Raw genomic sequence first — 485,167 nt, 5'->3', positions numbered from 1 at the left:
CAGTAGATTTCAAAATGGAATTGGATAAATACTTGAAGGAGAAAAGAATTGCAGGAATACATGGAAAGAGCAGGGAGTGGGACAAACTGAATTGTTCTTTGAGGCTGTGCCAGTTCTTTCGATGTGCTGAATGGCCTCCTTCTGGGCTGAACTACTCTCTGATTCTATGAAGAGCTAAAGAGATCTACTGTATTGCTTAGGGGTGTTGCCAAAGATTAACTGGCTAAAATTGTACAATTGACCAGCACAGAGCAGTAGTAAGCTTCCTAATGCTTGTTCCACCAGGATATGGAATTAGAGAAGTAACCCAGCACCCGACCCCCAGGGAAAGGTCTATGTCCCATCACTGAGCAAGTTGGTTGATCAGATACCAGCAGCATCCTGGTGTACTGCAGACATGCTAACTTTAAATATTTGATTAAGAAATTTGCCACAGAGGACCAGCAAGATCAAAATCTCCTATCAGCTGTTGTCACCTTGGAGTAAAATTGATGCCCAAAGAAACCCCAATTACCTTTTTGACTAGATAGTGTAGATCATAACAAGTTAGTCTAGAACAGTAGATTTGAAACCAATTTAGTGTGTGAGCGGTCAATCTTTCAAATAGGCTTCCTAAGGGAGATGGTAGAAGCAGATAGTATTGATCTATTCAGATGTAAATTCGATACATTTAATTCAGAAAGTAACATTTTGGGACATAGTCCCTTCATAATTTGAGACATGACAGGTGGCTTTGGACTTATATTCCCAAAGTTCCTCACCACCAGGGGTTTCCTTTGCATCATGTCTGGTTCAGTTGTCGAATCATTGATAGATTAATTGCTGTGATTAGTCAACAACTCCGTTATCATTATATCATATGACTACCAGGATGGTGGTAGGTGAACTCGATGGATCTTGGTCATCTAGTAATTCCTATGTTCTGATGTAAAGATGAACAGCCCCAATGAATAATGGATCCACCAGCTGAACATTTGAAACTATTGAATTCAGTCAAGGTAGCCAGCCGCCAAATCCAAGAGATGGTCATTGCCTGACACTTGTGTGGCACAAATGTTACTTGTCACTTATCAGCCCAAGCCTGGATATTGTCCAGGTCTTGTTGCATTTCTACACGGACTGCTCCAGTATCTGAGGAGTCACGAATGGTGTTGAACATTGTGCAAACATCCCCACTTCTGACCTTATGATTGAAGGAAGGTCATTGATGAAGCAGCTGAAGATGGTTGGGCCTAGGACACTGCCCTGAGGAACTTCTGCAGTGATGACCTGGAGCTCAGATGATTGACCTCCAACAACTACAACCATCTTCCTTTGCGCTAGGTACAACTCCAACCAATAGAGTTTTCCCCCTGATACCTCTTGACTCCAGTTTTGCTCGGGCTTCTTGATGCCATACTCAGACACATGCTGCCTTAATGTCAAGGGCAGTCACACTCACCTCACCTCTTTTGTCCATGATTGAACCAAGGCTGTAATGAGGTCAGGAGCTGAGTGGCCCTCGCGGAACCCACACTGAACGTCACTGAGCGGGTTATTGCTGAGCAAGTGCCGCTTGATAGCACTGTCAACGACACCTTCCATCACTTTACTGATGATTGAGAGTAGACTGATGGGGTGGTAATTGGCCAGGTTGAACTTGTCCTGCTTTTTGACATACCTGGGCAATTTTCCACAGTGCCAAGTAGATGCCAGTATTGTAGCTGTACTGGAACAGCTTGGCTAGGGGTGTAGCAAGTTCTGGAGCACAGGTCTTCAGTACTATTGCCGGAATGTTGTCAGGACTTTGCAGTATCTAGCGCCTTCAGTTGTTTCTTGATATCACGTGGAGTGAATCAGATTGGTTGAAGACTGGCATCTGTGATGCTGGGGACTTCAGGAGGAGGCTGAGATGGATCATCAACTTCTGGCTGAAGATTGTTGCAAATAATTCGGCCTTGTCTTTTGCACTGATGTGCTGGGCTCGCCCATCATTGAGGATATTTGTGGAGCCTCCTCCTCCTGTCGGTTGTTTAATTGTCCACCACCATTCACGACTGGATATGGCAGGACTGCAGAGCTTGGATGTGATCCATTGGTTATCGGATCGCTTAGCTCTGTCTATCGCATGCTGCTTATGCAGTTTGGCATGCAAGTAGTCCTGGGTTGTAGGTTCACGAGGTTGACACCACATTTTGAGGTATGCCTGGTGCTGCTCCTGGTATGCCCTCCTGCATTCTTCATTGAACCAGGGTTGGTCCCCCGGCTTGATCGTAATGGTAGTGTGGGGGATATGCCGGGCCGTGAGTTTACAGATTGTGGTTGAGTACAATTCTGTTACTGATGGCCCACAGTGCCTCAGGAATGCCCAGTTTTGCATTGCTAGATCTGTTCAAAATCTATCCCATTTAGCATGCTGGTAGTACCACCCAACACAATGGAGGGTATTCTCAATGTGAAGGCCGGACTTTGTCTCTACAAGCACTATACGGTGGTCACTCCTACCAACAGTCATGGACAGCTGCAACTGCGGCAGGCAGATTGGTGAGGGCGAGGTCAAGTATGTTTTTCCCCTCTTTGTTTCCTCACCACCTGCCGCTGACACAGTCATGCAGCTATGTCCCTTAGCACTCAGCCAGCTCGGTCAGTCATGGTGCTACTGAGCCACTCTTGGTGAAGGACATTGAAGTCCCCCACCCAGAGTACATTCTGTGCCCTTGCCACCCTCTGTGCTTCCTCCAATTGCTGTTCAACATGGAGTACTAATTCATCAGCTGAGGGGGGGCAGTAGGTGGTAATCAGGAGATTTCCTTGCCCGTGTTTGACCTGATGCCATGAGACTTCTGGGTGTCCTCGTGCATGAATTGCAGAAAACTAGTATGCAGGTACAGCAGGTAATAAGGAAGGCAAATGGAATTTTGGCATTTATTGTTAGAGGAATAAAGTATAAAAGTAGGGAAGTGTTGCTGCAACTGTACAAGGCATCAGTGAGACCGCACCTGGAGTATTGCGTACCATTTTGGTCCCCTTACTTGAGGAGGGATGTAGTTGCATTGGAGGCAGTTCAGAGGTGGTTCACTAGATTGATCCCAGAGATGAGGGGTTTGTCTTATGACGAGAGCCTGAGCAGTTTAGGCCTTTACTCTCTCGAGTTTAGAAGAATGAGTGGAGATCTAATTGAGGTATATAAGATGTTTAACGGGATTACCAAAGTAGACGTAGAGAGGATGTTTCCTCTTGTGAGGCAAGCTAGAATGAGAGGTCATAGTTTTAGGATAAGGGGTAGCAGATTTAAAACAGAGATGAGGAGAAATTACTTCTCTCAAAGGGTCGTGAGTCTGTGGAATTCACTACCCCAGAGTGCGGTGGATGACGGGACATTGAGTAAATTTAAGGAGGAAATAGATTTTTAATTAGTAATGGATTGAAGGGTTATGGAGAACGGGCAGGAAAGTGGAGTTGAGGCCAAGATGAGATCAGCCATGATCATATTGAATGGCGGAGCAAGCTTGAGGAGCTGAATTGCCTACTCCTCCTAGTTCTTATGACCTTATTGAATTTGTAGCAGTTAGATACAACTGAGTGGCTTGCTAGGCCATTTCAGAGGGCATTTAAGAGTCAAACACATTGCTGTGGGTCTGGAGTCACATGTAGGCTAGACCAGATACGGACAGCCTCAGCTGCAGCTAAACCTCAAATCTACAGACCCTCACAAGCAACAACAGAGAGGGTGGATAAAGCCTCTCTTCAGCCTTCTGGAAACAGAGAAGCAAGCCTGAATTGTGTGTGGCCCAGTAAGGACTACAAGACTTTAACTTCAACTAAGGACGTTGAAACTCGGTATTTGAATTCCATTTATTACAGACCTTACTTCAACCTCTCATCTCTATCTTTTCTCCCTCTGCATCTATGTGCGTGCGTGTCTGTGTGTGTGCGCCTCACATGAATGTGAGCGTTGATGCATCGCGTATTTTAGTAATTTTAACTGGTTTAGCATGATAAGTTTAATAAACTTGCATCTTTCTTATTCAAACTCAAGAAAACCTGTGGTTCATTTGTAATTATATTTGAGGAACAGTGTGTTAGGGCTCACTGAGGTGGTAAGCTAAATCATTGTGTTGAAAGAATAAACCTTGTTACAATCAAACCAGAGAAGGGGCGAAAGGGGAGCCTGAGACCCCTTCCTCACCTGGTCACAACAAGACTAAAACTGCACACAGGATTCCAGATGTGGTCTCACCAAAACCCTGTACAATTGTAGCAATACTTCCTTATTCCTGTACTCCAATCCCCTTGCAATAAAGTGCAACATGCCATTTGCCTTCCTATTTGCTCGTTGCACCTACATGTTAACTTTGAGTTCCTTGTAAAAGCATACCCAAGTCTCTCGGAACATCGAGACTTACAAGTTTCACATCTTTTAAAAGATATTCTGCTTTTCTATTCTCACGACCAAAGTGCATAACTTCACACTTCCCTACATTATACTCTATCTGCCATCTTATTTCCCACTCACTTAACATGTCTATATCTCTTTGCAGCCTCTCTACGTCCTCCCCACAGATTACCTTTCCTCCTACCTTTGTATCATCAGCAAACTTAGATACATTACTCTGTCTGTTCATTTGTCATTAACATGGATTGTAAATAACAGAGGCCCCAGCACTGATCCTTGTGGCATTCCACTATTTACTGCCTGCCAACTTGAATGCCCTGTTTATGCCCACTCATTGGTTAACAGACAGGAAGCAATCATCTATCCATGCTAATATATTACCCCCAACTCCATGAGCCCTTATCTTGACAACCTTTTGTGTGGCACCTTATTGAATGCTTTTTGGAAATCCAGGTACGCTACATCTACTGGTTCCTCTTTATCTACCCTACTAGTTACATCCTTAAAACATTCTATTAAATTTGTCAAACAGGCTTTCTCTTTCATAAAACCATGTTGACTTGTTCTAACAGCATCTGTGGATAGAGAAGCAAAGTTAACGTTTCAGGTCTGTGACCTTTCATCAGAACTGGCAAAGGTTAGAAAAGAATTAGGTTTTAAACTAGTGAGGATGAGGGGGGTGGGGGAGAGAACAAAGGGGAAGATGTTTGAGAGGGCAGGAGAGATTAACTAACAAAGCTGTCATGTGACAAAGGCGAAGAGTGTGTTAACGCTTGTGCTGAAAGACAAAGCATTAGTCCAGAGAGACGGTTAATAGCAGAATAATGAGCAGTTCTGACTACACGTAAAATGGTTAAAAATAAAACATTTACATTTTTTTTTTTGAAAAGGCCAGTCGTGCTCTGAAGTTATTTATCTCAATATTCAGCCTGCAAGGCTGTAGAGTGCCTAATCGAAAGATCAGGTGCTGCTCCAAGAGCTTGCGTTGATGTCCACTGGAACACTGGAGCAGGCCAAAGACAGAAATGTTGGCATCAGAGCGGGGGGTGGGGGGGAAAGAGTGCTGAAATGGCAAGCAACCGGAAGCTCAGGGTCATGTTTTCGGACTGAGCGAGGTGTTCCACAAAGCAGTCAGCCAATCTGTATTTGGCCTCCCCAGTGTAGCGGACACCGCGTTGTGAGCAGCAAATACAGTATACTAAATTGAAAGAAGTACAGGTAAATCGCTGCTTCACCTGAAAGGAGTGTTCGGGGCCTTGGCTAGTGAGGAGAGAGGAGGTAAAAGGGCAGATATCACACCTCCTGCAATTGCATGGGAAAGTGCTGGGGGAAGGGGATGAAGTGTCGGGGATAATGGAGGAGTGGACCAGGGTGTTGTGGAGGGAATGATCCCTTCGGAATGCTGACGGGAGGGGAAGATGCGTTTGGTGGTGGCATCACGCTGGAGATGATGGAAGATGATCCTCTGGATGTGGAGCTGGTGGGGTGGAAAATGAGGACAAGGGGAACCCTGTCGCAGTTCTGGGAGGGAGGGGAAGGGGTGAGAGCAGAAGTGCGGGAAATGGGCCAGACACGGTTGAAGGCCCTGTCAATGACAGTGGGGGGGAATCCTGAACTGAGGAAAAAGGAAGACATATCCGAAGCGCTGTTGTGGAAGGTCACATCATCAGAGCAGATGCATCAGAGACAGAGAAACTGGGAGAATGGAATGGAGTCCCTACAGGAGGCAGGGTGTGAATAAGTGTAGTCGAGGTAGCTGTGGGAGTCGGTGGGCTTATGTTCAGTTTACAGATACAGCACTGAAACAGGCCCTTCGGCCCACTGAGTCTGTGCTGACCATCAACCACCCATTTATACTAATCCTACACTAATTCCATATTCCTACCACATCCCCACCTGTCCCTATATTTCCCTACCACCTACCTATATTAGGGGCAATTTGTAATGGCCAATTTACCTATCAACCTGCAAGTCTTTGGCATGTGGGAGGAAACCGGAGCACCCGGAGGAAACCCACGCAGACACAGGGAGAACTTGCAAACTCCACACAGGCAGTACCCAGAATTGAACCTGGGTTGCTGGAGCTGTGAGGCTGCGGTGCTAACCACTGCGCCACTGAATATTCATGGATATCTTATCCCTAGAGATGGAGACAGAAGTCGAGGAAGGGAAGTGTCAGAGATGGACCATGTAAAGGTGAGAGAAGGGTGGAAATTGGAAGCAAAGTTGATAAAGTTTTCCAGTCCAGGGCGGGAGCAGGAAACTGCACCGATACAGTCATCAATGTACCGGAAAATGAGTTGGGGTGGGGGGGGCCTGAGTAGGACTGGAACAAAGAATATTAGACATATCCCACACAAAGACAGGCATAACTAGGACCCAAGTGGGTACCCGTAGCAACACCTTTTACTTGAAGGAAGTGTGAAGTTAAAGGAGAAGTTATTCAATATGAGAACAAGTTCAGCCAGGCAGAGGAGGAAGGTGGTGGATGGGGACTGATTGGGCCTCTGTTCAAGGAAGAGGCGGAGAGCCCTCAAACCATTCTGGTGTAGAGAGATTGGATGTCCAAAGTGAAGAGGAGGCGGTTAGGGCCAGGAAATTGGAAATTGTCAAAATGACGTACGGCATCAGAAGAGTCCTGAATGTAGGTGGGAAGAGACTGGACCAGCGGAGAAAAGATAGTGTCAAGATAGCTAGAAATAAGTTCAGTGGAGCAGGAACACGCTGAAATGATGGGTCTGCCGGGACAGTCCTGTTTGTGGATTTTAGGAAGTAGAAGCGGGCTGTCCGAGGTTGCGGGACTATGAGTTTGGAAGCTGTAGAGGGAAGATCTCCAGAGGAGATGAGGCCAGTGACAGTCCTGTGGACAGTAGCTTGATGTTTAGTGGTGGGGTCATGGTCCAGGGGGAGGTAGGAAGAAGTGTCTGAGAGTTGGCGCTCAGCCTCTGCTAGGTAGAGGTCGGTACACCAGACAACAAAAGCATCAGCCTTATCAGCAGGTTTGAGGGGCATGAGTCTCCATCAGCTGCTGGAGCTCACGTTCCTTAACACCTGAAAGGAAGAAAAAAAGTTTTTGTTAATGCGTCTGATAAGAGGAAGACTGAGTAGAACAGCTTTGAGATAAAGTGAGGCAGTGCTTCTGGAGAGAGAGGTCCAGTGTGTACATGTGGCGGTGCATGGCACCGAGTGTGGATCTCAGGATGCGGTGAGAGCAGCAGTCCAAGGAACGTTGGATTTCTTGGAGATACCTACAATCCTGAGTGGATTCAAAACATGAAGGATGAAACTTGAGTTGGAATCCACGTGGAATAAGTCAAAGACGGAGACAGCCACATGTCCTTACTCAGTGACTGTGACAATGAGTTTTGGTAAATACCTTATCAAACACCAGGAGGAAAATAGAAAGTAATGAAGGTCAACAAGGTAAAAGAGACAAACAAAATTCCTGTCGGAGAGAAGAGCAGAACTTCTTCAAGGTAGGCATTGCTGGAAGAGAAGTAGCAGTGAATTAAACACTAAAATAAAATTTGGTAAACTGTATTCACTGTTCACAATGCGGTCTCCTCTACATTGGGGAGACCAGACGCACATTGGGTGATCACTTTGCAGAACACCTCCGCTCATTCCGAAAGCATAACCCTGAGATTCCGGATGCTTGCCATTTCAACACTCCTCCCTGGTCTCATGCCAACATTTCTGTCTTTGGTCTGCTCCAGTGTTCCAGTGAACATCAACACAAGCTCGAGGAGCAGCACCTGTTCTTTCGATTAGGCACTCTACAGCCTTGAGGACTGAACATTGAGTTCAATAAATTCAGAGTATGACGGCCCTTTTTTAAAATATTTTTTCACCATGTGCCTGCTTTTCATGTAGTCAGCTGCTCATTATTCTGCTATTAACACTCTCTCTGGACTAATGCTTTGTCTTTCACCACAAGCATTAACACACTTTCCCTTTGTCACATGACAGCTTTGTTATTTAATCTCTCCTGCTCTCTCAAACACCTTCCCCTTTGTTCTCTCCCCCACCCCCTTTACTTGCTTAAAACCTAACTCTTTTCTAACCTTTTGCCATTTCTAATGAAAGGTCAGACGTGAAACGTTAACTTTGCTTCTCTCTCCATAGATGCTCCCAGACCTGCGGAGTATTTCCAGCACCTTTTTGTTTTTATTTCAGATTTCCAGCATCTGCGGTATTTTGCTTTTATTGACTTGTTCTAATTTTACTGTGCTTTTCTAAGTGCATTGTTAAGACTTCCTTAATAATAGATTCCAGCATTAATCATAAATCGCGTCACAATACTCTTAACTATAGCAATATGATTTTTAATATATGTATAGAGTATATATAGTACTAGTATACTATAGTATATATAATATATAGTAATAAAATACCACTAACGTTCTGAAGAACCCAGCCTCAGGTTAGATACTTCGAATTGCAATACTTAACTTTATCTGCTCTTCCCTCACTCTCTAATTACCATGCAGAAGAGATGGCATTAGGTGACTTCTGAAAACCCCTTCTATATTTCACCGCCCCCCCCCCCCCCCCCACACCCCTCAAATAAAGTGACAACGTAAGGTGCACTTCTAAAGGAAGGTCACCAATTCCAACCATGTACAAACTATTGTTTGATAAACTTGACCATACACAAAGTGTTGGCAGCACAAGCAATGATGCCCAGTGAGCCATGCTTTTGTTCAGAAACTGGCAATACACAACAACAGATTTGATGTCTACTTGATTGGTGAAAAACCTTTTCTGAAGAGATGCATCTCCTTTAGTTCATGCAAAATCTGCAAAAAAAAACTTTTATAAAAAAAAAATAACTTTTATATTCTCAACACTACCCTTTAGTCTATCCACACACCCTTCTTGGTTGATGGGGAAAGCTCAGACTTCTGCTTGCATCATTATGCAAACACTGATGTGTCTGACTGCCTTCTAATTTTCTCTGCTTTCACTGACCACTAACCTGTGCCATCCCAATCAAGATTAACAATCTACCATGGGTGGGACCATTAATGTCAATGAACTAGCATAACCCAATGACAGTTCTACAGTGTAGTGAATGGTGTGTACACTTTCTGTCACTGTAGTCGAGTATTCAGTAAACAAACTGTGACATGGGACAAATAAACAAGAAATGATGGAAATACTCAGCAGGTCCGGCAGCATCTGTGGAGAGAGAAGCAGAGTTAATGTTTCAGAGCATCAGAACCCATGTGACATGGGCCATATGTTTGCTGCACATACGTGCATCTGAACGATGAATCTGTGATTCATCGGGTGATTCGTTTGTTCTCTGTCTCTCCTGTGTGTAGGCTCAGTTTGGTGAAGTAGCAGTCTTGTGGAGTTTCTGCAGCTACTGTAAGTTCATTTATGTTATCAATAAAACATTGATACTCTTTCACTGGAGGTATGCTTACCATTCTATCAACACAAACCAGATTCAACGAACACTCTTGGCTAAAAGCCTGCCGCTTTGAATCCAGCTGGCTCACAAAGTGCAGCAGCAGTTTGCAGAGTGGAGCTTCCCAGACTTCACAGATCAACAGCAGCTCATTGCACCCTGGGAAAAGTGGAGCCGCTGACTGCCGTAACAGCGCACGTTTACCACCGAAGGTCAAAGCACCGACTGTTACTCCTTCAATCTAGTGTTCTGGCGATGTGTCCAACTCTCGCATTTCAAGAAAGATAAGAGAAGACCCCTCAGAAATAGAGCATATTACAGTTCCTGAGTGTAACCTTTGCTTTTGAAATTTGCCACTTGATGGTACAAGATGGTAACAAATATTGCAGCAAAGCATTTTTACTTCAAACATTTTTGATTGTGGTTGGCTTTCAATTCTTTACGTTTTCAGTGTTAGTTCAGAGAACTGGATTTAAACAGTGTCAATAATTATAATGATCAGTGTATGACCCAGAGATTTCAGAGAAATCTGTAAGATTACTGGAATTTGATGGGCTGTGTTGGCAGTACACAGTTGGGATTGTAGACTGCACACAGCGCAAAGTTACGGACAGGAAACAAAATCCAGGTAAAAGTTTAAATATCAACAGGTAATGAATGTCAACCTCCTTTTCTCAAACTCTTCCCCCCAGTACACAGCTGAAATTGGGCATAATTGGGAGGTAGTTCAGACACTTGAAGGGTTTGAAACTGATAAGGAGGAGGTTTGGATAGGCTGTCTGTACTTGAAGTTGATAAGGCCCCAGGCCTGGATCAGAAGCATCCAAGGATACTGAGGGAAATGAGAGTGGAAATTGTGGAGACACTGACCATAACTTTCCAGTCTTAGACTCGGGGGTGGTGCCAGAAGACTGGAGAATTGCAAATGTAATACCCTTGTTCAAAAAAGGGTATAAAGATAAGCCCAGCAACTACAGGGCAGTCAATTTACCTTCAGCGGTGAGGAAGCTTCTAGAAATGATAATTCGGGACAAAATTAATAGTCATTTGGACAAATGCGGGTTAATTAAGGTAAGACAGCATGGATTTGTGAAGGGCAAATTGTGATAAACTAACTTGCTTGAGTTTTTTAATGAGGTAGTATAGAGAAGGTTGATGAGGGTAATGCTGTTGATATGGTGTAGATGGACTTCCAAAAGGCATTTGAAATTGGAATAAAAGGGACAGTAGCAATATGGATATGAAATTGGCTGACTGATAGGGAAACAGAGAGTGTGATTAATGGTTGTTTTTCAGACTGGAGGAAGGTTTGTAATGGAGTTCCCCAGGGGTCGGTGTTAGGACCCCTACTCTTCCTGATATATATTAAAGACTTTGACCTTGGTGTACAGGGCACAATTCCAAAATTTGCAGACGATACAAAACTTGGAAGTATTGTGAACTGTGAGGAAGATAATGTAGAACTTCAGAACGACATAGGTTGATGGAATGGGCGGACAAGTAGCAGAAGAAATTTAATGAAGAGAAGTGAGAAGTGATTCATTTTGGTAGAAAGAAAACGGAGAGGCAATATAAACAACAATTATAAAGGGGGTGCAGGAGCAGTGAGACCTGGGTGTATATGTGCATAAATCATTGAAGGTGGCAGGACAAGTTGAGAGCGAGGTTAATAAATCATACAGCATCCTAGGCTTTATAAATAGGGGCAATGAGTACAAAAGCAAGGAAGTTATGTTAAATTTGAATAAAACACTGGTTCGGACTCAGTTGGAGTATTGCATCCAGTTCTGGGCACCACGCTTTAGAAAGGATGTGAAGGCATTAGAGAGGGTGCAGAAAGGATTCACGAGAATGTTTCCAGGGATGAGGAACTTCAGTTATGAAGATAGATTGGAGAAGTGGGACTGTTTTCCTTGGAGAAGAGAAGGTTGAGAGATTTAATGGAGGTATTCATAGTCATGAGGGGTCTAGACAGAGTAGATCGAGAGAAACTGTTCCCATTGGTGGAAGGATTGAGAACCAGAGTGCACAGATTTGAGGTAATTGGCAAAAGAAGCAATGGTCACATGTGGAATTTTCACGCACTGAGTCGTTGGGATCTGGAATGCACTGCCTGAGAGTGTGGTTCAATTTGGGCATTCAAGAGGGAATTGGATTATTATCTGAAAAAGACGAATGTGAAGGGCGATGGGCAGAAGGCTGGGGAGTGGCACTAGGTGAATTGCTCTTTGAGAGCAAGCACAGACATGATGGGCCAAATGGCCTCCTTCTGTGCTGTAACCATTCTATGATTCTATGATAAATATATTGCTGGAAGTTGGTGAGGTTGGGAAGGGGGTGGGGGGGGAGGTCATCATTTGTATTTCGATACATATTTACCTTAGGTTTATTATTAGCCTCTCATTGACTGGTATAGGATGTGTTCTGTGTTTTTAGAACTGTCTTGTTTGTCTAGAATTAAAAGTACAACCACTCCATTGTCCCTGACAGCAGGTAACTCCAAAACACATACAGCACCAGTAGTAATGTACATTCACTGATATTTGCTTCCCTACACCTGCCCTCTACAAACATGCAGTGTATCTGCACTGTATTCCCACTCTTTTTTTTTTTCTTTTTGGGCCTCCTTATCTCGAGAGACAATGGATACGTGCCTGGAGGTGGTCAGTGGTTTGTGAAGCAGCGCCTGGAGTGGCTATAAAGGCCAATTCTAGAGTGACGGGCTTTTCCACAGGTGCTGCAGAGAAATTTGTTTGTCGGGGCTGTTGCACAGTTGGCTCTCCCCTTGCGCCTCTGTCTTTTTTCCTGCCAACTGCTAAGTCTCTTCGACTCGCCACACTTTAGCCCCACTGAAACATCATATATTCCTGATCTGTTATTTACTGTATGTGTGAATCTCCCTTGGCTGTGCTCGTGGGCAGCCTATGGTCTGCAGTCAAGTCCTGTTGCAATAAAGAAAGAAAAATCTTGCAATTATGGAGCACCTTTTACAACCTCAGGATGTCCCAAAGTCCTGTAGTCAATGAAGTACTTTCGAAGTGTAGTCACTAATAATGTAGAAAATGTGGCAGCTAATTTGCACACAGGAAGAACCCATAAACAGCAATGCGATAATGGGCAGGTCATCTGTTTTAGTGATGTTGGTTGAGGGATAAATATTGGGCAGGGCAGAGGCGGGAATATACTGCTCTCATTTGAAATGTGTCCACAAGCTCTTACAACCACTCAGAAGGGCAGATGGGTTTAATGTCTCATCCAAAAGATAGCACCTTTGATGGTGTCGCACTCCCTGCATGGAAGTCTATCTAAATTTTGTGCTTGTATCTCTGGAGTGGGTCTATGAACTGACAGCATTTTGACTTTGAGGCAGGAGTGCTACCCACTGAGCCATGGCTGTCAGTATGAGGACACAGTCAAATAACCTGCCAACACTCTGACATGAGAGTGACCGATGAGGCATGAGAGGGAAACAGGCAACCTGTAGGTTAAGCTAGCAAAAAGACAAAAACCTTCAGGAGAGGAAAAGGATGTGGAATTGTCAGAGAACAATAAAATTATCCAGATATTTCTAGTTGACTTGCAGGATCTATGGTCAAGGAGAAATACATGCCAGTTTCAATCTTACCTGTGCTTCTGTTAATCACACAAATTAAATACATTAATTACACACATGGAATAAATTTACAACACAGAACAATCACACGGTTGAACAGAAGACCAGAACTCTCTATTATCATCAATTACAATAGTTTGTAAAAGGTTTTTACTCTCCCAGTACATTCCACAAGATTATCAAATTTTATTCTGATGATTTTCTCCCCTCCTTTCCCGAAATCATGAATATTTGCATGGATACAAGGGAACTTCCAGTATCTCAGCTGAGAGTCATTTTTCTTGTGATCAACACCGATCATCAGCAGGCTATTTTTCTAAGGGAGGAATCACAACAAACTCCAATGCTATCCTCACACAACATCTGCTGACTGAACACTCTGCATTACTGGGGAGTCACTGATTGTCCATTTTTAAATATTCTGTAGTTGCAACGTTTCCTTTTTATTAAACTAAAACAGCTGTTACAGAGACACCATCTTCAAGAAAAGATGTTTGACAAAGATCTTTCCAATCTACAGGAAGTTGAATAGGCATAAAACCCTGAAGGCAATTTCATCATTTACGAGTGATGCAATAATTTGGTTTGATGTAAGTCAGATTGCCCGGTTATGTTTACAGAAAAAAAGACATTTTTCATGAAAGCACTTCTTTAATATTTCCAAGAATTAAACTCAACCCCATAGCAGACAGTTTGTTGCAGTTGTATTGTGTATCTGAGACTACTGTAATTAAATATGCCATAAAGACAGGGCTAAATTGTGGCGAGTCGAAGAGACTTAGTAGTTGGCAGGAAAAAAGACAGAGGCGCAAGGGGAGAGCCAACTGTGCAACAGCCCTGACAAACAAATTTCTCTGCAGCACCTGTGGAAGAGCCTGTCACTCCAGAATTGGCCTTTATAGCCACTCCAGGCGCTGCTCCACACACCACTGACCACCTCCAGGCGCATATCCATTGTCTCTCGAGATAAGGAGGCCCAAAGAAACAGTTCAAAGCAAAGTACTTTCCTAAAGCATACACAGAAATACAAATATTTAATAGCTAGGGGGAATATGAAACATTGTTTTTATCTATATTTCAAACAGAGCTGGATATTGTTGATTCACACTGAGAAATAATTGAATATTTGATAATGTATTGCACACTTTAAATAAATTAGTTTTGCAAATTTGAATCGAAAATAAAACTGTGCCATAAGCACCCCACCCCACCTCAACTCCCCAAATCCCAATGTTGGATTGGATGGTACAAGGGGACATAATCATCAAATTAGAGCTAAGACACTTGGGAACAAAATCAGAAAGCACATGATCACACAAAGGGTCAGGGAAATCTGGAACTCTCTCCTCAAAAAGGCTGTCGATGCTAGAGATTGATAGAGTTTTGTTCTGTAAGGTTTTCAAGGGATGTGGAGCAAAAGGGGAAAATTGGAAAAGCAAAATACTGCAAATGCTGGTAATCTGAAATATGAACAGAAAATGCTGGGAATACTCAGCAGGTCAGGCAGCATCTATGGAGAGAGAGAGAGAATTAATGTTTCAGGTCAATGACCTTTCACCAGAACTGTTTTTCGCAGTTGAACATAGAACATAGAACATAGAAAATACAGCACAGAACAGGCCCTTCGGCCCACGATGTTGTGCCGATCCTTTGTCCTCTGTCAAGGACAATTTAATCTATACCCCATCATTCTCCTTTATCCATATACCTATCTAAAAGCCGTTTGAAAGTCCCTAAAGTTTCTGACTCAACAACTTCCCCAGGCAAGGCATTCCATGCCCCGACCACTCTCTGGGTAAAGAACCTTCCCCTGACATCCCCCTTATATCTCCCACCCTTCACCTTAAATTTATGACCCCTTGTAACGCTTTGCTCCACCCGGGGAAACAGTTTCTGACTGTCTACCCTATCTATTCCCCTGATCATCTTATAAACCTCTATCATGTCACCCCTCATCCTTCTCCGTTCTAATGAGAAGAGGCCTAGAATGTTCAGCCTTTCCTCGTAAGACTTATTCTCCATTCCAGGCAACATCCTGGTAAATCTCCTCTGCACCCTCTCCAAGGCTTCCACATCCTTCCTAAAATGAGGCGACCAGAACTGCACACAGTACTCCAAATGAGGCCTTACCAAGGTCCTGTACAGCTGCATCATCACCTCACGGCTCTTAAATTCAATCCCTCTGCTAATGAACGCTAACACCCCATATGCCTTCTTCACAGCCCTATCCACTTGAGTTGCAACTTTCAACGATCTGTGCACATAGACCCCAAGGTCTCTCTGCTCCTCCACATGCCCAAGAACCCTACCGTTAACCCAGTATTTTGCATTCGTGTTTGTCCTTCCAAAATGGACGACCTCACACTTTTCAGGGTTAAACTCCATCTGCCACTTTTCAGCCCAGCACTGCAACCTATCCAAGTCCCTTTGCAGACGACAATAGCCCTCCTCGGTATCCACAACTCCACCAACCTTTGTATCATCTGCAAATTTACTGACCCACCCTTCGACTTCCTCATCCAAGTCGTTAATAAAAATCACAAACAGGAGAGGACCCAGAACTGATCCCTGTGGCACGCCACTGGTAACTGGGCTCCAGGCTGAGTATTTACCATCTAAGACCACTCTCTGCCTTCTATCAGTTAGCCAATTCTTAATCCAACTGGCCACATTCCCCACTATCCCATGCCTCCTGACTTTCTCCATAAGTCTACCATGGGGGACCTTATCAAATGCCTTACTAAAATCCATGTACACCACATCCACTGGTTTACCCTCATCCACTTGCTTGGTCACCTGCTCAAAGAATTCAATCAGGCTTGTGAGGCAAGACCTACCCCTCACAAAACCGTGCTGACTGTCCCGAATCAAGCAGTGTCTTTCCAGATGCTCAGAAATCCTATCCCTCAGCACCTTTTCCATCAACTTGCCTACCACCGAAGTAAGACTAACTGGCCTGTAATTCCCAGGGTTGTTCCTATTCCCTTTCTTGAACAGGGGCACAACATTTGCCACCCTCCAATCACCTGGTACCACCCCCGTCAACAGAGAAGATGAAAAGATCATTGCCAGCGGCTCTGCAATTTCATCCCTTGCTTCCCATAACATCCTTGGATATACCCCGTCAGGCCCGTGAGACTTGTCTATCTTCAAGTTATTCAAAAACCCCAACACATCTTCCCTCCTAACGAGCACTTCCTCGAGCTTACCAGTCTGTTTCACACCGTCCTCTTCAGTAATACACCCCTTCTCATTCGTAAATACCGAAGAGAAGTACTCATTCAAAACCTCACTTATCTCTTCCGGCTCAACACACAGTCTCCCGCTATTGTCCTTGACCGGACCTACGGTCCCCCTAGTCATCCTCATATTTCTGACATACGCGTAAAAGGCCTTGGGGTTTTCTTTTATCCTACCCGCCAAGCATTTTTCATGCCCTCTCTTAGCTCTCCTAATCCCTTTCTTCAGATCCTTCCTGGCCATCTTGTATCCCTCCAGAGCTATGCCTGTGCCCTTTTTCCTCAACCTTATATACGCATCCTTCTTCTTCCTAACAAGACTCTCAACCTCTCTTGTCAACCACGGTTCCCTCACATGACCATCCCTTCCCTGTCTGACAGGGACATGCTTATCAATGGCCCCTACTATCTGCTCCTTGAAAAAGTTCCACATTTCGACCGTGCCCTTCCCTGCCAGCATATGCTCCCAACTTATGCTCCTCAGTTCCTGCCTGACAGCATCATATCTACCCTTCCCCCAATTGTAAACCTTGCCCTGTTGCACATACCTATCCCTCTCCATTACCACAGTGAATGCTACAGAATTGTGATCACTATCTCCAAAGTGCTCGCCCACCAACAGCTCTATCACTTGCCCTGGTTCATTACCTAGTACCAAATCCAATATTGCCTCCCCTCTGGTCGGGCAGTCTACATACTGAGTCAGAAAAGCTTCCTGGACATACTGCACAAACACTACCCCATCCAAACTATTCGATCTAAAGAGTTGCCAATCAATATTTGGGAAGTTGAAATCCCCCATAATTACTACCCTGTAACTTCTGCTCCTTTCCAAAATCTGTTTCCCAATCTGCTCTTCCACCTCCCTGCTGCTATTGGGGGGCCGATAGAAAACTCCCATCAAGGTGACTGCTCCTTTCCTGTTCCTGACCTCAACCCACAGTGCCTCAGTCGGCAGATCCTCCTCGAAAATTCTTTCAGCAGTTGTTACACTATTTCTAACTAACAATGCCACCCCCCCACCTCTTTTACCACCATTCCTAATCTTATGAAAACATCTATAACCAGGTACCTCCAAGAACCATTCCTCCCCCTCACCTATCCACGTTTCAGTGATGGCCACAACATCGTAGTCCCAAGTGCCCATCCACGTCTTCAATTCACTCACCTTATTCCTGATGCTTCTTGCGTTGAAGTATACGCACTTTAACCCTTCTCCGTGCCCATCTGTCCTCTGCGACAGTGCTACCTTCCCCAATACCTCACTACACTCTTTGTCTTTCTGAGTGGACCCACTGGTCCCTGGACTACAAGTCCGGTTCCCATCCCCCTCCCAAACTAGTTTAAACCCTCCCGAACAGTACTAGCAAACCTCCCTCCCAGGATATTGGTGCCCCTCTGGTTCAGATGCAGCCCGTCCTGTTTGAACAGGTCCCATCTTCCCCAGAATGCAGTCCAATTATCCAAGAACTGGAAGCCCTCCCTCCTACACCATTCCTGCAGCCACGTGTTCAGCTGTGCTCTCTCCCTATTCCTAGCCTCACTATCACGTGGCGCCGGCAACAAACCAGAGATAACAACTCTGTCCGTCCGAGCTTTCAGCTTCCAGCCTAACTCCCTAAACTCACTTCTAACATCTGTGCCACCCTTCCTTCCTACGTCGTTGGTGCCAATGTGCACCACGACCTCTGGCTGCTCCCCCTCCCTTTTAAGGATCCTGAAGACGCGATCACAAACATCACGGACCCTGGCACCAGGGAGGCAACAAATCATCCGTGCGTCTCGCTTGCGCCCACAGAACCGCCTGTCGGTACTCCTCACCATCGAGTCCCCGATGACTAGTGCTCTCCCGTTCTCCCTCCTTCCCTTCTGAGCCACAGATTGAGTTACAGATTAGCCAATTGAATAGGCAGGCTCAAGGGCTGAATGGCCTTCTCCTGTTCCTAATGTTAGTACATGGAAAATGTCACATTGGGTGGGAGATGCTCTTACTAGGGTGGGGCTGGAACTGGAATGAACGAGAACAGAACTGGGCTAAATTGTGGTGGCCTACACAGTTCAATATCCTACTGGGTCACGGAATGTTACAGCACAGAAGGAGGCCATTCAGCCCATTGTGCCTGTGTTGGTTCCATAGTCCTGCAAATATTTCTTCTTCGAGTATTAACTAATTCTCTCTTGAAAGTTATTATTCAATCAACTTCCACCACCACTTTAAGTTGTGAATTTCTGGTCATAACAACTCTCTGCGTAAAATAATTCTTCTCATCTTGTCTCTGGTTTTACTAATTAATGCTAATTGGTTTTGCCAATTTCTTTAAATCTGTCTTCCAGTTACTGACCCTTCTCCAATGGAAACAGATTCTTTTTATTTACTCTGTCAAAACCCTTTATGATTTTGAACATCTCTATTATAACTCCCCTTAAACTCAGCTTCTCTATTCTCTCAATGTAACTTGTTACCATTCTAATAAGTCATGTTTGCGCACCCTCTAAAGAAAGAAAGACTTGCATTTATCTAGCGCTTTTCATGACCACTGCTCAAAGCGCTTTACAGCCAATAAAGTACTTTTGAAGTGTAGTCACTGGTATGAAACGTGGCAGCCAATTTGCACACAGAAGCGCCCACAAACAGCAATATGATAATGACCAGCTAATCTGGTTTTGTTTAGAAATGTTGATTGAGGGATAAATATTGTCCAGGACACCAGGGAGAACTCCCTTGCTCTTCTACAAAATAGTGCCATGGCCTCAGTTTAAAGTCTTATCTGAAAGACAGCACTTCTGACAGTACAGCACTCCTTTGGTTCTGCACTGAAGTGTCAGCCTAGGTTTTTGTGCTCAGTTCTCTGGAGTGGGACTTGAAATCACAACCGACTGATTCAGGGGTGAGAGTGCTATCAAGAATAATGACCCGAAGCGACGTTGCCTCTTTTAAATGCGTTCCTGTTATAATTCCTGCAGACTCAGCCCACTAGTACCATTCTGCAACAGCCTAAGTGACAGTGATGGTTTCAGTAGCTTTAATTCAGTAAACTCGATCTCAAACTTGATATATGGAGTGGAATAGGTAATGGTTGAAGTTACTTAGGCCATAATATCTTGTTGTAAATCGGGCCGTGCAATATTGCTGAGCCATTTTAATGGCTCCAATCCCTAGGAAATTTTGTGCCAATGTGTCTTTTGGCTGTGTTAATTCAAATATGCTGAGAGAGGTTACAGCATCACTCTGGAGCAAGGATAACAGGACCCCTTGTAATATTGGTTTATAGAGATTACAGCGCCACCCCAAGGAGGAATTTTATTTTTAAAAAATATTTTAATGTGATTTAATTTAGAGATACAGCACTGAAACAGGCCCTTCGGCCCACTAAGTCTGTGCCGACCATCAACCACCCATTTATACTAATCCTACATTAATCCCATATTCCTACCACATCCCCTCAATTCCCCTACCACCTACCTACACTAGGGGCAATTTACAATGGCCAATTTACCTATCAACCTGCAAGTCTTTGGCTGTGGGAGGAAACCAGAGCACCCGGCGAAAACCCACACAGTCACAGGGAGAACTTGCAAACTCCACACAGGCAGTACCCAGAATCGAACCCAGGTCACTGGAGCTGCGAGGCTGCAGTGCTAACCACTGTGCCACCCTCATTTCTTCAGTTCATAGACACAAATGCAACAATGGGTGCATATTCAATAGTTTGTCTTTTTTCTTTTACACACGCTCAGAGCTCTTCTATTGTAATATATTACAGATTAATATAAAAGAGGTTTAATACAAGATAAATGAATATTATAAACAAATATGCAATTAATAGGCGCAAACAGAAAGCAGCCTGTCTCTACCTGTCTCCTCCAATCTAGAGGTTGGTCATTCATACATTCCTTATCTTCTGGTACTTGTGTCAACCTCAAATCAGCAGGTAGCAGTTTTGCCTGAGGCTTCAGGTGCCACTCCAGAAACAAGGACAGAATCCAAGTTAACACTTCAGTGCAGTACTGAGGGAGTGCTGCCCTGTGCGGGATGCCATCTTTCAGGTGATCTGGTGGATGTAAATGTTTCTATGGCATATTTGTAGAAGAGCAGGGGCATTCTCCCAGGTGTCATGACCAACATTTATCCCTCAACCATTGTCACTAAAACAGATTATCCATTTATCTTATTTGCTTTTAGTCCAAGCTTGCCGTGCCAAACATGGCTGCTGTTTGCCTACATTATACCAGTGACAACACTTCAAAAGTGTTTCACTATAGAACTATAGAAAAATTACAGCACAGAGGAGGCCATTCAGCCCATCATATTTGCACTGGCCGAAAAATCTAGCCGCCCAGTTTACTTGAGTGCAAAATGCTTCAGGATGTCCTAAAGTGAAAGACAAATTTTGAAATGCAATTTTTTTCTTCCTTCCATTTCTTCTTGTACAAGTGGATTGTGTAGCCCTAATGTTACACCTGCCCATTCCTTTACATCATCCAGCCATGATCTTCTTTACCTGCCTCTTGATCTGTTACCTGCAATTTTTCCAGATAGTAACAGCCCTATAGGGTTGCCTCAGGGCTAAGGTGTCCACAGTAGGTGATTTTTTTGAAAAAAAGATCATAATCAGTCCATCACTTCTGCACTTTCTTGGGCAAGTTCAAGGAATCATCATCAATCATCATTCCTTTTGTGCAACAAAGTTTCAATACATGCCTATAACAACATAACAGTGCAATTTGGTCTGCACGGTGAGCTGCTGAGTCCAGTGAGAAGGAGTTTTCAGGGTTAATTTTAATCTAAATTTTTTCTTCAATTTAGCAATTAGCTGAAAATTGCTCCTTATGTTAAGAGAAATTAAGTTTTATTCCAGCCTTAAAACAGGGGTATGCAAGCTCTCTGGGAGCAGCTGCAGCAAGCTACTTAGGTCGCTGGCTTAAACTGGTTTTCAGAAGCTTGAACCAGTTGTTTTTCAGAAAGTATAAAAGCAGGGCTTCCTCAGTGCTGCTTCGTTTGCACTGAGAGATGCTTTGAGTGCACAGAGTGTAAAGTGGGAGTTTGGTGAGTGAGGGAGGCGCTCATTTCCTTTACCTTTTTTCAGCCTCCAGTAGCTGGCTGTTACTTCAATACAGGGGAAGAAGCTGATTGGTGAGTAACTGGTAAGTCATTCTACTTATTCTAATTGTAATAAATAGTTTTTAAAGTTAGGGTATGGCAAGTCAGCTCAGCCAAGTGGAATGTACATCCTGCGCTATGATGAACACATTTATCAAAAGTGTCACCAACTGCAAAAGCTTGAGCTCTGGGTTTTGGAACCCGAGCAGCAGCTGGAGTCACTGTTGTGCATTTGTGAGGCTGAGGACAACATGGATAGCACATTTAGGGAGATGGTCGCACCAGAGGTTAGCAGCATGCAGGCAGAGAGGGAATGGGTGACCGCCAGGCAGTCTAAGAGAACCAGGCAGGAGTCCCCTGAGTCTATCTTGCTTGCTAATTGGTATTCCATTTTGGATACTGGTGATGGCAATGGTTCCTCAGGGGAATGCAGCCAAAGCAAAGTCCGTGGCACCATGGGTGGCTCAGCTGCATAGGAGAGGAGGAAGAAGAGTGGAAGAGCAATAGTGATGGGGGATTCGATAGTCAGGGGATCAGACAGGCGTTTCTGGGGCAGTAAACGTGACTCCAGGATGGTATGTTGCCTCCCTGGTGTCAGGGTCAAGGATGTCATGGTGCAGTTGCAGGACATCCTTCTGGGGGTGAACAGCCAGAGGTCGTGGTCCACATTGGTAACAATGACATAGGTAGGAAGAGGGATGAGGTCCTGAAAGATTTAAGGGAGTTAGGAAGGAAATTAATAAGCAGGACCTCAAGAGCAGTAATCTTAGCATTACTCCCAGTGCCACACGCTAGTAAGCATAGGAATAGGAGGACTGCTCGATTGAACACGTGGCTGGAGAATTGGTTTAGGAGGGAAGGCATCAGACTTCTGAGGCACTGGGACTGGTTCTGTGGTAGGTGGGACCTGTCCAAGATGGACAGGCTACACCTTAACAGGACAAGGACTAATATCCTCACAGGGAGATTTGGTAGTGCTGTTGGGGAAGGTTTAAACTAGCTTCTCTGGGGGATGGGAACCTGAGTGGTTGCTCAAATTGGAAGGAAGTAAATCTGGTAACAGGAAGTAGAAAAGTCGCAAGTGAAATTAGAGGGGAGGCGAAACAAAGGCGAACATCAACTAAGCTTAGAATGCAGAATGTCAAAAAGACAAGATTAAAGGCACTCTACCTGAATGCACACAGCATTCGCAACAAGGTAGATGATTTAAAGGCACAAATAGAAGTAAATGCGTATGATCTAATTGCCATTACTGAAACGTGGCTATAGGGTGACCAAGACTGAGAACTGAATATTCAAGGTTATTCAACAGTTAGGAAGGACAGGCAAAAAGGAACAGGAGGTGGTGTTGCACTGATAATGAGGGATGGGATCAGTACATTAGTAAGGGAGGATCTCAGATCAGAAATGTGGAATCTATTTGGGTGGAGCTAAGAAAGAGCAAGGGGCAGCAAACATTGGCAGTTGTTGTTTATAGGCCACCAAACAGTAGTGGTAGCATGGGGCATGGTATTAATCAGCAGATCAGAGAAGCATGTAACATAGGTAACACAGTAATCATGGATGACTGCAATCTGCATATAGACTGGGTAAACCTAATGAACACTAATGCTGTGGAGGACAAGTTTCTGGAGTGTGTTCGGGATGGTTTTCGAGAGGTGTATGTTGAGGAACTGACTAGAGAACAGGATGTTTTAGATCTAGTATTATGTAATGAGAAAGGGCTTATTAATAATCTTATAGTAAAAGAACCTTTAGGTATGAGTGACCGCAATATTATAGAATTTTACATTATGTTTGAAAGTGAGGTAGTTCAATCTGAAGCTAGGGTGTTAAATTTGAACAAAGGAAATTATGAAGGTATGACTGGCAAATTGGCTTGGGAAAATACATCAAAAGGTATGACAGTACAGAGGCAATGGATAGTTTTAAAATAATTATTACATAGGTTACAGCAACTATACATTCCTTCAAGGCACAACCCCCCCCCCCCCCACCCCCCCCACAAAAAAAGTCATTAAATTGTGGCTAACAAAGGAAGTTAAAGATTGTATAAGATTAAAAGAAAAGGCTGATAAAGTTGCCACAAATAGTAGTTAACCTGAGGATTGCGAGGATTTTAGATTACAGCAAAGGAGGACTAAGAAACTGATAAAGAAAGGGAGAACAGAATATGAATGTAAGCTAGCAAAAAATACAAAAACAGACTGTAAAAGCTTCTATAGGTACGTAAAAAGGAAACGTTTGGCGAAGACAAATCTGGGTCCATTACAGGCAGAGTCAGGAGAATTTATAATGGGGAATAGAGAAATGGCAGAGAAGCTAAATGATTACTTTGTGTCTGTCTTCACTGAGGAAGATACAAGAAATCTCCCAGTATTAGAAATCCAAGGGACTAGGGGGAATGAGGAATTGAAGGAAATTTGTATTAGTAAGCAAGTTGTATTGGAGAAATTAATGGGGCTGAAGATTGATAAGTCCCCGGGACCTGATATTCTACATCCCAGAGTGTTGAAAGAGGTAGCTATGGAGATCGTGGATGCATTGGTGATTCTCTTCCAAAATTCTATAGATTCTGGAACAGTTCCTGCAGATTGGAAGGTCACAAATGTCACCCCACTATTTAGGAAGGGAGGGAGAGAGAAAACCAGGAACTACAGACCTGTTCGCCTTAGATCAGTAGTAGGGAAAATGCTAGAATCTGTTCTAAATATTGCGATAAATGGACACTTGGATAATAATGATTTGATTGGGCATAGTCAACATGGATTTATGAATGGGAAATCATGTTTGACGAACCTGTTGGAGTTTTTTGGGGATGTTACTAACAGAATTAATAAAGGGGATGTAATATACATGGATTTTCAGAAGGCTTTTGATAAAGTCCCCCACAGGGTGTTGGTTAGCAAAATTAAAGCACATGGTATAGGAGGTAATATACTGGCATGGATTCAAGATTGGTTAAAAGGCAGAAAACAGAGAGTAGGAATAAACGGGCCATTCTCACATTGGCAGGCTGTGTGTAGTGGAGTACTGCAAGGATCAGTACTTGGGCCCCAGCTGTTCACAATATTTATCAATGATTTGGATGTGGGGGACCAAATGCAGTATTTCCAAGTTCGTGGATGATACAAAACTAGATGGGAATGTGTATTGTGAGGAAGATGCAAAGCAACTTCAAGGGGATTTGGACAGACTGTCTGAATGGCCAAGAACATGGCAGATGGAATATAATGTGGAAAAATGTGAGATTATCCACTTTGGTAGGAGGAACAGATGTGCAGAATATTTCTTAAATGGTAAGAGATTAGAAAGTGAGGATGCACAAAAGGACCTGGGTGTCCTTATCAATAAGTCACTAAAAGCTAACATGCAGGTGCAGCAAGCAATTAAGAAGGCTAATGATATGTTAGCCTTTATTGTAAGAGGATTTGAGTACAAGAGTAGCAAAGTCTTGCTTCAATTGTATAGAAGCTTGGTTAGACTGCACCTGGAATACTGTGTGCAGTTTTGGTCCCCTCACCTTAGGAAGGATATTATTACCATAGAGGGAGTGCCACAAAGTTTCACCAGACTTGTTCCCGGGATAGCGGGACTGTCCTATAATAAGAGATTGAGGAAACTGGGCCTGTATTCTCTAGAGTTTCAAAGAATGAGAGGTGATCTCATTGAAACCTACAAAATACTTAAAGGGATAGACAGGGTGGATGAAGGCAAGATGTTTCCCCTGGTTGGAGAGTCTAGAACCAGGGGACACAATTTCAAAATAAGGGGGAAGCCACTTAGGACGGAGATGATGTTATGATCCTGTAGTTTTTTTTCCCCCGGGAAGTATGCGGTGTGCCGTTAAGGCTGCAACAGGATCAGTACTGCTTTAAAGCAGCAAGCTCCAGAGACTGAGTCAAAGAATGCATTCTCGTTGCCATAGGATACAGCCCTCAGGACCAAGGAAATGAGATACATTGTTGCCGATTGATGTTTGAAACTAGCTGAAAAACTGGCTTTGATAAAACAGACAGCTGGACTAGCATATACCAAAGGAAATGAGAGCTCTCTGTGTATTTAAACCCTATTGATTATACTCTCAGAATTCTAATGTCAAGCCAGATTAATTTCTTAAAAGAAAATAATCAATTCCTTTAACTGCTCCACTGTTATTGCTGAAATTCATCACTGGAAAAGAAGAGCATCAATTCAACTGCTGAATTAGATTACGGACTGTTCTACTGTTTAAGAAACCTTTTTCCCCCATTGGACGGCTGTGAGGACTTTAAGCAACCTTGGACTGTTCCACATTGGAAGATTTCACTTCGGCGAGAGTGTAAATATACAATGACACTAATTTTTCTATTTTAAACGTTGTTATATCTTAGTAGTGTTTAAGAATTTAGTTTTTCTAATTAAGCAGTTAATTTGTTGATCTAAAGACACCTGGTTTGGTTAGCCTCATTTGGGGGTTAATAGATGGTACAATTAGGCTGGGTCTTTTAAAGTTTAAAAATGATATGTTAGGCGATCTGTGGAGGGACAGGACTGAACAAACAGTGCATTTTCACACCACAATCAGAATCGTATATTTTGATTGGGGGCTTTGACTTGAGCGGTCGGTTGTAACAATGAGGAGAAATTTCTTTACTCAGAGGGTTGTGAATCTTTGGAATTCTCTACCCCAGAGGGCTGTGGAATCTCAGTCATTGAGTATGTTTAAAGCAGAGATTGACAGCTTTGTAAATACCAATGACATAAAGGGATATGGGCATTGTGTGAGGAAAAAGGCATTGAAGTGGCCGATCAGCCATGATCGTATTGAATGGCAGAGCAGGCTCGATGGGCTAAATGGCTTTCTCCTGCTCCTATGTTCCTAACTCAAAATGCCTCCAATCTAGTTCTGAGGAGTTCTGAGAGTTTAGGATTGGAAGAGATAACAGATATGGGGAGGAGTAAGGCCATGAAAAGATTTGAGTATCTTGCAAACAAGGTCTTATTCTTATCCCTAGAACACTGTAGACTCACAATAATGTAGGTTATCAATTCTGTCCTGGGTTTCAGCAATGTGAATACACAGGAGCACAAGAAATAGGAGAATAGACCATATGGCCCATCGAGCCTGCTCCGCCATTCAATGATCATAGTTGATCTTGGGATTTAATTCCACTTTCCTGCCCACTCCCCATATCCTTTGATTCCCTGCGAGACCAAAAATCTATCTCTCCAAGCCTTAAATGTATTCAATGATGGAGCATCCACAACCCTCTGGGGTAGAGAATTCCAAAGATTCACAACCCTTTGAGTGAAGTAATTTCTCCTCATCTCAGTCCTGAATGATTGACCCCTTATCCCGAGACTGTGTCCCCGTGTTCTAGATGTCCCCGTGTTCTAGATTCCCTGACCAGTGGGAACAATCTCTCAGCTTCTACCCTATCAAGCCCTTTCAGAATCTTGTATGTCTCAATTAGATCGCCTCTCATTCTTCTAAACTCGAGAGAATATGGGCCCAATTTACTCAGCCTCTCATCATAAAACAACCCCCTCATCCCAGGGACCAATTTAGTAAATCTTCACCACACTGCCTCCAGCGCAAGTATATCCTTTCTTAAATGTGGAGACCAAACACAGTAGCCCATTGCTTAGGCTTATTGTCTGTGGGGCTCCACATTAAGATGATGCTGAGCTCTCCACTGGCAATGCAGACTCCTATTTAAAAACCAACTTGGGGGTCACTATATGTTTTTGAAGTTTTTAATCTGCTGTATCACGGGAGAGAGCAGCACATTTACATAGTCATCCTGAAACAACATCCTGTTCCTGTAGATGAGCCATATCAAACCATTTAATTCACTTGGCTCCAGGCAACTGTAGGTGAGACCCGGGAAACTAATCTTTCAAATTAAAAAGGAATGTCCAGGAGACAAAATTCATCCTATCAGCCACTGCTTAAAACTGGGATCGATGCAATCAAATAAGGCTGCAACTCTTTTTTTGTAGTTCAGTTGTAGTCAATGACAAATTTAGTATCACAACCAGTGTTCTGATTTCTCTTTGTTATATGTGGCCAGCTTGTTGCACTGCGTTGCCACGTTACGATTGCCACGTGACCACATATGCACACATCTTAAAGGGACGTTGGTTGTGCACGGCAAGTTTGTTCCCTGCGCTGCACAGCCATGTAGCTTAGAGGGACTACTGAATTCACAAATTATTGGGTTAAGAATAAAAAAGATTTGCAAATATTACTTCTGGAAGGGAACAAAACAAAATAATGTTGGTGGCTGCGAGCTGGTGGTGTGTAACTGAGCACTGTGATATATTACATAATCTTCAAAACACAGGCCCGGATAGTGTGGTTGTGATGACGGCGAAACTGTCAGCAATTGCTGTCATTATAATTGTGAAACTGACAGCAACTTCTCAGACTGAATTTTATTAGTGGGCCGCACTTCGTGGCGGCATGCTTTGAAGTCGGCGGTCTTCTGACATGGAAGCGCAGCAGCCGAGACCCCGCAATATTTTGCGCGGGGCTCATTTAAATGGAGGGAGCAGAGTGGCCGCTCCCAATGACATAAGGGGGCGTCCAGCGCCACTGCACAGGCGCCACTTTTAAAGGGCTTTCAGCCCTCAGATGAAAATATATTTAAAGGGGAATTTGTGTCCATTTGTTATTAAAATTTTATCACAACCTGGAGGCCCTTTCAACAACCCCCCACCCCCTCCCCAAATATGTTTTGGAGCCACTGACCCTGAATGAACTCTATTGCCCATCACCTCCCCCACAACTCATAACCCCTTCCCAACATAGCCACAGCCAACAGAAAGTGTTTTCCCCACTCCCCCACCCCACCACTGTTTTGCCTCAGAACTCCGTTTGGAGTTCCAAAGGCACACAAATTGTGGCCGGCAACTGTAATGTTGCTGTGGGACAACCACCTGGTCCAGCTAAGTTCATTAACATTTATTTTTACTGCATTTTAATATTGAAATAAAGACCCCACCGCTTGGTGACGGGGGCTGCGGCAGCAAAGCTTCGGTGCCGGTAAAATGTAGCAGGGCCTTCTGGGTGTTGGGAGTCGTGGCGGGCTGCTCCCGCAAGTACCCTACTGCCACCCCCTCCACGACGCCCGATGGCGAGGGGCTGGTAAAATTCAGCCTCTCGTATCTGTGTATGCCTGGTTAAACCTGGAACTCCAGAAGTGATTCCCTGCTCCTGCACAGAGTGCGCTATTGAAATCCCCGCAAATGGAAATCTTAGAAATCACTTGATTTGATGTGAACAGCAGCTTTTTACATTAGTTTCACTGTAACCACCCTTGAAAAAGTTACACCTTGTTGAATGATGTGTAACTGTTTTTAACAGTGTACTAAACAATAATTACAACTCAACTACCGCTCTAGCCTTGGAAAACTAATTTTAGGTGGGGAATATCAAATATTTCCATTATGATAAAACTTCCACAGGTCTTTAATTTTTTTTAAAGTTTATGAAATTGCAGCATCCCATGTGTATGTTCCAATCTTCATTGCACTTTCTGTAAAGTGATTAAAAAGTTAATCATTGCTTTCTACTTCTTGGTTTGCTCCGAGTGAATGGCTGCTTAGCCTACCTGAAGGCAGCACTGTTGCTGGAGAACCCCTACAGCATATGAAATTAGCATTGGGAAAGGTGAAATCCAAGTCAGAGATCACTTTCTTCAAGCTCAGCAGTGAGCACTGTCACATCACCGCTAACTGCAAAATGGAGGCAATGGTTGCTGATTTTATATTTGCTAGCTTTTTGGCAAGGAGCTTTCTAAAGCTGGTAGAACATTTAGCTCTGCACACAATACTCCAAAGGAGTGCCATCACAGAGCAGTTGTGTGATGGGGATTTACTAAGGTATGTCATAACTAGACTGGAAAATGGAAAAATTCCCATTGGTGCAACTGAGAGTTTTGTTCTGAGATTGAGAACATAGCTGAGAGCAAGCTGTACCTTGTCTTTTATTCTAAAGTGCAAGCATTTCATGGCAACACTGTGCATCTAATGGAAATATTTATTCAGTGAACATGACGACCACTGGATAAAGAAAAGATTAAAAAGCAAAATAAATCTAGACATGCTGGAAACCTGGAACAAGAAAACAGAACACGTTGGAAGCACTCAGTAGATAAGTCAACATCTGTGGAAAGAATGAACTAATCAACTGTAACTCATCAGAATGGAAAGTGCTTATCTGGAGTTATCAGCCGAGAACAAGATTTGGCTTGAATGTGAGGCCCTCCACGCGGTCAACTTGGCTCAGCTGATAGCACTCGCATCAGAGTCAGAAGACTATAGGCATGACTCATGGATTTGAGCACATAAACTTTCAATTACCACATTGCAAGAGGTGCCATCCTTTCCAAGTTATGTTAAATTGAGGCCCAGGCTCTGTTCCACATTAAATATACCAGGGCACTATTCAGAGATTTGAGCATAAAATATAAACTGACAGCTTAGTGCAGCACTGAGGGAGTGTTGTACTGTTGGAGTCAACGTCTTTTGGATGAGATGTTAAACAGAGGCCCCATCTGCTCTCTTAGGTGCATATGAAAGATCCCAGGGCATTATTTGTAGAGTAGGGGAGTTCTTCCCGGTGTCCTGGACAATATTTATCCCTCAACCAGCAACCAATACAATGAGCAGATGAGAGCAGAAATTTTGAGGAGGGGCCAGGGGTGAAAAGTTTAAACTTTTAACAGCCTTTAACTGTTTTTCTGTCCAGTATGTTTAGTTACACCCAAGTAGGCATTGAACAAGTGCCAAAGTTACAAATACACCTTCCCAGTGGAATAAATTCTTTTGCAAATGACTATCAATATTTTAAAAGGTCATGCAACTTGCAGTCTTCAAGATGAGATCATTTGAAACGGTGATGCATTAGGTTTTGTTTCCAACTCCTTCCCCACCTCAGATCAGACAACTGCTGGATTATTTGATTGATTTTGACCTTTGAAGCAAACCATTGACAAGGTATTTTAGTGTTCACCAACTACCATTTCTTCAATCAAAATACTTACTCAAGTTGGGTTTTTAAGGGCTGTTGAACCTTAGAAACTTGTACCTTATAAAATAGATGCATGAGATATACATACTACTATATCCAATGTATCATACGATCAAAGGAAATAGGAGCAGGAGAAGGCCATTTGGCCCATTGAGCCTGCTCCACCATTCAAACAAATCATGGCTGATAATCTACCTCGACACCATTTTTCCCCACTATCCCTATATCCCTTCATGTCGTCAGTATTCAGAAATCTATCGATTTCGGTCTTGAACATGCTCAATGATTGAGCTTCCACAGCCCTCTGGGGTAGAGAATTCCACAGATTCACCACCCTCTGAGTAAAGAAGTTCCTCCTCATCTCAGTCTTAAATGGCCTGTCCCTTATTCTGAGACTGTATCCCCTTGTTCTAGACTCACCAGCCAGAGGAAACATCCTGTCCACATCCACCCTGTCACGTCCTGTAAGAATTTTGTAAGTTTCAACGAGATCACCTCTCATTCTTTGAAACTCCAGAGAATACAGGCCCAGTTTCTGCAATCTCTCCTCAATCCTGCCATCCCAGGGATTAAGTCTGGTGAACCTCCGTTACACTCTCTCTATGGCAGGTATATCCTTCCTTAGATAAGGAGACCAAAACTGTACACAATACTCCAGTACACAAATCCCCTTGCAATGAAGGCCAGCATACCATTTGCCTTCTTAATTGCTTGCTGCACCTCCATACTAGCTATTAGTGACTCATGAACAAAGACACCCAGGTCTCTCTGGCCATTAACACTTCCCAACCTCTCACCATTTCAGAAATACTCTGCCTTTCTGTTTTTTCTACTAAAGTGAATAACTTCACACATTCGCATTATATTCCATCTGCTATGTTCTTGCCCATTCACTTCATCTGTCCAAATCCCCTTGAAGCCTCCTTGCATCCTCCTCACAACTTGCATTCCCACCTAGTTTTGTGTCATCCACAAATCTGGAAATGTTACAATTGGTCCCCATATCCAAATAATTTATACAGATTGTAAACAGCTGTGGCCCCAGCACTGATCCTTGCAGTACCCCACTAGTAACAACCTGCCATCCTGAGAATGACCCATTTATTCCTACTCTCTGCTTTCTGTCTGTTAACCAATTCTCAATCCATTGCAATATATTACCCCCAATCCTATGTGCTCTAACTTTGTTTACTAACCTCCTGTGTGGGACCTTATCAAAAGCCTTCTGAAAATCCAAACACACCACATCCACTGGTTCTCCTTTATCGATGCTCCAAGTAACATCCTCAAAAAACTCCAAAAGGTTTGTCAGACATGATTTCCCTTTCACAAATCCATGCTGACTCTGCCCAAATCATACTATTTTCCAGGTGTCCAGTTATCTCATCCTTTCTAATATATTTTAACATTTTCCCGATAACCGACATCAAACTAACAGGTTTGTAGTTCTCCATTTTCTCTCTTGCTCCCTTCTTAAATAGTGGGTGACATTTGCTGCTTTCCAGTCTGCAGGAACCCTTCCAGAGCCATCTCCTTCAATATTTTGGGATGTAGCTCATCTGGTCCAGGGGATTTATCAACTTTCAATCCAATTAATTTGTTCGAGTACTACCTCTTTACTGATATTAATTACTGTCAGTTCTTCATTTTTCAAGTCCCTTGGTTCCCTTGTATTTCTGGGAGATTATCACCACGTTATAAAAAACGCAAATACTTCCAATTGCATATAACTCCAACATGCTGTAACCATATGCTGTATGGTTGGTTGTGGGCCTGCTTTCAATTCCCCACTTTGTGAATTTCTCATCTCGTCTATACTACTGTGAGTTCGAATTAAAGGCTCTGCAAAGAGTGCGGGGAGAAAAACTGGAGAGCCAGTAATTTCAGTCACTTTCCCCAACTCAAGCTCACAAATAGTTCTATCAGCAGAAGGATGTGTGCAAGTTTGCACCAATCCACTTGCCTGGGAGGGCATGAATAAACTTCCAAAATCTGAAGTACATTGAATGTACAGCACAGAAACAAGGCCATTTGGCCTATTTGGTCCATGCTGATATTTATGCTCCACATGAGTCTCTTCCCACCCCTCTGTTGAACCCCATCAGCGTAACCTGCTATTCCTAACTCTTTCAGGAGTTTATTTAGGTTCTCCTTAAACGTATTAATGCTATTCGCCTCAACTGCTCCATGTGGTAGCAAGTTGCACAGTCTAACCACGTTCTGGATAAAATGGAAAGACAAAAAAAATTATAGATCTCTTAACATCTGAAAAGTGATGCAAACATAACTGTAGCATGCTGTTCATTACAGAGAACAAATCAGAAAGCAACAGAAAGCAAAGGGTGGTTCTGGTTCCGATTGGAGGGATTGCTGTAATTGGTTAGTTTAATTCTGCTGCTCAAAACTGTCAGCGTGGTTGCTATGGGAACATTTACTTAATGTGTGGTGAAAAGGAAGCAGCAGCTTTCAAAAGTTTAAATATTCTGTCCTTTATCCTTAAGGAACAGCAATTATTCTGTTAAATCTCTTCACATTGACTTGAATATTACAGACTGAACAGCACAAATTTGATATACATAGATCCTCTTCCCACAACGCTATCTTTGGGAGCTACTAAAGGAACAAAAAATGGATCAAGAATGGTATTTGAGAAATTTTGTAGGGTTTCAATGGGGTAAACCATAAACAAATGCAAGTTACATCAAAGTGTGCTGTATTACTTACTCTCACATAATTCCAGAATAAATACTTAGAACAAAGGGGAAGGGTGGGTGTTGTTAAACAAATATGGTCAAACAATTAAATCAGTGTTCTGCTAGCAATGGCTACACAACTTAAAACATCAAGTGCACTGGTCAAACAATGCTTCAGAAGAGGAAAGGGAAAAAATACATGGAACTTCTCTACACTTCTGTATTTTTCAGTTTTAAAATTCACTGTAGTGTAAATGGAATAGCATAATTAATATGCCAAAGAACACAGTAATTACTAGAAAGGATATTTGCAACTTTTAAAATTTGGTTTAATGAACACATCTAAATAATACAAAACATTGTAATTTTCAATTGAAAAGTTACCCCGGTGACAATGTTTTGATGGTCTGGTTCATTCCATTTACAGTACACATCACAAAATGCAAACACTCCACTTTATTCAAACTCTAGTTTATACTAATCTTTTCTTAAAAAGAGGAAAATCAACCATACTGTCAAAGCTTATCCTTTGATATCTAACCGTGAAGATCATGCACCAAACAATCAGAAACTGCTTTTGGTTCAGCACAAAAAGAAATTTACATATTTTCTGCATGGTTATTAAGAATTATTTTAGATCTTAAAATGTCTTTTCAAAAGACACACCAACTTTCATCCTCTACTGGAGGTTGTGGATCATCTCCTCCTTGGCTATGAGGTGTGTGGTTTTGTTCACCAGTGCCATCAGAGAGTTCAGTTTGTGTGACCAGTCGTTGAGTATGTCATTGGGGTCCTTGGGTCTCTGGAAATTGATAATTCCCGCTAGCCTGTCTACTTTTGCAAAGATGGTCTTGTTTACCACCAGATTGGAAAGAAACTCCTCTGATTCCTGCAAAAAATATAAACGTGGATTACAACTTGAAAATAAGAAAAGTGCAAACAGCAAAAGAGAAAGCTGACTCTACTGGATTGTCGAATAATCCTAAATGTTAACAAAGGGAAATAGCTGTACTTTTACTGATGTTTAAATTGCCTTATGTGGTGACTTTTGCTTTAGAACGAGGTTTTTTCAGGTTTGGAGCAGGCATTTTGTATAGAATTCACCCAGTACAATGTAATCAAGGTTTAAATACAGCAAGGTCAACAGTGCACTGATGTCACTGCAATGGTACCTTCACAATGTTCTCACTGGAGGAATTTTGCACAAACTGTTTTATGATAGTCTATAAACAGGAACTCAAAAACATAAAAGGCCTGAAATGACTAACCATTACAGTGGCATTTTACACACTGATGACAATGTGAACCTCCAATTTGTTGAAGCAGCTATTATTAAATGAGGACATACTAATGTGCACTATGTGTAGCCAAAAAACTGATTTATTTCACTCTTCATAGCAAGTTCATGTGCTCGCTACCAGGAAATTTCCACTGTTGTGGTGAGAACTTCTTTTTGGTCAGATATAATACTTGGACAAGCACTGGTTTTATTCCAAAAGCTGCTTCTAGCCAATGGTACAGTCCTTTTCAATTTGTAGTTTCGCTCCTTCTCTTCCACCATATTTCTCCTGATGTTCATCACCATTTTTACTTCCTGTCCTTTCCTCAATGTATTCAGTCTCATTGGTTTTCAATGCCAGACTGAAAAGACAGACCTATAGTTAAATGTAATAAGCAGTACAACTGCTTTACTTGACATAAAAGCAAAGTTCCGAAGAAGGGTCACTGACCCTAAACGTTAACTCTGCTTCTCTTTCCACAGATGCTGCCAGACCTGCTGAGTGATTCCAGCATTTCTTGTTTTTGTTGCTTTACTTGACATCTGGTCTGTACCAGAGAACACCTCTATATCCTCATTCTAATAAATGTAAAGACAGTAGATACATCATGCGTAAAATCAGATGATTTTGCAGAGGTGGTTTATAAGAAAGTAAGCAGTGACATAAGTTAACTTCTTTTCCTGAATTACATGGTTTACTGCCATTGTCTTTTTTTTGAAAAAGTAATTGTTCACTGTGGATTATTCTGTATTGAATCATCAAGTTTCATTCATTCATTAAAAAAGCAGTGCTGTCAATAGGTTTATTTCGTACAACAGTACTAATATAATGGGGGAAGAATGCACTAACGCCAATATTGCATCATGCATATCGTAATTCATTTCCTAAATTGCTCCCATTGCTACCACCTGTAGTTCACATTATTGCTACATAGCTCAACATTTTTCCAGGGACAGCACGAGTTTGGAAGGAAAAAAAAACTATAATTGTACTGCTAGGCAATTTTCAGACTTGAAATAATTGCAGTTTGAAAATTTCACACTCGCACCTTGAAATTCTCCTTTTAGATTACAGAAAGTTTGGTACTCACATCAACTGAAAGATCAAGAAGCTCTGCCATTCTCTTCATTGTTATTCGTGTGTAATATTTTGCCATTATTCGAATATTCTGAAATATCAACATTAAAATGCAATTTTTGTTTAAAGTTTATAGGACAATAAAAATTCATGTATTTTGAATAGGGCATGATCCAGAGGGACAGGTTACCTTTCCCTTGACTGTAATTACCTGTAGACAAGTTCAGTATTCAGTGTAATATGAACAAACCATTGCTTAAAATTTATTAGTAGACAATAGTCTATCTCCCATGATATTTCTCATTGAGCACTATACTCACAATGGAATGGACAATGCGGAACCTAATGCTTTGTCGCTGCAGCCCATAGCTACAGTAGTACTCGAAAATTCCTTAGGTAAACATGTCCATTATAAGGACTTACGATGATAAATATTAAAGTGTGACCATGGGAAGTGGAACTTGTGGCCAAAAAATGGATGCTTACACAAAACTTTTAGTAGATTATATTCTGCTACCATCCTATGATAACACGATTGTGCCAGCTATGTTTCAACTGGCAATACTCTTGCCTCCAAGTCAGAACGTTGTGGGTTCAAGTCCCAATCCAGGAATTGAGCACAAAAATCTAGGCAGACATTCCAGTGCAGTACTGAGGGAGTGCTGAATTATCAGAGGCACTGTCTTTCGGATGACACATTAAGCCAAGGCCCCAGCTGTGTTCTCAGATGATCATACTAGATCCCATGACACTATTTCAAACAGCAGTGGAGTTATCCCTGGTATCCTGACAATATTATCCCTCAACCCACAATACTAAACAGATTCTCTGTTCACTAACATATTGTTGTTCGTGGGCAAGTTGGCTGCCATGTTTCCTACATTACAAGACTGATTATATTTCAGAAGTACTCCACTGGCTGATGCTTTGGGACATCTTGAGATCGTGAAAAGCACTATATAAATCCAAGTTCTTTTTCTTTACGTGGAAGAGCAGCCCCACTTGTTCGTGGCAAAAATCTTGCAATATGGCTCCTGCTTTCTCATCTGTTGTTTCCTTATTTCAGCAAAAAGCTTGCTGGAATGTTTATTGCAACCATTTTAACCTTTCCCTTCACTTTCCACTGCATCACCCTTGGGTACAGTTTGAGGAATGACATGTGCAAGCCTAAATATTGAGCACAGTTAGCAGACTGTTGGACTGTGTGTTTGTGAAGGGATGTGGAGGGAGGTCAGGGTGGCAATGGGTGAGGAATGAAAGCGCAAAGAAATCACAGGAAACTCCAATCTCAGGAATGGATCATCATACACACTTGTCATCTGTTAAGAAGTGCCTCTGAATAGAAGTCAAGAACAGGAGCTATACCTGTTTCCTCCCTCCACCCCCACTACCATGCACAAAAAAAAGAAAAGACTAACTACAGTGCTCTTACTGCTGCTTCTGCCATGATCAGATAACTCAATGCAGGATTCAAATAAGATCATCCCTTGTTCTTCACAGTTTTGTACCACACCAGGCATATTACTTACTAACTGAGCCAGCAGAAATACCACTATTACAATTTAAAATACACTCAATAGCAGAGAGAAATAAATAAAATGTAATAAATCAATTATTCTATTCACTGCCACTAAGTAAAGCAGCAGCTAGGGCCCCTAGTTTTGCTAATATATCAGACAGTTTTCTAATATTTAGGAAATATAATAGAATTCAGCGTACATGCTCCACTACACGGTTTTTAAGATCTTTCCATCTCTTATTTCCTTCTTCTGTGCTAGAAAATACATCTGTGCAAGCATTTTCAGGTAATTCTTCCCTCAATTCCTTGCCATAATCATCCTCCAGTGAGCTCCAACGCATAAGTTCCATTGTGGTAAACAGCTTCAGCAGATCCCTGCAAAACAAAAACATAATGCTGATCTGAAAAAGTAAAAGACACCAAAGTTTAACTATACGCAATCAATCTTGGTTGGCAATCTTGTACTGCAAATCATCAAAAATAATCTATAAATCCTAACTCTGTTCCTTATTGTCAGTAACACATTGCATGTTTTCTATACAGTCAGTATATTCAGGGGCTTCAAGCTCAATCCTTTCTCCAATACAGCTCACAGCATTAAAATCAAGGAAAACCCGAAGATGTTTCATCAGTACATTGAGTAAGATGATAACGAAGGAAAGGGTAGGCCTATCAGAGATGTACAGGGGAACTTATGCGTGGATGCAGAAGATGCGGGCAGGGTTCTTAATGAGTTTTTTTTATCCCTGTCTTCACAAAGGAGAGGGTTGATGCAGACATTGTAGTTAAAGAGGAGTGTGAAATATTAGATAAGATAAGCATAAGAGATGAAATGCTTGAGGGTCTGACATCCCTGAAAGTGGATAAATCGCCAGCACCGGATGTTTTGCATCCCAGGCTGTTAAAGGAAGCCAGGGAGGAAATAGCAGATGCGCTGAAGATCATCTTCAAATCCTCATTAGATACCGGCGAGGTACCAGATGATTGAAGGTCTGCAAACGTTGTACCATTGTTTAAAATGGGTGCAAAGGATAAGCCAGGTAATTACACGCCAGTCTGACCTTGGTGGTGCGTAAATTGTTAGAATCTATTCTGAGGGATAGGATAAACTGCCACATAGAAAGACATGGATTAATCAGGGATAGTCAGCATTGATTTGTTAAGGGAAGGTCATGTCTTACTAACTTAAGAGTTTTTTGAGGAAGTAACAAGGAGGATTGATGAGGGTTGTGCAGTGGATATGATTTACATGGATTTTAGTAAGGCATTCAACAAGGTCCCACATGGCAGACTGGTCAATAAAATGAAAGCCCACGGCATACAGGGGAAGGTGACAGGTTGAATCCAGAATTGGCTCAGTGACAGGAAACAAAGGGTAGTAGTCGACGGATGTTTTTCTGAATGGAAAGTGGTTTCCAGCGGTGTTCCACAGGACTTAGTGTTGGATCCCTTGCTGTTTGTGGTATATATTAATGATTAGGGCTTAAATGTGGGAGGCATGATTGGGAAATTTGCTGATGACACAAACATTGGCCTTGTAGTTAATAGTGAGGAGGAGAGTCATGGACTCCAGAATGATATCAATGGTTTGCTTGAGTGGGCGGAAAAGTGGCAAATGGAATTCAATCCTGAGGAGTGAGATGATGCATTTGGGGAGGGCAAATAAAGCGAGGGAATACACAATAAACAGGAGGATATCGAAAGGTGTAGAAGAAGTGAAACACCTTGGAGTGCATGTCCACAGGTCCCTGAAGGTGGCAGGACAGGTAGATAGAGTGAAGAAGGCATATGGATTGCTTTCCTTTATTGGCCGAGGTATAGTGTACAAAATCAGGAATGTGATGCTGGAGCTGCAGAGAGCGCTGGCTAGGCCGCAGCTGGAGTATTGCATGCAGCTGTGGTCACCACATTACAGGAAGGACATAATTGCTCTGGAGACAGTGCAGAGAAGATTTACAAGAATGTTGCCAGGGCTTGCGGGTTGCAGCTATGAGAAAAGATTGGATAGGTTGGGGTTGTTTTCCCTGGAATTGAGGAGGCTGAGGGGTGACTTGATTGAGGTGTATAAAATTCTGAGGGGCCAAAATAGAATAGACTGTTTCCCCTGGTGGGGAGGTCAGTTACCAGGAGACACTGATTTAAGGTGATTAGAAGAAGGATTAGATGGAACACTAGGAGAAACGTTTTCACCCAGAGAGGGTGGTGGGTGTCTGAAATTCACTGCCAGGATCGGTGGTGGAGGCACAGACCCTCAATTCTTTTAAAAGGTACCTGGATATGCACCTAAGGTACTGTAACCTGTGGGGCTATGGACCAGGTGCTGGAAGGTGGGATTAGTTTGGGTGGATAGCTTATTTGGCCAGCGTGGACATGATGGGCTGAATGGCCTCCTTCTGTGCTGTATTTTGTTCTATGCTCCATGTTCTAAAGAGGATTCCACTCGATTGAAAAAATTCCACATTAACATTTGCCATTCTATCAACAAGAAAGCATATTTTGACCTGAAGGCTGGTGTAATCGAGAAACCACTTATTGACCAAATAACAGAACAAATTAACCTTTCCCCAATCTAGCAACTACAACTCAAATGTTACTTAAGCTAGTTAAAAACTGCTGAAAAATTAATAACTGGTTCGAAATACCCCATAGAAACATTAGATTGTAACAGAAGACAGGGCTTACACCTCCAAACAAATCCCAATTTAAAAAATACACTTGTATTTATATAGTTTTTGTAATTATTTTTTAAAACTTTATTTGCTTTGATTTAAAAATGTTAAAACTGGTTAAGAAATTTTCTTAAGTAAACTTCTCTTCATCGCTCTCCCCTAATTTTCTGTACATTTCCTCCCTACTCCACAGGCTTTGCATTCCTTCCCAGACCAGTGACCACTGCACTTTTCATCAGGATAATCAAGTCAATTATTTTCCAATCTGGTTGGCCGCTAGGCTGAGTTTACAAACTCAAACTCATCACATGAAGAAATCATAGGAGTGAGATTATGTCATCTTTCAGTCAGAGCCATGTACTAATTCACCAGCCTGTAACCTATGCTTAAATGCACAACTTGATCCTAATACTGTAACCTCCCAATATGCAACTCAATACCATACATGAAAAATTGAAATGCATCTTCTGGCAGTGCAGTAAAACGGGTTCCCTCCAGTTACATTCAATACAAACACAAGTGAACATTTGTTCTCCCAGGAGCACAAAACATGCAAATAAGTTGCTGAATCAAGTGGAACAAAATACTGCATTTACTATATCCTTTTTATAGATGATTTACCCTCAGTATTACACTTTAAAAAGTACTGCTGTTTTTTATAATGTAATCTCTCATCAATATTCTCCCATCTACCTCTAAGGCATTCTACAAGAGGCAATTATCTATCTGCGCCCTGCTCAAGTGGCTATTATTCATGACAAGTCTTGACAGAGAAAATTCGTAACCTGGCCAGCAACCCATCTAAGCTGGATCCAAATGTGCACTTCCAGCAAAAGTTGCTGGATAGTGGTCAGAGGCAGCAAGCATAATTGACTTTTACCTCCCTAATTTGGGGCGCTGAAGCCAACTGCAGTGACCCAACCACCATCCCAGCTAACTTAGCACTGAGAGTAAACTCGTTTGCACCCTTGATTCAGTGGCAACATTCTCACTTTAGTTCGAATGTTGTAGGTTTAAGCAGAGCTCCATGTCTTGAGCACATAAACTGGGTTGGCACTTCAATGCAGTATTGAGGGAGTGCGACATTGTTGGAGGTGCCAGTTTTCCGATGAGATAATAAAGCTAAGGTTTTGTGCCATTCAGGTGGATGTAGAAGATCCCATGAAACTATTATTCAAAGAGCATAAGCGTTCTCCCAGTGTCCTAATCAACATTTATTGCTGAAGCACTGAATACCAGACTAACTGGTCATTTATCCAACAGCCGTTTGTGGGACCTAATTGTGCACAAATTGGCTGGTGTATCTGTTTACATAACATTAGCTGCATTTCAGAAGTAATTCATTGGCTGTGCAGTATTTTGAAACATCCTGAGGATGTGTAAGATGCAATTTCTTTCACGGAGCTGCTGGGACAGCACTTGTTTAAAACTCAACAAATATAAAAAAAATTTCAAACAAAAAAAATTAAGTGTAGGGCTATCAAGAAGTTTATTTTGGTTTCCTCTTAAACATCATCTTACCGGTACTTTGGAATCTCTTCAAGCTTTTTATCCAGACTGATTCTGTGAACTAGATCAGATTGCTCATTGTCATAGGGGGCCAGGATCGCATAGAGAACAACACTCTTCAGAGCCTGAATGTTTTATATATATAAAAAAAATTATTAAAACTTGGGCAATTTAAAAAGCACACAACATATACATGGATTAGCTGACTACAAAAACTGGGAGTAGCAGTACTATTCTGGTCTCCTAATAAATATAACAATTGCTAACAGTGCAAGTGTGAAATACTGAATGCTCAAAATGATTGAAAGAGATCTCACATTTATCACATACACTTTAGATACCAAACTGCTCTGCACATCAGAGTAAATTGCTTCAAAGAATATAAGGAAAAAGACAACAGCTGCTCTCTCCTGTGGAAATGCATTTTTTCACCACAAATTCATGAAGTGTATCCCCTTCCCACTCTACTCTACCACACCCTCCACCCACCCCTTTTTATTTTTTAGTAGCCTGAGAAATCACACAACTCCCTGGATAAATCTTCATGGAAATGTCCAATATTATTCGAGTGTGACAGAATTCTCTAGGGGTTAATTTATTTCAGGATATTTATTTCAAAACTTTTATTAAACATGTTGCACTACTCTACAACAGGCAACACTAATAAATACATTCGATTTGGTGAAAGTGAATGTGTTTTCCCCCAGTTTACTTCCTAAACGGTCTACTTTATTTAGCCCAATTAACACAATAGGGGCCGACCATGACTCATGGCCCTCCTGCCTTGGGCGCTATGGCATTGGAAGGATGAATGATAACGGATAGAGACTGCTCGAGTTGTGTACCTATCATAACCTCTGCATCACCAACTCGTTCTTTCACACTAAACCCTGTCACCAGGTTTCATGGAGGCACCCATGATCGCGTCGTTGGCACCAGCTAGACCTCATTGTCACAAGGCGAGCCGCCTTAAACAGTGTTCAAATCACACGCAGCTTCCACAGTGCGGACTGCGACACCGACCACTCCCTGGTGTGCAGCAAGGTTAGACTCAGACCAAAGAAGTTGCATCATTCCAAGCAGAAGGGCCACCCGCGCATCAACACGAGCAGAATTTCTCACCCACAGCTGTTACAAAAATTTCTAAATTCACTTGTAACAGCCCTTCAAAACACTCCCACAGGGGATGCTGAGACCAAGTGGGCCCACATCAGAGATGCCATCTATGAGTCAGCTTTGACCACCTATGGCAAAAGTGCGAAGAGAAATGCAGACTGGTTTCAATCTCATAATGAAGAGCTGGAACCTGTCATAGCCGCTAAGCGCATTGCACTGTTGAACTACAAGAACGCCCCCAGCGAGTTAACATACGTAGCACTTAAAGCAGCCAGAAGCACTGCACAAAGAACAGCCAGGCGCTGCGTAAACGACTACTGGCAACACCTATGCAGTCATATTCAGCTGGCCTCTGACACCGGAAATATCAGAGGAATGTATGATGGCATTGAGAGAGCTCTTGGGCCAACCATCAAGAAGATCGCCCCCCTCAAATCTAAATCAGGGGACATAATCACTGACCAACACAAACAAATGGACCGCTGGGTTGAGCACTACCTAGAACTGTACTCCAGGGAGAATGCTGTCACTGAGACTGCCCTCAATGCAGCCCAGCCTCAACCAGTCATGGATGAGCTGGACATACAGCCAATCAAATCGGAACTCAGTGATGCCATTGATTCTCTAGCCAGCGGAACAGCCCCTGGGAAGGACAGCATTACCCCTGAAATAATCAAGAGAGCCAAGCCTGCTATACTCTCAGCACTAAATGAACTGCTATGCCTGTGCTGGGACGAGGGAGCAGTACCTCAGGACATGCGCGATGCCAATATCATCACCCTCTAGAAAAACAAAGGTGACCGAGGTGACTGCAACAACTACCGTGGAATCTCCCTGCTCAGCACAGTGGGGAAAGTCTTTGCTCGAGTCACTCGAAACAGGCTCCAGAAGCTGGCCGAGCGCGACTACCCTGAGGCACAGGTTGGCTTTCGTGCAGAGAGATCGACCGTTGACATGCCGTTCTCCCTTCGTCAGATACAGGAGAAATGCCGTGAACAACAGATGCCCCTCTACATTGCTTTCATTGATCTCACCAAGGCCTTTGACCTCGTCAGCAGACGTGGTCTCTTCAGACTACTAGAAAAGATTGGATGTCCACCAAAGCTACTAAGTATCATCATCTCATTCCATGACAATATGAAAGGCACAATTCAACATGGTGGCTCATCAGACCCCTTTCCTATCCTGAGTGACGTGAAACAAGGCTGTGTTCACGCACCCACACTTTTTGGGATTTTCTTCTCCCTGCTGCTTTCACTTGCGTTCAAGTCCTCTGAAGAAGGAATTTTCCTCCACACAAGATCAGGGGGCAGGTTGTTCAACCTTGCCCGTCTAAGAGCGAAGTCCAAAGTACGGAAAGTCCTCATCAGGGAACTCCTCTTTGCTGACTATGCTGCTTTAACATCTCACACTGAAGAGTGCCTGCAGAGTCTCACCGACAGGTTTGCGGCTGCCTGCAATGAATTTGGCCTAACCATCAGCCTCAAGAAAACGATCATGGGGCAGGACGTCAGAAATGCTCCATCCATCAATATTGGCGACCACGCTCTGGAAGTGGTTCAAGAGTTCACCTACCTAGGCTCAACTATCACCAGTAACCTGTCTCTAGATGCAGAAATCAACAAGCGCATGGGAAAGGCTTCCACTGCTATGTCCAGACTGGCCAAGAGAGTGTGGGAAAATGGCGCACTGACATGGAACACAAAAGTCCGAGTGTATCAAGCCTGTGTCCTCAGTACCTTTCTCTATGGCAGCGAGGCCTGGACAACGTATGTCAGCCAAAAGCGACGTCTCAATTCATTCCATCTTCGCTGCCTCCGGAGAATACTTGGCATCAGGTGGCAGGACCGTATCTCCAACACAGAAGCCCTCGAGGCGGCCAACATCCCCAGCTTATACACACTATTGAGTCAGCGGCGCTTGAGATGGCTTGGCCATGTGAGCCGCATGGAAGATGGCAGGATCCCCAAAGACACATTGTACAGCGAGTTCGTCACTGGTATCAGACCCACCGGCCGTCCATGTCTCCGCTTTAAAGACGTCTGCAAACGCAACATGAAATCCTGTGACATTGATCACAAGTCGTGGGAGTCAGTTGCCAGCGTTCGCCAGAGCTGGCGGGCAGCCATAAAGGCGGGGCTAAAGTGTGGCGAGTCGAAGAGACTTAGCAGTTGGCAGGAAAAAAGAGAGGCGCAAGGGGAGAGCCAACTGTGTAACAGCCCCGACAAACAAAATTTTTCTGCAGCACCTGTGGAAGAGCCTGTCACTCCAGGCAATGCTCCACACAGCACTGACCACCTCCAGGCGCTTACCCATTGTCTCTCGAGATAAGGAGGCCAAAGAAGAAACAGAAACAGGTTGGGGCAGTCTCAGGCAATGTTTACCTCTGCAGACAACTTGCAAACCGGATCTGCAAAATGCATTATATTGTAGATCACAACAGATCTTTGTCTCTTTCCATCACTTCTCCCAGCACCCCGTTTCCCTCGGCCCCCAATTATCTGAGGTCAACAGGCTCACATTCAAAGTACTGCCAAAAGAACAGACTGCCATTTATTTTCCTCTTTGAAGTCAAATTACTATTTTTAGAAAGCAACTGTAGGCAGACATTTCCTTTTAAGAGCTGACAATAATGCTATTGTTCTGCAATGTTTTCAAACTTTTACAATACTATTTATCATGCATGTGTGGAAGTTATTTCATAACTTTTTTCTATGAAAAGTGATTTGGATGGGCAGGAGTCTCTAGATGAGTGTGATGATCCACATATTGAAAGATTCAAAATACTGACAATTCATAATTGACATCAAATTATCATTCATGATCATTTAAAATATTGACAGGTCATTTATCGCTGAAAGAAAATATATTGAAAATTTTAATTTGTCATTTTACATCATCAATATTTTTCTTTACACTATTTTTAACTTCAGAAACTATGTTTACATTTAGCCATGTTTCAATTAGCCATGAGTATCCAGCCTATAAAGCCTAGAATCCATTTATACAAGTAGTTCTAAATCTGTAATTCATCACTAAGAATTAGAATTCGAACATTACAGCACAGTACAGGCCCTTCGGCCCTCGATGGTGCGCCGACCTGTGAAACCATCTGACCTACACTATTCCATTTTCATCCATATGTCTATCCAATGACCACTTAAATGCCCTTAAAGTTGGCGAGTCTACTACTGTTGCAGGCAGGGTGTTCCACGCTCCTACTACTCTCTGAGTAAAGAAACTGCCTCTGACATCTGTCCTATATCTATCACCCCTCAACTTAAAGCTATGTCCCGTGTTTGCCATCACCATCCGAGGAAAAAGACTCTCACTATCCACCCTATCTAACCCTCTGATTATCTTATATGTCTCCATTAAGTCACCTCTCCTCCTCCTTCTCTCCAACGAAAACAACCTCGTCCCTCAGCCTTTCCTTGTAAGACCTTCCCTCCATACCAGGCAACATCCTAGTAAATCTCCTCTGCACCCTTTCCAAAGCTTCCACATTCTTCCTATAATGCGGTGACCAGAACTGCACGCAATACTCCAGGTGCGGTCTCACCAGAGTTTTGTACAGCTGCAGCATGACCTCGTGGCTCCGAAACTCGATCCCCCTACTAATAAAAGCTAACACACCATATGCCTTCTTAACAGCCCTATTAACCTGGGTAGCAACCTTCAGGGAGTTATGTACCTGGACACCAAGATCTCTCTGTTCATCTACACTACCAAGAATCTTCCCATTAGCCCAGTACTCTGCATTCCTGTTACTCCTTCCAAAGTGAATCACCTCACACTTTTCCACATTAAACTCCATTTGCCATCTCTCAGCCCAGCTCTGCAGCCTATCTATGTCCCTCTGTACCCTACAACATCCTTCGGCACTATCCACAATTCCACCGACCTTAGTGTCATCCGCAAATTTACTAACCCACCCTTCTACACCCTCTTCCAGGTCATTTATAAAAATGACAAACAGCAGTGGCCCCAAAACAGATCCTTGCGGTACATCACTAGTAACTAAACTCCAGGATGAACATTTGCCATCAACCACCACCCTCTGTCTTCTTTCAGCTAGCCAATTTCTGATCCAAAGCTCTAAATCACCTTCAACCCCATACTTCCGTATTTTCTGCAATAGCCTACCATGGGAACCTTATCAAACGCCTTACTGAAATCCATATACACCACATCCACTGCTTTACCCTCATCCACCTGTTTGGTCACCTTCTCGAAAAACTCAATAAGGTTTGTGAGGCACGACCTACCCTTCACAAAACCGTGCTGACTATCGCTAATGAACTTATTCTTTTCAAGATGATTATAAATCCTGTCTCTTATAACCTTTTCCAACATTTTACCCACAACCGAAGTAAGGCTCACAGGTCTATAATTACCAGGGCTGTCTCTACTCCCCTTCTTGAACAAGGGGACAACATTTGCTATCTTCCAGTCTTCCGGCACTATTCCTGTCGACAATGACGACATAAAGATCAAGGACAAAGGCTCTGCAATCTCCTCCCTGGCTTCCCAGAGAATCCTAGGATAAATCCCATCTGGCCCAGGGGACTTATCTATTTTCACACTTTCCAAAATTGATAACACCTCCTCCTTGTGAACCTCAATCCCATCTAGCCCAGTAGCCTGAATCTCAGTATTCTCCTCGACAACATTTTCTTTCTCTACTGTAAATACTGACGCAAAATATTCATCTAACACTTCCCCTACCTCCTCTGTTTCCACACACAACTTCCCACTACTATCCTTGATTGGCCCTAATCTAACTCTAGTCATTCTTTTATTCCTGATATACTTATAGAAAGCCTTCGGGTTTTCCCTGATCCTATCCGCCAATGACTTCTCGTGTCCTCTCCTTGCTCTTCTTCGCTCTCCCTTTAGATCCTTCCTGGCTAGCTTATAACTCTCAAGCGCTCTAACTGAGCCTTCACGTCTCATCCTAACATAAGCCGCCGCCTTCCTCTTGACAAGCGCTTCAACTTCTTTAGTAAACCACGGCTCCCTCGCTCGACAACTTCCTCCCTGCCTCACAGGTACATACTTATCAAGGACACACAGTAGCTGCTCCTTGAATAAGCTCCACATTTCGATTGTGCCCATCCCCTGCAGTTTCCTTCCCCATCCTAAATCTTGCCTAATCGCATCATAATTTCCTTTCCCCCAGCTATAATTTTTGCCCTGCGGTATATATCTGTCCCTGCCCATCGCTAAGGTAAACCTAACCGAATTGTGATCACTATCACCAAAGAGCTCACCTACATCTAAATCTAACACCTGGCCGGGTTCATTACCCAGTACCAAATCCAATGTGGCATCGCCCCTGGTTGGCCTGTCTACATACTGTGTCAGAAAACCCTCCTGCACACACTGGACAAAAACTGACCCATCTAAAGTACTAAGAAAACTTGTTCCACATAATTTAGACGTGAATATAGGAGGTATGATCAGTAAGTTCGCGGACGACACGAAAATTGGCGGTGTGGTGAATAGTGAGGAGGAAAGCCTTAGATTAAAGGATGATATAGATGGACTGGTAAGATGGACACAGCAGTGGCAAATGGAATTTAATCCCGAGAAGTGGGAGGTGATGCATTTTGGGAGGACTAACAAGGCAAGGCAATATACAATGGATGGTAGGAAGTACAGAGGGTCAGAGGGACTTTGGTGTATTTGTCCATAGATCACTGAAGGCAGCAGCGCAGGTAGATAAGGTGGTTAGGAAGGCATATGGGATACTTGCCGAGGCATAGAATATGCGAGCAGGGAGGTTATGATGGAGCTGTATAAAATGATAGTTAGGCCACAGCTGGAGTACTGTGTACAGTTCTGGGCACCACACTATAGGAAGGATGTGATTGCACTGGAGAGTGTGCAGAGGAGATTCACCAGGATGTTGCCTGGACCGGAACACTTCAGCTATGAAGAGAGACTGAAAAGGCTAGGGTTGTTTTCCTTAGAGCAGAGAAGGCTGAGGGGGGACATGATTGAGTTAAACAAAATTATGAGGGGCATTGATAGGTTAGATAGGAAGAAACTTCTTCCCTTAGCGGAAAGGTCAATAACCAGAGGGCATAGATTTAAGGTAAGGGGCAGGAGGTTTAAGAGGCAATTTGAGGAAACATTTTTTCACCCAGACAGTGGTTAGAATCTGGAACGCACTGCCTGAAGAAGTGGTAAAGGCAGGAACCCTCAAAACATTTAAGTAGTATTTAGATGAGCATTTGAAACGCCATAGCATACAAGGCTACGGGTCAAGTGCTGGAAAATGGGATTAGAATAGTTAAGTGCTTGATGGCCGGCACAGACACAATGGGCCGAAGGGCCTGTTTCTGTGCTGTATAACTCTATGCTAGCTTTGGCAGAACTGCAACATTGTGGGGAGCTTGGGGTTTGGTTGACACTTCTTTTTTGTGTTGTACATAAAAAGGCAAAGAATGTTTTACATAGAAACATTTACAAGCATACTTATCTAAATATATGAATTATGTAAATATTCCTTTTCAAACTGAATGTACAATATCTAAAATATAAAGTTCCGGCCTCAGGTACAGTCCTTTTTAACATATTAGTTGACATGTCAACTTGGGAACTGTAGACTAGGCAAGAAGACATGCAGCTTAAAACTTCAGTTACCGCTCCCTCCACCCCACAAAACAGCTCCCTTTTCCTTTTCCCTCTTCTCCATGTGATGTTGCTTCTCTGTGGATTAGAGGCTTCTTTGTGCATTAGAACAAGGACTTAAAGATACTCTTTCTTCTGAGACTAAGAATGCCCTGTATTTTCTATCTGTCTCATTATTCCTTTCTGTAGATATAATATTCTTCCTTGCACACTGCTTCTAGGATTCTTTTTATCATCCTCTCCATCTTCTGTTGGCCTGGATTCTTTTCAATGCCGTAACCACCTTAAATGATGAGACACACCAACGGTTTCTGGCTGTGCAATTAGATGACTTGGAGTTTATTAAAATAAACTACAAACTTGTACTATTTTGTGTGAATTATGCAATATAAGGTCTCCGAACAAGGAGCAATTGGTGTGTTAGAACAATGAAAGATGCTTTCAGAATTTGGCAGCTTCAAAATGTTCAGGTAAAGAGAGAAAAGGAGACAAATTTCTGCCTCAGATGCTGCCAATGATTTGCATTAACATGCCAGAAGTCTCTAACTAGCTGTACAAATATCTTCTCCTGGTCTGGATAAAACTGAATGGGAGGAAACACTACTCAATATGAACCGCACAGGTTCTGGCCCCAGGGCAATTGTCATAATCTGTACAAATATCCGATACAATTCTACTGTCCTTCAGAATTTCTTAATGGACAGCAACAGGCTAGAACCAAGTTTTGGCCTTCAAATATTTCACAGATGTTTCAGTGAACAGGTCACCTTCTACCAAGAGTTACATGCCATATGATCAAGAAACATCCATGGACCAACTAACAGTGCAAGGGAAAGAAACAATGGAAATCTAGCAGCATTCAATGCTCACAACTCAAGTACAGTACTCACTCACAATCAATACCAGCTCTTTACCTGTTGCCATTTTGTGCTATCATCCTTGATACAAGGTGTATCGTAGATGGCACTATAGTGCTTGCAGATGGATAGATAGGATCCCTCATGCTGGTCAACTTGAATCATTAGGTTGTAGTATTTTAACTTCAGCTCCTGTAAAAGATACCAAACTACATCAAAATTATTGCAGATCCATTCAGTTAAAAATGGTCTTTTGTACAATGTATTAATAATCATACGTATACAGCAGTTGCTTCTAGTGTTTGAGTTACTTCCGATGGAGACTAAGCCTAAAATGAAAGTCTCACATATATATCCATCTTAACACAAGAAAATGCAGCATAATTAAAAAGGTCACTCAGCCCATCAGGTTCTTTCAATACAGTCCCACTTGTCAATACTTGCTAATTCAGCTATACCCCTCCTCTCCTGCCCCCACATCACTCAAGGAATAGAACGTTTTGAACTTCCGTTCAACTTGCTTTTTGCCTCTATCAGCAGTACTTGCAACAACTACTAGGATCTAACAAGCACGGAGAAAGTCTCGTTCCAATTTCTCCATCCTCCAGACCAGGCAGCAACTGGCCTCCACCCAGACAGGACACCAATGGCAATTTATGAGATATAACTCACACTTACAATTCCATGATATAGTCGAACAAAGCACCAAGATACTCCATCACTGCAGCATCAGTTTCAAATTGCGAAGAAACAATTCCAGCTCTTTTTATAGCTGGCAAATGAACGAAAAGAATTTTATTGCACATTCATTACCTCAGTATTTTCACCTTGGAAGAATTTTGTGTTGATTTTTTTGCTGATGATTTGTGTTCGAATATAATCCTTTACAGCCAAACAAAGTCTCATTTGTTCTAAGATAAACTCAACCTTCTCTTTCTTCTCCATTGACCCGTAAGTTTCAACCTGTTGGTTTAAGACAAAACATTTATTTTTAATAAATAATGTTATGGTAGCTGAATTGCTCCAATACGTGCTTCAAATATTTCTTTTTTTTTTAGTTTTAGCAATGATGCTGCAAAATGTACCTGTTGCGAATAAATAAAACTTCTAAGTTGAAGACCTGATTAGTGTTATGACCAGGTGAGCAATGTGTCCAGGGGTCTTTACCTGGTCTTATTGTAACAGGGTTTAACTTTAAAACACAGTGTTCTGAGCTCCCCTTTTTGTGAATCCATGTTCACAATTTCCAATTATAAGGCAAAGAACTGAGCACACACAGGCTTTCTTTGGTTTAAAGCAGAAAGAGGAAATTTATTAAAACTTTAAACTTAAACTCTACTACGGTTCACGCCTACGGATATACGACGCGCTCACACTAGCATGCACATGCGATATAAACATGCAGACAGGAATAGACATGAGCAGAAGAAAAGATAAGTGGAACAGTTTGAGGCAATATCTTGTTACTGTTTCTCGAGCTCGCTGTAGTCCTTGACTGAAGAAATGGTCTTGCGATTTGTTGGGGCCCAGTAATCTTCTTAAAACTTTGTTCACATTGCAAACCCTTCTCTCTTTGAGCTTCTTGTGTTTTCACAAAATTCAGTTCCATGGGGAGTGATGAAGGCAGACAGGCAAGAGAGGAGATGTTCTCAGTCCCAGGAAAAGGTCTTTACTCCATGAGCACACGGCTTTGTCTCAATTCTAAGCCCTTAGATGGAAGTTCAAATTCAAAACCAGCCAGCAAGTCAGGTGACCAAAACTGGTCCAACCACTTGTGTGTATTGGGCGGCACAGTGGCGCAGTGGTTAGCACCGCAGCCTCACAGCTCCAGCGACCCAGGTTCAATTCTGGGTACTGCCTGTGTGGAGTTTGCAAGTTCTCCCTGTGTCTGCGTGGGTTTTCTCCGGGTGCTCCAGTTTCCTCCCACAGCCAAAAGACTTGCAGATTGGTAGGTAAACTGGCCATTATAAATTGCCACTAGTATAGGTAGGTGGTAGGGAAATATAGGGACAGGTGGGGATGTGGTAGGAATATGGGATTAGTGTATGATTAGTATAAACGGGTGGTTGATGGTCGGCACAGACTCGGTGGGCCGAAGGGCCTGTTTCAGTGCTGTATCTCCAAACAAAAAAAAACAGCTGCTGGATCCCCATTGTTTCAACATTGTCTGTTACCATGGAAATGTCTTTCTGGTCAGGGCTTGCAATTTTAAGTTTTAATGTTCATGTGGCGAAATAATGTGCGCCTCAGTATTGGCATACTTGAAATTATAGATTTTACCATATGTCAGGGGAAATATATACTTGCAACTTTAACAGGTCAATGAAGGTATCAGGCAAAATTTTCATTGGAATTTGAAGTTTGAATGGCAAATTTATTTTAATTTAATATATTATTTTAAAGTTTCTAACATAACTGGATTATTTTAAGAACAGGAGAGCTAGAGAATAACAAGAAAAGGTAATTCAAAGATGTAACGGAAATCCAAGAGAGGAAGAGAAAAAATGCTATTTGCATTAGGAATCCGTACAGAAACAGACTTTAAATAAATTTCTATTAAAAAGATTCAAGGCACATCACTTCTTGAATGCTATGACCATGCTAAATGGGATTTGATATGTAAAGCTTTCAAGTGCATCCGAATTCCAGTATTTCCCCAGTTTATCTAATAGCACGAGCAAGGGAGAATCTCTTCACTTTGCAACTATATCCATTATATCAAATCCTACCACAAGATGGCAATTACTCTACTCATCTAGTGTTTGATTTTACACATAGCAAGGTTTAATCTTTAAGTACCTTCAGGTTGGCAAGCAAACAAAAAGTACTCAAATCACCCAGAAGACATCAATAAAACAAGCTGGATTAAAAATGATGTGGTTGATGATCCAGGTCACAAATGAATTTAGATTACTCTTCTAAAATGTGCAAATGAGGGCTAATTAACTGTGCTTTATTTGAGCTGCAATACCATACTGGATTTTTTTTTATTGTTGCTTCAGGTCTGTCGTCATAAATATGGTATGACTTGAACAGTAAACTCTTCATATCGCAGGCAAACAACTTAATGGGTCAACAACAGTATTTTAAACAACTCTGTCTGCATTTACTTAATCAATAAATCTGAAGTTGAATGCTGCAAGCCCAGCATCAAAATAGTAATTTCTTTGTGAAGGGGGATAAGAAGAACAAAAAAGGACAGAATAACCTTTTATCTCTATTGTTTCCAAGGTCTTTGAGTTGTAACATGTGGCCCAAACATCCTGAAGTTACAAAAAAGTCTGAACTTTTTTTCCCCCCAAGACTTCCATTGTTTGCATATTTGGAGAAGATCCAATACTGATTTGAAGTATTACTTTGTTATATCGGAAATCACAATAGATCATAATTATTTTGAGAGAACCCTGTCAACATGAAAAGCAATAATTTTTTTTTATGAGTTTAGATATTGACATCCACCTGAAGTTCTTGCAAAATGGCAGCAGCTTCTTTCAGTTCCCCAGCTTCCTCCTTAATCATTGCCAAGTGCTTGGTTAAGCGAGCACGCTCTATTTCCACATAAATCTGGAAAAACAAATATAGTTTGTATGAAGTAGTCATTTTTTTTGGCACGAGCCTGGTTCGATTCACAATCTACTGTCTTTAAATGTTTAAATCTCTTAAAATGTAACAACACAAATCAGGAAGGTCACAAGTATGATCTGTAGGAACCTAATGTGGATTTGATTAAAAGGTTGCACAGACATCTGTGGAGTAGCAACATTGTTACAATTGATTACAAACATAGCTGAAAAAAATAACCACATCCATTTCTGCTATGTTGGTTCAATGTCTTACAGCATTGAGCCACACAAACTAGGAAAGACCCTCAAATTAATTCCTGATATCTGCTCACCGTTTTTAACAGGAGGAGGGATTCAATAACTAGCCGCTAAATATTTGAGCCAGGGAGGCAAAAAAAAACCAGAAAGCACATGAAGCAACCCAGAGTTCTTGCTTCTGACACACAGCAACTGCTTTTGAAAGAGTATATGTTTGTGTATGTGCGGGTTGGGCATAGATGGGATGAGACGGCTCCTATGGACAAAGGACCTAATAATTATCACCAAATTTCAGACAGATGTTTTGGAAGCAATGTCTATGTAACCATGTCCTAACCATGATTTATCACTTTCAAGAAAGGAAGGGCAAGGGAGAAAATAGGCATGCCTAACTGATGATTCAGCAAACCATTGGTCAATTGATGGAAAGGGTCCAATCCATGGTCGCTGCTTTTTAAAAAATAGTCATTGCAAGAATGTTGGTAAGGAATGCTAAAATTGATTTAAGTATTCTCAGCCTTTGCTATGATGCTGGCACGGTCAAATAGCATGCAACACTCACTTTCCAGGCTCAGGTGACAAAAATGGGCAAGATACCAGAGGGCTGCCTGCATCCATGGAATATAATCCCAACATTGGCAGAGCCTTCACAAGCTTGGGGGTGGTGTGGCAGAGATTTCAAGAGAAAAGATTATATCTTTTCATACAATAAATAAAATCTCAAAATTAATAAAAATCTTAAAACAGAAAATAGAAACTTGTTCATACAAAATTTAAATTTTACAAGGAAAATTACTACAACACATCTTTTTTGTGTCAACGTTTAAGACTTTTCCTCTCTTTTCTTCAACTGTCAGGTTGGCTCAGAATTCTAGCCTGAAGTTAAGAATTGTTTGTTCAAGACCCACTCCAGGACATAATTTATGCTGACATTTCATTACAATACTGAAGGAGCACTGTTGGAGGTGCCATCTTCTGGATGAAACATGAAATTGAAAACATAAAAGATTCATAGCACTATTCAGGGCATTCTGTGCAGTGTCCCGACCAGTTTTTTCCTTGACCAAGACAATCAATAAGTTGTGGTCATGAACTCATTTGCTTTTTTTTTGACCTTGCACTTCAGAAAATGCAAATGGATTGGTTGTAAAGCACCTTGAGATCTACTGAAGACATGAAAAGTGCTAAATAAATGTGGTTCTTGCTTCGGAATTGACTTTGTTCCTCAATTTGATAATTACTGGTGAGTCATGCTTTGGTATGGTTCGACAGACACTTACAGCCCTTTTTTAATGGTTTCTGTAGATTTATGACAACACAATCTATAGAGCTGTTATACTCTAGATCAATTTCACTGTCCAGGAGCCTGGGAAGAGGGGTCGTGCCAGAGCTATCATCCGTCAGCTGAAACAGAACAGGAATCAGATGATCCAGATTGACAGTGATTTAAATAATTTTAACTTACATCTGGACATCTTTAACCAAGCTTAAAAAAGGTTTTGTATTGACAGCTTGTCGTATGTTCAATTGCCTAAGCTTCCAAACACCAATGGATATATGTAAAAAATGACAAGCATATTTTTTGTCAATGTATGCTATCTCAAAGGTTAAGTAGCTGAACGTGAAATGATTTTGAGGTCGATCTTGAAAGGAAGCATACTTTTGGAAACAGATGAAAACATACTAACCTTCCCAGCTGTGACAGTGCGCAAAGTGTCAATCAATCTCAATTTGATTGGAAGATCAGTGATCTGACTGACGTATGTACAGCACTCTTGGACCATTTTTGTAACTGCCTGCATAATAAACAAAGAAAATGATGATGGCTTTGCAAACACTGGTTTACACTGAAAGCTCAACAGTGTATTGATTCTCACCCAACCTACAAGTGCACTTAGCATTATAAGCAGCATGAACAGCATTTTCAAGTTGAACTAAAAGCACGAGTTTATTTGAATCCCATCAATTGGCATTACGGTCGTGAACAAGCTAAAAATCATTTTACTATTTTTAATGAGAAATAACATTTTCCAGTATCAAGCAACAGGCAACATTGCAGCTTTCAGTCAATTTAGAAATGTGACGAAAATTTGCTAAGACATGAATTTTCTCTTCTGTCAAATATGTTCACAAGACTAGGACGTTCTCCGTTATTAGTTATATTCATTTGATACAGGCAAGATAAAAAAAGAAAAAAGCATTGATAAATTATGTGAACTTAGCTCTTGAAAAAATAGCAATCATATTTTTAAGTTGATGAAATATTATGCTCAGGGCTATTTTTTCCCCCACACACCAGAGAAACATTATTAGCTGGAGATCCTTTTCCTATTTATAAATGAACAAACAATAGTTTACTACTACAAAAGCAAACATGCAGTATACTCGAGTGTGCTAACATAGATGGGAGGAATATGGTAAGGTGGTACCGACGAGTTTCTCAGTTAACTTTAAGTGTCAACACAGGGGTTGAAACTGTGGCTAAACAGGGAGCAGGATCTTTCTGCAAAGAGAAAGAAAAGGGGTGGGACAATTACCCCTTGCCACTCTGGTGTACCTCCATGTGACTAGTTAGAATGGAAATGACAGATGTGGGAGCATGTCCCCATAACATCTTGTTGACCAGCGTATGATATATAGTGGAAGAAAGAGGACTTGTTAAAAAAAAAAGTTAACAAAATGCTTGGAAATGCAGCAGGAATACACAGAAATCTCTGAATACATGCAGAACATAACAGCCCTTTTCAACTCAAATGAAACCAGAATGTTGAGATACTGATGGTGTATTTCCATGGAGTCACAGAATAATACAACACAAAAGGAGGCCATTCAGCCCATTGTGCCTGAGGTGTTTCTGTGAAAGAAATACCATAAAACTGATCAACAATGATACATTAACATTACAATATTAAACCTTTGGGTCTCCATAGCTTTCTTCACTTCCATTTAAGATAAAAGATTCATTGAAGACTAAATTGATGGTAGAACAAGGAATTCAGTCTCCTCACACAAAAGTGCAAATGATCAATAGTAAAAGCCTATGAAGTATAATTGACTTGGGAGACAAATTCCAATTAAACATTTGACAGTGTAGGTTTTTTTCTTCAGTATTCAACTGTAGTATTCATTTGTATTCTTCTGATAAAAGATCTGGCAAAGTGTTTTCTACATTGAAGTTACAGTAAATAGTTTCAGTAGGCTGTTCTGCACAGTCTGTGGACCTTACCTGTTTTAACTGACTTCTCCTTTTAGACAAAAGTACAACATTTTCATTCAATGCATCCCAATCTTTTGCATCATAACACATTTTCACAATGGCAACCAGGATTCTTGAAGTGGACGTCATATCAGAGGCCTAGAATTTATAATGGAAAAATTCAGACAGAAGATCAAAACAACGACCTTGGTATAATTATGAACCAAATCATTCAAATGCAGCGGAAACTCTCAAATGTTCTACAATTCATAAAATTGGATCAGATGGGCGAACATATGTCTACAGTAATTTCAGACTAGTTAAGAAAGGAATTGTAAGGCACTGCACTTCTGCATTTAATGTTGACTTTGCCTTTGCTGAAAATTTGCCTTTTACATAAAAACAAAGTAACAGTTTCAAGAAGACCATGCTCCACCTAGCCCTCCAATCCACAAATATTTCTGGTGGGTTTCTAAATATTGGATCTCATTTGTTGTTTAGTCTTCCTTACCTGTGCCAGTAATTTATTCCTTTACGCTTACGTGATAGACAGAGCTAAGGTGATCCCACAACTGAAGGGTCAAATCAAAGCTCTGTAGTCCTGCCATATCCAATTATGAATGGTGGTGGACATTTAAACTAACTGGAAGAGGCGGCTCCAAAAATATCCCCATCCCCAATGATCGGAGGACCTGGGATGTCAGTGCAAAAGACAAGGCTGAAGCATTTGCATCCTTCTTCAGTCAGAAGTGCCAAATGCATGATCCATCTTGGCCTCCTTCTGAGGTTCCTACCTTCATAGATGCCAATCTTCAGCCAATTCAATTCACTCCACATGATAAGCGGTTGATCGCACTGAATACAGCAAAGGCTATGGTTCCAAAGATGTGCTCCAGAACTAGCTGACCCTGAGCCAAGCTGTTCCAATCTGGTTACAACACTGGCATCTACCCGACAATGTGGAAAATTGTCCAGATAGGTCCTGTCCACTAAAGCAGGATAAATCCAATCCAGCCAATTACCACCCCATCAGTCTACTCGCAATCAGCAGCAAATAATAGGTGTCAGTGACAGTGCTATCAAGCAGCACTTACTCAGCAATAACCTACTCACGAGTGCGGATTTTGGGTTCTGTAAGGGCTGCTCAGCTCCAGACCTCATTACGGCCTTGTCAAAACAGGGACAGAAGAGGTGAATTGCAGAGATAAGGTGAGAGTGACTGCCCTTGATAGCAAGTGCGCTCTCCACTGGTTGAAGGCATACTAAGCACAAAGGAATATGGTTGTGGTTGCTGGAGGCCAGTCATCTCAGCCCCAGGACATCACTGCAAAGGTTCCTTAGAGTACTGTACTAGTTCCAACCACCTTCAGCTGCTTCAGCAATGACCTCTCTCCATCATAAGGTCAGAAGTGGGGATGTTTGCTGATGACTGCACAGCGTTTGGTACCATTCGCAGCTCCTCATATAATGAAAAAATATGTGCCCGCATGCAGCAAGACCTGGGCAACATTCAGGTTTGGGCTGACATATGGCAAGAAACATTTGCACCACACAAGTGCCAGGCAATGACCATCTCCAATAAGAGAGAATATAACCACCTCCTCTTGACGAAACAGAAATAAATAAGTACGATCTGATAGCCATTACAGAGACATGGCTGCAGGATGACAAAGATTGGGACCTGAATATTGAAGGGTACATAATATTTACGAAGGACAGGAAGCTAGGGAAAGGTGGAGGGGTGGCTCTGTTAATTAATGATGGTATTAGCACAATAGAGAGGATGACCTAAGTTCAGGAAACCAGGATGTGAAAGCGGTTTGGGTCAAGATGAGAAATGATAAAAGTAAGAAGTCACTTCCGGGAATGGTGTACAGGCCCCTGAACAGTAACCACATGATAGGACAGGGTATAAAGGAAGAAATAATGGTTGCTTGTCAGAAAGGTATGGCGATAATCATGGGGGATTTTAATTCTACATACAGACTGGAGAAATCAGGTGGGCAAAGTTAGCCTAGATGAGGAGTTCATAGATTGTTTTCAGGATAGTTTCTTAGAACAGCACATTCTGGAGCCAGAGAGCAGGCTATACTAGACCTGGTACTGTGCAACAAGACAGGAGTAATTAATGACCTCAGTGAAGGCACCCCTAGGCAGCAGTGATCATAAGATGATTGAATTTTACATTCAGTTTGAGGGACAGAAGAGTGGGTCTCAGATGAGTATTTTAAACTTAAATAAGGGCAATTATGAGGGCATGAAAGCAGAGCTAGCTAAAGTGATCTTGGCAAAGTAAGGTAAAGGGATGCAGCAATACAGATGCAGTGGCAGACATTTATGGTGATATTTCAGAATACACAGAATAGATATATTGTAACGAGAAAGAAAAATTCCAAGGGGAGGACCCACCATCCGTGGTTAACTAAAAAAGTTAAAGATAGTATCAAACTTTTTTAAAAATTTGTTTCATGGGATGTGGGCTTCGCTGGCCAGGCCATCCCTAAATGCCCATGAGAAAGTGGTGGTGAGCTGCCTTCCTGAACCTCTGCAGTCCATGTGGGGTAGGTACATCCACAGTGCTATTAGGAAGAGAGTTGCAGGATTTTGCACCAGCAACAGTTCCAAGACAGGATGGTGTGTGGCTTGGAGAGGAACTTGCAGGTGGTGGTGTTCCCACGCATCTGCTGTCCTTGTCCTTCTAGGTGATAGAGATCACAGGTTTGGAAGGTGCTATCTGAGGAGCCTTGGTGCGTTGCTGCAGTGCAACTTGTAAATGGTACACACTGCTGCCACTTTGTGTCGGTGGTGGAGGGAGTGAATGTTTGTGGATAGGATGCCAATCAAGCGGGCTGCCTTGTCCTGGATGGTGTCGAGCTTCTTGAGTGTCGTTGGAGCTGCGCCCATCCAGGCAAGTGGAGAGTATTCCATCACATTCCTGACCTGTGCCTTGTAGATGGTGGATAGGTTTTGGGGCAGTCAGGAGGTGAGTTACTCGCCACAGGATTCCTAGCCTCTGACCTGCTCTTGTAGCCACGGTATTTATATGGCCACACCAGTTCAGTTTCTGGTCAATGGTAGCCCCTAGGATGTTGATAGTAGGGGATTGAGTGATCGTAATGCAATTGAACTTCAAGGGGAGATGGTCACTGCCTGTCACTTGTGTGGCACGAATGTTACTTGCCACTTATCAGCCCAAACCTGGATATTGTCCATGTCTTTCTGCATTTCTACATGGACTGCTTCAGTATCTGAGGAGTCGTGAATGGTGCTGAACATTGCTGCTAATTGCACAAACAGCCCCACTTATGATTGAATGAAGGTCACTGACGAAGCAGCTGAAGATGGTTGGGCCGAGGACACTACCCATCCAGGCAAGTGGACAGTATTCCATCTCACTCCTAACTTGTGATGTCCTGGAGCTGAGATGATTGACCAACAACCACAACCATCTTCCTTTGCATTAGGTACGATTCCAACCACTGGAAAGTTTCCCTCTGATTCCCATAGACTCCAGTTTTGCTATGGCTCCTTGATGCCATACTCAGTCAAATGCTGCCTTGATGTCAAGGGTGGTCACTCACACCTCACCTCTTGAGTTCAGCTGTTTTGTCCACGTGTGAACCAAAGCTGTAATAGAGTCAGGAGCTGAGGGGTCTTGGCGGAACCCAAACTGAGCGTCACTGAGCAGGTTATTGTTAAGTAAGTGCCGCTTGATAGCACAGTCAATGACACCTTCCATCACTTTACTGTTGATCAAGAGTAGACTGATGGGGCGGTAATTGGCTGAGTTGGATTTGTCCTGCGTTTTGTGTGCAGGACACACCCAGGCAATTTTCCACATTGCTGGGTAGATGCCAGTGTTGTAGTTGTACTGGAACAGCTTGGCTAGGAGCACAGCTAGTTCTGGAGCACAGGTCTTCAGTACTGGCATGTCGTCAGGGCCCGTAGCCGTTACAGTATCAGTGCCTTGTCTGAAGAATGACGTCTATGATGCTGGGGGCTTCAGGAGGAGGCAGAGATGGATCATCCACTAAGCACTTCTGGCTGAAGACTTGTTGCAAATGCTTCAGCCTTATCTTTTGCACTGATGTGCTGGGCTCCCCTGTCATTGAGGGTGGGGATATTTATGGAGCCACCTCCTCCTGTTAGTTGTTTAATTGTTGTCCACCATTATTCACAACTGGATGTGGCAGGACTGCAGAGCTTCGAAAAAGCATATAATTGCACCAAGTTGGACGGCAGGTCAGAAGATTAGACAGAATATAAAAAGTAGCAAAGAACAAATAACCAAGATTAATAAGGAGGGAAAAATTACGAGAGAAAGCTGGCTAGAAATATAAAAACAGAGTTTCTATAAATAGGTAAAAAAAATTGTTAACAAAGTGAGTGTTGGTCCTATAGAGAGAGAGTCTAGGGAATTAATAATGGATAATAAGGAGATGGCAGATGAACTGAACAGGTATTTTGCATCTGTCTTCACTATAGGGGATAACAGTAACATCCTAGAAATAGCTGTAAATCAGGAAATGGGAGGGAGGAAATCAAGAAAATTACAACCAGGGAAGGGGTATTGCGAAAATTGTTGGAGCTGCGGACTGACAAGTCCTCGGATCTTGATGGACTTCATCCCAGGGTCTTAAAAGCAGTGGCTAAGGAGATAGCTGCTGCGTTGGTTTTAATTTTCCAAAATTCCCTAGATTCTGGGAAAGTTCCATTAGATTGGAAAATAGCCAACATAACTCCTTTATTCAAAAAGGGAGAGAGACAGAAAGTAGGAAACTACAGGCGGTTAGCTTAACATCTGTCTTAGGGAAAATGTTAGAAGTATTATTAAAGACATTATAGCAGGGCACTTAAAAAATTCAAGGTAATCAGGCAGAGTCAACATGGTTTTGTGAAAGGGAAATCATGTTTAACCAATTTAATGGAGTTCTTTGAAGAAGTAACATGTGCTGTGGATAAAGGGGAACCGGTGGATGTCCTGTACTTAGATTTCCAGAACATACGAATTAGGAGCAGGCATAGGCCATTCAGCCCCTCGAGCCTGCTCTGCCATTCAATAAGATCATGGCTGATTTGATTGTAACCTCAACTGCACATTCCTGCCAATCCCATTCAATAAGGTGCCTGTTACGATCAGGTGAGAAAGGTGTCGAGGGGCCTCTCAGCCTTCACCTGGTCTTACTGTAACGGGGTTTATTTCAAACACACCATGTTTTGAGCTCCCCCTTGGTGAATCCTTGTTCACCGCTTTCCAATTATAAGGTAAAGAAATGAGCACAAACAGGCTTTCTTAGATCTAAAGAAGAAAAGTAAATTTTATCAGAACAAACTAAAAACTCGAATTCAGTTAACGCCTACGGATATACGCCGCGCCCCATGCCCGAGTGCATACGTGATACGCACATGCAAATAGAGACAGAAGAGAGAAGAAAAATAGAGGGGAGAGGTTTGAGGCAATATCTGAAGAGTTGTTACAGTTCTTCGTACGATTACACGCTCACTGTAGAGTCCTTGCTTGTAGGTAATTCTTGCTTTTTGTTGGGGCCCAGTATTCTTCTTAAACCTTGTTCACTGCAGGAGACTTTTCTCTCTTGGGTTCATGTGTCTTCAATGGATTCTGAAGCTGGTGAGAAAGAGATGGGAGGAGAGAAGGTCTGCTTCAGTCCAGGAGCCAAGAGCTTTCCGTCTTCAGAACACCTTCTCCAATTTAAAATTCTCAGTTCAAACTCTGCAACCGCCGGTTAGTCATGTGACTAAACTGGTCTGACCACATCTGTTCTGTGTATCGGGAACAGGGACTGGTCCTTTGTTCCGAGCAGTGTCTGCTACTATGCAAAAAAAAGTCCTTCCGGCCAGGCCTGGCAATTCCTTGCATCAGGCCTTCTCTTCTTCCCAGCAACAATTTGATGTTTAATGTCCCTGTGGTGAAATTAATGTGCCTCATTCTTGGCAGGTGGGGGCCTGCATGACAGTGCCACATAAAAGTTTACTGCAGAAGATAAGAGTTCATGGCATTGGGCATGATATATTCGCACGAACAGAGAATTGGAAAACTAACAAGAAATGGAGAGTCAGGATACATGGGGCAATTTCTGGTTGGCAAACTGTAACTAGCAGATTGCCACAGGGATCAGTGCTGGGGCCTCAACTATTTACGATCTGTATTAATGACTTGGATGAAAGGACCAATTGTGGATGATACAAAGACAGGTAGGAAAGCAAGTTGTGAGGATACAAATGTCTACAGAGAGATACAGATAGGTTAAGTGAGTGGGCAAAAAGTTGGCAGATCGAGTATAATGTGGGAAAATGTGAGGTTTTCCACTATGGCAGCAATAGAAAAGCAGACTATAAAAGTAGGGAAGTCTTGTTACAACTGTACAGGCATTGGTGAGACCGCACCCAGAATACTACGTAGAGTTTTGGTTTCCTTACTTAAGGAGGGATATACTTACATTGGAGGCAGTTCAGAAAAGGTTCACTAGATTGATCCTGGGATGAAGAGGTTGTCATGTGACAAAGGTTGGACAGGTTAGGCCTATGCTCATTGGAGTTTAGAAGAATGAGGGGTGATCTTTTTGAAACATACAAGATTCTGAGGGGGCTTGACAGGGAGATGCTGACAGGATGTTTCCCCTCGTGGGGGAACCTGGAACTAGGGGGCACAGTTTTAAAATAAGTCATCTTCCTTTTAAGGGAGATGAGCAGCAATTTCTTCTCTCAGAGGATCATTAACTTTTGGAATTCTCTTCCCCAGAGAGCTGTGGAGGCTGGGTCATTGAATACATTCAAGTCTGAGTTAGACAGACTTTTGGTCTGCAAGGAAATCAAGGGTTATGGGGGGGCAAGCAGGAAAGTGGAGTGAAGGCCATGATCTTATTGAACGGTGCAGCGGGCTCGAGGAGCTGAACGGCCTACTCCTGCTCCTATTTCTTATGCTCTCAAAGCAACCCATTTGATTGGCACCCCATCCATCATCTTAAATATTCACTCCCTCTATTACTGCTGCACAATGGCAGCAGTGTGCATGCCAAAGACTTGCGGGTTGATAGGTAAATTGGCCATTGTAAAAAAATTGCCCCTAGTGTAGGTAGGTGGTAAGAGAATTGAGGGAAGGTGGGGATGTGAGGGAAAATGGGATTAATGTAGGATTAGTATAAATGGGTGGTTGATGGTCGGTGCGGACTCGGTGGGCCGAAGGGCCTGTTTCGGTGCTGTATCTCTCTATGACTAAATTTCACAGTGCGTACCATCTATAAGATGCACTGCAGCAACTCACCAAGCCTCCTTGGACAGCACCTTCCAAGTTCCCCTCCAAGTCACAGACCACTGTCACTTCCTTCACTGTCAATAGGTCAAAATCCTAGAATGCCCTCCCTAACAGCACTGTGCGTTTACCGACACCATATCGACTGTAGCAGTTCAAGAAGGTGGTTCACCACTACCTTCACAAGGGCAATCAGGGATGGGCAACAAATGCTGGCCTTGCTGGCGATACTCACATCTTGAAAAAAAACTTTTTAGTATGAAGAAATTCCTCCTGCAATTTTTATATTCTTTTGCCTTTATTTTTATTTATTAAAGCATAATTATTCAGGGTAACACAAAGGCAATTTTCTCAATAAGGAAAGAAACACTGGGGAGGAGAGATATTTTTATTCAAATAATTCCCCTATTTTATATATTTATTCGAAAAGGTCCACCATACCTGTCTTGCACCCATGGGCAAAGACTTGGAGCAACTGCAAAGGAAAGAGAAGGGGCCGCAACTTCAATCTGTCCTGATGGGACAGCTGATATTGGGCAACCAGGCTACTGGCTGGGAAATCTGCATAACCTCAACTAAGCATGCAAATTTCCTAACATCATAAGTCACCTATGGATGAGCAATAAACAGCCGACCCCGAGTCCCCCCAGAGAACAAAATTTATAAAGAAATCAGCTTCCATATTGTTCATACAGAACTTCTATTCCATGATATCATCTTAGGAAGGGAAATTTAACTTGAGGGCCTCTATGGAAAGGAAAATTAACACTTAAAAAAAAATGTAGATCTTGATTTTCATAAGCATATTTATTTTCTATAAGCTAGGGAAAAAAAGCAAAGAATTTACATATATCAAATGCTTTTCGCATCCTCTGGGCATCCCAAAACGTAGGGAAATGCAGCAGTCAATTTCACAAAGCAAGTTCCCATATATCACAAATAAGATTCATGACCACATATAGTGACATAGTGATGATGATGATTTAAGGACAAACATTGGGCAAGACATCATGTGAACTTCCTTTCTCTTCAAATAGTGCCATAGGATCTTTTACTTTTATCTGGAGAGGACAGGTCTTGGTTTAACATCTCAACTGAAAGACAGCACCTAAGGGAGTGCTGCACTCCCTCAGTACTGTGCTGAAATGTCAGTTTGGAGTGTGCTCAAGACTCTGGGGGTGAGGCTTGACCCCATAATCTTCTGATTCAGAGGTGAAAGTGCCAGCACTGAGCCAAAGATGACACCTTGAATAGTTTTAATGAAAAATATTCCGCCTGATTTTGTTTCCCCTTTAGGAGATAGACCTTTTATTAAAAAAATGGCTGACATTTCTGAATCAAGAGAGATTTAGGATGACTAAGTGGGACCCTAAATTGCTGTACAAAAAACTTCTTTCAATGTATTCCTGTTGGGAGCCCTTCAAAAATCTGCAAGTTAAAAAAGATGTAGAATGTGCTCAACTTGGTTTTCTTTTTCCACACTTCCACTTATATCCAAACCAAATGTGTAACTAAAGCATAGTTGTGTTGGCTCGTTGAACTTTAAAGACATGTACTATATTCTTGCAGTGAGCACAATTAGATTAACTCATGTTACATGTTTAAATTTACTGGATTATGATTTTAATCTCACACAAAATAATTTAACTTGCACTTACTGTTCGAGTCTGCTTTTCCAATGACAAAAGGTTATCAATACCCTCCTGCAATCTTCCCTCCTAAACAATAAAGGCAAGATAATTACAGGAATAGATAGAATACAAAGCAATATTAACTATTGTTTTGCAACACACTTCTCTTTTCCACTCCAAAACATTTTTGCAAAGTAAACGTATAGATTCACCCCACAACACAACATAACATAATCACTTCTCTTTCCCATATCCCAGACCTATCAAATTTGATTCCATGTTCAATTCTCATTCTGACAGACATGTAGGAAATGTGAAAAGAACAGGGGCAATTATGGAAGGAAATAATTTACCATTTTCTACTATACCACTGAATCAAGATGAATAAAAACATCTGCACCTTTATAAAATGTGGTGGTTTGCACCTTCTCAGGTGATCTGAGAAAGGTAAATAATAAAATAAATTCATCCAACAACTGGCATTTTTTAAAACTCCACCTAAACAGAGTCAAAAGAAGAATTCACACTGCAACTGATACCCAAGATAATCAAGAGTCCTCGCTGCTGCCAGGCAAAAGAGCAGGGATTGGGGAGAGACCACACAGAATCGATACAGACAGACACACAAAAACAAAGTAGGTGAGGGTGTGCTGTGGAGGCTGAGAGTCAACACGTGCAATAAAGGTCAACCATAAGGCCACACTGTTTAATGTAGTTTAATTATTATTTTCTGGGGCATGGCAAAACTACAGGGTGTGGAAATGGATGAGATGAACACCATAAAAGTTTATAAAAAAAGTGAGTAAAATACTGAAGCGAGTGTGCGCACAGACAGTATTTTGAGATATTAATGTAACATTACAATATAAACCCAGAGAAATAAAGTAACATCTATCCAATGAATCTCAAGTTTCCTGTCAGGAGCACAGTAAGCTACAAGCACAGCAAACCACTTTAGAGTAGATGGGGTGTATATAGTTTCCTGAATCTCAAGATGGGTTTTTAAAGTATATGGTCAGGTCAGAACCTCTTAAAACAAGTGACAGTGCTTACATTTTAGAAAGGTCACTAAAATAAAAGCAAGATACTGCAGATGCTGGAAATCTGAAATAAAAGCAAACAGTGTTGGAAATAAAGTGCAGGTCTGGCAGCATCTGTGGAGAGAGCAGCAAAGTTAACGTTTCAGGTCAGTGACCTTTCATCAGAATCTGATTGCCCCATCTTGATGGCTTGCTCCCCGCGTCACCTAGTCACCCCTCAGTGGCTCATTCTGCTTCTCCAGGCAGCACAGCGGCGAGGCCAGGAGCAAGCGGCCGAGGTGGGGAGCGACGAGGCAGGTGGGAAGTGAGAGGCTGAAGTGGGTGGCCGAGGGGTGGGAGTGGGAGGGAAGCGGCGAGGTGGGCAGGAATCAAGCAGCCAAAGCAGACGAAGCCGAGTACTGCTGAGGGGCAATAGAGTCAGCGATTACAGCCATTGAGGGGTGAGGCAATGTTTGGACATCATTGCATGGCGATGTCAGTGCACACATGTGCAGATTCATACTGGCAAGCTGGCAAACGTTCAGACTCACTGATGATGTCGCCGACTTCTCTGCACATGCTCTACGTTGTCAGGAAACACTCCAACTAAAATTCTCCAGTCCAGGCAATACCCTCTCTGGTGCAGTGACCAGAACTGCACGCAGTACTGCAGCTGTGGTCTAACTGGTGTTTTATATAGTTCCAGCACAGCATCCCAGCTCTTATACTCTATGCCTCGGCTAATAAAGGCAAGTATCCCACAGAGAAAAACGATTCCCTCTGATGAGTGGGTCAATAACCAGAAGTCATAGATTCAAAATCATCTGCAAAAGATTGAGAGAGAGATGAGGAGAAATTGTTTCACTCAGTTGTTGGGATCTGGAGTGCTCCAACCTTTAAGGTGGTGGAATTTGACTCCATAAATAATTTTAAAAGCGAGTTGGACAGATGTTTGGGGATGAGGAACTTACAGGGTTACAGACAAAAAGTGGGGATGTGGAACTAAGCACAACTGCTCTTTCAAAGAACCAGTACAGGCACCATGGGCCAAATGACCTCTGTCTCTAATGTAAGTTTCTGTGGTTCTAAGAAAATATCACTGTTGAGGGCATTTTCCAGTTCTTGACACACTAACAGATGCGGAACCTATTTTCATTAATCTGAGAAATGATTTTCCTTTGTTTTTAAGCTCAACCTGTGCAGTCCTGAATCTCTTATTTAATATCAAGATCCCTTTTGATCTGTACAGCTTTAACAACCCTTTGAAAGGAATCCACTGGCTAATGCGTTAGGAAGCCATATGAAAATAGAAGTTTCACTTCTTGTAATTCAGAGATTTAACAAGACAAATCTGCTGAAAGCAATTTATAAGTCTGATGCTTCAAAAACAGATCAACTTAAGTCAATTTCATACATGCATGAATTAATGATCAGTGACATCTACTAAGGGTTATTGACAAATTCAGAAAGGTATGATTTATTTCACATGCTTTCATTAAAAGCTTGTTTTGGGAATGGGAGAGAGGAAGCAATTGTTACTGTGAGTGAAGTCTGAAGAAATTGTAGATTTCCCCTCCCTGTCCCCCCACCCAATTTTTTCACCCTGTATCACAATAAGCAGTTCCAGGTCAGGATGAAAGTTAAGTAGCATACAAAGCTTTCTCAACTCTCAACAGTATGTCATAACTGCAATCTAAGAAAAGCATTCCTCAGCATCAGTTCAACATTATCATTTTCCCCATTGGCTATTCTTGTGGTTGTGAGTGAAATTGCATGTTAGTGTTCAGAATCAAATAAATCTGCATTGTGGATTCATGCCTGTTACTTCACTGAATTTGCTCCAGACTCAGTTCACTTAAGATCCACATATCTATGAGAGACACAATTCTCACCCATCAGTCTGGGTTTCACTCAAATCCATGTCACATATGAAAAGACAGTGTTCCAACCTACTGTGTCTAAAGAGTTTAAACTTCAACAATGACACCTGGGTCACCTAATAGAAAGCACAAAGTGGAAAGGATTGGACAGCTAAAACTAGAATTATTTTTGCTTCAACAAATTGTAATTGCTATTCTAGCATGAACGAAATGTAACCAATCTCTACGTTATCTATAGAATTCAAACATGTCTCTCTCCCACAACAACTTAATCCTTCTGCAGCCAACATCAGATTAAAACGTCCTAATTGTACTTCAATCTGATTTGGTAAGAATCTGAAACAGAATGGGCAGACAAGCGAAAGATGAAATTTAGCATAAGTGTGAGGCAATGCATTTTAGCAAAGGATACGGAGAGGCAATATGTTCTTAATGGCACAGTTCTATAGAACCATAGAAAAATTATGGCACAGGAAGAGGCCATTCAGCCCACCATGTCTGTGCCAGTCGAAAAAACTAGCTGCCCAATCTAATCCCAGTTTCCAGCACCTGATCCATAGCCTTGCAGGTTATAGCACTTCGGCTGCATGTCCAGGTACCTTTTAAATGAGTTGAGGGTTTCTGCCTCCACCACCATTCCTGGCAGTGAATTCCAGACACCCACCCGCTGGGTGAAAATGTTTTTCCTCACGTCCCCTCTAATCCTTCTACCAATCACCTTAAATCTGTGCCCCCTGGTAATTGATCTCCCCACAGGAAGGAAACAGGTCCTTCCTGTCTACTCTATCTAGGCCCCTCATAATTTTGTATACCTCAATTAAGTTGCCCCTCAGCCTCCTCTATTCTAAGGAAAATACCCTAGCCTAATCAATCTTTCCTCATAACTGCAACTTTCAAGCCCTGACAATATTCTTGTAAATCTCCTCTGTACTCTCTCCAGAGCAATTATGTCCTTCCGGTAATGTGGTGACCAGAACAGAATGCAATACTCCAATACTTCTGAAGAGTGTGTAGGAACAGAGGGACCTGGGAGTTCATGTGCATAGATCTTTGAAGGTGGCAGGACATATTGAGAGTAGTTAGCAAACCGTATGGGGATCTTGGGCTTCATAAAGAGAAATATTGAGTACCAAAGCAGGACAGTTATGCTGTATCTTTATAAAGCTCTGGTTAGGCACAACTAGTTAGGCATCCGTTTCTGGTCACCACACTTTAAGAAGGATGTGAAGGTGTTTGAGAAGGATGCAGAGGAGATTTACCAGAATGGTTCCAAGGCTGAGGGAATTTAGCTGCAAAGTTAGGTTGGAGAAGCTGGGGTTGTTCTCCTTGGAGCAAAGGAGGTTGAGGGGAGATTTGATAGAGGTGTACAAGATTATTACAGGTTTAGATAAAGTAGACAAAAAAAAAGTTGTTCCCATTAGTTTATGGTACATGGACTAGGGGACACAGATTTAAGGTTTTGGGCAAGAGATGGGGCGGGGGGGGGGGGGGGGGGTTCTGTAAGGAAGAACTTTTTTCTGCAGCAAGTGGTAAAGGCCAGGTACTCACTGCCTACAAGGGTGGTGGAAACGGAGACAATGAATGATTTCAAAAAGAATTTGGATAGGCACTTGAGGGAAATAACCTTGCAGGGCTACAGGGATAGAGCATGGGAACGGAACTGACTAGAACAATCCAGAGAGCCAGCATGAACTCGATGGGCCGAATAGTGCCATCATGACACTATAACTCTAAAATCACAAGCCTATTCCCAGCTTAGCTTGTTGCAAAGTACACAATATTTCTATCACAATGTCACAAACAATTGTTAAACCTTTTGCATAATTCATTGTTCTATTTGAAGCCTATTTGACCTAACTTTGAATATTGGTTAACTTGTATTCGGACTGATCAGTGATCCCTTCTCTCCCATACTGCACACAATCTACTCCTACTAACTTGAATCTGCACAGCAAAATTATATTGGAATACCAAAAAAAACCAAAGCAACTATTGAAATGCCTGTCAAAAGTTTTGCACTATACAAGTTGCACATCATGAAGCTCAGTTATTTCAATAAATAATCCTATGAAATAATATTTCAGGAGCTTTTATCACACTTTGCCGTCAACCCTTGCTGTGGGAGTGTCCATTGCCTCCCCTTGTATGAATCTGTACTTATTATATTATGGTTTTTGAAGCGGTTGGCCCACAATGCAGAATTAATTTGCCTTTTCACTAAGATGCTGTTGGATAGCACAGGTCAGTGCTCAGATTGACTTAATTAAGCAGTTCATTTACCCGTCCATGATTCAGTTGGGGTGGGAATTTGAATTCACCAAAGATTTGAATTAAACAATGAACTTTCAATGTGAGTTGTTTTCCCATTTGTTCATTTCAAATTAACAGATAATTAAAATTAAGTATTAATTAAAATTAAGCAACTTCAAATGAAGAGAAATAGACTGTATTAACAAAAACAGAAAAATGGCACGAATTCTGAACCCTGGCATTGCCACACAAAAGTAGTTTCTAAAACCTTTACATTATTACATTTGGGCGGCGCAGTGGTTAGCACCGCAGCCTCGCAGCTCCAGGGACCCGGGTTCAATTCTGGGTATTGTCTGTGTGGAGTTTGCAAGTTCTCCCTGTGTCTGCGTGGGTTTCCTCCGGGTGCTCCGGTTTCTTCCCACTGCCAAAGATTTGCAGGTGATAGGTAAATTGGCTGTTATAAATTGCCCCTAGTGTAGGTAGGTGGTAGGGCATATGGGATTACTGTAGGGTTAGCATAAATGGGTGGTTGTTGGTCGGCACAGACTCGGTGGGCCGAAGGGCCCGTTTCAGCTGTATCTCTAAATAAATTAATTAATTAAATCAAACAGTAAGATTGATTAATTTCCACAGGATACAAAAACTGAATAGATTGTCCCAATATTAAGATTTACTGCAGTTCCACAATTTTGTTTGTAAAGTCAAAGGTCATTCATAGTTCAACTGTCATTTGGTTAGGAAACTTTGGAGATTGGGATGTACTTGCTAGTTATATATGGCATTAGGAATGCAGATCAGAAGCAATAATTTTTTTAGAATTGTTTTTGGTTTGCATCTATAATTGACTGGCAATTTTTCGATATATTGCTAACAGATTTTCTGTGACAACACTGAGTCAGAGAATACACTATTTTATAAAAAATAAGGGTGGTGGCATTAGGAGGGAGTTCCCCACAAAAATACTGAAAGCCATATCACTGCATTACAATAATTTTTTGTTGCCAGAAATCAAACTACCTCCCGTTTAGTCCTTTAAGTGATGATAAACATAACAAGCTTCATTCAGAAGTTACATGCACCCCTTAGCGTATGACAATTTTGTAACATATTATACTCTTGCAATTAACTCAATTTTTTCATGTTTTGTCATACTTAACAATAGTATAGTCAACGAAATGGCAGCTTGGGAATACCTCATGAAATTATTTCACACAGTCTCAACTCATGCAATGGACAAGAACCCACAACATAAAACTATCCCTGAGTAGGCACTGAATTGGCAGTTGAATTCAGAAACCTGTTTTGGGAACAGAAGAATCAGATTGGTACAGGATGGAGCTTTTCCCTCATTTCCCTCACAACGGGCAGAGACTGCTTGAGTTGTGTACCTATCATAACCTCTGCATCACCAACTCGTTCTTTCACATTAAACCCTGTCACCAGGTTTCATGGAGGCACCCAAGATCGCGTCGTTGGCACCAGCTAGACCTCATTGTCACAAGGCGAGCCGCCTTAAACAGTGTTCAAATCACACGCAGCTTCCACAGTGCGGACTGCGACACTGACCACTCCCTTGTGTGCAGCAAGGTTAGACTCAGACCAAAGAAGTTGCATCATTCCAAGCAGAAGGGCGACCCGCGCATCAACACGAGCAGAATTTCTCACCCACAGCTGTTACAAAAATTTCTAAATTCACTTGTAACAGCCCTTCAAAACACTCCCACAGGGGATGCTGAGACCAAGTGGGCCCACATCAGAGACGCCATCTATGAGTCAGCTTTGACCACCCACAGCAAAAGTGCGAAGAGAAATGCAGACTGGTTTCAATCTCATAATGAAGAGCTGGAACCTGTCATAGCCACTAAGTGCATTGCACTGTTGAACTACAAGAAAGCCCCCAGTGAGTTAACATCCGTAGCACTTAAAGCAGCCAGAAGCACTGCACAAAGAACAGCCAGGCGCTGCGCAAACGATTACTGGCAACACCTATGCAGTCATATTCAGCTGGCCTCAGACACCGGAAACATCAGAGGAATGTATGATGGCATTAAGAGCGCTCTTGGGCCAACCATCAAGAAGATCACCCCCCTCAAATCTAAATCAGGGGACATAATCACTGACCAACACAAACAAATGGACCGCTGGGTTGAGCACTACCTAGAACTGTACTCCAGGAAGAATGTTGTCACTGAGACTGCCCTCAATGCAGCCCAGCCTCTACCAGTCATGGATGAGCTGGACATACAGCCAACCAAATCGGAACTCAGTGATGCCATTGATTCTCTAGCCAGCGGAAAAGCCCCTGGGAAGGACAGCATTACCCCTAAAATAATCAAGAGTGCCAAGCCTACTATACTCTCAGCACTACATGAACTGCTATGCCTATGCTGGGACGAGGGAGCAGTACCTCAGGACATGCGCGATGCCAATATCATCACCCTCTATAAAAACAAAGGTGACCGCGGTGACTGCAACAACTACCGTGGAATCTCCCTGCTCAGCATAGTGGGGAAAGTCTTTGCTCAAGTCGCTCTAAACAGGCTCCAGAAGCTGGCCGAGCGCGTCTACCCTGAGGCACAGTGTGGCTTTCGTGCAGAGAGATCGACCGTTGACATGCTGTTCTCCCTTCGTCAAGATACAGGAGAAATGCCGCGAACAACAGATGCCCCTCTACATTGCTTTCATTGATCTCACCAAAGCCTTTGACCTCGTCAGCAGACGTGGTCTCTTCAGACTACTAGAAAAGATTGGATGCCCACCAAAGCTACTAAGTATCATCACCTCATTCCATGACAATATGAAAGGCACAATTCAACATGGTGGCTCCTCATCAGACCCCTTTCCTATCCTGAGTGGCGTGAAACAGGGCTGTGTTCTCGCACGTACACTGTTCAGTATCTTCTTCTCACTGCTGCTCTCACATGCGTTCAAGTCCTCTGAAGAAGGAATTTTCCTCCACACAAGATCAGGGGGCAGGTTGTTCAACCTTGCCCGTCTAAGAGCGAAGTCCAAAGTACGGAAAGTCCTCATCAGGGAACTCCTCTTTGCTGATGATGCTGCTTTAACATCTCACACTGAAGAGTGCCTGCAGAGTCTCATCGACAGGTTTGCGGCTGCCTGCAATGAATTGGCCTAACCATCAGCCTCAAGAAAACGATCATGGGGCAGGACGTCAGAAATGCTCCATCCATCAATATTGGCGACCACGTTCTGGAAGTGGTTCAAGAGTTCACTTACCTAGGCTCAACTATCACCAGTAACCTGTCTCTAGATGCAGAAATCAACAAGCGCATGGGAAAGGCTTCCACTGCTATGTCCAGACTGGCCAAGAGAGTGTGGGAAAATGGCACACTGACACCGAACACAAAAGTCCAAGTGTATCAGGCCTGTGTGCTCAGTACCTTGCTGTATGGCAGCGAGGCCTGGACAACATATGTCAGCCAAGAGCAACGTCTCAATTCATTCCATCTTCGCTGCCTCCGGAGAATACTTGGCATCAGGTGGCAGGACCGTATCTCCAACACAGAAGTCCTCGAGGCGGCCAACATTCCCAGCTTATACACACTACTGCGTCAGCGGCGCTTGAGATGGCTTGGCCATGTGAGCCGCATGGAAGATGGCAGGATCCCCAAAGACACATTGTACAGCAAGCTCGCCACTGCTATCAGACCCACCGGCCGTCCATGTCTCCGCTTTAAAGACGTCTGCAAACGCGACATGAAGTCCTGTGATTGATCACAAGTCGTGGGAGTCAGTTGCCAGCGTTCGCCAGAGCTGACGGGCAGCCATAAAGGTGGGGCTAAAGTGTGGCGAGTCGAAGAGACTTAGCAGTTGGCAGGAAAAAAGACAGGCACAAGGGGAGAGCCAACTGTGTAACAGCCCCGACAAACAAATTTTTCTGCAGCACCTGTGGAAGAGCCTGTCACTCTCGAATTGGCCTTTATAGCCACTCCAGGCGTTGCTCCACACACCACTGAGCACCTCCAGGCGCTTACCCATTGTCTCTCGAGATAAGGAGGCCAATGAAGAAAAAAAAAGGCTCCAAGGGAGTTTGAAATAGATTAAGTTCCATTTTTCACCACTTTAATTAGTCATATTGAGCAGGAGTCCTGCTGGAAAGACCCTTTCATCAGACGAATCGTTAATTCTGCTTCTCTCTCCACAGATGCTGCCTGACTTGCTGAGTATTTCCAGCACTTTGTTTTTATTTCAGATTTCCAGCACCTGTAGTATTTTGCTTTTATTTTAGTGGGTAAATGTAATGACGCCTATTTGCTTGCATGGAGAGTAACCACTGACACAAATCAACCGTTTACATGTTGTAACTTCTATGTATTTCTATGCAAGTTCAGACCTCAATCCATTTTAGAATACAAATTATATTCATTTTTGTCTTGCACGCGGGGCCTCTATAAATAGAACACCAAGTTTTTAAAATCATATTCAGGATAAAACCTTCGTGCATATCGCATGAAACGCCCCTTCAGCTTGGAAAAACCACTGTTGTTTGCGGGGTTAAGGGAATAACAGACCCATTTTGTGTATTTGTAACACTTAACATTTGAAGAGCAGTGCAAGTGATCACGAAACTACGCGAGTAGATGGAGCACATCAAAAGGTGTCTTAGAAGCCCCAAAATGTGACATTTCTGCACGTCAATCGACCAACATGACAAATCAGATGTAATTAAAACTTGCTTTTATCTAGCCCCCAAAACATAGAAAAATGTCTCGAAGCACTTTATACATGTTAAATATTTGTTTTGCCTTCGCTTGTCACAACAGTAAACATTTTTTTAAAGAAACAAGGGACGTCCACGTTTTCAGTATCTTCGTACAGCTGTCAAAGAATACTAAACCCAGACCTGGTATCGTTTCCTCAGCCAGTTCGAGGATTGAGGCCTACCACCTACGAGGGCCTAGCTGAGTCTGATCAATGGAGCCGCATGACTCAGTGACTATGAGAAATGCCTTTCACTTACTTGAGCCATCTTTTCGCACTCTGGGAGCTGCTGGTCGACCGTGGAACTATAATCCATCTCCATTTTCACAATCTTGCCATCGGCTCGTTCGGTTCCGTCCGCCATTGTTGCAGGCTGCTCAACTTTTATTGATAATTGCTCCCTCCTTCTCCCCCTTCCTGGCTCCGCTGTCTGTTTTTTTTTGAATGGAAGGGAGGGACAATCTCTCCCTCACACTCGCACAGGCCTCGAGCCGGCGTAACCCAGTTACGGCCGCGTGAGGTCAAACGACGCCGGAAGGAGCGTGCCGTGCCTGTGCTCGCGTCGCCCCGGCCCCGCCCCCTCCTGGCGCGCGCCGTCGGCCGTTGGGGAGGGGCAGCGCGAGGCGTCAATGAAGCGTGCGAAGGTTTGGTCCGTCGTACGACGAAGATTGACTCGGGCAACGGTCGTTTTTATTTAAAACATCTTTTGTTTTACATGAATCAGATTCTTGTAACCATCCTCTCCCACCTCAGGTTATGAGGTAACGTGACTGTCAAGGAGAACGACAGCTGTCGACTTGAGAGTGTTCACTGGTGTGCCCCTCCTATCTGGGCTTTGAAGGATAGCGGCGGAAGCGCAAAGCGCTTCAACCTTTATTTTTCTTTTATTTGTCGGAAATCTAGGTGAAGTAGAAATTGGTGTGTAGCAAGTTGAGGGATGTTTCATTGAAGTTTCAGTGTTTTAAGTCGGTGGAATAGTAAAGGAAATTAGCGAGGCGACTGTTTTTGGGGTTTATTTGGTGTTTTTTGGTTTCAACACTTCATCTGAAGTTGTATTTATTTCTTGGGGGGAAAGTTGGGATCCGAGGTGCTTCCGATTTTTTTTGCGACGATAGTCTTTATGGTGCAAATGATTGACAAACTAGCTGTTTCAGCAGCATCCTTGACGTTTGCTTATGTTCATACATGTTTTTACCGCGGATGCTGGAAATTTGAAACAAAAACAGAAAATGTTGGAAATACTCAACAGGTCAAGCAACATCTGTGGAGAGAAAAACCGAATTAATGGATGCATGTCCAGACTGCATCGTTATATGAGGAATTGTGAATGGAACTGAACGCTGTGCAACTATCAGTGAACATCCCCACTTCTGACCATATGATTGAAGAAAGATCATTGATGAGGGAGCTGAAGATGGTTGGGCCAAGGACACTGCCCTGAGGAACTCCTGCACATTCTGGTGCACAAGTCTTCAGCACTACAGCCAGGATATTGTCTGGGCCTATAACCTTTGCTGTATCCAATGCACTCAGCTATTTCTTGATAGCACACGGAGTAAATCAAATTGGCTGAAGACTGGCATCTGTGATGCTGGAAACCTCAGGTTGAGGCTGAGATGGATCATCTACTCGGCACTTCTGGTTGAAGATGGGTGCAAACATTTCAGCCTTGTCTTTTGTACTGCTGTGCAGGATCTGCCATCAATGAGGATGGGGATGTTCACGGAGCCTTCTCCTCTGGCTAGTTGTTTAAGTGTGCACCAACATTCACCACTGGATGTGGCAGGACTGCAGAGTTTTGATCTGATTCATTGGTCGTGGGTTTGCTAGGCCCTGTCTAGAGCATGATGCTTCTGTTGTTTAGCATGTATGTAGTCCTGTGTTGTAGGTTCACCAGGTTGTCACCTCATATTTAGGTTTGTGTGGTACTGATCCTAGCATGTTCTCCTACTCCTCATGGAACCTGGGTTGGTCCCCTGGCTTGATGGTAATGGTCGAGTGAGGAATATGCTGGGCCATGAGGTTACATATTGTGGTGGAATACAATTTCTGCTATTGCTGCTGATGGCCCACAGCAGGTATAGGTGAATTTGATTATCTGTGTGAAAGAGGGAGATTAAGTAACGAGAATGATTGTGTTTAGGGGACCAGAGTCATATGGAGGCGGAGAACCATGTAATGCAAATTGGGTTACTGGAGTTCAACAGTCAGCACAAAACTGTTGGAAGCCAGAGTATGTTCGACTACTTGGAAGCAAGTTTGTTTCAGACATGGGGACCAACTGCGTAAATCCAGAGGACAGTGTTTGTCACTGAGGTTATTGTGATGGTGTCAGGGAGAATGGAGTTGAAGTTTGGGGCCTGAGGTGTGTTGTATTTACATCATGCCTTTCATGAGCACCTGACGTCCCAAAACACTTTTAAGCCAATAAAGTACTTTTGAAGTGTAGTAATTGTTGTAATGTAGGAAACGCGGCAGCCAATTTGCGTACAGCAAGCTCCCACAAACAGCAATCTGAAAATGACAATATAATTTATTTTTGTGATGTTAAAGGTACACTGTACAATTTGTGAGGCACAAAGCTTCACAGAATGGAGTGGTGATAAGATATTTGAAAATGTGTGTATTTACTGTAATTAGTATCCATTTTTATTTAAGTAAAATTCCTGTCAAAGTAAGAAAACAGTAATTAGTAAACATACTGATTATCTGTTTTATTGTGTATCCTGTTTGTATGCGACAGCAGAGACGGATTGCTATTGGAAACAGCTTAGGTTGTTCCCAGAGAAACACAATTGCCCTAACCGATTGGCAGGGCAGCAAAAATCCTTAAAGGTGCTCAATCAGATTAGTTTCTGCAAAGATATTTTAGCAGTACATAGCCAAACAAACTGTTGGGGTGTGGCAAGAAAGTGGAGTTGAATCCTACGATCAGCCATGATCGTTTTGAATGGTGGAACAGGCTCAATGGGCAATATAGTCTACACCTGCTCCTATTTTTTGTGTGGTTGTGTTCAAGATACAGTATTTGTAAAACCAGGTGAAAGAAAAATTATAGATCAGCATCAAATTTTAGTTTTTAAAAAGTGCACAACAATGAATATTTGACGTTAATTGGTTGATTTTGTTTTAACCCATGACAGGCAGATCACTATTCATCTATTTAATGTACAATAAAAAATATTTAATCAACCCACATCTGAAAACGTTAATTATGTTCAGAACCCCTATATTTAAAAATGCTTGTACGATTGAACAAACTATTCCTATTATGGGACAAATAATTTTAAATCGCTTTGTATCATATAACATGATGTTTTGTTTGAATTTTCCACTGTGCAGACTAGTTTATTCCTATTGGACGGAGTCAGTATCCTTCCTGCTGCCGTCACTGAACGAAATTGCGGGGAGTTGTGCAGAAGCTAGAACTGTTAAGAGTCATCGGATACATAATACCCAACAAGATCTGCGAGGAGAGCTGGTGTAAAAGCCAGGCTGATTTGCTGAGTTATGCGAGGGAGATACCCAGTCGGTTAGAGTTCTTGAAACAGGAAATACGCCGAGTTTGCTTTTATTTGGGGAAGGAAAGACTGAAGCAACAAGAAAGTCCTGCTGTGTCGTTAAGTATGATAACGCATTCACGTTTTGGTGGGTTAATGCATCCTTAAGGTTGTCTTGCCAATGGCTCTGCCAGAATGAAAGTGCTCTCTGCCTTGTTTTCCACCCCTTCAAACAACATACAGTTACGAGTATTCTTGGAAAGGAGCTGTTTTAGCCAATTCCGACTCTCTGCATTCACATGATCTGAACTTGAAACAAGATCTGAAAGATAGCGAAGACTCGACTCGATTGTGTTTTGATGCATGAACCTTCAGAAGCTAACGGTTAATTTGTTTCACCTCATTTGCTGTGCGGTGACTCCGTTCTAACTATAGTAACCCTTGAGTAATATTACGACTTTCGAGGGAGGGAAAAAGAACCTGTCGAGGAAGGACTATGTTGGTGAAGGAGTTCAGGATTTGCATGCCCCTGACAGTAGAGGAGGTAAGTATAGCTCACATGGAACATATTTAATGGTGGGCTTTTTCTAAAAGAAAAATGCATGCCTGATCTGATGTTTTTATTTTATTTTCACATCGTATTTGTAACGGTTGAATTGCCTTGGTGGGTTTGTGAGGATTTGAGCACGTTTACGGTTTACGGCTTGTTAGAATTAGGAAATGTACCATTTGTTTCGATTTATACATGTGTGTATTGTAAAGCATTGCAATCACATATATAATGGAAATCATATGACTGCGCTGTGCACTAACCACGGGGCTGCGTCTTGAACGCACTAGAAAGCTTCCCCGCCTTACTGGAAGTACTACGTTTAACATTGCCTTCATTTGAAAAGAAACAGATAAGTTGAGGAAAATTGGTGAAAGTGGTAGCTGGTGAGATGTAAGTCGCGCCTGAGGGTGTGAGTAGGACTAGTTACTTCGACCCAAGGCGATTTTTTTTTTGTATGCAGAGTGCCTTTGTTTAGATTTTCCAGTTGAATACGATTTTCTATTCTTCAGACACGACTATTGAATTATTACAATACGGTATTGTGCTTAACTACGTAGATTGAACTGCATTAAAAACAAGGTCATCTTTTATTATTAGAATAGCGCATGGTAAACATCAATATACGAATACATTTTATCGTGGAGTCTAATATATTCATCCATCCAGATTCTCACCAGATGGCGCTGAAGTGAAACTCTTGTTTATCCTGTTGGGCTGAAACATTCAGAGCTCGACTGAAGCCAGTGCACACTACAAAGGTTTATATCAACCTTGATTTTATGTCTCTCTTCGAAGTTTTCGAACAAAATAAGTTTAGAGTGTTTCATTAAAATTAGTCATTATCCTGGTCAAAATACTGTGAACATTTACGAGTTGGGGAGTACCGTCAACTTAAAAAAAAAAATTAAATGTGTTGCTTTGTTTTAAAAGAACAAAGCAGGGCAGTCGGCCGTGATATACCCATTCAGCCATTAATTTTTTTTAAAATGTGAAAGATGTCTCTGATCAAAGAGAAGAATCCAGGACATCATTTTCTAGACAAGGATTTCTACAGATCCGTGTGATTGTGTTAATTGGCAAGTAACAGGTTTAGGGAAAACATTGATTTCTGTTAGTTCAGATCTAATCTTGCAGCACCTTGCCAAGACATGACCTCTATGTATTGCAAAAAGGTGATCAAGGTTTTAATAATTAATATTGAAGAGTTCAGAGGATTAGTAACTTGAAGTGATAAAGTATGTGAACAGAATGGTAACCAGTCCAGTTTGGTGACTTTTTGCATGATCTTTGAATGTGTGTGTGTGCTTTGTAAATACACATACATAAAGTAGATTATATAAGACCTTGTGTAAGGGCACTATTTCTGCATGTTTTGTAGTAGGGCATGTAAACAATAAAATTAGACATGGAAAGAAAAGAAAACCTTGATAAACTTTCATGTATATTGTCCAAACTGAATTACTTGTGCACAGAACTATAAAGGTTGATCCCAGAGGTCTGCTTCGAAGCTGCCTTCACTGGCAGCATGCAAGACCTGCCAAATCAGGTTGATAGGCCTCAGTACGCATTGTGCCGAATTGCTAATTCTGTAGGAGAAGAGATTATTCAATTATTGTGGCAACATTATATATGTGTGCTACCTTATTGCAACCAACACAATTATTTAAATTGGTCCCATGACAAATTCACTGCAGTCCTCTGTAAAGCAGGCTCTAATTCACTGAGTGCCAAATAAAATGAGCACCAGGAGGCCTCCAAGATGTTTGATCCAGGGCTCCATATATAAAGGTGAGGTTGCTACATTTTTGGGACTTAGATTTTGATTGCTGTTTTTGACTTGCAATGCTGAATTCTATCATATCAATTAGTGATATTTTTTCCGATAGCTTAACACTGATATCCTGCAATTCATCATGTCTTTGCACATTTCTACAGCAGCATTCTTACTGCAACCATTATCCCCTTCAGCTGCAAATTCAGCATTTAAAAATAGATATTACATTGGGCCTACCAATGGCTGTCCTGGATTTAGGGGAGAAAAGACATATTTGCAGAGGCAGGAAAGGCAGGTTTGCCTTCACCTTGGGTTTCTGGTGCCATCCACAGGCAGCCTAGAAATGACATATTCTGATCCTGGCAATACAACTTGGACATGTCTCAAGAGACCCGTTTCTAATTTCTGTTTCAGCAAGGAGGCTGTCATTAAGTGGTGTTGTCAACTGAAGCCTGAGCTACATCTTGCCTGTTATGGTCAAAGCCGGACTGGACTTTTATACCAGATGCTCATTTCATGCCAACATAGGCAACATTTGCCAGATCAATCAGAAGTCTGTACAGCAGTTCATCAGGAAGATGACTGAAACCTTGTTTGCTGGAGCAATATATGTGTCACCTTCCCCATGGAAGGAAAGGATCAACTCAAGAGGGCATAGCACTTCTCCAGGTGGCTGGGTTCCCAAAAGTGCACTGTTTCATTGGGACACACGTAGCCATCAGAGAGCCTAATAACAACCATGGGACATATATGAATTGCTAAGGATTCCATTTGATTACTGGACCACCACAACAGAATAATGCAAGTTACTTCACAACACTCTGGCAGAAATCGTGATGCATTCACCTTTTGAGAGTTCACAGTGCCACCATGGTTTCAAGGATCAATCAGAATGAAAGAATGGCCACTGGGGGACTATGGATACCCCTTGCTGTCTGGTGATTACTATCAGCCAGGAACTCCCACAACAAGGTGGAGTGAAAATACAATGAAGCTTTTGCCTTCACCAAAGTTCTAGTGGAGCATACAATAAGTATGTCAAAGGAGTTTCTGCTGATGCCTGGATAGATCAGTTGGGATCCAACTGTATTACCATGAGAAAGTATCTATCATCCCACCACCACCTCTCTGAAACCCCTCCACTGTCTTGAAGTTGTCACACTGCTTGTCTGATATTCAGTACTGGATGAGCAAAGATTTCCTGTAACTAAATATTGGGAAGATCGAAGCCATTGTCTTTGGTCCCAGCCACAAACGGTTTCCTAGCCACCAACTCCATCCCTCTTCCTGGAACTATCTGAGGCTGGAGAAGACCCTTCGAAACCTTGGTGTTGTCATATTTGACCCAGGATGAGCTTCCGAATACACATTCGCACCATCAACAAGATGATCTACTGCCACCTCCATAACATCACCTGACTCCACCCCTGTCTTAGCTCATCTGCTGAAACCCTCATCCATACCTTTGTTACCTCTAGACTTGACTACTCCAACACTATCTTGGCCGGCTTCTCATCTTGGCCTTTTATTAAACTTGAGGTCATCCAAAACATTGCTGCCCATATCCTAACTCGCATCAAGTCCCATCCATCCATCACCTCTTTGTTCACTGACCTATGTTGGCTCCTGGTTGGGCAACAATTCAGTTTTAAAATTCTCATCCTTATTTTCAATTCCCTCCAAACCTTGCCCCTTTCCGTCTTGGTGACCTTCTCAAGCCCGACAACCCTCCAAGATCTCTGAGCTCCTCCAATTCTGGTCTCTGACTGTCCTGTCATGCTAGGCCCCCACCTGCCAAGAATGAGGCACATCAATTTTGTTATGAACATTGATTTTTAACTGTTGTTAGACTGATGAAATGACTTGTTAAACAGATCAGCTGTGGCTGAAAAAAAACATTTTCATACGAACAGACATAGAAGGTGAGGAAGTGCTTCCGGGGCCTGCACAGGAGGATACAATCCACAAGGGCCAGGACTGGTTAGACCAGCTGGTCACATGACTACCTGGCTGTTCCAGTGTTTTCTTTGGAACTGGCCACAGAGAGTTTGAATTCAAAGTCTGTTTGCTCCTGAACTGAGAAGATCTCTCCTGTCTGCTCCCATCACTTTCTCACAAGCCTCTGAATCCACTGAAGACACATGAACACCAAGAGAGAAAAGTCTCCTGCAGCGAACAAGGTTTAAGAAGAATACTGGGCCCCAACGAAAAGCAAGATCTAACTACAATCAAGGACTCTACAGTAAGCTCGAAGAACCATAACAAAAACTCTTCAGATATTGCCTCAAACTTTTCCACTTTATTTCCCTTCTCTTTTCTGTCTCTATTTGCATATGTGTATCGCGTATGCATGCTAATGTGGGATGAGTCGTGTATCCGAAGGCATTAACCGAATTTAAGTTTAATAAATTTCCAATTTTTCTTTACACCTAAGAAAGCCTGTTTGTGTTGGTTTCTTTGCCTTATAATTGGAAAGTGGTGAACAAGGGTTCACCAAGAGGGAGCCAAAAACCCTGTTACGGTAAGACCAGGTGAAGGCTGAGCAGGACCCCTAGACACCTTTCTCACCGGGTCGTAGCAATCCCCTGTTTTAATTACTGCATCATTCATGGACATGCTTTCAGCTGCCTAGGTCCTAAACCCTCATATTCCCTCTTTAAACCTCTCCGCCTCTTACTACTCTAAGATGCTCTTCAGAACCTACCTCTTTGACCAAGCTTTTGATCATCTGTCCATATATCTCCATATGTGGCTCAGTGCTACATTTTATTTAATTATGCTTTTGCGAAGCACCTTGGGATGTTTTAGTACATTAAAGGCATTAAAGAGCAAGTGTGTGTTGTAAAAAATCACCTTTTCTGTATGTGGGAACCTGTACAGCAGGAAGGATTGGACGATGAACCTCAAGTTTGGCTGAGGAAGGATAACTGGCTGCGCCTGATGCATGGCAAGGCAGACTGTTGTGTAAATAAGTGTTTGACAGAATATTGTTTTAAAAAAACAGCACATGATCCTCGATGGACAATCTTTATGGTCCACTCTGCAATACACTGGCCCATACCAATGTGATATCCTGAATCCCACCTTTCTTGAATAATAAATCAACATATTAACTCCCAACACTAACATATGTCCCTTTAGTCCAAAAATTCATCCATAAATAATGCAAACAAGATGCATCCAGTTTATTTCCATACTCCCAAGAATGTCCTTGCATTATTGTTTGACTCCCCAGACCTGCCATTGGTGCAAGTCCTGCCCTGTAATCTTTTCATCTCTGTGCTCCTCCAATTTGGTCTCTTTCACATCCCTGATTTTAATACCTCCACCTTTAGTGCCCGTGCCTTCTACTGCCTATGCCTAAAACTCCAGAATTCCCTCCTTAAACCTCTTTGTCTCTCTCTAACACTCTTTCCTCCTTTTAAGACACTCGTTAAAACATTCAAGCTTTTGGTCATCTGTCCTAATGTCGCCTTTTGTGGCTCTGTGTAAAATTTTGTTTGGTTCCTGTGATATGCCTTGGGACATTTTATTACATTAAAAGCGCTATATAAATACAAGTTTCTTCTGAGTTATGAGATGACTTTGCCACTATTATCAGAACCTTGGCTTCTGTATTGGTATTTGCTTCTGCTTCTATTTAGCTGTTCTGCCATCCTTGTAAAGGAGCTGGTTGGCTGGGGAAGATGGGTCACCACTCAGAGGTCATCCTCATTTGTGTCTCCTCCTGTCAAGACACTTGCTGTCTACCCCTTTTAGATGACCAAAGATATGTGTGAGGATAAACCTATAGCTACCATTAAATCCCCTCTGGAGTCCTGATGTGAAAGCATCCTGTAAATTGGAGCCCAAGATCTAAATAGTACATAGTGAGCAATATTGCAACAGCATTCAGGCCTCCTGTCCTTTGGGAATCGCCCTCAGGTTTCTTTGGAGTTATCACTTCTCCATACTACCCTGCAGTCTCCCTAAAGCTGTTGCATACATACACAGATGTTGGAGCACTGCTGAATGTTCTCTAGCACTCCAAAAAAGGAGCTCTGAAGATTCTGAAAGCACTACGTGAAGAGCTGCTGTTGATTGGTCAGTGCACCCTGGTGTGCAAACCTAGTTAACTATAAATCCATGGGTCCCACAGTACCTGTTCATCTGGCCCTAACACTCCCTCTTCCTGTTGCTGCTTGTCCACTACTGCCTCCACGTCTCCTCCTCATTTGTTATTATTTCTTCATCAGGAGTTTCCTCTTGACACCCCTTGCTTGTGTTCATGTGATGGGACTACTTCTTACTCATCCCTGGAATCAGCATTCTCATCTTGAGACATACTAACCCGAAGGAAAAGGAACACTCATTAGTATAGGGTATACAGCCAACAACTATGCATATAGTAGAGAGGCTAATTCTGTTCCTTGCAGCAGAGGATAGATATGACAGCCTCTTAAGTACTGAGTGTAAAGTGCTGGCGGCAAGAGGATGTTCAGATGAGGCCTTCCTTGTCAAGTTGGCATAAGTCTCTTCCTTACATCCTCAGTGGTTTCTGGCCAACTACTTGGAAGGCATGGACATAATGTCAGTTAAGGTGGTATAGGTTTGGTAGTGTAAAGATTGCTGCTACACTATTGTATGTTGCCATGCTGGGTTTGCTAACAAAATACAATGATTTTCCATCCATTTGTAATGAAACATATTTTTGAATATCTGAGTCTTGCTGGTGAATGCTGGCGGTCTGTTGGACTGCACCTAAGCCTTAACCATCCTATCTGCTGTCTACACCTATGCAATTTTGGCAGGGGATAACCATCGGCAGCGGGTACCCTGGATGATTTCCTAACTAAGTGCTGCTGATACCAGTTCTAGCACCTCTACCACTGCTAAAGTTTGAGAACACGTAGTACAAACCAGATACTGAACTAAGCTCATCTAAGTTACTCAGTGGATAAATTTGCTCAGCCATTAGCAAACTTGCTCCTTGTTCTTAAAATCAAGTCCTATATTAGATTTAACAATAAGACCAAAAAAATTATGTCACATTTCTATAGTTGTAATGCATTGGAATAAATTTTTGCCTTCACTGCATCTGGTGAAGTGGATTGGCTGCCCATTATAGAACCAACCTAATGTTTTCATTCCATTTATTTCAAGGAAGTCTCTAATCCTTATCAGATAAAAGCAAAAATCACATCTGACTTAATGAAGAACTCTGAAATCCATACATGCAACTTGAGATGAGTGTGTTAGAGCAAGACAGGATAGATGTTTAATTTTTCAAAACAGTTTATAACTGGCCTCAGTGGAAATGTACATAGCAACAAACATTCATTCAGGATGCTAGCAGCTTTTTGTGATAAATTGTTTAAACAGTGTGTAAGTAAATAATGTGTTTCCTTTTTAATCCAAACTAGTTGAACTGATTTTAAAAGAGCTGCAGGAATACTTTCTGGTAAACTGATTGCTAGTAGAAATTCGGGAATATGCAAAAAGGTAATGATCTTTCCTGGCATTTATTGCTTCCAACAAAGTACTACAAATTAATACAAAGAACAGTTTGTATAAAATTGTATGAGAGGTTTGAGTGGCGCTAGTATTAACTGGCTAACAACTGCTAAAATGGGTGTCCAATAATCCCGTGGCCAGCTGAATTTTCAGTTGGGCATTTGAATTAGGATTCAATGAAGTAAATTTTTATTTCGCCACATGGGTGGTAATTTGGCAGAGCCATTTATATAACATTTGATTTTTATTCTGTTGAAATCAATGGAATGAAAATTAGGTGTGTTCTATATTGGGCGGATGATCCACTTTGTCAGATTATTGCACCAGTGAAGGTGAAAATGTATCCCCATTGTATCCACGCTGAACTGATTAGCAATATATTAACAAATGAGTTAGTGCAGCATTCATTTCCATAACATCTCTAGAAAATTTAGTAAATATATTTACAAACCACATGAATCATTCTTTTAGGGGTGGTGCCGTGGTTAACACCGCAGCCTCACAGCTCCAGCGACCCAGGTTCGGTTCTGGATACTGCTTGTGCGGAGTTTGCAAGTTCTCCCTGTGACCGCGTGGGTTTCCTCCGGGTGCTCCGGTTTCCTCCCACATGCCAAAGACTTGTGGGTTGATAGGTAAATTGGCCATTGTAAATTGCCCCTAGTGTAGGTAGGTGGTATGAGAATTGAGGGAAGGTGGGGATGTGAGAGGGAAATGGGATTAATGTAGGGTTGGTATAAATGGGTGGTTGATGGTCGGCGCAGACTCGTTGGGCCGAAGGGCCTGTTTCAGTGCTGTATCTCTCTCTGACTCTATGACTAAATGCTTGTTAAATCAACCTTTTCTTTATTGAAATTCTGGAATGTAATATGTAGTTGCCAAAATTGGGTGGTGGGAATCCAAATGGTATCCAAATCTCAAAAAGGCCTGTTCTAATATTTGCGGACAGCTCAAAAGCTTGGGTGCATTGTTAATCATAGTCGTGGCTAAATTCGGGTTGTCTACTTTGATAAACCCAATTCATAAATCTATCTATTTAGTCACAAAAGCTATTAGTCAATACACAATGTTATGACTCTTTGACTATAAAATTTGAAAATGTTAAACAAGCTGTGGGCTTTCAAGGAAATGAGCTGAGAGAAATGTGTAGATGAACAAAGCTTTAATTCAGTGTATTCAAATGTATTTTAACGTTTACTTCAGGCAATCTAAAGTAGACTGATGGCAAACTCTATTCTGATAGATGTCATATTTGTGTGATATGTTTTAATCTAATTTAGTTTGTAGTATTCATGTATTTTCTAGGATTGGCTGTACTGGTGCAAAGTATTTTCAATTGCATGTATTTGGATTATTTTCATTCACCTTCTGAGCTGAAGATGTTTGTGTGTGGACGATTGTGAGCTTTACCTTGCATTCTAATACTGCATGGTGCAGCATCTTGTGCTATGCGCAGAGCTATCTATTAAATAATTGTAATTGAGATCATTGCAGTAGACCAATATTAAGTGGAAAGTTAAGACAAGTCTAATTCAGGTACTTGTGAAGCATAGTTGCTGACTTGAGAAAAGACAAAAATGGAAAACAAGGTAAATAGAATTTGGGAAACTTGGAGTGGAAATCTCTTCTGTGCACTGTGTAGGAAAATTGCAATTGCATCCTTTATAAATTTGTTTTTGATTTGGCTATATTATAGTACAAGGACAAATTTTTCCCCCTTGCAGAAATGCGAGATACTTAGGAAACTGTCACCAAGTTAGCCTTAAAATAAATACTAAAATGTTTTTTTTTTATTCGTTCGTGGGATGTGGGCATCATTGGCTAGGCCAGCATTTATTGCCCATCTCTAATTGCCCTTGAGAAGGTAGTGGTGAGCTGCCTTCTTGAACCTCTGCAGTCTTTGGGGTGTAAGTACACCAACAGTGCTTTCTTAGACTTCGTAGTGGTTTGACACAACTGAGTGGCTTGCTGGGCCATTTAAGAGTCAACCATATTGCTGTGGATTTGGAGTCACATGTAGGCCAAACCAGGTAAAGACGGCAGATTTCCTTCCCTAAAGGACATTAGTGAACCAGATGGGTTTTTACAACAATCGACAATGGTTTCATGGTCACCATTAGACTAGCTTTTAATTGCAGGTTTATTAATTGCATTCAAATTTCACCATCTGCTGTGGTGGGATTCAAACCCATTATCCCCAGAGCAATAGCCTGGGCCTCCGGATTACGAGTCCAGTGACATTACCACTACGCCACTGCCTCCCCGAACAAATATTGACTATTGAGATGATTATACCAGCTGGAAAGCATTTCTGAAATATCAAGATAACTGACTTCTTAGATAAGTTAGAAAAGCTTTACTTAATGATGAGCTGTTACATTCACATTTCTTTTAAATAAATATTTTTAAAACTCTGGAATTATCTTTGTTCTTCATTGACTGAGCATCTGGATATGTATTATTAGAAGGATTTAACCAGAACCCAGTTTTGCCAGATCTCTGCTTTTACTGTCAATAATCCAAATTTCTTGGGCTCAGCTCCCTCATCTAATGGAATGACATTTAGAAGAGGTGAGACTGGCAGGATGAAGTCAAGCATCCTAAAGTCTATTAGTTCTTCTTTATTTCCCCCGATACATTGCTCGCCCGCATGAAGCACGCAAAGAACAACAAAGAACAAAGTACAGCACAGGAACAGGCCATTCGGTCCTCCAAGCCTGCGCCGATCTTGATGCCTGCCTAAACTAACACCTTCTGCGCTTCCGGGGCCCATATCCCTCTATTCCCTTCCTATTTATATATTTGTCAAGATGTCTCTTAAACGTCGCTAACGTATCTGCTTCCAGCAAGTTCCAGGCACTCACCACCCTCTGTGTAAAAAAAAAAAAACTTGCCTCGCACATCCCCTCTAAACTTTGCCCCTCGCACCTTAAACCGATGTCCCCTAGTAACTGACTCTTCCACCCTGGGAAAAAGCTTCTGACTATCCACTCTGTCCATGCCGCTCATAACTTTGTAAACCTCTATCATGTCGCCCCTCCACCTCCGTCGTTCCAGTGAAAACAATCCGAGTTTTTCCAACCTCTCCTCATAGCTAATACCCTCCAGACCAAGCAACATCCTGGTAAACCTTCTCTGTACCCTCTCCAAAGCCTCCACGTCCTTCTGGTAGTGTGGCGACCAGAATTGCACGCAATAGTCTAAGTGTGGCCTAACTAAGGTTCTGTACAGCTGCAACATGACTTGCCAATTTCTATACTCTATGCCCCGACCGATGAAGGTAAGCATGCCGTATGCCTTCTTGACTACCTTATCCACCTGTGTTGCCACTTTCAGTGACCTGTGGACCTGTACACCCAGATCTCTCTGCCTGTCAATACTCCTAAGGGTTCTGCCACTTACTGTATACCTCCCAGCTGCATTAGACCTTCCAAAATGCATTACCTCACATTTGTCCGGATTAAACTCCATCTGCCATTTCTCCGCCCAAGTCTCCAACTGATCTATATCCTGCTGTATCCTCTGACAATCCTCATCACTATCCGCAACTCCACCAACCTTTGTGTCGTCCGCAAACTTACGAATCAGACCAGCTATATTTTCCTCCAAATCATTTATATATACTACAAACAGCAAAGGTCCCAGCACTGATCCCTGCGGAACACCACTAGTCACATCCCTCCATTCAGAAAAACACCCATCCACTGATACCCTCTGTCTTCTATGACTGAGCCAGTTCTGTATCCATCTTTCCAGCTCACCTCTGATCCCGTGTGACTTCACCTTTTGTACCAGTCTGCCATGCGGGACCTTGTCAAAGGCTTTACTAAAGTCCATATAGATAACATCCACTGCCCTTCCTTCATCAATCATCTTCGTCACTTCCTCAAAAAACTCAATCAAATTAGTAAGACACGACCTCCCCTTCACAAAACCATGCTGTCTCTCACTAATAAGTTTGTTTGTTTCCAAATGGGAGTAAATCCTGTCCCGAAGAATCCTCTCTAATAGTTTCCCTACCACTGACGTAAGCCTCACCGGCCTATAATTTCCTGGATTATCCTTGCCACCCTTCTTAAATAAAGGCACAACATTGGCTATTCTCCAGTCCTCTGGGACTTCACCTGTAGCCAATGAGGATGCAAAGATTTCTGTCAAGGCCCCAGCAATTTCTTCCCTTGCCTCCCTCAGTATTCTAAGGTAGATCCCATCAGGCCCTGGGGACTTATCTACCTTAATGCTTTGCAAGACACCCAACACCACCTCCTTTTTGACAATGAGATGACTGAGACTATCTGCACTCCCTTCCCTAGGCTCATCATCCACCAAGTTCTTCTCTTTGGTGAATACTGATGCAAAGTACTCATTTAGCACCTCGCCCATTTCCTCTGGCTCCACACATAGATTCCCTCCTCTGTCCTTGAGTGGGCCAACCCTTTCCCTGGTTACCCTCTTGCTCTTTATATATGTATAAAAAGCCTTGGGATTTTCCTTAATCCTGTTTGCCAATGACTTTTCATGACCTGTTTTAGCTCTCCTAACTCCTTGCTTAAGCTCCTTCCTGCTGTCTGTATATTCCTCAAGTGCTTCATCTGTTCCTAGCCTTCCAGCCCTTACAAATGCTTCCTTTTTCGTTTTGACTAGGCTCACAATATCCCGTGTAATCCAAGCTTCCCGAAACTTGCCAAACTTGTCTTTCTTCCTCACAGGAACATGCTGGTCCTGGATTCTAATCAGCTGACGTTTGAAAGACTCCCACATGTCAGATGTTGATTTACCCTCAAACAGCCTCCCCCAATCTAAATTCTTCAGTTCCTGCCTAATATTGTTATAATTAGCCTTCCCCCAATTTAGCACCTTCACCCGAGGACTACTCTTATCCTTATCCACAAGTACCTTAAAACTTATGGAATTATGGTCACTGCTCCCGAAATGCTCCCCCAATGAAACTTTGACCACCTGGCCGGGCTCATTCCCCAATACCAGGTCCAGAATGGCCCCATCCCTTGTTCGACTGTCTACATACTGTTTCAAGAAGCCCTCCTGGATGCTCCTCACAAATTCTGCCCCATCCAAGCCCCTAGCACCAAGTGAGTCCCAGTCAATATTGGGGAAGTTAAAATCACCCACCACTACAACCTTTACATCTTTCCAAAATCTGTCTACATATCTGCTCCTCTACCTCCCGCTGGCTGTTGGGAGGCCTGTAGTAAACCCCCAACATCGTGACTGCACCCTTCCTATTCCTGAGCTCCACCCATATTGCCTCGCTGCATGACCCCTCAGGTGTCCTCCCGCAGTACAGCTGTGATATTCTCCTTAACCAGTAATGCAACTCCCCCACCCCTGTTACATCCCCCTCTATCCCGCCTGAAGCTTCTAAAGCCTGGAACATTTAGCTGCCAATCCATGCGTAGAGTACATGCTTGAACTGAATCCCCATGGAAATGGGGACCTGCAGCTTTTTTAAGTCTTGAAAGCTGCTGGAACAAGGAAAAATTTGAATTCTGGGCTTCTCTGCCCTTCTTGTAATCTTGTTCAGCCTGTCTGGCTGTGTGATGCTGTGGCAAAGTGCTGCAGCAAAATTCGTCCTTTTTTGTTTCTCACTTCCCCACTCTCTGGACAAGCACCTTAGTTATGTTTTAAACAGTGTAGACACCCACCTGAAATGTTTAAATTTGCCAACTGTTGGATTTCGGACAAAGTCATATTGGGGCTAGTCAGTGGTTGGAAGTCCCACCTTACCACAGTGTCACAGCGGTTCATCAGGAATTTCAAGGTTTATGTGTTTAATCCAGTATTCTGACTTTACTCATATGAAATCCTGTACACCCATCATCTGTCCTCACCTAGCTAAACTGACTGCCTCATTCTTGATTTTAAAACCCTTCATAGAATACCAGTCTATTTGTGACCATTTTTACTTTTTACCTTTCACCATGCCTCTTAATAACTCCTCTCTTTAATCTTGCCTTAGGTTTCCTAACCACTGATTCTGATGTCTTCCTTCTTGCACTTTATCCACTTCTTTCTCTGTAAAATGCTCTGAGACAGAGCTTGATAAAAGTGTTATTGTTCATATGCTTGCAACATTTGCACAGTTACAATATGAGAATGAATAGGTTGTTGGGTTACAGATACTCTGCCTTGTTCTTTTATACAATACAAAAATGCACTTCAGGCATATAATAAGAGGGAAAGCAGTGGTTTTTGTTGAGAAAGGTATTTAAAAATTTGGGAGGAAGTAAAGATGCAGTGAATCAGTTTGAATAAATGCAGGCCGTATTGCATTATGTTCCTTAAAATTTATGTTCTCTTAAGATTTTAGTATTTTGTTGAGATTAATCTTTTATTGAGACAATGGCTGAATAATCTTTATTTATGAATAACATATAAACTATCTTTTGAATTTTTTAAATTTGAGTATCTCTTAAAGTAATTCTTCCTGAAGCTTGGCCCTGAGTCTTTGGAAGGAATGTGAAATCCTCAGACCTCTGTCAGAGGTAATTTATTTCATTTCTATGGAATACAGTAACTTTACATACTAGTCCATCTTTGCTATTGTTTAATCAATACTGGGCTTTTGTTATAAATATAAGTATTGGAGCAGAATAATTGGGGAGCGTGGAAGTTAAATGTAAGCACTGATAGGAATTCTCTGCTTATTTATTTGGACTGTAAAATAAGAACCCAATATGGAGTATGGTTCCTATTTTGTGTTTCAGTATAAAAGATACAAAGTTGAGCCACTTGTTAATAAATAAATAAATACATATTTACTTAGCAGAAGGTCAGATTTTTGGAATCTATTAATTTTCAACCAAACTCGTTATGAATAGAGGCAGAGCTGCAACATACCTCAAACAGGAAAATCTCTTGAATATATATTTTAATGTAACTTGACATGCTGAAGTATATTTCAAAAATGTTTCCAGTTGACTGCAGCCAATGTTGGGGGTGGTCAATATACAGAACAGTTGAGAGTATGTACTTGTTGTTTCTGCGGGGGTTCTCCAATGGGAGTTTGGTGAAATCCCTGAAGAAATGGCGTAAATGGCTGTTTCTGCATTTCTTCCAGGAGTATGCCAATGTCCCACAGCAGCAGATTTTGAATGGTTCTGACTTTTCACAGGGGTATTCATGTTTTCATGGAGGGCTGTCTTATGAAATTCAGCAGAATGTTTCTTGGAGTTACAGATATTAATGCTTGTGAGTCTGAACTGGACGATGTCTCAAAAGGAAGATGGTTGTCTCAAATGTAGCAATTCTAATTGCCGAACGATTGAAAAAGAATCAGGTTTTTTTCCTTAAAAGAAAAGACAGGAACATACCTGGATAACAGTCCTAGGATTTTTAGCCCTCTTCTGTGTATGTTATAGTTCAGTGAAAGTGAAGAAGAGATTGTTAAATTTTTTAAGTTAATTCGAAATATTCAGGACACTATTTGTTGAACACTTTATATTTTGTGTAACTTGAGTACAACAGTGCTAATTTCTTAGTTTTTTTTACTTCTGTGTAATTATCTCTGATAAATAATATCTATTTATTTTTAGCTTAACTGTAAACTTCTAATAGTATGATACATTGTAAAATATTTGAGTAGACAGATGCATATGAGACACTCCTGTGAACTCCTTTGCAAAATACTGTTAAAGAAGGGTAAGTATTATTCCTGTGGTACACTAACCTATTTATGTCACACATAAGTGCTAGTTTTGGTTCTTAGAAACTGCCTTTTCATTATGTACATGAATTAAAAGGTTTGGAAAAAAGCCTCAACAGCAATAGTTGCACAAGGCATATTGGCTTCAGAGATGACGTTCCACCTAAATACCCACAAATTCAAATTGTGTGATGACCTGTTACATCAGTCCTATGTGAGGTCCAAAGTTGAAATTTCTCTCAATACTGAAGTGGTTACAATGTTGTATTTCAAATAGAAAGTGAGTCAAGCATCCAGCATTGACCTTGCACATTGCTTTATTTTAAATAGATCAGTTACTTTTGCTCCTATCTTCAGGACTGAAAATTATGATTATAGATCCATTGAAGTGCACTGTTCTTTGAAAAATATTGTACTTTTATACATCCAAAATAGCATAATTTTTCAGTAAATGGTTACAGCCAATTATGTTGTTCCTTAATGCAGTTTCTCTCCAGACTCATGATATGGGCTCTTTTCTTATTTCCATTTGGCCCTTTCCATTTACATTGCAATACATTTTTAAAGTGGTTCGAGGACAAAAATTCAGTCTTAAGTGTGAACACTGAAACATTTTGGATTGAAAAATCATATCTGTCACTGACATATATTTTTGGGCATTTTTGCTGTGTTGATCTACTCGCTGCTTCAAGTTGAGAATATATCAGAATCAAACTGAAGGGGTTAGCAATTTACTAAAATTTTCTGACACAGTTTAATAAATCTTTTGATATTTTGTGCTTTACAACATTTTTTGGCACTTAAGGTGATGGCAGACCTATTCACCAGAAATTCTGCCAGTATTAGATGGAGAGATCCAGAGATTTGGAGGATAAAGATATTGGCTAAACTTCCTACCTCCCCTCAATGATCTTTTTCCATTTCTGGGGTGGTGTAATTAGACATTTGCTCTGCCATGTCTCAGCCTCTCTCTTTTCCCGTCACCTCATTTCTCAATGGGAGGATCTGGCAAACTCACCTGACCCAGCCTATATGTGGGCAGACGTGTGCAAGTTAAATTTAATTTAAAGAAATATGGCCTCCACCATGTTTCCTGCTATTTAACCTGTTTGAATGTTGGATATGGAGTCATCTGTTAGATTTCTGGTGTCCTGTATTCAAAGAAAAAGGACTCGTATTTATAATAGTGCCTTCCGCAACCTCCCAAAGCACTTTACAGCTAATGAGGTACTTTTTGGAGTGTAAACGTTATTTTAATGGAGGAAGCGCAGCAGCCAATCTGTGCAAAGTACGGTCCCACGAACAGCAGTGTGGTAATGACCAGCGAATCTGCTCTTGTGATGTTAATTGTGGGATAAATATTGGCCAGGACACTGGGGATAACACCCTTGCTCATCTTCAAAGTAGTGCCATGGGATCTTTTATGTCCACCTGAGAGAACAGACAAAGCCTTGGTTTAATGTGTCATCCGAAATACTGCACCTCTGACAGTGCAGCACTGCATCAGTACTGTACTGGAGTGTCATTCTAGATTTTTGTACTCAGGTCCTGGATGAAGAGCAGAGAGAAATCCAAAATGGTGAGATTGGAGGGAGGCGTTTGTTGTATTTCTTAGAAGGATGCCTGCAGCAACCAGTCTCAGCTACACCCTGACATGTCTCCCCATTTCCTACATTACAACAGTATATACACTTCAAAAGTACTTCACAGGCTGTAAAGCACTTGGGATGTCATGAGCTCATGAAAGGCCTATATAAATGAAAGTCCTTTCTGTCCTGCCATTTTTATAGCGTTTCCATAGCACTTCTGCCAAAATTATGGTGATTAAAATTGCATTGGGATCCTATTGATGTAATGGAATCAGATTTCATAGATTTGGAGAATGATTACAGCACAGAAGAAGGCTATTCAGGCTGTTGTTGCAATGCAGCTCTTTGCAAGAGCCGCTCAGCTAGTCCCCCTTGGCTGCCCTTTCCCTGTAGCATAGCAAATTTATTCTCTTTGGATAATTATTCAATTCCCTTTCGAAAGCCATGATTGAATCTGCCTCCACTGTGCTCTCAGGCAATACATTCCAGATCCTAACCACCCACTGCATAAAAAAGTTTTCCTCCTCTCTCCATTGGTTCTTTTGCCATTCACCTAATATTGGTGTCCTGTGGTTCTCAACCTTCTACCAATGGGAACAGTTGCTCCCTATCTACTCTGTCCAGACAGCTCAGGATTTTAAACAGCTCTACTAAATCTCTTCTCAACCATCTGTTCTCTAAGGAAAACAATCCCAACTTCTCCAATCTATCCACGTAACTGAAGTCCCTCATCCCTGGGACCATTCTTGTAAATCTTTGCTGAGCCCTCTCTAAAGCCTTCACATCCTTCCTTAAGTGCAGTGTCCAGAACTGGACACAATACTCCAGTTGAGGCTGAACCAGTGTTTTATAAAGGTTCATTGTAACTTCCTTGTTTTTTGCACTCTATGCCTTGATTTATAAAGCCCCAGATCCCATTTACTTTTTTAACCACTTTCTCAACCTGCCCTGCCACCTTCAATGATTTATACACATATGTCCCCAGGTCTCTCTGTTCCCGGACCCCCTTTATAATTGCATCCTTTTATTTTATATTGGTTCTGCTCATTCTACCAAAATGTATCACTTCACACTTTTCTGCATTAAATTTCATCTGCCACTTGTCCGCCCGTTCCATCAACCTGTCTATGTCCTCTTGACATCTATCACTACCATCATCACAGTTCACACTGCTTCCAAGTTTTGCGTCATCGGCAAGTTTTGAAATTGTGCCCTGTACACCCAAATCTGGGTCATTAATATGTATCAAGAAAGGCGGTGGTCTTAGTATCAACCCCTGGAGAACTCTACTGTATACCTTCCTCCAGTCTGAAAAACAACCGTTAACCACAACTCTCCGTTTCCTGTCACTTAGGCAACTCTGTATCCATGCTGCCACTGTCCCTTTTTATTCTATGGGCTTCAACTTTTCTGGTAAGCCTATTGTGTGGCTCTTTATCAAATGCCTTTTGGAAGTCCATGTACACCACATCAGCCACATTACCCTCATGAATCCTTTGTTACCTCATCAAAAAACTTGATCAGGTTAGTTAGACACCATTTGCTCTTAACAAATCCATGCTGGCTTTCCTTAATTAATTCACACTTGTCCCAGTGCACATTAATTTTGTCCAGGATTATCATTTCTAAAAGCTTTCCAATTACAGAAGTTAAAATTACTGGCCTGTAGTTGCTGGGTTATCCTCAACACCCTTTTTTTGAACAAGGGTGCAGTGTAACATTTGATCAAGAAAATTCTCCTGAACCGTGTGGGTGGTTAATTTGGAAAAAACACCTTTTTTGCTGTTCATGTATTTATAAAAAGTACTGATTGTTATCATGAGGGACTCCAGCAAGCAGGAAGGGGCGGTATCGTGGGAAAACCACTTATCTGGGCTGTCATATTCCTGCTCCCCACCCACCCGCTGCTATTTCCGTTGTGGCTGTCACTTGCGTGGCCGAGACACCCAGCTGTTTCAGGTGGGAGCTGACATATAGTATGCTAATTGGGGTCCTGCAAGTTTCATAGGACCAAAATGCAATTTTGAGGTACCAATAGGCAGACTACTGTAGGCCACTCAGAAAAAGGCAATACAAGTTTTGTTGCAGTTTCTTATGGGGGCAGGATTGATATCTACAATATATTGCTGAAACTGGTGACATTATCGCCAGGGCAGAGCATAGTAAACATATTTTGAGCATCACTATAAACAATTATAATCATCTGGCCATTATACTGGAACTTACATCCATTAAGGAACATTTTTCACATTTGCTCAGATACATGAAGACTGAATCGAGAATAATTATTGAAATTAATGTGAGTTTCATTATTGTAAAATGAACACAAAATAGGGCCCAAACACATCATTGGTAGTTGAAACTTTCTGATTGTATTATTTTAGCACTGGCAAGAACACATTTACTTTAAGTGAGTTAATGCCAATGTTAAAGTAATGTTTATCATCTTTCTTATTCATCAGATGGTTATTAGAATTATTGACTCCAAATCAAACTGATTCCTTGTTGGCAAATAATGCTATCTTTAAGGGATCTGAGAAAACCTGTTGCTTATTTTCTGCCAAAGGTTTCAATGACAAAAAAGAGGATTAACGGATACTGCTAATTTCTAATTCTGAGTATGATAGTTATCTTGTTCCTAAACATATATTGAACATTTCAAAATATCACCAGGTTTCCAGAACAAAAAAATTCATTTGTATATTGCAAACATTTTTTTGAGTTCAAGGAGAAAGCCATAAACAAGTCAACCACACCATCGGCATGATTTAAAATATGAAAGCACTTTTTTTTTTGAGAATGGTGAAATTTAGGTTGCTTTGACCCATGATGCAGGTGCGTGCCTGCTCAGAGTCAGCCTGATGAAATTTTTAAAGCCATTCTCTTCCCCTTATTTGAATAGACCATTGACACATGGGAACATGCCCAGAGAATAGTTGCCTGGGAAGGGGTGTGTGCAAAATGGAAACTTTTAAAGGGCTGCAAATCACTGTTAAAAGAGATATAGTAGAGTAGCAGAAAACCTGAGTATATTCAGAATGACACAAAAGAGAAATGTAATACTGAAGAGGAGTGCAGAGGAGATTTACTCGAATGATACCAGGGATGCTAGAATTCAGTTCTGTGGAGAGATTGGAGAAGCTGTGTTTGTTTTTCTTCGAGCAGAGAAAGTTAAGGGAGTATGAATACAAGTGTTCAAAATTGTAAGGAGTTTTGATAAATAGGGAGAAACTGTTCTGCTGGCAGGAGGGCCAGTAATCAGACACAGATTTAACATAATAGGCAAAAGAAGCAGAGGGTGAATGAGAATTTCTTTTAACTTAGCGAGTTGTTATGATTTGGAATACAATGCCTGAAAGGATGGTGAAAGCAGATTCAGTAGTAACTTTCAAAAAGGAGTTGTGTGTGTGTGTATATATAGTAAAAGGGAAAAACATTGCAGGGCTATGGGGCAAGAGCAGCAGAGTGGGACTAATTGGATAGATTTTTTTAAAGAACCGGCACATGCATAATGGGACAATTGGTCTCTTTCTGTGCTAATTCATTCTGTAAGAATTGGAGGTCCTGCTGCATGAGTTGAACCAAAGATGAGTGGCCTTATTTAAAGCTGAAGACAATCTTCCACTAAAAACTCAAGTGCAAGCTGCCTAAAAGGAGCTTGTCAACTGAATTAATGCAAGGCCAGATATGTAGTTGCAAATGACAGAATTATTTGCTGTTATCAGGAGGAAGGTGAGAAGTGCACTCTGGGCTGAATTTAATGCGGCCGTTGAGGGTGGGTATGGCGACGTGTGAGAATGAAAAATCGCATTGCAATCGTCCGCACGGAAATCTGGCATCAGGATTTTGTCAGTGGCAGGAAAGCACAATGGCTGTGTTGCCGCATCAACGTGACAGGAAGCTATTTTAAATTGCTGAAATGCTGATTTAAATGCATTTAAATATAATGAATTCAGATTTAACTATCGGTGTTTGATTCTGTGAATGGCAAGTGGCACTCGTGTCTTTGGATTCACGACCGTTAAAACCAGCATCGAGGCGAGAAGCCACATTTCTGCGATGGGTAGGCAGCCTTGAGCATTGCTGCATAGGGGAAGAAGAGGATTCAGAGGCCATTTTGGGACTGTTTTGCTGCGTGCTCTTCAAGCGGGTCCGGGGTCCTTGGGGGACACTGCAGTGGGGTCCAGGGTCCTGGTGGCACTGCTATGGGGTCCGGGGTGGGGTGCTCAGCAAGGGGATCCAGGGGACTGGGGTTCAGCAAGAGGGTCCATGGTCCCGGGGGGGTGCTCAGCAAGGGTGTCAGGGGTCCAGGGGCGGCTTAGAAAGGCAGTCTGGGATCCCAGGGGCTCTGCAATGGGGTCTGAGGTCCTGGGGCTGCTCAGCAATGAGGTCTGGGGTCCTGGGGGCTCTGCAAGGGGGTTAAGTATGGGTTTGGGTGACAATTTGCTGTGTGATGGTTTTGGTCGCTCACACTGCTGGAACAGAGGGTGGGCCATCATCAAGGTTGGGTTCTGAGGTCCATCAGCGACTCCGCCGAGAGATTTGTCAGATCCTCAGTTGCCAAGGCAGGGTCGTCTCTGCCTCGACAGAGCTCTGCTGGCCCACAGGTCACTTGGCATGGGGTCTCATACATATTTCTGGACCCCCATGGCATGGTAGAGTCATAGAGTCATTTACAGCACAGAAGGAGGCCATTCGGCGCCTCCACTGGAGAGAGGTCCAACAGGCAGCTGCGCCTGTCTTTTTTTAAAATTCATTTATGGGGATGTGGGCGTTGCTGGCCAGGCCAGCATTTATTGCCTATTCGTAATTGCCCATGAGAAACTCCACGACGAGAGTACAACAGCTGGCCTTGCCAAGAAGGGGACACCAGCGCCAAAGAGTGTGCTGGACTCAGGTCAGCTTCCTCCAAATGGCTGAGCACCATTGTCAGCAAAGACTACGGCTGTACAGGGAGGGCGTCACTGACTGACTTAAGCGGTCTGCTGCAGGATGAGTTGCAATCTATAGGATTTGGGTGTCATCCAATGCCAGTAGCCCTGAAAATCGTCATTGCATTAAACTTCTTCACATCTGGATCTCTCCAGGAATTCACCGGGGACATGTGACCGCTGCATCAAGGTGGTGACCATTGCCCTGTTCAAGAGGGCCGGCAACTATGCGCGCTACTGGACCAGCCCTTGACAGTCAGGCTGAGAGGGCTATCTGATTAGGGGCCATCGCAAGATTCCCCCAGGTGCAAGGTAGGATACATTGCACGCATGTAGCCGTCAAGGCTCCTACGGAGAAGCCTGCTGCCTTTATCAACAGGAAGGGCTTCCATTCAGTCAACGTTCGGCTGATCTGGAACGACCAACAGTGCTTCTTGCAGGTGTGTCCTCACTGTTAATCTGTTAATTGTGTGTCAACAGTTTGATCATGTGCAAATGAATGGTGTTAATTGGGATCTTAGTTGAGCACTTAAGCAGACACTCCCTGAGACTGGTGGGGGTTTTGAGTGAGGAGTTACATGTTACTCTGCATAATAACTGTGAAAATGAGTAAATATAGGCTCCTTCCATAACCAGCTTTCTGGAACTTAAACACCTGCTTCCCAGGAAGCAGCCACAACTCCTACATTCTTCGACAGTTCCAGGTACCACAGTTTTTGATGCCCACCCCACTCCCCTCCCCTCCCCTCCCCCACTTGCCTTCAGGATATATTATTGGACAAGGACTACTCATTGAAGATATGGCTTCTGACGCCTGTGAGGAACCGTCTCAATTCAGTGGAGGAGAGGTAGAACAATTGCCATGGCACCACCAATCAGCCATCAAGCAGGCCATTGGGCTGCTGCTGATGAGATTCTGCTGCCCCAGGCAATTTGGTAGAGCCCTGCAGTATGGCCTGGCGAGGATATTGCATATCATGGTGATCTTCTGTGCTTTACAAAATCTAGCACTGCAAAGAGGGAAGGCCTTACATGAGAATGACATGCCTGAGTGATACTCATCCACCGACGAGGAGGGAGAGGGGCAAGCAGCAATTGATGATGACAATCCCGTGCAGGAGGCCAGACGGATTGAGTGACGCGTGAAGGAGGCAAGAGACAATCTCATAGTGACTCGTTTCCAGCCAACCTGATGCCCATTCACAGAGTTAAATAAAGGCTCACATTAATGCCTGAACTCTGTCACCTCTTTTCCATTTGTGGTCCCTATCTTGTGGGGGTTCTCATCACCTTGGCATGTTAATGAGGGCTGTGGTCACATTGGCATTGCTCTAAGGGGGAAGTCAGCTGCTCACAATTAAGGCATAATGACACATGGCTTTCATACAATGATGGTTAATGATTTGAACAAAGGAAATTTTAATTAGCGACTACAAAACATATTTGAAACACCTGTCGGACCCAAAGTGTGGCTAGATGTTCTTAATACGTTTGCGGGTGCTCCTATGCAGTGTGATGCTTGCGACAGCAGCTGGGCTGCAGGTAGACTGCTGATCAGGCTGCCCCTTGGCTTGTAATGACTTTGGCGGGCGGCTGGCTGCCTGGGGGTGTCCTGGACTGGTGCAGGACTCTGCTCGGACGTCGCGACTGCTGGAGTGGGGCTTACTGGCAGAGGGGATGAGAAGCGGTGTCCACATTTGGAGTACCCTGACAGAGCCCCCAGATGTGGATGGCAACCTATCTTCCTTTTGAAGGCCCTCTTTAAGTCTTCCTGCTCACCAAAAAAGGACCAGGAGTGAGAGAAGTCTCCAGGCTCCTGTCCCTTCACTCGTTTTGCCACTGCTGTGTTGAGCTCATGGCCAAGGTGATGCGTAGGTCTGTGTGCATCTCTGGGATCTGGCTCTCCCTGAGGGTTGGCAACCTCTCGATGGAGGAAGCCATGCACTTATATCCCTGAGACATATGCCTGGACTACTCCATCATACGCTCATGGCTGCGCATCATCTCTGGCAGTTTCATCTGATGTTGCCTTACCTCTCTCTGAAACTCCGGCATGCTCTTGTTGTCAACGCCAGAGGCTTGTCATCATCCTGGGGCTCAGCATGGGCCTGGCCACGCACAGTCCTCCGATTGTCAGAGGTCTCATCTGTCTCCGCCTCAACCAGCTGTTTCGGTGTGTGCGGTGTTCTCACCAGCTTGTGACCCTGATTCTAATGCCAAGCGGTACCCACTGAGATGAAAATATCTGCGCTGGTGGATGGCTGTCCCCTTGTGGCTGCGGGCTCTTGCGGACACCGACCTTTATGAGAGAACATAAATATGTGGATTAGGCTGTGCAGATATTCTGATACCAACCATGCATGATGTGGATCCCCAACATTAATGTGTATGCCAGCGGGAGTCAATCTTCACTCTGTTGTGCAGGAACTCCAGTCTCCCCATCCAATGTAGCATGGCTGCCCCGATTGCCCGTCAGCTCCAATGCTCTTGCTCGGCAGAGATGAGTGGGCGCAGATCTGGGAGTCCGCCGCCAGTCTGGACCATCACCCTTCTATTGTGCGCCCTCTTGTGCTGCAAGAGGAAGGATGGAGATCGAAGAGAATGGCAGACAGATCAACATGACTGTACTGCTAATCTCAGCCCTTCATCTTCTACTGGGGGATCTAGAACATAGAACAGTACAGCACAGTACAGGCCCTTCGGCCCACGATGTTGTGCCGACCCTTTAACCTACTCTAAGATCAAACTACCTACATACCCTTCATTCTACTATCATCCATGTACCTATCCAAGAGTCGCTTAAATGTCCCTAATGTATCTGCTTCTACTACCACCGCTGGCAGTGCATTCCACGCACCCACCACTCTCTATGTAAAGAACCTACCTCTGACATCTCCTCTAAACCTTCCTCCAATCACCTTTGATCTGATGTATCTCATGCTGGCACACACTGTCACGGGAGTTAATGGGGGTGAGCAATGAAGGAAGGTAACTTGTGGCTGAGATGCAGCCATTCATCTGTTAGGACAAGATGAAACCCTTGCCCCCGGCCATCGCAGTTGCAGTGCTACCCTCCCCATGTCGCACACCCTCCTGCGAAGTCGCATGCAGTTCTCAAAGGTAAGTGGTATGGAGCACTCACCTTGGCAGAATGCAGAAGGTTGTTGATCCTCTTTCTGCACTGGACCCAATTACATTGGGTGACCCCACGGTTGCTGACTTGCTCTGTGATCTCCACCCAGGCTTGCTTGGTTAAGCAGGAGGACCTCTTGTTATCGCTGGGGAAGAGAACTAACTGCCTTTCCCTTGCAGCCTGGAGGAGAATCTGCAGGGAGGCATCATTGAACTGTGGGGCCAACCTGCCCCTTGCTTTGACCATCATTTACTGCCCTCCTTGTGAGGTGCCGGGTTACAGGAACCAGTCAAGCAGAATTTTAAGCTGCACAAAGCTGCAAATGACTCGAAGGCAGGAATGAATGCAGGGTATCAGGTCTTTAAATATGATGCCAGAGTCTGCTCCGGAGTCATCCGATGCCATAATCACCGACTCGTCTCTCGCCCCTGCCATGTGATAGGGGGGACTCGCAGCGCCTCATTGCAAAATGGGTGCCCGCTGCATAATTGCGGTGGGTCGGCTGCTTGCGAGATGGACAGGAACAGCGCCCTTTTCCGGGCCTGTTAAATTCAACCCTCTAACACAATTCTTTAGGACCCATCAAGAAATGTCTACATTACACGCAGCCACTTTTTTGTACAAATTCTTTGTTCTTTAGAGTCATAGAGAGATACAGCACTAAAACAGGCCCTTCGGCCCACCGAGTCTGTGCCGACCAACAACCCCCCATTTTATACTAATCCTACATTAATCCCATATTCCCACCATTCTCCTACCACCTACCTACACTAGGGGCAATTTACAATGGCCAATTTACCTATCAGCCTGCAAGTCTTTGGCTGTGGGAGGAAACCAGAGCACCCGGCGGAAACCCACGCAGTCACAGGGAGAACTTGCAAACTCCACACAGGCAGGACCCAGAACCAAACCCAGGTCACTGGAGCTGTGAGGCTGCAGTGCTAACCACTGCGCCACTGTGCCGCCCTTTTTTAAAACTGTATCTTGGTCTTGCAAGTTTTCTGTCCTTCCCCAACTTCACATCCCTGAATCTTCTCGAGTAATTTCCCACATTGTGCTTAGAGTCATTAAATTCCACCAGCTGCCATGGTGGGATTTGAACCTATATCCCCCAGTGTATGAGCCCAGGCCTTCTGGATCATGAGTCCAGTGACATTACCACGACACCACTGTCTTCCCCCTTTTTACTTTCAATGGGACTGAGGGAATTTCTCTTTCAGAGAGCCAGTGCGGACACGACGGGCCGAATGGCTGCCTTCTGCTTTGTAACAATTCTGTGATACTGTGATTCAAGGCCCGCTTTTCTTGCAGGTGTAGCAGACTGCTTGGGAATACCTAGCAGGTGCTCAAGATTTTCTTATGCGCTGCTCCTTTGCTATTCGATTTCTCAATGAGGCTAGTGACCATAACTCCTACAAGCCATCCACTCAATGTGTCACATTCTTCTCATAATCCAAACTGAATAATCAGTGAACGCTACTTCAGGGATAAAGTGATTGACTTAGGATCATAGGAAATAGAAGCAGTAGTAGGCCAGTCGGCCCATCAAGCCTTCTAAGCCATTCTACCAGATCATGGCTGATCATTTACCTCTATGCCATTTTTCCCCACTATCCCCATATCCCTTGATGTTGTTAGTATTCAGAAATCTATTGATTTCTGTCTTGAACATGTTCAATAATTTGAGCTTCCACAGCCCTCTGGGATAGAGAATTCCACAGATTCACCACCCTCTGAGTAAAGAAATTCCTCCTCATCTCAGTCTTAAATTGCTTGCCCCTTATTCTGAGACTGTGTCCCCTTTTTCTAAACTCACCAGCCAGAGGAAACATCCTATTCACTTATACCCTGTCACGCCCCGTAAGAATTTTGTAAGTTTCAATGAGATCACCTCTCATTCTTCAAGACTGTAGAGAATACAGGCCCAGTTTCTGCAATCTCTCCTCATAAGACAATCCTTCCATTCTAGGGATTAGTCTGGTGAACCTCCATTGCACTCCCTCTATGGCAAATGTATCCTTCCTTAGATAAGGAGACCAAATTGTACACAATGCTCCAGGTGCAGTCACACCAAGGTTTTGTACAATTGAAGCAATACATCTTTACTCCTGTGCTCAAATCCCCTTGCAACGAAGGTCAACATACTATTTGACTTCTTAATTGCTTGTTACACCTGCATTCTAGCTTTTAGTGATGCATGAACAAGGACACCCAGGTCTCTTCGGACATCAACGCTTCCCAACCTCTCACCATTTAAGAAATATTTTGCCGTGTTCTTGCCCATTCACTTAGCCTGCCCAAATCCCCTTCAAGCCTCCTTGGCAGAGGAGACAGAGAAGTGACAAGCACTCCCTTGATTGGACAAGCCCAGTAGCTGCAGAGCACCTTGGAGTGCAGAAAACTGACGAGCTTTTTAGTTGTCAGTCAGTGAGTATTTGTTTTCCCTTCTGGGGTGAGATAAAGTGAAGTCTGCTGCAGAAGGAGAGATTTCCAAGGAAGAAGAGAAAACCACAACCCAGCTTAGTTTTCCAGCAAAACTCTCAAAACCCTGAGAAGTCCACTGTGTCAATTCATCTTGTTTCCCGTTTTTGAAGGAAGCCTGCTAAAAATACTTTTCAACGCAGTCTGAAAAGAACTGTTCTAAAGATCCTAGTGACTTATCTACCTGTACTCGGAAGTTAGACTATGCCAGTTTTGGAACAACATATCTGCTGTTTTCTTCAAAAACGAGCAAGTACTTTTTGTCTGTAACACAGCTCTGATCCAAAAATCCCTTTTTTCGGTTAACCGGTGTATGTGAGTGTGAGATGCTAAGGGAAAAAGAGGACTCTAAAATTTAATGTTCGGACTTCAAAAGTTTTAATCTGTGCACTTATGTTTTACTTCATTACTAGTTAAGACATTTTTTATAATAAACTGTTAATTTTGTTCATTAAAGAAACCTGGTTAGCATGTTCTATTCTGGGAAAAAGAGAATATGTGATTGCCTGTATTAGTAAGTGGGAAAATTTTTTAAAATTATGTTGTGACCTGTGGAGAAGTGGGACTGAATTAACAGTGCACTCCTCCCGCCTCAGTCATAACACCGGTTATCTCATCTTAGATTCTAACATTTTCCCCACTACTGACGTCAAACTAACAAGTCTGTAGTTCTCCATTTTCTCTCTTGCTTCCTTCTTAAATAGTGGGGTTATATTTGCTACTTTCCAGTCTGCAGGAACCCTTCCAGAATCTATAGAAGTTTGAAAGATAACCACCACTCACTATCTCTATAGCACCTCCTTCAGTACTCCCGGATGTAGTTCATGTGGTCCAGGGGATTTATCAACTTTCAATCCAGATAATTTTTTGAGTACTACCTCTTTATTGATACTAATTACTTTCAGTTCCTCATTTTTACAAGTCCCTTGGTTCCGTAGTATTTCTGGGAGATTTTCAGTACCTTCCTCCATGAAACAGATACATATTAATTATTTGGTCTCTCGGCCATTTCAGTAATCTCCACCACAAACTCTCCTGTCTCCGCCTGCAGTGGACCCACATTTGTCCTTGCTAATCGTTTCCTTTTCAGATACCTAAAGAAGCTTTTACAGTCCACCTTTTATGTTTCCAGTTAGCTTACATTCATAATCTCTTTTCCTTTTTCTTTACCAGTGTCTTGGTCCTCTTTTGTTTGACTCTAAATTGCTCCCAATCCTCTGGTTTACCACTTTTTCTGGCGACCGAAAAAGCCACTTCCTTTGACCTAATGCAATCCTTAACTTCTTTTGTTAGCCACGGTTGCACAATACCTCTGTGATCAGATACCATTTAAACATTTTTTTGAGGGAAAACACTTTTATTTTCATATATGCCTTAGAGTAGCCTTGATTGTCTTATGGGTGCCACCTATGATGCTCTGAACTCATTGGAATCCTGCCACCTGGTTAAATCACTGCTTCCTGTACAGATCATGCTTCTTTTCCATAGGAAAAATAATGAAAATGTTTCCTTGTGCAAACATAATACTTGTCACTTGCTTGATACATCTATATTTTGCAGACTGACTGATCAGGCAATGTTCTTTCAAAGAAATGTGGTAAATCAGCAGTTAGTGATGTGCTCATGCCAAGCTTCATTTTTAAAAGCATTAAGATTTTAAAAGGCAAAACTAAGAGAGCTAAGTAATTCCATTTTTATAGGGAAAATAAAAGAAAAGAGAATTAATTATGTCTTCACATCTTTTCAGAAGTGTCTCAAAGTGCTTCATATACAATGAATTAATTTTAAAATGCAGTGACTTATGTAATTAAACAGCAGTAATTATGGGTGATATTTTACTTGCAGGTGTGTGCATCACATTCAGATTCTCACCTCACTGGCTGTGTTCTACCTTTTCACTGCCAACTAAGCAGTGAAAAATGTTTGCTGCTGTTACGGTAACAGCTGGAGGTACAGTCAGCTGACAATGCATTCACCTGAACTATTTACCTGAGCTATCATTGAATCGTTAACTCTGTTTCTTTCTCCACAGATGCTGCCTGATATCCTGAGTACTTCCAGAATTTTCTGTTTTTTATTTAAAATTAGTCTGATTTAAAGTTCAAATGGATGGAACAGAGGTGAATCCATGTTGAGTCCATAAGATGAGTTGATCACTGTAATAGTTTACAGGTACAATAGCATAATGGTTTATGTTACTGGACTAATAATCCAGAGGTATGGATTAATGATCCAGAGATATGAATTCGAATCCCACCACTGCAGTTGGGGAATTGAAATACAGTTAATGAAATACATTTGGAATTAAAAAATGATCTATAAAGGTGATCGTGAAACTACCAGATTGTTGTAAAAACCTATCTGGTTCACTATTATTCTTTAGGGAAGGAAATCTGTTGTCATTACCCCATCTGGCCTAAATGTCACTCCAGACCCACAACAATATGGTTGACTCTTAACTAAACTCTAAAATGACCTAGCAAGCCACTCAGTTGTATCAAACTGCTACAGGAAAGTAACTATCCACCTAACAGCACTGTGGGTGTACCAACACCACACGGACTACAGCGGTTCAAGAAAGCAGCTCACCACCACCTTCTCAAGGGCCATTAGGGATGGACAATAAATGTTGGCCTTGCCAGTGATGCCCACATCCCATGAATGAATAAAAGAAAGCTACGTTCCCCAGGCACTCACCTCTGCTCCACTCACAGGGACTTTAATTAACTCTAATCTTAAATGATGCCAGTGAGTAGAGCTTCTTCCAACTGCAAGACTAACTGCTACTGTACCAGCTTGAAACTTTTTTCACTGTTAGGTAGCTGGAGAGAAACAAGACAAATTGAAGCTCCAGTGAGTAGTAAAACTGGTGGGAAGTTGTGCTGTGTGATGAAATTGTGTAAATTGCCACATATTGTACCTTAACGTTGCAAAAGCTGATGAAAGTTGTGATCGAAAGAACACTGACCCCCTAGCGTCCTTGCAGACTGCTGCCTTGTCTCCTTTACCTATTTCTCTAAAGTCAATGAAAGTATTGATATCTCCATATTTGTGCCCACTGTCCCGAACTCTGTATTTTAATCTATCATATCAGGTTTAAGCCCCTACCACAGCACTGAAAGGGCCCTGATCAAAGTAATAAATTACATCATCTATGACTTTTACCATGGTTCACTCTCTATCCTTCACCACTCTACATCTTTTGGCTTGGTCAGCCACACCTTCCTCCTCCCAATACCTCTCCTCCGTTGTCCAACTTGGTGGGATTGCCCTCACTTGGTTCCACTTTTTACTTATATGATTGTGGCCAGAGCTGCTTCAGCAATGGCTTCTCTTTGTACCCTGCACTTGCTGAAGTTCCCCCATCATCCATCATCTGCAAACTTCAGCCCATCCAAAACTCTATTGACGGTACCATCCCACTCATCAAGCCCCTCTTATTGATAGCCTACATTAGCTGCTGGCCTCCCAGTGCCTTCAATTTAAAATTCTGATCCTCATGTTAAAATCCTTTCATGATTTCACTCCTCCCTATGTCCGTAACCTACTGCAACTCTATAACACCTCCCCCACCCCACCCAAAACTGTGTTCATCTGGCTCTGGCCTCTTGTCCATGGTCCCTCCCTTCACCCCACCTGGACAACTGTCTAGAGGGTTCGGAAATTCCCTTCTTAAACTTCTCTGCCTCTCCACGGAATTCAAACCCAATCCTTTCTATTACAAGAATTAAGCGCTTCTACATTGTGTTATGGCCAAGTGAGGAGGGGGAGGGGGGTCACAGTTGCCCCTCCCACCCTTCCTCTTATTTGACCGCAACTGTATTTATTCCTTTTTAACAGTGGTTGTGCGTACCACCTCTGTGAGTGTTTTACCTTCTACCTTTACAGTGATCGTGAAAGAACCAATCGGAAAGGTTTTCTTGAGTTTAAACAAGAAAGAGGTAAGTTTATTATACTTAACAATCTAACCCCGATTTAAAAATAATTTTTTAAAAAGCTACACATTCCCACACACATTCACACAAGAATGTCACACACAAATAGATTACAGAGGGAAGAATAGATTTGGTGTTTGGATTAGAGTCCAGAATAAATGGAACTTCAATACACAGTCTGTGAAGCGAATGACTTGGTAGTATTCCAGTTGAAGACGTATTCTTGAAGTCCTCGGCTGGTCAAAGTGCTCTTTGTGGTTGGCCTAGTCTCTGGCTGTAGCATTCTGTAGGGTCCACAGCCACAGGCGGTTTTCAAACTTGATGTTTACTTGAGAGAGAGGGAGGCACACAGCCCTTTTCTGCTGCATAGTCTGAGTTACTGCTTGTCTCTTGCTCCAAGGGAAAAAACAGCTTCCTCCAAGTTGGACAGAAGGTCACATGGCTGCTTCAGGTTTTCTGGAACCTTCTAATGAAATTGAAGGTTAGGAATTGGCTCCACAGGCCCCAAGATGCCAATTTACACTTGTAGGGGGTTTGCTCTTTCAAAGTCAATTTGTTAGGATTGCCTTGACTGTCATGCTAATGAAGCCATTTTAGGTAATAGAATCACTTGGAGCAAGCCATTGTCTGGGTCCATGCTGCTCAAACCTTTGGCTCCGGGTGGATCTTTTGAATATGAAAAGGTGTTTGAGATGGAAATTGCGGTGACCATCTTGGCTGCAAGTTTTTAAAAAAAAGGTTAACTGCAAGATTTTCTCCATTAAAATTCTAATCTAAGTTTCCAAACAATGAAATTAATATTTTTCATTTGGCAGATAGGGTTTTCTTGACAATTGGTTTAGCTTGCCAGGGCTGTTCATCTTGCAGATCCATAGAATAGTAGAGCACAAAAAGAGACCATTTGGTCCATGGACTATACGCTGGCTCTTTTAAAGAGTAATCCAGTTAGTCCCAATTCTCTGCTCTTCTCCCCTATCCCTGCAATTTTTCTGCTTCATTTTCTTTTTGAAAGCTTCGATTGAACCTGCATCCACTATCCTATCAGGCAATTCATTCCAAATCCCAAGCACTCGTTGCTTAAAAAAAGTTTTTTCTCATGTCGCCTTGGTTCTTTTGCCAATCACCTTAAATCTGTACCCTCTGATTATCAACCCTTCAGCCATTGGAAACAGTTTCTCTTTATTTACTCTATCTAAACCTTTCATGATTTTAAATACCTCTGTCAAATCTCCTCTTAGGGTTCCCTGCTCTAAGGAGAGCAACACTAACTTCTCCACATAACTGTAATCCCTCATCCCTGAAACCATTCTAATAAATCTCTTCTGTATCCTCTCCAAAGCCTTTAATTGCTTGCTAAAGTGTGGAACCCGGAATTGGACATTATATATTAGTGTTTTATATAGGTTTAGTATAACTTCCTGGCTTTTGTACTCTATTTTAAAAAGCCAAGGATCCAATATGCTTTATGAACTGCTTTGTTAACCTGTTTTGCCACTTTCAAAGATTTGTGCACAAGCACCCCAAGTCCCTCTGTTCTTGCCCCTCATTTAAAATTTAGCTTACATTGTCCCTCCTCATTCTTCCCTGCAAAATGTATCATCTCACACTTTCCTGCGTTGAATTTCATCTGCCATGTATCTTCCCATTCCACCAGCTTGTCTATGTTCTGTTGAAGTCTATTATTGTTTGCTACACTTCCACATTTCATGTCATCTGCAAATTTTGAAACTGTTATGTACCTGCAAGTACAAGTCATTAATGTATATTAAAAGACTGCATTTGCTGACAATGCTACCGTTGGGGGGCGCTGTTGTGGCACATGTGCAAATGCAGCATGTGCTGCTAAAACGTCACAAACTGCGACTTTAGGCAGCTGCCAGGACTAAAGATAGCGCTGCTCAAATAATCACACGGAGGCAACCGAACAAACACATGTCAGCACACAATGGTGGAGTGAGAGAGCGAACAAGCTGGTCGGGGCGCGGGCTGGGGAGGGAGGGGGTGGGGGGAGGGGGTGGGGGGAGCGGGTCGGGGAGGGGGTGGGGGGAGCGGGCCGGGGAGGGGGTGGGGGGAGCGGGCCGGGGAGGGTGGGGGGAGTGGAGCGGGCCTGGTAGGAGCGGAGCAGTCGGCAAGTGGGCGAGCGAACGGCCCAGTGACGGAGGGGAGCGGAGCGGGCCTGGGGGGAGCGGAGCAGCCGACGGGTGGGCGAGCAAATGGCCCAATGACTGAGTGAAGCGGAGCGGCCAGAGACAGCAGAGGAGTACGTTATTCTACACATGTGCCATAAATTTGCAACGGCAAAAGACTTGCCAAACTTACCCGCACCCGGCGACACCAAGGTCTTCGGCCGCTCGCTCCCCGTGGCTCTCTTCGGCCTCTCGCTTCCGGCCCTCTCCATCCAGCCGTTCTCTCCAGGTGCAGATCCCCCATCCAGCCGCTTTCTCCCCCACTTCTCAACTGTACTTCAGGCATTGCAGCTCTCTGGTCCCTGCCTTTTGAATCCCTCTCTTCAGGACCTTCTGGGGCACATGTAGTGCCCCAGACAATGGAAATGTTTTCAGAGCAACTTACAACAGGGACTGGAGCACATGCAGTGCCCCAGACAATGAAAATATTTTCAGAGCAACTTACAACAGCAGAGCAGCTTACCTTGGAGCAATCTCCTCTTTCTAATAAAAATGAAGCAGACTGAAATCTCCAAAACGACTAAATAATTGCGAGAAAATGCCCGACGAAACCTCTCCTCCTTCCACTTTCAAAAACTCGCACCGAAGCTTTGATGCATGCGTGAATATCAGAAGATTGACACATGCGTGAATACCCGTTGGCGATGCATAAAGCGCATGCGCAGAGGCCAACCAGGCGCGTTGCCCAAAGAAGAACACGTCACGCGATGACGTCATCGGCGCATGCGCTAACCAGTCTTGGTAAGCCGGAACGCAGCGCATGCGCAGAGAGCAGGAGACCGTCTGTGCATGTGCGCACCGCGGCGCAGCCTGATGACGTCAGTGGCAGGAATCACTTTGATATTAAAAACAGCAGAGAGCCCAGTACTGAACTATGGGGAACACAGTATACCTCCCTCCAATCTGGAAAAAAGCCATTTGCCACAGTTGTTTTCCATACCTTAGCCAATTTTGTATACATGCTTATTCTTTTGGGCCTCCTTATCTCGAGAGACAATGGATACGCGCCTGGAGGTGGTCAGTGGTTTGTGAAGCAGCGCCTGGAGTGGCTATAAAGGCCAATTCTGGAGTGACAGGCTCTTCCACAGGTGCTGCAGGGAAATTTGTTTGTCGGGGCTGTTGCACAGTTGGCTCTCCCCTTGCGCCTCTGTCTTTTTTCCTGCCAACTACTAAGTCTCTTCGACTCGCCACAATTTAGCCCTGTCTTTATGGCTGCCCGCCAGCTCTGGCGAATGCTGGCAACTGAGTCTACCCTGAGGCACAGTGTGGCTTTCGTGCAGAGAGATCGACCATTGACATGCTGTTCTCCCTTCGTCAGATACAGGAGAAATGCCGTGAACAACAGATGCCCCTCTACATTGCTTTCATTGATCTCACCAAAGCCTTTGACCTCGTCAGCAGACGTGGTCTCTTCAGACTACTAGAAAAGATCGGATGTCCACCAAAGCTACTAAGTATCATCACCTCATTCCATGACAATATGAAAGGCACAATTCAACATGGTGGCTCCTCATCAGAGCCCTTTCCTATCCTGAGTGGTGTGAAATAGGGCTGTGTTCTCGCACCCACACTTTTTGGGATTTTCTTCTCCCTGCTGCTTTCACATGCGTTCAAATCCTCAGAAGAAGGAATTTTCCTCCACACAAGATCAGGGGGCAGGTTGTTCAACCTTGCCCGTCTAAGAGCGAAGTCCAAAGTACGGAAAGTCCTCATCAGAGAACTCCTCTTTGCTGACGATGCTGCTTTAACATCTCACACTGAAGAGTGCCTGCAGAGTCTCATCGACAGGTTTGCGTCTGCCTGCAATGAATTTGGCCTAACCATCAGCCTCAAGAAAACAAACATCATGGGGCAGGACGTCAGAAATGCTCCATCCATCAATATTGGCGACCACGCTCTGGAAGTGGTTGAAGAGTTCACCTACCTAGGCTCAACTATCACCAGTAACCTGTCTCTAGATGCAGAAATCAACAAGCGCATGGGTAAGGCTTCCACTGCTATGTCCAGACTGGCCAAGAGAGTGTGGGAAAATGGCGCACTGACACGGAACACAAAAGTCCGAGTGTATCAGGCCTGTGTCCTCAGTACCTTGCTCTATGGCAGCGAGGCCTGGACAACGTATGCCAGCCAAGAGCGACGTCTCAATTCATTCCATCTTCGCTGCCTTCGGAGAATACTTGGCATCAGGTGGCAGGACTATATCTCCAACACAGAAGTCCTTGAAGCGACCAACACCCCCAGCTTATACACACTACTGAGTCAGCGGCGCTTGAGATGGCTTGGCCATGTGAGCCGCATGGAAGATGGCAGGATCCCCAAAGACACATTGTACAGCGAGCTCGCCACTAGTATCAGACCCACCGGCCGTCCATGTCTCCGCTATAAAGACGTCTGCAAACGCGACATGAAGTCCTGTGACATTGACCACAAGTCGTGGGAGTTAGTTGCCAGCATTCGCCAGAGCTGGCGGGCAGCCACATGCTTATACTGTCCCCTTTATCCCCACAATCTTCAGTTTTGTGCAAAGGACAAGGCTGAAGCATTTGTAACCAGCTTCAGCCAGTGGATAATCATCTTGGCTTCCACCTGATATTCTCACAGATGCCAGTCTACTCTTGCTCCTAGTTCGTATGTTCATAGTATGTTATATAGATCCTGGAGCAGTTCCAACAGATTGGAGGGTGGCAAATGTAACGCCACTATTTAAAAAGGAGGGAGAGGAAAAACGGAACTACAGACCAGTGAGCTTTGCATCAGCAGTAGGGAAAATGCTAAAGTCTGTTATAAAGGATGTGATAGCAGAACATCTAGAAAGCATAAACGGGATTGGGCAAAATCAGCATGGGTTTACGAAAGGGAAATCATGATTATCATATTAACTGGAGTTTTTTGAGGATTTTAGAATTAGAATTAGAACATTACAGCGCAGTACAGGCCCTTCGGCCCTCGATGTTGCGCCGACCTGTGAAACCATCTGACCTACACTATTCCATTTTCATCCATATGTCTATCCAATGACCACTTAAATGCCCTTAAAGTTGGCGAGTCTACTACTGTTGCAGGCAGGGCGTTCCACGCCCCTACTACTCTGAGTAAAGAAACTACCTCTAACATCTGTCCTATATCTATCACCCCTCAACTTAAAGCTATGTCCCCTCGTGTTTGCCATCACCATCCGAGGAAAAAGACTCTCACTATCCACCCTATCTAACCCTCTGATTATCTTATATGTCTCTATTAAGTCACCTCTCCTCCTCCTTCTCTCCAACGAAAACAACCTCAAGTCCCTCAGCCTTTCCTCGTAAGACCTTCCCTCCATACCAGGCAACATCCTAGTAAATCTCCTCTGCACCCTTTCCATAGCTTCCACATCCTTCCTATAATGCGGTGACCAGAACTGCACGCAATACTCCAGGTGCGGTCTCACCAGAGTTTTGTACAGCTGCAGCATGACCTCGTGGCTCCGAAACTCAATCCCCCTACTAATAAAAGCTAACACACCATATGCCTTCTTAACAGTCCTATTAACCTGGGTAGCAACCTTCAGGGATTTATGCACCTGGACACCAAGATCTCTCTGTTCATCTACACTACCAAGAATCTTCCCATTAGCCCAGTACTCTGCATTCCTGTTACTCCTTCCAAAGTGAATCACCTCGCACTTTTCCGCATTAAACTCCATTTGCCATCTCTCAGCCCAGCTCTGCAGCCTATCTATGTCCCTCTGTACCCTACAACATCCTTCGGCACTATCCACAACTCCACCGACCTTCGTGTCATCCGCAAATTTACTAACCCACCCTTCTACACCCTCTTCCAGGTCATTTATAAAATTGACAAACAGCAGTGGCCCCAAAACAGATCCTTGCGGTACACCACTAGTAACTAAACTCCAGGATGAACATTTGCCATCAACCACCACCCTCTGTCTTCTTTCAGCTAGCCAATTTCTGATCCAAAGCTCTAAATCACCTTCAACCCCATACTTCCGTATTTTCTGCAATAGCCTACCATGGGACCCTTATCAAACGCCTTACTGAAATCCATATACACCACATCCACTGCTTTACCCTCATCCACCTGTTTGGTCACCTTCTCGAAAAACTCAATAAGGTTTGTGAGGCACGACCTACCGGTCACAAAACCGTGCTGACTATCGCTAATGAACTTATTCTTTTCAAGATGATTATAAATCCTGTCTCTTATAACCTTTTCCAACATTTTACCCACAACCGAAGTAAGGCTCACAGGTCTATAATTACCAGGGCTGTCTCTACTCCCCTTCTTGAACAAGGGGACAACATTTGCTATCCTCCAGTCTTCCGGCACTATTCCTGTCGACAAAGACGACATAAAGATCAAGGACAAAGGCTCTGCAATCTCCTCCCTGGCTTCCCAGAGAATCCTAGGATAAATCCCATCCGGCTCAGAGGACTTATCTATTTTCACACTTTCCAAAATTGATAACACCTCCTCCTTGTGAACCTCAATCCCATCTAGCCTAGTAGCCTGAATCTCAGTATTCTCCTCGACAACATTTTCTTTCTCTACTGTAAATACTGACGCAAAATATTCATTTAACACTTCCCCTATCTCCCCTGATTCCACACACAACTTCCCACTACTATCCTTGATTGGCCCTAATCTAACTCTAGTCATTCTTTTATTCCTGATATACCTATAGAAAGCCTTAGGGTTTTCCCTGATCCTATCCGCCAATGACTTCTCGTGTCCTCTCCTTGCTCTTCTTCGCTCTCCCTTTAGATCCTTCCTGGCTAGCTTGTAACTCTCAAGCGCCCTAACTGAGCCTTCACGTCTCATCCTAACATAAGCCGCCGCCTTCCTCTTGACAAGCGCTTCAACTTCTTTAGTAAACCACGGCTCCCTCGCTCGACAACTTCCTCCCTGCCTCACAGGTACATACTTATCAAGGACACGCACTAGCTGCTGCTTGAATAAGCTCCACATTTCGATTGTTCCCATCCCCTGCAGTTTCCTTTCCCATCCTACGCATCCTAAATCTTGCCTAATCGCATCATAATTTCCTTTCCCCCAGCTATAATTTTTGCCCTGCGGTATATACCTGTCCCTGCCCATCGCTAAGGTAAACCTAACCGAATTGTGATCACTATCACCAAAGTGCTCACCTACATCTAAATCTAACACCTGGCCGGGTTCATTACCCAGTACCAAATCCAATGTGGCATCGCCCCTGGTTGGCCTGTCTACATACTGTGTCAGAAAACCCTCCTGCACACACTGGACAAAAACTGACCCATCTAAAGTACTCGAACTATAGTATTTCCAGTCGATATTTGGGAAGTTAAAGTCCCCCATAACAACTACCCTGTTACTCTCGCCCCTGTCGAGAATCATCTTCGCTATCCTTTCCTCTACATCTCTGGAACTATTTGGAGGTCTATAAAAGACTCCCAACAGGGTGACCTCACCTCTCCTGTTTCTAACCTCGGCCCATACTACCTCCGTAGACGAGTCCTCAAACGTCCTTTCTGTCGCTGTAATACCCTCCTTGATTAACAATGCCACACACCCCCTCTTTTACCATCTTCTCTGTTCTTACTGAAACATCTAAATCCCAGAACCTGCAACATCCATTCCTGCCCCTGCTCTACCGATGTCTCCGAATTGGCCACTACATCGAGATCCCAGGTACCATCCCATGCTGCAAGCTCACCCACCTTATTCCAGATGCTCCTGGCATTGAAGTAGACACACTTTAAACCAGGTTCTTGCTTGCCAGTGCCCTCTTGCGTCCTTGTAACCTTATCCCTGACCTCACTACTCTCAACATCCTGTACACTGGCACTACATTTTAGGTTCCCATTCCCCTGCTGAATTAGTTTAAACCCCCCCGAAGAGCACTAGCAAATCTACCCCTCCAGGATATTGGTACCCCTCTGCTTCAGGTGAAGACCATCCTGTTTGTAGAGGTCCCACCTACCCCAGAAAGAGCCCCAATTATCCAGGAAACCAAAACCCTCCCTCCCTGCACCATCCCTGCAGCCATGTGTTCAACTCCTCTCTCTCCCTATTCCTCGCTTCGCTAGCACGTGGCACGGGCAACAACCCAGAGATAACAACTCTGTTTGTTCTCGCTCTAAGCTTCCACCCTAGCTCCCTGAATTTCTGCCTTAAATCCCCATCTCTCTTCCTACCTATGTCGTTGGTGCCTATGTGGACCACGACTTGGGGCTGCTCCCCCTCCCCCTTAAGGATCCCAAAAACACGATCCGAGACATCACGAACCCTGGCACCTGGGAGGCAACATACCAACCGTGAGTCTCTCTCGTTCCCACAGAACCTCCTATCTGTTCCCCTAACTATGGAGTCCCCAATGACTAATGCTCTGTTCTTCTTCCCCCTTCCCTTCTGAGCAACAGGGACAGACTCTGTGCCAGAGACCTGTACCCCATTGCTTACCCCTGGTAAGTCGTCCCCCGCAACAGTATCCAAAACGGTATACCTGTTGTTGAGGGAAACGGCCACAGGGGATCCCTGCACTGCCTGCTGGTTACCTCTCCTTCCCCTGACGGTAACCCATCTACCTACTTTTACCTGAGGTGTGACTACCTCCCCATAACTCCTCTCAATAACCCCCTCCGCCTCCCGAATGATCCGAAGTTCATCCAGCTCCAGTTCCCTAACGCGGTTCTCGAGGAGCTGGAGTTGGGTGTACTTCCCGCAGATGCAGTCAGCAGGGACACTCTTGGCGACCCTTACCTCCCACATTCTGCAGGAGGAACATACAACTGCCTTAACTTCCATTCCCTCTATTCTAAATTCCCAACAAATCTACTGAAAAACCAAAAAGAAATGTCAAAACATGTAAGGTTAGCAATCCAACGGACAGAACTTCTTAAATAAAAAGCTTACCTTATCAACACAACAGAGCCCTTTTTTTTGGTTAGAGGAGGAGGGTGGGTGGGAGACACTACACGTGTAGTGTCTCGGGTACAGCCACCACCCAAATATATAGTTTTTACTTACCCAGCAGTCCCTGGTCCTCCGAAAACAAAAGGGAATTAACTTTTAAACTTCCACTGAAATTGACTTCCCAGCTGTAAGCTCGCTCTCGCACCTTCGCTACTGTCAAAGCTGCAGTCACCAAAACGAAAAGAAAGAGATTTTAAACCACCCAAATACAAGGATGTAACTAGTAGAATAGATAAGGGAGAACCAGTGGATGTGGTGTATTTGGATTTTCAGAAAGCTTTTGATAAGGTCCCACATAAGAGGTTCGTATGCAAAATTAAACACATGGGATTGGGGGTAATATACTGGCATGGATTGAGAATTGGTTGACAGACAGGAAACAGACTAGGAATAAACGGGTCTTTTTCCAGGTGGCAGGCAGTGACTAGTGGCGTACTGCAGGGATCAGTGCTTGGGCCCCAGCTATTCACAATATATATTAATGACTTGGGTGAGGGAACTAAATGTAACGTTTCCAAGTTTGCAAACAACACAAAGCTGGGAGTGAGGGTGCTGGGGGTGGGGGGGCGCGGTGGGTCGTGAGCTGTGAGGAGTTTGCAAAGAGGCTCCAATGTGATTTGGACAAGTTGGGTGAGTGGGCAAATGCATGGCAGATGCAGTATAACATGGCTAAATGTGAGGTTATCCACTTTGGTTGTAAAAACAGAAAGGCAGATTATTATCTGAATGGTGATAGATTGGGAAAGGGGAGGTGCAACAAGACCTGGGTGTTCTTGTACACCAGTCGCTGAAAGCAAGTTCAGGTGCAGCAAGCAGTTAGGAAGGCCTTCATTGCAAAAGGATTTGAGTACAGGAGCAAGGATGTCTTATTGCAGTTATCAAGGGCCTTGGTGAGATCGCATCTGGAGTATTGTGCGCAGTTTTGGTCTCCTTATCTGAGGAAGGATGTTCTTGCCATGGAGGGAGTGCAAGAAGATTTACTAGGCTGATTCCTGGGATGGCAGGATTGACGTTTGAGGAGAGATTGGGTCGACCAGGCCTGTATTCACTCGAGTTTAGAAGAATGAGAGGGGATCTCCCAGAAGCCTATAAAATTCTAACAGGACTAGACAGGCTAGATGCAGGGAGGATGTTCCCGATGGCTGGGGAGTCCAGAACCAGGGGTCACAGTCTCAGGATATGGGATATGCCATTTAGAACCGAGATGAGGAGAAGTTTCTTCACTCTGAGGGTGGTGATCTTGTGGAATTCTCTATCGCAGAAGGCGGTGGAGGCCAAATCACTAAATAGATTCAAGAAGGAGATAGATATATTTCTTAATGCCAAAGGGATCAAGGGATATAGGGAGAAAGCGGGAGCAGGGTACTGAATTAGACGATCAGCCATGATCTTCTTTGAATGGCAGAGCAGGCCTCCTCCTCCTCCTCCTATTTTCTGTGTTTCTATGTCAGTCTTCAGACAGTTCTATTCACTCCACATAATATCAAGAAACGGCTAAAGGCACTGGGTATAGCAAAGGTTATGGGCCCTGACAACATCCGGCAGTAGTGCTGAAGACTGGTGCTGCAGAACTCGCCACATCCCTTGCTCCAATACAGCTACAATACAGGCATCTACGCAACATGCGGAAAATTGCCCAAGTATGTCCTGTCTATAAAAAGCAGGACAAATCCAATCCAGTCAATTACCGCCCCATCAATCTACTCTCCATCATCAGCAAAGTGATGGAAGATGTCATTGACAGTGCTATCAAGCGGCACTTATTCAGCAATAACCTGCTTATCCATGCTCAATTTGGGTTCTGCCAGGGCCACTCAGTTGAAGACCTCATCACAGCCTTGGCCCAAACATGGACGATAGAGCTGAATTCCAGAGGTGAGGTGAGAGTGACCTGTTCTTGACATCAATGCAGCATTTGACTGTGTATGGCATCAAGGAGCCCTAGCAAATTGAAGTCAATGGGAATCAGGGAAAAACTCTCCACTGGCTGGCGTCACAGCTAGTACAAAGGAAGATGGTTGTGGTTGTTGGAGGTCAATCGTCTCAGTCCCAGGATATCGTGGCAGGAGTTCATCAGGGTCGTGTCATTGGCACAACCATCTTCAGCTGCTTCATCAATGACCTTCACTCCATTATAAAGTGAGAAGCGGGGATGTTCACAACTCCACAGACACTGAAGCAGTCCTTGCCCACGTGCAGCAAGATGTGGACAACACTCAGGCTTGGGCTGATAAATGGCAGGTAACATTCGTGTCACACAATTACCAGGCAATGACCATCTCCAACAAGAGAGAATCTAGCCATCTCCCCTTGACATTCAACAGGATTACTATCTCTGAATCCCCCATCGTCAATATTCTGGGGATTACCATTGACCAGAAACTTAACTGTATAAGCCATATAAATACTGTGGCTGCAAGAGCAGTCAGAGGCTGGAAATTCTGTCAAGTAACTCACCTCTTGACTCCCAAAGCTTGTCTACCTTCTACTAGGCACAAGTGAGAAGTGTGACGGAATACTCTCTGCCTGGATGAGTGCGGTTCCAAGAACACTAGATGGTTGACACCATGCAGGACAAAGTAGCCCACTTGATTGTCACCCCACCACCACCTTAAAAATTTGTTTCTCCTCCACCGGCGCACAGTGGCAGCAGTGTGTACCATCTACATGATGCAGTGCAGTAACTTGCCAAGACTTCTTCGGCACCTTCCAAACCTGCGACCTCCACCACCTAGAAGGACAAAGGGCAGCACATGGGTGGGAACACCACCTGCAAGTTCCCCTCCAAGCCACACACCATCCTGGTGTGGAACTATATCGCTGTTCCTTCACTGTCGCTGGGTCAAAATCCTGGAACTCCCTCCCTAACAGCACTATGGGTGTACCTACACCATATGAACTGCAACAATTCAAGAACGTGGCTCAGCACCACTTTCTCAAGGGCAATTTGTGATGGGCAGTAAATGCTGGTCTTGCCAGTGACGCTCAGATTCAATGAATGAAAGAAATAAAAACAAGCCTAGTATATGGTATTCCAGCTTTATTTTTCAGTTGAAATAAAAATGGTTTACTATTCAGTAACTAAAATTAGGAATTATGCCTTTTTGTTTCCATTGCAAAATAATAGGATTCCATCAAGTTTTCTTTTTCTTATATTATAGCAATTCAAGTTTCATAGTGAAGCCAGGGCCTCAATACTAACTTCCCCCAACATTTTTTTACAATATGGAACATGTCACCAAACCACTGCTTACACGCCTGCTGACATTTTCACGGCGGTGGTTTTGAGTGTCCCGTTGTGGACAGGTGGGAAACTTCATATTTTAACTGAAATGCAGTTTGAAGCCTGATCTAAATTTAACAGTTACTGCACTGATTTCCCAGGTCTTATAAAACCTGACAGTAAAAGGGAAGCGGGCGCTGATGATTCAAGAAGAGATGGAGTATTGTGTGCAGTTTTCGTCTCCTTATCTAAGGAAGGATGTTCTTGCCATGCAGGGAGCGCAAAGAAGAGATGTATCCTTTATAGCATTCGTTGTTGGCTTGGAGGAACATGAATGTGCCCCCAGACCTCTCAATAAAGCCTTTCAGCCTCCCCTGTGTAGATTGGTGCTTAGGAGGAGTTGTGCAATCCCCCCTCTCTTCCGCTATCCTGACTGCCCTGGTTCTCTTCCAAACACCGATGGCATTCCCATTTGTCAGCTGGCCAATCTGACAATTTTTTTGGTTGCCAGTTGGGAAACAGAAGAAAAAAAATTATGACTGGGTTCTACCATTTACATTCGGCAGGACCTGAGCTTCCCAAGCCTCGACACGTTCCCAAGCCATTTTTGCTCTCCACAGCACACTCTGCACCTCCCCGTAATATCAGGGTCCATTAGTCTTAGCTTTGGTGTTTGACAAATATTGGGATATATTTTTCAGCCAGTACTGTTTCTGTACATGCATTTAACTTTAACTTAAACCAAACACCTCTGTTATTTTAAAGCCGGTTTTAACTCATTTGAAATAAATGAATAAAGGGGGTAACTGTCAATAGTGCACAGGTTTCAGTATGACTGCATGTTTGTGTATTAACAGCAGCAATTTGAAAGCATAGCTCATCATTTGCAGCTAGATACCATCATAATGCAATGTTACAGCTCCCAAGAGGCCATAGAGGGAGTTTAGGTAGTAAATTCTATTACCTTGTGAGCACAGTGTTAAAGATTGCTTTAATCTTTAAAAAAGTTGTGTGACACCTTCTGTTAAAATCCATGTGGAATTATTATGTAAACCAAATTGAATTGAATCACATTTCTGTGAAGAAGTATTTCCACATGTTGATCAACTTTATTTCCTTTTGCTTAATACCAGCCTGCAAAGTGAGTAATTTATTGTTGGTTTTGCTGTGCCTGTTTGCTCTCTGTCATTTATCTCTTACCAAATATTTAAAAAGAGAGAACAGATAGAGCGGAAGTCATTTACATAACTTTAATATCCAAGTAAGGTACCAAAGCACACACCACAGACTACAGGGATGCAGGTTGTCATCTTTTCCAATGAGATTCCAGTCTTTGAGATGAATTTGTGGAGTCAGCAAGTGACCAAAGATGGGTGAATGGAGGAGAAAAGGTTTGTTTAGAAATAGTGATGTTCTGTGTTTGTCTTGGTATTTGACAAAGGGTAGCATTAGCAGTTGCTTGGGACTAGGTCTGACTCGCCCTATTTTGCCCATGAATGTGGCCTGGAAGGGACTGATAAGGGAATAAAACGGAAAAGTCTATCCAAATGGTGTGTTACATTTTGTGGGTGTGAGCACAATAGAATTAAAATGCTGTAGAAGAATGTGAGCATTAATTTTTTTCCTACTATAAATCAGATACAAGCATTTCTGTGTTTTTGACTTGGCAATATCCTGCTCACCAAATTTGAGTTTTGTGCATAAGAACTTAAGCTCATGTCATCACACAGTATGGTCATCAACTTTGGCACATATTTCCCATTTATTTTATGTTATTTCCTGTTCCACATGAAGTTTTATATTTTCTTTCTCACCACCTTTCCAATTTTGTCCCCTTCTCTCCTGAAGGTAATGTTCCTCAGGTTCTGGCACCCCTTCTGCTACCTTTACCCAAGGAACTGTTTTAAAAATGTGAGAGTGTGACATCACAGTTAAGCCTGATCTCTCCAATGCACTTTCCAAGAGGAATTGTTAGATCCACATGCACTAATTTTAGTAGAAAATGTTTTACACCCACTCACGCAATACAGGTGAAAGTACTTAATGTGTATATTTACCTAACAAATCTCCACTGCCATTCAGTACCAAGGAGGTAATTCTATATGATCAAAAAACACTTTCACATTGCTTTCATCTTAACATCTTATATTCGCAAAACATATTGATGAGTATTGACTTCACATGTTCAATAACTCTGTCTATTACTAATTATTTAATTTAGTAATTAAAAATGCAGTTAACCACATCTGGATTTGTAAATTAGAGAGGTGGCCAGTAGCTGTAGCAGCTGTGTTGAGCTTGTAACTAAATTGTTGTCTCATCTGATTCTTGCTGTTATCCTTCTCTTGAAGTATGGCTTAGATCATTCTTCTGGGTTGCCTAGGAATAGAAAATGCATCCTAGCATTCAAGTAAACCTTGTGGAAGATCATTTGAGGTATGTCCCTGATCTAAATTGCGGAACTATACAGAACGAACAATTCTAACCATCTGATCTAAGAGGGATAGAATGAAGTTAACAATAATTGTTGGCAGAGAGAAACAGCATTTTTTGTTTGCTGAATTTTTGAAATATTACAAATTCTTAAGTTTCAGTTGAAGGAAGTTGCTGTTTCATCTTGTGTTCTTTATGGCTCAGCAGCAAAGCTACAATAATTTACAGTACCTAATTAGGTCAAATTTTATTTTTATTAAATGGTAGTTTGGGATCTTTACTGGTGCTTTGGGTTTTTTTTTAGAGATGCAGCACTGAAACAGGCCCTTCGGCCCACCGAGTCTGTGCCGACCATCAACCACCCATTTATACTAATCCTACACTAATCCCATATTCCTACCACATCCCCACCTGTCCCTATATTTCCCTACCACCTACCTACACTAGGGGCAATTTATAATGGCCAATTTACCTACCAACCTGCAAGTCTTTGGCTGTGGGAGGAAACCGGAGCACCCGGCGAAAACCCACGCAGATACAGGGAGAACGTGCAAACTCCACACAGGCAGTACCCAGAATTGAACCCGGATCGATGGAGCTGTGAGGCTGCGGTGCTAACCACTGTTTGAAATCCACAATTGTCCAATACTCTGAAATTTATAAATGAATGGTCTTTATTTTGCATATGTTCCATGAGATAGTTATTTAATTTGTATCACTTACCGTTTTAAGGTTGCGCGTCAAAGCAAGATGCTCCAGTTGGGGCTAGATATCTAGAATTTAGCAGTACTGGATAGAAGGAATGCTGTTTAGCTGCATTGAAAGAAGAGGAAGACTTACATTAATGTAGTACCTTTCAGGACCTTAGGATATCCCAAGGTGCTTTACAGCCAATGAAGTACTTTTGAAGTGTAGTCACTGTTGTGATGTAGGAAATACAGCCACTAATTTGCTCGAAGCAAGCTCCCACAGGCAGCAATGTGATGGTGATCAGATAATCTGTGATGTTTGTGGAGGGATAAATACTGGGCAGGACACCAGGAAAAACCTTTGGGGAAAAAAATTACCCTTGGTTCTGAAATAGGGCGAATCAAAGGCATCCTGCGTGACCATGGCTACCCTGATCAGGTTATTTCTCGCTGTGTATTGCACAAACTTATGAACGGGCCTAAGGCTGTCATTTTCAGCCCTGAAAAGTACCCAGTCTACCTCCGATTACCCTGTAAGTGTAATGTATCCCAAAAATCTGAGCAACAGGTGAAGCTAGCTGTTTCACGCTGCTACTATGCAATAGCAACACGTGTGGTGTTCGCCACTAACAGGATGCTGCCGTCAAGCTAAAAAGACGTTCTGCCTATCACACAAATGAGTAATGATATATGAATTTCAATGCCAGTGTGATGTTAGGTAAATAGGCCATGCGTCCCAAAGACTGGTGGATTGTATCAAACAACATGTCCCTTCCGCTGTTTGCAACGGGCAAGGTACAGGCCAAACCCAACCAGCCCGAGCTAGATGTGATTCCGCGATTTGACAACATTTGCTAAATTAATCCTCAGTATGCTAAGAATTACGCTGACAACCAATTTAAGATTGTCAGGCGGGCTTGCAGATTGGCACATTTGCACGTACTGGAAGCTATATATATGAATACAAAAGACCCTGTTCTTTGCAGACAGAAAGAACATGTACACACATTGTGCCTGTCTCAGCTAAACAAAATAAGTGACAGCTGTTGGCTGGTTCATTCCCCAGGGCAATGTCTTGTCAATCAGAGTCCACGTGCCAACCAATCGGCGCTCTCTTCTCATACAGTAAAAATTTGTTGTTTTCCTTAAATTGGTATTGTTCGGATTTGTCCTGATGAGTGCAAGACAAAAGACTTTGACAAAATGTCTCTATTTTCAGCAATAATCTATTTTAGGTGTATAGCAACAGTGCATCTCTTCTCATGTCCCATTCTGCCTCTGCACCTCACCCAGACAGCCAAATTGAGAGATAAGATTCCACATGTAAAGTATTCCAGGGAAAACTTTGTATTGAATTATTCTACAATACAGGGATTTTGTGCCTCTGTGATGCAAAGTATTTACTTTAAATCTTTTCAGAAAAAATGTTATATTTCTTGTACACAATGCTTAAACATAAATTCAACTTTTACCAATTCAAAAAGTTCCGAAATAATCTACATTTAAGATGCCTATTACATAATGACTAATTTTTTCACTAAAAAAATCTTCTAGGTTTCCAGAATGACTGCCCAATTAAAAATTTCATGTAAGATTTTTAAAATTAGATTTTTGATGCTCATGATAATTGTCAGTCTGAGTTAGTGGTTTTTTGCTTTAACGTGAAAGACATAGCATGCCTCAAGCACAAGGTGCTATTTATAGAATAGTTGTTCCTTACATTTCATGCTTTCTAAATTAAGTGGCATTATACAGCAGTTCCACTGTTCCCTTGGTCATTAATTCTTCACTTATATGAGTATGCTGATCAGATTATAATAAATATGCATACAACCTTGGAATACAAGCATTTGAAAGTACCACCAAAATTCCCACAATGTTCTGTTGTAAAAATACAATTTGCCCTATTCAATTATCATAAATCAGTACCCTTTTTATAACATATAGTATGTTAGATGTGATAAAACAGTATACCTTCTGACTGTGAGAAATGCCGCAGGAAATCTGCTACTATGTGAAAATGTTGCATCTAATGTGTGCCTGTGTCCATTGCTTCCACAGTCCCACAATTTCGAGTCACACTTTTTTAAAAAAAAAGATAAACCAGTCTGACCTTCTAACTAACTTGATCATCTACTAAGATCATTCATTCTCTACTTGGCCTGAGCAAGGCACAAAGTACCTGCTGATTGGCTGTAGGAGTTACATTTCATTCAGAGAAAGCCATTTTGATGTACAGCTGATTGAATTGCTGATCTGCTAGACCACTCAGTTTCTAATTGCGTTCAAGAATACAGAGCCATTAGGTCTTTTAACCTTATGGGAACACACACCTGTACATTGATGGCAGACGTTGGCAACTCTTGAGTTACATAATGCAATGTTCTTGTTTTTATAAAACAGACATCCTCCATTTTGTAAGCATTGGTGTGGGAGACTTCTAGGATTTTTCCCCTTAATTTTTAGATCGCCTTATGCCTGTGGACAGTTCCCAGGTTGGAGGTAAGGCAATATCCACCTTGGTCTCTGATAATACTATTTGTGAGCTAGCAGTTAGAAGATGCATTGCAGTGACTCACTAAGCTTGTGTTTTTTTCTAAACAGTGCTTTTTAAAAAAAAATGTATTGCTCCCCTTCTGGTAATGAGCCAAACCCTGACTTTGCAGCCTGTGTTATGAATTCATATCATTCAGGTATATAATTGCATTTTATTGTTCTTTGTAGACACCAATGCTTTGGAGCACTGACAAGCAGCACCATTGCCTTGCTTCTCATTGCAGTGTTTTAGTTGAAATGATAAATGATTTATGTGACATGAAGGTCTGGAAAACAGCTCAGCTTCAACATACTATTCACTAAATAATCTGGATGAACATCAAGCAGAATTGTAATGTCTCTTTTACTTCTGTTGCCATTGAAGTTCAAGAAATAATGGTTCTGAAGAAAACAATAATTACAGCCAGTCAGTATTGACAGTTATTACAGTATTCTTCATGGGTGCTAGCAATGGTCATATGCACCGTTTTACCAACCAATTATTACAGTATCCTTCATGAGTGTCAGTTGTGATTGGCACAGTTTTAATCAGAGATCAAATGGATCTATATTCAGCTAGTAGAATTAAAAGCAGTATTTGTTTAGTCTGTGACAAGAATTAATCCCATGCTCTAAGTCTAACTAGCTGTCTGGAATGAGTATGTCCTCTTCCTAGGAAACAGTCGCATCATCTACAATTGTTAAGAGATCTATTGTTCGGTATCAGCTGCTTTACCACATATTTCTTCAACACGAGTGCCAAATGACTCTTTACCCAATTCTTTTCTGTGATGGTAAAGACCAAGTAATATTAGAATGACTGATTATGGTTCAGTGGATATCTCCTTTGGCTGCTTCTATTTTTGAGGGCACTTAAATCCACTGGTATCCCTAAGTAGAGGCAGTATCTGCCTCAAAATATAGATTAAATATTGATTCTAAATCAGAAACTGATTATCTGACTCCAGTTGAAGTAGTGCATTCTTTTTTTTAAAAGACATGGGGAAGGGTTCACACTTGGATGACTGGAGACAAATAGTGATGACTGCACATCTGCTTTTAAACAGCCTTTGATTCTTGAAGGTACCTTCCAGCTCCATCTGCCAGTTGTTAGCAGTCATATTAAGGTGAATGGCAAAGGAACTGAAGGTGACATAAGGAAAAGCTTTTCAATGCAGCATAGAGTCAAAGAGAGATACAGCACTGAAACAGGCCCTTTGGCCCACATAGTCTGTGCCGACCAACAACCACCCATTTATACTAATCCTGCATTAATCCCATATTCCCTACCACATCCCCACTATTCTCCTACCTACACTAGGAGCAATTTACAATGGCCAATTTACCTATCAGCCTGCAAGTCTTTGGCTGTGGGAGGAAACCGGAGCACGCGGCGAAAACCCACGCGGTCACAGGGAGAACTTGCAAACTCCACACAGGCAGTACGCAGAACTGAACCCGGGTCGCTGGAGCTGTGAGGCTGCAGTGCTAACTACTGTGCCGCCCAATGTGGTTAGGATCTGGAATGCACTGCCTGAGAGTGTGTTAGAGGCAAAAACAGTTATGGCTTTCAAAAGTAAATTGAATAATTATCTGAAGAGATAAAATTTGCTGGGCTATGGGGAAAGGGCTGGGGAGTGGCACTAGCTGATACGTTCTTGCAAAGAGCCAGCACGGACACGATTTGCCAAATGGCGCCTTCTGTACTGTAACCATTCCATCATATTCAGATCCTGTCTGCTATTGCAAAGAATAAAACTGAAAGCATTTAGTAACGTTATTGGTTTTCAAAAGCTGTGTGCACACTCCAACCACTTTTATTGGTACAGGAGATGAGGTCTCAAAAAGTTACATTTCAGCATTTCAGCCTACTTTTGTCAAATGAGGAGGTGCAGGGCTGCACAAAATTAACTTGCGCCTTTATTGCTCCGTGCTTTTACATCCCTCCCCTACTCCACACCTTTGCTTGCTGTGTGTTCATGAACCTACCCACAGACGGACCTTGCTGTCGGCTGGACGACTCCCGAACCACCCGACATTGCATCACCCGGTATCCAGCAAGCTGCGTTGGGACACCCATTGGAGGCAGGCATCTCACTGGTTCTATTTAAATTAGTCTAGGAATTGAATCTGGTGTCCAAATTCTGAATTGGATCGAGGGCTTGGCTGGAAAGCTATGGAGCTTTTACTCACTGGACCATTGTGGGAACTACTAAATTCTCTCACTCATTCATGAATGAATGAAATCCCATTAATTTGCTGCTTTCTGTATCTTTGGAATGCATCATTGTGGGTTGGGCAAGACTGTGAATCCAGACTGGTTCTCGTTGATGGTTAAATCCCTTGTGGGGTTTGGGAAAGGAGCTGTGGTTGCTCCCATGAATGAGATTTACTGGAAATGCTGCAAATTTTAGATTTTGTAAAACTGAAAACCCAACACAGCTGTGATTATGTCCCCATCTATTCTTTTGGGCCTCCTTATCTCGAGAGACAATGGATACGCGCCTGGAGGCGGTCAGTGGTTTGTGAAGCAGCGCCTGGAGTGGCTATAAAGGCCAATTCTGGAGTGACGGGCTCTTCCACAGGTGCTGCAGAGAAATTTGTTTGTCGGGGCTGTTGCACAGTTGGCTCTCCCCTTGCGCCTCTGTCTTTTTTCCTGCCAACTAGTAAGTCTCTTCGACTCGCCACAATTTAGCCCTGTCTTTATGGCTGCCTGCCAGCTCTGGCGAATGCTAGCAACTGACTCCCACGACTTGTGATCAATGTCACAGGATTTCATGTCGCGTTTGCAGACGTCTTTATAGCGGAGACATGGACGGCCGGTGGGTCTGATACCAGTGGCGAGCTCGCTGTACAATGTGTCTTTGGGGATCCTGCCATCTTCCATGCGGCTATTATTCATCTGCAAATTGTGGCACAGTGGCGCAGTGGTTAGCACCGCAGCCTCACAGCTCCAGGGACCCGGGTTCAATTCTGGGTATTGCCTGTGCGGAGTTTGCAAGTTCTCCCTGTGACCGTGAAGGTTTTCGCCGGGTGCTCCGGTTTCCTCCCACAGCCAAAGACTTGCAGGTTGATAGGTAAATTGGCCCTAGTGTAGGTAGGTGGTAGGGAATATGGGATTACTGTAGGGTTAGTAGAAATGGGTGGTTGTTGGTGGGCCGAAGGGCCTGTTTCAGTGCTGTATCTCAAAATAAAAAAAATAAATAAATTGGACTACCAGAAATTGAGGCTCTGAGTTGGGTCACATTTTGTAATTGAAGGGTTGCATTGTCAGTCATTCTTTGTTATCTAGTGGTTAATGAGGGAGACTTCCATTATGATCAGCAATCAAGATGCCCTGTATATGGTAGAGGTATTCAGGGGAAATTAATCATTTGTGGTCTCATTTTAGAGATTAGAAGAATTTTAAGGAATGCCTGGACTTTTGTAAAATTTTGTGGAAGGTGGAAAAACAATGTTTTGGGGATTTGGGAATGCTTTGAATTATTGTATTTTTGGAGAAAAGCAGGAAATGTAATTCATATTATCTTGTCTAAGAAAATTATTTTCTACTTCTAGACACTGCTTTGGTGGACTCTCACCCATCTATCTATAAATGTTAAATGTGGTATATATCGCATGTTTCATTGAAAAGTTCTGTGTAAACCTCTACTGCAGGAAAATGTCCACATGGCTGTAAACCTTCGCAGTACTACTCGTGGGGGTGCTTTGATAGGAGTCTTACTGTTAGAGATATCACACCTCATCTACATGGATTTTAGCAAGGCTTTTGACAAGGTCCCACTTGGCAGACTGGTTTTAAAAAAAAAAAAAATCCCATGGGATCCAGGGAAATGCAGCACGGTGGATACAAAATTGGCTCAGTGCTAGGAAACAAAGAGTAATTGTTGACGGTTGTTTTAGCGACTGGAGAGCTACTTCCAGTGGCATTCTGCAGGGCTCAGTACGGGGTCCCCTGCTTTTTGTGGCACATATTAACGATTTGGACGTAAATGTAGGGGGCATGATCAAGAAGTTTGTGGACAACACAAAGGTTGACTGGTAGATAGCGAAGAGGATAGCTGTAGGCTGCAGGAAGATATTGATGGTCTGGTCAGATGGGTAGAAAAGTGGCAAATGGAATTCAAACATAGAAGCATAGAAATTAGGAGCAGGAGTAGGCCATTCGGCCCTTCAAGCCTGCTCCGCCATTCATTATGATCATGGCTGATAATCCAACTCAGTAACCTGTTCCAGCTTTTGCCCCATACCCTTTGATCCCTTTAGACCCAAGAGCTATATCTAACTCCTTCTTGAAAACATACAATGTTTTGGCCTCAACTGCTTTCTGTGGTAGCGAATTCCACAGGCTCACCACTCTCTGGGTGAAGAAATTTCTCCTCACCTCAGTCCTGAAAGGTTTACCCCATATCCTTAGACTATGACCCCTGGTTCTGGACTCCCCCACCATCGGGAACATCCTTCTTGCATCTACCCTGTCAAGTCCTGTTAGAATTTTATGGGTTTCTATGAGATCCCCCCCTCACTCTTCTGAACTCCAGCGAATATAATCCTAACTGACTCAATCTCTCCTCATATATGTCAGTCCCGCCATCCCAGGAATCAGTCTGGTAAACAGTCGCTGGAGTCCCTCTATAGCAAGAACATCCTATCTCAGATAAGGAGACCAAAACTGCACACAATATTCCAGGTGTGGCCTCACCAAGGCCCTGTATAATTGCAGCAAGACATCCTTGCTCCTGTACTTGAATCCTCTCGCTATGAAGGTCAGCATACCATTTGCCTTTTTTACCGCCTGTTGGACCTGCATGCTTACCTTCAGTGACTCGTGTACGAGAACACCCAGGTCTCATTGCATATTCCCCTCTCTCAGTTTATAGCCGTTCAGATAATCTGCCTTCCTGTTTTTGCTACCAAAGTGGATAATGTCACATTTATCCACATTATACTGCATCTGCCATGCATTTGCCCACTCACTCAACATGTCCAAATTACCCTGAAGCCTCTCTGCTTCCTCCTCACAACTCACTCTCCCACCCAGTTTTGTGTCATCTGCAAATTTGGAGATATTACATTTAATTCCCTCATCTAAATCATTAATGTATATTGTGAATAGCTGGGGTTCTAGCACCGATCCCTGCGGTACCCCACTAGTCACTGCCTGCCATTCAGAAAAAGACCCATTTATCCCTACTCTTTGTTTCCTGTGTGCCAACCAATTTTCTATCCATCGCAATACACTACCACCAATCCCATGCAGTTTAATTTTACACACTGATCTCTTATGTGGGACTTTGTCGAAAGCCTTCTGAAAGTCCAAATAAACCACATCCACTGGCTCCCTTCATCAACTCCACTAGTTACATCCTCGAAGAATTCTAGTGGATTTATCAAGCATGATTTCCCTTTTGTAAATCCATGCTGACTCTGTCTGATTCTACCACTGTTCTGTAAGTGCTCTGCTATAAAATCTTTGATAATGGACTCTAGAATTTTCCCCACTACGTCAGGCTGACTGGTCTGTAATTCCCTGTTTTCTCTCTACCTCCCTTTTTAAATAGTGGGGTTACATTAGCAACCCTCCAATCTGGAGGAACTGTTCCCGAGTCTGTAGAATCTTGGAAGATGACCACCAATGCATCCACTATTTCTAGGGCCACTTCCTTAAGTACTCTGGGATGCAGACCATCAGGCCCTGGGGATTTATTGGCCTTCAATCCCATCAATTTCTCCAACACCATTTCTCTACTAATACTGATTTCCTTCAGTTCCTCTCTCTCACTAAAGCCTGTGTTCCCCAACATCTAGTATGATATTTGTGTCCTCCTTTGTGAAGACAGAACCAAAGTGTGCATTTAGTTGGTCAGCCATTTCTTTGTTCCCCATCATAAATTCCCCTGTTTCTGACTGTAAGGGACCTACATTTGTCTTCACTGATCTTTTTCTCTTCACATACATATAGAAACTTTAACGGTCAGTTTTTGTGTTCCCCGCAAGCTTGCTCTCGTACTCTATTTTCCCCTTCTTAATCAATCCCTTGGTCCTCCTTTGCTGAATTCTAAACTGCTCCCAATCCTCAGGCCTGTTTTTTCTGGCAAATTTATATGCCTCTTTCTTGGATCTAATGCTATCTTTAATTTCCCTTGTAAGCCATGGTTTGGTTACCTTTCCTGTTTTACTTTTGCGGCAGATAGGAATAAACAATTGTTGCAGTTCATCCATGCGCTCTTCGAATGTTTGCCATTGCATTTCCACTGTCATCCCTTTAAGTAACGTTTCTCAATCCATCATAGCCAACTCGGGCCTCATACCTTCGTAGTTTCCTTCACTAAGATTCAGGACCCTAGTCTCAGAATCAACTACGTCACTCTCCATCTTGATGAAGAATTCTATCATATTATGGTCGCTCATTCCCAAGGGGTCTCGCACAACTACATTGTCAATTATTCCTCTCTTATTACACAATACCCAGTCTAGGATGGCCTGTTCTGTTGTTGGTTCCTCAACGTATTGGTCCAGAAAACCATCCCGTATACACTCCAAGAATTTCTCCTCGACAGTATTGTGACTAATTTGATTTGCCCAATCTATATGCAGATTAAATTCACCCATAATTACAGATGTTCCTTTATCGCATGCGTCTCTAATTTCCTGTTTAATGCCATTCCCAAAATCACCACTACAGTGTGGGGGTCTATATACAACTTGCACTAACGTTTTTTGCCCCTTAGTATTTCTCAGCTCTACCCATACAGATTCCACTTCGTCAGAGCTAATATCTTTCCTCACTATTGTGTTAATTTCCTCTTTAACCATCAATGCACCTCCACTGCCTTTTGCTTTTTGTCTGCCCTTTTTAAATACTGAATACCCCTTGATGTTAATTTCCCATCCCTGGTCACCTTGCAGCCATGTCTCCGTAATCCCGACTATATCATACCCGTTGACATCTATTTGCCTGATTAATTCATCCACTTTATTGCAAATGCTCCATGCATTAAGGCACAAAGCCTTAAGGCTTGTTTTTTTAACATTACTTGGCCCCTTTCCACTATTTTTCACTGTGGCCCTCATTGATTCTGGCCCATGATTTTTCTGCCATTACATTTTCTTATTCCCCTTACTGTCTTTTGTTCTTGTCTTTGATGCCCCCTCCTCTGACTCCTTGCAAAGTTTCCCATCCCCCTGCCATTTTAATTTAAACCCTCCCCAACCACTTTAGCAAATACTCCCCCTAGGACATCAGTTCCGGTCCTGCCCAAGTATAAACCCTCCAGTTTGTACTGGTCCCACCTCCCCCAGAACTGGTCCCAATGTCCCAGGAATCTAAAACCCTCCCCCTCACACCATCTCTTCAGCCACCTATTCATCTGATATATCCTGCTATTTCTACTCTGACTAGCACGTGGCATTGGTAGTAATCCTGAGATCGCTACCTTTGAGGTCCTACTTTTCAACTTACTTCCTAAGTCCCTATATTCTGCTTTTAGGATCTCATCCTTTTTTTTTAACCTATGTCGTTTGTATCAATGTGTACCATGACCATTGGCTGTTCACCCTCCCCCTTCAGAATGTCCTGTAACCGCTCTGAGACAACCTTGACCCTAGCACCAGAGAGGCAACATACTATCCTGGAGTCTCTCTTGCGGCCACAGAAACGCCTATCTATTCCCCTTACGATTGAATCCCCTATAACTATTGCATTCCCACGCTTTTTACTCCTCCCCTATGCAGCAGAGCCAACCGGGGTGCTGTTGCTGCTTTCCCCTGAGAGGCCATTCCTCCCCAACAGTATGCAAAGCAGCATATCAGTTTTGCAGGGGAATAGCCACAGGAGATTGCTGCTCTGCCTGGTGGTCACCCATTCCCTTCCTGCCTGTGGAGTCTGAGCCTGCAGTGTGACCACCTCTCTATACGTGCTATCCACGATACTCTTCGCCTTGTGGATGCTCCACAGTGTCCCCAGCTGCCGCTGCAGCTCCGAAACCCGGGCTTCCAGGAGCTGCGGCTGGAGACACCTCCTGCACACATGCTGGTCCCGGGCACTGGAATTGTTCCCAGCTTCCCACATAGAGCACGAGGAGCACACCGCGGCTTTGAGCTCTCCTGCCATGACCTTAACCCTTTAAATCAAACCTTTTGGAAGATCTTGATCTCAAATAATATCAATTACTCTAGGGCCCTTCTTCCCTGGTCCTCGTTACTACCGAACTCCCTAAAAAAACACTACTATATATGAAAATAAACTCTAAACCTTTCTTACCTCAGATACTTACCCAGCTATTTAGAGCTATTCCCTAACAGCAGTGACTCACCAACCAATCACCTTGCAGCTTTCCTGTGACTGTGGGCAATTCAACTTGGAGAAGTGTGAGGTGATGCATTTGGGGAGGTCAAACAAGGCAAAGGAATACACGATTAATGGGAAAATACTGAGAAGTGTAGAGGAAGTAAGGGACCTTGGAGTAAATGTCCACAGATCTCAGAAAGTAGCAGGACAGGTCGATAAGGTGGTTAAGAAGGCATATGGAATCCTTTCCTTTATTAGTCGAGGTATAGAATACAAGAGCAGGGAGGTTATGCTGGAACTGTATAACTCATTGGTTAGGCCACAACTTGAGTACTGTGTGCAGTTCTGGTCACCTCATTACAGAGCTATGGAGGCTGAGTCATTGAATATATTTGAGGCTGAGATAGACAGATTTTTGAATCCAGGGTTATGGGGAACAGGCAAGAAAGTGGAGTTGAGGCCAAGATCAGATTAGTTATGATCTTATTGAATGACAGAGCAGCCTTGAGGGGCCATATGGCCTACTCCTCCTCCTATTCTTATACAGTCATCTTTCCTCAACCGGTAAGCATTTTTTTCATTTGCCTGCATTTCCTCTCCATATCTGGCCCTCTAGTATATATTAATATTGTTTATTCGCTCTAGATTTAGGCTCCCTCCCCGCTGTTTCAAAGGACTAGTGAGGCTCTTTTTTTTGGTTGGGAGCCTGCTCTGCTTTTTCCTCTACTGTCTTAATTTAGCAAGGTTCTCTGTCTCCTGTCTGAAGTTTAAGTCCCTCTTGAGGCCCATCTCTACCTTGTTTTAGCTTTCTACCGCTCTCTTCCCTTGCCACATCCGTTGCTCTTCTGTTCTAGGTCTTTGCCTGTCAGCCACTCCCTCAAGTTTATAGCCCTATTGATTTCTAGCAGCAGTGCCCAGTTAACTGGTGTATGGCATTGGAAGGAGGAGGACAGACAGGGAGGGAAGGAGTGAGGAAGGGAGGGGAGTCAGCATGGGAGGGAGCCAGGGACGGGGGTTGGGAGTGGGGGTAGGGTGGCATGGGAGGGATGGGAGTTGTTGGGGGGGAATGTCATGGTCTGGTGGAGCAGGGGATGGCATGGGATAGGGCAATGGCTTGGGAGGTGTGGAATTGGTGAGATAGGAGGGATGGAATTGGTGAGATAGGAGGGATGGAATGGGGGATAGACATGGCATAGGAAGGTGGGGTGAGTTGGGGATTGGGATGGGGATGATATAGAGGTGTGAAAGGAATGGAATGGTTATGGCATGAGGGACTGCATGTGAAGGATGGAATAACATGGGATGCAATAAAGATACTAATTTCACCGCAACTGTTTGCGGGCCTCTGTTAGTTTTATCATATTTTTGAGTCCGTTGTTTACTATTTCATTAGAGAGAAAATAGAATGAGAGTAAAGAGTCATAAAAACAACTTGTAAAAATTTCGATATGTATGTAAATAGTAATAGATTAGAAAAGTAAACTTGGGTCCCTTACAGTTAGAGGCAGAAGAAATTATAATGGCGAATAAGGGAATGGCAGAAACATTAAACACATACTTTGGCCGGGATGTTATTCTGGCAACAGGGATCTTGATGTCTGTAAAAAGTGACGCCGAGAACCCCGCATCGCCTCTTCTTTGGGAGGCCTGCCGAATCTGGTGCCAATTAGGCACTTAAGTGGATAGTGGCAACCTTTTCAAAGGATCAAGGACCCCGGCGACGGAAGTCCCATCCTGAGAGCAACCGGCCAATCAGTGGCCGGCAGCTCTTTAACTGAGCAGCGCAACTGCAGAGGCAGTGGCCGTTGCCAGTGGAGTACCTACCGAGACCCAGGAGCAGTGCTGGACCCAGGCCAGATAGGTCAGGGCATGAGGGGTCTCACAGGGGAGGGGGTGTAGGGGGGTTTCAGCAGCAAGGACAGGGGGGTGGTTCTCAATGGGCTGAAAGCCCAATTCCGGGTTCCTCGTTCAGGCACCAAGTGCCTTTTAATGAGGGACCCCACACCCCCTGAGCTGGGAAGCAGCCCGCAAGGTTTTTCTTGCCGTGCTTCCTGTGTGGCGACTGAGCCACCTGCCGTCTGGCTAATTGCAGTGGCGGCAAAATGAGCTCTTAATCGGGAATTAATTGCACCGTAAAGGGCCTCAATTGGCAGCGGGGCAGGAAGGCCGTTAACAGGCCTTCCTACCCTGGACTTAATTTTGGCAGAGGCGGGAAGTTTACCCCCCACCCCCACAACCATCCCACCAGATTTTATGCTCTCCCCCCCACCAAACCTGCCGTAGAGAAGAGCATAAAATTCTCTCCTATGCATTTATCTTCATGGTAGAAGACCCAAAAAACAAATTCCGTAAATAGGGGAGGTGGTGGTGTAGTGGTAATGCCGCTGGACGAGCAATCCAGAGGCCCAGGCTAAATCTCGGGACATGGGTTCGAGTCCCACCATGGGAGATGGTGAAATTTGAATTCAATTAATAAAAAACTGGAATTAAAAGCTCGTCTAGTGGTGACCATGAAACCATTGTTGATTGTTGTAAAAACCCATCTGGTTCACTAATGTCCTTTAGGGAAGGAAATCTACCATCCTTACCTGGTCTGGCCTGCATGTGACTCCAGACTGACAGCAATGTGATTGACTGTTAAATGCTCTCTGAAATGGCCTAGCAAGCCACTCAGTTCAAGGGCAACTAGGGGTGGGCAATAAATGCTGGAAAACCAAGGGCCGAGAGAGAAAGAGGAACTTAAAGAAATTTAATATTTGTCAAGAAATAATATTAGACCAATTAATGGGACGAAAAGCTGACAAACCTCCTGATCCCGTTGGCCTACGTCATAGAGTTTTGAGAGAGATGGCTACAGAGATAGTGGATGCATTGGTTTGATCTTCCAGAATTCCTTAGATTTTAGAATGGTCCCCACAGATTGGAAAGTAGCAAGTATTAACCCCACACTTCAATAAAGGAGGGGAGAGAAAACAGGTAGTAGGGAAAATGCGAGAATCTATTATTAAGGATGATGTAACAAGACACTTAGAAAATCATATGATTAGGCAACATCAACATGGATTTGTGAAAGGGAAATCTTATTTAACAAATCTGTTAGAGTTTTTTGAGGATGTAACCAACAGGGTAGGTAAGGGGCTGTAGTGTATTTGGATTTTCAAAAAGCATTTGATAGGGTGGCACACGAGGTTATTACACAAAATTGGGACTCATGGGATTGGGGGTAATAGCATAGTTTGATGTTTGTTAATGGACAGAAAACAGAGTAGGAATGAACTGGTCATTTTTGTGTTGGCAGGCTGTAACTGGTTGGGTACTGCAAGGATCAGCGCTTAGGGCACAGTTATTTACAACCTATATCAGTGACTTAGATGAGGGGACCAGACGTAACGTATCCAAGTTTGCTGGCGATACAAAGCTCGGTGGAAAAGTAAGCTGTGAGGAAGACTCAAAGAGACTGCAAAGGGAGACAGACAGGTTAAGTTAGTGGGCAAAAATGTGACAGATGGAATATAATGTGGAGAAATGTTTCCCACTTTGGTCGGAAAAATAAAGCAGAATATTTTTTAAAAGGTGAGAGACTGGGAAATGTTGGTATGCAGAGAGATCTGGGTGGCCTATTACACAAATCACAGCATGTTAACTTGCAGTCACAGCAAGCAATTCGGAAAGCAAGTGGTGTATTAGCCTTTCTTACAACAGGATTGGAGTATGAGTAACCAAGTCTTACTGTAATATATAGGGTATTGGTGAGACCACACCAGGAGTACTATGTATAGATTTCATTTCCTTACCTAATGAAGGAGAGAGTGCAGAAAGTCTCACTAGACTGATTCCTAGGACGACAGGATGTCTTATGACGAGAGATTAAGTGGACTAGGCCTATATTCCCCAGCGTTTAGAAGAATGAGGGGTGATCTAATTGAAACATGGGAGTATAGATGCTGGGAGAATGTTTCCCCTGGTTGGGGGATCTAGAACTAGGGTCACAGACTCAGAATAAGAGGTTGACTATTTATGATTGAGATGAGAAATTTCTTCACTAGAAGGATTGTGAGCGTTTGGAATTCTTCACCTCAAGGGGGCTGCATGTGCTCATTCGTTGAGTATATTTAAAACAGAGATCGAATTTTGGGCACTCAGAATCAAGGGATAGGAGGATAGGGCAGGAAAGTGGAGTTTAGTTAGAAGATAAGCCATGATTTTCTTGAATAGTGGAACAGACCTGAAGGGCTGAATTGCCTACTCCTGCTCCTATTTCTTGCATTCCTATTAACATTTTGGACAAAATCCTCTTACTGGTGTTGAGTCTCTGCCCCTTTCCCTTGTGCTCTGTTCCTCCTATTCTTCTGCACCCCCACCTCCAGCTGGGCTTACTGTACAGGTGTCATTGTTTGGAAAAACACAGCCAGTTCTTCTGGACTTTGGTGTCCTTCTGGGTTTTAATTCTCTCCCTCCTTATCCAGATCTTTTAACAGTATTGGCTTTTTAGTACACTCTAACTTTCCCTTCTCCCTACCCTTAGCATTCTGTCCCTCCCTTTGACATTAACCTGTCCTACCTTCTCGAACTATTCTCTACTATTTCACCCTTCACCATGTAAACATGCTCAACCTTCTCCCTTGACATAGCCCTGCTCTTCCATTCCTTTGTTCTTTCATCCCGCTCTAACCCTGCCAACTGCATTTGATCTTGGCTCCTTGTTCTCTGCACAGGACTGTTGTTGTAAAATTTCTACCACATATGCTGCTTTTGCAATCAAGGTCAAAGTTTGCGAGAATGATGCACTGTTAAGAGACTTGAACGTTGTGCTACCCAAACGCAGTGTGAACTGCCTGGATGATGGCTTCTAGCTATTATTACTTTTGACTATTGCATTATTTATGCCAAGTTCTGATTTTTTTTCTGAAATAAGAACAGTTTTATTAATGACTTAGATGATGGGATGGTGTACCACATATCCAAGTTTACCGATGACACAAAGATAGGCAGCATGGTACGCAATGTAAATGGAAGCATAAAGTTACGAAGTGATACTAATAGATATAATGAATGGGCAAAACTATGGCAATTAGTTATCAATATAGGCAAGTGTGAGGTCATCCACTTAAACCTAAAAAGGATAGATCAGAGCACTTTATAACTAAAAAGTTCAAAACAGTGGAGGTCCAAAGAGACTTTGGGGTCCATGTACATAAATCATTAAAATGTCATGGACAGGTATAAATAATCAAAACGGCTAATATAACCCTGGCATTTATATCTAGAGGACTGGAATACAATCAGTGGGTTAAAAGCTATGCTACGGTTATACAAAGCCCTGGTTAGACAACACCTGAAATACTGTGTGCAGTTCTGGGCACCACAGCGTGGGAAGGATACGTTGGCCTTGGAGGGAGTGCAGTGTAGGTTTACTAGAATGCTACCTGAATTCTAAGGGACAAATTGTGTGGAGAGATTACACAAACTAGGGTTGTATCCCTGGAACTTAGATTAGGAGGTGATTTGATGGAAGATATTAAGGGGAACTGATGGGGTAGATAGAGAGAAACTATTTCCACTGGTTGGGTAATCTGGAACTAAGGGACAGCCTAAAAATTAAAGCAAGGCCATTCAGGAGTGAAGTTGGAAAACTCTTCTGCACACAGAGTGGTAGAAGTTTGGAACTCTCCCACAAATGGCAGTAGATGCTGGGCCAGTTGTTAACTTTAAATCTGAGATTGATAGATTTCTGGTAACCAAAGGTGTTAAAGAATGTGGGGCAAAGACAGGTTGTGGAGGTAGATCACAGATCAGCCGTGATCGCATTGAGTTGTGGAACAGGCTTGAGGGACTCCAGTTCCTATAAGTTTTACTGAGCCCTAATCAGAAAAAAGTCTCCAAGATTGTTTACTATTTTTCTTCTTATGCTTTTACTCACATTTTCATAACTCAATAGATGCCAGTTTACAGTTTTTAGCTGCTCAGATTTTGTTTCCTGAGCAGGGTTAGACAAAACTGGATATTAGTTGAGAGTGTAAGCCAATGCAAACTTAATGATGTTCCATCCCTGTACTGTTACAGTGGTTTAAAAAAAAGTGATACAGCACTTATTGTTCTGAATCGAGCAGTTTCATTTCTGTTTGAAGGAAAAATCAGTGGCAAACCAGTGGGAGGCATTCAAAAGTGAGATTCTACGGGCACCGTATAGACATGTCCCCACAAAGAAGGGTGGTACTGCAAACTCTCGAGCCCCCTGGTTATCTAGAAGCATGTAGGGTAAAATAAAGCAGAAAAAGAATGCTTATGACAGTCACAAAAAATGGAATAGTTTATAAAGCCTGGAGGAGTATAGAAAGTGCAGGGGTGAAGTAAAAAAGGAAATTAGGAAAGCAAAGAGAGGACATAAAAAAATATTGGCAGGAGAGACCAAGGAAAACACAAAGATGTTTTATTAGTACATTAAGAGCAAGAGGATAACTAAGGAAAGGGTAGAGCCTATCACAGATGTACATGGTAACTTAAGCGTGGATGCGGAAGTTGTGGGCAGGAATCTTAATGAGTACTTAGTCTTCACAAGGAGAGGGATGATGCAGACATTGTAATTAAAGAGGAAGAGTGTGAAATGTTAGATACGATAAGCATAATGAGAGAAGATGTACTAGAGGGTCTGACATCCTTGAAAGTGGATAAATCGCCAGGGCCCAGGCTGTTAAAGGAAGCCAGGGAGGAAATAGCAGTTGCTCTGTGGATCATTTTCAAATCGTCACTAAATGCAGGCAAGGTACCAGAGGATTGGAGGTCTGCAAACGTTGTACCATTGTTTAAAAAGGGTGTGAGGGATAGGCCAAATAATTATAGGCCGGTCTGTCTGACCTTGGTGGTGGGCAAATTATTAGAATCAATTCTGAAAGATAGGATAAACTGTCACTTCGAAAGGCACGGATTAATCAGGGAAAATCAGCATGGGTTTTTTAAGGGAAGGTTATGTCTTGCTAACTTGATTGAATTTTTTGAAGAAGTAACGAGGAGAATTGATGAGGGTAGTGCAGTGGATGTTGCCTACATGAATTTTAGTAAGGCATTTGACAAGGTCCCATATGGCAGGCTAGTCAGAAAAGTAAAAGCCCAAGGGATACAGGGGAATGTGGTGAGTTGGATCTAAAATTGGCTCAGTGACAGGAAACAAAGGATAGTAGTCGACGGATGTTTTTGCAAATGGAAGGCGGTTTCCAGTGGCGTTCCACAGGGCTCAGTGTTGGGTCCTTTGTTGTGTGTGGTACATATTAATGACTTGGACTTAAATGTTGGAGGCATGATTGAGAAATTTTCAGATGACATAAAAATTGGCCGTGTTGTTGATAGTGAAGAGGATAGCTATAGCCTCTAGAATGATATCAATGGTTTGGTTGAGTGGGCGGAAAAGTGGCAAATGGAATTCAATTGGGAGAAGTGTGAGGTAATGCATTTGGGGAGGGCAAACAAAGAAAGGGAATACACAATAAATGGGAGGGTAGCGAGAGAGGTAAAGGAAGTGAGAGACCTTGGAATACATGTCCGCAGGTCCCTGAAGGTGGCAGAACAGTAGATAAAGTGATGAAGAAGGCATATGGAATGCTTTCCTTTATTGACCGAGGTATGGAATACAAAAACAGGGATGTAATGCTGGAATAAAATGCTGGTTAGGCCACAGCTGGAATATTGTGTACAGTTCTGGTCACCACATTACAGGAAGGACATAATTGCTCTGGAGAGAGTACAGAGGAGTTTTACAAGAATGTTGCCAGGGCTGTAAAATTGCAACTATGAGGAAAGATTGTTTAGGCTAGGGTTGTTTCCAGTTCCGTTTCTGGTCAATGATGACCCCCCAGGCTGTTAGTGGGGGATTCAACAATCGTAATGCCGTTGAATGTCAAGGGGAGATGGTTCGATTTTCTCTTGTTGGAGATGGTCATTGCCTGGCACTTGTGTGGCACGAATGTTACTTGCCACTTACCAGCCCAAGCCTGCATATTGTCCAGGTCTTGCTGCAGTTCTACACGGACTGCTTCAATATCTGAGGAGTCACAAAAGGTGCTGAACATTGTGCAATCATCAGCGAACATTCCCACTTCTGACCTTCTGATTGAAGGAAGGTCATCGCTGAAGCAGCTGAAGATGGTTGGACCTAGGACACTGCCCAGAGGAACTCCTGCAGTGATGTCCTGGAGCTGCAATGATTGACCTCCAACAATCACAACCATTTTCCTTTGTGCGAGGTATGACTCCAACCAGTGGAGAGTTTTCCCCTGATCCCCATTGACTCCAGTTTTGCTAGGGCTCCTTGATGCCATACTTGGTCAAATGCTGCCTTGATGTCAAGGGCAGCCACTCTCACCTCGTTTTGGACCTTTGTTTTAAAAAGTGAACAGTGTGTTCCAAAATGGCTGCCAAAGGTTAAAAGATTTGTCCTTTGTCCCTGTCAGACAGTTTGAATATACAAAGGCAAATCTTCAAAGCTGAGATGTCAATTGCTCTTCTCCTACACCCATCTTGAAACATTCCCAAATTGAATGTTTTTTTCTGAAATAAAGAAGGTGTGAAGTAGTCATATCCTAGGCCATTGTTGATCATTACAGGGAAGAAAATACCTGTCTTCCAGCAGAGACGAGATGTACCACATCTTTACCTTAAAAAAGCAGCCGAGAAGCTTGTTTCCAGCAAACCAGAAGGAATGCACCCTGCTGTAGAATTCTACATCTACACTTTATACAGCAGTGAATTAGAAGTGATCATCTGTCTTCAACTGAACTTCCAACCATGAGAAAAATCCATAAACACTCAGGCCTGCAACCAATGAGAACTTGAGTTCCAGGAGAATTCAACAGGTTTACCATGACCCCCCCACCCCCCACCCCCCCGCCCAAAACCTATCCCCACTTAAACCCACTTACCCTTTTTCCTCTCTATCTGTCTTTGTACAGCCCCAACAAACAAATTTCTCTGCAGCACCTGTGGAAGAGCCTGTCACTCCAGAATTGGCCTTTATAGCCACTCCAGGCGCTGCTTCACAAACCACTGACCACCTCCAGGCGCGTATCCATTGTCTCTCGAGATAAGGAGGCCCAAAAGAATGTGTAAACACAAGTGAATGATGGATGCAGTTGCGATAATTTTGGGATAAAGCGAATTTATCATGAAATAATTGATTTTCTGTTTTAAATCTACAAGAAAATCTGTCACTGTCTGTTTACTTGACAAATAAAACACAAGGGGGTTAAACCCTAATAACAAAACACATTTGCTGTTGTCAGGTGGGAGTTGAACAGTGGGAACCATCCAAACCCCTCACCACGTGGCTGTAACAGTACCATATCACTGTATCATAGGAAATAGGAGCAGGAGAAGGCCATTTGGTCCGTTGAGCCTGCTCCACCATTCAAACAGATCATGGCTGATCATCTACCTCTATGCCATTTTTCCCCACTATCTCCATATCCCTTGATGTCGTTAGTTTTCAGAAATCTATCGATGTCTGTCTTGAACATGTTCAATGATTAAGCTTCCATAGCCCTCTGGGGTAGAAAATTCCACAGATTCACCACCTTCTGAGTAAAGAAATTCCTCCTCATCTCAGTCTTAAATGGCCTACCCCTTATACTGAAACTGTGTCCCCTTGTTGTAGACTCACCAACCAGAGGAAACATCCTATCCATATCCACCCTGCCATGCACTGTAAGAATTTTGTAAGTTTCAATGAGATCACCCCTCATTCTTCAAAACTCAAGAGAATACAGGCCCAGTTTCTGCAATCTCATCTCATAAGACAATCCCGCCATCCCTGGGATTAGTCTGGTGAACCTCCATTGCACTCCCTTTATGGCAAGTATATCCTTCCTTAGATAAGGAGTCCAGAACTGTACACAATACTCCAGGTGCGGTCTCACCAAGGCTTTATACAATTGAATCAATACATCTTTACTCCTGTACTCAAATCCCCTTGCAATCACAGAATTGTTACAGCACAGAAGGAGGCCATTCGGCCCATCAGGTTCGCACTGGCTGTCTGAAAGAGCAATTCCCTCGGTTCCATTCTCCTGTCTTCTCCCCATAACCCTGCACTTTCTTTCTTTTCATATAACTGTCTAATTCCTTTCGAATGCTTCAGTTGAACCTACCTCCACCACGTTCTCAGGCAGTGCATTCCAGATCTTAACCACTTAATGAGTGAAAAAGTTTTTCCTTATGTCACTTTTGCTTCTCTTACCAAACACTTTAAGCATGAGTGGGAACAGTTTCTCTCTATCTACTCTGTCCAGACACCTCATGATTTTGAATACCTCTATCAAATCACCTCTCAGCCTTATTTCTCCAAGGAAAACAGTCCCAACTTCTCCAATCTCTCCATAACTGAAATTCCTCATCCATTCTCCTGAATCTTCTGTATTCTCTCCAATGCCCTCACATTTGGGCAACGCAGTGGTTAGCACCGTAGCCTCACAGCTCCAGCGACCCAGGTTCAATTCTGGGTACTGCCTGTGTGGAGTTTGCAAGTTCTCCCTGTGTCTGCGTGGGTTTTCTCCGGGTGCTCCGGTTTCCTCCCACAGCCAAAAGACTTGCAGGTTGGTAGGTAAATTGGCCATTATAAATTGCCCCTAGTATAGGTAGGTGGTAGGGAAATATAGGGATAGGTGGGGATGTGGTAGGAATATGGGATTAGTGTCCCCTTTAGAATTGTACCCTTTATTCTATATTGTCTCTCCATGTTCTTCATACCAAAATGAATCACTTCATATTTATCTTAATTGAACTTCATCTGCCACCTGTCTGCCCATTCCACCAACTAGTCTATGTTCTTTTAAAGTTCTATGCTATCCTCCTCACAGTTCACAATGCTTCCAAGTTTCATATCATCTGCAAACTTTCAAATTGTGCCCTGTACCCTAAGGTCTAGGTCATTAATATATATCAGGAAAAGCAAGGATCCCAACACTGATCCCTGGGGAACTCCACTACAAACCTTCCTCCAGCCCTAAAAATATCCATTGACCACTGCTCTTTGTTTCCTGTCACTCAGCCAATGTTGTATCCATGTTGCTACCGTCCCTTTTATTCCATGAGTTACAAGTTTGTTGTGTGGCACTGTCTCGAATGCCTTTTGAAAGTCCATGTACACCACATCAACAGCATTGCCCTCATCAACCCTCTCTGTTACCTCCTCAAAAAACTCCAGCAAGTTAGTTAAACATGATTTTCCCTTAAGAAATCCATGCTGGCAATGAGGGCAACATATCATTTGCCGCCTTAATTGCTTGCTGCACCTGCATACTTGTTTTTAGCGACTCATGAACAAGGACACCCAGGTCTCTTTGAACATCAACACTTCCCCCAACCTCTCTCCATTTAAGAAATACTCTTTTTGTTTATTCTACCAAAGTGGATCACTTCACACTTATTCACATTATATTCCATCTGCCGTGTTCTTCCCCATTCACTTAGCCTGTTGAAGCCTCCTTGCATCCTCCTCACATCCTAATTTTGTGTCATCAGCAAATTTGGAAATATTCCAATTGGTCCCCATATCCAAGTCATTTATATAGATTGTAAACAGCTGTGGCCCAAGCACTGTGCCCTGCTGTACCCCACTCATCACAGCAGGCATCCTGAGAATGACCCATTTATTCCTACTCATTGCTTTCTGTCTGTTAACCAATTCTGAACCTATTGCAGTATATTACCCCCAATCCCATGTGCTCTAATTTTGATTACTAACCACCTGTGTGGGACCTTATCAAAAGCCTTCTGAAAATCCAAATACACTACATCCATTGGTTCTCCTTTATGCTGCAAGTCACAGCCTCAAAAAGCTCCAACAGGTTTGTCAAACATGATTTCCCTTTCACAAATCCATGTTGACTGCCCAATCATATCATAATTTTCCAAGTGTCCAGTTCTCTCATCCAGCATTTTCCCTACTACTGACATCAAACTAACTGGTCTGTGGTTCTCCCTTTTCTCTCTCGCTCCCTTCTTAAATAATGGGGTTACATTTGCTACTTTCCAGTCTGCAGGAACCTTTGCAGAATCTATAGAATTTTGAAAGATAATCAATGCATCTATTATCTTCATAGCCACCTCTTGTTCAATTCTCTGGGATGTGGCTCACCTGGTGCAGGGGATTTATCAACTTTCAGTCCAGTTAATTTTTTGAGTACTATCTCTTTATTGATACTAATTGCTCTCAGTTCCTCAATATTACAAGTCTCTTGGTTCCCTAGTATTTCTGGGAGATTTTCTGTGTCTTCCTCCATGAAGGCAGACACAAAGTAATTGTTTAGTCTCTCCGCCATTTCATTATTCTCCACCACAAAATCTCCTGTCTCCACCTGCCATAGACCCACATTCGTCCTTGCTAATCATTTCCTTTTCACATACCTAAAGAAGCTTTTACAGTCTGCCTTTATATTCCTCGCTATCTTAGATTCATAATCCCTTTTCCCTTTATCAGTTTCTTGGTCCTCCTTTGGGCTCTTAATTGCTCCCATTCCTCTTGCTTACCACTTTTTCTGGTGACCTTATAAGCCACTTCCTTTGACCTAATGCAATCCTGAACTTCTTTTGTTAGCCACTGTTGATTCACCTTTCCTATTGGGATTTTGTGTCTTAGAGGAATGTATATTTGTTGTAAACTGTGTAATACTACTTTAAATACTAGCCATTACTTGTCTGCCGTCAAATCTTTTAATGCATTTTCCCAATCCATCATAGCCAACTTACTGCTCGTGCCCTCACAGTTTCCTTTGTTCAGATTTAAGACCCTGTTTTCAGAATAAATTATATCTCTTTCAAACTTAATGTAGAATTCGATCATATTGTGGTCAGTATTTCCTATTTGCGTCTTTACAGCAAGGTTGTTCAATAGCCATTTCTCATTGCATTATACTAAATCTAAAATAGCCCGATCCCTAGTTGATTCTTCAACGTATTGCTCCAAAAACCCATCTTGTACACACTCCAGGAATTCATCCTCCACAGCATAATGCTTATTAAGTTTGCTCAATCTATATGCAAATTGAGTCACCCATTATTACTGTATTGCCCATGCTACATGCAGCTTTAATTTCCTAATTTGTACTGTGCCCAACAGTTCACTACAGTTTGGTGGCCCATAACCAACTCTCACCAATGTTTGATCCTCCCTGCTGTTCCTTAGCTCCACTCAAACTGATTCTACATCTTGCTCCTTCGATCTAAGATCCTCTCTCACTAATGTACTGCTATCGTCCCTTATTATCAGCGCTACCCTACCTCCTTTTCCCCTCTGCCTATCTCTCCTAAATGATGAATATCCCTGAATATTCAGTTCCCAGTCCTGGTCACTCTGTAACCACATTTCCATACTGGCAATTAAGTCAATACCCATTTACCTCTATTTGTGCCTTCAAATCATCTACCTTGTTGCAAATGCTTCGTGCATTCAGATAGAGTGCCCTTAACTTTGTCTTCACATTATTCCTCATTCTGATCCTATTTGATGTTTGTCTTCACCTCGTCTGCCTTCCAATTTTGTTTACTACTACTTTGTTTCCCTCCAATCTGAGCCCCCTCTTAGGTTCCCAACCCCTGCCAATTTAGTTTAAACCTTCCCCAACAGCACTAGAAAATCTTCCTGCGAGGATGTTAGTCTCAGTCCTGCTAAGGTGCAACCCGTCCATCTTGTGCAGGTCCCATCTACCCCAGAACAGATCCCAATGCCTTAGAAATCTGATGCCCTCCCTCCTGCACCAATTCTCCAGCCGTGTGTTAAATTGCTTAATCCTCCTATTCCTGTGCTCACTGGCAGGTGGCTCTGGGAGTATTCCTGGGATTCTGTGAGTAGTGGACAGACCTCCCCTAACAAAAATGTATTTGTTAGATACTTCTTCGTTCATTGTTTTAATGCAGGTGTTAATACTTTCATTTTCAATGAACTAAAGCCTCCGTTAAAATAACGATTATTAGCCAGACGATATTAAACTTTCTTGGCTAACCTCACCAGCAGTGGTTTCTCAGCTCAAGTCTTAGCACATTTTTTTTTTGATGGTAGAAACTTTCTTCGCCCTTAACTAGAGTTTGAAACTAAATTTGTTTCTTAAAAAAAGCAAATTTGAATACTTATTGTTTTATTATAACGTGAATTTGAATTGCAGATCTTATCAGTTTTATATTTTATGTAACAGCGTTAAACTTGAACTCAGGACTTCTTTGTTATTTACACTGTAGAGCAGCTCAGTATTATGTAAAATATCACATCAAATCATTTTTCATCTTTTATATTTAATAAAAAATTGAGTATTTTGTATATATTAGCAAGACAGAAAATGACAACTGAGAATAGAACAATTCAGACCTTTCAAGGGTGAAATTCATCTTTGGAGGTAGCACAAAAAGGATTGCGCTTGAAGAAAGGCCATAAATGAGGTGATGCCTTTTTATCGTAATGGATAAGAAAATTGGGTGGGATATCAAATGGGCTGCCAATTTTTTATCACCTGTTTTGTGCTATTGGAAAGTCTAATTTCATACCCTTCATTTTGGTTTTGGTCTTGCTGTTTTGGGTAAAAGGATAGGGGTCACCTTGATGTACAGGCAAATGCATTTTCTCCAACTACCTAACTTGCTACTCTTATCCTTCGTGATATCGTGGGAAACGTAGGTGCTGTCATAGTAACCTAGACAAACTGCTGCAATACATTTCTATACATAGTATGCACTGCAGCCACAGTGCGCCTGTGTTGGGGTGCATATTGAGTTCAGTGGCAGGGATGCCAGTCAAACAGACTACTCAGTCCTGGATGGTGTCAAGTTTATTGTGCATTGTTGCAGTTGGACTTGTTCAAGTGAGTGGTGAGCACTCCTTCACATACTGACTTGAGCTTTGTACTTGGTGGAGAAACTTTGAGGGAATTAGCAGGTGAACCATCTTTGCATAATAGCTTTGGTGGATATGTTGGGGGAGGTGGTGGCGTGGTAGTATTGTCACTGGACTAGTAACCCAGAGACCCAGGGTATTTCTCTGGGGACATGCATTCAAATCCCACCACAACAGAAGATGGAATTTGAATTCAATTAATAAATCTGGAATTTAAAAAAAACGCTAGTCTAATGATGGCCATGAAACCATTGTCGATTGTTGTAAAAACCCATCTGGTTCACTAATGTCCTTTAGGGAAGGAAATCTGCTGTCCTTACCTAGTCTGGCCGACATGTGACTCCAGATTCACAGCAATGTGGTTGACTTTTCATGCCGTCTGAAATAGCCTAGCAAGCCACTCAGTTGTATCTAACCACTACAAAGTCAATAAAAAAGAATGAAACTGGACGGACCATCCGGCATCGACCTGGGCACCGGAAACGACAACAGCAAACCCAGCCCTGTCGACCCTGCAAAGTCCTCCTTACTAACATCTGGGGGCTTGTGGCAAAGTTGGAAGAGCTGTCCCACAGACTAGTCAAGCAACAGCCTGACATAGTCATACTCACTGAATCATACTCACTGAGTCTTCAACATCGACTCTGGGCCCCATGAAGTTTCATGGCATCAGGTCAAATATGGACAAGGAAAACTCCTGCTGATTACCACCTACTGCCCTCCCTCAGCTGATGACTCAGTACTCCTCCATGTTGAACAGCAGTCGGAGGAAGCACTGAGGGTGGCAAGGGCACAGAATGTACTCTGGGTGGGGGACTTCAATATCCATCATCAAGAGTTGCTCGGTAGCACCACTACTGACCGAGTCCTAAAGGACATATCTGCTAGACAGGGTATGTGGCAGGTGGTGAGGGAACCAACAAGATGGAAAAATATACTTGATCTCGTCCTCACCAATCTGACAGTATTGGTAGGAGTGACCACTGGACAGTCCATTGAGCATACCCTCCATCGTGTTGTGTGTCACTAGCACCGTGCTAAATGGGATAGATTTCAAACAGATCTAGCAATGCAAAACTGGGCATCCATGAGGCGCTGTGGGCCATCAACAGCAGCAGAATTGTACTCAACCACAATCTGTAACCTCATGGCCCACCACTCTACCATCACCATCAAACCAGGAGACCAACCAATCCTGATGACCCTGAGGAATTCCCAGCTCTTGCTTGAAGCAGCATTTGAAGTTTAGCAGTTGGCAACAGTCCTGAAGTTCAATGAAGAGTGCAGGAGGGCATTCCAGGAGCAGCACCAGGCATACCTCAAAATGAGGTGTAACCAGGTGAAGCTACAACACAGGACTGTCTGCGTGCCAAACTGCATAAGCAGCATGCGATAGACAGAGCTAAGCGATCCCATAACCAACGGATCAGATCTAAGCTCTGCAGTCCTGCCACGTCCAGCTGTGAATGGTGGTGGACAGTAAAATAACTAACTGGAGGAGGTGGCTCCACAAATATCCCCATCCTCAATGATGGGGGAGCCCAGCACATCAGTGCGAAAGATAAGGCTGAAGCATTTGCAACACTCTTTAGCCAGAAGTGCCGAGTTGATGATCCATCTCGGCCTCTTCCTGAAGTCCCCAGCATCACAGATGTCAGAATTCAGCCAATTTGATTAACTCCGCGTGATATCCAGAAACGATTGAAGGCACTGGATACTGCAAAAGCTATGGGCCTTGACAATATTCCGGCAATAGTACTGAAGACATGCTCCAGAACTTGCAGCGCCCCTATCCAAGCTGTTCCAGTGCAGCTACAACACTGGCATCTACCCTGCAATGTGGAAAATTGCCCAGGTATGTGCTGTACACAAAAAGCAAGACAAGGCCAACCCAGCCAATTACCGCCCCATCAGCTTACTCTCAATCATCAGTAAAGTGATGGAAGGTGTCATCAACAGTGCCATCAAGCGGCACTTGCTTAGCAATAACCTCAGTGACGCTCAGTTTGGGTTCCGCAAGGGCCATTCAGCTCCTGACCTCATTACAGCCTTGGTTCAAACATGGACAAAAGAGCTGAACTCAAGGGGAGGTGAGAGTGACTGCCCTTGACATCAGGCAACATTTGACAGAGTATGGCATCAAGGAGCCCTAGCAAAACTGAAGTCAATGGTAATCGGGGCGGGAACTCTCCACTGGTTGGACTCATACCTAGCGCAAAGGAAGATGGTTGTGGTTGTTGGAGGTCAATCATCTCAGCTCCAGAACATCACTGCAGGAGTTCCTCAGGGTAGTGTCCTAGGCCCAACCATCTTCAGCTGCTTCATCAATGACCTTCCTTCAATCATAAGGTCAGAAGTGGGAATGTTCGCTGATGATTCCACAATGTTCAGCATCATTCGCAACACCTCAGATACTGAAGCAGTCTGTGTAGAAATGCAGCAAGACCTGGACAATATCCAGGCTTGGGCAGTGAAGTGGCAAGTAACATTCGTGCCAGGCACTGACCATCTCCAACAAGAGAGAATCTAACCATCTCCCCTTGAAATTCAATGGCATTACCATTGCTGAATCCCCCTATCAACATGTAAGGGGCTACCATTGACTGGAAACTGAACTGAAGTAGCCATATAAATACCATGACTACAAGAGCAGGTCAGAGGCTAGGAATCCTGCAGCGAGTAACTCACCACCTGACTCCCCAAAGCCTGTCCACCATCTACAAGGCACAAGTCAGGAGTGTGATGGAATACTCTCCACTTGCCTGGATGGGTGCAGCTCCAACAACACTAAAGAAGCTCGACAAGAAGTACTCAAGAAGGACAGAGCAGCCTGCTTGATTGGCACCCCATCTACAAACGTTCACTCCCTCCACCACCGATGCACAGTGGCAGCGGTGTGTACCATCTACAAGATGTCCTGCAGCAACGCACCAAGGCTCCCCAGAAAGCACCTTCCAAAACTGCGACCTCTACCAACTAGAAGGACAAGGGCAGCAAATGCATGGCAACACCACCACCTGCAGGTTCCCCTCCAAGCCACACACCATCCTGACTTGAAACTATATCGCTGTTCCTTTACTGTCGCTGGGTCAAAATCCTGGAACTCCCTTCCTAACAGCACTGTTTGTATACCTACCCCAAATGGACTGCAGCAGTTCAAGAAGGCAGCTCACCACCACCTTCTGAAGGGCAATTTGGGATGGGCAATAAATGCTGGCCTGGCCAGAGAAGCCCACATCCCATGAATGCATGACAATATATATATTTGATATAGTTAGACTAGTTTAGCTTCTGGTCAGTTCAGTCACAATCATCTAGCGCACAGCCAGGTTCCACAAGCAGATGATGAGATAATTCACCTGATAATCTGCTTTAGTGATGTTGGTTGAGGGATACATATTCGGCAGGACACCATGGTCAATCCCCAGCTCTTCTTTGAATAGTGCCAGGAGATATTTAGTGTTCACCTGAGAGTGTAGACAGGACCTGCATTTAATGTATCGTGCAAAAGATGGTGCCTTTGACAGTGCAGCGCTCCCGCGTACTGCACTGAAGTGTCAGTCCAGATTATATGCCAAATTTTTCATTTATAAGATCTACATTTTACTCTTTCAGCCTTAGATGCCCTGTACGATGGGTTCCAGCTCTTCACTTTGATTTCTTAATAAAAAGGAAGATCCTAAGGTTCTTTCTGAGTGCTTGTCTTGTGTGTAAATATTCATAATGCTGGAACAAAGACTTCAAATGCTTTGAACATTCACAAGTAAAATCTTCAAACTTCTTTCATTCTGATTTTACATATTTACAGTAGGTGTCTTGCCACTGATCTCTAAGAAAAAGTAACATTTACATCTGAGCAGTACAGTACTTCACATAATTGCAGGGGAGGAGAATTAAATTTTCAAGTCCAAAGTTTTTGAAGCCAAATTCAAAGGAATATCAATTTGAGAATTGTTGAAAATAAAGATGTTGTCGAAGCTTTTCGTTTTACACTCGTCAGGACTGTATGCAAGAATAACCAATGTAAGGGTAAACGAGCGCTTCTACTGCATGAGAAGAGAGTACTGATTGGTTGGCAAATGAACTCTGGTAGAGGCATTGCCATGGAGAATGCACCAGTTTACGGTGACTGACAGTTAACTGCCAAGCTTTGTTTGAAATTTAATCCAGGCAGCTTGACTCTGGTCAAGGCATTGCCGTGAGGAATGAATCAGCGAATGGCTGTCACTTATTTTGTTCAGCTGAAACAGGCGTAATGTGTGTACATGTTCTTTGTCTGCAAAGAACAGGGCCCTGTGTATTCATATATGTAGTTTCCAGTACGCGCAAATGCACCACACTACAAGCCCTACTGACTATCTTAAATTGGTTGTCAGCTTAATTCTTAGCACACTGCAGATTATTTAGCACATGTTGTCCAATTGCAGAATCACATCTAATGTTGGACGCTGTGTTTTGAGTTTTGCCAGCACGGGCTGGTTGGGTACGGCCTGTACCTTGCCCGTTGCAAACAGCGGAAGGGACATGTTGTTTGACGCGATCTGCCAATCTTTGGGACGTACGGCCTATATACCTAGCATCACACTGGCATTGAAATTCATATAGCACATTACTCATTTGCGTGATAGGCAGAACGTCTTTTTGGCGTGACAGCAGCATCCTGTTAGTGGCTAACACCACACATGTTGCTACAGCATAGTAGCAGCGTGAAACAGCTAGCTTTACCTGTTGCTCAAATTTTTGGGATACATTACCCTTCCAGGGTAATTTGAGGTGGCCTGGGCACTTATCAGGACCGAAAATGACGGCTTTAGGCCTGTTCATAAGTCTGCGTGATATACAGTGAGAAATGATCTGATCAGGATAGCCATTGTCATGCAGGATGTCTTTGATTCACCCTATTTCAGCATCAAGCTTGCATGATGAGCAAATGGCTTGGGCCCTATTTACGAGGTTACCGATAAGGCCAATCCTGTAGCATGTGGAACTGTAAGAATCCCAACACAGGTACTGACCATGACGGCAGGTTTGCGGTAGACCGTGGTAGAGAACCCCTTAAGAGATTTCTCAACTAGTATGCCAAGGAAAGGAAGCTCATTTGTTGGGATTGTTACATTCGACAACATATCTCTATTTTCAGCAGTTCACAAGTTCTGTACTACCAAATGACTATTTGAATATCAATTTATTTTAGTCTTGCTCTAAAGTATGTTAGACATTAAATGGAAACATTCATTTTTGTTAGGAAATTTCATATCAAAGAATTTAAGGGGCAGATTATCCTGTTTCATTACCTTGGGTGTATTGGTTCACCTGGTCACAACAAATAGAAGAAAATTAGATGGAGCAGATTGCATTCCTTGTTTTTCAACCATTAATTTAAATGGACTGAAAATCCAGTGGACACTTTCTCAGGTATGCACTCCTGTTTGCTCAATTTTCCTTTATTCATTGTGACAAGTTGAGTCAATATGCTTGGGAACAGGAAAATCTGCTCTCAAAATGTATACCAGGTCTGAGTCTCAATAGTACAGACAGCACAAAATGATCCTTCAACTTAACCACATTTGCAAAATGAAGTGTGTATGTCTTAACTTCATTTTTACAGGAATCTTACATAATACAGTCTCTGTCTGTCTGCCTGCACATTTCTGATTGGTCGGTAAGTTGAATTGGTGGGTGGAGCCAGCACTCAGTACACAGCAGAGAGATCCAGTCTATTGTGGATATGTTCAAGGTTTTCACAGATACAGTGAGAGATGAGTTTGGTAGCACTCGCAAGACTGTAATATTGAGAGAGATCGAGGTAAACTTAATCCAATATAATATCGAATAGAGAGAGACTAAGGTTAAATATAGCCAATATAATATAAAATAGAGAGAGACAGAGGTAAAATATTATAGACAGAGACTGAGGTAAAGTATAATCAGTGTAATATGGGGATTGCAGAGGGAGACCCATTTTATAAATAGGACAAGATTTGGAGGCAGATTGGGATAAAAGAGATTTGACATTGCAAATTTTAAAGAAAAAATAGAGACTGAGGTAAAATATAGGCCAGGATTTAACCATAGGTGGACGGGAGCCAGTCACCAACTGAAAGGTCGGTGGCGAACCCGCTTTTGCCTCGCCTGGGGATCCGACTATTTTGTGGGTCGCTGGGCTTCAACTGGTGTGAGGCGGGACTTCCACTCACTTGAGGTAGGAAGTCCTGCCTCATTGAGTTGCTGGCCAATCAGCGGGCCGGCAGCTCTTAGTCCCAGCAGCGCCACCGGGAGCTTCACTGCAGCCCAGCATGAAGAAAAGATGTCGGGGAGCCTGGAGCAAAGGTAAGTTTTGTTTGCCTCAACAGGGGTAATCAGTCTGGCCCCAGCGAGGCAAGGGTGGTCAGTTGGGTGGAAGGGGGTGGGGGCGTGTTGGGTTGTTGAGGGTGGTTGGGGTAGGGGGGGCGGCCCTCCATTGGACACAGGGTGCCCCATCATGAGGACCCCCCACCCCCAGGACATTTGAGAGCCGCCTGCTTTTGTCAGGCAGCTTCTCTCGGGTCGAGGACGCCCGCTTGCCACATGTAAAATCCGCGTGGAGGTGGGCAAAGACCCTTAAGTGGCCGTTAAGCGGTGGCGGAGGCAGGAGCAGGTTGGCAATGCCTCCTGGAGCCTCCAGCTCCATTTCACGCCAACCCCCCCACTCCACCACCCGCTCTTTGGGGTGGTGTTAACTTTAGCCCATAATCACTATAACACAAAATTGGGAGGGACTGAAGTAAAATTTAATCAATGTAATATAGAATAGAGAGAGATTGAGGTAAAACATAATAAAAAAATAGAGAAAGACTGAGGTGATGATGGGGTCGGATCGCAGAGGGTAAGTTATTTTAAAAATATGACAACTTCTGTTGGGTTTGTAGGTCTTGGTTTGTGGAGTGTTTTGTAAGGTCCGGTGAAGCTTTGCACCCATGGGCTGACAGTTGGTTGATTTGAGATTGTAACATTTTGTTATAACATTCAAGTGTGTTGGGTGACAGTTTTTTTGATCGATTCGTTACAAGGCACCTGGTGAATGGGGACGACACATTTTTGGTAGGCGGTGCCTGGGCACTTGGGGAGGAGAGTATGGTGATTGGTACTGGAAAGATTTGGAGGCAGACTAGGATAAAAGTGGTTTGACATTACAGAATTTAAAGAAAAATAGAGAAAAGCTGAGGTAAAATCTTGCATAATAGTTTCTTTCCACATTTTCTGCTTGGTCAGTGGGTTGAATTAGTGGGCAGAGCCTGGTGCACACACCTCGGTTACAGGTCTTGGGCTGTTGCCACACCCCAGCCTTGGTTATTGGGCTGACACCCTAAGAGAAAGATTTAAAGGAGTGAACCTGAGCAGCATATGAAGTATAAATGTCAAAGGTAAGGGAAGCCCAGAATGCTACTCTAACGTTTGTCAGCTAGAAGGCGAGGATGTAAATTTTGGCCTTGGGTACTGGGCACCAGCCCCCTGCTCTCATGCTCTCCGGCCCCATTACTGGCCCCTGTCCCTGCCACTCCTAGGCTGTGCTTACTGGCCCCCTTCCCCACCGCTCCCTGGCCTTCCTTACTGGCACCTGGCACCCACCGCTGCATGGCCTCGGCTCTTGATGAAGAAGGGGGGAAGCAGCATGGGAGGGAAGTGATAGGGGGGTTAACAGAATGGCTGGGGGGAGGATGGGACAGAATGGGCGGGAGGGCATGGGGGGCATAGACTGTGGGGGAGTGGGAGGAGATGGCATGGAGGCAGTGGGGAGATGGCATGGGGGGTGAGATGGTATGGGATGGGGAGGAGGGACAGTGGCAAGGGGTGGGGTGATTGCACAGGAGGTGGTAGAGGGGGTGCGGCTTGGGAGGTGGAATGAGGGGGTAGACAGCCTGGGGGTGGTGGCATGTAAGGTGGGGGAGAGAAAGGGGGAAGAGCATAAGAGGGAGGGAGGTGGGATGGCATGGGACGGGAGTTGGGATGGGATGGGATGGGCATGATCGAGAGATGAAAGGAATGGGTTGGGTATGGCGTGAGACGGATCGCATGGGAGCAATGGAATGGCTTGGGATGGAGATTTAAAGAAGTACTGTTGTGATGAAGATAATTTCACTGCAAATGTTTTGTGGGTCTCTGCTTATAGCATAATTACTTCAGGGATACGTTTGATAATGTAATTGTGCACATTTATAGAAACTTGGAGACACAGCATGGAAAATAGTTGATGCAGGTCCGTTTGAATGCCAGTTGGATGCCATAGTTCTAGCATGCACATCCACTATATTGGTTAAAGCTGAAGTATAGGCGTATGTGACCAAAACTTGAAACAGCTTTTGTGCCCTTTGCATATGCGTAAGGACACCCTTCCCGAAATTGGGCTGCCCTGAACATAGCTGGTGCAAGGCCTGCTGCATTCAGGATAACCACATCTATATGCAGCCTGTCGAGCAGGTCGAAAAGGGATTGCTGGAGACAGTCACCTAAAAGACACCCTTTTTAAAAAAAAAAGCTGCTTGAATGTGGAGGCGGGAGAAACAGGTGCTTTTTGTCCCTTTTCCTGATTGCCTCTACCCATCTCACTCCTCTGATAATGGTCTTCATCGCTCTGATAATGATCTTCACCCCTTTCCTGATTATTATTATTCCCCTCATCTCCCTAAGACCTGAGTTATACTCTTCTAGCTATCCTCTGAGCTTCACGTATTAGCAATGTTATAATATAAATTGAAGTCGCATTAGTGCCTTCTGTAGTCTCAAGTACAAGCTTGAGGTTTGTCTTCCTCCTTCGCGACTGGAAATATATCATTGCATAAACTATTAATCGGTGCTAAGTGCCACCATATTTTCTGGTAACTGGCAGCCTATTCACAAATACAGCCCAGCAATGCATTTTCTTTATTACTAGCTTCTGTAGATGCTAGTGACATTAAAGAGGATCTGCAACTAGAAAATTGAGGTTCCAGTTTCGACAGAAAAGGATTCTTTTTTTAGAATTGCTGTTGGTGCTTTGAAATCCAACTCACAATTTAAACTGAACAAATTCCAGATTATCAGTTCTTGAAACACATTATCAGGACCATTTCAAGTGGAGACAGTTCAGCACCATAAAATGGCATTAAAGAGGTAGATTGCCTCACTCGGGCATGTAATTTGTGACATAGGGAATATCAAGGATGCGGATGAGAACTCATTTGAATAATAGAGATGACTATACCTCTGATTGTGAACTTTTTTTGGTACAGATAATCTGATCTTTTAAACACAGTAAAAATTGAAAATATATTTACAGTCTTCATTATGTAAAAGTGCAAAATTCGCTATTAAAATACATTAATCATTCACCACCTCTTTTTGATGTGGGAGCTAAGCCTTTGTAAGGTTTAATTGAAATTCAGATTACATTACTGCTTTCTGATCATAAGCATAGACTAAGAAAAGACCGTGGGCTGAATTTTACCGGCCCCTCGACGTTGAGGGTTGTGGCGCGGGGGCCGGTAAAGTTCTGCAGGGAGAGGCCCGCCTCAACCCGCGACGTTGAGACGGGCCCGCTGCATATTACCGGCGTCGGGGGAGGGGGCCTCGGTGCGGCCCCCTGCTTTTCGGCGGCACCCCAGTCAGAATATGTAAAACGCTATTTACCTCTGCAGATTATGCATCCCGCCGCCTCTCGCTCCGCATTTCATCATTTTACGTATAATGGGCGGCGGTCACATGCCGTCCTGTTCACGAATAGAAAACCAGACGGAACAGCAGGAGTACTGGACGGTGAAGGTAAATGCAGATTTACAGGGGTCTCAGCTCTGCATTTTTAGAGGGAGGGGGGCTATTACAGGTGTCACTCTGCATTCTGGAAGGGAGGGGGCAATTACAGGGGTCTCAGCTCTGCATTCTGGAAGGGAGGGGGGTAATTACAGGGCTCTCACTCTGCTTTCTTAAAAGGAGGGGGGATTACAGGGGTCTCTGCTCTGCATTCTTAAATGGTGGAGGGAAGGGGTCTGGATTACTGGAGGGAAAGCTCTGCAGGCATGAAGGGAGGTACTGGGTACCCTCCCTCCATAAACAGGTTGCACTCTGCGTTTGTTTGTGTGTAGGAGCAATGGAACTCTAGTCACCCTGTGTGTGGGGAGGCTGACAGAAAGGGTAGGAGTGTTAAGGTGATATGGATGGTGGGGGCAATCAATGCAGCTGGTAGGATCTTGATGTGGTCATGCTGTGCCACTCTGAGTGTTGGCCTAGATGGGCAATGCCATTGCCACAACACATAGTTGATCCATGAAAGCACTGACGTACCCGGCAACACCAATCCCTGTCCTGTTAGGAACCTTCGAATAAATGAAGGATACAACTTTCACACAGAGAAAAGAACACACATGTTGAAGAACATTTAGTGAAAGACGTATTTACATTGCTGTGATACCCAAGCATTCCCATTTGTGTCAGTGTGTTCTCTGTAAATGCTTGCGAGTGCCCCTTCTTAGTGCAACCTCTGCGCTAGCAGCCTGACTGGAGGAACATTGCTGATCTGATTGCCCTTTGGCTCTGGATGACATTGGCACTCGTACTCTGTGCGCATGAGGCCTAGAGGGCCCCGGCTGGCTGAGGGAGTGCTCGTTCATCCTCTTCCTCCATTGGACCCTTTGACGCCGGATGGCCCCACAGCTACTCACCTGTGCCATCTCCAGCCAGGCTGCCTTGGTCAGGCGGGAGGGCCTCTTAACATCATTGGGAAAGGACCTCCTGCCTTGCCCACACCGCCTGGAGGAGAGTGAGTAAGGAGGCTTCGCTGAACTGTGGGGCTAACCTAGAGTACCCCTCTGCCATCCTTGATTTTTGATGTGGTCCTTTAAATGCAAAGGTGACTGCACCGTGTAACTGCTCTAACTTCTGGCTGCAAGGTTTGTCTTGCACATGTTTGAAAACCAATGCAGGACTAGTGAGAAAATCTGTTCTGTTATCATTGTTTTTCGTCTATTACACATTGACACATGTTCACGAACACTTTGCTTCTGCAGAAGCTGTTCATAGTTATTGATATAATATTTCTAGTTGGCAGTGCATCTAGAATATGAACATATTTTTCTGTTTTTTTACAAAGTTGGTTTGATAGCAGTTATATGTATTTTCACATAGCCGTTAGAGAAATGAATACAGATTCAAAATGCATATTAGTCTGCGGCTTTTCACAGTCAGATGATTAGAAGACCATAGTATGTAGATATACGAATATATGAATTAGGAGCAGGAGTTGACCACTCGACCCCTGGAGTCTGCTCCGCCATTCAATAAGTTCATGGCTGAACTGATTACTCCACATTTCCACCTACCCCCGATAACCTTCCACCCCCTTGCTTATCAAGAATCTATCTACCTCTGCCTTAAAAATATTCAAAGACTCTGCTTCCACCGCCTTTTGAGGAAGACTCACGACCCTCTGAGAGAAACAATTTCTCCTCACCTCTGTCTTAAATGGGCGACCCCTTATTTTTAAACAGTGACCCCTAGTTTGAGATTCTCCCACAAGAAGAAACATCTTTTCCACATCCACCCTGTCAAGACCCCTCAGGATCTTATATGTTTCAATCAAGTCACCTCTTACTCTAATAAATTCCAGCGGATACAAGCCTAGCCTGTCCAATCTTTCCTCATAAGACAGCCCGCCCATTCCAGGTATTAGTCTAGTAAACCTTCTCTGTACTGCCTCCAATGCATTTACATCTTTCCTTAAATAAGGAGACCAGTACTGTACACAGTACTCCAGATGTGGTCTCACCAATGCCCTGTATAGCCGAAGCAGAACCTCCCTACTTTTGTATTCAATTCCCATCGCAATAAACGATAACATTCTATTAGCTTTCCTAATTACGTGCTGTACCTGCATACTAACTTTTTGCGATTCATGCACTCATCCCTCTGCATCTCAGAACTCCTGCAATCTCTACCATTTAGATAATATGCTTTTTTATTCTTCCTGCCAAAGTGGACAATTTCCCACTTTCCCACATTATACTCCATTTGCCAGGTCTTTGCTCACTTAACCTATCTATATCCCTTTGTAGCCTGCTTATGTCCTCTTCACAAGTTATTTTCCTACCTATCTTTGTGTGATCAGCACATTTAGCAACCATACCTTCGGTCCCTTCATCCAAGTCATTTATATAAATTGTAAAAAGTTGAGGCCCCAGTGCAGATCCCTGTGGCACACCTCGTTGCATCTTGCTAACCATAAAATGACCCATTTATGCCTTCAGTCTTTCATGTTAGCTAACCAATTTTCTATCCATGCCAATATATTACCCCCTACACCATGAGCTTTTATTTTCTGCAATAACCTTTGATGTGGCACCTTATCAAATGCTTCAACAATTATGGTTTTATTTCTGTTTTGTATTTTCCTTTTATTTAACATTTAATTCTCACGTCCTGGAATGTGCAAAATTAAGATTATTCACCCAGGTGCGGCACACCTCAGAAGGAATATAACACTTGAGTGGAAGAAGAGGATCGCAACTTCATGGGACACTGGGACACAGCAGAGTAAGTATGTGGCAGCAAAGCAGAAAGTGCTGGGGAAGCTCAGCAGGCAGGCAGCATCTGTGGAGAGAGAAGCAGAGTTAATGTTTCAGGTCTGTGACCAAATTCACAATCCTGAAAGTTAACTTTACTTCTGTGACCTGCTGAGTTTCTCCAGCGCTTTCGGCTTTGCTGCCAGATTAACAGCAGCCCCGCTCTTCAGCAATGAGTTAAGTATTTATTTGACAGCTATCAGGAAGCAGGTGCTGGGGCGCTTTAAATAGGGCCCCAGCACCTGCTGCACAGCTGTCAAAAGATTTCTCACTGCACCGGATGTCCCGCCTCTCCCCACGTAATATGGGGGGGGTGGGTGGCGGTGCATCGTGATGATGCTAATGAGCCCCTGCGCATAATATCACGGGGGCTCAGCGGCAGCTACTGAATGCCTAGTTCAAAGCCTCCACTGCACACAAATTAAGTTCAGGCCCATCAATCAGTTCACCTTCATAGACTATGAATGGCTGAATCTCAAGAAGGTGAAGTTTTTCCTGTGCTCCGATTACATTTTACTAATTGCAAGAAGTCAATCAGAACATTTCAGACTGAATTTTTAAAAAGAAAATAAAAAGACAAAGTGCTGGTCAGTTCGCATCCGTGGAGAGAGAAGTAGAGTTAACGTTTCAGATCTGTGACCTTTCATCAGAACTGGCAAAGGTTAGAAAAGAATTAGGCTTTAAGCAAGTAAAGGTTGGGGTGGGGCGGTGGTTTGGTGGGGAAGAGAATAAAAGGTTAGTGTGTGATGGGGCAGAGGGCAGGAGAGATTAAATAACAAAGATGTCATGGGACAAAGGCAAATAGAGTGTTAAAGCTTGTGGTGGAAGACAAAGCATTACTCCAGAGAGAATGGGACCACTGAGCAGTTCAAAAGAGTGGCGAGAGAGAGAGTGGGACTGGTGAGCAGTTGTAAAGAGTGGCGGTGGAGAGAGAGCGAGTAGGATTGGCGAGCAGTTCAAAAGAGCAGTGACGGAGAGAGAGCACGGGAACGGTGAGCAGTTCAAAAGAACGGTGGCAGTGAGAGTGGGACTGGCGAGCAGCTCAGAAGAGTGGCGGCAGAGAGGGAGAGTGGGACCGGTGAGCAGTTCAAAAGGGCAATGGCAGGGAGAGAGAACCAGCCAGTCCAGGCCACCAGAGCGGACCAACCTCGTTCTAAGGAGAGAAAAAAATCAAATTGTGACATCATGGGAAAACAGGGAGTTGATTGGTTGGTGAGTTTTTTTTCTCGTTATCTTTCACAATTCAGGTAATTTTACTAATTGTAAGGTTTTATTTACCTAATACTAGTTAACATTAGAACATTACAGCGCAGTACAGGCCCTTCGGCCCTCGATGTTGCGCCGACCATCTGACCTACACTATTCCATTGGTCTATCCAATGACCACTTAAATGCCCTTAAAGTTGGCGAGTCTACTACTGTTGCAGGCAGGGCGTTCCACGCCCCTACTACTCTCCGTAAAGAAACTACCTCTGACATCTGTCCTATATCTTTCACCCCTCAACTTAAAGCTATGTCCCCTCGTGTTTGCCATCACCATCCGAGGAAAAAGACTCTCACTATCCACCCTATCTAACCCTCTGATTATCTTGTATGTCTCTATTAAGTCACCTCTCCTCCTCCTTCTCTCTAACGAAAACAACCCCAAGTCCCTCAGCCTTTCCTCGTAAGACCTTCCTTCCATACCAGGCAACATCCTAGTAAATCTCCTCTGCACCCTTTCCAAAGCTTCCACATCCTTCCTATAATGCGGTGACCAGAACTGCACGCAATACTCAAGGTGCGGCCTCACCAGAGTTTTGTACAGCTGCATCATGACCTCGTGGCTCCGAAACTCGATCCCCCTACTAATAAAAGCTAACACACCATATGCCTTCTTAACAGCCCTATTAACCTGGGTAGCAACTTTCAGGGATTTATGTACCTGGACACCAAGATCTCTCTGCTCATCTACACTACCAAGAATCTTCCCATTAAGCTTAATAGTTTGGCTGGTTAATATTTGCTATTAATTATTTAAGTAAATAATTAGTTATTTAGAACACAATCAGGATGGCAGGGCAGGTGATGTGTTGCGGCTGCAGTATATGGGAGCCAGTGTGATCCACGGCAAACATGTCTGCAGTAAGCGCCTGCAGCTCGAGGAGCTTCGGCTCAGAGTCAGTGAGCTGGAGGCCGAGCTACAGACACTGTGATGCATCAGAGAGGGGAACGTTACCTGGACACTTTGTTCCAGGAGGCAGTCACACCCCATAGGATAGGGTCTTCTGATTTGGTCAGTGGTCAGGGACAGGAGGATGTTACTGCGAGTAAGGCAGGTAAGAGGATTGAGAAGGCAGACGTAAAGGACTTAGCCCTTGCAATTGTCCAACAGGTTTGAAGTTCTTTCAACTTGTATGAATGAGAGCGAGAGCTGCATGCTGGATGAGCAAACTGACCATAGCATCGTGGTACAGGAAGCCATTCAAGTGGGAGTAAATAGGAATGTAGTGGTAGTAGGGGATAGTATAGTCAGCGGGATAGGCACAGTTCTCTGCAGCCTAGAGTGAAAGTCCAGAAGGCTGTGTTGCCTGCCCGGTGCCAGGGTTTGGGACATCTACTCGGGGCTGGAGAGGAACTTGCAGTGGGAGGGGGAGGATCCAGTTGTTGTGGTCCACGTGGGTACCAATGACATAGATAGGACTGGGAAAGCGGTTCTGCATTGGGAGTATGAGCAGCTAGAAGTTAAATTGAAAAGCAGAACCTCAAAGGTAATAATCTCTGGGTTCTTAACTGAGCCACAAGCAAATTGGCATAGGGTAAATGAGATTAGACAGTTAAATGCCTGCCTCAAAGATTCGTGTGGGAGAAATGGGTTTTGATTCTTGGGGCATTGGCACCAGTACTAGGGAAAGTGGGAGCTGTACCGTTGGGACGGTCGACACCTGAACCTTGCTGGGACCAGTGTTCTGACGAGTTGTATAACTCGGGCAGTAGAGAGGGTTTTAAACTAAATAGTTGGGGTGAGGGATCAACTGAGGGAAGATGTGATAATATAAAGAGAAAGTAGAAGGCAAGAGAGCAAGATAGCAATAAGGATAATGATAATCAGGGCATGACAGGAAGGGACAGTGCATATAAACTCAAGAGTGCGCTAGCAGATAAGACTAGAGGTTGTGAACTAACAGACTGGAGAGAGGGTTCGGGAGAGGTGAGATTTAGAAATCCAAAGAGAAAGGCCAAGGCATCGGAACAGTATAGAGTTGTGGGTAAAGACAAGCAGAATGGGACAGGAAGGGATAGAGAGTTTAACAGAAATTGTACATCAACAAATAAGGTCATTGAAGGGAATAGAAGCACAAAAATTTAGTTATAGGTTCTATATCTGAATGCGCAAAGCATCTGCAATAAGATAGATGAACAAGTGGCACAAATAGAGGTACATGATTTAGATCGAACCGCCATCAGAGAGACATGGTTACATGATGATCAAAGTTGAGAAATAAATATTCCAGGGTACACAATATTTCAGTAAGAAGCACAGGAAGAGGGGTAGCACTGATGTTAAAGGATGACCTAAGGGCATTAGTAAAAAAGGGTCTGACCTCAGAAGATTGTGAAGTAGAATCAGTATGGGTGGAAATAAGGAATAGCAAGAATCAGAAAACACTGGTGGGAGTAGTTTATAGGCCCCCGAACCAATTATTCCCGTTATACCATTTGACAGAGCATTAAACAAGAAATTATTGGAGCATGTAGCAAAGGCAATGTAATAATTGTGGGGGAGTTTAATCTTCATATAGACTGGGATAATGAAATTGGCAGGAGTGGTCTAGAAGTTGAGTTTATAGGGGAGTTTCTTGGAGCAATATGTTGTGAAGCCAACTAGGGATAAAGCTATATTAGATGTTGTATTGTGTAATGAAACAGAGTTAGTAAGCAATGTCATAGTAAAAGATCCACTGGGAAACAGTGATCATAATATCATTGAATTCCATGTTAAGTTTGAAAGTGACATACTCCAATCACAAACAAGAATCTTAAACTTAAACAAAGCCAATTATGTAGGTATGAGGGAAGAACTGGCTAAGGTAAATTGGGTAAATAGTCTAAAAGGTATGGCGGTAAATCAACAGAGGGAAACCTTTTAAAGAAACAATTCAAAATGTTTTTTAAAAAATACATTCCTTTGAAAAACAAAAACTGAGCCAGAAAGACCCATCTGTGGCTCACTCAGGAAGTTAAGGATAGTATGAGATTAAAAGAAAAGGCTTACAATGTTGCAAAAAAAAAGTAGCAAGTTTGAGGATTGGGAGTGTTATAGAAACCAGCAAAGGGCCACCAAAAAGTTGATATAAAAGGAAAAAATAGAATGAGAGTAAACTAGCCAGTAACATAAAAACAGATTTTAAGAGCTTTTAAAGATTTATCAAAAGGAAAAGAGTAGCTAAAGTAGACATTGGTCCCTTGGAAGCAGAGACAGGAGAAATTATCATGGGAAATGAGGAATGGCAGAGGCATTATACAAATATTTTGTGTCTGTCATCACAGTAGAAGACACAAGTTCCATACCAGAAATAGGCAGTAAACTATGGACTAAAGTGAGGAAATTAAGGAAATTCATACCAGCAGAGAAAAAGTATTGAAGAAACTTAAGGGACGGAAATCTGACAAATCTCCAGAACCTGATGGCCTACATCCTAGGATTCTAAAAGAGATGCTTGCAGATAACGTGGATGCGCTAGTTATGATTTTCTTAGAAATTCCTTAGATTCGGGATAGTCCCATCAGATTGGAAGTTGGCAAATGTTACACCGCTTTTCAAGAAAGGAGGGAAAGAGAAAACAGGGAACTACAGGCCAGTTAGCCCAACATCAGTCATTGGGGTGATTAGAACAAGTCAACATGGTTTTACTAAAGGGAAATCCTGTTTGACAAATTTATTTGCGTTTTTTGAGGATGTAACTAGTAGAGTAGATAAAGGGGAAATCAGTAGATGTTGTATACTTGGATTTCGAAAAGGCATATGATAAAGGTGCCACATAAAAGGTTAATTAGCAAGATAAGGGCTCATGGAGTTGGGGGTAATATATTAGCATGGATAGATGATTGGTTAACAGACAGGAAGCAACGAGTGGACATAAACGGGGCATTTTCAAGTTGGCAGGCAGTAAATAGTGTTGTGCCGCAAGGATCAGTGCTGGGGCCTCCACTATTTACAATCTATATTAATGACAAATGAAGAGACAGAGAGTAACGTATCATCAGCAAACTTAGATACAAAGGTAAGTGGAAAGGTAAGCTGTGGGGAGGACACCGAGAGGCTGCAAAGAGATATAGACAGGTTAAGTGAGTGGGCAACTAGATGGCAGATGGAGTATAATGTAGGAAAGTGTGAAGTTTTGCACTTTGGTCATAAGAATAGAAAAGCAGAATTTTTTAAAAAGGTGTGAAACTTGTAAGTGTTGATGTTCAAAGAGACTTGGGTGTACTTGTTACGACCAGGTGAGAAAGGGGTCTAGGGGCTCCCTCTCAGCCTTTGCCTGGTTTGACTGTAACAGGGTTTAATTTGTAAAACACTGTTTCTAGCTCCCCCTCAGTGAATCCTTGTTCACTGCTCTCCAATTGTAAGGCAGTGAAATCAGCCACACAGGTTTTCTTAGATTTTGACAAGAAAGGTGGAAGTTTTTTAAAAATTTATTTTTGCTTCGAGATACAGCACTGAAACAGGCCCTTCGGCCTGAGTCTGTGCCGACCAACAACCACCCATTTATATTAATCCTACATTAACCCCATATTCTCTACCACATCCCCACCATTCTCCTACCACCTACCTACACTAGGGGCAATTTACAATGGCCAATTTACCTATCAACCTGCAAGTCTTTGGCTGTGGGAGGAAACCGGAGCACCCGGCGGAAACCCACGCAGACACAGGGAGAACTTGCAAACTCCGCACAGGCAGTACCCAGAACTGAACCCGGGTCGCTGTGAGGCTGCGGTGCTAACCACTGCGCCACCCAAGTTTATTGACCTTAAAACTCTAATTCGGTTAAAAAGACTACGAAAATGCAATGCGACCATGCTAGCATGCATAGGCGATAAACACACACACAGATAGAGACAGAAAAGTAGAAAGAATAAAGGGTAAAAGTTTGAAGCAATAGCTGGGATTTATTCACGGTCCTTTGAGTTCGATGTCGAGTTTTTGATTGCCGGTAAGTCTTGCCGTTTCGTTGGGGCCCAGTGCACGCTTTAAAACTTGTTTCGATGTAGGAGTCTTTTCTCTGTTGAGGTTTAAGTGACTTCAGTGGATTCGGAGATTAGTGAGAGAGAGAGAGCTAGCCAGGAGAGAGGCTTTCTTCTAAGTTCAGTTGCAATCTGGCAAACTGTGCTGTGAGCAGTTCAAACAAAAACCTGGGCCAGCAGGTTAGTCATATGATGAGCTGTTTTAACAAACTCCTGCTTTTGTGGATTTTCCATCTTAGCAGATACCCTGGAATGCTGGCTTTCTTGCACATTCAATGTCTGGTGATCAAAATCCATTTGGGTTAATTGGATCAGGGAGCCGTTTTGTTGTCTCCAGGCACTATCTCTTAGTATGCCACTATTTTCCAGCCACTGCTGATCTCTTTAAACAAGTCATTTCTTCATTCCAGCAACAGTTTAAAATTAATGTTCATATGACAAAATTAATATGCCTCAGTTTTGGCAGGTGTGGTCTTCATGATATTGTACAAGGAACACAGAAAGTTAACATGCAGATACAACAAGCAATTAGGAAGTCAAATGGCATGTTGGCCTTTATTTAAGGGGATTGGAGTACAGGAATAAGGAAGTATTGCTACAGTTGTACAGGGTTTTAATGAGACTACATCTGGAATACTGTATGCAGTTTTGGTCTCCACATTTAAGAAAGGATGTAATTGCATTGGAGGCATTGCAGTGAAGGTTCACTAGATTGGTCCCTGGGATGAGGGGATTGTCCTATGATGACAGACTAAGTAAATTGGGCCTGTATTCTCTAGAGCTTAGAAGAATGAGAGGTGATCTCATTGAAACATAGAAGATTCTAAACGGGCTGAATAGGATAGACACTGAGAGATTATTTCCACTGGTCGGGGAAAGTGGCGCAGTGGTTAGCACCGCAGCCTCACAGCTCCAGGGACCCGGGTTCAATTCTGGGTACTGCCTATGCGGAATTTGCAAGTTCTCCCTGTGACCGTGTGGGTTTTCGCCGGGTGCTCTGGTTTCCTCCCACAACCAAAGACTTGCAGGTGATAGGTAAATTGGTCATTGTAAATTGCCCCTAGTGTAGGTAGGTGGTAGGGAATATGGGATTACTGTAGGGTTAGTATAAATGGGTGGTTGTTGGTCGGCACAGACTCGGTGGGCCGAAGGGCCTGTTTCAGTGCTGTATCTCTAAATAAAATAAAACACGGGGACACAGTCTCAGGATCAGGGGCCGATCATTTAGGACTGAGATGAGAAATTATTACACTCAAAGGGTTGTGAATCTTTGGAATTCTCTGCCCCAGAGGGTTGTGGATGCTCCATCGTTGAATACATTTAAGGCGGGGATAGACAGATTTTTTGTCTCTCAGGGAATCAAGGTGTATGGTGAGGGGGCAGGAAAGTGGAGTTGAATCCAAAGATTGATTGTGTTGAATGGCGGAGCAGACTTGATGAGCCATATGGTCTGTTCTGCTCCTGTTTCTTCTGTTCTTGTGTACTCCAGATGGGGTCTGACCATGGCTCTATATAACTAAAACAACACTTCCTAAATTTTGTATTTCTACCCTGTTGACTTTGAAGCCTGTATTCTTTTCGCCTTTTTGATTGCTTTTTGTACCTATGCACTAGCTTTTAGTGATTTATGTACATGTACACCTAAATTTGTTACTCCTTTACAGTTCTTAGTTTCTCCCTATTATGAACATAATCCATAATAAAAACAGAAAATGCTGGAAATATTCAGCAGGTCTGGCACCATCTGTGGAGAGATAAATAGAGTTAACGTTTCAGGTCTGTGACCTTTCATCAGAACTGGGAAAAGTTAGAAATATGATAGGTTTTGAGCAAGTGAAAGGGAGAGGGTGGGAAGAAGAGCAAAAGCAAAGGTCTGATAGGGTGGAGAGCGGGAGAGATTAAATGACAGAAGAGTTCAAAGTACAACACCAAAGGGAGGGTAGTGGGACAAATAAAGGAACAAAAGATGTGTCTAGAGGAGGTGGAATGGCAAGATCGTGTCTGAAAGCAAAAAAGAGAACCAAACCAGCAAAGAAAAAGGAAACAAAACAGGACAGAGGTTACTATCTAAAATAGTTGAACTCAGTGTTGTGTTCAGAAGGCTAGAAAGTACCCAGTCGAAAGATGAGGTGCTGTTCCTTGAGCTTGCATTGTATTTTATTAGATCATTGCAGGAGGCCGAGGACAGAAAGTTCAGAGTGGGAACAAGGAGGAGAATTAAAATGACAGACAACTGGAAGCTCAGGGTCACACTTTTGGACTGAATGGAGGTTATCTACAAAGCAGTCACGCAGTCTGTATTTGGTTTGCCCAGTGTAGAGGAGACCACATTGTGAGCAGTGAATACAGTATACTAAATTGAAAGAAGTACAAATAAATCGCAGTTTCATCTGGAAGGAGTGTATGAGGCTTTGGATGATGAGAAGGGAGGGGGTAACAGGGCAGGTGCTAAATCATCTGCACTTGCTTTTGGGGGTAACTGAGGAGTGGACTAGGGTGTTGCGGAAAGAAGGGTCCCTTCGGAATGCTGAAAGGGGAAGATGTGTTTGCTGGTGGCATCACACTGGACGTGGAGGATGATTAGTTGAAAACGGAGACTGGTGGGATGGAGGTGAGGGCGAGGGGAGCCCTGTTGTGCATCTGGGAGGGAGGGGACGGGGTGAGAACAGAAGTGTATTAAATAGAACGGACACCGTCGACCACGGTGGGGAGGAATCCTTGGTTGAGGAAAGAGGAAGAGATATTGGAAGTGTTGGTATGGAAGGTTGCATCATCCGTGCAGGTGTGACAGAGATGGAGAATCTGGGAGAATGCAATAGAGGTCTTAAAGGAAGCTGGGTTTGAGAAAGTGTAGTCAAGGTAGCTGTGGGAGTCAGTGGGCTTTTAGTGAATATTCGTTGATTGTCTCCATTTCTGGGGACAGACTGAGAAGTCAAGGAATGTCTGGGAAGGGTTGGAGATCGAACATGTTAAGGCAAGAGAAGGGTGGAAATTGAAAGCAAAGTTGATGAAATTTTCCATTTCAGGGTGAGAGCAGGAAACAGTACCAATATAGTCATCAAAGTCTCTGAAAAGGAGGTGAGGGAAGGGACTTTCGTAGAACTGGAGCAAAGAATGTTTCATATATTGCACAAAAAGGCAGGCATAGCTAGGAGCCATGTGGGTACTCATAGCAACACCTTTTATAGGATGAAAATGTTCCAGTTTGTTTTTCTTGGATCCAGCAATGTTGAGATTACATTTGTGTTAAACTTGCTGCTAATGGTGTTTTCTAATACAGTGCATAAGTCAGTTCAGGACAAATTTATTTTTTTTAAATTTGAGGCAATTTAGGTGAGTGTTGAGATGTTGAAGAATAATAAAGGTAATCAGGAGCTGAATGTAGATAGTAGAATGTCACAGCAACTGTTGTTGTATTGAGATTTTCAACAGCATATTAAACTGCATAGTGTAAAATATTTAAATTTAAGTTACTTTTGTCAGCGGTGGGGGTGGAGAAGGGGGAAACTCATAACTTTGTTGAAAGAAAAAGAGCAGAATGTGAGATCCATGACTAGGAGCATGTGGCTGAGCCTGATCCAGTTCTTGGATGGATGAGTGTTTACTAAATAGCACTGGAAACTTTCCATTAGTGGTGTGTGTTGCAGTATTGTTAAAGCAGCATGTGAAGTGTGCACCATTACACACAGCTTCACAGAGATAAATTGGTAAGATTGATTCACTGGTAGAATGTACATTTTCCCCAAGATCAGTTAGAGTGAAATTAAATGGAAGGAAAAAGATGTTTAAAGATTCTGATAGCATTTTCTTGTATAATATTTTAGACAATCTTTTAAATCTGATATTGAAAACAATGACTGTAGTAACATTAGCATTTTAAAAAATTCAAATTTCTTTTTCTTTGCTATTCTAGAAGATATTTTAAATGAATAGATGACTGAACAAGTTTATTCAGTGAGATGTTGCGCCATAGAAACTGAATCCAAGATTCGATTCCTGGTCTGTTAGCTGGGTAGAGAGGTGGGGCAAGAAAAGTGCATAAGGCTGCTTCAGTTAGCCTCATAACTGCTAAAGATGGCAAAAGAAAGCAGGGTTCCCATTCCTGATCATCCCCCAGTAATCTTTGCTACACCTCTGTGGATGTTAAGTAAGGATATGATTAGCTTTTAGTTTAGAGGTAGGGAAGAAAAAAATCAGTGAGGAAAATAACATGAAAAGCAAGAGTAACATGAAGCCTGTGCAGTGGTATTTTTAAAACAAAAACATTTTAGGACAAGATTTTATTGGAAAGGGACTATAGCACAAAACTTTTGAATAAAGCAGACTGAATTTTCACCCTCCAATATTGGAAGTCCTTTGCAGCTTCCAAAATGTATATTCTTTTTAACATTCACAAAACTCTATTTTGTAAATTTCAAATACGAGCTTTTTTAAAAATTAAAGCAACATAAAAGAAAATGCTATAAATTGTAGCAATCTTTGAAGAAGTAAAATCAAATTATTTCAGACCTTCAGGTAAAAATATTACTTTTAGGTTCAATGATCAAACACAATATTTTCATTTTATAGTAACCACTTTAATTACCGAAAGCAAAGACAATTTGATAATTGTTGATTTTATGGTGGTGCCATACTTCACTTTTTAAATTCACCATAATGAGAGGTTTTTTTTTTATTCATCATGGGATGTGGGCGTCGCTGGATTGCCAGCATTTATTGCCCATTCCTAATTGCCCTTGAGAAGGTGGTGGTGAGCTGCCTTGAACCGCTGCAGTCCATGTGAGGTAGGTACATCCACAGTGCTGTTAGGAAGGGAGTTCCAGGATTTTGACTCAGCGACAGTGAAGGAACAGCGATATAATTCCAAGTCAGGATGGTGTGTGGCTTGGAGGGGAACTTGCAGGTGGTGGTGTTCCATGCATTTGCTGCCCTTGTCCTTCTAGTTGGTAGAGGTCGCGGGTTTTGAAGGGGCTGTCTAAGGAGCCTTGGTGCGTTGCTGCAGTGCATCTTGTAGAAGGTGGTGAATGGGGTGCCAATCAAGTGGGCTGCTTTGTCCTGGATGGTGTCGAGCTTCTTGAGTGTCATTGGAGCTGCACTCATCCAGGCAAGTGGAGAGTATTCCATCAGACTCCAGACTTGTGCCTTGTCAATGGTGGACAGGTTTTGGGGAGTCAGGAGGTGAGTTACTTGCTGCAGGATTCCTAGCCTCTGACCTGCTCTTGTAGCCATGGTATTTATATGGCTACTCCAGTTCAGTTTCCAGTCAATGGTAGGCCCTAGGATGTTGATAATGGGGGATTCAGCAATCGTAATGCCATTGAATGTCAAGGGGAGATGGTTAGATTCTCTCTTGTTGGAGATGGTCATTGCCTGGCACTTGTCTGTTGCGAATGTTACTTGCCACTTATCAGCCCAAGCCTGGATATTGTTCAGGTCTTGCTGCATTTCTACACGGACTGCTTCAGTATCTGAGGAGTCGCGAATGGTGCTGAACATTGTGCAATCATCAGTGAACATCCCCATTTCTGACCTTATGATTGAAGGAAGGTCATTGATGAAGCAGCTGAAGATGGTTGGGCTTAGGACACTACCCTGAGGAATTCCTGCAGTGATGTCCTGGAGCTGAGATGATTGACCTTCAACAACCACAACCATCTTCCTTTGTGGTTGGTATGACTCCAACCAGCTGAGAGTTTTCCCCCTGATTCCCATCGACTTCAGTTTTGCTAGGGCTCCTTGATGCCATACTTGGTCAAATGCTACCTTGATGTCAAGGGCAGTCACTCTCACCTCACCTCTGGAGTTCATCTCTTTTGTCCATGTTTGAACCAAGGCTGTAATGAGGTCAGGAGCTGAGTGTCCCTGGCAGAACCCAAACTGAGCGTCACTGAGCAGGTTATTGCTAAGCAAGTGCTGCTTGATGGCACGGTTGATGACACCTTCCATCACTTTACTGATGATTGAGAGTAGACTGATGTGGTGGTAATTGGCTGGGTTAGACTTGTCCTGCTTTTTGTTGTCAGGACATACCTGGGCAATTGTGCACATTGCCGAGTAGATGCTAGTGTTGTAGCTGTACTGGAACAGCTTGGCTAGGGACACAGCAAGTTCTGGAGCGCAGGTCTTCAGTACTATTGCCGGAATATTGTCAAGGTCCATAGCCTTTGCAGTATCCAGTGCCATCAGTCGTTTCTTGATATCTCACGGAGTTAATCGAATTGGCTGAAGTCTGACATCTGTGATGCTGGGGACTTCAGGAGGAGGCCGAGATGAATCATCAACTCGGCACTTCTGGCTGAAGATTGTTGCAAATGCTTCAGCCTTATCTTTCGCACTGATGTGCTGGGCTCCCCCATCATTGAGGATGGGGATATTTGTGGAGCCACCTCCTCCAGTTAGTTGTTTAATTGTCCACCACCATTCACGGCTGGATGTGGCAGGACTGCAGAACTTAGATCTGATCCGCTGGTTATGGGATCACTTACCTCTGTCTATCACATGCTGCTTGCGCAGTTTGGCATGCAAGTAATCCTGTGTTGTAGCTTCACCAGGTTGACCTCATTTTGAGGTATGCCTGGTGCTGCTCCTAGCATGCCCTCCTGTACTCCTCATTGAACCAGGGTTGGTCTCCTGGCTTGATGGTAATGGTAGAGCGGGGATATGCTGGGCCATGAGATTACAGATTGTGGATGAGTACAATTCTGCTGCTGTTGATGGCCCACAGCGTCTCATGGATGCCTAATTTTGCATTGCTAGATCTGTTTGAAATCTTTCCCATTTAGCACGGTGGTAGTGCCACATAACTCGATGCAGCGTCTGCATTCATACCACAGATTAATGATGATGCTTGACAATACAAAGTGCTGCACATTCAAACTTAGTTTGAGGACAGTTGGAACTGATTGATAATCCCCTTACAAGAATATAGGCTGGGATGTTACGGGTCACCCTGAAGCGGGTACTGAAGGTGGGGGGACACGGAGAATAGCGACGGGTAGTGGAGTGGAGGGCCCTTCACCCCCCAGTTGTTCAGTGATCTTCCTAGGGGTGGGATAGGCTGACAACGGCCTTCCTGCCCAGAGGCCATTTGAGGCCCCTATGTGGCCTATTAAGGGCCTCTTCCTACCACCGCTGGGATCTTAACAGCGGCGGGGTGGGGGCCTCCGCTGCATGAGGAGGATGCCTTGTAACAGAGGCGCCCTCCCTTAGGTTTGGAGGGGGGGGTTCTCTCTTCCATGGGCAATTAGGACCCCCACCGGGAACAACTTTACCCCCCCCACTTTGCTAGGCCTTCCGGACTGGTCCCGGCGACCCCACCTCGCTTACCTCTGTTCTGGGGTTCTACCCCTGTGCCTTGTTCCAAGACCTCTGCAGTACCGGCAGTGGCCACTGCTCCTGGTGGCGCTGCCAGCCCTCTGATTGTCTGGCAGCTCTGGGGGGCAGGATCCCCGTCCCTTTAAAGTCTTTAAAGAGATGGGGATCCCGCCTCCTAAAACTTTGAGTCAAAAAGACCAGAGGATCGCTCCAGGGCGGCACAAAAAGGCAGGGGCGTTGTTCCCCCGCCTTTTCGGCCCGGCATCGGGAACCCTGCCTCCAGCACAATATCCTGCCTATAATGTGCAATGGTGTAAACTACTGAGTCCCTTCAGTATGTTGGCAGCAGTAGCGAAGAGTTCACCAATAGTTTGTAATTTTCGACATCTGTTAAGGATTAGACTATCAGCTGTAATAAATAATACAAAAGCAAAACTCTACAGGTGTTGGAAACTGAAATAAAAACAGAAAATGCTGGAAATACTCAGCAGGTAGGTTGGTCACTGGCAGAGGCCAGGAATATGGGACACAGACACCGCCACCTGGCCAGCCAACCCCCGCACATGTGCACAAGCAAAAATGGCTACGAGCTTAAGGCCTGTGGCCTGCTGATATAATTAATTAAAACGAGCACGGAGCATTGTAATTGCAATTTTTGCACACTGAATGAGATTTATTGATTTCAAAATATCGGACCTGAGGATGTCTGATATTGGAACAGGGCCAGAAACCTGGACTGTCCGGTACAAAACTGGACGAGAATGGTCACCCAATCAGCAGGTCTGGCAGCATCTGTGGAGAGAGAAACAGAGTTAACACTTCAGGTATGTGATCTTTCATCAGACTATCAGCTAGCAGCTCAAACTAGGAAAACCAGTTGAAGGTTAATAATGGCACAAATGAACGGTTCAATGTTTAGAACTGTTTTAGTCCAACCCCTCCAAAAATGGATCAACAAGCATCAGCAAATAGTCATTCCCAGCACTGGAAAAAGAAGTAAAACACAAACCTGGAAATTATAGGGCAGTTAGCATAATATTTATCTTGGGCAAAAATGCTTGGGATGTTTATGAACAAATGTTTAAAGAACACAGGTATCAAAGGAAGCCGTCAGCCTGATTTCAGCAGTAATGGGTCATGTTTTGCAAACCTGCTGGAATTCTTCGAGGGGCTAAGTATGCTGATGAATGAGGGTAATTCAGTATGTCTCAAAAGGCCTTTCAAGCAGCATTTGAGAAAGTTCTTCATGAAGTAAGGAAACTTAAGATTCATCGAATAGCTGAGAAATTGACAGGATGGATTGTGAATTGGCTTGGCAACAGAAGACTGAGATAAATGAAAAATGCCTTGTTCCGGAAAATGTAATCAGTAGCATTCCACAGGGATCTGTTTTAGAACCCTGATAATATCTGAAGAGTATAAAAACAGAGTCTCCAGTCATATTAAATTTGGTGATGATGCATTGTGTTACATAGTATTTACAGCACATGTGAGAGTAACAGGGTAGTGGTTATGGGGGACTTTAACTTTCCAAATATTGACTGGAAATACTATAGTTCGAGTACTTTAGATGGGTCTGTTTTTGTCCAGTGTGTGCAGGAAGGTTTTCTGACACAGTATGTGGACAGGCCAACCAGGGGCGATGCCACATTGGATTTGGTACTGGGTAATGAACCCGGCCAGGTGTTCGATTTAGATGTAGGTGAGCACTTTGGCGATAGTGATCACAATTCGGTTAGGTTTACCTTAGCGATGGGCAGGGACAGGTATATACCGCAGGGCAAGAATTATAGCTGGGGGAAAGGAAATTATGACGCGATTAGGCAAGATTTAGGATGTGTAGGATGGGGAAGGAAACTGCAGGGGATGGGCACAAACGAAATGTGGAGCTTATTCAAGGAGCAGCTACTGCGTGTCCTTGATAAGTATGTACCTGTCAGGCAGGGAGGAAGTTGTCGAGCGAGGGAGCCGTGGTTTACTCAAGAAGTTGAAGCGCTTGTCAAGAGGAAGAGGGCGGCTTATGTTAGGATGAGACGTGAAGGCTCAGTTAGGGCGCTTGAGAGTTACAAGCTAGCCAGGAAGGATCTAAAGGGAGGGCTAAGAAGAGCAAGGAGAGGACACGAGAAGTCATTGGCGGATAGGATCAAGGAAAACCCTAAGGCTTTCTATAGGTATATCAGGAATAAACGAATGATAAGAGTTAGAACAGGGCCAATCAAGGATAGTAGTGGGAAGTTGTGTGCGGAATCAGAGGAGATAGTGGAAGCGTTAAATGAATATTTTGCGTCAGTATTTACAGTAGAGAAAGAAAATGTTGCCGAGGAGATTACTGAGATACAGCCTACTAGGCTAGATGGGATTGAGATTCACAAGGAGGAGGTGTTAGCAATTTTGGAAAGAGTGAAAATAGATAAGTCCCCTGGGCCAGATGGGATTTATCCTAGGATTCTCTGGGAAGCCAGGGAGGAGATTGCAGAGCCGTTGTTGTTGATCTTTAAGTCGTCATTGTCGACAGGAGTAGTGCCGGAGGACAGGAGGATAGCAAATGTTGTCCCCTTGTTCAAGAAGGGGAGTAGAGACAGCCCTGGTAATTATAGACCTGTGAGCCTTACTTCGGTTGTGGGTAAAATGTTGGAAAAGGTTATAAGAGACAGGATTTATAATCATCTTGAAAAGAATAAGTTCATTTGCGATAGTCAGCACGGTTTTGTGAAAGGTAGGTCGTGCCTCACAAACCTTATTGAGTTTTTCGAGAAGGTGACCAAACAGGTGGATGAGGGTAAAGCAGTGGATGTGGTGTATATGGATTTCAGTAAGGCATTTGATAAGGTTCCCCACGGTAGGCTATTGCAGAAAATACGGAAGTATGGGGTTGAAGGTGATTTAGAGCTTTGGATCAGAAATTGGCTAGCTGAAAGAAGACAGAGGGTGGTGGTTGATGGCAAATGTTCATCCTGGAGTTTAGTTACTAGTGGTGTACCGCAAGGTTCTGTTTTGGGGCCACTGCTGTTTGTCATTTTTATAAACGACCTGGATGAGGGTGTAGAAGGGTGGGTTAGTAAATTTGCGGATGACACGAAGGTCGGTGGAGTTGTGGATAGTGTCGAAGGGTGTTGTAGGGTACAGAGGGACATAGATAGGCTGCAGAGCTGGGCTGAGAGATGGCAAATGGAGTTTAATGCGGAGAAGTGTGAGGTGATTCACTTTGGAAGGAGTAACAGCAATGCAGAGTACTGGGCTAATGGGAAGATTCTTGGTAGTGTAGATGAGCAGAGAGATCTTGGTATCCAGGTACATAAATCCCTGAAAGTTGCTACCCAGGTTAATAGGGCTGTTAAGAAGGCATATGGTGTGTTAGCCTTTATTAGTAGGGGGATCGAGTTTCGGAGCCACGAGGTCATGATGCAGCTGTACAAAACTCTGGTGAGGCCGCACCTGGAGTATTGCGTGCAGTTCTGGTCACCGCATTATAGGAAGGATGTCGAAGCTTTGGAAAGGGTGCAGAGGAGATTTACTAGGATGTTGCCTGGTATGGAAGGAAGGTCTTACGAGGAAAGGCTGAGGGACTTGGGGTTGTTTTCGTTAGAGAGAAGGAGGAGGAGAGGTGACTTAATAGAGACATACAAGATAATCAGAGGGTTAGATAGGGTGGATAGTGAGAGTCTTTTTCCTCGGATGAGGATGGCAAACACGAGGGGACATAGCTTTAAGTTGAGGGGTGAAAGATATAGGACAGATGTCAGAGGTAGTTTCTTTACGCAGAGAGTAGTAGGGGCGTGGAACGCCCTGCCTGCAACAGTAGTAGACTCGCCAACTTTAAGGGCATTTAAGTGGTCATTGGATAGACAATTGGATGTAAATGGAATAGTGTAGGTCAGATGATCGGCGCAACATCGAGGGCCGAAGGGCCTGTACTGCGCTGTAATATTCTAATTCTGATTCTAATGCCATTCAGCCTAACAGGTCTTTGCCAGTGTTTATGCTCCACACGAGCCTCCTCCCACCTGACTTTATCTAACTCCATCAACATATCCTTCTTTCCTTACTCCCTCGTGTGTATCTTGCTTGCCCTTAAATGCATCTATGCTGTTCACCTCAGCTACTACCTTGGTAGCAAGTTCAACAGTCCAACCATATTCTGGGTAAAGAAGTTTCTAATGAATTTCCTATTGGATTTATTATTGATTATCTTATAATTATTGATATCATTATGGCCCCTAGATCTGGTCTCATCGGAATTTGGAAATATCTTCTCTACGTCTACCCTACTAAACCTTTTCAAAATTTGAAAACCTCAATCAGGTCACCCTTCAGTCTTCTCTTTTCTAGTGAAGAGAGCCCCAACCTGTTCAGTCTTTCCCGGCAGTTTTAAATCTCAGTTCTGGTGATATAAAGGACACAAAGCTTCATGAGCATTTAATAAGATGAAGGGAGACTGATTATCTTAAGAGAGATTTTGACCAATTAGTTGATGGGCTTAGATTTTTTTTGATTCTTCCATGGGATATGGGTGTCTCTGGAAAGGCTAGCATTTGTTGCCCATCCCTAACTGCCCTTGAGAAGGTGGTGGTGAGCTGCTGCCTTGAACCTCTGGAGTCCATGTGGTGTAAGCACACCCACACTGCTGTTAGGGAGTTCCAGGATTTTGACCCAGTGAAAGAATGCCAATATAGTTCCAAGTCAGGATGGCATGTGGCTTGGAGGGGAACTTGCAGATGGTGATGCTATCATGCGTCTGTTGCCTTTGCCGTTCTAGGTGGGTAGAGGTTGCAGGTTAGAAGATGCTGTCAAAGGATGCTTGGTGAGTTGCTGCAGTTCATCTTGTAGATGGTACGTACTGCTTCCACTGTGCGCCACTGGTGGAGGGAGTGAATATTTCAGGTGATGTATGGGATGCTGATCAAGCAAGTGACTTTGTCCTGGATGGTGTCAAGCTTTTTGAGTGTTGTTGGAGCTGCAGTCATCCAGGCAAGTGGAGAGTATTCCCTCACATTCTTGACTTGTGCCTGGTAGATTGTGGACAGGCTTTGGGGAGTCAGGAGGTGAGTTACTCTCCACAGAACTCCCGGTCTCTGACCTGCTGCTCTTATAGCCAGACTATTTATATGGCACAGTTTCTCCATCTCCGTTGCATCAGTTCTGATGATGCAACCTTACACAGCAGCTCTTCTGATATGTCTTCCTTTTTCCTCAACCAAGGATTCACACCCACTGTGGTTGACAGGGCATTCGATTGTGTCCGACCCATTTCCTGCACTTCAGCTCTCACCCTTTCCCCTCCCTCCCAGAACTGCAATAGGGTTCCCCTTGTCCTCACTTTCAACCCCACCAGTCTCCACATCCAAAGGATCATCCTCAACCATTTCCACCACCTTTAGCATGATGCTACCACCAGACACATCTTCCTGTCCTTTCCCCTGTCAGCATTCCAAAGGGACTGTTCCCTCCACAACACCCTGGTCCACTCCTCCATCACCCCCAACAACTCGTCCCCTTCCCACGGCACCTTCCCATGCAATCGCAGGAGGTGTAATACCTGTCCTTTTATCCCCTCTCCTCACCATCCAAGGCCCCAAACACTCCTTCCAGGTGAAGCAATGATTTACTTGTACTTCTTTCAATTTAGTATACTATATTTGCTGCTCACAATGCAGTCTGCTCTGTCTACATTGTCGAGACCAGACGCAGATTGGGTGACCGCTTTGCGGGACACCTTCGCTCAGTCCACAAACTTGACCCAGAGCTTCCTGTTGCTTGCCATTTTAATTCACCACCTTGCCCTCAAGCCCAGATTTCTGTCCTCGGCCTGCTATAGTGTTCCAGTGAAGCTCAGTGCAAGCTTGAGGAACCACATCTCATCTTCCGATGTAGGCACTTTGTAGCCTTCTGGACTCAACATTAAGTCTAACAATTCTGTTCTGAAAAAGGGTCACTGACCTGAAACGTTAACTCTGCTTCTCTCTCTACAGACGATGCCAGAACTGCTGAGTATTTCCAGCATTTTATTTCAGATTTCCAGCATCCACAGTATTTTGCTTTTAATTAAGTTTAACAATTTCAGACCACGACCCCATTTTGATTGTGTTCTATTTTACCATGTGCCAGTCTTAAATTTGTTTTTCATGTTTTTGCTTTCAGACAGAGCTGTCCATTATTCTGCCATTAACACTCTCTCGCGTCAAATGCTTTGTCTTTTACTACAACTATTACCAATCTCTTTGCCTTTTGTTCCATGACATCTTTGTCATTTAATCTTTCCTGCCCTCTGCCCTTTCACACACCTTCCCTTTTGTTCTTCTTTCCCTCCCTTTCATTTGCTCAAAACCTATTTCATTTCTAACATTTGCTCGTTCTGATGAAAGGTCATCGACCAGAAATGTTCACTCAGTTTCTCTCTCCACAGATGCTGCCAGACCTGCTACATATTTCCAGCACTTTCTGTTTTCATTTATATGGCTGGTCCAGTTAAGTTTCTGGTCAATGGTAATAGAAATATGGTACATGGGGCACAATATGGATAAACAGAGACCCGCAAAACATTTGTGGCCAAATTTGTATCTTTATTGCAACAGTACTTCTTTAAGTACAGGATTTCTAGTTATTCCTTCACCAAAGACCTTAACAGAATCAAAACGTCTCATTCAGGAAAAAGCTACATAAAGCTGTCCATGTAAAAACAGGCCTAGGAAGAAAAATTCAGATTTTTTCAAGAGTCTGGCCTTGTGACTTGTTTATAGTCATAGAATATGAAAGTCTAATTGGGGAGTTGAAATGGCAGGTTTACATCTGATGGGCTCAATATTATTCGAGGAATAAACACTCTATTCCCTTGAAATCTGCCTGTTATAATTTCAGCATCTACCATTGAAGAAAACAGTTACCAATCTTGTTCCATGACAAAGTCCTTGTTTAGGATTCAAGTGTCGTAGCAATATTATAACTGCTCCTTCTTTGAGTCTAAGTTTGTGTGGTGGCATGCCCACTGGAGTTCGACTGTGTAGAAACTCTGGAGGGTATAGACTGCATCATCTTAGTCTGTAGAATCAACGCTGATGCATTCTTTAATTTAGCTGACAGCTTTTCTAAAACTTTTTCTTTCAAATCTAGTGAATCTTCATTTTTAGCACAAAGAATAGCTTTCGAATAATGTTGTTTCAAATAATTGTCCCTGCCATTTTGCCACACTTAACCAATTCTGTCATCTCAGCCATTCCCTCCCCATGCCATTCCTGTCATTCCATTCCCCATCCCATTGTTCCCATCACTCTCATACCATCCCCATCCCTCCCATCAATCTCAATCCATCCCTCACAGAAACAACCTCTCCAGCCAGGGTAACTTTGTTGTTGGGCTCTCCTTACTTTCCACAGTTTTTTTTCCCCACCAAAAGGCCCCTTCACACCCCGCCACCACCAACTGTTGGCCATGTGCCTCTGCGTGCGCCAGGCACTGCCCACCAAACAGATCCACCCAACAGATGGGCCCCTTAAACTGACCAATCAAAGCAAGTCTGGTCAGACAAAAACTGTGCATCATTATAGATGTGATACTACAAATAGGAGGTGGTGATAGTAAATGTATAAAACATGTAAGGAACCCATTGTCAGAGGTCCAAAAAAGAACAAGGCCACTACTGAAGCATAGCATGGAGTGAAGCATGATACAGGTCTTGAAGATAATGAAAGCTGTGGACGAGATGGAAGTCAACAAGCTATTTCCTTTGGACAATCGGCAAAGGACGACAGAATACAAGTACAAAATTCACAAACCCTGAGCAGTGTTAAAGATCAGAAATAATTTGTTCTTCCCTATAGGATAGTGACCAGATGGAAAGAATTCCCAGAAGAGGTAGTTAATTTGAGATTAGCTGACACCTTTGAAAATCAGCTGGATTGATATCTGTTGAAAAGCAGAATTGATGTTTAGAGAGATATTTAACATTAGTGTTTTTTTCAGGATTGGCAGAGGAAGGAAACTGATGCCCCTTTGATGTAGGGAATGAACAGGTGGCGTGGGAGCGAATTTCATGATGGAATAATCATACATGGGTTCTGGATGGAGTGGGCTTGATGAGCTGAGTGGCCTTTTCTGATTAGTTTCTTAAGTTCTTGTGTAAAAAGTGAGGGGGAAAAATATTTTTCCCTAGGTTATCAAAAAGTAAACATTTTATCTGAAGTCCAACCTGGAGTTAGGTAGACAAACAAGACTATCTATAAGTCTCATCACAGCAGGGACAAAAGTGAATATCATACCAATTTTTTGTCATAACATTAGTATAGTAGCTGTTGGCAGCTATATCACTGTGGAGCAGACTGAAGAGGAGAAGGAAGGGCTGACTTGGGAGGAGAGAGGGCATAGGAGACAAAATATTTAACTTGGGTGCTACCCTACTGTAACAGTCAACGACTGAGGTGGACGGCAGAGTCGTAGTTCAGTGGCGCAGTGGTTAGCACCGCAGCCTCACAGCTCCAGGGACCCGGGTTCGATTCCGGGTACTGCCTGTGTGGAGTTTGCAAGTTCTCCCTGTGTCTGCGTGGGTTTTCTCCGGGTGCTCCGGTTTCCTCCCACGAGCCAAAAGACTTGCAGGTTGATAGGTAAATTGGCCATTATAAATTGTCACTAGTATAGGTAGGTGGTAGGGAAATATAGGGACAGGTGGGGATGTTTGGTAGGAATATGGGATTAGTGTAGGATTAGTATAAATGGGTGGTTGATGTTCGGCACAGACTCGGTGGGCCGAAGGGCCTGTTTCAGTGCTGTATCTCTAATCTAATCAAGAGTAAGCTCAGCATCACCAGAGAGGGTGTGACTGAGTAGTGATACCAGAGCCATGAACTCTTACAGGGTTAGTCAATTATTTCTTAGGTGCTATCAGTGGATAGGAAAGTTTACCATTGCATTCAACATTTATGCCACATGGACTATTTAGACACCTACAGGAGACATCACAGGAGTCAACCATTTTTCTGATTTGGCTTTTTGACATCTAAAAAAAAAATGGCAAAAAATTATAAGTGAAATTATTTTATTTAATGGATGCGTGTTATACTTAAGGGCATGTGGAATTTGAAAACAAGTGATGCAAGCCTTCTGCTTTTTCTGTTTTTCTCCCCTGGTGATTTGTGCCTCGAGGGCCTAGGTGCTAGTTGGTAGAGATGAAGATTACACCAAAGTCCCGTCTACCCTCAAGTGGACTTAAACATTTCAATGGCACTATTTCAAAGAAGAACAAGGGAGTTATTCCCCATGATCTAGCCAATATTTATCCCTCAATCAACATCACAAAGAACAGATTATCTGGTCATTAACGCATTGCTGTTTGTGGGAGCTTACTGTGTGCAAATTGGCTGCCACGTTGTCTACATTACAACAGTGACTACACTTCAAAAGTACTTCATTGGCTGTAAAGCGCTTTGAGATGTCCATGAGTGGTCATGAAAGGCACTATATAAATACAAGTCTTTTTTAACCAGTTGAATGCAACTAACTATCAATGTATAGTTAAATACTTGTTTGTACAGAGCTATTTCTCAATGAGAATCATGAAGTTCAGCTCCGGTTGTTTCCATTCTTGCCAATATCTTTTGATCTTGGTGAAGTGATACAGGAATAAGTTTTGTACTGTGAGCTGCATTCCTGTAACTCCAGCAGCAGAAATTTTGCACACCCAATCAGAAAAAGACCTGTGCTCATATCCAAGCTGGATTGTTGTTTTGTGGTTGGCTAATACACCGCACCAAACAGCACGAAAAAAGGAAGGAAGGTACCAGCCCTTCGCTTTGCAAGCTGGAATGTCAGAACTATGTGTCCTGGCCTGTCGGAAGACCTTACACAAATCAACGATTCTCGGAAGACCGCCATCATTAACAACGAGCTCAGTAGACTCAATGTAGACATTGCAGCACTCCAGGAGACTCGCCTCCCCGCAAGTGGATCTCTAGCAGAGCAAGACTACACCTTCTTCTGGCAGGGCAGGGATCCTGAAGAACCAAGACAGCATGGAGTGGGCTTCACCATCAGAAACTCCTTGCTCAGCATGATAGAGCCTCCCTCAAATGGCTCGGAACGCATACTGTCCATCCGACTGCTCACCACCTCTGGTCCAGTACACCTACTCAGCATCTATGCTCCAACACTCTGCTCCCCACCTGAAGCTAAAGACCAGTTCTATGAACAACTCCATAACATCATTAGCAGCATCCCCAACACCGAACACCTATTCCTGCTGGGGGACTTGAATGCCAGGGTTGGGGCCGACCATGACTCATGGCCCTCCTGCCTTGGGTGCTGTGGCGTTGGAAGGATGAATGAGAACGGGCAGAGACTGCTTGAGTTGTGTACCTGTCATAACCTCTGCATCACCAACTCGTTCTTTCACACTAAACCCTGTCACCAGGTTTCATGGAGGCACCCAAGATCACGTCGTTGGCACCAGCTAGACCTCATTGTCACAAGGCGAGCCGCCTTAAACAGTGTTCAAATCACACGCAGCTTCCACAGTGCGGACTGCGACACCGACCACTCCCTGGTGTGCAGCAAGGTTAGACTCAGACCAAAGAAGTTGCATCATTCCAAGCAGAAGGGCCACCCGCGCATCAACACGAGCAGAATTTCTCACCCACAGCTGTTACAAAAATTTCTAAATTCACTTGTAACAGCCCTTCAAAACACTCCCACAGGGGATGCTGAGACCAAGTGGGCCCACATCAGAGACACCATCTATGAGTCAGCTTTGACCACCCACAGCAAAAGTGCGAAGAGAAATGCAGACTGGTTTCAATCTCATAATGAAGAGCTGGAACCTGTCATAGCCGCTAAGCGCATTGCACTGTTGAACTACAAGAAAGCCCCCAGTGATTTAACATCTGTAGCACTTAAAGCAGCCAGAAGCACTGCACAAAGAACAGCCAGGCGCTGCGCAAACGATTACTGGCAACACCTATGCAGTCATATTCAGCTGGCCTCAGACACCGGAAACATCAGAGGAATGTATGATGACATTAAGAGAGCTCTTGGGCCAACCATCAAGAAGATCGCCCCCCTCAAATCTAAATCAGGGGACATAATCACTGACCAACGCAAACAAATGGACCGCTGGGTTGAACACTACCTAGAACTGTACTCCAGGGAGAATGTTGTCACTGAGACTGCCCTCAATGCAGCCCAGCAGGTTTGCGGCTGCCTGCAATGAATTTGGCCTAACCATCAGCCTCAAGAAAACAAACATCATGGGGCAGGACGTCAGAAATGCTCCATCCATCAATATTGGCGACCACGCTCTGGAAGTGGTTCAAGAGTTCACCTCCCTAGGCTCAACTATCACCAGTAACCTGTCTCTAGATGCAGAAATCAACAAGCGCATGGGAAAGTCTTCCACTGCTATGTCCAGACTGGCCAAGAGAGTGTGGGAAAATGGCGCACTGACACGGAACACAAAAGTCCGAGTGTATCAGGCCTGTGTCCTCAGTACCTTGCTCTATGGCAGCGAGGCCTGGACAATGTTTGTCAGCCAAGAGCGACGTCTTAATTCATTCCATCTTCGCTGCCTCAGGAGAATACTTGGCATCAGGTGGCAGGACCGTATCTCCAACACAGAAGTCCTCGAGGCGGCCAACATCCCCAGCTTATACACACTACTGAGTCAGCGGCGCTTGAGATGGCTTGGCCATGTGAGCTGCATGGAAGATGGCAGGATCCCCAAAGACACATTGTACAGCGAGCTCGCCACTAGTATCAGACCCACCGGCCGTCCATGTCTCCGCTTTAAAGACGTCTGCAAACGCGACATGAAATCCTGTGACATTGATCACAAGTCGTGGGAGTCAGTTGCCAGCGTTCGCCAGAGCTGACGGGCAGCCATAAAGACGGGGCTAAAGTGTGGCGAGTTGAAGAGACTTAGTAGTTGGCAGGAAAAAAGACAGAAGCGCAAGGGGAGAGCCAACTGTGTAACAGCCCCGACAAACAAATTTCTCTGCAGCACCTGTGGAAGAGCCTGTCACTCTAGAATTGGCCTTTATAGCCACTCCAGGCGCTGCTTCACAAACCACTGACCACCTCCAGGCGCTTATCCATTGTCTCTCGAGATAAGGAGGCCAAAGAAGAATGTCTTATGAATGTTTGTTGATCAGCCAGGCCACAAAGTGGAGTGTTTTGTGTTAGTGGAATGCTCTACCATAGGAAGAGCAAAAAAATCTTTCAATAATGTTGCTCACTTTTTAAAGTTATGCTGTCTATTGACAGTTGCAAGTGATACTGACAAATGTTGAAACAGCCCCGAGTCCTAGGTCATACTGCTATAAGACGGTAAGAAAGGAAGGGATTAAAAGAAATATGATGTAGCAGAAAATGAATTGGCTTTTAAAGTCCATTTCTTAACTAGATTATAAATTATCTGAATATGAAGACACAGAGAATGCAAACAGTACAATGTACCAATGTTTGGAAAGTCATACTAATCTACTCAATGCACTGGTGAGTGGTGCAACTCCATCTGACATTTAATCCGATTAAACACAGCTCTGCATCAAGAATGAACAGTCCTCATGAATGGTAACTCCCTACAACTGTACTAATGATTTATAGTAACTGCCACAACTGATTATGTACAGACAAACTCAATTTGGAATAATTTCTCAAAATGAACAAATATGCATCATGAAAAATGCCAAGAAGACTACATCTATTTGATTTAAAAAAAAAACATTGTCATTACTGTGTGGCTGAAAAATTCAGACGCAAAGATCTGGAGCTATTGGGAGGAATCAATGCCAGAACCATGTTTGCTTTGCAGTATGGAATGTCTGCTGGAACATGGGGTTTGTGTTAACTTGTGAATGCAATGGGCACTCTTCAAGGTAATCATTATGTAGGGGGAGGCATGGTGGGAGAAAGTGGATTTGTGTTTGTAATACAGCCAAAGTACCAAGGATTTTTCCACAGGGAGGGAAGGAGAAGTAGAGGACTGATGACCCCTGGCCACAGTTTTACAACTGCTCAGTCAGTCTCTGTCATTACAAATGTCAAGGACAAGAACAGACTATTTAGACCGTTGAAACTCATCTTCTGGTACCCTAATTCTTGCAGCTAGTATCTGACTGCAATTTAAACACCTCTACTGTCTGTATTTTGACTAGCTTGGCTGGCAAATAATTGTAAGCAATAGCCTTTGAGTGAACTTCTGTTCTAAATTTTTTCCTTGCATAGTTGAATTTTGTTCTCAGTTCCTACCAGCCTTATGTCCTTTGAAATCATCAACCAAAAAGGACAGGCAGACCAAGGGATACTGGGATACGTCATGTCAATTATTATCTATTTCTAGTCTGAGGCTTTCAGAAGAGTAAACCAGACAAACCTGGTGCCCAGACATATGACATATGATGCTTCTAGCTATTGTTGCTCTATTTTCAAAAGAGTGGGTGGAAATGTCCTTTGAGTGGTTAGCTCAAAGCGGTGACCGATGCCCAGCCAGCAGAGGACACCTATCAACGCTGTCCCAGACTTCAGGGTGAACTGCAGGCTGGCATGCCAGCAAGGGCGATGCTGATTCAGCAGCGATTTACCTGATCACCCCCATGTCCTTGAGACTGATAACCTCTAAATTTATCTTCCAACGTAGAGAGCTTTCGTACCACTATGACCCTTAACTGTGAGGTCCTGTTGCCAGCCATGAGCGTGCAGATTGAGGGTTCCTCCACCAACATTGTCCAACATCATAAGGCATGGGCACATAACATTCCCAGGGCCCCACATCCCTGCCACCTGCTCTGCAATGCAGCGTCCCCCTTCTGAGATGGAAACACTGGTTTCTGTCCTGTAATGTGGAAACCCAATTGCTCAGGCAGTACATTGTCATATATATTAGAAATGATATAAGTACTTGATGTTTTTTAAGAAAAAACATTTGTGGGAGTGCAGCAATATTTTTTAAGCAATGTTCATTTTAAAAAAAGCTGTGATATACCCCACAGTACATACAGGTTATAAAATGTACCCAACTCACAAAAATACTCAACAGGCAATCATCATCTGTGGAAAGAGGAAGGTAGGGTTAACGTTTCGAGTTTTATCACCCTTGTATCAGACACTAGCAAAATGTGATTAAAACAGATACACAAAGCCACTTCAACTACGACTCAGTTATGTAATTACTTACACTTGCATTTTATTTCATTAAATTAACTATTGCGTGGAACTAAATGATAATTATCCTATACGTCACTCCTCCAAAATTTTGACATTTGACACGTTTGATGCTGTGTTGTAAGGCCATTGGTGCCTCCTCCAGAACAGAATATCAGATATTATCCTTGGAATGTAAACCATGGGCAGCGACTCCCCACACTTTACTGAAACCAGGGGTGGAATCTGCTGCACTTAGTCCCTGCTGGAACAGTGGGGCCATTTACGGGTCAGGAACCCGATTTAGTAATTGGCGGGTTTAGCTGAGGCTGTTGCCCAGAGCCATGGCGTTCGTATCCCGCCTCTGGGTTCTCCAACCAATCAGCGTGGACAGGCAGAATGACGCGCTGGATCTCTCAAAGGAAGGATTTCTAATTAAAGGGACCACAATATGGGTTAGAAAGGCTCACCAGCACTTGGATTTTTGAGGCTGCAGCAACCACATGAATGGAGAAGAGACCTGGGAAGGCTGCTCCCTGGGTCCCTCACTTTTACCTGGAGGTCTTACTGTGAGATCTGAGGGGCTGCAGTGAGGTGAGTTCTCCCAATGATGAGTATCCAACCAAGCAGGCACGGATGAAAGTGGCCAAGGAAGTGAGCAGCAGAAGTGCAGTCCCTCCAGCCTGGAGACAGTGCACCGAAGATCCAGGACCTCAGGAGGGCATGACTGGTGAATAGCATAACGTTTTCAGGTGCCATACCCAACTCTCTGACTTTCACAGCATTCTCCTACATAGTTTTCCTCAGGACAACACACCATGTAGCTTATATCTGTCCAGGCATCTCAGTCCTACCTAAGCAATCAACACTCATATTCACTGTCATCCTATTGCCCTTTCGCAGACAAGCTTCATAGTCGCGCTCTACAAATGCTGTCCTTCCCTCCTCTCCACATAAGCCATTATGAATGCTCACACCTCTCTGCTTTGCCTCCTTGTAGGAGGAGAGCACACAACTTGGTGAGAGGCTGAGACTTTTCAGGGGGGTAGGGGGTGACTCTGCACTGACGGGCATCTTATCGACCACTGGAAATGCACTCCCACCTGCTCCACTGGGAAGAAGGTCTTGTTCCAGAAGGCTGACCCCAACAAGGTCAGCAGCCTTACCTTGAGAGCCTGAGCCTCTGCCTGTAGACCATGTGTTGGGGGTCTCGCTGCCTTCCAGCTGGATCTCTGTTCCATTCCCTCTGCCCTGTGGAGGGGCATGCAGCTGCAGAGAAAGCATCTGGTGCTGCTGGTGTTGCTCCTGCTGGTGCTGATGGCGGTGGTGTTGCTTCTGCTCTTATCCCTCATCAGAGGTGAAAGGTGTAGCTACATAAGTTGCTGCCATGCTGTGGTGAAGGAAGGTACTGTTTAAGGTGGAGTGAATTGCTAGACAGGTGCCTTCCAAGAAGTTGGCAATCACCTGTCAAGCAGTGATAGCACTCTCTGAAGAGAAGTGTTTTGAACAGCAGCCTCTCAACTGACCATGGTTTCACTGATGAAAGCCTTCCCAGCTTGTCAGTTTCACTGGAGAAGCTCTTCTCACTGCTTTCTTGCCTCGGTGACCCTGGCAAGTTGCTGACAGGTTAGGAAATAGGTCCCCTGGCTGGGAAATAAAGAATTTAAGATTAAAACATTTCTTCCTTGACTTCTTATCTCCTTAATTATTTAAACAACAGGTCGAAGGGGGTTTCCCGCTCACTTTCAATCCCGCCCCGCAGAATCCTGGAAGTGGGAGTGAAGATGTTGGGATCCCGACCCAATGACAATTTCAGGGGATTTAATTCACTGCATGCATGCAAACCCACCTCCCCTCAGGGCGGCGCAGTGGTTAGCACCGCAGCCTCACAGCTCCAGCGACCCGGGTTCAATTCTGGGTACTGCCTGTGTGGAGTTTGCAAGTTCTCCCTGTGTCTGCGTGGGTTTCCTCCGGGTGCTCCGGTTTCCTCCCACATGCCAAAGACTTGCAGGTTGATAGGTTAATTGGCCATTATAAATTGCCCCTAGTATAGGTAAGTGGTAGGGAAATATAGGGACAGGTGGGGATGTGGTAGGGATATGGGATTAGTGCAGGATTAGTATAAATGGGTGGTTGATGGTCGGCGTAGACTCGGTGGGCCGAAGGGCCTGTTTCAGTGCTGTATCTCTAAACTAAACTAAACTTACCTGGGAAAATTCCCCCTACCACCAGCTGTCTTGATGGGACATTTGTAAACCCACCTAGTAGTTAGAAGAACCCGTAGTTTGAGGTATTTCTAATGTTACTTAGGAGCAGAGATGTGGAAAAATATGAAAGCTGCAAAGAACTACAGCCATGACTCAATACTGAGAATTGGGATACTGGTGGGAAGGGGGTAGTATTTAATGAAAGACTAAAAAAGCTTGTGCTTTGATCCCTGGGGTCTTGGGCTTGAAATCTAGCCCAAAAACAGGAACCAGTGATTGTGTTCAGGTTACTTTTAAAACAAAACAATCTGCTGATTGTTGTCACTAAACCCAGTGGTGCTATAGCATTTGCCTTACAAAATCAAAGGTTTAGTTGACATTGTTGTTAATAAGTGGCTGTGAAATTAATCGCTGCTATTAATTTTAATCAGTATGGAGTGGTAACTATAGAATATAGTTTTGTTTACACTGTAACCAACATTAAAGGAGATCAAACATGGTTCCAATTATGATGATCCAAACTCTACCTCCTGGGAGCTTCAGTTCTACACCAGGTGTTATTACTGGTTACAAAGCATGTTTTCAGTTTTCATGTCCCTTGGTAAAGAACAGGAAATCATCATTGGACATTTATCTTACTTGGAAACAAACTTTCATCTCCCCCTACCCAGATCAAGTTGGAGGGAATAAAACTGAAACTTGTACTTCAACCAATGAAGTTACTTTCCCTCTACTAGTTTAGGATCACAGCATGTGGGTGTCTACAAGTGCAACATATTGATGTATTACCGTGTAGCCCATCCACCAAAATTCACATGTCAAAGCAGTAAGAGTAGACACAGTGTATCATAGCCAATTCACAAAAGTGTTCTTTGGTGGGGATGGTTAAGTTTTTTGTCTTCGCCAATTCCAAAATAAGCACCACTGATCCTTGGAGCCACATAGAAAAGTGCATTTAAGCATTCTGTTAATTTGCATATATCTTGATGATTTCATATATCTCAAGAACACAAAAAAGATATTGGCCTGGAATTTGCGGTAGTAGTCAAGTCGGCTGTTGGCGCTCACCATTATTACAGGATAAAACTGACAGCAACTTCTGTTTTCACACCTGCACAGTCAAATGCGGAAATCCAGAAGTTGCTGTTGGAGATGTCCTACTGAACAACCTCTTTGTCCCAGAAAAGTTAATTTTATAAGTGTGAAGTCTCATTCCCTGAAAAGAAAATTTAAATGTTACAGCTTTTTTTTTTGGAGTTTGTGTTTTGCTATTTAAGTTTCTCAATTAATCTCATGTATATATCCCAATCTATATTTCACTTCTCTACAATGATTTTAAATGTAATTCATATTTCCTGCTTTTTATTTCCTGCTTTGCCGTCTGTGGAAATTCTTCAATCTGATTTGTTGAAATCAGTCTCCTTGATGCCTGCCTTGTTCACAGCCCCAACAGAACCCCTGTGGAAGGCACCAAATTCAAACTGTAGTAGTAAAAGAGGAAGTCTGTGTTCTAGAGCTCACTAAAACTTTGTGGGCAGCTTTTCTTGAGGTGAACAGGGCCATTCCTTCATCGTTAACTGCTAAATCCAGGCTGTTGTGATTTAGCATTTATTGGCTAATGAGGCAACAGCCCTTTCCAAACCTTTAAACTCACTGAAGATTGTACCATTGGGATGGTCTACACCTGAACCGTGCTGGGGCTGGTGTTCTAGCGAGCCACATACAAGGGAAGTAGAGAGGGTTTTAAGCTAAATAGTGGGGGCAAGGGATCAAATTTGGGAAGATGTGGTAAATCAAAGAGTAGAGACCAAGGCAAGAGAGAAAAGTATTAATATGGGAAATCATAAACAGACCACGCCAGGAAGGGATAGAGAGAACAAATCTAAGATTAAGTCAGCAATCCAGGCTAGACGTTCCAAAATAATAAAAGGATAAAACTGAAGGCTCTGTATCTGAATGCACATAGCAGTCGAAAAAAACAGTTAAACTGATAGCACAAATAGAAATAAATAAGTATGATCTAATAGCCATTACAGAGACATGGCTGTAGGATGACATAGATTGGGACCTGAATATTGAAGGGCAGATGATATTAAGGAAGGACAGGAAGCTAGGAAAAGGGGGAGGGCTGGTCCTGTTAATTAAGGCTGTGTTTGCTGACAACGCAACCGCTAGGTGGCGCAGCACTAGCACAATCGCAAATGTAGCCTCTTCCACTGAAACGTCACTGTCTGTGACGTCACAGGCAGCTGCCAGTAATAAAGATGGTGCTGCACAATTTATCGCAAAAAACAAATTCAACCCAAAAATCCCTTCAATGGGTGCCATCGCCACCTTCATCCCACCCCCAACAGTCCCCTGTTCTCTCCTGCCATCACGCTTCTCTTCGCTGCTCCCTCCTGCGCCCGTCTTCTTGCTGCTCTCTCCCTGCTGCCTTCCCTTAGCCACACACTCCAGCCTCGCAGTTGCACCCACCTCCGGCTGCTCGCTCCCCGCTTCCTCCCCCACCGCCCCACCGTGCTGTCTGGCTGTTTGCCTCCTGCTTCCTCCCCCCCCCCCTTCCATTGTCTGGCCACCCACGCGCCGTTTCCCTCCGCCCGCTCACTCCCCGCTTCCCTACCACTCCAACCGCTCGCTCCAGGCTGCGCTGCTTCCCTCCTGTCAGGCATTCGCTCCCACGTTTGATCATTCCCTGCCGTGCCGCTCAAAGAAGCAAGGTGGGCCGCGAGGCTTGACAGGGTGACATGGGAGCAAGTGGCCGAGGGGAGGGAAGCATGCAGCCTGGAGTGAGCGGCCACGGGAGGGACGCGGTGAGCAAGGGGCCAGCGGGGGTGTGGGGGTGGCTAAGGGGAGTGGTGGGGGGAGCAGGCAGCCGGACAGCGGGGTTAGTGGGGTGGGGGGAAGCAAAGATTGGGTAACGATTTGCCTAGGGTTGTGGGGGGAGCAGTGCCGAGGTCTGGAGCAAGTGGCTGAGGTGGGGGGGAAGCGACTGCCGAGAGGGACAGTGGCCGGTGGGTGGGAAGAGAGCAGCTGGTGGGTCGGGAGCGATTCGCTGAGGCGGGGGAAGCGGGCGGGGGGGAGCGAGTGGCTGAGGGAAGGTGGTGGGGAGCGAGCGGACGAGCGGGGGGTGGGGGGAGCGGCGATTGAAGCAGGGATGGTGGGAAGGAGCAGGGTACCATTCGGGTGAATGGAGACTGCTATTGAGAGGTGAGGATGTCATAGCGTGGTGACCTCATGCGTGCGCATGCGCGCATTCATCCTGGCAAGCGGGCAAATGTTCGCATGCACTGATGATGTCGCGATTGCTCTGCGCATGTTCTGCTTTGTCAGAAGTCACTTTGGTTAATTAATGATGGTATTAACACAAAAGAGAGGGATGACCTAAGTTCAGGAAACCAGTTTGGGTTGAGATGAGAAATGATAAAGGCAAGTAGTCACTCGTGGGAGTGATGTACAGGCCCCTAAATAACCACACGGTATAACAGAGTATAAAGGAAGAAATAATGGGAGCTTGTCAGAAAGGTAAGGCGATAATCATGGGAAATTTTAATCTACATATAGACTGGAAGAATCAGATGGGCAAAGGTAGCCTAGATGAGGAGTTCATAGGATGTTTCTTAGAACAGCACATTTTGGAGCCAACCAGAAAGCCGGTTATACTAGACCTGGTTTTGTGCAACAAGATAGGATTAATTGATGACCTCATAGTGAAGGCGCCCCTAGGTAGCAGCAATCATAATATGATTGAATTTTACATTCAGTTTCAGACGAGTATTTTAAACTGAAACAAGAGCCATTATAAGGGCATGAAAGCAGAGCGAGCGAGAGTGAACTGGAAAATTAGGTTAAGGAAAAGGTCACTAGAGATGCAGTGGCAGACATTTAAGGGGATATTTCAGAATACACAGAGTCGATAATTCCAACAAGAAAGAAAAATTCCGAGGGCAGCACCCACTATCTGTGGTTAACTAAAAATATTAAAGATAGCATCAAACCTAAAGAAAAAGCAGATAATTGTGCAAAGATGGGTGGCAGGTCAAAAGATTGGACAGAATATTTTTAAAAAAGCAAAGAATGACTAAAAGATTGATTAAAAGATAAATAAGGAGGGAAAAATTAGAGTACGAGAGAAAGCTAGCTAGAAATAAAAAACAGATAGAGTTTCTATAGATACTTAAAAGAGTTAACAAAGTGAGCGTTGATCCTATAGAAAGTGAGTCTGGGAATTAGTAAGGGAAAATAAGGAGATGGCAGATGAACAGGTATTTTGCATCGGTCTTCACTATCAAGGGTACAAATAACATCTCAGAAGTAGCTGTAAATCAAGAAATGGAAGGGAGGGAGGAAATAAAGAAAATTACAATCAACAGGGAAGTGGTACTGAGCGAATTGTTGGAGCTGCGGGCTGACAAGCCCACAGGTCCTGATGGACTTCATCCTAGAGTCCTAAAAGAAGTGGCTAGGGAGATAGTTGATGCGTTGGTTTTAATTTTCCAACATTCTCGAGATTCCATTAGATTGGAAAATAGCCAATGTAACTCCTTTATTCAAAAAGGGAGGGAGACAGAAAGCAGGAAACTACAGGCCAGTTAGCTTAACTCTGTCTTAGGGAAGATGTCAGAAGCTATTATTAAAGGCTAAATAGCAGGGCACTTAGACTAATTCAAGGTAAACAGGCAGAGTTAACATGGCTTTGTGAAAGGAAAATCATGTTTAACCAATTTATTGGAGTTCTTTGAAGAAGTAGCGTGCTGTGGATAAAGGGGATGTACTGCACTTAGATTTCCAGAAGGCATTTGATAAGGTGCCACATCAAAGGTTATTGCAGAAGATAAAAGCTCAGGGTGAAAGAGGTAACGTATTGGCATGGATAGAAGATTGGCTAACAGGAAACCGAGAGTAGGCATAAATGGGTCATTTTCTGATTGGCAAGATGTAATGAATGGTGTGCCGCAGGGATCAGTGCTGGGGCCTCAGCTTTTTACAATTTATATAAATGACTTGGATGAAGTGACCGAAGGTATGCTTGCTAACTTTGCTGATGACACAAAGATAGGTAGGAAAATAACTTGTGAAGAGGACATAAGGAGGTTAAGTGAGTGGGCAAAGATCTGGCAAATGGAGTATAATGTGAGAAAATGTGCAATTGTCCACTGTGGCAGGAAGAATAAAAAAGAAGCACATTAACTGGTAGAGATTGCAGAGCTCTGAGATGCAGAGGGATCTGGGTGTCCTAGTGCATGAATCGCAAAAAGTTAATATGCAGGTTCAGCAAGTAATTAGGAAAGCTCGTAGAATGTTATCATTTATTGTGAGGAGAATTGAATACAAAAGTAGGGAGGTAATACATGGCATTGGTGAGTCCACATCTGGAGTACTGTGTACAGTATTGGTCTCTTTATTTAGGGAAGGATGGAAATATGTTGGAAGCAGTTCAGAGAAAGTTTACTAGACTAATACCTGGAATGGGCGGGTTGTCTTATGAGGAAAGACCAGGCTTGTATCTGCTGGAGATTAGAAGAGTAAAAGGCGACTTGATTGAAACATATAGGATCCTGAGGGGTCTTGACAGGGTGGATGTTTCCTCTTGTGGGAGAATCTAGAACTAGGAATCACTGTTTAAAAATAAGGGGTCGCCCATTTAAGACCGTGATGAGGAGAAATGTTTTCTCTCAGAGGGTCGTGAGTCTTTGGAATTCTCTTCCTCAAAAGGCAGTGGAAGCAGAGTCTTTGAATATTTAAAGGCAGAAGTAGATAGATTCTTGATAAGCAAGGGGGTGAAAGGTTATCAGGGGGTAGGCTAGAATGTGGAGTCGAGGATACAATCAGATCAGCCATATCTTATTGAATGGCGGAGCAGGCTCGAGGGGCCGAGTGGCCTACTCCTGCTCCTAATTCGTGTATACGTCTGTTCATATGCTCACAGAATTCAAATAGGATGAACTCGTAAATAAGAATATGCTTGCCAATGAATTGCATGATCATGAAATGCTGCATGCCAGAATCCCCATACTGTAATCCTAGAAGTGCAAGTTTAATATGCTGCTGTATGGTATATTGATGCTTTTCTAATTCTTGCCACCAATACAAATCATAATTTAATAATGAAATAAAAAAACATGCAACAAGAAAAAGGACGTCTTCCAAAATCTAGTGAGAGCAGTGTCAGTTTTACATCCTTTTTTTATTCATTCTTGGGATGTGGGCATTTATTGCTCATCCTTAATTTCCCTTCAGAAGGTGGTGGTGACTTGCCTTCATGAACTGTTGAGGTCCCTGTAGTGTAAGTACACCCACAGTGCTGTTAGGTCGGGAGTTCCAGGATTTTGACCCAGAGACGATGAAGGAATGTCAATATATTTCCAAGTCAGGAGAGCGTGCGACTTGAAGGGAACTTGCATGTGGCAGTATTCCCATGCCTGCTTCCCTTGTTCTTCTAGGTGGTAGAGGTCGTGGGTTTGGAAGGTGCTTGCGAGGAAGCCTTGACAAATTGCTGCACTGCACTGGTACACTGTTGGTTTAGGGAGTGAATTGTTAAGCTGCTGGATAGGGTGCCAGTAGAGTGGGCTGCTTTGTCCTGGACGGTGTTGAGCTTCTTGAGTGTCACTGGAGCTGCACTCATCCAGGTAAGTGGAGAGTATTCCATCGCACTGTTGACTTGTGTATTGTAAATGGTGGAGAGTCTTTGGGGAGTCAGGAGGTGAGTTATTCACCAGAGAATACCCAGCCTCTGATCTGCTGTTGTTGCCACAGTATTTATGTGGTTGATCCAGTTAAGTTTCCAGTCAGTGTTGATGGAGAGGGAAATTCAGCAATCCTCTGTTCCTCAGAGATAATCTTCTGGATTATCTTATTCTCAGAATAAGGCAGGTACAAGGCTCGATGATGACTGACCTAGCTAGTTTATCAAATGAGCACCAGGAGGTTTCCGAGTAATATTACCATTGAACTAAAGAAAAGTTACAGCACATAAGGAGGCCATTAAACCCACTGTGTCTACACCGGCTGAAAAAACTAGCTGCCCAATCTAAGCTCACCTTCCAGCACCTGGTCCATAGCCTTGCAGGTTACAGCACTTCAGGTGTATGTCTAGGTACCTTTTAAATGAGTTGAGGGTTTCTGCCTCCATCACCGATCCGAGCAGTGAATTCCAGACACCCACCATCCTCTGGGTGAAAAAGTTATTCTCACGTCCCCTCTGAACCTTCTACCAATCACTTTAAATCTGTGCGCCCTCGTAATTGACCTCTCCGCTAGGGGAAACCAGTCCTTCCTGTCTACTCTATCAAGGCCCCTCATAATTTTGTACTCCTCAATTAAGTCACCCCTCAGCCTCCTCTGTTCTCAGGTAAACAACCCTAGCCAATCCAATCTTTCCTCATAACTGCAACTTTCAAACCCTGGCAATGTTCTTGTAAGTCTCCTCTGTACTCTCTCCAGAGCAATTATGTCCTTCCTGTAATGTGGTGACCAGAACTGTACGCAGTACTCCAGCTGTGGCCTGACCAGCATTTTATACAGTTCCAGCATTACATCCCTGTTTTTGTATTCTGCACCTCGGCCAATAAAGGAAAGCATTCCATATGCCTTCTTCAACACTCTATCTACCTGTCCTGCCACCTTCAGGGACCTGTGGACGTGCACTCCAAGCTCTCTCACTTCTTCTACCCCTCTCAATATCCTCCCATTTATTGTGTATTCCATTGTTTTGCTTGCCCTCCCTAAATGCATTACCTCACACTACTACAGATTGAATTCCATTTGCCACTTTTCCACCCACTCAACCAAACTATTGATATCATTCTGGAGTCTACAGCTATCCTCTTCACTATCAACCACAGGGTCAATTTTTGTGTCATCAGCAAATTTCCCAATCATGTCTCCAACATTTAAGTCCAAATCGTTATATACCACATCAGCAAGGGACCTAACACTGAGCCCTGTAGAACGCCACTGGAAACCACTTTCCATTCATAAAAACATCCCTCGACTACTACCCTTTGTTTCCTGTCCCAATTCTGGATCTAACCTGCCACATTCCACTGTATCCCATGGGCTTTTATGTTTCTGACCAGTCTGCCATGTGGGGCCTTGTTAAATACCTTACTAAAATCCATGTAGACCACATCCAATGCACAACCCTCATTAATCATCCTTGGTACTTCTTCAAAAAATTCAATTAAGTTAGTAAGACATGATCTTTCTTTAACAAATCCATATCCCTGATTAATTGTGCCTTTCTAAATGGCAGTTTATCCTATCTCTCAGAATTGATAGTTTAGTCTAGGGAAAAATTGGTCAGAATGTGTACCCCTGCTCATTGTCCAGCAACCAGCATTTGTGTATGTCGGGTGAGGACAGTTTTGGGCTCAATTGTGATGCTATCACATCTAATAGTCTGTTGACACTCATGGGCAAAGTACTGAAGGTGCTGTGGCATCATGAAATCATATCCCAGCACGGTGTAGAGGCCTTTGTTACAAGAGAGAAAATTACCAAGAGCAATAATATCTAAAAAAGCTTGAGTCCAAGGAATTTTAGTTGCCGGCAAGAGTGGTGTTAATGTATGTTCTCTAAAGCGTGATGCTTGCTGTCTGGTATATAAGAAATTAAATCATTATTAGATGGGTAGGTGGTGGCATAGTGGTATTATCACTGGACTGGTAACCCAGAAACCTAGGGTATTTCTCTGGGGACATGGGTTCGAATCCCACCACAGCAAAAGGTGGAATTTTGGGGCGGCATAGTGGCGCAGTGGTTAGCACCGCAGCCTCACAGCTCCAGCGACCCGGGTTCAATTCTGGCTACTGCCTGTGTGGAGTTTGCAAGTTCTCTCTGTGTCTGTGTGGGTTTCCTCCGGGTGCTCCGGTTTCCTCCCACATGCCAAAAGACTTGCAGGTTGATAGGTAAATTGGCCATTATAAATTGTCCCTAGTATAGGTAGGTGGTAGGGAAATATAGGGATAGGTGGGGATGTGGTAGGAATATGGGATTAGTGTAGGATTAGTATAAATGGGTGGTTGATGGTCGGCACAGACTCGGTGGGCCGAGTGCTGTATCGCTAAATAAAAAAATAAATAAAAAAAATAACCAGGAATGAAATAAGTTATTTTCAAGGAAGCAAAATTTGTGGACAATTACAAACTCAACCACAAGTAATGCCTGATAAACAAATCATGATATGTTCTAGATAAAACCAACCACACTACGCTCCTCCTCAATTGGCATTCATAAATAACCCTGTCAAGTCAAACCTGTTGTTCGTTTGTGTTTAATTATCTCTATTACAACCAAGAAGACAGCTTTGTGTGACCAAAAATCAGTACAGTCTTACCAACACTTTACAAAGAGGGGAGGAAACCAAAGTGTCAAGCAATTTTGTTTTCAGTAATAGAGATGGGAATTTTTGAGATCTCACGATTCTCCATCTTGAAATTAGCATCCAGTATTGTGCCGTATTATTCTGACAATACCATGCCAGTGAACAGCATTGCTGATGAGGTGGAAAGTACTTCATGTGTGGGCATGCTGTTATTACAGCCATTCATTTTTATGGTTGTTACAGTACATTCATTTAATTAGACTTGGTTATCCATGTTTATAAAATATTCATAAGCAAATGAACAACAGATGTCAGAGGATTTGGAATGAACTTGGTCTGAATTTTTTTGGGGGGGGAACATATTGCATTTGTTTTACAAGGGAATAATCTGTAAATAAGACCTGCAAAATTAAATAGTTAAGTATTGTTGCAAACTTAAATTGTTCAATGGATCGAGTGCCCGTGCTGATTTTTCAAAGCTTTGCCATCATTCCCATTTTATCCTTTATAAAGTTTGGTGTTGCATATTGGCATAATGTTTCAGGAGTTAAAGAAAAACCTGAAACATAGGTTTGATGCAGCCCTAAAATTCAATCTTGGACAGAAACAAGCTTTGCAGTCTTGAATGAACACAGCTGAGAGAAGATTTATGCATGTAAATGTAAATCAGGAACATTATATTAAACTGGCAGTAGGAAAAGGAATCACCAGTTCAAAATGGCAAAAAGCAAATTCAGGATTGATGTCAGAAAATTTTTCTGTATGTTTGAAAAAAAAGAATAATTGATATGATGAACTTCCTCACAAAGTAGCGGAGGCAAAAGCCCTGGAATAACTTACGAAGTATTTAGAAGCTGTAATAGAGAACTAACTATGTGTTTATTCCTGATGGGTGAGCTAGCATAGGCTGAGTGCACTTCTTCATCTCAGTTTGGCCTCAGTGCAGCAGGCAATGAAGAGGAAGAATCAATCACGATTTCCTCACCTGATTACGGGCGGCACAGTGGCGCAGTGGTTAGCACCGCAGCCTCACAGCTCCAGGGACCCGGGTTCGATTCCGGGTACTGCCTGTGTGGAGTTTGCAAGTTCTCCCTGTGTCTGCGTGGGTTTCCTCCGGGTGCTCCGGTTTCCTCCCACATGCCAAAGACTTGCAGGTTGATAGGTTAATTGGCCATTATAAATTGCCCCTAGTATAGGGAGGTGGTAGGGAACTATATAGGGACAGGTGGGGATGTGATAGGAATATGGGATTAGTGTAGGATTAGTATAAATGGGTGGTTGATGGTCGGCACAGACTCGGTGGGCCGAAGGGCCTGTTTCAGTGCTGTATCTCTAAACTAAACTAAACTAAACTATCCAGGAGTGTTGCAATGCCGCGCATGCCTGTATCCCAAAACAACACCTCTTCAGAACTAATCATGGTTCAAACTCTGTAGGTGAGAGTGATCTCCAAGCTTTGGCAATGTGGACTTGGCACTTTGTAACCTGTTGTGGTTCACAGATGAAATGTTGGACCCTGAGTACTAAACTGGATATCATTATTGCTCAATTGGTAGTACTTCCTGAGTTATAAGGTTGTGGGTTTAACTTGCTCTATAGGACTTGAGCACAGTATCTAGGCTGACATTTCGGTGCAATGATGGCATGTTGAATTGTTGGACATAGTGTTTTTCCTCTGAGCTGATAAGCCAAAGTCCCATCACCTGCAAATGATCCTGCTCAGTTGTGCTCGCTGAATCACCCAGTGCAGACCTGTTCGATATACTGTCCTTGCTGGAAAGATGAGAAAGCATGACTATGCATCTTCTCAAGGGTTGTTCTGCTCAGTTTATGTTAATGGTTCTCAAACTGGGATCCATAGAGACTTTCCAAGGGTTCTGCAAAAATAATTGAGCACGAGCCAGAGGCAGGCTTGGTGCAAGCTAGGAGCGGAACCCAGCTGCCACATGTTTCATCATAGTTCGAGAATCACTGCTGCATAGGTCTCTACAAATATTAGAGAAAAAACATAGTAGGCCAACAGTAATACTGCTCCCCAGTTTGTGAATTGGAGAGGTTTTTTAAAAACTTGGTATTTATTGACTGTCTGTTCTCTATTTATTCAAATAATTTGAAATATCAGTAGTTTGTGCTGGATGTCTCACCATCTTTGTTCTGTTCTGCACATTAAAGAAATTAAACCACTGCATTCAAAAAAGAATCGCAAGACGCTGAGTATTTTTGTAAAGGTTGGAATAATGAGTTATCCACTTGAATTACCCGTTGATTTAATGTTGGGTCAGAGGTTTGATCTGGTCCGACCCCATCTGGAACACTGCATTCAGTTCTGGACATAGCACTTTGGGAAGGATATATTGACTTTGGAGGAGGTGCAGCACAGATTCACGAGAATGATATCAAGGCTGCAAAGGTTAAATTATGAGGACTGGTTGTATAGACCAGTGGTTCTCAAATTGGGATCTGTGGCTAATGGGAGTCTGCAAAATAATTGAGCAGTGGCTGGAGTTTGGCCTGGAGTGAGCCGGGAGGCTGGAGCAGAGTGCAGCTGCCACATGTGCGATGCAGAGTGGGTTGGCCGTCTCACCTAGGAGGGGACCGCGCATGGAGGAGTGCTGAGAACAGCACGAAGATCGCTAGGTAGGCCCGCAGTCACCAAGATCATTGGTGGGCACCAGTTAAGTTCAGCCTTGTTCAAGAAAGAGAGTCTTAAAAAAGTATATTTAAGCACTACATACTGTGCAGTAAGAAGCAGGCACACACACCTCACTGACTTCTGTAACACTCTAGGTTTGCAGCCCACAATAATAAAAGTTTTTTACACCTCTGACTTAACTTGTTCTTGATGCTCCTGAGAAGTGCATTGCCAGACCAACGAAGGAAACAGAATTCCTGTTGGACAAGGTCATTCTGTAAATTCTTCACATAGTTAAAGCAGCACTTGCATATTAAATAGTATTATAATTTAGATCGTGGGAGGTGGTGGTTTGTGATTACTAATCCCACTTGAAAAGGGATCCTTCAACAAAAAAAGTTTGAGAACCACTGGTCTATGTGACTGAAACACTTGAGTGGCTTGATGGACCTAGAAAAAGGGGACAGGGGTATGTAGTGGCAAGGGTAAGCACGAGCAGATGAATGACCTCTTCCTGTTATGGTTGCCTCCCTCCTGTCAGGTGCCAGCTTCTCCTGCAAGAGGAGCAGAGATGAGTAAACATGTATGATGACTTATAGTGGAGAGGTAGATGTGTGGATAGTAGCAAGCTTTGATGGTGTGAGTGCAAGCAGAAAAGAGGTGCGTTGAAGTGTTCTCTTGAGACTTGAGTGCCAGTGAGCAGTGAAGAATTATCGTGCTGAGACTAAAGTGGAATCATGCAGGACAGTGCAGAGTATGAGAGATGTGAAAGCGTGTCTTGCCTTGGCCGTCCTGGTCAGATGACTAAGTATTTTTCGGCACTGCAACCATGAGCTGGGGATAATTGTGGTAACATTGGCATTTTCTTCCACCCCTTCCTGTGCCTGTTGACTGATTTGTCTTGGCACCTACCATGCATCCACTTGAGAGAGTATCTCCTTCCTACTGGACACTTGCTTACTCAGCATCTTGTAGGGAAAATGGGCTGTAAATTGCATGACAGCTTAAATGGTGTTCAACTGATTGGAGTTAGTAGTTAATATGAATACTGAGAATCAAAACTAACTAAAATCATGATGAGACTTACCTAAACAGGAACTGCTTTACCAATAATAAGCGAAACTGCTAAGAACCATGCTCAGAAATAGTGCATTAGTGGGACGGAAATATGCTACACCCTGTATGGTCCTGTGTAGTACACTTGGTTAAAGAAGACACTGGGATGTCAGGAGTAAGGTTTACTAAAGGGTGCTTGGAACATCTCTCAGTAGAATCTCTCCGACTCTCTGGCCTCTATATTTACATGTGGGAGTGTGTTTGCACAGTAAGTCTAGAAATGGCATGAACACAAGTCCTGCCAAATTTGATAAGCAGGACCTCAATCAATTTTTTACTTCATTTCCAATCTGGCAGCCAGCCAGATTGACAGGCTGGCTGACTTCCAGACGGGAAAGCCAACAGTAAAAGGAAACATCAGGGTTGGTGGGGGTTTTGGATGACAATTGAGAAGGAGGGGGTACTAGGGGAGAATGGGGAAGGATAGAGTTGGCTGACCATGGCAGAGATTTGCTGAGAGCTGGAGAAAACACTCCTGTTCTTCCTGGCTCTCAAGCAGTTCTCTTTTTAAAAAAACAAAACACTTACCTGTTGGATCTCACTGCTGTGGTCTCCCTTTAGCTGCTGGGTTTCCTGATCCCTGGGAAACGCATGCAGGAGGCATTAAATTTGAATTGCTGCAAATATTTCAGGATCGGAGCTTCATTTGAATATTATAATTACAGACCTGCCTCTGCAGGGCAGGTTGCTTGGACACCGTGAAACTCGATGTGGTTAAAACAAAATGTGGGAATGTGGGTCGGAATTGGGTTTAACAAATTTAACAATTTAGCACCCCCACCCATTGCGGTGTATCTAAAATTACCCCCTCTGACTTTGTTTGGGAAATTCCCCAGCAACTGGAGAATTGCAAGCATTACACCCTTGTTTAAAAAAGGTTGTAAAGATAAACCCAGCAGCTACAGGCCTGTCAGTTTAACTTCGGTGGTGGGGAAACTTCTAGAAAGAATAATTTGGGACAAAATTAATAGTCACATGGACAAACACAGGTTAATTCAAGAGAGCAGCATGGATTTCTTAAGGGAAAATCATGTTTAACTAACTTGCTGGAGTTGTTTGAAGAGGTAACAGAGAAGATTGATGAGGGCAATGCAGTTGATGTGGTGTACATGGACTTCCAAAAGGCATTTGATACAGTGCCACACATCTGCAAAGTAATAGCTCATGGAATAACAGGGACAGTAGCAAGATGGATACGGAATTGGCTAATTGACAGGAAACAAAGAGTAGTGGTTAATGGATTTTTTTGGGCTGGAGGAAGGTTTGTAGTGGAGTTCCCCAGAGATCAATATTGGGACCCTTGCTTTTCTGATATATATTAATGACCTAGATCTTGGTGTACAGGGCACAATTTCAAAGTTTGCAGATGATACGAAACTTAGAAGCATTGTGAACTGTGAGGAGGATAATGTAGAACTTCAAAAGGACATAGACAAGTTGGTGGAATGGGCGGACAGGTGGCAGATGAAGTTCCAATGCAGAGAAATATGAAGTGATTTATTTTGGTAGGAAGAACATGGAGAAACAATATAAAATAATGGACACAATTCTAAAGTGGGTGCAGGAGCAGAGAGACCTAAGTGTATAAGTGCATAAGTCATTGACGGTGGGAAGACAGTTGAGAGTGCAGTTAATAAAGCATACAGTATGCTGGGCTTAATTAACAGGGGCATAGAGTACAAGAGCAAGGAGGTTATGTTGAACTTATATAAGACACTAGTTCAGTCTCAGCTGGAGTATTGCGTACAGTTCTGGGTGCTGCACATTAGGAAAGATGTGAAAGCATTGGAGAGAGTGCAGAAAAAATTCACGAGAATGGTTCCAGGGATCAGAAACTTCAGTTATGAAGGAAGATTGGAGAAATTGGGATTTTTTTCCTTGGAGAAAAGAAAGCTGAGAGGTAATTTGATAGAGGTATTCAAAATTATGAAAGGTTTGGACAGAGTAGGTAGGGAGAAACTTTCCACTTGTAAAAAGGTTGAGAACAAGAGGACACAGATTTCAAGTAATTGGTAAAAGAAGCAAAAGCGATATGAGCAAAATTTTTTCATGCAGCGAGTGGTTATGGTCTGAAATGCACTGCCTGAAAATGTGGTGGAGGCAAGTTCAGTTGAAGCATCCAAAAGGGAATTAGACTCTTATCTGAAAAAGAACAATGTGCAGGGTTATAGGGAGAAGGCTGGGGAATGGCACTAGTTGAATTGCTCAATAGGAGAGCTGGTGCAGACATGATGGGCTAAATGGCCTCCTTCTGCGCTGTAACAATTCTGTGATTCTGTGCACCCCAAAGGTGATCAAGATGAGTTGCAGATCATCAAAGGTCATGAGATACATACCAGCATCTCACCTACTTAATTTGCACAATAATAAAAGCCAGAGCAAGGAACTCGACCAGCTGCTTTTTGAACTGCTGCAGCGAATCCACGCTCACCACATGACCTGGTAACCTGTTTCAAATGTTGACAACCCTTTGTGTAAAGAAAAATCTCCTGACATCTAACTTAGTCCTACGCTTGCATTGTCCCTCATTTCCCCAACCTATCTAGTTCAAATAGTAGATCCACACAGAGACCGTCTAGTTCCTTCGTCATTTTAAACAGTTCAGTTAACTTTTCCAGAAGCCTAAACATTTTGAGAGTAAAATGACCCAGTTTTGCGAACCTATAGCGCTAATTATGGACTTTTAAACTAGGGATCATTCTACTGGCCCTTTGAGCCTTTTCTCATGACCTCTAAATCACCCACCATGTGATGGAAGCAAAACGGAACACAGTGGCTGAACTTTACCATGGACTTTGGAACCCTGGCATCAGGCTGAAAAATGTGTTCCGAGCCAGCAGTTGCTAGCAGTGGGACTGACTTAGTGCTGTTATCGCAGACGGCCTCCTAATTTGGCCTTAATTATGCAAATCAGCTGCCTGCCTCCATAAAGCAGCAGCTGTTCTGCCTCCCCCCTGCTGCTGAGGAACTTCCCTGGCAACAGGACAGTGACGTGGTGCCATCCCAATGTGGCTCCCTGCTATTTTACTGGCCCCACCACATCCTACCCCCCAACCTACCTTCCCACCAACAGGTGGCGAGTGAAATTCAGCCCATTGTTTCAGATGAGGCCTAACTAAAGTGTTGTGCAAGGACACTACAATTATTTTAGTTTTATTCTGAATTCTCCTGGCTGAACATCTGAGTATACTAATTCCTTTATCAATAGCCTCACAGCACTCGCTGTGCACCTTCAGAAATGCACGCACTATTATGCCTCATTCCCTTTCCCACTCAATATAATTCAATTCAGGTAAATAGGCTTGGTGACATCCCTACCCATATGTATGACACTGAATTTAGCCACATTAAATGGCATCTGCCAGATGCAGGCCCAATCATCCATCGCATCAAGATCAAATTATAATCTATTCTTATCTAGGGCCAGAACACTAGCACAGATTGTCATGTTGTCTGTGAACTTATGGACAGTACCCAAAGACAAGTTTTAATAATTAAGTTAAGTGAATCCAATCATAATTGCTAAATATTCACTCACTATGAAATAAAACAGCTTAACAATTCATTATTAAGCCATGTCTCATCAAGTGCTTGTTTAGACTGCCGTAAGATAGATTGATGAAGTACACATGTAAAAGACATCTGGTTCAGGTCACAAGGAGGATTTTTCATTTCACCTCCATTCTACAAGTAGAAATAGTGGTAGTGTGAGTCAACTCCCTTTAAAGTTAGACACTGGGCTGAATTTTAACAGTGCACTCTGCGGCGGCACCTTGTGAAGTCGGTGGCCTTCCGACACGGAAGTACCGCCGCAGAGCCTCCGCGATATTACTTGCGCGGGCTCATTTAAATGTAGGGGGCAGAGTGGCCACCCTGATGACATAGAGGGGGCGGCCACCACGTCCCCGGCAATGGTGTCCGGCGTCACCGCGGAGGCATCGGTGCCATTTTTAAAGGGCTGTAAGCCCTGATAAGTAATTTTAATTTTTGAAGTAATATTTTGGTGCATTGAATGTATACATTGCAATAAATGCTGGAGGCCCTTTTCGACCCCCCCCCCCCCCCAATGTTTGTTTTCGGGACAATATGAACAACATGATCTTTATTCCCAACCCCAACTTCCCCCAACCTCTTCACTTTTGCCCTTCAACCCCTTCCCACCATCCCCATAACCAATAAAAAAAGGCTTTCCCCACTCTCCTCCTCCGCCATGATAATTTTGCTCCTCCCCGCCCCCCCCCCCTCCCCCCCACCCCCCCACCAGTTTCTCGCCTCGGAACTCCATATGGCGATGGCATGTAAGTTCATTTACATGTTAATGTTTCTAATTTCCATATTTTAATGAAGCGGGTGGCCGCCGTAAAAATGGGGTGGGACCTTCTCGAAGTCGGGGTCAAGGCGGGCCTCTCCCAGTAGAATTCTACGGGCCACTTCGCCACGACCCCCGATGTCGAGGAGCTTGTAAAATTCAGCCCACTGAGACCATTTACTGACTGATACCGCTGAACTCGAGAAGACAGTAGTCTGAATTTGTAACTGATCATTTAGTTGATAGTAAACACAAACCTGATTTTTTGTTTGTTCCATAGTACGGGGTTTGGATTTGAAATGCTCTGAGAATTCTAGAATGTGGGCTAAAAGTTTTTAAAATATCTTGCCCTGGTAGGAGCTTTATTTTTAACTGAGACGGAAAGGAACCTTCATTTAGTACCTAAAGAAGAATCCATATTAATAAGAAATTTTTTGTGAATCTATTATGATCTTTACATATGCATATATGAAAGTTTATGAAATCACTAATATTTCTTTGGAATGTAGTTTCAATGTACTTGAATTTGTAATAAAATATTATGAATAATATATACTTGGCAGGTGTTGTAACCTCTGAAATTGAACTACAGCCATATATCACTACCAGATAATGAAAATCGTTCCTTATCACTGAATAGATTTTAGTGCTTGCCTCATCAATTATTTGTCTTTCATCGGTCACCATTGTACATTAATGGCATGAAGCGGCACATTATCTGTTTTGAGGGCATTGCCAGCATTGATTTAAAAATAAAGCTGAGTGTCATGACAAAATTATATTAAAAAAATGTGAACCTTTAAGTAATTTTGAGGTTACTATCTCGCCTACCCTTTAAGCTTTGCTCTTGTGCTTTATGATATCATTTGAATCCCTCGATAAGACTACCTCTGTAATCATTCCCAGGTATTCACTATTTTACATTTTTCAAACTAAACCACAAACAAAAATGACCAGGAAAAGGCACATGTACCAAGTCCAGTTTAACAAAAATAGCTGGTATGAGCATTAGGTCAGTAAAGATTTAAATAATTAACCATGGAGAGTTCCATGGATCCAGTGTGACTAACAATGGCAAAAAAAGTCCTAAGACAGCCTAATAGTTCAACAATTTATAAAAACAAAATGTCTGGAGGAACAAGTAAAGACAAAGAAGGTCACTGTTTTACTGGCAACTTTATGCACTTAACTAAGAAAGCAATGAACTATAATAAAAACAAGAAATGCTGGAACCACTCAGCAGGTCTGGCAGCATCTGTGGAAAGAGAAGCAGAGTTAACGTTTCGGGTCAGTGACCCTTCTTCGGAACTGACAAATATTAAAAATGTCACAGGTTATAAGCAAGTGAGGTGGGGGTGGGGCAAGAGATAACAAAGGAGAAGGTGTAGATTGGACAAGGCCACATAGCTGACCAAAAGGTCATGGAGCAAAGGCAAACAATATGTTAATGAACTATACCAGTCTCTCTAATATACAAAGAAAGATCTGGAGTGATAATTGAAATACAACATTTAGTTTGTACTTTTTAACATTTGTTATTTTTGTTTTTATAGAAACAAGTCAAGAAAGTTTAGAAACATAGAAAATAGGAGCGAGTAGGCCATTTGGCCCTTTGAGCCTGCACTGCCATTCAATACAATCATGGCTGATCGTCCAAACTCAGTACCCTGTTCCAGCTTTCTCCCCATATCTCTTTATTCCTTTAGCCCTAAGAACTATATCTAACTCTTTCTTGAATATATTTAATGATTCGGCCTCAACTACTTTCTGTGGTAGAGAATTCCACAGGTTCACCACTCTCTGGGTGAAGAAATCCCTCCTCATCTCAGTCCTAAATGGCTTACCCTTTATCCTTAGATTGTGACCCCTGGTCCTGGACTCCCCCGCCATCGGGGACATCCTTCCTGCATCTAGTCTGTCCAGTCCTGTTAGAATTTTGTAGGTTTCTATGAGATCCCCTCTCATTCTTGAAAACTCTAGCGAATACAAGCCTAATCGACCCAATCTCTCTTCATATGTCGGTCCTGCCATCCCAGGAATCAGTCTGGTGAACCGTCGCTGCACTCCCTCTCTAGCAAGAACATCCTTCCTCAGATAAGGAGACCAAAACTGCGTACATTACTCCAGATGTGGTCTCACCAAGGCCTTGTATAATTGCAGCAAGACATCCTTGCTCCTGTACTCGAATCTTCTCACTATGAAGACCAACATACCATTTGCCTTCTTAACTGCCTGCTGCACCTGCATGCTTACTTTCAGCGACTGATGCAGAAGGACACCCAGATCTCGCTGCACCTCCCCCTTTCTCAATCTGTAGCCATTCAGATAATCTGCCTTTATGTTTTTGCCACCAAATTGGATAACCTCACATTTATCCATATTATACTGCATCTGCCATGTATTTGCCCACTCACTCAACCTGTCCAAATCACACTGGAGCTTCTCTGCATCCTCCTCACACTCCCACCCAGCTTTGTGTTATCTGCAAACTTGGAAATATTACATTTAATTCCCTCATCTATATCCTTAATATATATTGTGAATAGCTGGGGTCCTAGCACCGATCCCTGCGGTACCCCACTAGTCACTGCCTGCCACTCGGAAAAAGACACGTTTATTCCTACTCTTTGTTTCCTTTCTGCCAACCAGTTCTCTATCCATTTCAGTACCTTACCCCCAATCCCATGTGCTTTAATTTTTCATGTTAATCTCTGATGTGGGACCTTATCGAAAGCCTTCTGAAAGTCCAAATACTCCACACCCATTGCTTCTCCCTTATCTATCCTACTAGTTACATCCTCAAAAAATTCCAGTAGATTTGTCAAGCATGATTTCCCTTTCGTAAATCCATGTTGACTTTGTCCAATCATGTCATTGTTTTCCATATGTTCTGCTATTACATCTTTTATAATGGACTCTAGCATTTTCCCCACTACTGATGTCAGGCTAACCAGTCTATAATTCCCTGTTTTCTTTCTGCCTCCTTTTTTAAATAGTGGGGTTACATCAGCTACCCTGCAATCCATTGGAACTGTTCCAGAGTCTATAGAATTATGAAAAATGACCAGCAATGCATCTACTACTTCAAGGGTCACTTCCTTAAGTACTCTGGGATGTAGATTATCAGGCCCTGGGGATTTATCAGCCTTCAATGCCATCAATTTCCCTAACACCATTTCCCTACTAATACTGATTTCATACAGTTCCTCCTTCTCACTAGATCCTATGTTCCCCAACATTTCAGGGAGGTAGTTTGTTTCCTCCTTTTGTGAAGACAGAATTTGTTTCCTCCTTTTATTTGTAATATTTCTCAAAAACACATTCTCTCAGGCCCATGTGGGCAGCCAGACGCCAGCATAATGATGGATTATTTTGGTTTGATCTAGCCAACCAAAGCTCCTGCATGAGTCTTGCAGGTATCTATCAATATAGAGTATAGAGAGGAAGGAGAAGGACCTGCAATTGCTTAGATTTTCAGACTCTGTGCTGTCATAGCAGCATTTTCTGCTATGCAGCTGGAGAAAGTCAGTCTGGTCTGACATGGAGGTAGTGTTGACTTTGAGTGATAGTGTAATATCAGAGAAAATCAGGAGAGATGTATAATGGGCAAGCTAATTTGGCATTGGCTGTTTTACACTATCTCCCAAAGTCAAAATTCCTCCCAATATCTCAGTAGACCATTACATCAACAGGTGGATGAAAGGGAACTCATTCTCAATTATTGTATTTGGATAAACTATGGACGACACTCTGGTCTGTGGTCCAATGTTCCCTCAAAGTTCTGTTTGCTGTGTGCGGCCAGCTTGTTGCACTGTGCGGTCCCTTTAAGATTGACGCACAGCTGCTCATATTGTGCATCTTGAATGGAACATTGCTTGTGTATGGCCTGTTTGTTCCTTGCGTGACACGTTCCTGATTGCTGCGCACCCGTGCAGCTTAGAGGGAACATTGGAGAAAAAATGACTTGGCATTGATGGGAGTGGATAACTCAAGGATGATACCCTCAGTTGCCCTATTATTATTCCCATGATTGAAAGATCTTTTCTCAGGAAACTCAAAGAATATTCTGCAAACTGGGGTGGACAGGGAAGTCTTTGCATCCCTGGACAATCTTCAGCTGTCTAAGTCATGCTGTGGGACTGGGGACACATCTGTGTGGCAATGGAACGGCTTCTCTTTTCCTGGACACAGATGTATCTTCAACTGATTCCTCTCTTTCCCTAATCCTCTACATACTAAAGAAGGCACATATGGACCAGGTAGAATTCATTCTGATCACCTTGTACTGACCCTAATCAGCCGTGGTTCTTGATAATCTTGACAGTAAGCTAAATCTGTGTTTCTCTATCCCTGTAGGCAGGTCATGCTTGGATGGGGAGGGGGGTCTGATTCTGCATCCAGCGCCTGAATGTTTTTTTAGTTGATAAAATAGTCATTGGACAATGTCAATTTCACGATCAAGGTCTTCATTGATAATTGAAACTGTATGTGGGTCTAGAAAATTATAGTGTCCAGGTTTAGCATAGTAACTGGCAGAAATTAAAAGAATGGTGCAGGCCCACATCTAATCTCTCTGCTATGTTTGGGCTTCATTATATTTTAAAATACCTGCTTGGTATTCCAACAGTGGGTCCTTACCCCAAGTGCCACCCTGTTTCTCTCCTCTCCCACCCCACATATCCTGATAGCTCCATCCCCCTAATCAGTATTGTTGTATTTTAACTTAGATGTTCTGTCTCATTGTTGGATTCTCACTTCAAAAACAAGTAGTTTCAAAGCATTCTGCAGTTTGAGAAAATGAATTTCTGGGTCCTTTGATGTAATCCTACCATCCCGCTTGCTTTGGATTAGGCTGGTCATCAGATTAGATCAAGTAAGACTAAAAATCAGTGTGAGCTGACCTGAAAAAAGAGCTGATACTTTTTGCAATGAAATCATTATCTGAATATCAATATACAATGAATTCATAGTGCTGCAGACATTATGCTAGTTAACATTTGTCTAAGATGATTTATTTTTATTCTATATTATCTTTGTTGTTTGTTCTGATGCTCTATTTTAAGAGCCCACCACTCCACATATAGTTTACCAGCTGTGAAGGCAGGAATTTGACTTATTTTGAGCTTTCTGCTGATGCCACTTTCTCTTTTTCCATCAGATCTTATCTTGTGCTTTTCTTAGTTGCCTGTGAGTTGGTTCCTTACTCAATGTTCACTTGGTCAGTTCTTGGTAGTGACATTGGTAGAAATTAAAAGAAAATGTAAAATTCTAACATAAAATGTATAACTTTTTATCATTAGTGTCTTCTGCTCTATACCACCCTCTTGTGGATCTGCTGACACCGTTATCTCACTATGTGTGCTTATGTTACAGCGCTCTAGTATACCAACACACTGCAACATCGACTTTTTTTTATAATTTTGATTTGAATAGGTATGTAAGTTTTGTAAATTTTGTTAATCTTACAGTAAGCACAGTATTGGGTAAATTAACACTAATTTGTGACTCAAGGTGTTCTCAGCACCTTGCTGTATGTCTGCGAAACATGGACGACTTACAGCTACCAGTAAAGAAGCTCAGTAATTTCCAAATATGAGTAGATGGCTGTCACTGGGATCTTTCTCTGGAGCAATTCATTCAGGCAGCGTCGAGGATTTATCCAGCAGACTTTTCCAACATCTCAGGAGAAATGCAGCAACAAGGGTTTCAAGCAGGCCTTTCAGGACGAATGTAGCATCAATTTCTATATTTCTTACACTCTCTTCTAAGAGCTTCTCAAAAAGATGGAAAAGCTGGCAGGCTTTTCAAAGATTTGGAAAAGACTGAGCTGGGGTGACTGCTCTCCTAGCTGGTTTTTAAAACTCTAGTTGATTGTCCAAAGTGAAACCAAAAACAATCTCAAGAGTCAAGCCTCCTGACCCTTATAAATCTTGACCTGTCACTTCTCTGTAAACATCTTCTCAAAGTTTAAAAAATGTCCCATGCTGGGTATTTATCTGAAGACAGGTGACTTCCAGTACATGTTGTTTGCAAACAAGACATCTCAGTCCTTTTAATGATCCCAGAGAAAAAACTTCCTTGGAATCCTTTTCAGTTTTCCCAAATAAAACACAAGTCCTCAAAACTTAACAAAAGATGGAAATACTTTTGTCATGGCGTGGACCGCTGTCACTGGGATTTTTCTAGAACAGTTATTTTCAGGTGACGTTGACGATCAGTTTGGCAGGTTTTCCAGGAGAAATGTAGCAATGGGTTTCTGGCAGGCCTTTCAGGAGGAATGCAGCATCAATTTCCCTATTATGTTTGCTTCTAAGAGCTTCTGAAAGAGATGGAAAAACTGGCATGCTTTTCAAAGAGATGGAAAAGGCTGAGCTGGGGTTTTGTCCTTGGCAAGTTGATTCTTAAACTCCTTTCAAAACACTGTCCAAACCCCAACTGACTGTCCAAAGCAAAACCAAAAACAATATCTCGAGTAAAACCTCCTGACCCCTATAAATCTTGACCTATCACTTCTTCTCTGCAAACATCTCTTCCAAATCAAAAAGCCCCTGCTGGGTATTTATCTGTAGACAGGTGAGTTCCAGTAAGTGTTGTTTACAAACCAAGTCTAAATGACCTTCCGGCGACCCCTTTTCAGTGCCCCAGTGGAAAATAACCCATGGAATACTTTTCAGTTTTCCCAAATAAAGCAATGTCCAAAATTCTAAAATAAATGAGTTCTCAAAAGAAAAACTTAACAAAAAATATAGAAGCACCATCGTCACACTTGGCAGCTTCATGTGCGGCACTTGTGGCAAAACCTGCCTCTCAAGGATTGGCCTGCACAGCCATTAACAAAGGTGCACCAAGAGAAGACACCCCACCTAAATGGATTGTTTGCTGCATGTCCATCATCTTTTGTAGATGGAAGGATGCTGACAATAATACATAATTTTAGGTTTATGAACATAATGCTTTTCATAACCTTTATGTGTCGAAGACTTAAGAGTTTTGCCCATTGCAGACATTAATCAACTTACTGGAAAAGAAACAGCAGAAAAAAATAGGTCTTGTATTGGCATATTGAGTGGAATATGCAGAATGGATGTGGTGCACATGGATATTTTCAATTTCTTGGAACAAGCAAAACCAAATCCCAACAAATAAAGACTGCATCAATATTTCAAGTATCTGACAGCTCCTTCTGGCCCCACAAAACGTAGCTTTCTGGGACCTAATCAGATCTGTTGCTGTAAAACTGGCTGCAGAGCACACTGACCAGTTCTCTGTTAAAATGGCAGTTGGGATCCCATGTACACTATAAGATATTGATTTGCATATTAAAAACATCTATTGTCTGAAATGGGCAGGTGCTTTGGTGGTGCAGTAGTAAGTCCCTGTAAAAGTGACAGCAGGCAGAGCATTCTTTTGGGCCTCCTTATCTCGAGAGACAATGGATATGCGCCTGGAGGTGGTCAGTGGTTTGTGAAGCAGCGCCTGGAGTGGCTATAAAGGCCAATTCTGGAGTGACAGGCTCTTCCACAGGTGCTGCAGAGAAATTTGTTTGTTGGGGCTGTTGCACAGTTGGCTCTCCCCTTGCGCCTCTGTCTTTTTTCCTGCCAACTACTAAGTCTCTTCGACTCGCCACAATTTAGCCCTGTCTTTATGGCTGCCCGCCAGCTCTGGCGAATGCTGGCAACTGACTCCCACGACTTGTGATCAATGTCACACGATTTCATGTCGCGTTTGCAGACGTCTTTATAACGGAGACATGGACGGCCGGTGGGTCTGATACCAGTGGCGAGCTCGCTGTACAATGTGTCTTTGGGGATCCTGCCATCTTCCATGCGGCTCACATGGCCAAGCCATCTCAAGCGCCGCTGACTCAGTAGTGTGTATAAGCTGGGGATGTTGGCCGCTTCAAGGACTTCTGTGTTGGAGATATAGTCCTGCCACCTGATGCCAAGTATTCTCCGAAGGCAGCGAAGATGGAATGAATTGAGACGTCGCTCTTGGCTGGCATACGTTGTCCAGGCCTCGCTGCCGTAGAGCAAGGTACTGAGGACACAGGCCTGATACACTCGGACTTTTGTGTTCCGTGTCAGTGCGCCATTTTCCCACACTCTCTTGGCCAGTCTGAACATAGCAGTGGAAGCCTTACCCATGCGCTTGTTGATTTCTGCATCTAGAGACAGGTTACTGGTGATAGTTGAGCCTAGGTAGGTGAACTCTTGAACCACTTCCAGAGCGTGGTCGCCAATATTGATGGATGGAGCATTTCTGACATCCTGCCCCATGATGTTCGTTTTCTTGAGGCTGATGGTTAGGCCAAATTCATTGCAGGCAGACGCAAACCTGTCGATGAGACTCTGCAGGCATTCTTCAGTGTGAGATGTTAAAGCAGCATCGTCAGCAAAGAGGAGTTCTCTGATGAGGACTTTCCGTACTTTGGACTTCGCTCTTAGACGGGCAAGGTTGAACAACCTGCCCCCTGATCTTGTGTGGAGGAAAATTCCTTCTTCAGAGGATTTGAACGCATGTGAAAGCAGCAGGGAGAAGAAAATCCCAAAAAGTGTGGGTGCGAGAACACAGCCCTGTTTCACACCACTCAGGATAGGAAAGGGCTCTGATGAGGAGCCACCATGTTGAATTGTGCCTTTCATATTGTCATGGAATGAGGTGATGATACTTAGTAGCTTTGGTGGACATCCGATCTTTTCTAGTAGTCTGAAGAGACCACGTCTGCTGACGAGGTCAAAGGCTTTGGTGAGATCAATGAAAGCAATGTAGAGGGGCATCTGTTGTTCACGGCATTTCTCCTGTATCTGACGAAGGGAGAACAGCATGTCAATAGTCGATCTCTCTGCACGAAAGCCACACTGTGCCTCAGGGTAGACGCGCTCGGCCAGCTTCTGGAGCCTGTTCAGAGCGACTCGAGCAAAGACTTTCCCCACTATGCTGAGCAGGGAGATTCCACGGTAGTTGTTGCAGTCACCGCGGTCACCTTTGTTTTTATAGAGGGTGATGATGTTGGCATCGCGCATGTCCTGGGGTACTGCTCCCTCGTCCCAGCACAGGCATAGCAGTTCATGTAGTGCTGAGAGTATAGCAGGCTTGGCACTCTTGATTATTTCAGGGGTAATGCTGTCCTTCCCAGGGGCTTTTCCGCTGGCTAGGGAATCAATGGCATCACTGAGTTCCGATTTGGTTGGCTGTATGTCCAGCTCATCCATGACTGGTAGAGGCTGGGCTGCATTGAGGGCAGTCTCAGTGACAGCATTCTCCCTGGAGTACAGTTCCAGGTAGTGCTCAACCCAGCGGTCCATCTGTTTGCGTTGGTCAGTGATTATGTCCCCCGATTTAGATTTGAGGGGGGTGATCTTCTTGATGGTTGGCCCAAGAGCTCTCTTCATGCCATCATACATTCCTCTGATGTTTCCGGTGTCTGAGGCCAGCTGAATATGACTGCATAGGTGTTGCCAGTAGTCGTTTGCGCAACGCCTAGCTGTTCTTTGTGCAGTACTTCTGGCTGCTTTAAGTGCTGCGGATGTTAAATCGCTGGGGGCTTTCTTGTAGTTCAAAAGTGCAATGCGCTTAGCGGCTATGACAGGTTCCAGCTCTTCATTATGAGATTGAAACCAGTCTGCATTTCTCTTCGCACTTTTGCCGTAGGTGGTCAAAGCTGACTCATAGATGGCGTCTCTGATGTGGGCCCACTTGGTCTCAGCATCCCCTGTGGGAGTGTTTTGAAGGGCTGTTACAAGTGAATTTAGAAATTTTTGTAACAGCTGTCGGTGAGAAATTCTGCTCGTGTTGATGCGCGGGTGGCCCTTCTGCTTGGAATGATGCAACTTCTTTGGTCTGAGTCTAACCTTGCTGCACACCAGGGAGTGGTCGGTGTCGCAGTCCGCACTGTGGAAGCTGCGTGTGATTTGAACACTGTTTAAGGCGGCTCGCCTTGTGACAATGAGGTCTAGCTGGTGCCAACGACGTGATCTTGGGTGCCTCCATGAAACCTGGTGACAGGGTTTAGTGTGAAAGAACGAGTTGGTGATGCAGAGGTTATGATAGGTACACAACTCAAGCAGTCTCTGCCCGTTCTCATTCATCCTTCCAACGCCATAGCGCCCAAGGCAGGAGGGCCATGAGTCATGGTCGGCCCCAACCCTGGCATTAAAGTCCCCCAGCAGGAATAGGTGTTCGGTGTTGGGGATGCTGCTAATGATGTTATGGAGTTGTTCATAGAACTGGTCTTTAGCTTCAGGTGCGGAACAGAGTGTTGGAGCATAGATGCTGAGTAGGTGTACTGGACCAGAGGTGGTGAGCAGTCGGATGGACAGTATGCGTTCCGAGCCATTTGAGGGAGTGTAAAAGTGACAGCAGGCAGAGCATTAATGTTCGCAAAATGGTAAGTCTATCAACCTATATTGGGCAGGATCTTTCCCTTTGGGTCAGGACCCCGATGTCGCGGGGTCAAATGGGGGTTGCAAACTTGCACTGTGTGGGGAGCAATCACCTGGCAGTTGATTTTCTCTGAATTGGCCAATTATTGGCTAGAGGGTGGTGGGTGGGCTCTCAAAGCTGGAGGGCCAGTAGGAGGCCCTCCAACACTAAAGAAGCAGCAGCTTACAGTTCAAGTAAGAGAGAGAGTTCTCCAACTTTTTAAACTTTTAAATTTAACAGTGTCTTCAGCAGCCAAGCCACCATCATGGAGGGGGTGCCCCTCCACAGGATGACGCACAGCTGTGGTCAGGCAGGCAGGGAGGCCCTGAAAGCCTGCCCAGAGTGCTGGCACCTCGGTCTGCTGCTGGGAGGCCATCTCCAGGCAGCTGGCCTGGTCCCTGACACCTCGTGGGGGTGGGGAGGGAGGTGGCCAGAAGCCGACTGGAAACATCCAGTCAACCTCTGACAATAGGCTTTAATAGATCTCTGAAGACCCTTAATTGGCTCCCTGCCGCTTGCAGATGGGTAGCCTGCCAGCCATACCCCCACCCCATTCCACCTCCGGGAAAATGGCCCACCTTGTGAATTTTTGTGCCCACCCACCTCCGCACTCGTCCCACCGGGCCTAAAAATCCTGCCCATTGAGGCAGGTACTCTCCTGTTAATGCTGAGTCAGCATATTAAAATTGACCTCAAGGTGTGTACAGTACTTGCACTGTCAATCCCCAACTCAACGGTATTACTAAAGGAAACATAATATTATTGAAGGAGCACAGTTTGTAGGGCTTAATATGTTTTTTTATTAATAATACACCTACGTCTGATATAAAATAATTGATGGTTGGGAGTGATTATAAGGAAGTAATCTAATTGACAAATTGTGACACTTTACTCTTACATCATATAAGTAGAGGAATTAATATGAGAGCAAATTGACATATGTTATTTTGCACACATCCTTGCATTTGGGGAATAGGCTTAAGTATTGATGTGTAGGACAGGTGAAATCTAAAAGAACCCAGAATATGGTTACCCTGTGTAATGGACATCTCAGCAAGTTATTGGAAGCAGTTAGTTTGGCAATTGAAGAAGAAGCTGTATAGTTTTTTGATGAAAGGAGTAATTGAGGAATATGGGATGGAATATCATGTTCTTTTTAATTTTGGGTTCAGCTAGGTGATCCACAGTAACCATATTGATGCACTCAACTACAGACAGATAGATAAAGCTAGCAGCCTGAATTTTACGCCACCCCGACGAGTGGGATGGTGGTGGGGGTGGCATAAAATGGAGTGGGAGGCTCCGGGAGACCTTCCCGACCTCGCTCCTGCCTCCGCCGACACATTACGCAGGGCGGCGGCGTAAAACTGCCCACCCGCCCAGGCCAATCAAGGTCCTTAAGTGGCTACTTAATGGCCACTTAAGGGCCTTCACCCGCCTCCACGCAATTTTACGTGTGGCAAGCCAACGTCCTGGACCCGAGAGAAGCCGCCTGACAATACCAAATGGCTCTCAAACGTCCCAGGGGGTGCCCTCATGATCGGGCACCCCATGCCCGATGGAGGTCCGCCCCCACTACCCCAACCATCCCCAACAACCCCCCCCCATCCCCCAACCAACCACCCTTGTCTCACCGGGGGCCCACTAATTACCCCCGGCGAGGCAACCAAAACTTAACTGCTATGTAGGCTCCACAGCATCTTGACTTCTAGCTGGGCTGTAGTCCCAGCAGTGGCCACCGCTCCCGGTGGCGCTGCTGAGTCTAGGAGCTGCCAGCCCGCTAATTGGCTGGCAGCTCCATTAGGCGGGACTTCCTACCTCAAGCGGATGGAAGTCCTGCCTCAGAACTATTGAAACTAGCTCCTGTCCACCTAGGGTAAAATCCCAGCCAGCAGGTAAAATCCAGCAACTCATACAACCAGTCAAATTGAAGAAGCAGTTTATTCTGATTTACTTCAGTGGTCATTTTCTTTTTCAGCCAGACATTATATATACACTGAAAGAAACAAATTTATAACACCAACAAACCAGACTGAACTAAATGAAACAAAACCATCTTTAACGTTACCCATAAAATTGACCACTTCCTTTTGATTTTTTTTTTAGATTTAGAGATACAGCACTGAAACAGGCCCTTCGGCCCACCGAGTCTGTGCCGACCATTAACCACCCATTTATACTAATCCTACACTTATCCCATATTCCTACCACATCCTCACCTGTCCCTATATTCCCCTACCACCTATCTATACTAGGGGCAATTTATAATGGCCAATTTACCTATCAACCTGCAAGTCTTTTGGCTGTGGGAGGAAACTGGAGCACCCGGAGGAAACCCACGCAGACACAGGGAGAACTTGCAAACTCCACACAGGCAGTACCCAGAATTGAACCCGGGTCGCTGGAGCTGTGAGGCTGCGGTGCTAACCACTGCGCCACTGTGCCGCCCTTTTAGACATTTGTCCATTTCCTTGTCTCCAGTTCAAGATTGCTAAATAGAACTGTGGGGTCCCCTATAATACAGCAAGTGTATATATTTATGTATATTAATATTTCAGGCATTTTCTTTTAGCCAGACCCAATATATTTCAAGTAAATATTTTGGGGGTTTTGTAAATAAAGAAATATGTTATCCAGCTGATCTGATCAGTACATTTGCGAAATAAGGACTTTTGTACAATGGTATGGTAGAGGTAGATTTACTCGGCAAAAGATTTACTTTTCCCTGTTGTCTGTGAGGAATGTCATGGGAGATTGACTAGATTACAATATATGTTGGTTTTGATTTTTTAAAATGTAAAATATGTTTCTTTCCCTTTGCTGTTAAAGGAGCATGTATCATCTGTTTCTGACATAAGACCTGTATTGTTACGGCGTAATTTTTAATAGGTCAACATTTGTACTGTGAACAGTTAAAGCAGTTGTAATATTATTTCTCTGAAGCACGCTGCTACTTTCGAGCCTGAAAGCTTTGAATGCTTGGACTTGAATAAGGTAGAAACCCCTTTAAAGTGTTGTCAAGAAAAATCAATATAACTTTTAAAATGTTACATTTTAACTAAGCTGATACAAGAAGAGAGGAAAACTAACCTCTTCAGGGTATATTGTACAATGAAAGTACTCAATAAGGTCTGGTTGTTGTGAAGTCTAATGTTTGAAGCTTGCTTTTGATGAATTTTTAAAACAATTCTGTTAAGACCTTTATTGAACTTTAGCTGTTTCAGGTGTCCTTTACTGTGAGACATCTACATAGATTAGAAATGTTGCTTCAACCTAGAAAAGAAGGAAAATGCGTGGGTGCTGTCCTAAATATAGACTACAGCTTGTTTAGATGGCAATTAATAGAAATTACAGCACAGAAATAGACCATTATGCCTGTGAAGGTGCTAGCTCCTTAACTGGTGTTATCTACACTAATACTATTTCAACATATATCCTGTATCCTTTTAATATTGCTTTTCAAATATTTAAACAATTTCATTTTTCAAATATATCATAATCTCATCAATTGCCACTTCCAGTAAAGCAATCCTCATTCTGATAGCCCGTGAGAAAAAATTCTTCTAACTTCATTCTTTGTTTTTCAGTGCTAATTCTCTGCCCCTTTGTTACTAATTCACCAACAATCTTTATCTTTGAGATTTTTTGTTTTAATGCAGAGGTTCCACATTTCAGACACCTTTTAAGTCAATACATTTTTTTCTAACTTCCCATTTATTTATTTTTGTGACTACTGTAAATTTGTCCCCCATTTTGCTGGTGTCCTATCAGAGTTAGAAGGCCAGTAGAACCCCCAAGGAATTTCACTGCCTCTATCACTATTAAATTTACTTTATTAACCTTTTATTATTTTGAAAGATATCCAACTCAGGGCAGACAGCAACATGCGGTGATTGAGGACAGGCTGTCCCAGGAGAAGAGTATCTGGGGCTGGGAAGGAGAATGGGCTTTTGGATAGTCTGTGGGATCGACAGGCTGAGAAAAAGTAACTAGGACTGGGCTTTGATGTTGAATGGATGGCCTGGAGGAGAAGTGGCTGGGAATTTGCAGTACTCCGGAAAAGGGATGGGACCAAAAAGGGTGTTGGGACATGAAAAGCAAAGTGGTTAGGTTCTGCCACCGTTTGGGAATAAGGATGGGTTCTGTCATCTGGCAGTACTCAAAGGCAGTTGGTCTAGCAGCACTTGAGAGAGTGGGAGCTGGCAGTACTCCAGGGAGGCTGGGGTCTGACATTACTTCAGGGAAGGTGTTGCAGTTTGGATGCTTTGCACTCTGAACATGTTCAATTTCCTATGGGCTATGTACATGTTGGACAATTGAGGTGCAAAGCTATTGATTGTATAGATAATTAACAATGATTTCCAACTGATGCATAAAGAAAACTTGATACTAGGTTTCATATTGTGAGCAGAGAAAATACATTGTGTTTGAAATAGACACCTAATTGTTACAGAAATGTGCATTTTAGTTGGCGATTCCGCCATTTTACAGTGATTGAATGGGGGCGTCACAGTGGCGCAGTGGTTAGCACCGCAGCCTCACAGCTCCAGCGACCCGGGTTCGGTTCTGGGTACTGCCTGTGTGGAGTTTGCAAGTTCTCCCTGTGACCATGTGGGTTTCCACCGGGTGCTCCGGTTTCCTCCCACAGCCAAAGTCCCTAGTGTAGGTAGGTGGTAGGAGAATGGTGGGGATGTGGTAGGGAATATGGGATTAATGTAGGATTATTATAAATGGGTGCTTGTTGGTCAGCGCAGACTCGGTGGGCCGAAGGGCCTGTTTCAGTGCTGTATCTCTCTATGACTATGAATAGATGTTTCCTGTAATTATCATACTTCAAGTGTGCAGTTCTGTCTCGGGAATGGGGTGGACCTTGATGAACTGTACTTTACGTTATGAAAACTGAAGCTGCTAATTTGTATTTTCCACTTACAATTTAGTCACAAGGAGGCACTGGAAGAGTGGCAGCAATGGAAACACAAATGCTCTCATCCTGTGAGAGGGTGTAAGGCACAAGATTGAAGCAGAGCTCTGTTGCCTTACCACACTTAGTTGAGAATGGTGTTGAATAAACAGGCAACTAACAGAAGGAGGGTCTCCATTAAAATCCCTATCCTGAACCAAGGTGAGGACATGAATGCAAGAGACAAGTCTGAAGTGTTTTTGGATGTCTTAAGCCAAAAGTGCTCAGTTCATGATCCTACTCGGTCTCTCCCTGAGGTGCTCACCGTCATAGATGCCAATGTCCAGCCATTTCTGTTCATTTCACTTGAACCAAGAAGCATCTGGATGCCATGTTCATAGCAAAGGCTATAGGCTTTGACATCCTAGCTGTAGTGCTGAAGACTTGGCTAGCTGCTCCTAGCCAAGCTATTTCAGTACTTTTATGACTCTGGCCTTTACCCGACAGTGTGGAAGATTGCCCAGGTAAGTGGAATCCAGAAAAAATAGGATAACTCTAATCCAGCCAATTACCTTTCTATCAATCTATCCTAGAAGGATTTAAAATTGATAAGAAGGATGTATTAGATAGGCTGTCAGTACATAAAGTGGATAAAGCACCAGGACCGGATGAGATGCATCCAAGGATACTGAGGGAAGTGAGAGTGGAAATCGCAGAGGCACTGGCCATAATTTTTCAGTCTTCCTTAGATTCGGGGGTGGTGCCAGTGAACTGGAGAATTATAAATGTTACACACTTGTTTAAAAAAGGGTGTAAAGATAAACCCAGCAACTACACGCCAGTCAGTTTAACTCCGGTGGTGGGGAAGCTTCTAGAAAGAATAATTTGGGACAAAATTAACAGTCACATGAACAAATACGAGTTAATTAAAGAAAGCCAGCATGGATTTCTTAAGGGAAAATCATGTTTGACTAACTTGCTGGAGTTTTTTGAATAGGGAACAGAGAGGGTTGATGAGGGCAATGCAGTTGATGTGGTGTACATGGATTTTCTAAAGGCATTTGACAAAGTGCCACACAACAGATTTGTGAGCAAAGTTATAGCTCATGGAACAGTAGCAATATGGATACAGAATTGGCTGAGTGACAGGAAACAGAGTAGTGGTTAATAGATGTTTTTTGGGCTGGAGGAAGGTTTCTAGTGGGGTTCCCCAGGGATCAGTGTTGGGACCCTTGCTTTTCCTGATATATATTAATGATCTAGACCTTGGTGTACAGGACACAGTTTCAAAGTTTGCAGATGATACAAAACTTGGAAGCATTGTGAACTTTGAGGAGGATAGTGTAGAATTTCAAAAGGACATAGACAAGTTGGTGGAATGGGCGGATAGGTGGCAGTTGAAGTACAATGCAGAGAAATGTGAAGTGGTTCATTTTGATAGGAAGAACATAGAGAGACAATATAAAATAAAGGGTACAATTCTAAAGTGGGTTCAGGAGCAGAGGGACCTGGTGTATATGTGCATAAGTCATTGAAGGTGGCAGGACAGATTGAGAGAGCTGATAATAAAACATATGGTATCCTGGGCTTTATTAATAGGGGCATAGAGTACAAGAGGAAGGAGGTTATGTTGAACTTATATAAGACACTTGTTCGGCCTCAGCTGGAGTATTGCATCTGGGTGCCACACTTTAAGAAAGATGTGAGGGCATTGGAGAGAGTGCAGAAAAGATTTATGAGAATGGTTCCAAGGATGAAGAACTTCAGTTATGAAGATAGATTGGAGAAGTTGGGACTGTTTTCTTTGGAGAAGAGAAGGCTGAGAGGTGATTTGATAGAGGTATTTAAAATCATGAAGGGTCTAGACAGAGTAGATAGAGAGAAACTGTTCCCACTCGGGAAAAGATCGAGAACAAGAGGACACAGATTTAAAGTAAAGGATAAGAGAAGCAAAAGCGACATGAAGAAAATCTTTTACACGCAGCGAGTTGTTAAGGTCTGGAATGCGCTGCCTGAGAATGTGGTGCAGGCAGGTTCAATTGAAGCATTCAGAACGGAATGAAACTTTTATCTGATAAGGAAGAATGTGCAGGGTTATGGGGAGAGGCAGGGGAATGGCACTATGTGAATTGCTCTTTCGGAGAGCAGTGCAGATACGATGGGCCGAATGGCCTCCTTCTGCACTGTAACGATTCTGAGGTCCAGCAATTTTCAGCTCCTTCATTGATGACCTTCCCTCCATCATAAGGTCAGAAGTGGGGATGTTCGCTTATAGTTGCAGAGTTCCATTCACAATTTCTCAGATAACAAAGCAGTCCATACCCAGATGCAGCAAGACGTGGACAGTATTGAGGCTTGGGCTGATATGTGGAGAGTAATGTTCACGCCACGCAAGTGCCAGGCAATGACATTCTCCAACAGAGAGAGTCCGCCACCTCCCCTTGACATTCAACATCCTGGGGGTCACAACTGACCAGAAACTTAACTGGACTAGTCACATAAATAATGTGGTTACATGATCAGGTCAGAAGCTGGGTGTTCTGCAGTGAGATTCACCTCCAGACTCTCCAAAGCCTATCCACAATGACTAGGAATAAGTCAGGAGTGCGATGGAATACTCTCCACTTGCCTGGATGAGTGCAGATCTAACATTCAAGAAGCTCAACATCATCAAGGATAAAGTAGCCAGCTTGGTCGGCATCCATCCACCACTTCAAGCCTTCAATCGCTCCATCACAGGCGCACCATGATTGCAATGTGTGCCATCTACAAGATGCACTGCAGCTTCTTCAGTACCTCCCCAACCTGTGAACTGTACCAACTACAAGGACCAAGGGCAGCAAGTGCATGGGAATACCACTGTCTTAAAATTCCCCTCCAAGTTACACACCATCCTGACCTAGAAATATATCACTATTCCTTCATTAGCACTGGGTCAAAATCCTGAAACTTCCTATCTAACCGCACCGTGGGAGCACCTTCACCACACAGGCTGTAGGGGTTCAAGACGGCACCTCTCAAGGGCATTAGGAATGGGCAGTAAATCCTGGCATTGCCAGCAACACCCACATCCAGTGAATGAATAAGTAAAAAGTACAAAATCCAATGAGGAAATACAGAGAAATTTCTTTACTCAGAGTGTTTAAAATATGGAACTCACTACCACAGGAAGCTATTGAGGCAAATAGCTTAAATGGAAACTAACTGAGCACATGAGAGAAAAAGGAATAGAAAGATATGATGAAAGGCTGAGATGAAATAGATGGAGTGGGAGAAGATTTGTGTGGATTATAAACATCAGCACAGAGTAGTTGGGCTGAATACCTTATTTCTGTAATAGGATTTAAGTAGATGAAATGAAGGAGTGTGAGAAAAAGACTTCCACCCTATCACCAACCTTCCCTTTTGTTCTTTTTCCCACCTTCCCCCATTTCACCTGCTTAAAACCTATTACATAAGTAACTTTTCCTAGTTCTGATGAAAGGTCATCGACCTGAAACTTTGTTTGTCTCTCTCCACAGACGCTGCCAGACCTGCTGAGTATTTGCAGAGTTTTCAGTTTCTATTTCAGATTTTTAGAATTAGAATTAGAACATTACAGCGCAGTACAGGCCCTTTGGCCCTCGATGCTGCGCCGACCTGTGAAACCATCTGACCTACACTATTCCATTTTCATCCATATGTCTATCCAATGACCACCTAAATGCCCTTAAAGTTGGCGAGTCTACTACTGTTGCAGGCAGGGCGTTCCACGCCCCTACTACTCTGAGTAAAGAAACTACCTCTGACATCTGTCCTATATCTATCACCCCTCAACTTAAAGCTATGTTTGAGCTATTTTTGAGCATCTGCAGTATTTTGCTCTTGTATTAGCCTATTTCTGTGCTGTAATTCTGTGTAAATGGAAATACTTTTCTTCTGACAAGCCTCCAGAGAACAGTAACTCACTGTGTAGAGAATTATAGTCTTCAGATATCATCCTAAAACATGTCTGGCATTATCAGGAAGCACTAAATGTGCAACTGCTATTGCAGTGGCACCTTCAACACCACCAATGCCCAAATATGAATAGTACTATCCACAACAAGCATTGTTGGGGTTTAAGAATTTTAACGATAATTTCGACATTAATTGTAAATCCAGCATCCACTAATTTTGCCACAGTTCATGTTTTAGGAAGATATCTGGAGCCTTAGATTTAGCATCTGGTAGGTTCCTGAACTCAAAGAGAGGAAGACACTGGGCTAAATTTAATGCCCCCCCCCCCCACCCGGATACGGGCTACGAGGTGGAGGGGGGCCCATAGAATTGTGTCAGAAAGTGGGGGGGCGGAGGGCCCGTCGCCTTCCTGTCGCACCATAATTAAGTCGGGGGCAGGATAGGCAATGACGGCCCTCCCGCCCAGAGGCCTATTATCAGCCACTTAAGGTCCTCTTCCCACCACTGCTGGGATTAAGTCAGTGGCAGGGGACCAGGGGTGGGAGGCGGGGAGGTGTGTGGGAGGGGGGTGGCGGGTGGTGTTCTCCACCACACAGGGAGGTTGTCCAGTAAAATGAGGCAACCTCCCTGCGGGCTTGGGGCGGGTGGGGGGGTGCCTCATCCGTGTGCATTTTGTGGTTATTCAGCTACTCACCAGGGGGAGTAGCTTTTCTCTATTTACTCTACTAAAACCTCTCATGATCTTGAAAACCTCCAATAGGTCACCTCGTAACCTCTGTTTCAAAGAAAACAGTCCTAACTCTCCTCATAAACGAAGTCCCTCATCCCTGGTAACATTCTGGTAAACCACCTCTTTCAAGGGCCATAACATCTTCCCTGAAGTGTGGTGCCCAGAATTGTCCACAGAACTCAGGGTTCTGATGAAAGGTCACTGACTTGAAACGTTAACTCTGTTTCTCTCTGCACAGTTGCTGCCAGACCTGCTGAGTATTTCCAGCACTTTCTGTTTTTATTTCAAATTTTCAGCATCCGCAGTATTTTGCTTTTATTTTAGCGATTTATAAAGTTTTAGCATGATCTCTTTGTTTTTATATTCTATGCCTGTATTTGTAAACCTATATTTAACGACCTTATCAACTTCCCCTGCTACCTTGAAGGATTTGTGTATATGGACACCATGGTCTCTCTGCTCAGCTACACTTCTCAAAATTTGAATCCTAAATGAAATCTAATTGGAAATTCAAAGTGCCGACAGCAGGTTTTTGAACTACTTTGATGAGAAAGGGAAAAAAAACCTGATTCATATGCTAATCTTACTGACACAGAAATGAAATCTTCTTTGGGCTGATCACGGAGTGAATGGGCAGTGGTCAAAGAGAGTGGCCAATGATGTATGATTGAAAATATTTTGCAATGGGGACTTTTTTGTTTATCATAGAATTGTAGAATCGTTACAGCACAGAAGGAGGCCATTTGGCCCATTGTGTCTGTGCCGGCTGTCTGCAAGAGCAACTTGGATAGTCCCATGCTCCTGCCTTTCCCCTGTAGCCCTGCAAATCTTTCCTCTTCAGATAATTATCCAATTCTCGTTTGAAAGCCACGATTGGATCTGCCTCCACCATACTCTCAGGCAGTGCATTCCAGATCCTAACCATTCGCTGCATAAAAAAGATTTTCCTCATGTTGCCTTTGGTTCTTTTGTCCTTCACCTTAAATTGGTGTCCTCTGGTTCTTGACCTTTCCGCCAATGGGAACAATTTCTCTCTATCCACTCTGTCCATACTGCCCATGATTTTGAACACCTCTATCAAATCTCCTCTCAACCTTCTATTCTCTAAGGAGAACAACTCCAGCTTCTCTAATCTATCCATGTAACTGAAGACCCTTATCCCATTGTCGTAAATCTTTTATGTACCCTCTCTTACGCCTTCACATCTTTCCGAAAGTGTGGTGCCCAGAATTGGACACAATACTCCAGTTGAAGCCAAGCCAGTGTTTTATAAAGATTCTCCATAATTTCCTTGCTTTTGTACTCTCTATTTATCAAGCCCAGGATCCTGTATGCCTTTTAACCGCTTTCTTAACCTGCCTTGCCACCTTCAATGATTTGTTCACATATACCCCTAGGTGCTTTGGCTCCTGCACCTCCTTTAGAATTATATCCTGTATTTTATATTGCTTTTCTTTGTTTTTCCTACCAAAATGTATCACTCCACACTTCTGTGCATTACATTTCATCTTTCACATGCCCACCCATTCCACCAACTTGTCTATGTCCTCTTGAAGTCCATCAATATCTTCTTCATAGTTCACAACACTTCCAATCTGCATATTTTGAGATGGTTCCCTGCACACCTAAGGCTAGGTCATTAATATAGATCAAGAAAAGCTGTGCTCCTAGTACCAATCCCAGGAATCCCACTATGTACCTTGTTCCAGTCTGAAAAACAACCACTACTCTCCATTTCCTATCACTCAGCTGACTTCGTATCCATGTTGCCACTGTCCCTTTTATTTCATGGGCTTTAACTTTGCTGACAAGCCTGTTATCTGGCAATTTATCAAATGCCTTTTGAGAGTCCATGCACACCAGATCAACCGCATTACCCTCTTCAACTCACTCTGTTGCCTCATCAAAAAACTCAGTCAAATATACTTGAACAAATTAGCATTGAAAGGGAGGAAGTATTAGCGGGCTTAAAAGTGGATAAATCCCCAGGCTGCTATGTGAGGCAAGGGAGGAGATTGCAGGGGCACTGACACAAATTTTCAAATCCTCTCTGGCCACAGGAGAGGTGCCAGAGGATTGGAGAACAGCAAATGTGGTGCCATTATTCAAGAAGGGCAGTAGGGATAAACCAGGTAATTACAGGCCAGTCAGTCTAACATCAGTGGTAGGGAAACTATTGGAAAAAATTCTGAGGGACAGGATTAATCTGCACTTGGAGATTTGATTCAATTTTTCGCAGCGGTGACTAGGTGTCTAGATGATGTAGTCTACATGGACTTCAGTAAGGCTTTTGATAAGGTCCCACATGGGAGATTGGTCAAGAAGGTAAGAGCCCATGGGATCCAGGGCAATTTGGCAAATTGGATCCAAAATTGGCTTTGTGGCAGGAGGCAGAGGGTGATGGTCAAGGGTTGTTTTTGCGATTGGTAGCCTGTGACCAGTAGTGTACCGCAGGGATCGGTGCTGGGACCCTTGCTGTTGGTAGTGTACATTAATGATTTAGACGTGAATATAGGAAGTATGATCATTAAGTTCGTAGATGACACAAAAATTGCTGGTGTCGTAAATAGTGAGGAGGAAAGCCTTAGATTACAGGACGACATAGATGGGCTGGTAAAATGGGCAGGACAGTGGCAAATGGAATTTAATCCTAAGAAGCGTGAGGTGATGCATTTTGGGAGGACTAACAAGGCAATGGAATATACAATGGATGGTAGGACCCTAGAACATACAGAGGGTCAGAGGGACTTTGGTGTACTTGTCCATCGATCACTGAAGACAGCAGCACAGGTAGATAAGGTGGTTAGGAAGGCATATGGGATACTTGCCTTTATTAGCCGAGGCATAGAATATAAGAGCAGGGAGGTTATGATGGAGCTGTATAAAACGCTAGTTGGACCACAGCTGGAATACTGTGTACAGTTCTGGTCGCCACACAATAGGAAGGATGTGATTGCACTGGAGAGGGTGCAGAGGAGATTCACCAGGATGTTGCCCGGGCTGGAGCATTTCAGCTATGAAGAGAGACTGGATAGGCTAGGGTTATTTTCCTTAGAGCAGAGAAGGCTGAGGGGGCACCTTATTGAGGTATACAAAATTATGAGGGGCATTGATAGGATAGATAGGAAGAAACTTTTTCCCTCAGCGGAGGTGTCAATAACCAGGGGGCATAGATTTAAGGTAAGAGCAGGAGGTTTTGAGGGGATTTGAGGAAACATTTTCACCCAGAGGGTGGTTGGAATCTGGAACACACTCCCAGAAGGGGTGGTTGAGGCAGGAACATTCACAGTATTTAAGAAGTATTTAAATGAGCACTTGAAACGCCATAGCATACAAGGCTACAGGCCAAGTGCTGGAAAATGGGATTAGAATAGATAGGTGATTGGCCAGCATGGACACGATGGGCCGAAGGGCCTGTTTCTGTGCTGTATAACTCTATGACTAAATTAGTTAAACATGATTTGTCAACTAATCCATGCTGGCTTTCCTTATTAATCCACATTTGTCCAGTGTCTGTTAACGTTGTCGTGGATCATCGTTTCTAAAAGCTTTCCCACCACCAAAATTAAAATGACTGGCCTGTAGTAGCTGGGCTTATCCTTGCACCCTTTTTGAACAAGGGTGTAACATTTGCAATTCTCCAATCCTCCTGCATCACCCCTGTATCTAAGGAGGATTGGAAGATTATGGCCAGTGCCTTCACAATTTCTACCCTTACTTTCTTCAGTATCCTCAGATGTATCTGATTCAGTCCTGGTGACTTATCAAATTTAGGTACAGCCAACCTTCCTAATACCTCCTCTTTATCAATTCCTGGGTCATCCAGTATCTTAACTACCTTCTCTTTCACTTTGACTTGGGCAGCATCCTTAGTAAAGACATATGCAAAGTATTCATTTAGCACTTTAACCATGCCCTCTGCCTCCATGCATAAATCCCCTTTTTGCTCCCTAACTTGTCCCACCCCTTCTATTACCACCCTTTTTACTGTTTATATACCTATAGGAGACTTTTGGATTCCCTTTTATGTTAACTGCTAGTCTCTTCTCTAACACTGTCTTTGCTTCTCTTTTTTTCAATTGCCCCCCTGAACTTTCTATATTCAGCCTGCTTCTCACACTTGTATTATCATCTGTCATATGCACCCTTTTTCAGATTCATCTTATTTCTATCTCTTTTGTCATCCAGGGAGCTCTGGCTTTGTTTGTTCTACCTTTCCCCTTGGTGGTAATGTACCTCTACTGTACCCGAACTATCTCCTCTTTAAAGGCAGCCCATTGTTCTGTTACAGTTTTGCCTGTCAATTTTTGATCCCATTTTACCTGGGCCAGATCCATTCTCATCCCATTGAAATTGGCCTCCCCCCCCCAATTAATTATTTTTACTCTGTATTGCTCCTTGTCCTTTTCCATAGCTAACCTAAACCTTATGATACTATGATCACTGTCACCTAAATGTTCCCCTACTGACCCTTGATCCACTTGATCAATTAGATTAGATTGGACGGTTATTTTTTTCGTCTGGTGCAGACATGATGGGCTGAATGGCCTCCTTCTTTGCCGTAATTTTTCTATGGTTCTATCTCATTCCCAGAACCAGATTCGGCAATACTTCTTTCCTTGGTGGACCAGAAACATACTGATCAAGAAAATTCTCCTGAACACACTTCAGAAACTCTTTCCCCCTCTCTGCCCTTTTCACCATTATTATTCCAGTCTATATTAGGATAATTAAAGTCCTCCATTATAACTGTCTATAATTCTTGCACCTCTCCTTGCAAATTTGTTCCTCGATATCTTCCCCACTGGTGGCCTATAGAATACACCCAGTAGTTTAATGATACATCTATTGTTTCTTATCTGTAACCAAATAGATTCTGTCCTTCACCCCTTTAGGACATCCTCTTTTTCCAGCACTGTAATATTCTCCTTTATCAATACTGCTACCCCTCCTCCGTTCTTTCCTTCCCTATCTTGCCTGAACATCTTGTGTCCAGGAAAATTTAGTACCCAGTCCTGCCCTGTTTTGAGCCAGGCCTCTGTTATCGCTGCGATATCATATTTCCACATGGCTATCTGCACCTGCAGCTCACCAACCTTATTTACCACACTTTGTGTGTTGACATTCATGCACAGAAAACCTAATTTAGACTTTATTGCAATTCTTCTTACTCTGACCCCACCTAATGCTTCATTATTTCTTCTTCTACTGCTATCTGTCTCTCCCAATTCTTTGTGCACCATTTTTTTCTTTAATGTTACCTCCTGTTCCCACCCACTTGCCATTAGTTTAAAACTTCCCCAACAAGACTAGCAAACTGCCTGTTAAGGACATTGGTGCCAGCTGTGTTCAAGTGCAATCAATCTAGCCTGTAACAGGTCCCATCTCCCCCAGAACCAGACCCAATGTCCCAGGAATCTAAAGCCCTCCCTCTGCAGCAGCCAAGCATTCATCTGCTCTATCCTCCTATTTCTGTACTCACTAGTGTGTGGCACAGTGAGTCATCCAGATTACTACCTTTGAGGTCCTGCTTACTAGTTTCTTTCCAAGCTCCATAAAAATCTGCCTGCAGGACATTATCCCTCTTTCTACCTATGTCCTTGGTACCGAAGTGCTCTGCAGCCTTTCAGTGATAATCTTGACCCTGGCAACAGGGAGGCAACATACTATCTTGGATTCATGTCTGCCGCTGCAGAAATACCTGTCTGTTCCCCTGACTGTAGAATCCCCTATCATTATTGCTTTCCCAATCTTCCTCCTTACCCCCTGTATAGCTGAGCCTGCCATGGGGTCGTGAACTTGGCTCTGGCTGGACTCCCCAGAGGAACCATCACGCTCATAAATAACAACAACTTATATTTAGCTAGCACCTTTAACGTAATAAAATGTCCCAAGGCGCTTTACAGGAGCATTATAAAACAAAGTATGACACCAAGCCACAAAAGGAGATATCAGGTCAGAAGACCAAAGACAGTCAAAAAGTTAGGTTTTAAGGAGCCTCTTAAAGGAGGAAAGCAAGGTGGGGAGGCTGAGAAGTGTAGGGAGGATATTCCAGAGCTTGGGTCCTCAGCAACTGAAGGCGTGGACACCAATGGTGGAGCAGTTAAAACCCTGGATACATGAGAGGCCAGAATTAGAGGAGTGCAGATATCTTGGAGGATTGTGGGGCTGCAGGAGATGACAGAAACAGGGCGGGCCAAGGACATGGAGGGATTTAGAAACAAGGATGAGAATTTTAAAATCAAGGGCGGCACAGTGGCGCAGTGGTTAGCACAGCAGCCTCACAGCTCCAGCGACCCGGGTTCAATTCTGGGTACTGTCTGTGCAGAGTTTGCAGGTTCTCCCTGTGACTGTGTGGGTTTTTGCCAGGTGCTCCGGTTTCCTCCCACAGCCAAAGACTTGCAGGTTGGTAGGTAAATTGGCCATTATAAATTGCCCCTAGTATAGGTAGGTGGTAGGGGAATATAGGGACAGGTGGGGATGTGGTAGGAATATGGGATTAGTGTAGGATTAGTATAAATGGGTGGTTGATGGTGGGCCGAAGGGCCTGTTTCAGTGCTGTATCTCTAAATAAATAAAATAATAAAAAAATAAATAAAATAAAAATAAAACAAAAGATGTTGCTTGACCGGGAGCCAATGTAGGTCAGCGAGCACAGGGGTGAGAGGGAAACGGGATTTGGTGCAAGTTAAGAGACGAGCAGCAGAGTTTTCGATGATCTCAAGTTTACAGAGAATAGAATGTGGGAGACTAGCCAGGAGTGTGTTGGAATAGTCAAGTCTAGAGGTAACAAAGGCTTGAATGAGCGTTTCAGCAGCAGATGGGCTGAGACAGGGGCGAAGTCGGGCAATGTTAGCAAGCTGGCAATAGGCAGTCTTAGGGATGGTGTGAATTTGAGTTTGAAAGCTCATCTTAGGGTCATATGTGACACCAAGGTTGCGAACAGACTGGCTTAATTTCAGACAGTTGCCAGGAAGAGGGATGGAGTTGGTAGCTGGGTAATGGAATTTGGAGCGGGGACTGAAAATGGTGGCTTCAGTCTTCCCATTATTTAATGGGAAGAAATTTCCGCTCATCTAGTACCGGATGTCGGATAAGCAGTCTGATTAGCAACAGTGGAGGAGTCGAGAAGTGGTGGTAAGGTAGAGCTGGGTGTCGTCAGCGTACATGTGAAAACTAATGCTGTGCTTTCAGATGATGTTGCCGAAAGGCAGCATGTAGATGAGAAGTAGGAGGGGACCAAGGATAGATCCTTGGAGGACAACAGAGGTAAAGGTGCGGGAGCAGGAGGAGAAGCCATTGCAAGTGATACTCTGGCTCTGATTAGGTAGATAATAATGGAACCAGGTGACAGGAGTTCCATCCAGCTAAACAACAGTGGAGAGGCGTTGGAGGAGGATGGTGTGATCAACTGTGTCAAAGGCTGCAAATAGGTCGAGAAGGATGAGGAGGGAAAGTTTACCTTTGTCACAGTCACATAGATGTCATTTATGACTTTAATAAGAGGTGTTTTGGTACTGTGGCAGAGGCGGATGCCTGATTGGAGGGATTCAAATGTGGAGTTCCGGGAAAGATGGGAATGGATTTGGGAGGCAACAACACCTTCAAGGACTTTGGAGAGGAAAGGGAGGTTGGTGCTGGGATGGTAGTTTGCAAGGATATTGGGGTCAAGGGTGGTTTTTGAGGAGAGAGGTGATAATGGCAGATTTCAAGGAAAGAAGGACAATACCTGAAGAGAGAACTGCTAACATGGGGACCAGGAAGGGAAGTAGGGTGGGAATAGGATCAAGGGAGCAGGTGGGTCTCATGGACAAGAATGGTTCCAGGGATGGGGGATTTTAGTTGCAAGGTTAGGTTCGAAAAAATGGAGTTGTGCTCCTTAGTGCAAAGGAGATTGAGGGGAGATTTAATAAAGGTGTACAAGATTATGACAAGCATAGATAAGTTAGGCGAGGAAAAACTGTTCCAATTAACTAAAGGTACAAGGACAAGGAGACACAGATTGAAGGTTTTGAGCAAGAGATGCAGGGGGAATGTGAGGAAGAACTTTTTTACGCAGCAGGGGGTAATGCCTGGAACTCACTGCCCACGAGTGGTGGAAGTGGTGACAATCAATGATTTCAAAAAGAAATTGGATGGCCACTTGAAGGAAATAAACTTGCAGGACAACAAGGATCGAGCGGTTGAGTGGAACTGACTGGATTGCTCCGTGGAGAGCCAGCATGGACTTGATGGGCCAAATGGCTTCCTTCTGTGCCGTAAATGACTCTGAGCTCAGAGAGGGCATACGGGGAGATAGGAGAGAAACTAGAAAAAGTTGCAAGTTCATGACTAGAGCAGAGGAAGTTTTGCCAGGTAGGCAATGTAATTGTGTGAAAAATTAACAAATTCGCTTTTGTTTTTATACTAGTTAATTGATTTAGTCTTACTTTATAGTTGAGTAATTTAAATTAAATTCAAAGCTTACCAGTATACTCACCCAATGTGACTCCTTGTCCTAATAGTGTAGCTAACATTGAGAACTAAAACTATTCTATCAGAATGTTAACATTGCAGGGAACTGGTCTTTCTGTTCCTAGTAGTAAACCTGGAGGGGATGGGGTTTACTTTTACACCAGTTCCCAAGAGGTCTGGTCATTTCACTGATATTACAGGAACTATAAAATATTTAATTAATAGATAACAAAGACTGTTAATGGAATAGCAAGTTAGTAACAGGTATTATGATCTTGGGGAAGCTATCAAGCCAGTTGCCTAATTTAGGTGAATGTTCATTCACCATTAGGTTTTGAATGAGGTACAGACCTCAACAAGAATTGAACTGTTCACCCAGCTTGTGCTGCGCTTGGTTATGATCTGTCTGGAATGTGATATTTTCCATGGATCCTATGACTGCTTTGCAACATATGGTGCTGACATGCAGACCACATGATGCACTCATGGATAAAAATAACTTTAAAAAAAAACCTTTGACCTCATAAAATCTTGGATGTTCAAAAAGTTTCCAAAATATAGCACATAAATGTCAACCCTGGAAAGTAACATATGGTGCAAGTGCTGTATTTGAAAATACATGTGTCAGCCAGCATACTGCACACCACTGTGAATACAAAGTGGTCTAACAGTACGTTAATGTGTAATTTTCTTGCCAACTGTCAACCCTTTCTCAGTCACATGAAAAGACGTGATAAAGGCTGTGAACCCTGCAACTGTTTCAGTCACGATTAAATACCCTATAGAAGTGTACTGTGTAGTCCTGCCAGTTTTTGAAACTGAGCTTTTTAAAAAAAAAAAAATTGTGGTCTCCAGTTTTTTATGAAGGCTTTATTAAAGCAACAAAATTCCATGCTGTTTGGATATGGGATTGTCAGCACAGATGTCTGGAAACCCATCCCTTTTATTGCTTGCGAATATTTGGGCAGATTTTCCGCTCTCATCAAAAGTATCCAATCCACCTAAAAATAGATAGATTATGTTATATATAGCATAATAAATGGTCTAGGGATACACTGCTTTGATATACTTTACATGGTCCTGAAGTGTTTATGGAATCCAACAAGAGGCCACAAATCATCTCTTACTAAATGTAATATATCTTATTTAATAAGTTTATAAACTAAAATATAGTACACTATGTGAAGGAATCTGCATAAATACCAATTATACAGATGGACCACAGTGCATAATTGACTGGGTAAATTATCATGAGACACAATGAAGAACATGATGGACAACAGAGTTGTGGGATGTAGATGAGATCAGCCACAGTATGGTAATTTAATGACCTCCACTGATAAACAGCCAAGTCAAGGCATCTAATTCTTAGTCAATTCCTTCTGCACACTTATAAAGCCACATTGACTACATCCTAGAAACAAATCTACATCCTGTACTGGTCAATAAATGCTTGTAATGTAAGCAGACTAGATGAAAGTTATAGCTAACCAACCCACTTCTCCGAGCCTGCCTATCTACTCTTTGTGTACCTCCACACAAGTGCTTCATGGCCCACCTACCCTACTCAGCCTACTCACTCCTAGGCCCTGGCATCCTGTCTGTTCCATCTATGCCCGTTCTTCCCCGGCTTTCAGTCCTAAATCCTAAACCTAGCTCTTGCTGCCAGTCCCTGTCATCTGCAGCTCACTATCAGCCAGATAAGATTTTCAATTTGTAGAATTTGCAAGTTTTACACTTTTACAAACAATCCATGTATAGTTCAATTCAATTATTTTTGTAAGTTGATTCCTCCTGCTATATTTAATGTAATTGTTTAATTTATCTTTAAGGTTTTTCTGTATCAACTCAAGATTCTCACCCATTTCAGGCAGCCATGGGCGATCTCTGTAATATTAGCCAGGCAGCAGTATGGGCATGCATTCGTCAGATGGTTGATGCATTTACAGGAGAGATGGGAAATTCAACACTTTTGTTATTACATCAATGCAACAATGTGATCGGGCCATCCAGTTTTATAAGGTTGTTGGCTTTTCAAAGTGCAGGATGCAATTGATGGCATCCACATTGCCTTGTGAGCTCGTACAGAAAACTCCCTCAATAGGAACAGCTGCCACAATCTGAATGTAGAAATTGTGTTGACAACATGCAGAGGATCCTATATGACTGCCAGATGTGCTGCAAGTTGTCATGATGCATTCATCCTTACAAATTAGGCCCAACCTGACCTCAGGCAAATCCTGTCAGCAGATGGCTTCTGGTTGATGAAGCCGAGCCCCTGCTCCCTTGAATGACGAGCTCAGAGTGGCTCAAACAGCAGCAGACGAGCAAGATGATCAAGTTTGGAAAATAAATAATCCAGGGTACACAATATTTCAGTAAGACAGAATGGCAAAAGAGGAAGGGTAACCATAATAAAGGATGATATAAGGACATTAGTGAGAACAGATCTGGCCTCAGAAGATCATGAAGTATCATCAGTATGGGTGGAAATTAGGAATAGCAAGAATCAGAAAACACTGGTGGGAGTAGTTTATAGGCCCCCTAACAGTAGTATTAAACAAGAGATTATTGGAGCTTGTAGCAAAGTCAATGTAAAAATTGTGGGGGACTTTAATCTGCATGTAGTCAGGGACAAAGAAATTGGCAAGAGTGGTCTAAAAGATGAGTTTGTAGAATGTTCCCTGGCGCAATATGTTGTGGAACTGACGAGGGATAAAGCTCTGTCAGATTTAGTATTGTATAATGAAACAGGGTTAATTAGTAATGTCATAGTAAAGGGGAAAAATGATCATAATACCATTAAATTCCATGTTAAGTTTGAAAGTGACATACTGCAATCACAAACAAGAATCTTAATCTTAAACAAAGTCAATTACATAGGTATGAGGGGAGAACTGGCTAAGGTAAATTGGGTAAATAAACTAAAAGGCATGGTGGTAAATGAACAGTAGAACACCTTTAAAGAAACAATTCAAAATGTTCAACAAAAATACATTCCATTGAAAAACAAAAACTCTGCAAGAAAGACCCATTCGTGGCTCTCTCAGGAATTTAAGGATAGTATTAGAGTAGAAGAAGAGGCTTACAATGTTATAAAAAAAAAATAGCAAGTCTGAGGATTGGGAGTGCTTCAGAAACCAGCAAAAGGCTACCAAAAAGTTGATTAAAAAAGGGAAAAATAGAACGAGAGTAAAGTAGCCTGTACTATAAAAACAGATTATAAGAACTTTTATACTTGTATAAAAAGGAAGCTAAAGTGACATTGGTCCTTTAGAAGCAGAGAAATTATCATGGGGAATGAGGAAATGGTAGAGGCATTAAACAAATATTTTGTGTCTGTCTTCACCGTAGAAGACACAAGTTTCATACCAGAAATAGCTGGTAATCTAGGGGCTAACAATAGTGAGGAAATTAAGGAAATTAATATTAGCAGAGAAAAAGTATTGGAGAAACTTAAGGGACTAAAATCCAACAAATCTCTGGGACCTGATCGCCTGCACCCTGGGGTTCTAAAAAAGATAGCTGCAGATATAGTGGATGCACTAGCTATGATTTTCCAAAATTCCTTAAATTAATGAACAGTCGCATCAGACTGGAGTTTGGCAAATGTTACATCGCTTTTCAAGAAAGGAGGGAGAGAGAAAACAGGGAACTACAGGCCAGTTAGCCTAACATCAGTCGTTGGGAAAATGTTGGAATCTGTTATTAAAGAAGAAAAGCACAGTATGATTAGAACAAGTCAATGTGATTTTACTAAAGAGAAGTCCTGTTTGACAAATTTATTAGAGTTTTTTGAGGATGCAACTAGTAGGGTAGATAAAGGAGAACCAGTAGGTGTAGTATAGCTGGATTTCCAAAAGGCATTTGATAAGGTGCCACACAAAAGGTAAAAAGGCAAGATAAGGGCTCATAGAGTTGAGGGTAATATATTAGCATGGATAGAGGATTGGTTAATGGACAGGAAGCAATGAGTGTACATAAACAGGGCATTTTCAAGGTGGCAGGCAGTGGATAGTGGAGTGCCGCAAGGATCAGTGCTGGGGCCTCAGCTATTTACAATCTATATTAATGACTTAAATGAAGAGACAGAGAGTAATTATCTATGTTTGCTGATGATACAAAGGAGGTGGCGAGGTAAGTGGTGGGGAGGATACGGAGAGGCTGCAAAGAGATAGACAAGTTAAATGAGTGGGCAACAAGATGGCAGATGGAGTATCATGTAGGGAAGTGTGAAGTCATAAGAATAGAAAAGCAGAATATATTTTAAAAGGTGTGAAACTTGTAAGTGTTGATGTTCAAAGAGACTTGAGTGTGCTTGTACAAGAAACACAGAAAGTTAGCATGCAGGTACAGCAAGCAATTTGGAAAGCAAATGGCATTTTAGCCTTTAGTGCAAGGGGATTGGAGTACAGGAATAAAGAAATCTTGCCACTGTGTGCAGGGTTTTGGTGAGACCACATCTGGAGTACTATGTGCAGTTTTGATCTGCACATTTAAGAAGGGATATATTTGGAAAGGATACATGGCTTGGCCATGTGAGCCGCATGGAAGATGGCAGGATCCCCAAAGACACATTGTACAGCGAGCTCGCCACTGGTATCAGACCCACCGGCCGTCCATGTCTCCGCTTTAAAGACATCTGCAAACGCAACATGAAGTCCTGTGACATTGATCACAAGTCATGGGAGTCAGTTGCCAGCGTTCGCCAGAGCTGGCGGGCAGCCATAAAGGCGGGGCTAAAGCGTGGCGAGTCGAAGAGACTTAGCAGTTGGCAGGAAAAAAGACAAAAGCGCAAGGGGAGAGCCAACTGTGTAACAGCCCTGACAAACAATTTTTTCTGCAGCACCTGTGGAAGAGCCTGTCACTCTAGAATTGGCCTTTATAGCCACTCCAGGCGCTGCTCCACACACCACTGACCACGTCCAGGCGCTTACCCATTGTCTCTCGAGATAAGGAGGCCAAAGACGTATATTTGCGTTGGAGGCAAAACAGCAAAAGTTCATTTAAATTGGTCCCTGAGTTGAGGGGGTTGTCCTATAATGAGAGACTAAGTAGATTGGGCCTATACTCTCTGGAGTTTAGAAGAATGAGAGGCGATCTCATTGAAACATACAAAATTCTAAAGGGGCTGGATAGGGTAGATGCTGAGAGGTTGTTTCCGCTGGTCAGGGAATCTAAAACATGGGAGCACAGTCCCAGGATAAGGGGCCAATCATTTAGGGCTGAGATGAGGAGAAATTACTTCACTCAAAGGGTTGTGAATCTTTGGAAATCTCTAACCCAGAGGGTTGTGGATGCTCAATCGTTGTATATATTTAAGGCTGGGATAGACAGATTTCTGGTGTCTCAGGGAATCAAGGGGTATGGCGTGCGGGCAGGAAAGTGGAGTTGAAGCTTAAGATCAACCATGATCTTAGTGAATGACGGAGCAGGCTTGATGGGCCATATTGTCTACTCCTGCTCCTATTTCTTACGTTCTTATGTACAACAAGGCACATGCCTCTGTAAAATTATTCATTCAGAGTATCATCAAAGTCTCAAAAGCATGCTTCTGCTACTTGGACAGACTGGGAGGGGTTCTGCAATATTCATGAGAGTCATGAATAGTTGTAGTCTACAGTACCATGCACAACTTTACCATATAAAAAGGGCTAGACTTTCACAATGCAAACGAAGGGTTTATGGCTCTACTGGAGCAGAACTTCACAATGATCTTCAGTCAGAGCATTCTTCAGTGACTGCAGCAAGGGGCATCAAAACACATCATACTGAAATCTCCTCTTCTATTTATTACAGTGTACCTTTGATACTAGAGCCCTCTCTCCTTCCCCACTTGCAGATAAATGCACATTCCCTCGAACTACTACCCATTCTAAAGCATAACATCTCACCCAAAGCCAGTGCCACCTCCATCCAAGTGGTATAAATTACATTTCTGGTTTGGCTGCCATGGACACCAGGGGGCTGATTGTAACTAGGGCTGGAGTCTTGAGGGCAGGTGGCAAACTGTCTGGACCTTTACAATATGAGACAATGAAGATTTTCACCCCCAGGCCTCATCAGCCTCATACCTGAACCCAGGAATTCACAAGGGCCATTTTGACTGTCAGCGCACCTGGTCGCCAATTGGTGAGCAAGAATAAAATTGGCTCTCAGCAGTCTGTGTCTCCTCGATGTCTTTGATGATTATTTTCTTGAGAGGAGCTTGCAGATCAGAATTGTTGAAATTATAGCATCCTCTTCTGTGCCTGTATCTCTTGCCCTACCCTGCTACCATTGTTATGATCCCCGTGGAGACCACCAACAAACCAAATGAATTGAATCCATTGACTAACCCCAATTTAGGAAACCAAAAACCAAACAGACAAGATTTCACTTTTATAAAGTTTACTTTAACACTCCAACTAAAACTAACATAAATTAAATATGAAATAACAGTTAACTCGCATTCGATATAGACATATCATATATATATCTTAAAGGTTACACATTATATTAGCAGAAGCATCAAAGATGGACCTTACAGACCTTCAGCATAGTCTTAGCAGCAAGGTGGTGCTGAACAGTTCCACAGTATAAAAAAATCAGGATCTTCCTCAGGTAGTTTTTCAAGTTCTGTCCTCCAAGATTCAAGTAAGGAAATAATGAGGTCCCGTCGATAGCGAGCGATGCAATTTTCTTTTTAATGTTTTGGTGTCACCTCTTGAACTACTTTGGCCTTGCCCACTACCATCCTGATGGCATGGTATCATTGATAACTTTTCAGTCACTGAAGACAACTGCTGTATGCCATTCACCAATGGTTAGCCCTCAGTTCAGGCTTCTTTGCCAGCAGTTAAACTGCTTCAATCAGCTGCTTTGTAGTCTGATTTTCTAGAAGCCCAGAAACCTGTAGCTCTCAGCCTGTCTCTTTAAAACTATCTGGCTGATTTTCCATCCACTGCAGAGTCCTTCTTAACTTTCCAAAAGTCTTTTTACAAAACACAAAGCAGCCTTGCTCCACCTTTTTCAAAAAACTTCTGGTCAGACAACACATCCAGCTTTCCTTTTAGCTGGCTTAATGCTCTGTAGAGCTTTCTTGACAAACGGAAACTAAAATTTCCAGTCGCATGTCCTTGGTTAAATAAAAACCAGCTGTTTTTCTCAATCACAGGACTTAACCTGGGTTTGACTCCCCAGAACTTGGAAATCCCCTGCCTCAAATCAGGGACTGTCTCAAAAACACAAACACAAGCTGCACAGCATCACATCTTCTTTGACTGTGGTCGACTGTAGTAGACATGTTGGAAAGGATTGATGAAAAAGATAATGAAGTTAGCCAAGAGTCAGATGAGTGAACCAACTCTGATCCTTCCTTACCTGCTGTCCCCTTAGATTCCTGCTGTCGTCTTTGGCCCAGCTTCCCCATTTATTCAAATCCTGTACATTTGATCTGTCTGTTCCCGTCTGTTTGCGGTCATTCCCAGTTCAGCATCACATTTGGGGAGTTTCAGCTTTTTTGAAGGTTACAGTTTTCTTTCTGTGCAATCAGCAGATTACATCCATTTTAGATAGGATCAAAAGGCTAATGGAATGTTGGCTTTCACCTCAAGAGAGTTAGAATATAAAAACGAGCAAGTGATGCACTAGTTGTACAGAGCCTTGGTCAATCCTCATCTACAGTACTCCATTCTGTTCACACCATAGGGAAGATAGACTGGCCTTGGAGGAGGTACTGTGCAGATTCACAAGAATGATACCATGGTTTAACGGTTCAATTATAAGGACAAGTGCATAAATTCCCTTGAGCTTAGAAGGTTGAGAAATGATCTAATTTATGTCTTTAAAATGATGAAGGGATTCCATAAGGTAAACAGAGAAATTACTTGCTTTGGTGGGGGAATCCAGAACAAGGGGGCATAATCTTAAAATTAATTAGGCCATATAGGAGTGAAATCAGGAAGCAGTTTATAAAGTTGAAGTTGAGCCCCTCAAACCTGCTCTGCCATTTAATAAGATCTCAGCTGATCCTTGACCCCAACTTCGTTTTCCCACCTGTTCCTTGACTGTCTTGTTTCCTTTAGATTCCAAAAGTCTATCACTCTCGACCTTGAATATATTCAAAATTTGAGCATCTACGCCTTCTGGAATAGAGGATTCCAAAGATTCACAACCTTCTGAGTGAAGCAAATTCTCCATATCTCAGTCCAAACTGGCTCTCCCTTTGTCCTGAAACTATGACTCTTAGACTCTAGGCTAGACTCTGCAGCAAGATGAAACAACCTCTCAGTATCTACCCTGTCAAGCTGTTGTGGAATCTTGTACGTTTCAGTGAGATCACCTCTTATTCTAAACTCCAAAAAATATAGGCCCATTCTTTTTTTATTATTTATCCATGGAATGTATGTGTCTCTGGCAAGGCCCACATTTATTGCCCATCCTAATCACCCTTGAGAAAGTGGTGGTGAACCACCTTTTTGAACTGCTTGTGATGGAGGTACACCCACACTGCTGTTAGGTAGGGAGTTCCAGAATTTTGACCCAGTGACGATGAAGGACTAGTGATAGATTTCCAAGTCGGGATGGTGAGCAGCTTGGCGGGGAACTTACAGGTGGTGATGTTACCATGTACCTGTTGCCCTTGTCCTTAGAGGTGATAGAGGTTGCGGGTTTGGAAAGTCTTGATGAGTTGCTGCAGTGCATCTTGTAAATGATACAGGCTGCAGTCACTGTGTACCGGTGATGGAGGGCTGAATGTTAAACATGTTGGTTGGGGTGCCAATCAAGCGGGCTGCTTTGTCCTGGATGGTGTCTACCTTCTTGAGTGTTGTTGGAGCTGCACTCATCCAAGCAAGTAAGGAGTATTCAATTGAGGGTAGGCGGTGGCGTAGTGGTATTATCACTGGACTAGTAACCCAGAGACCCAGGGTATTTCTCTGGGGACATGGTTCGAATCCCACCACAGCAGAAGGGGGAATTTGAATGTAATTAATAAATCTGGAATTATAAGCTAGTCTAATAATGGCCATGAAACCATTGCCGATTGTTGTAAAAACCCATCTGGTTCACTAATGTCCTTCAGGGAAGGAAATCTGCGTCCTTACCTGGTCTGGCCTACATGTGACTCCAGACCCACAGCAATGTGGTTAACTCTTAGATGCCCTCTGAAATGGCCTAGCAAGCCACTCAGTTGTACCTAACTCTGGGTGGGGGACTTCAATGTCCATCATCAAGAGTTGCTCGGGAGCACCACTACTGACCGAGTCCTAAAGGACATAGCTGCTAGACAGGGTATGTGGCAGGTGGTGAGGGAACCAACAAGATGGAAAAACATACTTGACCTCGTCCTCACCAATCTGACAGTATTGGTAGGAGTGACCACTGGACAGTCCATTGAGCATACCCTCCATCGTGTTGTGTGTCACTAGCACCGTGCTAAATGGGATAGATTTCAAACAGATCTAGCAATGCAAAACTGGGCATCTATGAGGCGCTGTGGGCCATCAGCAGCAGCAGAATTGTACTCAACCACAATCTGTAACCTCATGGCCCACCACTCTATCATTACCATCAAGCCAGGAGACCAACCCTGGTTCAATGAAGAGTGCAGGAGGGCATCCTAGGAGCAGCACCAGGCATACCTCAAAATGAGGTGTCAACCTGGTGAAGCTACAACCCAGGACTACTTGCATGCCAAACTGCATAAGCAGCATGCGATAGACAGAGCTAAGCGATCCCATAACCAAAGGATCAGATCTTAGCTCTGCAGTCCTGCCACATCCAGCCGTGAATGGTGGTGGAAAATTAAACAACTAACTGGAGGAGGTTGCTCCACAAATATCCCCATCCTCAATGATGGGGGAGCCCAGCACATCAGTGCGAAAGATAAGGCTGAAGCATTTGCAATAATCTTCAGCCAGAAGTGCCGAGTTGATGATCCATCTCGGCCTCCTCCTGAAGTCCCCAGCATCACAGATGTCAGACTTCAGCCAATTCGATTCACTCCGCGTGATATCAAGAAACGACTGAAGGCACTGAATACTGCAAAAGCTATGGGCCCTGACAATATTCCGGCAATAGTACTGAAGACCTGTGCTCCAGAACTTGCCGCGCCCCAAGCCAAGCTGTTCCAGTACTGCTACAACACTAGCATCTACCCTGCAATGTGGAAAATTGCTCAGGTATGTCCTGTACACAAAAAGCAGGACAAGTCCAACCCGGCCAATTACCGCCCCATCAGTCTACTCTCAATCATCAGTAAAGTGATGGAAGGTGTCATCAAAAGTGCCATCAAGTGGCACTTGCTTAGCAATAACCTGCTCGGTGAGGCTCAGTTTGGGTTCTGCCAGGACCACTCAGCTCCTGACCTCATTACAGCCTTGGTTCAAACACGGACAAAAGAGCTGAACTCGTGAGGTGAGAGTGACTGCCCTTGACATCAAGGCAGCATTTGACCGAGTATGGCATCAAGGAGCCCTAGCAAAACTGAGATAAATGGGAATCGGGGAAAACCCTCCGCTGGCTGTGGTTGTTGGCAGTCAATCAACTGAGCTCCAGGACATCACTGCGGGAGTTCCTCAGGGTAGTGTCCTAGGCCCAACCATCTTCAGCTGCTTCATCAATGACCTTCCTTCAATCATAAGGTCAGAAATGGGGATGTTTGCTGATGATTGCACAATGTTCAGCACCATTTGTAACTCCTCAGATACTGAAGCAGTCAGTGTAGAAATGCAGCAAGACCTGGACCATATCCAGGCTTTGGCTAATAAATGGCAAGTAACATTTGCACCACACAAGTGCCAGGCAATGACCATCTCCAACAAGAGAGAATCTAACTATCTCCCCTTGACATTCAACGGCATTACCATCGCTGAATCCCCCACTATCAACATCCTAGGGGCTACCATTCACCAGAAACTGAACTGGAGTAGCCATATAAATACCGCGGCTACAAGAGCAGGTCAGAGGCTAGGAATCCTGCGGCGAGTAACTCACCTCCTGACTCCCCAAAGCCTGTCCACCATCTACAAGGCACAAGTCAGGAGTGTGATGGAATACTCTCCACTTGCCTGGATGGGTGCAGCTCAAGAAGCTCGACACCATCTGGGACAAAGCAGCCTGCTTGATTGGCACCCCATCTACAAACATTCACTCCCTCCACCACCGACACACAGTGGCAGCAGTGTGTACCATCTACACGATGCACTGCAGCAATGCACCAAGGCTCCTTTGACAGCACCTTCCAAACCCACGACCTCTACCAACTAGAAGGACAAGGGCAGCAAATACATGGGAACACCACCACCGCCTGCAAGTTCCCCTCCAAGTCACACACCATCCTGACTTGGAACTATATCGCCGTTCCTTTACTGTCGCTGAGTCAAAATCCTGGCACACCCTTCCTAACAGCACTGTGGGTATACCTATCCCAAATGGACTGCAGCGGTTCAAGAAGGCAGCTCATCACCACCTTCTCAAGGGCAATTAGGGATGGGCAATAAATGCTGGCCTGGCCAGTGACGCCTACATCCCATGAATGAATAAAAAAAAAATCACATACCTGATTTGTGACTTGTAGGTGGTGGACAGGCATTGGGGAATCAGGAGGTGAATTAATCACTGCAGAATTCCCAAACTCTGGCTTGCTCTTATAGCCACAGTATTTATGTGGATGCTCTTGTTAAGTTTCAGGTCAATGATAACTTACTGGATGTTGATTTTGGAGGATACAGCAATGATAATACTGTTGAATATTAAAGAGACGTGTCTCTTGTTATAGAGAGATACAGCACTGAAACAGGCCCTTTGGCCCACCAAGTCTGTGCCGACCAACAACCACCCATTTATACTAATCCTACGTTAATCCCATATTCCCTACCACATCCCCACCATTCTCCTACCACCTAACTACCTACACTAGGAGCAATTTACAATGGCCAATTTACCTATTAACCTGCAAGTCTTTGGCTGTGGGAGGAAACTGGAACACCCGGCGGAAACCCACATGGGCAGTACCCAGAATCGAACCCGGGTCGCTGGAGTTGTGAGGCTGCGGTGCTAACCACTGTGCCACTGTGTCAACCCTTAAAATTGTTACTCAATTTCTCCTCATAGGACAACACTTTCATTCGAGGAATTATAATAAAATGTCCCAAGGATTTCATAGGAGTGTTATAGAGCAAAATTTGACATCAAACCACATGAGATATTAGGGAAGATGGTCAAAAGCTTGGTCAAACAAATAGGGTTTAAAGAGTGTCTTAAAGCAAGAAAAAGAGGTAGAGAGGCAGAGAGGTTTAGGGAGGGAATTCCTGAGCTTAGGGTCCTGACTACTAATGGCTAATAGTTTACTTTACCAATCCTTTTGACTACTCTATATGGTCCACTGAACTGTGCTTTCAGCGGTTCACCCTGTAAAGACAGTAATACTAACACCTTATCCCCTAGTTGAAATGTTTGGATCTTGGTATGCTTGTCTGCCCATTTCTTCATGGCTGTTTGGGAAGCCTTCAGGTGTTCCTGAGTCACTTTGCAGGCTCTTGTGAGCCGCTCCCGGAACATGAATACGTAATCTAACACGGAAGATTCGTCCCTCTGTTCTAAAAACTTTTCTTTGATTAGTTTTAGAGGACCTCTTATCTCATGTCCATAAACTAATTCAAAAGGACTAAAACTGGTAGACTCATTAGGTGAATCCCTGGTGGTAAACAAAAGAAATTCCAACCCTTCACCCTAATCAGGGGGATATTCGTGACAGTATGCCCTGATTATCGTTTTGAGGGTCTGATGGCATCTTTCTAAAGCCCCTTGTGTTTGTGGCTGAAGACTTTAACTGTGTTATATCCAGATTACTCATAACTCCCTTAAATATTTTAGACATAAAATTGGAACCTTGATCCAACTGGATCTCATTCGGTAATCCATATCTCGTGAAGAACTGGGTTAACTTCTCTACCAGTACCTTAGCAGAAATTGTTCTCAAGGGAATGGCCTCTGGGAACCGAGTAGCCATATCCCTAACAGTGAGTATATATTGAAGTCCCACTTTTGTTTTTGGTAAAGGTCCCACACAGTCTACCAACACCCTACTAAATGGTTCCCTAAAAACTGGTATGGGAATTAGAGGTGCCAGTTTTATGGCAGGTTGCGGTTTTCCCACAATCTGCCACGTATGGCACATTTTACAAAACTGCACCAGGTCCTTGGAAAGACCTGGCCAGTAAAAATGTCGACTTATACATGATTGGGTCTTCCGGATCCCTATATGTCCTGCCGTAGGAATTTCATGGGCTATCCTTAATATTTCCTGGTAATACTTCGGCGGTGCCACTATCTGGTGAACCACTGTCCATTCCTCATCCGCAGGTCTGTGAGGAGGTCTCCACTTCCTCATCAGAGTCCCATTTTTAATATAGTAGCCTTCCAGAACTCCCTTTGCTTCAGCTTCAGTTAGAGCTGATTGTGCCACTTTACTTAACTCTGGATCGGCTTGCTAAGCCTTGATCAGAGAAGACTTACTGAACATTTTCTTCTGATTATCCAAATCCCCAAAGAATGTTTCAGGTATTCGGCTATCTGTGGTGCCAATTTGACCTCCAACAATGAAACTTGTTTAGCCATTGCTCGGGTCACAACACATGAAGGAAAAATTCCTGGAACCTTTTCCTCCAACTGTTCTGTATCTTTGACTTCACTTGGTCCCTCTGTAACTACTGGAAAAGCTACTACCTTTGATCCGGCCAAATCATTCCCCAGGAGTAGGTCAACTCCGTCTCTAGGCAAACTATGGACAATCCTACAGTTACCATTCCAGACATTAGGTCACACTCCAGGTGCACCAGATACAAAGGTATATACTCCCTGCCAATACCATTCACTAAAACCTTAGCATTCAGTGCACTCTCTGCTGGAAAAGTCATGCCTTTCCGCTGCCAAAGAGTTTGGGTGATTCCAGTTTCCCTAAGTATAACTATAGGTTTACCTGCCTGACTTGAGGGATAAGGAGTTACTTTTCCTTTTGACAAAAATTCCCTAGAACTCTCAGGTGTCTCGTTCACCACCCCCTCACTTACAGAAGAAGGGTCACTGACCCGAAGCGTTAACTCTGCTTCTCTTTCCACAGATGCTGCGAGACCTGCTGAGTGGTTCCAGCATTTCTTGTTTTTGTTTCAGATTTCCAGCATCGGCAGTATTTCGCTTTTATTTTAGCATTTAGGTCGGAGTCCGGCTCCCGTCCGCCCACTGTAAAATCCGGGCCCATGTCTTTTCTTTTTTAAATAGTTTCATTCAAAATTAGACACCTGTTCATGCTTATCGAGATTTAATAAGGGGGAAACCAAATGTTGAAGTTTGTATTGCACAAGCATTATCTCAAAGGTCAAACAGCGTATACTACAGTTTCAGCCGTTTCTTAGTCGTTACCAAACAATGATTATGCCTTTAGACCTTTTTTTGAGCTGTTCGTGAAATTTAGTTTGTGAATTTTTTTTCATGAATTTACCATCACTCCTTTAACAGAATGGCAATATTACAGAAAATAACAAAACTACTACAACTTGAAATGTACTCTTCTCGTGTTGCATAATCTGAGTATAATCACGTTGTTTCTGGAAAGGTTTAAGTTGCTAAGCTACGAGTATCCGTGGATAAGCGTATGCAGGAGAGCTAGCATAAGTGGAAATATTCTCTGTAATGCTGGCTCATAATGGAACTACTGAAGACTTTTGTCATCAACCCTGTTACATAGTTATGTTCCTGTCAATTGATGTAGTTGCCTTGAAATAACTTCCAGTTGAAATGGTGCAAAAGCATTCAGTTAAACCCTATCTTTGTTATTTCTTCCACCAACACACTCGCACTATACCGGAACTCACGCTGCAGTTATGTTGCACTTGAGATGGCAGTACAGTTTGCAGCCAGCAAAACTGGTGTTCTATTGCTTTGCTGTGAATTGCAGACTGGTTGCTGAGAGAAGGCCCCTATGTGTATGAAATTTTCCAGCTGTTAATATTTTAAGTATTTTGAGAATACGCACAGGAACGTCCACTTTCCCAACATTAAAAAGACTGCTTCTGGATATCTAATAATCTACACCCAACATGGCCTTCTATTGGTGCAATCTGGAGTCCGTTCATACCAGTGTTAATTGTATTAACACGAAAATGGGACCATAACTGCATCCTCAGAGATTTCCTGCACATGCACAAGTAGCATACAATCTAAAATGGTATATTATACAGTCAGCATTTATAACGGAAAGATTATATAACCTGTGTGTAAAACAAAAACATACATATACGTATATAAAACAGCGGGTCTGGAGAGAATTAAAGTCTGTAATTTAATCCCTACATTTTGAAGACTATAAATGTTGCTGTTGTAATATTCTAAACCAACTGTTATTCTATATATGTTATTCATACTCTGAAAGTAGCATTGTCCAGAGCAAATGAATAATAGGTCCTGTGTTTTGTTAAAAAAAGATCTTTGGAATTTGCACAATGGAGGTAAAACTCTTCTTGGGCAATAGCAGTCCGTTTTACACTCAGCCCGATTTCCTTTTTAGTTGAAGTCAATTCGCTGTCGCTTTTTTGCGCGAGTACCGCAGATATTTTCTGGGCACAGTACTTATAAAACAAAACTATATGGAGACATCAATAAGAATTGCCCTAAAAGAGCTGAAATATTTTTTGTGGTAAGTGAAGGTATTGTTATTTCAATGTCGTTTAAAACAAAAGTCAGCTTGTTTTATATAGAATAGTTTAATTGCAATTAATAAATTTCTTTAGAAAATATTTGCCCCTCATTGCAACGCTGGAAAATTTTGGTACCCTTGTAGAAATGCTGTTCAGTATTAATATAAGGCATACAGGTTGGGCAAAATATTCCACAGACAACACCATTAGAATGCCAATGAATGGCTTTTGAAGTGTAGTCAGTGTTGTAATATAGAAAAATATGGCAGCCAATTTGCCCAAAGTAAGGTCCCACAAACAGCAATGTGATAACCGTCAGATAATCTGTTTTAGTAATGTTGGTTGAAGGATAAATGTTGACACCTCCCCTGCTCTTTGTATAGTGCAGTGGGATCTTTTACTTCATCCTGAAATGGCTTTGGTTTAAGATCCCATCTGAAAGATAGCACCTCCTCAGTCCTGCAATGAAATGTCAGCCCAGATTATGTGCTTAGGTGTGTGGAGTGATGCTTCAATCCATAATCTTCCGATTCAGAGGTAAGAGTGTTACCACTGAGCCAGGGCTGACAGTTTGATGAAGGGACCATGACTATGATAGTCAGACTGAGGACATGAACCGAGCACTAATGTCAGGCTACACTGTCAGCTTACTTTCAAGTGAACAATCAATTTATGGTTGATGTGCTAAGTTTAAATTGGAGGGACCTTGTATCATTGCTGTCATGCAAGTTGCTTAATGACAGTTGTTGGGTTTGATGCTTTCAAAAATGTGTCTCAAATGACAGTTAATGCACAAGAAAAAATAGTGCAGAATGTAGATCTTTGCATCACATTATTTGTGCAGACCCAGGGAACTATAAGAGTCCGCTAAGTATTAACATTTCTAACACACAGTGGGATAGAATTTCATGAGTACGTCAGCAGGTGGTGGGTGAACCTCTTGGGACTTCCGTCCATTGGAACCAACAAGAGCAAATTACTTCACAACCAATGAGTTACTTTTGAAGTGCGGTCACTGTTGCTTTGTAGGCAAAAACCATTTTCATGGTCACCGCCATTATAATTATCCACATTGAACTACCTATATGTTTTGGGTATTGACAGGCAGCTCACCAAATGGGAGAATGGGAAATTGGTGTCTTCCCCCTTTGAGTCTAGTTATCGTTTTCTGAATCTGGAGGGAGGGGGATCCCAGGAAAGGGCAGTGGAGAGCAGGTCAGTTTTTGTGGGACCCTTACGAAGAAGGGTCACTGACCCGAAACGTTAACTCTGCTTCTCTTTCCACAGATGCTGCCAGACCTGCTGAGTATTTCCAGCATTTCTTGTTTTTGTCTTAAATACGGAGGTTGGGCATCTCACATAAATCTTTATAATGTTTAATTGTAATGTATTTCATAAATTACCACTCATGAATTCTGATAAGTAACGGATAATTATCATGATGTTTGACATACTTTGAAACTGAATAGATACTTTCAGTTTTATTAAGTTTATATTGCTCCCTCTGTGCTATATATATACTGATGATGTGGATTGAAGCATAGCATGCTGCCATTAGGTTCAGTTGTCCACTCTGGTGAGCAACAAATATCAGCCTCCCTTTTGTGAAGAGGCACCAGGGTAGAGGCCACACATCTATAGAGGAGAATGGAGACTAGTTTCTGATTCTTTTCCTTACATCAACAACAATAACAACTTATATTTATGAACCACCTTTAACATAGTAAAATGTTAATGCTTCAAAGGTGCATTATCAAACAAAATTTGGCACATAGGGAGGTGTAATAACAGATTACCAAAAGCTTGAACAAAAAGGTAAGTCTGAAGACTTTAAAGAAGGAGAGAGAGTTCAAGAGGCAGAGAGATTAATGGAGGGAATTCTAGAGCTTAATTCTCCGGCAACAAAAGACACAACCGCCAATGGTGGAGTGATTAAAATCAAGGATACACATCAGGCCAGAATTAGAGGACTGCAGAGATCTCAGAGGGTTTGAGGACTGGAGGAGGTTACAGAGATGGGGAGCAGCATGGCCATGGAGGGATCTGAGAACAAGGAAGGGAATTTTAGAATCGAGCGGTGCTGGACTGGGAGTCAATGTGGATTAGCGAGCACGGGTGTTGGGTGAATGGGACGAAACAGGCAGCAGAGTTTTGGATGAGCTCAGGTTTATGTCAGATGAAAAATGGGAGGCTGGCCAGGAGTACATTGAAATAGTCAAGTCTAGAGCTAACAAAGGTGCAAATGAGGGTTTCAGCCGCAAATGAGCTGAGGTAGGGACAGAGTTGGGCAATGTTATGGAGATGGAAGTAGGTGGTCTTGGTGATGGAGCAGATATGTGGTCAGAAGCGCATCTCGGGGTCAAATACGACACCAAAGTTGCGAAAGGTCTGGTTCAACCTCAGACAGTTACCAAGGAGAGGAATAGAGTGGGTGGATAGGGAATGGAGTTTGTGGTGGGTCCAAAGACAATGGCATTCGTTTTCCCAATATTATGTTGGAGCAAATCCCTGCTCATTCAGTACTGAATGTCATACAACCAGTGTGACAAATCAGACAGTGGACCGGTGGTGAGTTAGAGCTGGGTGTCTTTGGTGTACATGTGGAACCCAGCATATTTTCGAATGTTGTTGCTGAGGGGCCACAGATGAGAAAAAGGAGGGGACCATGGATAGATTCTTGAGAGACTCTAGAGGTAATGATAAGGAAGAGAAGATGTTGCAGATGATTCTCTGGCGACAAATGGATAGATAAGAATGGCAGTCAGTTCAACATTTGTGAAAACCCAGGAACAGATCATCTTCCCACAGGTGATGGAAAGCTCAGATGAACTAAGGGAGGCAAGCTGAATGGTAATTATCCACTAAAAACAACAAAACATTCTTTAACCTTTAAGACAAATGCAAATGGAAGGAGTGAACACTAGCTTTTTATCTCTGTAAATAAAAGGCATGGTCAGAAAATAAACTGGATTGGCTGCAGCTGTTGATGAGTATTAATAAATTCAGTTCACCTTGCAGCTGACAATGAAGGCCCTGATCGCTTTTCAAATAAACATAACTCATGTTAACTTCAGTCAGGTTGGCTGAGAACAGCAACTGTAGTCCAGTTAGTTTAACCTTGGTGGTGGGAAAGATTTTAGAAACAGTAGTTCAGGACAAAAGTAACAGTCATTTGGACAAACGTGGATTAATTAAGGAAAGCCAGCACAGATTTGTTAAGGACAAATCATGTTCAACTAACTTGGTTGAGTTTTTTGATGAGGTAACAGAGAGGATTGATGAGGGTAATGCAGTTGATGTGGTGGACAAGGACTTCCAAAAGGCATGTGATAAAGTGCCACATAATAGGCTTGCCAGCAAATTTAGAGCCTGTGGAATAAAAGGGATAGTTGCAGCATGGATCCAAAATTGGGTGAATGACAGGAAACCCAGAGTAGTGGTGAACGGTTGTTTTTTTGGACTGCTGGAAGGTATATGGCGGGGTTCCCCAGGGGTTGGTATGAGGATCCCTGCTTTTCTTCAAATATATTAATGACCAAGACTCGGGTGTACAGGGCACAATTTCAAAATTTGCAGATGATGCAAAACTTGGAAGTATTGTGAATTGTGAGGAAGACAGTGATCAGTTTCAAAAGGACATAGACAGGCTGGTGGAATGGGCAAGCAAGTAGCAGATGAAATTTAATGCAGAAAAGTGTGAAATAATTCATTTTGGTAGGAAGAACCGGGAGAGGCAATATAAAATAAAGCTTTATAAATAGGTGCAAAGAGTACAAAGGCAAGGAAGTTATGATAAACCTGTATAAAACATTGGTTTAGCCTCAACTGGAGAATTGTGTCCAGTTCTGGGCACCACACTTTAGGAAGGATGGGAAGGCACTGGAGAGAGTGCAGTAAAGATTTACAGGGATGAGGAATTTCAGTTACATGGATAGATTAGAGAAGCTGAGGCTGTCTTCCTTGGAGAAGAGAAGATTAAGAGGAGATTTGATAGAGATTTTCAAAATCATGACAGGTCTGGACAGAGTAGATAGGGAAAAACTGTTCACGTTGGTGGATGGATCAAGATCCAGAGAACACCAATTTAAGGTGGTTGGCAAAAGAAGCAATGGCGACATGAGGAAAAACGTTTTACACAGTGAGTGGTTAGGATCTGGAATACACTGCCTGCGAGCGTCGTGTATGCAGATTCAATCAAGGCCTTCAAAAGAGAATTGGATAATTATCTGAAGAGAAAAAATTTGCAGGGTGACCGGGAAAAGCCAGGGGAGTGGGAGTAAGTACGTTGCTCTTGCAGAAAGCTGGTAGAGACACGATGGGCCAAATGGCCGCCTTCTGTGCTGAGCACTTACTTTCCGGGAGATCAGCGGACAGGAGCGGATCTGCAGGAGGAACACGGAGTGGGGAGCAGTTAAATAAAGCCCGAGGATCATGGCCCAAAGAAATTAACTTTCGGGAGCACAGCGGACAGGAGTCCAAGCGTACCTGAGTTTGAAAAAAAAAGTGAACTGTGACATCACACGAAAGCTGTAAGGTGATTGGTTGGTGACTAACTGCTGTTAGGGAGTATCTGTAAATAGCTGGGTTAGTACACGACTGTCAGGGTGCATGTCGAAATAGCTGGGTTGTCGCGTCTCAACAACTGGCAGACTAAAAACGAGTAAAAAATTAAGTATTAATAATAAGGAACAAGTGAGTAGCTGGTGAGTATTATCTTTTTTGAGTAAAGGTTTATTTTAACTAGTAAACTGCATTGATTAGTAGTAGGATTTATCGGTTTTAATATTGTGTTTAGTATTGGTAACATTTCTTTAGCAGTAGCAAAGGGTCAACTGATAAATAAAGGAATGGCAGGGTTGTTTGAACATTGAGAGTGCACCTCCTGTGCTATGTGGGAGTTCCAGGATGCTTCCCGTATCCTGGATAACCATTTGTGCAGGAAGTGTTGTTAATTGTAGCAGCTTGAGCTCCGGGTTTTGGAACTTGAGCGACAGCTGGCGACATGGCAGTGCATTTGAGAAGATGAGAGCTACGTGGATAGCACGTTTATAGATGTGGTCACCCCACAGCTTAAGAGTATGCAGGGAGAGAGGGAATGGGTGACTACCAGGCAGTCAAAAAGAAACAGGCAGTTAATGCAGGAGACCCCTGAGTGCATCTCACTGTCCAACAGGTATTCAGTTCTGAATACTGAGGAGAGTGATGGTTCATCTGGGGAGTGCAGCAGAGCATAGAGTACAAACTGACTAGCCATGACCAGTGTCTCGATACTTGGGATGTTGGCCTGAGAGAGAATACTGATATTGGAGTGCGGCACTGCAGGTAGCTCAGTTGCACAGTGGGGTACAGGGAAGACTGGAAGAGCCATAGTGATAGGTGATTCAATAGTCAAGGGAACAGACAGGCGTTTCTATGGCTGCAGACGTGAATCCAGGGCGGTGTGTTGCCTCCCTAGTGCCAGGGTAAAGGATGTCACTGAGCAGCTGCAGAGCATCCTAAAGGGGGAGGGTCCACATTGGAACCAACGACATAGGTGGAAAGAGGGATGTGGTCCTGCAGTCAGAATTTTGGGAGCTAGGTAAGAAATTAGCAAGCAGGACTTCAAAAGTAGTAATCTCCAGATTACTCCCCGTGCCACATGCAAGTGAGTACAGGAAGAGAAGAATATGACAAATGAATGCATGGCTGGAAAGATGGTGCAGGAGGGAGGGCTTTAGATTCTTGGAACATTGGGACCGGCTCTGGGGGATATGGGGCCTGTACAGGCCGGACGGGTTGCACCTGAACAGAGCCAGGACTGAGTTCCTTGTGGGACATTTTGTGGACAATGTGGATCACTTCTCATACCTTGGGAGTCTCCTCTCAGCAAGGTCAGACATCGACGATGAAACTCAGCATCACCTCCAGTGTGCCAGCACAGCCTTCGATCGTCTGAGGAAAAGAGTGTTTGACGACAAAGACCTCAAACCTGGCACCAAGCTCATGGTCTACAGGGCCGCAGTATTATCTGCCCTCCTGTATGCATCGGAAACATGGACACTGTACAGCAGACATCTCAAAGCCCTGGAGAGATATCACCAGCGCTGCCTCCGCAAGATCCTGCAAATTCAGTGGCAGAACTGGCGCTCCAATATCAGTATCCTCTCTCAGGCCAACATCCCCAGTATCGAGACACTGGTCATGGCTAGTCAGTTATGCTGGGCGGGCTACATCGTCCACATGGCTGACACAAGACTCCCAAAACAAGCTTTCAACTCTGAGCTCTGTCACGCCAAGAGGCTACCAGGAGGGCAGAGCAAACGCTATAAGGAGGTCCTTAAAGCCTCCCTGAAAAAATATGACATCTCCACCGATTCATGGGAATCTCTTGCCTGAGACCGCCCAAAATGGAGAAGAAGCATCCGCGACGGTGCCAGCCAGTTCGAACAACGTTGACATGCCCAGGCAGTGACCAAATGTAAACAGCGGAAGGGGCATTCGGAATTTTGAGCATCCCATTCACTTGCCTCACCAAACACCACCTGCCCCACCTGTGGCAGAGTGTGTGGATCCAGATTTTTACTGTTCAGTCACCTAAGGACCCACAACCCTGGAGTGGAAGAAAGTCATTCTCAGTGGCGGCACAGTGGCGCAGTGGTTAGCACTGCAGCCTCACAGCTGCAGGGACCCGGGTTCGATTCTGGGTACTGCCTGTGTGGAGTTTGCAAGTTCTCCCTGTGTCTGCGTGGGTTTTCTCCGGGTGCTCCGGTTTCCTCCCACAAGCCAAAAGACTTGCAGGTTGGTAGGTAAATTGGCCATTATAAATTGTCACTAGTATAGGTAGGTGGTAGGGAAATATAGGGACAGGTGGGGATGTTTGGTAGGAATATGGGATTAGTGTAGGATTAGTATAAATGGGTGGTTGATGGTCGGCACAGACTCGGTGGGCCGAAGGGCCTGTTTCAGTGCTGTATCTCTAATCTAAAAAAAAATCTAATCTAATCATTCCTGAGGGACTGCCTAAGAAGAAGAAGCTGTTGGAGAGGGTTTAAACTAGTTTGGCAGGGCAATAGGGACCTGAAGGTAGATTCCGTTGGGACAAAATCAGAAATGAAAATGGAATGCAGAAAATTAATAGATGAGTCTGAAAGACAGAGGAAACAAAGGTTAGAAAATAAAAAAAAGAATTTGGCAGTGCTCAAGGGTATCTATTTCAATGCAAGGAGTATAGCAAATAAAGCAGATCACCTGAGGGCACCGATAGACACGTGGCAGTATGATATCATAGCTATTACAGAAACATGGCTTAAGGAGGGACAGGAATGGCACCTCAACGTTCCTAGTTACAGGGTTTTCAGACATGATAGGGAGGGGGATAAGAAAGGAGGGGGAGTGGCAATTTTGGTCAGAGAAACAATTGCAGCTGTGAGGAGGGATGATATGTTGGAAGGTTCATCAAATGAATCCATATGGATCGAGCTGAGGAACAAAAAAGGGGCAATCACACTGCTGGGAATGTACTATAGATCCCCAAACAGTCAGAGGGAGAAAGAAGAGCAGATATGTCGGCAAATTTCTGAGAAGTGCAAGAACAATAGGGCAGTAATAGTAGGGGATTTTAACTACTCCAATATTAACTGGTATAGTTTTAGTGTGAAAGGAATTGAGGGGACAGAATTCTTAAGGTGCATTCAAGAGAACTTTTATGACCAGTGTGCAGCAAGTCCAACAAGAGATGGTGCAACAAAAACAAGAAATGCTGGATTCACTCAGCAGGTCTGGCAGCATCTGTGGAAAGAGAAGCAGAGTTAACGTTTCGGGTCAGTGACCCTTCTTTGGAACTGCAGGATGGTGCAGTTTTAGACTTAGTTTTAGGAAATGAAGATGGGCAGGTGGAAGGAGTAGCAGTGGGAGAGCATTTTGGTATTGGTGATCATAATTCAGTCAGTTTTAACATAATTATGGAAAAGGACAAAGATAGCACTAGAGTTAGAGTTCTCAATTGGGACAAAGTCAATTTTACTAAACTGAGGAATGACTTAGTGAAAGTGGACTGGAAACAGCTACTTGAAGGTAAATCAGTGTCAGAGCAGTGGGAGGCATTCAAAGGGGAGATTCAAGGATTCAGAGTAAACGTGTTCCCACAAAGAAAAAGGGTGGGACGGCCAAATCTAGAGCCCCATGGATATCAAGGAGCTTACAGAGTAAGAAAAGGCAGAAAAGGAAAGCTTATGTCCGACACCGAGAACTCAATACGACAGAAAGCCGAGAGGAGTATAGCAAGTGCGGGGGGAGAAATTAAAAATGAAATTAGGAAAGCAAAGAGAGAGCATGAAAGAATATTGGCAAGCAAAATCAAGATGAACCCAAAGATGTTTTATCAATCCATTAAGAGTAAGAGGATAACTAAGGAAAGAGTGGGGCCCATAAAAGACCAAAAAGGTAACCTATGTGTAGGGGCAGAAGATGTTAGTATTGTTCTTAATGAATAATTTGCGTCTGTCTTCACAAAAGAGGGGGACGATGCAGATATTGTAGCTAAGGAAGAGGGATGTGAAGTATTGGATGTGATAAACATAGGGAGAGAGGAAGTATTAATGGGATTAGCATCCTTGAAAGTTGATAAATCACCAGGGCCGGATGAAATGTACCCCAGGCTGTTAAAAGAAGCAAGAGAGGAAATAGCAGTAGGTCTGATCATCATTTTCCAGTCCTCACTGGATACAGGTGTGGTGCCGGAGGATTGAAGGACTGCTAACGTTGTAACTCTGTTCAAAAAGGGAGCAAGGGATAGACCAAATAATTACAGGCCAGTCAGTCTAACCTCAGTAGTGGGCAAATTACTGGAATCAATTCTGAAAGACAGGATAAACTGTCACTTAAGGCATGGATTAATCAAGGACAGTCAGCATGGATTTGTTCAGGGAAGATTTTGTCTGACCAACTTGATCGAATTTCTTGAATAAGTAACAAAGAAGATAGATGAGGGTAGTGCAGTTGATGTGGTCTACATGGATTTTAGCAAGGCTTTTGACTAGGTCCCACATGGCAGACTGGTTAAAAAAATAAAATCCCATGGGATCCAAGGAAATGCAGCAAGGTGGATACAAAATTGGCTCAGTGGCCGGAAACAAAGGGTAATTGTTGATGGGTGTTTTTGCAACTGGAGGGCTGTTTCCAGTGGCTTTCCACAGGGCTCAATACTGGGACCTCTGCTTTTTGTGGTATATATCAACTTTTTAGGCATAAATGTAGGGGCATGATCAAGAAGTTGATGACACAAAGGTTGACCATGTGGTAGATAGCGAGGAGGATAGCTGTCAGGTATCAGGTCTGGTCAGATGGGCAGAAAAGTCGCAAATGGAATTCAACTCAAAAAAGTGTGAAGTGATACATTTGGGGAGATCAAACAAGGCAAGGGAATACAAGATTAATGGAAAAATAATGAGAAGTGTAGAGGAAGTGAGGGACCTTGGAGCGAATGTCCACAGATCCCTGAAGATAGCAGGACAGGTCAATAAGATGGCGAAGAAGGCATGTGGAATCCTTTCCTTTAATAGCCGAGGTATAGAATATTAGAACAGAGAGGTTATGCTGGAACTTATAAATCATTGGTTAGGCGACTACTTGAGTACTGTGTGCAGTTCTGGTCACCTCATTACAGAAAGGATGTAATTGCACTAGAGAGGGTACAGAGGAGATTTACGAGGATGTTGCCACGATTAGAAAAATGCAGTTATGAGGAAAGATTGGATAGACTGGGATTGTTCTCCTTGGAACAGAGAAGGCTGAGGGGAGATCTGATTGAAATGTACAGAATTGTGAGGGGCCTGGATAGAGTGGATGTGAAGGGCCTGTTTACCTTTGCAGAGAGGTTAGTGACTAGGGGGCATAGATTTAAAGTGATTGGTAGAAAGATTAGAGGGGCGATAAGGAAAAACCTTTTCACCCAGAGGGTGGTGAGGGTCTGGAACTCACAGCCTGAAAGGGTAGTTGAGGCAGAAACCCTCAACTCAATGAAAAGGAGTCTGGATATGCACCTTAAGTGCTGTAATCTGCAGGGCTACGGACCAAATGCTGGAAGGTGGGATTAGACTGGGTGGATCGTTTTTCGGCCGGCCCAGACACAATGGGCCAAGTGGCCTCTTTCTGTTCCATAAACATTCTATAATTCTATGATTATAACCATTCTGTTTCAATGGGTCACTGAATTTGGAATATTTCATCTTCCATTTGAATATTTGAAAGATGATTTTCCCAACACCATGTATAAAGCGCAAATACAGGGCAGATTTTTACTTTTTAGAAAACTTAAATGTGCTCTGTCTTTCATTGGTTTTATATTTAATTCTTTAAAGCTTAAATCGCACAAGCAAGGTGACCTTTGAAAATCATGCCACTAGAAAGAAGCTTTTATTTGTGCCCTTTAGCTTCCTTCTGAAATTTGTGTTTCAATTCTTCAGACTAACAATTGCTTACAAGCTCATCAAGAGATTTGGCATGGAGAAGTTACTGAGCCAGACAATATAACCCAAAGTTATATTTGTAATAATTTTAGGCAGAAATGTTGATTCAGCTCCTTCACAATATTCAACCCAATAACTCCTCAAGGCCAGTTTCTCCCCTGGTACTATCATTATTACTCATGCCCCATCAAGAGTAAGGGAAGAGGGTTGATTGCTGGAAAGTTAATGTTGGAAAAACAGCTTCTTATATTCCTTATCCAGGAATAGCAACCAACTTATTTAATAATACACAGTTTTGGTCTGTCTGCACTTTCCTGATTGGTTGGTGAGTTGAATTGGTGGGCGGAGCCTGATGCATGCACCTCAGTTACTGGTTCCCAGCTCTCACTGCTCCGCGCCTCAGTTACTGGAAAGAGTTGAAACTCAGTCATATAAAATATAAAATGGCAAAGGTAAGGGGAGCCTAGAATGCTCTAATGTTAGTCGGGTAGTAGATGAGGATGCAAATTTTGGCCTCGATTACTGGGCTCCGGCCCCTGGCTCTCGCCCCTCCCTGGCCCCTGCTGCTTCCCAGCCTCACTTACTGGATCCTGGCCCTTGCCACTCCGTGGCTTCACTTACTGGGCTCTTGTCAATGATGGGGAGTGGTGATGGGGGGGCTAATGGCATGGGAGGGGGTGAAGGCCAGGATGGCATGGGAGGTGGTGTTTATCTGTTAGTTGTTTATCAATTGTTTGATTATATGCAGGTGGAGGGTGTTAATTGGGGTCTTACTTGAGCACTTATAAGCAGACACTTACTGAGACAGGTGGAGGGTTTTTGAGTGAGGAGTTACATGTTTGTAATCCTTTTACTCTGTACAATAAATGTGAAACTGAGTAAAGATAGGCTCCAGCATTATCCTTCCATAACAAGCTTTCGGAAGTTTAACATGGTAGCAGAGGATGGTTGCCGAAAGCAGATGGTTGGAAACTTGGAAATTCTTTTTACATAGAAAACTAAAATCTTCCGGGCTATTGTGGAAAATATGGCAGAAAGCAAGTGTAAATTATCAGGGTTTGATTACCTTCTGATGTTCTGAGTCTAAACCCAAGACCAGTGGAAGAATGAAGTGGATATGCGGACACGGGTTACATCTCTACCAAAGAGGAAACAAGGTATGGCCTTGGCTTCACTTCCTACCAGATGTAATATCAGAAGTAAAGTGTTTTGTGAAATGGATGCTCGTCAGTTGGATACTGATGAAGGGTAGGATCTTCTGTTAGAATTCTTGGATGAAATTTACAAGAAAGATGATCTATTGAATGCATATGAGGCATGGTCAAACTTTGATAGATTTCAGAAAATAGATGATTATTCATTGGAGGAATATATCATGGACTTTAATAGACTGTATAGAAGATTGAAGAATTCAATTTGGAGATCCCTGGTTCAGTGCTAGCATTTAAATTGCTAGATTGTGCTAGGGTGTCGCATATGGACAGACTCCTGATTCTAACTGGGATTCAGTTCGTGGACAAAGACTCCCTGTTGGATCAAATGTCTGCTGCCTTAAAGAAATTCCTGGGGAAGTAGTCATTTCCTGCAGCCTTGGTAGAAGAAACAGGGCATTCTGCAGTGATGTAAAGAATGGAGGACTCAATGTTTACTAGCTTTTGTAATGGTCTTGATATTGGAAGCAGGCATAAGTACTATGGAAGAGTTAAAGATAGGAGGAATGAGGATGAAAGCACCTTTAGCAGATCTGCCTATTACAGTGGAAGACAGAATGAATCCCAGGAATGCCCAAGGAACAGTTAATAGGTGATTCAGAGGTGACTCAAAGTATCATTATGCAATGAACTGCCCTAATTTGAGGGGCAGAGTCCTCGAAATAACACACGACGCAGAGAATTCTGAGGCAGGATAGGAAGATACTGATGAATCTGAACGAATTGTACTGGTCACAAGGAGTTTTAGTCCTGTAATGAATGTGTGTGGATTCTTTCAACTGTACTGTATTGAATAGTGCTTGCAGGTCGACACTGTGGAACTGATTATGATTACAATGATTACAATGATTACAATGATTACAACTGATTACAATGTTATCTGGATTCACTTAGTAGTGAGGATCAAGACAAGGTTAAGGAGTATAAAACTTCTACCAGCTTTAGGTTTGGTGATGACAACACATTGGAGTCACTGAAGAGAGTAGTAATTCCATGTAAAATAGCTGGAGTAAGCCATTTTATCAGTACTGATGTAGTCTCTAGTCAGATACCTTTACGGTTGAGTAAGCCTTCAATGAAAAAGGTACAAATGAAACTTGATATGGAGCATGATAAGGCAATTGTTTTTGGAAAGTGAGTGAATTTGCAGTTTACCCAATCAGGTCATTCTTGTATACCCTTAACAAAACCTGATGTTTCTAATCAGAGTGTTAGAACAGCATTAATGGCATCAAGTGTTAAGAATCAGAGAGATAAAAAGCAAGTTGTCGTAAAGTTACAGACAATTTGCTCACCCTTCTTGTCAGAGATTAAAAACTCTGCTAAAGGATGCAGGTGTGATTGATGAAGAGTGTATGAGGATGACGAAGAGATTAGTAAAAAGTGTGAAATTTGCCAAAAGTATTAGAGGATACCGTCATGTGCTATTGTCAGCCTTCCATTGGCACGTGACTTTAACGAGTTAGTTGCTATGGATTTAAAGGTATGGGACAAAGACAAGAATATTTTCATTCTACATTTTATAGACCTAGCAACTAGATTTAATCTTTCTGCAATAATATATAGCAAAGACAAAAGGGTGATTATAGACAAAATCATGGAGAAATGGATAGGGACTGGGCTTGTGGCACCAGCTAAGTTTCTAACTGATAATGGAGGGGAATTTGCCAATGACGAGTTCAGAGACATGTGAAAACATGAACATTATGGTTATGAATACTGCAGCTGAAAGTCCTTTCAGCAATGGGCTCTGTGAAAGGAATCATGCAGTGGTTGATGAAGTGCTGCATAAAATCTTAACTGACCAGCCAAGCTGCAAGTTGACAACTGCCCTGGCATGGGCGGTTCATGCAAAGAATTTGCTTCAGATGGTTGGAGGATATTGTCCCTATCAATTGATCTATGTGCAGAATCACAAATTGCCTTCTGTACTGTGTGACAGTCTTCCTGCTCTAGAAGGTACTACAATTAAATCCATTCTTTCTGCACATTTGAATGCTTTACATGCAGGGAAACAGGCTTTCATCAAGGCTGAGGTAGATGAGAAAATTATGAGAGCTCTGAGGCATCGTATAAGGCCATCTGAGGCAGAATTTAATTCAGAAGATTTGGTGTATTGTGAAAGAGAGGGTCATAGGGAATAGAACGGCCCTGGTAAGGTCATAATGGTAAACCAGTAGTTATCAAGCATGGAAATCAAACTGTTAAGGTTCATTCCTCACGATTGATCGGGGTTGATTACAAAATCTCAGAATCTGAGCAGTTGATAGAGGGAAAAGATGCACCATGTACCTCAAATACTCATCTGTTTTGTGATGAAGGTCTTGAGGAACAGAATGAGGTAGATCAAGGGTTGAATAGTAATGTGAGGGATCATAACGCTCAAGAAGGAGTTATCACATCCAAAGGACAATTGCCCTGAGTAGGTATTCGGGTGACATATATTCCAGAGGGGTCTAATAGATGGAGGGATGCAATAATTGTGCGACGTGCAGGAAAATCTAAAGGCAAGTTTAAATATTGGTTAAATATTCAAGATTATGGCCAAGAAGCAAGGTCCATGGACCGGCAGAATGGGGTGGAAGAGTGGAGGGTACGAAAGCACAGTGCATGTTCTAATGGTGGATCTGGAAGTGACTCTTGCGTAAGGATGCCTTCACACACTGGAGAAAGAGCCTCTGATAATCTACAAGGGAGCTCTTCCAGCAGTGGTCCCAAAAGACATCCAAGTACTGATAGAGGATGTAGTTTGAGCAGATTGTACAATGAAATGAAGGCGAGAGCTGTCTTGGAATAGAACTAGAAGCATAAATCCTCATGACCGTGAAGTTTTAATGGCCACCAATAAACTTGAGGATAAACTAATAAGAGAAGCAAAACATAAGAAATTAATGAGTTGGGGAGAGTTTGGAGTTTATTCTAAGGTACCAGATAGGGGACAGCCAGCCTTTTCACATAGATGGATTTGTATTGAAAAAGTCCTTCCCTATGGAACTTATAAGGCTAAAGCGAGGCTAGTTGCGAGGGATTTTGAAGAGTGACAGGGAGATACCAATGTTAGAGTGGACTCTCCTACAGTTGGAAAAGTAATCTTGAAAATACTTTTAGCTCTTTTGGCCACATATTCGTGGGCGTGTAGGTTGCATTTCTGCAGGGTGTTACTTTTCAGAGAGGAGTGTTTCGAAACCACCCAAAGAGGCAGCAGATGCAGAAGGAAAACTATGGAAACTGAACAAATGTGTCTCTGGCCTTAATAATGCTTCCGGGGTGTGGTATTTCTTGCTGAGATCTGTTGTTGAAAATTGGTTGTGTTCAAATAAAAGCAGATCCTGCAATGGTTTATTGGTGTAAAGGGAATCTTTCAGGCATCTTATGGGGCGGTTACTGAGGATTTTGAGAAATATATTATTACTAAGATTAGGGCAGAATTTAAAATTGGGAGTCAGGCTTGTGGGGCCTTTAAATATATTCGTTTAGATATTAGAGTAAGTCTGGAATAACTTCAAATCAACAATCCTTCAGAGAGTGTTACTCCCATCCCGGTTAATGATAATATGTCGAAAGCAGAGACTGAGCAATTGCGAAGCTTGATTTGTCAATTAAACTGGTTGTGCTCTCAGACTAGGCCTGTTGCTAGTTTTGATGTGCTGGAGTTAAGGACGGTGCTCAAACATCCGAAAGTTGAGAATGTTTTAAAGGCAAATAAAACATTAAAAAAACTAAATCTGGAGAAGTTCCCATCCTTTGGTGACCCAAAGAACATGAAGCTAATAATTTTTAGTGATGCTTCACATGCTAATCTTGCTGATGGGTGAAAATGGAAAATGTTGTCCTTTTAGCTTGGGAGGCTGAGAAAATAAAACGCACCGTTAAAAGCACTTAAGCTGCAGAAACATTGTGTCTTATGGCGGCAGTGGAAACACAGAAACATAGAAAATAGGAGTAGGAGTAGGCCCTTTGAGCCTGTTCAGCCATTCATTATGATCATGGCTGATCATCCAACTCAGTAACCTGTTCCTGCTTTCGCCCCATACCCTTTGATCCTGAGGTGTATTTGTTTTAATGCAAGAAGTGTAGTAGGTAAGGCAGATGAACTTAGGGCTTGGATTAGTACCTGGGAGTATGATGTTATTGCTATTACTGAGACTTGGTTAAGGGAAGGGCATGATTGGCAACTAAATATCCCAGGATACCGATGCTTCAGGCGGGATAGAGAGGGAGGTAAAAGGGGTGGAGGAGTTGCATTACTGGTCAAAGAGGATATCACAGCTGTGCTGAAGGAAGGCACTATGGAGGACTCGAGCTGTGAGGCAATATGGGCAGAACTCAGAAATAGGAAGGGTGCGGTAACAATGTTGGGGCTGTACTACAGGCCTCCCAACAGCGAGCGTGAGATAGAGGTACAAATATGTAAACAGATTATGGAAAGATGTAGGAGCAACAGGGTGGTGGTGATAGGAGATTTTAATTTTCCCAACATTGACTGGGATTCACTTAGTGTTAGAGGTCTAGATGGAGCAGAATTTGTAAGAAGCATCCAGGAGGGTTTTCTCGAGCAGTATGTAAATAGTCCAACTTGGGAAGGGGCCATACTGGACCTGGTGTTGGGGAATGAGCCGGGCCAGGTGGTTGATGTTTCAGTAGGGGACTACTTTGGGAATAGTGATCACAATTCCGTAAGTTTTAGAATACTCATAGACAAAGGCGAGAGTGGTCCTAAAGGAAGAGTGCTAAATTGGGGGAAGGCCAACTATACCAAAATTCGGCAGGAGCTGGGGAATGTAGATTGGGAGCAGCTGTTTGAAGGTAAATCCACATTTGATATGTGGGAGCTTTTAAAGAGAGGTTGATTAGCGTGCAGGAGAGACATGTTCCTGTGAAAATGAGGGGTAGAAATGGCAAGATTAGGGAACCATGGATGACAGGTGAAATTGTGAGACGAGCTAAGAGGAAAAAGGAAGCATACATAAGGTCTAGGAGGCTGAAGAAAGACGAAGCTTTGAAAGAATATCAGGATTGTAGGCGCAATCTGAAACGAGGAATTAAGAGGGCTAAAAGGGGTCATGAAATACCTTTAGCAAACAGGGTTAAGGAAAATCCCAAAGCCTTTTATTCATATATAAGGAGCAAGAGGGTAACTAGAGAAAGGATTGGCCCACTCAAGGACAAAGGAGGAAAGTTATGCGTGGAGTCAGAGAAAATGGGTGAGATTCTAAACGAGTACTTTGCATCGGTATTCACCGAGGAGAGGGACATGACGGATGTTGAGGTTAGGGACAGATGTTTGCTTACTCTAGGTAAAGTCGGCATAAGGAGGGAGGAAATGTTGGGTATTCTAAAAGGCATTAAGGTGGACAAGTCCCCAGGTCCGGATGGGATCTATCCCAGGTTACTGTGGGAAGCGAGAGAGGAAATAGCTGGGGCCTTAACAGATATCTTTGCAGCATCCTCAAACACGGGTGAGGTCCCGGAGGACTGGAGAATTGCTAATGTTGTCCCTTTGTTTAAGAAGGGTAGCAGGGATAATCCAGGTAATTATAGACCGGTGAGCCTGACGTCAGTGGTAGGGAAGCTGCTGGAGAAGATACTGAGGGATAGGATCTATTCCCATTTGGAAGAAAATGGGCTTATCAGTGATAGGCAACATGGTTTTGTGCAGGGAAGGTCATGTCTTACCAACTTAATAGAATTCTTTGAGGAAGTGACAAAGTTGATTGATGAGGAAAGGGCTGTAGATGTCGTATACATGGACTTCAGTAAGGCGTTTGATAAGGTTCCCCATGGTAGGCTGATGGAGAAAGTGAAGGCGCATGGGGTCCAAGGTGTACTAGCTAGATGGATAAAGAACTGGCTGGGCAACAGGAGACAGAGAGTAGCAGTGGAAGGGAGTTTCTCAAAATGGAGACGTGTGACCAGTGGTGTTCCACAGGGATCCGTGCTGGGACCACTGTTGTTTGTGATATACATAAATGATTTGGAGGAAAGTATAGGTGGTCTGATTAGCAAGTTTGCAGATGACACTAAGATTGGTGGAGTAGCAGATAGTGAAGGGGACTGTCAGAGAATACAGCAGAATATAGATAGTCTGGAGAGTTGGGCAGAGAAATGGCAGATGGAGTTCAATCAGGGCAAATGCGAGGTGATGCATTTTGGAAGATCTAATTCAAGAGTGAACTATACAGTAAATGGAAAAGTCCTGGGGAAAATTGATGTACAGAGAGATTTGGGTGTTCAGGTCCATTGTTCCCTGAAGGTGGCAACGCAGGTCAATAGAGTGGTCAAGAAGGCATACGACATGCTTTCCTTCATCGGACGGGGTATTGAGTACAAGAGTTGGCAGGTCATGTTACAGTTGTATAGGACTTTGGTTCGGCCACATTTGGAATACTGTGTGCAGTTCTGGTCGCCACATTACCAAAAGGATGTGGATGCTTTGGAGAGGGTGCAGAGGAGGTTCAGCAGGATGTTGCCTGGTATGGAGGGCGCTAGCTATGAAGAGAGGTTGAGTAGATTAGGATTATTTTCATTAGAAAGACGGAGGTTGAGGGGGGACCTGATTGAGGTGTACAAAATCATGAGAGGTATGGACAGGGTGGATAGCAAGAAGCTTTTTCCCAGAGTGGGGGATTCAATTACAAGGGGACACGAGTTCAAAGTGAGAGGGGAAAAGTTTAGGGGGGATATGGGTGGAAAGTTCTTTACGCAGAGGGTGGTGGGTGCCTGGAACGCATTGCCAGTGGAGGTGGTAGACGCGGGCACGATAGCGTCTTTTAAGATGTATCCAGACAGATACATGAATGGGCAGGAAGTAAAGAGATACAGACCCTTAGAAAATAGGCGACAGGTTTAGATAGAGGATTTGGATCGGCGTAGGTTGGAGGGCCGAAGGGCCTGTTCCTGTGCTGTAATTTTCTTTGTTCTTTGTTCTTTGTTCTTTGTTCTTTATCCCTTTAGACCCAAGAGCGATATCTAACTCCTTCTTGAAAACATACAATGTTTTGGCCTCAACTGCTTTCTGTAGTAGTGAATTCCACAGGCTCACCACTCTCTGAATGAAGAAATTTCTGCTCATCTCAGTCCTGAAAGGTTTACCCTGTATCCTTAGACTATGACCCCTGGTTCTGGGCTCCCCCACCATCGGGAACATCCTTCCTGCATCTACCCTGTCAAGTCCTGTTAGAATTTTATAGGTTTCTATGAGATCCCCCCTCACTCTTCTGAACTCCAGCGAATATAATCCTAACTGACTCAATCTCTCCTCATACGTCAGTCCCACCATCCCAGGAATCAGTCTGGTAAACCTTCGCTGCACTCCCTCTATAGCAAGAGCATCCTTCCTCAGATAAGGAGACCAAAACTGCACACAATATTCCAGGTGTGGCCTCACCAAGGCCCTGTATAATTGCAGCGAGACATCCCTACTCCTGTACTCAAATCCTCTCGCTATGAAGGCCAACATACCATATGCCTTTTTTACCGCCTGTTGGAGCTGCATGCTTACCTTCAGCGACTGGTGTACGAGAACACCCAGGTCTCACTGCATATTCCCCTCTCTCAGTTTATAGCTGTTCAGATAATAATCTGCCTTCCTGTTTTTGCTACCAAAGTGGATAATGTCACATTTATCCATGGATATGGTGTTCTATTTGTCAAATATTTTGGGTGAAATTCTGAACAAGGGACATACTGAAGATAGGATACCCACTGAATGTTATGTGGACAATGTACACTCTACAAAAAGTGAGAGTGAGAAAAGACGACATATTGACCTTGCTGGATTGAAACAAATGCTGGAGAGGAAGGAAATCGCCAAACTTAAACGGGTAGATGCACGTTATCAGCTATCCGATTGTTTCACAAAAAGAAATGCTAGTACAAATAAATTGTTAGGGGTGCTAGAGGATTGGCGTCTCACAATGTAATACTTTGTACCCAATATGGAATTTATTTTGAAATGTTCTTTGAGCATATTAATCCACGTTGTATTATAAAAGAAAGAAGGAAATCTAATTGTGTATCAATTGTTTGATTATACACAGGTGGAGGGTGTGAATTGGGATCTTACTTGAGCACTTATAAACAGGCACTTACTGAGATTGCTGGAGAGTTTTGAGTGAGGAGCTGCATGTTTACTCTGTACAATAAATGTGAAACTGAGTAAAGATAGGCTCCAGCATTATCCTTCCATAACAAGCTTTCTGGAGTTTAACAGGTGGAGGGAGGGGGCACAGCATGGGAAGGGGTGGCGAGGGGGAGCTGGCATGGAGGGGTGTGGTGGGGTGGGTGGGGAGGCAGGGGAAAGGGGGAATAGTGAGAGGGGGGACTTGGGGGCATGGCAGTGAAGTGGAGGGGCATCGTGGGGTGTGTGTGGTGGAGGTGAAGGGGGTGGGGGTTATGGGGGAATAGCATTGGGTGGATGGGGGATGTCATGTGACGGGCGGATGATGGCAAGGCTGCAGGCAGCATTGCGGGAGTGGGGTGATGTCATGGGAGGGAGGGAACAGCATGGCGTATTGGGAGGGACAACATGAGAGGGAGAACAGCACGTTGGGGAGGGGGGACGGCATGAAAGGGGGAGCTGTAATGGCCTGGGACTTGTGGAAAGGGATGAGAATGGGATGCCAGGGATGGAATGGGGGATGGGGTTGGCATAGGAAGAAAGGGTGGGATGGGAGATGGGATGGGTTTGATATGAGAGGGATGAAAGGAATGGGATGGGGATGGCATGAGAGAGATTACATGGAAAGGATGGAATGGCATGGGATGGGGATTTAAAGATGTACTGGTAGTTTGCAGGTGGCTCTATCATGCTGAGCAAAGAGTTTCTGATGGAGAAACGCACTCCAAGCTGTCCTGGTTCTTCTGGAAGTTGTTTTTAAAATGACAATTCATGCAAAGGATAGTATGCTAAAATGGAACATATATCAGATCCTGATCTTCTCACTGCTGCTCTCTCACATGTTTAAGTCTTCAGTCGTGGGAGCCAGTTGCCCGTGATCGCCAGAGCTGGCGGACAGCTATAAAGGCAGGGCTAAAGAGAGCTGAGTCAAAGAGACTCAGCAGTTGGCAGGAAAAGAGACATAGGTGTAAGGAGAGAGCCAACTGTGTAACAGCCCCGACAACCAACTTCACCTGCAGCACCTGTGGAAGAGTGTGTCACTCTAGAATTGGCCCTTACAGCCACTCCAGGCGCCGCTCCACAAACCACTTACCCCCTCTAGGCACCACCCATTGTCTCTCGAGACAAAAAGGCCAAAAAGGAAAGGATCTTTTGCATGAATTGTCATTTTAAAAACAATTTCTCTGAATGGTAGAGGCTATTGTACTGATTTGCCCTTCCTGGGTGATTTCATGATCTTGATTGAATGTAAAGTATGTTCACAATCTTGGGCTTAGCAAGCGCACATCAACTACTCGAGCTTTGCACTTGTGCTTTATGATAGCATTTGAAGCCTTTCTTTGCTTCTAATTTATTGACAGATATCCACTGGACTCCAGGTATCATTCAAAGAACAATATTGTTCTCAGTCACAGTTCCAAACAGCATGTACTATCTTGATGTAAAGGTGCAACTTGCTCTTCATTAATATTCTTATTGAAGCCAGGATCAAAATTGTTTATAGAGAGGTTCCCAAATTTGTTTTCATAATCTTAGACAATCAGTGAAATTACTGAACCAGAAAATTTAATAAACCCAGTAAAGTTATACATCCAGAACATTTAAGAATAATGTTCTATTGGGGAATTAACCAGAATAGGTAATAGCATTTTAAACACAGAACAGAATACTGTATGAAACTCATTATACAAATGATCTGCGCCTGGAATTTCCAGAAAGCTCCACATTAAGACAATAGGATACATTTTTAGAGTGACTGATGCTATCAGTGGGAGGCGAGCCACCAGTTGTTGAGGGGCCTGCAGTGGTCCCTTTAAGCGGTATCTAATGGATGGCACCTGTGTGCCACAGTTTTCTCATTGATACAGGAAAATTCTGTCGGGTTTCTACAATCAATATAGGATTCCATTTAAATATTGAAATATCTGGAGTGGAAAGGATCATTTTTGAGACACTCAAAATTTGAGACAAGCTGACCTCTGATAGTTAATGGGCCAGAGTTTTTCTTTAAATGTTTGTCTGCCGATCAGCGTGAATGGAGCAACAAGAATCATCCCCATTTTCTTTAAATTGTTGACTCTACATCAATGTGCAATTTTACCTGCTAATAATTTCAATAATCTCCAAGCTGCTTTGTGCAAAAATAAAAGTTTCAGTTTGGTTCTGGTTTTCTCTTTGCTGAGCATCATACCTTACTTAGACAGTTTCATTCTTGATACATGACTAGGGCCTTACCAAATTCATGGTCAAATTTTCAAATTCCACAGTTACAGCATTTTAAGAATCATGAATTTCACATATTTGAAGTATAAATTTCACAGTGTTGCTACAAACAATGAAAATGATCTATTTAAAACAGAAAAAGACTAAGGAGGTTTCTGGTTTCAAATGGCATATATTGTATACTCAAAAACTATTGTAAAAAACTGACTTTAAACAGGTAAATTTTTTACTCATGAAGTCAGTGGTTGAATGTGAGCATGGAGCTACCTGCAACAGTCTTTTTCTTCATTCGCAGTCTCTGTCCCTGCGCTGTGAATGCCTGTCCGTATTCAGACACAACTGTCTCCGCATCCACAGAGCTTGTTGGAATTGTCAGGCAGCGCCCTGCTAGCCTTGTAAGGTGGGGGAGTCTGCATTCCACAGAGTTTATATCCTCGGAATATGTAGCAAAACCTTCGGTAGGCAGTCCTGTCATAGTTAATTTGCACTTGGCAAGCAGCCACCATTTTGCACATTACGTGAAATTTAATTTCAATTAATATTAAAAAATCTGCAGTTGTAAGCTAGTCTCGGTAATGGTGCCATGCAACTGTCACCAATTGTCATAAAAACCCATCTGGTTCACCAATGTCCTTTAGGGAAGGAAATTTGCCGTCCTTACCTGGTCTGGCCTACATGTGATTCCGAACCCATAGCAATTTGGTTGTCCTCTGAAATGGCCTAGCAAGCCACTCAGTTGTCAAGGGCAATTAGGGATGGGCAACAAATGCTGACCTTGCCAGCTACGCCCACATCCCATGAAAGAATGAAAAAAAGATTGAATGAATACCCACAGCTCTGGGTGATCAGGTTTTTCCAATGGTATGTTAGCACTTGCAAAAACATCCAGAAATCCCATTGTAACCAACTGACGATTTTCTGGGCTCTCTGTCGACTTTTTAAAAAGGGAGGGTTTAAACTAACTTGGCAGGGGTGTGTGAACCAGGACGAAATATCAGAGGAATACCAAGGTGCACAGAATACTGGGAGAGATAGATAGCACTAGAGTAGGGAACAGTAAGTTATTAGGTGGTGTCAGAGTAAGGGAGAAAGTAATAAAGTCTAAATCAGGGTTAACGTGCATGGATGTGAATGCACTGAGTGTTGCTAATAAGATTGATGAGTTACAGGCGCAGATTGATGTGGAAATATGATGTGGCTATAACAGATCTGGCTCAAAGAAGGGCAGCACTGCGTGTTAAATATTCCTGAATACAAGGGGTTCAAGAAAGATAGGAAGGGGAAAAAAGCGGGAGGGGTGGCAGTATTGATTCAGGAGAGCATTGCAGTGCAAGAGAAAAAAGATGTCCTAGAGGGATCGAGGACAGAATCTATTTGGCTAGAGCTAAAGAACAAAAAAGGTGCAGTTACATTTCTCGGTGCTGTCTATAGGCCACCAACTAGTGGGAAGGATGTACAGGAACAAATTTGCAAGAAAATTACAGAAAGGTGCAAAAATGATAGGGTAGCTATAATGGGGGATTTAATTACCCAGACATAGACTGGGATAGTAGTGCAAAGGGCAGTGAGGGGCAGAATTCCTAGCGTGTGTTCAGAAAAGATTCCTACAGCAGTGTGTTTCTAGTCCAATGAGAAAGGAGGCACTGCTAGACCTGGTTCTTTGGAATGAGGTGGGCCAAGTGGATCAGGTGTCAATAGGAGAACATTTAGGGGACAGTGATTATTGTATCATAAGGTTTCAGCTGACTATGGAAAAGGACAAAGGACAAGCCAGAGTAAGAATAATTAACTGGGGGAAAGCAAACTTGAATGGGGTAAGAATGGATCTGGCACGAATAAATTGGAGTCAAAGGTTGGCAGGGAAAATGGTAGCTGAGCAATGGGCTACCTTCAAAGACGAGATAGTTCGGGCACAGTCAGGGCATGTTCCCTCGAAGGACAATGGTAGGGTAAACAAATCCAGAGCTCCCTGGATGACAAAAGAAATATAGATTAAGATAAAGAAGAAAATGTATACTTACGACGGATGCCAAGTAGAAAATACTATTGAGAACCAGGCAGAATATAGAAGGTTCAGAGGGGAAATGAAAAAGCAAATAAGGGAAGCAGAGAGCATGAAAAGAGACTGACAACTAGCATTAAAGGAAATCCCAAAGTTTTCTATAGACATATATATAGTAAAAGTGTGGTAAAAGGAGGAGTGGGGCCGATTAGGGACCGAAAAGTGGATTTGCGCATGGAGGCAGAGGGCATAGCTGAGGTATTAAATGAATACTTCGCATCTGTCTTCTAAGGAAGAACATGCAACCCAGGAAATGGTGAAAGAGGAGGTAATTCAAGGGTTTAAAATTGATGAGGAGAAGGTATTGGATAGGCTGTCTGTACTTAAAGTGGATAAGGCACCAGGACTAGATGAGATGCATCCAAGGATACTGAGGGAAGTGAGAGTGGAAATTGCGGAGGCACTGACCATAATTTTTCAGCCTACTTTAGACCCGGGGGTAGTGCCAGAGAACTGGAGAATTGCAAACGTTACAAAAGGGTGTAAAGATAAGCCCAGCAACTACAAGACAGTCAGTGGTGGGGAAAATTCTAGAAGGAATAATTTGGGACAAAATTAATAGTCACATGGACACATGCGTTTTAATTGAAGAAAGCCAGCATGGAATTCTTAAGGGAAAATCATGTTTAACCAACTTGCCGGAGTTTTTGAAGAGGTAACAGAGAGGGTTGATGAGGGCAATGTAGTTGATATGGTGTACATGGACTTCCAAAAGGTGTTTGATACAGTGCCACACAACAGACTTGTGAGCAAAGTTATAGCTCATGGAATAATCGGGACAGTAGCAACATGGATACAGAATTGGCTGATTGACAGGAAACAAAGAGTAGTGGTTAATGAATGTTTTTCGGGCTAGAGGAAGGTTAAGCAGTGGAGTTTCCCAGGGATCAGCATTGGGATCCTTGCTTTTCCTGATATGTATTAATGACCTAGATCTTGGTGTACAGGGCACAGTTTCAAAGTTTGCAGATGATATGAAACTTGGAAGCATTGTGAACTGTGAAGATGATTTTGTAGAACTTCAAAAGGACATAGACAAGTTGGTAGAATGGGCGGACAGGTGGCAAATGAAGTTCAATGCAGAGAAATGTGAAATGCTTCATTTTGGTAGGAAGAACATGGAGAAACAAAATAAAATAAAGGGTACAATTCTAAAGGGGGTGCAGGAGCAGAAGGATCTGGGTGTATATGTGTATAAGTCATTGAAGGTGGCAGAACAGGTTGAGAGAGCATACAATATTCTGGGCTTTATTAATAGGGGCATAGAGTACATGAGCAAGGAGGTTATGTTGAAGTTGTATAAAACACTAGTTCGGCCTCAGCTGGAGTATTGCATCCAGTTCTGAGCGCTGTACTTTAGGAAGGATGTGAGGGCATTCGAGAGAGTGCAGAAAAGATTCACAAGAATGGTTCCAGAGATGAGGAACTTCAGTTATGAAGATAGATTGGAGAAGTTGGGACTGTTTTTCTTGGAGAAGGGAAGGCTGAGAGAAAATTTGATAGAGGTATTTAAAATCATGAGGGGCCTGGACAGAGTAGATAGTGAGAAACTGTTCCCACTTGTGAAAGGATCGCGAATGAGAGAACACAGATTTAAAGTAATTGATAAAGAAGCAAAAGTGACATGAGAAAAAACTTTTTCATGCAGCGGGTTAAGAAGATCTCGAATGCACTGCCTGACAGTGTGGTGGAGGTAGGTTCAATTGAAACATCCAAAAGGGAGTTAGGCAGTTATATGAAAAGGAATAATGTGCAGGGTTACGGGGAGAAGGTGGGGGAATGGCACTAGGTGAAATGCTCATTAGGAGAGCAGGTGCAGACACAGTGGGCTGAATGGCCTCCTCTGTGCTGTAACAATTCTGTGATTCTGTGAAAAGATGAAATCGTTGCTGTTTTTTTTCCACGTTTGATTTCCAGCGCTGTGGTGTTGAACGCTCTCTTTCTGCTGCGATGGCTTCCGTGCTCTAAGTGGCGCAGAACCATTGCCCGCCGTTTGTGATCCAACAAGAAACATTGCAGCTTATACAAAACAGTATTCCACCATTGGCATACAGAATTTGGCTTCAAAATTCTTTAATTCGATGTGCTGCTGTAATGGTTGTGGCTGTTTTTATTTGCTCATTCTGGCATCCTCACTTGTCTGCTAGCATTTGAGACTGCTTCTCTCAAAACTGCACCAGAAGCCCTCCCTCATCTACCAATCAGAGAGTTGAGGCTTGTGTCATCAGTAAAATGTGCAAAGTTCGCAAAATGTCTGATTTCGCGGAAAACACGCGATTTCACAGATGACTCAAGACTTCACGGTCCGTGACGCATTTTGCATGGCTGTGAATTTGATAGGGTGCTATACATGACCAAGATGCACTGACCAAGGTGATTTAACCTTTTATTCCACTTTTCTTCTGCACTTCTCCCCACCCACCCTGGAAAATAGCAATTCTGTGCTCGGTGCCCACCCCAGGGAAGCCTGACTGAGATCAGGAAACCATGTGCAAGGCTAGGATGTAATTATGTTCCTTATCTGCATAACAGTATTTAAAGATAGTTTAATGTATGGTATGCAACTGTACTCTAATTTTGTTCACTAAACTAACCTGTATGAGACTTTATCAAAAGCCTTCTGAAAATCCAAGTGCACCACATCCACTGGTTCTCCTTTATCTATGCTACAAGTAACATCCTCAAAAAACTCCAGCAGGTTTGTCAAACATGATTTCCCTTTCATAACACCATGTTGACTCTGCCCAATCATATCGTTATTTTCTAAGTGTCCAGTTATCACATCCTTTATCATTTTAACATTTTACCTACTACTGACATCAAACTAACAGGTCTGTGGTTCTCCATTTTCTCTCTCGCTTCCTTCTTAATTAGTGGGGTTACATTTTCTTCTTTCCAGTCTGCAGGAACCCTTCCAGAATCTATAGAATATTGAAAGATAACGACGAATGCATCCACTATCTCTATAGCCGCCTCCTTCAATACTCTGGGATGTAGCTCATCTGGTCCAGGGGATTTATCAACTTTAAGTCCAGTTAATTTTTCAAGTACTACCTCTTTATTGATACTAATTCCTCTCAGTTCCTCATTATTACAAGTCCCTTGGTTCCCTATTATTTCTGAGACATTTTCTGTATCTCCCTCTGTGAAGACAGACACAAAGTAATTGTTTAGTCTTTCCACCATTTCCCCATTCTCCACAGATTCTCCTGTCTCTGCCTGTAATGGACCCACATTTGTCTTTGCTAATCTTTTTGTTTTCACATACCTAAAGAAGCTTTTACAGTCCGCCTTTATGTTTCTAGCTAGCTTGCATTCATATTTTCTTTTTCCCTTTCTTTATCAGTTTTTTGGTCCTCCTTTGTTGGATTCTAAATTGCTCCCAATCCTCGGGCTTACCACTTTTTCTGGCAACCTTATAAGCCACTTCCTTTGATCGAATGCAACCTTTAACTTCTATTATTAGCCACGGTTGATTCACCTTTCCTGTTGGGTTTTTGTGTCTTAGGGTAATGTACATTTGTTGTAAACCATGTCATAATTCTTTAAATACTGGCCATTGCCTATCTACTATAAATCCTTTCATGTATCTTCCCAATCCACCATAGCCAACGTGCCTCTCACACTTTCATAGTTTCCTTTGTTCATATTTAAGACCTAAGTTTCGAATGAACTATATCTCTTTCAAACATACTATAAAATTCTATCATATTATGGTCGCTATTTCCTAATGGCTCCTTCACAGCAAGGTTATTAATTAGCCCTTTTTCATTACATAATACTAAATCTGAAATAGCCTGATCCCTAGTTTGCTCCTCAACATACAGTTCCAGAAACTCATCTCATACACACTCCAGGATTCATCCTCCACAGCATTAGTACTAATTAGGTTTACCCAGTCTATATGTAAATTGAACAGGCCCATTATTACTCTTTTGCCCATGCTACATGCAGCTCTAATTTCCTGATTTATATCATTGTTACGACTGACCGCTCCTGTCAAAGCCCCCCAATCAAAATATACAATTCTGATTGTGGTGGGAGAGACCAACTGATAATTCAATCCCGTCGCCCCACAGATCTCCTAACATATCATTTAAAAACTTTCCAAATTAAAGAAAGACACAAACATCTATTAACCCCGAATGAGGCTAACCAAACCAGGCGTCTTTAAATCAATAAATCAACTCTTTAATTAGAAAAACTAAATTCTTAAACACTATGAAGATATAAACAACATTTAAAATAGAAAAAATTAGAGTCCTTGCAAACTTACTGTCCAATGTTGCTCGTAGTCCTCACAGGATGTTGCCTTCCTTCTCCAGCGAATTTCAACAATTAATGACCTACAAACACTTTCAACAGGATCAATCTGACTTTAAGAGTTTTTGAGGGATAAAAGATTGTCGTAGTTTAACTTCCCTTTCTTCAATTTAAATTACCAGAGATCTCTGTTTTGGCTTGATGTTTTAGAATTTTGAGAGATAATTAGACTGACTAAAATCCTCTTCCTTTAGTTTAAATGGTTGAGAGCTCTTTTTCAGGTGTGTTCATCACAGCTGTCTGCGTCTTCTGACTGTGTTCTGTTAGAACAAACTGTCTTACTAACTGCCAGCTCAAAACTGAATTGTAACAAATGTATCGCATCAAGCTCACTCCCAGTGGCTAGATCTATGGTAACGAGAATGAACTCTTTGAATTGTCATCTCCAAATGGTTGTTTCTAAGGCAACAAAAATGCACCTTCCTATAATTCCTAAGGCTTGCTGGTTCTTAAAGCAATCCTGATCCCTTGCAAGCCTTAAAGGCAAACCACATATTCTGAAAAAAAACTACAGGACCATGACACCATGCCCAACATTACCAACACTGTTTGGTGGCCTATAAACAACTCCCACCAATGACTGCTGCCCCTTTCTGTTTCTTAACTCCACCAAAACTGATTCTACATCTTGCTCCTTCGATCTAAGATCCTCTCTCACTAATGTACTGATCTGGTCCCTTATTAACAGTGCTATCCCACCTCCTTTTCCCCTCCACCTATCCTTCCTAAATGACGAATATTCCTGAATATTCAGTTCCCAGTCCTGGTCACCCTGTAACCACATCTCCAAAGAAAATTACAGCACAGGAACAGGCCCTTCGGCCCTCCAAGCCTGCACCGATCCAGATCCTCTATCTAAACATGTCGCCTATTTTCTAAGGGTCTGTATCTCTTTGCTTCCTGCCCATTCATGTACCTGTCTAGATACATCTTAAAAGACGCTATCGTGCCCGTGTCTACCACCTCCGCTGGCAACGCGTTCCAGGCACCCACCACCCTCTGCGTAAAGAACTTTCCACCCATATCCCCCCTAAACCTTTCCCCTCTCACTAGGAACTCGTGACCCCTAGTAACTGAATCCCCCACTCTGGGGAAAAAGCTTCTTACTATCCACCCTGTCTATACCTCTCATGATTTTGTACACCTCAATCAGGTCCCCCCTCAACCTCCGTCTTTCTAATGAAAATAATCCTAATCTGCTCAACCTCTCTTCATAGCTAGCGCCCTCCATACCAGGCAACATGCTGGTGAACCTCCTCTGCACCCACTCCAAAGCATCTACATCCTTTTGGTAATGTGGCGACCAGAACTGCACGCAGTATTCCAACTGTGGCCGAACCAAAGTCTTATACAACTGTAACATGACCTGCCAACCCTTGTACTCAATACCCCGTCCGATGAAGGAAAGCATGTCGTATGCCTTCTCGACCACTCTATTGACCTGCATTGCCACCTTCAGGGAACAATGGACCTGAACACCCAAATCTCTCTGTACATCAATTTTCCCCAGGACTTTTCCATTTACTGTATAGTTCACTCTTGAATTGGATCTTCCAAAATGCATCACCTCGCATTTGCCCTGATTGAACTCCATCTGCCATTTCTCTGCCCAACTCTCCAATCTATTTATATTCTGCTGTATTCTCTGACAGTCCCCTTCACTATCTGCTACTCCACCAATCTCCATAATGGTAATTAAATCATACCCATTTACCTTTCTTTGTGCCTTCAAATCATTTACCCTGTTGTGAATGCTGCATGCATTCTGAGAGAGTGCCCTTAACTTTGTCTTAACATTATTCCTTGTTTTGATCCTATTTGATGTTTGCCTTCGTTTCGTCTGCATTCTAATTTTGCTTACTATTTTCTACTTCCCTCCAATCTGAGCTCCCTGACAGCTCCCCAACCCTCTGCCAATCTAGTTTAAACCTTCCCCAACAGAACTAACAAATCTCCCTACGAGGGTGTTAGCCCCAGTCCTGCTAAGGTGCAACCCGTCCATTTTGTACAGGTCCCAATGCCTCAGAAATCTGCTGCCCTCCCTCCTGCACCAAATCTCCAGCCACGTGTTTAATTGCTCAATCCTCCTATTCCTATGCTTACTAGGACGTGGCACTGGGAGTAATCCTGAGATAACTGCTTTTGTGGTCCTGCTTTTTAATTTCTTTCCTAACTCCCTAAACTCTGCTTTCAGAACCTCATTCCTCTTCCTACCTATGTTGTAGGTACCATGTGGACCACAACCTCTGGCTGTTCACCCTCCCCCAGAAGAATGTCCTGCAGCCGGTCTGTGACATCCTTGATCCTGGCACCAGGGAGGCAACATACCATCCTGGAGTCACGTCTATGGCTACAGAAACGCCTGTCTGTTCCCTTAACTAATGAATCCCCTATCACTATTGCCCTTCCACTCTTCCTTCTCCCCTCCTGCGTAGCTGAGCTACCCGTGGTGCCACAGACTTGGCTGTTGCTGCACTCCTTTGAGGAACCATCACCCTCACCAGTGTCCAAAATTGGAAAACCAGTAAGTGAGAAAGATCATCTCAGGGAACTCCTGCACTACCTGCTTGGTTCTCTTAGACTGCCTGGCGGTCACCCAGTCCCTCTCTGCCTGCACACTCTAAACCTGCGGTGTGACCACCTCCCTAAACGTGCTATCTAGGTAGTTCTCTGTCTCGCAGATGCACCATATTGTCTCCAGCTGCCGCTCGAATTCTGAAACCCGGAGTTCAAGCTTCTGCAGTTGGTAACACTTCCTGCAGGTGTGTTTGTCAAGGACAGATGGCACCTCCACGAGTTCCCACATACCACAGCAGGCACATTCCATTCGGCCAAGCTGCCCAGCCATACCTTAACTTTACAAACTAGTTATATTTAATGGAATAAGTAGAATAACTTAACAGTCACTCACCAATCAGCTTGATTGACCTGCTTGTTTTCTCAGGACCACAGCACATGCTAGGCCTCTAGCTTTCCTCCTCAGAGCACCACACCAGTAGAATGTAGGAGGTAACAACAGGCTGTGCAGAACAAGTTTCAGAGTTGCAACTTATTATGCGAGGGCCACCTTAGTCGTATGATTTTTCTGTAACAGAATAGTGATATTAAATGGGTGTAGGGAATGAACAGAAAATGGCTCATGTGGAGAAGAGACTTGATGGGCAAAGTTTCCCATTTCTGTGCTGTAATATTCAGTGATACTATGTTATCCACCAATGCAGATATTCATAATTCCTTTTCAGGCTTAACAACTGCAACTTGCACTTCAAAATACCTTTAGAAAAGCAGTAAATCCTAGAGCATTTATAAAAAGGGGAAATGGACAGTGAAGAGAAATTAAAAGAAGTTTAAAAGAAATTTACAGAAGCATGGTCAAATAGAGAGTTTTTGAAGAGACCTTTATAAAATGAATTCCAATATGTAGAGTTATTATGACTGAAGGCTGTTTCATTGAGTAGAGGGGGTGGGTGTGTGCAAGGGCACACAAAGACACACACTCCTACACAAAGAACAACTTCCCAAAACACATATTTCCGGGACTCATTAAACCAGTTTCTACCACAGTCTGTTTCAGTTCCACTAAATGTCCAACTTCTTCAGTCCTGCCACCAATTAGAATTGGTGATTAGAATGTGGGCTTCTGTCACAAACCATTGTTGAAGTGCAGTGCATAACTTCTTTTAAAAGGAAATGCAACATTTGCTTGAAAAATAATATTAAAGGGGTTTGGAAGCAAGCAGGAGAGCAAAATTAGGCTAGATGGCTTGTAAAAAAAATACATGTCTGATGTGATGGCCTGTTTCTGTGCTGTAATGTTCTATGATTTTATGAAAGCAGGGTTATTAGGGTCTAGTCAAGGCAGACAGAGAGGGAACAGGGTATTCATAGCTTTGAGCTTCAGACCTGAAAGCAGCACCACAGGGGCTTCTTTAGATTTTTACATTGACTTATAAAAAAGTGAGGTGAAGACTTGTTAATAATTTCTACAGTGATTTTGTGTTAGGGGATGAACCAGGTTCTGAACATCATAAAATATGCTGAAATTAATTATTGGAAGTGGTAACCTGAATGCATCAAAATTAAATATAATGTAGACTTTTATGCTCACTGTTAATTCTAAATATAAAATGGCCCAATCTATTGTACTACATAGTGCTGGGATGTCTGCAGTTTCCATTATAGGCCCAGATTTTGCAGTCAGTTGCAAAGGACTGTTCACGACACTGATAGCTGCCCACAGAGCCTTTGCGGGCTACTGAGCAGAAACATGCTCTCATTAGGTGTTTGATACACCATGGCACCCTCGACAGGGAATCTGTGGCATTTTTGAGCAGAACAGTGAGGCTCTTCAACCAATCAAATAGAAAAATCCTTAAGAGACACACAGAGTCTAAACCAGGAAGTATAAATTACATTTAAATCATGCACCAAACTTGAAATAAAGATTGAGAAAGAATGATGGGATTAAGAGAGAGAGATAAAAGAGGCAGACAGACAATGTAAGAAGATATGTATTTTATTTTTTCTAACTCTCCAATAGTAAATAAATTCTGAAGGAATGAGACTCCACACTTGTAAAATTAAATATACAGGGAGGTGATTTGGCAATAATTATCACTGATCGCTTACTCCTGAATGCACCAGCTCTAACTTTTTCTGGCATCCTTTGTGGCTAAGTAGTGTGCAAGTACAGCAACTTCACATCATTATATTGATTTTAGTGCCAAGACTATCGGTGAAGACTGTTACAGTGCAGCCTGTAGAGGAGCAGGGTATCCCTGACAGCAACTTCCAGATTTCCACATTTGAGTGTGCATCTGCGGACACCAGAAGTTGCTGTCTGATTGACTCCACAATAACAGTGAGCGCTGTTAACCTCGCCATTGTTATCAACACAAAATCTGGGCCATGATAAATTGCCTGACACATTGAGTAAAGGCCCACATGCATGGAGGAGAACCGGAGGGAGAGTTATTTGATCCACTCTCATTTGTTAGGAGAGCAGCATTGACAGTGGCCTAGGAATACATTGCCTGGCAACCTCTGAACATGGAACAGGTACAAGGACAGATAGGTGGAATGTGGGATGCCTCAAAGAGAGGAGAGGAACTTGCCACAGAAAGTAAAATGGCTAAAAGGATGAAGGTATGTTATTAGAAAATCAAATTGCAAGATAATGAGGAAGTTGCTTCTGGGAGCTAAGCTTGTAAAAGGCAGAATACAAATGGTTGAGGATGAAGAATTGACAGGTCAAGTCCTGAAAGATGAGACAGAACTAGAAAGGCACGCAACCTGTTTGGTAAATCGGCATCCTGAAAGGGGAGTTGTAAGAAATTTCTCTCTAGGCTTTGGATAGGATGATTTGTAACTGTTATGAGTGGTTTGCTCTGTAGGTTTTGTTTCTTGGTTCTAAAGTTAAATTCGCTCTTCTAATTCTTCATACGTTATATAGCTTGCTGCATATTTTAAAAGAAGTCATTTGTGGGTTGACTCCTCCACTAATTTACTATGAACATTTATTGCAAGCCAATATGTAAAGAAGGTATGGCTCCTATAGAAAATGTTCAACCATACTAGAATAGCAAAAGAATTTGTATAAGTAATGACATCTGAGTAATGGCAGGAAGATTGAAAAAGTTGTTCAAAAAAGAGAAAAAATCCAGGATGATCAGGATACTTATACCTTTGCCTCTGATTTTCCATTTTGCTGATCATGGATTTATATTCCCTTTCTAAATTTCCTAACATTTTTATTAGGTAGTAGTTGTGCGAAGAAGATACTGGGCCTATTAGAAGTTTCTTAATTAACTGTTTCATTAGTTATGTTTAACTATTACTCAGAAAATACCAGGGACTCACATGTTTCTGGAATTCATTGTTGTATAGTGCATATCAAACCTTTAGTTTTCTACTTGTCATAGAAGTGGCTGTTATCAAACTTTGTGAAAAGAAAGCAAATGAAGTGACAACTTATTTGATATATCAACATGCACTATATTTATGGAAAAGAAAGCCTGAAATCAACCATTTCAATGGACATCTTGAAAACTACTTGACCTGTTCAAAAACAGAGTAACATAATTGTGCCAATGTGCATGTTTGAATCATTGTTTAGGTACAACTAAAATTAATTTCCTCCAGCACATTTTGTAATTTTTATCTTCTTCCTCCTTACATCTTATCAGGTCAAGCACCTTTCCTTTTTGAGTGCATAAACAATCCACCTGTACTTGTAACACTGTTGCGTTGCTCCTCAGTAGGGTATGAATGTGGCTTGGGGGGTTTGCCCTTTGATTTTTTTCTGCTCCAGAAATATTTTAATGGCCTTACCAGGTTGACCAAAGTAAGTGGAGGCATGTAGATGCTGAGATACTGCTGGAAGCATAACTCACCTCCACACTGTTCAGGAACACATAATGTCTGGCCTTGAACCTTCACAATCTCTTTCCACCTTTGGGTAGAGTATAGGCTCTGCACCGCCAACCTTATAATGCTGGTGATTTGGAGAGAGGGTTAGCAGGAGAAAATTCAGTGAAATCTCAGAGAGTACTTAGCCCTGTGCTTCAATTAAATGTAGCATGACATTCTTCTGGTGAGATTAGGGTCACAGGAGGGGTGGAATTTTGGCAGCGGGCCTCTCCAGACCACTCCTACATCATTGGATAATGGGTGATTATTTTTTAAGGAGTCTGGGTAAAGTATTATAATTTTCAAAGATTCATCACAAAACACCTGTGCTGGGCGTAGGATGAGTAAATTAAGTGTACAACAGCTAATAGTTGTTAAGGAATAAAATAAATTCTGATAAAGATGTCGGAGAATTAAAAAGCAGTATAAATATGTCATTCTGCAAAAGGATTGAAGTTAATAGGGATAAGTATAAACATTGATAATTAAATATTCCAGACAAAGTTTGTAGCTTTAACTTATTTAGGACTATGGGATATCATCCATGGATGCATGCAGTCAGGATTATAAATTATGGCCTAGAAACTCGGCAGTGTCCATTTTTGGGCACCTCACTCGCAGAGTGCTAACTGCTTTCGCTCAAAGGGTTGTGACACGCAATTTTAGGCCTTGGACCTCCTTATCATTTAGAAGGCGCAGCAGTAGGAGTCTACACAGGTTTGTGCACCAATGTTCAGGTAATTGGGTGATTGATCACGAGGGTCTAGTGAATGGCTGGGCTTCGGAAAGCGACTGGGTGGGGCTAAGAGGTTGGGGAGGAACATTGTGGGGATCTGAATCATTGTTGACTGGGCCTCGGAGTGCAATAGGGGCGGTGAGGACTAGGAGGTCAGGCAAGAACATCTCAAGGGTCTGCAGTATTGTTGACTGGGCCTTGGAGTGCGATCAGGGGCATCTGTTAGGTCGAGAAAGAACATCTTGGGATCTGCGGTAATGTTGGCCAGGCCTCGGCGTGCATTTGGGGGTTTGGAGGTTGGGACGAGGGCCGGGGGATGAACGGGGGTGGGGGCGCAGGCGCTGAGATCCAAGTTGGGAGAGAGGTCAGAGATTTCAGGACCAGCAACGGCAATGATTAAGGTGAGTACTAACCTTTTTTCATTCTGTGCTGCTTAGTGTTGTTTTTTCTGGAGGCAATCAATACTGGTATTGGCTGCCTCAGGCACAAGCCAAAGTTGCAAGAGAGCAAAAGTAGGCGTGAGGCCCTTATTTGCCATTAACATGGTGCTGGAGGCAGAAACCCTCAACTCTTTGAAAAGGTACCGAGACCTGCACCTGAAGTGCTGTCACCTGCAAGACTCTGGACCAGTTGCTGGAAGGTGGGATTAGATTGGGCGACTAGTTTTTCAGCCGGCGCAGACACGATGGCTGAATGGCCTCTTTCTGTGTCGTAACTTTTCTATGGTTATATGTTTCTGTGGTACTTTGTCTCCTGCAAAGGCAAATAGATGCAGATAACCTTTCTAAGGAAATGAAAGCTCAAGATTTCTAACTAGGCTGCACGATACATACCAAAAGTTACAGGGCTGAAAATCCAGCTCTGCAGTGTCTGGGTTTTCAGCGCTATGGGTGTGGTTTTGTGTCCAAAATGGGGCCACGCATCCGTGCACAATTCTGACTGAATTCCTACTTCTTACATGGGTAAAGGACGTCTCTTGTTTGACGCTTACCAAACTGGCGTTTGGCATGGTCCGCACCAGAATTGTGCACGGATGCGTAGCCCCATTTTGGACACAAAACGGCACCCATAGCGCTGAAAACCCGGACACTGCAGAGCCAAATTTTCAGCCCTGTAACTTTCTGTATGTATCATGCAGGCTAACTAGAAATCTTGAACTTTCATTTTCTTAGAAAGGTTATCTGCATCTATTTGCCTTTGCAGGAGACAAAGTACCATAGAAACATACAACCATAGAAAAGTTACGACACAAAGAGGCCATTCAGCCACCGTGTCAGCACCAGCTGAAAAACTAGTCGCCCAATCTAATCCCACCTTCCAGCACCTGGTCCACAGTCTTGCAGGTTACAGCACTTCAGGTGCAGGTCCAGGTACCTTTTAAATGAGTTGAGGGTTTCTGCCTCCACCACTGATCTGGGCAGTGAATTCCAGACACCCACCACCCTCTGGGTGAAAATGTTTTTCCTTATGTCCAGTCTAATCCTTCTACCAATCAACTTAAATCTGTGCCCCCTGATAATTGACCTCTCCGCTAGGGGAAACCGGTCCTTCCTGTCCACTCTATCTAGGCCCCTCATAATTTTGTACACCTCAATTAAGTCACTCCACAGCCTCCTCAGTTCTAAGGAAAACAACCCTAGCCTATCCAATCTTTCCTCATAGCTGCAATTTTCAAGCTCTTATAAATCTCCTCTGTACTCTCTCCAGAGCAATTTCGTCCTTCCTGTAATGTGGTGACCAGAACTGCGTGCAGTACTCCAGCTGTGGCCTAACCAGTGTTTTATATAATTCCAGCAATACATCCCTGCTTTTGTATTCTATACCTTGGCCAATAAAGGAAAGCATTCCACATGCCTTCTTCACCACTTTATCTACCTGTCCTGCCGCCTTCAGGGACCTGTGGACATGCACTCCAAGGTCTCTCACTTCCTCTACCCCTCTCAATATCCTCCCATTTATTGTGAATTCCCTTGCTTTGTTTGCCCTCCCCAAATGCATTACCTCACACTTCTCCCAATTGAATTCCATTTGCCACTTTTCCACCCACTCAACCAAACCATTGATACCATCCTGGAGTCTACAGCTATTCTCTTCACTATCAACTACACGGCCAATTTTTGTGTCATCAGCAAATTTTCCAATCATGCCTCCAACATTTAAGTCCAAACCATTAATATATACCACAAGGGTCCCAGCACTGAGCCTACTCTCAATCATCAGTAAAGTGATGGAAGGTGTCATCAACAGTGCCATCAAGCGGCACTTGCTTAGCAATAATCTGCTCAGTGACGCTCAGTTTGGGTTCCACCAGGGCCACTCAGCTCCTGACCTCATTACAACCTTGGTTCAAACATGGACAAAAGAGCTGAACTCAAGAGATGAGGTGAGAGTGACTGCCCTTGACATCAAGGCAGCATTTGACCGAGTATGGCATCAAGGAGCCCTAGCAAAACTGAGGTCAGTGGGAATCAGGGGGAAACCCTCCGCTGGCTGGAGTCATACCTAGCGTAAAGGAAGATGGTTGTGGTTGTTGGAGGTCAATCATCTAAGCTCCAGGACATCACTGCAGGAGTTCCTTAGGGTAGTGTCCTGGGCACAACCATCTTCAGCTGCTTCATCAATGACCTTCCTTCAATCATAAGGTCAGAAGTGGGGATGTTTGCTGATGATTGCACAATGTTCAGCACCATTCGTGACTCCTCAGATACTGAAGTAGTCCGTGTAGAAATGCAGCAAGACCTGGACAACATCCAGGCTTGGGCTGATAAGTGGCAAGTAACATTCGCGCCACACAAGTGCCAGGCAATGACCATCTCCAACAAGAGAGAATCTAACCATCTCCCCTTGACATTCAACAGCATTACCATCGCTGAATCCCCCATCTACATCCTAGGGGCTACCATTGACCAGAGACTGAACTGGAGTAGCCATATAAATACCGTGGCTACAAGAGCAGGTCAGAGGCTAGGAATCCTGAGGCGAGTAACTCACCTCCTGACTCCCCAAAGCCTGTCCACCATCTACAAGGCACAAGTCAGGAGTGTGATGGAATACTCTGCACTTGCCTGGATGGGTGCAGCTCCAACAACACTCAAGAAGCTCAACGCCATCCAGGACAAAGCAGCCCACTTGATTGGCACCCCATCTACAAACATTCACTCCCTCCACCACCGACGCACAGTGGCAGCAGTGTGTACCATCTACAAGATGCACTGCAACAATGCACCAAAGCTCCTCAGACAGCACCTTCCAAACCCGCGACCTGTACCAACTAGAAAGACAAGGGCAGCAAATACATGGGAACACCACCACCTGCAAGTTCCCCTCCAAGTCACACACCATCCTGACTTGGAACTATATCGCCGTTCCTTCACTGTCGCTGTGTCAAAATCCTGGAACTCCCTCCCTAACAGCACTGTGGGTATACCTACCCCAAATGGACTGCAGCAGTTCAAGAAGGCAGCTCACCACCACCTTCTCAAGGACAATTAGGGATGGGCAATAAATGCTGGCCTGGCCAGCATCGCCCACATCCCATGAATTAATTTTTTAAAAAGCACCACCGGAAACTGCTTTCCATTCGCAAAAACATCCGTCGACCACTACCCTTTGTTTCCTCTCACTGAGCCAATTTTGATTCATCCTGCCACATTCCCCTGTATCCCATGGACTTTCTGACCAGTCTGCCATGTGCGACCTTGTCAAATGTCTTACTAAAATCCATGTAGACCACATCCACTGCACTACCCTCAACGATCATCCTTGTTACTTCCTCAAAAAACTCAATCAAGTTAGTCGGACATGACCTTCCCTTAACAAATCCATGCTGACTGTCTCTGATTAATCCATGCCTTTCTAAGTGGCAATTTATCCTGTTCCTCCGAATTAATTCTCATAATTTACCCCCCACTGAGGTCAGACTGACCAGTCTATAATTATTTGGTCGATCCCTCGCACCCTTTTTAAACAATGGTATAACATTGGCAGACCTCCAATCCTCTGGCACCTCGCCCGTATCCAGTGAGGATTTGAAGATGATCCTCAGAGCATCCCCTATTTCCTCCCTGGCTTCCTTTAACAACATGGCATGCAATCCATCCAGTCCTGGTGATTTACCCACTTTCAAGGATGTCAGACCCTCTAGTACTTCCTCTCTCATTCTGCTAATCATGTCTGATATTTCACTCCTCCTCTTTAACTACAATGTCTACATCAACCCTCTCCTTTGTGAAGACAGAGACAAAGTACTCATTAAGAACCCTGCCCACATCTTCTGCATCCATGTGCAAGTTCCCTTGTACATCTCTGAAAGGCCCTACCCTTTCCTTAGTTATCCTCTTGCTCTTAATGCACTGATAAAACATCTTTGGGTTTTCCTTGATTTTACCTGCCAATAATTTTTCATGTCCTCTCTTTGCTTTTCTAATTTCCTTTTTTACTTCACCCCTACACTTTCTGTACTCCTCTCGGCTTTCTAAAGTATTATGTTTTTTGTGATTATCATAAGCTTTCTTTTTCTGTTTTAATTTACCCTGTAAGCTTCTAGATAACCAGGGGGCTTTAGATTTGGCCGTACCACCTATATTTTTGTGGGGACATGCCTACACTGTGCCTGTTGAATCTCGCTTTTGAATGCCTCCCACTTACCACTGATTTTCCTTCAAGTAGCTGTATCCAGTCTACTTTCTCCAGATCACCTCTCAGTTTCGTAAAATTTGCCTTCCCCCAATTTAAAACATTTACTCCTGTTCTATCCTTGTCCTTTTCCAAAATCATGCTAAATCTAACATTAATGTGGTCACTGTATCCAAAATGGTCACCCACTGCTACTTCATCCACTTGCCCAGCTTCATTTTCTAAGACTAAATCTAGAATTGCTCTCCCTCTCGTTGGGTTTGTTACATGCTGGCTAAAAAAGTTCTCTTGAATGCAGTTCAAGAATTTTGTGCCCTCTGTGCCCTTCACACTGCTTGTATCCCTGTTGATATTCAGGTAGTTGGGATAGTTCCCTTCTGCTTGTATGCCTTAATTAATTATAAGGTAGCTACATAAATTTTAATTTTAAGTTTTTTTTCTAATTTGTAGCTATTTACACACGTACTCTAACAGTAGTGTACTAACCCAGCTATTCACGGATACTCCCTAACAGCAGTTACTCACCAACCAATCACCTTACAATTTTCCTGTGATGTCACTGCTCACTTTACTTTAAACTCAGGCACAGCTGGCCTCCTTTCAGCTGCCCTCCTGGAAAGTAAGTGCTGTAGGCTGTGATTCTTGGACTTTATTTAACTGCTCCCTGTTCCTCTCCTGGATGATAAATGCTGAAAAATTAACCACATTGATGTGGGTGTTGAGTCACATGTAGGCCAGAACAGACCAGGTAAGGATGGCAGATTTCCCTTCCCTGAAGGGGATTAGTGAACCAGATGTGTTTTTACATCAATCAATGATAGTTTCCTGTCACCATTACTGAGACTAGCTTTTTAAAATTTAAGATTTGTATTAATTAATTGAATTTAAATTCCACTATCTGCTATGGTGGGATTTGAAACTGTGTCCCCAGGACATTAGCCTGGGCTTCTGGATTATTAGTTCAGTGACATTACCACTACGCCACCATCTCCCCAGTAAGTAAGTTGATGAAGGGCCACAATAGTACAAAATATCCATGATCTGCTGGAAGAAGTGCACTCAATGGGTTTTTTTCATTCTATAATTTGATATGTTCTTTTGAGAAGAAAACTAACGTATTAAATAAAAAATTTGATTCAAGTTTTCTCAGCAAAGGCAATCAGAAAGACAGCACTATTGAATGCAATGGTTGCAAAAGGGTATTGATTATAATATAATTTATTCATGATATTAAAAAATGAAGTATGAATAATTTGGATAATAGCATTATAGTGATTAACGTAATGTTTTAAAAATCCAATAATCTATGAATTATAGAAAAAGTGATGCCTGGGCACATAAGCATTTGTATTAATAGTTTATAAAATGCCATATTTAAAATCATCCTTGCTGGCTTCCTCCACAAGTTGCTTAACCTGCAAAATGTTTTCTTGGCCTCGGATGAAAGCTAAATCTTAATGACAGGCAGGGTTAAAGCAGCAAGACTACAGTAAAGTATTCAGTTTTTAAAAAAAAAATAATTTTTTAGTTTTATATGAAGTACTTAATGTATGCTATGGGAATATTTATCCTTGTTGAGTGAGGTTTAAGGGCCCAGTAGATATGAACTACATGCTGATTTGTGGCCATCATTTGATACCAGTTTCAACAATTTTGAAGATTTTGTATGTCGGAACTTCTTCATTGATCTTCCCTTTTGAAGGCCTTTCTATCATCATCTGCCATAACCTGGGAAAAAGGGTGAGACAGAAACCCAACCCCTTGGCTTCTGTCAGTGTCACTCCATGATCAGATATATGAAATTTTACAGGTCAAATATGGGCAAGGAATCCTCCTGCTGATTGCCACCTACCATGCACCGCCCCCCCCTCTCCCCCCACCCCCCCCCCTCCCTTGTCCTCGGCTGATGAATCAGTGTTTCTCCATGTTGAACATCAATTGGAAGAAGCACTATGGGTAGCAAGGGCACTGAATGTACTCTGGGTGAGGACTTCAATGTCCATCACCAAGAGTTGCTCAGTAGCACCACTACTGACTGAGCTGGCCAAGTCCTAAAGGACATAGCTGCTAGCCTGGGTCTGCAGCAGGTGGTGAGGGAACCAACAAGAGGGGAAAAAGCTACTTAACTTCGTCCTCACCAATCTACTGGTTACAACAAAGAACAAAGAACAGTACAGCACAGGAACAGGCCATTCGGCCCTCCAAGCCTGCGCCGATCTTGATGCCTGCCTAAACTAAAACCTTCTGCACTTCCGGGGTCTGTATCCCTCTATTCCCATCCTACTCATGTATTTGTCAAGATGCCTCTTAAACGTCTCTCTGGTACCTGCTTCCAACACCTCCCCCGGCAACAAGTTCCAGGCACTCACCACCCTCTGTGTAAAGAACTTGCCTCGCACATCCCCTCTAAACTTTGCCCCTCTCACCTTAAACCTATGTCCCCCAGTAACTGACTCTTCCACCCTGGGAAAAAGCTTCTGACTATCCACTCTGTCCATGCCACTTATAACTTTGTAAACCTCTATCATGTCGCCCCTCCACCTCCGTCGTTCCAGTGAAAACAATCCGAGTTTATCCAACCCCTCCTCATAGCTAATGCCCTCCAGACCAGGCAACATCCTGGTAAACCTCTTCTGTACCCTCTCCAAAGCCTCCACGTCCTTCTGGTAGTGTGGCGACCAGAATTGCACGCAATATTCTAAGTGTGGCCTAACTAAAGTTCTGTACAGCTGCAGCTGTACAGTTACAGGTGCATCTGTCCATGACAGTATTGGTAGGAGACACCATCGCACAGACCTTGTGGAGAATGTCCTGTTTTCATGATGGAGGGTATCTTCAACATGTGTGGCACGACCACCGTGCTAAATGGGTAGATTTCGAACAGATCTAGCAACTCAAAACTGGGCATCCATGATGCGCTGTGGGCCATCAGCAGCAGCAGAATATTTTTCAACCACAATCTGTAACCTCATGGCCTGGCATAACCCCATTCTACCATTACCATCAAGCCAGGGGAACAATCCTGGTTTAATGAAGAATGCAGGAGGGCATACCAGGAGCAGCACCAGGCATACCTACAAATGAGGTGTCAGCCTGGTGAAGCTACAATAGAGGACTATTTACATGCTAAACAGTGGAAGCAGCTTGCAATAGACAGGGCTAAATGATCCCACAACCAATGGATCAGATCTAAGCTCTGCAGTCCTGCCACATCCAGTCGTAAATGATGGTGGACAATTAAACAACTGACAGGAGGAGGAGGCTCCACAAATATCCCCATCCTCAACAATGGGGGAGCCCAGCACATCAGTGCAAAAGCCAGGGCTAAAGTCTTTATGACCATATTCAGCCAGAAGTGCTGAGTGGATGATCCATTGCAACCTCCTCCTGTGGTCCCCAGCGTTAGAGATGCCAGTCTTCAGCCTATCCGATTCACTCCACGTAATATCAAGAAATAGCTGAAGGCACTGGATACTGCAAAGGCTATGGGCCCTGACAACATTCTGGCAATAGTACTGAAGACTTGTGCTCCAGAACTAGCCGCACCCCTAGCCAAGCTGTTCCAGTACAGCTACAGCACTGGCATCTACCTGGCAATGTGGAAAATTGCCCAGGTATGGTCTGTACACAAAAAGCAGGACAAATCCAACCCAGCCAAGTATTGCCCCATCACTCTACTCTCAATCATCAGCAAAGTGATGGAAGGTGTCGTTGACAGCACCTGATCAGCAATAACATACTGAGTTTGGGTTCCGCCAGGGCCACTCAGCTACTGACCTCATTAGAGTCTTGATCTAAACATGGACAAAAGCGCTGAACTCCAGAGATGAGGTGAGAGTGACGGCCCTTGACATCAAGGCAGCATTTGATCAAGTATGGCATCAAGGAGCCCGAGCATAACTGGAGTCAATGGGGATCAGGGGGAAAACTCTCCACTTACTGGAGTCATACCTGGCACAAGGGAAGATGGTTGTGGTTGTTGGAGGTCAAACATCTCAGTCCCAGGGCATCACTGCAGGAGTTCCTCAGGGTGGTGTCCTAGGCCCAACCATCTTCAGATGATAGCATCAATGACCTTCCCTCCATGATAAGGTCAGAAGCGGGGATGTTTGCTGATGATTGTACAATGTTCAACACCATTTGCAGGACATTGGTGAGACCACATCTTGAATACTGTGTGCAGTTTTGGTCTCCTTAATTATGGAAGGATGTAAATGCTTTGGAGGTGGTTCAGAGGAGGTTTACTAGATTGATAACTGGAATGAGCGGGTTGTCTTATGAGGAAAGGTTGGACAGACTGGGCTTGTTTTCACTCTGGTTTCAAAGGGTGAGGGGAGACGATTGAAGTTTATAAAGATGCTAAATGATCTTGACAAAGTGGATGTGGCGAGGATGTTTTCTTTTGCGGGTGGGTCCAGAACTAGGGGGCACTGTTTTAAAATTGGGGGGCACCTTTTTAGGACAGATGAGTTGACATTTTTTCTCTGAGGGTTGTGCGACTTTGGAACTCTCTGCCTCAGAAGGTGGTGGAGGCAGGAACATTAAATATTTTTAAGGTGGAGGTAAATAGAGTTTTGTTAGGCAAGGGAATCAAGGGGTATCGGGGATAGATGGGAGTGTGGAATTCGTAACACAACCAAATCAGCCATGATCTTATTGAATGGCGGAGCAGGCTCGAGGGGCCGAATGGCCTACTTCTGTGCCTAATTCATATGTTCGTATTTGTGACTCCTCAGATACTGAATCAGTCCATGTCAGATGCAGCAAGACCTGGACTATATCCAGGTTTGGGCTGATAAGTGGCAATTTACATTCGTGCCATACAAGTGCCAGGCAATGACAATCTCCAACAAGAGAGAATCTAACCATCTCCCCTTGATGTTCAATGGCATTACCTTCACTGAATCCCCCACTATCAACATCCTAGGGGTTACCATTGACTGGAAACTGAACTGGACCAGCCACATAAATACCGTGGCTACAAGAGCAGGTCAGAGGCTGGGAATTTTGCGATGAGTAACTCACCTGCTGTCTCCCCAATGCCTGTCCACTATCTACAAGGCACAAGTCAGGAGTGTGATGGAATGCTGTCCACTTGCCTGGATGGGTGCAGCTCCAACAACACTCAAGAAGCTCGACACCATCCAGGACAAAGCAGTTCGCTTGATTGGCACCCCATCCACCACTTTCATCATTCACTCCCATCGCCACTGACGCACAGTGGCAGTAGTGTGTATCATCTACATGATGCACTACAGTAACTCACCAAAGCTCCTTCGACAGCACCTTCCAAACCCAAGACCTCTGCCATCTAGAAGGACAAGAGCAGCAGATGCATGAGAACACCATCACCTGCGAGTTCCCCTCCAAGCCACACACCATCCTGACTTGGAACTATATCTTCGTTCCTTCACTGTCACTGGGTCAAAATCCTGCAACTCCCTTCCTTACAGCACTCTTGGTGTACCTATACCCCAAGGACTGCAGCAGTTCAAGAAGGCAGCTCGCCACCACCTTCTCAAGGGCAATTGGGGATGGGCAATAAATGCTGGCCTTGTCAACAATGCCCACATCCCACAAACAAATTTAGAAAAGAAGGCGTGACCTACCTCGGTTTGTCCACTGAATTTATTTTATACATTATTCCTTCAGCTGTCCCTTTCGTTGTTAAATTGTCATTTTCTACCATGATCAAATACAATGTGTTACTCGCCATTCAATTTTACTGATTGTACTCAGCGACTTGAAAGGTGGTGCATTTAAGGGTATCATGGTAGTACTCAGGTTTGTTTTGTTTGTTTCATTATTATAGAAATATTTGTATGCTGACTTAAATACAAACATGGTATTGCAGTGTGCTAAGTGCAAAATAGTTTGATAAGCCAGAAGACTTAGGAATACTGTTTTGGAAACCTTCCTGTTCAGCAAACTAAAGCTGCATGTACAAGTATTAACCGTAGTGAAAGTAGAGTTTAGCTCCTTCAGTCCAGTCGGATATAAGCTCCTATAAAGCGAGGCATCTGAAGAAGCCAACAAGCTGGTATATTTAAGGGAACTAAGCGGCAGTAGCAGCACCAGTACCAAGTTGCACTTTTAGATCACTTTTAACATACGAAATATCCCAGGACTCTTTGAGTACAGCTGAGATACTTTTCCAAAGAAAGGAACAAATAGTCGAAAGGCAAAAGATCCAATCCATTCAACACTGTCACACAACACAATATAGTAGATATTGGGAATTCAGGAGCGTGAGGAATTACTGTGGTTCTTCTAAAATTCTTACTTCCACTTATTAATTATGGTGCTGCTTCTTAAATCATGCTAGTGTAATTGGCATAATAGTGCTTAATTTCAATTAAGTCGACTATTTTTGTACTCCTTGGGGGCCATTAACAGTATTTAAAATTTGAAATATCTGCAACCATGAAATTTAGATTGAAAACATTTCCAAGTACTTCTGATAAATGTTTGAAAATGCTATTGCAAAAACTGATGTGGAGTCTGTTGATGCCTGGATGTTACCCTAACATATTTTCTTCACATATTGTCACTCTGTGGTTTTATATCAGAAACTCTGACTATCAATTTAAAATCCTCTATTACCTAACTGATGTACTGACCGAACCTTCCATGAAGACAGAACTGGAGGCATTTGTTTGCCATGGTAACAGAAACCAAAAACAACTGCATTTCAGGTAGAATTTCACTGATATATACTGGAGTCTGAGAGGGCTGCTGTTGAACCCTCGGCTTTTAAGTCCCAGTTATTTCTTAGAAATTCCTAAATGTGCAAAGAATGCTGCAGCGTGAAAGATTGGATTTGACTTTTGTATGATAAATGAACCTTGGCAGAAATACAACAGAGCACAAATTCTCTTTCCTGATAAGTTACAGCCCAATTGGATGCTGACAGAAGTTTACTGTCTTCAACGTGCACAGTTCATTTAAAATATGAAGAAGCTCTCAATGTGAATGCTGTGAAACAGAATTAGAGAATTATGTAAAACCATGAAGAACATCTTTAAATACTTGACATTCTTAGACTAAACATATACATGACAAAGAAAATCCTTAGCAACGCACTCATCTCTTCTCATTTTGCAGTGACTTCTCATTGCCTTGCCTCGCAGTGCCCATCTCCCCTTGGTTATCTACATTATAGTGACTACTTCCCCTTTTGAATGTCACAGTGCCTATTTCCCTCACATTAGTGTCTGATTCCCCTTTATAACCTGCATTCTGAAATCATCTCACCTTGTTTACATATGTCAAGAAGACTGTCTCATCGATCTACGTGAAAGGGAACAGCTCAGTTATATACATCATTGTATATGAACCTGAGAGCCCAAAGACCAAAATATGATAGTAGTAGTATGTGGTATGAACTTATATGCAGGAGCACAAGATATGAACTGCTGCTACAAACCTCAATAAATCCGAAAAGCACAATAGAATGGAAGATCATATCCAACACACACAATCTGGAAATTAGTCGTTTCAGTTTATCAGCTGCTTTTGAATCATTTTTGTTTGAATTTTGATGGAGTAATGACCCATCAGTCTCTTAAAGAGCTAAATCTTTTTTCTTATTAGTACTGGTGCAGTGAGTTGGTGAACTTATTAACTGCATCATGGAGTGAGAGGACATGGTGTCAATCTCATCCAGGTGTGAGGAAATAGGAAGTGATGAGCAGTGTCCCTACAAGAACGGTGGGAAAACTTAGCATGAGAATCACAATGACCTGCCATCACACTAACGGCACGCGGTTATGGATCATTATAGGTAAAGACATAGGAAGCAGTTTTCAACTAAGGAATGTTTGTTTCTTGCCTGAAAACCGATTCGGCAGTTGAAACTTGGGTGGGTTGGTGGTGGGGAGGCAGCCACAGCTGCCCCTTGGATGCCCAAGACCCATCTAATACAATTTTCAGGCAGGCTTGTAAATGAGGAAACACCCATGTTCTGCCATTACCATAAGACTGGACTACTTTCAAGACTGCAGTGAACGTTATCAGAGGAAGTGATATTGAGGAGCAAGTAATATTACACACCATACCCATCCAAAAGAAGTGGGAGGCTGTTCAAATAATATAAATTGGGTTTCTACACCTTTGCAGGACCCCAGTTGCAATTTCAAAATACTAATGAGTGGAGCATGTACCATGAATATATGCCCATCTGTAGTCTGTGGTGAGCAGCCTAATTGGCAAAGATGTACACACTCCAGAAAAGGGCCGCAACTTTTTTTCTAACTTTATTTTTCTGGTACCAGGAGGAGCAGTATGTCTCCTTGCTGGCCCCACAAAAATACTGCAGCCTGCTGCTGGCCTGCGTTTGACCCTCTGAGAGCAGCTACCCTGAGATGCCCAGCCCCCAAAACCACCCAGCTGGCTCGCTCATGATTTCCCACCCTCTCAAGATTTCCCACACTCAAAACTTGAGTTGCAGCAGTGTGCTCATTAGATGCCTGCAATTTTGTTGGCTGCAATCAAATAAGGATCAAATGAACCTGAAGATATTTTGGGTTTCCCGACATCGGCTTTTGGGTGAGCGGTGCAGCCGCTCTTCTGACCTTGCACCCATTTCAGGCAGATGTTGAAGATTCCTCACATTGGTCAGGCTGCCTAAGTATTCGCTCAACTGAGGAATAATGGTTAGAATAGATCAAGAAATGGAATAATGTCTGATTGCTTTACTTGCTTTTTCTTGAAAATCGGATGTGTATAAGAGGGGGCTCCTTCACTATCGCTTGTTTAACACCCAATACTAAAATTACCCCTGTGGAATTTTGTCAAATAGACTGACTTCATTTTTTTTAGTGTTTGACATACTTGATATTTCTCTGCCCACTTCCACCATAGCAACTTACTCTGTTGGTTGAATAAACTTCTTTGTTTTATTCCAGTACAGAATTGGACAGCTGTACATGATCAGCAAGCACAGCCATGAGCAGAGTGACAGAGGAGAGGGTGTGGAGGTGGTGCAGAACGAGCCTTATGAGGACCCTATTCATGGCAAGGGCCAGTATACAGAAAAGAGAGTTTACCTCAACAGGTAAATTCAGATTGTGATATTGTGATTTAAAATTGTTATCTGTAGCCTGCTGTTAAGTCATAATATCTATACGTATTTTATAATTAATTCAAAATACTATGGCATTTCATGTTTTATAACTCTTGTCTCTCCCATTACTTATTGGAACAAAATAGTAATTAATTCCATTGTAATACTTGTGGAAATGAAAACTATATTACATGGAAAGTATTTCATTTTAAAGTACAAATATGAGGACTCCTATAGATGCTTGTAAGAGAATGGTAAATCAGAACTGAGAATTGGTAGGGACTGTACTGAACTCATATGTTGGATGCAAGCTCAGGTCTATTCTCACTGATTCTCAACTTATTTTATTCTATTCCATTGGTTTTGTTTTGTAGCCATGTTATAAACTACCTTCTGGTTGAAAGGGCAAGCAAGTGACTTGCCAACAATTACCTGCCAATGCTACACTGAAACAAGTTGTTAAGTTGCCTGTGATCGTGGGCCTAGGTGATTTAAAGACTAATTTTTCTTCCTTCCATTTTCATGAGTCTTTGGCCTACATTCTACATCTCTGAATTAGCACAACCAAAGTTGGGAACGTGAAATATGGAGAGTGGATGAGTGTTGTGTCCCATTTTACCTTGGTGTAACAAGTTGGTACAGAAATCTGCAGCATCACCAATAATTTTCCATTTTCTTCCTGGTATATTATTTATGATGTTTACTTACATTCTTACCATGACAGTATCTGTCTCCATTGTTGTCATCTAGCCCTTCCTGCAGACAAATCTTAAACATGTACGGAAATAGATTCAACCTCCTGTTCTCATGCAATGATTCTAATCTGAGTGAACTACTAGCTACCCAATCACTGTTTTTAATCATGGCAGTAAAGTATTGTTAGATTTTTAAAGCATGACTATATTCAGATCAATGGCGGAACAGGCTCAAGGGGTCGACTCCTGTTCCCGCGTTCCAGAGGCCAGATTATTGGACATCTGTGCTCTTTTGCATTCTTTAATTGGTCCAACATACTATAGCTCCCAAGGGTAACCATTTTCTTCTTGGAACATTTTGTAGAAGTATATTGGGTGGGAGGAGATGTCATTTACACATTTTGCAGCCATCCTGAGGTGACAAATTCCTGGAAAAGATTAGTGTTGTTAAGAATCATTCTAAAGAGCCATTTAAATGTATTGTGCATCTCAGTCCTTTAAAATAGTTTAAATTAAGGTGATTGCAGTCTTTCAAATTGTAGGAATAGCAAATGTCACCACTAAACTGAAATGAATTTCAAGGAAATGTCCACTGAAAGGACTGATGTGACTGGACCAACTGTAGTGTATGATTGAGATAGCCGTTTAATTGCAGCATTAATTTTTGCTGGCCATCCTGCATATCTTCCTTCATGGGGTCTCTATCCTGCTGCTGACTCCTGACTTAAAAACAATTAGATTTCACAACTCTGCTCTTAAATGCGGTGGCAGGGAGGATTATTATTCAAAGAAAATAAGATGATTGCAGTGCTTTCTTGGTTTTGATAACTACAGCAAGGTGCAAGAGACTGTACAGCTGTAAATAAGTATGTCTGATATATATATGATTAATTGGATTTCTTGTCTGCAGCATTCAGTATTTACACAGCAAGAAAGGTAGGAAAAAAGAAAAATCTTCATGTATGTTTCACCAAACATTTTCTGTCATAGCATTGTATTTGATACACCCTCCAGCAGTAAAATGTTGACGTAAAAGGTTGTATAAGAAAAATGACTTCCGAATGAGTACATTAAGCATTTTTAAAATCAAGCTATGTATATTTCAGTCACTTCTTTCAAAGCTTGACTATCAAATGCCTCTTCCTTGATGTAATACATTTTCAACAAATTTAATTTGCTTTTTTCTTGGACAAGAAAACAGTGCATTGATCTATTAATACATTACAATTGGCAGGCTTTGTGGATTCAGCATGTGTCATAGTGGCTGATAATGCTGTCTGTGGTGCCCAAAGCACAACTGTGTGAGGTAACCATGCACAGTGCTTGATCAGTCACTGAGGCCTACACAGCACACAATGTCCCATCATGTAGTTCATGAGCACCATCAATTGCACTGTGCACAGGGCCCATTAAGGCTCCTGTTCCTATTCAAGTTAGGGAAAAGCCCATACTGCACCTGAGTGGCCTATGCAAAAATGTAAGGACTGAATGGCCCTTTGCTCTGTATAGAACCCTTTGTTTCAGGACCTCTGCAACAGTGAATCTTCAACAGTGAATCTGTGAATCCCCAGATTTGGGCCACTGCTAGCATTACTAGCAGTAGTGGGGGGAACAGAATCAGAAGCAGTGTCTTAATATACAGTCGGCATTAGTAGAGGATGTTGGGGTGGAGGAAAGACATAAAATATTTGAATTAAAGTATTGCTTTCTTCTAAAATAAGAACAAGTGTTTGTATAACAATTCATGTTTTACTCTATAAACTGATACTTACAGCAACACAACATACTCTTCTAACGCTACTGCTGATTTTAATTACTCCTGGCTCTCTGAAGTCAATAATAAGATTTCTAAACTTAGCAGAAATGTAAACCTTCTTCTGAAGGGAAGTGGAATATATCCTGACATATTTGGATGTTCGTGTTGTCTCAGACACATAGAAAAGAAGCAGTACTTTGTTTCAGAAAGAAATCTCATTGAGAGAAAACTCAGGAAAAAATGAAAGCAAAATACTGCGGATGCTGGAAATCTGAAACAAAAACAAGAAATGCTGGATTCACTCAGCAGGTCTGGCAGCATCTGTGGAAAGAGAAGCAGAGTTAACGTTTCGGGTCAGTGACCCTTCTTCGGAACTGCAGGGTTTGGCTGGGAGGAAATGACATTCTGAATGGCCACAAGGCTTCTATATCTGTGGCTTGCCATAGTTCTGAAAAGTGACAAAGTATTCCACTCAGATGTGATTCAAGAAATTACTCACTTTCAGAAAGCAGGTTCCCCCGCAGCACCCAACATGCTCTGCGTGTTGCTCTGATGCAAATATGTCCATTGCTTGCAATGAATAACCTCTTTATTATTGTCAAGTCTCATTGAGAGCAGCAGAGCTCGCCTGGCTTGGAATGGTGACAGCAAAAGGTGACGCTGATATTGTTACCTTTTCTCTAATGTAGTAAATGGCAGCAAGCTGTAAAGTCACAACTTTCTATTTCACAATATCACAGATTTATTGTGGATGAAGTTCAATTGAAAGAATCTAAAATCGTCCCATGGTAGTATCCCGTTGTTTCTCAAATGATGCCAGGGTTTTCACCTCCACTGCTCGATCTGGAGATCCATACCATGTGTTCGACATGGAAGTATTTTCTGATCTCAGTTCAAAAATTAACTTTTACTAATTTACATCTGCTTTTACTCCTGCAATTTAATTTAACATAATATTCTGGATTTAATTGCTTGGTAGTACAGAACTTGAGTAATGCTGAAAAAAGAGACATGCTGTCGAAGTTTTTCGTCTTGAAGAAAAAATTAACTTGTCCAGGTATTGCTCCTTTTTTGAATTAAATAAAAGCATGGGGATAATACTTCCCAGGTGCATTCTCCATGGCAACACTTCAACCAATCAGAGTTGACTTGCCAGCCAAGCAGCACCCTTTTCTCACAGTATAAATCGTTGCTTCCTTTGAAATTTGGCATTCTTGCAGCTGTCCTGATGAGTGCAAGACGAAAATCTTTGATAGTATGTCTCTTTTTTCAGCAATATTATGGATTTACTTCTTCCATTCCTTTAACAGTCATATATGCATCTATAAGATCACTGTTCAGACATCTCCTTAGTCAGCTGAACAACGCAAGTTTCTGTAATCTTTTCTAATAACTAGGACCCCGGCACTATTGTTCAGCCTTCGACTCTTTTCTGCAATATCTCCAATGTTTGCATGTCTCCCGTGATTCTTAGCAACCAGAAGTGCTGCAATATTCAATGTGTGATCTGACTAGAGCACTGCACAGTTTCATAATGACTTCCTCTGACTTGCATTCTACTGTTTTGCTTATGTTGGCATTCGGAATCATGCAGCATAATTTTCCCATCATAACTGACCCTCCTCCCACAAAATAAACTTTGTGCTTTTTTAGGAAGAAACTCTATTTTATAAAAGTCAAATTTAATGTTATTTCTATTCCTAAATCTAAACCAAGCTCTAAATTACTCTCCTATGACAGCAACTGTACTCTTGAAGTTCTTGGTATTTTTGCCATTATCTAATTCCACGGTACTCTTACACGCCTGATTTTACTCTTCACATGATTTCAGTCTTACATGTTCCACTGTTTCATTATATTCCTGAAATAATGTCTCCTCCTGCACCAACGTGATCTCCTATAATACACCCCAAGGCTCCATCCTTGGGTCTGTCCTATTTCTCATCCAGATTCCATCCTTCAACAACATCTTCCACAAGCTCAGATTTAGCTTTCACATGTCTCAGCCGACACTCTTCATTGTTCTGATTAATTACGGATTTGATGCAGTATGGACAAATATAAAGTCATATTTTTCAGTTATTGTGCCCCTACCCATGGATATTTCCTTCCAAAACCACATGGCAATGTGTTACGACCGAGGCGGGAGTAATGCATTGCCAGTTCAGTCCTAATACTCCAGGTCGCCCCATATTATTAATTTTTTCCTATCTACAGGAAAACAGCCAAATTAAACACTTTATTAACCCACAGAATAAAATACACCAAACCAGGTATCTTTAGACAACAACATATTAACTATTTATTAATAAAATAAATCTGAAACACCTTTAAGATAAATTTATGTCTAAAGATCTTAACTTCTTTCTTATCCTAACCCCCATGCACTCACACATACATTTAAAAATCTACGGTTAACCGGTTTTAAAAATGGTGTTTCTTAAGAATAAAATAAGTAGCTGGATTGTAAGTCCTGTTGAGTTACGTTCCTGGTTGAGGTGTCCCAGAGTAGAATAATCAGATGCCACGCAAAGTCTCCAGACGAATTTGACGAAACAGTCTTTGATAGATAGGCATTCAAAGTATTTCAGCTGCAGCAGGCGTCACACAATTCTTTCAATGAGGAGTACAACAATAGGTCTACTTGGATTTTTAAACTGGCAGTCATTTGGTAGAAACTTTACTGAGAATTCCAGCAAACACGAACAGGCAATAGAGAGAGTTACTTCTGCAGCAGAGACTTCTTAGAGTTTCAAAGTAAAACAGAATTTACTACCGCCAACAAAGAAAATGTTCTTTCCAGGGGTTTTTTCCTTCCTTAGGCAAACACAGTCTAACCTCAATGTAGATTGTCTCTGCTAAGATATAGACAGCTTCTTTTTAGTAAGCACACTTCATTGGGGTCCCAAATCAGACTGGTTTCAGCCAGTCCCTACACACAGTCAAATTGAAACATTACAGCATGTCTCCTGCTGCTATCTAGGGAACAGGCCTGCTGTGGCACACAGTTCTCAAAGAATCTAAAAATTTCTGTCTCTTTCTTAAAGGTTTTTAGACAGAGTCTTAAAGGCACACTGGTTTAAACAGAGGAGGAAAAAAAATTGTTCCATGACACTTGGTATTCCCCCGATGGACAACAAGACAATAAGGATGAAACAGGGAGGCTGAGGACTGGGGTGATGAGAGGAGGGATGAGAGAATGAGGGACCGGGGAAAGAAGGGGTCTGGGGATGGGGAAAATGTAGCTTGGTCGAAGGAGACATGCAGGAATGCAGTGGGCATGGGTACCTGAATTTCCTGCAGAGTCAGGAACAGAAACAGCAATGTGGTATTGGGAGAGGTACAGAGAGAGCAGCAGCCAGTAAAAGGGTGAGTAAAACTTTGGGACTTCATTGTGGGTAAACAGTGAAAGATTGTTTCCACTGGTAAATGGGGAGCAAAGAGACGGAGACTATGGATTCTCACTGGTGCAACCAAAGAAGGGAGAAGGAAAGTTCTTGAACTGAGGCCTATTAGATCATGGGATCTTTCACTACCAGTAGCTATTTAGGTAAAAATTAAAACATGAGGCTTAATTTTACTGGGGACATTGAAGACCTGCCGCCAGGGCCAAAAGCAGGAGTTGACCCCGCTTCAGCAGGCAGCAGGACCCTGGGGTGGCATTTTGCTGGCAGTAGCCAATTAGCAGGCTTCCGCCAGGCCACCGTCTAGTTGAGGATGGTGGCTCGCACCCAAGAGAGGCTGGCCCAATCAGAGGGCCGGCAGATCAGCATCATCACCGCTAGTGGTTGCCAGTGTTGAGGCTGCAGCTCCAGAATGAGATCGCCTCAAAAGTGAGGTACCCTCAAAGAGAAGGTGAGTCTTTTTAGGGAAGCCGGGACCAGCCAGGCAGACCCCGGCGATCGAGAGGAACTGGGGTTGCAATCACCCGCGGCAGCGTGTCGCAGGGGCAGCCATTGCCACTGGGGGCCTCCTCTGTGGGCCATAGAGTACCCATAAAAGAGGGGACCCCCCTGGAACCCACTGGGAGGCAGCCAGGGTGTACCTTGCGGTCTCCCTACACAGCATTTCGCCCTCCCAATGTGGGCAAAATGCCCATGGGGAATGGAAATGGCCATTAATTGACTGTTTAAGCGGCTCATTTGGCCACCTGGTGGGCGGCTGAGCCGCCGAGCTCCCCGACCCTGGCAATATGCCATGGTGGCAGCATTACGTCAGGCTCTCCTCCAGACGCTTTCCCCCGCCATATTGCCAGCCCTCCCGCCTCCCAGCCTGACCCCAATGGGCCGGGAAAATTCAGCCCATAATTTTAAAGTGAATGAGATAAATATTTGGGAAAGAAAAATATGCAAGAATCTGAGTTGCAGGAGAGAAAGCCAGCACTGGGACAGGATGCAATCTCTTTTATTGAGTCTGAGCCCAGGGAGTGGTTTGTAAGTGTTGGTGCTAAGGTAAGTTTAGGAGAATGTCCTCTAAGAAGTGCACCAAGCCTGTGGCCCTTTGGTTGATCGCTCAGTTTTGATTAGGTCGGTCTGTGCCAGATGGTTTTGATGTGAAAAGTGCAAATACATATCACCTATTACTACCAGTTGCGTTTAAACTGTCAGTGAATTATTGTATTACTGTTGGATATGAGCGGAATCGGTGTATTATCAGTGTGTTACTATTGGTTATCAGTACCATTTCAGTGAGTTATTGGTGGAATCAAAGTTCTGCCCAGTTCTGGTTTTCCCTCTATGAATCGTTCCCCTACCTTTTGACTTCCCTTCTTCTCCATCCTCAGTTTCCCTTCTTCACCTTCCTGGTTCTTGGAATTTCTCACACAACCACTGCTGGCTCAAAACCACAAGTAAAGATGCTGAACTACAGGAAACCCAATCTTTTTATAATGTTTGTAGACTTCATGTGATCATGGATTATGTGATTGGACACATGTGGTCAAATGACATGATCATAGTGTAATTTGATCAGACTTACAGGACTGCCTCCAACCAGATTTGGCAACCTTATGAATCACCACCTTCAGAGGAAGAGGGGAAATCATTTATATGTGATAAAGTCCTGAAAATTAAATCTTTTGCACAAAAAGTTTAGCTAAGGACAAGTAGCTAATTGCTGACAAATTAGTAACTGGAGATTCCCAACAGGGGAGTGATCACATTAAACATGATATGTTTATATCCCACAATATGTTACTTGGTGATTTGGGATTGGAAAGCCATTGTAGTCTTCCAGTAAGAAAAGAATATCGGTATCCCCTGTTACAAGTCTGTCAGCAGGCACTGAATAATCAGGTGGCACATGCTGTTCACAGCACCAGCCCACCTTCCTTTAATTAATTGAATAGCTGTTGTTGCATTGGTATCCAATTTCCATCAAGGAGAGGTGGCAACTTAATGAATGTCTGGAAGGGAAAATAAATTTGAAAGCAATGACAAAATTCCAATAGTCAAATATGAGAAATAGAAATCATCTTCTTTGGCCTCCTTGTCTCGAGAGACAATGGGTAAGTGCCTAGAGGTGGTCAGTGGTTTGTGGAGCAGCGCCTGGATTGGCTATAAAGGCCAATTCTAGAGTGACCGACTCTTCCACAGGCGCTGCAGATAAAATTGGTTGTCGGGGCTGTTAAGCAGTTGGTTCTCTCCTTACACTTCTGTCTCTTTTCCTGCCAACTGCTAAGTCTCTACGACTCGACTCTTTTTAGCCCCGCCTTTATAGCTGTCCGCCAGCTCTGGCGATCGCTGACAACTGACTCCCACGACTTGTGGTCAATGTCGCAGGACTTCATGTCGCGTTTGGAGATGTCTTTAAAGCGGAGACATGGACGGCCGGTGGGTCTGATAACAGTGACTGCACAGCAGGGAGTGGTCGGTGTCGCAGTCCGCACTGTGGAAGCTGTGTGTGATTTGAACACTGTTTATAGAAGCTCACCTTGTGACGATGAGGTCCAGCTGGTGCCAACAACGTGATCTTGGGTGTCTCCATGAAACCTGGTGACAGGGTTTAGTTTGAAAGAATGAGTTGGTGATGCAGAGGTTGTGATAGGTACATAACTCCAGCAGTCTCTGTCCATTCTCATTCATCCTTCCAATGCCATAGTGCCCGAGGCAGGAAGGCCATGAGTCATGGTCGGCCCCAACCCTGGCATTAAAGTCCCCCAGCAGGAACAAATGTTCAGTATTAGGAATGCTACTAATGATATTATGGAGTTCCTCATAGAACTGGTCTTTAACTTCAGGTGGAGAGCAGAGTGTTGGAGCATAGATGCTGAGTAGGTGTACTGGACCAGAGGCGGTGAGCAGTTGGATGGACCGTATGCGTTTCGAGCCATTTGTCGGTGGTTCTATCATGCTGAGCAAAGAGTTTCTGATGGCGAAGCCCACTCCATGCTGTCTTGGTTCCTCTGGATCCCTACCCTGCCAGTAGAAGGTGTAGCCTTGCTCTCTTAGTGATCTGCTCACAGGGAGGCGTGTCTCCTGAAGTGCTGCAATGCAAACATAAGAAATAGAAATACTGTACACATAATATATGTTGATTTAGAAAAAAAAAAATTTCTGCCAAGAAATAAAGAAGTGAATGATTATAAATCAGTATAATTGTGGTAATATATAATACAGTTTAAAATATGATCAGGAAGTTAATATAATTTTGAAGTATTTTTATACAGTCCCTTCTACTGTCAGCAGAGCAGGAAAACAACATGCTCCCAGATCTCCGCCAATGCTGCTCTGTAACTGGCTACTAAGAGGTAGGTGAGAAGTGGCTAGTGGGTTAATCATATCCCCCCTTAAGTCTTTGGGGAAATAAAGTGAATAACACTAACTCTTGAAGAACAGATCTAGCAGCTCAAAATTGGGATCCATGAGTCACTGGACCATCAGCAGCAGCAGCAGAATTATATTCCACTGTACCCTCGTGGCCCAGCATATCCCTCACTCTATCATTGCCATCAATCCCAGGGACCAACTGGGTTCAATGAGGAGTGTAGGAGAGAGCATGCGAGGAGCAGGCATACCTAAAAATGAAGTGCCAACCTGGTGAAGCTACATCACAGGATTACACTGCGAAACAGTGGAAGTAGCATGCTATAACCAGAGTTAAGTGACCTCTCAACCAGCAAATTGGATCAAAGCTCTGCAGTTCTGCCGTATCCAGTTGTGAATGGTGGTGGATAATTAAGCAACTAACACCCTTCTTCAGCCAGAAGTGCCGAGTGGATGATCAATCTCAGCCGCCTCCTGTGGCCCCCACAATCACAGAAGCCAGACGTCAGCCAATTTGAATCACTCCACATGATATTAAGAAACGACTGAGCACACTGGATACAACAAAATCTATTGGTCCTGACAACAGCCCAGCTCTAATGCTGTAGATTTGTGCTGCAGAGCTAGCCATGCCTCTAGCCAAGCTATTCCAGTACAGCTACAACACTAGCATCTATCTGAAAAAGTGGAAAAGTACCCAGATATCTCCTGTCCACAAAAAATGTAGGACAAATCCAATCAGACCAGTTACCACCCCATCAGTCTTTTGGTCTTGAAAGGCACTATTTCAATACAAGTCTGTCTTTTCTTGCTATGAGATCTCAATTAGTTCTCCATCCAGAATAATATCAGACCAGTATTCTATAGGATCTAATTTTATCCACGTGCCTTTAATGCAGAACTTGATCGTATGCTTTCTGGAAATTAAGGTATATAAAATAAACAGGATTATCATTATCATACTGATCACTTTCTCAAAGAACTGAATCAGGTTAGCGAGGCAGAAGCTACCTTTCCTCAAGCCATGCTAGAGTTCTCCAGTAACTGGTGAAATTCCCAAGTCATCATAAATCACACCTTATAATGCCTCCAATAGGTTTCCTATAATTGATGTTAAACTCACTGGTGTATAATTCACAGGTTTTGACTTATTTTCCTTCTTAAAATAATGTAATCATGTGAGCCTCCCTCCAATCAATGGGAACTAGTTCAGTTTGCAATGAATTACTGAATATATCCGCCAATGGCTCATATAAGACATCCCCATTTTCAGTAGCACTCTGGAGTAAGTGAAATCATGTCCTTAACGACGGTAAGTGCCTTCATCTTAGTTAAGATAATTTCAGCAATAATTTTCATTAAAACAATTTAGCTGTACACTTAACTTGCACTATTGAGACCATGGCATTGTTTTCAGAAGTGGAAACCGATGCTAAGTGTCTATTTAGCTCATCTGTCATATCTTTATCCTCATCCTTCACCTGCCCTGTTAAATCCATCAAAGGATCAGTGTGTTCTTTAATTATTTTCTGAATTCTAATATAACTAGCTACCCAGAGGTCATGAGTTCAAATTCCACTATGACAAATTGTGAAATTGGATTTAATGAATGTGATCATTTCTAGACTAGCAGTAGAAATATAACCTTAAAAGCTGCTGGAATATCATAAACACTTGACTGGTTCACCAATGTTCTTCAGGGTAGGGATCCTGCCACCCCTACTTGGTATGACCTACATCCCAAAGTGTTATAGAGATGCAGGTTGTTGCTGCTGTTATTATTTTTGCTTTGAGACTCTTCAGAGCTCCCTGTATGGTATGCAAGAGACTCTGCAGAAGTACAACGCTGATATCTGTACATTTGTGAAGAGGATTGGGAAATCCTCAGTTCTCCATAGATTCAATACCAACTCCAGAGCCATCTGCAGGGAAGACACTGAAAAGAGTTCCAAAGCACAAATCCACATTTGATTGGAAAGACTTTGACTATGGTCATTGAGACAACTTATAGGAGGCCCTTTCTTCTGACGTGGAGACTCTACGGGATCAGATCAAGTAAACTTTGATCCTGCTGTAACTGAAGTGGAGACCCTGGGGAAATGGTGTATGCAGTTGTCTTTAGCCTCTTCGCTGTATCACTGAGGGTTTTAATCTTCTGCTGGAAATTCTAGGCATATATTTCCAAAGCAAGCACATAATATAAAGGACAGAGGAAGTTATTAAGTGATCCTTTGTAAATCTCTTTATTTTGTGAATTAACCATCATCTATTGCTAGGACTTAAAATTTTGAAAGTTATTTTGTCCTCCTGAAATGTCACTGTCCTATAGTTTTTTCAGTAAGCATAGTTGCCACGGTGAAGGCTTTGGAGTAATATGTATACATATATAACTTAAAACATTTGTCACCTGGGAGCCTTGAGAATACTAAATACTATTTGTTCCAAATTCCTTGTAAAAATAATGTTTTATACAATTCATTTTCAAGAACTCTATCTTGCAGATCATAGTGACTGCTTGGTGCATTGAAAGTGATGGCCAGACATCACAGAATTCTGCAATGAGCATGGGATTAATTCTATCCCTTAAAATCTGTACTTTACCAGAATAGAAACCTTTTTTAGGATTTGAATTTTATATTATCAATATATCATTTGATTTTGTTAGGTTTCCTGTAGTTGTAAAATTACCAGTGTCAGGATTTAGTGGCTCTTCAAAATAAAATAAATTATAAACAATTAAGATTTCCTTAATTCTCTGTTGTGATTATATTTGCATAAAAAGAAATATATACACCGAATATTATGTGATTATTGGTGTATTGTTTATTGCGAGGGGAATTGAATACAAAAGTAGGGAGGTTATGCTTCAGTTATACAGGGCATTGGTGAGACCACATCTGGAGTATTAGTCTCCTTATTTAAGGAAGGATGTAAATGCATTGGAAGTAGTTCAGAGAAGGTTTACTAGACTCATACCTGGAATGGGCAGGTTGTCTTATGAGGACATGTTGGATAGGCTAGGCTTGTATCCACTGGAATTTAGAAGAGTAAGAGGTGACTTGATTGAAACATATAAGATCCTGAGGAGTCTTGACAGGGTGGATGTGGAAAGGATGTTTCCCCTTGTGGGAGAATCTAGAACTAGGGGGTCACTGTTTAAAAATAAGGGGTTGCCCATTTAAGACTGAGATTAGGAGAATTTCTTTTCTCAGAGGGTCGTGAGTCTTCTGAACTCTCTTCCTCAAAAGGCAGTGGAAGCAGAGTCTCTAAATATTTTTAAGGCAGTGGTAGATAGATTCTTGATGAGCAAGGGGGTGAAAGGTTATCAGGGATAGGCAGGAATATGGAATCGAGGTTACAATCAGATCAGCCATAATCTTATTGAATGGCGGAGCAGGCTCGAGGGACCGAGTGGCCTACTCCTGCTCCTAATTCATATGAAGTCTGTGGTATGTCACCTTGAAAACCTGCATATATAGCAGTATGATAGAGAACTTTGTTGGTACTCATTGTGTTCTTTCGTGAATGATTGGAATGCTGGTTGCACCTGTGGTTTGCAAAATAAAGCACCACACATGTGCAGTGTGATCAACAACTAAGATTCACCCAGGGAAGTATTCTGTATTTGATCCTTTCTGTATGCATGCAACACTAAATTATTGTCATGCAGTCTGGGCGCTCCAACAGAGCGGTAGGATTAAGTGGCTCGGATTGATTTATTCTAGCATTCCCTCACTCCTCCATATTTTGGTGATCAGCTTACTTGTTTATCCCTCAGTAAAAGATCCTACAATATTTGATGAAATAGCTCTCTCCTATATGTGGTGATCCTCATTTTGGTAAACCCTCTGGGGGTGAAATTGGTCTATGCCAGCAGCGTGAAGCAGCCTCGTAGCAAATTGGCAGCCGATTTTTCACCGCGTGCAATCATCATTCCACTGAAGTTGACAGAATGATAGTTCAAACTCTTTTTTTGGACACTCATTTCCTAGTCTCGCTATCACGTTTACTTGGTTTGAAATAAAAAATCTTAGCAATATTTTCAAAGTCAATGGAAAATAACAACTAAAATCTATAATTTGATTTGAGAGCATGTGTTTTAATATATTCTGGCAACTACTTTGGCAGATCTGGGACATTTTACAGAAAAAAAGCATTTGTTTTATTTTAGCTAGCAACATATTCAGATTCAAAACAAACAGATCGACCAGATATCATTCATTTCTTTTTGTCTGGGAGCAATGCCATGGAGACAAAATGTAGCAATATTACACGGCCATTTTGCCTTGGGTCTGATGTGGAGTATCACAAGCTGGTTGTGTATGTTCGGAATTATGGACACACTGCCCATGATTTTCCATCCATTCATACTTATGGAAAGAAAATCACAGGAATCGTGTTCATGATTTCCTGATGTGTGGCTTGTGGACAGTGTTCCCTGCTGGTAGTGCACATTTGGAAAATCAGCCCTCAGGTGGTAACAGCAGCTTTCTGTTCAGTGGAGCCAGTACATTTGTCTTCTCCTCCAGGTTTAGGGAAGAGGAAAATCAAGTAGTCACACCTGCGGGAACTTGTATTTGTGCGGACTTTGGGTGAGCACAGCATCAGGTCACACTGTCAGATAACCTGCTAACATTCATTGTTTCGGCTCAGATGTGAAGAATGGACACTTGGCTGATGTGGTAGAATTGTACCTCAGCATGAATTGCTACCTTCAGGAGAGGAGGGTAAATTTAGGGAGAAAATTGGATGCAAGTAAATGGTATTTTTGCTTCAATGCAGTGTTGTATAAAATTGTAGCAACAGATCCCATGTAGTGAGTTTATTAACTTGATCTTCAATCAGAATGATGTGGTTACTATAGGCCATAAAACGGGAAAGAATGTTAGAGGTGGAGTCACCCCAGAATCTGCTCAAATAGCTTCTTTTTCAGAGATATTTTGGATGAAGGCTATCGGAAGGGATTGCCTAATTGTTCTGCCAGCTGGGCATTTGCAGGGCATTTTGTAGGAGAATGCTGGCTTTTTTTTTTTTGCTTAATTTTGTTCTGGTTCTGCATTGAAATCAAGTTTAAAAAGTGTTATAATGAAACATTTCAGGAAAAATGCTGCTTACAAAGTGCAGAAAATATATTTGCACCACTGCACATTATCATTCATTTAAAAAAAAACAGTACCAGCACTACTGTTGAAAAATATTTTCACTGGTTTAGTTCAGCCTGAGGTAATAAAAGCACAATGAGTATATTTTGCTCTGTTTACTAGTTGTAGTGAAAAGACCAATGCAAGTAGGGGACAGCAGTCTGCTGTTAGAATTAACTAGCTGTTTTAAGAACAGGAGTGGGCTATTCAACCCTTGAATCTGTTCCGCCATTAATTTAGATCATTGCTGATCCGTATCCCGTGATACCTTTGCCTAACAAAAATCTATTGATCTTTAGTCTTTTGCCTTGTAGGTGGCGAAGAGGCTTTGGGAAATCTTTACTGCTGAGTAGCAAAGTGTTTTTACAATCGATACATTTTCAATCAAACCTATTGTTTGGTTGATCTGGTATTTTTTGCTTCTGGTGCTTTTCTGCACAACTAAAGAATAATAAGCTGATGAATGCACAATTAGAATCATGGAATCATACAGAACATAAGTACATCAGGCCCATCGTGCCTGTGCATTAGCTTGTCTATAATAGAATTAAATAGAAATTACAACACAAAAACAGGCCATTTGGCCTAACCAATTTGTGTTGATGTTGATTCTGCATATGACCATAAGTCTTAATTTTACACTGTTGTGCAGTGGTAATGATGTACATTTTTAATGTTGCTTCTGCCTTTGCTTCTGAACTCTTCATGCTGATTGTGTCTGTATATGACTACATTGTACTTGGGTGATTGAAGCTAAGTGGCTGCATATCCATCTGGCAAACTGCATCAGATTTAGAGAACCCACTACTCTGTTTTTGTGACCAACACTGATATACCTCTGTTGGAGTTAATGACCGAGAGGGCACTTACTGGCAATTTTGCAGGATTATGTGAACTGTGCTGTCATGAGGCAGTAGGCCCACTGTCTGTCTCCACTTGCTAGTCAGAAAGGGCCAACATCATGGACCAACCAATGACCACCACTGTGTTCTGATGAAAGGTCACTGACCTGAAACGTTAACTTTGTTTCTCTCTCCACAGATGCTACCAGACCTGCTGAGTATTTCCAGCATTTTTTGGTTTTATATACAGGGGTAAAGATGTCTTGCTGCAATTGTATAAAGCTTTGGTGAGACCGCACTAGGAGTATTGTGTGCAGTTTTGGTCTCCTTATCTAAGGAAGAATATACTTGCCACAGAGGGAGTGCAATGGGTGTTCACTAGACTAATCCTGGGGATGGTGGGATTGTCTTACGAGATTGCAGAAACTGGGCCTGTATTCTCCCGAGTTTCAAAGAAAGAATTTCAAAGAAATTCTTAAAGGGTGTGACATGGTAGATGTGGATAGGAGGTTTCCCCTGGCTGGTGAATCTAGAACCAGGGGACACAGTCTCAGAATAAGAGGCAGGCCATTTAAGACTGAAATGAGGAGGAATTTCTTTACTCAGAGGGTGGTGAATTTGTGGAATTCTCTACCCAAGAGGGCTGTGGAAGCTCAATCATTGAGCATGTTCAAGACAAATCAATAGATTTCTGGATACCAATGACATCAAGGGATATGGGGATAGTGGGGAAAAATGGCATAGAGGTAGATGATCAGACATGATCTGTTTGAAAGGCAGTGCAGGCTCGATGGACCAAATGGCCTACTCCTGCTCCTATCTCTGATGTTCCTATGATTGCATAACCTTTGTAATTTTCACTTCTGTAACCTTACTTGCTCCAGCTGCCCCATTCTTCTCTCTGTATAGCACTTTTATGTGTCTGCATCACTTACATGAAGATTCATGGCATGTCTTTGTGGTGTTTTTTAAATTGTGTAACTGTTTTCTGCATCTTTTGCCAGGTCCTCTGAGTCATTGGCACTGCATTGATTCTTCCTGTGACATCCTGTCACCCCTGCTGTTTCTTTTACATAGTTCTCCCCATCAAAAATCTGCTACTGTTTCTCCAGTTCAGTCATGATCAGGACCTTGAGCTATTTTACATGAATATTGCACTCATCACTGCCATCTTAACAAACGTTTCAACATTTACACCTATTGAATGGCTTATTAACTCATTAGCTTGTTTTGTGATTAGCTGCCTTTTTTCTTTTCCAATTAGAGAAGGGAGATGACATGGTATTTGGTGTGTTGGAGTTGTCGAATGATGATGTTTCAGATATCACAGCTGTGTAGGACAGGTTGATGGACTAGATGGTCTTTTCATGTTGCAGATAATCATGTAGTTCATCATTACTATCATTTATATCCATGCACTAAGTGAGCTATAAATAAGCATGGTGAAATCAATAGAGAAGATAAAGAGTAAACCTTTGTATCAATTAATTCAGCCTCTTAGTTTTCAGCTAGAGAATTCAAAAAAATGCTGAGGTTGGCCAATTCAATAGTACTGGGAATTGGTGTACCAACACTACAGAATATTAGTTTTCACAGCAATTCCACAAATGGCAGAATTCTAGCTATGTTGCCTGGGACACACTTCCTCAGAAAGGAAGAGGACAGATCCAAGGACAAGTTGAATCACATCACTCTTAAATAGCTCTTAATGGCTGATTCAAGAGCAGCCTACAGATGCATTACTTAACTGAAGAATAGTGTGGGGTGGGGAATTAGATTGAGCGGAGCTGGAAAAAATGTTTCCATCATTTCTAATAATAGATCATGTGCAATATTATAATCAGCACTGTTATGTAATCCTCCTTCCTTCGTTTCATAATGTGTAATTACATCATTGGCATTGAGATAAATAAAATTGGTCACCTCTATATAAGTGAATTCAATGCTGAGCTACGTGGAGGAAAGGACAGGCAGTGACGGAATCTGATCTCAAACCATGTGTAAGAGATAAGCAAGGGTGCGTAAAGGAACAGATGATAATGCACCTGCGCTGCAGTAGTGAAAGACTTTCCCCATCAGAATTTAAACATCCCTTACCAGAAAGAATAAGCCCATTACTTGTCAGATCACATGCATATGTTTAAAGAAACTTAGTCCAAGCTGAATGACATCATTCTCTGCTTCTTAGCTGCTTTATTCTAATTCAGGTAATTAGAGAATGGAAAACAAGCAGAGAAACCATTACAGGAAGAGAGATTAACTTTTTTTAAAATTGTCCATCAGCAACACCAAAGGAGATCAATTAACAATAGATAGAAATTTAGTGAATTCTGACAGCAACATCTCTCATTATTCTGTTTCCTGCATTTGAATCACATGGTTCATGCAGCCATGAAATTCTATTTGTTTTGATAGCAAGTTACAAGGAAAGAGCATTCCTTGTAAATTTATTAGTTTCACCTGGAATACATGATGGCTGACACAGGTTACTACTTTGTCTGTTGCATTAATAGTTGGAAGAAAAACTGAAAACAAAAAGGATGTTAATCATAATTCTTTGCAACTATTTGAGGTCCTGAGGGTGAAACTGCATCTTGAACTGACCAGGATGTTGTGCCTTATTGAAATTTAAAATAAGCAAGACTTGTGGGATTCAGAACTTTCAAAAAGGAAAGATACATCTTGGTGATCCTCATCAAAATGGCTATCTTCCTAATTATAACTTCAACTGTGAAGAACAATGAAACCTGGAATCTGTGTTCAGTACAGCTTTCAGTTTAAAGTGGTTTTCCAGTTCTGTTTTTGCCAAAACATCAGAATTTCTCATGAAATTAACTGACATTGTGAGTTAGAACACAGTCCTTTTACATTAGGGACCTGAATTTGAGTTAGACCCAGACTGATGAGATGAAAGTTCTCTATTTATTTTCTTGCCAGTTATAAAAGTCTATTGTGAATGAGTTTGGGTCGTCTCCGCCTAGCTCATAGTAGAAAAGTGTTCATGTTGGCACCAATTGCAACTAAATTGACATACTTAAAGCTCCCAGCCCCTACTTCAAATTTAAGATACTCATCCTTGTGTTTACATCCCTCCACACTTTTCCCCTTCCTAACTGCATAACCTTCTCCAGCCCTATATCTGCTCCCATATTCAATAACAGCAATTTGTATTTATATAGTGACTTTAACATAGTAAAACATCCCAAGATGCTTCACAGGAGCACTTTCAAACAAAATTTGACACCGAGACACATAAGGAGATATTGGAGAAGATCACTAAAAGCTTGGTCAAAGTTGTTGGTTTTAAGGAGTGTCTTAAAAGAGGAAAGGGGTAGAGAGGCAGAGAGATTTAGGGAGGGAATTTCAGAACTCGGGGCCTTCGCAGCTGAAGGCACAGCCACCAGTGGTGGAGTGATTAAAATCAGCAAAGCACAAAAAAACAGAATTAGAGGAGCACAGATATCTCAGAGCGTTGTAGGGCTGGAGGAGATTACGGAGATTGGGAGGGGGGAGGCCATGGAAGGATTTGAAAACAAGGATCCATTGCTTAACCCGGAGCCAATGTCGATCGAGCACAGGATGATACTTCTGCAACAATCTGAAGCCAGAAGTGCCAAGTTGATGATCCATCTCAGCCTCCTCCTGAGGTCCCCAGCATCACAGATGTCCGTCTTCAGCCAATTCGATTCACTTCTCGTGCTATCAGGAAAACAACTGAAGGCAATGGATACTGCAAGGGCTATGGGCCCTGACAACATTCCAGCAATCGCACTGAAGACCTGTGCTCCAGAACTTGCCACACCCCTAGCCAAGCTGTTCCAGTACAGCTACAACACTGACATCTATCCGTCAATATGGAAAATTGGTATGTCCTGTAGACAAAAAGCAGGACATGTCCAACCCGGCCAATTATCGCCCCATGAGTCCACTCTCAATCATCAGTAAAGTGATGGAAGGTGTCATTGACAGTGCCATAAAGCGGCACTTGCTGAGCAATAACCTGCTCGGTGACGCTCAGTTTGGGTTCGCCAGTGCAACTCGGCTGCAGACCTCATTACAGCCTTGGTTCAAGCATGGACAAAAGATCTGAACTCCAGAGGTGAGGTGAGAGCAACTGCCCTTGACATCAAGGAAGCATTTGACTGAGTATTGCATCAAGGAGCCCTCGTGAAACTGGAGTCAATAGGAATCGGGGGAAAACTCTCTGCTGTTTGTAGTCATACTGACCACAAAGGAAGATGGTTGTGGTTGTTGGAGGTCAATCATTTCAGCTCCAGGACATCACTGCAGGAGTTCCTCAAAGTAGTGTCCTAGGCCCAACCATCTTCAGCTGCTTCATCAATGAGCTTCCTTCAACCATAAGGTCAGAAGTGGGGATGTTCACTGATGATTGCACAATGTTCAGCACCATTCGCGACGACTCAATCCATGTAGAAATGCAGTAAAACCTGGACAATATCCAGGCTTGGGCTGATAAGTGGCGAGTAACGTTTGCGCCACACAAGTGCCAGGCAATGACCATCTCCAACAAGAGAGAATCTAACCATCTGCCCTTCACATTCAATGGCATTACTATTGCTGAATTTCCCCACTATCAACATCCATTACCATTACCATTGACCAGAAACTGAACTGTAGTAGCCATATAAATACCGTGGCTACAAGGCTAGGAATCCTGCGGCAGGTAACTCCCCTGCTGACTCCCCAAAGCCTGTCCACCATCTACAAGGCACAAGTCAGGCCTGTGATGGGATACTCTCCTTGCCTGGATGGGTGCAGCTCCAGGACATAGCAGACCACTTGATTGGCACCCCATCCACAAACATTCACTCCCTCCACCATCGACACACAGTGGCAACAGTGAATACCATCTGCAAGATGCACTGCAGCAACGCACCAAGGCTCCTTAGACAGCACCTTCCAAACCCGCGACCTCTACCACCTAGAAGGAGAAGGGCAGCAGATGCATGGGAACACCACCTGCAAGTTCCCTCGAAGCCACACACCATCCTGACTTGGTACTATATCACCGTTCCTTCATTGTCGCTGGGTCAAAACCCTGGAACTCACTTCCTAACAACACTGTAGATGGACTACAGCAGTTCAAGAAGGCAGCTCACCACCACCTTCTCAAGAGCAGTTAGGGATGGGCAATAAATGCTGGCCTAGCCAGCAATGTCCACATCCCAAGTACGAATATAAAAAAAAAACTTAAACAGAACTTGGTGCAAATTAGGACGCAGGCAGCAGAGTTTTAGAACGCCTCAGGTTTATGGGAGTAGAAGTTAGGAGGGCAACCATGAGTGCATTGGAGTAATGAAGTGTAGAGATAACAAAGGCATGGACGAGGGATTCAGCAGCAAATGATCTGAGGCAGGACTGATTAGGTGATGTTCCAGACTTGGAAATAGACGGTCTTAACAATGGTGCAGCTATGTGTTCAGAAATTCATTTCTGGGTTGCATATGAGACCAAGGGTTCCAAACAGTCTGGTTCAGTCTAAAACAGTTGCCAATGAGAGGGATGGAGTCAGTAGCTAGTGTACAAAGTTTGTGACTGGGACTGAAGACAATGGCTTCTGTCTTCCTAATATTCAGAGAACATTTTTTCTCATCCAGTACTGGATGTCAGACAAGCAGTCTGACAATTTAGAGATAGTGGAGGGGTCAAGAGTAGTGGCGCTGAGCTAGACCTGGGTGTCATCAGTGTACATATGGAAACTGAATCTGAATTTTCAGATGATGTCACCTAAGAGCAGCATACAGATGAGAAATAGGAGAGGGCCAAGAATAGATCCTTGGGGGACAACAGAAGTAACAGTGTGGAAGCTGGGAGAGAAGCCATTGCGGATGATTCTCTGGCAACTCCCCTGATTCCAGCCTCTTGTGCATCCCCTCGCTTGTCGTGTCATTGGCAGCTGTGCTTGCAGCCACCTAGGATCCATGTTTTGAAATCTTCTCCCTAAACCAGTTTACCACTCCTTTCCTCTCCTCCTCCTTTAAGACCATCCTTAAAACTCACTTCTTTGTCTGTGTTTTGGTCTTCCCTCCTAACCTTTCCTTATTCGGTTCAGTGTCAATTTTTCCTTATGCCGTTGTGAAGTATTTTTCTGCTTAAAGTTGCAATATAAATACAGATTGTTGTTTAATGAGGTCATTAGGATGGCTCTATGGGAAGCGAAAGCATCAAACTGACTTATGGTGTTGACTGAGTTTGGGATTAATGTATATGTGGATGAAGTTTTATCAAATATCTAGCAATTCTATACCTGACCTGGGTGTGGTTGACAATGATATTGGGTTCCAAAAATCAAAAAGTGATTATTCCAAATATCAACATTTTCAATCTTAATCCATGTTCAGCTTCCACCTTTCAAAAACCTAATTATTTTACTGCAATCTTAAAGGCAGAGACCTGATCTACTTGTGAGCAAAGTCCTTTCAAAAGCCAGATTTAGATTCAGACCTTACTGAAATTATAACTGACTCAAAATTCATAGATTACCTACCCAAATATTGTTTGAAACCACATGCTAGTAACTAGAAATTAATGACTGAATAGACTGCACTTTGGAAATGGAGGCTTTAAGTTGATTGAAACACACCACTGATCTTAGAATTTGTTGGCAAAGGAAAGCGGATTGAATGACCAACTGTAGTTATCGCCCAGCCATACCATTAAATTCAACCAACGGTTTTCTACAGCATAACAAAGTCTTCTGGCCTGTCTGCACAGATTCAAAATTATAGCTTCATTTTTAAACATTTTCCAATAATTTCCTGGTTCCTCAAATGTTACTTTGGCTGTTAACCTATTATTCTGACCCATCTGTCATACCTTACTTCGCCTGTTTCATTCTTGATGCATGACTAGGGCCCTACTAAATTCACAGTCAAATTTTACAAATTCCACAGGTGCGGCATTTTAAGAATCATGAATTTCACATATTTAAAGCATAAATTTCACGGTGTTGCAACAAACGTGAAAATTATCTATTTAAAACAGAAAAAGACTAAGGAGGGTTCTGGTTTCAAATGGCATATTTTGCATACTCAAAAACTATTGTAAAAAACTGACAATAAACAGGTACGTTGTCTACTCACTGAAGTCCGTGGTTGAATGTGAGCATGGAGCTACCTGCAACTGCCTTTTTCTTCATTCCCCGTCTCTGCACTGTGAACACCTGTCCGTATTTAGACATAACTCTCCGCATCCACAGAGCTTGTTGGAATTGTCAGGCAGCGCCCTGCTAGCCTTGCAAGGTGGAGGATTCTGCATTCCACAGAGTTCATCTGCTTGCAATGTGCAGCAAAAACCTTCGGTAGGCAGTCCTGTCAGAGCTCATTTGCACTTGGCAAGCAACCACCATTTTGCACATTAAGTGAAATTTAATTTCAATTAATTAACTTAAAATCTGGAATTGAAAGCTAGCCTCAGTAATGGTGCCATGAAACTCATCGATTGTTGTAAAAACCCATTGGTTCACTAATGTCTTTTGAGAAGGAAATTTGCTGTCCTTACCTGGTCTGGCCTACATGTGACTCGAGACCCACAGCAATTTGGTTGACTCTTAACTGTCCTTTGAAATAGCCTAGCAAGCCACTCAGTTGTCAAGGGCAATTAGAGATGGGCAACAAATGCTGACCTTGCCAGCTACGCCCACATCCCATGAAAGAATAAAGAAAAGATTAAATGGATACCCACAGCTCTGGGTGATCAAGTTTTTCCAATGGTATATTGGCACTTGCAAAAACATCCAGAAATTCCATTGTAACCAACAGATGATTTTCTGGACTCTGTCGACTTCTTAAAAAGAAGGGAAGGTTTAAACTAACTTGGCATGGGTGTGTGAACCAGGACGAAATATCAGAGGAATACCAAGGTGCACAGAATACTGGGAGTGATAGATAACACTAGAGTAGGGAACAGTAAGTTATTAGGTGGTGTCAGAGTAAGGGAGAAAGTAATAAATCAGCATTAACGTGGATGTATATGAATGCACAGAGTGTTGCTAATAAGATTGGTGAGTTACAGGTGCAGATTGATGTGGAAATAGGTTGTGGCTATAGCAGACTTGGCTCAAAGAACGGCAGGGCTGGGTGTTAAATATTCCTGGATACAAGGTGTTCAGGAAAGATAGGAAAGGGAAAAAAGCAGGATGGGTGGCAGGCTTGATTAAGGAGAGCACTGCAGTGCTAGAGAAAAAGGATATCCCAGAGGAGTTGAGAACAGAATCTATTTGGCTAAAGCTAAGGAACAAAAAAGATGCAGTTATATTGCTCGGTGTTGTCTATAGGCCACCAACTAGTGGGAAGGAGGTAGAGGAACAAATTTGCAAGGAAATTAGAGGTGCAAAAATTATAGGGTCGTTATAATGGGGAACTTTAATTATCCAAACATAGATTGGGATAGTAATGCAAAGGGCAGTGAGGGGCAGCGTGTGCTCAGGATAGTTTTCTATAGTGGTATGTTTCTAGTCCAATGAGAAAGGAGGAACTGCTAAACCTGGTTCTTGGGAATGAGATAGGCCAAGTGGATCAGGTGTCAATAGGAGAACATTTAGGGGAGAGTGATCATTTTTTCATAAGGTTTAGGCTGACCATGGAAAGGACAAAGGACAAGCCAGAGTAAGAACAATTAACCTGGGGAAAGCCAACTTCAATGGGGTAAGAACGGATCTGGGATTAATAAATTGGAGTCAGAGGTTGGTAGGAAAAATGGTAGCTGAGTAATGGGTTACCTTCAAAGAAGAGATAGTTCGGGCACAGTCAAGGTATGTACCCTCGAAGGGCAAAGGTCGGGTAAACAAATCCAGAGCTCCCTGGATGACAAGAGATTAAGATAAATTTTTTAAAAAAAAGTGTACTTACGACAGATGCCAGGTAGAAAATACAACTGAGAACCAGGCTGAATATAGAAGGTTCAGAGGGGAAGTGCAAAGGCAAATAAGAGATGCAAAGAGAGAAAATGAAAAGAGACTGGCAGTTTACATGAAAGGAATCCAAAGTTTTCTACAGTAAAAGGGTGGTAAAATATGGGATGGGGCTGATTAGGGACCGAAAAGGGGATTTGCGCATGGAGGCAGAGAGCAAAGCTGAGGTATTAACGGCATTGCCAGCGGAGGTGGTAGATGCGAGCACGATAGTGTCTTTTAAGATGTATCTAGACAGATACATGAATGGGCAGGAAGCAAAGAGAGACAGACCCTTAGAAAATAGGCGACATGTTTAGATAGAGGATCTGGATCGGCGCAGGCTTGGAGGGCCGAAGGGCCTGTTCCTGTGTTGTAATTTTCTTTGTTCTCTTTGTTCTTTGAATGCTTTGCATCTGTCTATACTAAGGAAGAAGGTGCAACCCAGGTAATGGTGAAAGAGGAGGTAATTCAGGCACTAGAAGGGTTTAAAATTGGTAAGGAGAAGGTATTGGATAAGCTGTCTGTACTTAAAAGTAGATAAGGCACTAGGACTAGATGAGATGCATCCAAGAATACTGAGGGAAGTGAGAGTGGAAATTGCGCAGGCATTGGCCATAATTTTTCAGCCTTCTTTAGACTCCGGTGATGCCAGAGGACTGAAGACTTACAAACAGAATCACAGAATCGTTGCAGTGCTTTCGGCCCATCAAGTCTGCACTGGCTCTCTGAAAGAGCAATTCCCTCAGTTCCATTCCCCTGCCTTCTCCCTGTAACCCTGCACATTCTTCCTTGACATATAACTGTCTAATTCTCTTTTGAATGCTTCAATTGAATCTGCCTCCACCACGTTCTCAGGCAGTGCATTCCAAGTTTAACCACTTGCTACGTGAAAACGTTTTCCCTCGTGTCACTTTTGCTTCTCTTAGCAAATACCTTAAATCTGTGCCTAGTCATTCTCGATCCTTTCACGAGTGGGAACGGTTTTTCTCTATCTACACTGTCCAGACCCCTCATGATTTTGCATACCTCTATTAAATAACCTCTCCGCCTTCTCTTCTCCAATGAAAACAGTCCTAACTTCTCCAATCTATCTTCATAACTGAAATTCCTCATCCCTGAAAACATTCTTGTGAATCTTTTCTGTACTCTCTCCAATGCCCTCGCGTCTTTCCTAAAAGTGCAGTGCCCAGACTGAACGCGATACTCCAGTTGAGGCTTTTTTTTTTTATTCATTCATGGGATGTCGGCATCACTGGCCAGGCCAGCATTTATTGCCCATCCCTAATTGCCCTTGAGAAGGTGGTGGTGAGCTGCCTTCTTGAACTGCTGCAGTCCATTTGGGGTAGGTATACCCACAGTGCTGTTAGGAAGGGAGTTCCAGGATTTTGACCCAGCGACGGTGAAGGAATGGCGATATAGTTCCAAATCAGGATGGTGTGTGACTTGGAGGGGAACTTGCAGGTGGTGGTGTTCCCATGTATTTGCTGCCTTTGTCCTTCTTGTTGGTAGAGGTCGCAGGTTTGGAAGGTGCTGTCTAAGGAGCCTTGGTGCATTGCTGCAGTGCATCTTGTAGATGGTAGCCACTGCTGCCACTGTGCGTCAGTGGTGGAGGAAGTGACTGTTTGTAGATGGGGTGCCAATCAAGCGGGCTGCTTTGTCCTGGATGGTGTCGAGCTTCTTGAGTGTTATTGGAGCTGCACCCAGCCAGGCAAGTGGAGAGTATTCCATCACACTCCTGACTTGTGCCTTGTAGATGGTGGACAGGCTTTGGGGAGTCAGGAGGTGAGTTCCTCACCTTAGGATTCCTAGCCTCTGACCTGCTCTTGTAACCATGGTATTTATATGGCTACTCCAGTTCAGTTTCTGGTCAATGGTAGCGCCTAGGATGTTGATAGTGGGGGATTCAGCGATGGCAATGCCGTTGAATGTCAAGGGGAGATGGTTAGATACTCTCTTGTTGGAGATGGTCATTGCCTGGCACTTGTGTGGCGCGAATGTTACTTGCCACTTATCAGCCCAAGCCTGGATATTGTCCAGGTCTTGCTGCATTTCTACACGGATTACTTCAGTATCTGAGGAGTCACGAATGGTGCTGAACGTTGTGCAATCATCAGCGAACATCCCCACTTCTGACCTTAATGTTTGAAGGAAGGTCGTTGATGAAGCAGCTGTAGATGGTTGGGCCTAGGATACTACCCTGAGGAAATCCTGCAGTGATGTCCTGGAGCTCAGATGATTGACCTCCAACAACCATAACCATCTTCCTTTGCGCTAGATATGACTCCAGCCAGTGGAGGGTTTTCCCCCTGATTCCCATTGACCTCAGTTTTGCTAGGGCTCCTTGATGCCATACTCTGTCAAATGCTGCCTTGATGTCAAGGGCAGTCACTCTCACCTCACCTCTTGAGTTCAGCTCTTACACAAGTTCAACATAACTTCCTTACTCTGGTACTCTATGCCCCTATTAATAAAGCCCAGGATCCTGTATGCTTTATTAACCATGCTCTCAACCTGTCCTGCCACCTTCAATGACTTATGCACATACAGAACTAGATCCCTCTGCTTCTGCACCCCCTTTGGAACTATACCCTTTATTCCATATTGTCTCTCCATGTTCTTCCTACCAAAATGAATCACTTCGCATTTCTCTGCATTGAACTTCATCTGCCACCTGTCTGCCCATTCCACCAACTTGTCTAAGGGATGTGGGTGTCACTGGCAAGGCCAGCATCTGTTGTTCATTCCTAATTTCTTCTGACAGCTGAGTGGCTTGCTAGGCCGTTTCAGAGGGCAGTTAAGAGTCAACCACATTGCTGTGGGTCTGGACTCACATGTAGGCCAGACCAGGTAAGGACAGCAGATTTCCTTCCCCAAAGGACATTAGTGAAGTAGATGGTTTTTAGAACAATTGATAGTTTCATGGCACCATTACTGAGACTAGCTTTCAATTCCAGATTTTTATTAATTAATTGAATTTTAATTCCACCAGTTGCCATGGTGGAATTTGAACCCATGTCCCCAGGACATTAGCTGGGCCTCTGGATTACTAACTCAGTGATATTACCACATTGCCACCATCTCTGGCAATGAGATGCCACTAGGGTCCGCAGCTGATCCTTGGAATTTGCTGGAAGCGAACAAGTTCAAGGCCACAGTGACTTTGATGGCTGCTGGCAGGGCATGGTGAGCAGTGCTGTGTGGTGCGAGGTCTTCAGCGACAAGGATACAAATCTCTGTGACCATCTGCCTGGAGAGTCGCAGTCCCATGCGGCACTAGTTCTCATTCACCTCCAGGTAGCTCCGTCTTCAGCAGATTTTCCTGTTTTGAGGGTTTTGCCTCTGTGGCCTTCCTGCTCTTCTTTCGTCTCCCATGTACTCCTGATGCTCGGATTTCAGTCCTTCCTGTGGAGGGTGTGGCTGTCACCGCCACTTGGCCCAGAATCTGCCAGGTGTGTCCCCATTACCAGCTGCAGCCTTCCTTCCAGGCATAAGAACAAGAAATGCTGCAACCACTCAGCAGGTCTGGCAACATCTGTGGAAAGAGAAGCAGAGTTAACGTTTCGGGTCAGTGACCCTTCTTCAGAACCGAAACGTTAACTCTGCTTCTCTTTCCACAGATGCTGCCAGACCTGCTGAGTGGTTCCAGCATTTCTTGTTTTTATTTCAGATTTCCAGCATCCGCAGTATTTTGCTCTTATTTCCTTCTAGGCAGATGGCCGCCCAATTTTCCTTGGCAGCCTTGCCCCAGCTTTTTTGCCCCATTGATGCTAGGAGGATGCTGTCCCCATTCAAAGCCTGGGTGCTGAATGCCCACTCTCCCTGCCAGCTCTGCAGCACCAAGGGTACCCTCTTACCAACTGCCCAGTCCCCCTTTGCCCCACTGACCCTCTTATGGGGCTCAGGCGATGCCCTGGTGCAGCCATGACTGGCTCCCCACTCTTTATGCGCCAGCCTTCAGCTGATCCGTTTCTGAAGGCGGGAGGTCAGCTCTGCGCCCCTTTTAAAAATTATAAGTTCAGCCCCTGACCAGCTCTAAATGAGCTTTTTAACAAGTTTATTTGGACTCAATTGGGAGAAGAGTGAGATTCATGCCCATTCTCCCCAGCCCAGGTAAGTATTGCGACACCGGGATCGGTGCCTTGAAATTGATATGCCATCCAGCACTGAAATCAGGAATGGAGGCAAGGGGGCCCCAAAAATTCAGCCCCTGAGCCCTGACCAGGTCTTCCCTAATCTGGGATGCTGAAGACAGATAGTGGACGCATTCACATTGCATAGGTTGGCTAACTCAGTACAGTTATAGAAGGAGTCTTGAAACTAGTCTATCTTCCTTTTTTCCCTCTGACTATATTTGGGGCTGTGTTCTTGCACCTATACTGTTTGGGATCTTCTCCCTGCTGCTCTCACATACGTCCAAGTCTTCAGAAGAAGGAATTTTCACTGCTATGTCCAGACTGGCCAAGAGAGTGTGGGGAAAATGGCGCACTGACACGGAACAGGATCCCCAAAGACACATTGTACAGCGAGCTCGCCACTGGTATCAGACCCACCGGCCGTCCATGTCTCCGCTATAAAGACGTCTGCAAACGCGACATGAAATCCTATGACATTGATCACAAGTCATGGGAGTCAGTTGCCAGCGTTCGCCAGAGCTGGCCGGCAGCCATAAAGACAGGGCTAAAATGTGGCGAGTCGAAGAGACTTGGTAGTTGGCAGGAAAAAAGACAGAGGCGCAAGGGGAGAGCCAACTGTGCAACAGCCCTGACAAACAAATTTCTCTGCAGCACCTGTGGAAAAGCCTGTCACTCCAGAATTGGCCTTTATAGCCACTCCAGGCGCTGTTTCACAAACCACTGACCACCTCCAGGCGCTTATCCATTGTCTCTCGAGATAAGGAGGCCCAAAAGAAAAAAAAGAAAAAGACACGGAACACAAAAGTCCGAGTGTATCAAGCCTGTGTCCTCAGTACCTTGCTCTATGGCAGCGAGGCCTGGACAACGTATGTCAACCAAGAGCGACGTCTCAATTCATTCCATCTTCACTGCCTCCGGAGAATCCTTGGCATCAGGTGGCAGGACCGTATCTCCAACGCAGAAGTCCTCGAGGCGGCCATCATCCCCAGCATATACACCCGACTGAGTCAGCGGCGCTTGAGATGGCTTGGCCATGTGAGCCGCATGGAAGATGGCACGATCCCCAAGGACGCATTGTACAGCAAGCTCGTCACCGGTATCAGACCCATTGGCCGTCCATGTCTCCGTTTTAAAGATGTCTGCAAACGCGACATGAAGTCCTGCGACATTGACCACAAGTCGTGGGAGTCAGTTGCCAGCGATCGCCAGAGCTGGCCGGCAGCCATAAAGGCGAGGCTAAAGTGTGGCGAGTCACAGAGACTTAGCAGTTGGCAGGAGAAAAGACAGAAGCGCCAGGGGAGAGCCAACTGTGAAACAGCCCCAACAACCAATTTTATCTGCAGCACCTGTGGAAGAGTCTGTCACTCTAGAATTGGCCTTTATAGCCACTCCAGGCGCTGCTTCACAAACCACTGACCACCTCCAGGCGCTTACCCATTGTCTTTCGAGACAAGGAGGCCAAAGAAGAAGATATTTTGTGGAAGAAATTTGAAATCCGTGTTCCAGCTGAAGACATTTATTAATTAGTATCCAGGATCTCAGTGTCTCCTATATGAATTAGTTTTATCTATTACTATTATAACACTTTTCTTTGTGCACCATAAGCTGCAGCAAGGTGAAATACTACACTGAAATAGTTACAGTTGGTTTGGTGATGACTCCACTGGCAATGCATTTCGCCTTGATTTGAAGCAGAGGTACCTTAATAAAGCTACAATTGCAGATTATAAATTTAAACAATTAGAAGTTTGTATTAACTTAAGGAAGTTATTCAGATTTAAAAGAAAATTTTCAGGGCAATGGGGAAAGAGCAGAGGAGGGGGACTAATCGAATGTCTTTCAAATAGTTGCCACAAGAACAACAGCCTCCTTGTGTGCAGTAAGATCCTATAATTTGACCCACTATGCATCCTTAGGGGGTGCATTATAATGAGAAATGATGATTCTAAGCATCAGTAATGCTTTCAGTGTGAACTGCAAAGTCATTGTCTAAGCGGTTCATTCAAGAGAAAATGCATGCTGATAACAATAGACCATATAGCGAGGGATGACTTACACAGGATGTGCCAGAACTAATGCAGGTTATTCCATGAGTTTATTTTCTTCTGTTTTTAACACTTCTTGGTTGGATTTTTTTTTTATTTTGAAGAATTGAAATATGACATTCATATTTATTTTTGAAACTATTCTTGCTTTATTTACAGCAAGCTTCCTAGCTGGGCTCGAGCAGTGGTTCCAAGGATCTTTTATGTCACTGAAAAAGCCTGGAATTATTATCCATACACCATCACAGGTAAGACTTAGCACAATTACTTAACATATAACTTTTAATGTGCAATGCAGCAGATTTTTTCCTCGAAGACTGAGGTTGTTTTACATGACACCACCAGAAATCAGTTTTAATCACCTGTCTTGCAGATTTCTACCTGAGGATTGCTAGTGAACTCCATTTTCCTCAATACTAACTTTCCATTGCCTGGAGAGCAATTGAGAAGTGGAGTGTGTGTTAATGTTGAGCGCATTGGGCAAGTAGCTAGGAAAGGGACAGAGAAAGCAGCCTTGGAGCAAATAGATAGCTTAAAAATAAAATGAAGAAAGCAGGCAGAGGGAGTGAGTGTGCGCCTGACCTCTCAGCTAATCAAGGAGAGTGAACGCATTGGAGAGGACCAGATATTTTGGATAGGGCCTGGAAAAGTTGGCAAATGGTGTTGTGCCAGCAACAGTTTTTAAAAATTTCATGATACTTCATTGTACATCTGTCTTTCGCATGCATATTACTTTGCTCTGTTTTTGGAAGTACATTATGAGGAAAGTATGTCGCTAGGTTACCATGCAAACAAGAGAGAAAGTAGTGGCTGTCATGGGTGCTTCTGTAGGAAACAAAACAAAATGTTGCTACATCACAAGACTATTAGATTCTGTCAGTGAGGGGTGTGGGGAGGAAGAACAGTAAAATGTGCTCAATATGGCCATTGGGAATTGGCATCAAATAGCAATCATCTTCACAATCCAAATGCAAAGGCTAGCTAGTGATATGAAGAAATACATTTCACAAAATTGTGAAATCAGCAGATGAATGATTCACCTCATAATGACGTTAGTATTGTGTTCGAGATACCGTGAGATAATGGTACAATCCAGCGGGAGGAGTGCACTGCTTATTCTAGGTCCATTTCTCATTTTCCATGATGGAAAAGGACAGAGATAGAACAGGAGTTAGAGTTCTTGAAGGTAATTCAGTGTCAGAACAGAGGGAAGCATTCAAAGAGGAGATTCAAGGGGTTCAGAGTAAACATGTTCCCACAAAGAAAAAGGGTGAGACGGCCAAATCTACAGCCCCATGGATGTCAAGGAACTTGCAGAAAAGGAAAGCTCATGTCCGACACCGAGCAGTCAATACTACAGAAAGCCAAGAGGAGTATAGAAAGTGGAGGGGTGAAATCAAAAAGGAAATAAGGAAAGCAATGAGAGGGCATGAAAGAATATTGGCAAGCAAAATCAAGGTGAACCCAAAGATGTTTTATCAATCCATTAAGAGTAAGAGGATCACTACGGAGAAAGTAGGGCCCATAAAAGACCAAAAAGGTAACCTATGAGTAGGGGCGGAAGACGTTGGTCTGGTTCTTCATGAATATTTTGAGTCTGTCTTCACAAAAGAGGGGGATGATGCAGATATTGTAGTTAATGAAGAGAGGTGTGAATTATTGGATGTGATAAACATAGGGAAAGAGGAAGTATTAATGGGATTAGCATCCTTGAAAGTTGATAAATCACCAGGGCCAGATGAAATGTACCCTAGGCTGTTAAAAGAAGCAAGAGAGGAAATAGCAGAAGGTTTGACCATCATTTTCCAGTCCTCACTGGATACAGGTGTGGTGCCGGAGATTGGAGAACTGCTAACGTTATACCTCTATTTAAATAGGGAGCGAAGGATAGACCGAATAATTACAGGCCAGACAGTCTAACCTTAGTAGTGGGCAAATTATTGGAATCCATTCTGAGAGACAGGATAAACTGTAACTTAGAAAGGCACAGGTTAATCAAGGATAGTCAGCATGGATTTGTTAAGGGAAGATCTTGTTTGATCAACTTGATTGAATTTTTTGAAGAAGTAACAAGGAAGATAGATGAGGGGAGTGCAGTTGATGTGGTCTACATGGATTTTAGCAAGGCTTTTGACAAGATTCCACATGGTAGACCAGTTTTAAAAAAAAAAAAGTCCCATGGGATCTGGGGAAGTACAGCAAGGTGGATACAAAATTGGCTCAGTGGCTGGAAACAAAGGGTAATCGTTCATGGGTGTTTTAGCGACATGGACCATTGTTTCAGCGACTGGACAGCTGTTTCCAATGGCGTATCGCAGGGCTCAGTACTGGGTCCCCTGCTTCTTGTGATCTATTTTAACAATTTGGATGGAAATGTAGGTGGCATGATCAAGAAGTTTGTAGATGACACAAAGATTGGCTGTGTGGTAGATGGCGAGAAGGATAGCTATAGGTTGCAGGAAGATATTGATGGTTTGGTCAGATGAGCAGAAAAGTGGCAAATGGAATTCAACCCAGAGAAGTGTGCGGTGATGCATTTGGGGAGGTCAAGCAAGGCAAAGGAATACACGATAAATGTGAAAATACTGAAGTGTAGAGGAAGTGAGGGACCTTGGAGTGAATGTCCACAGATCTCTGAAGATAGCAGGACAGGTCGATAAGGTGGTTAAGAAGGCATATGGAATTCTTTCCTTTATTAGCCAAGGTGTGGAATATAAGAGCAGGGAGGTTATGCTGGAACTGTATAACTCATTGGTTGGGCCACAACTTGAGTACTGTGTACAGTTCTGATCACCTCATTACAGAAAGGATGTAATTGCACTAGAGAGGGTACAGAGGAGATTTACGAGGATGTTGCCAGGACTGGGAAAATACAGCTATGAGGAAAGATTGGATATGCTGTGGTTGTTCTCCTTGGAACAGAGAAGGCTGAGGGGAGATCTGATTGTAATGTACAAAATTTTGAGGGGCCTGGATACAGTGGAGGTGAAGGGTTTATTCACCTGAGCAGAGAGGTCAGTGTCAAGGGGGCAAAGATTTAGTGATTGGTAGAAAAATTGGGGGGGAGATGAGGAAAAGTCTTTTTCATCCAGAGGGTGGTGGGGGTCTGGAGCTCACTGCCTCATTCAAAAGGAGTCTGGATATGGCCCTCAAGTGCCATAATCTGCAGGGCTACGGACCAAATGCTGGAAGGTGGGATTAGAATAGATGGATTGTCTTTCGGCTGGCACAGACGGGATGGGCCAAGTGGCCTCTTTCTGTGCCTTAAACTTTCTATGATTCTCCACGGGTCACAACATATATTTAAATTTTTTCCCACTTACCAATAATAAAGAACTAAATTATCAGTTTATTATAAAACTGGTCTTAACCAGTAATGAAGTAAAGCATAAACACACAGATTGAAATATTAAAGTTGCCTTTTTTCTTTACACACACACGCACGCACGCACACACACACACACACCTGTTAACCGAAAAAATAAAGGGATTTTTGTTTTTAGAGCTCTGTTACTGACAAAAAAAAATACTTGGGCTGAATACTAGCTCATTCCTGAAATAACAGCAGATGAGATACATTTATGTTCCAAAATTGGTATACAGACTGGCCTCCGTGTACAGGTAGACGGGTCACTGGGATCTTTTAGAACAGTTTTCAGGCGGCATTGACAATTAATTTAACAGACTTTTCTTCAAAGACAGGAGACTAGATGAGTTGACACAGTGGGATCTTTTAGAGAAGTGCCGGAAAGCTGAGCAGGGTTGTTGTCTTCTCTCCTTCCTTGGGTATTCTCTTCTCTCCTTGGAAGTTCTCTCCCTTTTTATACAGTTCAACCCCAACTCAAAACAATTCAAAAGCGAAACCAACAACAGGATAACAATCAATCTTGACCTGTCACTTCTTTGTAAACAACTTCTCCAGGTGTCCAAAGTTCTCTATTATTTATTGAGCTGGATGTCAGGTGGTATCCCGGAGAAGCTTCTTGTTGCTGGAAGTCAGTGGTTTCCCAGAAAGGCTTGTTTTCCTCACAAGACCTCTCAGTGCCCCTTTTTCACAGAATCACAGAATAATACAGTGCAGAACCCTTCGGCCCATTGAGTCTGCACCGATGCATTAAAGACACCTGACCTGTCTACCTAATCCCATTTTCCAGCACTTGGCCCATAGCCTTGAATGTTATGATGTGACAAGTGCTAATCCAGGTACTTTTTAAAAGATGTGAGGCAACCTGCCTCTACCACCCTCCCAGGCAGGGCATTCCAGACTGTCACCACTCTCTGGGTAAAAAAGTTCTTCCTCAAATCCCCCTTAAACCTCCCGCCCCTCACCTTAAACTTGTGACCCCTCGTAACTGACCCTTCAACTAAGGGGAACAGCTGCTCCCTATCCACCCTGTCCATGCCCCTCATAATCTTGTACACCTCGATCAGGTCACCCCTCAGTCTTCTCTGCTCCAGTGAAAACAACCCAAGCCTATCCAACCTCTCCTCAAAGCTTAAATGTTCCATCCCAGGCAACATCCTGGTGAATCGCCTCTGCACCCCCTCCAGTGCAATCACATCCTTCCTATAATGTGGCGACCAGAATTGCATACAGTACTCCAGTTGTGGCCTTACCAAAGTTCTGTATAGCTCCAACATGACCTCCCTGCTTTTGTAATCTATGCCTCGATTGATAAAGGCAAGTGTCCCATATGCCTTTTTCACCACCCAATTAACCTGCCCTTCTGCCTTCAGAGATCTATGGACAAACATGCCAAGGTCCCTTTGTTCCTCGGAACTTCCCAGTGTCGGGCCATTCATTGAATACTTCCGTGTCACATTACTCCTTCCAAAGTGTATCACCTCACACTTTTCAGCGTTAAATTTCATCTGCCACTTTTCTGCCCATTTGACCATCCCGTCTATATCTTCCTGTAACCTAAGACACTCCACCTCACTGTTAACCATTCGGCCAATCTTTGTGTCATCCGCGAACTTACTGATCCTACCCCCCACATAGTCATCTATGTTGTTTATATAAATGACAAACAATAGGGGACCCAGCACAGATCCCTGTGGTACGCCACTGGACACTGGCTTCCAGTCACTGAAACAGCCGTCTGTCATCACTCTCTGTCTCCTACAGCTAAGCCAATTTTGAATCCACCTTATCAAGTTACCCTGTATCCTATGTGCATTTGCTATCGTGATAAGTCTCCCATGCGGGACCTTGTCAAAGGCTTTGCTGAAATCCATGTAAACTACATCAACTGCACTACCCTCATCTACACACCTGGTCACATGCTCAAAAGATTCAATCAAATGTGGTAGGCACGACCTCCCTCTGACAAAGCCATGCTAACTATTCCTAATCAAATTTTGCCTCTCCAAGTGGAGATAGATTCTCTCCTTCAGAATTTTCTCCAGTAGTTTCCCTACCACTGACGTGAGACTCGCTGGTCTGTAGTTCCCTGGCTTATCTCTACAACCCTTCTGAAATAGTGGGACCACATTAGCTGTTCTCCAGTCCTCTGGCACCTCCCCCGTGGCCAGAGAGGAATTAAAAATTAGGGTCCGAGCCCCTGCAATCTCCACCCTCTCCTCCCACAGCATCCTGGGACACAAGTTGTCCGGACCTGGAGATTTGTCCACTTTTAAGCCTTCCAAAACCTCCAATACCTTGTCACTCCCTATGACAACTTGTTCAAGAACCTCACAGTCTCTCTCTAAGTTCCATATCTACATTCTCATTCTCTTGGGTGAAGACAGATGTGAAGTTTCATTCAACACCCTACCAATGTCCTCTGGCTCCACCCACAAATTTCCCCCTTAGTCCCTAATGGGTGCTACTCTTTCCCTGGTTATCCTCTTCCCATTGATATACTTATAGAATATCTTGGGATTTTCCTTACTTTTACCAGCCAGAGCTTTCTCATATCCCCTCTTTGCTCTCCTAATTGCTTTCTTAAGCTCCATCCTACACTTTTTGTACTCCACTAATGCTTCCATTGATTTGCTCTCCTTGTATTTGCTAAAAGCCTCTCTTTTCCTTCTCATCGTACCCTGAATGTTTCTGGTCATCCATGGTTCTCTGGGCTTGTTGCTCCTACCTATTACCCTCGAGGGAACATGTTGGGCCTGTACCCTCCCCATTTCCTTTTTGAATGCCCCCCACTGCTCTTCTGTAGATTTTCCGACAAGTAAGTCTTTCCAGTCTACCTTAGCCAGATCCTGCCTTATTTTACTAAAATTCACTCTCCCCCAATCCAAAACCTTTTTTTGCAACTTGTCTATTTCTTTCTCCATAACAAGCTTAAATTGTACCATGTTGTGGTCGCTATCACCAAAATGCTGCCCCACCAACACATTAACCACCTGTCCGGCTTCATTCCCCAGAATTGGGTCCAGCACTGCACCCTCCCTTGTTGGATCCTCTACACATTGAGCTAAAAAGTTCTCCTGTATACATTTTAAGAAATCCACTCCATCTAAGCCCTTAACACGATGACTATCCCAATTAATGTTGGGAAAGTTGAAATCACCTAATATAATTACCCCATTATTTTTACATACCTCTGCAAATTGCGCACATATTTGCTCCTCAATTTCCCACTGACTATCTGGGGGTCTATAATAAACACCTAGCAATGTGGCTGTCCCTTTTTTTTTTAATACCTAAACTCTACCCATAAAGCTTCATTTGATGTCCCCTCCAAGATATCATCTCTCCTTCCTGCAGTAACTGACTCGTTAACTAATATTGCAATGCCCCCTCCTCTTTTACCCCCTCCTCTGTCTCGCCTGAAGATTCTATATCCCGGGATATTGAGCTGCCAATCCTGCCCCTCCCTCAACCATGTCTCCGTGATGGCTACTATATCACAATTTCACGTGTGTCAATCCTTGCCCTTAACTCAACCGTTTTACCTGCAATACTCCTGGCATTAAAGTAGAGGCCTCCCATCCTGGTCTTACTCCCTTGAAATTTACTTCCGCTGTATTCCCTCTGACTTGTTCGCTTTCCTGTGTTTAACTGTGTCCCTATTCTGCTAGGAGTCTGCGTCCCCTCCCCCTGCCAAATTAGTTTAAACTCCTCCCAACAGCACTGGAAAACCCACCAGCAAGGATGTTAGTCCCCCTCTGGTTCAGATGTAGACCGTCCTGTTTGTACAGGTCCCACCTTCCCCAGAAACGGTCCCAGTGGTCCAGGAATCTAAAACCCTCCCTCCTGCACCAACTCTTAAGCCACGCATTCATCTGTGCTATTCTCCTATTTCTATACTCGCTAGCACGTGGCACTGGGAGTAATCCAGAGATTACAACCCGAGAGGTCCTGCTTTTTAGTCTCCTGCCTAACTCCCTGAATTCTTGATGCAAGACCTCATCCCTCTTTCTACCTATGTCATTGGTACCAACATGTACCATGAACTCTGCCTCATCACCCTCCCCTTTCAGGATGCGCTGCAGCCGTTCAGTGACATCCCAGACCCTGGCACCAGGGAGGCAACCTGGAGTCACGTTGACGGCCACAGTAGCGCCTATCTGTTCCCATGACTATAGAATCCCCTATTACTATTGCTCTTCCTCTCTCTTTCCCCCTTCGTGTACAGACAGTCTGCTTGCGGTGCCAGAAGCTTGGCTCTGTCCGCACTCCCTGGAGGAACCAGCCTCATCAGCCTCCAAAATGGAATACTGATTTGCAAGCGGGACCCCAGGGGACTCCTGAACTACCTGCCTGTTTCTCTTGGACTGCCTGGTGGTCACCCATTCCCTTCCTCCCTCAAGTCCCTTCAGCTGCGGTGTGACCACCTCTCTGTACGTGCTATCCACAATGCTCTCAGACTCGCGGATGCACCACAGTGTTTTCAGCCGCCGTTCCAGCTCTGAAACCCGAGCTTCCAGGAGCTGCAGCTGGACACACTTCCTGCACACATGCTGGTCCCGTGGACTGGAAATGTTCCCGGATTCCCACATGCTGCAAGAGGAGCAAACCACGGCTTTAAGCTCTCCTGCCATGACTAAACCCTTTTAAATTTAAAACTTTAGAAGACTATTATAATTTTTTTTAAAACAACTAAGTCTTGCTAAAACAATGACTTACAATACAACCCAGTTTGAAAAATACCCACCAGGACTTACTCACCAGTCAGCTGTGCTCTTTGGAAACTCTCGGCTCCCCTCACTGAGGACAGGGAGGAAATGAAAGGAGCTCCTCGCTCCCTCTTCACCGAACCTCCTCAGTCACCAAACTTCCACTTTGGCACTCTAATGCAACCCAAGTCAGCACTCCAGTGCAAACAAACAAAAAAAACATTTCCAGGGACTGTTTTTCAAAGTCAAGTGGCCTTTACATGACCCCCTTTGAAAACCCCCAAATTTAACATTTCTTCAATCTTTCAGAAATGAATCCTCAAAATATATTTAACAAAATGCAGAGGCACTTTCAGAACAATAATTGGATGTTCAATATTGTATAACCTAAGATTTGTAATCATGGGTATCCGTTGGCACATTTTAAAAATTGCAAATACAGGGGCCAAATTTTCATTCCAAGTTCAGGACCCCGAGCCCGGAACATTTCCAGGTTCTGGCCTGGCGCCATGTCAGCATCAGTGGCGCAATACCATTTTCAAAATGTCAGCCACTAATTGGCTGGGAGAAGAGGTTGGTGCCCAATTAGGGGCGTAGGACACAGGCAGGAGCTGAGCACAGAGGGAAAGGCAAATGGCAGCCATGACTGTGTTTGCTGTTGCCTTTGGAAATGGCAGGGAGAGTGGTGGTTTGGGCAGTCATCGGCTGGGCTGCCCCATGTTTTTCTGTTGCCTCCCTTGAGGCCCTGATCAAGGCTGTGGCAAACAGGAGTGCTGTACTCTTCCCTCCATCTGGAAGAAGACCTCCAGTGAGCCAGACCAAGCAGACATGGATAGAGGTGGCCATGGATGCCAGCAACTTCGAATTCCTTTCTGCAGTCCAAATACACTCATCTCACAAAATCAAGCCTCTCTGCTTTGGCGATGCAACTCTGTGCCACTGCATCAGCAACTGAGTTCAAATCTCCCCTTTTATACAACTTTTTACATTGCAGTCATGAGCACTAATTGTTCCTCTTTGTGTTCCCAATAACTATGTCCCAGATCCTCCGTGTTCCCCGTGCTGCCATTTGAAAATTACTAACTGTTGCACCTCATACTCCCAACGAGCTTCACAGTGAGCTCAACAAGCAATTAGTTAGAGGTGTACGGATTGCCAGTTTCGCCCTCCCGCCCTTTCTCTTTGAAAATCTATTCTCATCACTGAGGCATTGGGAACCAGTGATGCTTTCTGAGTGCATGATTTTCTGTGCCCACCTGTACCCGAACTCGCCCCTGTGGGCGATTGAAAATTCAGCCCCAGATGCACTCACATTTGCTTTGACATTTTTAATAAGATGATACTGGTTCAGTAATTTGCAAATGAATAAAATGCATTCAAAATGATTTAACTAATTGATATCTTGCACTTAATTTGCAATGAATAATTATATTTTTTGGTTGAAGTGTGAATATGGATATGGAAATCAAGTGTGTAAAATGGAAACCTTTCCTTGTACATTGGGTCTGACACAAGACCACTTTTGTTGCTGCAGTATCAAATAGTCCTACCTCAAAGATTACACAGGTATGCTTTGTTAAGACCCAGAAGACATCATGGCAGTGCCATACTGTGTTCACTTGTGGATCTTGTAGTTAAATATAGTTAACCAGCTCTCTTTCTCTACTTATAGAAGCAGGCCATTGGGCCCGTTGAGTCCATGCCAGTTGTTTGCAAAAGCAATTCCCATTGTCCCACCCTTTCCCCGTAACCCTGCACATTTTTTTTATCTGATGGTGCTTAGCCCATTCCTTTTTGAAAGCCACAATTGAATCGACCTCCATCAGCCTCACAGGCAGTGCATTCCAGATCCTAACCACTTATTGTGTAAAAAGCATGACTCCTCATGTCGCCTATGGTTCTTTTGCCAATCATCTTAAATCTGTGTCCTCTAATTCTCGACCCATCCGCTATAAGGAACAGTTTCCCTGTATCTACTCTCCGTAGACTCCTCATGATTTTGAACACCTCCAACAAATCTCCTCTCAATGTTCTCTTCTCTAAGAACACCCCAGTTTCTCCAATCTATCCTCATAACTGAAGTCCCTCATCCCTGGAACCATTCTCGTAAATCTCTCTGTTCCTGCATTCCCTTTAGAATTGTCCTTTAGTTATATTACCTCTCTCGTACTTCCTACCAAAATGTATCACTTTTCATTTCTCTCCATTAAATTTCGTCTGCCCATTCCACCAGCCAGTCTATGTCCTCTTGAGGTCTTCTCATTCTCCTCCCTCTCAATTCACAGTACTCTCACGTTTTGTGGCATTTGCATATTTTGAAACTTTACCCTGCACACCCAAGACTAGGTCATTAATATATACCAAGAAAAGCAGTGGTTCTAGTGTTGACCCCTGGAGAACATCACTGTATACTTGCAGTCCAAAAAACAACTATTAACCACTACTCTCTGTTTTCTGTCATTCAGCCAACTTAGTATCCAGGCTGCCAGTGCCCTTTTAGTCTATGGATGTCAGTTTTGCTGACAAGCCCATTTTGTGGCACTTTGCCAAATGCCTTTTGGAAGTCTATGTACACCTGATCAACCCTCTCTGTTATCTCAGCAAAAAGCTCAACCAAGTTAGTTAAACATGATTTGCCTTTAACAAATCCTTGCTGACTTTCCCTAATTCATCCATCTTTGTCCAAGTAACTCTAAATTTTGTTCCGGATTATTTTTTCCAAAAGCTTTCCCACCACTGAGGTTAAACTGATTGGCCTGTAGGTGCTGGGTTTATCCTTACACACTTTTTTGAACAAGGGTGTAACATTTGCAGTTCTCCAGTCCTCTGGCACCATTCCCATATCTAAGGACGATTGCAAGATTATGGTCAATACCCCCCACAATTTCCCCCTTTACCCCTCTCCGCATCCTCAGATGCATTCCATCCAGCCCTTGAGACTTATCAACTTTAGTACAGTCAGCCTTTCGAATACCTCCTTCTGTAGTTCTCACCCAGCTCTATCCAAGAGATTAGAAACATGGTCTTCCCCACTTCATCAATAAGATCTTGAGCCAGCTTCTGGGAAGTGGCCTGGGAAGAATTGCATTCCAGTTTTCCCATTAACCCAGCCGGTGCAGACATGATGGGCTGAATGGCCTCTTTGTGTGCCGTAACTTTTCTATGGTCTATGGTTCTATTATGTGGGGAAGTGTCTCTCTATTGATGTCAGAACTACCATTGTGAACTTCTAAGCACAGACCTGCATCACACATCTCAATGGCATGCCATTATGCGGTGCCACTGAATTGCTGGTCAACTTGTTACTGGAGCTGTGTGTGTTAATTCAGCTCCTTTCCACCACTGGGGCTTATGAACTCCTTGCAACTCATTGTCTCCCAGGCTCACAATGAACAATGGCAATTTGGGACAAGGCACTGGAGGGCTTCTACAGAACCGTCGCCCAGAATGAATCACTCTCCTTAGGAGAAGAGAACAGAAAGAAAGAAATAGAGCACATTCATTTTAAGAACAGCCTTTGAGTGGATCCTTATTAAAATCTGGGCTTTGGTCCAAGGCAGAGAGAGGCACAGAAAATAGTGTGAATGACCTAAACCACAGGATACACTGGATGGGCTGAAATGCCTTTCCTGATTCATTCCTTATATCCTGACCTGACATATGCTGCCCATCAACCATGGCACAGTTTGATATAGAATGTAAGTGGGATTACAATACATTGCTTTGTTTAGTAAATGTAATGTCATAAAAATGCATTTTGTATCCCAGAAGTGCATGAACCTAGCAATATCTGTCTTAACATAATTGCCATGCAAATTATTGCAGAAAGAGAGAACACTTACTGAGCTGATAGAGCAGACTGTCGCAGTTACTAAGCTACAGTTTCCAAGTGTCACTTCTAAAACCAAATGCCAAGTTTATTTAAGATTCCATGCTATTCTTTCTTTGATGTAACTCCTACTGCTACACAAAGCATTCATTAATGGAGCAAATCTGAGAAATGTGTTTGTTGTGATTTAGCTTTACCTGGGAATGTTAGTTTTTTTAAAAAAAATTTTCATGGAATGTGGGCATCACTGGCAAGGCCAGCATTTGTTGCCCTCCTTAATTGCCCTTGACAACTTAGTGGCTTGCTAGGCCATTTCAGAGGGTATTTAAGAGTCAACCACATTGCTGTGGGTCTCGAGTCGCATATAGGCCAGACTGGGTAAGGATGGCAGATTTCCTTCCCAAAGAACAAAGAACAAAGAAAATTACAGCACAGGAACAGGCCCTTCGGCCCTCCAAGCCTACGCCAATCCAAATCCTCTATCTAAACCTGTTGCCTATTTTCTAAGGGTCTGTATCTCTTTACTTCCTGCCCATTCATGTATCTGTCTAAATACATCTTAAAAGACGCTATCGTGCCCGCGTCTACCACCTCCGCTGGCAATGCGTTCCAGGCACCCACCACCCTCTGCGTAAAGAACTTTCCACGCATATCCCCCCTAAACTTTTCCCCTTTCACTTTGAACTCGTGTCCCCTAGTAATTGAATCCCCCACTCTGGGGGAAAAGCTTCTTGCCATCCAACCTGTCTATACCTCTCATGATTTTGTACACCTCAATCAGGTCCCCCCTCAACGTCCGTCTTTCTAATGAAAATAATCCTAATCTACTCAACCTCTCTTCATAGCTACCGCCCTCCATACCAGGCAACATCCTGGTGAACCTCCTCTGCACCCTCTCCAAAGCATCCACATCCTTTTGGTAATGTGGCGACCAGAACTGCACGCAGTATTCCAAATGTGGCCGAACCAAAGTCCTATACAACAAAGGATATTCGTGAACTAGATGGCTTTTACGACAATCAATGATAATTTCATGGCACTATTACTGAGACTAGCTTTTAATTCCAGATTTTTTATTAATTAATTGAATTTAAATTCCACCAGCTGCCATGGTGGGATTTGAACCCATGTCCATGTCCCCAGGGCTTAGCCTAAACTTCTGGATTCTTTGCTCAGCAATATTACCACTACACCATCACCTCCCCCATGATGTTAGTGTCCCATTTTAATCAGTTTTCATTTATCTGGACCATTTTGGATACTTCAGAAAATGCAGTTGATTTACTTATTGGTATTTTAAACAATAAGATTTTTTTTTACTGGTTTTGTAGCACTATAGTGTTTTGTAGTTAATTAGGGAAGTAATTGTAAGAAATACTTCAATGTAGATTTGCACACAGAGCTCCGTCACGATCAATATCAAAATGTAACCAGATCCTCTAAGCTTGATTTTAATTGGTTTTTGGCCCCATTGTTGAAGTTTTTTCATTATCCATTGTCCCCCCACCAACCCTTTGTTCTTCTATTCTTGCACTGTGCACATTTTTATTGTTGAGTGCAGGAAAGTAACCTGCTGTCAACGTTCTGCCAGTGCTACTCTGTAAAATTCTAACAAAGTGCAAGAGTCACCTTTTGATTTTGTATCTTTTAATTCTTGTTCCCTTTTGGGGAAACCCTCACATTCTCAGTGGCTGAAACAGGGAATTTACTATGCGAACAATGACAAACTCCTTCTCTGAAAATTCAGTGTGTTGCAATGCTGTCCTTGAGTTGATTTTGTTTCTAATACCCTGGTGATATTTGTGGGTTTGTGTTACTAAGATACAGTTTTGATATACACAAATTGTTATGTTAGTTCCCCTGAAGCAATCATTTTGTGGTCCCTAGGTAATTTTGTGCATTTTCTTAAATTCACAATCTGGTCATGTATCTGCAGTTCATTCTACAACACTCTGATATTCAATTTTAATCCTTTCTTTTATAGCTGCAGCACATTCAAATATATCTTGTCATCTTGTAGGTTTGTAACTAATGTTGTATGCTAAATACTGTAAATGAGATTGTGGTAATTAGCTAACATAGTAGTCTCAGTTCCAGGGATGCATCACTTTATTTCCGACACCCTTAACTTTCTCATTGTCATAGTCGCAGCATTTGACAACCTAAAACCTTTAATGGAGAAGGAATGTCAAGGGAGAAAGAAGACCAAGAATTGTATCTACTTTTGGGAGGGAGACAAGAAAATACTGAGCAGGTTATACTTGGAAAAGCAGATTCTAGGAAGAGCTGCAATTAGAGTTAGTAAGAGGAACTATGCAGGGCAATGAGCAGGTGAAGAGAGGAGACCAACCGCATTGAAACTGAACAATGGGAGGAAAATGGAGTGGTTTAGTTATAAATGGAGTGGGAAGGGAAAAAAGGACATCAGGCATGGTTGTGACTTGAGATAAAGGAAGAGACTGCAGAATAATATATTTGACCTTCATTTGCCATTCTAAATTCGTGTTGTGATGTGAAAAATGCAAATAGATATCTGAAGTCAAACTCAGCTGGAGGAAAGCAGATGAAAGGTCTTGTGGCTACAATCGAACTGAGCTCTAGTCTCGTGGGCACAAATCTATACAGTTCAACACCTTTCAAATTTGGAATTTCAGCTGTGTGTTGATCATGATGAGGAATGACAGTGTACTTAAAAAAAAAAATGTGATCGCCACTGCAACTGCAGAAAGACCCAATGTATCAAGGCTCAAACTCAACAGCTCAACACTGACTCTATTGCTGAGTTCCCTCGAATAGCCAGTACCTTTTGGCAACCTTTTCAGTCCTGGATGCCAATCAGTCATAAAAATTTAGTCGTGGATATCTTGTCTATAACTAGATGGAAGTATAGTGCTTTACATTGAAAGCAGTTCCTGCACACTTTACCGTCTTTAAATAGTGATTGCTGTACACAGTACATAGGAAATAGCATGGAGGAGATGAAGTAATATCAGGGGAGACATTCGTTAACTCAGTGATTGTTATTGTCTCACATATTGCTGGACTAAGGAGCTCTTCTGAGAAGGTTCTCAGTGTTGTGATCAGCACTAATTAATCAAACAAAAATGAGTTTAAAATACTGACTCAAAGTGAAAAATCAAACTGGCATTGTTGTCATGTTGCAGGAAGTAATTTATTCACTAAATTTATTTTTATTTTTTTTATTTGGAGATACAGCACTGAAACAGGCCCTTCGGCCCACCGAGTCTGTGCTGACCATCAACCACCCATTTATACTAATCCTACACTAATCCCATATTCCTACCACATCGCCACCTTCCCTATATTCCCCTACCACCTACCTATACTAGGGGCAATTTATAATGGCCAATTTACCTATCAACCTGTAAGTCTTTGGCTGTGGGAGGAAACCGGAGCACCCGGCGAAAACCCACGTGGTCACAGGGAGAACTTGCAAACTCTGCACAGGCAGTACCCAGAATTGAACCCAGGTCGCTGGAGCTGTGAGGCTGCGGTGCTAACCACTGTGCCACTGTGCCGCCCCACAAATCTTTTTTGCACCTTCTCTAAAGCCCAGGATATCAATGCCTTATTAACCGCTTTCTCAAAATGTCCTGCCACCTTCAACGATTTGTGCACATATACCTTCAGATCCCTCTACTCCTGCACCCATTCTGGAATTGCATCCTTTACTTTATATTGCCTTGCCTCATTCTACCTACCAAAATGTATCACTCCACATTTCATTGTATTAAATTTCATCTGCCAGGTGTCAGCCCATTCCACCAGCCGATGTCCCCTTGAAGTTTATCACTATACTCCTCACAGTTCACAATACTTTCAATAACATAAAAGCAAAATACTGCAGATGCTGGAAATCTGAAATAAAAACAAGAAATGCTGGAAATACTCAACAGGTCTGGCAGCATCTATGCAGAGAGAAGCAGAATTAACGTTTCAGGTCAGTGACCCTTCATCAGAACTGGCAGAGGTTAGAAATATAATAGGTTTTAAGCAAATAAAGTGGGGGCGGGGCAAAAGATAACGAAAGTTGAGCCATCCTGTGGTATTTAATCATTCTTTTTGTTTCTTCGTTTGAGAGCTGTAACGTGGAGACAAATCACATTCAGTCTTTGGAAAGATTCTCAGCCATAAGTGAATCTATTATGTTTTATTCATGATTACTTGAGAATTCAATTACCATTTTTATTGCAGTTACTTATTGGTCCTTCGAGTATTTTATTGGATTTCAGATGTGTAATAATGAACACCATTGCCATCACTATTCCTGATATAACGTTTCTATTTTTACAATTCTGGAACCAGATGAGTGCATTTCTTGAAATTGAAGTTTAATAGAGGCAGAGTGTTTGTAGACCTGAGCCACTAGTACCCTTAGTCTGACTTTTTAAAAGTATAACAATGCTTGGAAGTAAAGCAGTGCACAGCAGTTTCAACACATTTAGCCAGGGAGAGCTTTGTTCGGGATACACAGCCCCCTCAATTTATCCCCATATTGCTGAATTTTCTATCTCAGTCATGTTGTTGTGGGGCGAGTAATCTGAAAGAGAATGACCACTGGGCTGTTCTTTTGTATTTTCTGACTACCAATGTGTAGTAACACTGGCAGAGGTCTGGAATTAGGCTGTCCATTCCCCTTCTTAGCCCTAATTGAAGGATGGCCCAGAGAGAAAAGGATTTCTGCTTTCATACAAAAACAAAAGCTAAAGTTGAATAAAAGGGTCTGTGTATCCTATTACTCATGGAGCAGTGAATTTTCTGAATCAACTAAATTTCCATGTTGATGACCAATCAGAGCAGGATGTTTGGTCATCACCACAAAAGTAATAACTAATCAAACACATAAACCAGACCTTGATGAATGTTGATGATTTTTCTGTTCCCTCCCCCAAGCTATATGTGTGGCAGTCTTAATGTTTTTGATTACAGTTTTCTTCAGGGTAAGTTGATTGTACTAACAGTGGCTTATAATATTCAGTTTGTGGTTTTTAAACTGCTGTATGTACTTAAATTGTTCATTGTGAATTGTGAATCCAAGCTCCCGAAATTTACTGCATGTCTTTATCTTTCTCTTTATGTGCTCTTTTATTGGTGGGGATATGATACAGAATACACAGTAAGTACCCCATGCATTGTTTTATTTTTGTTTGGTAGCTGAATTTAAAATACTAAAATTAATATTTAAATTTTGGTAAGGAGTGATCAGTTAAGTATTCAGTTTGTTATTTCACATAATTGAATCCAATTCTGATTTATTGGAGGACCATAATTATCTGAATTGTTGACAGTCAGACTTGTAAGTTCCTTCAGTGACTCAGTAAGTGAGTAGCTGAAACATTTAGGTTAGGAAGGCCTGAGGTATGATCAACAGTCTTTGTTGAATTATCTAATTTAAGGTGTTAATTGGGGCAGCAGTAGGAACACTATATATGACTTCAACAGTCCTCATGATTGTATAGGTTGCCGACACATTACCAAGACTCATGTTTGAATAAATGACCATTTGGGCAAGCTACTTGACTGGCACCAATAGAAACTGTATCTCATCAAGGAATTACAAACTTATTGGAAGGCAAGTCACTTCAAACTCGACTGGTATCAGATATTTAACATTTATATTCTTTTTTGTCTGAACTAACTTTTTTCCTGTCTGTTAGCTTAGGTCTAAAACAGACCACATTCTTATGTCAGTATTGTTATCTAACATCCCTACAGATGTGCTTCTACCTAGCAGACTGAATGCATACATTGGGTAACAATCATTTATGGTGAACTGCCAAATTTTGATTGATTAGTGGTCTGTACTGTTAAATTATATTTTTGTTTAAAAGGAAATTACTTTTCCTCACATTTTCAAAAAACAGTTACAAATCTGGTGTATTTGCCCCCATTTCTTTATAGGTCTGCACTTTCCCCTACAGTTCATTGACTGACTACCAGGGATGGCTGAGTTAGTTATAACCGGGTTGTCCAAATGATGGCCTATAGGACATTTCCAGCTAAGCCCTGGCAATCCTGGGAATTCATGAAATCCAAACAGCTCAGTTCTATTTGTGCTTATATTTCTTGCTCACTGATTTGTCTTACTTGAATTTCATGGACCTGGAAGTTAGAAAGGGCCTTTCCTAGTGTTGTCTCAGTTCGTGGATAAATTAGAGCACATATATTGCAACTTGAGTTATATTTACTTATGGATTGCAAGGCTACATGGCATACACCTAAGCAGTCCATGGAAACAAGTGCTTGAAGACTTATGATTTATGTTATTTCTGGTAACAAGTGGGTATAAAAATTAGAAGCCAGTTGTACTCTGTGTTCTGTTTATACCAAAGCAAGATTTTTTAAGTTATGTATTACTTTTCCATTTTCCTTTATTTCATAGGCTGAAGAATAAAAAGATGGGCCACCCTGATTGCTCAGTTGGTGAATTGAACTAAACCATACAGACCAGAAATGCCCTAGGTTGGTCCTGGTCTGTATGGAGATTGCTGATAGCAACTGAGAAGATAGTGGGGATGGTGAAATTGGTCTCAGCTTCCCTTGGCTGCTGGGTGGAGTGGTTAAGGGGGAGTTAGATAAGTTGGTTGCTATCCTGGAATATGAACATGTGTCGATGTCAGATGAAGATAGGATTTTGCTTGTCTGTGATGCCCAACACTGGATAGCCTTCCAACATACTCTATCTTGGGTAACACATGAAGAATGGCTATTTAGGCAAGGTGCTGAAGGGCTGTTGACACTGTGCCCCAGCATTAGTCACCATATTCAAGAGAAAGATGGGGAGGGAAATGGAAAACATGAACATACAGATGGGAACTTCATTGGTTTTGCAGTCATATCTAATGACTTCTATTGGCAAATCCTATTTTAAATAAGTTTGGACCTAGCTTTTCCTGGTTCAGGCATTTTCAGAATGGGTTCCAAGCCCGTCCAAAGGAAAAGAAGTGCATAGAAACAGGAGTAGATCATTTTGCCTCTCGAGCTTATCTCACCATTCAAGAGATCACAGCTGATCTGTGATCCATGTATCTGGCTTTGCCCATATCTCCTCAAACCTTTGGCGAACGAAAGATCTATCAATCTCAATTTTAAAACTAACAATTGATCTAACATCAATTACTGAATGCAGAAGAGAATTCCAAACTTATGCCACCTTTTAGGTGAAGAAGTGTTTCCTAATTTCATTCCTGAAAGGTCTGGCTCTAATTTTTAGACTATGCCCCCAACTCCTCAATGAGCAGAAATAGTTTCTCCCAATCTATCCTATCCTCCCCTTAATATTTTGAAAACTTTGATCAAACCACCCCATAACCTTCCAAATTCCAGGGAATACAACCCGAGTTTGTTGAATCTCTCCTCATAGCTTAACCCTTGAAGTCCAGGTATCATTCTAGTAAATCTACGCTGCACTCCCTCCAAGGCCAAAAGATCGTTCCTAAGGTGTGGGGCTGAATTTTTAAATGGCCACGGAGGTGGGACCAGAGGCAGACGGGCCCAATGCAGCATGGTCCTGCCTCCAGGCCATTTTTAAACATGTCAGTTCTGGTGGGGAGGGGCGGGTGGTGACTGCTACCCACCCACAAGTGCCAGGGAGGCAATTATGCCCCGCAATGGACTTATTAAGGCCACTGTGCAGATGCCGACTAGAACTTTCCAGTCGGCAGTTGACCCCTCCCCCACCCCGTTGTCTAATCCTAGCCGATGAATGGAGGTGGCCTCCTGGTGGCAGACGGGGTGCCAGTGCTCCATCTGTCATTTTTAAGATCCCCCTCCTCGTGGCTGTGATTGCAAGATGGTCACAGCTGCGGCCACAAGCTGTCCTATGCAGGGCTTCCCCCTCCACGATGACGGCCTGGCAGCTGTGGCCTCTTTTTTTCTTTTAAGTTTTTAAATACTCCGACCTACATTCGACAGCTCCCATCTTCAGCACAGGAGCCCACTCACCATCCTTAATTGGAAGACGAGCATGCACCCTGGCCACTAATTGGCCTGCTCATCAAAAATCACGTCAATGCACCAACTGTTGGGGTCCCGACCCGAGTACAAAAATTCGGTCCATAATGTCCAGAACTGCTTGCTGGATTCCAGGTGTGCTCCAACACCTGGCTTTGTATAGCTGAAGAATGACTTCCTATCCCCTTGTTATCTAGATATAAAAGCCAGCATTCCATTAGCCTTTCTGATTATTTTCTGTACCTGTTCATGACATTTTCATAATCTGTGTACCTGGACCCCCAAGTCTCTTTGGACCTACATTCTTTCTAGCTTTTCCCTAATTACAAAGTACCCTGTTTGATCTTTTTTAGGTTTAAAGTGGATGACCTCATATTGCCTACAATGAAATCCATTTACCACTGTTTTGCCTATTCACTTAATCTGTTACTATCTCTTCATAATTTTATGCTTCCATCTTCTTTGGCCTCCTTATCTCGAGAGACAATGGATACGCGCCTGGAGGTGATCAGTGGTTTGTGAAGCAGTGCCTGGAGTGGCTATAAAGGCCAATTCTACAGTGACAGGCTCTTCCACAGGTGCTGCAGAGAAATTTGTTTGTCGGGGCTGTTGCACGGTTGGCTCTCCCCTTGCGCCTCTGTCTTTTTCCTGCCAACTACTAAGTCTCTTCGACTCACCACATTTTAGCCCCGTCTTTATGGCTGCCCGCCAGCTCTGGCGAATGCTGGCAACTGACTCCCACGACTTGTGATCAATGTCACAGGATTTCATGTCGCGTTTGCAGACGTCTTTAAAGTGGAGACATGGACGGCCGGTGGGTCTGATACCAGTGGCGAGCTCGCTGTCCAATGTGTCTTTGGGGATCCTGCCATCTTTCATGCGGCTCACATGGCCAAGCCATCTCAAGCGCCGCTGACTCAGTAGTGTGTACAAGCTGGGGATATTGGCCGCCTCGAGGACTTCTGTGTTGGAGATACGGTCCTGCCATCTGATGCCAAGGATTCTCCGGAGGCAGCGAAGATGGAATGAATTGAGACGTCGTTCTTGGCTGGCATACGTTGTCCAGGCCTCGCTGCCATAGAGCAAGGTACTGAGGACACAGGCCTGATACACTCGGACTTTTGTGTTCCGTGTCAGTGCGCCATTTTCCCACACTCTCTTGGCCAGTCTGGACATAGCAGTGGAAGCCTTTCCCATCCGCTTGTTGATTTCTGCATCTAGAGACAGGTTACTGGTGATAGTTGAGCCTAGGTAGGTGAACTCTTCAACCACTTCCAGAGTGTGGTCACCAATATTGATGGATGGAGCATTTCTGACGTCCTGCCCCATGATGTTCGCTTTCTTGAGGCTGATGGTTAGGCCAAATTCATTGCAGGCAGCCGCAAACCTGTCGATGAGACTCTGCAGGCACTCTTCAGTGTGAGATGTTAAAGCAGCATCATCAGCAAAGAGGAGTTCCCTGATGAGGACTTTCCGTACTTTGGACTTCGCTCTTAGACGGGCAAGGTTGAACAACCTGCCCCCTGATCTTGTGTGGAGGAAAATTCCTTCTTCAGAGGACTTGAACGTATGTGAAAGCAGCAGGGAGAAGAAAATCCCAAAAAGTGTGGGTGCGAGAACACAGCCCTGTTTCACGTCACTCAGGATAGGAAAGGGCTCTGATGAGGAGCCACCATGTTCAATTGTGCCTTTCATATTGTCATGGAATGAGGTGATGATACTTAGTAGCTTTGGTGGACATCCAATCTTTTCTAGTAGTCTGAAGAGACCAGGTCTGCTGACGAGGTCAAAGGCTTTGGTGTGATCAATGAAAGCAATGTAGAGGGGCATCTGTTGTTCACAGCATTTCTCCTGTATCTGACGAAGGGAGAACAGCATGTCAACGGTCGATCTCTCTGCACGAAAGCCACACTGTGCCTCAGGGTAGACGCGTTCGACCAGCTTCTGGAGCCTGTTCAGAGCGACTCGAGCAAAGACTTTCCCCACTATGCTGAGCAGGGAGATTCCACTGTAGCTGTTGCAGTCACCGCGGTCACCTTTGTTTTTATAGAGGGTGATGATATTGGCATCGCGCATGTCCTGGGGTACTGCTCCCTCATCCCAGCACAGGCATAGCAGTTCATGTAGTGCTGAGAGTATAGCAGGCTTGGCACTCTTGATTATTTCAGGGATAATGCTGTCCTTCCCAGGGGCTTTTCCGCTGGCTAGAGAATCAATGGCATCACTGAGTTCCGATTTGGTTGGCTGTATGTCCAGCTCATCCATGACTGGTAGAGGCTGGGCTGCATTGAGGGCAGTCTCAGTGACAGCATTCTCCCTGGAGTACAGTTCTAGGTAGTGCTCAACCCAGCGGTCCATTTGTTTGTGTTGGTCAGTGATTATGTCCCCTGATTTAGATTTGAGGGGGGCGATCTTCTTGATTGGCCCAAGAGCTTTCTTCATGCCATCATACATTCCTCTGATGTTTCTGGTGTCTTGAGGCCAGCTGAATATGACTGCATAGGTGTTGCCAGTAATCGTTTGCGCAGTGCCTGGCTGTTCTTTGTGCAGTGCTTCTGGCTGCTTTAAGTGCTGCGAATGTTAAATCGCTGGGGGCTTTCTTGTAGTTCAACAGTGCAGTGCGCTTAGCGGCTATGACAGGTTCCAGCTCTTCATTGAGATTGAAACCAGTCTGCATTTCTCTTCGCACTTTTGCCGTAGGTGGTCAAAGCTGACTCATAGACGGCATCTCTGATGTGGGCCCACTTGGTCTCAGCATCCCCTGTGGGAGTGTTTTGAAGGGCTGTTACAAGTGAATTTAGAAATTTTTGTAACAGCTGTGGGTGAGAAATTCTGCTCGTGTTGATGCGCGGGTGGCCCTTCTGCTTGGAATGATGCAACTTCTTTGGTCTGAGTCTAACCTTGCTGCACACCAGGGAGTGGTCGGTGTCGCAATCCGCACTGTGGAAGCTGCGTGTGATTTGAACACTGTTTAAGGCGGCTCGCCTTGTGACAATGAGGTCTAACTGGTGCCAACGACACGATCTTGGGTGCCTTCATGAAACCTGATGACAGGGTTTAGTGTGAAAGAACAAGTTGGTGATGCAGAGGTTATGACAGGTACACAACTCAAGCAGTCTCTGCCCGTTCTCATTCATCCTTCCAACGCCATAGCGCCCAAGGCAGGAGGGCCATGAGTCATGGTCGGCCCCAACCCTGGCATTCAAGTCCCCCAGCAGGAATAGGTGTTTGCTTTTGGGGATGCTGCTAATGATATGGAGTTCCTCGTAGAACTGATCTTTAGCTTCAGGTGGGGAGCAGAGTGTTGGAGCATCGATGCTGAGTAGGTGTACTGGACCAGAGGTGGTGAGCAGTCGGATGGACAGTATGCGTTCCGAGCCATTTGAGGGAGGCTCTATCATGCTGAGCAAGGAGTTTCTGATGGCGAAGCCCACTCCATGCTGTCTTGGTTCTTCAGGATCCCTGCCCTGCCAGAAGAAGGTGTAGTCTTACTCTGCTAGAGATCCACTCGCGGGGAGGCGAGTCTCCTGAAGTGCTGCAATGTCTACATTGAGTCTACTGAGCTCGTTGTTAATGATGGCGGTCTTCCGAGAATCGTTGATTTGTGTAAGGTCTTCCGACAGGCCAGGACACATAGTTCTGACGTTCCAGCTTGCAAAGCGAAGGGCTGGTACCTTCTTTCCTTTTTTCATGTTTGGTGCGGTGTATCAGTCCACCTTTCGGGCAATGACCCTGAGCTCCAAGCACCCATTGAAGCCGGTAGACTGTGGCGGGACAGAACCTTATTGACCAGGGGCTGCCCGGTTTGAGGCGGGCGGTAGCTGTCCAGTGAGGTGCAATGACCTCTCCCACCGACAAAGGCAACCCGTGGCGCCCAGTTTCTACGCCAATTTATCTGGGCTTATAACCTGTAACTGCTGCCTTCCATGTTGTTTTAGTCGCTGTGAGGCAACTATGGAGTGACCTCTCCATGGCGCATGCCTGGGCAAGTTTATGGAGGTTGTGAGTTGCCCAGTCGTCAAAACCCCCCTCTCGGCCTTTCTGGTGGGGTCCAAAGGAGTGCAGGGCATGACGTTTGGCACCAGTATGGCTGCAGGAACTGCCGGAAACATGCCAAAGGTGACACATGACCGCCTACGGGATTCCGCTCCGGATTATCTGTTAGGGTTTACTCCCCTAGCCTTGATCTCTCCCGAGACGCCCACAAGGCAGTGGGGTTGTTGGGGCCCCTACACAGGTGTAGGATGGTGCCGGTGGGAGGAGGGGATGCAAGGGGGAGGGGTGGAGGGAGTGGGGTGCGAGGGGGAGCTGGGAAGGGGGCTGTAAGGGGGTGGGGAGGGTGCATGGGAAGGGGGTGCGGGGGGAAGATGGTGCGAGGGGGGGTGGCTGGGACGTGGTTGTGAGGGGGTGAGCTGAGAGGGTGGAGCAGGGCCGGGGGTGTGGAAGGGGGGAAAGCGGGTGCAGGTAATAAGCCATTTCCTCAGTGCCCACCATCGACGTCCGGAAAGCTCATCCACGTCCTTCGGGAGGTGAAGCATCTTTTGGCAGACTTAGAGGTGATTACGTTCGCTAAGGGTTTTTTGCAGTGGTTTAAATAAAGGCATGCAGCATTGCCGACAGTGCGCTGCAGATGCTGTCCGAGCCATCTCCTGCGGGCACTTTGAAGTTGCGGCCGGGGGGCAGTTTGTGGATTTTTTGGGTGTTCGGGGCACCTTTTCTCAAGACTTCCCTCGGGTCCCGCTGCTTCCATTTACACTGCTTACAATTATGCCTATCTTTGTGTCATTCGCAAATTTGGATTGGTAGATGGATGCCTCAGCCACCCGGTGTTAAAACAGCCACAGATGATATCAGAGCAACAAAAAGTGATGCATGGCTTTAACTCTTGTTAATGACCTATATGTTTTAGTAGATAGCCTGACAGTTTAGTATTTATTGCAATTTAGAGGGCAGGAGAACATGTCCAGCATGCCACATGATCTCCAGTGCAGCAAACCATAGTTGAGGGATAATTTCTAACCATGAGGTATTACTGTCCCATTCAAGCATAAGTAATATTTCAGTTCACAGGGCACTCAATTTATGGATGGAACTACCATTCTCCCATGAACACAAGCTAAAAGTGTTGGTAGAAAACCTAAATCATAACCCAGAGAGTGGTGAACCTGTTCTCTACCATGGAAAGCAGTTGACGCCAAATCATGAAATATATTCAAGAAAGAGTTAGATATAAAAGCAAAATACTGCAGATGCTGGAAATCTGAAATAAAAACAAGAAATACTGGAACCACTCAGCTGGTCAGGCAGCATCTGTGAAAAGAGAAGCAGAGTTAACGTTTTGGGTCAGTGACCCTTCAATGGTGTTTTTGTGACTAGAAGACAGTTTCCAGTGGGGTTCTGCAGGGCTCAGTACTCAGTCCCTTGCTTTTTGTGATATATATCATTTGACTTGGACTTGAATGTAGGTTTCATTCCTTTTCTTTGACTTTGTGGTGGTTTGACACACTGAGTAGCTTGCTGGGCCATTTCAGAGGCAACCACATTGCTGTGTGTCTGGAGTCACATGTAGGCCAGACCAGGAAAGGACAGCAGAGTTCTTTCCCGAAAGGGTATTAGTGAACTAGATGGGTTTTTACAACAATGGTTTCATGGTCATCACTAAACTAACCTCTTTTTTTAATTGCTTATTTATTAATGGCATTCAAATTCCACCATCTGCCATGATGGGATTCAAACCCATGTCCCCAGAGCATTAGCCTGGGGCTCTGGGTTATTAGTCCAGCAACATTACCACTACACCATTGCCTCCCTTCTTGTTGTTGACATCACTGCATTCATCTGGATAAAACCTCAATATCAAAAAGAACCGACATTGGTTATTTGAAATAATGGTTGGAGAAAATGTTCTGATTTATTTATTACAAATTATAACATATTCTTGAAAAATAATTTCAGGGAATAACTCTTTCTTGGGTTCAGAGAACATTCATAAACCTCTGCTGTCATTATTCATGACACAATCTGTGCATCTCAACTGAACACTGGTTTTATAAATTTACTCAGAGGTTCCTGTTGTCCTTTATGCGCCATATACTGAATACAGAATGGCTGAATTAAACTGGAAATTATTTTTACTGTGAACCTTCAGGTCTAATGGCACATCATTTTAGTAGATTTCTGGGAATATCGTGCTGCTCTCAGCTGTCAGTTTGTCATAGGAATTTACAAGGGACTAGAATAGTAGCAGTTTAAAAACTATGCCTGAAAAGAGATTTTGCCTCTGCTTCTGCCAGCCCTCATTTAATCACCATGACTGACTAGGAGGAATTGTTTTATCTCCTAGGGAACAATAACTCATTTAAAATCACATTTTTAAACCAGTTACAGATATGAAACTTGTCAGAAGCTTCTTTATTTCCAAATATAGAAAGCTTTGAAAGGGTCCAGATATTTCATAGAGCCTGTGAATGATCAGATTGTAAAATATTTAGTTGATACTAAAAATAATAAGACAGCGGGAAATGATTTTCAAGACTGCAAGGTATTATCGGAAATGAATTCTGATGACGCTCATAAACTGCTTAGGTTTCACTCCGGCGATTTAACGTCATCAATAAGATTACAGTCCTGTAATCATTACCTGCTGTTGGCTACTCTGTATATGGTTGACCCTGTGTTCTGCATTCTGCACAGTGTTATATCTAAAGTTAGAGTACATTGAATACTGCACTCATGACTGCCATCAACCTTTCTCTCTTAAAAGACCTTTGTGACTCATTCACAGGAACCAATGCTTCATTAGGACAGTTATCAAAATGTCATTAAAAAGTTCAAGTAGCTTTGATATCATTCATGTTAGAAAAAAGTTTATCTTTAACAGTGTAAGAATTCCTGCTTGAAGAAAAGTGAGGACATAAATATTTGTCTGATTTATTTCTGTTCTGGAACTGTGATATTATTTTTGCTGAATAATCAGCCATCACTAAAATTGGAAAAATATCAAATGTAATTATTGGTCACAGAAGTACCAGTGCTACTGTAATTCATTTCAAAGACACAAGAGTGAAACATTTTCTCCTAATGGCTGAATAAGAATTTGAAACAGAAGTTCCTGTTCAATATCTCCTGCACATCATAAATATTTAATCTGGTAAATGTTTGGTAAGAAATATTTGGTCTGAAAATCTTGTCAGCAACTAAGAATCTGCATAAGTATCATTAAAGATTTACTCCTAAACATGCATGCCCAGTATAGCAATGTGATATTCTAAAATAACACATGTTTACTAATGTTTATGCCAATCATATCATCAAAGATAATTATCAAATATTGTACCTCAGTATTGAAAGCATACCCGTGCAGCTTATTTAATAGGACTGTCTTGGGGGAGGAGTGGACAGATGGATGATGTAGTACTGGGCCCCATCATTTCATTTTTCTTTATGCTAGATGTGCCCCTGCACCCCGATAAGTTGTCATAATCATGTGCATACATCTAGCTAAGAATGTTGGGGCCTCTAAGTCTGCAAAAGAGTTTTTCTATTCTCCACTTCTGTTTCACTGTCTCCTCCTTCACTCTGTTTCATCTTGCGCCACATTTTGGCATCTCTACCTTGACTTTAGTTTCCCTTTTTCTCTTCTTTCATTTCTGTTCCTGCCTCTCCTCTTTCATTTCTATTCCTCTCACTTTCCCTCTCTTTTACAACTGTTTCTATCTCACTCTATTTCTCTCGTACTCTATCCCATTCCTGCTTAATTTCTGTTTCTCCCTTTTAACTCCATCACTTCTGTGTTTTTCTCTCTTTTGTTGTTTCATTCTGCTGTTTAGTTTTGTAAGCTTCTAATCAGGTGGTGATCCCTTTCACCTGTATTGGATTTAAGGAAGAAAGGCAAATGCTGTTAGGGTACCCATGAACCAAAAAGGCGAATTTGTAAATATTTTTCATTATGCTTTTTGTTATAGGGAAATGGCTATAACCAAAGCAGTAAGACGTTTGCATAGACGACAGGAAATTTTACAATCTGTTTGTAAGATGGAAATGGACTCTATTAATAGTTTAGTATTGCGTTTTAAAACACCCCCAGACAGCACCCAGTAGAGCTGTGTTTCTTTGTCAACTTCTGTAGCTGATAGAATCTTTCTAAAGTATTTAAAATGCAGACCGTTATGATAGTTTTGGAATATTGAAAGGCTGCGCCACTGAGTGGTCAATCGCCATTTCATCCCATCAGTTCCCACAGTTCAAGACCTGGATCATGTCCTTACGGGAAGGTGCCAAGTTGAAACCATGGGGAGGATTTTAACTTTTTTGGCATGCCTGTCCCAAAACCGCCCGTTTTTTGAGGTTATATCAACTTAGATGAGGGGAGTGATGGCCTGGTAGCTAAATTTGCAGATGACACAAAGATAGGTAGGAAAATATGTTGTGAAGAGGACATAAGGAGGTTGCAGACCGATATAGATAGGTTGAGTGAGTGGGAAAAAATTTGGCAGATGGAGTATAATGTGGGAAAATGTGAAGTTGTTTACTTTATTTTTTTATTTTAGAGATACAGCACTGAAACAGGCCCTTCGGCCCACCAAGTCTGTGCCGACCATCAACCACCCATTTATACTAATCCTACATTAATCCCATATTCCTACCACGTCCCCACCTTCCCTCAATTCCCCTACCACCTACCTACACTAGGGGCAATTTACAATGGCCAATTTACATGTCAACCTGCAAGTCTTTGGCTGTGGGAGGAAACCGGAGCACCCGGCGAAAACCCACACAGTCACGGAGAATTTGCAAACTCCGCACAGGCAGTACCCAGAATCGAACCCGGGTCGCTGGAGCTGTGAGGGAGGCTGTGGTGCTAACCACTGTGCTACTTTGGCAGGAAGAATTTAAAAAAAGCAGAGTATTACTTAAATGGAGAATGACTGCAGAATTCCGAGGTGCAGAGGGATCTAGGTGTTCTAGTGCATGAGTCACAAAATGTTAGTTTGCAGATACAGCAAATAATAAAGAAGGCTTAATGGAATGCTATTCTTTATTATGAGAGGAATTGAAAATAAAAGTAAGGATGTTATGCTTCAGTTATACAGGGCATCTCGAATATTTGTGCGGTGTTGGTCTCCTTTTTTTAATGAAGGATGTAAATGTTGGAGGTGGTTCAGAGGAGGTTTACTAGATTGATACCTGGACTGAGCGGGTTGTCTTATGAGGAAAGGTGGTACAGACTGGGCTTGTTTTCAGGGGAGTTTAGAAGAGTGAGGGGAGACTTGATTGAAGTTTATAAGATCCTGAACAGTCTTGACAAGGTGGATGTGGAAAGGATGTTTCCCCTTGTGGGTGAGTACAGAACTGGGGGCACTGTTTTAAAATTAGGGGTCACCCTTTTAGGACAGAGATGAGGAGAAATGTTTTCTCTGAGGGTTGTGTGACTTTGGAACTCAGTGCCTCAAAAGGTGGTGGAGACTGGGGTCATTGAGTACTTTTAAGGCAGAGGTAGATGGATTCTTGTTAGGCAAGGGAATCAAAGGTTATCAGGGTAGATGGGCATGTGGAATTCGAAACAAACATATCAGCCATGATATTGAATGGCGGAGCAGGCTTGAAGGGCCGAATGACCTACTTCTGCTCCTAATTCGTATGTTTAAACCCTCCCCTCCCCACCATGTGTTTCTCGCAACAAAAGAAGAAAATTGGTCGGAGAGTCACCTTGGGTCATTTTCATCAACCTCCAAATGTCTGGTTAAGAATGGCATCAGCAGGAGCCTAGGAGCGGGTCACTAAATAGCAGACTTCTAGCCTGGGTGTGGCACATTCTGCAGGGAGGTCAAAGAATGAGTAGAGAGGAAAATAGTTTTGATTTAAACATTACTTATTCTTAACTCTTTCTGTTCTTCTGGGTTCTTTCTTTGATTAGAAATAATGTTATTCGTCTCACTATAAAACAAAAAGTCACATTTTTATTTGGGCTTGGTTTGTTAAGTCAACTTAGGCAAATGCTGCAAAACTATATGCAAACAGTGGAGAAATGTCACATGATCAAATGTGATTTGATTAAGCAGAACACGAGCAGTGTCATATGATCAAATGCCATGTGATCAAATGTCACGCAATCAAATTCCTAACAATACATCTAATCAAAATTGGCAGCACTAGATTACATGCAGCATTTGACATTTAGCAACACTGCCATTAATGCATTTCATAAATACCCATTAACTTGATGAGTCTTTGATTTGTCCTGGATAACCATGTATGCAGGAAGTTACTTTCTTTTATGGTTAATTTTGACTTGTCCAAGAACAAAGATCTTGGGCTGGATTTCCCACTCGGGGCAGGAAACAGGTCGAGAGTGCTTCCGGGTTCTGAACTGACCCTGGGGAGATCGCGGGGGGAAGGTCACTTTGTGATTTTCTCTGGGGCACCCCCTTAATTGGCCTGGAGACAAGTTTGCTGTCCAATTAAGAATGACAGGTGGGCTCTTGAAGCTGGAGGGCCAATCAGAGGTCTTTAAACTTGAGAGGAGCAATAGGCAATAATGGAAGGTAAGTGAGAGAGAGAGTGCTTCAAGATGGAGGTGCCCTCTCCAACTTTTTTAAGTCTTTAAAAAATAGCTTTCATTCCCAGGCCACCACTGTAGAGGGGGACCCCACTACAGGGTGGCCTGTGGCTGCTCCTGTATCCAGGCAGACGGAGAGGGCCTCTAGGCCTGCCTGGAGCACTGGACCCCACACCAGTCTGCTGCAGGAGACTGCCACCAGGCAGTTAAACTACCCCTGCTGTCAGAATCTGGAGGCCAACTGGAAAATTCAAGTTGACCACCTTTAGTTGGCCTCATTTAGGCTCTTAATGAGCCTGGTTGGTTACCCACTGCATATGGACAGGTAGAATGTTGGCCGCAGATCCTGCCTGCACAAAAATGGCCCAGAGATGGAACGGAGCCAGGGAACTAGCATGCCGGGGAGACGGTAGTGTAGTGATAATGTCCCTGGACTACTAATCCAGATGCCCAAGATAATGCCCTGGGCTCACTGCTTCAAATCCCACCACGGCAGCTGGTGGAATTTAAAGTCAATTAAGTAAAAAAAAAAAAAAATCTGGAATTGAAATAGTTTCATGGCATTATTACTGAGACAATCATTGTTGTAAAAACCCATCTGGTTCACTAATGTCTTTTAGGGATGGAAATCTGCCGTCCTTACCTGGTCTGGCCTACATGTGACTCCAGACCCACAGCAATGTAGTTAACTCTTACATGCCCTCTGAAATGGCATAGCAAGCCACTCAGTTCAAGGGCAACTAGGGTTGAGCAACAATGCTGGCCTGCCAGTGATGCCCACATTCCATGAAAGAATTCAAAAAAATGCAGGTCAACAGGGCTATTTTTAGCTCCCATCATTTTCCAATCCCAGCCCCTTGTCTTTATAAAAATAAATATGAGCCATAGAAATATTTTATCCTGCTTGTACAGATATTTTAACATTGTTATTTAGTCTGTTCCAGGTAATTGTTAGAAATCTTGCCCACTTTATTCCTTTTGAATACTGGAGTGTGAATTGTTGCTTTGGCAATACATACCTTTTCTGTCCTAATTCTTGTTGGCTTTTTCTGTTGGTGAAAATTATGAATCATAGTATCATTTTCTGCCAGTTGCCTTTCTTATTTATCTCCAACAGTACTCCTTTGGCTAAAAAATATTATCTATATTAAAAACAAGATGGGCAACCAGATGTATTGGAAATTTTTTTGTTCGATAAGCCTCTAGTGCTCTGATTCCCATTGACACTAGTTTTGCTAAGGCTCCTTGATGCCACACTTGGTCAAATGCCACCTTGATGTCAAGGGCAGTCACTCTCTCTTCACCTCTTGAATTCAACTCTTTTGTCCCTGTTTGGACCAAGGCTATAATGAAGTCTGGATCCCTAGTGAAACCCAAACTGAGCATCGGTGAGCAGGTTATTGCTGTGTAAGTGCCGCTTGATAGCACTGTCAACAATACCTTCCATCATTTTGCTGATGATTGAGACTGATGGGGCAGTAATTGACAGGATTGGATTTGTCCTGCCTTTTGTGGACAGGACATACCTGGGCAATTTTCCACATTGTTGAAGAGCATGGGATGCAATGGACCTTGAAGTGACTGTATTAACACATCCATTGGAGACAAAGACTGGAACATCTGAACTTTGACTGCCAGTGAAGGATGCACATATGCCCAGAGGCTTTGCCCTCCTTGATCTCTTTCACCATCTCATACCACTTTTCCCCTCTCACCACCAATAAAAGGAGTTTCAGACTCGTCCCTTGAAATGTGATTATTTATAAAATAATAACAAAGAGAAACAGTGCACATAGACAGTAAGAAGACACTCCAGTGATCCCCTCAGTGCTCTGCGTGGCGCATTGGCCTCCACATACTGCCACTTCTACACGGTGCTCTCCTTGTGGCCTCAGAAGGTGGAGGTAGCCTGCTCACTGGTCTTCCAGCGGCAGAGATACATGTGGCGGTGGTCCTAGTCATGGGAATCCCCATGGGGGCATCTCCAGACGCTGCTGCACCTGCATCATTGCTGGTGCAGCCTCCGTCACCTGGCCCTATTGCACAGAGGTTCCCACAGTCGGGAGCCAAGAAGACCGACGATGCTGAAGGGGTGGGCACTCTTACCTTCTTCCTTGACATCCTCAGCCCTTGGCTGGCACTCCAGATGGCTGGAGGCAGAAACCAGCTGGGTGCAGCTGGCATCCATTCCAGATATCTCTGCATCACCAGTGCCACTGACCTCTCCAAGCTACACAGTATAGTATGCATTCTGTGCATGTCAGTGCACTGCTCCTGCATCCACTCAGTGATGCCACATATGTCTGTCCACAGATTGGCTACTCTCTCAATGGAGGAGCTCATGCACTCAAAGCCCTAATCCATTGTGGGGCACATGAGCTGGATGAACTCCTCTATCCTCAGCCCATGATCCCGCACTGCCTGAGGGAACTCTGGCATGTGGGGTGCCGCACATCTCCTGTTAATGTTGCAAGTTGAGCCTTCTTTCTTGTGACTCCTGAGGCCCTGCATCTGTGCCAAGCTGGGCAGGGCTGTGTCTGTTCTCCCTCCCTCAAGGGGAACTGTCCACAGTCACCTCTGCCTCAGGCAACTCCTCCTCCTGGACACTTGTACCATGCTCGTCACCCCATACCACCCTATCTAAATGCGTGCCAGGACTCACCGAGGTGAGAGTATCTGTGCTTCAGGTGTGATGGTGCCATGAAGGGAGTGGGAGAGGGAGTCCTCGGATGAATACCTGTGAGAGACACAAGAAAAGATCATGAGAACCAGCCTAGACAGCAGAAGCCACTGCAGTGCTGAGTGTTTAGTATGCGACCAGACGGGGTGGCGTTGACCGCACCTATTGAGCGTTTCACCCTGAGCAATCACCATCTGCACTGTGAGTTCTCATCTCATCAAGCCTGACTTCCTCCATGTCCGAAATCCTAGCAATCTCCATAGCTGTTTCTTCAGTTGGCATTATCCTTTGATAGTCAAGAACATTATGAGCCCATTTCTCCTCTAAGGACAAAAGAGAGCGAGAAAAGGCACAGGTGTCCTGTGGTCAATGGCATCTGTCCCTATTCATTAGAAGCTACATGTCACAGTGACTGCCATTCTGAGAGGATGAGTAGGTACCTTGGGCACACAGTCCTCCAATATTCAGGAGTAGCATGCACCCTACTGGTCCTCAGGTGGTATGTCTGCTGCAGGGTGCATATCCTGAGACCTATATTGGGGGAAAGGTGTAGCACTCACCTTGCCAGAGCATCTCAGATCGTTGAACCTCTTGCGGCACTGGATCTACGTCCTTCTGTTAATGTTTCTGCCGCTGATGATGTCAGCTACCTTTACCCAGGCCTGTTTTGTTTGTGATGAATTAGAACAATAGACCCAATGTCTCTGGACCAGTTTTTTAATAAAGTAAAAATTATTTAGGTTAATTGGGGTAGTTTTAATTGTTTCAGGCAGAAGCAAAACAACAGTTTGGTCATGCATGTGTCTGTAAAACACCCTGGAATATATGGAGCAGATTTGTTTTCTTTACCATTATTGTGTGGTAAGAATACATTCAGGAGTCAGCTCAGTGGGGAGCATCCTTGCCTCTGCGTCAGAATGTTATGGATTCAAACCCATCCCAGAGACTTGAGCACAAAATACAGGCTGACGCTCCAATGTAGTATTGAGGGACTACTGCACTGTCAGAAGTGCCGTCTTTCAGATGAGACATTAAATCATAGTCTTGTCTTCCCTCTCGGGTGGGTGTCGAACATCCCATGGCACTATTAGAAGCAGAGCAGAGGATGTTTTTTAATTTGTTTGTGGGCTCTGCGCGCTGGCTAGGCCAGCATCCCTAATTGCCCTTCAGAAGGTGGTGGTGAGCTGCCTCCTTGGACTGATGCAGTCCTTGGGGTGAATGTCCTTTTTCTTAGGCTTCGTAGTCGTTTGCTATAACTGTGTGGCTTGCTAGGCCATCTTAGAGGGCATTTTCGAGTCAACCACATTGCTGTGGGTTTGGAGTCACACGTAGGCCAGACCAGGTAAGGATGGCAGTTTTCCTTCTCTAAATGAACCAGATGGGTTTTTACAACAATTGACAATGGCTTCATGGTCACCATTAGACTAGCTTTTTAATTCCAGATTTATTAATTGAATTCAAATTTCACCATCTGCTGTTGTGGAATTCAAACCTATGTACCAGAGCAGTAGCCTGCGGTCTGGATTACTAGTGCAGTGGCATTACCACGACACCACCACCGCCCACCATGTGCTGGCCAGCATTTATCCCACAACCAGCATCACTAAAACAGTTTAATTAGATATATTGGACATTTATTTCATTGCTCTTTGTGTGCATATTGGCTGTGCATTTCCCTACAATTCAGCAGTAACTGCAGTTCAACAGTATTTCATTAGCTGTAAAGTGCTTTGGGACTTCCTGAGGTTGTGAAAGGTGTTATATAAATGCAAGTTCTTTCCTTTATTAGTAGTAGTGTTTGGATGTCTTCACTTCATTATTGTATGCTTTTTACAGCATTGACCTTTGGACACATGGATGTTATTATTCATATATCACAAATCATTGGTGAATTATTTTTTTTTTATTTAGAGATATAGCACTGAAACAGGCCCTTCGGTCCACCGAGTCTGTGCTGACCAACAACCACCCATTTATACTAATCCTACATTAATCCCATATTCCCTACCACATCCCCACCATTCTCCTACCACCTACCTACACTAGGGGCAATTTACAATGGCCAATTTACCTATCAACTTTGATGCATTTTTACACAGTAATAAGAAAGACTGTTATAGCTTTAGAGAATAGACTGAAATTAATTCTCTGTCGGCGTTTGATAAAGTGCCACATCCAAAAGGCATTTGATAAACTGCCACAAAACAGGCTTGTCAGTAAAGTTAGAGCCCATGGAATAAAAGGGACAGTAACAGCATATTGGCTGAATGATAAGAGACAGAGAGTAGTTGTGAATGGTTGTTTTTCGGACTGGAGGAATGTATATACTGGGATTCCCCAGGGTTCAGTGTTGGGACCCCTGCATGGTAGCTTTTCAGAATTGCAGAAGGAGGCCATTCGGCCCATCGTGTCTGCACTGGCAGTGACTCATGAGCAAGGACACCCAAGTCCCTTTGGACATAAACACTTCCCAACCTCTCTCCATTTAAGAAATACTCTGTCTTTCTGTTTTTTCTACCAAAGTGGATCACTTCACACTTATTCACATTATATTCTATCTGCCACATTCTTGCCCATTCACTTAGCCTGTCCAAGTCCGCTTGAAGTCTCCTTGCATCCTCTTCACAACTTGCATTCCCACCTCATAAGGTACGCCTTTATGGTTCTTGCTAGCTTCTATTCATATTCTCTTTTCCCTCTCTATCAATTTCTTGGTCATCCTTTGTTGGATTTTAAATTGTTCCCAATCCTCGGGCTTATCACATTTTTTGGCAACCTTATAAGCCACTTCCTTTGATCTAATGCAATATTTAACTTCTTTTGTTAGCCACAGTTGATTCATCTTTCCTGTTAGATTTTTTGTCTTAGAGGAATGTACATCTGTTGCAATCCATGTAATACTTCTTTAAATACTAGCATTGCCTGTCTACTGTCAAATCTTTGTGTATTTTCCCAAACCACCATAGCCAACTTGTCCCTCATACTTTCATAGTTTCCTTTATTCAGATTTAAGATCCTAGTTTCAGAATGAACTATATCACTATCAAAGTTAATGTAAACTTCTGTCATACGATGGTCACGATTTCCCAAAGGCTCCTTGACAGCAAGGTTGTTATTTAGCCCTAACTCATTTCATAACACTAAATCTAAAATAGTTGGTTCTTCAACAGGTTCTCCAGAAACCCATCTCATGCACACTCCAGGAATTCATCCTCCACAGCATTAGTGCTGATTAGGTGTACCCAGTCTGTATGGCTTATTACCTGCACCAGCTTCCCTCCACCCCCCCCCCCCCCACCCCCGTCCCCTTCCCTGCTCCACCCTCTCAGCTCACCCCCTCACAACCCCGTCCCAGCCCGCCCCCCCCTCGCACCATCTTCACCCCGCACCCCCTTCCCCTGCACCCCCCCCCACCCCCTCCCTCTACCCCTCCCCCTTGCATCCCCTCCTCCCACCGGCACCATCCTACACCTGTGTAGGGGCCCCAACAATCCCACTGCCTTGTGGGCGTCTCGGGAGAGACCAAGGCTAAGGAGTAAACCCTAACAGATAATCCGGAGCGGAACCCCGTAGGCGGTCATGTGTCACCTTTGGCATGTTTCCGGCAGTTCCTGCAGCCATACTGGTGCCAAACGTCGTGTCCTGCACTCCTTTGGACCCCACCAGAAAGGCTGAGAGGGGGGTTTTGACGACTGGGCAACTCTCAACCTCCATAAATTTGCCCAGGCATGCGCCATGGAGAGGTCACTCCATAGTTGCCTCACAGCGACTAAAACAACACGGAAGGCAGCAGTTACGGGTTATAAGTCCAGATAAATTGGCGTAGAAACTGGGCGCCACGGGTTGCCTTTGTCGGTGGGAGAGGTCATTGCACCTCACTGGACAGCTACCGCCCGCCTCAAACCGGGCAGCCCCCGGTCAATAAGGTTCTGTCCCGCCACAGTCTGCCTGCTTCAATGGGTGCTTGGAGCTCAGGGTCATTGCCCGAAAGGTGGACTGATACACCGCACCAAACAACACGAAAAAAGGAAAGAAGGTACCAGCCCTTCGCTTTGCAAGCTGGAACGTCAGAACTATGTGTCCTGGACTGTCGGAAGACCTTACACAAATCAACGATTCTCGGAAGACCGCCATCATTAACAACGAGCTCAGATTCAATGTGGACATTGCAGCACTTCAGGAGACTCGCCTCCCGGGGAGTGGCTCTCTAGCAGAGCAAGACTACACCTTATTCTGGCAGGGCAGGGATCCTGAAGAACCAAGACAGCATGGAGTGGGCTTCGCCATCAGAAACTCCTTGCTCAGCATGATAGAGCCTCCCTCAAATGGCTCTGAACGCATACTGTCCATCCGACTGCTCACCACCTCTGGTCCAGTACACCTACTCAGCATCGATGCTCCAACACTCTGCTCCCCACCTGAAGCTAAAGACCAGTTCTATGAACAACTCCATAACATCATTAGCAGCATCCCCAACACCGAACACCTATTCCTGCTGGGAGACTTTAATGCCAGGGTTGGGGCCGACCATGACTCATGGCCCTCCTGCCTTGGGCGCTATGGCGTTGGAAGGATGAATGAGAACGGGCAGAGACTGCTTGAGTTGTGTACCTGTCATAACCTCTGCATCACCAACTCGTTCTTTCACACTAAACCCTGTCACCAGGTTTCATGGAGGCACCCAAGATCGCGTCGTTGGCACCAGCTAGACCTCATTGTCACAAGGCGAGCCGCCTTAAACAGTGTTCAAATCACACGCAGCTTCCACAGTGCGGACTGCGACACCGACCACTCCCTGGTGTGCAGCAAGGTTAGACTCAGACCAAAGAAGTTGCATCATTCCAAGCAGAAGGGCCACCCGCGCATCAACACGAGCAGAATTTCTCACCCACAGCTGTTACAAAAATTTCTAAATTCACTTGTAACAGCCCTTCAAAACACTCCCACAGGGGATGCTGAGACCAAGTGGGCCCACATCAGAGACGCCATCTATGAGTCAGCTTTGACCACCTACGGCAAAAGTGCGAAGACAAATGCAGACTGGTTTCAATCTCATAATGAAGAGCTGGAACCTGTCATAGCCGCTAAGCGCATTGCACTGTTGAACTACGAGAAAGCCCCCAGCGATTTAACATCCGCAGCATTTAAAGCAGCCAGAAGTACTGCACAAAGAACAGCTAGGCATTGCGCAAACGACTACTGGCAACACCTATGCAGTCATATTCAGCTGGCCTCAGACACCGGAAACATCAGAGGAATGTATGATGGCATGAAGAGAGCTCTTGGGCCAACCATCAAGAAGATCGCCCCCCTCAAATCTAAATCGGGGGACATAATCACTGACCAATGCAAACAGATGGACCGCTGGGTTGAGCACTACCTAGAACTGTACTCCAGGGAGAATGCTGTCACTGAGACTGCCCTCAATGCAGCCCAGCCTCTACCAGTCATGGATGAGCTGGACATACAGCCAACCAAATCGGAACTCAGTGATGCCATTGATTCTCTAGCCAGCGGAAAAGCCCCTGGGATGGACAGCATTACCCCTGAAATAATCAAGAGTGCCAAGCCTGCTATACTCTCAGCACTACATGAACTGCTATGCCTGTGCTGGGACGAGGGAGCAGTACCTCAGGACATGCGCGATGCCAATATCATCACCCTCTATAAAAACAAAGGTGACCGCGGTGACTGCAACAACTACCGTGGAATCTCCCTGCTCAGCATAGTGGGGAAAGTCTTTGCTCGAGTCGCTCTGAACAGGCTCCAGAAGCTGGCCGAGCGCGTCTACCCTGAGGCACAGTGTGGCTTTTGTGCAGAGAGATCGACCATTGACATGCTGTTCTCCCTTCGTCAGATACAGGAGAAATGCCGTGAACAACAGATGCCCCTCTACATTGCTTTCATTGATCTTACCAAAGCCTTTGACCTCGTCAGCAGACGTGGTCTCTTCAGACTACTAGAAAAGATCGGATGTCCACCAAAGCTACTAAGTATCATCACCTCATTCCATGACAATATGAAAGGCACAATTCAACATGGTGGCTCCTCATCAGCGCCCTTTCCTATCCTGAGTGGTGTGAAACAGGGCTGTGTTCTCGCACCCACACTTTTTGGGATTTTCTTCTCCCTGCTGCTTTCACATGCGTTCAAATCCTCTGAAGAAGGAATTTTCCTCCACACAAGATCAGGGGGCAGGTTGTTCAACCTTGCCCGTCTAAGAGCGAAGTCCAAAGTACGGAAAGTCCTCATCAGAGAACTCATCTTTGCTGACGATGCTGCTTTAACATCTCACACTGAAGAGTGCCTGCAGAGTCTCATCGACAGGTTTGCGGCTGCCTGCAATGAATTTGGCCTAACCATCAGCCTCAAGAAAGCGAACATCATGGGGCAGGACGTCAGAAATGCTCCATCCATCAATATTGGCGACCACACTCTGGAAGTGGTTCAAGAGTTCACCTACCTAGGCTCAACTATCACCAGTAACCTGTCTCTAGATGCAGAAATCAACAAGCGCATGGGTAAGGCTTCCACTGCTATGTCCAGACTGGCCAAGAGAGTGTGGGAAAATGGCGCACTGACACGGAACACAAAAGTCCGAGTGTATCAGGCCTGTGTCCTCAGTACCTTGCTCTATGGCAGTGAGGCCTGGACAACGTATGCCAGCCAAGAGCGACGTCTCAATTCATTCCATCTTTGCTGCCTTCGGAGAATACTTGGCATCAGGTGGCAGGACTATATCTCCAACACAGAAGTCCTTGAAGTGGCCAACACCCCCAGCTTATACACACTACTGAGTCAGCGGCGCTTGAGATGGCTTGGCCATGTGAGCCGCATGGAAGATGGCAGGATCCCCAAAGACACATTGGACAGCAAGCTCGCCACTGGTATCAGGACCCACCGGCCGTCCATGTCTCCGCTATAAAGACGTCTGCAAACGCGACATGAAATCGTGTGACATTGATCACAAGTCGTGGGAGTCAGTTGCCAGCATTCGCCAGAGCTGGCGGGCAGCCATAAAGACAGGGCTAAATTGTGGCGAGTCGAAGAGACTTAGTAGTTGGCAGGAAAAAAGACAGAGGCGCAAGGGGAGAGCCAACTGTGCAACAGCCCCGACAAACAAATTTCTCTGCAGCACCTGTGGAAGAGCCTGTCACTGTAGAATTGGCCTTTATAGCCACTCCAGGCGCTGCTTCACAAACCACTGACCACCTCCAGGCGCGTATCCATTGTCTCTCGAGATAAGGAGGCCCAAAAGAAAAAGAAGTCTGTATGTAAATTGAACTCGCCCATTTATTACTGCATTACCCATATTACATGCATCTCTAATTTCCTGATTTATACTGTGCCCAACATTACCACTACTGTTTGGTGGCCTATAAAGAACTCCCACCAATATTTGCTGCCCCTTGCTATTTCTTAGCTCCACCCAAATTGATTCTCCATCTTGATCCTTTGATCTAAGATCCTCTCTCTCTAATGTGCTGACCTTGAACCTTATTAAGAGTGCTACCCCACCTCCTTTTCCTATCCTTCCTATAAATGATGAATATACTTGAATATTCAGTTCCCAGTCTTAGTCACCCTGTAACCATGTCTCTGTAATGGCAATTAAATCAAACCTATTTACCTTAATTTGTGCCTTCAAATCACTCAAAGGCTGCGTGCATTCAGATGTAGTGCCCTTAACTTTGTCTTTTTAAAATTGTTCTGCATTCTGATCCTATTTGATGCTTGCCTTTGCTTCATCTGTCTTTGAATTTTGCTTACTACTTTTCTACTTCCTGTTTTGCTTCCCTCCAATCTTCCCTTCCTGCCACACTCAGATTATCAATTCCCTTATTGTTACCTTTCTCTCTTGCCTTCTCCTTTCCCTAAATTATCACATCATCCCTCACTTGATCCCTCGCCCCCGGTCTTTAGTTTAAAGCCCTAGTTATGCGACCTACCGCCCTAGTTATATGACTTGCCAGAACACTGGACCCAGCACGCTTCAGGTGAAGACCATCCCAGCAGTACAGTTCCCATTTTCCCCAATACTGGTGCCAGTCCCCCATGAATCGAAACCCATTTCTCCCACACCAATCTTTGAGCCATGCATTTAACTCTAATCTTATTGACCCTATTCCAGTTTGCTCATGGCTCAGGTAATCCAGAGATTATTACCTTTTTGAGGTTCTGCTTTTTAATTTAGCCCCTAGCTGCTCGTACTTTCTATTCAGAACCTTTTTCCTCTTCCCATCTATGTCATTGGTACCCACGTGGACCAGAACAACTGGATCCTCCCCCTCCCACTGCAAGTTCCTCGCCAACCCTGAACAGATGTCCCAAACCCTGGCACTGGGCAGGCAGCACAGCATTCCACTCTTGGGTGCAGGGAACTGTGTCTATCCCCCTGACTATACTGTCCCCTACTACCACTACATTCCTATTTACTCCCCCTGACTTGAATGTCTTCCTGTACCACAATGCCATGGTCAGTTTTCTCATCCACCCTGTAGCCATCACACCCATCCATATAAGCTGAAAGAACCTCAAACCTGTTATATAATTGCAAGCGCTGAGACTCCTCTACCTCTTGCTTTTCAATCCCCTTACCTGCCTCACTCACAGTCCCTGACCACTTACCAATTCAGAAGACCCTATCCTATGGGATGTGACTTCCTTCTGGAACAAAGTGTCCAGGTAACTTTTCCCCTCCCTAATGCACCGCAGTTTCTGTAGCTCAGCCTCCAGCTCATCCATTCTTATCCGAAGTTCCTCGAGCTGCAGACACTTACTACAGATGTGGTTGCCATGGATCACACTGGTGTCCACCAGCTCCTACATGCTAGAGCTGCAACACATCACCTGCCCTGCCATCTTTATTGTGTTTTAATTAACTATTTGATTTCCTGGCAAAAGTGGACTGGATACAACTACTTGAAGGAAAATCAGAGGCAAACCAGTGGGAGGCATTCAAAAGCGAGAAACTACAGGCACTGTGTAGGCATATCCCCACAAAGATAAAGGGTGGTACTGCCAAATCTAGAGCCCCCAGTTATCTAGAAGCTTACAGGGTAAGTTAAAGCGAAACAGAAAGCTTATGACGATCACAAAAATCTTAATACTTTCGAAAACTGAGAGTATAGAAAGTGCAGGGATGAAGTAAAAAAAGAAAATTAGAGAAGCAAAGAGAGGACATGAAAAACTATTGGCAGGTAAAATCAAGGAAAACCCAAAGATGTTTTAGCAGTACATTAAGAGCAAGAGGATAACTAAGGAAAGGGCCTATCAGAGATGTACAAGGGAACTTATGCATGATTGCAGAAGATGTGGGCAGGGTTCTTAATGAGTTTTTGTCTCTGTCTTCACAAAGGAGAGGGTTGATGTAGACATTGTAGTTAAAGAGGAGGAGTGTGAAATATTAGATATGATGAGCATAATGAGAGAAGTACTAGAGGGTCTGACATCCTTGAAAGTGGATAAATTACCAGGGCCAGATGGATTGCTTCCCAAATTGTTAGAGGAAGCCAGAGAGGAGATAGCAGATGCACTGAGGATCATCTTCAAATCCTCACTAGATACAGGAGAGGTACCAGATGATTGGAGGTCTGCGAACGTTGTACCATTGTTTAAAAAAGGGTGCGAGGGGTAGGCCAAATAATTATAGGCCAGTCTGTCTGACCTCGGTGGGGGGTAAATTGTTAGAATCCATTCTGAGGGACAAGATAAACTGCCACTTAGAAAGGCATGGATTAATCAGGGATAGTCAGCATGGATTTGTTAAGGGAAGGTCATGTCTTACTAACTTGATAGAGTTTTTTGAGGAAGTAACAAGAAGGATTGATGAGGGTAGTGCAGTGGATGTGGTTTACGTGGATTTTAGTAAGGCATTTGACAAGGTCTCCTGACAGACTGGTCAGTAAAATGAAAGCCCATGGGATACAGGGGAATGTGGCAGGTTGGATCCAGAATTGGCTCAGTGCGAGGAAAGTTGTTTGTGGTATATATTAATGATTTGGACTTAAATGTGGGAGGCATGATTGGGAAATTGATAGTGAAGAGGAGAGCCGTAGACTCCAGAAAGATATCAATGGTTTGGTTGAGTGGGTGGAAAAGTGGCAATTGGAATTCAATTCAGAAAATGCATTTGGGGAGGGCAAATAAAGCGAGGGAATCCACAATAAATGGGAGAATAATGAGAGGGGTAGAAGAAGTGAGAGTCAAGAAGGCATATGGAATGCTTTCCTTTATTGGCCAAGGTGTAGAATTCAAAAGCAGGGATGTAATGCTGGAACTGTATAAAACACTGGTTAGGCCACAGTTGGAGTATTGCATACAGTTCTGGTCACCACATTACAGAAAGGATATAACTGCTCTGGAGAGAGTATAGAGGAGATTTACAAGAATGTTGTCAAGGCTTGAAAGTTGCAGCTATGAGGAAAGATTGGATAGGCTAGGGTTGTTTTCCTTAGAACAGAGGAGGCTGAGGTGTGTCTTAATAGAGGTGTACAAAATTATGAGGGGCCTAGATAGTGTAGATAGGAAGGACCTGTTTCCCCTAGCAGAGAGGTCAATTACCAGGGGGCACAGATTTAAGGTGATTTGTAGAAGGATTAGAGGGGACATGAGGAAAAACTTTTCACCCAGAAGGTGGTGGGTGTCTGGAATTCACTGCCAGGAACAGTGATGGAGGCAGAAACCCTCAATTTTTTTTTTAAAGATACCTGGACATGCACCTTAAGTGCTGTAACCTGCAAGTCTATGGACCAGGTGCTGGAAGATTGGGTGGCTAGTTTTTTTGGCCAGCACGGACATGACTGGCTGAATGGCCTCCTTCTGTGCTGTAATTTTTCCATGGTTCTCAAATTTAATTAATTTAATTTTAAATCATTTTTAAATGATTTTTTAATTTAATGCCTCTACTCACCACTTGCGTTACTAATTTAAACCTTATTAATACCGATAAATTTTACCTCTTAAGGTGAGGGTTATTTTCAAAGAAAATTTTACGTTTTTCTAATTTTCCAGCTATTTACACACAAACCCTAACAGCAGTTAATCACCAACTAATCTACTTACTTGTGAACTATGGGGAGGATAGTGATAAACTGCAAGAGGACATAGGCTGGTGGAATGGGTGGACAAGTGACAGATAAAATTTAATACTGAAGTGTGAGTGATTCATTTTGGTAGGAAGAACGAGGAGAGGCAATATTAATTAAAGGGTACAATTCTAAAGGGGATGCAGGAGCAGAGGGACCTGGGGGATATGTGCAAAAATCATTGGTGGCAGGGCCGGTTGAGAAAGTGGTTAATAAAGCATATGGGGTCCTGGGGACTTTATAAATGGGGCATAAAATACAAAAACAGGAAGCTATGATAAACCTGTATAAAACACCGATTCAGTCTCAACTGGAGTATTGGGTTCAATTCTGGGCACCACACTTGAGGGAAGGCATTAGAGAGGGTGCAGAAAAATTTCAAAAGAATCCTTTCAGGGATGAGGGATTTGAGTTACATGGATAGATTGGAGAAGCTAGGGCTGTTCTCCTTGGAGAAGATTCAGAGGTGATTTGATAGAGGTGTGCAAAATCGTGAAGGGTCTGGATAGAGTAGTTATCTCTCAATTGTGGCTTTCAAAAGAGAACTGGATAGTTATCGGAAGAGAAAAAGTTTGCAGGGCTACAGGGAACAGGCAGGGGAGTGGGACTAGGTGAGTTGCTCTTGCGGAGAGACAAATAGACAATGGGCCTAATGGCTGCCTTTTATGCTGTAATCATTCTATGATTATGTTTACTTGGAGCTATTTTGTTTAGTTACTATCATACCAAAGGTTAGTTGGTTTGGCCAGATACCTGTAAGCAAATCTGAACCTGTTATTGTATCTTCCCTTTTCCTTGTGCAATAGTGTTCACAAAATAATTTCTGAGGGGAATTCTCCATTTTAATGGGCAGGGTGGGAAGGTAGGCTTCTTCCCAGACACTGACTAATGCTATGGCACGGGAGTGATGACATTGTAACTAAATTTGCAGATGACATAAAGATAGGTAGGAAAGTATGTTGTGAAGAGGACATAAGGAGGTTGCGACCAATATAGATAGGTTGAGTGGGCAACAATCTGACAGATGGAGTATAATGCGGGAAAATGTGAAGTTGTTTACTTTGCAGGAAGAATTTTTAAAAAGCAGAGTATTACTTAAACACAGAACGACTGCAGAATTCAGAGGTGCAGAGGGATCTAGGTGTTACTTTATTACGAGAGGAAATAATAAAGAAGGCTTAATGGAATGCTGTTCTTTATTATGAGAGGAATTGAAAATAAAATTAAGGATGTTATACTTCAGTTATACAGGGCATTGGTGAGACCACATCTCAAATACTGTGTGTAGTTTTGGTCTGGTCTCCTTATTTAATGAAGGATGTAAATGTGTTGGAGGCGGTTCAGAGGAGGTTTACTAGATTGATACCTGGAATGAGCGGATTGCCTTATGAGGAAAGGTTGGACAGACTGGGCTTGTTTTCACTGGAGTTGAGAAGAGTGAGGGGAGACTTGATTGAAGTTTATAAGATCCTGAACAGTCTTGACAAGGTGGATGTGGAAAGGATGTTTCCTCTTGTGGGTGAGTCCAGAACTAGGGGGCACTGTTTTTTTAAATTAGGGGTCACCCTTTTAGGACAGAGATGAGGAAAAAAAATTTCTCCGAGGGTTGTGTGACTTTGGAACGCTCTGCCTCAGAAGGTGGTGGAGGCGGGGTTGTTGAATATTTTTAAGGCGGAGGTAGATAGATTCTTGCTGGAATCACTCAGCAGGTCTGGCAGCATCTGTGGAAAGAGAAGCAGAGTTAACGTTTCGGGTCAGTGACCCGAAACGATAACTCTGCTTCTCTTTCAACAGATGCTGCCAGACCTGCTGAGCGATTCCAGCATTTCTTGTTTTTGTTTCAGATTTCCAGCATCCGCAGTATTTTGCTTTTATTTTAGATAGATTCTTGATAGGCGAGGAAATCCAAGGTTATTGGGGGTAGATGGGCGTGTGGAATTCGAAACAAAAACAGATCAGCCATGATCTTATTTAATGGCAGAATAGGCTCGAAGGGCTGAATGGCCTATTTCTGCTCCTAATTCGTATGTTCATATGTATGCTACTCTTATACCTGCTGTTGTGAGGTGTGTCAGATGAACACTGGTTAACTCGGCCTGTAATTTCCCCACTCTCTATTCTTGGGGACCCTCCCCTCCACAAAAATGACCTACTTGAATTTAGAAACTCACCATCTGAAGCAAATTGTGAAAACCGGACACACATCTTACATCTTCATAATGCAGTGTGTTAGTGTGCATGACGTGCTGCTACTGATGATCCCAGATTTCCCAAAGGGTTGCTTTATGTTTACACAGTAATAAGTTATCTCATAATAAGCTTAGTACTATCATGGTACTTAAAATGAAGGTGTGAAGTTGGTTTCTGTTTGTACCCTACCAAAACAGAAATTCATTGAGACTGATTCACTTTGAAGCTTTACAGTGGATTAGCTTGGTTCAACGAATAGTAAAAGAGTTTCCACCTCTTATGCCAAAGCGAATACTGAGGCATCATTTGATGCATCTAATTTCTGTAAGATAGATTTCTGTTGACTGCCTGGATGACATTCCGCATCACCATTGTAATCAGTGTCATTAATACCATTGGTGGTTGAGAAGCACTCAATGAAGTGAACCATTTTCCTGTGATTTTCTGTGCAGCATACAACCCAGAGATTTTCCTGTAATTTCTTTTTCTCTTTATTTCAGCCTGAGAGGAGGAGACAAAGGAAATTAGCAACAAAAAAGACAAAAAAAAACAAACAATTTTGCTGTTATTTTGTATTTACCAAGGTGAAATGTGTTAATACAAAGAAGTGGAGAATTTTCCCACTTTTAAGTACCCCACTTCACCAAGCATCCCTAGGTCAGATGCTATAGAGTAAAGCCGAGCTTCTGACATGTCCTCCAATGCAAAACTTGCATTACACCCACATTTGCATCCAGTTTTTTAAAAAATGACATGGACAAGATACAATGCAATAGCACTTTGCATATAAGAAAAACATCTGAGCAGTTTACAGAATGGAAAGAAAATGGACACCAAAAGAGAAGAGAATATAAGTTTGAAATTAGGACCATGCCAAAAGCATGGTTGGAAAAAAAAGAATAATTTCACAGAAATATCTTGGAGAAGGGGCATTGGATGAGGATGAAGTGGCTAATGGTATTGAAAGGAGCTGGGAACTTGAGGAGTGGGAACAAAAAGCCAATGCAAACTTGGTGTTGTGGGAGGGCAGAGGCTGGATTGGAGTGTTCTGAACAGGTAAGGATTTATTGCAGGGCTTCAGAGAGGAATTGGAGAGGATGAACAGGATGAGAGTGGGTTCTTTGAGGAAGCAGTGATAAATGATGATTTTTGCAGGAATATAGGCCAGTGTTGGAGGTCAGTGAGCAAAAGACTTGAGAGGGGAAGGTGGGTGGATAGCAAATGGGACTGAAATGGATCAAAGGAGCAACTAACAGACTTCTTTACTATGTTACAATTAGTGAGGGTTGGGCAAGAGATGGGGAATAAACTATGGATTATACAGATTGAGGATAGAGTGAAGAGAGGAGTTCCCTCAATCATCTTTTCTTCAAATGGCCATTGTAAATTGCCCCTAGTGTAGGTAGGTGGTAGGGAATATGGGATTACTGTAGGGTTAGTATAAATGGGTGGTTGTTGGTCGGCACAGACTCGGTGGGCCGAAGGGCCTGTTTCAGTGCTGTATCTCTAAATAAAATAAAATAAAATGTTAGTCAAAGAGAGATTGTCAAGATAATATGAGTTAATTGCAGATCTGTGCTATATGTTGATGTCCAGAGGAAGCAGGATGATATTGCCCAAGCTTATTTTACTTGGGATCCTTATTTACAGCAAGACAAAATATCTTCAATCTGGACTGAATTCATATCCAGGACACAGAAGTGAAAGCACATGGTAACACACTGCACCACCCTATCCCTCCATTTTTTTCAATAACCTGTTGCACTTGAGGACAATATTCTGCACAAGTACTTGTGAGATCATGAAATACCATCCAGGTTTGTTGAATCATACCCAAGAGGTTTTATTATGGATTTTAGAATTTACTGCATTATATCCAGTGATATTTTCCCATCTGTTCAGGCACAACAGCCAGAAATTTGCCAAGGCAGCATGGCTCCTGGGGCTGCATGTTACAGGCCACAGCCAATTAAGTGGCTGCTGCTGGGTCTGCCATCCTGTTGAGCACAGCAGTTCGCCCCCAAGAGCTGCTGGCCCAATCAGAGGGCTGACAGCTCAGTAGCCTCAGTAGTGCCATTGGGAGTGGCAGTGGTACTGGGGCTGCATCTGGGAGAAGAGCACATATCAATGGATGTACACCCTCACAACCAGGTAAGTGGGATCTGGGGCCGCCAGGGCCTGGGGGTTGGGTCGCTCAGGGCTGGAAACGACTATGCCGTGGGTGTGGCCATTACTGTTGGGGGGGCCCCTCCATGGGACAACGAGTGGCCCTCCCGGGAGCCCGCTGGGAGGCCACAAGGGTTTACCTGGCGGTCTCCCCATAAGGCAGAGGGCACCCCCCTTCCTAAAATACCAGAGGTGGGGAGAGGCCCTTAATTTGCCACAAGTGGCTCAATTGGATTTCTGGCAGACGAGTCATCTGCCACCTTACCTGCCGGAGACAAAATGGCATGGAGGTGGGAAGGTATCGGGCATGCCACCTGATGCCTTCCCACACCATTTGCCAGCCATCCCGCCTCCCAGCTCATCCCTAAACGTCCCATGAAATTCAGCTCAACGATCCAAAAATCTAATTCTTTAAACTGCATTGAAATCCATACAAATTCAGCTGGAAATACCAGCCCAGTTTTCCAGTTTATCTGAGCTTCATGAAATTGTACACACTTTTATCTTGGGCATCACAGTAACAGAGCTATGAGTTCTGATATCAATCAGTGTTCACCTTGGAGCTCACTGATATAATTAGGTTTGTTAGTATTGGAAGGGAGTGAACAAGACTTGGATTTGTAAGTGTTTGACATTCAACTAACAGAGCAGAAAGCAGGGTGAGAAAATAAAACAAGACTATCTAGTATCTACCCGGTCATAAATACTAATTATAGCGACTCAGCAGTTGACACAAGAAGCACATAAAAAAGCAAATATGTACTATTGAAGAAGCAGAAATGAGAGAAAGCAGATGGCAGACTAATTCAACTCCAATATATACAGATTGCAGATAATAAAAACAACTATAAATCAAAACGATGAGTGCTAATAAGCATCTGAATGTTTTAGTGGTGTTGGTTGAGTTATAAATATTGCCCAGGACACTGGGAGAGCTCCGTCAATCTTCTTCAAATGGTGTCATGCGATCTTTTCCAGTTGCCCAAGGGAAAACAAGACATCATCCAAAAGACAGCACTTCTAACTGTTCAGCAGTTCCTCAGTGCCACACTAGTGTCAGTCTAGATTATATGCTCAAGTCTCTGGAGAGTGGTACTTGAACTCTCAACCTTCTGTCTGAGAGCTGAAAGTGCTACAACTGAGCTGAAGTTGATAGCTGAGGACGCTCCTCGCCTGCAGCTTCCGGCTGCATTCCCTCTGATGCTGGGGGCCACGTTTGGAGTGGGTAGAGGCTCTGCCCCATGTGATACCCAGTGGGAATATCCAGAGAAGTCCCATGCCTGCTCTATCTGAATCCCAGCCTAACTGACAGTCCATCTGCCACACTGCTGCTGGATTTACGAAAAGAGTACACAAACCCATTTTAGCATTCATAGAGATCTGAACCAAAAGGATGGGTTTCAGAAATAGCAAATTGATTTTTAATGTGGATAAGTGTAAGGTTACGTATGGTCAATAAGTAAAAATGAAACAATGAGAAAGTCCATTTGCATCAAAGGTAAAGGATTTGGGTGTATTTAGTGACCATTTAGAGGAAGTATCCCCTGAATGTGAAACTATTAATCAACAAGGCTGATCACAGTCTGTAATACTTCTCAAAAGCATTTGATTGTGAGATGAACCAATTTATTCTAATCTTGTGTAGACCACTGTTGAATATTGTGTGCATATTTAGGCATCCAATTTTCATTGATTTAGAGGAAAATATGAATGATTTGGGGGCTCTGAGTTTTAAGGTATGAGGAGAAATGTACTAAACTGTACTCATTTTAATCAAAATGGAAAGATTAGAGGGAATTTCTACATCCTCAGGATAACTTCACTGTTAAACCAGTTAATGTGTTACTTGTTGGCTTTTATTTTAAAAGCTGGATGACTATCTTGTTAGGAGCAGGACTAAAAAGTTGTAAAAAAAAAAGATAGAGATGATTAACAGCTAGGTTTTGTGGTAAGGTCCAGAGCTTGTGGCTGATGTCAGTTACTGCCTCATGAGGGAAGCACAGCCTTCTCAAGCATTGCCAAGTTGTGAGATTCAAGTGTAACCATCTATGTTTGTATACATGGAGACATGAGTACCTGTGGGTGTGGGACAAACATGGGGTTAATTAAGCTGAACGTCCTGAATCTGTTCTCCTAATCTTGCTCTTTATTGTCTTCATGGCATGTTTCATGAAGTAGAAAAAATCATGGAGGAGGAAAAAAGCACCATAAGCAGTGCTGAAGTTGTCAGCAGCAGTAAAAAATATTACAGAACAAACAGGCAGCAAACTACAAAGTAACTTCGTTACGTGATCTTTAACTCAGCTCCTACCTGTGGACTGTGGCATCTAACAGCCCCAAACATTCATTTTGGAACAGCCACAGGCATTAAGGGAGACAAATATACATTCAACATTCTAGGCATATTTAAACATCAGCATGTGACAGGCAGTATATTAGCAGACACTGCAGGTCATCAACATCATCATCTTGCTGGTCATGATGTTTTTTATGTGCAGAGATTTGCCAGTACACCTCCTGACCCATTTTACTCTTTTGGCCTCCCTGCATCTGCCCAAAAATGGGTGGTAAATGACAGCTGGAAACATGCCCTTTTTAAGTCAGCACAAAGTCTAAAATTCCTAGAAAAATTCAATTTGATGCCATACTGTTCAAAAAAAATTTGATAATGGCCTTATATAACCATATATATTTCTGGCCTTTATTCAGAAATAGGCATCCTGTAGCCTAATATCCTTAGTAAGCCAAATTAGCGATTAATGCGAAGAAAGCTCTGATTACTTTTTACTGTAACCAACTGTGGCTTAATTTGGGCACAGTATGAATGTGAAGGCTGACTGAATTTATACCACTGGTCCTCTGTGTAATTTTGTTGATGTATGTATCTCAAGTATTTCAATGTGTGCGAGCATGGAAAGATTTTTATTTTACTAATTTGAGATACTAGGTAACTGTGGGAAACAGAATGGGGTAGTTATGGCAACGGTGCAACAAGACTGGAGAAAAATGAACCTAGGACTAAAATTGTACAAATGCAGTTAAGGTGTGATTTGACCACTAGCTACCAGCATAAGTGACGGTAGAAATTTTAATCTATTTTTTAGAATTTTTGTGCTTAATTTGTTTTCTAAACAACTCTTAAAAATCACTTTAATTGTTCTTGGGATGTGGGTGTTGCTGGTTATTGCTGTTCCCCAATTGACCTTGAGAAGGTGATGAGCTGACTTTTTGAACCACTCTAGAATGTGTGGTTTAGGTGTATCCAAAGTGCAATTAAGTAGGGAATTCCAGGATTTTGGCACTGCAATAATGAAGGAACACCAGTTTATTTCCAAGTCAGGATGGTGTGTGACTTGGAGGGGAACTTAGAAGAGGTGGTGGTGTTCCCATGCACCTGGTGTCCCTGTTCTTGTAGGCAGCAGAGGTCGAATTGCCAGTGAAATATCATACTGTTGTACTTTGATGCAGAAACCCAGTCCCACCTGTTGCAGGATATCTGCTAATACACCAGGACTTTAATCTGGTTTTGTAGTGTACTGATTAATAACTACTTTAAAATAGCAAACAGAAGGATTTTATGCAAATACATTAACCAGTGCAGTGCCAGAGGAAATTACATTTTTGTATGCATTACAAATTTAGCCTGGGGTTTTGAGGATTGAGATAACATTGTAAAATTTATTAACTTTCATAGTATAGTATTTAAAGAATCAATAAATGACTTGGTTTGTTAACTGTCTTTCACCACCATTATTTACATTCGAGGGTAGAAATACCCAGTTGTGTGGAAAATATCAATTGGCAGTAATATTTCAAGTGATGAAACATCCAACATGAAAATAAACTAGCAAAGATTTACAGCTTTTGGTGAATGGTTCTGACCTTGTCCTCCCACAAAGGTGAAGTTTACCGGTGCAAAAAAATAAGTTCCATTTTAAAGGCTGTGAAAGGCCACTGACTCCATTGTGTTCAGTGCTCAACCAAGTATTGGATTTGAACACACATTAATTATTTCTTTTTAGGGTCACACCCTCTTGAGATATTTTCTTGCCTTGCTAACGTCTTCCTATGGTACCCACTAATCCAGCTTCAAGGCCTCTACCAGATGTTGCTCTGAAACCAGTCTTTGATATATGGGAAACAGGCCAGAGATATACACTCCCTCTGATTTTCTTGTCTTTCTGCATAGAAGCTCCTGGCCTCTGTCTCAGCAACTGTCCTTAATGGGATGGCTAAGATCAGGAGGTCTGGGTTTGGAGGATCATAGATCATTGTACCAGTCCAACCAAAATGCTTCTGAATTATACGCATTTATGTACATTAGATGAATGTAATCAGTTGGAACAATAGACCTCTAACAAGACAGTGCGACTTGTAGCTTGGTGAATTTAATTTAAAGTTATGTTTTTTTAAATTCGCTCATGGGATACGTGTGTTGCTGGCTCTTTGTATATACACTGTTACAACCAGGTGAGAAGGGATCTCGGGGTTCCCTCTCAGCCTTTGCCTCGTTTAACAGCAACAGGGTTTAATTTTAGAAACACTGTTTTTAGCTCCCCCTGTGAATCCTTGTTCACTGCTCTAATTGTAAGGCAAAGAAATCAGACAGGTTTCCTTAGATTTAAACAAGAAAGGTGGAAGTTTATTAATCTTAAATTCTAATCCAGTTAACAACGATGAATATACGACACGACCACACTGGCATGCATACGCGATAAACACACATGCAGATAGAGACAGAAAAAGTAGAAAATAATAAAGGGGAAAGTTTGAGGCAATAGCTGGGTTATAATTAGTCCTTTAATTTCAATGTGGAGTCTTTAATTGCCGGTAAATCCTGTTGTTGGTTGGGGCCCAGTTCACACTTCAACTTACTTCAGTGTTAGAGTCTTTTCTCTCTTGAAGTTTACGTGTCTTCCGTGGGTCCAGTGGCTTGGGAGAAAGAGAGAGCGACTGCCAGGGGAGAGGCTTCCTTGTTCCAGTTTCAGTTGCAAACTGCCGTCTGTTTCTTTCTGTGTGGCACAATTCAACTCCAAGTTAGCCAGGTCAGCCATGTGACTAACTGGCTTAACCACTCCTGCGTTTGTGAATTGTATCATTTTAGCAATCCCTGGAATATGCTTCCTTACACGTTCAATGTCTGGTGATCAAAATACCATTGGGTTAATTGGCCCAGGGAGTAGTCTTTTAGTATGCAAATATCCTGCATTCAAAGGTCTGGTGATTTCTTTAACAAGGCATTTCTTCCTCCAGCAACAGTTTACAATTAAAGTTCATATGACAAAAGTAATATGCCTCATTCTTGACAGGTGGGGGTCTGCATGACGACACATTTGAATACAATTAACATTAACACCCAACACTTGTTCACCCTATTACCTTGAACTACCAGGTATTTATCATCCATTAACAGAACTTCTGACAATAACAAATTCCCCCTTTTCTTTAAATTAAATATATACATTTATTATATATACACACATACATTTTTCTCTATCTTCCATTTTTTATCATTAACTTTCAACAGCACCAACCATTAACATGCTGTATATTCCCCCTTTAACAAAAAAAACTTTAAAGTAGCACCTCTCTTCGTAAAATGATCCGACAACTGATGACTTGAGTCGACCCATTTTATTTTGGAAATCTCTTTTCTTTCCAACATTTCTTTTATACTCGCGAGATCAATCTTCAACCTCTTTTCCATGACACTTTTTGTCGAATGGACATTGTCCCTGAGAGAATGGTTATCTATATAGCATTCTATAGAAAACTTTTCTCCGATTGCCCCTTATATGAGTTCCTATAAAATACTCGATAAATGCATATCGCTTCTATCAGTACAAGTGTCTCAGCAGCTAAGGTGCTTTTAACTATCCTCTTTATTTTCTTCGGTTCCCAGGCTAATGGACAGCACTTATTTCTTCCCACCAAAATATAATGAACCCTGCTGTGCTCGAATAACCAGCGGGAAGATTAGCATGTGAGGCATCACTAAAAATGACTCATTTAATTTCTTCTGGGTCACCCAATGCTGGAAACTGGAGTGTACATTTGTCAAAACTCAATTTCTTCAATGTCTTGTTTGCTTTCAGTATTTCCCCAATAGTACCATGATTCAGCATGATACTCAATTCTAATACATCATAGCAAGCATCTGGCCTAGTTTGTGTGCACAGTTTAATTGCCCGATTAAGCTCCTTAACTGGTCTGCTACTTCCTTGGTTGCAGAGTCTTCCTTTTGTGAGGATCTGGCCCAATTTATTGGGATCCTATTAACATTCTCTAGGTAAGACTGTTGATTTAGGGTTACCCTCAACTTAGTCTGCCTAATATTCAACCCTATATATTTAAAAGCTCTGGAAACCCGACTTCCAACTTTAAATTCCTGTAGAACTTTATCTACCACAAATTTCTCAAATGTCTCAAATCCTCCCCACAGAAAATCGTCCATGTGCATCAAGAAAATGCCTGCTAGTTTTTCTTCTTCGTAGCAATAAAACATTGCCAGATCCACTTTTAGCTGAACACAACCAGCTTTTTGTAGGAGGGACCTAACTGAAAAATACCACCCCTGGATGCAACATTTAGCCCATAAACACACTTGTGTAGCTTCCATAATTTCCCTTTTATATCTCCAGCTTCTTTTGGTGGTTTTAAAAATACCTCCCTTTGAAATGTTTCCCTTTGCTAAAATGCTGCTTTGATGTCAATGGACTTACATTCCCATGAGTGTGTTGCTAAAAGGGCTAGGAAAATCCTCAAACTTGCTTTTCCTGCTGTTGGGGAGTCCATTCTAACTTCTTGGTCACCTAGTCATTCCTCAAATCCCCGAGCTACAAGTCTGGCCTTAGCTTTATACGTACCATTGGGAATTACTTTCTCTGTACAGATCCATCTATGGGACAATTCTGGTTGTCCTCTATCTGGCATCTGTGTATACATCAAACTCTCTCTAACTGTCAAGCTCTTTTTGCTTAGCATCCTTTACCAATTTACCATCTAACTTGTTAGTAGCCACTAGAGCTTCTCTATTGTAAGGGCTCCTACTTCTTGTGGCACTCCTGGTCTGCTCTCTGGTCCTTGCTCTTGTGAAACGACGTCCCCTACTAGATTTCCTATCCCTTTCTGGACTGATCCTCGACCTTTCCCTCCTACAATCAGACTTCCTTTCACAAGTTCGTGACCTTTTCCTTGGACTATGATCATCTTCAGGCCCACTATCTGAACTTACACTATGTTTTCTGGCCTTCCACATTTTCACTTCTGCCAATCTATAGGTCTGATATCCTGTCCCTTGTCTTGCACATTCAGCCAATGTTTATATTTCCTTGTGGCCTTTCCTGCTCTTCCTATACTTGTGGCTTTTCTCCATTCACTAGTCCCTTCTGGCATATATATGTCACTCTAGTCCCAACTTTTGGCAGTTGACCTTTGGGATAAATGGCCTTATCTGGATCTTCACTATCACTTGGTCCACTCTCAGTCAGCCCATTATTTGCCACAATCTGTTGCTCGCAAAGGTCCGACATATGTGCATGTGAAGTACATGGTGCATCAGTGTCCATCATTTGTTCAGATTCTGTCAATGTATAATCAGTGCCAATAAGCCGCACGGAAAGTACTCTAACAATTTGGTTGCCATGTTACAAAATCACTGTTTTGCCATCAGTGCTAATACCGTTTCCTGGGCATCTCCATTCTTTCTGCTTTTCTCTTTTGTAATACACCATATCCCCGGTATCTAAAATCTTTTCTGATGGCCTGATCCGACACCTCAAAACTCTCCTGATTTTTTCTGAAATCTCCGCTTTAATAAATGCTCTTTTCCCTGCATGCATGGCATTCAAATGTTCAGCAAAAATTGAACTAATTGTAGTCCTCTCTAAAGCTGGGGGATGATCCCACATTAGCGAAGGTATTTTCAGATTCCTGCCATAAACTAATCGATAGGGTCTGTAGTCCCCAACCATTTGAAGCATGTTTTTCACATGTACTGCCCACACCAGAGCAGCAGTCAATTTACAATTTGGCTGGTCAGCTAAAATTTTCCAGAGCATTTTGTCAGGTACAGCATGATTTCTCTCTCAAATCCCATTACTAAAAGGACTTTCTGCTGCCATGTGCATTGCTACAATATTCATATTTTCACACACTCCTGAATTTAGCATTGGCAAATTCTCCTCCATTGTTAGCTGGTGCTCCCAGTCCCATTCCTATCTACCTTTCCATTATCTTGTCCACTATTACTTTTTTGTCTTTACTATAAATTACCGTTGACAGACTGAATCTAGTCACCATGTCTATAAGGTGTAGAAGAAAAATGTTTTTGTCTTTATCCCATACCTTCAAGTCCATCGCTACGGTTTCATTAAAGTCCCTTGCTAATGGGAGACTCACGATGGGTGGTGATGGCATCCTCCTGCATTTAACAAATATCACATTTTTCACTGATATCTTAAGTTTAGTGTAGTCATCATCTATTACCCCAACCCCTCCCACTGCGTCTTTTAACAGAATCTTCAGCGTATGACGAGATAGATGTGCAAACTGTCAGTGTAGTTTTGAAATAATTTGCCTTCTCATTTAAATCCCTAGCCCTGGATGCCATTAAGAATTCTTTAACATCCTGCTTAGATATGTTAGGTCTCACTAAAGGAATACAATAATATCCCGACTGTGTAAACCGCAGAGCTACAGATTTCCCAAAGACAATCGCCTTATGTTTAATATCCAATTTCATCCGAAACTTTTTCATAGACGGTTTACTTAACAGCAAAGGTATATCACTGGATACTACATCCGTACTAATAAAATGGTTTACCCCTGCTATTATACATGGAATTACCACTCTTTTTAGTGATTTCAACGTGTTGTCATCTCCAAACCTGAAACAGGTACAACTGTCATATTCTTTGATCTTATTTCGGTTTTCCTTACTTAAAGTATCCATGTAACACCTTAACCAATCCACTCCATATACTGTGGATATACACCCACTGTCTAGTACTACACAACTGAATGAATCTGCGACTAGGTCACTCATTACCGGACTGAAGCTTCTTGTGACCAGTACAATTCCTTCTGATTGATCAGTAGCGTCACCCTCGCCTTCCGAACCTTCCACGTCATGTGTTGTCTCAAAAACCCTGTTGATCCTTTTTGGACAATGCAACGCATAGTAATACTTTGAGCCATATCCAAAACACCTGTTGACCACCCCTTGGTTATTCCTGGAGTTCATCCTTCTGCCATAATTGCTGATGTCTGTTATAGCTGCCAAAAGGGTCTCTTTCCTCATTACTTTGTGTGTGATTCTCCTTTCATACTGAAGTTTGGGCCCCATATTTGAATGGCCTCAAAATGCTGCTAGCCTTATATCCTCCATCTTCGGTGTCACCGCTGAAGAACCCATCTGTGCCATGAAATTAGTCGGAAAGGAATGTTTTCCCAAATATTTTTTCAGGGCATCAGACATCTGATCAAAAAGCATGTCTTTTTCTTTGAATCTAACTCCGGTTAATACCAAGAGCCTATCCATGTTCAATATCCTAGCACAATCCAACAATTTGAAGACAAGAAATACTGGAAATACTCAGCAATTCTGGCAGCATCTGTGGAGAGAGAAGCAGAGTTAACATTTCAGATCAGTGACCCTTCTTCAGAAGAAGGGTTCCGAAGAAGGGTCACTGACCCAAAACGTTAATTCTGCTTCTCTCTCTCCACAGATGCTGCCAGACCTGCTGAATATTTCCAGCATTTCTTGTTTTTATTTCAGATTTCCAGCATCTGCAGTATTTTGATTTTAATTTGAAGACCAGTACTGATCTAGGAATTTCTAAGTAGAATTGCTGCAACCTTGCATCTAATCAGTTAAACATCATAATAAAACACCTATGGAAGAACCATCCATTTTTCTAAATTTATCAAAGTCCTGCTATGCCTCATACACATTCAATAAGTCATCTTTCATATAAATTTTATCCATAAATTTCAAGAGATTTTCCAAACCTTCCTCATTGTCCAAATGATGAGCCTCTAGCTCAGAGAACACCTTTCCCCTGATCTTGATTCTGGTGGGAAGTGAAAGTGCAAGGGCTATTCCTTGCTTCCTTTTTGGTACAGATGTAACCCGTATCCATAGCAAAGGCCTACTCGGGTCTGCAGATGAGACCCGACCCAAACCCGACAGAACCCAATCCAACCCCAAGCCTGACCCGACCAGAGTCCTTCCATTTTTTCCTGCGCCCGACCCAACCCGACCATCAATTAACCTACCTTCCATTTTTCACTTTGTTCCTTACCTGCACAAGCTTAAAATATCTAACAAAACCACCTTTAAAGTCCAAAAAGTAAATTAACATTAGAGTCACTTACCTGAGGTGGTGATAGAGCAGCCGAACCGGCCCAACCCGACCTGAGCCCGAATGCCAGACCCGGAAGTGCAACCCGACCCGAACCCAACACATGTCATCGGGTCCCATCGAGTTCAGGTCGGGTAGCAGGCCTTTAGTCCATAGATTTTAAGTTTCGACTTCGCAAAACAGCGGTGGAAAATCATATCCCGACACCTTACACCTGGTGTGGGTCATCAGTCTTCAAAAGAGAAACTCCAATTACAGCCTTCTCCTGTCTGAAAACAAATCTTAGTCTCCAATCTTCACTTTCAAGCAACCATCCTTTGCTACCAATGTTATAGAACTTACAAGCCTGTTTGTGAAGAAGACACTGAGACCAGAAAGCTTAGATAGAGACTGTTTATTGCTTGCCAAAGAGCTTACTTCTCCCCTCCTAACAACCCACCACCAGTTTTGGCTGGCTCTTTATATATACACATTTGAATACAATTAACTAATGTTAATTAGTTAGCCTGTAAGGCATATTACCTTGGACCTACCAGGTATTTATTATCCATTAACAGAACTTCAGACCCGAACAACTCAGCACAGCATTTCTAGCATCTGACCTGATCTTGTAGCTACAGCATTTATGTGGCTGGTCCAGTTCAGTTTCTGGTCATTGGTAACCCCCAGGATGTCAATAGTGGGGAATTCAGCAATGGTGTAATGCCATTGAACATCAAGGGGAGATGGTTATATTCTGTCTTGTTTGAGATGGTCATTGCCTGACAAACGTGTGGCGTTTATGTCACTTGCCACTTATCAGCCCAAGCCTGGATGTTGTCCAGGTCTTGCTGCATATGGACACGGGCTGCTTCAGTATCTGAATAGTTGCGAATGGTGCTGAACTTTGTGCAATCATCAGCGAATACCCCCACTTCTGACCTTATGATGGGGGAAAATCACTGAAGCAGCTGAAGATGGTTGGGCCCAGGACACTACCCTGAGGAACTCCTGCAGTGATGTCCTGGGACTGTGATAATTGACCTCCAACAACCACAACCATCTTCCTTTGTGCTAGGTATGATTGTAACCAGCAGAGAGTTTTCCCTTGACTTCAGTTTTGCAAGGACTCCTTGATACCATACTCAGTCAAATGCTGCCTTGATGTCAACGGCAGTCACTCTTACCTCACCGCTGGGGTTCAGCTCTTTTGTCCGTGTTGGACCAAGGCTGTAATGAGGTCAGGAGCTGAGTGGCCCTGGCAGAACCCAAACTGAATATCAGTGAGCAGGTTGTTGCTGAGCAAGTGCCGCATGATAGTATTGTCGATGACCTCCTCCATCACTTTGCTGGTGATTGACAGTAGACTTCTTTTTCTTCTTTGGCCTCCTTGTCTCAAGAGACAATGGGTAAGCGCCTAGAGGTGGTCAGTGGTTTGTGGAGCAGTGCCTGGAGTGGCTATAAAGGCCAATTCTAGAGTGACAGACTCTTCCACAGGTGCTGCAGAAAATATTGGTTGTCGGGGCTGTTACACAGTTGGCTCTCCCCTTGCGCTTCTGTCTTTTTTCCTGCCAACTGCTAAGTCTCTTCAACTCGCCACACTTCAGCCCCACCTTTATGGCTGCCGGCCAGCTCTGGCGATTGCTGGCAACTGACTCCCATGACTTGTGATCAATGTTATAGGACTTCATGTCTTGTTTGCAGACGTCTTTAAAGCGGAGACATAGATGGTCGGTAGGTCTGCTACCAGTGGCGAGATCGCTGTACAATGTGTCCTTGGGGATTCTGCCATCTTCCATGCGGCTCACATGGCCAAGCCATCTCAAGCGCCGCTGACTCAGTAGTGTGTATAAGCTGGGGATGTTGGCCGCCTCGAGGACTTCTGTGTTGGACATGCGGTCCTGCCACCTGATGCCAAGGATACTCCGGAGGCAGCGAAGATGGAATGAATTGAGATGTCGCTCTTGGCTGACATACGTTGTCCAGGCCTCGCTGCCATAGAGCAAGGTACTGAGGACACAGGCTTGAAACACTCGTACTTTTATGTTCCGTGTCAGTGCGCCATTTTCCCACACTCTCTTGGCCAGTCTGGACATAGCAGTGGACGCCTTTCCCATGTGCTTGTTGATTTCTGCATTGAGAGACAGGTTGCTGGTTATAGTTGAGCCTAGGTAGGTGAACTCTTGAACCACTTCCAGAGTGTGGTCGCCAATATTGATGGATGGACCATTTCTGACGTCCTGCCCCATGATCGTTTTCTTGAGGCTGATGGTTAGGCCAAATTCGTTGCAGGCATACGCAATCCTGTTGATGAGTCTCTGCAGACACTCTTCCATGTGGAATGTTAATGCAGCATCGTCAACAAAGAGGAGTTCCCTGATGAGGACTTTCCATACTTTGGTCTTCACTCTAAGACGGGCAAGGTTGAACAACCTGCCATCTGATCTTGTGTGGAGGAAAACTCCTTCTTCTGAAGACTTGAACGCATGTGAGAGCAGCAGTGAGAAGAAGATCCCAAATAGTGTAGTTGCGAGAACACAGCCCTGTTTCACTCCACTCAGGATAGGAAAGGGGTCTGATGAGGCACCGCTATGCTGAATTGGGCTTTTCATATTGTCATGGAATGAGGTGATGATACTTAGTAGCTTTGGTGGACATCCGATCTTTTCTAGTAGTCTGCTGACGAGGTCAAAGGTTTTGGTGAGATCTATGAAAGCAACGTAGAGGGGCATCTGTTGTTCGTGGCATTTCTCCTGTAGCTGGCGAAGGGAGAACAGCATGTCAATGGTGGATCTCTCTGCTCGAAAGCCGCACTGTGCCTCAGGGTAGACATGCTCAGCCAGCTTCTGGAGTCTATTTTCAACGACTCGAGCAAAGACTTTCCCTACTGTGCTGAGCAGGAAGATTCCACGGTAGTTGTTGCAGTCACCACAGTCACCCTTCTTCTTATAGAAGGTGATGATATTGGCATCGTGCGTGTCCTGTGGTACTGCTCCCTCATCCCAGCAGAGGCAATGCAGTTCATGGAATGCTGAGAGTATAGCAGGCTTGGCACTCTTGATTATTTCAGGGGTAATGCCATCCTTTCCAGGGGCTTTTCCACTGGCTACAGAATCAATGGCATCACTGAGTTCCGATTTTGTTGGCTGTTTGTCCAGCTCATCCATGACTGGCAGAGATTGGGCTGCATTGAGGGCGGTCTCAGTGACAACATTCTCCCTGGAGTACAGTTCTAGAGTGCTCCACCCAGCAGTCCATTTGCTTGCATTGGTCAGTGATCGTTTCCCCTGATTTAGACTTGAGGGGGGCGATCTTCTTGATGGTTGGCCCAAAAGCTCTCTTGATGCCATCGTACATTCCTCTGATGTTTCTGGTGTCAGAGGCCTGCTGAATACGACTGCAGAGGTGTTGCCAGTAGTCATTTGCACAGCGCCTGGCTGTTCTTTGTGCAGTGCTTCTGGCTACTTTAAGTGCTACGGATGTTAGCTCACTGGGGGCCTTCTTGTATTTCAACAGTGCAGTGCGCTTAGCGGCTATGACAGGTTCCAGCTCTTCAAAGTGAGATTGAAACCAGTCTGCATTCTGCTTCTCACGTTTGCCAAAGGTGGTCATTGCTGAGTCATGGATGGCATCTCTGATGTGGGCCCACTTCGTCTCTGCATCCCCTGCAGGAGTGTTTTGAAGGACTTTTTCAAGTGAATTTAGAAACTTATGTAACAGCTGTGGATAAACAATTCTGTTAGTGTTGATGCATGGGCGGCCCTTCTGCTTGGAGTGATGTAGCTTCTTTGGTTTGAGTCTAACTTTGCTGCACACCAGGGAGTGGTCGGTGTCGCAGTCCGCACTGTGGAAGCTGCATGTGATTTGGACACTGTTTATAGAGGCTCGCCTTGTGACAATGAAGTCCAGCTGGTGCCAACGACGTGATCTTGGGTGTCTCCTGAAACCTGGTGACAGGGTTTAGTATGAAAGAACGAGTTGGTGATGCAGAGGTTGTGATAGATACACAACTCCAGCAGTCTCTGTCCATTCTCATTCATCCTTCCAATGCCATAGCGCCCAATGCAGGAGGGCCATGAGTCATGGTCAGCCCCAACCCTGGCTTTAAAGTCCCCCAGCACGAACAAATGTTCGGTATTAGGAATGCTACTAATGATATTATGGAGTTCCTGGTATAACTGGTGATCGAGAGTAGACTGATAGGGCTGTAATTGGCCAGGTTGGATTTGTCCTGCTTTTTGTTGGCAGTGTGTATGACTCAAATGAAGATTTTTAAATCTGAATTTACTGGTTGATTTATACTTAATAAATATAACCACATAAAACAACTAGTTTTTGCTTAGTTTACAGTACCATGTCAGAATCTTTTTTCAAGTGGGTAATTATGCTCACTACATAACTTTTGGGCATTAATGACTTTTGATGACTGAAAATGACTGTTGTGGGGGCACTGAATGCTAATTTTCCATCAGAGCCTTTCGTCAGAACAAAGTTTTGAAAATTGTTCATAAGATACATCTGATGCCTTTGTCTTTTTATTCTGAAATGTGTCAAAAAATCTTGGAAGATGCTGCAGAAAGATTTTTTGCAATACTCTTTTGAAGATTGTGTCCAATGATTCTATATCCTGGGAAGGGAAGAAAGGAAAATAAAGACCCATTTATAAAGCGCTTTTGATGACCTCAGAACATCCCAAAGCACTTTACAGCCAATTAAGTACTTTTGAAGTTTACTCACTGTTGTAATGTAGGAAACGCAGCAGCCAACTTGTGCACAGCAAGGTCCCATGAACAGAAATGTGATAATTAAAAGCAGGTTATCTGTCATTATGTTGATTGAGGGATAAATATTGCCCAGGTTGGGTTTGTCATTTTGAACAATGCCATTATAGAAATGGCATAATCTTTTAGGGAATAAGGAAACCACAGTATTTCTATTTTCAAACACTTTTTCAAGATGAATATCCATTTGTAAGTTGATTATGTGCATTTTCTATCACAAGAGCCCAGCAATACATCACATCTGTGTGGAAGTTTTGCATTACACCAAATAGTTGTCTCGATAATTTTCTCTTGCAGTTTTACTTTTCAGCTGCGAAATTGGGCTCTGTAGTGCTGCTGGTGCCAGCACTATGGAAGCCCCGAGATCAGCAAATGGCACACAGCACTTCCTGTTACTTACGGCACAGTCCAAGCCACAATTCATGCTGGGAAGGGCACTAGAGCAGGCCTGCAAGTATGTGGAGGCTGTGAGAGGTGAGTGTGAGGCTTGCATCATTGGAAGGTGTGTGAGGGTGAGTTGGAGCATCTGAATGTTAGGCCGGAGTCCTGACTACTCGGGGCTGCTGATGGGTGAGTGATGGTGTGGTGTGGTGCATTGAGCAGCTTGAGAGGTTGGTGATGTGGTGGACATGAGATGTCCTTCCGGGATTCATTCACTGACCTTTACCACCCGTGTAAGGTTATTGAACTTCTTGCAGCAATCCGCAGGTTGCGAGGGCTAGACTCCAGGAGTTAACCTTCCTGGCCACGTTTTCCTATATCCTGAAGACAGTGCGCCTTGAGGGCCTCCTGGCCCCTTCTGGAAACATGGCCTCTCTCCTCCAGTTGGCCTCCATCACCAAGGCCTCCAGTGCCCTATCCATGAACCTGACCACCCTCTCTTTTGCCTGGAGCTCTGTTTTTTTCATTCCATCTGCAGCCAGTTCCACCAACCATACTAACTGGATGCATACAAACTAGATGCTGACATGTGACACAGTGTTTCTTAGTAAACATTTAAAAAGCAGATTTATCCATTTTAATGCACTCATTCCTTTTGTTGCAATATTCATAATAGTGTAAATAATGTAATTTAAATTCTGACTGAGCTCAATTTAAGTGTATTTGCCACACCTACTTGTTTCTTTGCTGCCAATTTTTGTTTTGGGGATTGGCAATCTGAATTTCAGGGCTCAAACCAGTCATGTCTAAGATGAATTAATTTGATGTCGTGATTTCTCAGGAGAGAGCAGCTGGGATGGGAAACATTTGACATGTGTTTCACAGGGAGCAAATAGATTTGACAGTATTTGTAAAGCCTGAATTGAATAGGAAGTTATATTTAGCTCACCCTGACAGACAGGACACAGAACTATTTTTTGAGCTGTGGTCAGTTCTCTCACAGATTTCCTTGAATTGTGAGATAACCAGAAGTGCACATCTTTACAAATAAATGAAAATCATTTTTCTTTTTAATACTCCTGTATGTTGAAACACAGCAGTGACATTAAATGTACATCTTTTCTAATCCTCTGAAGAAATCTTCCAACACAGAACATCAGCCAGTGTTTCTTTAATTTTAAAAAACATTTTTGTTCCATATTCCTTGTTTTCTTTTTCCTGCAATAGCCTAAGAGAAGGAAATGTTGGAAGGAAAATTTACAACCCAAACTTTGTAGTCCAGTGGCTAGTGTCTAGGCATGCATATACTGTAATTGTATTATTGTCTCCATGAGCTGCTGGCCAGTCAGAGGGCTGGCAGCTCAGCGGTATCAGCAGCGCCACCGGGAGCGGTGGCCTCTGCTGGTACTGCAGAGGCCTTGGACCCAAGCCCAGCGCTGGAACCCCGGACAAGGGGGTAGGTGATGTGGGGTCGCCGGGGCCAGTCTGGAAGGCCCCAGCAAGGGGGGTGGGCATGAAGTCCAGTGGGAGGGGGTTCCCGGAAGTAAAGGTGTTCCCAGTGGGGGTCCTCCGTGGGTCACAAATTGCCCACGGAGGAGGGGCCGCCTCCAAGCCCGCAGGGAGGGCGCCTTGTGTTGTGAGACGTCCTCCCTGCACGGCGGAGGCCCCCTCTCCCACTGCTGGTAAGATCCCAGCGGCAGCGGGACCAGGCCCTTAATTGGCCATTAATAGGCCACTTAAGGGCCATCATTGGCCTCTGGGTGAGAAAGCCATTGTCCCTGGAAAGATTGATTGGTGACAGGGCCCTGCACCCCGCTGCCCCCCAACCCCCACCCCCTGCTTTCCCCCACCTCCTTCTCTGCCTCGGGGGCCCATAAAATCCTGGCCTATAGCTGCATTTTCAATTCAATTTTCTGATGTCACTGTGTCATTACAGGCGCTGGCCACTGTGATGGCTGTAGGGAGCAAGTGTCTGAAGACTCTTGTCTTTGTACAAAGCCATGGAAAGTTTACTAGTGTATTCTAAATAATATTAGGTCTGATTTTGGATTACAGGAAGCATTCCGTTATGGACGCAGTTAACAAACAATCTGTTTTTCTTCTCGTGCTTTTTGGTGCCATCCGTCAATTGACTATCTTTGAACACATTGTCTATCAATCAATATCTTCTCTTTGAGTGGTGACTAACAATTTTGAAATTTGCAAACTGTGTAGCACAATGGTGCAAAGTGTTAAAGCACTAATGCTCAGTGAAATACCATTGGATAGATGCAGACTTGATTCCCCGTCTGCTTGAGTGCAGCATAGGGAACAGAGGTGGTTCCCTGCTGTGGAGGGAGATTTGCAAAATCAGTAGGGAGAGTAGTCCCTGAGAGCTGGCTACAAATAACTTTGACATCATCTAAGAGCTCTTAGAGCAAGGGCATGCATCTGCCCTCTTAGCTGCAGAGGTATCAGTCAGGTGGATGAGGAATGGGATAACTAACATTCAAAGAAGCTGATTGCAAAATGTTTTAAAAGCTTGAAATGCTGCATGTATAAACTTAGAAATAGTGAATCTCTAATCAACACCATTTTATGCTTCCACATTGAACATTGTTTTGCCATGAATGTAAACAAAAAGGTGATTAATTCATTTAATTTTGTTTTTCAGTGCTCCTTTTTACCTAAGTTCTCCATTCATATAGAAACAAAATATGAAGATAACAATGGATCGAATGATAATGTAAGTATTTAATGTTTTGCAGTTATTTATTTTTCAAGCAGTTCAAGTTTATTTCCACTGTTTTGCTTCCACAACTTTGATGCTTCTTTCCATCAGCATGGAGGTTACTCTCTAGAGGACAGTGCATGGGTGCAGTGAGAATGCAGTAATAATGGGGGAAATAGCTTGAAAAATAAAAATCCTCAAATTATTTAATTCTTGTAATTTAGTCCAAATAGGTTAATCTCTATTTGACTATGTGACAATAAATACAAACCCCATCATCTTAATCAGTTGAAAGATAAATTCAGTACTTTCTACAGGTCCTTTTCAAGTCAAAGTCTCCATATGTTATAAAAGCAAAATACTGCGGATGCTGGAAATCTGAAATAAAAACAAGAAATGCTGGAACCACTCAGCAGGTCTGGCAGCATCTGTGAAAAGAGAAGCAGAGTTAACGTTTCGGGTCAGTGACCCTTCTTCGGAACTGACAAATATTAGAAAAGTAATAGGTTTTAAACAAATACAGCAAGGGTGGGGCAAGAGATAACAAAAGGGAAGGTGTTGATAGGACTGAGGGGCACCAAGAATAACTGACCGGAAGGTCATGGCGCAAAGGCAAACGATATATTAATGGTGTGTTGAAAGACAAAGTGTCAGTGCAGAGAGGGTGTTAATTGACAGAAAAATGAACAGCCCTGGCCCAAAGCACAAACATGAAAATAAACAGTGGGTAGGCATATGGTAAAAAAAAATGAATGATTTTGGCGAAATGAAACGCCGTTCTTGAATGCGCTTCATTACAATGTAAAACAGAAATCGAAAAAACATTTTAAACATATTTTCGCATTCATGCCCATCATTCACTCCACTGGCAGTTAACACAATTTTGCTTTGCATCATTGTTATTCATTTAACTCAATGAGGTTAAATTTGTGACAAAGGATCGGCGATAACATTGTTTTTTCCTGAAATGTGTACAATTTTCAAGTGATAAGGCTGTAGCAATAAACTTCATCTGAATATTCTGGCATTTTGGTTTTTAAATTTTTCCACAAAGTTTAATGGGTTATGGTCAGTGCATATTCGTGTTTCTTTGTAGTCATGACGGACATATATTTCAAAATGTTTAAGAGTCAGCAATAGTCCTACTGTTTCTTTTCCACAGTGGAATACTTTTTTTGGTGGCGATTCAATTTTCTTGAAAAGTACCCTACTGGTTTTTCTATGCCTGATTCGTCATCTTGCAATGAGGAGAGACTGGATAGGCTGGGGTTGTTTTCCTTGGAGCGGAGAAGGCTGAGGGGGACCTGATAGAGGTATATAAAATTATGAGAGGCATTGATAGGATAGATAGGAATAAACCTTTTCCCTTAGCAGAGAGGTCAATAACCAGGGGGCATAGATTTAAGGTAAGGGGCAGGAGGTTTAGAGGGGAGTTGAGGAAAATGTTTTCATTCGGAGGGTGGATGGAATCTGGAACACACTGCAGGAACCCTCAAAACATTTACGAGGTATTTAGATGAGCACTTGAAACACCATAGCATACAAGGCTACGGGCCAAGTGTAGTAAAATGGGATTAGATTGGATGGGTGCTTGATGGTTGGCGCAGATGCGTTGGCTGAAGGGTCTGTTTCTGTGCTGTATAACTCTGTGACTCTTTGACTGCACCAACCTCCAGGTCGCTGGCATCAATTGGTACCTTGAAGGGTTTAGCAAAATTTGGAGCAGCCAACATTGATTCATTAGTTAAGATTACCTTTAGCTTTTCAAAAGCTGCCTGGCATTCACCTGACCATACTACCTTGGTTTTCTTTTTCTGTAGCTAATTGGTTAGTGGAGCAGCTACAGCACTAAAATTCGGCACAAACTTTCTGTAGAAACCACACATCGCCAAAAACCTCATGATCTCACGCTTCGTTTTAGGGAACTCCATGAAGGCTTGTAATTTTGCTGTTCTTGGCAACACTTGTCCTTGCCCCACTATATGTCTGAGTTAGGACACTCTTGTTTTTGCAAATTCACTTTTTGCCAGATTTACCACTAAATCAGCTGTTTGTAATTTGTTAAACAGAATTTCTAGCTGTTATAAGTGTTCCTTCCAAGTGTTACTGTAGATTAGGGCGGCACAGTGGCGCAGTGGTTAGCACCGCAGCCTCACAGCTCCAGGGACCCGGGTTCGATTCCGGGTACTGCCTGTGTGGAGTTTGCAAGTTCTCCCTGTGTCTGCGTGGGTTTTCTCCGGGTGCTCCGGTTTCCTCCCACAAGCCAAAAGACTTGCAGGTTGATAGGTAAATTGGCCATTATAAAATTGTCACTAGTATAGGTAGGTGGTAGGGAAATATAGGGACAGGTGGGGATGTTTGGTAGGAATATGGGATTAGTGTAGGATTAGTATAAATGGGTGGTTGATGTTCGGCACAAACTCGGTAGGCCGAAGGGCCTGTGTCAGTGCTGTATCTCTAATCTAAAAATTAGTACAGCATCAAGATACACTACACAGTTGGGAGCACTGGCTACCACTTGATTCATTAGTCTCTGAAATGTTGCTGGGGCATTTTTAGCCCATTGGCATCACTCGGCACTGATAAAGAAGCTGCTATTTCTTTAGCTCGAGGTGCCAAAGGAACATGCCAGTATCCTTTAAGAAATCTACCTTTGTAAGAAACCTGGCACTGCCCAATCTGTCAATACAGTCTTCTAAGTGAGGAATTGGGCAGGAGTCTGCCTTCATTGCTCCATTGACATTTCTGTAGTCTATGCAAAGTCAGGTTGACGCATCAGGTTTCGGCACTCATCGGTCACTGACCTGAAACGTTAACTCTGCCTCTCTCTCCACAGATGCTGTCAGACCTGCTGTGTATTTCCAGGATTTCTTGTTTTTATTTCAGCACTAATACTATTGGTGAACTCCAGATACTTTGACTAGATTCAATTAAGTTGTTTTCCAGCATGAATTGGATTTCTACTTTTATTTGGGCCTGTGTGTCTGGACTTAAGCAGTAAGGATGCTGTTTTAAAGGAACGGATTCACCTACATCCACATCATGTGTGGTGAAGGTTGTACATCCTGGCTTATCCCTACAGACTCTTTTAAAGGCTGTGAGTAGCCTTGTTAGGTCTTGTTGTTCTGCATCTAAGTACAAAAACCTGTTGTCCAATTTTCCTAACCATTCTGTATTAGCTAACCAGATAGTTGGACGTTCAACCTGAGAATTGTTTAGGTCTCCTTCTGCTTTATCCTTACTATCCCTTTCCTTCTCAACAGTCCCCATTACCTGACACCTGTACTGGCTTATCCACCTCCCTGCAATAATATTGCTTTAACATATTGATATGACACAGCTGATTCTTTTTCTGGCAATCAGGGGTGTCAGTCAAGTAATTTACCTTCCCCACTCTTTTGACCACTTTATACAGATCACTGAACCGTGCTTTTAATGGTTCACCCTGTAAAGATAATAATACTGTATCTCTAAAACTAAACTAAAACTAAAACTAATACTTCATCCTCTGGTTAAAAATTTCGGGTCTTTGTGTTTGTATCTGCCCATTTTTTCATATTGGCTTGGGATGGTTTAAGGTGTCCTGAGCCACGTTGCAAGCTTTCATGAGCCTTTCCCGGAACACATACATTGTCTAGTCTCGAAGATTCATTCCTTTGTTCTAAGAACCTGTCATTGATAAGTTTTAGGGGACCTCTTATTTCATGTCTGTAAACCAATTCGAAAGGACTAAAACCTGTAGTTAAACTGACTGGCCTGTAGTTGCTGGGCTAATCTTTGCACCCTTTTTTGAACAAGGATGTAACATTTACAATTCTCCAGCCCTCTACACCACCCCCGAATCTAAGGAAGACTACAAAATTATGGCTAGTGCCTCCACAATTTCCACCCTCACTTCCCTCTGTATCCTTGGATGCATCTCATCCAGTCCTGGTGCATTATCCACTTTTAAGTACTGACAGCCTATCTAACACGTCCTCCTTATCAAACTTAAACCCTTCTAACATCTGAATTGCCTCCTCTTTCACCATTACCTGGATTGCATCTTCTTTCTTGGTAAAGACAGATGCAAAGTGTTCATTTAATACCTCAGCTATGCCCTCTGCCCCCATGCGTAAATCCCCTTTATGTCCATAATCAGCCCAACTCCTTTTTACCACCGTTTTACTGTTTGTATGTCTATAGCGAGAGATGTCTATAGAAAACTTTAGGATTCCCTAAGTGGCGTGAAACAGGGCTGTGTTCTCGCATCTACACTGTTTGGGATTTTCTTCTCCCTGCTGCTTTCACACGTGTTCGAGTCTTCAGAAGAAGGAATTTTCCTCCACACAAGATCAGGTGGCAGGTTGTTCAACCTTGCCCGCCTAAGAGCGAAGACCAAAGTACGGAAAGTCCTCATCAGGGAACTCCTCTTTGCTGACGATGCTGTATTAACATCTCACACTGAAGAGTGTCTGCAGAGTCTCATCGACAGGTTTGTGGCTGCCTGCAACGAATTTGGCCTAACCATCAGCCTCAAGAAAACGAACATCATGGGACAGGACATCAGAAATGGTCCATCCATCAATATCGGCGACCACGCTCTGGAAGTGCTTCAAGAGTTCACCTACCTAGGCTCAACTATCACCAGCAACCTGTCTCTCAATGCAGAAAACAACAAGCACATGGGAAAGGCGTCCACTGCTATGTCCAGACTGGCCAAGAGAGTGTGGGAAAATGGCGCACTGACACGGAACATAAAAGTACGAGTGTTTCAAGCCTGTGTCCTCAGTACCTTGCTCTATGGCAGCGAGGCCTGGACAATGTATGTCAGCCAAGAGCGACATCTCAATTCATTCCATCTTCGCTGCCTCCGGAGTATCCTTGGCATCAGGTGGCAGGACCGCATGTCCAACACAGAAGTCCTCGAGGCGGCCAACATCCCCAGCTTATACACACTACTGAGTCAGCGGCGCTTGAGATGGCTTGGCCATGTGAGCCGCATGAAGATGGCAGAATCCCCAAGGACACATTGTACAGCGATCTCGCCACTGGTAGCAGACCTACCGACCATCTATGTCTCCGCTTTAAAGACGTCTGCAAACGAGACATGAAGTCCTATAACATTGATCACAAGTCGTGGGAGTCAGTTGCCAGCAATCGGCAGAGCTGGCCGGCAGCCATAAAGGTGGGGCTAAAGTGTGGCGAGTTGAAGAGACTTAGCAGTTGGCAGGAAAAAAGACAGAAGCGCAAGGGGAGAGCCAACTGTGTAACAGCCCCGGCAACCAATTTTTTCTGCAGCACCTGTGGAAGAGTCTGTCACTCTCGTATTGGCCTTTATAGCCACTCCAGGCGCTGCTCCACAAGCCACTGACCACCTCCAGGCGCTTACCCATTGTCTCCCGAGACAAGGAGTTCAAAGAGAAGAGAGAGAGATGTCTATGGAAAACTTTAGGATTCTCTTTAATGTTAACTGCAAGTTCTCAATAGTATTTTCTATCTGGCATCTGTCATAAGCACACTTTTTCTTCTTTATTTTAATATCTACCTCTTTTGTCATCCAGGGAGCTCTGGAGGACCCTACCTTACCCCTTCAAGGGAACATACCTTGACTGTGCCCGAACTATCTCTTCTTTGAAGGTAGCCCATTGTTCGTTTTTTCAGTTTATTCGCCCCAGCTCAGTTCTTAACCCAGAATCACAGAATGATACAGTGCAGAAGAGGCCCTTCGGCCCATCGAGCCTGCACCGATGCATTAAAATACCTGACCTGTCTACCTAATCCCATTTGCCAGCACTTGGCTCATAGCCTTGAATGTTATGACTTGCCAAGTGCTCACCCAGGTACTTTTTAAAGGATGTGAGGCAACCTGCATCCCAGACCGTCACCACCCTCTGGGTAAAAATGTTCTTCCTCAAGTCCCCCTTAAACCTCCCGCCCCTCACCTTAAACTTGTGACCCCTCGTAACTGACCCTTCAACTAAGGGGAACAGCTGTTCCCTATCCACCCTGTCCATGCCCCTCATAATCTTGTACACCTCGATCAGGTCACCTCTCAGTCTTCTCTGCTCCAGCGAAAACAACCCAAGCCTATCCAACCTCTCTTCATAGCTTAAATGTTCCATCCCAGGCAACAACCTGGTGAATCGCCTCTGCACCCCCTTCAATGCAATCACATCCTTCCTATAATGTGGCGATCAGAATTGCACACAGTACTCCAGCTGTGGCCTTACCAAAGTTCTGTACAACTCCAACATGACCTCCCTGCTTTTGAAATCTATGCCTCGATTGATAAAGGCAAGTGTCCCTTATGCCTTTTTCACCACCCTATTAATCTGCCCTTCTGCCTTCAGAGATCTATGGACAAACACGCCAAGGTCCCTTTGTTCCTCGGAACTTCCCAGTGTCGGGCCATTCATTGAATACTTCCGTGTCACATTACTCCTTCCAAAGTGTATCACCTCACACTTTTCAGCGTTAAATTCCATCTGCCACTTTTTTGCCCATTTGACCATCCCGTCTATATCTTCCTGTAACCTAAGACACTCCACCTCACTGTTAACCACTCGGCCAATCTTTGTGTCATCCGCGAACTTACTGATCCTACCCCCCACATAGTCATCTATGTTGTTTATATAAATGACAAACAATAGGGGACCCAGCACAGATCCCTGTGGTACGCCACTGGACACTGGCTTTCAGTCACTGAAACAGCCGTCTGTCATCACTCTCTGTCTCCTACAGCTAAGCCAATTTTGAATCCACCTTATCAAGTTACCTTGTATCCCATGTGCATTTGCTTTCTTGATAAGTCTCCCATGTGGGACCTTGTCAAAGGCTTTGCTGAAATCCATGTAAACTACATCAACTGCACCCTCATCTACACACCTGGTCACATGCTCAAAAAATTCAATCAAATTTGTTAGGCATGACCTCCCTCTGACAAAGCCATGCTGACTATTCCTAAACAAATTTTGCCTCTCCAAGTGGAGATAGATTCCCTCCTTCAGAATTTTCTCCAATAGTTTCCCTACCACTGACGTGAGACTCACTGGTCTGTATTTCCCTGGCCTTTCTCTCCAACCTTTTTTAAATAGACCCACAGCATCCTCGCCTCCCACAGCATCCTTTTTATTTTATTTAGAGATACAGCACTGAAACAGGCCCTTCGGCCCACCGAGTCTGTGCCGACCATCAACCACCCATTTATACTAATCCTACACTAATCCCATATTCCTACCACATCCCCACCTGTCCCTATATTTCCCTACCACCTACCTATACTAGGGGCAATTTATAATGGCCAATTTACCTATCAACCTGCAAGTCTTTGGTGATGGGAGGAAACCGGGGTACCCGGCGAAAACCCACGCAGACACAGGGAGAACTTGCAAACTCCACACAGGCAGTACCCAGAATTGAACCCGGGTCGCTGGAGCTGTGAGGCTGCGGTGCTAACCACTGCGCCACCGTGCTGCCCATCCTGGGACACAAATTGTCTGGACCTGGAGATTTGTCCACTTTTAAGCATTCCAAAACCTCCAATACCTTGTCACTCCCTATGACAATTTGCTCAAAAAACTCACAGTCTCTCTCTCTAAGTTCCATATCGACATCCTCATTCTCTTGGGTGAAGACAGATGTGAAGTTGTCTTTCGCCAGGTTAATTATTCTTACTCTGGATTGTCCTTTGTCCTTTTCCATAGTCAGCCTAAAACTTAAGATACAATGATCACTGTTCCCGAAATCATCATCTATTGATCCACTTGACCCACCTCATTCCCAAGAACCAGGTCTAGCAGTGTCTCCCTTCTCATTGGACTAGAAACATACTGCTGTAGAAAAGTTTCCTGAACACAAGCTAGGAACTCTTGTCCCTCACTCCCTTTACACTGCTACTATCCCAGTCTATGTTTGGATAATTAAAGTCCCCCATCGTGTCTGTGCCGACCATCAAGCACCTGACTATTCTAATCCTATTTACCAGCACTTGGCCCATAGCCTTGTATGCTATGGCATTTGAAGTGCTCATCTAAATACTTCTTAAATGTTGTGAGGGTCCCTGCCTCCACCACCTCTTCAGGCAGTGTGTTCCAGATTGCAACCACCCTCTGGGTGAAAACATTTTTCCTCAAATCCCCTCTTGAACCTCCTACACCTTGCCTTATATCTATACCCCCTGGTTATTGACCCCTCCGCTAAGGGAAAAAGTTTCTTCCTATCTAACCTATCAATGCCCCTCATAACTTTGTATACCTAAATCATATCTCCCTTCAGCTTTCTCTGCTCTAAGGAAAACACCCGTAGACTTTTCAGTCTCTCTTCATAGCTGAAATGCTCCAGCCCTGGCAACATGCCAGTGAATTTCCTCTGCACCCTCTCCAGTGCAATCACATCCTTCCTATCGTGTGTTGCCCAGAACTGTACACAGTACTCCAGCTGTGATCTAACTAGCATTTTATACAGCTCCATCATAACCTCCCTGCTCTTATATTTTATGCCTCGGCTAATAAAGGCAAGTATCCCATATGCCTTCCTAACCACCTTATCTACCTGTTCTGCTGCCTTCAGTGATCTATGGACAAGTACACCAAGGTCCCTCTGTACTTCCGAGAGTCCTACCATCCATTGCATATTCCCTTGCCTTGTTAGTCCTCCCAGAATGCATCACCTCACACTTCTCAGGATTAAATTCCATTTGCCACAGCTCCGTCCATCTTACCAGCCCATCTATAGCATCCTGTAATCTAAGGCTTTCCTCCTCACTATTTACAACACCACCAATTTTTGTGTCATAGTCATAGAGAGATACAGCACTGAAACAGGCCCTTCGGTCCACCGAGTCTGTGCTGACCATCAACCCATTTATACTAATTCCATATTCCCTACCACATCCCCACCTTCCCTCAATTCTCCTACCACCTACCTACACTAGGGGCAATTTACAATGGCCAATTTACCTATCAAATTGCAAGTCTTTTGCTGTGGAAGGAAACCGGAGCACCTGGCAGAAACCCATGCGGTGACAAAGAGAACTTGCAAACTCCACACAGGTAGTACCCAGAACTGAACCTGGGTCGCTGGAGCTGTGAGGCTGCGGTGCTAACCACTGCACCACCCCATCATCTGCGAACTTACTGATCATACCTCCTATATGCACATCTAAATCATTAATGTACACTACAAACAGCAAGGGCCCCAGCACCAATCCCTGCGGTACACCACTGGTCACAGGCTTCCACTCACAAAAACAATCCTCGACCATTACCCTCTGTCTCCTACCACTAAGACAATTTTGGATCCTAATTGCCAAATTGCCCTGGATCCCATGGGCTCTTACCTTCTTAAACAGTCTCCCATGCAGGACTTTTTCAAAAGCCTTACTGAAGTCCATGTAGATTACATTAACTGCTTTATCCTCATCTACACATCTCGTCACCGCCTCCAAAAATTCAATCAAGTTAGTTAGACACGATCTCCTACTGACAAAGCCATGCTGACTATCCCTGATTAATCCCTGCCTCTCCAAGTTGAGATAATCCTATCCCTCAGAATTTTTTCCAATAGTTTCCCAAGCACTGATGTTGGACTCACCGGCATGTAATTACCTGGTTTATCCCTGCTACCCTTCTTGAATAATGGTACCACTTTCACTGTCCTCCAATCCTCTGGCACCTCTCCTGTGGCCAGAGAGCATTTGAAAATTTGTGTCAGAGCCCCTGCAATCTCCTCCCTTGCCTCACATAACAGCCTGGAATACATTTCATCTGGGCCTGGGGATTTATCCACTTTTAAGCCCGCTAAAACAGCTAATACTTCCTCCCTTTCAATGCTAATATGTTCAAGTATATCACAATCCCCCTCCTTGATCTGTACACCTACATCATCCTTCTCCATAGTGAACACAAATGAAAAGTAATCATTTAAAACCTCACCTACATCGTCCGGCTCGACACACACATTGCCACTTTCGTCCCTAATGGGCCCTACTCTTTCCCTGGTTATCCTTGCCTTAGAATTTTCCTTTATCTTGCCTGCCAGTGTTTTTTCATGTCCCCTCTTCACTCTTCTAATTACTTTTTTAAGTACCCCCCTACACTTTCTATACTATGTTGGGGAACACAGGGCTTAGTGAGAGACAGGAACTGAAAGAAATCAGTATTAGTAGACAAATGGTGTTGGGAAATTGATGGGATTGAAGGCCGATAAATCCCCAGGGCCTGATGGTATGCATCCCAGAGTACTTAAGGGAGTGGCCTTAGAAATAGTGGATGCATTGGTGGTCATCTTCCAAGATTCTATAGACTCTGGAACCGTTCCTACAGATTGGAGGGTAACTAATGTAACCCCACTATTTAAAAAGGGAGGTAGAGAGAAAGCAGGGAATTATGGACCAGTCAGCCTGACGTTGGTAGTGGGGAAAATTTTAGAGTCCATTATCAGATTTTCAGGCAGAGCACTTGGAGAACAGTGGTAGAATCGGGCAGAGTCAGCATGGATTTACGAAAGGGAATTCTTCGAGGATGTAACTAGTCGAGTTGATGAGGGGGAGCCAGTGGATGTGGTTTATTTGGACTTTCAGAAGGCTTTCGACAAAGTCCCACATAAGAGATCAGCATGTAAAATTAAAGCGTATGGGATTGGGGGTAGTGTATTGCAATGGATAGAAAATTATTTGTTGGCGGTCAGAAAACAAAGAGTAGGGATAAATGGGTCTTTTACCGAATGGCAGGCAGTGACTAGTGGGGTACCACAGGGATCGGTGTTCGGACCCCAGCTATTCACAATATATATTAAAGATTTAGATGAGGGAACTAAATGTAATATCTGCAAATTTGCAGATGACACAAAACTGGGTGGGAGGGTGAGTTGTGAGGAGGATGCAGAGAGGCTTCAGGGTGATTTGGACAAGTTGAGTGAGTGGGCTAATGCATGGCAGATGCAGTATAATGTGGATAAATATGAGGTTATCCACTTTGGTAGCAAAAACAGGAAGGCAGATTATTATCTGAATGGTTATAAACTGAGAGAGGGGAATATGCAGCGAGAGCTGGGCGTTCTCGTACACCAGTCACTGAAGGTAAGCATGCAGGTGCAACAGGCGGTAAAAAAGGCAAATGGTATGTTGGCCTTCATAGTGAGAGGATTCGAGTACAGGAGCAGGGATGTCTTGCTGCCTTGGTGAGGTCACACCTGGAATATTGTGTGTAGTTTTGGTCTCCTTATCTGAGGAAGGATGTTCTTACTATAGAGGGAGTGCAGCAAAGGTTTACCAGACTGATTCCTGGGATGGTGGGACTGACATAAGAGGAGAGATTGAGTCAGTTAAGATTATATTTGCTGGAGTTCAGAAGAGTGAGGGGGGAATCTCATCAAAACCTATAAAATTCTAACAGGACTTGACAGGGTAGATCCAGGAAGGATGTTCCCGATGGTGGGGGAGTCCAGAACCAGGGGTCATAGTCTAAGGATACGGGGATGAGATGAGGAGAAATTTCTTCACCCAGAGAGTGGTGAGCCTGTGGAATTCGCTACCACAGAAAGCTGTTGAGGCCAAAACATTGTATGTTTTCAAGAAGGAGTTAGATATAGTTCTTGCGTCTAAAGGGATCAAAGGGTATGGGGCGAAAGCAGGAACAGGTTACTGAGTTGGATGATCAGCAATGATCATACTGAATGGTGGAGCAGGCTCGAAGGGCCGAATGGCCTACTCCTGCTCCTAATTTCTATGTTTCAGTTCTCCTCTAGTGCCTCCACTGTTTTCAGCACTCTGAATCTGCCATAAGCCTCCTTTTTTTTCCTGATCCAGACCTCTATATCCCTTGACATCCAGGATCCCCTGAACTTGTTGGTCCTACCCTTCACCTTAATGGGTACATGTTGGCTCTGGACTCTCACTATTTCCTCTTTGAATGGCTCCCACTGATTTGATGTAGACTTTCCTACAATTAGCTGCTCCCAGTCCACTTTAGCCAGATCCTGTTTTATCTTTTTAAAATCGGCCTTCCCCCAATTCAGTACCTTTATTTCCGGTCCACCTTTGTCCTTTTCCATAAATCTTACAGAGTTATGGTCACTATCCCCGAAATCTTCCCCCACTGACACTTGTCCGGCTTCATTCCCTAGGAATAGGTCCAATACTGCCCCTTCTGTTGTAAGATTTCTATGTACTGGCTGAAAAAGCTCTCCTGTATGCATTTTAAGAATTCCGCCCCCTTTAAGCCTTTTGCACTAAGACTATCCCAGTTGATATTGGGGATGTTGAAATCCCCTACTATTATTACCCTATTATTTTTACACCTTTCTGAGATTTGCCTACATATCTGCTTCTCTATCTCTCCCTGACTGTTTGGAGGTCTGTAGTACACTCCCAGCAAAGTGATTGCCCCCTTTTTGTTTTTAAGTTCTACCCATATGGCCTCATTTGAGGAACCTTCTAAGATATCAGCCCTCCTTACTGCAGTAATTGACTACTTGATCAACTGTGCAATGCCACCTCCTCTTTTACCCCCTCCCCTGTCACGTCTGATAATTCTATATCCTGGAATATTGAGCTGCCAGTCCTGCCCCTCCCTCAACCATGTCTTTGCGATAGCAACAATATCATAATGCCATGTGCTAATCAATGCCCTCAATTCATCTGCCTTACTAGTAAGATTCCTTGCATTAAAATAGGTGCCATCCAGCCTTGCATTTTTCACTTGTGCCTTAACAGGTCTATATTTGCTCTGCCTTCCAGACTGACTCAGTTTCTCTTCTATATTTGACTGTGCATCACCCCTACTGTAACTCCACTCTGTATCCCATCCCCCTGCCAAATTAGTTTAAACCCCCCAACAGCACTAGCAAACCTCCCAGCAAGGATGTTGGTCCCGCTACGGTTCAGCTGCAACCCGTCCAACTTGTACAGGTCCCAACTTTGCCAGAAACAGACCCAGTAATCCAGGAAACTAAAGTCCTCCCTCCTGCACCACCTCCTCATCTGCTCTATCCTCCTATTTCTACACTCACTAGCACATGGCACCGGGAGTAATCCAGAGATTATAACCTTTGAGGTCCTGCTTTTTAGTCTGCTACCTAGCTCCCTAAATTCTTGTTGCAGGACCTCATCCCTCTCACTACCTATGTCGTTGGTGCCAATGTGTACCACGACCTCTGACTGTTGACCGTCTCCCTTCAGGATGTCCTGCAGCCACTCCAAGACATCCTTGACTCAAGCACCAGGGAGGCAACATACCATCCTGGAGTCTCGTTTGCAGTCACAGAAACACCTCTCTGTTCCCTTTTACAATTGAATCCCCTATCAGTATGGCTCTCCCACTCTTTTTCATCCCCTGCGCTGCAGCAGAGCCATCCGTGGTGCTGAACTTTGTGTTTTTTTTTAAAGAAGTCACCAGAAGGTTCCTGCATTTGGCTTGTAAACAAGTCTTACTGGAAGGCACCTGTCTGTGGATAATCACCCAGCAGGGGTTGTTTTTGACTTGGGGAGATTTTTACAAAGAAGTGACAGGTCAGGATTTATAGAGGTCAGAAGGCTTGACTTCTGGACTGTTTTTAGTTTCAATTTGAACTGTTACAAAAAACAGTTGGTTTTTGCCTTCCAAAGAAGACCCAGTTCTTTCTGTCTTTAAAAGAAATCCTGCATGCAGTCGTCAGTTTCCTATTTCCAACTGTATTTGAAGAAACCCTGCCTGTTGAATGTGTGGGAACTGAACCCCTTGTTGCAGTATTTCTTCGGTTAGACCTATCTTAAGCCTTTGCAGCTACATTTCTTGACAAGCCTACCCAAACTGACCTACAGCATCACATGCAAAGAACTGTTCTAGGCAGAGCCCAGTGACAGCCGTCTATACGCATTTGGGACACCAAACCAAAACCAAGGACAAGTATTCAGCCTAAGTGTTTCTTTTGTTTTCTTTGTAACAGTGCTATAAACAAAAATCTCTTTTTATTTTTCCCGGTTAACCGGTGTGTGTGTAAGGGGCTAAGATAAATAAGGGGCTTTAATATTTCAATTTGTGTGTGTATGTTTTACTTCATTATTGGTTAAGACTTGTTTTAAAATAAACTGATAATCTTGTTGTTTATTAAAGAAACCTGGCTGGTGTGTTTTATTCAGGGAAAAATAGAGTATATGGTTGACCGTTTCGCTAAGTGGGAAAACTTAAATATATGTTGTGACCTGTGGAGAAGTGGGACTAGAATAAACAGTGCACTCCTCCCGCCTCAGTCGTAACATATAATTTGGGCGCTCGTCCGGGAGAAACCCAACGCCCACGAGGTTTAATTGTAAGTGGGGTAATAATAATTGAAAAAGGAAAAATAAAGCGAACCAGGTTTCTGGTGTAATAGAGTGAAGTCTACACCACCGGAATGTCTTTAACAGTTGCTGCAACTTTTCTGGGGATGGAGGATGTAATCCTGAGTGGTTTGAGGTACTTAACTAAGGTTAAGCTAATAGCATTGGCAGCAAAATTGGGATTAGAGTTAAAACCAGGAGCTAAGAAAGCAGACATAATTGAAGTAATAGCACAGCATTTGCAATTGGAAGAAGAAGAAAGCAAACCAGAGGGTAGTGAGGTTGAATCAGCTAAAACTCAGTTACAGACGAGGCAGCTTGAACTTGACAAAGAAAAGCTAATAGAAATGGAAAAACTTAAGCTTGAACAGGAAGAAAAATTGAAAAAACTAGAGCTTCAAAAAGAATTGACAATAAAAAAAACCTGAAATAGAATTGCAGAGAGAAAGAGAAGGAAGGGAACTCGAAGTTAAAAAGCAGGAACTAAGACAACAGGGTGGTCTTGACTCCAGTGAAGATTCTGGTGACGTAAGATCTGACTCCAGCCCAGGACCCAGTGGAGAGCTGTTGAAATTTGTACAAGCCCTCCCTAAGTTTGAGGGAAGGAACATAAAGGCATTTTTCATTTATTTTGAAAAGATAGCCAAACAAATGAAGCGGTCAAAGGAAAGCTGGACACTGCTTATGCAAAGCAGGTAGATGGACAGAGTTCATGAAGTTTATGCTATGCTTTCTGAGGAGGCTTCTGCAGATTATGAGATGACAAAAATGGCTATTCTCACTGCATATGAGTTAGTCCCTGAAGCTTACCTACAGAAATTTCAGAACCTCCGGAGATTGTCTGGGCAGACTTACAAAGCAGTTGAGAGGGTAAAGCAAATTAATTTTGATCGTTGGATATGTGCACCAAAGAAGCCATGTATGGGAACCTTAGGGAACTAATTCTCCTGGAAGAATTTAAAAATTCACTCCCTCCCATAGTAAGCACCCATGTAGAGAACCAGAAGGTTTCAACGGCCAGACAGGCAGTGGAAATTGCTGATGATAATGAACTTGTGTATAAGACCAAACCCTTTGTCCGTCACCCCCACAAACCCGAGAAGAAAAGGTGGGAGGGTGAAAGGAAGGCAAGTAGCTGGGGACAAGAAGGGACAGCTGGGAATACCCCAGGGTCCCCTCCGCAGGCCAGAAAGGAAGATGCTGAGGGTGGAAGTGAGGTCCACAAGCCTAAGTGTTATCATTTTCATAAGATGAGACATGTTCGTGCAGAATGCTGGAAGTTGCAGGGTAAACCCATGGGACTTATTGGGGTACACAAAGTCAATGCAGAGAAAGGGGCCCTGACCAAGAGTACAGCGGATCAGGCTATAGCTTTGACTGCAGCTGTAAGGCCAAATACAACAACTAATGTGAGTGCAGGGGTTGTGAATAAGATACCTGAGAGTTATTGGGAATTCTTGTCGAAAGGAAAAGTAACTCCTTATCCCTCAAGTGAGGCAGACAAACTTATAGTTATAGTTAGGGATACAGGAGCAACCCAAACTCCTTTGCTGGGGAAAGGCATAACATTTCCACCAGAGAGCGCACTGAATGCTAAAGTTTTAGTGAATGGTATTGGCAGGGAGTATATACCCATACCTTTACATAGGAACATATGAATTAGGAGCAGAAGTAGGCCACTCAGCCCTTCGAGGCTGTTCTGCCATTCAGTACATTCATGGCTGAATTGATTACTCCACATTTCCAGCTACCCCCGATAACCTTCCAACCCCTTGCTTATCAAGAATCTTTCTCCCTCCACCTTAAAAATATTCACAGACTCTGCTTCCACCACCTTTTGAGGAAGAGGATTCCAAAGACTCATGACCCTCTGAGAGAAAAAATTTCTCCTCATCTCTGTCTTAAATGGGCGACCCCTTATTTTTAAATAGTGACCCCTAGTTCTAGATTCTCCCACAAGGCAAAACATCCTTTCCATATCCACCCTGTCAAGACCCCTCAGGATCTTATATGTTTCATTCAAGTCGCCTCTTACTCTTCTAAATTCTAGCAGATACAAGCCTAGCCTGTCCAATCTTTCTTCGTGAGACAGCCCGCCCCTTCCAGGTATTAGTCTAGTAAACCTTCTCTGTACTGCCTCCTATGCATTTACATCCTTCCTTAAATAAGGAGACCAGTACTGTCCACAGTACTCCGGATGTGGTCTCACCAATGCCCTGTATAGCTGAAGCATAACCTGCCTACTTTTGTATTTAATTCCCCTCGTGATAAACGAGAACATTCTATTAGCTTTCCTAATTACTTGCTGTACCTGCATACTAACCTTTTGTGATTCATGCAGTAGGACACCCATAACTCTCTGCATCTCAGAGCTCTGCAATCCCTCACCATTTAGATAATATGCTTTTTTATACTTCCTGCCAAAGTGGACAATTTCACGCTTTCCCACATTATACTCCATTTGCCAGATCTTTGCCCACTCACTTAACCAATCTATATCCCTTTGTAGCCTGCATATGTCCTTTTCACAAGTTACTTTCCTACCTATCTTTGTGTCATCAGCAAATTTAGCAACCATACCTTCGGTCCCTTCATCTAAGTCATTTATATAAATTGTAAAAAGTTGAGGCCCCAGCACAGATCCCTGTGACACACCACTCGTTACATCTTGCCAACCAGAAAATGACTCATTTATGTCTACTCTGTTTGCTGTTAGCAAGCCAATCTTCTATCCAGGCCAAGATGTTACCCTCTACACCAGGAGCTTTTATTTTCCGCAATAACCTTTGATGTGGCACCTTATCAAATGCCTTCTGGAAATCTGAGTGCAATACAGCCACTGGTTCCCCTTTATCCACAGCACATGTAATTCCCTCAAAGAACTCCCATAAATTGGTTAAACATGATTTCCCTTTCACAAAACCATGTTGACTCAGCCTGATTACCTTGAATTTTCCAAATGCCCTGCTATGCCATCGTTCTTTGTAGCTTCTAACATTTTCCCTAAGACAGATGTTAAGCTAACTGGCCTGTAGTTTCCTGCTTTCTGTCTCCCTTCCTTTTTGAATAAAGGAGTTACATTCGCTATTTTCCAATCTAACGGAACCTTCCCCGAATCTAGGGAATTTTGGAAAATTAAAACTAACGCATCAACTATCTCACTAGCCACTTCTTTTAACACCTTAGGATGAAGTCCATCAGGACCCGGGGACTTGTCAGCCCGCAGTTCCAACAATTTGTTGAGTACCACTTCTCTGGTGATTGTAATTCTCTTGAGTTCCTCCCTCCCTTCCATTTCCTGACTTACAGGTAATACTGGGATGTTACGTGTATCCTCAATAGTGAAGACCGATGCAAAATATCTGTTCAATTCATCTGCCACCTCCTTAGTACCCATTATTGAATCCCCAGACTCACTTTCTATAGGACCAACGATCACTTTGTTAATTCTTCTTTATTAAATATCCACAGAAACTCTTACTTTCTTTATATTTCTAGCTAGCTTTCTCTTGTACTCTAATTTTACCTTCCTTATCAATGTATTGGGTGCACCTAGAGCATGACCTAATGTCTGGAATGATAACTGAAGGATAACTAATCGTTTGTAAGTGGACGGAGTTGACCTACGCTTGGAGAATGATTTGGCCAGAGTGAAAGTAGTAGCTTTTCCAGCAGTTACAGCAAAACAAAGTGAAGTTAAAGAGACAGGAAAAGGTTCCAGGAATTTTTCCTTCGTGTGCAATAACTCAAGCAATGGCGAAACAAGTTCTGTTGTTGAAGGTAAAGTTGGCACCACAGACAGATATCTGAAACTTTCTTTGGGGATTTAGATAATCTGAAGGAAATGTTTAAGAAATCTTCTCTGATCACAACTCAGCAAGCTGATCCAGAGTTAAATAAAGTGGCACAATTAGCTCAAACAGATGCTGAGGCAAAAGGAGTTCCAGAAAGCTATTATATTAAAAATTGAATTCTGATGAGGAAGTGGAGACCTCCTCACAGACCTGCTGATGAAGAATGGACGGTAATTCATCAGATAGCGGTACCGTCTAAGTATTGCCAGGAACTATTAAGGTTAGCGCATGAAATTCCTATAGTGGGACATGTTGGGATCTGGAAGACCAAATCACATATAAATCAACATTTTACTGGCCAGGTCTTTCCAAGGATGTGGTGCAGTTTTGTAAAACGTGCCATATGTGCCAGATTGTGGGAAAACCATAACCTGCCATGAAGCTGGTACCTCTAATTCCCATGCCAGTTATTGTGGAATCATTGAGTAGGGTGTTGATAGATTGTGTGGGACCTTTACCAAAAACAAAAGCAGGACACCAAAATATACTCACAATCATGGATATGGCTACTCGGTTCCCAGAGGCCACTCTCTTGAGAACAATTTCTGCTCAGGTAGTGGTAGAGAAGATAACCCAGTTCTTCACTAGATATGGATTACTGATTGAGACTCAGTCAGATCAAGGTTCCAATTTTATGTCTAAAAGTTTTCAGGAATTTATGGGTAATTTGGGTATAACACAGTCTTCAGCATACCACCCACAGACACAAGGAGCTTCAGAAAGGTACCATCAGACCCTCAAAATGATGATCAGGGCATACTGTCGTGAATATCCCCATGATTGGGATAAAGGGCTAGAATTTCATTTGTTTGCCACTAGGGTTCACCAAATGAGTCTACAGATATTAGTTCTTTTGAATTAGTTTACGGACATGAGATAAGAGGTCCTCTAAAACAAATTAAAGAAAGGTTTTTAGAACAGAGGGACAAATCTTCTGTAATAAAAACAAAAAGAGCTGGAAATACTCAGCAGGTCTAGCAGCATCTGTGGAGAGAGAAGCAGAGTTAACGTTTCAGGTCAGTGACCTTTCATCAGAACTGGCAAAAGTTAGAAATGTAATAGCTTTTAAGCAAATAAAGCAGGGGTGGGGGAAGGAGAACAAAAGGGAAGGTGTTGATAGGATAGAGGGTCGGAGAGATTAACTGACAAGGAGGTCATGGGGCAAAGGCAAAGAATGTGTTAATGGTGTGGAGAGGGTGTTAAATGAACAGCCCTAGCCAAAAGCACAAACATGAAAAAAACAATGGGCAGGTACATGGTAAAAAAAATGAATGATGAAACAAAATAAAATCAAATAAAAATAAAAAAGGGCCAGACATGCTCTGAAATTCTGAATCTTCTGTGCTAGATTATGTATCTGTGTTCCGGGAACGGTTCATGAGGGCTTGCAAAGTGGCTCAAGAACACCTTAAAGTTTCCCAAACAACTATGAAAAAATGTGCAGACAAGCATGCTAAGACCTGAACATTTCAGCCAGGGATGATTTTATTTTTCTTTGTTATTCGTTCATGGGATGTGGGCATCGCTGCCTCGGACAGCATTTATTGCCCATCCCTAATTGCCCTTGAGAAGCTGGTGGTGGTGAGCCGCCGCCTTGAACCGCTGCAGTCCATGTGGGGTTGGAACACCCACAGTGCTGTTAGGAAGGGGGTTCCAGGATTTTGCCCCAGCAACAGTGTTAATCTTACTACCTTTACAGGGTGAACTGTTGAAAGCACAGTTCAGTGGTCCATATAAAATGTTCAAGAGAATTGGTAAGGTAAATTATTTGATTGACACCACAGATTGCCGGAAAATGAATCGACTGTGTCATATCAATATGTTAAAACAATATTATCCCTGAAAGAAGGATAAGCAAGCACATGTATGTCAGGTAGTAGAGACAGTGAAGAATGAAAGGAATAGTCAGGATGAGGCAGAAGGGGGCTTAGACAATTCTAAAATTGAACCTCTGTTATACAGTTAGCTAATACAGAATTGCTAGGGAGATTGGACAGTATGCTTTCATATTTAGATGCAGAACAATGAGAAGACCTAACAAGGCTACTCACAGCATTTAAGAGAGTCTTTAGGGATAAACCAGTAAGTACAACCTTAGCCGCACTCAATGTGGATGTAGGGGAATCCTTTCCTATAAAACAATATCCTTACCGCTTAAGTCCAGAGAAACCGGCCCAGGTAAAAGCAGAAATCTAATACATGCTGAAAAACCACCTAATAGAACCCAGTCAAAGCAGCTGGAGTTCACCAGTAGTATTAGCGCCTAAACCTGATGGTTCAACTAGACTTTGCATAGACTACAAAAAAGTTAATGCAGTAACCAAGCCAGACTCCTACCCAATACCTCACTTGGAAGACTGTATTGACAGAGTGGGCAGTGCCATGTTTCTTACAAAAATAGATTTGTTAAAGTGATACTGGCAAGATCCTTTAACACCCCGAGCTAAACAAATATCGGCTTTTGTCACACCGGATGGTATTTTCCAGTGCCAAGTGATGCCATTCAGGCTAAAAATGCCCCAGCAACCTTTCAGAGACTAATGAACCAAGTGGTAGCCAGTATTCCTGACTGTGTAGTTTACCTTGATGAAGTGCTGGTATATAGTGATACTTGGAAGGACCATTTGAAACAACTAGAAGCTCTGTTTAGAAAATTACAATCGGCTGATTTAGTAATAAACTTTGCCAAAAGTGAATTCGCAAAAGCGAGAGTAACCTACCTCAGGTAGATAGTAGGGCAAGGCAAGTGTTGCCAAGAACAGCAAAAGTACAAGCATTGGTGGAGTTCCCTACCCCGAGGACTAAGCGAGAAGGATGTGTGGTTTCGATCAAAAGTTTGTACCAAATTTTAGCACTATAGCTGCTCCACTAACAGATCTGCCACAGAAAAATAAAATCAAGGTAGTATGGTCAGGGGAGTGCCAAGCATCTTTTAAGAAGCTGAAGGCCATTTTGACTAATGAACCAGTGTTGGCTGCTCCAAATTTCACTAAGCCCTTCAAGGTAGCAATTGATGCTCATAACCTGGGGGTCGGTGCAGTCCTGTTACAAGACAATGAATCGGGCATAGAAAGGCTACGGGCCAAGTGCTGGAAAATGGGATGAGAATAGTTAGGTGCTTGATGGCTGGCACAGACATGACGGGCCAAAGGGCATGTTTCTGTGCTGTATAACTCTAGGACTCTAAAGGCCAGTGGGATACTTTTCAAAGAAATTAAATCGACACCAAAAATATATATTCAACAGTGGAAAAAGAAACCCTTGGTCCATTACAGGCTCTTAAGCATTTTGAAGTCTATGTCCGCCACGACTACAGAGAGACACTGGTATATATACTGATCTTAAACCCCTAGCCTTTGTGGAAAAATATATAAACCAGAATGTCAGACTATTCCGATAGAGTTTACTATTACAGCCCTATCACTCCTATCACTTACAGATTATCCATATTGTGGGCAATATTAACTACAGGTAAAGAGTGAATGGGGATGAGTGTGAAAATGTGTTTTAAAATGTTGTCATCTTCTGTTTTTTACACTTTGCAATGAAATGTATTTAAAAATGGTGTTTCATTTCTCCAAAGGGGGGTGGTGTTAATAGTCCTTCTATTTTTTTGTAAAATAGGTTTTAAGGACTTATAGTGGAATTACGGACATTGATTCATCTGGAACCTTGAAGAGATGCAGAATTTTGTGGTTTTTTAAAAGACGTCACCAGAAGGTTTCTGGATTTGGCTTGGCAACAAGTCTTACCGGAAGGCACCTGTCTGTGGATAATCACCCAGCAGGGGTTGTTTTTGACTTGGGGAGATGTTTACAAAGAAGTGACAGGTTAAGATTTATAGAGGTCAGAAGGCTTGACTTCTGGACCGTTTTTAATTTTAATTTGAACTGTTACAAAAGACATCTGAAAAGAAACAAAGTGTTGGAAATACTCAGCAGTCTGGCAGCATCTGCGGAGAGAGAAGCAGAGTTAACATTTCAGGTCACTGACCTTTCATCAGAACTGGTAAAGGTTAGAAATGTAATCAGTTTTAAGCAAGTAAAGCAGGGGTAGGGGGGTGGAGGGAAGAGAACAAAAGGGCAGGTGTGTGATAGAGCAGTGGGCCAGAGAGATTAACTGACGAGGAGGTCATGGGGCAAAGGCAAAGAGAGAATGTTAATTGTGTGGTGAAAGACAAAGCATAGGTGCAGAGAGTGTTCATGACAGAATAATGAACAGCCCTAGCCAAAAGCAAAAACGTGGAAAACCCAGTTTAAGGCAGGCACATGGTAAAAAAATGATAAAACAAAATAAAATAAGATAATAATTAAAAAAGGGCCAGTCATGCTCTGAAATTCTTGAACTCTGTTCAGTCCAGAAGGCTGTAGAATGCCTAATTGGAAAATTAAGTGCTGTTTCTCGAGCTTGATAGAGGTGGGATAGAGGGGGATGTAAAAGGGGTGGGGGAGTTGCATTACTGGTTAAGGAGAATATCACAGCTGTACTGCGGGAGGACACCTCAGAGAGGTCATGCAGCGAGGCAATATGGGTGAAGCTCAGGAATAGGAAGGGTGCAGTCACGATGTTGGGGGTTTACTACAGACCTCCCAACAGCCAGCGGGAGGTAGAGGAGCAGATATGTAGACAGATTTTGGAAAGATGTAAAGGTAACAGGGTTGTAGTGGTGGGTGATTTTAACTTCCCCAATATTGACTGGGACTCACTTAGTGCTAGGGGCTTGGATGGGGCAGAATTTGTGAGGAGCATCCAGGAGGTCTTCTTGAAACAGTATGTAGATAGTCCAACTAGGGATGGGGCCATTCTGGACCTGGTATTGGGGAATGAGCCCGGCCAGGTGGTCGAAGTTTCAGTGGGGGAGCATTTCGGGAGCAGTGACCATAATTCCATAAGTTTTAAGGTACTTGTGGATAAGGATAAGAGTAGTCCTCGGGTGAAGGTGCTAAATTGGGGGAAGGCTAATTATAACAATATTAGGCAGGAACTGAAGAATTTAGATTGGGGGCGGCTGTTTGAGGGTAAATCAACATCTGACATGTGGGAGTCTTTCAAACGTCAGCTGATTAGAATCCAGGACCAACATGTTCCTGTGAGGAAGAAAGACAAGTTTGGCAAGTTTCGGGAAGCTTGGATAACACGGGATATTGTGAGCCTAGTCAAAAAGAAAAAGGAAGCATTTGTAAGGGCTGGAAGGCTAGGAACAGATGAAGCACTTGAGGAATATAAAGACAGTAGGAAGGAACATAAGCAAGGAGTTAGGAGGGCTAAAAGGGGTCATGAAAAGTCATTGGCAAACAGGTTTAAGGAAAATCCCAAGGCTTTTTATACATGTATAAAGAGCAAGAGGGTAACCAGGGAAAGGGTTGGCCCACTCAAGGACAGAGATGGGAATCTATGCGTGGAGCCAGAGGAAATGGGTGAGGTGCTAAATGAGTACTTTGCATCAGTATTCACCAAGGAGAAGGACTTGGCGGATGATGAGCCTAGGGAAGGGAGTGCAGATAGTCTCAGTCATCTCATTATCAAAAAGGAGGAGGTGTTGGGTGTCTTGCAAAGCATTAAGGTAGATAAGTCCCCAGAGCCTGATGGGATCTACCCTAGAATACTGAGGGAGGCAAGGGAAGAAATTGCTGGGGCCTTGACAGAAATCTTTGCATCCTCATTGGCTACAGGTGAGGTCTCAGAGGACTGGAGAATAGCCAATGTTGTTCCTTTGTTTAAGAAGGGTGGTAAGGATAATCCAGGAAATTATAGGCCGGTGAGGCTTACGTCAGTGGTAGGGAAACTATTAGAGAGGATTCTTCGGGACAGGATTTACTCCCATTTGGAAACAATCAAACTTATTAGCGAGAGACAGCATGGTTTTGTGAAGGGGAGGTCGTGTCTTACTAATTTGATTGGGTTTTTTGAGGAAGTGACGAAGATGATTGATGAGGGAAGGGCGGTGGATGTTGTTTATATGGACTTTAGTAAAGTCTTTGACAAGGTCCCGCATGGCAGACTGGTACAAAAGGTGAAGTCACATGGGATCAGAGGTGAGCTGGCAAGATGGATACAGAACTGGCTCAGTCACAGAAGACAGAGGGTAACAGTGGATGGGTGTTTTTCTGAATGGAGGGATGTGACTAGTGGTGTTCCGCAGGGATCAGTGCTGGGACCTTTGCTGTTCGTAGTATATGTCAATGATTTGGAGGAAAATGTAGCTGGTCTGATTAGTAAGTTTGCGGACGACACAAAGGTTGGTGGAGTTACGGATAATGATGAGGATTGTCAGAGGATACAGCAGGATATAGATCGGTTGGAGACTTGGGCGGAGAAATGGCAGATGGAGTTTAATCCGGACAAATGTGAGGTAATGCATTTTGGAAGGTCTAATGCAGGTGGGAGGTATACAGTAAATGGCAGAACCCTTAGGAGTATTGACAGGCAGAGAGATCTGGGCGTACAGGTCCACAGGTCACTGAAAGTGGCAACGCAGGTGGATAAGGTAGTCAAGAAGGCATACGGCATGCTTGCCTTCATCGGTAGGGGCACAGAGTATAAAAATTGGCAAGTCATGTTGCAGCTGTACAGAACCTTAGTTAGGCCACACTTAGAATATTGCGTGCAATTCTGGTCGCCACACTGCCAGAAGGACGTGGAGGCTTTGGAGAGGGTACAGAGGCGGTTTACCAGGATGTTGCCTGGTCTGGAGGGCATTAGCTATGAGGAGAGGTTGGAAAAACTCGGATTGTTTTCACTGGAACGACAGAGGTGGAGGGGCGACATGATAGAGGTTTACAAAGTTATGAGCGGCATGGACAGAGTGGATAGTCAGAAGCTTTTTCCCAGGGTGGAAGAGTCAGTTACTAGGGGACATAGGTTGAAGGTGCGAGGGGCAAAGTTTAGAGGGGATGTGCGAGGGAAGTTTTTTATACAGAGGGTGGTGAGTGCCTGGAACTTGCTGCCAGGGGAGGTGGTGGAAGCAGATACGATAGCGACGTTTAAGAGACATCTTGACAAATATATGAATAGGAAGGGAATAGAGGGATATGGGCCCCAGAAGTGCAGAAGGTGTTCGTTTTGGTAGGCATCAAGATCGGCGCAGACTTGGAGGGCCGAATGGCCTGTTCCTGTACTGTACTGTTCTTTGTTCTTGAGTTGATGTTCACTGGAACACTGAAGCAGGCCAAGGGCAGAAATGTGGGCATGAGAGCAGGGGTGTGTGTTGAATTAGCAAGCAACCGGAAGATCGGGGTCATGCTTTCGGACTGAAAGGAGGTGTTCCACAAAGCGGTCACGCAGTCAGCATTTGGTCACCCCAGTGTAGAGCAAACCGCGTTGTGATCAGCGAATACAGTAAATTGCTGCTTCACCTGAAAGAAGTGTTTGGTGCTTTGAATGGTGAGGAGAGCGGAATTAAAAAGGCAGGTATTACACCTCCTGCAATTCCACAGGAAAGTGCCATGATAAGGGGTTGAGGTCTCAGGGATAATGGAGGAGTAGACCAGGGTATCACGGAGGGAACAATCCCTTTGGAATGCTGACAGGGGAGGGGAGGGGAAGATGCTTTGGTGGTGGCATCATGCTGGAGGTGGCGGAAATGGTGGCAGATGATCCTTTGAATGTGTTGGCTGGTGGGGTGGAAAGTGAGGACTAGGGGAACCCTGTCCTGGTTCTGGAAGGGAGAGGAAGGGTTGAGGGCAGAAGTGCGGGAAATGGGTCGGAGACAGTTGAGGGCCCTGTCAACCACAATGGGGGGGGAGGGGGAAGTCCTCAGTTGAGGAAAAAGGAAGACACATCAGAAGTGCTGTTTGGAAGGTTTCATCTTCAGAGCAGATGCGTCGGAGATGGAGAAATTGGGAGAATGGAATGGAGTCCTTATAGGAAGCAGGGTGTGAGGAAGTATATTAGAGGTAGCTGTGGGAGTCAGTGAGTTTATCATGAATATTAGTGGACAGTCTATCCCCAGAGATGGAGACAGAGAAGTAGAGGAAGGGAAGTGTCAGAGATGGACCATGTAAAGGTGAGAAGGGTGGAAATTGAAAGCAAAGTTGATGAAGGTTTCCAGTTTGGGGCGAGAGCAGGAAATGGCATTGATACAATCATCAGTGTACCGGAAAAAGAGTTGGGGAAGGGAGCCTGAGTAGGACTGAAACAAGGAATGTTTGACATACCCCACAAAAAGACAGGCATAACTAGGACCCATGCGGGTTCCCATAGCAACAGCTTTTATTTGAAAGAAGTAAGTGGAGTTGAAGGAAAAGTTGTTCAATGTGAGAACAAGTTCAGCCAGGTGGAGGATGGTGGAGGTGGATGGGGACTGGTTGGGCCTTTGCTCAAGGAAGAAGCGGAGAGCTCTCAGAACGTCCAGGTGGGGATGGAGGTGCAGAGAGATTGGACATCCGTAGTGAAGAGGAGGCAGTTAGGGCTAGGAAACTGGTAATTGTCAAAATGAGATAGGGCATCCAAAAAGTCACAAATGTAGGGGCAAGAGATTGGACCAGAGATAAAGTCAAGATAGGAAGAAATGTTCAGTGGGGCAAGAGTAGGCTGAAATGATGGGTCTCCCAGGACAGTCCTGTCTGTGGATTTTGGGAAGGAGGTAGAAGCGAGCTGCCTGGGGTTGCGGGACGATGAGGTTGGAAGCTGCAGAGGGACGATCTCCGAGCAGATGAGGCCAGTGACAGTCCTGTAGACAGTAGCTTGATGTTCGGTGGTGGGGTCATAGTCCAGGGGGAGGTAGGAAGAAGTGTCTGAGAGTTGGCGCTCAGCCTCTGCAAAGTAGAGGTCAGTACGCCAGACAACAACAGCACCATTCTTATCTGCAGGTTTGATCACAATGACAGGGTTAGACCTAAGAGAATGGAGTACAGCAAGTTTGGAGGGAGACAGGTTAGAGTGAGTGAGAAGAGTGGAGAAATTGAGATGGCCAATGTCTCGCCGACAGTTCTCAATGAAAAGATCAAGAGCGGGTAAGAGGCCAGAGGGAGGGGTCCAGGTGGAGGGAGAATGCTGGAGGCGGGTGAATGGGTCTGCTTGTCAGGGGGAGGACTCCCGGTCAAAGAAATGAGCCCAGAGATGACAGAAGAAGAGCTCAACATCATGCCGAGCACGAAATTCATTGAGGTGGGGGCATAAAGAGATAAAACTGAGTCCTTTGTTGAGTACAGATCGTTCAGCGTCAGAGAGCAGAAGGTCAGAGGGTATTATGAATACACGGCAAGGGGTCAGATTAGAAAGGATGGGGTCAGAGGGAAGTGAAGGGGAAGAAGGATCTGGAGGGACATTTGTCTCCATCAGCTGCTGGAGCTTGCGTTCCTTAACACCTGAAAGGAAGAAAAAATGTTTTTTGTTAACGCGTCGGATAAGACGAAGGATGAAATGAAACTGCAGAGCAGAACAGCTTTGAGATAAAGTGCGGTGGTGCTTCTGGAGAGAGGTCTTGTGTGTACATGTGCATGGAACTGAGTGTGGATCTCAGGATGCGGCAATAACAGCAGTCGGAGGAGCATTATAGATCTTGGAGATCCCTGTAATCCTGGGTGGATTCAAAACATGAAGGATGGAACTTCAGTTGGAATCCACGTGGAATAAGTCAGAGCCAGAGACAGTTTCTGAGGAAGGAGATGTGGCTGTGAAAACGAGTTTTGGTAGACACCTTATCAGACACCAGGGGGGAAATAGGAAGCAATGAATGAGAACAAGGTAAAAGAAATTAACGGAAATCCCATCAGACAGAAGAGCAGAACTTCTTCAAGGTAGGCATTCCTGGAACAGCATTAGCACACTCTTTTTGCCTTTACCCCATGACCTCCTTGTCAGTTAATCTGTCCAGCCCTCTTTCCTATCACACACCTTCCCTTTTGTTCTCGCCCCCCCCCACCCCACCCCCGCTTCACTTGCTTAAAACCTTTTACATTTTTAACCTTTGCTCATTCTGATGAAAGGTCACAAACCTGAAACGTTAACTCTGCTTCTCTCTCCACAGATGCTGCCAGGCCTGATGAATATTTCCAGGACTTTCTGTTTTTATTTCCAACATCCTCAGTATTTTGATTTTACTTTGTTACAAAAGACAGTTTTTTGCCTGCCAAAGAAGACCCAACTCTCTCTCGAAAAGAAACCCTGCATGCAGTGTGTCAGTTTCCTATTTCCAACTGTATTTGAAGAAAGCCTGCGTATCGAATGTGTGGGAACTGAAACCCTTGTTGCTGCAGTTCTGCTGTAAGACCTATCTGAAGCCTCTGTAACTGCATTCCTTGGAAAGCCTACCCAAACTGATCTTCAACATCATCTGGAAAGAACTGTTCTAGGAAGATCCCAGTGACAGCTGTCTATAAATTTGGGACGCCAAACCAAAACCAAGGACAAGTATTCAGCCTAAGTGTTTTTTTTCTTCTTTGTAACAGCGCTATAAACAAAAATCCCTTTTTATTTTTCCCAGTTAACCAGTGTGTGTGTGTGTGTGTGTCTGAGATAAATAAGGGGCTTTAATATTTTGATTTATGTGTGTATGTTCTACTTTACATTATTAGTTAAGACTTGTTTTATAATAAACTGATAATTTTGTTGTTTATTAAAGAAACCTAGTTGGTGTGTTTTATTCTGGGAAAAATAGAGTATATGGTTGACTGTAACGGTAAGTGGGAAAATTTAAATATATGTTGTGATCTGTGGAGAAGTGGGACTGGAAGAAACAGTGCACTCCTCCTGCCTCAGTCATAACAAACTGCACTTTTTTTGTCGTTAGTTCTAGCCAAATTGATTCTGTCTTCGACCCCTCTGCGACATTCTTTTTCTCCAGCACTGCAATGCTCTCCTTAATTAATACTGCCACCCCTTCCGCTTTTTTCCCTTTCCTATCTTTTTTGAACACCTTGTATCCAGGAATATTCAATACCCAGTTTTGCCCTTCTTTCAGCCAGGTCTGTGTTATAGCCACAACATCAAATTTCCACATGTCAATCTGCACCTGTAACTCACCAATCTTATTAGCAACACTCCGTGGATTCACATATATGCACGTTAACCCTGATTTAGACTTTATTACTTTCTCCCTTACTCTGATCCCACCTAATAATTTAATTTTCTCTACTCTAATGCTATCTTTCTCTCTCAGTATTCTGTGCATCTTGGTATTCCTCTCTGATTTTTCCTCCTGGTTCCCACATCCCTGCCAAGTTAGTTTAAACCCTCCCTAATAGCACTAGCAAAGCTCCCCACAAGGAAATTTGGCCCAGTTCTGTTTAGATGCAACCCTTCCTGCCTGTACAGGTCCCACCTTCTCCAGAACTGGTCCCAGGAATCAAAAGTCCTCCCTCCTGCTCCATCTTTCCAGCCACGCATTCATCTGTACTATCTTCCTATTTCTATACTCACTTGCGCATGGTCCTGGGAGTAAACTGGAGATTACTACTTTTGAGATCCTGCTTGCTAATTTCTTACCTAGCTCAGTAAACTTTTTCTGCAGGACCACATCCCTCTTCCTATCTATGTCGTTGGTACCTATCTGGACCACGACTGCTGGCTGTTCACCACCCGCCACCCACCCCCGCTACCCTGAGAGTGCTCTCCAGTGACATCCTTATCAGACCTGAAACGTTAACCCTGTTTCTCTCTACACAGATGCTGCCAGGCCTGCTGAGTATTTCCAGCACTTTCTGTTTTCATTTCAAGGTTTCCCCTTTGCCAGCGTGCATTTGAAAAATTACTCTCTGTATGTTATAGAGAATATCACTCATGTTTATTTCAAGAGCAAGACACACAAGGCCTTTACATACTGCGGATAAACTGACCTTTGGATTTTGCAGTTTGTGACATCTTAACACCAGGAAATGACCATCCCAAACAAGAGAGAATCTAACCATCTCCCCTTGAAGTTCAATGGCATTGCCATCGTTGAATCCCCCACTGTCAACAGCCTGAGGGTTACCCTTGACCAGAAACTGAACTGGACCAGCCACATAAATGCTTTGGCTACAAGAGCAGGTCAGAGGCTGGGAATTCTGTGGCGAATAACTCACCTCCTGTCCACCATCTGCAAGGCACAAGTCGGGAGTATGATGGAATACTCGCGACTTGCCTGGATGGGTGCAGCTCCAACAACACTGAAGAAGCTCGACACCATCCAGGACAAAGCAGCCCGCTTGATTGGTACCCCATCTACCACCTTTAACATTCACTCCCTTCGCCATTGACAAACAGTGGCAGCAGTGTGTACCATCTACAAGATGCATTGCAGCAACTCACTAATGCTCTTTCGACAGCACCTTCCAAACCTGCGACCTCTACCACCGAGAAAGACAAGGGCAGCAGAACACCACCACCTGCAAGTTCCCCTCCAAGCCACACACCATCCTGATTTGGAACTATATCGCCATTCCTTTACTGTCGCTAGGTCAAAATCCTGGAACTCCCTTCCTAACAGCACTGTGTGTGCACCTACACACAAAGAACTGCAGTGGTTCAAGAAGGCAGCTCACCAGCACCTTCTCAAGGGCAATTAGGGATGGGCAATAAATGCTGGCCTAGTCAGCGACACCCACATCCCACGAATGAACGAATATAAAAAAAAACGTCGACATGTTGCAATTCTGTCACATTATCCTATGTCAGTGCAGACTTTTTTTGTTTATGGTATTATCTGTCTTAAAATCTAGGTGTAGGTGAGGATTTTGCTGCCTCTGTAAGATTGATCTTAAAAACTCTGAAAACTGCAACTGTCAAATCTTAGCCATGATCTAATTAGATGGCAGAGCACATCGAGGGGCTGTATAGCCTTCTCCTGTTCCTCTGTATCCCAGCTTGGATTCAGCAAGACTACATGGGTCATTGTCCTTACTTAAATATTGATGGGACCAGAACCTGTATTATCTTTTGAATAATCTAATTTATCCCTCAACCAGTATCACTTTTGTCAAACATTTTTAATAGCTTTTTACAGAATGGATGTTTCTTTCCCAGTAATCTGACACAGGTAAATGTCATAATACTATGGTCACAATTGCAGAGGTCTTAACATCATTATTGTTGGTATTACACTTCCATTAATGTTGCCACCTCTACTGTGGTCAGTAGAATGGAAAGCGTTAACTTTTTATTTGGTGCATTATGCTCTTATCAAGATTGTGTAACTTTATTTCTTTTAGGATTATGACACTGATTTTTTCCTAATCAGTTGAAATTGAGGGTCACACAGTGACACCTTACATCGGTGCTGTAGCATCTGGTGGCGCAATGTGAGGAGATGGCTAAAAAATTGGCTTAAGGACAGAAAACAGCAAGTCATTTTCCAGACTGGAGGATGGTAGACAGTGGTGTTCCCCAAGGATCAGTGCTCAGACCACTGTTTTTTTGATATATATATAAATGACTTGGATGTTGAAATACAGAGTAAAATTTCAAAATTTGCCGATGATACAAAACGTAATCGACTGCAACAGGACATAGATAGACTAGAAGGGCAGACAAGTGGCAGATGGAATTTATTTCAGAGAAGTATGAGCTGATACATTTTGGCAGAAGTTCTAAAGAGTGTGCAGGGACAGAGAGACTTGGGAGTTCATATGTGTAGATCTTTGAAGGTGGCAGGACATATTGAGTGAGTGGTTAGCAAAGCATATGGGATCTTGGGCTTCATAAGTAGAGGCATTGAGTACAAATGCAAGGAAGTAAGTTATGCTGAACCTATATAAAGTTCTGGTTAGGCCACAACTAGTGTATTGCATCCAGTTCTGATCACCACTCTTTAGGAAGGATGTGAGAGGGTGCAGAGGAGATATACCAGAATGGTTCCAGGGATGAAGGAGTTTAGCTATAAGGTTAGGTTGGAGAAGCTGTTCTCATTGGAGCAAAGGAGGTTGAGGAGAGATCTGATTGAGGTGTACAAGATTATTACAGGTTTAGATAAAGTAGACAAAGAAGAGCTGTTCCCATTAACTGAAGGTACAAGGACTAGGGGACACATTTACAGTTTTGGGCGAGAAATAGAGGGGGATATGCGGAAGAACTTTTTTATGCAGCAAGTGGTAATGACCTAGAACTCACTGCCTATGAGAGTGGTGGAAGTGGAGACTATGAACGATTTCAAAAGGAAATTGGATGGGCATTTGAGGGAAATAAACTTGCAGGGTTATAGGGATAGTGTGGGGAAATGGGACTGATTGGATTGCTCTACAGAGAGCCAGCATGGACTCGATGGGCCAAATTATCTCCTCCTGTGCCATAATGACTCTATTGCTATGACTGTATGTTGGTCTAATCTCTAATGCTACCAAGTTCCTGATCTCAGCTAAATTGCCCAGGGAGTTGTTCAATGGATTACTATTATTTTTTCTCCTAGGAGGAAGGAAAACTTGTTTGTTGTGTCCTCGCTAGGCTGGTGTTGTGCACCATAGCACATGATGATCCATCTGGGAGAAATCTCTCTTCTCTTTCTTCTTGGCCACAAAAACCTCCATAGCCTGGATGGCGCCTGGAAAGAGACAAAACTGGGACACCCACTTGCAGGATTATACATACATATATATTTTGGTTAAATAACTGTGGAACTGTAAGCATAAAACTTAAACTCATAACATTATTTATCACCCTAAAGAAATCTTAGGATCCAAATGAAATGAGTTTTGCCAGCAATAGTTAATTCACTGTGGCCAGTGGCCCCAGCACAAAAGTGTCTCTGAATTTGACACTGGTTTGTTGTTCAACTCCAAGTTACTAAAAGAATAGTGAAGATACGGAACAGAACTGTGTAGTGGGTTAGGCTGGGGGCAGTTGTGTGTGGTTGAGATACAGCCGTATTGTTATGTCAGTGTACGCAAGGATTGGTGCAACATCTGGCCAGTTCTTCATCTGACCTTGAAGCATTTGTGTCACAGGTGGCTGAATAGCAAAATAATCAATTTCCCAGCACTGTTTATCTTTCATCCTCATACCTGTTTGCAGAATGGAAAAATAAAATTAACAGTGCACTCAGTCTTTAGTGTAGTTGAATGAAAAATTAGTGGTGATGGGAGGACATAAAATATCGAGGTCTACAGTACAATAGACTGTAAGTAAGTGCGATAGCAGTCTTCACTGGCTTAATTTATGGCTCCCAGGACCACAGTAGAATAAGTAATTATATGTTCACCCATTAGATCCAGACTGTTGTTTTCTTTTGTGACCAGATAAGCAGAAGAAATATCCCAGCCTACTGAGCAATGGAATATCAATCACTGACATATTGCATCTTCCCTATCTCTTGAAGAAGTATGTAACACTCATTCTCCAGCACAACCCAACAATAATATTTTCCCACCCTTGCCAATTGTGGCATTTATAGTAAAATTAACCAATTCTGTATCATTCAAATTCAGTTCATAATGCAAAGAAATTACAATCAGTCTCCCTAATTACTGCATCGTCAAAGGGAATGTTGCTGACATTTATGGAATTGTTCTCTGACTTGCTCTCCAAATCACTCCAGTTACAACTTGCAGAATTAAATTGGAGCAAAATATTTTCTGCTGCTGATTGCAGGGAGTGATGTACTTTTCTGATGTAATTCTACCCCCTTCCTTTAATCCAGTATCAATACAGGTTAACTATCTCAGTGCGCTGTTGCTGCAACTGCTGTTCCATGGAGTGGTAGAATGCAGTGTCCTGTAGTAATGGTGGGAATATACTTTCAAACCCCTCTAGACACTTGGCTGAAGAACAGCACTGGCACAGATCTACACCAATGCATCTGCCCATTTCAACTAGAAAATAGTGAATGACATGTTGAAGATCCTGCCACAGATTGGAAATGTTAATGGCTATAATGCACAGAAATAAGGTTGGAATAGGTTAATCAGAATGCTGTTACTGCTTCCACCCTCCATGGTTCTCAGGCTCCATCTAATGGTGACTCTTATTTAACATCTTTCCCTTTTTAAATACTCTTTTTGGATTTTTTTATATATAATAGAGGTGTTGTAATGATTTGTGGCCACTTTGCTGTGTATGATACAAGGACGTCTGCACCAATGTTGTAATACTGCGAAACAATATTCTGGAGAATCTACTGTCCAAGAAATGTTATTTAAAAATCTATGCAAATAAACATATTTATGTTTATCCATGTCTATCATAAAGCCTGGCTACCCGACCCGGACCCAACTACATGTGTTGGGGTCAGGTCGGATCTATTTTCTGAGTCCAGCATTCGGGCTCGGGTCAGGTCGGGCTGGTCAGTGCTGCCTCCGGGAACTCACGGGATCAGGCTCACCCATGATTCTCCACAACTCCATCTGCAGGAATAGCCTGCTGCTAGAACGGATGAACAGGATCACAAGTATTACCATTTGGATAAGGTAGAGCACAATAACATGTTTGATATCATTAAATTTATTGCGATATTTGGGCCAGGTCAGTGCAAAAAAGATTAGAGGACTCAGGCCCGGGTTGGATTTTAATTTTGTTCTACAGTAGCCACGTCAACATTACATCCTGCCATGATTGGTCCATAATAACATGTCTGACTGGTCGCTGGTAACCGTGTCACTGCATTTGAATTGCATGGTTCACTGCATTCACAAGCTCTCACAGAATGTCAGAAGCCATGTCAGTAACTGATGACAAGTCTTTTCTCTACTAGGAAACTTGTGAGGAATAGGAGCAAATAAATAGCAAGACAATTCTTTCCTTTTCACAATTCCATTAATTTAATGCTGCTGTTTCAGTCTAGAACAGTTTCAAGTCTCAACCTTTACTGATGGCTGAGACAAAATTATGCTTTACGGTTACTTCCATTTTTATATATTTATTACAACATTATTTTCAGCTCTTTACTCAGATATTTTTGCTTTTACTTTGGTTTGGTTCTTAACGCACCATGCAATTGCAACAAAACGTAAATGTATTGAAACAGTACCAACTTATAATATTTTAAAGACATTAGAGTCATAGAGTTATACAGCACAGACCCTAATTAATCTAAGATGATTTCAGGCTTTGGCAATCCCTGCTAAACCTCTGGTGCCAAAATTATATTAAAAATTGTGTCTGTGTGTTTGTAATATTGAACTATTTTACTGGTATTGTGAGCTTCTGATTGATCCGTACTAATCACACGGCACCACAGAACAATTAGATTCTTGAGAAACCTACTTGTTGCCATGATAATTTTATATTTCCTCCCCTTACCTTAGCATTTTGCCTTCCCTGTCTGAGCACTGCCACCTTCCCAAGGGGGAGATAGTGAGATAGTGGCATAGTGGTAATGTCACTGAACTGGCAATCCAGAGGCCCAGGCTAATACCCTGGGGGCACAGGTTCAAATTCCACACGGCAACTGGTGCTATTTAAATTCAGTTAATTAGTAAAAATCTGGAATCGAAAGCTAGTCTCAGTAATGGTGCCATGAAACTATCAACGATTGTTATAGAAACCCATCAGGTCACTAAAGCCCTTCAGGGAAGGAAATCTGTCATCCTTACCTGGCCTGGTGTACATGTGACTCCAAACCCACAGCAATGTGGTTAACTCTTAACTGCCCTCTGAAATGAACTAGCAAGCCACTCAGTTGTCAAGGGCAATTCAGGATGGGCAACAAATGCTGGCCTTGCCAGCGACGCCCACATCCCATGAAATAATTTTTTTAAAAGCCCAACAGTCCTCTATTCCCCTCCATCCCAATGTTCACCCTCCCAGATCCAATCCAAGCTACAGCTTTATCTTAGCTTCACCCATCACAGCAAGGCAGTTCCCAACTCCCAATTGCTCCAGCCCTCTCTCCTTCCCAACGGTAAAGGCCTACTCGGGTCTGCAAAAAAAACCCCAACCCGAGCCTGACAGAACCACATCTGACCCAGCCCAAGTCCTTCCATTTTTTCCCATGCCCGACCCAACCCGACCATCAGTTAACTTACCTTCCGTTTTTCACTTTGTTGCTGATCTTCACAAGCTTAAAATAACTGTAACAAAACCACCTTTCTAGTCCAAAAATTAAATTAACATTGGAGCCACTTACCTGTGATAGAGTGTGTCCGACCCGAGCCCGAACGCCAGACCCAGAAGTGCAACCCGAGCAAACCCAAACCCGACACGTTGTCGCGTCCCCCATTGGGTTCGGGTCGGGTAGCCGGCCTTTAACGACAGGCCCACGCTACAGTGCTCTATCTGTGGCTCTGTTCCTTCCTTCCCATTGAATGCTGCAGCCTCCATACCCTCCTCTCAATACTAGAGCCTTCAACCTGAAAACTTCTCCTCCTGCCCCTTATTTCCTGATAGCAGTACTTTGAGGACTCTGTGGGAGCTCCTCCAATTAATTTAAGTATATATTTTTAAGATATTCATTTAAAACAATTTCACCCTTTATTGCCAAAATATTGCAAAACATGCAAAAATAATACAGCAGTAGGCACTATATGAATGCAACTTCATTCTTTCTACACAAAGATACACCTGAATCTGTGAATTATTTTTAATAAATTTGTAGATGTGTTTACAAACAACTCATTTAGGGATTCATTAATATTAAAGCACAAAGGAGGGATCGAGATGATTATGAGAGACAGGACAATTTTAAGTGTTTCCACTCAGTGTGTAGAGTGCTGAAATGGCCTGAAAATATCCTATTACCATCGTCATCTTAGATAGAGCCCTGACAAGGATGGCCACTTGTAATTTGCATATCAGGGTCCTATGACATACTTAGAGTCACATGCAAATTGGCAAAGGAGCAGGCAGATCAAGAGAATTAATGTGGCTAAAAGGCTGGTGTGGGAAAGAGGGGTTCCTTTTCATGGACAGGATGGAGCTGTCCCGATGAGATGGGCTCCACCTAAACCAGGATGGAACCCATGTCTTAGCAGAAAGGGTAAATAGGGAGGTGGCAAAGGCTCTGAAATAGTAAGATGTGGGGAGGGATCTACAAGAAATGTAAGCAGCATAAATATAAACAAAACAAGGAAGGAGAGCATAGGAAAGAATAAAGTAAGGGAGGACATTGATGGAAACCTACTTTAAATTGTTGAAATGCTGTTTTAAATTCATTTAACTATAATGAATTCCAATTTAATGATTGCCGCACTATTTTGTGAATGTGAGACTCACGTTCCTTCGGGTTCATGACCGTTAAAACCTGGCAGCACTGAGGCGAGAGGCCACATTGCCGTGACAGGGAGACAGCCTTAAGCATTGCTGCATAGGGGAAGAAGGGGTTTCGGAGGCCATTGTGGGACTGTGTTGCTGTGTTTGTAGAACAGGATTATAATCCATCTCACTCCAAGATCCAAATCATTTTTAGGACCTAATCTGACACGACCGCATATTCTTCCCCACCGTAAATGTGGAACTATATCACCGTTCCTTCACTGTCGCTGGGTCAAAGTCCTGGAGCACCCTTCCTAACAGCACTGTGGGTATACCTACCCCAAATGGACTGCAGGGTTCAAGAAGGCAGCTCACCACCACCTTCTCAAGGGTAATTGGGGATGGGCAATAAATGCTGGCCTGGCCAGCGTTGCCCACATCCCATGAATGAATATTTTAAAAAATGTATATCCGGTGCTGCCGCCATGACCTGTGCCATGTGCATATATTTCAACCCTTAGGATCAGTCTCATGATATAGCTCCATTGTGTTGCAATTGGAGAGGAGGGCAAAGAAAAGATCTACCAGGACTACCAGCATTTGAAAAGAGAAAAGATATGTAATGTTTTGGGTGTAGACCCTTTGTCCATTTTGATTAAGTCTAAATCCAAAATATTAGTCCACTTTCTCTTTTCAGATGCTGGCAAACCTTCTGTGCATTTCAAGTATTTTGTGTTTTTATTTCAGCATTCTGTTAGTCTATCTCTGTAATCTCCTCCAGCCCCACAACTGTCCAAGATATCTGCGCTCATCTAATTCTGGCCTCTTAAGCGTTCCCAATTTTATTTGCTCCACCATTGGTGGCCGTGCTTTCAGTTGCCTAAGCCCTGGAATTTCTTCCCTATACCCCTTCGCATCTCTACGTCGCTTTCCTCCTTTAAGACATTCCCTATCTCTTTGACCAAGCTTTTGATCATCTAGCCGAATATGTCCTTACGTTATTCGTGTCTTATTTTGTTTCATAATGCTCCTGTAAAGTGCATGGGACATTTTATTATATTACTAAGATGTTTTTGTTTATTAATTGCTGTTACACAATGATTGGATGTGAAGTATTGAGTGTACTGTCATCCCTAAACCTCTTTTGTTATCTTTCCCTTGCTAGTTCAACACTATTCATTGAGTACACGTCTCCTATTATTTTTTCAATATGTGATACCTTCTACCTATTCTTCCCAATTGTAACTCCATGGTTGAATTGCTACCTGCTAATTTACTTAGAGGTCTCTGTAACACTCTGCATACCGATTGTTGACTAACTACATTCTGTTTTGTTATTTTGCATGATTATTTATATGTTGCAGATCTTCGATTGTGATGCAAAGGACATTGAAAGGGATGTGTGTTTCATTGATATTGCATACGATGAAATTCCTGAACGCTATTACAAAGATTCTGAGGTGAGTGAGCAATTTGTTGGATAAACTGTTACTCATCTGAGACAGTGCAAGCAAATAGAATGAGATGCTTAATTTTGCACCTTTGCTCAGGAAAGCTGTAAATAACACTCTCTTTTTTAACAGAATTGCATTAACTGAGGCAGATATATTTTTTGCAATAAAGATTTTAATGAGAGTGTAAAACTGAATAGGTTTTTAATCTGTAAGGAAATAAAATAATAGAGCAGTGGGCATAGAGGTAATACAACTTAAAAATGTGATAATGAGTAGGTGAAGTTGGTGATGCTGGTACAAGCTAGATTAAATTTGTTACACAAGCAATTTGAAATTATGCCGGTCATTTTTATGCAGTGAATAATCCACTTTTATCCCATTATAAGAAAGTATTTTCCTTGACATTTTACACAGTGGAAAGTGAAATAAGCTGACATTAGTCTAGACAATCTTCAATATCTTGTAATCTGCTCTGGTACTTGCTGATTTTTTTTCATATTCTATATCTCATGCTGAGTCCAGCCTTTATATCTTCTAAATTCTGCAAACCTCAGTGCACCTGACCATTTTTTCAATACACATTAACTCGTGTTGGATTATAGATGTGTGGGTGTTGGGAGTCTTCTATTACCTTGGCCCTGGGGTGGAGCCTAGTAAGTTACACCATATGTCATTTCAACCAAATGAGATGTCACAACTGAACCCTATCTTGTCATCAGCAATAGGGCACACATCTTCCCACATTGGTCATTAGATAATAATCAGCAACAGGAATGCAGGCTGATTTCCCCTCCCCCCACCACTTTCTCCAAGAGGGCAACCGTAGTACGTAACTCAACAGAGATTGAAGCCAGCCACCTTCTGGGTCTGTACAGCCCTCTGCCACACTGCCACAGCACATTTATGAAATCTGTGGTACTCACCCTGTGGGTCTGCAGAGACCTTCCAGGGGGTCCCTGGCATAGGCCTGCCCACCGGTGTGTGACATGGGCAACCATCAAGCGTACCATGGTCAAGAGTAAACGAGTGAAAGGCACCCGGAGGCATGCTCTGCTTCCACCGACGCCCCCCCCCCCCAAACACGCTTCATGCACCTTTGCTCTCCGTGCTCCCTTTCTCTCCATGCTCCTTCTTTTCCCCCGGTCCTGTTGCTGTTCTTTCCAGGTACTTGCTCTTTGCTTTCTCCTGCTTTTTCCGGACTCCTGCTCTCTCCATGCTGTGCTCTCCATATGCTTCGGCTCCTTCCGTGCTTCTACTGTCTCCCTGCTCTGGTTCTCTCTATACTCCTGCCCTCTTCAGGCTCCTGCCCTTGCTGGGCTCCTCTTTCTGTGACCCTGCAGTGAGAAGCAGGCACATCCAACTCATTAATATCCAGAAGTAAATACTTGTTTTCTTAAAAACATTAATAAAGCACTTCACATGCAACACTTTCATATTTGGATGGTATGTAGTATTATAATTTAGATGGGGAGTCCGTGATTATTAATCCATTTGAAAAGGGTCCTTCAACCAAATAAGTTTGAGAACCACTGTATTAAAATGAGGCTTTCAGCCTTTTAGGGTGCAAAAAAAATTGGTGCAATTTACAGACTCCACACTTACATGATATGATTTATACCATGTCCATGGGTTATATTCCATATCCCATCTTTCTCAAATAGGCAAAATACTGCAGATGCTGGAAATCTGAAATATAAGCAGAAAATGCTGGACTCAAGTCAGGCATCCTCTGAGTACTTCCAGCATTTTCTATTTATATTCCGTGTGTCTCTGTTGGTTACTAAATAATTATGTTGCGCATTATGTAAGACAGTGTTATTTTGTCACTCTAACGTAATGTTGATGTTCCATGGCCTGAAATGTTTCATGTTAAAAGCGCCACCGACATTTCTTTATCTTTTATTTCACATCATCCTAAGGCAAGGTATTCCCTACTCCCAGGAAATTGCAAAAATCAGTCAATTATCATCCTTTGGGAAGTGCACAACAGCTCAGGGTTAACTGTTCCTCAGATATTTCTTTCCTGGGAGGACCTAGCCTCCAGCCAGCATCTCTCTATGATGGTCCAACACTCTACTACCCTGTCATCAGATTTTTATCAGAAATAGATTGTGTTTCTTATCTATGTTGCTTAGGGAAGCATACAACAATGCATAAATTAACCTTTGCAATTAGTATCTTCCACGAGCCTAAGTAGTACACAAACAATCCATTAATATCACCTCTGCAGTCTGCAGGGGAAAATGCACTATGTAACAAAATCATGAACCCATTCTTTACAAATAGATTTATGATTTTGCTACATTTAGTGCATTCAGAAATTCTTCTGCCTGTGTGTCAGCTAATCTGAGTAATGGGTTAAACACTGCACAGTAACCAGCCTGCCTCCCTGCATTAAAATAAAAGCAAAATACTGCTGGAAATCTGAAATAAAAACCAGAAATGCTGGAACCACTCAGCAGGTCTGGCAGCATCTGTGGAAAGAGAAGCAGAGTTAACGTTTCGGTTCCGAAGAAGGGTCACTGACCCGAAATGTTAACTCTGCTTCTCTTTCCACAGATGCTGCCAGACCTGCTGAGTGGTTCCAGCATTTCTTGTTTTTATGCCTCCCTGCATTAGTTCACTTGAAGCATTGAATACAGGAGTAACTTGTACAGGACAAATTGAGCTCAAGAGAATCATCCTACTGCTATTTTAGATTCTTTAATTTTCAGCAAATAGTAGTTAGCGAGTGATTTTGAATCAAAATAAACTTTCTCCAGATTCCAATTAATTTGTGCAGCATTTTGAGTCATAAGGCTGAATTTTGTCAACCTTGGAGATGTCCCCCCCTGCCAGAACCAAAAACGGAGGCCGGCCCCACACTGGCGGGTGGTGGGACACGGGGGAGCTATCTTACCAGCAGCAGCCAATTAAGAGGCTGCTGCCGGAACCATCATCCAGTAGAGGATGGCAGCCCACTCCCAGAGCTGCCAGACCAATCAGAGGACTGGCAGCCTCGGCAGTGCCACTGCTAAGGCTGCAGCATGAAGGAAAGTGTATCTCAATGCTGAGGCACCCTCGAAGACGTGTTAGTTTTTTTGAAGCAGCTGGGGCCAGCCAGGCAAGTCCCAGGTGGCCGGGGTTGGAGGGTGGGTGGTGGTTATTCCAGAGACGGTGACTTAGTTGCAGGGGCGGCCATTTCTGCTGGGAGCCTTTCCATGGGTCATGGAGGGCCCCTCAAGAAGGCCCCCATCCCCCCAGGAACTCACTAGGAGACTGTCGGGGGTGACCTGGCAGTTTTGCCATGTGGCAGTGGCCCCTCCCATGCTGGTAAAATGTCGGCAGGCGTGGTAAGTGGCCCTTAATTGGGCAATTAATTGCCTCAGTTGGCCACCTGGCGGGCAGTCTTGCTGCTGAGGTTCCTGCCATTGGCAATATGCTGTGTTACTGGGAAGACGTCAGGCTCCCCTCCTGATACCTTCCCCTGCGATATTACCAGCCTCCCACCTCCCTGCCCCTTGTCAAAGGGCTGGGAAAATTCTGCTCACAATTTGTGTTGCTACATGATTTCGTTCTTTTTCATGTGCAATTTGAATTTTATTCTCTGATTTCTTTCTCAGTCTGTGCTGCATCAAAACCTGACAAAGGATCAACACTAAACCTCTAATTTCACTTCTCTCCACAATTTCTTTCATATTATTGAAGCCCACATTTGATATGTAGTTCTTTATTATTTTTCTCAAGTGATATGTAATTCTTTATTATTTTTCTCAAATGATATTTTCTACATTAGTTAATTTCCTAATTCAGTGGGAACCTACATCAAATCAAAGTGTTTTTTAACCATTTGCCAATTTTTTGTACTGTTTGGTTTAAATATATTTTCTGAAACTTTACCATTTCTATTTATCTTTTACATTTTCCAATCAATCAGAATAGAAGCCTCTATTAGGAATAGAGTAAATGCAGAGATAAGAGTAAATTCCCATAAATGCCAAAATAAAACACTCAACCAAGTTCTTAAACTAGGAATTTGAAAATGTTTTAAAAAGTTTACCTAACTTTGATTCTAAGTGAGATTCGGACTAACTCCCAGTCAGTTCCTAATTGATATAATCTGCAACTACATTGCTCTTCAAAAAGAACCCAAGCATTGATAATGCGTGACCCACACAGTACCCATTTGAGGAGTGTTAATGATATGTCATGCGGTCTGTGAGCATATTCCATTAAACTGTACAGTGATCCCTTGTCTTAATTAACCCAACTAATGAGCTGTTTGACAAATGTAGATGAATAGATGTTTATTTGTGAGACAAATGTTTTGTGCCTAAACACACCTTGTAACTGTTCTGCAAAGCCTTGATATAACAGCACTAACCTCATAGATGGGATATGTTATTTACTTGATGTAATTTTTGTAAATTATTTTCTTTTTGTTTTAATCTCCACACCATGTAATGTTCTCAGGCTTATGCTGTCTTGCTCTGTTCATACTATGTAACTTATTGCTAACAGGTCCAGGAGAGGAGGCAGGATTAACTATGCTGCCAGTTTCCCCCTCACCCTATGGGGCTGCACCTGGCTTGGAGGAGTTAAGGATCCTAATAATATGTGAATTAAACTAATATTAGCGGGGGAACATTCATCCAAATATCATGCTTCAGAAATTGCGCACTTTACAAGTCATCCAGGAAGATCATGGATCATCAACAACAGCCATGATCCTGCAGGCAAGTCTCCCGGCTGCACTGCTCCAGACTGAGCCAGGCAGTAGCTTTGTTTGCAATAGAGGCTATTGGGCCAGCTGATCTTTTCAGTTAGATCAGGACCCCCAAGGTACATACATAAGGTCTAGGCGGCTGAAGAAAGACAAAGCTTTGAAAGAATATCGGGATTGTAGGCGCAATCTGAAACGAGGAATTAAGAGGGCTAAAAGGGGTCATGAAATATCTTTAGCAAACAGGGTTAAGGAAAATCCCAAAGCCTTTTATTCATATATAAGGAGCAAGAGGGTAACTAGAGAAAGGATTGGCCCACTCAAGGACAAAGGAGGAAAGTTATGCGTGGAGTCAGAGAAAATGGGTGAGATTCTAAATGAGTACTTTGCATCGGTATTCACTGAGGAGAGGGACATGACGGATGTTGAGGTTAGGGACAGATGTTTGATTACTCTAGGTAAAGTCGGCATAAGGAGGGAGGAAGTGTTGGGTATTCTAAAAGGCATTAAGGTGGACAAGTCCCCAGGTCCGGATGGGATCTATCCCAGGTTACTGTGGGAAGCGAGAGAGGAAATAGTTGGGGCCTTAACAGATATCTTTGCAACTTCCTTAAACACGGGTGAGGTCCCGGAGGACTGGAGAATTGCTATGTTGTCCCCTTGTTTAAGAAGGGTAGCAGGGATAATCCAGGTAATTATAGACCGGTGAGCCTGATGTCAGTGGTAGGGAAGCTTCTGGAGAAGATACTGAGGGATAGGATCTATTCCCATCTGGAAGAAAATGGGCTTATCAGTGATAGGCAACATGGTTTTGTGCAGGGAAGGTCATGTCTTACCAACTTAATAGAATTCTTTGAGGAAGTGACAAAGTTGGTTGATGAGGGAAGGGCTGTAGATGTCGTATACATGGACTTCAGTAAGGCGTTTGATAAGGTTCCCCATGGTAGGCTGATGGAGAAAGTGAAGGCGCATGGGGTCCAAGGTGTACTAGCTAGATGGATAAAGAACTGGCTGGGCAACAGGAGACAGAGAGTAGCAGTGGAAGGGAGTTTCTCAAAATGGAGACGTGTGACCAGTGGTGTTCCACAGGGATCCGTGCTGGGACCACTGTTGTTTGTGATATACATAAATGATTTGGAGGAAAGTATAGGTGGTCTGATTAGCAAGTTTGCAGACAACACTAAGATTGATGGAGTAGCAGATAGTGAAGGGGACTGTCAGAGAATACAGCAGAATATAGATAGACTGGAGAGTTGGGCAGAGAAATGGCAGATGGAGTTCAATCAGGGCAAATGCGAGGTGATGCATTTTGGAAGATCTAATTCAAGAGTAAACTATACAGTAAATGGAAAAGTCCTGGGGAAAATTGATGTACAGAGAGATTTGGGTGTTCAGGTCCATTGTTCCCTGAAGGTGGCAACGCAGGTCAATAGAGTGGTCAAGAAGGCATACGGCATGCTTTCCTTCATCGGACGGGGTATTGAGTACAAGAGTTGGCAGGTCATGTTACAGTTGTATAGGACTTTGGTTCGGCCACATTTGGAATACTGCGTGCAGTTCTGGTCACCACATTACCAAAAGGATGTGGCTGCTTTGGAGAGGGTGCAGAGGAGGTTCACCAGGATGTTGCCTGGTATGGAGGGTGCTAGCTATGAAGAGAGGTTGAGTAGATTAGGATTATTTTCATTAGAAAGACGGAGGTTGAGGGGGGACCTGATTGAGGTGCACAAAATCATGAGAGGTATAGACAGGGTGGATAGCAAGAAGCTTTTTCCCAGAGTGGGGGATTCAATTACAAGGGGACACGAGTTCAAAGTGAAAGGGGAAAAGTTTAGGGGGGATATGCGTGGAAAGTTCTTTACGCAGAGGGTGGTGGGTGCCTGGAACGCGTTGCCAGCGGAGGTGGTAGACGCGGGCACGATAGCGTCTTTTAAGATGTATCTAGACAGATACATGAATGGGCAGGAAGTAAAGAGATACAGACCCTTAGAAAATAGGCGACCGGTTTAGATAGAGGATTTGGATCGGCGTAGGCTTGGAGGGCCGAAGGGCCTGTTCCTGTGCTGTGATTTTCTTTGTTCTTTGTATACATTTGTGTAATCTCACTTGTGTGTGCACTACTTCATTTTCTTCACACTATTGGGCCCACTACTCATGTCTCTTCTCAGCCAGTTTCTCAACCTGCCCTCATTGTATCATTAACACTCACTGTCTAAATTAAAATATTCAAAGTTAGTCAACACAGATAAATTAAAAGATGTTAAAATTCATGATTATTATAACTGGTTATTAGGCAGGGTGCTGTTTGATTCTTTCTTTACCAATCACAGTACCTACCCCTGGAGTTGCCACCTCTGTAAGTGGATTACTTTTACAATTATTTCAAATGATAGTTGGCCATGCTATCAAGTGGTGAATATTGACTAATGGCCTTTCTGGCAGGTAAACTGACATCTGAATGGTGAGTCATCTGTGGAAACATGATCCAAAAATGGTACCACTCCATACAGTTTTTATAGATCAACTTCAATCTTCTCAGAATATTTTGGAATCATCTCATTTTCTTTTAATGGTGAAAGTTAACTGCAGTCACACTTCAAGAAGAAGCTATCTGTAGATCAAGTGGCCTGTTTCTGTGCTATTAAATTCTATAATTCTATAAGCATGTAAAACCTACTTCAATCTAATTTTTCAGGTTACCACCATCTGTTAAATCAGATTGAACAAACAGATTTAAGAGCATTCTATATGTAACAATTTCTTTTGAAGTGGCTGTTTTTTTCCAAGTATCAATTGGCAAAATGGATTGTACTTTTTTGGTTATTTTCTCCTCCACCACACAATATTACATATAATTCATGAGGGATGTCCAAGTGACCAATTCCTCTCAATAACTGTTCATTGTTGGTTTGTAATTTTATTTTTCCTTACAGTATTATAAATCATGTAGTAGCTTCATCATGCAACTTCATCAATTCTGTACAGTACAAAAAAAAGGTTGTAATAATGCTCAAAATGCACTGAATTAACCGTCGTTTGCAACACTTCTTTGTCTCTATCATGATTTTCCATGTAAGGATTTTCATAAGTTCTCCTTTTCTTGAATTCTAAGTCACATGAAGTTGAATGCACTCTGGTGAACAGGCTACAAGGGGAAGAATTTGAATTCAATATGTATTTTTATATGATATCTGCTCAAAGTACCATTCCCTATCAGCTCTATCCTTCCCAACCTCCACTGCTTCCCACCCCCACCATATTGAACTCAAAATTCTTGTCTTCGTACAAAAATCAGAACTCGTATGGACAAAATCGTACCGTATTCAATATTTGTACAAAATTATACTGAAAAAAAAAACAATTTAAATTTATTTACCATGTTTAATGTAATAAAATGTCCCAATGTGCTTTATCAAAGGTGAAAAACAGACACCAGCAGCCACAGGAAAAGAATTAAGAAGGCATAGTTGATTAGATAGGCGCTGATCGGCATTTGAAGAAAGAATTTGTTCTTATTCATTCTTGAGATGTGAGCAATGCTAGCATACCTAATTGCCCTTGAGAAGGTGCTGGTGAGCCACTTGTCCATCCCTACGTCTACGGCCATATATACCATTGCACAACCTCCACTCATTCAGCTCTGGCCTCCTCTTTTCCCCACACTCATGGACTCTCAGCTGTAACTCTTCCTTCTTGCTACCTAGCCATGTCAATACTGTGGCTACACAAGCAGGTCAGAGGCTGGGAATTATGCAGCGAATAAGTCACCTCCTGCCTCCCCAAAGTCTGTCCACCATCTACAAAGCACAAAGAGTGTGATGGAATACTTTCCACTTGCCTGGATAAGTGCAGCTCTAACAACACTCAGGAAGCTCGACACCGTTCCAGACAATACAGCCACTTGATTGGCACCCCATTCACCACCTTAAATATTCAATCCCTCCACCACCAGCGCACAGTGGCAGCAGTGTGTACCATCTGCAAGATGCATTGCAGCAACTGGCCAAGTCTCCTTCAACAGCACCCTCCAAAGCCGAGAACTCCGCCACCTAGAAGAACAAAGGTAGCATAAACATGGGAACATCACAATCTGCAAGTTCCTCTCCAAGTCCCACACCATCCTGACTTGGAACTATATCGCCGTTCCTTCACTGTCACTGGGTCAAAATCCTGGAACTGCCTCCTGTGGATGTACCTGCACAACATGGACTGCAGTGGTTCAAGAAGGCGGCTCACCAGCACCTTCTCAAGCGCAATTAGGGATGCCGGCGACTTAATTCTTTTCCTGTGGCTGTTTGGTGTCTGTTTTTCACCTTTGATGAAGCAGACTGGGACATTTTATTGCATTAAAGATGGTGGATAAATTTAAATTGTTGTTTTTCAGTATAACTTCACTCAAATATTGTATACTGTGCTTTTTTGTCCATACGATTCAATTTTAAGTCAGTCCAGTTAACTTCCAACGGTTAATGTTGATCAGACTCTTCGACAGATGACATTCTGTCTAACCAATCTGTGCCTTCAGTAATTAAAGCCGACACCACAATCAGCATTCACAGATTAATGCTGACCTTTCCCTTTCCACTGGTTTTCATTAATATATGCCAAATTAAGCTGGCACCTTTCAGCTTTAATAAATTGATAACAGATTTGTTCAGTAAACATTTGGCTAACAGAATGTTTGATTAATTTAGATGCCTGAAACAAATTTTAAACCCACATTATCCACTGGTATGATTTTGTTAGTGTAATTGCTCCTCAGTTTCAATCATTTTAGTCTTTTACACTTTACAGAAATGTAATATTTCACTGATCCAAGACCCAAGTTCCTATCAGGTCTGTCACTCAACAAACCCATTTGCATGAAGCTTTTATAGGTACCTGCACATTTCTGGTGATTAGTTAATTGACCAGTTCACTGAATTAGGGTCGCACTGGCAGAAGGTATTTTATTTCCTATTAAGTTGTCATGTTCAGGAAAATTTGTTTGACAAATTCTGCAAGTCAGTTGATAAACTAATCAATAGATTTTGTTTCTGACAGTTGTTAGTTGTTCAGTTTGGGTTTTCTGGCTTCAGCAGATACTATAAGGATCCAGAATGAGCTAATATTCCGACAGTTTGGAATACAATAATGATTTTTCCCTGTTGCTGTGTAGATTCAAAATAGACATTAAAATGGGACCCTATTTGTCCTCGCAAGTTGACATAAAAGATCCCATGGTACTATTTTGAAAAGCAGGGAGAATTTTCCCAAGCCAATATTTATCCCTCTATTAATGTCACTAAAACAGATAGTCATTTATCTCATTGCTGTTTGTGGGATCCTGCTGTGTACAAATTAGCTGATGAATTCCTTTCCTGGTTCCTTCCCATGTTAACTGACATTTCTCCCCTCAGGTTCTGTCCCTCCTTCAAATCTGCCCCTTTCCTCAAAAAAATCAACCCTTGACACCCACCGTTCTTGCAAACTACCACTCCATCTGCAACCTTCCTTTCCTCTCCAAAGTCCTTGAATGTGTTGTCACCTCCCAAATTCGTGCCCATCTTTCCTGGAAGTTCATGTTTGAATCCCTCCAATCAGGTTTCCTCCCCGCCATAGAACCGGAAGAGCTCTTATCAAAGTCAAAAATGAGATCTTATATGACTGTGACAAAGGCAGACTATCCCTCCCTGTCCTTCTTGACCTATCTGCATTCTTTGATACAAGATCTTTGATCACACCAACACCTCTCCACTGTCATCCAACTGGGTGAGACTGTACTCACTTGGTTCCATTCTTATCTGCCTAATCGTACCCAGAGAATTGCCATCAATGATTTCTGTTGCCATTACTGCACTGTTACTTTGGACCTTCCTATTTCTCATCTGTATGCTGCCCCTCAGCAACAATATCCAAAAACAAGTCTGTTTCCATATGTACACTGACGACATCAAGCTCTACGCCACCATCACCTCACTTGACCCCTCCACTATCTCTAAGTTGTCTGACAGCTAATCCAATATACAGTACTAGATGAGCAGAAATTTCCTCCAGTTAAATATTGGGAGGACTGAAGCCATTGTCTTCAGTCCCCACCAGAAACTCCGCTCCCTCGCCACTTACTCCATCCCTCTCCCTGGCAGCAGTCGGAGACTAAACCAGACTGTTCGCAACCTTGCTGTCATATTTGACCCAGAGATGAGCTTCTGACCACATCACGACACATTACTGAGATCGCCTATTTCCAACTCCGTAACATCGCCCGTCTCTGCCCCTGCCTCAAATGTTCTGCTGCTGAAACCTTCTTTCATGCCTTTGTTACCTCCAGACTTGACTATTCTAATACACTTCTAGCCACCTTCCCACATTCAACCCTCCATCGATTTAAGGTCATCCAAAACTTTACTGCCCATGTCCTAACATGCACCAAATACTGTTCACCTGTCACCCCTGTGCTTGCTGACCTACATTGGCTCCCGGTTAAACAATGCCTTGATTTTAAAATTGTCGTCCTTGTTTTCAGAAAGCAAAGGGGGGATGCACAAGAGGCTGATGTCAGCAAAACGAGTTTGGGCGAGCAGGTTGGAACACTGAAGGTTACAGAAATTGTGATAGGCGAGTCTATGGAGAGATTTAAATGCAAGGATCAGAATTTTAATTTTGGGGGACTGGGAGCAAATGTAGGTCAGCAAAGACAAAGCTGTTGGGTGAGTATTCCCACCAACCCTGTGGCTGCCAGTCTATCCTCGGACTTCCTGCTGGGAAGACCCTGGGTGAAGCATTCACAGCCCACATCTGCCCAGTATCAGCTGCTAGTCCAGCTAAAGAGGAGCCCAAACGTAAGTTTTACTATATTTCTTGTGGGGCCAAGAGGAGCAGAAATGTTGTGCTGTGCTCTACAAAAGTAGCCCAAGCCGTTACCACACTGGATTCCCTAGCCCAATCCCATGCACCTGCCTGCAGCAAGGGCCAGAGGCTGCCCAAGAAGCACTCATTTTTTCAACCACAGCCAGCCAACTGTCATTAAATCACATACCAAGAGCTCAGCACTGCAGAAAGTCAGAGGGGAATAGAAAGCGCAGGAGTGACATTAAAAAGGAAATTAGGAAAGCAAAGCAAGGCAATGAAAAAATATTAGCAAGTAAAATCAAGGAAAACCCGAAGAGGATAGTTGAAGCAAGAGTAGGGCCTATTAGAGATCAAAAAGATAACTTGTATGTTAAGGTTCTAAGACATGTTTAAGACATAGACATAGGCATGGTTCTTAATGAATACTTGTGTCTGTCTTCACAAAAGAGGGGATGTTGCAGATATTGTGGTTAAGGAGGGTGAGTGTGAACTATTGAATGGGATAACCAGAGTGAGAAAGGAACTTTAAGGGGTTTAACATCTTTGAAAGTTGATAAATCACCAGGCCCAAATGAAGTGTATCCCAGGCTGTTAAAAGAAGCAAGGGAGAAAATAGTAGGCTCTGACCATCATTTTCCAGTCTCTCTGGCTGCAGACATGCTACTGGAGGACCGCTAACGTTGTACTGTTTTTTAAAAAGGGAGAAAGGGATAGACCGAATAATTACAGGCCAGTTAACCTAACCTTATTATTGGAAACATTTCTGAGTGACAGTATTAGTCACCGTTTAGAAATGCATGTGTTAATCAAGGACTCTCAACGTGGATTTGTTAAAGGAACGTCATGTCTGACAAACTTGATTGAATTTTTTGAGGAGGTAACAAGGAAGGTCAATGAGGTGTCTTCATGGATTTTAATAAGCCTTTGGACAAATTCCACATGGCAGGCCATTCAGAAAATTAAAAGCATATATGAACATAAGAACATAAATAGGAGCAGGAGTAGGCCATTTGGCCCCTTGAGCCTGCTCTGTTGTTCAATAAGATCATGCCTGATCCGATTGTGGCCTTAACTCCACTTTCCTGCCTGCCCCCTCCCCCCCCCCCCCCCATAACCCTTTACTCCCTTGTAGATCAAAAATCTATTTCGCTGAGCCTTGAACATATTCAATCACCCAGCCTCCACTGCTGCCTGGGGTAGATCCCTGTCCCGTGCTCCCCCCACCCTGGTGAACATTGCCGGCAGCGGGAACAGTATCTTGAAACTGACCAGCATCTTGAAACTAACATGCCAGCCAGCGCTGGTATTTTCAAGCTGGCAACCACCGCACCCCCCCTCCGCCACCCCCACCCACCTCCATTCCCAACTTTGAGGTGGGGGAAGTGAAAATTCAGCCCTTAGAAGTTTACTACAGAGAAGGTTGCAACATCAAAAGTTGCAGCTATTACATGTTGCACTCCTGTGCCTCCGAGCAGAGCAACATTGGCAGAGACTTGAGAGCTATTTGTTTGTCTGGCTTCCCAGGCCATGTATGATGTGTGTTGTGGGGGAGGGAACATAAAATGAGATGAGAAGATGGTTAAATAATGGAGTGGGAATAAAATAATGGAGTCAAATAAGTTTTCAGTAAAACTTTTCCTGTTACCAGCTTAATCTGTTGAAGGCATGGAAAACAATTACATCAACACATCTGTCCCTGTCCCCGAGAAACAGAATCGGGACTAATGGGGCATTTTCAGGTTGGCAAACTGGAACTGGTGGAGTGCCAGGGATCAGTGCTGGGGCCTCAACTATTTACGATCTGTATTAATGACTTGGATGGAGGGACTATGTATTGTAACTAAAGATAGGTAGGCAAGCAAGTTGTGAGGAGGACAAAAAGTGTTTGCAAAGAGATACAGATAGGTTCAGTGAATGGGCAAAAATTTGGCAGATGGAGTATAATGTGGGAAAATGTGAGGTTGTGCACTTTGGCAGGAAGAATAGAAAAGCAGAATATAATTTAAATAGATAGAGACTGCAGAATGCTGTGGTACAGAGGGATCTGGTTGTCCTTGTACATGAGTCACAAAAAGTTAGCATGCAGGTACATCAAGTAATTAGGAAGGCCAATGGAATGTTGGCATTTATTGCAAGAGGGATGGATTGTAAAAGTAGGGAAGTCTTGCTATATCTGTACAGGGCAATTGTGAGACTGCACCTAGAGTACTGCATACAGTTTGGTCTCCTTACTGAAGGAAGGATATACTTGCATTGGAAGCAGTTCAAAGAAGGTTCAAGAGGCTGATTCCCAGGATGAAGGGGTTGTCTTATGAGGAAATGTTGAGTAGGTTGGGCCTATTCTTATTGGAGTTTAGAAGAATGAGAGGTGATCTTATTGAAACATATAAATTCTGAGGGGGCTTGATGGAGGAGATGCTGAGAGGATGTTTCCTCTCATGGAGGAATCTAGAACTAGGGGGCACAGCTTCAAAATAAGAGGTCTCCCTTTTAAGACGGAGATGAGGAGGCATTTCCTTTCTCAAAGGGTTGTTGATCTTCGGCATTCTCTTCCCCAGAGAGCAGTGGGGGCTGGGTCATTGAATATATTCAAGGTTGAGTTAGGCAGATTTTTGATCTACAAGGCAGTCAAGGGTTAAGGGGGGCAGGCAGGAAAGTGGAGTTAAGGCGACGATCAGATCAGCCATGATCTTATTGAATGGCGGAGCAGGCTCGAGGGGCCGAATGGCCTACTTCTAATCCTATTTCATATGTTCTTATGATCTCCAGGTTATTAATATTAAAAGAGTAGTGGATGGCATCAATCTCCATCTTGGATTCAGCATTTATGTGTATCTAAAGACCTGATAAACTACAACTGAGCTCACAGTCAATATTATCACATCCATTATCTGTTGCAGAATAAAGTACAGAATTAAATAATGATTTATCCAGTAAATTTCTATGCAAAAAATAACTTATAACTAAAGATTGCACAATAGCAACTACAAAATCATTAACCAATCAGTTTTGCTTTGATGTGTTAATATCTCAGAGCAGAGACTGGAACAAATGAAAAGAATGAGAATGAAAATAAATGATGTGCTTGAAAAGAATGAAAAATCTGTGTATGTATGATCTAAATACACACCCAGATTACATGGTATAAGTACACAACCCAAATATACATGGCCTGAATATGAATAGGTGCCCACAGTACGATTTCAGAGAGATTGAAAGCGAGTGCAGTGATTTCAAAAAGTGCTTAATTGGCTGTAAAGCACTGAGATGTCCTGGGGTCAGGAAAGGCATGATATAAATGCAAGTCTTTTTTTCTTTACTTTAACCCACATGTAGAAATACAAAAATACTAATAATAAATAAAGACATAACCTTTCTGTTTTGTTACCCAGAGACTTACCAAGATCTGTATCTCTGAGACTATCTTAGTCACTCATGATACTGTTGCCAGTCTGGTATAATTTAAATTTAATAAGATGAAATCTGGAAAATATGCACATATTTTAAAAGGTTTACAAGTTTCTTCTACAGCCAGGCATGACATCTCAGTATAAAGTGCCAAGGAAACTGGAATGACCTGGAAAGCATTACCTGAAAATTGGATAGCTCTTTCAAAGACATGATAGGCTGAATAGCCTCCTTCTGTGCTACATCATTCTATGGCCGGAATTTTACGGTGGGCTAACGGGAACCAGCCTCCAACGTAAAAGTGAGTGGCGAACCCACTTCCGCCTTGCCTGGGGATCCGTTCCGTATTTTACAGGTCCCCAGGCTTTAACTGTTCCAAGGCGGGACTTACACCCACTTGAGGGATGAAGTCCCGCCTCATTGAGCTGTCAGCCAATCAGCGGGCCGGCAGCTCTTAATCCTAGCAGTGCCACTAGGAGCGGTGGCCACTACTGGGACTGCAGTCCAGCCGAAGATAGAATAAGATATGGAGCCTGGAAGAAAGGTAAGTTTTGGTTGCCTCGCCGGGGGTAATCGATTGGGCCCGGAGAGGCAAGGGTGGTCGGTTGGGGGGAAGGGGGGGGGGCGTGTTGGGTGCTGGGGGTGGTTGGGCTAGCGGGGGCAGCCCTCCATCAGGCACCCTGTGCCCGATGAGTAGGCTCCCCCACACCCCCCTCGGGACGATCAGCAGCTGCCTAGTTTGCCCAGGTGGCTTTTCCTGGTTCCAGGATGCCCGCTTGACATGCATAAAATCTGCGTACAGACAGGCGAAGGCCCTTAAGTGGCCGTTAAGTGGCCACTTAAGGGCCTTGATTGGCCTGGGCAGGCCGTTTTCCCCCCCCACCCTCACCCCACGTAAAGGGCGACGGAGGTGGGAGCAGGTCGAGAAACCCTCCCGCTCCATTTTACGCCACCCCCTCCCGTCACCATCCGCTCATTGGGGTGGCGTAAAATTCCAGCCTATGAATCAGAAGGCAAGCATTTGTGCCTGCATTTCTAAGTACAGCAAATCAGCCAATCGAAGCCACTGAACCGAGCCATCGGAAGATAGGAACAGGGGCCATTCAGCCCCTAACTCCATATACCTGCTTTTGGCCCATATCCCTTAATATCTTTGCTTAACAAAAATCTATCTATCTCAGATTTAAAATTAACAACTGTTCTAGCTTCAACTGCTGTTTGTGGGAGAGAGTTCCAAACTTCTACCACCCTTTGCGTGAAGAAGTGCTGCCTAACATCTCTCCTGAACGGTCTGGCCCTAATTTTTAGACTATGCCCCCTAGTTTTTGAATCTCCAACCTGTGGAAATAGTTTTTCTTTATCTAGCCTGTCTTTTCCTGTTAATATCTTGAAGACTTTGATCAGATCACCCCTTAACCTTCTAAATTCTAGCGAAAACAGGCCTAATTTCTGTAATCTCTCCTCGTAACTTAACCCCTGTAGTCCAGGTATTATTCTTGTAAACCTACGTTGCACTCCTTCCAAGGCCAATATATCCTTCCTAAGGTGTGGTGCCCAGAACTGCTCACAGTACTCCAAGTGGGGTCTAACCAGGGTTTTGTACAGCTCCAGCATAACCTCTGTGTCTTTATACTCCAATCCTCTAGATATAAAGGCTAGCATTCCATTCACCTTTTTGATTATTTTCTGCACTTGCTCGTGGCATTTTTAAAGATCTATGCACCTGAACCCCCAAGTCTCTTTGGACATCCACTGTACTTAACCTCTTCCCATTTAGAAAGTACCCTGCTCTATCATTTTTTGGTCCAAAGAGGATAACCTCACACTTGCCCGCATTGAAATCCATCTGCCACAGTTTTGCCCATTCACCTAGTCTGTCAATATCTCCTTGCAATTTTATGCTATCATCTAGACTGTCTACAATGACGCATAACTTTGTATCATGAGTAAATTTGGATATATGACTTGCTGTGCCATCATCCAAGTCATTAATGAATAATGTGAATAATTGAGGCCCCAACACAGATCCCTGCGGGACACCACTAGTCAAATCCTGCCAATCGGAGTACTTACCCATTATCCCCATTCTCTGTTGCCTATCACTCAACCAACTTCCTAACCATGTCAATAATTTGCCCTCAACTCCATGGGCGTCTACCTTAGTTAACAGTCTCTTATGTGGGACTTTATCAAATGCCTTCTGGAAGTCCGTATAAATAACATCCATCGACATTACCCTGTCCACTACCTTAGTCACCTCTTCAAAAAATTCAATGAGATTTGTCAGGCATGACCTTCCCGTCATGAATCCATGCTGGCTGTCCCTGATTAACTGAAATTTTTCTTGGTGTTCAGCCTATCCTTGATTATTGACTCCAGCAACTTGCCCACCACAGATGTCAGGCTAACTGGTCTGTAATTTCATTGGTTCCCCCTTTCACCCTTCTGAAAAAGTGGAGTGACATGTGCAACTTTCCAATCCAGAGGGACCACTCCTGAATCTAGGGAATTCTGAAAGACTATAGTTAGGGCATCTACAATGTGCTCCCCTACTTCCTTTAACACCCTCGGTTGGAAATTGTCAGGTCCTGGGTATTTCTCACTCTTTAGTTCCATTAATTTCCTTGTAACTGATGTTTTACTTACATTAATTGTATTAAGTCCCTGTCCCCTGTCGGCTATTAGTTTTTTCGGGACATCCGGCGAGTTATCCTCCTTTTCAACTGTAAATACTGAGGCAAAGTAATTGTTCAACAGGTCTGCCATTTCCCCATTATCAATGACAATATCTCCATTTTCAGCTTTTAGTGGGCCTACATTGCTCTTGACCACCTGCTTTCCTTTTATATAACTCTAAAATGTCTTCTTTTTGATTTTGATGTCCCTTGCAAGTTTCCTTTCATAGTCCCTTTTAGTAGCTCTTATAAGTTGCTTTGTGACCCTTTGCTGGTTTTCGTATCTATCCCATTCGGCGGGATCTGTGCTGCATTTTGCATTTTTGTAAACCCTTTCTTTTAGTTTTATGCTATCCCTAATCTCTTTAGTTGTCCATGGCTGTTTTTTCTGTGAAGTGGAGCTTTTTCCTCTTGAGTATATACTCGCTCTGTATTTCATTAAATGTTTCTTTAAATATTCTCCGCTGTTCTTCAGTCATTTGACCCATTAACAGATCTTCCCAGTTTACCGTGGACAGTCTCTGTCTCATCCCGTTAAAGTCAGCCTTACCCAAGTCTAAAATTCCAGTAGCTGATTCGTGCTTTTCACTTTCAAACGCTACCTTGAATTCGATCATGTTGTGATCACTATTTGATAAATGTTCACGAACAGTTAGGCTACTAATAAAATTTGGCTCATTACTCATAACTAAATCTAATATTGCCTGACCCCTTGTTATATCTAGGACATATTGCTGCAGGAAACTATCCCGGACACATTCCAGAAAGCCCAAACACTTTCCTACATAGGGGAAAACTGGAAAATTACCCTGAGCAGCACTTATAAAGGGGCATTGTAAAAGGGCAGGCCATTGGTCACCTGCCTGTTCTTTTGACTGGGGGAGGAGGGGTGTTAGTGTCTTGTGCAGAAGACCAAAGATGCAAAGGGGAGAAAATAAACACTGTACTATTAAAAAAAACATTTGCAGGTGGCACAGCAGTACAGGGCTTTTAAACGTCAAGCACTGTGAAGTGGAACAGTTGGACACCGATTCACACTGTGTTGTCAATTTCTTAACTGTGCAGCCAAACAGAAGTGCTTTATAAAGCTCACGCATTTCTCAACTGGAAGGAATGGAAATTAAGAGAATGAGTCTCCATAGACCACTGTTAAGCAGGTCCTCTCCTGGGGAAGTTTACCTGCCCAGCTTTTTGCCTGGGATATTATGACATGCTGGAGGAAGAATTAGGGGGAAATAGGAATGTAAAAAAAACTCCTGTTTTGTGAGATCATGTGAAATTCAGTGTATACTTTCTACCTTCATGAGGTGTTTATGGCCTGTGAACTAGAAAATTTAACTTAATGTTGGGTATAAAATTATTGTGTACTTTGTGCATTGTGTGCACCTACATGCAGCTTTGTAATGGAAATGTTTCTTCTTTCAGGATTGTTGCCTGCACAGTAACTTTAATGGTTGTGCAGTTGTGCTGAAAAACATAAAAAATAAAATACACTTGACTTACTGTGACATTTCACTGTGTTTCAGGACCTCAGGTATTTTAAATCAGAAAAGACACAGCGAGGCATGCTGAAAGAAGGTTGGAGAGGAACTCAGAAGCCAATCATGTGTTCTTATAAGTTGGTGACTGTTAAATTCGAAGTCTGGGGACTTCAGACGAGAGTAGAACAATTTGTACACAAGGTCAGTCAAAACGATATGTGAAGTATGAAACACAAATGAAAGGTTTGGAAGTAATTGCAGTCACAATGCCTAATATCATCGGTCTGTTTTAGGAGCTGTGCATATTTGTATGTTCGAATTAATGGTGATGATTTAATATCATAGTGGTGAAATTGGTCTACACCAGTAGTTAGAAATGGGCCATAGGAAATCGTCAGCCCATTTTACACCATGCTAATTTTCTTTTCCATTGACGTGCAGCTTCATTTTTTCCTGCTTCATCCATGCTCTTAGATGCAAGGATGTCCTCCGGGAAATATAAGCTGAATATAATATACATAATATAATATATAATATAATATGTTAATATACATCTGGAGTACTGTGTACAGTATTGGTCTCCTTATTTAAGGAAGGATGTAAATGCAGTGGAATCAGTTCAGAAAAGGTTTACTAGACTGATACCTGGAATGGGCGGGCTATTTTATGAGGAAAGATTGGACAGGTTAGGCTTGTATCCGCTGGAATTTAGAAGAGTAAGAGGCGACTTGATTGAAACATATAAGATCCTGAGGGGTCTTGAAAGGGTGGATGTGGAAAGAATGTGTCCCCTTGTGGGAGAATCTAGACCAAGGCATCACTGTTTAAAAATAAGGGGTCGCCCATTTAAGACAGAGATGAGAAATGTTTTCTCTCAGAGGGTCGTGAGTCTTTGGAACTCTCTTCCTCAAACGGCAGTGGAAGCAGAGTCTTTGAATATATTTAAGGCAGAGGTAGATAGATTCTTGATGAGCAAGGTGGGGTGAAAGGTTATTGGGGGGACATGGCAATGTGGAGTAATCAGTTCAGCCATGAACTTATTGAATGGCAGAGCAGGCTCGAGGGGCCGACTGGCTTACTCCTGCTCCTAATTCATATGTTCGTATCTCAGGTATGTAATTTCTGAACCCTGTTCAGTTTTTGTCTCTTCCTGCATTTTCTTCCTTGTCAAGCAGCACAGAAATAAATTGAAGGAGCACATACATGGTGTACTCAATCTGTAGCCCATCCTGCTTGTCAGTAAATGAAGATGCATCATGCTACCTGAAATGTGAAACAGTAACAGCATAACATTTTGCTGTAGACTTTTGATGCAATTCCCTCTAATGCCCTCTTCATGATACTGTAGCAACATGACAAAATGAACCACCTGTCTCTGTCCAGTGTAGTAGTCAGTTACACACGACAGTAACTTCATCACCAGTAACAGTAGCCCTAGGCACCATGGTGAGTAACAGTATCCATGAACATCAAGGTTAGCAAAGAATATGGGGGTAACAGTATTCCTAATTATCATATTCAGTGAAAGCAGTGAGGCAAAATGTGAAGAGCTGCATCTCTTAGCATCAGATCACAAAACAGAATGAATAGAGCAGTGGTTCTCAATGTGTGGTCTGCGGGCTGGTCCAAAATACTGATGCACAACACCAAGGCCAAGGCCAGAACCTTCATCTCCACCAGTCGCGCGACGTCACGCAACCAGATCAGTGCTCGTGTGTGCAGCCCTCGTCGTCATAAGCGCGTGCAACAACAATGTAGTTTTATAAGCAAGATTTATGCTACTGTTACAATACAATTGCAAGATTGGATTTTCAATACTTGTGGGGTTGAAAACATAGAAGAGGAGCTGGCTGAACATGGAGCCCGACATGAGACTGAACTCTCCAGCTTGGAACCAGACATCACCTCATTGGTGTCTCATCAAAAGCACCACCATTCTTCCCATTAATTCTGATGGTTTTTTTTGCAGTGGCAAGCAAGAGGTGGGGTAGGACCAGTAGGTGGTTCACAGGATCTTTTGCCCCACCTAAGTGGTCTGTGGATGAATAAGTTTGAGAACCACTGGAATAGAGCCCTGAGACCTCTTGTTCTTTCATGCCTCCCCTATCCTCATTCAATGGTGATGATACAGGGAGAGGGCGAAAGAGAAATTGAATAAAATATTGTTGTATTGCATATTTAATCTCTTGAATATCAGCTCTTTTTAAACATTGTTTCCTTTAAATTCTGTTGGAACAAAGCACAACACAACACAGCACAAAATCCTGAATGACCAGCTGAGTTGCACTGAGTTGCTCTCTCAGCTGAAACAATACATCATATTCAGACATTTTATTAAAAGCAACCAGCCACCAAAATAAATTGTACAATTTTCCTTTTTGTAAATTTGCAATGCACTAAATAAATTATAGACTCCATTCGAATAATATTACCAGTTTGGCAAACTATCCATTCTGTAGGGGTCTTTTAAATCAGGTTCCAGCATTTTTTTTTCTTGTCCCTTTTAGCCCCACTCATCAATTCCCAACTGAGAAATCAGGTAAACCTCCCAGGCCTTTGTCACCACTCATGTGCAACTGGCCCTGTGTGGGAGGAGAAAGAAGTGCCTCCCATTATTCACTCCCATTGATGGCCCAAGTGAGATTGGGAGCTTGGATGTAAGCCACATCCTGCAACTCCATGACTAATTATGTTGGAGTAGATCAGGATTACTGGCCCTTACTGTGCTGTCTTGTGAGCCTAACATTCATCGATCTGTGCATTGGGCACACACACACCACTTATTATTGTTTTAGTACTATTTGACCCATCTTGAGTAGTTATGTGAGCAAGTCATATGCTTTATAATACAGGTCATGTTTTTGTATTAGACACCAGGAAAATTAAAATGTCACCTAATCACTAGGGGATATAGTTTTCTTTGTATGTAAAGGTTAAAGAAAAAATAATTTCGGTGAAATATTTTTTCACACAGAGCAAATCTATCCTTACTGCATTTACTGACATTTGCCCTTTATTTATGGCTAGATGATAGTTTCTATAACAGCCTGAATTCTTTATCAACCCAAATCTGTGACTTATTTTCTGCTGTGTATGAGTTAGTGTACCCCAGGTCTAGCAATTAGCCCCCAACAGCAGTAAACCACATACTGGAGAATACATAGGGGGCTGAATTTTACCAACCCTTGGAGTCAGGGGTCATGGTGGGGGGCCCGTAAAATACTTAAGGGAGTGGCCCACCATGACCTCCAACGCTGAGAAGGCCCCGCCGCATTTAACTGGCGGCAGCAAGGCCTGGGTGCGCTCCCCGCCCCCCGGGCACCGCTTGGTGGGGCCTTCATTAAATATAAAAATTAATTAAGATAGATGCCAATCAACTTACCTGGTCCTGGCGGCCGTCCCACGCTGATTTTACAGCCACTAGCCACAACTCGCGCGCCTTTAGAACTCCGTATGGAGTTCCGAGGGCAAGACACTGGTGGTGAGGGGGGAGGGCTGAAATCAGGGCGGGGAGAGGGGAAAACCTTTTTTATTGGCTGTGGCAATGGTGGGAAGGGGTTGAAGGGCAAACGTGATGAGGTTGGGGGGGAAAGTTCGGGGTAGGAATAAATTTATGATTTGTCATACTAGCCTTTAAAACAACCATTGGTGGGGGGCCTGGGAAAGGGCCTCCAACTTTTGATTATTTTTTTTCCTTAAAAATTAACTATCATTTCTCTTTAAAATTCTAATTTTTGTTAAGGGTACTAAGCCCTTTAATAATGGCACCGGCGCCTGCACAGTGGTGCCGGACGCCATTGCTGGGTACAGAGCAGCCACCCCCTCTATATCATCGGGGGTGGCCATTCTGCTCCTCCATTTAAATGAGCCCTTGCGCGAAATATCGTGGGGGCTCAGCGGCGGCACTTCCATGTCAGAAGGCCACAACGTGCGGCGCGCTAATAAAATTCAGCCCAGGATGTCCAAAACATTCTCCCATCACCTTTGAAGGTAAAAAAAGTAACATGTCACCAGACTAGTACGGGCTAAAATTACTCAATCGGATTTATTTACAAGGAAAGTAACACATAGAAGTGAAAAGACACAGCAAAATAATAAAAAGCAGTACACTTCAAAAACAGAGCTGGAATCTGTTACTAAGAAGTTAACAATCAGAATAAGTTTTTAGAATAGTGTTTCATACAGACTCTGGCAATCAACATATCCTGTGGAAGGAACAGTCAGATTTGTCTCTTTTTTAGACCTGAATAACATAAGTTCCAGTATCCACATAGAGTTTGGATACTGTTGCCATAACTAAAACCACAGAAGGTTCCCACAGTTATTGTAGAATGTAAGAGCCTCTGAAGTTGGTGCTATCACATGTGATCAAAGGATACACGGGTACTGTTACATGAAATACTAATGAATTATTACTCACAGGTTTAGGTTCTGAGTACCTGACCATGCCCTGACAACATATAGTTTAATTTGTCCTTTTGTGATGATCAATTTCCAAATCAATCAAACTTGCATCGTTCCTATAGACAACCTGGACTGATTGTCCTCCATAATCCTGCCCAAAATCGGCCATGATAGTGACGAAGAATGCGGGAAAACATAACGTAAGAAATAGGAGCATGAGTAGGCCACTTGGCCCCTTGAGACTGCCGCATCATTCAATAGGATAATGGCTGATCTGATTGTGGCCTTAACTCGACTTTCCTGCCTGCACCCCCATAACCCTTTACTCCCTTGTGGATCAAAAATCTGTCTAGCTCAGCCTTGAATACATTTAATGACACAGCCTCCACTGCTCTCTGGGCTAGAGAATTCCAAAGATTAATGACCCTCTGAGAGAAGAAATTCCTTCTCATCTCTGTCTTAAATGGGAGACCCCTTATTTTTAAACTGTGCCCCCTAGTTCTAGATTCCCCTACGAGGGGCAATGAGGCCTACCACCACCCTGTGAATTAAAACATAGAAACATAGAAAATAGGAGCAGGAGTAGGCCATTCGGCCCTTCGAGCCTGCTCCGCCATTCATTATGATCATGGCTGATCATCCAACTCAGTAACCTGTACGCGCTTTCGCCCCATACCCTTTAATCCCTTTAGATCCAAGAGCTATATCTAACTCCTTCTTGAAAACATACAATGTTTTGGCCTCAACTGCTTTCTGTGGTAGCGAATTCCACAGGCTCACCACTCTCTGGGTGAAGAAATTTCTCCTCATCTCAGTCCTGAAAGGTTTACCCTATATCCTTAGACTATGACCCCTGGTTCTGGACTCCCCCACCATCGGGAACATCCTTCCTGCATCTACCCTGTCAAGTCCTGTTAGAATTTTACAGGTTTCTATGAGATCCCCCTTCACTCCTCTGAACTCCAGTGAATAATCCTAACCGACTCAATCTCGCCTCTTACGTCAGTCCCACCATCCCAGGAATCAGTCCGGTAAACCTTCGCTGCACTCCCTTCCTCAGATAAGGAGACCAAAACTGCACACAATATTCCAGGTGTGGCCTCACCAAGGCCCTGTATAATTGCAGCAAGACATCCCTGCTCCTGTACTCGAATCCTCTCGCTATGAAGGCCAACATACCATTTGCCTTTTTTACTGCCTGTTGCACCTGCATGCTTACCTTCAGTGACTGGTGTACGAGAACACCCAGGTCTCGCTGCATATTCCCCTCTCTCAGTTTATAGCCGTTCAGATAATAATCTGCCTTCCTGTTTTTGCTACCAAAGTGGATAACCTCACATTTATCCACATTATATTGCATCTGCCATCCATTAGCCCACTTACTCAATTTGTCCAAATCACCCTGAAGCCTCTTTGCATCCTCCTCACAACTCACCCTCCCACCCAGTTTTGTGTCATCTGCAAATTTGGAGATATTACATTTAGTTCCCTCATCTAAATCTTTAATGTATATTGTGAATAACTGGGGTCCTAGCACCGATCCCTGTGGTACCCCACTAGTCACTGCCTGCCATTCAGAAAAAGACCCATTTATCCCTACTCTTTGTTTCCTGTCCACCAACCAATAATTTTCTATCCATCGCAATACACTACCCCCAATCCCATGTGCTTTAATTTTACATGCTAATCTGTCATGTGGGACTTTGTCGAAAGCCTTCTGAAAATCCAAATAAACCACATCCACTGGCTCCCCCTCATCAGCTCTACTAGTTACATCCTCGAAGAATTCTAGTAGATTTGTCAAGCATGATTTCCCTTTCGTAAATCCATGCTGACTCTATATCAAATATCTTTAATTGGGATTTCACTTGAGCAGATATAAAGAGATACTCACTGAAACTGGGGTGTAGTTGAGTTTGGATGTGTATGCTTGTAATGTTTCACCATATAAATAAATGTTAAGCTGAGTAAAGATTGGCTCCAGTGTTTCACCAACCGGCTTTCTGGAATATAACATGCCGAACTTCTCTGATCCAAATTTCCTGCTGCTCCAATATTGCTGCTGGACACTCCTTCCCTGGCTACCACATGTGAATAGCAGTAGGGGATAGGGCCCAGGTCCCCAATAGATTTTTATGATATCCACCCCACTTACCGCCATTTCCCAGGGCACGAAGTGGACAATGTCAGTAGACCCCATGAAGCAGCAATAGCAGTTCTGAGCTCAAGGATTGGAGCGAGCCTTGCAGAGGCCTCCTCTCTCTTCAATTTGGGTTGAGCATTTGTTGCTGAAGGTCTCAGTCGTGGACAAGTGCTTCAGTCGAAACAGTCTTCCCCTCTCAATGGTACACCTGACTCTTCTGTTGCTGTCGCAGCACCATCAAGATTCTTCTATAATAAAAGCAAAATACTGCGGATGCTGGAAATCTGAAATAATCTGAAATCGGAGAAGGGTCACTGACCCAAAACGTTAACTCTGCTTCTCTTTTCACAGATGCTGCCAGACCTGCTGAGTGGTTCCAGCATTTCTTGTTTTTATATCAAGATTCTTCTCTTCACTCTAGTGGACTCCCTCTTGGAGATAGACTCCTCTTGTGTCCGCTGTTTGCAAGAAATTAGCCTAACCCAGGGAAATAGGTCAGGATTGGAGCAGATTCAGAGGGGCAGAAGGAAGTCCTGTCCTGTGGAAATTCCACTCAAAAGATGAGGATTCAGCCCTCTGTCTCCTTTTATATTGAAACTAAGAGAGGACAACTTCCATGAGATAAAAATAAATTAAAAATAAGATCATTTGTTTCTGTCGACGGGTTCCATGGGGATTCTTACTAATTGCTTAATGGCATTTCCGTGTTCTTAGGTTATCCGGGATATTCTGATGATCGGCCACCGACAAGCTTTTGCCTGGGTAGATGAATGGTATGGTAAGTGGAACTGCTCAGTTTCAGCAATGTTTGCCAAGCATCCCAGCTTTTTCATGTCTGCCACCTTAGATATGGCATGCAGACATGATCGAAGACGCAAATTCACAAAGGCTTGCAACTCGATGATTTTTCTGACTTTGAAAAAAGATTTATGTAAAATCTACTGGAAGATGGTAACATTATCAGCACTATTCCCCCTTTATAGCACCAGTTTTAAATTTTAGACTTTAGATCCTTCCCATACATTATTACTGAGGTAGGAACATTTGGACCAGGAGTAAGCCACTCAGTCCCTCAAGCCTGCTTCATCATTTAATTAATTTGTGGCTCATCTGCAACTCAGCTCCATTTTCCTGTCTTTGCTCTACGTCCCTAAGGTAACAGACTCTCGGATGTCAAACTCTTATCAGTGCTTCTGACTCACAAAGGGGCTGTTGGAAGTTGTTTGAAAACAACCTGGGATACCTCACTCTCATTTATTTTTTCCCTTCGCAGTGAGGAATTGTTTGGCCCATATTTGGAGTCTATCTAATGATGTGGCCAAGATAAAGAATTCAGTATGTGTGAACCGCTTTTAGCACCCTTTTAAAAAGAGAGTTTCAAAATCAGACCCCATTTAATTTTACCCTGTGATTTTCTTTCTTATTCTCTCCTTCCTGGAGTTAAAGATGGGTACAGTTACACAGGAGACTGCAGTCCTCCAATACTTATATATGCAGCCATTCTATCTGTGTGAGCCTCGACAGTAAATAATAGTAGGCAGTTTGATTGTGAGGGTATCAGAGTCTAGCCCAAATCCATCCACACCCGATCACTACACAGATCTGTTTCCAGCAGGAGTTACCAGATAGTGTTGGAATGGGCACTTTGGCTGATTTTTAACCCCATCCCTACCCTAGGGACATTGAGGTCAATTTTACCCCCCTCCCCCACCCCCTCCCCACCAACTGCTTCCCTTCCTGAACTTAGAAATCCCAGCCCCTTCCTATGCCATTTCATATCCAGTCAACAGCAGCTGTGGATGGCTCATCCACTCCTTTCTCTGTCCCCTTACTTTGACAGGATGCATTTGGCTTTATTCTGTATCTCCTTCCAACTGCACAGCTCTGCTCTGGAGCACAGGCTTGTGGGAAACTCTATAACATTGTGAAATAAACATTGCCATGCTTGTGGAGCCCTCTATATTTATAATTAAATCTTTGTCAGTAAAATTTTGTACAAGCAAAATTCCTTAAAATACAAGTGTCTGACTTGGTCTTGTGAGTTCATTGGAGCAGAATATCTTGAATGACACCATTTCGTAGCTCTATGCTTTTCATGTTTACTAATTAGCAATCTTTCACATACTAATTCATTACAAATCTATTTCATACTGTGAAATCTATATTTCTGCAGAGTATTTCAGGTGGTAGTTGCAGTAAAACTGCAGTGAAATCTGTCTTAAAAACCACTCATGTATAAAGACCACCTGTTTGTTTTGACCATTGTAGTAATCATTTCAATGAGGATTTGTATTTATACTAAGGGATCACCTGTTTATAAAAACTATGTGAAGGCAATTCCAAAAGGTAGGTATTAGTTACTTTCACAATTTTAGTAAGTGTATCGAGTTTCTTAATAATGGATGGACGATATCGATGTAAGAGCTTCTCTTGTTTTGATACACAGAGATATCTGAAATGTCTGCCTTGAGGCTTTGTAGCAGGTATTCTGATGATCTTCTGAAAGCAACTTTCTTGAAGATCTTTTTGGTTTATACTTCCATATTTCCTACTGATCGCACCCGCGCTGCTCCACTCTTTCCCCCTTTTCTCTCCCTACATCACTCCTTCTACTGCTAGCCCTTTTTTTTCACCACACCTTTTTCTCCAACTGGCCAATGTGCATAAGCTAGTGCCCCGCTGCTTCTGGAACCTTCCATGTCTGCACCTAGAATGGCGTCTCTTCTTTTTATGTTTTCCTCCCAGAAACCACTACATGCCTTGAGTTTAATGTCCTCAGTAGAAAATGCCAAGAAACATCTTGAACTTTTTACAGATATGACTATGGATGACGTGCGGAAATATGAGAAAAATATGCATGAACAAACGAACATAAAAGTTTGGTTTGATCAGCCTTCCACAAATTCTCCTTCCACGGATGAAATACAGAGTGATGGCAACACAAGCGTATGTTATATTTTTCCTGAAGTACATTGTAAAACAAACCTCCCATTCTTTGGGAATTAAGGATATCAATATGTTTTCCCTTTAAATATAATCTGTAAAACACAATGACAATATAAAATTAGGCATTAGTGAACGAGAAGTCTCATGTACAGTGGTGCTTTTGTAGGATCAGTGATTTTTTTGCCACTGAATTAAGCTGAGCGCTGCAACAATCAGTGTTAACCCCCTTTACCATTAATGCACATCTTGGAGTTTGCTACTGCCATTAGATCCCATACTGAGCACAGCTGGCATTTGCTGCCTTCACCCTCCTGACCTGAATGCAGTGACTCATGCTGGGTTATAGCTTCCTGAGCAGTGCCAACCTTTCTGTACCTCACCCAACATGGAAATGCTTTATAGATGAACCTCGATGATGGATTCACCCGTGGAGGCCAACATAGCCAAGGCCAATTTTGTTTTCACCTGACTTCTACATATATGAGTAGCAATTAGCACAGACCAGGATCAAACTTGGAGCTCTTCTTTCTGTCTATGTAATGCACTATCACACAGGACCACTGGAGCAGCAACTGGATCTTTTTTGAAACATAAATACAACAATACACAACAATTATACAGACATCAGAGTTGCTAATCACAATGGCATTTGCACCAACACCAGAGAGAAGGGTAATTTTACCTAACCTGACTGGATAGGATAGGCCACCAATTACACGCTGCTCAATTTTACTTCCCATTGTCATCAGTGTAAACTAAAAGTCAGCAGAGTGTCAGGCTCCATAGCGGTAGGGGGGCAGAAAATTGTTCTGACACAGGGCCGCCACAGAGCTCGCGCCGGGAGGGCCTGGCTCGATTCTTCCAGCGGCGGCGAGGTTCCGTGTTAGTTCCCCCACTGCTGAGCAACGGGACCTGAATTTCAATATGTAAATCAATAAAATGAATAAATTTAAATACCCTCACCTCCAACCTTCCAGGCCTGCCGTGATCTTCAGTGCGGCGGCCGGCACTCCCGCACCTTCACTTCCCCGTTTGGGGAAAGCTGGCGTGATGCTGATGGGGAGGGGGGAGAGTTAAGAATTTTAGTGTGGGGGTGGGAGTGGGGATCAGGATCAAATAAATGTAATGAGCGTAGGGAATGCTGGGAAGGAGTGAACTTTAAACTTTGTACAGTCTGGTTGGGAGGGAAGGCCAGATCTCAAAGGTAAATGCTTTGGTGGGGGATAGGGCAAATACTTAATGTATTTTTTTATTGTGGGGGGTGGGAAAGGGGTGTCAGGATTTTATTGGATATATTTTGGAGAGGTTTCCTCTTTAAAAATTTAAATTTGCCTGCAGGGCTGGCTGCCCTTTAAGAATGGCGCCAGTGCCTGCGCACAGACAGCTGACACCATTGTCGGTGTCAGACAGCCCTGCCCCTCCATGTGATTGGAGGAGCAGGCCACCACAGCTATTTAAATGAGCCGCTGTGCAAGAGATCATGGCAGCTCTGCGGCGTGTGTGGGTCGCCATTTTTTCACCCGCCGCCACAAAGCTGCCACGATCTCTCGCGTGGTGGTTTATTTAAATAGATGGGGCGACCCATAATCCAGCCCATAGTGTTTGATTCTGATTCATCGGTCATCATTGAAATTTTGCCATCCACCAGTCTGTAATTAATGAAAATACCAATTATAATTTACTGTCCTAAGTATAAGGATTTTAAATTTGATTGAAAAATGTACACAAAATGGAAGTTGTAGTATCCTTGGGGGACAGTGACCACAGAATGATTAAGTGTAACAAGGTCTGGGAGTCAGAAATAACTAACAGCAGGAGCCAAGTACATCTTTAAAATGACCAAGTTCAAAGAAGTGAGGGAACAACAAAAGCAAATGAATCGCGGGAGGCTGTTCAACAACACTTCAGTACAAGACAAATGGAACACTCTGCATGAGCTGTAAGTGGCCAAAGTTGAGACTGTCAAAGTGCAAAATCATTCTACAGTATTTCCTAATAAGAAGAGAAATTTTAACTCATTTCATTTGGCAGGAACGGAGCAGGCAAGCAGTTAAAATGAAGTGGCTCCATTTTTCTTTATGTTCCTGATTTCCGATTTTAATGCCATTAATTTTGTCGGCAGATGAAGCAACAGCTGGACCCAGGTGGGAGCCACATGCATAAATGCTAAGCACCATCCTGTATGATCAATAGGACTCCAATGGCATTTAACCCTATCCTGACAAAGAGTCTACGATGGCTGCCCAGCTCAGTGACACCTGTTCTAGAGCCAATGGAGGCCCTACAAGGCAAGTAAAATACTTTTCTTGGTGGGACCAGGAGAAGCAGGAGTGCTCTTCCAGGCTCCACAAGAATAGTGTGGGCTTCTGCTGCCCGGATTCCCAGTTTCTCAAGTCCCTGCCAAATATTCTCACCTCTCCCATTTCCACAACTTACCTCTGTGCCAGAGGGTGGGCTTCAAGCTTCCCGAACTTCCTCTCCCACCTACCAGCCGACTGCCGTTTTCCACCCATTTCAGGTGGACAGCTGACCAGTGGCATGCAGATTGGACTGCAATTAAATACATTGGGCCTGAAATTTATGACTGCTGGTGTGTCACACATTCACCCTGCCCATCCAAAACCCACTCAGGGTTAAATTCCACATTAATCTGTCTGTGATTGATCCTTGATCTCAAAGTACACCAATTCATAATCTATCATTATGTGACCCTAGATTTGTGTGACCCTGCCAAAAATAGTACCAAATATTGTGCTGTTACTAAAATTGCAATACAGTGTAATGGTGGGCATGTAAAGTATTTGCATTATATCTTCTGAACAAAAAATAACATCCAGTACTATATTATGGATGTTGCCTTTCCAAACTTGGGTGCCTTTGAAGTGAGCATATGAGTTGTAGAACAAAAATGTGAGCTGTTGGTGCTTATAGCTTTTCATTAGTGATGGTAGTATTGGGAACAATCTGCATTGATGAATTAAGCATATTACACAACAAATGTGTCTTAAACATGAAAATAATTTCCTGTTCAGTTAGACTACAAAGACTGATCTTAAATAAACAATGGCAGCTTTAAGGTACATTAACATGGAAAATGTAACTTGTTTGTGATAGGAAAAAATGTATGTACGCAGCTTCACAAAAAGGTAGAAGACCAATGGTAAGCTCCTTACATGTACTGTACATCTTTGTGGTTGCAATAGCTCTTCTGAAGAGTCACAGGTTTTTTTATGGATTTGAAAGTGAGCACTTCATTCAGCACTTTTTGCATTTCATTTTATACAAATTCAACTAATACTTACACAGTAAGATTCTACTGTGTGGGAAATTGTGGGTGCAGATCTGCAGCCTGTTATGTAATAACAGCATGTTGTTGTTCCAACTTGCAGTACCATTCAACATTTTATAATTTTATAAACCTTATAAACCATTTATTTAAAACAATAGAAGAAAAGTTACTTGCATGTTCTATGATGTTTTATTTGAGGCAATAACAATGAATAAATAGTGAACTGGAATTAGTAGATTGTTCTGTAAGTGACATTAAAATTTTTATTGATATTCTTTCCCTTTTTATTTTCAATTATAAGACATGACAATGAATGAAGTTCGAGAATTTGAACGAGCGACTCAGGAAGCCACTAACAAAAAAATTGGAATTATTCCTCCTGCAATTACTATCAGCAATATCGTTATGCCTTCATTAACCCGCAGCGGACCTTCTAGTGCCCCGACCACACCTCTTGCCTCAGAAGCTCCAGAATTCCTGGCTATTCCCAAGGATCGCCCTCGAAAAAAGTCTGCTCCGGAAACTCTTACCCTTCCAGATTCTCGGGAGAAGCGCAGCACTGCCATGATACCTGATATCGATGCCTGTGGCGAGCCATCTGAGCCCAAGTACAATTAATTTCTGCTTCTGACCAGAGGCTTTATTTTCAGATTTCAGTGTTAGATAATATTCTTCTTTATCCATCACTCTTTGTTCTTCTTAGTTGAAACTCACATGCTAATGGCCTATTTCCTTGGCCCCAAGAGTATAGTTCACAAGGAAAATAAGGTGCTCCACGCCCACAGTTTTTGTCTATTAAGTTGAATAAGAAGCTTGTTCCCAAAGGGAAATATCAGTATAGACAGTAAGTACTTTACAGCTTAAATTCTCCATATGCTGACGACAAGCTAACTCGCCTGCCGCCAACGCATATTGGAAATTCATGGATGGCTTTCACAACATTTTCCTGGCAATGATTTCCATGAACACAAGATCATAGACAACATCATGTGATTTTCCCATACCTACTGCTGATGAGGTTACTGGCACATATCAGGAAAATTTACCCCTACATGTTTAGCACTTAAACATATGTATTTCAGTGCAATAATGTTTAAACACATTTCATAAGCTCTCATGTAGAGCTTGGGAGTGATTTGTGTAAGGTCACCAGACACACAGGGAGATGTGCTTTGAAGACTTGAGGCAGGAGTAATTTACCCACCCCCTGTGGGACTTACCAACTAACCAGGCTTCTAAAGTTCCACAGCAATCAAAACCTGTTGGCTTTGTTTTAGAACTGGGTCCATATGGAGATTAACTGTGTCCTTTGGCAACCATCAGCATAAATTACCAATGATAGGTTATAGAATAGAGCCATAGAATGATACACCACAGAACAAGGCCATTTGGCCCAACGTGTCTAGGCTGACTCTTTGAAAGTGTGATCCATTTACACCCACTCCCCTGCCGTTTCCCCATAGCCCTGCAAAATTTTCCCCTCCAAGTAATTATTCAATTCCTGTTTATAAATTACTACTGAAACTGCTTCCACAGCCCATTCCGGCAGTGAATTTGAGATCCATAACTCACTGCATTAAACAAATTCTCATCATCTCGTCTCTGGTTCTTTTGCAAATGATCTTAAATCTGTGTCATCTGATTACTAACTCTTCTGGTTCCAAATGGTAAAGTTATAAATCTGTGCTCCACAAGTGACTTGGCGAATAAATTTACCGATTGATGTTTCTTGAGCCAAGATGGTGCCAAATTCAATCCCGAGTCTGTGATGAACCAGTAGAATCTCTGCAATTGGCCACAGTGCCGTTGTCTTAGCGTGGGGAAAATCAGCCAAGCTTGGCTTCTTCTGTTCATTATCTAGTGACCCTTGCTGGGAAGTCTGTGCCATCTTGGTTGAATACAGAGCCAGGCTCGGCAGTGACAGTCTAATGTCTTGCTCTGTCTTGCACATGAAAATTGGCTCCCTGGGTAAAGTATTAATGGCTGAAGCTAGAATATAGTGTAAATTTTAGGCTCCCTGTTTTAAAAGAAAATGTCAAAGCCCATGTGGCTATGGATGCTCTGATGTGTGAGTGTGCTAAGACAGGTTTGGTTCTCAGTATCTCCATAGCGACAGGTTTTGGCAGGGAAGAGAAACATATAGAAGTTACTCTCCCAAAACCAGATAAAGGTGAATACTAAGTTGTCTATGTAAAGTACTTGCCACCTGCACTGATAATCCTCTTGAAATTAATGATAAATGCCACATTCACAAGATGAGTTTTAAAAAGAACACATTTTCTTCTGTTGAAGCTCAATTCCAATGGTGAAGCATTTTCCAGTATATTTTAATTTATTTGTTTAAGATTAAAGCTACCGCCTGCAGTCACTGTAACATTGCTTTCCTTGGCCCCTTCCTATGTGTTGAAAGAGAAGAGGTTGATGGTGTAATGAATGCAGGACAGTGCAGTGTTATATTTTAAATCTATCGGCTCATGTTTTTTGCTGAGTTAAGGTGCTGGCAGTCAGTCAAAAAAAATACTTTTCAAGGATTATACTGAGTAGATGCTTTGTCAGTAGCAGATTTACGAAAATATGTTGCAGCTAAGAATAAGGAGAAATATCAAAGGAACCCAATACTTAATTTTTGTATATAGAGCCTGAGCCATGCAGGTGATGGATTTATTCCATTAAATCTGTCAACTTGAGCTGCCCACAGAAAACAAAAACAAAAATTTAAATCAACTTACTTTTTGCCAATCTTTGGCATATCCATGATATGCTGAAAGGCTTTACATTGACCACTGGCCCATTATATTTAATGCATCACATTCGTTAAAATGCCAGAAGACTTTCAAATTTCACTTTAGGTAGAATGTAGAAATTCCGCCACTAACAAGGTGTAACATTAAACTTTAACTCCCATTCCCCCTACCCATTTAAGAAAAACCTTTTTTTTTAAAAAAAGCACTCCAATCATTGATAGTCATGCACCTGAATATCGGGCAGGCTTGTCATTTTAAAGAACAAGGAGGAAAGGGAGACTGTTGAGTAAAAGTTATGCCATCTGAATCATTCAACAAATTGTACTAAACAAAAACCTTATATAAAAGAATTGCCTTTTGGATATCAAAAAATCCTTTCATTAAAAAACATACTTGTTACATGCTGCCCTTTTAATATTCCCAAACAACACATTCTTCATTAATAGGTAAACAGCAGAAATCTTCCTACACCGTTATCACCATATTTCAATTGTTTAAAGTAATAAGTGTATAAAAGTTCATATTTAACAGATGTATTTTTCCCAGGCTTAATTGCTCCCTCTTATCTTTGATAATTGTATGTTGAGCTAACACTATGTTTAACAATGTTGAGAAGCAATTGAAAGCTCAACAAAGTGCACAGCATAAGCTACAATGACAGGGCAGAGACTTTGAAAAAACTGAACACACGTAAGGGTAAAAAAATTTATACAGAATTACTCTCTCACTGCCTCTGCTTGAGGTGCAGCATCTTGAACCAAAAGTCTACTGTACGTTGTTACAATTCTGTCTGAATTTGTAGAGTGAGGTTCAGATTTGTTTGCCTGATGCAAGCAGCCATGAAAGCAAGTTGATTGCTCTTATTGAACTCTGTCTTTGGAAATGTAAAAGATTTTACTGTTCAATTAATTCCTTGTATGTTCTACTATTTTTAAACTTTCTTGATTTATTTATTTTTACTGTCAATACCATATTAGCAAAAGGACCAAATCATATTTATACTGTTGCAAAATATAAAACTGAAGTAAGCAGAAAATTCCAGTACCTTGCTGTGTTCAAGTTGTTCTTAACATTTATTTAAAGCCATGTTCTTTTTAGTGCCACAATTTTGGAATAGTGGTACTGCATTTTGCTATTACCTTGTACACTCACTCACCATGCAATGCCGCTGTTCAAGTACTCACCGAAAAAGGATTTCCTTCTGTCTTGTTTAATTTCTTTTGTGTATTGATTTTTTTCACCCTGCACTGCTTTCCAGAAGGTGAAACACCTTACTGGGGTGCATTTCCACAGGTACCTTGCTCAAGTGGTCATTATTTACCTGAACTCTGACCATGAGCATCAGCAGGCCATTCTGTCCTGGGGGGCGAACCCAATACCGTTCTTACTTGGTGTTTACATCTATACATTTGTCGCTGGGGTCAATGGATTCAGGAGCGCGGACTGATTTTCAACCCTTTTGCCCAAAAGGGAATGAAGCAATGACTCAAGATCAAAACTTGAACTTTCCTAGAATGATCTGCATGGATCAACGATTCTATTTTGGTGGAATCAAGAATTATTTTCGCTAATCCTCGCTCCAAAACAACAGTGACTGTCTTTCAAAAGTAATTCTTTAGTTATGAAGCACTTTTGGACATCTTGAGGATATGATGAGGCGCTATGTAAAAGCAAGTTCCTTCTTTCTTTTGAGCCTTTCTGGCAGCAGAGTTCAAGTTGATGGAATGCAAGTCTGTGTTCAAGTTTTCCCATGGTAGAAACTCATCTACCTTAACTGTTCCCCCAGGGAGAGCTGCTGAGGGTGCATCAAGAGAATGGGGAAATTAAAAAGCTGAGTTGCAAACCCCATCCAAAGCTACTTTAACAAAATTCCTAATGGCCAGTTATTGGAGCCATAGTAGCAAAGGTCTGGAAGCAAGTCATCTTACCCATTCCCTTGTGTGGAGGATATTGTGCACCAGATCTAAAAGAGACAAGGTGGAAAATAGTACTTTACAAAAACTGGAGATATTTGTAAAATGAATGGGGGTGATCATTTTATGAAAACCACCTTTTTAACAGATATTTGTTAACAGTTTCGGATCAACTCTACGGGGAAACCATTTCAGATTACTAAGAGGATTTGGATAACGCAGCAACACATCTTTTTATGCACTTTCTTTATTTTCAATGGGAAATGCCTGTAATGTGTATTTTAAAACATTTTTGAAATGTAAATGTAGTGGTAATTACTGAAAGAAATATTTTTTCACAACAGAATGTTGTTGAAACACTTTTCATGGTTCAAATAGCTGGCATAGGCATAATGGGCCGAATGGCCTCCTTCTGTGCTGTACAGTTCTATAATTCTATGATAGCATGTTCAGGTTGCCTAAATTTTCCAAGCTGTATATCTGCCATTTTTACTGGCTGTGTTTCCACAAACCAATTCCCACAGTTCCCATGTGTGTAAACAGCCAGAAATATAGATGTTAAATACTATGAATATTTTCTTTGAATACTGAAATGTAAAGAAGTTATGGATAATTTTCTGGTTAAGTAAACCTATTGGTACTGTTGATTCCTTTTAGTGTGGGGAATTTGTTTGCCATAAAGCATTGTTATTCGCCTCATACTTGGAACTTTCTACTGCTGAGGAAGCTACATGCAAAATTTGACATTTCCGTTTAGCATACACTTTAGAAAATGAGAAAAAAATAAAGCTCTCCTGATAAATTGGTCTGGTACTGATCTTGCAGAACAATAGGTTGGCAGACACCATCTGCAGACTGTGCTGAGTCAGCTGGTCTCAACTGGGTCAACAGTTGTAATGTTACAATTGGCCTCAGCACCCTGGGCTAAGGAAGGGAAAAAATCGTTATGACTTCTCAATCAATGCATATAACTTGGATTTTGTTCTCCTCCAGTCGTTGAGTTCTGTGGCAGGGGGAGCTTGAAGTTGGCTCCGGAGGAGGCCCGCCATGGACCTCAAAGCTGGGAAGGCCCAACCCGATCTTCCCGGCAGCGGCGAGGCTCTGTGGCAGCCCCCCTGCCGCTGGGCAACTGTACCCCAATTTAAATATACAAGTGAATAAAATTAATAAATTAACATAGACTTACCAGCGATTTTGAGGGCCTGCCGCGATTTTTGGCACGGCAGCCGGCACTCCAATGCCTTCAAATCCCCATCCAGGGAAACTTGCTGCCATGCTGATAGGGAGGGAGGAGGAGGTACATTTGTCAGTGCGGGTGGGGGGATGGGGTAAAATAAACGTATTGGGTGTAGGGGATGGTGGGAAACTTTGAACCTTAAACTTTGTGCAGTTTGGGGGGAGAATGTCAGATGTGAAAGGTAAGTGTTTTGGGGTGAAGGACAAATAGATATTGTTATGGGGGTGGGGGGGGTGGGGAGAAAGAGGTTTCCTGTTTAAAAATTAAAATGTGCCGGAAGGGCATGGTTACCCTTTAAAAATGGTGATTGAGGGGGACGGTCCGCCCCAGCTATTTAAAATGAGCCGATGCGTGGGAGATTGCAGCGACTCTTTGGCGTGCAGCCCACACAGGCGGGCCACCATTTTCTGAGCTCACTGCTGGGATCAGCGGCAGGCTCTTAAAATCCAGCCCATATGTGTGGACATCCAGTGAGCTCCGGATCAAGCTTGACTGTGATTCCCATTCTCAGTTGAATAGCCTGCCAACAGGACTGGAAAACTGTATCAACTTTGCTTCCAATTTTCCCCCTTCTCTCACCTTTACATGGTCTATCTCTGACACTTCCCTTCCCTTCCTCGACTTCTCTGTCACCATCTCTGGGGATAGGCTGTCCACTAATATTCATTACAAGCCCACCGACTCCCACAGCTACCTCGACTACACTTCTTCACACCCTGTCTCCTGTAAGTACTCCATTCCATTCTCCCGGTTTCTCCATCTCCGACGCATCTGCTCTGATGATGCAACCTTCCACAACAGCGCCTCTGATATGTCTTCCTTTTTCCTCAACTAAGGATTCCCCCTAATGTGGTTGACAGGGCCTTCAGCCGTGTCCAGCCCATTTCCCGCACTTCTGCCCTCACGCCTTCCCCTCCCTCCCAGTATCGCAACAGGGTTCCCCTTGTACTCACTTTCCACCCCACCAGCCTCCACATCCAGAGGATCATCCTCCACCATTTCCGCCACCTCCAGCATGATGCCACCACCAAACATATCTTCCCCTCCCCTCCCCTGTCAGCATTCAGAAGGGATTGTTCCCTCTGCGACACCCTGGTCCACTCCTCCACTACCCCTGACACCTCGTCCTCTTCCCATGGCACCTTCCCATGCAACCACAGGAGGTGTAATACCTGACTTTTACCTCTTCCCTCCTCACTATCCAAGGCCCCAAACACTCCTTTCAGGTGAAGCAGCGATTTACTTATACTTCTTTCAATTTAGTATACTGTATTCGCTGCTCACAACGCGGTGTCCGCTACACTGGGGAGACCAAACGCAGACTGGGTGACCGCTTTGCTGAACACCTCCGCTCAGTCTGAAAACATAACCCCAAGCTTCCGGTTGCTTGCCATTTCAACACTCCTCCCTGGTCTCATGCCAACATTTCTGTCTTTGGCCTGCTCCAATGTTCCAGTGAGCATCAACGCAAGCTCGAGGAGCAGCACCTGATCTTTCAATGAGGCACTCTACAGCCTTGCAGACTGAACATTGAGTTCAATAAATTCAGAGCATGACTGGCCTTTTTTTAGATTAAATTTTGTAACCATGTGCCTGCTTTTCATGTAGTCATGTAGCTGCTCATTATTCCACTATTAACTCTCTCTCTGGACTAATGCTTTGTTTTTCACCATAAGCATTAACACACGCTTTGCCTTTGTCCCAGGACAGCTTTGTTATTTAATCACCCTCTGTCCTATCAAACACCTTCCTCTTTGTTCTCTCCCCCTCCCCTTCACTTGCTTAAAATCTAATTCTTTTCTAACCTTTGCCAGTTCTGATGAAAGGTCACAGACCTAAAACACTAACTTTGCTGCTCTCTCCACAAATGCTGCCAGACCTGCTGAGTTTTTCCAGTTGTTTTTGTTTTTGTTTCAGATTTCCAGCATCTGCAGTATTTTGCTTTTATTTAATGTAGCATTTAGGCTTGCAATGAATAATGACCACTTGGGTAAGTTCCTGGAGAGCTGCCAGTGTCTGTGTAGAATCAGTGTCCTCAGGAAGGAAGAGAAAAAAAAATTGAGTGGAGAGGTTGGTAAATTGCATTGTTAGGGGTCTGATAATGTCACTTGACTGTTCCCTCAGTACCTAACCTGAAAATACCTGAAAAGGAAGCAGAAAATAGACGCTTAAAATGGGAAATAATACCTTCTTTTCAGATATTCAGTGGCATGTAATCTGCTGTGCTCAAGTTCACAATTGGAAAATCTATCTTATGATAAGCATTGAACAGAGTTTTGCATAGATCAGCACTGTGCATAATCAGTATGATGTAAATATGCTGGTGATTTGTTAGCTTAAGGGCAAGATTACCCTCTGTGACTGGTTTATCTTATTAGCTGGGTTGAAGGATTCACTGTAATAGTTTTGTTACATTAGCATGTTATAATAAACCAGAGTGCAGAAAAACCCCTACATTGCTACTGAGTAGATTTACCACTCAAACAAATAAAATATTTTTTTCTCTCTGAATTGAGTTTTTTGCAGTTATTGGAGTAATCATAAGTATTACTTCATCATAAGTTTTACTTGATCTGATACCCAGTGTTTAATGTTTGAAAATTCATACAGAGCAGAAACCTATCATTCTCATCATCTTTCATATGGGAGCAACACAATACAGAAACAACTGGAAGCAAGGGACTCATCAAGACTGAAATTATAATCCATAGCAAGAAACTGTAGCTTTTGCAGTAACAAACGGGAGAATCAAAGATGCTTATGATTGACTGTAGCCAGATTGTTGGAGTTTTTTCTCTGTTCTAACTGTAGAGCAGGCAGTCAGTAAGAAGGATGTTTTATAACAACCTGCATTCATATAGTGTCTTTAAAATGGAAAAATATCCCAAGGCATGAGGAAAATAACATGCTGAGCAAAAGAAGGAGAAATTAGGAGAGATGACAAATTGTTTGCTCAAAGTGCTGTTTTTTTTTGGGGGGGGTGGTTCTTAAAGGAGAAGGAGAATAGAAGGAACTCCAGGGATGATTGCAGATGCGAGCATCAATGGGGATGCGAGCTTCAATTTTGAGCCATTGAAGCAATGTAAGTCAGCAAGGACAGTGGTGATGGGCAAACAGAACTTGTTGCGGGCTAGAATACAGGCATCAGAATTTTAATCAAGCTGAAGTTTATGGAAGGATGGGAAGTTGGCCAGGAGAGCATTGAAATAATTAAATCTGAAAATGACAAAGGCATGTATGTGGGTTTTAGAGGTGGATGGACACAGGTAGGTGAAGTTATGAAGATGACAATAGGCAATCTGTGTGATGGACAGCATATGTTTCAGAAGCTCAGCTCAGACTTGACTGGGAAGCTGAGGTTACAAATAGTCTAGAAAAGCTTGAGACAGTGGCCAGGGAGGGAGACGCTGTCAAGGACAGGATGATTTTGGAGGGGGCTTCGGCGAACTACAGAGAGGCCTTTAATTAATTGTCTTGGCTGCCCAGGGGATCTCTTGCAACTAACAACAGCGATATCATCAAGTAGGCTAAACAGCCAATCACATTGAAGAACTCACAGTCAGCAAACCAGGAAGTAAAGTGTATTGATTAGCCTTCATTTTTTAATTATTTTACACAAGGCAAAATAAAGTTTGGGACATACACATGGGATTAAGTTAGAAGCTGAAATTATAAGCTTTAAAAAAAGTTATATTAAAAAACCAATGGAATTATCATAATGAAGAAATTCAACATTCCACAAATATAAGATTAATTTTCAGGGCTAGAAAGGTTGCTCAGCAGTAATTATGACTTAGTACACTATTAAAAACCCAGTAATATATCATTCAACAACACATAGGGCAGGAGTTTTTGGCCCTGCCAGGGAACAGAGGGGAGCGGGTGCTAAAAATAGTGCTGCTGACCCGCATGCCAGTTCCCTGGTTCCATCCTGTCCCTGGGCCATTTTCCCAGAGGTGCAATTGTGGGGTGGGGGGGCAGGGGGATACGCAACAGGCCTAGCTGCCTGCAAGTGGCAGGTAGCCAATTGAAGTACTTCTATTGAGGCCTATTGAAGGAGGATGACTGGGATTTTCCAGTCGGCCTCCAAATCCCCAAAGGCGACAGGAGACAGTTTAGGTACCTGGACGCAGCCTCCTGGCAGTAGACCAGAGGACCAGTGCTCCAGGCAGGCTTAGAGGCCCTCCCTGCCTGCCTGGTGTTAGCAGCAACTGCAGGCCAGCCTATGGAGAGGTTTCCCTCCTCCCCCTCTCAATGGTGGCCTGGCTGCAAAGACATTTAAAACTTCAAATTTTAAAAAGTTGGGGAGAGTTTGCCTCCAATTTGGGGTGCCCACTCATGTACCTGCCATGGCATCCTGCTGCTGCTTTCAAGTTGGAAGGCTTCCTATTGGCTCTCCAGCTTCAAGAGCCCAGCCACCATTCTTAATTGGATGGTAAGCCCACCCTCTGGCCACTAATTAGCCAATTCAGGGAAAATCTCAGGTAAGTGACTGTTTCCGACATAGTGTGAGCTTCTGACCCCCCATTTGAGCCTGATAGTGGGGTTCAGAAGCCCACAGGAAAATCAAGTTCATCATTTTAAGAGGGTTTTACAGCAAGATTAGAGTGTAAAAAGCAGACGTTTACCACAATTCAAGTGATTTCTAAATGTTTAGATGGGGTCAGACTAAAGAAATGCTGTAAGATCTAATTCATGTTTAACATTGCAAGTATGTAAATGCATGGAGTGTGGTAAATAAGGTTGCTGAGCTGCAAGCACAAATAGCCACATGGGAATTTGATGTCATGGAGGTAACGGAGACCTGGCTCAATAAGGGGCAGGACTGGGTACTAAATATCCCTAGGTACATGGTGTTCATAAAAGATAGGGAAGGAAAAAAAGGGGGGTTGGCAGTATTGTCTTGGAGCTGTCAAGGAGTTAATTGAGACACTGCATGGGCTAAAATTTAATGAAGTGCAGGTAATAGAAAGGCTGGCTGTACTTAAAGCTGATCAGTCACCAGGACTAGATGGAATGCATCCGAGGATGCTGAGGAAAGTAAAGGTGGAAATTGCGGAGGTACTGGCCATAGGCTTTCAATCCTCCTTAGATACAGGGGTGGTGCCAGAGGAATGCAAATGTTATAGCCTTGTTCAAAAAAGGGTGGAAGAACATAAGAAATAGGAGCAAGAGTAGGCTGAACAGTCCTGCAGCCTACTCTGCCATTCAATACGATCATGGCTGATCTGATCTTGGCCATAACTCCACATTCCTGCTTGCTCCCCATAACCCGTGTCTCCCCTATTTTTCAAAAATCTGTCCATCCAGCCTTGCATATATTGAATGACACAGCCTCCACTGCTCTCTGGGGTAGAGAATTTCAAAGATTCATGACCCTCTGAGAGAAGAAATTCCTCCTCATCTCTGTCTTAAATGGGAGACCCCTTATTCTGAAACAATGCCCCCAGTACCAGATTGCCCCACGAGGGGAAACATCCTCTTGGCGTCTACCCTGTCAAGTCCCCTCAGAATCTGATACGTATAGTCATTTGGTAGTACAGAACTTGAGTATTGCTGAAAATAGAGATATGTAGTCAAAGCTTTTCGTCTTGCACTCATCAGGACAATCCGCAAGAATGCCAACGTAAGGGAAAACAACAACATTATACTGTATGAGAAGAGAGTGCTGAGTGGTTGGTTGGCAAGTGAACTCTGATTGGTTGAGGTGTTGCCATGGAGAATGCACCAGTTTATGGTGACTAACAGTTAACTGCCAAGCTTTGTTTGAAATTAAAACCAGGCAGCTTGACTCTGATTGGTCAAGGCATTGTCCTGAAGAATGATCCAGCGAATGGCTGTCACTTATTTTGTTTAGTTGAAATAGACGCAATGTGTCTGCAAAAAACACGCCTCTGTGTATTAATATATGTAGCTTCCAGTACGCGCAAATGTGCCACACTGCAAGCCCTGCTGACAATCTTAAATCGGTTGTCACCGTAATACTTAGCACACTGCAGATTATTTAGCAAATGTTGTCAAATTGCAGAATCACATCTAATGTTGGACACTGTGTTTTGAGTTTTGCAAGCATGGATGGTTGGGTACGGCCTGTACCTTGCCCGTTGCAAATAACAGAAGGGACATGCTGTTTGATATGATCCTCCAGTCTTTGGGACAGACGGCCTGTATTCCTAGCATCACACTGGCATTGAAATTCATATATCACATTACTCATTTGTGTGATAAGGAGGATGTCTTTTTGGCTTAACGGCAGCATCCTGTTGGTATATTTTAATGACTTTGATTTGGATGTACAGGGCATAATTTTAAAATTTACAGATGACACAAAACTTGGAATTATTGTGGACTGTGAGGAGGATAGTGATATTGTTCAAGAGGATATAAGCAGGCCATTGGAATGGGC

General features: G+C 43.2%; 2 protein-coding genes and 1 long non-coding RNA gene across 3 annotated transcripts; 1 reads left to right on the top strand and 2 right to left on the bottom strand.

The window, feature by feature from the left end:
- Nucleotides 1-33,763: 33,763 nt before the first annotated feature.
- psmd12 (proteasome 26S subunit, non-ATPase 12) lies at nucleotides 33,764-76,442 on the bottom strand. Its single transcript, XM_068058495.1, has 11 exons — nucleotides 76,171-76,442; nucleotides 66,068-66,127; nucleotides 57,170-57,298; nucleotides 55,632-55,739; nucleotides 53,582-53,686; nucleotides 50,936-51,085; nucleotides 50,180-50,314; nucleotides 41,523-41,635; nucleotides 37,533-37,707; nucleotides 35,827-35,904; nucleotides 33,764-34,345 (listed from the first exon to the last, which is right to left on the bottom strand). The coding sequence occupies exons 1-11, from the start codon at nucleotides 76,273-76,275 to the stop codon at nucleotides 34,136-34,138; spliced, it is 1,368 nt and encodes a 455-aa protein (XP_067914596.1). The 5' UTR covers nucleotides 76,276-76,442; the 3' UTR covers nucleotides 33,764-34,135.
- A 3,000-nt stretch (nucleotides 76,443-79,442) lies between these two features.
- LOC137384438 (cytoplasmic phosphatidylinositol transfer protein 1-like) lies at nucleotides 79,443-478,788 on the top strand. Its single transcript, XM_068058497.1, has 10 exons — nucleotides 79,443-79,955; nucleotides 161,793-161,916; nucleotides 305,145-305,293; nucleotides 335,752-335,840; nucleotides 352,624-352,631; nucleotides 402,308-402,379; nucleotides 440,899-440,994; nucleotides 460,131-460,286; nucleotides 467,347-467,410; nucleotides 473,169-478,788. The coding sequence occupies exons 2-10, from the start codon at nucleotides 161,842-161,844 to the stop codon at nucleotides 473,483-473,485; spliced, it is 1,026 nt and encodes a 341-aa protein (XP_067914598.1). The 5' UTR covers nucleotides 79,443-79,955; nucleotides 161,793-161,841; the 3' UTR covers nucleotides 473,486-478,788.
- LOC137384439 (uncharacterized) lies at nucleotides 124,548-179,031 on the bottom strand. The gene is made up of 3 exons (XR_010977589.1): nucleotides 178,947-179,031; nucleotides 126,480-126,569; nucleotides 124,548-125,702 (listed from the first exon to the last, which is right to left on the bottom strand). It is a non-coding gene; the product is annotated as an uncharacterized lncRNA (long non-coding RNA).
- Nucleotides 478,789-485,167: the final 6,379 nt, after the last annotated feature.

The sequence above is a fragment of the Heterodontus francisci genome, chromosome 26 (assembly GCF_036365525.1).
Source record: "Heterodontus francisci isolate sHetFra1 chromosome 26, sHetFra1.hap1, whole genome shotgun sequence".
Classification (NCBI taxonomy): Eukaryota; Metazoa; Chordata; class Chondrichthyes; order Heterodontiformes; family Heterodontidae; genus Heterodontus; species Heterodontus francisci.
The sequence above is the reverse complement of the archived record's forward strand: the minus strand, read 5'-3'. Positions and strand labels throughout refer to the sequence as shown.

Coding starts and splice junctions, on each gene's coding strand:
- psmd12 (XM_068058495.1), bottom strand. CDS start 76,275: ATGGCGGACGGAACCGAACGAGCCGATGGCAAGATTGTGAAAATGGAG. Junction 51,086..53,581: donor CCATTTTGCAAGAACTTCAG/GTGGATGTCAAT, acceptor TTAAACCAACAG/GTTGAAACTTACGGGTCAAT. Junction 37,708..41,522: donor GAAGAGATTCCAAAGTACCG/GTAAGATGATGT, acceptor TTTGTTTTGCAG/GGATCTGCTGAAGCTGTTTA.
- LOC137384438 (XM_068058497.1), top strand. CDS start 161,842: ATGGGCGGCGGTCACATGCCGTCCTGTTCACGAATAGAAAACCAGACG. Junction 460,287..467,346: donor TAGAACAATTTGTACACAAG/GTCAGTCAAAAC, acceptor CCGTGTTCTTAG/GTTATCCGGGATATTCTGAT. Junction 467,411..473,168: donor CTGGGTAGATGAATGGTATG/GTAAGTGGAACT, acceptor TTCAATTATAAG/ACATGACAATGAATGAAGTT.